The 554,031-nt window shown below is 40.6% G+C and overlaps 6 protein-coding genes and 3 long non-coding RNA genes across 16 annotated transcripts; 4 read left to right on the top strand and 5 right to left on the bottom strand.

The window, feature by feature from the left end:
• Window positions 1-148,512: 148,512 nt before the first annotated feature.
• On the bottom strand, window positions 148,513-154,295 carry LOC137848105 (uncharacterized). Of its 2 annotated transcripts, none has more exons than XR_011091176.1 (4): window positions 154,172-154,295; window positions 150,931-151,080; window positions 149,443-149,518; window positions 148,513-149,100 (listed from the first exon to the last, which is right to left on the bottom strand). It is a non-coding gene; the product is annotated as an uncharacterized lncRNA (long non-coding RNA). The 2 variants fall into 2 exon arrangements; XR_011091177.1 differs by having other exon boundaries at window positions 154,157-154,291.
• PLPPR1 (phospholipid phosphatase related 1) lies at window positions 153,615-283,169 on the top strand. 3 transcript variants are annotated; one of them, XM_068667035.1, is made up of 8 exons: window positions 153,615-153,939; window positions 213,409-213,517; window positions 247,594-247,782; window positions 262,416-262,548; window positions 271,581-271,831; window positions 278,109-278,285; window positions 279,835-279,966; window positions 281,988-283,169. In XM_068667035.1, exons 2-8 carry the CDS (start codon window positions 213,455-213,457, stop codon window positions 282,018-282,020), a joined length of 978 nt encoding a protein of 325 aa, XP_068523136.1. In that variant the 5' UTR covers window positions 153,615-153,939; window positions 213,409-213,454; the 3' UTR covers window positions 282,021-283,169. The 3 variants fall into 3 exon arrangements, with proteins under 3 accessions (XP_068523136.1, XP_068523138.1, XP_068523139.1); XM_068667037.1 differs by lacking the exon at window positions 153,615-153,939 and adding an exon at window positions 154,317-154,418; XM_068667038.1 differs by lacking the exon at window positions 153,615-153,939 and adding an exon at window positions 201,988-202,008.
• Window positions 283,170-289,095: 5,926 nt separating this feature from the next.
• MRPL50 (mitochondrial ribosomal protein L50) lies at window positions 289,096-290,258 on the bottom strand. Its single transcript, XM_068667338.1, has 2 exons — window positions 290,103-290,258; window positions 289,096-289,632 (listed from the first exon to the last, which is right to left on the bottom strand). Exons 1-2 carry the CDS (start codon window positions 290,210-290,212, stop codon window positions 289,230-289,232), a joined length of 513 nt encoding a protein of 170 aa, XP_068523439.1. The 5' UTR covers window positions 290,213-290,258; the 3' UTR covers window positions 289,096-289,229.
• Window positions 290,259-291,950: 1,692 nt separating this feature from the next.
• Window positions 291,951-302,166, bottom strand: ALDOB (aldolase, fructose-bisphosphate B). Its single transcript, XM_068666333.1, has 9 exons — window positions 302,005-302,166; window positions 295,521-295,642; window positions 295,050-295,261; window positions 294,522-294,576; window positions 294,211-294,371; window positions 293,905-293,988; window positions 293,251-293,425; window positions 292,890-293,089; window positions 291,951-292,433 (listed from the first exon to the last, which is right to left on the bottom strand). Exons 2-9 carry the CDS (start codon window positions 295,630-295,632, stop codon window positions 292,338-292,340), a joined length of 1,095 nt encoding a protein of 364 aa, XP_068522434.1. The 5' UTR covers window positions 295,633-295,642; window positions 302,005-302,166; the 3' UTR covers window positions 291,951-292,337.
• LOC137847801 (uncharacterized) lies at window positions 295,761-308,600 on the top strand. The gene is made up of 4 exons (XR_011091078.1): window positions 295,761-298,258; window positions 302,998-303,287; window positions 304,603-304,913; window positions 308,475-308,600. It is a non-coding gene; the product is annotated as an uncharacterized lncRNA (long non-coding RNA).
• PGAP4 (post-GPI attachment to proteins GalNAc transferase 4) lies at window positions 307,702-321,589 on the bottom strand. Of its 4 annotated transcripts, none has more exons than XM_068666329.1 (2): window positions 321,083-321,589; window positions 307,702-312,491 (listed from the first exon to the last, which is right to left on the bottom strand). In XM_068666329.1, the coding sequence occupies exon 2, from the start codon at window positions 312,372-312,374 to the stop codon at window positions 311,187-311,189; it is 1,188 nt and encodes a 395-aa protein (XP_068522430.1). In that variant the 5' UTR covers window positions 312,375-312,491; window positions 321,083-321,589; the 3' UTR covers window positions 307,702-311,186. The 4 variants fall into 4 exon arrangements, with proteins under 4 accessions (XP_068522430.1, XP_068522429.1, XP_068522431.1 ...); XM_068666328.1 differs by lacking the exon at window positions 321,083-321,589 and adding an exon at window positions 320,720-321,047; XM_068666330.1 differs by lacking the exon at window positions 321,083-321,589 and adding an exon at window positions 320,697-321,047.
• Window positions 321,590-325,194: 3,605 nt separating this feature from the next.
• Window positions 325,195-330,672, top strand: LOC137848453 (uncharacterized). Its single transcript, XR_011091361.1, has 3 exons — window positions 325,195-326,237; window positions 328,758-328,882; window positions 329,405-330,672. It is a non-coding gene; the product is annotated as an uncharacterized lncRNA (long non-coding RNA).
• Window positions 330,673-332,061: 1,389 nt separating this feature from the next.
• On the top strand, window positions 332,062-352,255 carry RNF20 (ring finger protein 20). 2 transcript variants are annotated; one of them, XM_068666102.1, is made up of 20 exons: window positions 332,062-332,201; window positions 333,880-334,050; window positions 334,221-334,388; window positions 334,495-334,642; window positions 334,799-334,981; window positions 336,149-336,267; window positions 337,222-337,368; window positions 337,559-337,636; window positions 337,939-338,058; window positions 341,170-341,349; window positions 341,542-341,677; window positions 342,525-342,646; window positions 344,415-344,812; window positions 345,405-345,522; window positions 347,425-347,574; window positions 348,524-348,736; window positions 349,854-349,979; window positions 351,052-351,192; window positions 351,577-351,678; window positions 351,909-352,255. In XM_068666102.1, exons 2-20 carry the CDS (start codon window positions 333,922-333,924, stop codon window positions 352,083-352,085), a joined length of 2,955 nt encoding a protein of 984 aa, XP_068522203.1. In that variant the 5' UTR covers window positions 332,062-332,201; window positions 333,880-333,921; the 3' UTR covers window positions 352,086-352,255. The 2 variants fall into 2 exon arrangements, with proteins under 2 accessions (XP_068522203.1, XP_068522204.1); XM_068666103.1 differs by having other exon boundaries at window positions 332,078-332,201; window positions 333,884-334,050.
• A 6,476-nt stretch (window positions 352,256-358,731) lies between these two features.
• GRIN3A (glutamate ionotropic receptor NMDA type subunit 3A) lies at window positions 358,732-432,169 on the bottom strand. Its single transcript, XM_068666101.1, has 9 exons — window positions 431,059-432,169; window positions 400,409-401,013; window positions 393,489-394,536; window positions 377,087-377,232; window positions 375,525-375,640; window positions 373,158-373,309; window positions 363,845-364,009; window positions 362,532-362,605; window positions 358,732-360,222 (listed from the first exon to the last, which is right to left on the bottom strand). Exons 1-9 carry the CDS (start codon window positions 431,788-431,790, stop codon window positions 359,886-359,888), a joined length of 3,375 nt encoding a protein of 1,124 aa, XP_068522202.1. The 5' UTR covers window positions 431,791-432,169; the 3' UTR covers window positions 358,732-359,885.
• Window positions 432,170-554,031: the final 121,862 nt, after the last annotated feature.

The raw sequence follows: 554,031 nt of genomic DNA on the forward strand, positions 1-554,031 counted from the left end.
CCTTACGTTCAGTGACAGAACTTAGATATTCACTAATTTAAAGCAAAGGGCTATTTCAAAAAGCATTTCATGGGCTTAGTTTTACTGATGCAAGTGTAATCATGTTCAGAAACAGAGTTCTGTTAACAAGACAAAGGGTTATTAGCATTTCTATTGGTCATTCTACAGGTGTTTAAAACAGCACTGCATGGGCATTCTTTCTTCCCTTACCTAAAACTAAGTATACCACATGGACCCTCCAGCACAGTTTCTGCTGTATGTTTCCCTTGGTGGCAGAAAGAAAAGATTCTAAAAATCACAAAACCCACAAAATTCAATGCAATATATATTTCTTTCAAAAGTTAAGTTCTGATTACAGTGATTCACTAAATATCCATTATCCAATAATGTAAGCTCCCATTTTCTACCCCACTTTGAATCTTATCCTGTAGCACTTAGCAGAGCCTGTCATGTAGGATATAAGACTTGAAGGTTTATTGAGCAAGTTCACAGATAATCACAGAATCATAGAATGGCCTGGGTTGAAAAGGTTAAAGATCATCTAATTTCAACCCCCCACTCTGGGCAGGGTTGCCAAGCACTAGAGCAGGCTGCCAAATCATACCAAACTGGGTGGAGCTGTGGACTCAGTCGAGGGTGGGGAGGCCTTGTAGGGAGATCTGGACAAATTATAGGGCTGGGCAATCACCAACAATATGAAGGTTAACAAGAGCAAGTGCTGGATTCAGAATCTGGGAAGGAATATGCTCTGGAGAGCAGCCCCACAGAAACGGATCTGGAAGGTATGGTCAACAACAAGCTGGACATGAGCCAGCAGCATGCCCTCACAGCCAGAAGGGCCAGTCACACCTTGGGGTGCCTCAGGCACAGCGCTGCCATCTGGGCGAGGGAAGTGACCGTCCTGCTCTGCTCTGCACTGGTGCAGCCTCACCTTGAGGACTGTGTGCGCCTTTGGGCGCCTCAGTCTAATAAAACTATTAGAGAGTATCCAAAGGAGGGCTACAAAGATGATGAAAGGTCTGGAGGAGATGTGTGAGGAGGGGCTGAGGTCCCTTGGTTTGCTCAGCCCAGAGCAGAGCAGGCAGAGGGGAGGCCTGATGGCGGTCTGCAGCTCCCTCAGGAGGGGAGCGGAGGGGGCAGACGCTGAGCTCTGCTCTCTGGGGACAGCGACAGGACCCGAGGGGACAGCATGGAGCTGGGACAGGGGAGGGTCAGGCTGGGGGTTAGGGAAAGGGTCTGCACCCAGAGGTGCTCGTGCACTGGGACAGGCTCTCCAGGGAAGTAGTCATGGCACTGAGCTGCCAGAGCTCAAGAAGTGTTTGAACAGCACTGTCCAAAAATCAGACACTAGCCTGATTTTTTGGGTGGTCCTTTAGGGATGCAGGAGATGGACTTGATGATCCTTGTGGGTCCCTTCCAACTCATGATACTCCGTGATTCTACATCAGTTTTCAGCCACTTTGAATTCAAACCTGTGGCTGAAGAACAACCTCACCTCTTAAGTGCTTTCATTGCTTTGTAGTTCAAATTACTCCTGTTTCTGCTTACTTTCAAATTCATCTCCTTGATCCTATTCAGCTAAAACTAGGTCTTGTAAAGTCATCCCCTTGTAATAGGAAGAATCTGTATCTTTTGTGCATTACCTTTCATCCATGAATCTCCGTTATGAAGGCAAAAGTATTTACATTCAACATCCATTTGGAAGGTGACGAGTCTAAAGCATGGAAAAATGAAATGAATTTCAGAAAAACAGAAACAACCACATGAGCAATAGAACTCCTAGCCCTCATCCAATGTACTGATTCTTAAACTACAAATACACATGATCAGGATACATGATATAAGAATTATGTTAAAGGCTATTTGGACAAAGTTTATACAACACAAAGAAGTATCTTTTGCTCAAGAAACCTTTGAATCATATAGCACTGCAGACCTGAAGGAGTATATAAATATCAATGCATGCTGACTTTATTTATACACATTCCCCTGGGAAGCTTTTGTAGTTACTGCCTTTTGTATGAAAACAGGTCTCTTTGGTGAAGTGCACTATTGTATTCCCTACTTCAAAGCAAGTTGTTGGCCTCTGTCTGTCCACGTCTCCAGGCATAGACATGACCATGCACAGACACATATAGTCAGTTGTAAATAATTCTAGAAATTATTATATGCCTTGCTACCAAAAAGTGTCAAACTTAACTGCCAATGAAAGTATAAGTGGATTTCAGAGAGAGGGACAGGAGATCCTTGCAAATGCTGCCTTTTGATGTGGATTAAAAGTATGAAAACTACAAACATGGACAGACAGTTTCCTCAGCACGCAAGTTAATTGGAGAAACTACTCCTGTACAGGAGCAGTGTTTATTTGCAGTAGTAGGATGCATTTGACTTTGAACACAAGAGTCAAGAACTGTGAGGAAGCTCCCCTGGCATAAAACTCACAAGTCCTAGTTGAATGACTAGTTCTGGTATTCAGTGTTATCACTTCAATTCTGTTTTCTTTGTCACACATTCATCCAGTATAAACATATACTGGCAAGATAACAAAAGTGACAGCCATCACATAGGACCATAAAATAGCTCGGCCTGGAAGAGACCCAGGTTGTTCTCTGGTCCAGTATCCTGCAGGGTCAACCATGTTGTTCAACCAGGATGTGCAGGGTTTGTCCAGCTGGGGCTTTAAACCATCCAAGAACAGGGATGTAACAACCTATCTGAGCAACTGCTCCACTGTCAAACTGTCCTCTTGGGGAAAAGTAGGTTCTGATCTCCCGCCTGAGCCTTTCCAGCTTTGGCTGATGCAACTGGCTCTCAGCCTCCTTCCATACAGCCTGGCCCAGGCCACTCGATCTCTTCCCCATAGTTTCAGGCATGCTGTTAGGTTCCACAAAACCATCTCTGCTCCAGACTGGACCAGCCCCAGCTCCACTTCTCCCAGGGTGAATGCTTCAGCCCTACCAAACTAGTGGCCTCTCCTGGCCTTCCTTAGTTGGTCAACATCTCTCCTATACAGGAGCATAACCAGGACTCATTGCCTGGATAAGAGATGATGGAAGCTGAACAGAGAGGCCTTCTCTGATCCTCAGCTGGCATCACCACCAGGGCTGCCTATCATTCCTGCAAAGGTTGTATGCAGTTGGACCCTTTCTCCTCTTGTCCCAGTCTCTCTGGGATGGCAGTGCTGACCTTGCATGTTATCAACCGTTTCCCCAACTTGATCTCATCTGCAAACTTGGAATAGTCAAGAATAAGCTGCACCACCAGTTCCATGTCATCAATAAAGGTCCTAGCGAGGGCAGGTCCCACAATAGACTCCTGCACTATCCAGTTTGCTTCAGGTATCCAGGTAGATCATGAACCAGTAACTACCACCCCTTAAGTCTGAATATCTGGCTAGGTTGTCGTGATACTATTGTTTCCCTCTCCATCTTGCAACATTCTATCTCGGGTGCAAGAGTATTGCTGGAGACAGAGTTGAAAGCCATGCTTACGGGTTGTGACATTGTTCTTTATCCCAACCTGGGGGACATGGAACTGCATGTGATAGGTATGCTTTGCAATGCAATGGCCTGTCAGAGGGCTACTGAGGTTCTGGAGAGAGAGTGTGTTTGTTTATTTGTTTGTTTTTGTAGGATGATTCATCTAGTCCAAGTGTCTGAGAGTGGCTAATGAAATGCAGATCATGTGTTTTGAACTTTAGGAATAAAGCTATTTTTAAAAATTCTCTCAGGATAACAGGGACACTAGTGAAAAAAGGGAGTTTTAATGTGACCTGTTTACTTCCTTTCTTTCTCTCTCTCTCTATTTTTTTTCCAGTTTTCTTGTCTTTCTGTCCCTTCTCCTTACCTATCTTCTTCTTATCCTCTTTCTTTGTGTCTGCCCCTTCCCCTCCTCTTTCAATCTTCTCTGTTTTCAATTTCCATTCTTAGTCCTCAGTGCTAGCAGATGTTTTCCTCAAAAAGTAATTATTAATAATTGTATTTTTATAAATACAGTACTCTTTGATGCTGAGATTGCCCATAGGATTGGCCAGAGCAGTGATGGTAGTACTTGCAGTTGGACTTTTCTGGACACAGCATATTCAATTAATTCAGTGCTGTTTTAAGTTGTCTTTGCTTCTCATTATTGTCCAAATTTATTTTAATTGGCAATACATTAATTTTCCCCCAGTTGGGTCTGCCTTGCCCATGATGGTAATTAGTATGTGATCTCCCTGTGTTTATCATAACCCTTGAGATTTTTCATCTTATTTTTTCCCTTGTCCTGTTGAGGAGTGAGAGACAGGCTGAGAGGGCACCTGGCAGCCATCCAAGGTCAGCCCACCACACAGCTCTTCTACCAAGAGCACTGCTCTTATTTTTAATTATAACATTATTGTCAGCTTGAATATCACACCATTCCCAACATGGACATATGAGTGGTCATCCTCATGTAAACAGATTGTTTGCTAAAAGTGAAAATCAAGTATATCATTCAGTGCTCTTGGGTTTGTTTCATTTTATATCATGCAGGTTTCAGCAGGAGCTTCACTGACTTTCTAAAATTTATGTACAGCTGCAAGACGTCCTCCTTCGGGAAAAATATTTGTTGTACAGAGTTAGGCATCTACCTTATTATTCATGCTGCACCTGCAAGTTGAACTCAGGACTGTGCCCTGCTTTCACAGAATCACAGAACTGTAGGAGTTGGAAGGGACCTTGAAAGATCATTGGGTCCAACCCTGCTGCCAAAACAGGTTCCTTAGAGCAGGCTGCACAGGTAGGTGTCCAGACAGGCCTTGAATATCTCCAGAGAAAGAAACTCCACAACCTCCCTAGGCAGCCTGTTCCTATGCTCTGTCACCCTCACCGTGAAGAAGTTCTTCCTCATGTTGGTGCAGAACTTCCTGTGCTCTAACTTGCAGACATTGCCCCTTGTCCTATCACCACAAACCACTTAAAAGAGGTTGGCCAAATCCCTCTGTCTCCCACACTTCAGGTATTTATAAACATTGATGAGATCCCCTCTCAGTGTTCTTTTCTCCAGGCTGAACAGACCCAGGTCTCTCAGCCTTTCCTCATAGGGAAGATGCTCCAGGCCCCGTGTCATCTTTGTGGCCCTCTGCTGGAGTCCCTCCAGGAGATCCCTGTCTTTTTTGTACTGGGGAGCCCAGAACTGGACACAGTACTCCACGTGAGGCCTGAGCAGGGCAGAGTAGAGGGGGAGGATCACCTCCCTTGACCTGCTGGCCACACTCCTTTTAATGCATGCCAGGATCCCATTGGCCCTCTTGACCATGGGGGCACAGTGCTGGCTCACGGACAACCTGTCGTCCACCAGGACCCCCAGATCCTCCTCCTCAGAGCCACTCTCCAGTAGGTCGTCCCCCAGCCTGTACTGATACATGCTGCTGTTCCTTCCCAGGTGCAGGACTCTACACTTGCTCTTATTAAACCTCATTTGGTTTCTTCCTGCCCATCTGTCCAGACGGTCCAGGTCTCGCTGAATGGCAGCACAGCCTTCTGGCGTGTCAGCCACTCCTCCCAGCTTTGTGCCATCGACGTACTTGCTGAGGGAAGACACTATTCCTTCATCAAGGTTGTTGATGAAGATGTTGAACAAGACTGGACCCAGCACCGACCCCTGGGGAACACCGCTAGTCACAGGTCTCCAGCCGGACTCTGTGCTGTCGATCACCACCCTCTGAGCTCAGCCAGTCAGCCAGTTCTCAACACACCTTGCTGTCCACTCCTCTATCCCACACTTTCTCAACTTTGCTAGCAGGATGTCATGGGACACAGTATTGAAACCCTTGCTAAAGTCAAGGTAGATGACATCCACTGCTCTCCCCCCATCTACCCAGCTCGTGATGCCAACATAGAAGGCAGTGAGGAAGGTCGAGCATGACTTCCCCTCAGTGAATCCATGCTTAGTACTCCTCATAACCTTCTTCTCTTCCAATTGTTTGGAGATGGCATCCAGAACAAGCTGCTCCAATACCTTTCCAAGGACAGAGGTGAGACTGACTGGCCTGTAGTTTTCTGTGTCCTCCTTCCTGCCCTTCTTGAAGACCAGAGTGACATTGGCTATCCTCCAATCTTCAGGCGCCTCTGCTGTTCTCCAGGACCTTTCAAAGATGATAGAGAGTGGTTTGGCAATCATCTCTGCCAACTCCCTTAGCACATGTGGATACATCCTGTCGGGGCCCATGGATTTGTGTGCGTTGAGCCCACTCAGATGCTCCCAGACCACTCCCTCGTCCACCAGGGTTTGCCTTCCATTTCCCAGACCCTTTCTCCTCCCTCCAGGGTCAAGGAGTCCCAGGGGCAAGTCTTTGAAGCAAAGACTAAAGCAAAGAAAGCATTCAGTATCTCCACCTTCTCAGCATCTCCCGTTACCCACATTACCAATATTATTATAAGGGACTCACATTATCCCTAGTCTTCCTTTTACTGGTTACATAGTTTAAAGAAAAACTTCTTATTATCCTTTATCTTTTGCAAGCCTCATCTCTAGGTAGGCTTTAGCCTTCCTCATTGTGTCCCTGCAGGCCCTGACAACACTTCTATACTCCTCCCAAGAGGACAGGCCCTCATTTTCCACATTTCATAGACCTTCCTCTTCTTTTGATCTTGTCGATGAGCTCCTTGCTCATCCACACAGGTTTCCTGCCCCTCTTCCCCAATTTAAAAGTTGCCCAGCTCTCACAAGCACCCTTGCCTTTTAGAAACCTAGCCCATGAAATATTCCCAGGCAGGTCCGAGAAGAGGTCTAAGTTGGCTCTCCGAAAGTCCACGGTACCAATCCTGCTTTTAGTCTTACTTCTTCCACCAATTTCCATCTTGAACTCCACCATCTGATGGTCACTGCATCCCAAGCTGCCCCCAACCTTCACATCCCTAACAAGCCCATCCCTGTTGGTAAGGACAAGGTCTAGGAGCACCCTCCGCCCCGTGGGCTCCTCCACCACCTGCAACAAAATTGTCTTCAACACATTGCAGGAACTGCTTGGACTGTTGCTTACCCAACAGAAGTCTGGATAATTGAAGTACCCCATGAGAACCAGTGCCCGGGACCATGAGGCTTCTACCAGCTGCTTGTAGACCTCCTCCTCCTGATCTGGTGACCTATACTATACCCCCACAACAGTGGGGGTGTGCTATAGTTGGTTTTTTTGTTTGTTTGTTTGTTTGTTTGTTTTTCCAAAAAAGGTGTACTATAGGTTTTTCTTTGTCACTCATGTGAAGAGACAGGTCATGGCTTGAAGAGTGCATGAGGTCTGGGATGGGAAAAGGAACCACAGATGGGTAGTGTGGCATACCCAGTGTCGCCTGGAGGCTCCTCAGCCCACTAACAAGCCATATTCATACAGCACCAGAGCCTGAAGTCATGCTTTGAGACATCTACCCACTGATTTCTAGGGTTGAAAAGTGCACTTTTGTCCATGGCAGGTGATGGCAGGTGAAGATTGTGTGAGTTTGGTACCTTGGATGCATTTCAGGACCAGGGCTTGATCTGCAGTGTGGATTGAATCTCTTCCTGCAGGAAACATCTTTTTCCAATTACTCCTTTTGATTCCAAAAGAAGCTTTATTGCAGTTCTGATTTCTTCTTAACCTGGGAAACTTCTCTAATGTTTTTCTTCTAGTGAAGCCTACAGGTTTTGTAGCCTGGCTTTGAAAGCCTGAATAAAAATAAATGCAATGGTGCTGTGAATACATTTAAGGATTGCACTTTATTGCTTGAGTGTCCATTTAGTAAAATGTCTGTTTCTGTTATTTTTTTCTGCTGGATTTCTTCAAAATCTGTCATTGTGATTGTTTGCTATAGATATTTTTAGCATTTCACAAAATATTCATTCTTTTCATTTCTATTCATTCAGCCTTGCACTGAATGTTTTTACTGTAATGTTAGCATCAATTCTACACATGCCCCAGTTTTGAATAAAAAAACTATAATGTAATACAGTGTGTGAGCACAAAATGAAATAGTATATAACCATAGAAAATGGAAAATTGTACGTTTACTCAGGTAGTTTCTAATTCCAAACTGTAAGTGAACCTGCAGGCAAATTAAATGTTACCGAGTATACTTACAGCCCGAGGAGTATAATTAATTTCTCTGTTGCTGGATATATACACTGCAAAAACTCAGCTTCTCTTTAAGTTCTGTTATGCCTGTGTCTAGATACAGTTCTTCTGATTTGCATATAGTTTCCCTCCCCAGTCATACCATGTAACAGATAAGTGCAGAGAACACTTTGTATGTTCCAAAGTTAAGACAACAAAAAGAAGTTAACAACAGCTACAACATGCATCTCTGCCTATGGCAGGGGGAGTGGAGTTAGATGATCTTTAATGTCCCTTCCAACCCAAGCCAGTCTATGATTCTGTGATTTCTTTTCAGGTGACCTGGTGGTGTGTTTCTGCAACTATTGTCAGAAAACAAATATGCTCAGGACAGGTAGTATAAAAATTAATAATACTTATGTTTACTTACACTTATCTAGGCTGCGACAACTTCTTCTGAATCAATAGATGTCAAAGATAGAGACAGACTTTTCATCCTAAACCTGGAGGAAAAAAACATGAGAAATGCCCTGTAAAACTTGTAAAGTCAAGCTTTGCTGAAAGCAGACAATAGTTTCATCAAGGAGAATCATTTTATTGTTTCTTCTTTTTTTTTTTTTCTATTTTTATTTTATTTTATTTTAACTATCCTGCAGCCAGAGGTCAGCCTCAATAAACGCAGAATTGCAATACACTCTATTGACATCCGCCAGTGAAATTTCTGCTGTAGAAATCCAGAAAAGAAATAGAGGAACAGCAATCATGCATTTTGGCAGTATTCCTGGAGGGCAGAATGATTTTAGTTTGGTTGGGTGTCTTTAGCAAATTGAAATGCCAACATATAGAATAACAAAAAAAGAGTTTCTTTTGAATAAGCCTTTACCCTTTATAAGATGAATGTCTGAAGTGCAGAAGACAGCCTGTAAAATTCTTCAAGCAAATAAGAGACCTAACTGATAAAGTTGAAAAAGAAGGACCATAGCCAAAATAATCACTTAAACAATCACAAGTCTGGATCCTGGAAAAAATGAGACAGAAATGGAAAATGTGCTTTTGCATCTCTAGAAACTTTCAAGCATTGATAGATGTAGCATCTTAAAGTTTATGTGCACTCAAGCAGAGATGCCTGAAGCACGTGGACATGGGCTGGTGGCTTTTCTGTCCTCAGAGATCACCTGTTAATGGAAAAACCTGTTAATGGGAAAACCTAGAAACGCAAGCAAGAGACAAATGAAAGATGGACAGTATAAAGCACAAAGGGATGGAAAATTTAACAGGTCTGACAAAAGCATTGTTTCTAATTCCAGAGGCAACCAAATCAGTCACTGAACGACTGCCTCTACGGGTGGTAGTTAATGTTGGAGAGAAATAAGGATGCTGCTACAGTGCCACAGAGACCATCAAAGCTCTGGGAGATACACAGGCAAGGCACTGACCGTGACAGCCGTAGATGACGTAAGACCAGTGGATAGGCTCCCCATGATGGTTCTGCCGAAAGCAAAAACAAAACAAACAAACAAAAAAACACAAGAAAAAACATGACTGCAAAGTGCATTATTGCACTCAGACTAAGCCCTAGGTGGAAGATGGCAGAGGATGGCAGGATCACTGTGGGTGCTTGGAAGGGAATGCATCTAGGATGTGGTCCTTCAGGGCCAAAACACTACTTGTGGCCATACACGAGGCACAGATATCCGGGCTGATGGGCTGCTGCCAGCAGCCAGCTCTCAGTCTGCCATTCGCCACCTTTCAGGAGCCTAATAATTCAACATCTGCAAAAAGCACTTGCATGCTGATATCAGTACCATGTGCTAATGCATTTATAAAACCACTGAGTTCAGCCAGACAGATATGTGAGTGTCCAGCCTGCTTGGGTTGTGTGGAGAATAGTCAGATTTGCTGGTGTCAGTGATAAGCACTGGCCTTGTGTAAGGGGGATTTGAGCAGCTTGCTCCAGCTTATCTCCTATACAAACTTTGTGGTTGGAAGTCCACAAGCTTGGTATGAGAGGATGCCAGAGGAGGGAGTCTTGTGGTGGAAGGATGGTCCTGTTTTGGCAGCGAACACAATCTTGAAGGCCACAGTACCTGGAGTGAAACCTTTTGCTTTATTATTTGTAAAATGAATAATATACCTGAATATGAAACTGAGATTAATGAGGTACATGCTAAATGGATATGACTATAGCACTTGACTTTCCACCCAAAGAATGCTAAATTTTACCCCAGGGAGGGGAACAAATAAGGTTAGAATACAAAAGTATGAAAGGGGATAGTATAGAAAGAGTTAGTGTTAGAAGCTAGTGTTAGGGGAAAAAAAAAAAAAACAAAAAACAAAAAAACAAAAAAAAAAAAAAAAAAAAAAACCACTGGGAGACAGAAAGATGAAATTGGAAACCTAGCACAGGCTGTCCCCTTTGTCCTCCACTGAGACAGGGGTGCTTTCTTGGTAAGCTCTGTGCTTTCACCCTTCAGTGAGGAATATCTGGGATAGCATTTTGCCAGCATACATGTATATTAGTGCTATTGCAGTATGTGTGTTTATCAGTGGCAGTTCTGAATCTGTTATATCTGTCTCCTTATTAAATACTTTCAACTTTGTGAAATTGTCTCAGTGAAAGTCCTCAGCAGGGTTCTGAAACAGGCCTGTGTTTGTCTCTCGTAAGTCCCCTTTAACACAACAGGTTGGAAAAATGAAAAGCTGAAAACTTGTTACTGGAGGTCACCCCAGTGTGTCTCCCTAGGCTAACAGAGGGATGGATGAAGGTTGGACTTGGCTCTCCTATTTCTCTATCCTTTTTTGAGAGTCCTTCATGTGGCTATTGTAGTGCCTGAGCCTCCATAATTATCACGGTAGTCTGAAAACTGAATACAGAAAAACTGCACTCCCCTAACTGTTACAGGTATCCACTGATACCTGTTATTAGCAAAGAACATAATCTTCTGAGTCTATTAGATGCAAATAAAATTTTTTAAAAAGTAATAAAAAATAAAATAACTTGCTGCTTTGCTGCTTGCTAGAGAGCTTATCAGAGATAATTAAAGCCTGGCTGAGGCTTGCTTTTAAGGTACCCAAAGACTTGCTCCAGTTTTATGAAATAGAGATGCTGCTTCAGCACAAATCCCCACCTGATCAATGGCTTCTACAAGAAATCTGTAAAACAGTCCTTCTTAAAATGGAGGAGGCATTCTCTCTAGATATGTCCATGTATTGTAATTTCCTACTATGTTTAAAAAAGATACTTTGTGAATGAAGCAGGCAGATGATAAAACATAGGACATATAGCTGTTCCTAATTAAACAGAAATTGAATGGTGTGGTAATGCCAGACAGGAACTGATCAGCATCTTTGGCTTTTTAAAGATAATTTTGCAATGTTTTTTGTCACAGAGATAATTTTGTTTTATGAAATATATATACATAAATGAGTCTTACAATGCATTCATGTTTGCAGTATTATTTTCCTTTCTAATGTCTGTGGCTGTCACCTTTCACTGAAACAAAGGAAATTCCAGTTTACATCTGACTTTCTGATGTCTTCTGCTGTCTATCACGGCTTTAAAATGTCTTCTCTAACTCATTACAGATAAAGCCACCAAAAAAAAAAAAAAACCTGTAATGCTTGACAGTTTCTGTCCTGTTTTTATTCATATCAGAATCCCCTCACACAACATCGGTGCACATCCATCACCGTCAAGTCTCTTTTTATTTGATGATGCCACTCTCATGTAATTCCTGCAGTATTTCTCATGAAGTCAATGAGTAGTAGCACAGGAGTGTTTAGCGCTGGGAGACATCACAGCACAGGCGTTATCTCTGATTGCTTTAAAACAGTGATGTTGCAGATATAGCTGTAGTACAGAGTAAAAGGAAGACAAAAGGAATTTTCCCCATTGTTAGCCTGAATCGCGCCATCCAGGTAGACAGAAAGCAGCTTAGGCAGCAATGGTTAATGATGAACACCAAAACTGTCTCATCCACCCAAGATTTTCAGATGTTTAATTTCTGGAGCAGTAGGTTGTTTTTTTAACATGACTGCATTAAGGTAACAAAGTTATAAATCATCTGTATTTAGTTAATTTAGCAATAAGTAAAATAAATATACAGAACTCAGAAGATCCAAGAGGTATAATTGCTTAGCTCCTGTGAAGGGCATGTAATTAATTTTTCTGTAATTATTATCAAACCACAGTGAGAAGAGAGAGAGAGATTCCTTCTCTGAATTTCCTCCTCCCCTCCAAATCTGTATTTCAATGAAGGTCTTTTATTGTTTAATGTATCTGTCATCATCTGCTGTCAAGATAACATCAGGCAGATGCAAGCATTGTCATTATATTATTGTATTATTTTTCTTTTGTTTGCCTCAGGAAAGATGTTTTAATTGCTAAGGATAAAGACAAATTCACAGATATAGGGGCAGAAGAGGAAATAAAACAAAGCCAATATTTGCATTACTGAGAGGAAAATGTGTTCAAATAGATCTATAAGGCCCAATGTTATCATTTACAACTAGAAAAAGCTGACAACAATAACAGGAGAAAGTACCTGGGGATGGGGGAAGATTGCAAAAGAATACACACCTGCTAGTATTATGGGGATTCACAAGAACTAATCGTGGGGAAAATCTAGTCTAGTGCTAAACATTAATCATAATGCTTCTAGCTCCACCTCTTATTTCAGGAGGGAGATAGGCCCAGGTCATGCTAATGCTTGTGGGCTTAATGAAAACCATGAACAGTTTGATGAGGTCTGATCCCCCTCTACTTGCCTTGAGGAAGAAAGTCTAGACTTAAAATACGATTAAAAAGAAACTATTTTTAAACACAAGATGAATCAATCAGCATTCACTATTTAGGTCTCAGTTTGTCAACCAAAGGTCTTTCCAGGATGACACCATTACATCCACCTGGGCGTGACTCAAGCTTGCTAGGCCCTCAGTGAGCACCACACCAAGTTCGACTGGGAAAGAGTGGTAAAGCCACTTGAGTGACAGAGTGCTCCCAGATGGAAGACAAAGTTCAAGGCAGGGCTCTCTGTGAGTGGTTTGAAGTGATCACAGAATCACACAGAACTGCTGGGGTTTGGAAGGCACCTCTGGGGACCATCTCATCCAAACTCCCTTCCCAGAGGTTGCACAGCTAGGGCAGGTTGCACAGTACCACTCTTAACTCCCATCAACAGTGAAAAGAAATATATATATATGTATTTGTTCTGTTTAAATAGACCATCCTGTATTTTCATTCATGACTGGTGCCTCTCGTCATGTTACTGGACACCAGTGAGAACAGTCTCACTCCAAGTCCTTTACTCCTTCTGACACAGTGTGATGATTCCTAGAAAGCATGGGCTAAGCTATTTGGCCTCCAAGCTATGAAGCATCAAAAGGCATGAACCGGAGAAGATGGCAGGTTTCTAGCATAGGTTATTGCCCTCACATTGGGGTTTCTTTGTTTAAAACAAGGAATAGTGAGGCTTTTGTTAAACTGAAACAGAGAGGGAAACTCTCTCTGGCATTGAGGTGGGCCTGGAAGCCTAGGTTTTTATGCCACTGCTTCACAATGTATCCAAGACTACAATGTAGTGACAGTTTTCCTCTTCTCTCAAAATCCTTGAATAATAGCTATAGGGTTACCTGTGCCCCAGCCTCTAAGCAACTTCACTTTCAGAAACACTGAAAAGATAAAATATTTTCACCCTGAATCAGTCAAGGAGAGACCGGACACCATCAGCGATGCTCAGCAAACCCCTCAGAGAGTTCTAAAGTTGCATTGGCACCTCTGCACCGCATCTCTGAAGCTCTGTCAATGAGATTGAATTTCCTTATGCTTTATGTTCTTTTTATAAATAATGTGTATTATCTACATCCTGGAAAAGTACAGTGTATAATTTCGGTGTCATATAAATGATTTACATAAATACTGTTATATTTTCTCCCTACCTTATCTCTATTTCTTCAGTGAGCAATGACAAAATAACAGATAAAGCTCACAATGAACACAGGTCAAGGGGGCTGGTGGATTTCAGCTTTGTTTAAAGATATAACCACTAAAATGCAGTGCAATATAACTAATCTCTGTAGGTTCATCCTCAGCATTTCTTTAGAAAACATGTAAATTTAACTCATTGTCATCATTTGGCTTCAAAATACGAAATAGCAAAGGAAATGCATTTGGACAAATGTAAAAAAAAAAAATAGTTAATATGGAAATCAGCTTGTCCCAAGTGGAAAAATGTCTCATTTGCATTCAGATTCTGTTTCTGCTGCCTCCTCTTTTGTTTCCAAAGTGACAAATGGTCTTTCCCCCTCCCCAGCCCTCTCAGAATCTCATTAAAAGGTGCAGAAATGAGGCTTGAATGGCCCCATGACCTTCTTTCCTTTGGGGGTCACATGCGGAACACAATTCAATCTGGCATACTGGCATATTTTATCAAGCTTTTTTTTTTTTCCTTTTTTCCTTTTTTTTTTTTTTCTTTTCTTTTTCTCTTTTTTTTCTTTTTTTTTTTTTTTTCTTCCCCTTCAGAAGGGGGTAGAACAGGACAGAGTGACCCAAAACACTGATGGTACAATACACATAGTGATACACATGCCATTACTCCCAGCAATATATTCCGATGGCACACAGATTGCCGTATAATGCGATTTTCTCTCAATGAAAGGCAGTTTGAACAATAAATGGCTCTATCACGGGTGAGAGTTCCACATATTGCATTTTGAGAAATGAGGTCTCTCACTGATTTAACATTCTAATTTGCTGCACAGTCTTTTCCCCTCTAATAACAAGAGATTGGCTTGTTTATTTCTAGTTTACTTTACTCCCATTTTAATGTAGAAAAGCATTGGGAAGAACAGCATGGCGTTTAAGTGATTATATGCTAAGTACGTCTGAGAAATACTCATGGATTATACCAGTCATGGAAATTGCAACTGAGATGCAGAGAATTTCATGGCTAGAAAAAAAAATGGACAAGAGCCAGTATTACTACTAGACATAAGGATCCCTAGCATATCTGTCACTGGAGCAGAAAATCTAAACAGAAATGGAGGTGTTTCAAAAACTGCTTTTTCAAGCCCAACAAATCTTCATCTCACTTTTTGTTTGGGAAACATCCTTGAATTTTGGGTGACATGCACATATTATTATTAAGGCCTGGAACAGCATTTTGTGTAATTATGCCTTAAATATTTCAGCAATTCCATTACGGGCTCCTTCAGAGAAATAAAACAACAGCTGGTCCCTCTTACGTAAATGAAAAGCTAACGTGACAAACTGTCATAGGAAGTTATAGTTGCACAGAGTGAAAAAAAATAGCAGATTACATAATATTGACTTGATGGTCAGCACCTTCCTTCCAGAACCTGGTGCCTTGTCCTCTCCTAGAAACTATGTCCTTTCCTTGTGTGGTTGCTGATTGAGGAACAATGGGAATTATCTGCAGAGCTACAGTGGTAAGCACTGGCTAAGAAAATGACTTCAGTGTCTCATGGTGAGACATTTCTAAAAAAAAAAAGTATATTACAAGATGTAGAAACCAGCAGTAAGTGGTGAAGAGCAATTACTAATGCTATGTCAACACTTTGCCAATGCATGTTGTCCAAGTTTAACTTGGCATGACATATCAATTTGTTTGTCTGAGTTACCCCCAAGCTTTCACTGCACTTATCCAAATGTAGCTTTGCCTCACTAAAATACCCACTGGAAATAAGTCTCTTGGATGGGGGAAATGGACATTTCATCAGTTCCTTCTAAGAAGCTATATGCATGCTGCATACAGGACTAGTTTCTTCCAACCACCCATCACTTAGAGCATCCTGGAGACAGAGAAAAGCCCATGTAGGGTACAGGGAGCCCTAGGGCTGCAGAGCCAGAGACAAAGCACAGAAAAAAAAAAAAAAAAGAAAAAAAAAAAGTGCCTCAAGAGTGTTCACATGGGGGGGGGGGAGAGAGTGCCAACATGTGCACCTGGCTGTTTGGAGATGTGATGTGTCAATACCACTGCTTACACATTCCAATTACTTCAAGATGCCTAAAAGCATGAAAGCTTCTGGAGGTACCTCTGGATGCAGTTCAGACCATAGGAAGCAGCAAGGGCACACACACACAATGGAGGTTTGCTAAGATAATGAGGAAAACAAGGTACCTTTGTTTTTTAAGCCAAGTTAACAGGCTAAATTAATCTGGAGGCCTCCCTTTTAGCTCCATTGCAAGCTGCTAGCCCAGATTATCATCAAAACTGTTTTCTCACAACACACTAATGGAAGAATATATATAAATATATATTTTCCTCTAGAAAGGCATATCTTGCATTTCTGCACTGGAATATATGTTTATGTGGAAAATGCTTAAACAGTGAAAGTTCTAATGTGCACACAGAGCTATGAGTTCACCTTGACTAGGAAGTGATTTTGTGTGATGTCTGCCTACAAGGAGGTGTATAAATTGCAAGCAGCAGCTAGCATAAGAAAGCTCAACTGTTGCTTTCAGATGCCTGTAATCAGAGCAAGCACAACTTACACAGGCACCACAGCATGAGAGACAGCACATTAACAGAACGTGAGGCATTCCCTTCTGTTAGTTCTCCTCTGTACGCATAACCAATAGCCCTTTTACAGGTGTGGACTGAGAGCATGCTTTAAGCTCATGGTAAAGAATTAAAGTGATCATAATGTCATTCAGTTTATGACTAGACCATACAGAAAGCTCATAGGGTAAGTGCTGGTACACAGATATCTTTGGCTTAAGAGTATGCAGAATCTAGTGGTTTTGATTCCCCCCTCAAATATATACATATTCCAGGACTCCTTTCAAGTTACTCTCTTCCTTTACACAATAAAGAGATGAAAAGGCCACACGGTTCTCTGCTGATTTACCAATGCATAACTTTCAGCTTTGTGGTGCATGATATCCTGAAACAAGATCCCAAACTTTATAAACCCACAGAGCCTTCTTTGCGTAGGACATATGTATGGTGTTCATGGAAGAGCTCGTTACTAACCAAGGCAATCCCCTTGCAGATGCTGAGCTGTAGTAACACACAGACGACTCAGCACACATTTGTACAAAAAGAAAAAAAAATGATAATAACATTGCACCCATGCTTTGATTTAAAATGACCCAAGGTATTGACCATTCACAAGCATATTGCAGTGCACTCAATCTGGGTTAAAACATGGACTGTTCTACCAATATATATTTTGCTGCAAGACCAACAGCAGCAATTTTTTTCCTTTTCCTGCCATCTATATACCAACTTCTGTTAATATGAGAGGAGAAAAAAAAAAAAAAACTGCTAAAAATAAGTGCAACAGTATTCTTGAACCTGTGAGATATTGCAGCTTTCATTTCAGTTAATGCTTTAATGTATTTCACACAACAGATCAAAACAATCTCACTGACTTAATTCTTAATAAAATGCCATCACATTTTATCAGCTGATGCCATTGCAAAAGCAAATGTTTATTGTTACCTACAATTACTTTAGTTTTAAACATCAATAAAGTAAACACAAGGGAACATAATTGCTGCGAATTACTGTGAATCACAGGGACCACAAATGCTCACACACACCTGGTGCCTTGTCTTCTGCATCACTTCCTAGCTTTAGCTGATAAGCCTCTTATGTTTCCTTTGTAAGGTCTTTTGCCTAAGGCAAACCAAAGCCAATGGAAATCCTGCTATCAGCTTCAACAGCCTCTGAATGAAGTCTGAATTCTGCCAAGTGCAGGTAATTTGACTGCAGATACCACGGTGCAAAAGAATAAAATAGCTGTGCATTGGGTTTAGCTTAGCATCACAGCCTCTGAGAGGAAGTCTTTGTTTAGTATTGAATAGTAGATTGATTTTCATTTGCTAGCCTCCAAATTCCAAATAAAAACTTCTCCTGTGGGATGTAGAGAACGTCACTCTACAAAAGAAACATGACTGCTTAGGAATTAGGTGTTTTCTCCAACGGAGGAACAACATGCCTCACATCTGCTGTGCAGCACGAGGACCAGAAAGGAGAGAATGGCTGGGAATCCAACACTTTTTTTTTTTTTTTTTTTTTTTTCCAGGCTAATAGTTTTAAAATTAGTTCACAAGCTCTGCAGTTCTTTGGGAGAGTCCTACCATTCGGTAGACTGACTCATTACTCTAAGATCTGTACAAACCCTTTGCCCTTGGAGGCCATGCTTATACTGCCAGAGAGAAGGGCCAGGGCATGGCTTATCCCTAGTCTAAACAGGCATGAACTGTCTTCCATATGCCAGAGGCACTTAGCTCTCAATCTTTGGAGTTTAGAAGACATTTTTGTCCATCAGGAACTGCACAATCCCTCTTTGATTTCAAGCACACAACGTGGAAAGGCAACACCAAAACTCCTCCATGGTTCTTTACAGGCATGCGCTCAACAGAGACTTCAGAGTCCACACCTTGTGCCACACTGGGACAAGAGTTGTTAGCCCATGCAATAGCGTGCACTGACTGCATTTACCCCACAGACAGAGATGAATGATGGAGCAGCTGTGGTGGACACCAGCATGCGACTGCTTACTTCAAACTGCAACCTTCACATTTCATGGAAAATGTCAGAATTTTCAGCCAGTGTCTCCATTATTTACAGGACAGAGACCCCAGTAGAGGAAGGATTCATTTTTATTTTTATTTTTTGGATGTCAAGAAGCAGTGTCTGTTCTGTTCCTGATTAATACTTGTGAGCCTCAGCTTTTATATAATAACATGAAGGGGGGCAGATGAGAAGTAGTAGGTTTGGGGTCAGGTAGTCAATTCAGTGGCAAAGATTAGAGGCCAGAAGTCATTGGTACTTATCTCAACTGCAGCAGTATGTCTAGAACTCAAGATTGCATTGTCACTAACATACAGAGGGGTGTCAGTGCTTAATTCCACAGGAGGTTTGGGAGTCCAGTGAAGACATACACCAAAGAAACGACCTCACCAAGATTCCTCAATGTGTCAGTAGTGGTCACCTGTACCCTCAGTTTCTCCATTTTTCAGTTTTTTGTCCTGCTTCCTGGGCTGTATTCTCCTTTCATTTCAAGAGCTCTGAAGGACAAATTATGAAGCAAAGTAAGGAAGCACACCTTCATGCAGAAGCCTCTCGTCTAGACTTAAAGGGTAATGATTGTTGTCACACAGCAGCAAAAACAAACACCAGCCTGTTCATCACTGCATCTAGTGTGCATAAATGTAGATGTTTTGGTTTAAAGAACTTGTGTGTGTCTTGGGAGAAAAGCCTGGATGAAATCACTAGGAGGGCATACTAGTTCTGCTGTTCAGCATTTCATTTACCTGACACTAATGCTGGTATCTGCCCTCTTTTGCTTGATAGTATTTTTTGCAGTTGGTATTCAGAGGTTGTCATGTGCCAAATTCAGGTGGAATTTTTTTTTAAGCCATACTTGCTATGGAAACAAGGATTAAATGATTGTGCTGTTTACGTCTCTCCTCATTCCTCTTGTCACTGGAACTAATAGATATAACAGAGGAAAATCTGAAATATATAAAGCTCATACAAGATCCTTGAAATAAGCATCCAGGTGGAGGAGGACTCACTGAAAGAAGAGATGCTGCTGAGCTCCAACTCTTAATAATAAACAGTGTCTGTAAGGGAGAGAAAATACATTTCAAAAGCTTCAGACACAGGAAAGGCTTTGAGTGGAGTGTGAACCTTCCTTGTAACCTAACACAACAGACATCAACAAGTTCAATGTACAAACCCAAGGAAATCAGATTTATGCCAGTGCTCCCAAAAACACAAGATAGCTTAAATAACTTCTGTTAGTGGAGAAAAGGTTTCCATTTGTTACTTGCCAGATAACTTATTTTTGTTTGCAAAAGTTGCAAATATAGTGAAATGTAAGCAGGTAGCTCTTTTTTCATCACACAGCACAATTAAGGTTAACTAAAATCAAAGTGTGGTTCTGTTGAATGAATCTTCCACAAACACTTAGAGATGTAAACTGCAGAGAGAAATAGCAGAGCTATTTTGGATAACTCCACGAGGACTAGGAATAAATTATTCTATTTGTAGACAGTATTTTTGCATTTGTATAAACATGGACATTTAATCAAGAGAGGCAGACCAGACAGCCCCATTATAAAAAGTCAGACAGCTGAAAAGTGATTTGTCCACCATTTGTATCTGTGTTGCTACCAGGAGGTGGCTGTCCCCTCAGCTCAAGGGTGGGCAGGGGTTTGCAGTCTCCTATGGCTCCACAGGAACAGCACAGATCCCCCATGGATGCTCTGTTTGCACTACCTGTCCTCAAGCTGCCACGTGTGCTGTGGTATGGACGGGCTCTCTCTTTATGTCCTGCTGGGAGGAAGAAACTCTTGGGAGGAGATGTGGGAGCCTTCTTTCACCAGGCACAGTCACAAGATGCTTATTCATTTCTTTTATGTGGCTTCTGTGAAGATACCCCCAGCTGTGGGGCTTGACACATATCTCAAGGCAAAGCAGTCCCTGGCAGAAGGCATACAGCTGACAGAGCTGTAAATACTGGGCAGGATCCTGAGAACAGTTTTTTTGCTGCTAAAATGGAAATAAATAATGAAGAGCACTCTTTGGTTTGAGCACACAGACCCACCAAAGAGGAAATCAATATACCCATGTAATATCTGTCAGCAGCAGATTTTGTTGTTATTCAAGTTAGTTGCATTTATCATCCAGATAGAGCTCAGGGACTTCTGCTGAGTCTTAATCCCAGTTCATAAACTATAACATGTGGCCTCTGAGCATATAACCTGTACCCTTAAGATTGCTGGTTCCTATGGCAGGTAGTTGGATATATCTCTCTTTTCTAGTGTAAATTCAACTTAAAGCATTGCCAAGTCAGAAGAACAGTTTCTTGTGACTACTTTTCAAGGCTGTGCAACTACTCAGGGTGTAAAGCAGAGCAGTTTAGACTCCTTGCAGCACTTTAGTCAGTGAAAGACAGTGTTTGCTTCATGCCCTCGCTGCCTCATACTGACACAATCCCTACAGCTCTGTCTGCATTGTTGCAGGCCTTGGTTGTTCCACAACTGTATTGCTGCACCTCCAGGAACATCTGGCACCACCTAGATGTGTTAAGAGCATGCTCTGAAGAAAATCAGCTAGGAATGCACTGAGTAGGATGGGTTCTTGATGACCTGTTTTGTTTTCATCCCTTTTTTCAGTCAGTCAGTTATATTATCCATATATCACTACAGGTATTATATGGTGGACATGTGGTATCAGTATTACTAAATCCATATAACCAGAAGAGGATAAATAGCACACAAGCAAATCACCAGTTCTCCACACTCATCCAGCAGTGTCAGGTGCACCTGGGGCATAGGGAGAACAAACAGGCTGTGGCATAGGGGGAACAAATGCACCTAAAAGGGTAGCGGATCACAAGGTTAAAGTTTTTACTGGAAGATCTTACCATTCTGGAGTACAGCAATAAACATGGGATTACTCTGCATGCTACACCAGGAGTTCAGAATGCTTTTATTTGCCTTAGAGGCTGTGGAGGGTTTTCACACACATCCAGCCCTTTGTAGACAGAGAACTTGGAAAGGAAATAATCTACTCTTTTAGTCTGAGGTTTGACATTTTCCTTCAGTTTTTGCTATTTCCATAGCCTGCCCCCCCCCCATGGAGATTGTTGTTTTTGAAGGCCACACCGAAGGGCTGGCAGGGGGCAGACGTGTGTGAAGTGACAAGATTCCCAGCGCTATTGACTCTGGATATGCAGAGAGATGCTGCAGAGAAGCACCAGTGATGAAATATTAATAACTCCACAACCCCATCACGCTGGTTTCTCTCTTCCTCATGTTGGAGCTGTTCTGAAGGCCACCTCGGCCAATGCACCCTCTGTAAGGACTCTGTGGCTAATGTGGATCTGCTCCCTCACCCCACCTTCCCACCATCAGCAACCCCAAACTGCTCCGTCGGGGTTTTCTTCACAGAGAGGAAACAATGCCTGTACTGAGAGTGACAGGTGTGGCATGGTGGCTATTGGCATAACTTCACTCTTGACCCAAATTGCTAGGACAGAGTTTTAAGACTGGGATGTACCTAGGAGTTAACCTATGGAAGTGGCATGGAGCCCATCAATGAGTGTTGGCCTCGCACAGACAAGAAGTTCTGCCTGTATAAAATTTTGGAGTCGTGTGTGTTTGTTCAGTTTAACCAGAAAGTTAATTTTCCTTTGCAAAATTTTTCCACCACATTTGAAGATTAAATTGAATGGCCCAGCGTCAGTTAGGCAATTACTGCCTTGGCTAAACAAACAGTTTCAGCTCAATGTTTTCTACAGAGCAAGCAACAAAGACCTCACAGCGTGCTGTACGTGTACGGACGGAGCATGGGGGTGGTTTCCATGCACACTGTCCTTTAGCCTGGTGGAAAACAGATGTAGAAAACTACCAATCTCATACACGGGGCTTTTACACCCGGTGTGAGTGACTGCCAAACTGACTGTGTGAATAACTCTGTCTTCCTTTAAGGAATGGTTGACTAAAAGGGTGACTGAAAATGCTCTTAGTAGCCTCCCATAAATCCTTACCGATGAACCTAAAATTCTGCTGACAGCATGAATCAGTACACTCCACTTCTAAGCAATATTCAAAACAAAGGTAAATGACATAGCAGTACCCCTGGGGAAGCACTTAATGCTAACGGTGTGCTTTATCTTAATTGTTTGTTTCTATTTTCATTTTTTTGCCAGCTAGCTGCAGGCAAAAACTAGAGTAGCAAAGAATCATGTGCATTTCTCTCCATCCAGAGAGCAACTTTTCAAAACCAAGTATTTCTCATTAGTTAAAGTAATGACTGTGTTTCATTTCATTTTTTTTATATATAATAAAAATTTGAAGATCTTTACAAATAAAAATGTCAAAATAGCCCCTTTCATCAGGTGACTTCTTTCTAGCAGATGTTAATTAAAATCCACAGGTCCCTGCAGAAAGCTTCCATTTCCAAGAGTAGAAGAGGACAGAATTTCCTAATGGGAAATGTTAAAAAATGTGAAAATTTTGAGATTTACATTTAATTTTATGAAAGTGTCTCAGGATTTATTTATGTTAACCTGTGATATTTGAAAATAATTTGGGGTAATGTTGTTTCTGCAGCTCAGGTAACGATTTTGAGGACAATAACTGCAGTTCACCTTGAACTGACAGCCTTTCTCCCCTTTTCAGTGATGCTTTATTCCCTGAACTTTCTATTTGCCACGGTCTGAGAAATACTACACAGTAAATATCCTTCTGTCCAGTGCTTCCATGGCAGATGACTGTGCCTGGACCCCCAGAGACCTGCTTGTGAAGCTTTCCCCTTTTTCTCAGGGACCTGGAGACTGTTGGTGGTATAAATCATCTGCATTTTACAGATTCCCAGACTTCGAGGATGCATTTTCCAGGCGACTGGGGAGGGAAGGGGGAGAAGGGGGAACCTTCCTCCATTTTTCAAAACCTTGCAGTAGAATATAGTTATTAATGGGTTTCCATTCTCCTTCATATTGGAAAAAGCTGTTAAAGGAGCATGTTTTGCATTCAGATTAGCACAAGATATGTCATTAACTGCTATAGGAAACGACTGGTTTCTCAATACAGCTGCTATGGCTATTATTTTTAATTACACTCCTGCTGCTGTAAATTGGTTGTGGTTTGCAACCACAATAATTTAAAATAGAAGGTGAGAAACAGAACACAGAGAGGTTGAAGAAAACATGGAAGCATTGACATCAACAGGGAATAAAATGTTCTACCTTAAAGCGGGAGATTTGGTAATAAAAGGGTGACACAAACAGCATGTGAAAACAACTAATCCAGACTAAATTAGAAACTAAATTATGCATGATGTGTGATCAGGCAAGATGTGATACCTGCTGGATTGCACTTGCTTGAGAATCTAAACATAGTGCCTGGTTGCCAGAGATGATCCTAACCCATCGCTTCCCAAGCCTTTTATTCCGCATGCATTTGGAGCACTTCTGAAACTGCATGATTTCAGTATCTGTACTATTGGACTTTTCTGGGGTCATGCTTCTTCAGAAAATACATCCTATGATTTTGTGGATGCTCCTGTTCAATAATCTTTCCAGAATTTATAAGATATGAATGCCTGACTCATGCCAACTGAGCACTGAGGACAATAAAAATACAAAAAGTTGAGACTTAACAGAACTTGACATGTTTATGATACATGTTCTACAACTGTATCAAGGCCAGACATGATAGAGGTGGTGATATTTTATTTTATTTTATTTTATTTTATTTTATTTTATTTTATTTTATTTTATTTTATTTTATTTTATTTTATTTTATTTTATTTTATTTTATATTTTATTTTTTGACAAAAAGGCATTTTGGCAGCAGATCTCATAGCCATTCTGTTTGAGAACTTCTCCATCAGCCTACTGGTCCTCAAAAGGCAGCGATGCTTCAATCCTGTTTCTCAGGAATGGGTCACATGGACTTTCCAAGTCCAGGCAGAGAAAAAAGAAACACAGACTTGAACTTTGCAACACATTTCTGTAACTCTGACTACAGAAGATCTGGGCTTTTTTTGCATGTTTTATTTTTCTGTTTTCTTCACATGGCTTAGTATGAACATTTTAAAATAAAATCTTCAGGGAAAATAAGAAGTTCATATGTTGATTAAAATTTTGCCTTTCAAAAATGCTTATCCTGCATGTTAGCCAGCCACCAAGAGAAATACTTGGTCCAAACCAACACCAGAAATTAGCACAAATTCCTTCCAAAGTAGCCACATAGCAGGTACCCGCCAACATAGGTCCATTAACACCAGACTCATGTTTGTCCTTTTGTACCCATAAGGGTGTGAGGAATGTGTTAACAATTCATGTCCCTAAAGAACAATTCTGTTTGAATCCTGTCTGCCTCTGGGTCCTGAGACTCCCGGTGCACCCAGCGCTGTTTGCTTACCTCTATTCCTTTATATTCTTTTAATAAATCCTATTTTTTTATTTAATCCTAATTTGAATCCTGAGCCATTTATAACAAGGGTACTCTTGTCGCTTACAGTATCAGCTGTTTTTTTAAAAAAATCATCTTTTCACAGTACTCTCATGTGGTGTACCCACTGCATTCCTGTAACAGAAAGTGGACTACAGGAGCAGGAAGAGCAAGGCAGACGGCTGTCATGCTGTTAAATCAACCACAAGTTAAACAGGAAAGCCCAGTACTTCTCCTGACCATGCTGTGCAAGCTGTATTGGTGATAAACATCCCTAGCCAATTTTCCCATTTCTCTTTGCTTCAGTCAATGGTAATTGAATCTGATCAGTAACTGTCAGTCATTTCAACACCAGGCATTTATTACAATTTACTATGCATTTAAAAGACAGACAAGCAATGAACTGAAACACTGCATCCAATCACCCTATAACTCAAGTGAAATTTAAATTTGATTCTGGCTCTGCCCCAAGAGTCCACATGTAGCACAATAGATATATGTGATATTTCATGTCTGTCAAGGGAACAAAAAAAATATCTCTGTGCACAAAGTTTTAAGTCCTTAAGATGAGGCTTACAAAGTTTTCACTGGAGTCTTTCTTTTCATAAGGCAAAAGAATAAGTACATAAAAAACAAGTCTTCCTGATGCTTTCTAATCCTTAATGAACCAATAGTTCGTATGGGAAGAAGAGTAGAAGACACTAAATTAAAATATCAATTTAGAAAATTAGGGTAGCTAAGTGGAGAGAAGTTATTCTCCAGGAGTTAAGAGCACGCACTGGAAAAGCTGAGAAAGAATTGTAGCCTAAAACATGCATTGCAAGTAAAGCAAGGTGTTGTATCACTCAGTAGGTGATGCTGGGCAGTATGCACATCAGGGTTATAACCTTTCCAGTCTGGGGGCTAGCTTTGGTTATTGGTGAACATCAAGGACCTCTGAGCTTCAGACGCAGCCCTGCTGAGCAACTGCCAGCATGTACCTGGAGCTGTCCAGAGATTTTTCCCACCAGGGAAATGGCATACAACTTGCTTATTTTGGAGATGAAGACTATTTCCCAGCTCAGGAGGAAGCGATTGCAATCAGGCTGCCTGCAGACACTGTTGTCTTCAGCCTGCTTGTGAGGTGCAACCTCAATGCCAGTGCATTGCAACAGTTCCTTGGAAATAAACCAACAGACCTCATCAAAGCACATGGAAATAGCATTAAAGCAGGGACACAAGGAAGCTAGGCTGGGGCTGTACAGAGTGCTGAGCTGGCTATTTCCACCTGCCTTCCCTCTCCTGCCTCTTTGGTCCAACATTGCTTGTTTAAATTTACCTTGTCTAAGGGAGCAAGCGAGATTTTTCATGGGGCAGTTTCATTGCTGCATTTGCAGTTAATGTGATCTTCCCATTTGTTTGATTTTGAGAAGCTGCCTCCCACTTTTTGAAATTACTGTTTGGCTACACACAGCAGCATTCAGCAATCAGCAATCCTGCAGACTGAGGACTGCGTTTACTTTTATCTGGGAACTGAGAGAAAGAAAGACGCAGAGCAAAAGCAGCTGTGGTCCGTGGGACCAGCAGAGTACCTTCCAGAGTTCTGCAAGGCACTAAGCAACATTATTGTTTTGCTGTCCTGATTGCTGAGAACCATAAAGCAAAAACACATTCAGTGAATACTGCTATAGAGTGAGACATAAAAAATAAAAATAAAAACGAGGAATTTTATTATGGTGATTCTACGTCAATTAGGGAATTTTAAGTCTTCAGTGCACCTGAGATCAGTGGTACAAGAAAAGGTTTTGGGAAAAAATAGAATTACATACAGTTTTCTCAAATGGAGCTGCGGGATATGTGCATTCCTGCTTAAAATACACTCTCAAGTTTTTATGTTGATGCTGCTCCATAGCAATAATCAAAGGAGGAAAAAAATGTAAACACCCCGAATCCAGAAAAATCAATATGTTTTTTCCAAATGTGAAAAAGTAATAAAAACAATTTTTGTCTGTGATTCAATTGCTTGTTTATTTAGCTTAGGAACAAAAAGGAGGATGCAATTATTTTTGCATAAAAGCAGACATTTTAATTTAGTTCTCACTGTAGACTTTGCAGTCCATCAGACATTCTAAAATAATCCAATATGTAATTTATAATTGATGTAACAAATCTGCATAGAAAAAAAAAAAAAAAAGTGGTAGGAAATTAACCTTTCCAAGTTATTTTGGATGCTACTTTAAAACAAACAGCACTTCATACTCTCGTGGCATTGCAGAGTTGGACACCAAGAGAGGATCATACTGAAGATCAAAAAGCAGGGTGAAATTTTGCATTTGTGATTTAATATTTTTTTTGTAGCCATCCTTTTAAATCTTGTAAAAGTTTTATTTTTCATATAGTTAGTGAGACCAGTGGTCCTTGGTAAAATAAAATAAAATTCGATATTTTTCAAAAACATGTATTTCCCTTTGCAGTTGAACTCTTCTTAAAAACTTCTATTTACACAGAGGTATGGTGGTGAAAGTCTTACAGGACTTCCAGTGGCAAGCATGGGATACATTATGAAGAGCCTTTTGTATTTAAACATTTGAAAACTTGCTTTTCCTTCCATGATCATACCCTTGAAGCATATAAGCATATTTTACATGGTGGGGGTTGTGAAGAAGTGATACCTTGCTTTGTCCTTTGTCTGTGATAAATAACTTGGGGACTTTTATTTATTTGTTTGTTTGTTTATGTAGACTAGCTTTTTTTTAGCCTTTTGGGGATTTTCATTTTAGCCTAGAGAAAAGGATGCTCAGAGAGGTCCTTATCTTTCTCTACAAATACCTTAAAGGAGATTAAAGGAGACTAGAGTGAGGTGGGTATTGGTCTTTTCTCCCAGGCACCAAATGATTAAAGAAGAGGAAATGGCCTCAAGTCATGCTGGGGTAGGTTTAGATTGGTTATTAGGAAAAATTTCTTCACTGAAAAGGTTGTGCAGCATTGGAATAGGCTGCCTAGGGAAGTGGTTGTGTCACCATCCCTGAAGGTCTTCAATAAACTAACGTGTAGATGTAGAACCTAGCAACATGGTTTAGTGGTGGAGTTGGCAATGCTAGCTGAAAGGTTTACCAGGTGATCTTAAAGGTCTTTTCCAACCTGAATAGTTTTGTGATTAATTGCTTGTAGTTTCTGTGGACTCAGTCAAGGTGTTTCATATGCTTGTCTTTACCTCCTTTTCTAGCAGTTGTGTGTCACCCTTTTGAAGACCACCAGGCCTTCCTGCCCCAGGTTTTCTGTAATCACGTGGAACAGGCCTCCCCACCACAGCCCAAGACCCTCTGAGACACCAGTTTGGCACACGTCCTTCAGTCTGGCTGGTTTTGGTGTGACAGCCATTTCAATGGGGTACTCTGTACTGCCTCTTCTCCCTCGTTTCCAATGGAATTTCCAGAAAGCGCAGCAAAAAAGCTGGAGTGACCTATGCAAATGCTGAGGCCTGTAACCAACACCCAAAAGCATTTTGGCCCAGAGAACCACAGCAAGTAGAAGTACAACCCCAGTGACTTCCCAGGAGGAAACTATGGAGTGAAGCCATGCAGCCAGAGATAAGATAAGGGGGCACTGCAAAGACATTCATCTCAGAGGTATATAATACAGAGGTCACAAGACATCTAAATATAGTGACACCACAGCTATTAGTTGCTGTGTTGGGAGAGGAGCAGCTGAGACACATGTGAGCAAGGCTGGGCCCCAGAGATACTGACGGCAATGGAAACGGTTGCCATGGTGACGATGAAGAAAGGCCGACCAAAGGAATTACCAACATGTACGTGTCTAGGCCTGCCTGACGTTGAATAATGCAGGGCAATGCTGCAGCAGTCCCTGAGCCATCCCTGAGCCTGGAGAGGGCAGGAATGCAGCACGTACGGTTCGGTTTGCTTTGCTGAAACTGGTGGGCAACCACCTTGCTACAGGCACTTACATTTCAAAGAAAAAGAGAACAAAAAAGACAGAGCAATGAATGGTTCCCCAAATGGTTCCCCTCATCTGTGCAGAAGAAACATTTCTGCTGATATTATGGCTTAGCATTTAGCTTACCATGGCTCACAAACAATTGTAGAATGAGGGAAGGAGAGAAGGAAAATCAATAGTGCTTGATCACTGGAAGCTAAAGCCATTAGGAGCACAAGGAAGGCTGCTGTCCTCATTAAGGCATGTATTGCTCCTCCCTGCACATCTGCTTCTCTGAGCCACTGCTTCTCAGCCTCAAAGTCAAAGATATTGTAAAGCAGCACAGTGTCACTGGTCCAGTCCTAGGTTTGACTTAACAAAATCAGTCATCACTATAAAAGACTATTTACACTTGACCAAAAAAATAAAGAGAAAAAGAAAAAGGAGCACAGAAGATTCCTATACACAGCAAGGAAGGAAAACAGGAAAACATTCTATAACACATAGAAATAACAAGTTTTTATTACTTCCAAAGTAAATTGTTTTAAACCTTGCTGAAGGAAAAAAAAAAAAAGCTTTTTTTTTAAAAAAAAATTTCACCTTGTCACTTTTCTGTACAACACTACTCCTGTATTACTGTCTTATGATATCTTTAACAAAGTTAAATATCCTTATTATTAACAGAGATATTTGCATTTATAGGGGTACTTCCACAGAATCACAGAATGACATGTGTTGGAGGGGACCTACCATAAGAATCACCTTATTCCAACCCTCCTTCCATAGGCAGGGACACCTCCCACTAGACCAGGTTGCTCAAGGCCCCTTCTAACCTGGCTTTGAACACTTCCAGGGTTGGGGTTTCATACTTTGAGAATATCTTTTGACTTGCATTAGAGAAGATGAAGAAACATAAGCATGACTATCATTGCTGTTGCTTTCATGATAAATGTTGTGGTTCTGGTGAATACTACAAATTGTTTATTGCCCTCTGTTTTGCTCAGATCACCCCTTCCACAGAAAGATCCAGAAAACAGAATTCTTCATTTATTCATGTATAAAATAGGCAGTGAACTACACTGTAAGAAATACTGTGAAAATTAATATTTTAAGATTTTTGCACACCTTCTAAAGATAGTTTTCATACAGTAAGTATGCAATATAATTAATGTAAATACCATATGACTTTTTTTTTTTTTTTTTTTTTCACCTAACGGCTGAAATTATACTGCAGTAAAGAAAGAATTAGATTTTGTTCAGAGAAAAATGAATTGCCAGCTATTCATGACTCATGTATTCCCTAAGTGTTCCTTAATAGGGCTTAGGTATTTCCAGGGAATACAGAGTAAAATTTGTTGATGGGTTGGTTTTCTGGAACTCAAGTTTTAATTACCTAATTACCCTTTTGTGGCTTTCAAATTTAGGAAGAAACAAACAAACAAATCAGATCACTCATTTAGAGGCTGTGCAGTTGCTGTGGGTGGATGCTGGCCAGCAGTCGAGCACCCAGATAGCTGCCTGCTCAACCCTGCTATGGGTTGAGGGGAAAGGATGGGGAGCACCACAGCTAGAAAACTCATGGGCTGAGATAACGACCAGTTAATAAGTGAAGGAGAGAGCAGGGAAAAACAAGTGTTTCAAAGGCAAATGCTCACCACCTCCTGTCAGCAGACCAACACCAAGCCAGTCTGCAAGCACTTGTTGCTTTGGAAAGACCTTTCCTTTCCAAGACACTTTCCTTTCCCTCAGAAGGCATGTTTGGGAGCTGCACTGAATCAAAAGTGAAGGGAAAATCTTGTTCTAAACCCAGAATCATCTTTTTTCTAGCTTAGACTGAGATCAGAAAAATGCTTAAGCCTGATTGTTAAAATCTCAGTGTTTTCCCCACCACATATTTAAATAATATTCAGTTATATAATTGCCGTTGTCTTTTTATTCTAAATACTGATTACAAAGTCTCAGTTTGGAAATTAAAATATATCTACTTAGATCAAGGATACAGAAGGTTAGAAATACTCCTGATTTAGCATTTAATTCCCACTATTAAAAAATGAATTTTGAATATGAAATGGTATACAGAAGGTTAAAATTGCAGATTGGTACAAAACTGCCAAAGGCAGTTTTTCCCTGAAATTATTCTGAAAACAGGCATCAAAGAAACGCATACGTGTGATGGGTATGATATTGCCACATAGGATCAAAAGACTGCTTAAACAGCTACTTTTAAGGACCTTAATCAAACCCACTGCCGACAAATGAAGTTTGAATCTGCTGATACTGTCACCTAGCACATTTCAACCTTTTCAAACTTTGAACTAAGATACCTCCTAATTTCTGTTTTCAAATCTTTCTTGGTATTTTCTCTTTCTTAGCTGAAAACAGGTGTCTGTTACATTCTCAGTTTCCAGAGTATTCCAGCTTTCAAAATTTCCTCCTTAATTTTGCAGTCCTGTGATATTCACCTGGCTTTCTTTGTTCAATTTCATAGGGACTTTTTCAATTAGATCCAGGTGTATTTCCAGAACTTCAGTCAGTGATTCCAAAATTCAACTAACAGTACAGATGTATTTTTATGTTTTACACTCTGATAAGCTTCCTTCACAAGTAATCCTTTTATTTTATTTTATTTTATTTTATTTTATTTTATTTTATTATTTTATTTTATTTTATTTTATTTTATTTTATTTTATTTTATTTTATTTTATTTTATTTTATTTTATTTTATTTTATTTTATATTTTATTTTATTTTATATATATATTTTTAATATTCCACTATCTTATTTTAATGTCAGTTCAATGTTCTTTGCTAAAATGTTTTTCTATGTATATAAGGACTTGTTCGAAAATTAGCAGTTATAGGAGGATAGAGTGTTTTGAACAAAAACTCTGCAAGTGCAGCTAAAAATTTTAATCCCATTATTTCAAATATTCTAAGCTTTTTTTCTCTTTTAAGTATTCAGACCATAATTACAAAATACTTGTAAGACAAGTCAATCATTTTACAATGATGCTTAATTTAGATTGATAATTTTCTACTGTGCATAAATTTATACCTAGCAAATTTTCCAAATTTCATTGCACTTCCAGGTTAACATTTCCTGATATATGATAAAACATAGTTACAGTTCTTGTTGGTTATGTTAGTCTTTGCCTCATTTCCATACGGTATCTCTATGGTGAAACTATTGAAACAGATTCCCCACCCAAATCCAAATACTTAATCAGTTCTTTAATATTCATCTCATATCCTTCTCAAGGAGACCTGATATTCTTTGGCAGAAAAACTTGAGAGACATGGTTCATGAACTTCAGACAGACATGCTGGATGACGATAGGGTTTAAATAAATAAACTAATAAATTTAACTAAGTTGATCTTTCTTAGAAAAAAAAAAATAATGTATTATATACTCAAGATACTTTTCATTCTACTACTCAAAAAAGAAACCTAGGAAATTCAAGCCAAATGAAAGATGAGGATGCTATGATGGCATTTTTGATTTGAAGTCAGGGATTCCAAGGAATTCCACAGATATAGTGATATATTTGTGTTATATTTCCATATAGCAACTCTTTATCTTGCAAAGCAGGGTCAGTTGCTGATGTCGTTCCACCCACCACATTGGACAATTAAATACAAACTCACTAATACCAGCTGATTATTGTAATTTCTGAAAGACTGATATTGCAATGCAACCTTCAAGTTTCAAGTGAAGGAGATTTGGCCACCTAAGCTGCAAAACAGCTTGTAGGAATCAGGCCTGCAGGTGTTGTTTTAAATATTTCCACCTTAATTTTGCTGTGGCACAGGATTGTCCCTTTCAGTCATACTGGGGTTTTCTTATCTTTGTTCTGCACCAAGCATGAAAGGCTCCAGGATCACAATTGCTTTAATTCAGCAAAGATCTGGGGACATTGATACTCCTATTTCTCGGAGGGAAGTGAGGGTATAATACTAACTTCCAAGGTGAGCAAATCTGACATGAAGTATTAGTTACACTTACAATCTCAGAAGAAAGGAAGGAATGAAATTTCAGTATTAAAAAAAAAAAAAAAAATCTTCAGCAGATCTGCCTATGACAGTTCTGCCCACAAAGTGTGGGAGTATCTGTCAGAAAACCAGCTTACAAGATTCAAGCGCTATGTCTTCATTGACAGCTTAGCCAAGAAAGTGATAACCTTTTATGCTTGTTTCTCCTCTGTACCCATTAGTTTTTGTCATTTTTACAATATTGGGAGCAAGGAAAGTTTGAGGCACCCCAGTGAGATCATCTGGCAACATGAATCTTGCACTGGGCTTCTGCAAGAGTTCCAAGAGTTCAGACTGCATAAAGCACTGTGAAAGAACAGTATTAAAAAAGCCTTCAAATAGAAATACTGGCAAAGACAACATGCAACTTCATTAGTTCAGTCTTAGAATAGATCCTTCAAGCAGAAAGCAATTATCAGCAGGAGTTGATGAACTTTTGAAAGTAAAAACATGTAGGAATAATTTAATACAGTTTTATTTTATGATGTATATCAATCAGCCACAAAGTTGTCCAAACATGCTCTACAATGAAAAAATTATTTTGAGATCTCTTATTGGCAATACCATGCACTAGACTGTGCTCATAGTAAGCTCATAACAAGACAATTTCAGGCTGCTGGGAGCTACTTTACACAAGCATGCTCAAAACTGGGAAGAGGAATTTGAGTGAAAGGAGGAGGAAGATGTTCTTTGAACATGGTTGGAAACAAAACAGATTTGTGGAAATAGCTACTGTTGGCATATACAGGAATTGCCACACAGTTCAGAAGTGGAAGCACTGTGTTTCAGCAGTCAGAGGCTTCAACATGAGACAACCTGTGCTTCTGCTTTCAACTGGGAGACTGCAAAAAAAAGTGTCTGTTTTTTTTTTTGTTTTGTTTTGTTTTGTTTTGATTTTGTCTCATTTATTTGTTTTTTTTTTGGTTGGTTGGTGGGTTTCCAGAATTTCCAGTTTCCAGGATTTTCCAGTTTTTATTTGGTTGTTTTTGTTTGGTTTTGTTTATTTGTTATTGCTTGATTTTTTTTGTTTGTTTTTCTTTCTTTTTTTTTTTTTTTTTTTTTTCTTTTAAATGTTTGGGGCTTCTTTGTTTCTTTTATTTGCAATTATTTTGTTCACTTCAATTAATATATTCGGTGAGAAAAATCCCAAATAGTTTTCCTCAGACAGGCTCTTCTGTGAAGCTGTTTTATTTGTGATTGCAATGGTGGGCATCCTGTCAATCAGGAGCACATTTTAGTAAACAAATCTTAATCTTTTATTCCCTCTTACCCAATGCATGATCACCTCCCCTGTTTCCTCATTGGCTGAGTACTACAGGTTCACAAGCTCCTCGACACTCCTCTATACTATATATGTACATTTTTTTTTTCAACCCTTTAATTTCTCCTTTCTTATGTTTTGAGAACTTGTGATTTTTGTTTTACTGTTCTCACACTGCTCATCCTGTTCTCACACTGCTCATCCTGTTTTTCTCAAGCTTCTGCCTTGTGAATTGTGAGGCCTCCTACTGTCTACTTATCTACTTAACGTTTCTCCTTACTGTGACTACACAACTACCTTGGACTACAGAAAAGTAATTCTCTACTGCAAAAGCAGAACTTAGTTTCTCACAATTCCCCCCTCTTCTTTTCTTACTTCTGTTGCTGTTTTTGCACTTCCTCAGGTTTTTAGCTTTTGAGTCTTTTTAGTACTAGGGTACAATACTTTTCTTCAAATGCATTAGGGGATAATTGTTTCCGTTCAAAGCTAAAATTTGCAAGAGATGCTATACAGGGATTAATACAAGGAATGAGTAAACAAATTAAAACACACAATATCACTATTATTGTTATACTAACAAACAGTTGCTTAAGCCAATTCCATTTAGGTAACCACAAGGTTAGTTTCTCCCAAATGTCTACAACTCTCCAGGAAGTATCTTCTTCAGAAATCTTATTTAGGATTTTATTTTTTTCTCCAATATTTTTGAGATCAGTTCAAATTCATCCCTTTTGGTCTACATATATGCAGCAACTAGTATTAATTACAGTACACACTCCTCCTTTTGAAGTTAGTAATGAATCTAATACCATTCAGTTTTGAAGTGCTACCTTTGACAAGCTTGTTATCTCTTCTTGTAATGCTTGAACATCATCCAGAGTATGGTTTTCTAGTTCTTCAATTATAGCTGAAATATTTTTTAAAGCGTTTTCTAATTCACTCACCCCTAACCATGGTAGAAACCATTTTGCAAAAAAGTGAAATCCCTTGTTTCTTTTCACTAGAGGATTTTCTGGAGTTCTTTTAGCTCTGTGTGGGATGTCAGGAGGGGTTTGGCTCTGGGGGTTTTCAATAATAGTTACATTTGGAATTATTGCCTCCAGGGTGCAAGCTCCCTTCCATCCTAGGGGCAACACCTTTCAAGCTTTACTACCACATAGCCAGTACCAACCCTTGCCATTCGGGGTGGGCCATCTCCTTACAGGATTCTCATGTTGTATCTGGTGTGCATTATGTATATTAGTATTCCCGTGGCTACCATATTCAGTACAGCACGGATGATTCCCTACTTCATGGATATTTCCACACCCAGAGTCAGTACTATTGCCCCCTGAGTTTTCTATCAATGTTGTTTAATAGGCACCTTTGAGAACACAATATTTTGTAGCCAGGATTATGTGTAGGGAATTCAACTTTAAAATCTATTCCTTCCTGGGACTGTGTATGATCTGTCATTTTTAGAAATCTAGAGAATCCAGACACAATTGCTGCTGGAAATTGCAATAAGGGACAAGGCCTCTTCAGTCCTTCTAGGCATCTGTGTGCAAATCCAACAATTATTTTGAGATAGAACTCAAGAGATGTTCTAGATTAATTGGAAATGCTGATTTTTCCCTCCATCCTATCACTAATTCATTGAGAATAGGCATTACAAAAAAAATAAAAAAAAAATAAAAAAATTAAAATACATCATTTCTATGTATATATACACACCCCTCTAATAATTAAGAAATAATAAGTAAGATAAACAATAAAAATCACAAACTAATAAGGATTCTTCTGTGGGAATTGAATACCCTCCTTTCTTTTTCTCCCACTTCCAGAGAGTGTTCCCTGGAAACACTCCAATTCTGTGTAATTCAATCCCTTTTACTCATTAATTCATTAAGAATTCTTCTAAGGAGAAGTTAAAGGTTTACAATAGATAGTTTTAACAGTGTTAACCTTAAAAGCATTTATTAGCGCAGTCTATCTGGTATCAGGGTTAACTGATGCTTTTACCCAGGTACGAGTCCCACCATTTCTCAGCCGTTCTTGCTGTCGTCTCGGTAGTCAGGAGCACTTGGAACAGTTCATCCCACTCAGGTTGCAGTTTCACTTCTCTCCACATATTGTAACAGTAACTACCCCTTTGGAGGCTGGAAATACTCCAAAATTTGTTCTAGAATGTGCCCAAATAAATTGGTGGCCCTGTAAACCCCTGAGGTAAAATTGGCCATATACATGTATATTGCTGCTTCCGCCCTATTTCAGAGTCCTTCCACTCAAAGGCAAATATATCTTTGCTCTCAGGGTCTGAGAGCACCCCATTAATAACACCATTATTCCAGTCTAACAATTTACTATTTGAGTGCCCAATTTCATTATCAAATCCTTTCCCAACAAGTTAGTCCCTGCCTCGGGTACATACAATAATTGCCCAGTGATCATTCTATCCCTAGTCTCAGCTTGGTGTCCCCAAAAAGTGGCACTGTTATCCCAGTCCCTTCTAACCCCATCATATTTAGGGTTTCATTAGTAAATTTAAGCCTTGATACTTTACAGGCCAGTAATGACCTAGCTGCCTCAGTGTATTGTGTTCCCATGGCAAGGTTCTGGTAGCAGGGAAGGCTGCGGTGGTAGCCCCTGTGGGAAGAATCCAGCAGCTGCTTCATGTTAGACAACGACCAGTTTCAGCTGGCTCCAAAGGGGCCCACTGCTGCCCAGGGCCAAGCCATGAGCAATGCAGTTTAAATCTCTATGAAAGCACACCCAAGAAAAGGAAAAAAAAATGCTGCACAACAGCAGCTGGGAGAGTGAGGAGTGAGAAACCTCCCTGCAGACACCAAGGTCAGTGCAGAGGTGGGGGAGTACAGTGCAGAGTTGCGCTAGGTGCCAGAGCTGAAGCTCCCCCGCAGCCCACAGAGAGGCCGCTGGTGGGGAAGGCAGATCCCCCCACCCTATGGTGTAGCACAGTGGAGCAGATCTCCACAGTGCAGCCCATTTAGTAACAGCCCAGGAAGGTCAGCATCCCATGAGAAGGACCCCACACCAGAGCAGCTCCCAAAGAGCCCATTTTTTTTGCTGCCCGTAGCAAAACCCACACAGGAACAGCCCAGGAAGGTTGGCACCCCACAATAGAGCAGGAGGAAGAGTGACCATGAAGGAGCAGGGGAAACGAACCACCATGGACTGACTGCAGCCCCCACTCCCAGCACCCTCTCCCCCCCAACTCCCCTGCCACCACATGCCACTCAGAGCAGGGAAGAGCTGGAACAGAGTGGGTAGGGGAAGGTGCCCCCAGCTTGTTTCTTTGTTTCTCACCACTCCAGCCCATCAGCAATAAGTAATATGTTTTATTAATCTTCCTAGGCTAAGTCTGTTTTGCCCGTAAGGATAACTGTAGAGCGATCCCCACTGAGGTACACTTGAGGAACCCTTGAGGTACGCTTTTTCATTTATCAGGGAACTAGCTTTCTGAGAAGCCCTGACTCCCCTATTCTAAATTTATAACAGCAATCTCTCCTCCTTCTTCCACTCCGGATACCCTTATTTGAAGTGGCTGGCCTGGCAACACTTAAACATCTTCTCAAAGCCTGTCCCTGCTAGGATTTAGGCTGCAACACAGGTAGCTTTCCTTGCCTGCCATTCCTCCATCTCTCTTCCTCTCCTTTCCATCCTGGGCACAATTCTATGCAAGTGTGTCTTCTCCTGCCATGAAATTCAGTTCCTTCTATATTGTATGATATATATTGAGTTGCTTCTTATATTTTTCACTGAGTCACTCTCACAAATGAGTTATATGGCATAGCACGTTCACCTAAGATTGCTGTTGCCACAATAAACTAAATCCAAATTTTCAGTCAAGAACTACATGTTTTTGCAGTAAATGTATAGTTTTGAAATGATCAGGAATGAGACCCAGTGAGTTTTGCTTCCAGCTAAATGTACTTGAAAAACTGACAGCTTACAACATTTCATAGAATTATAGAATCATAGATTCATACATTCTCCACAACATTTAATCTGGACGACAACTCATAGGTCACAAACAAGTCTTCAAAACTGGATTATATACTTCAATTAAGCCACTCTTAGATGCTCTTTAAACAACCTAAATCAAAGTGTAATTAAACAGAGATCTCATTTAGAGATAGTAATAAGCAATTTTTGTGTCATGACAGCAAGAAGGTTCCTTGGATTAAGAGCAAGAATTAGTAAATAAATGAAAACAAATCAAAGAGCAAAAATGAAGAATGATTCTCATTTTGGAAAGGGCAAGTAGGATATCACATACACTGAGAAGGGAAAAAGTAAATGATCAATCTCCTTCCACTGAAAGGGTCCAGAGTATTTTGGAACTAAAGCCTGCTGCCCATGTGGAGAAGGAAGCTAGTATAAGCAACTGCTTCGTTACAATTACTTGCTGGTAGCTGTCACCCAGGTGTTAAGGAAGGAAGGAAGGAAGGAAGGAAGGAAGGAAGGAAGGAAGGAAGAGAGAGAGAGAGAGAGAGAGAGAGAGAGAGAGAGAGAGAGAGAGAGAGAGAGAGAGAGAGAGAAAGAAAGAAAGAAAGAAAGAAAGAAAGAAAGAAAGAAAGAAAGAAAGAAAGAAAGAAAGAAAGAAAGAAAGAAAGAAAGAAAGAAAGAAAGAAAGAAAGAAAGAAAGAAAGAAAGAAAGAAAGAAAGAAAGAAAGAAAGAAAGAAAGAAAGAAAGAAAGAAAGAAAGAAAGAAAGAAAGAAAGAAAGAAAGAAAGAAAGAAAGAAAGAAAGTTGGGATTTTTTGTTTGTTTGTTTGTTTTTTTGTTTTTGTTTGTTTGTTTGTTTGTTTTGTTTTGTTTTTTTGTTTTTTGTTTTTTCACTTATGTGCCTCCAGGCAGGCATAAAAGAGAGAAACCGTCCCCTTCAATTCAGGAAGGTCATTTGTTGTATACTCTGAGATGGATTTTTATGGACTCCAGGCATGCCCTCTAGCAAAAATGGACTGAAGTGTTGGAGAGTCCTTCCCAGCTGATCTCTTTCTGACTGGGACTGGAAAAAAGGAGACATCCTTCCTCTAGGAGGAAAGTCATGAGTCAGGCAAGATCTGGGAAAGCAGGAATGATGGCTGAAGAGGAAAGGAATCCAGAGGATGACCATGAGGAAAGAGACAGTATGCAGTTATAAACTTGTGAATTCAATATTCTGGGTTGGAAACTGGTGGGAATGCTGTGGTTTACATGAGGGCCATTCACAGATTGCCACAGCACAAGGAACAGGTGGTGTGAAGCACTGCCCCATCACAGAAGAATAATGCAGGAGAGTGAGGGGCAATGAACTTTTAACTTTGGAGTGAGTTAATGCTGTGCAATTTGATGGGTCATGTAATTGGTTAGTTTGTTCTGTGCTGTTGTGAGTCACCATCCCTGGAAGTCTTCAAAAGACGTTTAGATGTAGAGCTTAGGGATATGGTTTAGTGGGGACTGTTAGTGTTAGGTTAGAGGTTGGACTCGATGATCTTGAGGTCTCTTCCAACCTAGAAATTCTGTGATTCTGTGATTCTGTAAAAGATGAGAAACATGGAAATATTTCAATGCATCTGGAAGTGCTATATCACATCAGGCTAAGTATAACAACAGCTCAGCTGGCAAAGGCACATTAAAGTCATGTTAAAGAAGGCAGCATATACATGTAGCATAGTAGTTGAATAGCTGGTTGATGAATGAGTAGACTGCATCTCCATCTACATGAGGATAGAGGTGCAATATTTGGGGAAATAAATTCCCTTCTGACTTATATCAGTATAACAGACCTGTGACAAAGTCATTTTTTGGCCCATCATCTTTACGTCTCCACATTTCATTCTTCAGTCTTTTTTTACATAGCTGTAAAAGCAAACCAACCAATTAACTTCCAAAAGCAAATGGTATCTCCTCTTAAAGCAAATTGGAGGGGTGATGGAGCTGCTTTACCCGGAAGCCATGTAAGACTTCAGTCATGAAAAGATCCCGAGCACAGAACATATGTTTGCTAATCCTGATGGAAATAGGGAAAATATAAGTTCTTTTGGACTTCAAAGCAGAGGGGAGAAGGCCGTGGGTTTGGGTTGATAGGGCAGGATCAGGAAAGTGAGGAGGAAAGTCAGGATGGTTTCCTTTGTGAAATGGACATTTTCCCACAGACACATTTTCCCAAAGACTAAAAAAAATCCAACCTTCCCCCTATCTTTTAGGTACTAATGAAGGAGAACAGTGACTTTGCACTGAAACAGCAGCTCTAATGCAAAGGCTGCTGCCCTTGATGGATCAATTTATCAATTTCAGCACCACCAGCTGAGAATGAAACTATCACAGCATCAGGAGAGAATATGAGTTTTGATGAAACAATCTTAAAGTGAATTCCCCTTTGGGAAATGGAATACAGAAAGAAAAAAAAAAAAGAAGAAGAAGAAAAAAAAGGCAAGAAAACTGAGAACAATTTAAACCATCTAGAGGAATGGAGTAGAATGGATGTCACCAGTGATAGTGTGATTATAGAGCATCAGAGTGCAAGCAAGGACAAAGAACAACCAAAATATATATTTTTATATTATATATTTTTATATTATATATATTTATATATTACTTCCTCTCCTTCTCCTATTTTTCCCAATACTCTGTGTGTGGAATGACAATACAGTATTTTCTATCTCTTTTCAGCCAGTGCTTATTCCAGCTCATACAGAATGTTGCTCCCACCATAAAGAACCAAAGAGATAATGCTGGCACTTCTGCTAAATAAACTGCTAAACTATATACATCTTTTATTTCATGCAATATTCCTTGTAATACTTCTTTTTTGTTGATGTTGTTGTTCTGACATGAAACAAAGTTGATAAGTACTTGGGAGCAAGAAAAAATAAAAATCAATAAGTGGAATAATCTGGGAAAAAAAAAAAAAAAAAGTTAATGAAGCTTGAAATCACTTAAAATAAACTCCTTCCAAAGGAAGAAAAGTTAGCTATCAGAGTGTATAAAAGTTAAGAAGAAAATCAGTATTACAGGAAAAATAAAAATTGAAAATAAAAGGTATCAGCATGTATGGCAATTTTATCAATAACAACTCCTTTTTGACTCTGTAGAGCTACAACACACTGCAAAATTTGCAATAGGTGTCCATGATGTACAACTTTTCCTCTGAGTGGTCCTTCATGTGCTAAAAATGTTAGACAATTCACATACAGACACTAATTGGAAGCATTGCCATAGTGTACATGGTTGTAAACCTGTTCCTTCGGTATGGAAGGATGAAAACTGCATGTGTTTTACTAATGCAATTATTGCCTGGGGAGAGAGATAAGGAGAGAAAATGCAAAGAGCTCAGCCAGACCAACATCTCTTCAGACACTATGCAAATTTCTAAAATCACTATGTGACAGGGGTTGTTGTCAGAAAGAGGTCTGCGGCTCCTTGACATTCTCACAGTCTTCGTGTTTGGGTAAAAACACAAAGCTCTAGTCCTCAGCATGTTCTTGAGAGAAAGCAGCAGAGAATCATAACTGAAGACATCCCATGTGTGAGGGCACGAAGCTGCTACACAGCTTTGAGCTGAGACCAAATATCCTACCAGCAGAAGTTTGACTGTTCTTCAAAGAACTCCACAGACAAAGCCAGCAGGAGGTCTGTTGTGGGAACCACATCACAACTTGCATGCTTTGCACAGCAGACATGTCTTGAGGTGGAAATCTATGTGCTGGTGCCTTGGGCTGAGGCCAGTTTATCTGTGGAAGCAATAAAGGGCTATGAACTTGGGTCTGAAGCAAAGCATCTTGCTTTTCTGTGCTCAGAAACTGTGTGGCTGCTCTTTTTCAAACAGTAGTTAAGCAAAGGTGTTTTTGTTGGTGGTGGTTTTTGTTTGTTTGTGTTTGTTTGTGTTGGTTTTTGTTTTGTTTTGTTTTGTTTTTGTTTTTGTGTTTGTTTGTGTTTGTGCTTGCTTGTTTGTTGTTTTCAGTGGCAAATATTGTGCTTTTTGTGTCATGCTGGTTTGGGACATGAGTCACACATGCTTCACTATACTACTACAAGTGGTGTTGTTGGCCACTCCGTAACACAGCTTTCATCAAAGAAGGCCATCACTAGAAAAACATTACCAAGTTCAATAGCAAAAACCAGGGGGCACATTTTGAGAAAAGGAATATAGGAATACAGAGCACTGGGTTCAGAGAGGAAAGATTCTTCTTTCATTCATCCATTTCATGGGAGAAAGGAAAAAGTGGCCAGTGGTTTCCCAGATCTGACTAATGTCCTTGGGCAGATAGCTTCACAGACTCCAGAAAAAGAGAGTACTAGTGCTTCAAACAGATCCATTTCTGACTAGCTCAGCATTATATATGGCAGTGTCTTTGGGAGGACACAGAATTCAAACAGGCAATGTTAGCAATGTGAAGGAGAGGTTCAGACTGGACATAAGAAAAAAAAAATCTTTATGATGATGGTGGTTAAACACCAGAACAAGTGTCCTAGAGAGATGGTTGATGCCACCATCAACCAGTGTTAAAGAGGCATTTGGACAGTGCCCTCAGTAACACACATTAACTTTTGCTTAGCCCTGAAGAGGTCAGCAAGTTGGACTCAATGATACCTGAAGGTCCCTTCCAAATGAATTTTTCTATATACTAAATCTGTTCTAGGTTTCTTTTGAATCTAGCACAGAGAAGCTGCTTGCAAGAAAGGTCGATCAGAACATACAGAACAAGAAAGGAAGATGCCATCCAATATGTTTGCTCTCTTCCTCAACCCCTTATCTGGACTTCTTTAAGGTCTATTCTGAACAATCACTGTTGTAGTAATAACAGTATATGCCCTGGCTAGCCATCCATATTACTGTCGGTTTTGTTTTGTTTGTTTGTTTTTATTTTTCAAAGATCAGTGAATTACTATTCTGAAGCTTTATATGTTCTCTTATCCTACTTGAATCAGCAATCATTTAATCTTTCTGCATACATATTTTAAGATAGATGTTTTATTATGCATGCTGAATTGCATACACCATTTCTCCGAGTGGCACTAGTTCTGAGCATTGGCCACCAAAACACCAAATCTGATCTGAAGATTATATGATTTTTCTCTATACAAAAATACTAACAGAATTCTACTTTTCCTCTGTCTTCAAGCTACTTTTCTAATCCCACCAAAATCTGGACTGTACTCACATAAAATATAAATTCCAAGAGTCTTTGTTTAGAATAGGAAAAAATTGCATTTTTTTTTCAAGTAAATTAGACAGCTAAGCACATTATCTATTTTATTTTCCATGATACACTGGTGGACTCATTCACCATCAAAAGTTTCCACATAGCCAGGACTTTCAAAAATAAAGCTCAGAAACAAATTCTGAGTATGAAGGTGCAGGACATTATACAACAAGAGGACAGAAATATATAGTAAGTAGGACATAGGACATAGGCATTCAATTGAAATGATCCAAGGTTGGTATGAATATTAAAAACTGAGAACAAACTGTACACAAACCCTGTACAGAAATAACTCATTGAACAGTTTTGAATAATTAAGTATCAGATAGCCAGGATCTTCTTGAAACAACTTGCAAATAACAGCACATGGAATTTCTAAACTCATTATTTTTAAATTCCCTTCATGAAACTTAATTGAGAATAATAATAAACATTTTAAAAATATCTCAATATTATAGCTTTCTTTTTTTTTTTTTTTTTTTTTTTTTTTTTTTTTCTTTTTTTCTTTTCTGGTAAAGAAAATGTTTACTTACAGACTAGGAATTTTTCCCATGTCAAATTTTAGCTGACTATATTTTCTTGCTAAATTTGTCAACTCTGAAAAACAATATTAGTGGAAAGCAAACTCCAGCAGCATTTTCCTATCCTTCGGTTTATTTGTTTATAAAATACTCTTCCAGAGTAAAAAGATGCTCTGAAACAGTAATAGTAATTTTGCTGTCTTGTGTCTTCCACATACCACTAGGTCATCATGATTGAAATTTGTCAGAGGTACCTTCAAGGAGAGCGTAGCAATCTGTACCCACACCTTCTTTTGGCTTCTAGTGAATTTTAGATGCATAAAGACTGGAAGGTGGAAGATCTGTTAAAAGAAGTCACAGATACCACCATGAGAATATCCTTATTAAAATCTCAAATAACACTTCAACATTTAAATAAGTGAAAAGGGACACTATCTGCATTTATAAGACAGTGCTCTCATCTGTCATCCTTTGGGATAAGAACTATGGTCATTCAGCTGCATTTAGTCACCAGGGGTGAGTGACCAGACCTACAAACTTATCAGAGAACATTCTAGGTGCCTGGAGCACCCAGCATGCTGTGATAGGAGGTGGTAAGCCCTATGAGCAACTATTCTCATCCATCACAATCATAGCCTTCCAGGAGCTTACCCATGCCCTCCACCAGCATCTTGACCCAGCTTTGGATGTGATCGACCCACAAGGTGCCCAATGCATCCAAACAGTGGGAGTGAGGGATGCGCTCTGCACATAGTTCTTTCAGTCAGCTCCAACCTGAATTTCTCAGTGTCTGCAGCTGAACAGTAAACCATATAGAAATGAAGAACCTGGATGTTTTGTGCAATGAGTTTGTAAACTCTAAATAGTAATTTAGTTAGTAAACTATTTGTTTAGAGTTGCTGGGGTGACCAGCATTTTTAGACTATCTAGTGAGCCGGGCAGAAAACACCCATCACACACCCACACAACTGAGCATTTACTGGGAGTAGAAAAAAGAAAAAAACTTGGCGGACACCAAGTTGAACATGAACCAACAATGTGCACTTGATGCTAAGAAGGCTAACAGGATTCTTGGCTGCATTAGGCATAATATTGCCAGCAGATCAAGAGAGGTGATTCTTCTCCTTCACTCAGCACTGGTGAGGCCGCAGCTGGAATACCGTGTGCTCTTGTGGGCATCCACAAGAGAGATGTGGATGTATTGGAGCCCAACAGAGGGCCACCAAGATGATCAAGGGACTGGAGCACCTCTTCTATGAGAAGTCTGAGAGAGTTGGGACTGTTTAGTGTAGAAAAAAAAGAGAGAAGGGAGGGTCCAAAGAAGACAGACTTTTTTCACTGGTGCCCAGGGACAGGACAAGAGGCAATGGGCACAAGATGGAACACAGGAAGGTCCCTCTGAACATCAGGAAGCACTTCTATACCATGTGGCTGACAGAGCACTGGCACAGGTTACCCAGAGAGGTTGTAGCGTCTTGTCCTTAAAGATCTTCAGAACAAGGCAACTTGCTTTAGGTATACCTGCTTGAGCTGGGGTTGGACCAGTGATCTCCAGAGGTCCCTTCCAACCTTAACTGTTCTGCAGTCTGTGAAGAGAATGCAGTGCAGCTCAGGTGAGAGAAATGAAATTTAACAAACCAGAGAGAAATGAAATTTACCAGCAGGTCCACGGTCATCTCTGACTGCTTCTAGTTGGTAGAGATTTTAACTATCTCCAGCCCTACAATGGTGTCTTTATAAATATATGTATACCAGGCAACATAATTTAAAAACAAATGGCTTTTAACTGGAACAGGTATGAATACTTGTCCTGGTTTCAGTTGGTATAGAGTTTGGTTTCCTCCTAGAAGCTGGTATGGTGCTGTGCTTTCAATTTAGGATGAGAATATTGTTGATAACACACCAATGTTACAACAACACCATTTAAGTTAGATGAAAGCAATATTCAATCCAATAAAGGATATGCATCTGTATGAAATGGAGCAAACAGTTACAAATCACTTGTTTGAAGCCCCCAACATTTTTGTGCTCTACTGATTTAGGTGAATTCTTGGTGTTATTGCCAGCCACATAACTCCAGTTATTTTCTGTTTTTTGTTTGTTTGTTTGTTTGTTTGTTTGTTGTGTTTTTGTTTTTGTTTTTGTTTTTGTTTGTTTGTTTGTTTGTTTTTGTGTGTTCTACTTATAACTGAGTATCTGTAGCTCCAACAAAGAGATAACAAATGCTGTTGTTGATATGATTGTACCTCTTTATTTTACTGATTACTTTTTCCCATGTCTTTTTTACCCCTTCTTTGTCCCATTCTTCATCTATCTTAGTAATGTGTTTTCTTTCACTTACAACAGGAATTACAGGCAGAGAAATCTCAGAGAGATGTTCATTTTTAAATGTACTTCAAGTGCTGCAAAATTGAGAACTGCCTTTATTTTGTTGCTGTATTTTCAAAATGGTGCTAACAATCATAATATTAATTGGCTGTCAGGCCCCTAACCAGATGGATCACAACATGTAGTTGGCATGCTTTGGTTAAGTATTCCACTCAAAAGCACTATGTTCAGCCATTTCCAGGGATTCAGTGTATGAACATTGCTACAATCTGGGTGTTTCACATAACTCTGGGAGATCTATATTGTAAATTAAGAATGAATCAGTATCAATTTCTGATAACTGTTAAGGTAAGTTTAACAGGCTGGCTATCAGATGTTGAAGAGGAAAATACAAGGATAAAAACAGTTTGGAAATAAGCACATCTCACAGACTTGTGTTCTGTAATGCCCAATACCATGCTGGCTAGAGACCCATCCATACCATGAAAAACAGATGTCACTTTGTTGAACGAGAACATTTAACTAAGCAGCAGGAGATCCCTCAGAGACTCCCTGGAAAAACAGTGTCTGGAGACATGCCCTCAGTGCTGTGCTGTGCAGCATACTATGAAACCTTACAGAGGACACAACTGTTTCAACTAACTCTCCTGTGAAAACAGCATTCACTCCTTCCCCACTGAGCAGAGGGAAACCTTTATATTCCAGTCTGCCAGCAGACTTGTGGGCACACAGTGTGTGCCACAGGTATGCTACTGACTCTCAGCAGTCCTTCTCTGTCTTCACTAGCTTCTTTAGCTGGTTGTCCCAAGGTGGTTTATCCTCCCTACAGCCAATTCGTCCGCTGGTTATATGTTATATTTCAAGCTTCTTTATGTAGATGACCCTTTTCCACTGGTGCAAAATCTTCCCTTAACTCCTTCAGAAACAGTCATTTCCAACACGGAGAGAATTAGAAAGTAAAACAATTAATTTTATGATTGCTTTCTCCTCTGCCATAGGTCCAGCCATCTATCCACAGAGAGAGTAATGATATGTCCTGACTTCAGTGAGAAATGAAATGAGGTCATTGCAAGGATCTCTGGCCTTGATGCAATGAGTGGTAAAACTTCCATGAGAATGAGAGCACAATTATACCCTGTTTCTTTCTTTCTTTCTTTCTTTCTTTCTTTCTTTCTTTCTTTCTTTCTTTCTTTCTTTCTTTCTTTCTTTCTTTCTTTCTTTCTTTCTTTCTTTCTTTCTTTCTTTCTTTCTTTCTTTCTTTCATTTCTTTCTCTCCTTCTCTCCTTCTTTCTTTCCTTCTTTCTTTCTTTCCTTCTTTCCTTCTTTCCTCCTTTCCTTCTTTCTTTCTCTCTCTCTCTCTCTTTCCCTCTCTCTCTTTCTCTCTCTCTCTCTCTCTCTCTCTCTCTCTTTCTCTCTTTCTCTCTTTCTCTTTCTCTCTTTCTCTCTTTCTTTCTTTCTTTCTTTCTTTCTTTCTTTCTTTCTTTCTTTCTTTCTTTCTTTCTTTCTTTCTTTTCTTTCTCTCCTTCTCTCCTTCTTTCTTTCCTTCTTTCTTTCTTTCCTTCTTTCCTTCTTTCCTCCTTTCCTTCTTTCTTTCTCTCTCTCTCTCTCTTTCCCTCTCTCTCTTTCTCTCTCTCTTTCTCTCTTTCTTTCTCTCTTTCTCTCTCTCCCTCTTTCTCTCTCTCTCTCTCTTTCTCTCTCTTTCTTTCTCTCTCTCTCTTTCTTTCTTTCTTTCTTTCTTTCTTTCTTTCTTTCTTTCTTTCTTTCTTTCTTTCTTTCTTTCTTTCTTTCTTTCTTTCTCTTGCCTTCTTTCCTTCTCGTTTTTGGGTTTGTTCATTTTTATTTGTTTGTTTGTTGTGGGTTTTTTGTTTGTTTGTTTGTTCTTAATGATTATTTTCAACTTGTGACAAGCTTGAATAATGGGTCATTGACATGAAAGTTTAGTGTACGTGGGGACTGACTCTTCACAAGCTACAGGTGTTTTTTACTTTTCCCTAGTCTCCCCCTGTATTCTGCCTTGGTGCATTATAGATGAAGAGAGAACAGACAAAAAATGCTAAGGAAGTGAGGTTCAATTTACTTGCTCCTCTCAGAAGTCAGATTTTTCAAGGCACAGCAAGCCTTAGTACTGTTTTATTTTCAGCTGATGGAAGCAAGAAATGTCTCTGGTACTATCAGACTATCAACAGCACACTCATAATTATGATGCTGGAATAAGTGAATGGGCCTTTAGTGACCTATTTGATTTATAAATTTGGTTTGCACTGTGATCTCAAGACACTAGGTATATACTCTTTAATATTCCAGGTAACAAAAAGATGCACACAGCTGCAGAAGATGAGTATCCTTAGTAACACTATTTGAATTTACTGCATTTACCAATCAAAAAGAATAAAATCAGGAAAACAATGATGGTGAACAACTGATTTTGTGCAAAACTATGAATACTTTGTATGTTTCATTAAAAGTCTGCACTATGCATTTTCTGTAAGTATTTACACAAAAATACAATAGCAAGAGGATTCTGTCCAAGGAGGGGAGCAGCTTTCACTAAATGTCTTCTATTTACAAAATAGCCTGTACTACTTAAAAGGTATATTTCAGCACAACTGTGGTTTATCTAACCTAGATGACGCAGGGTTGTGTGCCTGAAACGACCTGCAAACATCAAGCTTCAGTATGGTGATACACACAATGTATGTATTTGATTGGTGTTAGGCATTTGCAACACAGCAGTCACCAGGCTCCAACCTGCTTCCAGTCCTTCGGTATAATTTAGGGGAAAGTCTAGGGAAAGTGTAAGCACTTTTATCTTATGAAACTCATCTGAGTAGAGACCTGTATTCAGAGGCACAGTAATGCCTACAAAGAAGCATAACGATATTGGTTGTGCTCAATACTCTTGAGACCAGGAGTGAAATCTTAAGCTCCCAAGGAAGGTTTGGCCACTCTGTCTGTCAAAAAGTGTAAATTCCAAACAAAGAAGCAAATACACCAGCTGAAGGAAGACTGGAAATATTTGTTCTTAAGGACTCTTGTAGAATATTCTGAAAAAAAAAAATGCAATTTAAAAAATGCTGCAAACTTGCATGCATAACATTTCTACTTTCTCTTCCTAAAACATCAACTGTTTTATTCCCATCTTCTGTCTTTATTTTTCCAGTTGTGTTCTTGGGTGGAAAGTATGAATGACATTCAGAGTTTAGATTCTCACACAGTGCTAATGTCTTTTTTTGTTGTTGTTGTTCCCCTTCCCTTCCCCTCCCTTCCCTTCCCTTCCCTTCCCTTCCCTTCCCTTCCCTTCCCTTCCCTTCCCTTCCCTTCCCTTCCCTTCCCTTCCCTTCCCTTCCCTTCCCTTCCCTTCCCTTCCCTTCCCTTCCCTTCCCTTCCCTTCCCTTCCCTTCCCTTCCCTTCCCTTCCCTTCCCTTCCCTTCCCTTCCCTTCCCTTCCCTTCCCTTCCCTTCCCTTCCCTTCCCTTCCCTTCCCTTCCCTTCCCTTCCCTTCCCCTTTCATGTAGCAATGAAGTAAGATGTAAAGTTTGGGTTGAAGAGAACTGGTGAGAAGTGTTCACCCACAAAATGCACTCAAATGAGTAAGTCTCTGTGCTGGGTAGCCACACATGCCTTACACAATGTGCTTGTGTTTTGATGAAACTTTGTTATTGTGCATGACAGGAAAAAAGAAATAGTCCCATGCCTGAAAATCAGAAATATTTTGTCTTGAAATTCCTGGTGCTTTGGTGCTTTCCTCCAAAATCTTGAGAGCTTTAACCAGGACTTACAAAAAAATCTTCAGAATCCCTTGAGACAGAATCACTTGAGACACAGACTAAGCTTGCTGTTTGTGCAAATTAAGAGTAAATCTGGCCACAAAATCTTTAAGGAAGTTCTCAGCCCTGATCTAGAACACACAAATGCCAAGTAACCCTGGGGAGAAAGCACCTGCCATTTGGTTTCCCAGATGAATATGAGTATTTAAGGATATATATCAGATTTGAGGACCTTGATATTTTCTGAAGACACCTAGCTATTTTGAAGGTTTGCAGAGCCCACGAAATGCCTGTCTGTCTTTCCCTAAAGTGGTGCAACATCTCTGAAAACCTTCTAGTTTGAAATCTTCTCTTGTTTCCATTTCTTCCAGTTATGGCACTCTTCCCAAAGGACGGAGGGTCCAGCTGGGGATATGAGCTCTCCTTGATCAAATTAACCTTATTGTTCAGCTCATTAACCAATTTAATTTGTCCCATTTGCAGCCACCCTGGTGGGCACCAAGCTACTTCGAACTGTGCAGCAGTTTACAGGGACCTTCCTTGAGCTCTTCAGCAGAAGTGGACTGGTCTTTCAATATTTCTTGCTGTCTGCAGCCATGACCTTGACCATTAAATTGTGATCTCTGTTTTTAGTAAGCAGCTTTGATGTGTATAAACACAATTTGTCCTCAACCACTCAGTACTATATAGCACAGCTACAGATTCACTCCAACAGTCACAGCCCACCCTCATATTTAAAGGCACCAGCATTGCTCTGCTTTGAGACCACTCTACGCTGTGATTTCAGCCTGGCATAACTCTCTGCAGCCATGGACTATAGTACTTTTTTACTATCCCTCATGCACCAGCACTAGCATTCATAAAGGTCATATCAGGGAATTAATCTTGTTGCAAGTTCATCCTCCCTGGCACAAATTTATAAGTAGCTTCCTGAAAGTCTGTCCCAGCACCAGAGAGTCAATAGAAAGTTGAAAGCATCAGGCAAAACTGAAAATCATGATGATAATCAGGATTTGTTTACTAAAATGCGCTCCTGATTGACAGGATGCCTGCCACTGCAATCACAAATAAAATACCTTCACAGAAGATCCTGTCTGAAGAAAATTATTTGAGATTTTTTTTTTCTCACAGAATGCAATGCAGAAAGATGCTGCTGAGATACTGGAAATGAGGTTTCCAGAGGACTTTTGTGCCTTTAAAGCAGTAACCTTCAAGGGCTGATGGTTGACCCAGCTTCAAAGACCTAAAGTAAATGTGATGTTACATATTCTTGTTTGTTTATTTATCTGCCTTAGTTTGACAGTATTGACAACTCTTTGAGGTAACAGGATGATTCAGGTTTACCTAGTTCATTTGTGCCTCCTTTTCTTTGGGCACTGAACTTTCATTCATTAAGCCTTATGGGAAATGATATTTTTAGGTCCAAAGTCTGATGCTTTGACAAAGTGAAGACAACCAGAATCATAATCAGGACCAGATTCACAAGTCCACTTAAAAAAAAAAAAAAAAAAAAAAAAAAAGATACTTTTTGCAGGTGTTTCATTCCACGAAAGTGTTGGTATCAACTAAGGTTTTCAGAACTGGCTCATGGTTTTGGCTCATAGAGAATGTACTTTTTTAGGAAGTATACTAAGGAAACCTAAACTACACTCTGCAAAAGGGAAACAATACGTGATAAGCACCCTTATGTTTATCTCATCCTTATGCAAATTTCATCCTTATACATTTATCTGAAATTAAGTGCTGTTGGGTCAAACATCTGACCATGCTGGTGACGCAGCAGTTTTACAATTAATTTTTTATATCTTCAAGAACACTGGACTAAGCAGTTCTTGAGTTCACCAGCATCTGCTTACTGCTGGCATCTCACATGAAGCATTGCCCTGCACCAGTTGTGTCAAGAGAACTTACTATAGGATCATACCCTAACTTAGGTTACTCAAATGATTTGGACTGAATACAGCACAAATGATTTGGACTGAATAGAGTGCAAATTCCTTTTTATAGAATCACAGAATGGTTGTGGTTGAAAGGGACCTCTGGAGCTTCTATATGGTAAAAACCCCTGCTCAAGCACTGGCACTTAGAGGTGGTTGTCCAGAGTTATGTCCAAATGGCTCTCCAACAAGACAGACCCCACAATCTCATTGGATAATCTGTTCCACTGCTAAAATTTTAAACAACTACTAGCCAGTGTGATAGCATGAGGATAATTATATCAGCATACTTTAGGGAAAAAGAAAAAGAAAAACAAACAAACAAACAAACAAAACAAAACAACCAAAAAAAAAAAAAAAAACAAAAACAAAATACAGAAGCTGGCTTAGCTAACCTCAGTTGTCTTGGTGTGGAGCTATACTATGTTTAACCAGTGTTCTGTTTTTCACTGAGTCCTTATGTGTGGATAGAGATGAAGGAAAAACAGATAGCAAACAACAGCCACTTAAATAGGATATCTGACCAGCTACATTTCTTGGTCCTTCAAAGTAATTTACTTATCTACCTTTCTTCAGATAGACTCTGCAATAAAGTAATCACAAAGGTCTCATACTTTCAGGAGGTATATACTTTGCCAATTCACTTTCAAAAAAGAGATAATTCACAGCCTGGCTTCCTACTGTTTGTGATTTGAGTTTTATTTACAGTTAGAGAAAAAAAGAAAAAAAGAAAAAAAAAAAGATGACAATTCCATTAACTATTCAGGAGTACAGAAAGCCATGCTGCAAAACTGTGATGAATTCATTTATATGCAGAGAAACAGCCAATATATAAAATGGTACTTCTATCTCTGCATGAGTGAAGAGCAATGCTCACAGCAGAGCAGCACAGCTTCATTTCTATGTAGACATTGAAATAAGAGACCAGCTTTTGAAAAACAACTCAGCATATTAGATGTCCAGTAGCTGGGAGCTTCTTTGACAGAAGGGTACCTATTGATGTTCTGAAACAGATGAGAAAGAAATACTTCGATATGTCTGATGATCTTGGCTAGTGTGGATATACATTATTCTGCCAGAAATCTGTGAAATTCAGAAAGTTCCACTATTTTTGGGCTTTAAAACAGAAACTAATCTCTTGGAAAAACCTGGCTTGCATCTAAGCCAATTAGGGAAGAGCTTCGGATGCCAAACAGAACCTAAAAACTATAGGATGAACTTACAGCACTTTCTATTTAATACAATACTACTTCCTTTGCAGGGCAAGAAAGCATCTATGACTACTCAAACAAAAAAATGATTTTATTTAGAAAATATCTTCACCTTCTCCTTTCTCCTCCAAAAAGGGAGAACCTGTCCCAGAAGAGGCACAAACATAAAGTCTCTTACAGTCCAACAAACATATACACATACATCATAGATATCTACATCTACTGACATGCATATACATGATTCTTAGATGGGAACTGCAGCTACCTGAACATATGGCAAAGCCGCAGGCAAATCCATATTCAAAAGAAATAGAGGTCAGTAGAAAATAGAGCAGTGCCCAGGGGATTTTTGCAAGGTAGACAGTTTGTCAGTGCCAAAGACAGCCTGAACCCACAGGAGAAATAAAGGTGTGTAGTATACCAGTCACAACAATAAAGTTATAGGTAGTTTGCTAATGTAAAAGTCAGTAGCATACATAAGGGCACAGCCTAGCCCCATACTTCAGCATGTGTCAGCTGCAGGAAATCCTGAAGGCAGAAAGGCCGCATATTAACACCAAGTATGATGTATTTAAGCACCTGTCTCAGCCAAAACCTGGAGAGTATCAAAGCCAATGCCTGGAGAGTGTCAGCTGGTTGAAACACTGTTATGCTCATTCAAACCAGATGGTCAGAAAACCAACACATATATTTGAATGAAGTCATCACTGAAAGATGAGCACCTGTCAACTCACCCTGCACCCTTCTATCAGATCAGTAAGGGCCAGAGGATCCAACCCCTCAGGCTGTCCTTTCACACTCCATCAGTAATGGGGTCATATGGCAGAGTACAGCCAACTGTAACCAGAAGTTATCACAGAAAATTTCCAGTGCTAAAAAAAGAGCTCTAAGAAGTGCTTACACAATGATGCCACTGGTTATGGCTTGTTTTTGTTATTGTTGTTGTTTTGTATGTTTGTTTTTCTTGCACAGATTTTTTTTTTTTTTTCATTTAGCATTTAGCTCTCATACAGCTGGAGTAGAAAGCTGCTCCAGAGATCAGATAAATATTAAGGAATCCATATAACCCCATCAACAGCTAAGCTGTGCTTAGAAATGACAGCTCAGTGGAGCAGATGTGAAAGAAGTCACAGAAGTACGAACTCAGTCCTCCCCCCTGGGCTCTGTGTCTGAGATTATAGACCCAGGGAAAAAAAAATCTTGTCATAGCCTTACACATTTTCTTGGAAGGTGCGTGTCCAATAAATAGAAAACAGATGCTGCTGAATATTTTATAATTTTTCTCACTCCTTAGCATCCACAAATGTTTTATAATTAATGGGCCCAGGAAAAAAAAAAAATTCTATTCCTGTGTTTTGAAACAGCAAGAGGTGGCTCTATCTAATGCCCTGTGGCAGAGGATGTTAGTATGTACAGTAACTTTCTTGAAACAAACAAACAATAAATAAATAAATAAACAAATAAAGATATCACTGAAAGTTTGATAAAGAAAAGGGCAGAGAGGGAATAATTTGAGCTTGATGTCAATCCTAACATTATGATTTTACAGGATTGGACTTAAGAACTGGCAATAAAATATTTAAGTGAGTGGAATTAAAAATACTACTAGAAAGATCTCTATAACAAAATGCTGCTAATATTGTTCTATGTCTCAAAAATACAGTGTCTTGCCTCTGATTATTTTTATTTTATTCACTTATTTCAGTCTCTTCACAAAGTCTTTCCCTTGAGCCTCTCTCTGACATTGTAATGGGTCAAATACACTGTCTTCCATAAAGGGATGTATTGGTTTTACATGTCAAGGTTTTGGTAGCGGAGGCAGCAGGGGTGGCCACTGTGAGAAGAATCCATTAGCTGCCCCACAGCCAGTTTCAGCCAGCTCCAAAAAGACCCTCTGCTGGCCAGAGACAAGCCAGCAAGTGTTTGCACGTCTGTGAGCACAGATTTAGGGAAGGGAAAAAAAAAAAAAAAAAAACTGCTGCAACACAGCAGCTGAGAGAAAGGAGTGAGAAATGTGAGCCAGCCCTGCAGACACCAAGGTGAGTGCAGCAGGAGGGCAGGAGGTGCTGCAGGCAGGCAGCAGCAGTTCCCCTGCGGGCTGTGCAGGGAGAGGCCCCTGGTGGAGCAGGCTGTCCCCCTGCAGCCCATGGGTCCCACATGGAGCAGATCTCCACGCTGCAGCCCCCCCATGGGTGGAGGAGCCCCCGGTGGAGCAGGTGGATGTGGCCTGGAGGAGGCTGCGGCCCATGGAGAGCCCCCGCAGGAGCAGGCCCCGGGCCGGAGCTGCAGCCCGTGGAGAGGAGCCCACGCAGGAGCAGGGGGTCTGGGGGGAGCTGCTGCCCACCCGTGGGGGACCCGTGCTGGAGCAGTTTGCTCCTGAGGGATGGATGGACCCCGTGGGACGAAGCCGTGTGGGAGCAGTTCCTGAAGTTCCCCCGCAGGCTCAGTTCGGGAATGATGGCATCCCGTGGGAGGGACCCCATGGGCAGCAGGGGCAGAGAGGGACAGTGATGGAGTGGCGGAGAAGTGTCAGGGACTGACTGCAGCCCCCATTCCCTGTTCCCCTGTGCTGCTGGGTGGGAGGATGTAGAAGAGGGTGGATGGGGGGAAGATGTTTTTAGTTTGTTTTTAGTTTCTCAGTGCTCTAGCTTGTTAGTAATAGGTAATAAATTTCATTAATCTCTCTCTTCTAGGTCTGTTTTGTAATGACGAAAATTGTTGAGTGATCTCCCTGTGCTTATCTCGACCCTTGAGCCCTTTTCATTGTATTTTCTCTCCCTTTGATCAGGGTGAGTGAGAGAGTGGTTGTGGTAAAGCTCAGCTGTCTAGCAAGGTAAAAGCACCATGACAAAATCCAATGATACACTCTCCAAGCCTAGAAAATAATTGTCTTCCTGATTTCATTGAGAACATACAGAGCCAGGTTGTCATGAGTGTGCAACAAAAATATTGCTAAGAGTACAGTCCTCCTGTCTGGGGACATGTTGACCTCCCTTACAGATTAAGTTATTAAGGAAATATTTTCTTTCCAGAATCTTCTTCTGAATAGCATTCTCTTTATGCTACTGAGTGAAGCACAAAAATAAACATAGAAAAATACAATTAAGCATTTTGCAATGAAAATACAAAGCTTCCTTGAACTCTTCTGATCAAAATGGTTAAATGTGCAGAATTCACTGCTTGAGCTATTAGAAAGCCTTTGATCAAGATGATCAGTCTTCTGCAAATGTCCTTCACAAATGCAGTTAATGCATTTATCCACAAGGATGCACTTTTGACAGTCTGAGTTTTAGCCCACCCATCCCAGCAAGGTTGGATGAGCAGAGAACATTATACACTGCATAGTAAGCAGATACTAAATTGATGAGTGTCACAGAAATATAAAAGATGACAAAAATAAACAATATTTTCTTTTTTTTTCTCCTGTAAATTTATTGACATGCACTCTACCAATGGCCATCCTGAAGTAAATCCGTCATGAGGATAACATCACATAATCTATGTGTTTGGAGGGGACTTTGGAAGGTCTGTGGTGCAAGCTTTTGCCCAAAAGCAGAATCAGCTATGGGGTCAGACCAGCATGCTCAGGGCTTTGTCCAGGTAGGGTGTGATGATAACCTCCTTCTCCAAGTCTCCTGAGTAGGACGCTTTGCTGGACCTCTTACCAACAAGAAGGGACTCACTGGGGATGTGACAGTCAAAGGCAGCAAAGTTCAAACACAAGAAGCAAGCACACAGGGGGTGTAGTCAGGTACAGATCAACATACCAGCATGCTCAAACAATGTATCTGTATTCCTTCCAGGTTAAGAAAGCCAATGCCCATATGGAGTTGTATCTGTTCAGGGATGGCAAAGACAACAAGAAAGGCCTCTAAAAGTACCTAGGTAACAAAAGTAAGGTTGGGGAAAATGTGGTCCCATTGCTGAATACGATGGAGAACCACGTTCCATAGGACATGAAAAAGGCTGAGGGATCCAGTACAGACAGCAAGGAAGACAGTGTCAAAAGCCCTATTGAAGTCCAGGTAGACAACATCCACAGCTCCCCCCAGGTCTACCAGGCTAGTCTTTTCATCAAGGAAGTTTATCAGCTTGATTATGTGTGACTTCACGTTGGTGAAACCATTGTGTCTGGTCAGATCTGTTGTTTCTTTATTAGGTTTGCTTTTTCAAGACTAACACCAGCAATCAGAAATTACATGCCTGGGGGCTTGTTCTGACCGGGCAGCAGAAAAGCTGCACAGCTCACCAAACTGGTGGAGGCTAAACTGTCATCATCTGGTGTGGTGAGCATGGCCTCAAAATAAATCATAGAATCATAAAATCATAGAATATCCCAAGTTGGAAGGGACCCATAAGGTTCATCAAGTCCAACTCCTGGCACTGCACAGGTCAACCCAACCCACTTTAGACCAAGTGCACAGTCCAATCACTTCTTAAATTCAAACAGGCTTGGTGCAGTGACTACTTCACTGGGGAGCCTGTTCTAGTGTGTGACCACCCTCTCAGTGAAGAGCCTCTTCCTGATGTCCATAAATAAATAAATAATAAAAAAGCAAGTCAGAAACCAAGAAGAGAGGAGAAGAAAGAAGCCAAAGCCAAAGCCAGTTCCCTGACAAAGGAGTCAGACTCCTGGCAGGGCAAGTGTGTGAAAACCTCTAGGAATTTTCCACCCTTATTACCTTCAGAAGGAGCAGGAAGATCTGCTTTAAGTGCTAGAACCAAAACCACCCTGGTTCTGGGGAAACCACCCCTGACTTCTGGGAAGAAGGTATCTCTACCCATCTGTGTTCAAGGAAGAGCAGCATTTTTAGTAGGGACAGGATAATACAATAATCCCTTAAAAGGAACATTTAAACTGTCCACTTAATGAAGTCATATGTCACAGGAAATAATGGAGAGGAAGCTTTTTCATCCAGGCTAAAATCTATGTATTTAAGGATGCAGCTGTCCCTAAATCAAGATCTTCCTGACTGAATGCTGAACTCAGGGCATGACTCTCTCAATCAGAAACTAGGCCCTAGCCACAGATCTTTGTAACAACAGGCTTTTAAGTGGACAACACAATATGAGAGGCCTCTCTGACATCTCAGTGAATTGCTTGAAGCATGTATAAATAGGAGCAAAGCTTTTATTTCCATACGAATGTTTTTGAATCTATCTTCTTTGATGTCTGGGTTAATTCTTAAGGTAGAAGAACTGTTCTTCTACATTAAGATCTGGTGTTACAAGAATCATCAAGGTAATTAGCTAAGAGGAGGGCAACTCTCAAGTGTCTGAGAGATGGAGTGGCCCTCTCTGCTCACAGGGGGTGGGTTACACATGGGGATGGTGTGCTTGGCACTAGGGGCTTTTCAGGGGAGTGATATGGATGGTAAATTAGCTATGAGCAGCACCAGGCAGAGACTACTCAGCATGCAGCAGATACAGAGCACATGGGAGAACATCATGTTTACAGGTCTGTCTGCAAAATAAAACCGCTGTCCCCCCATCCACCCTCTTCTGTCTTCCCACTCTGAACAGTGCAGGTGAAAGGGGAATGGGAGTCCATCCTTCAGGACCATGAAGTCCATCCCCAGGAGCAAACTGCTCCAGCATGGGTTCCCCACGGGTCGGTGGCAGCTCCCCCCAGACCCCCTGCTCTCCATGGGTCGCAGCCTCCTCCAGGCCACATCCACCTGCTCCACCGGGGGCTCCTCCACCCATGGGGGGGCTGCAGTGTGGAGATCTGCTCCATGTGGGACCCATGGGCTGCAGGGGGACAGCCTGCTCCACCAGGGGCCTCTCCCTGCACAGCCCGCAGGGGAACTGCTGCTGCCTGCCTGCAGCACCTCCTGCCCTCCTGCTGCACTCACCTTGGTGTCTGCAGGGCTGGCTCACATTTCTCACTCCTTTCTCTCAGCTGCTGTGTTGCAGCAGTTTTTTTTTTTTTTTTTTCCCTTCCCTAAATCTGCGCTCACGGACGTGCAAACACTTACTTGCTTGTCTCTGGCCAGCAGAGGGTCTTTTTGGAGCTGGCTGAAACTGGCCCTTATCTAATGTGGGGCAGCTTCTGGATTCTTCTCACAAAGGCCACTCCTGCTACCAAAACCTTGCCATGTAAAGCCATCCTCCCATAAACATAGGATCATAGGGTTAACCTTTTTTTTTTTTTTTTTTTTTTTTAAGAACAGATTAAATCCAATAGCTAGACATGAGCTTAAAACCTGAAGATCAGTGTCTAATCAACTTTGCAAAACTATTTAAGGAAGCAAAATTGTTCCAAAAGTACCTTTTTTTTTTTTTTAAGATAATTTTTATTAGGTTTTGTATGAGAAATACAAGAATATGGGAATGTGAATATGAGAAACAGGGCTTCAGTTTCTTATACATATCATCAGATACTAGATTATAGTAAACTTTTATGAATATGTCTAGTGGAAATGCCTTAAGTCTTGCCTACTCTTTCCAAAGCATTAAAAACAGTACTACAGAGATATAGCTGGAGAGATAACAGGTAGTCTTCAAAGATATAGACATCACCTAGGAATCATGCTTTTATGGACTTCTGTAAATGTTGAGTTTCATTTTTGCTTTCAAAAAATTCTTCACCGTTAATGAATAACAATTCAATACTTAGACTTGTTTCTCCCCAAATATTTTTGAGTATCAAGCAGTAGGTCTATTTCAATCAAATGCTCTATTTCTCTCCTGTAATTTAGTTTCTAATACAGCTGCCCATCTACTTCACATGCAGTTCATTATAGCTTTTAATTTTTAACAATGCCATTGAGCTGGATGCATGGAAAAGATAATGGGTAGGCATTTGTCGTTCTTGTGGTAATGAAAAGACTGTCTTGGCTATACATTTTTAAATTATTTTTAAACATTAATGCTTTTGAAAAGAACAATTTGACCATGGTTAATCTTCCCAGGTGCTTGGCTAGACAAGCACATCTTGTCTTGAAAAATACTTACATTGCTCCTATAGAATGTACACCACTTCAAGACTTGCAAACATATGTCAGTAAAAACCTGTTCTTTCAGTTTGACAGATTATGTATACCAAAATAGGTTTATAAATGGCTGCCCAGCACCTGCCCATCTTTTAACTAGTCATTCCTTAAAAGGCTGTTTTAAAACTTAATCATTAATTCACATCACAGTATGATAACTCTCTTATATGTGAATTTTTATACATGAGGGAAAAAGGGCCTGGAAAAAAATTGTATATAAGTTCAGAGTTCAGTGTTTCATATCTCAGAATTAAATGTTTTAATAGAGTGGATTACTAACTGGGGCCTATATTCTGTAAAGATAATTAGGAGCCTAGCTCTCACTGATTTTAATGGGACTTAATTATCCAAGAATCTTTTAAGAATAATTAATGATATGGCATTGCAATATATACCAGAAGTGACTTGCATTTAACACAGAATGGCTTTGATCTCAAAAGGAAAACTGTAGGCATGCTACGGTCTACATGTGAGAATAGTAATCTAGGGCTACTGTGCTTCATCTGGTTAAATCTGCAGGCTGAGAGGCAAGAGAGAATACCTGAGATAATGTGATGCAGGTGTGTAATTTACTAAATTGCTGAAGTGGATGCAGAGAATGGACCAAATGGGTTAAAAAAAAAAAAAAAAAAGTGATCAGCTGATGTGAAAAATCACAATAATTTCAACAAAAGGCAAGAAAACAGCTTGCACTGACTGATATTCATTGACTTTCATGAACTTCCAAAAACCATATATATTATTGGAGAAACAACGGGCAGCTATTTCATTTCCAAACAGCAATCAGAAGTCTACTTTCAGCACAGAGTTGGGAGATTCAATAAGAATTAGATTTTAGGAATTACTGCACTCTGAATTCTGTTATTTTCTTCTTGAAAGCTAAGAAAATTTTGTTCTTATGGAAAGAATGGATTTTAAATTATTGTGAAGGGGCATCAACATCTATTTGTGAATCATTGCAAAATATTCTTCCTTCACAGATGAATAATAGAGACATGACAAATGCTATGTTTGTTCTTAATACTCTTAAGTTTGACAGGACTTAAGTAGGATGTATTCAGTTTTTAAAGAGATTCCATCTGTACAACAAAATTCAAATTATTTCATTACGTTACCTTATCAAAACCAAACATAGTGGTGGCCATAGGATATAGGAAACAGAGTCAGATATCTCTGACTATTAGTCATAATAACAGGATAACGGCCAAAATATTTTGTGATCTCTGTATTGGATTGTTTGGTAAGTATTTGAAACTGGTGACAAATATAAACAGGTGACTACTATGGCAGAAGTATACATCAACAGTATTTTATCAGATAACATGAAAGACAGCAAAGGTACAGATAGAAACCTTAAGATGAACAGCAGGAGCTGTGCTGCTAGAGACTACTCTATTTGCACAGCTGTAACAAAGCCAGCTTTTTATATTTTAAAATATTTTTATTTTAATATTTATATGTTACTGATACACTTTAAGAAGTTCTAAACATTATTTTATTTGAGAAGTCACCAAAATTGTGTTCATTAAAATCTGTCAGGGAAAGAAAGTAGAGATATGTGAAATAAACTTTTTAATGTGAAATATTTTTCAGAGCCAAATCAGAAATCTGTGGGAAAATCAAAGCTTAAATCCAGAAACCAAAATCTGAAGTGGGAAAAAAAAAAAAAAACATGTATAGATTTTTGGCCTGCACTCCTGCTCTGCCTAAGTATTCTATTTTATGGCAACTAATTTTCTTAGGAGAAAGTGTGTCAATTTCTCTTTAAAAATCCCTCGGCTTTTATTGCAAGATGAAAAAAGCCACTTCTCATTTACTTCTATCACAGTTTGTGACACTAATGTGTTACTTCAGTATGAGTTTATGCAAGCAAGAAGAAGGAAAAAAGGTCCTGACAGGCTGTGATGCAGCACCATCATCTTGAAAAAAAATTTCAGCAGTGGCTTTCCAGCCAAATAAGCCTGCTCTGTAGGGAACACACTACAGCAATGCACCATCCTCAACTAAGCAACACCGCTGCAGAGGGGAAACTCTCACAATGAGGTAAAATTCATCCTTCCATTCTTCATGGATTCATCAGGGGGCAAAGGACAGGCATTGCCTTGAACATTACAGGATTTGGAGCCAGCATCAGGAAAAGGAATTTGCAGAGCTCAGTTCTGCAGATGTCACAACCATCAAGGAGATCGGTTTTGAAAAATTAACATTATTTCCAAACATGCACGCTTCTCCTCTCCCCCTCCAGGTTAACATAATTTTCTGGACCTCCAGGCCTTGATGCAATCGTGGCTATTCCCCAGTGATTCAGACGAGTGTAAAATCCAGAGAAAGAGGGAGAGAACAGGGTCTGGGGTGTTGAATGGTACAGGGAGGGTTGCATTGGAAGGAGGATCAACTTCTGCTCCCTGGGACCCCTGCTAGGTGACTTGGTAGAACATATAGCACATACAGCATGCTCCAGCAAAACATGTTATATAAAACATCCTGCTATTCATTTTTAAGTTGCACAGGTACTGCTCATGATTCATATTATAAAAAGGGAAGAGCTCTGTCTCACAACTGGACTTCATCTTGCTGCTCAGGACTTGAGTAGAAATGTCTCTGGTGCAGATGCCAACAAAGACCTTACTTCATTCTTCACTGTCCTTGTAAGTAAAACAAAACATGAGAAGAGAGTTCAGAAGTTAGATAACCAGCCAGTAGGCTTTCTTTATGTTCTCTTCAGAACACATGGAATGGCTGGGCTGGAATTTGAAAGATTTAGAAATTGCTTTCATGATCTGGACATGTCAGTGTACCTGGCTTCCAATCATTGTTTTCTGTCCTGTGTAGTTAGATCACTGGTGTCTCTGTGAAAGACTGGCTTCAAATCCTGGGTCTGCCCAGTGTGGAGTACCATGGAGATGCCATGGTACATGGCCAATCATTTAGATAGCCTGGACACTTTGAGGCTGTTTAGGGCCATGATAAACTGAAAATCTATAATGTATCATGTGACAAAGAAAGCTGCAAAGGTGATGATCTATTTTATTTTTATTTTTGGATCAGAAAACTGAGAGCACTTTCAAGGCTAAGATTGTGCCAGTAGACAGTGGTATTAAATACTTGAAAGACCAAAGATCAGTTTGTTGTAAAGAACAAAAAATTAGGCTCATCACTAGTTTACAAATTAACTTTTTATCAAATGTTGTCCATATAATTTTTCTACTCTTGAATCTCTCCACATTTTCAAACTTCAGACATCATGCATAGTTTATTCCCACAACAGATAAATAAAACACTATGAAATCAGCAATTGTCAGAAATAGAAGCACTGAGAGCTAAATGAAAAACCTACACATACATTTACTCAAGAATTTACTGGGGGGAAAGGCAGAGCAACCATTTTCTTAAATAAAAATAATCAACTCTGTCTTTACTGTTTTCTTCATTTCTTGATTTTAACTGGCAGAAGGATTGACAAATATCTTTCTTTTGCAAGGTATTCCAAGCGCATCTGAAAAAGGAAATATGTGAGCTTGGTTAATTGCTCAGATTTCAAGCTAAACTTATTAAAGCTAAAATAGTTTGGACACAGGTCTGGCATTGCTCTGCTGCTTTGTCCATCATGAAAGAACAATTTAGTTTGTTTCAGGACTCTATCTTTTCAAGCTCAAATAGAGCTCAGGTTGTGTTTGCTCTCTGTCCATCTGGAGAGGAGAAAAAACAGATTTAGAGGTAATATGTGAGCGCATAGTGAGATCTGAAGTAATTCGAGTAACTGCTCCATTAGACTTCTCTGCTACCTGTGCATGATACCTGTACAGCTTAATGCAAGCAACTATAACAAAATTTGTGAACACAGACAAACACATGGAGGGAAGAAAAGAGTGGCCGCCGTATCGCTTTGCCATTTTAATCACAGGGATGTTAAAACTGTGTCTTTTTGTCATACCACAACTTGTGCTTCCAGTCCTCAATTCAGAAAGCACAATCTTGAGACTGAAAGCTTTGCTTAACAAAAGCTCTCTCAGCAACTGAAGACAGAATTACACATATAAATTTTCTGTCATTCCTGTCAAAAAACAACTCAAGGTCACACTTCAGCAGTACAGAGGCAGTGATGTTTTTTCAGTCATCATTAGAATTCACAGTGCTATTTACATCTGTGATGCTCAAACAATTTTCTGAGGTTTCTGACACTTCGAACCAGGAAACCAAGAGCAAACTGGCACCCTCTGTTTGTCCTTGTATACTACCTATACCAGTTCCCTTGGTTTTCTACATCTGCAAACAAAGCTAAACAAAACAATTTACAACCTGAGTCTGTAAGATGTAAGATGTAAGCAATAAATCTTGATGTTGGAAAACAGCATAAAGCATACTTTATCAAGGGCACAGCTACCCAATGGGAAGCGAAAAGTGGGTAAGTGGAAAATACCAACACATTTTAAGCAAAGCCAGAATAGGATGCATGTACTCTGAAACTGTTTCGTAAAAAGATGCTTATTATGAAATCAAGGTCTAACCTGTTTCTTCACTGATGACAGTTAGTGCATTTCAGGTTATGTAATACAAGAAAACAGCATTCTCAATATTTCTACCAGTGTCTTGAGACATTTTCTTATACCTCTTGCTGAGGAGCTGACAATTTCTCAGCTTTTTTTTCACTGTTTTTTGGTAGCAGTCTCCATCCATAACATTATTGCACATTAGAGTAAAATATAGGTAAAGGCAGCAGACCACATGCTGTAGCCAGAAGCAGTGGGAGATCTGCAAATCATTTGCCTAGGGCCATTTATTCATCTGAAATATTTAAATGGAATAGGCTAGTGCCTTTAAATCTAACAATTGGTCATTGTTTCCCAGCACAAACTGAGTCTAAAACATTTGTCAGAAACCAGTTTAGTGGGGAACTGATAATTCTGCTTTGTATGTAACCTGGATGCCTCTTACACAATTACTGTGGTACAGATGCTAATGCATTATCCTATCACCTTTCATTAACAATGTATATTATCATCTCTCCTATAAAACTGCACTTAAAGTTCACTTTCATCAAAGCTCAAAATCTTAAAAGCAGTTGTAGCTTTCAACTAATTTTTTATTTTTATTTTTATTTTTATTTTTATTTTTATTTTTATTTTTATTTTTATTTTTATTTTTTTACCACATTTACACTGAAACTTGTTTTAGATGTCCATTTTTAAAAGGAGAAATGCATCACACCAAACCTATTTGCACTTCTGCGTTTTCACATTCGAATGCAACTTGCATAAAAACACAAAACCCATGATAAATGCTGCCTTAAGACCTAAAAGATCTACATTTTCCTGGAACAAATCTCTGTATCTCAATTACAAAAGGCACCACTGTCATACATCAGATCAGGAGGATAAACAGGACACAGACTGCCAATGGGGTCAGGGCACAAATGCAGAGCTCCATGATAAACACAAGTGCCCACCAGCACTATAACCACAGCAGTCCAGTGCCACTTCTATTGGTAGATGAAGCTAGGCACAGAGCTACACTACACACATTTTATAACCAACCTGATAATTCTGCACAGCTCTTGCAATGTTCAGCATGGCATAATTAGTACTGTGAACAACAAAATACCTGTTGGCTTCTCATCTCTAAATTTGTTCCTTTGTGTTAGACTATGTGATGCACTCAACAAAAAGCCCAGATGCTTTTAAACAAGGAAGATTTGAGGGCTCTGGGCAGCATTTGTGGGTTAAATGCATACAATCCAGATACAGGCTGTTGCAAGGCATAGGAGTTTCCAGCACAGGAAAGCAGTAAAAAGCACTTTACCACTTACTGAGCTCTTTCTGGAAAACTGTTTAACCTTCTGATTGAAGGAAAGCATATTTCTCAAAAAAGCAGTTGTTGCAGAGGATGCACTTTTAGATAAATGAAAGTCAAATGGCTCTTGAGTTTATTTTAATGTTTATTGACAAAATTCAATTAGGAGCAGTACATGTAAATGCTAATGCACTCAGTTATGTTTAAGCTAGTGTGAATATATAATCCTCTTACAGTCTAGATAATTTAATAGACACTCTATTGAATAATCTTGCTTCTTTCCCCACAGGTAACAGAGTTGAATATTGCAATCCACAGGCACAGGATTTAACTGGTCTGGAGGCCTTAAACTGAAACATAGCTGGAATGATGCCACTTGGAAAAAGTTATTTCTTATGCACAAAATATTTAACATTTGAAGCTCACCAAACTCTTTTGCAGAGACAGCTCTCTGAGAAGAGCTCTGTGCAAGGAACTAACACAAATCAAATTAGTGCACTGAAGCTAAATAGGACAAATGTAATTTGATCTCTGAAAAGTTTTTCAGAAAGTCATTAAAACAAAATTTTACTCCTCCTTTTTAAAAAAGAAAAATCTAACTAGGGATGACTAGAAAAACATGACATTGGATTCCCAAAGGTAGGAGTCACAGAGCTCCATTCATAGATAGTAAAAAAACACCCTCCCTTCAGATTTTTTTAAAGAAATTTGCCCGCTCTTTGAAATAGTTTTGAAAACTATGCAATACATAAATTTTATTTTATTTTATTTTATTTTATTTTATTTTATTTTATTTTATTTTATTTTATTTTATTTTATTTTATTTTATTTTATTTTATTTTATGATTGAAAATCCAGGCAATGCCCTGTATGATTCCAGTTCTGTGCTATCCAATGTTATCCAATTGGAAATGGGCACCAATGAAACTGATAGCTATGTCAAGAACCAGTGAATAGTTTATTGCATAGCAGGACTAAATCTAAGAATTTTCTATTTTAATGTAATTTTTTTTTTCTTTTTTTTTTTTTTAATGTTTTCCAGCGAAATCATCTATCTACAGATTTTTTACAGACCCAAAGTCCAACTTCTTCCCTCTGAAACTGATGAACAATTTTAATCATATTTTATTCTGTCACAGTGCTTATTCATGCATGCAGAGGTATCCATAATGCAACACTATTTTAGGAGAGCAATAAAGACTCAGAAAGTTTTCCCTCAACCTCAAACGAACTCCTATAGCTCAAAAGATGGATTTAGAATTTCAAACTAGCTGCAGAGTAAGTTTCTTAAATGTAGTATTTACCAGCCATCCCTAGGAGGAAAATGTTAGCAGACCTAAGAGGTCAGAACATGCAGACTATGCACCTTATGGAAATAGCAAAGAGATTTGAAAGCAGTATAGTGAAAATGGAGGGTGGCTGCCCATAACGAATCAGTAATATATTGATGCTTGGCACTTTTCATGGTCCATGATACAACTTCTTAATTTCCCTTTTTCACCTTTTTCCACTTAAATCCACATAAAATCTTTTAAAGAGAAAAAAAAAAATGTAAGAACCTTTGCTATGGAACTTTTCCAAAAACTCCCTATTTTCCTTGCAGATTTCTGTTTGAACTTAAGAGGATTCTAGAATAGTTTCAATGGGAAAATAACAGGTTTAAACACAAATATTTATCATTTCAGGCTCACAAGCCTCTTACACAGAGACAGCACTCTGATAAAAGCATTCTTCCCTTTCAAGCAGAAATACTGTTTTCAACTTTCCCATTTCAAATAGTAGTACACTACTAAAGTTTTTCATTTCCTATTCTTACACCTAATTAATATTTATTGGCTTGTTTTTGTGTGTGTATTTTGGTGTTTTGCTTTTCGTGTATGTGTGTATTTTTCTTTTCCCCTCAACATTACAGCAATGTGTAACAATGTGTTACTCTCTCAGCTTTCACCCAGAGAAGTGATAAGTTTCTAGCCTTCACAGCTCTAGGTAAACTTCCTCAATATAGCAGCAATACCAGCTTAAAACCCTGGAGGCATGTATAGGTAAAAATGTCTCACATTTAAAGTTAAAAAATTGAGTACCAATTTCACAATGTTTAATAAATTTCCATGGCAGTCTAGAAACAGCTGAACTAGAAGTGGTCAGATAAAGTGAAAAATTTGACAAGTTTCTGCTGTGCATTATAAAAGATGCAAGCTCCATTATTGCATTAACAGCTCAAGTCTCTGAGCAGACATCTAGATAATTACATACAATATTGGCTATATGACACAGGCATATGTAAATGAATAGCAATTTAACCTAAAAATGACCAAAAAATACCAAAGCAATTAGAGCTGGAAGATACTCTCTCAGTGGAAGGCTGTACCAAAAATACTTTCCTAAATTTCCCTTGGCATTTTTATTTAAAAGAAGGATGGTTCTTAGAGTTTTCCAGCTGTAAATACTCAACTCAGCTATGTAGGCAAAGCAGTATAATATTTTCAGGTATAATAAGCATTTGTCCAAACAGCAATGAGTCATAAAGTGTAGAAAAAATAAATACCACAAACACAACTGAACTTAATGTTTCATTGTTTGCTCTTAGCACTAAATATCCAGCACTGCTAACAGGAGTTAACATATTTTGGATGTTTCTAGCATGCATGCTTTCTAAAAGGTCTGTGAGGACCTTCCCAGTTAGCACCTCTTAGCAACCTCTTTGTACACATCCTTCAGGTTGGAAGTCCACAACTCCAGCTAAGACATCTGGGAGCTGCTAATGAGACCAGTCCTTGCAATTATACTTGCTTAAAGGATTAGACCTATGTGGTTTGTTTTATGTTTTATAACACAGCTTCCCATTTTAATAATTGGCTTTGTTACCCCAGCAGCAGAATTAAAACTGTGTATCTTCCTTTGGTTGCTGCATTATTCATGAGCATGGTGCTAAGTGTGTGTTTGCCACGGCATCATTGCTCTGCTTGCTCCTCCAGGGAGCTCAACAGGAACAACCTCTGCTCTGCTTAAACTATCTGAGCAAAATTATCCCCAGACTTGTCTTCCTGTTGCCTTTGGCAATTTTCTGGTCTTGTGGCATACAAGTTTCTTTAAAGAGCTCTGACAGTTTGACTTTAATGCTGGTGATAGAATAATAATAATAATAAAAAAAAAAATTTCTTCAGATTTTGTTGCACTCAACTGTAAAGCTACTTCTACAAACTGAGCTTGTCACTCAGACATACAGAGAAAGAGGAGGTGGTTGACAGTACAGTCACATCAGTCACATGGCGCACCAGTGACAGGAATGTACAAGGGAAAGATGAATGACAAATGCAAATTACAAAAAAAAAAAAAAAAAAAAAAAAAAAAAAAAAAAAGTTTGACAGGGATATACTAGAGATTTTTGCTAAACTTTTGTTTAAATCTGTGCTACAGACATTGAGTGTGTTGTCCTTGATATAAAACAGAAGGTATAGAAAAGATCTAGATTGAGTGAATTTGTTTAACGAGTTTCTCTGCAATTTAACCATAGTTTCTGTGTTCAAAATCCCTTACAGTTGAAGATTCAACAAAATTTCCTCCTGTCATGTCTGTAGTCTGTCATTTATGTTTATATTTCACTTACAAATTTATAATAATCTGATGTGATAGATATGGCTTGGTAACCTTTTCCAATGAATTTTAAAAAAATAGTGACGTGCTTTTTTGGAAATAAAGCCTGAATGCATTAACTCTTTCTATTTTTATTGTTTCCCAGAAGAAAAAAGACTAACAACAAAGATCTACTAAAATGTTGTACAAGTGGTTACAAGAGGAAGGTGTAGCCTTTGTAGCAGTGTGGGAAGGGGAATTGTTCACAGTGCTGGCATGCCAACAACAAATCTGGGCTGGTTTTCATAAGAAGACAGACCTGAGCCCAGTGGTCGCTGGGCAGAGGCTGTCTTCACAGCTTTGTTAACAAGGGGCTGAAGAAGGGCGTGATGGCAAGCACGAAGGAGCCATCACTCAGAACATACTACCGCACAAACAGTATATTAGAACAGGTATCTCTTTAACAAATTCAAAGGGAAAAATATTATTAAAAGGTTATTTGCCCTGAGGGAGACTTAGGAATATTTGCCAAATACAAATGGACTGTTGAACCATGCCCAAACACTGTGATGGAGATTGCTGTTGAATCTGTTGGCGATTTCATTCCTGTAATGGCCAGATGCCCAAATCAAGCATCATGCATACATAATTCTCATGGCAACGTTGTCATTTAATATTGCAGAGTGACCAGTAGTCTCATAAAGATAGGCAAAAAGTGCTGACTTTTTAAAAGGCTGTTGATTCTTCCAGCAGCCATTTCTTTATGGCTCTACATAAAATGTTAATGCCACGACATTTGTAGAAAGCTTAAATCATCCTAATGAAACAGTAGCAGTTACTGAACTAATTCATCCCAGCATGTTTCACTGTAGATCTTTTATCAGTGGTTTTAACATAATGAAATTATAACAAGAAAAATGTGTAGTTTTCTGGTGAGAGTTAACCATACGCAATTTTGGCTGTTTAAGAACCTATATAGTGCCTGTCACATAGTAGCTGAACTCCTGCCCTTATAAACTTACATTATTTTTATTTCTTTCACAGATCTTTATTTCCTTATCAGGTAAGTGAAATATTTCAGAATTACTTCAATGGGGAGAGAGTCTGTGAAAACAGGATTATCCCAGAGTATTCAAGGAACTCCCAAAAGTACTGAAAAACTACAGTCAGATGGAAAATGACATTATAGTGTGATTTGAGACTTCTTTAATTTCATGCAGAGTATGATGCAAATGCATTTGGGTACAGGAACAACACCTGAAAGAGGAAGAGCTAATGGGGTGCAATTTTTCTCTGTCTCTTGCACAAAATATCTGCAGAATGAACCCATCCACAAAGGCAAGTTAAACCAGATGAAATTCTGCTATTAGTTCAGCAAAGTATAACATAATGGAGATTATTGCAGGAGGTATAAAAAGTTGAACCTCAAGTTTTTCTGCTCTGGAGTGATAAGAGATAAATAGACCACTACTCCAAAATATTTTATGCGAGATTATTTTGCCATTAGTAGGCTTTCCATGTTTCTTTTCTTTCTTTACTATGAAACAAACAAAAACTTGTAGAAATTCTACCAGTTTCCTAATCAATCAAGAATTCCAAACAAAAGGGAGAGGCAAAATCAGATGAAACATTACAAGCTGATGCAATCTAGTTTCACAAGCACTTTACACTACTGGAACCAATGATGCACACTCATTTCCTAACCATTATCTCTGTCTTTTCACTTCCTCTTGTTTATTCCTAGAGAAATCAAAATGCTATTCAGCTTTTTTTCGCAGTGCTCTCACTCCTGAGATGAAAATGTGGGAAAGCCTATTAAAAAGTCACTATTAAGAAAATAAAAACAACTGTTACAACAAAGGTTTGTACCAAGGTCTTTGGGGTAACAAATCTTAACTGAAAACTGTAAAGACTGCAGAGTGAAAACAGATGAAGGTTCCCCAAAATAAAACTATGACAGTTGTCATGTATAATCCTCTTTGTGAGTCTGCACAATCCATATCTGTGAATCTCAGTGTCAAAGAAAATGCAACAAGAAAAGTTATCAAACCATAAATATGTGTTCATAAATGGGAGTCCACAGGCTTGTTTTACATGTTTATGTATTTATAGATACATATATGTAAATATGTGTGTATATATCTATATGCATATAAATGACTGTCTGTATAATTAAAGTTATATGTTATACATACTTCTATATATCATTATGAATATTCTTGCCAAAATCTACTATAAGGGCTCAGGAAGTGGGAAGAAATTACCACACCAATACTATATAGGTTCTTAAAGATTAGTTGTAAGGAAACTAGCCTAGTAAACTATCAGAATAATTACAAGAAGGGAAGTACATTGGGTTACAGTAAGTGAAAAGAGAGAACCTGAAATACTAAATCAGTGTCCAGGTGTACCATTCAGTAGGCACTAGTTTCTGTTGATGCTACTACTTCTATAGGCGTTGCCTTACTAGGAAGTAGGAATTATTTTTAGATTAAACACTGAGCCAGAGAAGTAGCTTGAGGTGGAGAAAGTTTCTCTGCTTTTCACTTGCATAATGCCAAAATTCAGCTTTATGAAACGTGTGTACATAAGACAAGCCTTGACACAAATAATGCTTGTGGCCTGTATTTGAGACGAGCCCTTTGAGTCAGCAGAGGAAGCAAAGAAGGAAAGTGGAACCACAGTACTGAATTTCAGTCAGTTTAACCTACTGATGCACACCTGAATGTCTGGGTCACTGTTTTCAACTGCCAGGCAAGTTTCTGAAAACAAACAAAAACAAAACAAAATGAAAACAAAAAACAACCAAAAAAAGGGGAGGAAAAAAAAAAAGAGAAAAAAAGAGAAAAATGAAAAACAACAACAAATAAACAAAACAAACAAACAAACAACAGCAACATGGGTCTGTCTCAGTCCACTCTCCTGTAGCTCCCATTGTTGATCTCCCGCTAACATACCACACACAACCTTTATATCTCACATAGAAGATGAGATCTTTAATCTTGGACCAAGTGAAGCATCTTTTATAATATAACACCTACAGTGGAAGAATTAAATTAAATTCCTGCCGGCATTGACCTAGCTCCTAAATCTTACAAATTGCAGACATTCCCTCTTGACTTAATTCTACACCATTTCTCAGAAAACGGATTATTTTATTGCTACAAACTTAATGTCCACCAACTTTACTCTTGGCACCTCTCACAAGATGTTTAGGGTGAGTTGCACCAGAGGGATAGGTTAAGTTCCTGAGTAACACTGGTATTATGTCAAATAAAGACAGCATTAGAGGGATGAGCCATGAAGCAAATACTTCTCTTTGCCCACTGAGTGAGAATATATATATAGTTTCTTGTTACTCTGCAAGACTTCTATATCTGAGTGCTGCTCTGCTGAATTTTGACATTGTAGTTCAATTTGCATAAGGATCATTGCTATCCCACAGACATAAGAATTTCAAAGGCTTTTTCGTAGCAACTGAAAAAAATGTAAATACCAGCATTTGCCCAAGGCATTAATGTCATCAATCAGGCAAACCACTCACCAGCAAAGCCAGGTCTGGAGCAGGAGGCTTACTGCTTGCATGAATGTACCAATTTGTGTATGTCCACACTCACGCAGCATCTTCTAATGTCACATGACTCTGGTCATGAGGGAGCCCTGTAGAGATAAGAGGTGGTTGTGTGTCATTATCCATGTTCATGTTGCCTTCCTCCAGTGAGAGTTTTTGTGAAAATGAGAGTTTTGTGAAGCCTAAAGTTGAGAATAACTCTGCTCTGGGAGTCTGCAAGGCAACACTCTGGTACTCTAAACCCAAATAGTTGGAATTTTACAGGCACGGAAGTCAACTTTTAGTCAGATTGAATTTAGATTTAACACACTTCGTGTGTCTGCTTCTAGTATATCAAATAAAGTGTTGTACTAATAAAAGAACACACAGGGTGCAACTTTTCTTTTGAAGCAGTGGTGCTACATGCAAATAGGTAGTGCTAATGCAGATTGATTTATTACAATACAAAGTGTCTAGACAGGTGGATAAATCATGATAGCTTGTGAACAATAACCAAGTTTTATTGTTGGTGGTTTTTTGTTTGTTTGTTTGTTTGTTTGTTTGTTTGTTTATCATTTCTATGCACCACAAACCACAGCCAATTTAATCTGCCTGCGAGCATTTGTGCTAAAATGAGAGTGCATGTGCTTGAGAAAAAGACTGAGAGAGGGAGAGGAGGGCATCAGGGGAAAACCTTTTCCCACAACTCCAGCAGAAGTCTCACTCCAAACCTTGGATGAGGGGCAGCTGCATCAAGCCCTAGCTTTGCATTCCCTCAATACTTAGCAGAGCAATTCAGTACCAGCTAAGAAACAACTTAATCTCGCATGATTAAAAATGGAATTAGGTAGTGCAAAGCTGAATTCTTCTATCAGAGTCCACAGTTGCTTTTTAGACTTTCTGTTTCTCTGCACCATGCACATGGTTAAAATTAGCCTGCTCAAGAGAGATTATAACAAGGCAACCTTCATTTCTGGCCATCCCCAAATGCTTCCTCACAGGGGATAACTTCATTGGAATAAATAATGAAAAAATATCCTTCCAAAGACTGGTGGTATCCTTTCTCCTATTTTGCTGTTACTTGTTTGTTAGTTCTTCAATAAAAGTTATAAAGCACCATTCTTTAAAAAAAAATATAGTTTAATAATAATAAATGCAACAAAAAGAGTAAGTAAAATTGGAGGGGGAAGTAAGCTGTATCCCACTTGCTAGATGATGCAGAAATGATAAGAATATCTACATGAAGAATAAAACAAATATTTTAATTATACTTTTTCTATGCTTTTAGTGTTGGTGATGAATCTCTGTTACTAACGATACTAGCATGCAGTAGATGGAAACGAAGTGAATGTCCTCTAAAAGAAAATTATTCACACACACATATAAAATTTGGGTTGAAATATGACCGGCCAAGTTCCAGAGCAACTTAATGTATCAGTGCCAGAGCAGATTGTGGTGTCAATGGAATTCAGTCAGGCTAGCCACATTTCAGTGTTGCCTAACAAGCAAGGCACAGAAATGCCTCAACAGCAGCAGTCCTTATTTCATTGCCAGAAAGCTAATACAGTCAACATTAATCAAGTCAAAAAGCAACTTAGTCAATCAAAGACAGTAGCTTCTTTTGAGCGAGGAAAGTGCTCATTACACTCTTTGTACCTACAGATCTTCAGACCAAAGACTTTGGAACTGGGGTTTGTCCTATTTTAGTAGTTTTCTGACACTGATTTTTCAGTCTGAAGTCTCGAGTGATTCAACAATAAATTCAGAAAGTATTTCAAAGCTCCTGAAGCCTCCCCTTTTCTATTTTAATTTTGTGGGCGGGGACATAACTGTCCATAAGTAATTATATATGACATATAAAGGAACAGATGTCAGCTCTTGTAGATGCCCTTCACTAAGCTAAAATTATGATTAATGCTAAGTAATAAAAACAAAATAAATTACATGTGGAGGCTCTATCTAAACTGCAGAACTCAGAAGCGCGCCCCAGTTCCTGGGCATGAATGTAAATCTGACCATTTCAGACTCATTTTTGGGTTGCACAGCCTACTGCCTCTGCCTCAGCACAAATGTTGCTTTAGATGAGAAAGAAACACATTGCTCCATAGAATTAAACTGCAGTGCTGTGCAACATAGCCTCCTTAGGTTAGAAAATACTTGCAAGTGCACCACATATCTGTTCCATACTGATTACTCTGTATATTCAGAACATATGTAAATAAACACTGAAACAAATTTGCAAAGGAGTGAATGTTGAAAACAAAGGAAAAATGGGTGTAGCCTTAAATATTAGGCCAGTGATAAACCATTTTTTTTTGCAATTTATTATATTCATCAGACTGAGCTAAGCCTTAGTGACTGTTTTGAATTCATGGCTAGGGAAATGAAGGTCCCTTGTCTAACAAGAAAGGCAGATATTAGCAGAACAGCCAATGTGCTCCATTATGCAAGTGTTTATGTTAGAAGACAACCTTTAAAAGAGAAGCATCTTTTGAAATCCCATTTGGGCCTCTGGCACAGATAAGGCATGGAACAGTTGTTATTGGTCATACAAAATATTTGATCAACTAGCCCAGTTTAAAGGTACTTTGAAAATATTTGATCAACATTTCCAGTTTAAAGGTACTGTTCACAGCTACAAAATATTATGAAATCTGCACTTCACCAAAGCTTGCATGAGGCTGTTGAATATTACAGAGTTCTCTAAGAACATTTAGACCAGCTGACATTTTCTGCCTGGATCATGGGGGTCATTTAATGGGAAAGGGTGTGACTGGTCAGAATAGCTGCTTCACCACAGCGACTTTATTGCATCTGCATGCATGGTGGATGCCACAGCTTGAGATGAAACAAACAGTTGCACCCAAAACCCCAGGTCTATACCAACTTGATGTCCAGACAAAAGTTCTGTTGTATTGCATTCTTTTGTGTTTTAAAATAGGGATCAGTATGACTTGTGATGCTCATGGAAACTTAATGGAGAGAAAGGTTATCTTACCTGGAAAAGAGTAAGCTATTTCTTAGCTAGCATTCACATCACTCTGGGAGATGCATAGCCAAATGTAGTTTCAGAAAAGCTGAATGGTTAATAAGCTTAAACTCCCTTTGTGGAGACTGAGTAGGTACATATATACTTGATAAATTTCAACCCTTCTGTAGTGGTGAAAAAAAGGCATTACTAACAAAAAGTCAAGGCAGAAGAAAAGCCCTAATTATAAACACGGTGATCCAAACAGGAAAGTTGAATGGAATCACATGAATAAAAAAGATCTGCCCTTCTTAGATAAAACACCTAAAATATTTTTCTTACAAACTATTCCAATTCATAAGGTAACTGCTGTAATCTAATACTTACATGAGTTTTATCAGAAGAATGTGACCCAAACTTTTCTCTTGTTTTATCTTTATATGTTAAAATATAATTAATTAATTTCCTTGTTATTCTTGTGTAAATGAGAGTAGAATTATCTTCTTATCTTCTTTGAAATGAAGACAAACACACAAGAATATTGCATTTCATCATACAATGTTAAAGCAATGTCATCAACAGCTTCTGTTACCTCAGGGACCAGTATAAGCACCTCACCCCTGTGAAACACAGCCAGCTTTGCATTTTTAAGTGTGAGTAAGTTGTAGTCTAAGTTTGCATGGTGCTTATATCCCAGAGAAAGTAAAAGCAATTCAGAACATCTACTAACTGTAAGACAGGAAGCTGTTTCAGATGAAGCATTTGGCAGACCTGGTTGTTTATACATATATGCCAGGCTTAAGAAGTGACAACAGCATTACCTGGGAGTTCAGTGCAACATTTTTTCTGGCAGCATTCATGCTGTCCAGTTAAAATAAGTTATTTTTATTTTCAATGTCACTATCTCTGCTAGTAACTTTACACACCTTGAGAGTTTGCATTGACTTGGAGACCTATTCCCAGGGGTATCCTTAAAATTTCTTTAAAACTCTGCACAAACTTTTAGGTACTTTCTAGCCAGTAAGTCTGTACAGTGGTATTTCTGTGTTTTGTCTTGTCTTGGACAATAAGACCTGAGACAGCTTATCCACAGTCTTTGCCAATACAGTTTTGTTACACCAAGTAACCCATCAAATTCCTTACGTGCTTTTTCCTTTTGCTTAACAAAGGAAAAAGAAAGGAACCTGGTGTAGGCCACTAATTGGCCCTGCTCCTATTTACCTCAGTGGCAAAGGAGCAGATGAATTAAATACACATTCTAATGTGTATTTACTATTTTTTTACTAATTTACTATCACCATCACTTTAATGCTGGGTGCAATTTTAGCACTGGAAATCTCATATAGGAGAAACACCAAAGGGTAAATGATTCATTCTATTTGTAAGTTGCATTTTTGGGATGCTGGGACACACTTTTTCCTACTTTATCATCTTGAGGAAGATCATACTTAGCTGTAATCCTACCTTGGATTCAGCAGAGGCTCATGGGACTTCATTTGATATTTTGATCAAAACAATTCTGTCTCAATGTTTTCCAGCAGGCTGGGGTGTAATCTAAATGAAGATCCTGATATAAAAGGGTTTTTAAGTAATCCTCCTGAGCTAGCTGAAAGACAGCATTACCAAGCAGCTGCTACAAGAGTGTATGGTTTTTGATGAAATCCAGTGTGATTTAAGCATGAGCTCACTGCCCAGGTCCTTGGGGCTGTGGAGGCTCAGGAGGTCTCTCACCTCCAGAGACCACACATTTGCTGGTTTTTAAGCAATCTTTCTTATTCCTACATTGTTTTCATCTATACAGTACAAAACACTACATAGTATTTAATTACAATGCCATTAAAACAGAAGTACAGTGGTATTTGGAGGCTAAAATTCTTCCTTAAATTGAGTTGGTGTCTAGTGATCTTTTAGTGTTTTTTATGTCCTGAGTTGCATGTCATTACCGAAAGGCAGAAGGAAATGGAGGGAAACATTTGAAGTATCTGAAGGAGGGCCTCAGAAAGAGATTAACAGCATACACAAAAAGACCTACAGGAAAAGCTGATGTTTTTTATACATATAAAATATATGATACAATATATATAATATATACAATATATAATACAATAATGCAATATACAATATAATATACAATAAACAGAAGATATTCTGTTTATTGCTGACTCATATTGTTGCTATTGCAGCTGGACGCACATGTAAGAACTACTGAAAATTATTGTGGGTTTTCAAAAGTCATGTGGTTTTTTGTTTGTTTGTTTGTTTGTTTGTTTGTTTTTAAAGACAATTACACCTGACTTATATTTTAAAATGAATTAAGTGGAATGGCCTCTCTGAGTGTTATGCAGTTATGCAGTTTGGCCTTTTGATTATGTGCTTTTAAAAAGGTAGTGCTTTGAGAATAGTTAGTGCAATGTTCGAGTTGTTGGATTTGTTGTTGTTGTTTTCCTCATTCTCCCCCATGTGAAACAAGCCTGAATTTCAAATAACATATTGAAAGAAATCTGACTATAATGTTTGATCCAAAGCATGTACATCTCTGGTGCATTCTGTTTGCCACACAGAAAGACACTTCTGTAATTTCCTCTCCATTCACACAATTTCCATGGTATGTCAGACCTTTTATTCAGTGATTAAAACAGTGGTGTTTGCATTTAATTCTCAGCTCTGTTACTGACTCGTTGATGAGTTTTTTCCACATCATGCACATATCTGTGTTACAAAGGGTGAATATCTTCATCTTTTATAAAATGTGAACAAGTATAAAATTGGAGTGATCTACATTAGAATTCTGTATATCTCACCATAAAATTGAGCTTGTGATTGTCTTCAGAGAAATGTTTAAGTATTCAGATGACATTTCATCATGGTCTTTAAAAGATTATGAAACTGAAATTCCTAGCTTTAGGATTTAAAGTAAAAGCAATAGTCAGTATCAATCAGGTACTCAAATCTGAAGGATTTAACCAAGAAATAAATAAAGTAAAGCTCAAACTTTTATCTGGCAAGTTTCTGAAAAGTGCACGATGGCTTACTGATGAGTTGTACTCTTACATGCTTTAACTAGAGGAGCTTTAAGCTTCTTGCCAGAAGAACCTATTTATTTCTAGTGTGTATTGCTTCAGTTCAAAAATCTAGTTGCTCAAAGCGTATATATTTAGAAAATCAAGACTTCAGAGAAGAATAGAATGAGCCAGCCATAATGACTGGGGCTAGAACAATGCAGTCATTAAAATAATGCATTGTTATACTCAAATGGCATTTCTGATGACATTTTTCCAAGATCCCCAAGGAATTTACCTACTTCTACCTAAAAGAATAAATATATATATGTGTGTGTGTATCCTCATCTGTGTTTCTGTTGTCTTCCTTGGGAGAATTCCACATTGTCCATTAATTTTTTTCTGCAACATAAGTGTTCTGTAATTTTTAATAAATTGCTGCCTTAATGCATGGATTGTTTTTAAAATACTGTTACTCTGCTAATTCATTTTACCGGCAAAACAACAAGGGGGCAGTTATGTTCTGTAGACATGTGTGCTTCTATACTAATATTTAGTTAAGAAATATGCCTAATGTAATATGTTTTATAGAAAGGACATATCAGGACAATAAAAATGAAGTGTAAGGAAACAGCACACAACTCTTGGTTTTCGTTTTGTTTTGTTTTTGTGAATTAGATCACACACATCTCACATCAACGCCATGAGAATAGCTTGTATGAAGTACACTCCTGTCATCCAAAAATAGCTTAGCATCTATCATCCATGTATTCTTGGATCCAAGGAAAAGAATTCCCTGTACATGATTAGCAAACTATCCTTCCTTTTACATGCAGCTTAGAAATATATTCAGGGAACAAAACCTGAATGAAGATTGTGCACAGCTCTTGACATAAGTAGGCCAGCTTTAATAAAATGATATATTAAACAAGAGGCCCTGTCAAAATCTTGACTTGAAGAGACTAAAACTTCTTCCTCTTTATCAGGAAGTCATAATTACGCACTTTTATTTTCAATTTTTAAGCCAGGGGAATCACCTCCCCATTTTTCTAAATTTGATTAATAGGCTAACAAATGTTTAAAAGTCAGAAGTAGAGATTTCAGCAGCAGTGCAGGTCACTTGCTACAAACTCTTCTCACCTCCATCCCCCAACCACTATAATATCCTTTCTCTGTACCCTGAATCTGATAGAATCCTACCTATGGAAGGATAGTCACCTTCAAGCTTTGTTTTTAAAAACTACTGTTTTCATGAATTTCCTACTATCTTCCTTTTCAAGTTAGCATAAACATCCAAAATGCAAATTGGAGCCCAAGCTTCTGTCAAAGTTCATGGAACTGAAATCTCACACACAGCTGTAGGGAAAGCTATGAAAAAATACACAAATTTTCCATTTCTTTAAGCCAGTGAGAATTTTGTCCTGATTTCAGGAGAACGAAGATAGAGTTCTACTCCCAATATCATGTGATTGGACGAACTAGGTGGACTGGACCACTGTTGGGTTTGGGTGCAGGAGAATTAGTTTTGGTTGTACTGGGTCTTTCCTGTGCTTGTAAAAATAATAATGTCTTACTGCTACTGCATTTCATTTACCATTTAGAACTTCCTTCAAGGAAGCAAAATAACCCAAGTAATACATGCTCAGTGATGACCAGTCTGAAGAGAGACTTATGAATAAGATAGGAGATGCTTTTAAATCTCAGTAAGGTCAATGTTTACACACTGCAACATGGAATCAGTGAATTTTCAGAAATTGTGCTGGCAAATAACTCTTGTAATTTGCATTAAAACATGTATTTCCTTGCAGTGCTTTCATGGTCAGGGAGAAAGCCAGCTGTATCCTTTCCCTTTGGAAGAAAACATGGGACAGATTTCCAGAATAATGTAAGCAAGGACTTTTATGAAATAGAATTTCATGCTCTACATTTATATGTTCCTTTAAGAAGGAAAATCATTCATTCATTTCAGTAGTAATTAAAGACCTCTTTATATATTACTGAACTAACAGATTTACTTTTTCGTTTGTTACTGGATTGTGCTTAGAAGCGAATAAAAGGAAATAATAATTAAGTAATAGAAATTCAACAATGAAAATATTAATGCTTATCAAATATTTCTTAAACTGTAAAAGAATGTATTAAGCAGAATATAATAAACAACTAGGTGATCCAAAACTGACACATAAAAGAACTGACAACGGCTTCTGTATTTGGCTGCTTAGTTTATATTCTGCATGGACTTGCTGATCTCAGCATGCTGACTTTATAAAGCTAAGCAGTTGCATATGAGTGTTGTGCCCCAGGCTCAAGAAAGAGCTGGTTCCTAGAAAAATCATGAACTTAAACTTATTTGAAAGAGCAACTACAAAATTTAAGTGTTGGTGTCTTGGTTAGCTCAACGGGTCACATTCAGATTTTCATTCACATCAAAAAATGTATTTAAGACGTCTTCCCCTGAGAGCCTGAGATACTTAGCCAAAGCCCTGAGCCTCAAAGAGAAATCCTATTGTAATAAAAACATATTCTATCTCATAATAACTGGAACAGAGATTGCAAGGGTTAACACTATATCAATGTTTTATGACTAGGCTAAAACTGGTCTGATGATAATGATCAAGTATTTTGTTTATCAGTGTTGACAGTCTCCTTCCAAGAAAGAGTCTATGGTGTTGGTCAACTCATTTCTTTCTGTTCTTTTCCAACTTACTCTGTGTTCCCAAATGTATTAATACTAGCCTCTAAGAAAGCTGAAATAGTAGAACTAAGCTAGTATTCTCCTTCAGTACCAATACCTTTGATTAAATTCAAAAATTAAATAAGTTATTTTACTCAATCACTGAAAAATGTCAGTGTCATAAAATATAATGCAATAGTGGGTGCAATTGAGTGTAATGACAACACTTCCCCACTGTCTCCATCACCACTAAAGAGGCAAGAACTGCTGTGTGTTTTTCCTGTGTTTTTTTTCTTTGTAATTGGGTAGCCTGGATGGCACAACCAAATTTAAAAATTTGATAAAAATACAAACAGTTTAGACCAAAGGATCAGCAAAAGCTTCCTTTATGTGTTCCTTTGAAGACAGATTCACAGATTACTTCAAATTGTCACATGATCCCACGCAGGATTATATGAAACTGTCTTGTTTCTACTCCATATGGTGTTACGCTTAATAAGATGATGAGAGGCAGACTGGATAACCATTATCTTCTTCTGGTATAATCTAATTAAAGACAAAGGTTTATGTGCACTACCCACAAACCTAGCTATAGATTCAAAAAGTACTTTAGTCCATGGGTGAATTGGTCAAATCATGTCTGCCTTTTGAAAATTTTATCGTTACATAGCCAGAAATGCTGTAGATAAAACCAGTTAATAATGTTTTGGTTTTGTTTGTTTGTTTGTTTGTTTTAGTTTGTTGTTTGTTTGGTTGGTTTTATTTGATTTGTTTAGTTTTTAATAACTGTAATTAGCAGGATTATTTAACAGCACTTAGCTGGGTATCTTGACGCTCTGTATTTCTAACAACTTCAGATTACACCATCTTTAAACTACATAGTTAACGAGATTCTTTATAACTTATTAAGAACAAATCTGAAAACAAAAATCCTAGACTAAATTTATTTCCTGGCTGAACTGATGGCTTTGAATACTTCTTTTTTTCTCTTCTTGTACAGAAGCTACATTGATTTATTTTTTTCCCCTATGGTTATTGAACTGAGACTAGAAGTTCTCAGACAATCAGTTCATACAGTTATCACTGATGTTACTGTAATTCAACAACTCTAGGGCACTGCAACTTTAAAAGACTTATTGAGCTTAGCATCATATAGAATATATGTGACATTTAGGGTCATTTGTTTCTGTAGTGATGCATATACTAAATTTTCTTTTACTCATTAAATGCAAGCACAGACTAAGATCATTCATGGGCCCATAAACACACTCCTTTCTTCATTGTGGAAGTATTTTATTTCCCGAAGACCAAATATTGCAACCTCTATGTAGCAGTGCTGGTTACCTGTCATAGGTCCCCATGTGACTTGACTAGCCCTTTTCCTGTCTGAACAACTAAAGTTCAGGACAGATCTTTCCCACAGTATTGGATGTACAATTAAATTGTTGCTTGACAGTTTAACAGTTTCAGATGATGTTTAATAGTCTCCCATGATGTGAGATGCATATTCCAGGAAGTACTAGAACAGGAGCCACACAAAACATTGGAGGACAAGCCTTGCAAGAAACAAGCATGTATAGTGGTTTCTCATCCTGCCCTCCTTTTCCCTGCAAGGAGTCTGGGGGTGGATGAGAAGCTGGGAGGAGACACAGTCAGCACAACTGACACAGACTGACCAGAGAGATATTCTATACCATATAATGCCATGATCTGCAATTAAGACAGGAGGAACAATCATGGTTATGGACTTTGTCTTCCCCTTCACAAGCAGCAATCAAGAGTGCTGAGGCTCTGTTTCCCAGGAAGCTGTTAGGCATCTAATCAGTAATCAATAACTTACATATTTCCTTTTCCTTGTACGTACAAGAAACTCAAGCTCCCAAGTACACATTGCCATGACATCAGCTAAGTCCCAGGGGAATGACATCCAGGTGAAAAACCTTAGAAAGCCTCTAATTATTTCTGTGCCCCAAAGATTTTTCTAGATTTTACTCCAGGGAGTAAGTAGGAAATCTTGCCAGGGAAGGGAAGGGACAGGACGGGACAGGAAGGGAAGGAATGAGATGGGATGGGAGAGGATGGAACAGGACGGAACACAGGCCAAGATAAAACAGATACAACTAACTGCTACTCCAAGCCATCTGCCATGTCAGAACTGCATTCAGAAGACCCACAGTGGGTATGCAAGGGACTGGACAACTTTATTCTTGTTTAGAGAAAAAATCTACCTAGAGGAATTCTTACCTCAGAGCTCCCTCACTATCACTAATCTGAGGGCTTAGTTTTCAGGATTTGCAGCTTCACAGAACAAAACACAAGCCTTATAATGCATGGTGTAGCATTCATTGCTTAAGCAATGAGACATGACAAGCCATGAATTTTTATGCAATTATTATCACATTGTGGATGGTGTGATAATGTGAAAGGCTGAAGGTCAAAATCAGAGTCACTTTAATCACCCAGAAATCATCCTAATTACCCTGAGGTGCAATTCCTGGCCTGTCCCACGCTGCTGTGAAACTGAGTGAGTTCAGACAAACAAGAGCTCCAGCTGAGCATTCGCTGGGCATTAAAAGTGCTGCCTCCCCAGTTGGCAGTGAGCAAGCACTGATCTGTGTCCATATTCCTAAGTTAATTTACAGCTTATGTTGTGGATGCCAGCCATCCCACCGAAGATTCACTTTGTTACAGACAAGGCCCATAGCTGGGAATCTGTATGCCAACTTTACCAGCAGAAAGCATCTCAAAGTAACATGTTTGGGTGCTAGATGTAAAACCTGTATATTGTAGTTTCATATAAGGGAAATAAATAAATAAATAAATAAATTGCATCCAAGAAACTGTAATATCGATAATTTGTTGTGTAAATGCTGTAATATATCTTTGAAGAATTAATTCACTATTTAGCTGTAGCATCTAACAAGGTATTGCAACAAAAATCCATAAACACCTTCAAGTACCAGTATTACACCATACTATATGCTATGATGTTTGGACCTCCACTGCAGCATCAGCTCTAAGATGCAGTTCTGTCCTTAACTCCAGAATAGGAATCTACATATTCTTACATAAATCAAGCCTGGATATTAAATATGGATGTAAAAGTGTGATTAGATTCATTCCTGTAGACAGCAGCAGAATGTGAGCACTAGCTTGGTAGAATTTGTCAGTCTCAAAAGTAAGAGTCTGAAGTGATTATCTTAAAATCTTGTATCTTTCTTCCTCCATATATTTACCTAGGCCCATTACCTGATTCTTCTGATAGGCATTTAGAATACCATATCAAACAGAAACATACTTAAGGTATTTTTGGATCACATTTTTAAAGTAATGCAGTCCAAGAATTTTATATTTCTTGTGTTTGAAAAGTCTGTTTCACGTGTGCCATAAATACATGTTTTGAAAGGTTTTGTTTGTTTGTTTGTTTGTTTTTGTTTGTTTTTATTTGTTTCAGTCCTATTCAAGAAAGGCAAGATGACATAGAGGGCTGTGACATTATCTGATGAACACTACTAGCCAAAGGCAAAAGACTTCAACCTTAAAGCCCTGTGCTTTGGCCAAAGGATGCATCAAATAAAAGTGGGTTTTACACTCCTATATTTAACTGGTATGTATAGTTAAATACATTTCTAACGATAGTAGGATATACACGTAGCTCCTGGAGAATGAGAATTTGTTACATCTTTCAACTGAAGACTATCATCTAACTTGTAATTTTCCTTTATGAATAAAAGGTTGAATTTGCCTGTATATTTCCTAGAAAAATTTTAATGATAAATGTTTTGTACTTGCAACTATTCTTCCTGGTGCAGAATTAATGCCCAATGGCCCCCAAACCATCCAGAGCTCCTCACACTTCTTTTTGAGATCAATAGAGTGCAAGAACATTGTAACATAATTTCTATTTAATTTACTGTAGAAATCTTAGATAAAAAACATCTTGCTAACAATTTGTTAAATTTAGCAGTTTCGTGTGTCAAAACAGAAGCTGGCTGTGCCTCCTCCTTACAGGCTGAAAAACATCAATATATTCTCTCCATCCTCTGTGGCTGCAAATGAATAATACGTTCACATGGTACATTTCTCTTTGCGAAAATTGCCAGGTACTGCTTACAGCTAACTGTGTTGTTTTTCCCTCGTTAGTGTTCAGTGTCTGCACTTCATGCACAAATCGATTCTCACACTACTAATTTGAACTCCACTCAGTGTAGATTCCTAATGCAGTTTTAATCAGAAAATAAAAACCAAGGTTGGTAAGCCTGAAGATTTCCTAGGAAATCTCCCCTAACAAGCTACCCTCCAGAGCATGTCACATGGTTTGCATAAGGCTTGGCAGCAGCAAGGACATGTCCTGCATGTGGCATGGATTGGAAAATAAGCAAAAATCTGACTGAAGAATCATACCTGGGTAGATATTTATGATGTTGCTGAATCTAAGCCAGATCTAATAACTGAACCACTCTACAATACCCTTCATTATTAAATTCCAGTTTTGCAAATAGCTGAAACTACTTGCGTAAGAAAAACATTTTCATTTATCTCTGTTAATCCAGTATGGATATGTTGAAACAGAGAAAAAATAAAAAATAATAATAAAAAAAAGTTATTTTTAACCTGTGCACAGTACTCTGTGGATTCTTCCCCATGACAAAGCAGAGATTTCTGTGGGCTTTCTTTCCAAATTCTTCCTATCTCACTTTCTTTTTCCACACTTTTAGCCTTTCTCATTATCTAGATGCCAGTTTTCTAACAGTCTGGCTCACATATCTTCCTTTTTTCATCTGCCTGTGTACCCACTTATTTGGCTAACTCACCAAAACTCGTGGCAGAGTGAGTTACAGTCCAGCTGCACCAGCCAGCTCATATGCCAAAAAACGTTGCTTTCTGCTGAGACAATTGGCCTTGGAGAGGGCATTTGCACAGGAACACAAATGCAGTAAAGCATCTAAAATGTGGCCTGAACTCTCTAAGCCCCATGAGTGATTTAGCACTTGAAGAACAGTGACTAGTAGCCGTGTTCCCTGAAGGGGTACTCCTTATGCACCTGGCACAATAAATCTACACCAGACAGCCCGCTCTAAAGAGAAATGATGATTCTCCTTCTGGTAGCATTTTGAGGCAGGAAATTTGGTTTTGCCAAGCCAGCAGTAACAGGAGAAATCGCTTTATTTTATATGATGAAACAGAACTAATGCTGGAGAACATCACTCCAGTGCCTGTGGAGGTCAGGTGAAGCTTAGCCTAAGCAGAGCTTTGTTAGGTTACTACTGTGCTGAGCTCTTTTTATGTAAGTGATGGGCTGTGGTCAAATGCCATGTTGCTCAGGCACATACCATCTCCAAAAAAATATCATTTATTCTGGCAGCGATGTAAATAGCTGCTTTTCTTTTTGTCATTTATTGCCATTCTAATTATTCTAAGATATAAAAATGCTTTTAAAACCTGTCTGTGAAGATTTGCCAGGAAAGGATGAATCTGTCATTTACACCTGCAGAGCAATACATCCACCTGCAGACATCGAGACAGACTTCATGGAGTTATACAGAACCAGCAGGAGACAAGAGAGATGACATTCAGGAAATACACAGTTCACCTGGTTCAGATGTACCAGATCCAGAAAAGTTCAAAATTTAAAGGCACTGACATCTTGAGTACAGGTTGTTTCACATGTTGAGTGAGGTATGGACAATTCAAAAACATAAGAATGACATGTATTGCCTCAAACTCCATTATTTTACAGAAGTTCCATTTTTCCCCTCTCTCAGACTAACATGTGGTAGCTTTGCTATTTTTGGAGATAATTAATGGTCCCATTAGTTACATGATCAGCTATAAAGAAGCACATCACACATTAAGTGTTGGCCTCAGGTCAATAACAGCCAAGCAACACTACACCTACACTACACCTACAGCAGCATACCTAAAATACCTGGTGAAGGGAGGATTGCTTCTCATGTGTTCCTAGCACTCAAATGCACAGCAGTGGGATTAAACACAGGTATCTGCACAGCACTGGACATCCACATATTTTTCATATCATTAATTGTTACACACTATTTTAATTTTCAGGATGATTGTGTTCCTCTAGTTTGTGCCATAATAAGTATTTTCTGTTTCTGAAACAAAAGGAGTCCTTTTGTTTTTTCCTAAGATGGTCATGTGAAGGTCCAAGGGAGGGATGACTGCAACTCAGAACAGCAGTAGCCTTTGAAGAGACAGTCACAAGCCACAGGTACTCCTGACATTACAAAATAAAAGTTTTGCAGATTTGCAATTTTCAAGCTGTCTGCTAAAAATCTGAGGATCAGCTAGACAAAAAGATTTCAGAGATTTTCACTGAAGACCAGAAAACAATTCTAGCTTTCTGAAATGCCAGAGCTATGCTTGAATTCCTTCTTGTCTGAGAGAATTACTTATTCTAGGAACAAAATTGTAATGCATGGGAGAGTTTTGACAGTTTATTCATCAGTTTTACTAACAAAACAAAGTAACGTTTCACAAAAATACAATGTTAATTTTTCTTAGAATATGTTTTTCTTCATTGTATCTCCCAGGTTAATCAGATGTTTTATTCCAACTCACTGGGTACCAGACACTTACCTGAAATGCTGTCCAAAGAACAATTACAAGTCTAAACATTAGGACACATTAGGACACTATTTAGGAAAAAAGAAAGAAAGAAAGAAAGAAAAACAAAGTGTTAAATTTATGACAGGATCTTAGGAATCTAATCACTACATAAAACCACATCACAGAGAGGTGTAAGCGAGAGGCAATATGCAGCATGTATCTCGGTGAATGAATAAAAACTGAAACATATAAGTGTGCTTAGAGCTGTGAAATTTTAAAATGATACAATATGTACATTTCACACTCAAGCTGTGGCATTCATGTGCTAATGGGAATTACCAGACCTTGATGACAACCTCAGTTCTTCCTAAGAAGAATAAGGTTCATAATTGTTTGATGAGGATTTGCTTGACTATCAGCAAATTATTTCCTTTTATTTTTTATTTATTTATTTATTTATTTTGAGAGGAGAGGAGGAGGAAATGACTTTAATTTCACTTTTTTTTTTTTTCCACAGTTTGCAGAAACACTTTTTCAAAATGTATAAAGTATGAAGAAGGCAAGAAATTGATTGCTTGAAGCAAGAAGGAACTACTGTTTTTTTGTGGTTGATTTTTTTTTTTTTTCATTTTTTGTTTTTTTACATCTGCTAAAACAGAGACCAAACAAAAAACAGAAAAGAGTTAGTTTTTGGGTGTTGCCATCTTCAATGTGGTAACACGCTAATTTCTTTGGTGCTCCTGTCAATTTTGTCAGTCTCTCTCAGATGTTTTTTCTTTCATGCTGCTATACTTCAGGTGGATTAACTCCCCAAAATGGGTAGCTCTGTAATACAGCCTGAATGAGAGGATCAATATTCTTTTCTTACAATAATAGCAAACCATGTCCTACCCATCATTATAAAGTGAAACTCTAAATTTAGTCTGTCTAAGAGCCCCTAGACATGAGCTATTCCAAGGGCCTTGTCTAGATCGTGAAAAGCTACCAGACACATCTTTGAAGACAGTAGTCCATTTCTTCCTGGATCAATGTGATTAATTTTAAGTTGAAGAAGCTACATGACCAAGATAAAGATAATGGAGAAACTAAATTTACATCTTTATTTAGGAGTGCTGCTGATCCAGTGCAATGTTTCAATCCTAATGTGACCACTAGTGCTGATTCTGCAGAGACAGCTTGCAAAGCACCCACAGTAAAATCATGAGCTGCAGTGCTGTCTTCCACAGCCATTGTTGCAACCATTTTTGACATAACACTTAAAAAAAAAAAAAAAGATATGCCCATTTGCAAGTGGAAACCATGAAGAGAAGCAATTTCAGAAACCCCACCACCCCTACACCCTTATTCATCCATGCTGCATCCATGCTTTTCACCCTTGCTGCAGAGAAAGCCACAGCCTGCTTGGTGTCACAGCTGAGATGAAGTCACCCCAACTGTAAAATAGTTCAGTTATCAGCTGCTAAGAACACTAAGCAACAGCGATGATAGAGAAGAGCTACTAGTAAGACAACAGTAACTCAAGTGAGCAAATCAGGATTATACACATTTTTTAATGGAAATGAGAAATTTTTATGGCCAATCTCTCAAATGAACCCTCAAATGCTCCTTTTGTCTTGGGTAGATGTTATTTATTACATTATGTTCTGTTCTGTTCTGCTCTGTTCTGTTATGTTATGTTATGTTATTTTTTTTTTTCTAAAAGCTCACAGTAGTCATAGCAGTTGGTAAAGGTTACTCCATAGACTCTTCTTACATTTAGTATCCCATTTTCCCATGCTTTACCTAACAGAATTTGGCAGAAAGTAAAAAAAATGTACCTACAAACTAGGACTTTGATTATTTTACCATCAGTTTCACAGGATCAAAATCTTCAGGCTAAATTCTCTGAAAATCATTATCATTTCCTCTTTAGAAAAGAACAAATGAACAAATCCAAAGTCAGTGAACCAAGAGCATTCCAGTTCACAGTATAAACCTGGACAAATAGAAAATGTAGAAGTCCAGTTAATTGGGATAGTCATTAGGGTGGCTTTAACTGTCTTCTGTTGCTACCTCATGAAGAGGTATGGAGAAGGCAGAGTGAGAGTTGTCCCATTTAGAGAAATAGAGGTGTTTTGTTGTCACAGAGGTGGTCCAACACCAGAGAGCACATGGAGTTCTCATCCTGGCAGATGTTTGACTCCAGCTGCACATGGCCCCAAGCAACTTGAAAAAAATGGCTCTTCTGTGAGAGGGGACTGGACCAGAGACCTCCCGAGCTCCTTTCTAAACTAAATTTGTCTATCATTTCTACCTGTTACAGACAATGAATCCAGGCATCCATCAAGCTAGAATTGAGTATAATTCCATCACAGTTTTTTATTATAAAACTCAGCTTTAAGCACAAGGATTTTGACTTAGCAACATTCAGTGAAACATCAGGATCCTTCAATAAAAGGTATAAATAGCTCCCATATCAAGTGTCTGTTCTTCCTCCCCTGTTGTCTTGTTACATGGAATGAATCAGTCCACCTGAAACTGTCTTTAATGGGTACATAAAATAAAAATGATCTTTTTGAAGATCTCTTCTCAGGTGAATGCTATGACAGATTTTGTGAGGAAATGGTAATTTTTCAAAATGAATTGAGCGAACAAGCTGCTAGAACAGAATCAACATTTCTGAATAATTTAGTGTTGCTAAACTATTCTATCACCTTCATCTATTATTCTTGTACTTTAGCAACACTGTTCCTCTACCTGAGTAAGACAAAATCAAACTCCCTACATATCATCACAAAAACAACAGAAGCTTTGGTCCACTCAATTTTATGTGTGCGATTCAAATCATTAACATATTTCTTTTCCAAGGCTGTGATGTTAATATCACTAAACGTGCATTTCTGTGAATAAAGTGCTAGGACCATACCCACGAGACAAAACTGTGTGCTCAATTATGTTAATATATAATGGCTGTCATGGTATTCTGAACCTCCAAAACATGACGAAGTAGGCCAGGATATTCAATTGTCCTTAAAAAAAACAAAAGGTTTCTATCCACCTTTTGTGTGCACATTATTTTACTGATATCTAGAACCAGTACAAATGCTGAATCACCAGAATTTTTTACTCACCATCAACGGTGTTCAAATTTAATACAAACTCTCCCTTGTTGGAAGTGTTCAGCTTCTTCACATTGGCTTTCAGGCCACGTTCCTGCCACTCACTGGTTTCCTTTGTAACCTAGAAGTACTGTTTGCTATCATGACTCTCATCTGCATTGTTCCGAGATGCAGAGACACATTCCCCAGCCTTACAGTTTTGGGGCATCTGCCCTAGATGTCTTCTGTAAGCAGAACCTATTTTATCCTGCAGGACACAATTTTGATGGTTTGACAGTGTGTTTTGGGAATGGTTTTGAAAGGAGTTGGGCATTCCCACTCCTTTGGATGATGTCCCAAAGAAAAGTCCCTGCTTGACACTGGATCTTTATTTTCCTTGTACACACTTATATCCCTTGACATAAGTAATGTAAACATTTCACTCTATAGCCTCACATAGTGTTAACAGCAACCCAGGAAAAGGAAGTCAGGCTTCATTTTAAATTAGTACTTCACAGCATGAAAGTTAATGCCCTCTCTGGAAAAATTAATCATTTCACAACTTTTCTGTGCCTTTCTGCCTTTTGTTCATGGTTTGCGGTCCAACACCTCATTTCTTTTGATGTATCAAAGGAGGAAGTAATGTGTGCATAAAATATTACAGACATACAAATCAAAATCAAAGATTGCTACTGGTTTTAGAAATTTCAGTTTCTATGTATCTATTCAGTATCTGTGCAGAGAGATGTTGAAGTTTACATTCTCCAAGCTGTTCTGCCAGCATGAGATAGCCCAACAAAACTTTAAAGAGAGGTGATATAAAACTTTGCTACATCTGCTGCCTCCTTTCTTGTTGAAAATGAGATGAGAATCCCCCAAGGAAATATTTCCATGAGCTTGCAGGCAGATAAAATAACATTTACTAGCTATGTAGGAATATTTTCCATCTGCAATTTGATTACCATATAGCATCAGCATCAGTTGTAAACACAGCACATTTGGGAGCAGTGTATGATTCCAGTGGCCAAACACTTTCATTCTATCCCATGATTTCAAATCTTCAGACTCTGATGCAGTTATTGCTGCAGTCCTGAGGAAAATCACCTTGTGGAGTCCCTAGAAGTATTCTTGTGTTTCACCCAGTGCTTCTCTATGCTGATGAAAGAGCTTTGGTATGCAGGGAATCAAGCTTCCATTCTGCAAGTGAGAAAAGAATCTGAACAGACAATTCCCCAAAAGAGGCAGAGCTGAAAACAGTCACCTGTTCTCGGTTTTGTTAGGGTTTCTTCATCAGTCTGTAACAGGTCCAAAGGAGCTTTACATGCTCAGGGCCTCTAAATTGCCAAAGTGAATCTGACAGGTGGCTCTTATTTAGTGTTCAGTTTCCACCATTAGCAGAAGCTTGCCATACTGCTGAGATCAGCAACAGGATTTCAAGGACAGGTCTTCTGTTATTCTTCCTGGATGTGAGGACAGTAGTCTTGCCTTAAAGAACAGCATTTTAGAGGGAAAAATAAATAAATAAATGAAACAAAATACCTACTTATATAGTGGGAAACAGCTATATTAATTTGATCAATGGTTATAATTTCTGCAGGCTCCACTGGAAACATATTGTCTGAAAAGGTGGAAAAAATGTAAGTCTAATTTCTAGGTGCCGTAATGTATATTTGTTTAAAATGTGTTCGCTTTGAAATAGTTCCTTCAATTAATAACTCCAGATGGAAATGCAATTTTCCCTCCATCATGGTTCATTGCCCTTTTTTAATCTGCCTGTAGTACATAGCTTCTAGCTATTATCTCCCAGTAGATTCTCTTGCACTGGAGATCAGGTACATTGCCTTGAAAGAGAAGTTGTTTTCTATTAATCATTTTTTTTAATTCTTGCTAATGTTCTGTGCTGCTGACAGAAGCATTATGGCTCAGTAATGAGGTATTGCCACATTACATGGCACTGTAACTTTAGCGTTGGTGTTGATTCATGTATTGCCCTCACCATTTTATATGTGTACAGTATTTTCAGATGGAAATATTTCATTCTTCAATGACATTAAATTATATTCCCTCTTATTCTAGTCCAAACTGAATGAGTTCTAATTTAGTCAGCTTGCTTTTCTTTAATATGGCTCTTCACAATGAAGTCAGGCTTTATGAATGAGGAATTACACCACCTTGTACATTTCATAGCTATTCACACCCACCACAGAACAAGCAGAGTGGAGTTTTCCTTCATCCTCTACAGTGGCACAAATGAAAGGTGGGCTATGTGGTTTTAAACCCCTGCAAATTATGCTGACATACCAACCGTAATTTATTCCTGTGATTCATCCATGTATTTTCACATTTTGGTGTGCTGGCACATATATAGCTGATGGGAAGAGGATGAACCCAAAATTCTTGCAGCTGCACAACTTTCTCAGAGGACAAGCAGTTACTGTGAAGTCTCTTATACACCGGATCTTTGACTGTACATAGTTCGATATTGTCTGAAGGGCACAAAGCAGCTTGCAAAAGAGAAATTAATATTTCCTCATAATATCAGAGGTTCTTCACAAGCATGAAGGATGAAATATAGATAAATATGAAAGGTCAAAAAGAAATCCCAATCTTTCAAAGCAAGAACCCTAATGGTTATAAAAATATGAAAGTAGTTTGCTCAGGTCCTGGAAACTTACTTCCTACTAACAGACAAGAAAATGAGCTATTTGTTCCAAAATTTGTATTATTTTTTCTGTGTTTAAAATTTCCCTGGTACCTCGCATAGTGTTAAGGAAATCTGTCTAAAATGCAAGAAATTTATGTTCACTAAAATGAGTTGCCACCCTAGATAAATCTGCATGCATGAAAGAAAAAAAAAAAAAAAAAAAGTTTCTCATTTACATTAAATTACCCATAAAAAGCCCAACATTATAACTCAATGTAGGCCTGCTGAATTTCAGTGTATCAAAATTAATGATATAGTTCAGAGCAATTTTGCATGAGCCAGTGACTTTTCTCCTTCACAGGTATATTTAAACATTAGATTCACTGGAGAATTACATTATTAAATGTGCTGCAGAGTATATTAAAAATGGACTCTTGCAAAAGTTTGTTTGTTTTGCATAGCAATTCCGTTTCTCACTCTTGCCAATGATTGCTGCTATTACTTCAGTCTGAATCATTCAATCATCTGATGGGAAAAAAAAAAAAAAAAGAAAAAAAAAAGAAAGGCAGAAAAAGAAATCTCATCAGGATGAGCAATGCTTTTAGTCAACACAGAGCAATGACCTTGGTATAAGCTGGCTGCTCCCTAGGGTTGGTCATTGCACTCAGATTGTCTTACTGCTTACTTTGCCTGTGCCAAATCTCTGGAAATTCAGTTACGATGTTGCTGCAGAGAGATGGGCAGAGCATGCATGAAGGGCTGGTGTGAGAAGTTCCTCCATCTCCCAGCAGGAGCTATTCCCTGTCCTCACCTCCCCACCAGCAGCAGAAGCAGCAAACATTGTCCCATGGACCATCTCCCTCCCTTCCCCCTGATTCATCTCTTTCAGTTCCATGCTCACAGACATTTTTGATATTTGCTTTACTCAAGATTCATAATTCACTTTATCTCAAGATGTACCTCATTTGCACTGCTACAGCATGGGGATATTCAGTATGAAGTAAACAGTCCTACAGCAATGGGACTTCATTACTTCCATGACCTCGTGGCCAGGGTGGATGCTTCAGTGCCATCTTCACTGGAGGTGCTGCCTTGGTTCACCCTGGGTTCCCTGAATGGTGACAGACCAGTATGCACAGCTTAAATCACAGAATCACAGAACTGTAGGGGTTGGAAGGGACCTCAAAAGATCATAGGTTCAAACCCCCCTGCCAAAGCAGGTTCCTTAGAGTAGGCTGTGCAGGTAGGCGTCCAGACAGTACTTGAATATCTCCAGAGAAGGAAACTCCACAACCTCCCTAGGCAGCCTGTTCCAATGCTCCATCACCCTCATCGTGAAGAAGTTCTTTCGCATGTCAGTGCAGAACTTCCTGTGCTCTAACTTGCAGCCATTGCCCCTTGTCCTATCCCCACAAACCACTGAGAAGAGGTTGGCTACATCCTTCTGTCCCCTACCCCTCAGACATTTATATACATTGAGGAGATCCCCTCTCAGTCTTCTCTTCTCCAGGCTGAACAGACCCAGGTCTCTCAGCCTTTCTTCATAGGGAAGATGCTCCAGGCCCCGTATCATCTTTGTGGCCCTCCGCTGGACTCTTTCCAGGAGATCCCTGTCTTTCTTGTACTGGGGAGCCCAGAACTGGACACAGTACTCCAGGTGAGGCCTGAGCAAGGCAGAGTAGAGGGGGAGGATCACCTCCCTTGACCTGCTGGCCATGCTCCTTTTAATGCACGAGAGATCCCATTGGCTCTCTTGGCCACCAGGGCACAGTGCTGGCTCATGGTCAACCTGTCATCCACCAGGACACCCAGATCCTCCTCCTCAGAGCTCCTCTCCAGCAGGTCATCCCCCAGCCTGTACTGATACATGCTGTTGTTTCTTCCCAGGTGCAGGACTCTACACTTGCTCTTATTAAACCTCATTTGGTTTCTTCCTGCCCATCTGTCCAGCCGGTCCAGATCTCACTGAATTGCAGCACAACATTCTGGCGTGTCAGCCACTCCTCCCAGTTTTGTGTCATCAGTGTAATTGCTGAGGGCAGACACTATTCCCTCATCGAGGTCATCAATGAAGATGTTGAACAAGACCGGACTCAGCACTGACCCCTGGGGAACACCGCTAGTCGCAGGGCTCCAGCCAGACTCTGTGCTGCCGATCACCACCCTCTGAGCTCAGCCAGTCAGCCAGTTCTCAACCCACCTTCCTGTCCATTCCTCTATCCCACACTTTCTCAACTTTGCTATCAAGATGTCATGAGAGACAGTATCAAAAACCTTGCTAAAGTCAAGGTAGATGACATCTACCACTCTCCCCCCATCTACCCAGCTGGTGTTGCCATCATGGAAGGCAACAAGGTTGGTTGAGCACAACTTCCCCTTGGTGAGTCCATGCTGAGTACTCCTCATAACCTTCTTCTCTTCCAATCACTTGGAGATGGCATCCAGAACAAGCTGCTCCAATACCTTTCCAGGGACAGAGGTGAGACTGACTGGCCAGTAGTTTTCTGTGTCCTCCTTCTTGCCCTTCTTGAAGACCAAAGTGACATTGGCTATCCTCCAGTCTTCAGGCACCTCACCTGTTCTCCAGGACTTTTCGAAGATGATAGAGAGTGGTTCAGCGATCACGTCTGCCAGCTCCCTTAGCACACGCGGATGCATCCCATCGGGACACATGGATTTGTGTGCGTTGAGCCCACTCAGATGCTCCCAGACCACTCTCACGTCCACCAGGGGGGAGCCCTCCATTTTCCAGACCCTTTGTCCTATTGCCAGGGGTGAGGAGTCCCGGGGGAGTGTCCTTGAAGCAAAGACTAAAGCAAAGAAAACATTCAGTATCTCTGCCTTCTCAGCATCTCCCATGACCAGGACACCCCCCTCATACAGCAAGGGACCCACATTATCCCTAGTCTTCCTCTTGCTGTTTACATACTTGAAAAAACCCTTCTTATTATCCTTTATCTCTTTTGCAAGCCTCATCTCTAGGTGGGCTTTAGCCTTCCTCGTCACATCCCTGCAGGCCCTGACAACACAAAAGGAGTTGGAGAGAAAAATATGTTTCCACAAAAATAAACCAAGTTACTCCAGAAAATTTCAATAAACCAGAAAAGGCACTTTAAACATATTATGATAAAACTTCATAGAATAATACTGATTATTTGAAAGCTGTATACTTCAGTACTCCCTCCAGCTGTCCTTACTGTAGGATGATCCACGCTTTTCCATGTCCTTCTCCATAAGCACAGGACCTTCAGCTAAATATATAGAAAGGACTATGCACAAATGAACACCTGTTTGAAGGAGACTGGGGTAATGAAGAATACCTATTTTTTATTTTTATTTTTTTTTTTTGGCATGTAGTAGGAAAAAAAAAAAAACAAACAAAAACAAACAAAAAACAGAAACAGTCTGCCTGAAAAAGACCTGCATCAAAAGAGCTTACATCTAAAGAGCAATAAAGCCAAAATTTATTTTTATGCCCTATGAAGTGTTACAAGGGAAAGAGCAGGTTCATCTGCCACCTGCAGAAGTGACGTATTTTCTATTTCAGAAGGCAACAGTGGTGAGAAGGTTGACGAAAAATGAACAGAGAGTTTGGATGACTCCCCAGGACTGTAAACACGATGCAAATAACAAACAAACAAGCAAAGAACCAACAACAAAACTACAATGCCTTCCACTTTCTTACCTTTAGTAAAGTGCTAGGAAGAGCAGCAGTCCCTTCTGGCCCAGGACTGTCTCCTACCTTCATCTCGACTTTGGCCTCTCTTTCCCTCTGAGTGTCTTAAAACAGCAGCTTCTCTTGAAATACAAAGCTTTTTCTTTTCCTCATCCTTCCTGAAGCTCTTCTTTCCTCCTAAAAATAATGTCCATCACAATCTGAGATATTCTTTAAAGAAACTTATACTCTCACTTTTTCTCAGAAGACTGAAAATCAGCAGATGTGAAATATGAAATAAATCTCAAAAGTAGAGGACATGATCAAACTTGGTAGGCCAGATTCTCAAGAAGCAGAAATTGATGCAGCCCTGCTGAGATCAATGAAACTAAGCCAATTTAAATTGACCATATGACCTTGGCCAAATAAACTGTTATTTTTTACTTCTGCTTTGGAATTATTCAAATACTTTTAGAGTTAAGATACACTATTTTTAAAAGATGTCAAATTTATCTACATCTCTTTCATTCCCTTCATCTAACTTTTCCCTAGGTATCTTATACCCCTTCTTTACCAAATATCCACATGACTTTTGCAATGGCTTTTTCGTAAGTTTCTCAGACACTGATACTGTTTAGTGAAACTCTAGGAGGTCCTTTTGAAGAAGTTACCATAGACCTATGTTGCCTTGTGGTTTTGGCACGTGTTTCTCAAGCCTGTCTCCCAGACATTGTTTTGTGGAGATAAGAAATGTGCAGACCTGAGCACATTCACAAGAGCTCTCATGCTGCAAGAGCTCTCATGCTGTAACTGCACACATTCAGATATGGGATTTCTCGTCTTTTATGTTAATATTCTTCACACTCCACTGGCTGGAGCTGTACTAGGCACTAGAGAACAATGTGCAACGGAGTGGCAGTGTATCACATTCTCCATGCAAAACATTTGTTTTGCATTTACAAAAAAAAAAAAAAAAAAAAAAAAAAGGGGGAGAGCTGTTAAATCTCTCTTCTCTTAAGTTTTATCCAGCTAGAAAATAATCCCCAGACTCAGGACAAGACTTTGGGAGCCATTAATAAAACACAAAAGGTGACAGGACTCTAAAGACAGCTTGGGTTTATAGATGACTATTGTGCAACAACAAGATTTAAAATGAGCTTAAACTTCAAAACATGTTTGGTGCTGTATATGTAAATGAGTAATAATTCTGAAGCTTTTCCAAGAAGTCGTGTTTAGGGCAATCAACTCTCCCAGCATCTGCTTCCCTTTCAAGACAGGTTGTTACAGGCCCCTCACAAATTTACTACTGAAACCAATGGTGTGAGCTCATCACCTCCTAACATCTCACCAGCTCCTGCTGGAAGTTGCAGGCATAAAATGCAAGACGTGTCTGCAATAGCAACCTGCTGGGCTGTTCTCAGCTGGAGCATTAGTCCTCCTCTGGATGCTGCTGTCCCACAGGACTGAACACAATCTGTTATTATTGTCATAATTGCCTGATAGATCTCACCTTCCAATGGACTAGCTATGTTACAGAAACCAGGTTCTGCATACTAGAATGGGACATTTGAAAACACAGGTGAGGTGAAGAAGACCCTGTAGAGATCACAATGAAGAAACTTAATCCCATACTGATTCAGATTCCTAAACCCTGTCTGTGTGTTTAAATGTTTTCTCCTATTGTTACCTAAGTCCATCAGAAAAGAAGAATAAAGTGTTTATTCTGACATTATAATAACTAGGCAACAAGGGGCACTTCACCCCTCATTCATATGCCAGCCACTACCACCTGTATGAAGAATGTGTTCCAAACAATCTGGTTAGAGTCTGCTTTTAATTATCCAGTAATTTATTTTGTAACGTAGCAGGCTGTGTTCTCTTAAACAGCCAATTTTTGCTCTGCAATAATTTGTTTGTATGATAAAAGATCTTCCATGTCAAAAAAATAAAAATAAAAATAAAGGAGGGGGTATGAAAATACTTAGAGCATGAATTTAAAAATAAAAAAGGAGAGTAATAAACACATTTCTCACAGCTTTGTCTTAGTAGTATATAGACACACTTTTTGGCTTGACACTTGCAGGCTGACAGCATCTGTGCCATATTTTCCTCTACAAGAAGCAAGAGGGGAGGTTGGAATTAATGTTTGTTTAGGTCTTTTTTTAAGCTAGTTTTATTTAGTACACTCCCAACAGGCATGCACAAACTGTAGTCTGTAAAAACCTTATTTTTCATCTGCTTTTCTAATGTAAATCCTGAAGGCGTGTAAGATTTGCCATCATTTAATGTCAGTAGACCAGGATGCTGTGTGTGGTGTTCCTCTGTTTGGCAGTAACAAAGGTATCTAGCTCTAACTACAGGCAAAACAAGGAGGTTTTAGAGATGGGCTCTGTACTTGCACCAGTCTGTATCAGATTGCATTTTCAAAGAATCTAGCATTTTGTTTACCATGACTTTTATTAAAGGTTGCTCTTTTATTGCCTCTGCGTAACAGGGCAATATTCTCAGGGTAATCTTGTGGGATAGCAAGACAGCTGGCTTCCTCCCAGCCGTACTGTTCATGTGCCTGGGTATGAATATGTGGGTTTTTTTTTGGCTTTATAAAAGCCATCACAGTTTTAACCTTTACAGTGAAAGTCCAGCTGGTTTCTTGTCTCTCTTGCTCCTGCTACAAGCTGTATTCTGCTCCTTACCTTTGAAGGTGGAGATGTTTCCAAGACATTCTATATGGCTGGGGATTTTATGTGTACAAGATATACATCTCCCCAAAGCTAATAACAACAAAGTCCACCAATGTGGTGTCCAGCTTAATTCCACTTGCTTTACAGTCCTTTTTTGCTTATTTTTTGACTTTTCCACCTGATATCATTTATGCCTGGATTCTGATATCCTGGATGTCTGATCGGCCCTTGCCTTCATGCACTGGTGTGTGCCACCCCTGGAGTAAAGATCTCACAGGACAGCTCTTCTTCCTTAACACGCTCTTTTCACTATAAGTCCTCTAAGTAATCCCGTGAAATTACTCACTTTGATATCCTCTAATTGAACACTCAGGCAATATTCCACTTCCAGGAAATTTCCCATCAAAATCAAAAGAACTGTTTTTATTCCTTTCTCTCTTCTGTGGAAGAGTAGCAAAGAGATGAACGCAGACTAATTCATTTTGCTGCCTTTGTTCACCACTCCCTGTTAAACACATAGAAGACCCTGGAGACCAAAGGGAAGAATCTGAGAGCAACAGAAACTACCAAAGATGATTACAGCTAAGAGTTCAAACACACCTTTTTTCACCTCCTGTTCTTTCACTCTACCAGCCCTAGATGGGTTTCCTACAGAAATTAGGGCTATGGATGGGTGCCTGACAACCTCTGCAACCACCCTCATTTTAAGGTTGAGAGCAGAGCCTCAAGCTGATCAGCCCCATCATAAAACAAGGCAGGGGTGAGCAACACACAACCTCTGTAAAAAGAACCACGGGAAGAACACGATAAAGCAAGATCCAAGTGTTGGGAAGAGTTTATAAACATGCTAATAGCAAACAAAGCTTTTGCAATGCTTATCTCACATCTAACAACTTTGGAAGAAACCCTCAAGAAACCACTGTTTATTGAATATTTCAGTTGTTTGTAGTACAGTCTGTACCTGTCTCTAACTGCAGGCTCCGAGGGATGTGTAGCAGCTTTGTTCTGCTTGCAGAGCAATAAGCACTGCACAAAACCTCTGGTGATAGTTCTCCATCTGGGATGCAACTCAAACAACCCCTGCTTGTTTTGATAGGGCAAAAATTAAGTTCATCACCCTGGTTACAAGTGAAACCTAGGCAAGTTTCAAATGAAGTTGCAGTGGCATAGCATATAATTGCCTACTACAGGTGTGAAAGCACAGAGCAAGGACAGAAGTCAGAGCTTTCTTTCAGAAGGAGGGCTTTCCTTTCATGCCTGGGTATCATTCTAAGCAGCGAGACAACCACAAAAACCTGCGGAAATGGATGTGTATGTAATGCTTATCCAACCGATTAACTTGTTTGTCAGCCATTTCCTGCATGCCACACTAATTCAAGCGCTGAAAAAGCATCCTGGAAACTGATGCATGTACAGTATGTGGTCTCTTAATTGGTTGTTAAGGTTAGAAGAATAGTGATTAAGGAACAGGTAAAAAATTTGTTGTTACCATGAGCAGTTTCAACCTTCAGGCAGCTTCAGAGTACAGACTCCAACTACACATGTATTTACAGTCTATTACAGCAAACTTCCACAAGAAGGGGCCAGAAAAATAAATAAATCCTGTAAAGCAGCTTTTGTGCCAACAGCGACAAACTGCTTAGCATTTCCCACTGCTGAGGCTAAGTGCTGGGGCATGTCAGAGCAGAACAAGGAATGTTAGAAGGAGGCAGAAATCCATCAAGCCTCTTTGTTTTTCTAATTTTGGGAACCAGCAGGCAAATCTTGGAGGACAGAAGGCTGTTTGGGATGACCTGATGTCCACAAGACACTAAATCTGGAAACAGAAGCCTTCGGGGCAGCGTGGCTGATGTTGGGAAGACTCCCTTGGGTCTGCAGGCAGAAGTCCCCAGTGCTGTGCTGCTGGTGACCTCACACCAGTGCTGCTACATGTTGTGCAGCCAGAACTGGTGTTTTTATTACAAATGTAAGCTCAGACCAAGCTGCAAAGGTAGTGGTCAGTTAGGTCCACTCCTTGAAGGGTGTTACAGAACTATTCCCCATGCAACATGAAGCATACCACTGACAACAGAAGCTAAGGAGTACACTGACATGTGCCTACATTGGTGGGACATTTCGCTATCATGCCTCTTAGTGTACCTCTACCTGTCATCCCATCAGTTGCATAAATCTAACTTCACAGTAATTAAAAGCAGGAGACCTTGCTTTACATTCTCCAGGTTGCATTACACAATAATTTCTGCACTCAGGATCAAGAGCAGCTACAAAATATAGCTGTGGTCAAATAATCAGAGTGGGGCTAAGGAGGAACATATCACTCATCAGAGGAGGAAAGTGCAGCTTGTTTTACCCAGCCCTTGTTGTAAAAAAAAAAAAAAAAAAAAAAAAAAAAAAAAAAAAAGTAATTGCAATTCTAGCATTTAATGCAAAACATTTGTCTTTCCTGGCAGCTAATCCCTGCCAGATGGAGACACAAGTTTGTAGTTCCTTCTAGATAGGCAGCTTAGTGCATTAGTGCTTCTTCATCGTGTTGTTTATTTGGGTGGTAATATCAAATGCAGAGTGCATGCGTTAAGTGTCTATAGGACAGAATCAGTGAACAGTAAAGCAGCTGGATAACGTTACAGTCACTACCTTCTTTTACTACATATTGTGTATATATATAATGATATACACATACACCTCATTGTCAGGGCTTCTGCTTCCCCCAGTGACTATACAATTGTTTCTCACCGCCTCCTTTTCACGTGGTCAGATATTTTCCTGAATCTTGTAGAACTTGAAAGCAGTCAGACCTCCACCTTTCATTAAGATGCAGGTCTGGTGACGAGCACATAGAATAGTTATTAGCCTCTTCAGAGCGCTTCATCCCTCTTAAGAGCTGATTAGCCACTTTGTACAACTGAAGAAATCCTATTGTTTTAAATAATCGGTACTTAGAATACTTCTTTTGTGCTATGGTGTAGTGGGTTTACGTGGCAAGGTTTGGTAGCAGGGGGCCATAGGGGTGGTTTCTGTGAGAAAGATCTAGAAGCCGCCCCATGTTTGGGAAGGGCCCCGTTGTTTTCCAGATCTGAGCCAATAAGCGATGTTGTTTTGCGCCTCTGTGAGAGCATATTTAAGACAGGGAAAAAAACGCTGCGCCACACAGCAGCCGGGAGAGTCAAGGGAGTGAGAAACAGCCTTGCAGGTGCCAAGGTCAGTGTAGAAGGAGGGGGAGAGGTGCTCCAGGCGCCGGAGCAGAAGTCCCCTGCGGCCTGTGGTGAGGACCATGGTGAAGCAGGATGTCCCCCTGCAGCCCATGGAGTACCACGGTGGAGCAGGGTTTCACGCTGCAGCCTGTGGAGGAGACCACGGTGGAGCAGGTGGCCCTGCACCGACGGAGGCTGCCGCCTGTGGAAGACCCCTGCCGGAGCAGATTCCGGGCCGGACCTGTAGCCCGTGGAGAGGAGACCACGCAGGAGCAGGTGATCTGGCAGGAGCTGCTGCCCGTAGGGGAGCCAGGTTGGAGCAGTTTTCTCCTGAGGGATGGACCCCGTGGTACGGACCCATATCTGGAGCAGTTCTGGAAGAGCTGCTGCCTGTGGGAAGCCCACGCCGGATCAGTTCGTCAAGGACTGCATCCCGTGGGTGGGACCCCACAGCACAGGGGACGAGAGTGACCGAGAAGGAGCGGCAGAGAAGAAGTGCTGTAGACTGACCATAACCCCCATTCCCCCGTTCCCCTGTGCCGCTCGGGGGGAGGAGGTGGAAGAGGGTGGATGGGGGGGGAGGTGCTTTTGGTTTCTTTCCTTTGTTTCTCACTTCTCTAGCTTGTTAATAATGAGCAATAAATCTTACTATCTGTCTTCTTATGCTGAGTCTGGTTTGCCCGTTACACTAATTATTGCGTGATTTTCTCGTCCTTATCTCAATCCTTGAGCCCCTTTCACATATTTTCTCCCCATTCCTCTTTGAGGAGGGGGAGTGAGAGAGCGGCTGTGGTGGAGCTCGGCTGCCCACTCGAGCGGAACCACGACATATGGTGAAGGATTTTTCTTGTCCTAGCAGTACAATCTGGTCTTCTTTAGCTTTGTATGGTGTCCCCACGACAAAGGAGATCTCAGAAACAAAGAGAGCCTGTTGGTGGCTATGCTTCTGATGATCTACACTCAGCCCTGCAGGGACACCCTGGTCTGCTCCACACTGAGGTGTGCTTTGCCTTTCACATAGCACACAGATAAAGACTCTAAGAATTAAGGTTTATCATAAATCTGAGTTACAAGCCTCCATGTGTCCCACTGAGTTCCACAAAGGCATCTGTAAGTAGTGTTTTTCTTGAGATTACTCTAGCGTTGTGAGTTTAAGCAGATCATGCAAGGGAATTAGTAAACATGAAGACAAAAATATTTAAAAAGAAACCCTGAAAACACTGCTGCTGGATAGCATCAAAAAAATCAGGAGGAGCTTAAAAATCTTTGCCTTGCTACTAGAAAATACTCTTCAGTGTCACAAAAGAATAAATGTCAGAATAAGTCTAGATTCAGCTCCTCTTCAGCTGATTACACAGTTGATTTTGTCACATTTTACTGGCCATGTACAAGACATAGAAAGGCAGCTGAGGACAATCCCGCTGTCCCCATGAGACTGAAATCCCCTCCATCAGGATCTGTTGTGCTTTTAGTAAACCCAAAAGTAAAAAAATTGTATCCAAAGAGCGAAAAAATAAATAAATAAATAAATAAATTTGGAAAGAGGCAGCAGCTCCTCTCACAACTCTGCCTTCTTATTAGTAGTTGAATGGGTTTGCCTATTTGTCATTGCAACCGGGTCCAATAATTATCGGTTTCTTGTCTCTCTGCTATTGATCTTGTCACTGTGTCGTGTTGTTTTTTTTTTTTTTTTTTTGGTTTGGTTTTGGAGGTGTGAGGGGGGTGGCATTGGAGCTATATGTATGTTTTACTTCAACAGCCCAGGCTGTTTTCTTGTTTTAATAAATCCCACCATGCCTAGAGCACTTTTCAAACACATCATGCAGCAACATAAATCTTGACCAGAAAAAGCCATGTATGTTGTACCATGTGCCTCATACCCTGTCTGCACTAGTCCTCCCAGAGCGTTTCATTACCTGGCCCTGAGCAGCTTCTTTGTACATAGGTGGTTCGTTGGCTTAATGCTGACTTCCACCACAGCTTTACCTTTACTTACAAGGTTACCATGGAAACTTCTACGCCTGAGAAACTGGGAAGACCCAGCTGTAGCTCTGGAAAATACATAAATCAAAAAACTGGGAGATAAGTCATAAATTTAAGCTGGGAGCCCTGTACCAAACAAGAGATTCAGATGTGTATCTTTTCATCAAAGCTGTACCTTAATGCATGTCAGAGGTCAAGAAGAAGTCTTACCCGGGCAGAAGCCATGAGAGCACACAGTTGTTCAGGGGAAGATGATCTGAAATCTAGGCAGTGTGAGGAAATGTAATCTTCTGCATGAAAACGTTTGATTACTAACATCATCCTGGAGGCTAACAAACACACAGCTTTCCACAACTTGTCCCAGGCAATATTTTTCACTTTTTTAGCCTTGAGATTGCAATCACTCTCCCTCCTTTCCTAGTAGCATAAATGAATTTTAACCAATATCTCATAAGGGAATAACTCTCCTTTATCTCCCCACTATCCAGGCCACACAGTCTCTCTTCCATGCAGTCCAATAAATCAGAATTTGATTTGCTAGGTTGATCTAATATACACACTATGTGGTATTGTTGTTTTGTTTTTTTTTGTTTGTTTGTTTGTTTTTTCCTACAAGTGAGAGGTGCACTGCATACAGAGAAGGTAATTCTGGGCCATGTAAACTGCATAGCTGTCAGATACAAGCAGCAAAAGTGTAACCCATACTCTATGCATCACAGACAAAATGCAGGGGGAAAAAGTGGGTTTCAGTTTTTTCCCTACCTGTTGTTTTACCGTTCTCCTCTGATACATTTCATTTATTCTGCTTAATAAATATGGTGTAATACTTACCAATGTCATCTTGATGAAGCCACTATTTGTAAAAGAATTAAACTACTTAAAAAAATAATCTGCTTGCTGAGGAAAACACCCTTATTTTCTTCTCTCTCCTTTGCACACCTGACTCTTGGTTACAACATCTCCAGCAGCTTTGTTACCAGCTGGCTGTGCTCACATCATCTGTGCTGAGCAAGCCTTGAAGGCAAAGTTGAGGACTGTGCCCCCCCTTTCCCCTGAGGACTCACACCAACCTGCTAAATAAATTGATCCCACTCCTCAGTGACCTTCCGGGAGGGCATAGTTGTAGTCTAGTGCTCCCTTCTTACAATAAGCACTTCTTTTGTCAAGGGTAAGGCACCATGCAACCTTGCTTTCACTGGTGTCTCAGGAGACTGGAGGTTAAAAACCATGCCATTTGCAATTACCCTTTATAGGACACGACAGACACAGCTCGTGCTTAGACAAATAGAAAGCAATCGTTTCTTTTACTAACTAGGTCCTTTGATCACTTTATTGCCTAAGAAGTTGTTATTATTTTATCAGCCTTCCTAAATCCTTTCTTGTGGTGAAGCTTTATTTTTCACTACTATCTGTCTGAAAAGTCCCTGTCTTTGCAAAAACTTCTCTCCTTCCTCTGAGTTGTTCATGATGTTGAGGTTTCGTGGAAGTATTGGAGTTTTCATTAGTCAGGTATTTGTGCAGCAAAGCTCCTATTTGACTCTATGCACAAAAGAGCAAGAAGCAGAAATTCTGTGCAAAAGAACAAAGTGATACCTGTAAATATGTCAAAAGCAGCAGCTCAAAGGGATTCACATCACCAGAAAAGCCAGTTTGCAGAAATCATTCTGCCAGAATAGATATGAAGATGGGGATATTAAGATAAGGCCAATCAGAGAAAGCAGTGAAATAACTTTGCTAAAATTAAGTTCTAAATACTAAAAACTTTTAGTAGTATAATGTATATTGTATAATATATATATATAATGTATTGTATAATACATTATATATTATATTATATATATTATATAATACATTATATATTGTATATTATATATATAATGTATAACTGGAGCTTTTTTTTACCCAAAGAGAAGAAATCTCTCCTTCCTTCCTCAAGTAGTGTAAACTAGCTGCAACACAGCGTGAGACCAGGCACTGCTCTACACAAGAGGCACCTGCATTTCCCCATTTAATATTCACTCACTCACATTTCAGCCACTCCTTCTTCCTAAAAAAAAAGCCTTAGGAAATTGAAGTAGATCAATATAAGACTAAATTTCTACCTAAGTTACTGAATCACATTTTACAGGATATTCCAATAGACTATGGGGAGGTAGGTGTGCATAATCATTTTTGTGCTATGGAAAGGGTATTTTGGACAATTTAGGCAGAGGTTGTCACAGAAGGATCTTTATGTCGGTCAGATGCAAAGTTGGAGCACAATGGGGATCTGGGGTCTTTGGCAGATCCTCAGAGAACCCTTCATGTCAACACGAATTAGCATGCCCTGAGGCTGCTTTAATTTGTACCAAGGGTTAAATCAGTCTCTGGGTTGCATAGAAGACAAAAAGCAGGCTGGAGTCTCCTTGGTTGCCCAGTATCAGCTTCTAATGGTCAAAAGACTGCTTGTTAAGCATACTGGAAGGGAGTGTAGCCAGAAAGGGAAAAGGATCGCTACATAAGTAAATGACACTGGATAATCTTATTCATTTATTCTCACAAAGAAAGCTTGCAAATATGTTAAAAGTCCAAATACTGCTGAAAATGTAGATAACACTAAAGAGTTGACACTTGTGAAAGGGATGATGGCAAATACAGCAAATAGCAACAGTTCTGCAAGAATAAAATACCACTTTGAGGAACACTTAAAATAAGAAAAAACAAATCTTCGAAGAAGAGCCACTGTGCACTGAAGCTGCTAATTGCAAAGATTTCTATTTAAATATATATTTCTTCACAGCTTCCAGGAGATGAGAAATGTGCTTCATTTTCTTTCAGCCTCCTTGACATTTTCTGGTACTGTTCTTGTGTTATCTACATTATTTTAAAACTTTTCAGCAACAGGAATGATATTTACATGCAGGTTTGCTTCAGATACAATTGTCTACTTACAATAGTATTTGAGTAGCTTAAAATTTATTTTAGATCTGGTAGTAATATACAATTTCTTTACTACATTATTGCTTTTATAGTGTTTTAAATGGTACATGACTGTCTATTTTTTAGTCTTGGAGTCAGCCATGACAGATGCACACTGTTTAAACTGTGTTATGCATTGGTAAACAGGTTTGGCTGGAAAGTTTGGACTAGGAAGACAAAATTTGTGTTTGACCTATCCTAAATGCTCTGCCTTGGGGACAAAGCAGAAAATTCTGGAGCCACAAAACAGAGACGGTCCTTGAAAGTGGTCACAGAAATCAGAAAGTTTGATACACAGATAAAGATTGGAAGAATTGGGAGAATACAAGATTACATTTTTGGCCACGTGGTAGTGAGATGAATATAGCAATGAGCAAAAGTTCTTCTGACTCTAAAGCAAAGAAATGGAAAACACTCATATTGTATGGCAAATAACCTAAAGATATTGCAACGCAGAACTTAATCACATCCTCTACAACATTATCTGTGTTTGAACTTCTGAATCTGAAAACTGCTTCTTTGTACCCCTGATAAAAATCAACAAGAGCATTGAAAGATATCTCAGCAGTCCAATAATGAGAGTTCTTCGAATATTATTGCCCCAACCCAGGCACAGCACCTTCAGTTGGACTTGTTGAACCTCATTAGGTTCAACCCCAATTCTCAAGCTTGTCCAGGTCCCTTTGGATGTCATCCCTTCCTTCTGTTGTATCAACTGCACTGCTCAGCTTGGTGTCATCTGCAAACTTGCTGAGGGTGCACTCGATCCCACTGTCTGTGTCACTGATAAAGATATTAAACAGCACCAGTACCATGACAGCCACCTGAGGGACTCCACTCATCACCAGCCTCCACTTGGACATAGAACCATTGACCACTACTCTCTGGGTACAACCTTCAAGCCAACTCCTTATCCACTGAATGGTCCATGCTCCCCCAGCCTCCATTTGTAGGTTCAGGGAAATGAAAGACCTGGTAAGCCTGACTGGCAGTGAAAACTGAGGCAAAGAAGTTGTTGAGTACCTCAGCCTTCTCCATGTCTGTCGTTACCAGTTCACTCTTATGATCAGAGAAGGAATACTTGCCTTGACCTTTCTTTTCTGAGCAATGTACCTATAAAATCCCCACTGTTATTCTTTGCATCCCTTGCCAAGCTCAGTTCCATATATGCCTTGGCTTTCCTTATCCCATCCCCGCACATCTGGACTGCATCCCTGTGCTCTTCCCAGGCAATATGTCCCTGCTTCCACTGCCTGTGCACTTTCTTCTTGCTCCACAGTTTGACCAGCAGGCCCTTGCTCAGCCATCCTAGTTATCTGCCCTCCCTACCTGCTTTATTACACAGGGGGATGGAGAGTTCTTGCACTCTAAGGAAAATATCCTTAAAGAGCTGCCAGCTCTACTCAACTCCTTTGTCCTTAAGGATGGTGTTCCATGGGATCTCATCTACAGCTTGAAGTTCACTCTTTGGGAGTTCAGGGTCCTGACTTTGCTCTTTGCCAGGCCCATATTCCTCCAGATCAAAAACTCAACCAGGGCCTGGTCACTGCAGCCCATACAGCCTCCAGTCTTGACCTCCTTAATGAGCTCTTCCATCTTGGTGATCACCAGATCCGCTAACACCTCTCATCTGGTTGGTTTGTCAAATACCTGGACCAGGAAGTTATCTTCAACATACTCTAGGTATCTCCTGGATTGCTTACAGCCTGTTGTGTAGTTTTCCCAGCAGACATCCAGGTGGTTGAAGTCCCCCATCAGGATGAGAGCATGTGAGCATGACACTTGTAGCTGGAGCAAGAATGCTTCATCCACAGGTTCCCCTTGATCAGACACCCTGTAGCAGACCCCAACCACAAGTTGTCCTTTATTGATGTAGTCTTCAATTCTCACCCACAAGCTCTTAACCTGTCCATGGCTGTTTCTCAGAGACCATTCTTCCCAATCAATCCCTTCCCTAAAGTAGAGTGCAACACCCTCTCCCTTTCTTCTCTGTCTATCCATTCTGAAGAGTTTGTAACCCTCTACTCCAATATTCCAGTTATGTGATCCATCCCACTACATTTCCACAACAGCGATCAGGTCATATCTGTCTAATTGCACCATGGTTTCCAATTCCTCTTGCTTGTTTCCCATGCTGCATGCATTGGCGTAGAGGCAATTCAGTTCGGCAATTGGTCATTTCATGTTTCCAGAACCACTTCTAATTGCATTGGGACAGCTCACAAGTATTTCCCTGCCATTAGAGTGACAGTGTTCTCAGGTACATTTTCTTCACTCAGAGGTTTATCTCCTTTTCCCACTGCATCTAGTTTAGAGCCGTCTTGACAAGCTCAGCCAGCTTACTGCCCAGAATACTTTTGCCCCACCTGGTCAGCTGCACCGCATCTGGCATCATCATGCCCAGTCCCTCAAAGGCATGTCCAAGGTCATAGAACCCAAAACTTCGGGAATGGCACCAGACTTAAAGGCAATCATTCATTCGGTCCATTTGTCTACTTCTTCCTGGGTTCCAGTCACCAAATGGGAAGACAGAGGAGAACACTACTTGTGTTCCCAATCCCTTCAACATCTTTCCAAGGGTCATAACAAATCCTTTTTGATAGTTCAGAGTTCCCATGTTACAGTATCATTTGATCCTACTTGAAAAAGTAGGAAAGGGTGATAGGAAGGGTCTTTGGGACCCACCAGACTCAGTAGCCTCTTTGTAATATCACAAATATGGGCTCCAGGCAGGCAGCAAACCTCTCTGGAAAGATTATCCAGATGGCAAATGGGAGCCTCGGTGACTCTCAGAGAAATGTCTCCAATCACTAGCACCCTTTGTGCCTTCTTTGTAGCACGGCTTTTGATGCAGTTTGGAGACTGAGCCAAGTTGGTGTGGTCAGCCTTTCTGAGTTCTTTGTGGTTGGTCTTTCTTAGGTTTTTACTAGTTCTCCCAGCATCTCCTCTTTCTTGTCCTAGAACCTCGTGTCTATTGTGCACAAAATGACACAACAATTACCTGCCTTGCTCAACCTCCCTGCTCAAAATGCTGCTCCACGCCGTGACTGATGCCATATGCCCAGTTTGCCCACCCTGTTCACCTTGCTTCTGGTTGCTCACACACCCTAGAGGCTTCTGCTGACCCTGGGTGCATCCCTGCATCCACTGTCATAGCTCTGGCTGATCTGTCAGAGGTGTCAGGCATTTCCTAGACCAGAGTGCTGACTTTTGAAATGTCATTAAAAACCTCCCAAATGGTGCCATTTTGGGTGGCACACAGTAAGAGCATGAGTATACCTGGAGCTCTGAAAGCAGAAGTAATACGTTTAGAGAAAGGCATTAACAAAGAGCGGAGGGTGGTTTCCCTGGCCCTGCAAAAATGCAGCTACAGGCATGACACACCCTTGATTTGTCTGCTTCACACAGGGAGGTTTAGCTGGTACAACTGTATTTGCATCATCCCTTCTGTTCAAATGGACTAAGAGGGAACAGAAACACAATCTCAACCATGCAAATTAATGACCTCCCACCCATTAAGATGATTCAACATCCCATCTAATGTCTATTGGCACTTGATTTTTTAATATGCATAATTCTGTGGTCAAGTTACAAGGTCAGAAGGTTGAAGGTTACGCTACAGTCAAGGAAAGAAATCCTGTGTCTCGGCAGAACAGACATGATCCATTTTTGCATGACTGGGGACAGAGTTTTGCTGACCCAGGTTCCCAAAGAAGTGGCTCCATGACCCCCCAAGGACTCGTTGAAAGCCCACCTTCTTTTATAATCTGACCTGTGGAGAATCAGAAGTAAATGGAAAGCAAAGCACCATTCACTATCAAAAGTCAATATACGTTAGAATAGTTGCTGCAAGAATTGTTTCCATAGAATTATACTGGAGTATTATTTCCTATAAGGTTTCCCTGTAAAAGGAAAAAAAATGAGAATATTGTAAAGTCATATGTATTCCAACCCACCACCCCACCCCCCATGTCTTTTCTTGCAGAGGTACAACTGAATGCAGACATTGTTCCAGTTGCTGCCACCTAAAGATTTATTGGTTCTCCTTTTGGCAAATGGATCCCCCCAGTCTCTCTCTAGTGCGCCTGGGCAGGCATTTAAACAAACAAGATCCTAAATAATAGACTCTTAGAGGAGCATCCTGGATAATAAACATTATATCAAATTATGAGGTCAGAAGTATCCAATTCAGTGACAGACAGCCTCTAGTTACAGAGACTGTCATCTGTGCTACATTGGAATTTCCTCAATTACTTTCCTCAATAATTTACATTTAATCGATACAAAGAAAAATACTACCACAAAAGCTGGCAGTGGCATTAGGTCATCTAGTAATTTGCAGACAACAGCAAAAGTATATTGATAAAGTGATGGCTGCTTCTGAACAGGACTTGCATAACTAACTGCTGAGGGACAAAATCTCTGTGGAGAAACAGCCATGACATTGTAATTAATACTAACACTAGGTTACGACAATTGCACGGTGTTTCATTGGAACATTCAATTTCTGCATTTTATGTCTTAAGAGGAAAAGTTCTTTAGCTTCTGGGAGGAAAATCTCTTTAAAATGATTGAGAAGGGCAGGACCTAATTTTGTTTTTTCATTTTGTTTTCCCCTTCTTGTTTTTTTTTTTTTTTTTTTTTTTTTTTCCTACTCCCTTATTAAAGCCATCAGTACACGCAATAATGGACTAAATCAAATCTGTGGGTACTATCAAAGAGGAAAAGGGGACTAAAAATCAAGGGACAAGTGATTTCAGAGTACACCTGTGCTTCCACAATTGTGATCATCTCATTAAATTGCAGGTTTGTTTGCTTTCTTGTTTGTTTTTCCATGTCAAAACAGCCAGAGAGCTTTGGATTACATCCTTACAATTCCATAGGCAACTAAGTAGAAAGCATTTATAATTCTGAAAATAAGTTTCAGTAGTATATTTTACAATATTCTTAATGAGTACTTTGTCAGGATTCATGCCGTCTGAATTTTATAGAGTTAGTGAAAGGGACATCTCACTGTCATTATCAGAGACACAGGATACCTTGCCTTTCTTGTTTCCATCAGACCTTAGCCAATTTTTTTCCACAGGCATCTGTTTCCAGTCATTCCCACATGTCTTTAATCAGCAAAACACTCACCATTAAAACAATGCATTGAAACTGTGGTGTGTGCTCTTTCTGCAAAATAATCTGGCCTCATATCAAGCTTCTTCCCAAAGAGGTTTCAGCTCAGCTGCATTCTGAACAGACCTTCTTCTCCTCAGAAACTTTTTGTGCAATCTCACCCATACTACCAGTCCTGTAAAATTTTTAAGGAGACGGTATTTAGGAGACAAGCTTCTCATGTCAGCCATTTTTAATAAATTTTCTTTTATTATTTTTCTTAGGGGTTTGCATTCCAGCAGTTAAGATTTTTTTTTGCTTCCCATTTTCCATACATCTATCTTTTCGGTTTATGTCTATATCTATATTATTGATCCATCACTGCCTTGCTTTGGGTGGCTGGAATTGACCTTTGTGCTGGTAGCTGACCTGGGCAGTGACCTGGCTATGGGAAATGAAATTGGATTAAAACCTGGAGAAGCATTTTATTAAAAATTCTTCTCTTCTTCTTCCCCCCTTCCCTCTCCCTCTTCTTTCCTCCTCCCCCCATCCTTTCCTCACCAAAGCCTGCTTGCCTCCCTTCTTCCATTTTCTCTCCCTCCCTCCCTCCCTCCCTCCCTCCCTCCCTCCCTCCCTTCCTTCCTTCCTTCCTTCCTTCCTTCCTTCCTTCCTTCCTTCCTTCCTTCCTTCCTTCCTTCCTTCCTTCCTTCCTTCCTTCCTTCCTTCCTTCCTTCCTTCCTTCCTTCCTTCCATTCATCTCTCTTCTCCTCCTGCCCTCCTCCTCTCCTCCCTTCTTCCCCTCCTTCCTTCCTCACTCTCTCTCTTTCTTTCCCTCTGCTACCTCTGTCTTTATCTACATCTACCTTTCTTCATCTCTCTCTTTTCTACAGATCCAGCAAGCTTGTCTTTACCTTACATTTTAGGACAATGCCTGTGTCTTGAAAAAACAGACTTCTTTTTTTTTTTTAAATCATCATAACAGAAATAATATTTTTCATAACACACATATATATGTGTGTGTTATAACATGTATGACATAACATTCATACATGTATGTGACTACATATATCATGTTACCGTCTGCTTTAGAGAGGAAGGACAGCCCAATGCATTGCTCCTGGCTGACGCTGGGGAAGGTGTGTTGCTTTGCTGCAGACATCCTCAGCTACCTGTCCCTGGGGACACAGGTCTGGAGGGCACTGACATCTGAGCCTGCTGATTTCTGCCCCAAGCCCTTCTCCCCCACTGACCCCACCAGCCATGGTACTGGGGGCATTGCCACCCATGCGCGCCCTTGGGAGCATCCTTCAGGAGCATGGATCAGCACTGGGAAATCCTGCCGCAGCTTCCCCCGGACCAGGCTGTGAGTGAAGGGGCCACACAGCTGCCTGCATCCCTCCTGGCTGCTCTGATGTGAGGATGGTGTCACAACTCCATGCTACAAAAAGCAGGGTGTAACCTCAGCAATCCCTCCTTAATTAGATTTTTTCCCCCCCCCTCTGCATTTCTTTTTTAACATGCAGTTCCCAGATTCCTTCACAGTCAGACATCCCTTTCATTCCTTCTGGAAAGCAATATATATAGCGCAGGGCTATAAATAAGACTAGCAATGTCATGGTAACCATGGCAACCCATAGGCTTCAAACACTGATGTGTGTGAGATTTATAGGAGGCTGCCCTTGCGTTTACACTCAGATGATCTGTCCTTTTTAAAATTACACTTCTTGGAATTCAGATTTCTCACCTGACACAAAAATTGTGTATGCAGTGCTTTGTTTTGTTTTGTTTTTCTTAATTTATTTAGTGAAGCAAGGAACTGGAGATTTATATCTAATTTATAATTTAGAATAAATGGTTGTGGAAAAGAATGCCTGAAAATGGACACCTTCTCTGCATGCTGATTGAGATAATATTTCAAAAAAACTTTTTCCTTTAAGATAAAGGGAGCAGCCATTTTTGCCCACCATCCATTGTAACTGCTATGCCTCATCTTTCATTTTGAGGGATAACCTAATTTGCTGTGAGGATTAAACTGAGGCATTCTGATCTTTTATGCTGGGCAGAAAATCAAATATTCAATTTCTTAAAAATTAACACAGCAACCGAAATTCAAAGACTTAACTGTGATCCATAAACAGTCTTACAGTAAAAGGGTGTCACTCAGCTCCTCAGGAGAAGTTATAAATCATGAAACTTGATGCAGAGGAGGTTAGGTACTTTTGCAGTCCTGCAGAGCACAAATATCAATGCCCAAATGGATGCTCTCTGTTGGCAGCAGCCAGGCACTGTGTTACAGGGGGAGTAAGCAAGGGTCTTCTGCAACTGTCATGTAATAGCAAGCTACCTCTGCTGGTAGTATACACCAAACAGCCCTGTGGAAACACTGGTTACAAAGCAGTCTATCCCTCGAGGTGTGCAGTGCTATGCTGTGCTTGGAAGTAAAGCTGGGAATTGGCCCAGCTTTCAGTCTGATTAGTGAGGACAATAGTAATTGTAGCATGGGACCTGAAGCTCTTCAGGGTAAGGGTAGATATTCATACGTAAATAAAATGATCAGTGAAGTTCATTGAGCATTGACAAATCACACTGCTGGAAAACCTCTGGGAAAAGCCAGATGTCCCCATCCATAGAACTCCCATATAAGAGAGAAGTGTGAAAGCCTTTGTGCCCCACAGAGGTAGTTACGGGCTCATCTAGAGCAGGGAAAGTGGAAGCACAAAGCCAAATAAAAAAATGAAAAGATTTCACCATCCTGAGGATCATTCAGCTTGAACAGTTTAGAAGACGTGTCCTGCAACATGGGGTGGCTGTCTGCAGAAGGGCTTGGGAGCAGCATCTTGGAAAAAAGTAATGCATCCATCTCTGGTGGTTTCGGGGTTTCTGGCCACCAATTGGAGGTGGGTTTGGGGAATGAAACAACAATGTGCAGTGTATAGATGCTTTGTCTGTTTTTAAAAATGACTTTGCAGAAAAAGGAAATTTCTGTGAAATGCTGATTCCTTTCAATCTACATGTCAGTAGAAGCGACTGAAAGGTGACCCTAACTCCAGTGGACTTCAGAAAGCCCTTCTGCAGTGATGTGATAGGTAGTTTGGAGTCAGTCCTGAGCCTCTGTACTGTTTTTCTACTATAAGGCCACATTGTCACCATTTTTTTTTTTTTTTTTTGTGTGTGATTGGAAATAAATGCAGGCCAATTAGAAAATGTTGATTGCACATAAGTGATTTAGCATGTCTGTGTGTGAAATGTGCAGCACTGGGGGGAAGAAATATGAGTCAGACCACTTCATTCCACTCGTTCTATTCTTGCCAAAGGTCTGACTTGCCAAAGGTATGTGCAAACACAATGCAGAAATGTTTGTCTCATCCAGCAGCACACAAGGCATGCTTGCTGCCTCTAACAAAGCCGTTGCTTTTGCCATTTTTGCTGCCTTAGCATGAGGCAGGCTCAGCAGTGCCCACCTCAGGCACCTGCACTCCATCTGCCAGCAGTGAGCACTTGAGCTGACAGAAGTGCCACCGGTGAGATTCACAGCGCAAAGCGAGACACCTGCTTTATCAGCGTAGTGACCCATGGCAATAGCCATAGATTTTCAGTGAGAGTGCACTGGGGTGTTAAAATGGCTGCGCTCCCCTTTGCAGGCAAGGGCACAGAAAGGTGGCAAGGACACAGCAGATCAATAGGGGTTTTAAGGCTGCACTGTGCAGATGGTAAGCCTTGATCTCGCAAGCAGCCACGGGGTAGCATTACATGCATCCATTTTCCCATTCACTCCAGTGGGATTTCTGAGGCAAGGAAGGCTCTTTGTCTGCAGTATCAGCCCCTGTGTTTGCTGGTCAAGAATTCAGAGCCTCTTGCTGGGTTTAGACTTAAAACATCAATAAAATATATCCTTAATTACCTTATTTGACAGATAGCCATCAAACCTGTTGCTAGCACTGAACTGTCAGACTCACATTTGTTTTTTCATTCTGATGCAAGTAACGCTTCCCCAAATTGGTGAAGTTTGTTATCTATGAGAAAATGCTAGTAAGTCCTTGAATTTTATAACACAGATTTTGCCAGAATAACCTGTCTGCTAGAGTGGTAATGCCATCATTCGTTTTGAATCCTGCTTCCAGACAAAAGCAGAGAGCTGTTTTGTGCTGCAAGCAGCCTCTGGACAAAGATGGACACAATCATTTCCAAGTGACTTCAGGCAGCCACTTTCCCTTTCTCTTTTCTTAAGTAACAAACCAGGTTTCCTGCTTTCTTTATACTGACCGAGCTCTATCCAAGACAATAGAAGACACTAATTTACATTAGCTGAGGTTAAAAAAGCTGCAAATAGCAGGGGAAAGATAAGAAAACAGTTGTGGAGCATCTTTTCTTCTACTCTCCCAATTTCTATGGTTCCAGTCAGGCATTATAATTATTCATGACATCTTTCTTTTCCTTCCCAGAGACTCTGAGTGGAAACTTGGGTTCATCCACAGTTCCTTCAGCTCCTGCTTCATTCTGCAACTGGCTGTAAACTATATAAAAAACTGTCTAGCAGCCTGCCTGTCTAAAATGGCTTCTGTATGCATATATTTTATATTTGCAATAGGTTTACAAAGAGCAGACCATCAGAGGCAAGCAGCTTTCAAAGGTTATCTTTTACAGCAAATTTTGTTTCTTACATTTCAGCATAAAGAGTTCAGAAAAAGAGCAGCAGTTTCTGTAGTTTTGGACACAGAGCTTGCGCCACAGTTTGCTAACCAGGTTGTCCAGCTACACAAAAAAGCAAAATATTCCCTTTGATGTTAATTAGCTGCTCATATAGATCAGTGCAGTGTATGGCATTGCTAAGGGGCAGGAGGCCTGATCTGATGGATTTGGGACACATCCTATTAAATTTGTTCGACCCAACACCTGCCCCTCATCATCTTAATCCTTGCCATTATTCCACTAAGACTGATCTTCAGTGCTGTAAGAAATTTCTGGCAGGGCTCAATTTTGTCATGTGATTCACACACAGCACCTTTCACCTTTCCTTCTTTACTTTCTGTTTCATTCTCTTTCAGAGGATTAGTAGGTGACGTAGTGCTTCTTTATTGATGATAACAATTATCTTCGTACTAAACTGACTTGATTTAGGAAAACAGATGGAAGGGAAAGTGAGAAGAGAAATAAAAAAGGGCACACAGATGAATAGTTTGGAAGGGGGGAGAAAGCAGATGGTGGATGAAATTCATTAGTTTAGAGTAAATGTATTGATCCCCTCCTTTTTTCCCAGTCTGTGTTTTACTTTTCCTGCTCATATTTGTAATGTTTCTACTCGTGATAGGCAACTTTCAGATTTGCTCCCCTGTGATGCAGTCCCCAAAGCATTCTGAGTGATGCAGTCCCCAAAGCATTCTGAGATAGGCTCTATAGCTTACCTGTGCAAAGGAAAGCCACTGCCAAAAAACTTTCCAGCTATGCAACCAAAAACCAACACACATTCGTGTGGAAATTCAGATATTGGAAGACATAACTTGCTGTTTTTAGCCATACTGAGACTGTTAATTGGAAAATATGAACATATGTCATTTTTCTTTGCCCCAGGAGGTTGGTAAGCCATGTGTATACAAGAGTATTCCCTTCCTAGGCTCAAGTCCCTCTGAAGCTCTAAGAGATAGAACTGAATCAATCTCTTGATTCTCTTTTTGGGGGAGCTCAAACAATGGTCACATAAATGCTTTATCTCTTGAGCAGATTCTATTACTTCTGTCTCACATCAAGAACAGTTTGAAGTGGGCAGGGCTTATCTCAGCAGACGGATGAGTCTGGATGATGCCCAGTGGATTTCACACATGGCTCTTGGCTGAGGGAACGTTTCACAGCAGAAGTAGGGACGTCATGGGGCATTCACCTGGCAGGCTGAGCAGCATTTGGCACAGAGAGGATCCAAAGTAGTGCTCTGAAGCTAACAGACTGCTATAATCAGAGCTCTCCCCCCTCATGACCTCTCACAACTACATCACAACCTAGAGGGACTAGGGCAGTATGGAGCTGTTAGGGCCCAGCTGCAAGTGCTGGGGTGAGCCCAAGAACTCCTACTAGGCCTGTGGGGAAAACACCATGGCCACCAGCTCTGCTGGACCCATGTAGCAACACTAGTGCCCTTTCCACATGAAACCTCACCCACCTGGCTGATTGCCCCCTTGCCAGCACACTGCTGAGCCCAGCAAGTGACTGCAATGGCACGGTGGCCAGCAGGCCTCACCAGGGAGCAGAGGGCCCACAGCATCCGCATGGACCTTCACTGGGAGGTCCATGAATGCTGCAGACACCAGGGCTACATCTTAGAGCTCCTCAGCACAAACCCCCCAAGGGCTAGGACCCTCCTTGTCATCCCCTTAGATGCCCAACAGCTGTTGGGCATGCAAAGCAGTGACAAAACCCAGGGAGAAAAATGATCCTAAACCGAACACGGGGACAGACTGACACACATTGAAGTAAATACTAGGGCGGTAATTAAATTAATTCAGCTTTGGATTGGACCTGCAAATAGTGTCTAAATCTTAGCATGATCATTTTGTGTGTTGTCAATTTGACTAAATAATTTGTGTAATTTTGCTTATTGTAGAACTATTAATATCGGGGAAGGAAGTGTTTAATCTAAAAGCTAATTAAGGAATATCAGGCAGTGGTCAAAAAATGTATCAGGATGAAATATGTATTTGCTGGTCACTGAGGTTTCGTCAATTTCCATGGAAGAAGTTAAGCTTTGTAACCTTAATAAATAGATACTGTGTATGAGCAAGGAACAATAGAGACAAAAACAATGCGATTGACAACTAATGCCGATTCTTTTTTGTCAAGTAGTTGGTGAAGTTCTTCTCTTTCCAACAGCAAGCAATTACAATATTAATCTTCCATCTTGTTTAAAGGATTTTATAATTTGTGGTTCAAAATGTTCAGAGTATTTAAAAACAAATGCTGACATCTAGCTAAATATCTTTAAATCGGCCATAAGGGGTTACTCTGCGAGTGTACTAATTATATTAAGATTAGATTGCTTTTCCAAAGACTTTGATTAGAAGTTCTTAAGGAAATTTCATTTGGAGCTTTCATTACAAGGTGGATTTATAGATGTTTTGTACATGCATGCAGTTGTATATATTACGTTCTTTGTAACATGCTGCACGTGTACACTCTCAGTAATTAGCTATAGCAATAAATTGTACATGCTACATTGCTTCTCCAGCTCTTAGTATCCATTAAACCAATTATCAGGAGAAGTAGGAAGAATGCTTATGCTGCAGTTTGCAGAATTTATGTTTTCAGGAAGCAAGTATAGGAAAGTGTGCATTTTAACATTCAACACCAGTACGCATACCGTAGTTCAGTAAGATAAGGAGAGGAATACTCAGATTTCTGTCACCTGGAACTGCAGCTACAATTCATTTATCATTATAGCTGAAGAAGCAATGCCCAAACCAAAGGCATATGTCTATGAATTTAGATTTATCATTGTATACTTGATGACTATAGTATGCCAAGTTTTTTTAAAAATGACATTGAAATAGTCTATTTTGATTAAGAGAATTAAGAATTTGAGGTTATACCTGAAGATCTGTTCTTTCTGCCCTCTCTCTCCTCCAGAGACTCATCTTCATGGCATGCTTCCTGGGGGTAACTATCAAATCTTGTTTTGTCACAGAATTTAAGAAGTTAAAACTGATGTGAAAAGGAATCAAACTGCTTGCTGCTGCAGTGTGCTACATAGTTAAGGATGACTTCTGAAGTCTAATGAAGTTTGGGAATCACTGTGCTATGTTTCTCTTTTTAACTCTGCCCATACGCCTATGTGTATTCTTCAAATGAATCATAGGAGGTGTAATTCCAAGAAAGTATTTCCCCATTTCTTTTTTTGCATGGTAAGTTGACTAGTCATCACTGTTATATACCCATACCTGCAACGTGTGGTCTGTCCTAGTATCCTTGTAACTCCACTGAAACTAATTAGAGTTTTGCAGCTGATTTCAGTGAATGAAGCATCATTCCTTGTTCCTCCTCATCTGTCACCATTGAAAGATATATGGACAGGTGTCTGAGATTTATAGTAAAGTTTAAGTGCAGTACTGCAGTGTGTCTGATATCCACGTGCCACTGCTATGCTCTGCACAGAGGATAAATAATTTGCCCAGTGGCTGAGGAAAGATGCAAGCCTGGGTGCCCCCTGCTTCAGGCTACCTAACAAACACCAGGGTGATGGATACTCTTCTTTTACTTTTGTTATACCAGAAACCCAGGGACGTATAACCCCTGGTCATGAGATATAATTAATGTAATATGAAGACATATATTGAAAAAAAATTGCAAAATGCAGGGGAAAACAGTGGAAAGAATGAGAGAGCAGAAATTAGAACTGGACACTTGATGTTCACTGAACGTACTGTACCAAAGAATTTGAAATGTTCTTTCCAAATCATTTTTAAAATTCAGTCTTGATTTTTATTTTTATTTTTATTTTTATTTTTATTTTTATTTTTATTTTTATTTTTTATTTTGGTTTCTCTTTGGTGTTTTGTTTTGTTTTCTTAAATGGATTACCAAAGGAAAAAAAAAAAAAAGTATTAATCAGTTGAAAATTTGGCTTTGATTTTGACCTTTTAAACCTCCAAACAAAACCAAAATCTTTCTGTACAAATTTATTTACTATCTGTAATGACAAGCCTTATTCAACTGAAACAAATATATATATGTATTTTAGGAACTGAAAAACCTCTTTCAGCTGCAGGGGAACTGGAAGGTGCATCAAAGCCATTTTTCTTAGAAAGTTTTGATTTTTGGCAGGTTGTGCTTTCAAGTTTAAAAGAAAAAAAAAAAAAAAAAAGTATTTGAAAATTGCCAGCCAGCAATACAGAGCAGCAATTTTGTAGGTCATGATGGACATAACTGTAGGCCCCCACAGCACTTGGAATGTGCTTTAGCTGTACTAGAGATCTCCTGTTTTCAGCTCTAGATGCTTTCCCACAGAACAGGGTGAGTTAATTTATATAATCATGTAATTACAGAATGGTTTGGATTAGAGGAGACTTAAAGATAATTTAATTCCAACACCCCTGCCCTGGGCAGGGACACCTCCCACCAACCAGCCCAGGTTGCCCAAAGCCCCATCCAGCCTGGCCTTGAACACTTTCAGGGATGGGGCATCCACAGCTTCTCTGGGCAGCCTGTGCCAGTGCTTCACCATCCTCTGAGTGAAGAATTTCTTCCTTGTATCTAATCTAAATCTACCCTTTTAAATTTAAAGCCATTACTGCTTGTCCTATCACTACACTTCCTGACAGAGTCCCTCCTCATCTTTCCCATAGAACCCCTTTAGGTACTGGAAGACCACTGGAAGGTCTCTCCAGAGCCTTCTTTTCTCCAGGCTGAGCAACCTGTCTTCATAGGACAGGTGCTCCATCCCTCTGGTCATCCTCATGGCCCTCCTCTGGAAGTGTTCTAAAATGTCCATGTACCTCTTGTGCTGGGGGTCCCAAAGCTGAACGCAGGGCTCCAGGTGAACTCTCACAAAAGCAGAGTGGTGAGGGACAATCACCTCCCTCAGCCTACTGGTCACACATTTTTTGGTGCAGCCCAGGATACAGTTGGCTTTCTGGGCCGCAGGCACACATTGCTGGCTCATGTTGAGCTTCTCATCCACCGACAGCCCCAGGTCCTTCTCCTCTAGGCTGCTCTCAATCCAATGCAATCTCAATCTCAAACCAACCTGTATCTATGCTTGGGATTGCCCCAGCCCAGATGCAGGACCTTGCACTTGGCTTAGTTGAACTCCATGAGATTCACACAGGCCCACCCATCAGGCCTGTCCAGGTCCCTCTGGATGGCATCCCTTCCCTCCAGCATGTCAACCACACCACAGAGCTTGGTGTCATTGGCAAACTTGCTGAGGGTGCTCTCAGTCCCACTGTCCATGTCACCAACAAAGATGTTAAACAGCACGCGACCCAGTACTGACCCCAGAGGAACACCACTGGTCACTGATCTCCCCCTGGATATGGAGCTATTGACTGCAATGCTTTGAGTGCAACCATCCAGTCAGTTTCTTACCCACCAAGTGGTACATCCATCAAATCCATGTCTCTCCAATTTAGAGACAAGGATATCATGGGGGACAGTGTCATATGCTTTGCACAATTCCAGCTATGTGACATTAGTTGCTCTTCCCTTAACCACCAGTGCTGTAATCCCATTTTAGAAGGCCACCAGATTTGCCAGGCACAATCTGCCCTTAATGAAACCATCTTGTCTGTCCCCAGTCACCTCCTTATTTATTATGTATCTTAGGAGAGTTTCCAGGAGCATCTGCTCCAGGATCTTGCCAGGCACAGACAAAGGTGAGACCAACTGGCCTTCAGTTCCCCCAGTCTTTCAGTCTTCCTTTTTTCTCTTTTTAAAAATAGGGGTTATGTTTACCCTCTTCCAGACAGTGGGTGCTTCACCAGACTGCCACAGCTTCTCAAATATGATGGACAATGGCTTAGCAACTACCTCCACCAGTTCCCTCAGGACTCATGGACTCGTCTTTTCAGGTCCCATGTACTTCTGTACCTTTACGTTCTTCCTAGGGGCTTGAACCTGATCATCTCCTACAGTGGGCAGTTCTTTATTCTCCCAGTCCCTGCCTTTGCATTCTGGGGCTTTGGCTGTGTGGCTAGAGCTCTTATCATTGAAGATATGCAAAAAAGTAATTGAGGACATCAGCCTTCTCCATATCCCAGGTGACTAGTTCTCCTGTTTCCTCCTAGAGAGGTCCACAGTTTCCCTAGTCTTCCTTTTATCACTGATTCATTTTATCACTTCATCACTCTGCCATTCATGGGTGCTGCCATATTTTCTTCTCACCAGCCTTTTCCAGCATTGTTGGAAGATTTGTGTCCCCATCCTATAAGACTTAAAGCCACAGATGACACTTGTAAATCCTCAAGAAGGATCCATATCTCAAAGCTGTAGTAGAACGTGACAGGAAGAAGAATGGAGAATTTCTGCTTTGTGTTGCATTGTTGGACATGACTAGCCAGGGCAAAGTCTTGCCCATGCTAAGCCCTTGTTCTGGTGGAGATCTTGCAGTTCACAGGGGCCTCCTTTTCTTATACTTCTTCAGCAAGTGCATACTGCAGCCCAACTCCATGCCATCACAAAGATCATATTGTATTAAAATATTTTAAAATATTTTTTTTTGCCTTGATTTTGGTGGGCAGAAGTTATGATCCACTGATATTAACAAATAACACCAATCTCTACTTTCTTTCATGAGTGTGTTGTTCTCCATCAGTCTCTGCAGTAAAGCAGATGTGAAATGTGTTCATTGATCAGACAGGGTCATTCTGACTCTTTGGACACACGTTGCTTTCCTCCTACATGTGGTGCTGTGAGATGATTCTGCTTTCCTGGTATCTATATTTTAATTAAAAACTTTGTAGAGGAGTTGGACAGGTCATGTCAAGGACCCATCAGATATCATTTAGGGGTTACAAAAAATCTATTGAGATGACATATTTACAGGACTCTGCCTGTTTCACTTACCTAAAAGGAAACTGATATGTGTTATGATTGCTATGGAAGAGTGCCTTCGTAAGTAATTTCTGTGTAAAGACCTTGTCTTTTACATAGCAGAGAAATGTATTAAAATGAATCAATTTCTGAAAGTTAATGTCCAACCCAAATAAAAAAAAAAAATGGAAATGACAAAAAACTCAATTAGAACCCAATGTAGAACAGGAAAGATGTTTGTAATCTCAGAAATGTTCACAAACTAGAAAAATTATTTCCAATCCTACTTACAGCAACACAGATCAGAACAAATGGGGCAGTGAGATCTGTTTGGAGCCCTTAGGTGCTATTTTAATGCTACAAAAAAAATGAACAAGCTGTCTTCAACTGTAGGAATGCTTTGTGTTTTTTCCCAAGAATAAGCGTACTTCAGTAACAACAACATAAGACAGGCTGCACCATTTGATATTGCTACTGTATATACAGAATATAAAATAATATTTTGATTAATAGCTTTAGGAAGGTTCAGTTTTTCTTTTCAGTTTCCAAGATCCTTGAAAACCAGTGCTTCAGAAGTACCGATATAAAAGGTATATGTGACCTGTCCTTACAAAAAAGACAACACAGAATAATAGCTATTAATCAGATGTAACATCATGGTATAATTTAAAGATGTTCAGATATGCCTCATAAGGTTGAAATGTTTATCTGTTAAGATTTTCCGTGCCAAAAAAAAAAAAAAAAGCATTCAAGTACCCTTTCTTCCGTTAATAATAATGGGAACTGGGCAGGAGAATGGCCTAGAAAGCTTTAGGAGTCTCCCTTTCTTTTCACATTAGGACTAATGGAAGGCATTTATGCTGGCATATACAGCTGATGCCAAGTTTTTGTGCCTTTGCATCTTGGCAGAAAGCAGGAGCTGTACTTCAGCCTTTTTGTGACTTTTTCATAAATTGTAGTAGAGAGGACTGTTGATCATGATTATTGATCAATGCTATACAAAAATAGCAGCCTTGACACTGAGATCGCAGGATGTTTCTAATGCTGTCTGTAGATCAACACCAAAAAGCTGCTGTTCAGTCATACCGATGACACCCAACAGCAGCCTGATTCCTATTTAGAGAAGAAGCTGTCATTAAGAGCTTTCTTAGGTCTACAGAAGCCCCTTTATTTGCCATAATTTGTTGCAGCTCATACACTGGTATTTCTGCAGCTCACATATCATCCTCTCAGGCGTAAGGAAGGACATAATAAAAATAGAAACGTAACAGGTCACGTTTCTACACTTTCACCTAATGGGATAATTTAATACACTGTTAATGGCTATAGATCTCTCCCATCCTCACTACACCAAGTTCTAACAACGTGAGATTTGAGGAAATAGAAGATTCTGGTCTGGAGCTTTTATTTCTTATTACAGCTTGCTTTTGCCACTACAGAGTGTAAAATTCAAGACTTAGATTAGTTTGCATAAGTGCACGTACATCAGAGAAAGATTTTTAATTGCTTCTTTCTGCCTTACTTACAAACTCCACTGGTGTTCAGGAGAAAAAAAAAAAAAAAAAGTGTAGAGAATTTACATGTGACATTTGGGTGAAAGCTTGAAAGCAATGTTTAAGAGCATTCATTGCAAAGCAACTTCAACTTGAAAAATCTTAGTTTCTTTTGGGATCCTGAGCCTTTGGCATTGGTGAAAAAATTATGGAGATCTTTTATTTTATTTTTGCTTTTAACAAACGCAAGAATGTTCAATGCAAAAAATAAATAAATAAATAAATAAATAAATTGATTATGGTGAGCCACCGATGTCTATTTTGTTCAATTTATTAATTTCAAAGATATAATGTCTATAATTATCAATCAGTTTTTAGGTTTGTCTTTTGTAGCACAACCCTTGACATTTCCTGGTAGCTTTTATATGCTTGTCAAGCCTTTCCATCTTTCCATGTATACATAAACACATTACTGGAGAAACATGTTTTATTCTTTGTTCTAGAGTGATTCTAGAAAAAGCAAAAAGTTTTTGCTTTGCTTGTTACTAGTAAAATGTAATCACAATTTCAAAAATAAAATATAACAATATTTCTCAGCTCTTTTCTGAGGTGGTAAAATTATTGTTACAAGGACCATTCCATTTGAGAAGGATCAATTACAGTGGGGCTTCATTCTCTGTGCTGATATATAGAAGATGCACAAAAAATATACAGTTACAGAATATGTAATTAATATTCCCTAGAAAATGGAAATATCTTTCCTGTTTCAGCATCACTGAATACCATTCTGAAGTCTTCAAGCCACCACGCCAGCTGTGCAGTATGTGTATTTTGCTGATAGGAGGATTGTTTTGCTTGTGTTTTGCATTTACCCCCAACACTCCAGGAAATAAAAAGAAGTCATCACACTGACAGTATAAACAAATGAGTGAATTTAGTAACTCTTCTCCAAACACCGTTCAGTGTACAGGGAATTGTACAGGGCAAACAACAAACCGCCAGTAGGAATGTTACATATCATCTCAGAAAATGTTTCTCAGACAATTAACGCTCTATGCAATTACATTTACGGCAAAGCTAACAATGCCATGCTGCAATATCAACCAATCCTTCAGAAAGATACCTGTCCTGCTTCATCTAAGTGGAGCACATTTTCTCTGTGTGGGGCCAGGACAAACCCCATTCCTGCTAGACCCTGGTTTCTCCACTTCATCTGTCAAGGGTTCCCAGGGAACTATTCCTCACACAGGTGAAACGCATGAGAGATGACATTTCCACCCAAATGTAAATGATATTAAACCTGTATTTAATCTCTAAAGCATAGCTGTTTTCCAGCCAAATCATTCTCAGAGAAGACTAAGTGACTTGGCTGAGGCAGTGCTCTCCTGAATTGGAGCTGGAAGTCGCATCCTACCAACATAATGTGTCAGCAGCAAGAGTAACAGGAACAGACTGCCTTGATGTTTTACTCTTTGCTCACAAGCTGTCGGTACTGTTTCTGAAACAAGAGGTATCTGAAAGAGGTAGGGACTTTGCCAACTGCTGGGACCTAGCTTTCTCTTTTAATAGGTCTGTTGATATTCTGCCTCTCCTAATACAGACAATCTGATTTTAGTGCCATGGGAGCACAGTGGCTTTACAAAGTATCGCAGTACCTATTCTGTGCCTCTTCTGGACTGTGTTAAAAGTCTCTGAAGCTCTACCATGCAGGCCAAAAACATCGGTCATATGGCTTCATCAAAATTTTTCCTACACTTCTGTGTTGTTATCTGGGACTTCTTAACTGGCTAATAATCAGAAATAGAATTGCACATAAGAAAAAATTTAGGCACTTTGGGACTCTCAGGTGTCCTGTGTTTGGCCATTCTAGAAAATTAATAAAAGACAGAGTTTAGGTTGCAGATATTGCACCAGGAATATACCTATACACGTCTCAGCCATTTTGTATCGCCTGAGTCATACTCCAATAGAAACACAAATCTCTAGTGACAAGGTTCCAGATGGGTTGTGGAAAGTGTAAGTAGGACTGGCAGCAGTGAGCTTGTGCAGAAGCTTCCTCAATCTCTCCACCAGGGCAATATCTGACTCTGTAGTGCCAAGCAGACCAACGCTTCATTATCTCAGTTTCACAGAGTTTCAAGCCAGAAGGTACTACCAGACTTGACTTCTAAATATCAGACTCATCCAGATACCCTGTGTTGAGACCAAATTTTGATGTTGGACAAAAGAATACCCAACCTGGAGAAATTAAAACATGTTATAAGCAGAGGACTTTTTCATTGATGTTTTAGATGGTAAAGCACATCTTGCAGGCAAAGAAATGCTGAGCTTACAGCTTGATCCAACAGCAACAATGAGGCTGAGTGACACTTCACTGATTTCACAGAGCTTTGGACCCACCTCTATGTCTACACATCCCTTGCAACTTTGAGCTTTCAAGTGCCAGAGCAGGATGTGAAAAAAAGGACAAGCCTTTAGCAGATTGGAATTACACCATTAGCTGGGGAAAGGTCAGCTAGGGAAAAGACAGTCAAAGAAAATCATCAGTTGATAATGTATGAGCTTTGTTTTGGTAATGTGTGGCAAGGTAAAAAGTCACATCAACATTGAAACTTCCCTCTTTCAGTTACACCAGCATCTGAGCTTACATTGTCAACTGCTTGATATCAGTGTAGTGGTCTTCATCGCTTCCTACAAAAAGCAAGGAGTGTACGTGGCATTGGCATTGCTGATCACACCGCAACTAGGGAACTCAGGTTATGAAGCTAGCAAATGGCTCTTGGTCAAAAGCAATTTAGCTTAACAACTTCATTGTCCTTCTTTGCCACAAGTTTAGATCTGGCATAGCATTTGTTAACAAAGCACAGACACCAGCAGTGCTCTTGTCATATTGCTGAGATATTTTAAGGCATTCCAACTCACCTCTGGAAAATTCACATCTGTTATGGATTTCGTCTACACTTTGCCTCTCTCCTGTTGTAAGTTCTCTTGAGGGAAACTAGATCGCTGTATTTACTAATTCAAAGTGTGCATATCATCCCTGTCTTAATTGATAATGCCCTTTTACCATCTGGTTTCAAGGTCAAGTATTTGACTAGACATATGTAGGAGTCCCCACTCAAGCAGGGTTTCATTGTGCTGAATGCTGATCAGACAGATGGTACAGACATTTTCTTTTCAAAATAGTTGATAATCTGGTATCAGACAGAAAGATGACAGGTAATCAGAATAGACAAATGATCACACAACAAATAAATAAATAAATAAAGCATGGATAAAAATGATATATTGCTGTAATCACAGTTTTAACAAAATAGTAATTTTCTCACCAAAAACACATGTAGTATGAGTTCAAGTGACTTTTGCTATACAGTCAGGCATTTTTACTACTACCTGACTTTTTAAATTAAGTATATGCCATTTGCTGACTTCGGTAGACAGAAGATTAACTCTTCTTATCCAAAACTGTCTCTTCCTGGGTAAAGCAATACATACTTGCTCACCTCTGGGTGTAAGCCTGAGCTGTAGAGGTACGCTATTTCCATGGACATGCTTCCATGCTGTTACACAAAAACTGGCTGATAAAATCCTGGCAATAAGAATCAGTAATCACCTAGATGAAAGATTACTGATTTATTTTGTTACGGTTTTTAAATCAAAATAAGTGAACCTTTTATTTTGGTATCATTCAAATAATATATCACTAAAACCCAAATCTAATTTCAGTCTATCTTTTCTACCGTAGCTATGCTGCTGTGTAGTCCTATTCATTAAAATGAAGAGTCCAGATATTTACTATTCAGATGCCCTGTCTCATTTCCAAAAATAGTTATTTCTAACCTGGTGAGTGAGAAACCAATAGCATATTCATTAATAAATTGGTAGTCCAGGATATGTAACTGATCACTGATGTATGAACACTTTTTAGGGGAGAAAAAAAAAAAAAAAAAAAAAAAAAAGTTAGAAAAAAACATGCACAAAGTCTTAGACTACTGATATTTCTGCATCTTGATTAAAAAGTGTTTAAAAAGTACATTCACAGGTCATTGAAAAATGGAAAAACATACTGATGAAAAATGTTTGAGCCTTCTCCCTCATGTGCAAAGCATAACAAGAAGTTAATAAGGAAAATTGATGGAGATTTGAGTATGTTTTAGTTTAAAAGCAAAAGGAAGCATGTTAAACTTCCCAGTTACAGTTATGTCAACAACAACAACAAAAAAGCCTTATAATGACAAGTTTGAGAAGGCTAGAAAATACAAGTTCAAACAACTTAGGAGTGATTTGTCTTTGATTTCTAGGCCTTTCTCTGAAACATGATCAATAGAAAGTTACCAGTAAGACTGCATTCCTAGGGCAAAATTTTAGCTGCTATAAAGCAGTGCAGATCCCTCTGTTTTATGACAGGTTCTGAGATCAAAAAAGTGATAGCAGTTGTACATGAAATTTCTAATATACCCAGTTACTTACATAGTTAAAACTTATCATTGTGCTCAGCTCAGAAACCAGCAACAAGCAGCCGTACACACTCTCCTCCCCCACCCAAAGTTCACTCTTTGACCTTCCTTCTGTTAAGACACATTCATGAGTTGCCACTTTCCTCTTGCACTTGGAGAATATTGCACAACTGCACACCAGTGGACAAAAATCCAAGAAAAGTGTGTATTTTTCTTCTTTCTCTTTGCATGGGGATAGGAAGTAAATTACTGAAGTCATCTAGCTGCTATCTTTTGCAGTAGTGATCACATGGTGATAGCAAGGGATCAACAAGCAATGCAATGTCAGTGTTAAAGGAGGGAAAATTGTGGAGTGGTGTTATCCAGCCACAGATAAAACTGCAACTGTGTGAAGTATATACAGAGTGGTCTTTAATAGCTTATATGGGCTGTAGCCCGCAAGTAGAATAGATTACACATGGCAATAACAGATATAATTATGTTAGCTATGTTTTTTATTGGTGGTGGTGGTAGTTTTGTTTTTAATTTTACCAGTGTACTGGTACAATATAACAATGATATGATTAACTACAATAATTGGCAGTAGTTAGGTATAATAAGCTTAGAGGCATAAAATCATTGCATTTAGTAGCAGCATTGTGCAGTGGCTATGATAAGCATTTACAGATCCCTGAGCTCTTCTGATCTACCATGGTCTGCAAGATGCCTCCGAGGGCCCTACAAAACCTGACTCAGCTCCCAGGTGTGCTGCCTGGCCTGCCTGCGCAGTCTGGAAAAGACATTTTCCTCTACTGGCAGAGGAGGATATTTGCCTTTTCCATGCCAATTGTTCCTTGTCCTTCATGTGTTTTTCCAAGCCCAACCTGGAGGGAAATTGTCATTCCATCCCTAGAGTCAGACAGCTTCCTGGGGTGTCAGCTCCAAGACTGACCCAGAAACAGCTATTCACTTTGGGAGTCAGCTCCAAGACTGACCCAGAAACAGCTATTCACTTTGGTCCCCTTCTGCAGCTTTCTAAACAACAATGTAATTTATCATTTGTCCTATGGCCTAGATATGTTCACACAGCACTGATTAGCTTCTGTGGTGCAATAAGCAGTGTTAAAAATGTTTGTGCTGGGCTTACAAACCCACCTTGGCTCAATGGTACTCTTACTCCTAGCATGAAGCTGACACGCTTGCTGCTCACAGAGTTAGACTCAAGTTCTCACTTGTAATGGGACATATCAGAGGAAGAGAACAAGCTCTGAAAGCATATTCCCTTGCCTTGCTCTCAATCTTGGCATCTTCTGTGCTGGAAACAACCCTTATAATCTGCTCTGCAGATGCTGAATTACTGTGGCATTTTTTCTTGTTTGTCTGCAGAAATAAGTAATTGCATATAAAAGTAATTTATAAATATATTTATGAGAGCTGTTTGTCTAGTATGGAATTATAGAATGATTCCATTTGCTGATTGACAATTTGTACATAGTCAATAAAACTGGACTTTATAAATGTGAGCTGCATAATAAAACAGATAATGTTGGTATAAACTGCTTCAGATTCCAGGTCTAGTATTTTTAGCATGGTCAGATCATCTTTTCTAGAAGTAATTCATTACATCAGGCTTTTAATTTCAAAGTCTCTGGTTTTCCAGAGGCTGGCATTTTATTATTTAATTAAAATAAAAAGAAATCAGTCCCCTTCAATTGTTTCATGCTCTCCAACAAAAATCTTCAGTCACTTTAATCTGTATAATAAGATACTCATATTCATGTCAACACCTGGTTCCTTAAATAGAATAGCTAACACTGACTGGAATAACCATATTCTTACTGTCAACAAGGATATGACATTTTTGCTTCACTATAGCCAGGTAACTCTAATTCAGAGGCACTGTTCAGAGATTTCATACTATGCATATTTTTAGTAGCTTGCTAGGTCAGATCCAAGTACAAATATTCAAAACCTGTCTCTATTCAATCTAGCCTGTGGCAACAAATTAATTATGAAGGCAGAAAAACATATAAGAAAATGTCCATTCAGCAAATCAGAAACATCCATTTGACAACAGAAAGACAGTTCTGCTGTAGGGGTGACAAAATATATGAAAAAAATTAGCAACTGATTTTCTATCAGTAGTTGGAAAACAATGGGAAAATATTACTTGAAAATAACATCTGCACTTTTTCTTGTCTGTCTTGTAATCACTAAACATTGTCCTTACAGATTAGATGTATTTATGATGCCTCTTGGTTTTGTTGTTATTGTTTGTTTTTTTTGTTTGTTTTATGTGACTGTTTGAAGACTTAAGTTTGTAGCCTAAAATCTTATATTCAAAATACCTCATTCCCTTTCTGACTAGAGGTGATCTGATATCTGGGAAGACGTGTGGTGTTTAGACAAAACCCATCACAAAACAACTGGCCCAGGCAGATCCACTGTGTTTTGCTCAGTCAGAGAGCAACTACTTCTCTTCCATCTGGTGTGAACAGCCAAATGATGGGGAGAAGATCATTTTGTCTTCTGGGAGCCAGGCAGGGGAATTGCTTGGAGGGTCTTTCACAGAGGGAATTCTGAAAAATAGAGATGTTGGTCAATGTGACATCTCCTGTGGAGTGGGTGGTAGTTGAGAAGGCAGGTTTCCACTGAGGGTGCTGATGAAAGGGATTTGATACGGTGATTACATTTCCTTGAAGAAATGATGCTGAGTATTTAAAGGGAAGAGTATGTGCTGAGCTGGAGAGAGCCTTTAAACACGTAACATTGTCAGCTACTTTCTTCTTATGCTTCCTGTGAATAAAATAACTGTTTTCCTCTCACATCTGATTCTTAAAGATATGTAGGCAGCTGGGAAGAGTTTCATCACCAGAGCTTCTTCATCTATTTCTTAGCTTTTCTTCTGCATATCCTTATTACTTTAAACCCTTCTGATTCTGGAATTTTTATTTTATGGTGCTATAAGCATTTTCATTTTATCTTATTAGTCTTCAACATAAATTATTTTTTTTTCCTTTGATGCCTTAATATAAATCTTGCATAATGTACAGATTTTTCTGTATTAGCTAGAAAAAAAATAGTCACTAACAAAACAAAGCATGTATTTCTTGATTGTGTCAGAGAAGCTGCACTGCCCCTTTCAGTCAGCTCTCTGATGGATGAGCGTCAGCAGCAACACAGGCTTTGCATGCGGCCTTGGGTGTCAGACTCCATTAGTACCAGGCTATGAGATTTCATAAAGTTAACAAGGCCTTGGGTGGAAGAGAAAACAAAAAAGAAAAAACAGCAACATTGATGACAACAATGACAAAGAAAACAGTAATGTGACTCTTAGACTCTTGTCTTAAAGACAACCTTGGAAACTGAATGAGCATCATCAGCAGAGAGGGTACCAAACTGATATTCCTTTCTCCTCTCTACTGATAAAGCACAGATGAAGTAGCACTTGCCTAGAAAAAAAATTCTACTGATGAGCAGCCAGTTGGAGAAAAGGATCAACAATCTAGAACTGTGGTCACATCACCATAAGGCATTTCCATAGAGTGATTTCCCACAGAGGTCTGTGTATGGTTTGAAAAGGTGTGATTGAAAATATGGTTGTATTTAGTTAAAAGAGGATGTGACTTCATCTGCATTTGAAGCCTTTCAGCATGAATAGCTGTGTAAGAATGCTGTAAACCCAACTGTGAATGAGGCATGGAAGAAATTAAAATCTGTAGCGACATCAACAAGAACAAGAACAACAACAACAAAACAAAACAAAACAAAACAAACAAAAAAAAAAAAACATTGGGCATGCACAAGGGTGATTTCTGGGGAAAAAAGAAAATCTTGGGGCCCTTTGGAGTTAAAGCTCCCTGCTGACCTTTTTGGATTATCTTCCTTGTTACAGAAATTAGAATATGGGGAGGGCTTGAGCATGCACCTGACCAAAATGCAGCTGGGGTCCAGCCCCAGGAAGGGCTCCTGGGCTCCTATGTCCTGCACATCATCCCTGAGGACCTGATCATGAGGTTAGTGAGCATTGGCCCCTCTAGTACAAGATTAATTGCCTTGTGCCATAGGGAGCAGTGCCAATGAAAAACTTTCTGAACTTCTTTACAACATATCCCCCAGGTTCAGACCTCCTTAGCAAAGAAGAAGGAAAAGATCCAAGCTTTTTGCAGCCTTGCTGACCTTAAGGCTGTAGGTATTTAGTGAAGGTGGGGGAGGAGAGAAGCTATAAGAAAATAGCTCTTTTTTCCCTCTTATTTTGAAAGTGAGTACAAATACTTAATCACATTCTTCAGGAACATGGGCAGGAAGGAGGAAGCCAAGATATTTAGATTTCCTAGGTGCCGCTGTCTGACCTGTAATATACCCTCCTAGTATTCATAAACACATCACCCCACTATGGGATGCTGAAGATCCACTCCAGCACTAAGGACATCCCTGATTTTGGAGTCATCTGAACAATGTTTAAGAGACTCTGTGACCCTGAGCTGGCCAACAAGTTATGGCTCTGAACTTGTGGTGTAAGAGGATAGTAAGGACCATTTAAACATTTTCTTTTCTGTAGAAATGAAGTTACCACTTGCTTAATTTTGCGGCCAGTGCTGCTTATGAGAATGAAGTGATTGGTAGAAATCAAAGCAAACAGTTTCATATAGCAGGAAAATGGTAACATTGGAGGAATTCTCACTCAAATTGTTTCAAGGGTTAAATCTACTACAAATCATGGAATCATAGAATCATTCAGGTTAGAAAAGATCTTCAAGATCTTCTGATCCAACCATCCCCATACCACCAATATTACCCATTAAACCATGTCCCTAAGCACCATGTCCAGCCTTTCCTCAAACACTGCCAGTGACGGTAACTTCACCACCTCCCTGGGAAACCTGTTCCTATGCCTGACTGCTCTTTGTGAGTGTTAGCAGATAGCTCCTTTTGTCCAAAAGTAGGTAGGTTATAGGCACACTGAACTAGAGCAACAAAAGTATTTGTATGAATTGAGGGCAAATGAGGGAACTGAACAAAGCATATCCATTGGATTACTTATACCTTCCCATAAATCAAATCACTTTTACTATCATTTCAGTGTTTACTATTATCTTTCAAAGTAGTCTGTAGTACTGTTAATGTTAGACTTGTACTCAGCAGCTGGTGCTGAGAACAGGCTGTGTGCTAAAGCACAAGTCTACGGCACACCTCAGCAATTGACAAATGTATATGCTGTCACGTTAGCATTTAATTATACAACTCTTCCCCATCTCCATCTGCACAACCGAGGAGGGCTGAGACCAAAGGTGATGGCAAATGGAAAACAGTAATTTGGCAGTGGAAAGAAAATGAAAATCTTCCAAGTTGCTGAAATAAAAATTACTCCAACTAGGGTGTAATGTAGCGTTAAGCAGTAAGATATGACAGGAGGAGCATTAATAATATGGATGAATAACATGTCTTCTTGACATGTCAGAGAACAGACAAAAACAAACCCTGTGCAAGAACAATGAGTAAAAAATTGAAAGGTGAAGAGTAACACCAAAGACCCCTGTGCATAGTAGATCAGAAATACAAGGGATAGGTGTGGGGTTGTGGAGTAGAAAAGAACTGAGGACGAGAGGAAGGATACAAGATTTAGGGCTTTCATCCTCTGGTGAACGTAGAGCTCCTGGTTCCTGATCTCTGCTTTGTAGTCAAAGTAAATGGACCCAAAAGACTTTTCAGTTTGCTTCATCAGACAGGCTGAGGCACTTTAATAATTCCACTCTCTTCATGCTTCTTACATAATTTTTTGTAGGAAAAAAATCCCAGAATTATAATAAGCTTCACTATTTAACATATCACAGTCGGAGCTGCAACAGAGGACCCATGTCAGCACTTTCAAAGATGCAGAAAAACTTTCTAAATTCAAGAAATTTTAATAAAAAAAATAAAGTTTGGAAACAATACATCTGAAAATTCCCCACTCTCCCTTTAACTTGATTCATTAGGGTTAATGCTTTTAACAATGGTGTAAGAAAAATGAAAGTGGGGATTCACATATAATCACCTTGTTTCAGGAGCCCAGGATTTAAGATTCACAACATAAGACAACATTAAACTTTCATGAAATGTGTTCATTAAAATGACTGAGTTCCTCTTAAATAACTAGCTCCTTCAGCAGCTAATGTCTTCACAAGGCACTTCATGATCTGATGTCTTTGTAAACTTTGACAATCTTTTCCCTTCCTCCCCTGTATATATTGGAATATATATGATCCTTCTCAAATAACTTAATATTCCTAAATTCCTATAAATATTAACCAACAGACTTTGTAGAGTAGGCGATGAAGTATTTACCATTCACATCAAAGGTAGTCAATTCATCACCCATCTAGACTGAATCCCTGTTGGGCATGTAGGGGAAAGAAGAACAGGATGAGGTGGAAAACAGTCCTCTGCTAGTGCCTTTTGTGCACACATCTATTGTAAATGTTTTTTTGCCTACATAAATCTATCTGCATATCCGTAAATAGTAACAATTAAGACATGGGCTTTGTATGAACTCTATTTGGCATTTGATTTTTTTCTATGACAGGTGGATCCTGGTTTGCATACTGTGCTTGGCATTATTTGAATCCCCAAGGCACTTCACCAGAACAGCTTCATAACAGCTTTCAGGGTCCCTTCCACCATAGATCGTTTAATGGAAATAAATTATCAAAGATAAATTTTCTTTCCTGTATCTGTCTCTTTCAGGGACATCAAACTAAATGTTCAGTAATGATTCCCATATTCTGGGGGCTGTAAATATTGCCTGGGACAGGGAAACATATCTACTATGTTCATAGTAGATATGTTAAGCATATTTCTGCACCTCTCTTTGTTTTTTGGTGTTTTGTTGTCATTATTACTGTTATTTTGGTGCATGTGTGTGTGTGGTGGCATTTTATTTTTCCCCTGTAATTGAAGAATGGGAATAATACTGATAACTGTAATAAATGTTAAGACCTGTTAATGGCATATATTCAAGAAAGTGCAAAGCATTTATAGTAGAAAGAACAAATTTAATAATATATCATTCACTTCATGGTTCAAGCAAATAAATATACAATCATAACTGCCAAAGCAGAACTAAAAAAGAAAAAAAAAAAAAAAAAAAGCCAGAAGGGTGGCTTTGCTGAATTCAGAACAATGTTATGGATTTGTTTCATATTTTAACAGCATATGTTACAGGCTGTATCTGTTTTTATCAATGAGCTCACATGCACAGTCCAAATGAATGATACACTAATAATTCTATTTTCTCCAGAGCATCTTTCCTTACTAAGGAAGTTCAAATAATATTTAAGGTATCTAGATTTAAGGACATGACAAATGATGTTACAAGGACCTGACAAGGCCCTAGCATTTGAAATAGTTTCAATGTAAGAATTTACAAAGAAAATAGATCTTTTGCTATGATTTATATTCCATGTTTGTTTAGATAGATATTAGCTAGGATTGTTCGCTGACAAGCAGAAAAGAAAATAGATTCCCACCACCCTGAGTAGTGACTTTTTTCTCTTAACTGAAATTTCATTTCTCCAAAATCTGATTTTGTGGAGAAAAATATAATTCCCTGCATTTTTAACAAACTCTAAGTCTGAATCTTGCAAATAACTCTATTTTGTGGTGAGTGTTAAACTCAAATTCTGAATGTTTGAAGAGAAGCAGATACAGAAGTGCCTGAAGTCCAGATTAATACATTTACCTCATTTTCTACCTCTGATAAAAAGTAAATTCTTTACTTTCTCCCCAGATTTTAATGCAGGGAAAGCAATGGTGCCTCGCAAGTGTCCTGGAGACCCTGCAGAAACAGACCACATGCCTAACAGGTCTAATTATTTAATAACAGTGCATTTTTATAGTGAAAATGCACCCAGGATTCATGCCCTAATAATAGATCTAACTTGGTGGGTTCATTGTACTCAGTATCTCAGCTTGCAGTGACAGTCATTAAAAGCAGAGAGACAGGAAGATCTTTTCTATTCCTTCCCAATAAAAAAGGTTCTAGGAAAGTGACAGGGTATTCTAGGAGAAAAAAATAGTTGTTTCAATCCATTTTATCCTCCTCTGAAAGCACTAGATTAGATGATTACACTCTTTGTTTTCTTTAAGAAAATTAAGGTGCAATCGTGCTAGTGCTATCTATTTATTTATTTATTTATTTATTTATTTATTTATTTATTTATTTATTTATTTATTCATCTGACAAGAAACTGTTTCAATGAACCTTTCTTTCCTGTCCGCCCTGTTTCCCTTTGGTATCAGAAGAAGGTGGTGCTTATTACCTAGGGGCACATTTTAAAAGTAAATGTTAGAAACATCTCATTTGTTATACAGTTGCTTCTTTGCTATTAAGCTGTCTTCCTCTCTGGGAGAGGTTTACATTTTCATCTGAGCTGCAAGAGGATGAGAGAGGCATCCTTTTGACTTTCTGGGAGGCAGAGCCACAGTTTAGTTTAAGCAGGACTCTTCTGCAATAGCTGTAGTCTTCACCTTTCCAAAACAAGCAGTGTGTGTGCTTGTGCTGTTCTCAATTTCCATGTTTTTTTAAACAATGGTGAATTTTAGTTTTGGATAGAGGCTAAGTGGAGATGTGGAAAGGTTGCATGGCAATGTCTGTGCCCCTTCTAATGTGGTGGTCCCTGATGGTGCTGTTACAGGGGAAAATAGAGATAAAGAAAGGAGTTGGCTTCACAGAGGTCTCTGAGCTATAGTACACCCTGTCTTCAAAAACTAATCAGTTCTGTCAAGCCAGTGTTAAGGACTTGCCCCAGTGACAGGAACTAATGATACCCTAGGAGAAAATCTGCTCCACCAGTCCTGAAGCAGGTCAGGTGGTGTGTTACTGCCTGTCCACTTTCCTTCCTCATCCTGTTCTCAGGTTTAACAAGCCAGGTGCTTGGTAGGAATTTGGTGCTCCTAAGGGATTCCTGTTGCTGCACAATAGAAAGCTGGAGAACGCCTTCAGGTGTCAGTGAGCTGACCAACATCTAGAGAGCTCCTGCATCTCGTACAAATACAAGGCTATTCTAACTCATGGTAAAAGCTCAAAGTTTGCTCATCAAGTGAGGTCTGGGAAGGGCAGATGGGCTGGAGCTGTACTACCTACTTCTACTCTGCCTGCTCCCTTAGCAGAGAGCTCTGTGTTTTATGTTTCATTCCCTATCTTAATTTCCCCTTCTTTTATCGGAAATTGGAGTATCTTTACTGTGGGTGAATAAATCCAATAACTACTTGGGCTAAGATCATATGCAACAGCTCAGCATCCACATTCTTTATATTCATCATTTCTAAATTGATCTCCTTATGCTGGAAGAGCTACATGAATTGAACTTGCCATTACACGAATTAGGTTTTAGTGCTCTTTCAAAGCAAGCCCTGCTTCTGGGAATCCATATCTGAGGGGACATTACTCAGTGGATACTGTGTATTAACTTTTATTTTGTGTTCCTTTTTTTTTTTTTTCTTTTTAATTACTTTTAACTGACATTTAATATAGATTCTATTTAGGACAGCAATGAATTCAGGGCCAAAATGCACAGCTTAACTTCTTATCCCCACTGTTATTGACCAGAAATACCACTATTGTGTGTCTAACTGCAACTTTCCTTTAAACCTCCCAAGACTCTGGCTTTCCTCTCCCAGTCAGAAACAGTAAAAGATCTCTAGGCTTTTCAAGGTTTAAAATATAGAACCAACTCTTGATTTGACTTGTTGTTCTTTTAGTGGCAGAGAACAATTTCTATGTAAATGGTTTCATACATAGTTGCCATAGAGCTTATGTTGATCTAATAATCTTGAGCCCTCTACTGGTTTGGTGTCTCTTGTTCCTAGGGTCATGAGATACCTAGTCATGGCTGAGGTCTCCAGAAGATCCACAGATAGATCTGATTGCAATGACTTAAAGAAGACAATGTCTTTGAAAACCCTAGTGTATTATAAAGCATTAGGGTATAAAGTTTTGGTGCATATCCTAAAAGAGCTGGAAGCATCTGTGTTCTGCAAGTCACTATGCCCAGACTGATAAGTAGAGGATGTTGAATTTCTGATCATTAAGACTGAATCAGCCCCATTTGTGACAGGTCTGCAGGGCCCTGCTTCCAGGATAAGCAGTGTATGCAACTCCAAGCTATCACAGGAGATTTTTCACACCCGTATAACACACCTGCCTGTGTACAGGGAAAAAATTCCTCTGGACCAGACTGTGCATCTACACCTTCAGGAGCACAGTAGTCTTTGATCTCAAAACAGGCTGTGACTGACTTTGACATATAAGTAAGTACATGGTGCTTTGACAGATACACGAGCCTCTTGAAAATAAAGAAAGGAATAACACCAGTATAAAAATTACATAAAATAAATATTTTTGCTAATATTTCTGAAATGCTTTAGAAATTCTAAATGTAATGCAGTCAATTCAAAGTAGAAGTGTTTGTACCTGATAAAAAAAAAAGATATTCTGTGCTACTCAACTCTCCTATACCTTGTATTAAACCTAGCAGGGCACAAGGTGGAGATAAAAGACCTATAGGTTCTTCCACACCTTCTGCTGTCTTCTACCACCTCGCTTATCAAAGAGACATTGCAGGACATAAATTACTATGTTGTTTTTTTTGTTGTTTTTTTTTTTTTTTTTTTTTTTTTTTTTTCACAAAGGAAGCATTTTTAAACTGAGAAACCAAACTTCAGAGGAGCCAAATTCTCTTTGTTTCCTCCCCTCTACCTCCAAACATTGTGGATGACCACCTTAAATCAACTGAATTACTGCAGTGAATAAAGCAGAAAGGGCTGGTCACAATTCAGAAACAGCCCTGGAAGTCTCTCTGGTCAAGTTAATTGTGCATCCTCCTTGTTCTTGTGAAACTGTTCTCAAAGGAGAAATGTCTTCCTGCTTCATGTTAGTACCTTGGGTCTGCTACAAAATAGAATATTTTTTTGGTTGGTTGATAGCTGAACAAACCGGTCAAACCTTTACAATTTACCCTCTTCTTGGTACTTAGACTGCATTAGCCACCTTCACAGGGTAGTAAGTGGTTGTTGGCTGCTGTCCAAAGTACTCTGCAGCTGCAATGGCATTTCTTACTCTGCTTAGGCTTTGATTTGACTTTGTGATGGCTTGTCACCTCAATACAAATAGCATGAGTATATAAGGATTTATATTTTTTTTAAGATTTCATTAATTATCTTATTTTTGATGCCACACAATCTTTGTGTGGTAATGAGAGGACTAGTCCACTTTTTTTCCCAAAAATTGAGTCAGTCAAATGCATATCCCTTATTTAATGAGCTGCTGAATCATATCAGAGTCAAAAGTCACTACCTGTCCTCCTTTCTTGTATATACAAAAGAAAGCAGGCATCCATCTTCTAAGACAGTACATTCTGTTGCCTTTTGTTTCTACAGAAAATTTATTACTGATGAAAAAAAAAAAGCAAAAAATACAGTTTGACTTTTTTTTCCCCAAAAGATGCACAATTTTATTTGAAGGGAAGAGAAAGCACCAGCTAGAGATACCCAGTATGTCACTTACATGTCTGTCATGACTGTGCGCAGTCCCGTGGGAACCCTGCATTGTGAGGACCCAAAATGTTGTTCTGTCCATCCAGAAAATATATGTGTGCCTGTATCTTAGCCTGACCATGGCTGGCTATAGAGCTGGAGTGCTTGGTTTGTGTGACCGGATTGCACTGACATAATGCAAAGTGTTGAACAGAATCCTCCTAAATCACAACTGCCAGCAGCAACACACTTATTGGTATATCTGTAATGGCCTGTAGGAACTCCTGTTCTCGTCCTATCCTTTTTTGAAATGTTTTTAATGAAAATTAATAAATAAATAAAAAGAGTCAGTGCCAGCTCAGTCATAGATAACTTCATGAAGTGGGAAAGAAACATAGAGACTGTCTTTTCTGCTCTCGTGTCATGATGAGCCCAGGCTGACAGAATGAGGTTATTCTCGAGAAGTACCTTTAAAGAAGTTGTTGTTCAGTCTGCATACAGATTTCACAAGCAGCCTTTCTGGAGTTTCATTTCTCAAGCACAATGGAAAATCTGCTTTACCAGAAGTATGAGCAAGTTAATATCAAGCCTTATAAAATGAAGCGGTAACTCTGAATTTACTTGTGTGTGTGACGCCAGGTATCCCAGCAGAGCTACGCAACCTCTTCAATGTAATCACTGTCCAACTAACAGCTTACTTCAGGTCCCAGCTTTCTGATCCACCAAAACAGTTGTTACGACTTGAGAACTTGGTTCTCAGCTGCTGCATACAGATGTAGTTGGACTTAACAAAACTATCAGATGACAATATAATTAAACTCAATAGCTGCTTTCCTTCTTAATAACTTCCTTTCTCTAGAGCTGTTCTGCAAACTTCAGATTTGTTTTGATCTTCAGGCTCTGTGACATTGCATGCTAATCTTGCTGTTAGGCTGAGCACATGGAAATAAATTCACACTGGCATTTGATATGATGCAAAACTGGTTGCACAGAGGCACCACACTTGCCTTTGAGATCTGATGGGGACCCGTGAGTAGAAAAATTGGCACAGAGGGTTGGCTCCTTTTTGGAAAAGAGGACAGAGGGAGATTATATTCTCTGTTGATATAAAGACAACACTGTTTAAACTGATGGTAAGGGATCTCCCCACTAAAATCCTTTAAAATCACTCTTACAGTGAAGAAAAAGGAAGTAACAATAGGTACTGGCTGATATATCTAACAACTCTTCTTGACCATAATGTTGGCAAGTCAGGCTTCTGTATTGGGTCTGGCTGGAATGTTAACTTTCCCAGCAGCAGCCCATACAGTGCCGTACTCTGTACTTGTAGCTGGAACAGCAGTGTTATCACACCAGTGTTGTGTCTGCCGCTGAGCAGCAGTGGCACAGTATTAGGCCTTTCTCTAACCCTCCTAGGGGGTGGGCAAAAGGTGAGGAGAGAAACATCACTAGGGCAGCTGGCCTAAACCAATCAAAGGGATATTCCATACCATGTGGTGTCACACTCAGCAATAAAAGGTGGAAACAGGAAGAAGAGGGGAGGGGTGGGCTCTCGTTTGGAAGACGTCGGTCCTCCTCTCGAACACCGGCTGCGTGCGTTGAGGCCTTGCTTCAAGGACGTGGTCAATCATCGCTCATTTGTGGGAAGTAGAGAGTAATTTCTTTCCTCTGCACTTCCATATAGCCTTCATTTATTTTGTTGGTTTGTTTTCCTCCCTTCTTTTTATTTTCCTTTTTTCCCCTCCCTTTCCCCTTTCCCTTTTTATTTTCCCCTTAGTTAAATTGTTAGTTCATGGTAGTCTTTATTTAATTATTATAATTATTTCCCTTTAATTAAATTATCCTTATCTCAACCCGTGAGTTGTTCTTTGCTTTACTTCTCCCCCTCCTCATCTAAAGGAGGGGGAGTGAGAGAGCGGTTGTGGGGTTTAGCTGCCCAGTACGGTAAAACCACCACAGCTTCCAAAATCTGTTCCTGGTCCTTAAAATTCTCTTGTTCATTAGTGCTGCAAACAACTGACAGCTGGGATGTGGCACTATGAGGCAGCAGGAGCTGGAAACATTTAGGAAGCGAGGACATGGTTAGTGCAACAGAAGTGACATTCATCTCCTGGCTGTTCCCTGGAGCAGCTTCAGAGAGCAAAGACAGACGGGTTGGACCTCTGCTAGGAGGTGGTGCATAGCCACTGATGCTGCTGCACCAGGAACATGCACCAATGAGGTGTTAAAAGGATTCTCAGTGTGGTCCATCCCTGTACAGGAAAAGCACACTGCCCTGCTCCCACGCACTTCTCCCAAGGCTGTGGGCTGACCCTGCTCATATGGTGCAGATGAAACTATGGGGTTTTGTTCACTGTCCTGCTCCAGCTTCAGGGATCAAGTGATGGACTGCCTCCGGACAGCTGCATTCACATGGCCTGCATACCTTGTTATCTCTTTCCCCATTTCTTGTCTCTCTTTTTTCCAATCCTGGCACTTCCTTTTGCCACCCTCCATCTCCTCTAAGACCATATCTACTTGTTTTTTACCCACAGACACTAAACCTGTCATTTCTGATACTGTTACCTAGGCAATCTTCATCTGAAGTGCTATTCCCAATACAGTTACCTGGGTACAGTGGTTTTTTTTGTTTGTTTTTGTATTTTGTTTGTTTTCTTCAAGACTGCACACCCCCAAAGGCCCCTAGTCCTCCCCCAGTTACCTCTGCAGTTTGGCCATGCCTCATCCAACTCGCCCTTAGCCACCTGTGATTCATAGCCGTTCTTCCTGACACTTGCTCTAACTTCCATCATCACCACCTCCTATTATTTGTTATGTTCAGCAATATTCTTGTGTCACATCTGATATTTTTCTATGCCCTGTTCATCCTGGTTAACCTCAGGCCAGAGCCGAGCCAGTGCTCCAGTCATTTGCCTGCAGCTCTACCAGTGAATTTCAGTGCAGATCTTAATGCACAAGTCAAAACAGCTTAGTAAGTGTGCTCAAAGGCTTGCCCTGGGAGATCAGACCCAAATGCACTTAGAAGAACTGCTGGTTTTGCCTCTCCTCAAGAATGAAGAGATCTAAGGATACATCTGTGGATTTCATAATAAGAAAGACTTGCTAGACACGACTGCTGCTGGACTGTGACTCAAGGTGTAATTGCAGCACAAATCCAACCAAGTAAAAAATACCAAGCAGTGTATGGGGTAAGCCACAAGATTAAGGCCCTTTGTTTTAAAACTTCATTCATACTTTGAACACAGTTGGCTACTGTTTGGCACAGGGGATGTTCAAACCCCCAAAATGGAAATGTACTTTTTAAAACAATATTCAAAAATAATCACAGTGATGGAAAAGGTGTGCCTGGCTTTAAGTGCTAAGATGGGTTCCTGTTGAGTGTGAATGTTATATGAAGAGAAAGTGCAGCTTGACATGTTTGTACTATAATGACAAAACCTAATGAAAAGTGGAAATACATGAAGTTACACCAAGGCAAATCTTGCATAGCTTGGTTAGAAACTAGAAGGTAAAGTCCAGTTCAGCAAGATAAGGCAGACAAGCTAAGTTGCTGTGAGTTGATACAAAAATATATAAACATCTGGGTTACCAACGTAGGTAAATTAGTACATCTTTCTATAGGTCAGACCTTCATATTTCTGAGGTCTGCTATTCAGACACATATGAACTACTACTCACAGAAAATTAGGAGGAGCTTCTTTTTTAGGAGTGCTGAGACTTGCTTGTGTTTTGAGATTGCTTATTCAAACATCACAAAAACCTTCACCAGAATCTGAAACTTTTATGGAGTTGTCCTTTTTTCTGAAATTTAAACACTAAATTGGAGAGCAAAATGCTGCATGCTACACTGACTCATTTGCTTATTTGTGAGATGGGCTGTAGATGTAGTCTCTACAGACTTGGTCTGGATGTTCTGAAAGCATAAATCTACTAATTTTGCTAACACCTTTTCTCTTGTGTGTAGAGAAATTACATATTTGCTTATTTGAACCTCCCTAAATGCTCATACCCAAGAATATGAAAAGCCCAAAATGCTTTCTCCTGCCCAGCCAGCTGTTCTTGGCATTAGGTCTAGCAGGAGCCATCCCACTTATGAGATTAAAATCACCACTGTCTAGTACGATGGATGGTGTTCAGAAAGCTTAAAGTTGAGACTCCATCTCAACAAAACTAAAAGTTCACTACATTTTAACTAATGCCTTGAGCAATTAATTGAATAAATTGTCAAAGTATACTGGAATAGTCTTAGTCTTCACTGCTGTCATATACATGGATTTCTTGCCTTTATTCTTGTCAAAAAAAAAAATTTGTCTATTCATCAAGTGGTCTCAGGCAGGTAGCAAGTGAAGTACTCAGCAACGGTTTGAGGACTATGGCTGCTGGCTTTTTCCTGCTTCCCTCTAAGATGTAAGCACTATAAATTTCTAAAACTGACTGCAAATTCTATTGAGTCTTTCAAAGCCTGTGGGGAAAAGCAGAATTTATTCTTATGATACTTGAGTAGCTGCACCTTAAATAGTTCTAGCTCTAAAACTGAAAGCCAGCATTTGTGGATCACTCCTTCTGCCTTTTCTGGTCTTTCTCTGTTCGCTGTTGAGCAAGGGGTAGGTGCCTTCTGAAGTGTACAGAAAAGACCTGGTCTTGGGTGGAGCATCCCAGCCCATATGAATAATGTCATACTTTTGTGAAAAAGCTAGCCCAGCTGTTCAGGCATAGAACATCAATGTTTGGAAAGGTTCACAAAATGATGGGAAAGGGGAGCTAATGACAGGAATTTGTACTTGTTTATATCTTACACAAGATGAGGATAACTACGCAAGATGTGGATAACTTTTTCCCATTGCTATATCTGTTTTCCAAATGTGAATGCTGCTAGAAAATCTCACAGGAGGAATCCTATTTATGATAGGATTGTGTTTTCAAGGTAGGACTTACCCAGTGCCATTAAACTGCATGAAGTTCAACGAGGCCAAGTGCCGGGTCCTGCACCTGGGGTGCAATAACCCCAAGCAGAGCTACAGGCTGGGAGATGAGTGGTTGGAGAGCTGCCAGGCAGAGAAGGACCTGGGAGTGATGGTGGACAGTCGGCTGAATATGAGCCAGCAGTGTGCTCAGGTGGCCAAGAAGGCCAATGGCATCCTGGCTTGTATCAGAAACAGCGTGACCAGCAGGGCTAGGGAGGTGATCGTCCCCCTGTACTCGGCTCTGGTGAGGCCGCACCTCGAGTACTGTGTTCAGTTTTGGGCCCCTCGCTACAAGAAGGACATGGAGGTGCTCGAGCGAGTCCAGAGAAGGGCGACGAAGCTGGTGAGGGGCCTGGAGAACAAGTCCTACGAGGAGCGGCTGAGGGAGCTGGGCTTGTTCAGCCTGGAGAAGAGGAGGCTCAGGGGCGACCTTATTGCTCCCTACGGGTACCTAAAAGGAGGCTGTAGCGAGGTGGGGGATGGTCTGTTCTCCCACATGCCTGGTGACAGGATAAGGGGGAATGGGCTGAAGTTGTGCCAGGGAAGTTTTAGGTTGGATGTTAGGAAGAACTTCTTTACTGAAAGGGTTTTTAGACACTGGAACAGGCTGCCCAGGGAGGTGGTGGAGTCACCATCCCTGGAAGTCTTCAAAAGACGTTTAGATGTAGAGCTTAGGGATATGGTTTAGTGGGGACTGTTAGCGTTAGGTCAGAGGTTGGACTCGATGATCTTGAGGTCTCTTCCAACCTAGAAATTCTGTGATTCTGTGATTCTGTGATTAACAAGTTCAAAGATAAAAAGAAGACAGGAAAAAAAAAATCTAGATGGGCATAGAGGCCAAAAATTGGTTTAAGCAATCTAAAGTAAGATTTCAAATACCGTCCAAATAGAGGGTGTTTCCTGATCCGAAGCTTTAAGCCAACAGATAAAGGGCAATTTAGAGAACTGGGCTGTGGTATGAGTATTGTTCTCTGTGGATTGTTTGTCTGGTGTGCTGGTCTTATGCATATACAAGAAAAAAAAAAAAATACACAGCACCTCTTGCTCAGGTGCAAATTCTGGTTTGCTCAGCTCTTGTTCTACAGTAATTAGGAACTTGCTGTTAACAATATGGAGAGGGAATCTTCTCTCTTCTCAGTAGAGAGATGCCAGAAAAATAAACAAAACAAACAAACAAACAACAAACAGAACGTGTGGTACATGCAACTCCCCCATGTGTCAAAGACAGCCTTCTGAGTTATGGCTGAGACATGCTACCTGCTTACACCCACTTAGCATGGGCTTGACTGCCAGTACACTTCATTATGTAAATGTAATTTGTTATCACAACATATGTAAAGCTAGGAGGTGATTTTCGCGATCTTAGTTGTATCACCTCCTATCAACAGCCTTGTGTGTGTGTATGTCTGCGTATAGAGGTGTTTTTGTTAGAAAGCATCAATCTGCTGTTGCAAAGCAGAGAAATGGTTCCCCACTCCCTGAAGACTGAATAATTTTGGTGGCAGTGTTGCAAGGCAGGTTGCTCGCTGCATTCACAACCCTCCTTCCAGGTTGTTTTGTTGCCCTTCCCTGTCAGTCTTCTTCCACAGTGAAGACTTCTTCTGTATTGTTGGCAGCTGAAAGATTTTTGTACCTGTAAGTAGCAAGGTAAGATGTTAAAAATCCATTTACTCCTTCTCCATGGGCTTTAACTTGTGCGAGCTTTACACTTGAATCCTTTGTTGTTGGATAGGAAACTGGACTTTGTCTTTAGTGTGTAATAAGAAATGGCAATTTCTATCATATTCCCCTGTGGACAGAAATATCCTTCATCCACAAGAGACTCAAGTACTGGGATTGTTTATGAAACTTGTTTCCCCTGAAACTGAAGTGGAATACTGCTATCTTACGTTGGGTACACAGGTGGTACGTTTTCCTGTGACTAATTAGCCATGCAGTGTGCAGTCTGCAAAGAGAGATAGGAAATCCTTGATACCTCTTTGCTGCTTTCTCGTCCTCCCCAGGCCTTCTGTCTGCACAGCACACCTCTGCACACCTCAGTGGCCAAGGGACTGTTGGTGAGACAACAAACAGTGCAAATCAGTCCTGATTTATTGCAGGACTCCGATACTCTGGTGCATCACTCATGATTATACTCAAGCAAGGGGCTTACTTTGGCCACAGCACAGCTCAGCACATCTGAGGTGGATGGTGTCTCAGGTTGAATACTGTGAAGATGGGCTTCACAGCATGCACCTCTACAGTGCATGCTGTGTGGTCAGGACAGTTCATTTTCTGCCCCACCAGAAAATCCTTCGATAAAATGACTGCCTATTGAGGCCTCTCAGATTTAGAGAAGTTGAGTCTTTAATCTGCGATCTCAAGAAGATGTGTTAATCTAGATTGTAACAGATAGTAATACCACAACAGTTGCCCTGGTATTGAGACTACTAAGACTGACATAGACAAATGCACTGAATTTTCAATGAAAAGCTTCTGACACCATAATAAATGGTATGGTCAAATCTCTTGCTAGTGTAGAGGGCTGTGTAATGTCATTTCATCAAAGATAGTTAAATAAATGCAATATTCTTAGGTAGAAGATACTTAGCTTTAACAAAATCCCCAAATAAATCCTAAAGTTATTTATGCAGTATTGTTCGCAAATATTTCATCTCCATGCTTTACACATAAATCCTACAGATGCAGCTTGTTCTGTGTGTACGATTGTTGTCATCTTACTCTGTGCAGAGATAGGTGGGTGCATGAATCAAATGCAGATGTTCTGGTCAATAGGAGAATAAAAAATATCTGCTGAAAGTCTACCCTTTTGCATGCTGAAGAAAGTATTGGGGTAAATCTTTTAACAGATTTTACTAGTGAGGCCTTATGCTGAATTCTTATGCACTAAACTCCGAGGTTACTTATTTGAAACTTTTTATTAATGATGTGGAAAAAAGTGAGATTGGGTCAACAACGAGGTGTTTAAGGATGAGAGGGACAAAGCAGCAAGTGCTAATCCTTCTTTTTGAGGAAATCCACTCATGAAATTAGCTGCAAGAGAAAGCATGTTAAAAGTAGTGAATACTTTTTTTGTCATGATCACCTTGCTGCAAGACATGACAGAATAATGTATGAATATAGGACTTCAGTATCATCTCTTTCCTGATAGAGATATCAGAACATGGAGCTTCACTGTGATGTTCCCCTGTGTGAAGAGCAAACTGGTTCCAGCCTATACACTGCGCTACACAAGCTGTTAATGGCTGGTGGTTACACAAATTGTTCCGAATTTCTGGATTGGATCTAGCCAAACACTCATGCTAGCAAACAATTTTGAATGTGTGCTGCAACGGGCTTCAATGGAATTATTCACGCCTGGAGATGAGTCAGAGCATGAGATACCCTATTAGGATTTCTTCTGGAAAGAGAAGAAACTGCTGCCAGGAGCTAATACCAGTAAAAAAACTGCTAAGGGAAGTACCTGAATTGGCTGTGGTGAATGTTGTTGCATTCATTCTTCCGTGAAGATTTACAGACTGCTGAATTATTGCAATCGATTCCTCCAAATCCAATACCAGATGAAGGAGCTGACAGATATCCATGCCCCCACTGAATTACCATTGATCTGAAACTAAAATTTGTTGCTTTTAGCAGTAAAAAATGAATCTTTCTTCTATAATATATATCCTTATATCTTTCTCCTGCCTACTTTAGAGAGTAGCACATAGAGAGCAGCACCTTGCCCACATGATTTCACTAGCAAAGGTGGGCAGCTATTCTCCAAGCAAATTAGGCAGGCAGTTCTCAGTGAATCTCATTACATTTTGGGTACCAGCTATGCTTTCATTCAAAACACAGATGTGCCTAGGAAGGTGATTAATGTCTATTTAAACTACCAGGTCGGGTATGCTTTATCTGGAATATGCATATTTAATGAGATCTGCTGAATCAGGCATCTCTAAAAATCCTAGTCCAGATGTACAGTGCTAAAAGAAGATGCTCTAATTGTCCTAAATGCAACAGGTACTGTTGAAATGTTGCCTTTGGTTTTTTGTGTTTGTTTTTTTTTTTTTTTTTGTGGTGTTGAGTCTTGTTGCCTGAGATGCAGCATGCAGTTTTCTACATTTTTGTCATTCAGTAAGTGCCTCTGGTAAAAGATCATTATTGTTTACGTTTCTCAGTTTGTTTTCACTTTTGTTTACTTGCTTTGTTATCAAATGTTTCTCCTGTTAATATGCTTTCTGGAACTGCTTGGCCAACTTTAGGCTAAAAATAGCCATTGCTGCTGCTGCTGTAGCTCCATTCAAGCCACACAACTCCCACACTAGGAAGGACAACCTCATGCCCTGCTGAGCTTTCCTGAAATGACAAGCAGGTCAGAAAGCCAAGCACCAAAAAGCAGGAGAAAAATCCCACCTTTCTGCTCTTTTTCCACAGGGCTTGCTGGCGGTGCAAAGTGGGAAAACAGCAGAAAGGCATCTTATTGTTTTGGTTTCCCTCTGCCCCCTCTCACATCCAGCCAAGGTCTGTAAATGCCATTCTTTCATGGAGAAAAGTGAAAGAAAAGGTGAAACTGCAGTGATGTCAAACTGCAAATTGGAGAGTTTCATGTTTAGTTTCCGAGCAGTTGTTCTTCACTTTAACTTTGATAAATCTGTTGGGTGTCGGTGTTTGGGTGTGATCAGGTGAATGCTTCCCATGCTGTCACACTGCTTAAACAAGCAGGAATACCTCGACTGAGGTATGTTCATCAGGCTGTGTCTGTGCTCCTGAACTCTTACAAGGGAAAAAGGCTCTAGATGCACAAATATGTTTTTCTCTGCATTGCAGCAGACAAAAAATTAACACTTCTCAGCCCTGAGCAGGCAACTTTATATTGCTTTTCTCAGTCAGTGTGCATGCAGGCCAGACACAGTGTAGGGCTTCTAGTGATCTTGGGCAAGTCACAGTCCTGTGACACTGTGCTCCCTCTCTGTGAGGTGAGGGGACAAAGAAGCATCCAGAAAGGCTTCTGCAGATACCTTGGTAACTGAGAAATGAAGCTCCATTTCTCCACAGATACAAATTTTGTTTTCATGATTCTGGATGCTATTTCTTTTTTTTTTGTTTTGTTTCCCCCAATTTTCTGTTAAACCATATTGGCAGGAGGACTTCACACACTTGTGGGAAGCTGGGACTCTGTGCTCATTTTCAGTAGAATAACTACTGGGTTGCCTCATCTTTGGCCTGCCAATTATGAATTTGGCTCACATACGAGCGGTTGGGGTGGTAACATTCTCACTTATTATAACACATCTGTGACTTGGTGTCAAACTGGAGTTTAACATGGAGAAGATGCGAGCCACTGTTTGTGTCCTCACTGAGCCTCATTAGTGATAGTTTGCTGAGAAAAGGTTATTTTCGGTTCCAGTAATTCAGAGTGGCCCAGCAGCTTCAGCATGAGAGCAAGGCTGCTCAGGTGAGGGAAATGCACATTTTTGGAGTGTGACCTCTAAGGGTGCACAGCAGTGATGGTCAGCCATCCTGCCCACTGCCTGGCACCTGCAGGTGAGGTATAGGGGCCCGAGGCACCACACTGATGCCAGAGCCTGAATAAGGTCCTGGATCCCAGCCTCCTGCCATGGCCATGTCTTTTGAGGCCATGCTCTATGCTGTGCCTGCTGCCTAACCCAAGCACCTCTGGAGCTCAGGGGCACCCACAGTTACAGGTCACCCGGATCCCAGCCCCCTGTCTGTTTGCTTTGCTCCCTGTGCCCATCCTTTTTCTCCCCCCTTCTTTTTGAGGGGAGGGGGCAGTCCAGCCTACGGTAATGTTGGATGAAGACAGTGGAGCTGTAAGCTCCCAGCAGCTGGGGCTAGGGGAGGAATAGCCTGGCCACATCCAGCCTCTGGCCGCCAGCTGCAAATGGGAGGTAGGAATTTCCGTCCCTGCGATGGGGGGCGTTTTGTCTCCCCTTCACCCCTTCCCCACCCTCCTGCGACCCTGTGGGACCAGGGAACCCCGGAGGACGAGCGGATCCGGCACAAAAGAGGGCGCCGGGTCCCACGGCTGGGAAAGGGGGAGCTGGGGAGGGGGGGAGCCCTCGCTCCCTGCCCTCCCCTCCGCCCGCCCCTCCGCAGCCGGCCCCTTTCCCCTCCCTCCTCCTCCCCGGCTCCGGAGCACGGGGAGGCAGAGGTGGAGAGGCGGGAGACGGGGAAGGAGCCGCGCCGATTATCCTCTTGGCATCATTAAAATAAATAAATAAACGGATAAATAAATAAATAAAGCAGGCCAGGAGGAGTGGTGCAAGAAGAAGCAAAATAAATAAATAAATAAATAAATAAATAAATATTTATAGGGAAGACAACCCCGTGCGTGTGTGTGTGTCCCCCGCCCCTCCAGCGGCGCAGAGGAGGCAGGGGCGGACCACGATGCCCGGCTTGCGGGCGCTGCCCGCCCGCCCGCATGGACACCGCAGCCCGTAGCGGAGCTTCTGCACCGCACCGCGGGGTGAGCGGGGCCGTGGGGGTCGGGTGGACCGGGAGGGGACCGAGGGGGACCGGAGGGGACCCGGGGGGGGAACGGGGGAGCCGCGTTTCGGCGGTGGGAGCCGGGAGGATGAGCACTCCCGCTGCTGTCTGCGAGGCGATGCGGGGTTCGGCGCGAGAGGTTGCGGGTTTCTTGGTGGTTTTTATTATTATTATTTATTATTATTATTTTTCCGCACCTGTGATTCACTTACGTGCGCCAAAAGCAGCGGAGAGGTGGAGGAGCGGGGGGTGCCCGGAGAGCGTTAAGGGGAGCGCTGCGGGGCCGGTGCTTGGTGGTCTCCACATGGCGAACGGAGGAGAAGGAGGGAGGAGAAGGAGGAGGAGGAGAAGGAGGAAGAGGAGGAGGAGGTGTAACGGGCTCGGGGCCAGGAGCGTGCTCGCAGAAGGCGCCGTTGCGGACCGCGGGTGCTTTATGGAGAGGCGCGATTCCAGCAGCAGGTCTCCGGGCTTCCCCTTGCCCTTGCCCCGCCGCCGGTTCCCCGCAGAAACCCCCCTGCCGGGAGGGGAGACCCACCACCCCGCATCCTCCCCGCTGGGAAGGGAGGTTTCCCCCGCTTCCCCCTTTCCCCCCCACTTGTCACCGGCTGGGGTCCCCCGGGACTCCCGCATCCCCCCCCGACCCCGCTGCCCCCCTTGGGCACAATGTGGGGGTCACTCCCGGAGGGGGGTCGGAGCCCCGCATCTCGTCCCCGGGGAGCCGTCGGGTTGTGAGCGCAGGCGGGCACCATATCGCGCCATATCGCACCGTGTCGCGCCATGTCGCCGCTACTACGTCCCCTCTCCCGCAGAGCGACGGAGTTGTGTGTTGGGTAGTTTGGGGGTAAAGCTGCGTGCTGCCGTGTTGACTTGGGTGCGGGAAAATAGGCTGCGGCGCTGCGATGTGAAAATGCCGCGGCGTTTGGGGAAAGCCGGTCCCGAGTCTGTCTGAGTGTGTGGAAAACCTGAGTGGTGCAAAAGGGAAAAGGTGGCGGGGTTTGGGTTGGGTGTCGTTTAAAGCTTGCAGGTGGCGAGGCGAGGTTTGATAGCTGGTGTGTGAGGTTATACAATAGTTCTCGTGGTGCCTCCGGGTGAGTTTTTAAGAAATATATTGGTAAGCACAGCAGCATAACGTGCTCATCGCAGGCTTTCTGGGAGTGGATGCGTGAAGCCCCCAGGGGCAGAGCGGGGACTTCAGGCGGCGTTGTCCCTGCTGGAAGTGAGATGAGTATGGTGAGGAAAAGGAGGCATTCATAGCTCCAAGCTCAGATTTCTGCCTGTGTTTCTACCTGGGCAAAAGGAAGGCTGCCTGTCTGCTTGTTCGTTTGTTTCTAGCATTTTACAGTTTGTACAACGTGCTCTTGTGCTTGAGCTGGGATAGATGCTCCCATGGGAGTTACTCCAGGATGGGTTACTTCTAAGCCAGAGGCTGCTCTGTGTGGCTGCTCTCAGCCACTGAACTTGAAGGTTCAGTTTAGTCTGAGGACATTCCTGTGGAGCTCCCTCTTTCTTTAAAGTCATTCCATTCCTTTCATGTGCGATATTTTTGGCTATTTCTAAAAATAGAAAAGAGGGAGCTCTGAAAGCCTGCACCTTTCCTGCATTTATCTCTAGATAAGTTTGAAGGTACTGTACAGGACAAGAACCTGATTAGGAGATTTGACCCGGGAAGAAAAGGACAAAATTTACATCAGCTGGGGATCTGTCAAGTACTGGGAGCCATGACAACAAATTCCTGCTACCTCCCTTTATTTACTTATATTCCTTCCTCTCCTTTTCAGCTTTCATGGCATATTTCAGTAGTACGCTATGCCCATCCTGAGTGGAAAAACAGTGATGATGAAAAACCTGCTAAACCACATTTTTTTAAATCAGAATGATAATCAGTGCTGTTTCTCCTTTGGTGGTGGGTGTGAGCTTGTTTCAGAATGTGCTTACTTAACTGGGCAAAAATTGTGCCCATTGTTATTGTGTGCATTGAAACAGGTTAAAAACACCAAAGACCACGTTTTTTCTTCCTGCTTCATGAGACAGCAGAGGAGAGAAAGAACTGGTGGGGAGCTGTACCCATAATTCCTTATGCGTGCAACAACCTCTGCTCAGTTACAGAACCTTTTGGTGGGCCTCTTGTAGTAATTGGATGTATTTTCACTGAATTGAGAAAGTTCAGCAGCAGAAGGAGATTTTTGGATTATCAGTTGGATCCTAGCTGCCAGTTTTGTTTTGTTCTTTTAATATTATATCTTCCTTTTCTCTGACAGTTTTGATAATCATGTAATTTTTTTCATTTCTTTTCTTACTTTTCTTTTCCTCATTGTTCAAAGGTAGAAGTCTAGATACACTTTGTTGCTTTGAAGGATTTTTTTTTTTAATTTAAAAACGTTTCTGTAATTGTTATTTCATCAGATAGTAAGTTGAACTGATTAGCCCACTTCATAGTGCTCTAATTTTCCTCTTAATACTGTCTGCAGCCACTGCTCTGCAGATAATACAACAGCATGGAAGAAGTGTGTTTGTCCAATTCTGTTCAACTGAATCTATTCTGAATATCATTTTGATTGAGATTTCATTGTGGGATTGTCATTTAATCATAGAACTGGGCATTCAAGGTGTTTAAGCTGACCTAACGAAAAACAGCTACATATCGTTAATGCACAAAAGAGTTTTTTTGTTGTTGTTGTTAGTTTTGTTTGTTTTGTTTTTTAATTAATCCACTAATGCTTGTCTACAGAAAATACTCCAACAACATCTTGTGCTGGTTGAATTGGTACCAAAAGACTAACTTTTTGAAGTTGGTGACTCATCCATAAAGGATCTGAAATTCCTGATGGAATCTTAGCTAAATAGGTATATCAGTAGGTATATCAGCAAAAGTCCAGACATAGTTTAACTTTTAAAAAGGGGTAGAAAATGCAAACCACTTCTAAAGGCTTCTATTGCTCTTTCTGTGGGAAAACAAAGAAATATTTTTTTTATTTTCTTAAGATCTCCCAAAAAATATGCCTTTGAGATTATTTTTCCCCTTCGTTGCTGAGATTATTTTTCCCCTTCACTGCTGAAAATGAAGGTCAGACAAGGTTGGTTCCAATGACAGAAGCCCTTGTTGGCCTCTTTCTTCTCTTTCTTCTGGTTTCTGCCAAAGAAGTCTGTGATACACGGTCAGTTCTGTGTAAGTTTTCAAACAAGCTTACTGAAATCGACTGTGTGATCTGAGTGGCTGAAAATCAAATGGTTGTTCCATAGGAAGTGAAAACCCCCTTACTTACTATTGCTTAAATCACAGATTCATAGAATGGCTTGGATTGGAGAGAACAGATTTAAAGATCGTCTAATCCAGTTGCCCCAAACATGGAAATCTTTCACTAGCTCAGGTTGCACAAAGCCCTGTCCAACCTGACTTTGAATCCTTCAGCAATTGTCCAGCTTTATATCCAGTCAAGATCCACCTTGTTTCAATTTAAAACCATGGCCTCTTGTTCTGCCACTACAAGGCATGGTAAAAAGTCTTTATGTAGAAGCCTTTGCTTGCTTTTGGTCCCTTGCTTGTTTATAGCTATTCTTTTCTGGGTGAAAATCCCATTTGAATTAATCAGATTCAGATTTGCTCTGTTAACTTCACTGGCAGCCCAGAGCTTATTCTCCAGAAGTTGCCACATAATGTCTGTTGTGGGTCTAAATGGGGGTCTGTGATACTCTGCTTTGAATTTTTAAGCTTTGGAGGAAATCCAGTGTTTTCTGATACCCTGTCTTGATGTCAGACTGAGTTCTGCAGATTTACAGTGGTACTATTAATGGGCCATGATTTCTTGGGCTGCTGAGTGAATTTAAAAAAAAAAAAAAAGAATAAATAAAAATTAACTGGTCACAGATAGAAAAGACAATGTGCAGACATCACATCTGAAAACCCAGTTCTCTAGGGAACACCCAAAGCTTTTGGTGTTTTTATTAGGTAGATACTTGGATAGGGCATAAATATAAACTGAAAGACCAACGTGTTTATTGCTACTACTGTGTGAAATTGGTGTTACAACTAATTTATGTTTCCCTTACTCATACCTATTTAGGCACCATTTGCTGTTTTTTGCATATCCAGGGTGAAAACTTGCTCTTCAGCGGTGCTTTTCAGAAACGCTTGCATGGCAGCAGCTGAGATAGCAGTCTGAGTGGCACTGTTGTTGCTATGCATGCACTGATTCTGAAGATCCCATGCTTTTGTTAAAGTCACATTACCACTAGTGCCTACTCGATGACATAAACTAGGGATGAAAAACAGAGGTGACAATCAGTAGATACTCTGAGCAATCATTTGTTTGTTAGATTGGATGTCAGCATTCACCCATTCCTCCGTTTTTTGGGGATATCTGTTCTTTTGGCAGTCTGTACCCTACCTATGCATTGCCAAAATAGAACTAAACACCCTTCCTGTGCTGTTAGTAGTCAGAACTCCTTAGGATCACTGCCTGGATCTCTCCCTGGCCCTCTCACGTTAAGTCCTGAGTGAAGAGTGTAAATTTAGGCTTCTCCGCTTGTCTTTCCCTTGATTACCTGAAATACTCATAGGCAATTCCACTGCTGTGGGGAATGGAGGGTAGCCGTGGTATGCAAGTGGTAATCTTTGTTGTCATGATCTTTTTTCCTAAATATTGTAGTCTGTCCATCCTCTTGAAATACAGAGTAACTTCCCTTCCCTAGGTGGGTGCACATGCTTTTATTTGCATTATTTATAAGCCATCCTGTTACAATGTCTGGTTTGTCTTTTGTAGCTGCCATCTTTCTAATTATATTGAAAATCACACACGAGTGCATGAGGATATAATTAGTTGGAGAGGGGTGGCACAGGCAGCAGAGTGGGAACAGAATGGGCTTACATGTATAAGGATAGTATTTTGATCCATTTTTCTGAAAGCTTCATGCTGCGTTATCCTCATATCTTAGCCACAACTAGAATCAGCTCCAAGGCAGATCCATGTACACAGATGTGCTAATCATTGATTTAACACATCCCCTAGGGATCTAAGGACCTGGAAGAATGTAAAGGTATACTGCTTGTTGCCAACTAACAGGTTTGTATGTGCAAGATCTTGGTTTAAAGTCATTCATGGATTTGGCCATTCTTTGTATTTAGAGTAAGGTTTCTTCTTTTCTTTTTTAATGGTGTCACTTTTATTCGCGATAAGATAGGGTGGTTGTGTTACCACATCTCTTCAATCCATTTAATCTAGTTGTTTAAATAGTCTTTAAGATATGCCCTTCCTTTGATTTTCATTTTCTCTTTGTTACACTCTCCTAAGTGAAGGGCTGATTCTTTGCTCAAAAAAGTGGAATAGTAACATTTAAAGTGAATGTCTCTTATTGATGATAAAGAGTTTGCTGAATTCATGGGGTAAAAACAGTAAATATCCATGAGACACTGACTGTCAAGCCAAGTCCACTATTTCAGTTTCAAGACTCACACTGATTTTAAAAGTAGTGCTGAGCTCTGCACAATTGCAAAACTGAACCTCATTCCTAATCCTCTCTGAGGACAGATTTTGTACAAGTCTCAACATATCTGAATCTCATGCCTAATGTCCTCTACATACAGATTCATCTGAGCTAACTTCAGTGCCTGCTTGGAGTTTGTCAAAGCTAATGGGTTTCTAGAGAAGCTTGGGGTCTCACCCCCCTGAAGTAGCTGCCTCTTCAGTAACTCAAACAGGAACATGAGATTTCAATGTGCATTTTCATAGATGTTTCTCATGCCTCTTTTTTTTTTCTGCTTTGATGAGGCACCAGTGAGTTCAGAATCCTGCTTCACAATCCATCAGTTTAAATCAATCAAAAGAAGAGGAGGAGGAAAAAAATCCAACTTTGATGGAAACACACATACTGAAAAAGGCAGTTGTATCACATTTATATTCTGCTGCATGCTTCTATCACCCACGCTTGTAAAATACTCACTGGAAACAAGATGAAGTACATTTAATTTCCCCACATACAATAATTTATTGTATTTGCTGAGTAATTACTGGAGTCTGTTATACAGTAACTTATTTTTCTACTTCTTCCATTCATTGTGCATGGGAGGGTTAACAACTCATGAACTGAAAAGCAAGTCAGTTTGTATTAGCTATTTGTTTTTAAATTGACTGAGACACTCGGCGAGAAACTTGAAAAATATATTTTGCAAAACACAGCTGGGATTTCTGGAGAATCCCATGAGAACAATTTAAAGGAGAAAGGAAAAGTGCTGGAAGAATGAAAAGTCATCATAAAACTGTGTATTTTCTTCCCTGTAGCATCTAAATCACACTCCTTTGTGCTAGAAGCTTGCTTACAATACCAATGAAACATTCAGTAACCTGTAAGAATAATGCAGTTCTGATGGCAATACTGTATGTGGGTAAATGAAGTCAGAAGAACTGTTTACACAGCCTCCTGCAGGAATCTCACCCTCTCACAGAGCAGACCTTCTGTACATACTCAATTTCATATATTCTAAAAATCTTTACCACTTGTCAGACTGGCCTTAGCTGTGCTGAGAAATCACCACGCCAGCTTCAGCAAGCAGACCTGAGGGTAAGCAAAGGAGGACAGCCTACATACTGCAGGGATGTGATACTATTGCCCTAATAGAATGAAACGTGACCCCTGATGCCATTTGTGTCTTTGTAAGGACCATGTTTACTGGCAGCTCTGAGCACTACTGTGCTCCTCGTGAAGCAGTGGGGAGGTGTCTTACGAGCATCAACGCTGGAGGGAAGATAGATGTGTGGGTCAAGCAGGAGTGTTTACACTCAGTGTGACTTAGAGATACATCAGGTAGCTCAAAATCTTTAATAGGCTGCAGAATTGTTGGCTGTAACCTACCAAGCTGAAAGTGGAACAGATCTTAAGGAAATGGGTGTGAAAACCTGATGGTGGATCACCATTGCAAGTGGGGTATTTTGATATTTAAGCTGTTAATAGAAAGGGATTCACCCAGTGAACTATACGGTGATAGCTGGTATGTTTCTCAACAGCAGGACAAGGTCAGTCAGAAGACACCAGTCTCCAGTGGTATGTTTCTAACACTAGGCTGAGTCAAGGGAATTTCAGGTCTCCCTTGTGCAAATGTAAGCCAGAAACCTACAGAGGTTTCACATCCTTGCATCACTTAGGCAAATTAATCTCTGTTATCTTGAGAATACAGAGAATGTTATTTGGAAAGACATGAGATGATATACCACAATTTGTCAGTCATGAAAACCATTAGGAGCAGGTAATGTCTTTCAACAAATAAAATACCAGTAAAATTAAATACCACTCAAGAAATATCCAGATGCCTGAAACTTTTATTGAGACAGGAACAGAACAGAGGTCAGCCTTTTGTAGCAGCCTGTGGTATTGGGAAAACTAGAGGCAGGTCATGGGGTTGTGCACTGCAACCACATTGCTACGATGAGACTGACAAAATCACATCAAGAAAATCATTGGTATATCATCATTTCAGGCACCACTGCAGCAGTGAATAGAGAGAGGACATTGTTTATGTGGGGGTGCCAAATACATTTGCTTCTGCTCTTGTGCAAGCCCACGAATCTGAGAAACAACTTGGAAATATTCAAGTATGTGATGTTAGATAAGGACAGAGGCAACTGAAAGGAAAGACAGTGAGTGGCTTGGTGCAACTCAACTTGGACTTTACATGGAAACTGTAATGACAATGCAGAGATAGCATAATGCCACATCAACCTGTCATGCCACCCCCTCCTAGGGAATATGTAGTTCATGTAAGCACAACAGCACCTGGCCAACCACCCATGGACTGTCACTGAGTTCTGCTCACCTAGAGAGTATTGGAGCTGGACTGCATGCAGCTTGCATCAGCTAACAGCTTATTATGCAAGGTAGGTGCAGAACATAATTGGCAGGTGTTCAGCAGGAAAACTTCTGTCTTTGCTACAGGAAAAGATCCTCCAAGAGAAGCTGTTCAAAGACTACATGCCAATCATTCACTTGTATGATTTGTACAAAAGCGGAGGAAATTGTGACTAGAACTGGCTGGTTTATGACTTTGCTTCTCTTATGCAGGCAGTTTCCATAGCAAAATAAAATTCTGGAACACAGAATTCTGCCAAAAATTACTTGCAATGGAAAAGTTTTGACCCAAAACAGTGAGAAGAAATACAATGTACAGGAAAAAAAAAAAAAAAAAAAAAAAAAAACACAAAACAAACAAACAAACAAAAAAAAAAACAACTGATTTTTGGAGGTTTTGTTTTCTTTTAAATTAATTTGCAAAAATAAAATGAACAACCACTTTGAGTTGCAGTAGTGTTGGGTTTGGGTTGTTTGGTTGGTTTGGTTTTTGTTTGTTTGTTTGTTTGTTTTTATTTCTTCGTTTATTTCCAAAGAAGCATGTGAGGATTTATCTTTTTCTCAATTTTATGCAACTGTCTTCAGTTTGGTAGAGACAATACTACTTTTGTACTTACCAGTACTTAACTAGAATAAGAGAAGGGTTGTGGCTTGAAGGAACAAAAAGAGATTAAGGATGCAGTCAATGAACCCTACCACCATAATTCTGCTTGTGTACATATTTCTTTTCATCAAGTGGATTTTTACAGAGATTTTCTTCGGTTTGTGGATGTATGGTGGACATAAGAGGTAAAGTAGGGGAGCAGGGAACCATGGAGGAAATTGTTTTGGGGTGACTGAAAACATAAGCTGTTTTTGGCTTTTTTTCATTGCTAACATGAAGAAAATGTGGTGTAATTTCAGATAGAATGAAATGTGTATATATATATATATATATCTGAAGATAGAAAGAAATATTTTGTTTGCTTTGTGCTATATCTTTATGGTATGTAGTTTTTTTGTTTTGTTTAAAAAAAAAATTAAGAAAAAAAGTGATTTCAATTTTGAAACCAAATGGTGGAGTTATTAACTAAAAGTATGTCCTCAAGCCCCTACACTGAGCTGACTTTCAGCTTGCCTGTTCTTTTCTTCAGATTTTTCAGTTCTCTTAAAAGAAGTGAGGGCAAGCAGCTGGTGTTCAACAGAGTAGCAGTTGTATAAATAGGATTCATTGCATTTATTTAATATTACTTCTGTTCCTCGCAAGTCACTGTGGTTGTCCATACAGAAATGGAAACACCAAAGACAGATTTTTCCTGCCTCAGTGTAACAGCTCTTCATCTAAAAGTTTGTGATGCTCTTTTTTTTTTTTCCTAACCTGTAACACTCTCATTGCCTAGGAGTAACATCAGACGTTGTTTCCTTTCACCACGAGTCATCAGTAAGCAACTTGTGTGAAGAAAGATTAATGTTGGGATAAACAAAGAATAGTAGGAAGAGGTCCTACATGGAACCCCAAAAAATGAGTAAACATTGTTGACCTTTCTTTGCTCCGGTTGGCTTTATTCGCTAAATATGAAGATATGGGTCAAGGAAATGGTAAATGAACTTGCTGACATTTTTTCAATACCAATAGATCTGCACTTCCTCTCCTGACAGTCTACTGACTGTCAGTGACTTTTCCAGTCTATAAAGCTTTGCAATTAGTCTGTAGTTGTTTATCCAACCTAATGTTCATGTCTTTGGAATCAACACCACAAGGGTGTTCAAAGGAAAAACACAGCTCTTTTAAGATCAACTAATCCATTTCAAGAAGGAGCTCACCCTGCAATGACTTTCAGCCCAGCAGCCCCAGAAGAATTCTGTCTGCAATCAGAAAAATCATAATTATTGTCAAACAATGAATGTTGTTTGAAAGTAATTAACATCAATAGTGTTAACTAATATTTGATGTAAACTGTATTCTGTCTCAGGTTAGACAAAGTTAACTTAGAGGTGGATGTTATTACATTTCCTGGTTATCTGGAGTCAGGACAAAAGGTGGTGTATGCTGTTCCTTCAACGTATGACTTTGAAATTTGTATTAATCATCTGTGCCACCATCAAGGCATTATCATTATCATTATTTATTATATATATTATCATTAATTTAACTTAAGCTGCTGAGCTGTGCTCTGTGAGATTCCTGCTTAAAAGTGCTTGTGCCAAGTGATGGAATTATATGTTGCTGCACTCCTGGCAGGATATGAAGATGTTTGTTTGTAATGTCAGTGCCCTCAGTGACAGATGTTTTTAACTGAACTGTGGGCTGCAGTTTGGCATTATCAGAAAGGAAATTTCTGACTAAATTTGGAATTTGATTTTTTTTTTTTTTTTTTTTGCAAGCCTTCATTTGATTACCAGAACTTACTCTGGTTAGCATATAACTCTGTCTTCCCTCAATCATGTCTTCCTGGAAAACAAACATCTTCATAATACATGTACTTTCTTACATTATCAATGTTGCCGTCTTTTTATAATGATAAGTCTTCTTTTATCTTTAGAGGTATTCCTCCCCCATCTTCATTTATACAGTTGTGATTGCTATTGCTGCTGTCAGTGACTTGGTTGGATGAATGCATCTCACAGCCCTTAAACATGACTTAATCTGGTCCTAAGTAATCATGGAGTTCTTAGCTGAACTCAATTAAATGACTTCACATAGAGTTCAAAAAAGTTAATGTTTGGCTGCATTATTGCTTTTACTGGGCAGGAAAATATACTTTTAAGTGTGAGCAACATAAATTCCAAAGACAAGATGACTTTGAAAGATGTAATCATTAAAAAAAAAAAAAAAAAAAGAAAAGGTTCATTGAGTCGAAGCAACTTTTCGTGATTCTTTTGATATTTACTTGTCTAGCTCCTAAATTTTTTTTCAGAACACAGTAGTTCCTGATTCCAGGAAGTTTGCCCTGGTTTAGGGGACTATGTTTCACACTGAATTTTACCATGGAGTGCATGCAGATCATGCTAGTTACTTGCAATGATGTGAGGTAGAAAGACTTTTAAAAAGTCCTACATTACAAGTGAGAATAATTATCTTAAAACTCCCATTCCTCTTACTTATTGTTTAAGACAGGGATAGGTAGCCATAGCAAAATACTAAGTATTTATGCTTGTAGAGTTTCATTTAGTTGTGTGATCTTCAGCAGAAACCAGTCAATGATGCAGGTAATAAACAAAAGGGAAAAGGGGAAAGTGTTTATAATAAAGTATTCAACAAGGAAAACAGAAGGACAGGAGCAAAATCTACAGTGTTTTGTGAAGGAGAGGTGAGTCAGGCAGTAAATGGTATGCTAATGAGAGCAGAGAGAGCACCATGCAAGTTTAGAGTACAGCTCATATCAAACCACAGGACAGAAAAGCACATTTTGAGATTTTGCACTCTGCCTTGTTGGAGGTGTTGTCAACACTGAAGTGTGTTTTCACTGGCACTGATTGGCTCCGTGGTCAGAGAGAAAGAGGGGTGATGTGAGGTCAGGATACCCACATCATCCTAGACCTTGGCCCAGGGCATTTCCTTTACTTGGTGCTTTATGCCTTACCAGCTCCTCCATCCTCTCTGCCACCAAAAAAAAAAAAAAAAAAAAAAAGGCAAACAAACAAAAACCTTTGTCTCCTCAGGATTACAAAGTGTAAACTTTGTAATTCCATACCTGCAAGCTTCTTCTGCTTTCTGTGACTGGTTTGGTGTGACTGTCCAAGCCACACAACTGTTCTGGGTTTTGTTTATGTGTGTGTATTCAGTAATAAAGCCTCTGACACCCTGACTGTCAGGAGTCAGATTCTTTTCAGGCTGGTCCCCAGCTTGGCTTCCAGAGGAACATGGTGTTCTTTGACCTTGCTTGCACATCCAGTTGACGTTCCTTCCTTTACTGGTCTTCCCAATCCTCATTTATTTTTGTGTCTTATAGCTTCGTTTGGACTTCATGTGATGATGACAGCAAGAGGAAACTGATGTTTCCTCAGTAACTGCATTATGTCAGAAGTATAAACTGGGATTACATGCAAGAATTGATTAAGGCATTCTTGGTAGTAATTGCAACACTGCATGTGTTTTAAGTCTGAACAGATATGAATAGCCTTAGTGAGACACTACAAGTTTCAGTCAAATCATCAGTGATTCAGGATTGATACTTCTAAAAATGATTTGCTTTTAAGCCTTCAAACAATTCTGCTGCTGGAAGGTTTTGCTGATGAATTGTGGAGTGCAGGAGGTAATTGAAATACTTCAGTTCAGGTGAGTGACAGATGGAAATTAGAAACTAATTTTCAGAACTTCTCTCTCCCTCTGCCTTAATGTAGCAGAAAGAGTTCATGCCCTGTTTATCAGTTTGCTGTAAACAGTAGCTGAACAGTCAAGCAGTAACAGCTTGCAAAGAAATGCTGGGGTGCTGGGAGGGTGTAGCTGTTATCTTGAAAGTCACACAAAAATTCACATGTGATGTGTGCACAATGCATCCATATACAACAAATGTGAGTTACTGTAGATATAGCTGGACTTTCAGTGAGGGAAAGGGCAGAAGGCAGTTGATAAACAAAAGTGGGGTGGAGAAAGAAGGGAATGAAGTGGTGTAAGTATGAGCATCAGGAGTTGTTGAAGAGTGTTGTAGGAATGAGGCTTTGTCACTGTTTCTTTTCCATTTTCTGTACGTGCTTACTAGAAGATAGGGTCCTCACAGCCAGTTCAGGGGTCTGTGCTCATGTACATGTGCTCACATATATACAAACCTTCACTTCTCCAGACCCGTCGTATACTGCAGAGCTGCTGTTCTTATCAGTGTGTCAGGAGCCCTCTTAGCTCTCCTATTCTCTACTTTTGCCCTTGGAATATGCGTGTGGTTTGACATCCTGTGCAAATAGGAGGGGAGTTTCAGTTAGTTTCATTTGCTGATCTTTTAATCACTTTACTGAATGTTTGTCTTAGGTGTATCCTCTGAGAAGGCAACTAAGCTGGGCAAGTACCTTCAAAACAACATTAATTTCCCCCTTCTTTCCATCTATACAAGAATTAAAGTTTACAATGTTGATCCTTTGATAATAGCTGAGCGTGGTGCAGCCAGTAGAGTTATACAAATTTATAGAAGATGGCCTGTGCTTTGTGAAAGTGTAATGCAACCATGGTCAGGCAGCCTAGCTCTATGTACTATACAGCATTGGGTGAAATCAAGTCAAACACTCCTTGAGTTTTGCTTTCATTTCCAGCTTGCTCAAGTTAAGTAGTAAGTAATGCAGGTGTTCAATCTTCTTCAAATTGCAGTATTAATGTAAAGTTTTTATTTTTTTAGAAATCTTCATTCTGCTGCTGAAGTCTCAGCTCCCATCTTGGTCACTCTTACAGCTCTAAAATGAAACAGAACCAAAAATAAATTGCAAACTGAAAACTGTGGGTGTCCATGTTTCAAGATATATGCTGGACCTTTTGATGTCAACTCTTTCATGTTCTAGAGAAGTTATGCTGCCAGAGATTTCTCATAACAACTTTCCCCCTACTGTTGAAGTTTTTTTTTGATGGAATTTGACAGATCTTTGATTGTCTTGAATTTAATGGCACAGCTTTTACAGATTCAGTGGGATCAAGACTTGATTCAGTGTTTGATGGTGAAAAAGAACTGAAGTTTAATCTTGGTTAACAAAAATAAATAAATAAATAAATAAATCAGATATCTCACCTGGATTTCATATGCTTTCCAGGGGACAGAATAGTTCTTGTATGTGTTTATAAGCATTCATGCTGCACACACTGATGTGCAATAAACACCAGTTTATTAAGGTCTTTCTTTTCCAGCCAAACGTGTTTAGCTCCATAAACTCAGCCCTCAGCATGTGCCCTTTTTTTTTTTTTTTTTTTTTTTCTTTTCCTGCCACTATCTATTCTGTTTTGCTGCCTTTGTATATTGGTCTCACAACCTAGCTGGAAAACAATCAAATCAAATCAAATTAGCCCCTCTGACAACAAAAAGACCCTGGTGCTTGCTCAAATGTCTAGTCTGCTATCGAAGAACTTGTAACATTGACACACTTCTTCCACTTCTTCAGGAAGTTACACATTGTGGTGATTTGGCCAGAAAGGAAAATGAGTAGGTATAAAATAGCTTGGCAGATGTGGAAGGGATGGATGCTCTGATGCATTTGGATCACGAGTCATGCATTATGTCATCTGTCTGTCCAGGGACTAGGCAGGAGAGGTGTGTAGGTTTGTTACCTTGCAGTCTGCAACTATCCACTGAACACCTGGAGGCTGCCTCTGCCAGGCAGGGTGTTGAGCATGAGACTGCTCTGATTCCTTCATACCAGCACCAGTATCTGTGGTTGGAATCCACTGCTGAGTGAATACAGATCAGCTACTACAATTTCAAATAACTCCCTGCCTAATAAGTGTCATCCTGAAGAGGGTACCTGGCAAGGTCAACCATAATGTAGTCTTTCTGAGCTATAAGAAGTCAGGACCTTGAGATGGGTTGCTAAAAGAGAGCTGTTTTGACTAGATATATACATAAAGTGAGAGACTGGATTAAAAATAATAATAATAATAATGAAAAATTTAAAATGCTCTAAGCAAAAGAAGCGGGCATGCAAATGAAAGATTTTGTTGAGGAATGGTGTTTTTAGCATGACTTTGAGCATAGGACAGGCTTCTGTAACCCTAAAATGTTCACATAATACAATGAAGATTAGCCTAGAAATTAAAAGGACTTAATTAAAATGTTAGTCTCACTTCACTAACCACTTATTACTATGATAGCGTAGCTGAGTTTGGTAATGAGATATGCCAATTATAGATGTTTTCTTTCTCAAAAAAAAAAAAAAATTAGAAAAGGAAAAGATTTTCAAGGTCAATCATTTTCTCTTTTATTTAAGAGAAGCTGTACTCCTGTTTAAAATGGTTTTGAAAAATAGGTTATAAGGAAAAGACAATTCCTATGGTCAAAATGAGAGGGGAAAAAGGCCAACTCTAAGATTCTTTTAATGTGTGTATTTTTAAACCTACTCTAAGATTCATTTAATACATGTATTTTTAAACTCCAAACATTAAGCTGAAATGCAGTTCACTTCTGAGCCTGATGTAAAGGAAAAAGGCTAAGACTTTGAAATTTTAGGAAATAATTGGCATTACATGAAATTTGATGATATGCCATATTTTACAGTTGTTTGTTTGTTTGTTTGTTTTATATATATATTTTTCCCTAACATAAGGGTGTGTTTCTAAGTAGCAGATTTCCTTTTTTATCATAAGACTGTTATAACAGAGGACATGATTGTCACACCGCTCTTCACATGAACAAATACTTCAAGTGAAAGTATTAACCAGTGGCAGTTAAATTGCTTCTCCTTTTGAGGGCCTGTGATCTTTGAATAAAATGTGGGAGATCATCTTGACACTCAATTTTTATTTATTTTTTTTTTTATCACCGCTGCTATTCCTTGTGAGGATGTGTTTTCCTTTTAGTCTGAATTCCTGCCCTTTGACCTTTCTCTGGCAGCCCCACGAGGGTTAGCTCTGTCAGTGTTGTTTTCTGCTGCCAATCTTACTACCTTCTACAACCATAGCTGCATGCAAGGCCAGCTGGATGCACAAGGCCATGCTCTGCTGACACTTGCATCTGTGTAATCTATTTGAAGGCTTGTAAAGAAGAGCAAAACTTAGACCTTTGCATTCTCTAATGGATTTCATTTGTCTGTGCCATGGGATTTGTTTTGTCTTTGTTGCAGCCTCACCCTGAACCCTCTTACTGCTCTTACTTGCTACCTTCTTACTTTGACTCCCCCTGAAAATGCAGAAAAAAATAATCTTTTCTGTTCTTCTTGCTTCACCATATAAATTTATTTGCATTGCACTCTTTTAAGAGACAAAACTAACATCTACAACTTATCTCCAGAGCAGCCACTTAAACTGTGAAATATTTGTATTTCACCAGAGTCCCAGTGGGGTGATCTATAGGAGCCAGGCAAAGCAGTCTGGGTGCCCATGGCTTACCTAAAACTTAAAACAGAGAAGTGGAGCCAGCGATGACTCTTCTGGTGATGCACATTTCACAGGAAATAGTGCTGCAGCCAGCAAGGACCTTAGAGTGTTTGTTTTTTTTTTAAAATTTTTTTTTAGATTTATTATTTTAGAAATGCAGTTTTTCAGAGTCCAAATTTCTCAGATCCAGTTTCTCTTCATTTCTGTGTGCTTGGTTATGCTAAGCATGCACAAAGAGTAATATACAAGGGCAGTGCTTTTACTCCTCTTCCTTTTCTTTAATATTGCTGAACTCTGTTCCTTTGTGACTGCTGTCCAGGCAAAGTCTCTAAGGATACAAAGCCTCCTGCTTCACCCCAGCTTCCATCCACCTAGCTCAGGTGGAAGCAGCCACTTACAATAGTAGCAGAAGGCCGCTGTAGTTACGTTTCCCTGGACAGATGATAACACTGATGGCTGACCTCTGCCAGTGGCCTTTTTCCATCACTGCTATTCAACACCCATATATGACAGTGGTGGGAGCCTTTGTCTGGAAGGTGGAAGCACTGAGTTTAATTTCACCTGCATGTTGCTGCATGGATTTGAGGTGGAAATGCAGAGCAGACACATCTCCTGAACAGTGCCTCAGCCCTCCTTGTGGCCGTGGGGTGCTGTGAACATGCCCCTCATCATGCAGGAGAACAGATAATTAGCTCTGCTTGAAACAGCCCCAAGCGTACAGCAGCTGTGAACACATCCACCTGGGAAATGGAGATGTTTGTATGAAACAAAGCCCACCAGGCAGGGTGATAGCTGAGCAGAATTTCTGAAGTGTCAAAGTGAAGAATTAGACCCCAGAGACTCAAAGGGAGGGAGCAAGAGACTAAAAGTACAGTGAGCACTGAAGGCAATCACCTGATGCTGAAATCTGTCACTGCCTATCATGATTTAAGCAATCGGCAACAGGGTACAGCAGTATTAGCAGGTCATCTGAATACCACTTCTGGTCAACTTCTTCATCTGAAGTTTGCTTGCTTCCTTGTTTGCTGGCACCACTGGATGTCAGAGACTACTACAGAGCTCACCTTGGACTCTGGCAGAGCCTTGAAGCCTAATTATGTTTGTTTAACTTTAAAATAAATGTTTCCTCCCTTTTGGCAAGCTTCATGACTAGCATTGTTTTGCAAGCTAGCAAAAAAGAAAAGCAGATAGCTTGCTGCTAAAGGAAATGTAGCTACTTTTTGCCTTGGGGTGGACTCAAAAATTTATTTTTAATTGATAAGCACCCAAATCTCAGTCTGGAACAAAGTCCTGGCTTTGCTAAGTTCTGCTATTTTAATTAGTGGAGAGCAAAGCCCTGAGTAACCTGGAGCTGTATTTGGCCATAATCAGTATGTAAAGAAGAAAGCAGGTGTGATAATAGTTTGGTGGGAGTTTTCAGGGAATGCTCATAGTATAGGGTAAATTACTTACTATCCAGTTTCTCAGCAGTCTCCAAGGGATAACTAATTTAATCAGTTCTTTAAATGTTTTATTTCTTACAAGAGGCTGTTCATTTGGCTAATTATTTTGGAAGTTTTGCATGCAGCATGTTGCTAAGTTGTATATAGAGAATAGAATCTTTTATCTGAATATTGCCTTTGAATGTCACTTAGCACTGTGCTTGTCAGAAATTTGTGGTGACTTTCTGCAAGCTGCTGCCCCATATTCAGCCATTTCCTGCAGCTCATGGGATAAAGGAGTGGTGTGGTTTAAAACAAAACTGTTGTTTGCTGTTGAATGAGTAGCATGTTTTGTAAGTCCAGTTGGCAAGAGGTGAAAGAAAAGCTCCTGTTTCAATACTAAGTGTAAACATTTGTGTTATAAGAAGTGTTCTGGTGTATAAGAAGATGCAGTAGGGAACCAAATGGAGAGGAAAGCAAGGATTTGATCCATGAAGATCTAAGGTGATTTGAGATTAGGCTGTTCACTCGCAGAGTACAGGGTGACACTTGGTACCTAATATTTCATCCATTGATTTCTTCACTCAGGTGGATGCACTTGGTCTATTCCATTTCTGAGCTTCAGTATTTTGCTGCTTGTCCTGTTGTCCTCTTTACTCTTCCAGGTATCCACCAGACTCGTTAGATCCACTGAACTGTCTTGTTCTCTGGTCCAGCTAGTTTATAGTTTTCATTCCAGATCTGTGCTGCTGAAATTTGTTTTATATTGGCTGGATTTGGCCTGCATCTTTTTTCCAGCTGGGCTGAATTTCATCTAAATTATGTATTCTGCATTATGCCAGTGATGAAGTATATAAAATTTTTAAGTCTGTAACATGCCATGTTAATCTGTTGATGCCTCTCACAGGTGAACTCCCATAGGCTTCCACGCACATGCTGTGACTCCTGACTGCATGGATTTATCAAAACAAAACATAAATATGTATATAAACAGTGGGGGGCTTTTTCCCTGCTGTTATCTCCTTTAACTCTTAAGACTGTATTCTTAGTTGTGAAGAAATTGAGATGTGTAAAAAGAGAAAGCAAAAAGCTTTGCTGATTTGCGTAGCACAGAGAGCACATAAGCTGTCCTTCCTGTTCCAGTTGTGTGCAGGTAGACCTTTGAAACAGCACTTTTTCTAGTGCCCTTTCATTCTCTCATCCATACTTGTCCCACTCGTGGCTTCACTGAACAGAAAGATCTCAGAGAATGGTACTCTGTATCTGTCTGCAGGGAAGGAAGGATAGGTGTGGGGATCAAAATATTGCCCTACAACATCAGAAGTACATGCTCAGCTCCTAACTCTGCCTCTGACCTTGGTAAGTCATTGCTGTCCCAGTCCTTCAGTGCTAGTTGAGAACTATCTTCATGCATGTTGGTCTGTGAAAAAAAGAGTTGATACTGTTCCCTTGCAAGGAATCATGAGGACAAATGGAAGTCATCACACTCAATGGACAACAAGGAAGATGAGGTTATTGACTTTATCTGGGTACACTTGTTAGCTGTCACTCATATCTGCTTGATACTGCACTGGGAAGAAAGTTAGAAAGGAGATCTGTTCTTCTAGGCTGTCTTTTCTTTGCCTTTCTGTTTCAAATTCTCCAAGGTTTCTGTTAGTGAGCATTTTCCCTGTAACTATGAGTTAAAAACTGTGCTTAATTTGATCATCCTAATATGAGTCCAACACCTGTGGGTTTAAAAAGAAACCAGGTTGTTAAGTAGGGTAGAGCATATGAAATTGTAAGGTAATTGCAACAGGAGTGGTAGAAGGTGAGGTTAGCAGTCTAATCAGCCCAAGTGTCACTGATGGAAACTTGCACAGACTGGAAGGCACGTGTTGGATGTTGGATTTTCTCCTGGTTGATTGTTTTCTTCTATCCTAGCAAACAGATGCACAAGATTCAAATAAGAGCTCTCTAACTCCTTCTGCTGGCTCATCTCCCAAGGATTGTTTCTGTTGATCATTCTGCACTGTACTATTTTGCCTTCTTCCCTCTGTGTCTGTCTTCAGGGAAGTACATATACAAAACTCACACAGTCTGCTGCTGTGAGAATGCTATATGCAAGATTTGTTTTGTTTTGATTTGATTTGGTTTTGTTTGCTTATTTGTTTGGGGCTTGGGGGTTTTGTTTGTTGTTTTTTTGATGAACACTGATGAATATTCTAGGATTGTTCAAAAGTACTAAGTAGGTCTTTTCAATACACAGATTTTTTTGTTTACTGGCTTTTAGGGAAAAAAATATTGTTGTTTTTTTGTTTTTTTGTTTTTTTTTTGTTTGTTTGTTTTTTTTGCTTTCTTTCAAAAGTATTCTATTGTTTAAAGACTGACCATCTGAAAAAATTATTTCCATCTGGAGCTGCATTTATTTTCTTTGGTGGTCCAGGTTTTTAGTGAGACCACATTCACGTAATCCAGTCAGGCATCCAAGAAGGGGTACCACACTGCCTTGGAATGGCACATATACAGTACTTCTTTATAATAATCTTTCACCTCCAACCATTTCAGTCCATGGACTTCCTGAGTTGAATGCAATTTTTGTGTACTTAGCTCAGAGGAAAAAAGCAAGAATATTTTTACTAGGCTTAAATTCACTAGAGAGAGAGCCATATGAGCAGGGAGAGACAGGGAGACAGCTGAAGCAAATATATCTTAGAATTGGAGGTGACATCCATGAAAAATGATCTGTTCTTTTTTTGTCTGGCCAGGCTTTGCCTACCAATGTCTTCACAGCATTAATCACAACTAAAAGGTTCTGTGGGAAACCTTTTGCTCTGTGTTAAGAAATACTAATAAGGATGTGGACTTAATGTTTTCTCTCTCTTCAAAGGGTATGCTTGCTGCAGCTTGGGAAGGAAAACTGTCAGCAGAGGGTTTTAACCCTGGAGAGGAGGAGACCATCTCCAGCTCACAAGATATTTATATTCCCTTGTTGTTAAGCATGAGATTGGCAGCAGCTAATATTTCCAGTGGCAGAAGAGGCAGACATGTTGCAAATGTCCCAGCATGTGGCCAAAGGACTTGACCATGTTCTTAGTTAGAAACTAGGTTAAAGAAGAGAAGCCCTGTGTGAAAATCCAAGAATTAGAACTGTGGCTTCATGTGGTGGCTGTATGGTACAGCAAGACCAACAGTAATTGGATGTCCTTTGCCTGATGTCACAGAGCATGCTGCTTACCCCTCTGGTATACCAGACGTGGAGGAGGACAGCACTGTCCAGGAAGCACAGGGAGACCAAAATATCCATTATGGGTTTATGTAGATGCAAGGCGGGATGAATTGTTCCTTAGGTGGGGTGATCCATAATGCTCTGTGGAAATACAATTGCATGAATGAGGGTGGTTTTATTTTCATGGGTTTTGTGTGCTCACACCTGGAGCTTGAGTTCAACGTAGATCTAATTGCTGTACTCCCCTTGCTCTCCTGATCACAAGATGCCTGTCATTGTAAGCCAGGAGTATATAAGCACCTCTAATGTGATAGTCTCAGAAATAAATCCCAAATTATTTGGCACCAGCCTGATTTATAGCCCAAGACCAAAGCCCCATAATAGAGCACCATTTATTCTGTTTTTATGTCTAACCTGTTTCTGGTTTGTGTTGGCAGTAGTAATGGGTTGACAAAAAATGTTTTTTGTCTTTTATTCAAACACCAGTATGTCTGAAAGACTTTGTAAGCCACGTGTGTATAAAGCCAATCTTTTCAGATAAATTATAAGAACCAAAATCTATTTAGAAGCGCTGTTTATTGCAGATTAACAGCCACATGAGAATGCAGAAGCTGGCCTATAGCATCAGAAGCAGTGTTTCACCTCAACTGTACAGTAGCAAAAAAAAATGCTTTGGAGTACTTGCTGCTACTTATGACGATGTCACTTGAACATGGGCCGGTGCTTTGTGGGCAAGGTTTTCTGAAGCATTCAGCCTTGGCCTAACCTTCCTCCCATAGCAACCAATGGTAAAACTATGGATGACAGTGAATGAAGAGTCTGAGTATAAGCTGAGTGCTGCAGAAAATCCTATACAGTGAAGTATTGTCACAATAGTGGAGTGTTGTCACTGTCATATTAGACTGTCTGATTCTTTACCATTTGTAAAGGAAGACTGAACCATGCACTCAGACATCACAATAATGAGCGGAGAGAGAGACCCGAAATCCCTGCATGATAAATGCAATAGCAACACGGTATTGTCAGAAGACCTTCAGCAAAAGCTATACGCTGTCAAGTAATAGCATAAATACTGTGGTGTTTGGAGTACAGCATATTGAGATGCAAATGGTATATGAATTTTAACAAACTACTTTAACACATCCTAACTTTAGGCTTTGTGATAGTGTCACAGAACTTAAGTACAACAAAAGAATGAATTCAAGTAAGTGGAACAAAAGAATGTTAGTTTCTTGAATAACAAATCCCAATTTGTTAACGGAGTGTTAGCAAAACCCCAGGACAGTGCTATCACTTTCTGTTAGTTTTAGATGCCTTTTGTTTATGAGAGTAACGTTGAGATACTTTATTTATATTAATCTTCTGTAGCTCTGGCTGAAAACTGGATGTGGTTTGAATGAAGAGTTCTTCAGGTCAACCCCCACTCACTAGTGTAGGGCTAGCCTTGCTATTGGGATCAATCCAGGTGCTCCATAAGATTATATTATAAATCATCTTTCTCTTTAATACTGCACAAGAGTCTTTTGTGAATAAAGCCACAGTGTTAATCTATTCCTTGGCTTTTAAAGTAAGTGCTTGTTAGAAGGTGAAGAAGGCACACTGCTCCAGTGTGAATCCTGAATAGGAGACCCCTATTCCCTTGATGGCAGTGAATGAAATCAAGGGCAAAACTTCCAGGTGCCTTTGCAGTGCTCAGTGGGGCAGCACAGGCATTATAGGAGTCAGATGCAGCAGCTACCTTGTCACTGCAGCCCTTACTTTGGCCACTTCTACCTTCTTTTGTGTATCTGTAGCTTTTGTTTACCAGCCTGCTTATGCTGGAATCCCTTTGTCAAATCCAACAGCAGTGCAATGATTTGAGGAAATGTCTCTTCTTTAACTAACAGAGACATAACTTTTCAATATTTTTCTTTGGTTTTGTTTTCTTGTCAAATACAGATGAAATTTAACGCATTGCATCTTCAATAATTTTCTTCAGAAAATTATTGCTATCTCTGTGCTTTCCAGACAATTCACCTTTTCTCTCACTTTGCTGAGCTCCAGAAGAGCAAGGCTGTCAAACTGTAAAATCTTCAGTTTGGGGGAAGATTTCCAGGGATTTCTAGAGCACAGCTGATGGGGGAAACAGGAGAAGGGAATTTACAGTGAAACAGTATGAATGCCGTGTTTTACTGCAGTTTCCTTTCTGAAATAATAATAATAATTAATAATAATAATAATAATAATAAATAATATCTATGCTTCTAGTGGTCCTTGCTCACTGGCAGAGGTGAAGGTAGCTGTGTCAGGCCAGCTCCCCAGCCCAGGTTTCTGTCTGTCCTTCCCTTGCCTGGATGGGCAAAGACAAAATGGGTCTATTCACTCTGCTGCTCTTGAAATGTAAGACTGAAATATATACATATGAGACTGTTGCTTCCTCTGTTCCTGTTGGGACCAGACCTAAGCACAAAGCATTGTGTGTTGTAGCTGAAAAAAAAATAAAATAATAATAATAAATCGTTTAAATCCCTTGCAAACAAGTCTTGCACCAGTCAGTTTGATTTATTTTTTTCTCTCCACACACATCCCATCCTAAACAAATTACAGGTTTCAAAGTGGCTTCTCTGTGTCAGCCGTGTGTGAAACCTGAATTGGGACCAACAAAATGTCCGTACCCTGGCTGCAGGCCGCAGAGCTCCATGAGCAGTGGCCAGGGGCAGCCCTGTGCTGGTCATGGCTGGTGCCAGATGGTTCAGGCCAGTCAGCCACAGCTGCGGAGCCTCTGTCAAAGCATACTAAGGATATGGCAGAAATGTTGGACAGGTGGAGGAGTGAGGAGAAAAGTGTGTGACACGGCAGAGGGAAGAGCATGGAGGGAGCCAGAGGAGTAGCAGCAGCTGCATGGCCCTGGAGCTGGCACCCGTTGCAGTCTGTATGGAGAGCCTAGGTGGGCTCAGAGCCTTCCTGACAGGAGCTACAGTGGTGGGGAGAACCAGAGGGGAACAGGTAGAGAGGGAAGGAGTGCAGTCCACCACGGACCTGACCGACCTCCTCACCAATCCAGGCACAGCAGGCTCTGGAGTGAAGGCATGGATCTAGGCCTCGGCAAAGGAGGGCAGGTGGTGGTTTGTTTGTTTCTTACTATCTAGGTTTCTTTTACCTGTCAATGAAATTAATTTTCCCTAAATTGAGGGCATTTTGCCTGTGACAGTAATTGCTAAGTAATCTCCCTTTGTCTCAACTCTTTCTTGTCTGATTTTCTCCCGCTCTCCAGGAGTGATTGAGGAGCTGGGCAGGAGTCTGCCCCTTGAGCCAAGGTTAACTCTCCACCATATTCTACAAAGGAAGCAGCTTATTCTCTTAAAATAAATAAATAATATTTAAAAACCTCTTCCATTAGTCTGGGCTCTGTTAGGGTACTACAAAAATATGATTTCTAATGCTCTTTAATGGGAAAAACACATACTAATTTAACAAAGCATAACACTGCTCAGTCATTACTCAAGACCCAGAGAATATAGTTTTCTCATCAGCTGAATGAGGAAAGTCAGAGTAGCTGATCTCAGTAATCTAGCCTGGTCTTTGAAAAAAAAAAAAAAAAAAACAACTACAAAACAAGTAACTGTTGTGAAAAATGCATGTGACTAGAGGTTGACCATGTCTCTGTGCAAAAAAGACTTGTTTTTATTGATTTCTGTGAACCTGTTCTTCAAAAGTGTTTAAAGATACTGCAAGTTTTGGAGCTAGAGGGACAGATATGTTTTCTTTTCTGAAACAGTTCATGATCTCACAGCAATTCCTAAATTCTTCTGGTCATAAGGTCATAACTTCCAGGAACAGGCTGTACTTTCTGACCAGGTGCATCCCAATTATAGAATCACAGAATGGTTTGGGTTGGAAGGGACCTTAAACATCACCCAGATCCAACCCCCCTGCCATGGTCAGGGATGCCACCCACTAGACCATGTTGGCCATGGCCCCATGCAACCCTGTATGATCTCTTTCAGCACTCTGCTAACACCTGGAGAGTAACACTTGTGTAACTGATTCATAGTATAGTTGCTACTGATCTTCTTTTTTTTTGAAAAAGAACACTTTTCTATGTGTTTATTTAATATCCCAACTAATAAGAAAAACACACTGAAATCAGAAGAGACTTTTAAATGTGGATTTTTTCTTTTTACAATACATTGTGAGACACAAAGTGAGCAGTGACTTTTTAAAGATATACTTGCTCAGAGTAATTAATTCTTGCCTACCTGGATCTGTCATTGGGGCTATGTCCTGGTTAGAGGTCAACCTCTTATCTGTGCTAGAGAACAACAGACAGACACTAATAATAGTGTTACTCTGCACCCATAGGAGGCCTGTAAATAGATCTTGATTTAGGCAGTGATGCATGTCTAAATGCAGGCTTTGCGGTCTCTCCCATTTACCCTTTGGCTGCATGGAGTGTCCTTTTGCAATGTCAATTACAGGCAGTCTCAGGGCTTGCAGGTGGAATTTGATGCAGTACATAATCCTAGTGAGAGGTGTGGGTTCTCTGCCAGTCTGCCTGCTTGTATAGTCATCTACAAGCTGCCGTCATACTCTGCATTGCTTTTGTGTAACCCTGTGAAATACCTCATTCCTCACATTGCACATATACACACAAATCTGCTGACAGCCTCTATCAAAGTGTGAATTTCCAGAAGAGGTACAAAGTTTCTTGATAGCTGATGACAATAATAGAGTGTTTCAATCCAGAGAGTTCAAATGCGACTGTTAAACATCTCTCAGCAAATGCTCTTTAAACACAATAATGATAGAAGTGTTTTCACTGAGAGACAAAAAGAAGATCAGCACTGCTGTAAATTGCAGATGTTGTAAAGGAATAGCAATAGGACAAAGCTGTCTTCTTAAGTTGCTAGAAAATAGAAACTGATTCTAGTCTCAATCGCAGTTCAGGTTTCTAATCCCTTTCATCTCATCACCCTTGCTGAGCTAAAGATGAAGCCATTTCAAATTTCAAAACAGATCCCCTGCTGTCAGATTGGGGTAATGCTTTCTCAGACCTAAAATGGAACATGCTTTAAATGGGTCACTCTTCATCTTCAGATTTTGCTTGCCTTCAAATGCCAAGGCACCTGTCCCTACCCTATCCTTCTGTTGTTAAAGGAAAGTTTGGCTCCATGTGGCTTTTGCCTGTTTGAGAAGGTAGAATCAGAGAGGGATGTAAAATTATGTATTTTTTTTTTTAGCTTTATATTTGGGAGACCAGCAGAGCACCTTAAAAAGTCTCTTTGTGTTCATATTCCATTTTTTTCAACAATGCTGCAGCGAAGTTCAGAATTTCTATGAAAGTATGATGTCTTTTAAAATTGCCATGATTTCTAAATGGCAACAGGAAATAGTTATAGTCAACTGCCATTATAAATAGATATGCAATTTTATAGTATTTTTTGTTTGATTGTTTGTTTTGTTTGTTTCTATTGGGAAGGAGTAATGCATAATGCCAGGTTAGTAACAAAACATTATTATGTTTCCAAAGGGCTAGGGAACTGAATATTTTTGTTCTTATCATTAATAGTGCTTCAGCACATTCGTAACTAGAGTATTAGCCTTTCTTCTTTCTAGTTTTGTTTGCATTCAAAAGAGATGTTTCAAGCTTTGAGGAATTTGTGAGTCCATTCACATAGTGTCCACAGAATAGTACTCCTGTTGCATTGCTTTTGTTCAAACTTTGAAAAAAAAAAAAAACAAAAAAAAACTTTCAAATCCTCCATTAGAGCATAAATATAAAAACAGTTGCCCTTGCCAAAAGCTTTTTAAAAATTCTGTATTATCTTTAACATTTTCTTTTCCTTTCAGTGAACAGTGGTACATATTGGATATGTGCTAAACCGGAGCAAACAGAGCTTCGACCTTTACTATATGTGTTAAGAGATCCAGGTATAACCCTGGTTATTTCTGTGAAGCTGTCACTGATTTTAGTGGGTGTTTTATACAGTAACTGATAGATATCTGACCTGAGAAGAGTGAGTTTATAGTTGTGCTATGTGGAGGTGTAGGTGACTGCCTACAAAAAGCCCTGTACCGGTCCTGTTAATCTTGTCCTGTGTCAGAACAGTAACTGACTATGATTAGTTCAAGTTACTGTCCCATCAAAGTAAACCAAAGTAATGTAAATAACCACTTAGTTCCTGTTCTTTGGACAAGAGAAATTTGCCTTTTTCTTCACGTTGCCTTAAATAGGCGGAACGTTTTCTTCTTGTTCAGGTCTGTCACATAAAGAATTAGTAATGGGGACAAGCTTTTGAACTTAAAAATCTCAGTTATGAAAGAATGGATCTATGAAATAATGAAGGTATGCCTTCTAGTCTTCAGAGTGCCATGCCTTTGATGAGTCTCTTCCTCTTACATAAAACCAAAGCCTTCTTATCATGAAAGAGATACAGTGCAACTAGCAACTAGCATAGGGTTGCACTTGTAGTTTAAATATTTTTCCAGTCAAGTACCTAGATGAGGCAAGAAAGAGTGAGATCTTTGACTGACCATTTGGTCTTTGTGTTTTCTCAGTATGCAGTTCCTGTAATATGAATGAGCAGTTTTGAGCTGCTCTGTGTGTGTCTATGTGTTGTCAGGAAAGAAACACTCATTTTGTCCAGGCTGTCTACTTAATTTTCAGAAATGCTTACATTGCTAAACTTCAGAACAGACAATCACATCGGAAAAGTCCTTGAGTATCAGTAGAAAGAAAGAGTAAAGCTACATGCTTTGTGGTCTTCCATGAAGAATAAATTGTTTTTGATAGAGAAGGAGTGGGTTTATCTCTTCTCACAGGTAAATAGTGATAGGACTAGAGGGAATGGCCTCAAGTTGCACCAGTGGAGCTTGAGGTTGGAAATGAGGAGACATTTCTTCTCAGAAAGAGCAGTCAGGCACTGGAACGAGTTGCCCAGGGAGGTGGTGGAGTCACTGTCCCTGGGGATGTTAAGGAAAAGTTGGATGTGGTGCTTGGGGACATGGTTGAGTGGGTGACATTGGTGGTAGGGGAATGGTTGGACCAGATGATCCTGGAGGTCTTTTCCAACCTTAATGATTCTGTGATGGTATGGCACTAGACCGAAAATTTTTTTCATCTTCCCTTTGGAAGTGCAACAACTGGGCAGCGGATCAGCTCTGCTTGCTGCCTGTTGGGAAGACCGTGGATAAGAAATCTCTCCAAGGTCTACTAAGAAACGCATAGGCATGAGGTTTGTCCTCACTACTGCCACAGGAAATCCCATTTCATGGCATTCCACCATTCTTTGATTCAGAGCCAATTGCCCCATGGCTCCCTCTCATATCCTGTACAGCTTGTCATGAGTGCCACCCCCAGCTAAAGTGCCACAAGGAGAAAGGACATCTCAAAATGCACTCTTCTGTGCTAACCTTGTTCCATAGGAAAGGTAATGCAAGCCCCTTGCTCTCTTGTGAACTCCTTGGTGGCTCTTGTCCCCTGTTTGGGGGCTGGTCAGTGCAGTACCTCGGTTAACTGCCTGTGGTAATGCCATGAGCACGTTTCAGTCTTGCTCCTGCTTTAGAGAAATGAGGGATTTTACTGTGGGTTTGGCTGTCATGCTCAGGTTTAAGCAGAGTCATTCTAAGCCATGACTGTTATACTGAAAAAAAAAAAAAAAAAGTGGTGAAAATAGTATTTTGTATAGTTATGTATAATTAGTATGGACATTGTACAGTAGAGCTTGTGGTTGGTACTCCATGGGAATTAACCTTGGCAGTTGGGTAAAATACCTTTGACAGGGTGGATAAATGGTGTTATGGCAGGAGGATAACATACAGCAGGGTGACGGTTCTGAGAAAAGCAAAAATTTTGCATTTTGCAAATGATACAAATTTTATTTCCTCTTTGGCAACCTCTGCAAGGCAAGCAAATGCAGACAACAATGACATCTGCTGCAGGACTGACAAAGCAGCTCTCACAACCAGGAAGTGAAACCTTCTCTTTCGTGGTTTATGCATTGGGTGTTTGCTGCTTTTATGTTTTTTTTTGTTGTTGTTGTTTGTGTGTTTTGTTTTGTTTTTAATAAGGTAAAGTGTTGAAAATTTTTCCTGTAGACCAAAATAAAGTTGTTTAGGCAATGCAAGAAGTAAAGCATATTTCCAAAGTAAAAAAGCAACAGAAAACATAGGTCTCCTAGTGTATTTTTTTTTTTATTTTGAGATGAGCATATGGCCCAGCCTCACATCAGCAGCAGGGTGGGAACAATATGGTGTTTCATTATGGTGCAGATGCCGGGGATAGCCTTCCTCAGCCCTTCACCCAGGCTGAGGAGCATCCCCGAAAGGGAAACAACCCACTGCAAGCTGTGAGATGTGGGGAATGCAGTCAGTGCAACGTGAGCTCTTACAAAATGTGTAATTAAAAGCTCTTGCATTTATGGACCTTGCTAATGAACTGCAGTGCTTTGGTTTAACGATTTCCAGGAACCTTAGATGCAGCAATAGCAAGAAAATCTGTAAGACCTGCTGATTTGTCAGTCTTACAGCCTTTGTCTGAGGAAGTCAGACTTCAGCAGTGCACTGTACACTGTAGTCTCTTCACAATGAATATGCTTTGGGCACCATGCCAGGATGTAATTATTCAGTATGATGAAGTAGAGTCCTATCTATTGATCCTGTTTATGTTTCAGAACTCATCCTTTCATTTTATTTTCCCACATGCCAAATGAAATTTAGTATGTGTTGTTATTTGAATGTAGTAGTATGGTTCATGGTATTAAATTGTGCAAAAACACTAGCAGATGATGGTGTTATTGCAGACTTTCTTTGTAATGCCATAATGGAAAGAAAATTTTTTTTAAAAAAAGAAAAAGTCTATTATTAGCAGTGGGTCTGTATAGGAGAAGTAAAAAAGAAACACAAAAAGCATCTCACACCAGTGAACTATGAGGTGTTTTAATAAGGCCATGATTTCGAAGATAACAGATTAGAATACATCGATTGAAATCCAGCAGTTTCACTCAGTTAATACGATAGCTATGAGTCTCTGTGTTTTGTTCTTGTTCTTAACTAGAATCGAGCTTTATGTTCTTCATTAATTACAGGATTACTTTTTTTTAGAGTGCAGAAAGTTGCTGACCTTTAACAATTAACAGCAACCGTCGGTCACATTTAATCTGAACTCTTGTCTGGATGAAAAATAAACTGTTACTGTGGCAGTGCCCTTATGTACTGTACACTTTGTGAAGATTTGTTGTCCTTTGTTTGTTGGAGAATGCAACAATGTAACTGTAACAGAGCAGGAAGAAATTAGGTTTTGTTCTAATATATGCGAAGGTGTCTTTGGAAAAAAATAATCCAAAGTGATTTAAGCAAACCTATTGACATTATGTCTCTTAGTAACTTTTGGCAGTATCTTACTCAAGGAGAGGTTCCATCAAGATCTTCTGTGGAGGTTGTCACAATCTGGCCATTACCTGGTTTGACCTGAATATTTACAATAATTTTAGAGTACAGTGAAATTTGCATTTGCACCTGGATGCCACTGTAACCTACCCTGCACTGTTGCTCGCCTGTAGTTCAGTGGCTCAGATAAGGAGCAAGATGAGTCCTGGTCATGTAACTCTGAGGAGAAACACAGAGAAAAGAGTGCTGTTCCATGAGCTGAATAATACATTACTGACACAAGTAGAGGGGTAAATTTAGCTGTTCCAGGGAAGTGCAAGTAGCTGTGTGGGGTGGGGTTTTATTTGGGATTCCTTCTTTTCCATCCCTTTCCTTCCTCCCTCAGAAGGTGGTTTTGAGGGTCTTTTTCAAGGGTGTTGGATAGAAGCTAGTCTGTGCGTTTACATAAAAAATCTGACTGCAACTTAAGAGGCTAGAGCAGTACAAAGTGTATGCTGCACATCCATGTTTTTTTCTCAGTGTGGTATGAACTTCTCTCGGTTGAGTGAGAGTTTCTCTTCATGTTGTCACAACTTAGCCTTTTAACTTTGGCGGTTGTCTCCAGCGTGTCAGACAAGATAGAAGCAGTCACATAAGCAGGGCTGCAAAGGACTTGCTTCCTCTGCTGTTTTTGTTTCAGCAGTGTCACCCCAGGTCACGAGAAGCCATGTGGTACAATAGCATTGTTGACATTTGCTACTAAAATAACTTGGAGGGGAAAAAATATCTTGCCATTCTCTAAGAGGTTTGTAGTGAAGAAAAAGAGTTTGGTAGCTTTTTAGGGTGACACAACACAAAGAAATGCATCGCTGCGCTTTGCTGAGTGTTGAGTTCCTATAGCCTAGCAGTTGTAACACGCTTTCTCATTTGCGCTGAGGGATAGTTGTGTAGTATCTAGCTCACAGAGTTCTTTGTACAAATTTCTTTAGACTTATAAATGCTGAATTGTGGAAAACAAAAAAGTTATGAAGCTCAGAGATGAATTCATTTCACTTGCATGAAGTCCCCTGCCTGTGTAATGCCAGGTTCTGTGTCTCTAGAGTCCCAGTCTGGTGTCCCAAATATGTGGAATAAGTAGTTTTTTTAGAAGGAGTACATAGCATAGATCTTGAGAGTATTGACCTCTCCCTGCAGTGGTGAAAGCCTTTTGTGTTCATTTTTTGGTATCGGGTGTCCTGCATATGCAAAGACAGGAGGATTCAGGGAAGGCAGCATGTAGCAGAGGCTACTGTTGCTGGAAAAACAACAAAATAATCTAAGTGTGGAGATATTTGGTGACATTCATTAATTAAGTGAGTTTTTAATGGAAGTTTTTTAAAGTATGTGCCATCTCAACTGCTTCTGTGGAATGCCAGACTATGTCAGAAGACAGAGGCCTTGAGAGTAACAAAGGAGTGGTAAATAAATGCATTCAGGAATTTCTTCATCAGGGGTCAACTGTGTACGGCTGATGTACTCCTGTACTCCTTTTCTTTCATGAGGTGTAGAGCTGTTTTTCTAAATATATACCCTCTTGTTTGTGTTGCAAGGAACAACACAAAACTGAAGAGTGTGATGTTTAACATATTTCCCTTGGTGTTTCTTTCACACATGGAGAAGACATTTCTTCTAAAGAAAGCACAGGCATACTGTCTCTCTGCTTATGGAAACAAACAGATTCCAGTGAGCTAATAAGTATCCTGCTATATTAAATCTGAAATGTTTCAGGATCTACATTAGCACCAATTAAGCTGTTATTGTGGTATGTTTTACAGATGGTCACTTCCAAGTAGGGATCCAGGAAAAAAAAAAAAAAAGCCTCTAAGTAAAAACATGATCCTGAACTTCTTCTGGACCTGAATATGGTCTATTTCAAGAAACATATGTATTTCTGTCTTGTGAAAGGCTTATTTTTCTTTCCAGTGCAGAATAAAACCACAAATTTATGTGTCCACAAATCTATTGTTTACCAGGACAGATTCTATGCTTTCGGCAGCTATTTCTTGATCTAGTGCATAGATATTGGAGAATCCTAGCCATCCTTCTTTGCTGTATTGATGAGAGGGAAGGAGAATCTGGATTTGACATAGAAAATCTGCCAGTAGAGAAAAGATGTGAAATATAATACCAAAGTTCTATGCAGTCTTCATTCTGTGAAGAAACTGCCATGAGTAATTCAGAAGTAAATATAAATGAAATAAAAATATGTAGAGATCTCAAACTGACAGCTTCTTGTTGGGATTACTAATGTAACTCTGTATTTTCAGACCTTTTTGGTTTTCAGGACAACTTAAAATTTCAGAAGTATCATCCATCCTGACTTTCTTAATGATATGAAAATCCTGTAATTAGTCAGAAGAAATAAGAGTAAGATTTGCTTAGTGTACATATTTTCGTATAGGATTGTGCCATCTGAGTTCAGTTTTGTGTTGGAGTGGTTAAGGGGTTACAGTTAATTCAAAGTAATGAACCTTTAATATCATCCTACTCCTGAGGCTTGAGCTGTCTAGTGAAACTGGAAAGCATAGATTCCAGGTGAAGAATATAGTAACATATTATTTTAAAATCTGTATTTTAAAATTGTAAACTATCAAATTTCCATGCTTTCTGCTGTGTTTCTTGTGATGTGAGAAAGAAACATTTCTGGGAAGCTCCACACCACTGGAAGCATTTTTTTCTGGAACTGTGTATTTAGGATCTGACTGGATGTGGCTGATACCTAGATCAAGAATAATCTCATCAGGTTACACGCATTTTATACAGAGGAAAGAGCCTCATGCCATCGTATTGTTGTATTGTTGTACTGAATACAGAACTGTTGTTATGGATATTTTTCCAACTGAGTTCAGCAGGCTCAGGAAATATCTGCTGTGTAATGACCTGTACAATCAATGGCATCCTTTTCAAAATGCCAGGGTCTGTTTCAGACCTTTGTTTGTATTCTGTATACGGTTGCTTAACTAATGGAAAAGAATAGATTTATTGTTCAGAAATTCCACTTAGAAATGATTATCTGACTTTTCTAAATGAAATGGCTTAAAGCCATAAAAGGAACAGCATGTTGCCATATTGAGAAGAGATTCATCAGGTGTGTGAACATACTTGTGCAACTTCTCTGAATTTTGTAGAAAACTAACACACGTTTATGGACTCCACTGCATCTAATTAAGTGTGTCCAGTGATTTCTGTGGTGGTGAGATGACTGAAAGTGTAGCTGGTAGAAGTCAAAATTCATTTTTCTCTTTCCCCCCCTTCATTTTTCCTACTGCCTGATTAATATAAGTTTGTTTATTGCACCTTCTATGTCCTGGGTGGGAAGAGAGGACAGTAGCTATGTGGCTTACAAATGAAGGTAGTAATTTGAAAGAACTGGGATAACATTTGTCACTTGGTTGCCTAACAACTACCTCTGAAGTTGATTCTTGGAATTTACAGATGGTAACTTAAGTTGATGAGTGAATCATTAGGATGAAAAATCTTATGTCTCCATTGCTGTAATGAAATCTGTACAAAACGTTTATTATTTGCTGAAATCTACTTAATTACATCTGTCAGAAGCAAAATCGATGGTAAGAACGCATGGGGTGGAATGGTAGGTCGCATATTCACTGTTACAGGAATGAATACCAAAAATCTCAACTTGTCTGTTGTTTGAAAGATTCACAATTTCACCTGAAATAAGAACAAATTTTGAATGACATTCAATGTATTTTCAGTTGCTGTTTTTTTCCCAGTCACTGTATTTATTGTATATTTTCCATTGTTGTCTTTTTTGCTTTACTAGACAGCTGCAACTGAAAGAAAGAATCCACAATAAAGGTGGAAAAGATTAAACAAAATGTTGGCAAGTGGAATGCATTTTTCTCAGAACTGTTAGGTAAAATTGCCCAGTGTGTAATTTCTTTTCATACCAGGAAAATTTCAGGTGGAAAAATTAGGTATGTTCAATGAAAACCTGTTCCAAATGTCAGAGGCTTGCTGTGTCCCTGGGATCCTTCTATCCTTTTGGGTTGGGGAGAGCAACCTGTCAGGTCTGTGATAACATTTAGGAGGCTGTGGGTACCATAGAATCATGCTGTGTGTCAGGGTCTTGCTTCCTTTGGTTTCATTATGTCAAGCAAGGTTGCTGCTCATTATGTGGAACCTTGTTTGTTTGGAATACTTTTCTGCTTCTGTAGTAGGCTGTTGGAAGGAAATTCTTCAGTTACTGGAATAATTAATGGCAGAGGCAATGTTCTTCAGATCTGTTGCCACCTTCCTGATGTGAGGATGGAGGTGGTTGATGTGGTTGTGTCAGGGTGCAGCCTTCTGGACTCGTCAAAAGTATGCCTTCCCCCGTCTTACTCCAGGGATTTGTGTCTGCTCTGACTAGGGGAGGGTCTTCTTTTGTTTATTTCTGCCATTTCAGACTCCCACATTTACACTTTTATGCCATTTATATCAATCTTAATGTTGCTGTTCCACAGCTCAATCTGCACAGTCTAGCTGGCTGTCCCACAGCTATGTCAGCTCATCAATTACTGCTCCATTTCTCAATTTTTCTAAATCAGAACCTTGGGAAAATGACCCAGTTGTTCTCCCCTCCTTCATCTCGCACTTTCTTGTGGTGTTTCTCATGGCATAACCCTCTCCCAGCAAGAGTTTTGCAGAGCATGGTAACTTAACAGTGTGCTATGCCTGAAGCTCTGACAGCATTTTACAGCTTTGATTTCCGAAGTCTCCACATCTTCATTTACAAGACTGTGTGCTGCACTTTCAGCTATGTCAGCAGAACCAAAAAAAGATGAATACATCTAGAAACAGGTTTATGATATTTTTTCTGGTCTGATTTTCCAGTTAGTGTAGCAGAAGAGTACTGGACTAGGACGTAGCAGGCAAGGCTTCTACTCACCATGCAGCTCAGTGCAGCTGTGAGTGACCATTTGCAGGTCTTTTCACCTCCTGACAGCCTCCTGATGTCCTCTTTGCTAAAATAAGGATAACAATATTGTAAGGCCTTTAGAGGTGTCCTACTGGGGGCTGTTATTCAAAAATGAAGACTTGTAGTTGCTACTATTGTGATTTGATGAGTTTCTCTAGAGCCTATAAACCTGTAAAATTAGGAGAGAAATACTTCATCTGAGATACTTAATCTACTCTGCCACTTTTTTTGTTTGCTTGCTTTTTAATTGTAAAGTGGCTTCTTCTTCATCATGGTCCTTGCAAGTTTCTAACCAAATCTTGAGGCAGAGCTGTTCTGCAGTTTGACCCTCCTGGGGAGGTGCATTATTTCTGCTTTGGGGCATTGTTTCAGGGGATTTTCTCAATTTCAAAAAGAAAATTTTATGGGCTGTTTTTCTCCTTCCTCTACTAAATTGAATGCAGAAAAATATGTCAAATGCTGAAAATAAAGTTGTAATGCTGACTTTCAGAAGTACTTTTTTTTCAGTTTATTGCAGGCTAAATGCTTGAAACATACGGGTAAGAGCTAATCTTATCGAACTTTATCTACTAACTCCCATGCTGGATTTCATTGTGAAAAACTTCGGGGTGATGAAGCCTCTGATTCGAATGAGTTTTTGTGTCTCATGTGAAAAGTCCATCTTCATACAGATGTAAAAATATCTCCCACACATGGAAATCCTTTGCTGTTTGAAGACCATCTGAAGTCTGAAGTCAGCTGGTGCCTTCACTGTCCTCATGAGTGTCAGAAAACAGCAATGCCGTAGGCAGTGTTTAGCATACTCACAGCAAAAAAGAAAAAAAAAAAAAAAAAAAAAAGGCAAGGAAAAGTTAGTGATACTTGAAATTACTTTTATTAGACTCTTACAGCATGCTGTAAAACTTGGGATGGCAGCTAAAGAGAAGTCCACATTGCTTTCATTAATATGCCACAGGGTGTATAAAGGCCTGCTTTATCCTAGGTAGTATGTAATCTTTTTGTACCATTTATGGCATTAGAGGTGCAATTGCTCATGAAACATCACATCCTGTCCCTTCAACGCATTGGTGTAAACACAGAGTAACTGCAGGTGTCAGCTGGCTGGCATCATAGTGATGTGGTGCAGGTCTGAATGACATCTATAGAACAGAGGCTACAATGGTGCTACAGTTCACACAGAAAGACGAAGTTGTGGTTTTGGCTTCAATGAACAATCTGATGAATTAAAGTGAAAATATAATTTGGGAGCAAGTTTTGTATTTTCCAAGAGTGTGAGACTTTGCCTGGTTGTTTAAAACAGGTAGGGCTGAGGATGTTTCTGGGATGCAGTCTCTGCTTTTTTTTTGTTACCTCACTGCCTTTCTGCCTTCTTCAGGCAAATAATGTTGCTCAGTCTGAATATGGTAGATGCAGAAATAGTACTGAGGGCATGAAGTTTGAAGAAATGATTACAGGGTAATGAAAAGAAACTAGTAGAAAGAATGCCATTGCTGATGGCAGGCAAATGAACATCATTTAGAAATCACACTCCAACAGAATCTTGGATTACTGTTCTTTAATTCTTGACTGTAATGACAAACACTTGAACAAAAAAGTCTTTTTAGAATAAGGACTTTGTTGTGTTTTTAAGTACTTTTCAGTTCAGAAGTTTTGTTTGGGTACATGAGGGAAAATGGAGCAAAAGTAAGACCATTTAAGTTATCCAAAGAAGCATACAGGAGCTCTTATGTATGCAGCAGTTGTTACATGCAAAACTGAAGGCTCTAGAGTCTATCAGCAGTATCTTTAATCTCATTTCCATTGCTTAGTAGTATGTGATGTTAGACAGTTCATAAGACAAGTAAGCCTCTGTACTGATTTTCTCAAATCTGCTGTAAAACATGTTTTAATATTCTCCTGTTTCTTGTTGCTTTTGCCCTTTCAGCCACTCCTGGGACTGAGCAAACACTGCTAACATCAAATCATTTTTCTCGGTTAGCTTCAGGTGTTTCAAGTTTTACCTATTATTCCTTCTAAAACAGTCCGTTGTCAGTAATTCATCAAAGATGTCGTATCTGGTTTAGACCAAATCAGATAGGATGCAAGCCATTGAGCCTAAAGAGTCCAACCTTTCTGTCTGTAAATAATTATTCTTGGAATTTGTTAGTGATAATTACAAGGAGAACCTGAGGAAGTTAAAGACTTGCAGGTTGCAATTTCATTATCCTGAAATTTTGGCAGTTTTCTCTATTACAGAGCTCTATTTTTAAGATTATTCATTGATTACAGGTCTGCTCTGGAGGAAGAGCCAGTAGAGGAGGTTCTTTCTTCACTTGGAAGGAGATTGAATTTCATTTTGAGGATCAGAGATGAAATAATGCTGAGCTCTTGCAGGTCCTCCTGACATTGTCTCAATGTCTGTCTTTTCACACCACATGACCCATCATTTGTTTTATGCTACATTGGCTAAATTAACTTCTGACTACATGAACTTCTGAAGTCAAGAAGGTCTCTACACACCTCTAAGTTAGAAAAGGGCATAAAGCTTGGCCGATACTAACTCTGATGGTAATTTGGTTTAAGTGTAACTAGGGTAGAATTAGGTATAGTCTGTTGTTCCATTTGAGTCTGAAACTAAACCTGGATCCTAGGATAGATGTGCTATCCAAAATGTAGTTTCTGACAGTTCATCACCATGAATGGGCAGCAAGTTCTTTTAAAAGATTTTTGGTTTCCAGAGACTGAGAACATTCTCCAAAATATGACCATAACAGGTATCAGTCTCCATGATTCAAAAATCTGAAATCAGAATGTTAACTAACTGCAGGACTGAAAAAATGTGGGAAACAACTTTATTCTCCACTTGTTCCAAAAGACACCTTTTACTCACTTTTGGACATGTATATTTGAGGGATGTGTCTCTGTCCAGCTGTGAGGACCACAAATCTTATATAGAAAGCAAAAAGCACCTCATCTTTCACTCTTCTCCAGCTCCACAGTCTGCAACAGTAAATTGCTAAAGATTGCTGTGTATGTGATAGCTTCAGTGAAGACATGCTGTATTTAGTGGTCTGTTTTCTAGTAAGCAGATATTTGGAGCAACATGGTAGCTTACAACAGAGAACAAAGCAGGCAGGACATTGGAAGGTAGCCTGGGAAGGAAGGTAATGTCATTTTCTGAGTGGAGAAATCACCTGCATGCGTTATGCTGGAGAAGGTCTGATCTGGATTCTGGCTCATCATTACGCTCAAAAAACATTTCTACAAGGCAGGGTTAGCAGTCATCTGAGGTTATGCTTCTGTGAGAGAGTGTGGATGGATAAAGGGAGCTGGGCTTTTATTGTTTCTTTCTCCACAGGCAAAATCTACAAACTGTCCTGAAGTTGGATATCCCTGTGGGTGGGGCAGGCTGGTGCCTTGCTTGTTCAGTCTGAATGAAAGAAGGATGGAGAGAAGGGAGGGACAGAAGGAGAGAGGAAAAGCCAGAAGACAGGATACATATTTCCTAGTGAGACAGGATTCACATTAATAGGAATTAATATAAGATGCAATGCAAACAGTATTTAGGAAGACCAGGCTATATGGAAAGTGGAATTTTTTATTTTTTTTTTCTGTTTTGGTTTTGTTTTTGTTAAAACATTTCTCTTGCTGGATTTACCCATCGAATTCCCAGAGGAGAACTGTAACAGGAGTAGAACAAGCAGAGAATTAAAATCTGGTCCCAGAGGTACAAAGCCTCCATCTCACTCATCAGGGAGTAGCATGGGGAAATACAGGATGTGTGGGGAGAAGTGAGTTGTTTTGTTTGCCATGATGCACAGCAGCTCAACAGTCGGTCCTTTTCACTGACTTCTGGGGCCCTGTGGTATACTTGCAAACACCAGCCAAGAAAACACCTCCATTAGTCAAACCTACTTTGCAGAGCAACTTACCCTTCCCTTCTAAAAAGTTATCCTAAGGCTTATTTGTGCTTGTTTTGGTTTTGTGTTTTACAGCCCTCCCTCTGCTTCATAGAACTGAAGGAATGGTAAAATCTTCACACTAAAGTTAGGCAGAAGGCACATTCACCAACCCAACTAAAGGATTCCTAAGCTTATGCCTATCATTTAGAATATACAGAGTCATAAATATTTAAAACAAAAGTAACAAAGGGAAATGTGAAAAAAATGCTGCTTGACTCAGAAAACACTGTTGATCCACAAATAAAATGCATAAACTCTTGACAGGAATGTGTGAGAACAGGGAATGGAGAGGAAAACTGTGCTTATTTGTTTAATCTGGCATTTTGAAAGTTAGAGCTTGTTCAGCCTTTTTTTTGTTGTTGTTAATAAAAATAAATAAATAAATAATAAAAAAGCTTTTTATCCATAGTAAACTTACAAAATGTTCAAACTGAAAATTAGAAGCGTCTGCTCTATCTTGAAAACAAACACTTCCAGGGGCTTGTGTTCCTTGCGACTCTTTCCTCTATTTTCTCTGGCAAGCATATATATGACACACTGTCCCTCAACTCAGGATAGTAAAAAGGGTTTTAAAAGCCCAAATAGCTTTCTGCTGAAAAGTTATGCTTTTGAAAATAATGCTTTTTCAGAGTTAAATTCTGGCTGACCTTAGTGGCACTGTTGTACATTTCTCTACAGTTTTACCCCCTCTAATGTTAGGCAAGGTTTCTTGTGGCCTCTGGGAGGATGTTTCACAGCCTACAGTGTACAAGCCTACACTTGCACATATCCTGTGCTCACACCTAAAAGGACAAAAAAAGCATGTCAAGAAAATGTAGCTGGTGGAAGTTTGAGGTTGACAACCAGTTTGTGTCACCTTTTTTTCAACTCTGCTGGTGCGGGAGGCAATTAACTGTTTGACCCTGCACCCTTTAGCTCGTTATCTGAAGGAACAGAGGTCAGTGCCTTCAGCCTGAGATGTCCCTTTCTTATAGAGCAGTGGAGGTTATGACAGTGACACACTTCTACATGTCTTTTGTTTCTTTCGGCTTAGAAAATAGGACTTTTAAAATTGTATTAAGTTTATCTAACCTGAAGATGAAATAAAGGCAACAAGTACATAGAAATTGTACTGATTTTAACAAAATACATTTCCCTTCACACCTTAGATTTGTGGGTCTGTGTGTGAAAAAAAAAAAAAAAAAAAAGGATAATTTTATAATATTGACCAGATAATGGAACTTATTTTCCATCTTTCTTTCTGCTGCAATATTGTACAGGCAGGTTGGACTGACATTTTGCACCTCCCAAACATACACACACCAGCTAGACCTTCCTGATTATCATCCTAACTAGAGGACAGCAGGTTTTATTAGTGAGATTCATTTTTGGTAAATGTGGATGAAAGAATGGTGGAATTTGATTTGTATAGGGATAAACAAAATAATCATGTTTCACTCCATTGGTTTTAAATCAGCTAGGCAGCCTCTTCTTGCCAGCTCATATCCTGAGCTGTCTTCTGCCGTGTCTCAGAAAAAAAATGTCATTTGTGAAAGAGTGATGTTAAACAAAGCTATTCGTCTGTGTGTGCACCCCCACCGAACCTGTGGGTCTGGTCAAAGCCGATGAGCTCCAACAGAAATACTTCTGATTGTATTACTGTGCCTGGAAAATGAAATGCCTTCCCCCATCACATCCACTGAAAGAGATCTACTAGCCTCCACAAGAAAATACAGGCATTTCCAGTCATCCTTCAGCCTCTGACAGCTGTGTGTGTAACATATGTATTGATGATAAGGTTATACACCATGCGTTTGCAGAGTTATACTTCATGCTTGTCTTAAGTCTTCGATGCCAGCATCCAGTGGTTACATAATCTCTCTCTCCCCCTTGTTTTTTATCTCTCTCTCTCCCTTGTTTTTTAAGTCCTAGAGACAAAGCTTCCAAAAGCTCCAAAACCAGAAGAAAAATAAAAGTTTATTATAGTAAAAAAAAAAAAAAAGAGAGAGAGAGAGATTTTCAAGTAAGTATAGTAAATCGTGAGTACCTGACTTGTGATTTTAGAATGCTTGTTTGTAATTTGTCATTTCTTACCTAAGGGTTCTGAAATTGGACCCATTTTCCTTTATTCCATTTCAAAATTGTTCTCAAATATTTTGATTTCTGGATAGTGGTTAGGCTTCATAACTTACAAACAAAAATCAAGAAATAATACAGAAAGTGGTGTGGAAAATGTATTGGAGAGTAGAAAAAATTAAATCAAAGATGGAAATTACTGGGGTGAGAAAATGTTTAAGTATCTTGGGAAAAAAATACAGAGCACTGGATAGTACCAAACCCTAGCACCTCTTAGTGAAATATTCTGTGACTTGTAACTAGGAAAAAAGATTTAAAAGAAATAACTGTATCAGGCTGATAGTATTTTCCTTTTTTTAATTCATCAGATATTGGATGCTTTCTTATGTTAGTCTGTAGTTTGTAGGTTAAAGAAATGTAACTTCTATGCAGAGACAATAATTTATTTTCTAATCGGTGTCCTAACTGTTTAGTCACCATGCAGCAAACTGTTATTGCTCTGGTTGAAATTATACTAGCAGGCCAAGTTACTTTTGTTGTTGTTGTTTTTTCCTTTGTTTTGTGTGTGTGTGTGTTTTGTTTTGTTTTTGTTTTTTAAAGAAATTCCCTTTAATAACAGAGGTAAAACTGTTGAACTGTTGTGTATACACATCCCGGTTCCTGTCCCTTCCCCTGTGTTATACTAGCCCATCCAATGCTGCCTTTGAATCCTTTGGTCAATGGTACTGGTCTTCATCAAGAAGAAGGGAGGTGATGGTAAGCCAGCCACATCTCAGGTCTCTGCTGAAAGGAAGACACTGATATTGATGGTGGGGTTTTCTTTCTCTTTTGTCTTGGGTTTACTTGTGTTTGTTTTCATGTTTGTCCAGAGACAGGCAAATAGTTATGGTCTTTATTGGTCCACAATTTCTCATTACATCTTATTTCAGTCTGTGGTATGTTTTTTCTTTGTTCCCTTGTATTTCTGGTAAACTTTTTTTTTTTTTTCTTTTTTCTTTTTCCCACAGTATTGCGTTTGTGGCCAATACATGATTATTAGTGCATTGTTCACAGTCCTGACACCTCCAATATAATTTTGGATCAATACTGTGTAGTGGTTGTATCCCAGGGTCACAGATAGTTCTATAGTGTGACTCTTAGTTGCAGAAATATATAAAAAGTATTGTAGCAATAAGCATTTCATCTCACAAGTGCACAAAGCTGAGCTGAAGTGGATCAGGGGAACAGTTACCTGGTTGTCAGACAAGTACTGCAACAGCTATATGATCTAAATCAAAACTGCAGGCCAGTCAAGACAACAGAACAGGGCTTGAGGCCTTTGCACTGTTCATACAAAGCCCATGGCCAGTCACTGGTGATGTCAATATCAGATTTATAAGGCTATGCTTCTCCCTTCAGTTCTGTAATTCTACCTCACTGAATTTATTCTTCAATCTGCCTGTTAGGTTTATAGTCCTGTATTCACCGGATCCCTCAAAACTCACAGATTTATTGAAAAATTCTTCGGGTGCATTTCTTGCATGTTATAACTCATACCAGAATCAGCAGTGTTTATTAGAACTGTGAATGTTTTCACCCTGTTTAATGGGAGAGCCCTTTCTCTGTGATGGCTGACATGTTTGTGTTATGTTGATGGATGCGTTAAGCAGCATGGGTCAGTGTCAGCCAGGCACGGAGCCCAGCTTGGACGCTGGCTTCTGAGTCCCATTGCGTTTTTGGGGCTCTGCTTGACTGGCAATGGTGAATGGGTTTTGGACCTGCTTTTCTTCTATAATTTTTTGGAGCAGGTCGCAGTTTTAGATTTTCCACCTCAAGATTTTTTTTCACCCTTCTAAACCTTCTTTTAAGTCTTGGGAAAAGTTAGTGAAGTTCACAGTTCTTTCGTTTCCTTTTCTGGGTATTTTGTGTCTCCAGATAGGTTCTTCACTTTCTAATCAGCTTACATTTTCTATTTGAATGAAACCATGCTCGCAGTGCTCTGTGGCAGTTAATGCGTACTTTTCTTTTCAACCCTTGTTCTGTTATTTCTTCCAGTGCTTTCCCTGCCTGTCTCTTCCACACCCCACTTGCTTCCATTCATACTTTCTTCATGCAAATCCTAAAAGTTCTGTTGTAAATCTCTAGCTTTTTGTAAATATTCTCTGCTGACAGGTCTCTGCTTGACCTTGATGCCTGCAGAGATGAAATCAATGTCACAAGAGTCAAACCAATCCAAGCACTCAGACTAACTTTGTTAAATCCATTAGTCAGTGTGTTAACCTGGAGTTCACTCGTGGTTTGGCTACAAGACTCACTTCTGTCTTCAGTAAAAATGTGCAGTTGTTTCCTGTGCTGCCCTGAGTGCCCTTAATTTGATTTGGGTTAGTGGTAGTGAATTATTTTGGCAGATTACCTCGACTGCAACAGTCTGCTAGATTAATTCAAGCTACACAAGGTACATGGAGAAATCCAGACTTCTGTTAGTTATAGTTCATTTCTATGGCCTATGTGCAAATTCAAGTGTGCTGGCAGAAACATAGATATGGCAATGTACACAACTGAATATGCTGTGTAACTATTCTGGCATGTTTGTATCAGTAAAATTTCACTTTCATTGCTGTGACAGTATGGATGGTACCATGAAGGACAATTTAGACATGGTCTAAGAGTGAAGTTGTGCATATGTTTTGTGTCTGGCAGGTTCAGACTGCAAACTTAGAGTCTGAGGCTTTGTTCAAAGGAAGACAGCCTGCTGGTATCATTTGTGTTGATTTTTTTTAATGGTATTTTCACATGAGAATGCTCAGCTAAAATTGTGATAGCGCTCTTAGGAGGTCATCTAAGGCAGCTATATGTAAGCAAATATTTTCCCTAAACTATTGCTTTTTAGGCTGTACAGAGTAGGAACTTCCTACAAGAAGAGTCCTGAACAGAGAGAAATATAAATCCACTTGACTTTTTAGTTGCCTTTTTCTATCTCTTATAAATGCTTGCCTGGTGATAGAGAGCATGCCAATTTAACAGTGGAATGAATTTAGTCCTCTGACAGCAATGACTTGACAAAAAACAAATAAGAAATCCCACACACCTGAAGTCTCAGGCAGCCACTGGCAGTGGCCAGACTGTCCGCACAACAGATGCAGAAGTTGTGGAACTCCTTCTTCCAACATCTCAAAAGTTTTTCTGGGTTTCTCTAAGTCCTACTATATCCACAACTGATAGGGAGAGGATCATTTTCAAAAGCAGTCTCAAGTGTTAGATTTGGACAGTGAATCTCTAGATGGCTTGTAATGGTCGTGGTGCTCATTTTGTCTTGCAGTTTATGTGGATACTGCCATGGTGAAAGTATTATTCAGAAAGGTTTGTTTGTCTGGTGTCCCATGTTGAACAGCTGCCAGCAAGAGATGCTCAAGAAAGGTGAAAGAATCCTTAACAGGCAAATGTGGGGTAATCTGTGTGTCCCTTTTTCTGTTTTTCTGCCACTGGCTCTCATCCTGATCTCCAGTTGCAAGAAACAGCTAAAATCCCGAAGCCGGAGGCTTACCCACCATCTTAAATTTTTTATCATCATCTGCATTAACTCTGGATTCTTAATCACCATATATCTATTTAGCCACCTTTCCAAAAATCTGCAATGCTATAACATATTATGTGGAGCGTTTGGGGCAGGGTAAGCCCTTCACCTTTGGGTTAGGTAAGATGATATCTCTTACAGCCCTTTCAGCTTTCTAAGATTGATGAAAACATGGTTACTTTTCATCTGTTTATTGGTATGTACACTGAGAGTTGAACAGATGTCCACACACACCACACCACTCAAGTTAAAGATGGGAAAAGGTATTAGCTTGTACATATAAACAGCCATTGACTTGGTGCAGTAAGTTTAGTCTGGTTGGCTAGATGCAGTGCCTGCAAGTGTGCTGAAGTCTTTCTAAAGCTCTACTTGCTAGAAATCCATGGTATATTAAATCTGATACTTCATACAACGTCTCTGCCTTGCATTCCATCCTGCTACCTGTCATCATCAGCAGCACGCTAAATACTTCCTTGCTTTTGTGAGGAGGCTCATCGTCGTTTTGCATCTTGGGGCTCAAATCCGTCTTTGCAAACGAGTCCTGAAATGAAAAGATCCTTTTGCAAGTAACTCTCAAGAGAGTGGAGCTCTAAAGCAATTTATACTTTCGAGGTACTCGAATAGCAGTATCATATGTTCCTCACTGCTTGGGGAAGCCGGCTATATTTAGCCGTCGCAGTCATTCTCTTCTGAGCAAATACCTCCTGTTGTGATAATCGTTGTATTGCTTATCTTGGGACTCTTTTATGCCAATCAGTATTATTGTGAGCTTTGCTCCATGGGACCAAACTCATTACAGCGGATCTCATCCTCCCTACTGTCATCCATCTCTGTGTCAATTTCCTGCTGATTTATTTCCTTTGTGCCAGGATGTGCAGGGAGGTGGGGTTTGGAGACGTTCCAGTTTTACTAAGAGGTACAGGTAAAAAAGCTCAACTGCTTCATACAAGCAGGCTTCCTCGGGGTCCAGTTCTTATTTGTCAGCACTGAGAGCATGGTTGCACACTCGTTAATGCCAGATCAGTGCGCCTTGTGCTGCCAAGCAGTGGTAAATTCATCAGGGTGGGATGGTGGGCCTGTGACTGTGATTCTGCTGAATTTGCTGCATGCACAGTCTGGCTTTTACCTGTTTTTTTGGAAGCTGCAAGAGGTCAGACAAGACTCAATTCAGCACACGGCTTGCAAACGTGGAGTTAAACAGTGATGCTCTTTTGAATAATTTCCAATTATAGCCATGCTTAATACCTGAACAATGCATTAAGACACAGAGCTCTGATCCAGGAATTGTCACACTGAAATCTGAATTTGTAGTGACACCAAGACACAGTCCTAGCTGCTGATGAACTCTGTTCTTTATGGGAGCTTTACCCCTGCCTTCAGTAACTGATCAGTTAGCTCAGTAGTGCTTTCAAAAATTCATCCCTGACCATTTTTATGGCAGCTGTGCTCTCTGCAGAGCTCATTAATGCCTCTGGCTGCAAGAGGAGCAGAATCATCTCCCTGTGGATGTACCTGTCATGGGCAGTGGAGGGCAAGGAGTTGATCTGTGTCTGGCTGCTTTTAAATGATGAGCTGTTGGGACCAGCTGTGAAAGGAACGGGTCACAGGCCTCTTCTGTGCCTGATCTGCAGGGCTTGAGAGTGTTTTTGCAACGCTGCTGTGGAGAAGTGGATGTGGGCTAAAGCAAAGCAGGTTTTGGAGGAATGAGGGTCAGTGCCTGGTCTGTTGGCCAAGCTGCCAGCCTTCGCGTGGATGGTAGTTGCTGCTTTCTCAAGCAGACAGGTAACATATAAAGATATAAGCAGATACATGTAGATAACAGTGGCTTGTAAGCAGAGCAATGGCCGTATCTTGATTGATGCCTAGATTTATATCTAGGATGGTGCAACACTGCCTGGCCGCACTGGCAGCTCTAAGAAGACCTCTGTACCTTGAATTTGGAAGCTTGCTCACTGAGCTCCCTAAATGTTCCCTTCCTTGGTTTTCATTGGAAATGCAGGAAGAGAATGAGGCTCTAAAGGCTGCCTGACAGGAGACAAGGCAGTTAGGATGGAAAAGTAAGGACTGAGCACACCTTCCTGCAGCAGTCTCAATACTGGTCTGGGTGTTGCAAGTCCTGAGAGAGAAGGGTGTAGTCTGCTCAAATAGTGAAACTGACATGAAAATGTCAAAAGCAGCACTTGGGTGATATAATGCATAATCTCTTTGAAAAGGGTTTTTTGGAGGATGAGGGGTTGGACAGAGGCCTGTAGTCTGACTTAGGTCTACCCCATCCTCTACCCAGATCTTCATAAGCCACAGAGCTCCTGTTAATGAGTTATTGGGAATCTTTAAAGTGAGTTTTGGAGCACCTTTTGCTGTGTAAAATTGAAAGCTGAAGAAGAAGGGATGAAAGGGAATCAGACGAAGTTGTCACAAAATTATCACTGTGATCCCAGGACTGTAAACAGGCTTGACCCCAAAATTAAGTCTTTTAAATAAAAAAATAAGTGCACTGAATGACTTCTTAAATAAAAATGAACTATTTTACTTTACCATTTCTGCATGAGAAAATGTTGTGCAAGCTTCCACTGCAGCTTCTCTGTGGGTGGCTGTAAGAGCTGGGTCAGATGTGCCCCTGCAGCCACAAATCATCGTTCTGAGGAGGTGCATTGGCTTGTGCAAGCTTAAAAAGAAATACAAAAAGCTGAGAAGTTATGCAGGAAGAAAGAGTATGCCAAATGAAAGTGTATTTGGGTCAGAAAAGATTGTCAGGGGTCTCTAAAGCAGGGTGTAGGCACCCCAGGGGATGCATAAGGAAGTCTCCTGGGTTGTAGGAAGAAAATATTTTCTACCGCTTGTACATAAAACTCTGGAGAAAAAAAAAGAATGCTTATTTCATCTTTACCTCATTATTTTTTAATTTGTTTTCCTGCATAACATGCATGTATCATTGCAGTAGTCCAAGCATATAATTTACAAATAAATGCACGTGATAGTCAGAGGGGTGCAACATGTCAGTACAGCACGGTGCCTGTGCTCAACACGGTGCTTGTGGGCGGAACTTTCTCGCTGGGGTAGTGCCTCAGTAAGTGTCAAAGTGGGCATTTTGGCAGAGATTTATGCATGAAAAGAAGTAACATCAAGTGCACCCAGCCTTTTGGTCTCATCCTACGGCCATCTCTGATCTTTCTGGGGCTCGTGCAAAATTAGTCTCTGGACACCGGGGAAAGCCTGCAGTTCTGATCAAAGTAAACATTGGCGAGAGTTAAGTTCTTAGAAGGTGATGTGAACTGCTGTGGCCATTGATACACCAGAAAATACTGGTTAGCAAGGTGCAGACCGTGCTATCTGCAATTAGAACAGCTCTTCCAGGGAAACAAATAGTGAAACAGGATGAGAGGTAAAGACTTGACTACGGCAGGAGCAAACAGAGAAAGAAGAGGTGCTCATACAAGGAGCAGAAGCCAGGGTGCTGTGAATAAGGAGGTGCTGCCAGGGCTGATCTCACAGGCTATGAGGAACAGCCTGGGAGCAGCTGCAGAGCAGGCAGTGGGCAATATACATGTACACTGGAAGTGCTTTAGCCATAACCAGCAGTTTGCAGCAGAGCGGGCTGCTGCAGAGAGGGTGTGTGAAGCACGGCGTGAAAGAAGGAGTTTCTAGCCTGGTGTGAGCCCCAGGGCAGGGAAACAAGGAATAGAAGCATAGCGTCCGTGCCCCTGTAACATCCCCAGCATGTCTTCTGGAAGGTTTTGGAAGAAAAGGTAGAAATGTCTGCAAAGAATATCTGTTTGTTTTCAGAGGGGAATCAGCTAGACTAAAACAAAGGAATCAAGTGGAGCAAGTGTAAATGATACAAGTGTGGAAGTAGTTTATGTTCTTTACAATCTTTGCTATTTCTGTCTTCCATAGCACAGAAGAATATATAACCCACTCCAACGCTGTGGATATTAACTTGTCACTTCTTAGCTTTGCTTTGACTGTTTTTCTTTTGTTTGTATTATCATATATAAATATATTTGAAGAGAGTCGTGCAATAGTTTTTTGGATAGGTCAGTTGTCATTGCTGATATGACAGCAAGAGAGAAACATGAACAAACTAAGGGGAGACAGAAAAGTGGGTATAATTTAAGTGCAAGTTGATCTCAAAACCAGGAGAAAAGCTTCTTTTTGTGAGAATAAATATTCTATTGTTAATAGTGATCATTAATACCGGTTTATTATGATATGAACGCAATGTATCACATGTAATCTAAAAAAAAAAAAAAAAAAAAAAAGTTTGAAAGTCCTTGTGTATACATATCTATAAAGAAAAGAAATTTTGTACGTTTATAAAACACAAAGTTTATATCACTGCAAGCAGTAATAGTAAATCAGCTAAGTCTAGAGTGTTTCCTATGGTAAACTTGATTTTTAAATGGATTGTGTAAATATAGCTTTACAACATTGTGATTGGGGTGACTACATCTTTTTATGATATATTGGGGATTTTTCAAAACAGGAATGCATAAGTCAATGGCTCTTGGGCAAAAAATAACAGATGGTGGAAACTAGTTCCCCTGCGATGCAAAACGCTCTATATGCAGTGTTCCAATTTGCTGGAGAGGATTTTTTCATTTTTAAAGGGCTGATGAAGTAATTCTAGTAAATTAGAATAGTAGTATTTTAGAGGTACATCAACAATGAAAAGCTATTAAAGAAGACACCGTGTTCTTCATAGTGTTTTTAAAGGGATGCCAGCAAACAGCAGAAGGCAAGATAGGCATGTTTATGTGCAATTGTCAGCTTTTAGTGTTCAGATGACTGTTTAATCATAATTTGACCACGTGCAATTGTGAATCTGTTCTGCTTATTTCCAGTCATCATCTGTGATACACTTCGTAGGTTCATGTTGTTTTCGAGTGCATACCAATTTATATGCTTGTAAGTGTCTACAAAGTATACAATCCGCTAATTTACTGTGTATAGTTTAACTGAATGCAATTTGAACCACACCAGACTCTAAGAAGTAACATTGTGGTCTCAGCTACAGGAATTGAGTTTTTACAATACTTGCTTAGTCTTGCTGTCTTGGCCTTGAAGGGTGAAAATTAATGCATTTTTTTTGCCCATAGAGTGCCCTCTCTTGTGCTTATTAAATGCCTGGTGTTTACTACTAGCTCACCACGATTTTGGTTTGAAATTTTCAATGCAGCATTCACCTAGTTTAAAAAAAAAAAAAAAAAAAAAGGTTTGGAATTCAATCAAAATATGTGACTCACCTGATTTTATTTCCCTCCAGACTATCAGCCTTAGGTGCCCTCTGTTCATTCTGTTCATTCCTGTGCTCATTGATATTCCCACTGTTTCATGCTTACACTATGACCTGTGTGAACACTCCAAAAGCACTGGTTTCCTCAACTCTTGCAGTAGGAAAGTGGAAGGAGAGAGAGGGGTATCTGGATATTTCCTTGGAGATCTCCATCTGAAGCCTGAGAGTCACTAACACCATTCACAAGCCTCTTCTTCAAACAAAGGAGATGGATATGCCATCACTTGCTCTGCAACTGGCAGGTGTAAAAGGGAAAGGGCCGTTTGTTTCTTCTCCCTTCAAGTGTCTGACAGAGCATCCCATAGACTCTTCTTTCACCTTTGCCAGCTGGATTGGTTGGACTGCTTGGGAAGGACGCCAGTGTGCAGTGGTGCCAGGTAGCAGGGATATGGGCAGATCGGTGCTGGGACTGGTTGCATTAGATCTGTTCCAGTGCATCTGTTTGTGGCAGCAGGGAAATCCCTGCTAACCAGTTCACTTCCTCCTGCAGTTGAAAAGCTGCAAAAACAGGGCATAACTCTGTTCATGGTTGCACTCAAATGTGTGCTGGACTGTGTGTTGTGGAGCAGGTGAGAGTAGAGGGGGAAAGAGGCACTTCTTAACACTGGGGAATAAAACCACCTCTGTATAAAATTATATCTTGTTATCCTACATTCAAACAGAAATTCAGAGCTGAGAAAATCAGAAGTGATCCAAAAATATTTGAGGGAGAAGCTCTTCTTTAGACATCATCATGTTTTTCTGTCAATGGGCCATGTTTATAAGCTTTGATTAAAAAATAAATAAAAAATGAAGCTGTTCAGACTTCTAAGTCTCATCCTCACCCTGATCCTCCTCATTCCCTTGCCCATGTATAATTTACACATGTTTCTGTTGAGCTTGAAGTGAGATATTTATGTGTTCTACCTGAATTTCACTGGGTAGTTATTTTTAATTACTTCTGTCCATATTTGGGACTGAGGAAAGTGTGTATGGTTTGGTTTGGTTTAGTTTGTAATGGTTTCAGTATGGTTCTGGTCCTCCTGTTGTGGGTGGCACTGTGACCTTTGGTGACCTGCTTTGTTCAGCACAGCATGAAATCCTGCAAATAAGAGGATGAGTTGCATCATATACTAAAACAACCCAATTAAAATACAATGAAGATTTTAAGCAGGGGCTTACTTGGACTTAGGCTCAGCAGGGTTGGCATATAAAAGGACTAGGGAGCATCTATTTTTGAAATACATTTTTAATATTATGATTCCACAAATTACTTCTGTGCATAGCTGTGAAACCCTCTTACAAAATAAAGACCATTTATTTGTGGTTTTGCTGGCACATAAGCAACCAATGTTTGTGTTTTTTTTTTTTGTTTGTTTGTTTGTTTTTTTTGAGTAGCTAAATAAATTTCAGTGGGACTGTTGACAAATGGTGTTGCAGAAAGGAAAAAAACAAAAATAAACAACAGTAGATGTTTTCTGGAGTAAAATATGTATTTATCTGAATAAGGGAAGTTTCTTTGGACAATTTTTTCTTCATATTAAAATCTGTTCTGCAAAATCCTGAGAAATCTGGGAGGGGAAATGAGAAATATTTTCTGATATCCCTTTATTATAGTAGACAGGATTTTCAGGCTTGTGGTTTCCCACCACCACAGAGTTCGAGACTGGCTTCATGCATGCACTCTTTCCTGTAGCAGTTTTCTGTCACACATTCAATTGTCCTCTACTTTTGCATTGTCACCCTCTGTATTCCACAACCTTGTTTTCTTTTGCTTTCTTCTTTCTCTTCAAATTCTTCCTCTTTTTCCACCTGTTATGACAAAAGCCTAAGGAGCAGGCAGATCTGTCTTTTTTTCCATTGAAGCTGTCCTGGATTTCCTAAGTGCCTTTCAGTGCTTTGCAAGGAGAGGTACCAAGTGCAATGGAATTGTTTCTGTAGGCTGAAATTTAGTCACAAACCCTTCATGTACTATCCCAAAGATCTGGGAGGTCATAGTTTAATATTTGCTTTCCAGCCTGAGTCTTTGTAAGATTGCCAGCTGTAGACAAAAAGTGTTCTTGACTATTTTTTTTTTTTTGTAGGCTGTACAAATGAGACACTGAAATTAGAACTCCATACAACATTTTAAAACCAGTGATCAGCACAGATCTAAGCAGAGAACCCACGTCTTGTGCCCTTTATTAATGAAATCAATCAACTGCAGTTCTAGGTCTTTAATATGTTAATTTCGTAACTACAGACTGCTATATTTTCACTAAACAAATCATGTTAGTTATCTTTGGAATTCAGAGTTCCTTATGTCTACAAACTGTTATCTTATTGCTGACAATACCTGCCATTTTATTGCTATAAATGTCCTTAGAAATTCATGGAGCTTTAGCCAGTTAGAAGTACAAGAAATTACCAATTACTTTTTGCATTTATTCAGAGGAGTTTACGAGCCCAGTTAATGTGAATCAAGATGAAATACCTTCAGGAGGATGAGTAAAGGCCAGAAATAATATTTTTATTTTGCCCAAGATAATGCATGGCTGTTCCATTTAGATTCACTTGAAAGTCTGAAGGGATGAAGTGAGAGCTAGAAAATTAGCATTTTTTAATTAATTGAAAGTTAGGAGTAGGATCAGTCTTGTTAATTGCATGGATAAATTCAGTGAGGTTTGTTTTGCAGACTGCTCAATATTTGTAAAGAAATTCCTAATGAATCTCTTCATCAGGTTTCTACTTCATTTATCATGCATTGCTAATCCTTCCACAAGAAAGGCAGAAGTGTTATCAGCTGTAGCAGGATAAAAGTTTTATTCATGTGGTTTGCTGATGTGATATCACATTTTAGTAAGTATTATTCAAAGTAACACCGAGTAAATGATACACTAAGCATTTTGGCAAGGAATTCACCAAATGAAACAGATCAACTGTAGTGATACTTGCAGACCTGGAGGGCAAGGAAAGGCATGATGGTTGAAAATAAGGTGTATGGTCATTTCGTTTGGCCTTCTGGATATTAGCATGCATGTACCTGCTATTTACCCAAGTATTGGGTTCTACATAGGCAGCATCTGTTCTGGGGTGAAGCATAACCCTGCAAGAAATTCCAGCCCTGTGGCATGGATGTAAATTTTGTCCTTATCTGGGATTTCACTTTCCTGCCTGCAGTGGGAAGTTGTTTTGAGCTCTGGCTTGCTGACATACCACTTGAACTCTCTTGAAGATGTAAGTGGTGCAGATCCCTTACCAGATAAAAGCATATCAAGTTTATACTGCTGCTTATCACTTAGGTATTGGACAATTTTCTACATGAACCTTGTAGCAAGCAAAAATACCCCTGAAGGAATTCTTAAAATTTCTGGTACTACTTCCTTTTGTAGATCAAACCCTGCTTTGGGTTTCAGCAGCATGTTTTTAAGAGATTGGTAGTTTATGAATCCTGGTGACTGTTCCTGTAGCTGTCTTTGTAACAAGGTATTGTCAGTTTAAATATGTAGGTGATATTGTTTGGTGTAAAATGGTTTGCTAATGAGTGCACATATCTTAAAATGTTACCTCTGCAAGCATAAAAGGGACACCAGAGAAACTGTTCTTCTGGTTTAATACTCAAATGCTGCAAAATTGTCTACTGTGATGGTGAACATGTGTGGGCTTATTTTGTGTATTGGTAGCAAGTTTTTTTGCTCTTTTACCTGCTATCTTTAGTGATATAGAATCTGTTTCTTATCATTGATTCTGTAGAGAAATAGGTAAGAGCACTTTCACTAACATGACGTTTTATTTGAATGGCTGTAGCTTAAGTATAAACCAGACATTTATTCTCTTAGGAAAATTTAAAGTATTTTTTTTATTCTGTGATGAGATTTAGATCCTATGCACTGAGCTTCTGTTTCATCTATTCATCCAATTTTCTCAGTGTTCTTGCAAACTAGGAAATTGGGAGTGCTACGGGATGCAGATGCTTGGCAAGTCTTGAAACTTAAAACACACGTTCATTTATGATCAGCTAGTAGGCAATCTCTCTGTTAGCAAGTAAAATTTAAGCATGACTCAGACATGCTAGTCAGGCTGTGGCCGTACACTGTCAGCAGTCTGACAGCACATTACTGCTTCTGGTGGCTCTTTGCCTCTCAAGAGCTCACTGATGATGGGAAGCTGGAGCTCAGTGGGTGTCTTCCCCTTTGTCCAAGCTCCACACGTCACCAGTGTTTACATACACTTTTCCACAGACTGAGTGCAGTCAGATCCCAGTGATTGCTTTCCCCTTTGTAGGTCAAAATCAGTGTGTTCTGGCTCTTTGAGACAGCAAATTGAGTGCCAGTTGTCTGGTACCTTCTAATAGTTGCAGAGGTGGTGCTGTTACCTTAGTTTTGCTATTTTTTATGTGCTGATATCAAACCACCAGTCTTGTGGTATGCTTGTCTGCCTTGCATCCAAACCAAAACACAAACAAGTCTCTATCCTCACAGAGTTTAGATTTTGGGATGGTTCATGCCACCACACAATGTTGTAAGTAAATACAAAAAATATCTATATTTTAGCCGAGAAAATATTGAACAGCCATGACTGTCTTTTGAAGGTAAATCTTACTCTTAATTCCTTAAGCCCTTTTGTATTCATTCATTAGGTTTATGTTGAAAAGAGCTTTGGGAAAGATTTTTTAACCCTCTGTTATCCTGTTACAAACTGGTTAAAATTACATGCATGTTCATTTTGTGTTTTTTTCTGGGGACAGTGAGGTGCCTTTGGACGTGTCTGGGGTGAAGCTGCGTAGAGTGGATGTGAGGCTGCCACAGACTGATGTTTGGTCAGTGCTTGTGCAGAGTTGTGATGTGTTTTCTGTCATGTTTTGAGTCTCAAAACTCAGGTTGGTTTCAGTAGCAAGCCAAGGGAAACCTGTACTACTTAAATGCCCAATCAGAACTACAAAGTTTTTGTGCAGGAATTGTCAAATACATTTGAAGTGTTCACAGTCAGGTGGATGGAGTGCTTGACAGGAGCCTGAGATTCATATATCTTGTTTCAACTTAGACTTTGAGTCATTGTGTAACTTCTCGCCCCTTCCTAGACAAGGGGACTTGCGGGATGTTTTGAGTCTGAGTGCCCAGGAGGGAACCCGCTCCCTCAAGTCCATAAGCCCACCTGTGCTGTGGGCATGAGATAAACGTGCCAGTGTTGGTATGTCAGGGCTAGTGGTTGGACTTGATGATCTCAGAGGTCTTTTCCAACCTAAATAATTCTGTGTTTCTGTGTTTCTGGGAAACTGCTTCAACTCTCTCTGGCTCTGTTGCCCCACAAGAAACAGAGGACTCTGCTTTAGACTCTCTGTAAGAGTCAGTGTAATAAGTAATGCTTACAACAACACAGTGCTCCGCAAAGGCTTGGGTAATCATCTTGAGCAGTGGCATTAGTTTGAATTTGTTTTCTTAATTGAATGGGGGTTTGACATACACTGTTTCATGTTTCAGTTGTGCAGATTGATCCTTGATGGACTGGCGCAGAAGTTTTAGTGATTTTTTTTTTTACTTGTAAACAGAATCCTTATTTTAATGAGAATGAAGATGTTTATAATTTGAATCCAATTACCCACAGAGGGCTGCTAATTGTTAATGCAAGGTTAAACTAATTTACAAACCACCAAATGCTTGCATTTTAAGTGTCTCTAATTTTGTTGTGGAAATACCAGATCTGTGTTCTCCTTATATAACATTTTAATTTTATTTTAAAACAGCGTTAGCTGCTGCTGAAAAGTTCATGAAACAGACTAGATTAAGAAGGACAGGAAATGCACTCTATTTTTTTGTGCATTGTCACATCCTGGGATCAAGTGAAAAGTGGATCAGTGGTAGCTCTCCTCACCTCATGTCCAAGCAGATTTGGGCTTCTGCAGTGAAGTGATGTCCAGCACATGTCAGTGGCTATACTGGTGTCTTAGTTTTCAGAGCAGATCCTGCATTTCAGGCTGGCAATCTCAGCTAATGTCAAAAGAAACATGAATTGGTATTGATAAAACGAGACAGGTTGAAAACTGTAATAAATGGTACCTGTTCTGGGATTTAGCTCTCCTGCTTTTTGTGTTTTCCACTGTTGCCCAGGTACTCGTTATATGCTGTAAAAGTACATAAGGCCATAATATTAATTCTCACCTACACCGGACAAAGCTTAAAAAACCTACAGGTGGCTTCTGAGAAACGGACTTACAATTTGTTGATTTGAGTGCTGGTAACACGGAACAATGATGAGGTGTGCTATGTCTGCTGCAGGAGCTAAACCATAAAGACTCAGCAAATGCTAATTTACCCTAGATATATCCTTTTTGCTGTGTGCCACATGCTCAAATAAAAAGCTTTAGAGCATACCTGAATGGGGTTTTTAGAAATTCTGCTGGTTAGTAACCTGTAAGAAAAGGCCTTTTTTAGAACATTTTTCCTTCCTCTGCTGTTTGACTGTCATTCTTTTTTTTTTTTTTTTCTTCCCTGGATGGATCCCAGAGGCTACAAAATCTCTTCAGCATGAGTTCTTCTTTCTTTGCTGTCTTTTTTAGTTAATTTTCAATTCACTTACGTATATTCCATGTCTCTGCTTGCTCTCCCAGGAAATGTCAGACAATAACCTCCTGCGCTGTAGTTCAGGGGCTTTCTGAAAATGCGTGTAGGGTAAATGGAGAAAGATGAGAACTACCTAATGCTAATTAATTCACAAATGTAATATCTAATACATTGTTTAAAGAGGCATTATTATGTCTCATAATACCAGAACTCCAGACTATTAATATTACCTATACTGGGGTTCCTAATTAGTTGGATTAGATTTAACCAGTTCTTTGCAGTGCTCATGTGTCAGGTGTTAAAAGGTCACAGGGTGTGGGATCTAAAATCTTTCTATAGATTTGTTAGCATGATTTCCTTAACAATTGAGTTAAATTGATTAAAAAAAAAAAAAAAGTAAAAATAAGAAGTCAATACCTGATGCTGATATTATAGCTATTATTTCCTGTTGCTTTGGTAAGATACTTGGTACTGTGAAAATGTGTCCAGTGCAGAGATACTCATGGATTATAAAATGGGACAGTCACCTAAACACTTGTTTTACATCTTACTACGATTGCCCCATTCTTTCAGCAAAAGTGCATTATCTCTGACTGCCTGCAGACTGAAGCAGCAAGGGATTGCTGTGGTCTGTGTTTCACAGTCCTCTGCATCCCTAGAGGACTCATTGCCAGCTGGAGAGAGACAAAAGGTAATGTGCTCCCACTAGGATGCCACTGCTCCTCCCCCTTGCCCTTCTGGAGACTGAGCTGATGAAAAGACCTGCTACGACAAACACAGGCTGGCTGGGAGTTTTCCCACAACGTGGGAATTAACTGGCCTGATCAGGCAACTGTTTGGTTTCGTGTTGCTCATGTCTGACACAAATGTGTCATCACAGAGAAGCTGACATGCAAAATGCTGTCCCATAGGAAATGCAGTTTTTAAACCAGTTTTTCACAAAAAGAAAGAATAGACATGGTGGTACGTATTTATGACATCAGGAGCCCCCTAGCATTCAATTAGGCAATTTTATATGCCTACTAAGAACCTTGAGCTTCTCTGCCAGTCTGTGCAGTTGCTTCATGCATCTGTTGAGAAAATTTCTTAAATTCCTGGGTTACTTGCAGCACTCTGCTTTTGTTAGGAACACACAGCAATCACAGCTGTTGGAACTGAAGGCAGGGCTTTATGTCATCAACAATGTTATGGAAAATCTTGTTTATTTCAAAGCTTGATCGGGGAAGGCATTCATGAAGGTGCTATGGCATTAACATCTTTACACTAAGCCATTTGAAAAGCAGGATCTGCAAAAAAGGTGCTGAAAGTCTATCCCCAGGGCACAAAAAGAGTTTAGTACAGTAAATCTCTGTAAGCGGCTCTAACTGTTTAACCTACTATTCTACCAAGCACCATGTGTTTGCTGGGTTAAAAGCAGAGGCATGTGGCACAAGAGCCATCAGTGTGAAAACTGTTAAAAAAATAGTGATTGGATTTTCTTTTCTACAACTCAAATCGAGTTGGATTAGCTTGTCTTAAAAAATATATATATTAATAATAATAATAATAATAATAAAACAAATCTCTAAGATAAAACCCATTTTACCTCCTAAGTAAAACTGAAGTGTGTTTCGAAAAACAGGCACTTTGAAATTCAGAATATTTGTATTTTAAGAACTGGGATACAGTGTAGCATGGGAGTCTGGAGCCCGTCAGAGGTAACATGTCCTGAGTATTATGTGTTATCCAGAACTGCATTTTTTAATGGCTAAGAGTTCAAGAAGCCATCTTAGCACACAGTGTGGCTTCATAGGAGGCAGTATAGCTGTGCTGAGCCTAGAACCACATTGCCAAAACCTTCATATATGTTATGTATTTTACAGCTCCAGGTCAAATTATGGAAAGCTGAGATGAAAAACATACTAAGTGGTTCATAGGCAGCAAAACTAGAGCCTGCATCACAGTGACATGGAGCTTGGTGCTGGCAGCAACGTGGTGACAGCTGACCCAGCTCCACAGTTCATAGCCTCTGCTGAGCTGCATGCTCTGCTAATTGCTGTTTTTTTTTTCCCAGTTCCCCTGCTGAGAGCTGGTGGGAAAGCACTGACAGGCGTTGTGAACCTCACAGGCTCCATATGCCAAGGCCTGTTGTCACCCTGACACCAGTGAGGCAAAAGAGCTGGAACAAGATGCTATGCAAAGCATATTCTGGAAAACACACCATTTTTTGCCTTCTTCTTGCCCCATGGCCCTGGCCCACGGAGATTCTCATTGTCAGGGAGTTGGTTTCTATTGGAAATGAGGTTGGGCCTGCCTGTACGTAGTTCAACACTCAAGTTGCCTTGTGTGGAACCAGGAGCTGGACTCAGTGATCCCCGTCGGTCCCTTCCAGCTCAGGATATTCTATGATTCTGTGAAATTTGTGCTCTTTCTTGATGTGCTCACATTTAAACTGATATCAAATGATTTGCATCTTCATGTGTGTTTCACATACCTGGCAGCTACACGCTGCTTTTCCAGACCTACTTCCCTCCTAGCCTAGGTCACTAGCTGTTCCTCTCTCTTAAATTGTTTACATCAGCTTCTTGGTGTGTTACCTCGTGTATGCACAAAAGCACACACATTCTCAGTAAAGGTTCTCTGTGTTAGTCTTCTGTTCTCTCCTTTCCTACGTTTTGTGCTGCAGAGATTAAATGTCTTGGCGCAGAGTGCTACAAGACTATGTTAATTAACGTAGCCAGTAGCCTGCAGTAATGCTAAATGGATGGGGGGTTGTGAGCTAATGTGCTAATTTATAGCAGGCCAGAAAGTCTTTATAGTATTGGCCCAATCCTTCACTGTATTCTTGTTGTATATGCTTATCTTTTGGGTACATGAGCCATGTTGTCTTCTCAAGTAGTTTACATTTCACGCAGATAAACATTGATCATGTGTACAGTGAATGTATGATAAGCATGTATTTTAAAGTGCAAGTTCTCAACTCAATTACCACCACCTCTGGATTCAAAATACACTGTAGGCAGGTTAGTAGGCTGGAAATGTATTTTACAATATGTTCTGGTGAAGAAGCCTTTGCTTGAAGGAGGATTGTTATTCAGGAAAACAGTTGTATCCCTTGTTGCTCTTTGCTCTATTGGTAATGTGTTTGTGATCTGTCTGTTACTTGCTTTTTTTGCTGCAGAGGGAATGCTTTCTCACATTATTTTGTACTGCCACAAGCTAGACCTTTATGCTCTGTTTTGTCTATATCTATGGTCTGATGTGTCAGTGCTCCATGTTATGAACCTTATTATGTTAAATGTGGAGTTTGAAAAAAGACAAAACATACTGAAATACCTTCATCTTTTCTTTTTCAGAATAATACATTTTTGAACGGTGCCTCCCCAAGAAGTGTGATGAGCAATGGCTTTAGGAAACAACACCCAGAGAAGTTACTCCATCATCCCCTGTTTCATCTTTGTTGAGGTGAGTGCAGCACTCAGTTGACTCAAAAAATAAGCACTGGGCAGAGAAAGGCCTACACAGAAGGAAGCTCTGCCCTGCAGAAGTTGAGCCGCTTGTTGGTCATATTTTTTGTCAGGATGAATGCTTTCTTATTTGATAACCTTAATACCCAACATCATGCTCAGTAGCATCGAATCCCCCTGAAAACTGTCCTGTATGACATAGGTATGACACAGGTATGATCTTACGTAGATGAAGATGAGGTTAGGTCTGAAGTAGATGCCATGTTTTCAACTTGCCTCCATCCAATTTGCTGGCTTTTCCTGTGGTTTTTGGTGGAGAAGGAGATAGCCGCAGGTGTAGGTCAGCAAGTGACTACTCAAATCTCCTGTTCTCTTCAGACCGGCTACCCTAAGGTAGCACAAGGACTAGACATTTAGATAAATGTCAGATCTCACAGTCTAATGGTTCGTACGCTTAGGAAGCAATGCTCAGCTCCATTTTCAGTTCAGCTGCAACATAAAATGTAGGTGAGGCAAAATAATCCTTCAAGTTTGATGAAGGAGCCAGCTAGCACAAGGTCTGTGAACTGATGATCAATGAAGTTACAGGAGTGAATGTTTCCACAATGGAATATGGCTCTACATCTTTGTTAGGTGTAAGTGTTTTCTTTTTAAATTAGCTCATTATTTTACTCTGTAGAATCGACTTTTTTGTGTTTCTTTTCATTACCCTAACACTATCAGACTGCCCAAAATCAATATTGAAACCAATAAATATTCAACTGGTATATAAAAGGCAGTGAGGGCTTTCTCAGCAAGGGTGTACCTCTGGATTTGCAGGGAAGGTGAAAACTTCTACCAGATTTTGATAGAGATTGACATACCTGCTTGTGACCGCCTGTCCATAGAACTACCTCTCTGACATAGATTTGATGCAATACTCTCCTTTTGGTCCTAATTATGGGGTGACTCACGCTTATTGACAAGAGAACCACTGAGAACAGTCAGTAGACTAACTGTAATGCTGGATGTCCTGTAAGACTTGCTTCATTCCCGCTGAAATCTTGGAGAGGTTCTGGTGTGCTGCTGCAGCAGGTGCAATGGGCATTGAAAATGGCTGCTTTTCAGAGCTCCTGCATGCTGATCTTACCTCAGGGAGATGGAAGAAGCATGCACTGATATCCAGGACCTCTCTAACCCTTACCTACCTGGAGTCCCCTTCTTGTAGGATCTTCTTCAGACAGGAGATAAAGTTTCCTTACACATATTCTCTACTTTCTCTACTACCAGCTTAGCCCCAAAAGCAGTCAGAAGATCCATGTGTGCTTAGTCTGAAGTCAGTAGTGGTTTTCTTTTTGACCTGAAAGGGCTGTGGTTAGTCCTCACTTACAGGAGGAATCTGACCGATTGGAAGATGAGGATGAAGGAAAAGCATAACAAAGAGTGGTAAAGCTTGGCACTGCCAGATGCAGCTGTCACAGTTGCTGTTGCGAAAAGTGGCTGTTACCCGACACTACATAGGATCCTTAGGGATCCTTGGATGAATGAGGACTGATCATGGCTTTGCAGTTATAATTACAGATTTATTATTGCACCAAAAAAAAAATATATATATATATATATATATATATATATATATATATACATATTTTATATATATCTTGATATATATATATATCAAGATAGTTACACAGTCTTTTCAGTTACACTTAGATAGACCCTCTGCAGATTGGGTCATATTAGAGTCATAGAATCACAGCACACAATATGATCATAACCTAGATTAAGGCTTTACAGAAAAGATGTGAGTCAGTCACTCACTCCTCGGAGGAAGAAAACAACAGTAGAGATGTCCCTGGCCACTGGGGAATCGCATGTTTTGCCATCCAGCAGCAGTTCCAGTCTAAGTCCCACTCAGTCTGTAGCTGCTTGATTTTACAGACAGTGCTCCCTGTGCCACTGCTCTTCCCTGTTCCAGGACGGGCGTCACCATCCTCTGGCCACCCAGCACCTGTGTATTGATAACACTGATGGGTTTAACCACCCTGCCAATCAGTGCTCCCCCTACCCTCTCAGTGGCTCAGCACTTGGGTCTTGATCTCTTTATCACTATGACTGTGGGTGTCCCCACACACAGTGGGTGCCAGAGAGGGGAAGAGAGAAGCGGGCAGAGGTGTTCACTGACAGCCCGCTTACATATTGTGGATATTTGCCTTATTGCTGGTTGTGCTGACCCTACTGCCAGGGGTCAGGAATAGGGAGTACCAGTCACACCAGCTGAGCCTTTCAGTGCTTCATAAGGATTTGTCATTGATATAATGTCCAGCTTTCTGGGGAATCTCTGCCTCCCTTTCCTGAGGAAACTGAAAGGCTCTTCTTACTGAGAAACGGGTCACTAGTTCATCCCATCAGCTAGAGGAAGAAAGGTTAAAAATGGTGAACAAACAGCAATAAGCTCAGAAGAAACACAATGAACACCACCAGAAATAAGATCTCTCAAATTTATTGCCTGAAGCAAGCTGTTCTGAAGATTTTTAATCCTCTAAATGTAAGAATGATGAGCCCAGTTGACAGTGTGTGACAGAACTATAAATTGTCCTTCCTGTAGACAAGACTGACATGAACACAATAAATCATTTGACAGGAGGAAAAGATTTCTTCACCCTCCAAGTATACTTTCCTTGTCCTTTCATATATTTGCCTTTGTTATTAAAGTGTAATTTAAAATGAAAAATCAGTCAGAATCACAGAGGTAGTGTCCAAAAAGATGTTCTCTCTGCTATATTGGGTGAAAACATGTGTTTTCCCTGCCTTTTTGTCCACGGCATAGATTTTTAATGTAGCACTGTTGGAACTACACATTCATAGACTTTTATCAGGCATTGTAGCATTAAACAACAGGAAATCTAATTTCCTGCAGGGAATGCAGAGATGATTGATAGTAGCCATTCTGTCTGAAAAGCCCCTGTAAATCTTAAAACACACTGAGAGCACTTTTCATTCTGCCACATGCCTGGGACTGAGGAATTCATTTGAGACGGGCTATGCCAGACACAAAGCCCTGTGCAGTATTACCTGACCTAGGATAGTCCCCATTTTTGTTGCTTTGAAGGCCAACATGAGAATTGGTACGCTGCATATTGCTTGGCTCCTGTGGCTAAAGGTGCATGGAGGACAGCTAAAAATATGTTCCCTGCTTTCCTCATAACATTTTTCCATGGTGAAAACAATCTGGCATTGACCTCTTAGGTGATCATCAGTAAGAAAGGAGGTGGCCAGGAAATATTTTTACAGGCCTTTTTCCCAGAATATGCGGCCTCGCCTACCATCTTCCATAGAGCATGCTCCTTTAATTAAAATTTTTGAGATATTTGCTGTTAAGAAAAGAGTGGCATTTTCTTATCTGAGCCTTGGCTGTCATGTCAGATGCCCTGCTAGTATATATTTGCTAGCTCCCCAATATGCATTGTGCCTTTAAATAAATCGTGGTGGCAGAGGTGGAAATAATGTGTCACAAGCAGTTTGGGCATTTTAAATACAATTAGGCTTCAATCTGTTTAAAAGCAACACTTACTATTCTAGTGTTTATTCAAATTGGTGTTGGAACTAGGTGATCTTCAAGGTCCCTTCCGACACAAGCCATTCCATAATTTCCATTTTTTTCCTTTCCATTTTCCTCACTCCTAACTAACTTGTAGCAGTTAGTTATTATAAAACCTGACCTGAAGATGAATGGCTCATTATAAGAATTTACAGTCCATGTCTGAGTCTACAAATTCCTTTTTATATTCAAAATATGAACTTTTTAATAATAGCTTGTGAAGTCTAATCTGTAATGACAGAAATGGTAAATGAACATTCTCAGTCCCTAATTAGAAACACAATGTCACATTAAGTATAGATTTAAAGGCTAAATACAGAATCATTAAACTAATTTTTAGCCACTTAGCAGATCTGAGTCCCTCTCCCAAATAATGCATGCAGTTTTCCAGATGGTCCTTTATTGTACTGTAAGAGGTATCATTGCAGTCTGACATTTGTTGCCAAATGTCCATGATGAGTTGCTATACTATGTTTTCTTAAATGTGGAAGCAAATGATTAGGAAGTGAAAGAGACTGATGCTCTCCCCTGCCTTTTGAGCATTTTTTGCAGTCAGAAGCGGTGAAGGGAGACTTCAGGAAGGCCTCATCCAGGCATGACTCCCATGTAAGATGCTGCAACAAGATTGGAGCAATTTCATCCCTCAGCTGGTAGTCACTGCTTTCAGTGGTGTACATACTGCTGAGAACCTGCTCCACAAGGACTGATGCTGGTAGCTGCTGAAGGCTGTTAAATACAAGTACCCTACTCCACAGTGCCCTACTCCAGTAGCTTCAAGAGCCCTTTGGGGTCAATGATGGACCCAGAGCATGCAGCAAAGGCTGGAGAGCTCTTAGCTGTTTGTAGGCCATGGATCTATTTTAGCAAGTGCAAATAGTGCACAGCAGCTCATCTGAGGGTTTATTGATGGCCAGAACTAATCTCTGAAGTGATCTTAAGAGTTGTAGACAAGTGAAAAAAAGAAAGTAGGAGAGGCAGCATCCAGAAAGCAAGGAAAAAAAATCTCCTTCACACTATACTTTTTTCACATGCATTTAATTTACAGGGGCATTTGTTGCCAAAGCTCTTCGTGGGGTACCTCCCTCCTTCACCCTCTGGAACATGAGTGAAAAAGTTGTGTCAGAAACATCTCTAATGATGCTTCAGCATAGCTGTCTCATCATTTCACAACCCCACCTTGCAGGGCTTGGCCCAAAGATTGCTGTTACATGCCTTCCATGGTGCTCAGAGCTGGCATTTGTGCACCTGGGTACAGGTGGATGATGGTGAAGAAAGGTAAAATCACAACTGGTGGGTTTGTTTTCAGTGCCCCGATTCTCTGCAGGCAGGGAATGCATCATCAGAACAGCCAAGCTATCCTTGGATGTAGGCAGTTACATCAGTAAGCAGAGAGAAAAGGTGTTGAGATGGGAGAAGTGCAGGGCCTGGCAAATCCCAGTTCTCTTCCTGGGGGTTGGTGAGCTGCCAGGAGGTCTTGATCTAGCAGTGCTTTCCATGCTCTCTAGTTCTTCTCTTTTCCTTCTCATTTTGGGTGTCAGCTTTCTAGGGCAAAACTCATGCTAGATGGGTATAGGAGAGTTGAGTACAGTCTGGCTTTGAATTTGATGAGGTTAAAGTGACTTTTTTATACTTCTACAGCATATTTGATGGTCATCATAAGAGACGGGGAATGTAATGCAGTGTGACAATTGTATCTCTTAGTAGATATTGGAGGGATATAGTTAGATACCATGAGTAAGCAGCATCCTCACAACTTTATGTGTCTAGGCATGCAAAAGACTTTTCAGACATTGTGTCTGTGTGACTGGTAGTTCTTAAAGAAGTAATAAGCAAGCAGCACCTAGTTGTTGTTTTCTTTAAATAAGACCTTCTCAGCTCTTGTGATTCACCAGTGGCTGTGATTATAATTGCTCTCAAGATAATAAAAGAAGAAATTTATTCAGGAATTTCTGCTGATGTGGCACTTTCTACTTCCTTTTTCCTCTTCCTTCTCTCAGTGGTTTGAGGGCTTGAGTTGTTTTAGGGTGGGAGTTATATGAGGATTACTTTTCTAAATTACCCTTTACTTCTAAAGGGTGCATCAGAGGTGTGCCTTCACACATGAAAACAGAGCAATTTTGCAGCACCAGATTTAATTAAATTGTCTTAGAATGATCAAAGAGTTACAGAATACCAAGTGACTTTAATATGACTGATGTGTGTGTCACATTGTGCTTTTTTGTGGATTATTGTAATCCTGACATTGACAAGGTAGGTTAGGGCAGACTCAAATAATCAAAACCATCAAAACTTGAAACATTGGACTCTAATCTGAAGATCCTGCTTTTTCATGCTAAATCCGTTGTTCTGCCCTCAGGAAAACTTTTACAGACAAAGTAGAAACTGTTTCTTCTTGACAACTCAATATATGGTGCATTGAAGAGAACTGAAGATTTTGTAAGAAAAATCCCTTCTCTCTCTCTCTCTCTCTCATCATAAAGAAAAGAAAAAATATTGCAAAATACAAAGCTCTAGTCTTATACGTATTCTGAGGCAAACTTTTACTTGAACTGTAAGTGTATTACAGCCTCATAGGATCTTTGTTTCCACAGCCAGTAGGGCAAATTTTCCTTTACTTTTTTTTTTTTTTTTTTTTTAATTTTATTTTTGGACAGATTGAATCATGTTCAAATACCAGTTCTAACTTAATTTATTAAAAAAAAAAAAAAGAGTTTTAATTTACAGAGGCATAGAGGGAAAAAAATGTTCTCTTTCTCTGCCTCTGCATTTTCCTGACATTATTCCATGTAGTCAAGCCAACAGCTGAACTGCTCTTTAGCAGGAGAATGCCTTCAATACTGAGATCATTTGTGTGACACAAGTACCTCTTGAACTCCTGTTTGTCATCAGCATCACATCAGGGATTTGGAAGCTATAAAAAAAAATAACTGAAATTAGAACAGTCATGACATATGAGGCACATTTTTTAATTCTAATTTTTTGTTTAGGTATTGTGAAAACTCAAAAAATTTTTGCCCATTTGGGTGTACCAGCTGGTGCTCTCTATTTTTTGAGCAGAGTGTTTGGGGACGATAAAGAAGTTCTGCCAGAATTTACCAGTACACTGTGAAGAGTCTTGTTCTATGTGCTGTGGTCCTTGAGGCAACATTTGTAAGAGGCATCAGATATAATGTGTTTTTTAAAAATAAAAATACAATTTTTATTTCTCCCCTAAGAAAAGCTTACTGATTGTATGTTAAGATTTATCTTTAATGCAGATTTATCTTTAATAAATCATAGCATTAATGATATAATATATAGTGCTTAAAGGACATATGATCATAGGATCACAGTTTTGGATAGTTGAAATACAATTTTCAGTTTTGGCAAGGTAATGTCCAGTTCTCATAGGAAGCACCAAAAAAATCTAAGCAGATGTTTGATGGCCATCTAAAGAGGTATCTGGAATTTAATTAACTCCAAATAGTTGCAATGATCAGCAACTGTATTTACTCACCATGTGGGGCTTTTTGGTTTTGTTTCCTACTGAGGCAGCCAGGAAAGATGTTCCAGAGGTTCACCTATGTTGGTGTCTCCTTGCAATCGGTGTCTGTCATGGTCTTACACATCGCTATTTCAATCCCAGTGCCTTGTTTCTCCATCTGTGCATTGCAAGAAGGATTAAATAGTAGTCTGTTATGCTGGGATGCCAGGAGGACAAAATATCCTAAGGGACGTGTCATGTGCTGGTGTTGTATAAACTCCCCATCATTAAATTCTCTAGTTAGATGGCTGTGTGAATTGGTGGTGACAGATGCTGTGTGAAATTGGAGGCACGTCTCTTGGAGCAGGGTGATGTTTCTGAATAATCCCTATGCTTCAGTCATTTCTGTTTCTTGGGATTCCTTGTTTCTTTTCTTAGTCTCTCAGCATATATATCCATTTCTCTTTGCTGCTTTTCCTAAATGCCTCTTTATGTTCCGCATTTGCCAGTCATTCTTTACTGTCTACTTTCTTTCACTTTCTTCTACATACTTCTTTGTTCCAGACGACAAGATAACTCCATAATGTTGGAGTCCATAGAATTGGCTTAATCTCAGTGAATAGGTATCTACTGAATGTTGGATTAGTTTTGTTGAATTGCTAGGCAGATCTAATGTTAGCTAGCTACAAAATGAAATTTAATTTTCTGAAAAGATATTCCTTCCAGGTCTTTAACAATTAAGCAAAAAATATGAAACCTTCTATGACAGAAAACTCATGGCTGAGATGGGCAGGAAAAAAAACAAAGCAGATTGCTATTTGATTCTCTTTAGCTTCTTGAGGACATTTTAAAATTAGTCTTAAGAGCCAACCTAAGAGGGATTAACTGCTTTACATCTTTTTTTCTTTAAAACATAGATGAAAAAAAATGATTGTATTGTTGCTTACAGTCATGTGAACCCAATTTTATATCCCCGTGTCTTTATCCTGAAATTTTCCCACTGCAAATAATTCCTTTGACAGCCTGAGTAATGTCTTGGGGTCTGCACCAATTAATGTGGTATGCTTTTTAAGCAATAGATTAAAAATACCAAAAATTCTTTCCCTTTATGGGTGATTAAAAAATATATATTCATTAATAGATAAAAATGTAGTGGACACACTGCTTTATCTGTTTCACTGCATCCTGAAAATCACCAATGTTTTTTGAGAACTACTTCAGTTTATACTATGTTGGTCTATATAACCAAGTTCCTAAGAGAAGGAATTATTTTTCAATCATGCAGAAGCTAGGGAGATTGAATTTATTTTGCTTTTTAAATAGAGATACACACTGCAAATTTATAAGTTAGAAATCACAGCGTTGGGAGATTAGTGGTAGAAAAACTACTAATCAAAATAGTTTGTATACAAATTTTGAGAAAAAGAGTTAGAAAACCAAGGTTCATTAAATCCAGTTTCCTGAATTACATGTACAGACCTCTGCAAACCAATGCTGAAGCATTCTAAGTTAGAGGGTATTTCTAGCAATGACTGGAAAACTTTAAGGTTAAAATAGATATCAACATGAAAATAAATATAGCAGAGTGTGTAACATGGGCAGATGTAACATGTGGGGACAAAGAGTTACTGTCATTGAAAATTAATGCTGATTTTTTCCCTTTTTTTCAGAAATATGCTTAGATTATAATGATTGTTGCAGATTATGGCAGAGCAGAATTTGTTATTGTTGTTGTATGTTTTTCTGCATACTCCAGAGACCTGAGGATTTTTTCATATTTTTGTATTTTCTCTCCCAAGCACACAATATTTTTTAACTCAGATGTATGAAAATTTGGCAACCATTGTAGATGCCGTACATATCATATCACTGACTCTGCCATAACAACCTTGCACTGTTTCGAATGATCTGTATCTCTGAGCATATTTGTTTTCTTTAATCTTGGGGGGATATCACTGGTAGCATGATACTTACTTGGCATGTTAGATGAAGCATTAAAAAGAGTGGAAAGAATGAATAGGGACTCAGAAAGTAACCCTAAATACCATCCAGCCTTCCCAGTACAGGTCAGTAGGAAAGATCTGAGAAATCTCAGAGTAAAACAGATGCTTAAAGAATATTTTGCAATATGAAACCCATTCAAAGTTTCTGGGAATGGTTTTGACATCAGGAGACTTTTCAAAAGTGAAATAGATCTTTTTAACCACCGTATCCAATTTCACCAGGTTAGCAAAGAAATTCACTTGTGTCTCTTGACCAGCCACTTCAGACATCAGAAAGGAGAGCTTTGTTTTGTCTTGTTTAGCAGTGTTACGGGGAAGGAAGTCAGCAAGACCAAATGAGACTTTAAGACTCATCTTAAAGCAAAAGATGAGTACAAACAATTTAGCTTTTAAAAATTATTGGCATTTTCAGTTCTTTAGACATTCCAACAGAGTTTAAATAACTGTTTCAAGAATAAGCCTGCTAAGTCTTGTATTTAGTTTTACAAACTTAAGATGTGGCACCAACATGAAATTTCCCCAAGATGTGGTACCTTCTGGTAAAGTGTGCTATCTTCTCCTTTCCAATCACAAAGGGATAATCTGTTTGCCAGCATGCAAATAACACTCACAAAAGAAGTAAAGCTTCCAGTAAAGCTGTAGTACAACTAGTTCTCAGATAACTTGCTGAAGCCTGGACATATACTCTCTCTCATAGTTAATTTTGCATTGGCTCTATATTTGTTCCCAGCTGTGAACAGTGTGGAACTATTCAAGAGACTGTACAAAAATCTTTCATGTGCAGATGTATTTGCAGGAAATCTGTAAGAGTGGTATTACTGGGAGTCAGTGCTCAGGAATTTGTTACGTGTTGTGCAAATGATGCTAAATGGGTGCTGAAATCTAACACACATTATATCATTACTCGTGAAATCATTACTCATGATGATGTTTGCTTACAGCAGTGATTAGAGGCTGACCCACAGGCTTAGAGTTAAACAAATTTTCTTTTAGCTTGATGCCATGCCTAGATTAATACTTGGGATTAATTTAACAATTTCAGACTTGGTAAAATTTTGGATATCTGTGATTTTGGTATAAATGTACAATGATAAATTGTATTAGCTCTTCCTTTAGCACTCCAGATCTAATTTAAATGTCAGAAAAGAAGACTCGTCTTCATCTTGAAGCAGAATGATTTAATGGAACAGATTTCTATTGTGGATAGATTTTTAGACAGGACTGTTAGATAAATGATTAATCAATACTTTACTAAGCAGTTAGTCGATTGTTACAGAGTTGTTACATAGTCCAAGAAACCAAGTGGTTGTTCATAATGGTCTGTAAGTCTTACTTTCAGATGATGTGTTTATAGTACTCAGTGGGATTAACATCAGCATCACGCCAGACCTGCCTAGAGACCCATGGCTGTCTGTGATCTCTAGTAGCCTTGCAGCACAGTCTGTGCATGTTTGCTTGCACTATTGCTGCTGGGAGCCCCTCTGCACCCCATCAGGTGGCAGGTCAGTAGCAGCTGTGTTGGTGGCTGGGGCTGGTGCAAAGAGGTGGTGGAGGTGATGGAAGCCAGGCTCAAAATCTTTATGCACACCACAAAACCGTGGTATATGCCTCCTTCTCTTGTTGCCCTATCCAACCTAGTCACATGAGCTGATGAATGGAGAACCCATGTAATGGGACACTTGGGAGGATAGGCTCTAATGAATTTAAAATAAGTTTGAATCTTTTATTAACTTTTCCTAATTCCGTATCAATTAATGACTCTTTACGATTTACAGTAATTATTGACAGGGGCTACCAAAGGCATGCTGAGATCAGATTACAGTTTGGAAATAATAGTGAAATTATTACTGGAGTTGCTATCAGTTTGTCCTTGAACTTTCATAGGGTAGATTCAATAATTTAAAAGATGTCTAAATTTGGTCATGTATTAACTGAATTATTCCTGCATTTCCTTCTCCCAGATCTGACATTAAAATCTGCATGTCTATACTAAAAGTCAATAATCCATTGTTCATCACCACTTAGCAGCTTGCTTCTGAAGTGTGGACTTTACCTACCTGGAAGCTGCTTTCTGGCGTAATAATACATTGATACTTCTTATATAACTTATTAAAATGAGAAATTCATTGAGTGAGTACTTTGTGCATCAGTAGAGTGTTATGGATTTAATACTATTTTTATTTAGTGAGATTTAAAATCTTATCAGAGTAGATTGTGATGTTCTGTCCTTCCTAGTAGAACTGTTGTTCAGATTTCTGTTTGATTTATTGTCTATAACAAATACTGCACTTCTAACAAAACAATGGCAAAAAAAAAAAAAAAGAAAAGTAAATGTAGCTCATAAATGTAATCAAGTTTCTTGTTAGGTAGCCTGATATGAAACTCCAGTTATGATGGAGTGAATCAACCTTTCAAAGAGACTGTGTAGCAGATTACACTTTTATTAGTTTTATGATTCTGCTAACGTTTGACTTGGAGCCAGTTAAATCAGTAGTCATCAGTGATCTTTATGAGCCCACTTAAACCTCACAAATCAAAAATCATTCCAGTTCTTTTAAAAGGGTGTGAAACATTGAAACTCTCAGGCTGACTAATTGTGGGAACAGGAGCACTTTGTACAGCATTGGTCTCACATGAATTCATACCAGAACTGGTTTATCATTAGTTTCAGTCTTTTCGTTCTTACTGCAAAATATTTATGTAGAGATGAAAGGAAAAAAGCATTGAGGGACTTGGAAGAAAGTACTCAAAGTTGATGTAATTCGTATAAGGAAGGCAGCCAGGGTCAACCAGGTGGGTCAGAGACCTGAGTATACACTTCTGAGGGTTAAAAGAAAGGTTGTAGACTCACAGGAAAATTCAGGTTGGAAGAGATTTCTGGAGGTCCCTATTCACAGCATGGTTCAGAGGAGTAGCAGCTGGTTAAGTTCCTCTGGACCTTGTCCAGTTGATCTTTCCTATTACCTTACTAGGTGACCTGTTTGGGTTTTGGCGATCCTCACAGGGAAAAAAAAAAAAAAAAAAAGGTCCTAATGTTCTTTCTAATACAATGAGGTAACCTAATGTGAAGGAAAAATAATAGAGGCCCAGTGGCAGTGAAAAGAAAAGGTAGGATGCAGCACATGGAGGACAGGCAAAGGAAAGCAGTAAAAGAATGAACCATTTAAAAAAATGTCCTGAATTTTAGAGGTATGTGCAATTGTTGTGCAAGACAGTTTTGTCTGCACAGCCACTTCTAGTGCAATGACTTGTTCTAGGTATTTACATGCCTGATATGAAAATAACCACTGTTTATTGATAGTCAATCTGTTGATTTGTTTACCCAAATTGCATACTGTAGTCACTAACAGAAGATAAAACTTCCTATTCCAAGCCTTACTGCATCAGTCTGCTTTGTAAATCAATGAGCTGTGGTGGCAGGGTGCAGCTTCTTCCTAACCTCTGCATCTCCAAGTAGTCTCCATCAGACTACTCTCCATACTATCTACTGCTCAGATTCTTACAAAAAGCAAATGTACATCTTAATGCTCTGTCTGCCCTGGTTTAGAAAGACTCTGAAGAAGATAAAGGCATGCCATTCTTTCATGTGGAGACTTGTTAAAAGAGACTCTAGAGGAACATAAGTACTGTTAAATTCAGGTTCAAACAGACTGACTATTCTTGGAGTAAACCCAATCTTCTTCATGATAAATGGCCATTGCAAATAGCAGTGAATATTTCTACTTATTTTGACAGGGCTAACAGCTGAAAAGAGAATGGGATATTTAAGAGAGACATGAGTGAGCACCAGAACCTCATGATTTTATGCAAGTTTTCAAAACCCAAGTTTTCCCTTCTTCCATCCCCTGCATTCACAATTCTGTAGCAAGATGATTACAGATTCTGAAAATTGAAGCAGTCACTGTTAATTTTTTTATACTATTTTTATTACCACTACTTTTATTACCACTACTTTTTTTGCTATTTTTATTACCACTACTATCAGATTATTTATTACCGTTACTATCAGATTATAAATTGTGATTAAAAGTGGTACTAAGTGGTTGGCTCAGACAAAAAATGATTTGGAAGCAGCAAATGCCATTCAAAGTGATAAGGTAATTTTTTGTTTGCATGTTTTTTGTTTGGTTGGTTTTTGTTTTGTAAAGTTTCCCAATCAGCTGAAGAAATGTTAGAAGCAAATAAAATGGATTTTATAATTCAGTATACATATTAATAAGACTATGTCCATTTAGGTGAAGTAAAGTGTCTTTGATATTTTCCTACTTAATTTAAAACATTGTCTCCATTTGTTTTTTCTGATTGATCTAAGCATGCTGCACTCTTGGTATCAGCAGACAGTTTCTTTTGGCAGCAACTGCTGCATTCATCAATGTCTAACTACTGTAAACCTGCATTGCTCTATTTAATAACATCAATCTGGAAGCACAGGCATGTTCTATGAATTTTAATGAGAGCTGTTCCATTAATGACAAAGATTCAGTGCTCCAGCCACCTCCCAGGTTGTCAACTTACAGGGAAAACCTTTATACGTGGAAGAAATAGGAAACAGAACTGGCAACTAAGAAGGTGATAAGGTCAATGTTGTTAGAGTAAGGCTAAATTTGATTTTCCATCTTCTGCAGACAGTTTTGGAATGACAAATTCCAGCCTGCCATGATACAGGGGGACTTGGTGACTTTACTAGGCACAGCAGTCCAGCATGAGGATATTGGAACACAAGATGACTAAATACAGCACGTCAGAAATCTTGTACCAAAAGACATTGATTGTTTGGGACTGAGCTTTTTCTTGTCTTTTCTAATTTGGTGTATTCACTCTTCTAATAGATCCCATGTTGTGCCACTTGCTCACTTAGGATGAAATTGGAGACCCTGGGTTTGTATGATTCACTTTTTTGGGCCAGCATGGCCCACTGCCTGACATCTCACCCAGGCTTGTTTGTAGCTGGTGGTGGCCCCATTTACTCATTCTCTCATTTGCTTTTTCTCCTTGGTGCTGAAATAAATGCTGTGACAGCTGGATTATATTTCAGTTATAGCTGTATTTCAGGTTTAAAGCTGGGAAAACTGAGACAGAGACACTTTCCTACAGTGATTCCTTAGGCTAGTGTTAGGATCCCAGCATCTACATATGAAGTTTTAATTGTGATTTCTGCTTTTGTTTGAGACAAGACTCTCAGGTTTGTCACGTGCATTTCAGTAGCTCCTAGTCGAATACTTACTCCTTCCCTTCTTTATAAGCCTTTCTTTAATGGCCTTGCACTATCAACAGAATTTTTGAAAGGTAAAGAAATCAGTTTTCTCATAGAGCTAAACATTTATCAAGCTATATCTCCATTACACTGGTACAATATTTTAAAACATATTTTAGTAATAAATAAATTCAGTCATCTGTAGGGCTGCTGTCTCAGAAAAAACAATTACTCAGCCTTTCCGTTTCTTCTTTTCTTCAGCAGGTAGCAGAACGGGAATATTGAATTATTAGTCATTTAAAAATGTGATAAAGTGTTTTTATGTATATGGTAAAGAAGGGGGATTAAGTAGATGCTTAAAATGTCAGAGTACCGTGCTGCTGTAGAAAAGAAAGGAGAGAGAATATTAGACTGCTGCAAGAAGTAGTTAATAATAATAAATGAAGAACTTGACAGCAGGGCACAGAATTTAAAACTGTCATTTGTTGTAATTGATGAAACTACCAGAGCCTCATTTATGAAGGAAAGGAACAGTCCAGGCAGGCAGGAGTAAGCACTCTGAGGACGAGGAGTATAAAGAACTGCACGCCTGTCATAATCTTCTTGCCAGTGCATCGTAGCTTGATTCCTAGCGAAAAGCAGTAAAATGTGTTCCTTTTTGGTATCGTCCCAAGGTGGCTTATGTAGTGGCCACCAGTGTGTTGGAGGGAAAGCCCCATCTGTGGAAAGACAACTCTTGTCACTGCACATATGTTCACTTCTGGGAAATTTACTCCTTTCTAACAAAAAACACTGGCCCACAACACTTCTATGATTAATAAAACTGTCAGAGAAAAAGGTCTGCTGTTAACACCTTTTGAAATCAAAGTGGGCATGACCATTTCTTTCAAAGGCAGTAGAAATAGGCCAAAAAATATGTAGTGTGTAGGTCTTTGGTTTCCCTGAGGCTTTACATTTACCTTCAGGTTTTCTGGGCTGTGAAATACAGTGGAACATTAATTCTATTCTGTCTAAGAACTAAGCAGAAGTTATTGCTGCTCCTCAAAACCTCTCAGCTCTTCAGCTTTCTGCTCTACCTGCAGTGTTCACTAAAAGATAAAAGTGGGGAGATGTGCTGATTTGCTTTGGAGCTAGGCTTTCTTTCTATTCAAATTTGCATTGCCCAAAGGGGTACATGTTTAGGACCTCACAGGATCAGTCTGCACTTGAGATTGTCTCCTAACAGGCAGATTGATGAATAGAGATGAACAGGGGGCCCTTCTGCATTTCCAGAACAAAAGAGATGAAAGCATGGGGAAAAATATCTGAGGAGAAGGCAAATTTGGAGAGGGTTCTCAGTGTGAGGAAGCCAAGGGAATGGGATCTCCAAAGAGCTGCTCTTCCTAACCATGCACAATTACTCTGGTTCTTCTGTAAGGTCTCCCTCCCTCCCTGGGCACGTACTTCTCTGGACATGCAAGGCAGTAATGCTGGGGAGTTAAAAACAGCTTCCCTTTCCATTGACCAGATATGTTCCCAGCAGCTTTTCAGTCTGTCTGCCTAATGAGGAGATTTTTTTCAACCTTCTCTGGAAGAAGAATAATACCAGAAGAATAATGGTATGTGGATGAGGCAGCAGCCTACCGACCCTATGGCAGCTGTCTGCAGGAAGATGGCCCCTTTCCTCTGAGTGCAGAAAAGCTATGAATGATTTTCAGGAAAAGAAAGATGCACATTGGACATGAACTCCTCTTATTCATCAGGAGGAGAATATATACTCCAGTGCAGAAGGCTGTTCTGCTGTAGTGCACCTTGGCATTTGTCTAGAAGTCAGGGTTGGCAAAAGGCACTTTGTGACTGTGTTTTCCCTTGAACTTTACTCAAATGTGGTGTTTTTTTGTTTGTTTGTTTTTTCTTTGTTTGTTTGTTTGTTTTTGGAATGTCACTGGATCCATCATTAAGTTTTATGGTCTGAAAGCAAACACAAGATATATGATTGTGTTTCGGTGTGGTTAAGGTAAACAACTGTGTTTTGGTATGGTTTGGTTTTCACTTCCTTCAGATCTCTATTCCCTTTGTATTTTACTTTATCCCAATTTTCCTTTTTTACCTGATTCTCCCACTGCCAGTCCCTTCAATCTGCAGAAAGATACTTGCTTCCCTACTTGCAAGGAAACTTCAAAAATCAGCATACACCTCTGCATCTCTCAGTGAAAAGCTCACCTTAAAGATACCACAGAGCAGCCAAGAAAAGCTTTCTGAAGAGATTTATTAGTCTGATGTACCAAAATGCTGTGTCTTGCCAGGATCTGATGCTTCTTGTCATGTGAGGAATGGATTTTCCCGACAGCTCCTCTGTAAGTGAAAATAGTCGTTAGACTAAAATGCCTTTAGAGTACATGACGGATTTAACAGCTTTTATGAGCCATTTGTACAGTGAAATACCATCAGTCAGTGAACCAGTCTCAGTTTTGTATGGTACCTTGGAGTTTTAGCCAAGGGCAGGGTTTCAGCTTTCAAGTGGGGGACCTTGTGTTGGACAATTCTGGAGCACACAGACTTATGCAAATAATGTGTGTGTGCCAATCAAATATTTATTTTGTGTGGTATGAATGTGCTACTTCAAAACTAAGTAAGCCACAGTTTTGTGTTGGGTTACTGAAATTAGGTAGGCAATAAATTATGACAAGATTTTCCAGTATTTCTAATGCACAGGATGATTCACGTTAGCATAGTCCAGGTTAAGGCCTACTGTCAGAAATAATCAAATAAAACAGCCTTTTCACAAAAGGACAAATCCTGCTTCAAGCTAGAAGGACAAAATTCAAGACCAAATTCTCATCAAATGTTTTGGGAGTTGCTCTGAATTCTACAAGAGTTTTACTGTGTTGCTGTATTGTAATATTGTATTCCAACAAGTTTAATAAATTCAGAGATTTCTGAGGCTGGAACAGAGCATTAGATAGATCCAGACTGATCTCCAGTGAAAAGCAAATGGCAGAGCTTTACCCAGAAACCCATTTTTTGAATACAGTGACTCATTCATGACTAAAGCACCTCTTTCATAAAAACACCTCATAAACGCAAAGACGGCATGACAGGACAACTGTCCCAATGCTCCACCACGTGCATACCTCATTTGGGTGCAGCTGTAGGTGATCCTCGTAGTCATAGGAGTGTTGTTAGGCTTTGCTGCACTGCAACCTAAGGTGCCATGCACAACAAGTTGCTGTCTTCAGAGTTCTTTGTTTTGGAAAATGGAATTCTGTATCTCACAAGACCTCTTCTTGGTGATCTTGTTGACATAGGAAGGGCTTACAGCAATGGCATGTGCAACTTTTGTCTCTCTTTGAAGAATTTTTAAGATGTTAGGTAATAGGTAGTGAAGCTTTCTCAGGGATGTTGGAGGGACTATCTTCTCTTTGTATGTAACAACCACAGGCTTAATGGGGAATTTCATTTGTTTTATACTTTAGATCAGACTTCTTTAATCAGCGTTATTGATGCTATGGCCAGTTAGGTGGCAAAATTTTAAGTTCAGTATTGTCAAAGAAGATAGATACAGAGGCTGAGGTAACTCTACGGTAAGGGTATTCTAGTTAGCTGTAATCATTGTTTCATAAGTATCTACATTGCAATGATGGGGGTAATTTTTGAATTAAATGCAGGATTATATATACTTTTTAAAGTCCAAGTTCAGTGAAACAGGTATTGTCTTAAGCAAAATAATGTGGAATATTTACACATGTAAGTACTTGCATATAAAAAAATGATTTACATTTGAGTAGATGCCAGAGGTGGCTGAGGAGAAAGGCATTTCATTAGTGAAAACCAATACAAAATTGTGGAAAGCACGTGAGTGATAGTTTGTCACATTTAATTATAAATAGAAGTAGAACTGTAAAGTATATAGAGAAAAAAAGACATTTTGTAAAGAAGAAGGAATTGTAGCAGACGTGTAGAAGATGAAAGGAAAAAGGACAGGGCAATTTAAGAAAAAAGAAATATGAACAGTTAAGATTAAGACAACCACTAGTGGATTTTCTAGATATAGAGAGTGAATTTACAAGGGAGTTGAGGAGTTCTGCTTAACATATGAAAAAAGAAGGTATAATTTTATACAAATATAGGCTCTGCTAACAAAGCGCTAAAGTACCTATCAATTTAGACGTGCTTATTTACTTTAAGTATATATTTAAATGTTTTGTTGAGTAAGATTTTGGTTAATAATATCCTAAAGCATACTTTGGTGCTAGTTTGAACTGATATCACAAAAATATAGCAGAGAAACCGTACAAAAGATCCAAATGGATTGGATTATCTCATGTGATCAAGGACATAACTTTATTGTTGGATCCAGCACTGAAATTCTCAGGCACTGAATGAAGTACAGAATATAATCAAAACTTTTGCTTTTCACAGGTGGGTTGTGTTGCAAAAGTACAATTATAATCAGGTTCTTTTTATGAAGAAGTAAAAGTAAGTTAAGCAATTGTGTTAACTGTTCCTTTCAATCTGAGATATACTGGTAGTCTAGTTTCAAGATCTGATTCTTTTTAACCATTGGTCTAAATCAGTTATTCAGTTGCTCTTTGAAGTAGTTTTATATGGCTTTAAGTAGTAGTTATGAATGTGATCAGATCTGAATCTGTCCTGGGTCTGAAAACTTTTTTTTTTCCTATTAAGAGCGGTATTTCCTATTATGACTTTTTATATATATATAATTAGAATTTAAGCTAATCGTAAGCACTTTTGTTATTGTAGCAGTCACTCTCCCCAAGCCTCTAACATATTAAGCAATAAAGTTTCATACTAGTAAAAGCCAAACTTTATTATCTAAGAGATTTATAAATTACTTATGTATATTTCAAGTGGATAGTGAGAAAGATGGATGAGATGTTTTCTGGGGAGGGCATAGGGATTCATGAGATATTTTTCCAAAGTATCTTTTGAGTTGCACGTGCTGGGGCATTTTTTTATCTTGTGAGGACTTACATTAAAAAACAGTACTTCAACCAAGTGACTGGGGCTTTTGAGAATATCAGCTTGCCTCAGATTGCAGTTAGAGGAACTTTGCAACAGGTGCTGATTGTATCTTACATTTGGTGCTCGCTCTTCAGTTCCACCACTGTGTGAATGTTTTAAGACATAATTATGCTGAATCATACCTCTTGTTCATTGTTGCTCACCCAATCCAAAATGCTAACACTTCATATTATAACCAAAGATCTGGTTTTAACAATTAACAGCTTTGCTGTACATCTAAATTACTGTGTTTAAAGCAATAACACTATATGTTATAGACAGAGTGAAAACTGAGGATGATTTTCTCTGTTGGTTTCTAACAACAACAAAAAAATATTTTTATATAAACTTAATTTAACTTAAATTGCTAGGAACCAGCCTGGATCTTGCCATAGTCATTTGTCAGTTCTGACCTGAGCTCTGACTGTTTTCTATTTCCTAACTGTCTTAACCCTTCTCTGGGCAGTTTCATGGTATGGACAGAACTTGGCCTAAATTCTTATTTTGAAGAATAAGCAACAAATATTCTGTGTATTCCAACCAAAAAGGCTCTTTCAAATGTCTGTTTCTAGCAGTGGCCAGCTGTACGATGCTTGAAATGTGAAAGCTTTTTGCAGTGTGTTAGGTGCTGGATTTCATGCAGCACTTAAGAGTTTCTCCCAGTCCTGAAAATGATCCCAGGATTTCCTACTGTTTGCTTTGGACAAGGATATGTAGGATAATCATCCGTGGAGTGTAACTCAGCCCTAAGTGCTCATACATGTCTGCCACTGGAGTACATCTTCTTTACCTCTCGTCTTGCTCTTCTTAGTTGCAAGAGCAAGTCTTTACACTTAAGGAAACCTGTATGAGGATGCCTGAAAAAATGTGCCATTTGTTTTCTTTGGGAGAGGACTGTGTAGGTATTACTGAAACTGGTACACTGCTGAACACTAAATTGTTTAGTCATGACCTCTTCATTTGAATATGCTGTTTCTGCAGATGCCTTGTGGAGAGGAGAGGAGAGGAGAGGAGAGGAGAGGAGAGGACAGGACAGGACAGGACAGGACAGGACAGGACAGGACAGGACAGGACAGGACAGGAGAGATGCCTTTGACTTCTTCAAATTTAACATCATAGTTGTCAAAATACATCTATGTTCTGCTTCTGCTGCTAAAAAAAATAAATAATAATAAAATTTAGAACAGATGCCATTTTAACACAAGCTTTTTCTCCTAAGACAAGTACTTACTCTCTGCCATAGTTTGTTGATCATTTTAAGGTGTTAATTGCTGGAAGCAGCAGTTTTCTGGCTGTGCGCCATTGGAACTGGATGGAGCATTAATGCCACCTGCTGAAAAGCCTCATGGGACCTACTTGAGGGAAAATACATATTACATACTTGGGGTTCAGAGATTTTACTAATAGTAGTATAATACTTAGTAGTAGTGATAACTTTCTACATGTACAGAAATAAAAAATCTTATACATTAATCCCTTTTGACAGATGAAAGTTTAATTCTCATGTCTCTTTGCTTCTGTAAATTTCTTGACATTTATTAGGAGGGCTATCAGGCCTAACATTACTCCACGTTTCTGAGGTTTTAAAGGAAAACTACAGTATAAGCATCAGGTTTTGCTAAGAGAGGAATCTTAATTTGCACACAGTCCAGAGGGCCTTTATTACTACAACTGTATGAGGGACACTTTTACTATTAAAAAAATATTTTTTCCCTAACAAAGAAAACAGCCTGCATGAACACATTGGTGATGTGGGTATCATCTGAATGTTGCTTAAATGTTGCACTGTTACTATATATTTAAATATCTTAATTATTTTTTCTTTAAAATTTCCACTCATATTCAGGTGATGATGTGACAATCTCAACTTCCATTTAAAAACATCAGCTAATGTTTGTGTATATGGACATACTGGGGATTATTATAAAAGATACATAGATCTTAATACAGGAAGATCAACCAAGATTCAATAACTTTATGCTAACAGTGGGTAATGTGAACAAAGCAAGCACTAAGTCACGGTGCTCTGGAGTAAGGATCAACCAGGAGTGAAAGACCAGTGAATGGAGCCAATACCCCAGTTCTCTCTTCCTTTTTAGCTTTGGACACTTCAGTCATCAGTTCACTGCGAGATTGTCTGACAGAGCAGTTTTGTGAATTACCTCCCATAAGATTTGGGGAAAAACGTATATTCTTTGTGTTGTTTCTTAGTGTGGGAAAACAAGCAAGGTAAAATCCTGCTAACGTGAGCACCTAGATTTGTTCTTTGTAACTGATCATTTAAATTGTCAGTGGTTACTTTTCCCTCTGTAGTCAGTCGAGAGTGAAATGGGCACTCCAAGGGGAAAATGGTGCTGCTTAAAAATTGCCTTATGGAAATACCTCCCTTCTTCAGGTCTGTAGCTTCTGTTAGAGTGCAAGCCTAGGAAACTGGGCTGTTGTCAGTAATTTCCTCAAATGTGTATGACAACACATGTCAAGGATATCAATGAGTAGCCAATGCTCATGAGTATGTAATCTCTGCATGTGTCAAACCTACCACTTTTTTGTACTGGATATAATCCCCTTTGAAAATGCTGGCTATACATTTAGTGGTCCTAAAATCAGGTTCTCCTCCTCTACACTTCATAAAACTGCGACAAAGTCTTTTTTTTTAGAATGATAAAACCTACAGTAGGTTGGTAAACAGATTACCAGTGTCAGCAAATGACTTGGAATTGCAGCTACACTTTAAACAATAATAATAAAATAACATTGTGAAAAATACAGGGAAGAAACCTAACTTACTAAAAACATAATACACAAGCTGAAGAGTTGTTTGTTAGTTTGGCATTTGGAATTTAATGTCGCATTAATGCCCCCTGCTGATAAGCCTTTGAAAATCTACTTTGGATTTAAGAAGAAGCAGGGGCACATTATGTTCAGTATTTAACTGTACTGCTGTACTGTACATCAATACTTTCTTAAATTTAAAAAAAAAAAAAAAAAAAAAGAGGAAATCCAGCATATATCCCACCAAAACTGGATTCAGCTTAAATAAATCACATTGCTTTTAAGTCTGCTCTATAATGAAGCCTGTGCTGTGAAAAACAGTAACAAAAATGTCATTATAATTTACATACACAAACCTTTTCCACTGTTTGTTTAATAAAAAAGACATAGTGAAGTAGCATGGCTACATAGGAAATAAATCTTAAAGGAGTGGAGGTATCTTTAAAATTCCATAAAGTAAACTGATTATTATAACAAAATATAGCTTGCCAAAATCAAGAAATTGCAAGAGGTTGAGCAGATGTATTGCCATTCAGGGTTAAACTACATGGAGCTAAATGATAGCTCTTTTCATGGCATTTATTATCTATCTTATAGCTAGGAAAAGATATCATTAGTATTGATTTTTACAGACTGTTGCATTTGGCAACACGGGCATTACATGATTCCATAAAATAGCTGGGGATTCATTCCCTTCCTCTCTAAGCCACAGGGGGAAGTGTTTTTCCTTGGCCGTTAGTGATTAAAAGAACACCACTGTGTTTCTTCCAGTTTGCAGCAACGCCTGCGGTGCTGAGCCTTAACTGTTGGCTCATTCATCTCACTGCCTGTCTGAGGTGCATAAAACCTTGTGCGAGTGTCCGTCTCTTCGGCTGACCCCCTAAAGTTTGTAGGGACATCCACCCTTCTGTGCCATTCCCTCTGAAGAGAGTGAGGAAACCTCTGCTGTCCTTTTCAGGCATGAGACAGGAGTGACCGCAGCCTTTCACAGGTAGAAATTGTGTAAGGAGGCTTTTCAAAGGCAGCCCAGCTCATCAGGAGTGTGGTGAATGCAGTGAAAGCAGTTGGGATGCTACAAGATGAAGTGCCCACAAGCCCCCAACTAAAAGCTGAGCTGGGATGGGGCTGAGGCAGTCCTGGTGCCCCTGTCCTGCCCCTGTCCCTCAGGTAGCCTGCAGGGAAACTGGTACCTGCCCATGCCAGCTCTTCTCCCGGTCATGGCGAACAGCTCACACACACACCGTGCCATATGAATGCAGAGGTCTGTGCATTTTTCTCTTCCAGAAGGAATTCCAGGAGATTGTGATGGGGAAATGCCTGCTGCAGTGCACAGTGTTTCATGCAGCACTGTGGTATGCTTTTGCTAGAGTGGTATAGTATGGGGACGTTAATAAAGAATGTGTGGAAAAAGGCCAGTAAATTTTGTAGCATTAAAGCACTGATTCTTATCAATGAGAGAAGACTGACAAGCACTGTTATATGGTGCCCCACCTTACCACCAAAAACAGAACTAGGATTGTTATTCAAGTCCAAACTTCTGTGGATCTGGTACCAGATCTGATGCATATCATGTGTCAGCCTGTTGTGGTGGCTTAATACCTGTAGCTCTGCACCATCAGGCCACTCTCTCATCTCCCCACCTCTGAAGAACAAGGGGAAAAAATACAATGAAAAAAAAAATACATGTGGGTTGAGATAAGGAAAAGGAAATCAAACACCAATTATCATCACAGGCAAGATTAATGTATATTCTTGACAGTTAATAACAAACTACAGCAGTGAGAACTAAAAGCAAGCTAAAACTACCTTCCCCCCAGTCACCCTCTCCCACTTCCTCCCCCCAAGAAGCATAGGGGAAAGGGAAATGGGAGCTGCAGTCAGTCTACAGCACTTCATCTCCACCGCTCTTTCAGGGTCCCTCTCTGCCCCTGCTCCCCATGGGGTCCCTCCCATGGGATGCCGTCCTTCCCGAACTGAGCCTGCAGGAGGTGCCTACAGGCAGCAGCTCTTCAGGAACTGCTCCCACACGGCTCCATCCCACAGGGTCCATCCATCCCCCAGGAGCAAACTCCTCCAGCACGGGTCCCCCATGGGTGGGCGGCAGCTCCCCCCAGACCCCCTGCTCCTGCGTGGGCTCCTCTCCACGGGCTGCAGCTCCGGCCCGGGGCCTGCTCCTGCGGGGGCTCTCCATGGGCCGCAGCCTCCTTCAGGACACATCCACCTGCTCCACCTCCTCCACAGGCTGTAGCTCTGGTCGTTCCTTAAATCCACTCTCTCAGAGGCCCAACCAGCATTGCTCACTGGCTCTGCCCTGATCAGAAGCATGTCCTTTTTGGAACCAGGTGGATCTGGCTTCTATCTAACTACCGAAACCTTGCTGCATACATCTGTGGCTTCAATTACTACAGAATAGCTGCAAGTGCAGACCTTGAGTTACATAGATGTGTACACCATCTTGCACTCAGTCATTAACATAAAGATTTGAGAGGAAAGGAGGACTGTCTGGGAAGCACCCACATTACACTTACCTTGACATATAAACAAATAGGGCAGCTGAACTTTGGGCCTACAACATATGTGTTTCTCTTCAACAGCTCTTAACAGAAAAGTTAGCATCACCATCACCAGGGTCCTCAGTAAACAGTATGGTGGTTCTATAAAGAAGTATCCTTCATTGTTAGAGAAAACATTTTTAATATTTTATGAATCATTGGGCCTTTTCCTTGTAAAGACAATGGTTGAAAATTGCAAGGATTTGAAATTCCAGGATTTGAAACAAGATATGTCCATCTCTTGAATTTGCTCCACCATTAACAGGAATTGTGCTGAACAAGTAAGGTATGTAGGATAGAGAGGAGGGCAAACTGTTATTGATGTTACTTGTCTTTCTTAGTTGATAGAGACAGTGTCAGATTTCAGTGGATCTACAAAAATTTGGCAACTCTGAGTTTTTTGACAGGGCAGTATCATGTGATGCATTCATCTGATGAATCTCCTTGTCTCCTCAAAAGGTTACACACCTTCAGAGCTGGTATCAGAGGAATTATCCCAAAGGTTAGAATATGCTCTTGTGTCCTTGTTAGCAGTCTGACAGGGCAGGTAGCCAAGGAGGCACTGTGGTTGTTCACAGAATGTTATTGTTATTCCCTCAGAAGAGTGGGGATGGATTCCAAGCTCTTCTCCCTGTTCCTGCAACAGCCCCCGTTTCCATCTACTACTGCAATACCTATAGGAGTTCTCAGTACTGCCATGAATATTAAGGTGATCTTCTTCCTGTTTTCTTAGTGGTCCCAAAAGTATCAAACATTACAAGCAAATTCATCTCTAGTAGAAATTGAAAATAATACTGGCAGTCATATGCAGGTTATAATTTTGTGTCAATATGGAGAATTATTACCTCTGAAAATAAAAATGTTAGGAGAATAATGTTCTTTTCAATAGGAGCATCAGAAGATTATAGATGTAGTGGACCCATGTAACTGGAGATCAGAAATCTGCCAGCACTACATCAGCTTTCTAACACACTAGACCCAGTGTCTCTACTTACTGCTGCCCTACCTGTTACCTCAGCAAATATTTCGTTCTGTGGGTTTAGTTTATGTTCATGTTCAGACCTTGGCCTCACAAAAGCGATTATACTATTAAAATACACAGCACAACATGTGGGTAGGCTTTCCTCCTCCCTTTAAGCTGACAGTTTCAGCCTGTGATCTATAGGTTGTGGTCACCTAACAAAGAAAGTAGGCTTAATCATTGGCAAAATATAAGGGTCTAGAAATTAGAAGACTGAAAGCTTGCTTTAAACAGGGACTTGGAGCAGTGTGTAGAATGGAACGAGTTACACCTGATAATCAAGCTGCCTCATGTTGAGGCTTAATTGATTTTCTGTGAACAAAAATGTTATTCCACTTACAGCATCATTATGTCTCCATTGCCATTAGAGTTCCGTACCACTTTAACTACACAGCTAGGTTTGGAGTAATCTGACTTCCACATGCAGATCAGCTCTTAGGTAAGTTCTAGTTTCTGTAGTGTAAAGGGACAGAGATTTTTTAAGGACTCTGCCACAAAAAGGAAGCAGGAATTGTTTTTAACCATGTGTCAGTGTTTTTAGAAGCCATGCTAATCTCTCAATACTTCTTGTCCTGAGACAAATGCCTTTGGAACATGTAAAGCCCTTTTTGTCTGTGTCTTCTTCAGCCTTATAAGTTATAGCTAGTCCAAACTTGATTACCAAAATGTTATAATGATGCCATTAATTCTTGAAATTAACAGGAAGCTCTGCAGAGACCAGTCTGTTTTCTATACAGACCCAGCTTCTAAGGCCCTTGGGTGCTTTTAGCACTCTCTCTGAGCTGCTTCCCAGCTTGTGTCACCATGCTGACTGGACATTAAAACTCCTGTAACAAAGCTATGCCCTGAAATTGGCTGCTCTCAGAGCATCGTGACTTGTGTGCCCTAGTTCCTTAAGAAAACTGACTGCGAAGTCAGTTATGTCAGGTGAGGGACTGAGAACACTTCAGAGGAATGGCAGCTCTGAAAGATCACTGGCTTCATATTTATTCCAACACTGCATAAAATATGTGGCTATTCTGCATAATGAAACCATTCACTTGGAGATATTTAATACTAGGTGGAATTCCAATGTAGGTTATCCTTCTTTCTGTCTCCAAGTAAAGTATTTGTTCATGATGCATTCCTCTAGCAGCTGTGACTTTACTTTGTGATATTTTTACGAACAGTAAAGATGATTTACTGCATCCAGTCAATCCCTTTTGCAGCCTAAAAGATTGCGCAGTCAGCCAGGACCTTGCCATCCATTCACTGTGGTCAGAGATGATGAGAGCTTTTACTGTCCTGATACACTCTTCCTCTTTCTGCAGACCTGGGTGTGCTGTAGAAGTACCAAGGTGAAAACTTTTAAAGCACGTCATTCGTGATAAAAGGGTATAGAACAGATGCTTAACAAACTGCTGTAGAGGCTCTTGTTGATCCCTGAAGAATTCAGGCTGCTAACTCCCATTAATGCTAATGGGAGATATGTACCTATTACCCTCACACCTCAGTGAGAGAATAGGCCTTTTAGCTGCTAGCACATCTGGATCAGATGGACTTCTAATTAATTGTTGTCTTCATCTTCTTTGTTATGTGTACGGACAGGCTTTTCTGAGGGGAGCTGTTTAACTCTTTCCTTACCACTTTACCACCTACAACATGAAAAATTGGATCCATGTATTTACAGGTACAGACAGGGTTTATATAAGTTTATTTAAGCTACAGTCAGGATTACAGACAGTTTCATGAATCCTGCAAAAATATCCAGTGACATACTATGAAAACACTTGTCAAAGTAATTGTTTAAGTAAAATTGTCATGTAGGAACATAAACACAATTATTTTGACAGTGTTTGAAGGATGCTAGATTATTTAAGAAAACAACATTATAGTGATGAGATACTGTGTTTTTTTTTCAGGCACAGACACCAGAGGTAAGAAATCTACATCAGGTGAAGGACGATTTAGTAAATGGATATCCATTGGCCGCAGATAAATACAGCCAGCACTTAAAAGAAAATTCTTGACCCCTGCACCAGCCTGAGTTTCTGAGGCTTCACTCTAACAAGGATGCTTCAGGAAATGGTCTCAGTAACTCTTAGATGGAGGCTTGCTCTGTTTTTATAGAAGGGTGAAAGTGTGTCCTGAAGCTTCATGATGCATGTGATTGCTTCCAATTGTCTGTGCTTCTAACACCCCTCTACGGCAGCAGCAGGACGAGAGCTCCCAGCTCTGGGACACACAGTTGAGCTTTACTGATGCTGTCCAGTAGAGAGCAATAACACTCCTAACAATTCCTTCCAGCAGTAACGCGGGAGTGCTATGCATAGTTAACCTGTCTGTTTTCACAACATACATACACCGTGTCTGCCAGATGCCCCAGTGTGTCTATTCTGGGAGTTATGTGCTCTTACCAGGTGGCTTAAAAGAGCACAAGATTTTTTGGGCTTTGTGTTGCAATTGGTCACTAGAGCTTGTTTGGAAGGGGAGATGAAAACCTGCTTAAAAAGACTGGAACCTTTTCCTGCTGTGGGTGAGCCACAGCATGTGTCCCGAGTTGAAAGCACTTAGGCATGTTTGTGGTGCTCTGTTCATAATATTGCGAGTTTTGGTTAATGAACTGACAACCACAGAAGCTTGCTAGAAACAAATAAACTGAGCAAGAGTATTAATAGTTACGTGATTGACTATCCACTAAGGAACATACAAAGTTTGAAAGGCTTCTTTCAGAAGGAATAAAAATGTGGTCTTTTATGTGTCATTTATGTGCAAGAACAATTTTCCAATTATCAGTCATACACATTAAAGGCATTGTAAGATATGTTATCAGTAACATGTGGGAAGACTGATAAGCTGAAAGAATGTACCTATTCATATCCAGATATGAACAATAGGGCTTTTATTTTTTTATGTTCATTCATATGGTTTTGCATGATGATTTATACAAGTGACAAAGTATCTCAGTACACACAACAGAAGTAGATTTAGCAGTGGCTGTATGCTTGTCTTACAGGACTGTATGACTAGAAAGTATATGAGAAATTTTTACAGCCACTTCCTTTTCTCACTCAATTTCTTGGTCCCTTAAGAGCTCTAGGGAGTCTTCGGGGTAGGCTGATCAAAAAGCTCTGCCTCCTGCCATCAACTGTCTCTTTCCATTAGTCTCTGTCTTTTATAGCTTTATGCCCCTTTCCCAAATGGAGTTAGCCTCTTGCTTTCTTGTTTGCAAAGTAGTGGCCTCTCTGGTGTTCACAGCAGCACGAAAGAGGTGCTACTCCTATGGAGGTTTCCAGTTGTGATTAAGAGATAGCAGTAAATGAAGAGAGTGTGCAAATGAGTCCTACTGTCTGGAATTGCAGTTGTTTTGTTTTTGCAGTGGTCTCCGAGTTGTACTGTCACAGTATTAGGATGAAGGGGAGGATTTCTGAATGTATCGCAACATCCCTGGGATTAATGTGCCTGAATCACACTTCTTACATTGAAGATGCTGTTCCCCTATACTTAGGACACACCCTTACACTAATACCTGATTAGCACCTGCACCAAATAGTTACTGATTTCCCAAAGAAGACTGCAAGCTTTCTTTCATATTTATGGGGCATTTAAGAATGTAATGTTTTGATTGCATAGAACCCCCACAATTTAAAGAGGAATAAGTGTTGTGATGGGAAGGTCTGCAAGGACAGAATCATTGCAGGCTTGTAGAGGTACAGAATTTAATGGTGTGGTGAGGGACAGGTGTTGAATGAAGTACTACAGAATTAAGCCATTTAAATAGCTGGCTTCGAGGAAGAAACACAAAGCAGTTGTGTAAATCCACATTGCCAAGCCTGATCTAAAGTCACACTGGAGTTTTTTAATGGGGTTGTATCAGACACATGATGTGTATTGTTAACTGCACCATGAGTGAGCTTCTGCAGAATCAGGATCTGAGCATACATCACCGAGTTTTTTCATGTGCAGACTATTGACTAAACCAGAAAAATCTAGTCCTGCAGAAAGATAAATCTTGACTATGCCATAGCTTCTACTGTGACCTAAGGGCAGTCATTTTATCTCCTCCTGCTTTTGTGTCCTCTCTGTAAAATGGTGATAAGAGCATTTTCTTATCTTACAATGAAGTAGTGATGATAAACATTAAGGATTATGATGTGCTTAAATACCGTGGTAATGAAGGCCATTAAGCACCTTAGACAATTCTATTCATTGGCTGCTTTTCTAAGCTGAGCATTTTTTTTTTCCAAATAAATTCAAGGAAATGTATCAATAGGGATTGATAAGCAAACCCTACAAAATGTCAGTGCTAAGCTGCACTGAGTTTTCTGAATTATGTAACTAGACATTCTGTATCTTTATCTTGTCAGCCTACCTGCTCTTCTTCAACACTTCTTTCAAAGACTCTAAACCTTAAAATAATGAGAAAAGGGAAAGTTATCTGCTACAAACAGACTGTAACTACAAAAATCAGGGATTTCTGCACTTGTCATTTTAGGTCGTAGCTTTAAAAACTGAAAAAGAGTAGGTGACTGAAGCTGATTTAGGCATCTGTGACTAGTAAACAGAATTAAAAAATAATAATAATAATAATAAATAAAAGTCACTCCTGCCACTAGAAATAAACATGAAATTTTCACCAGGCAGAATGGAAAAGGGAAATAAAAAGGAATAGATGAAAGGGAAAGGGAAAGGGAAAGGGAAAGGGAAAGGGAAAGGGAAAGGGAAAGGGAAAGGGAAAGGGAAAGGGAAAGGGAAAGGGAAAGGGAAAGGGAAAGGGAAAGGGAAAGGGAAAGGGAAAGGGAAAGGGAAAGGAAGAGCCTTTGGCTGAGAAGCTGCTGACAGCAGTGAATGCTCAACATGAAGCACAGGAATATGCCACACACGTGGTCAGGACTTCACTGACTCTTTGACCAGCAAAAGATTGCCCACATTTGTTGTAATAACTGACCTGTCCGTTCTGTACCTCATATCATCCCTTGTCATAGTGGGTCTGTGGAGGGGTCCATTGAACTGGAGGTCTAATTTCTGCTGTTCTGCTGTTGCTATTTCCCTAAAACGTTGGGAATACCTCCAGTATCTATGGTTCTCAGGATTACAATCTTTTTTTTTCTTTTTTTTTTCTTTTTTTTTTTTTTTTTCAAGAAAATATTAGATATCTGAATAATATTAGATAGATAAAATTTGTTTGTTTGTTTGCTTTTTCTCAAAAGGCCAAAACACACTCACAAACTGAAGTGTGACCAGGATTTGATTTATTACTGAGTTGTCTGTGTGGTAGGTCAGTATTGACATAAGTCAGACTAGAGCTGCATTTTATATGCAAGCAGTGTTTTCATGCAGCACTGAGGCAATACTCGGCCCTGGGAAGGTCAGAGTGAGTTGTACAACTGCTGGCTAGAGAGTTCTTTGGGGATAAATAAAATAAAATATAAAATAAAATAAAATAAAATAAAATAAAATAAAATAAAATAAAATAAAATAAAATAAAATAAAATAAAATAAAATAAAATAAAATAAAATAAAATAAAATAAAATAAATAAAGGATTTTTTTTTTTTTTCCTGTGACACCCAAAGAAGGGCATAACTTGCATGTTTTCTCCTTTTCCCATTGACAAGGGGAAAAGCAGCTCTTGTTGACCTGTCTCTTATAGTACTGTCTGCTTTCAAGCTGGCTGGAGCTGGCAACCTAAAGCATGTTTGGAGGTGTGTTTAGAATAGGGGGGATGGGTCAATTTATTACTGACACTGCTGGAACTGAGCTTCAGTGCCTCTATGTCCAGGTATTCTGTAATCTGCATTTATGTCTATGTCAGGCAGAGTAGTGATAGTGTCATTGCCTTCCTCTGGTGTTAATTTATAAAACTGAGTTGCCGAAGGTTGATAAGGAAATCTGTAGCTGCACAAATTTATGTCTTCTAGGCTTTTAATTACTGAAATGTGTTTGTTTATAGGGAATCCCACTGACTCAATCAGGATGCTGTAAAGGTCTCTGGGAAATACATAAATAACAGCACATTGCTTTACATTTGTAAAAAAATAAAAAATAAAAATAATCCACTGAGGGAGTTCTTGTGTCTTGAAAATAAAAGAATAAATAGTGAAAGCTGAACAAATGAAGGACTTCTTCAGGTACACATTTTAGATGTGAAATACTCAGAGCAGTTCATTCTAAAAGCTATTATTATATAATCCTGATGAAGTAAGAAAATGCACTTGCTTACACACCTTTAGAGTTAGATGTTGCACAGGAAAGAATACACAGACTAAATCTTTTGATTCTCCAGCCAGTTCAAGCCATCAGGACACAGGAGAAGTGTGAGAGGGAAGGAGCGGAACAGAAACCACCATGTACTGACTGTACAGGGTCAGCATACCTGCAATTCACTACAGGGTGGTAGATTTCAGAGTTTGGGATCTTAAAGTTACTGAATTGTCAGAAGAAAGCAAAAACTGTGAGAAAACAAGTGTTTGATTCACATTTTATATATTAAATTCATTCTCTAAATCAGTGTGGGAGAAAGGAAGAATATACATGTTTGGGGGAAATAATTATGTGGATTACTACTTGTTTGAGCTTCTAAAAAAGGCTGCGTACTTTGTCTAAGCAAATTTCAGCTGGTACCGTAATTCTGTAACCCACAGAAGCTGATGTTTGAATCCATACAGATAATTGATTGGGCTGAAAATGTTAAACAATCCAGGTTGCATTTTACAGGGGTGAGATTAATCTGTGGACCTCAGAATCTAGTTACAAAATGGTATTAGTTACAAAATAGTTTGAATGGGGAAGGTTTCAGAAGTCTTCAGGTTTGGCTTCAGTTTGATCTGCTTAAATCTGTCATAGAGGCTGTTCAGAGTGGTGGTGGAGGTCTTCAAAATCTGCCTGGACATGGTCCTGGGCAGCCTGCTGTAGGTGGCCCTGCTTGAGCAGGAGGTGGGACCAGGTGACCTCCAGAAATGCCCTCCTACCATTCTGATATTCTGGGATCTACTTTCATGAATAATTTATCTGTTCAGTTGATTGGTTGGTTGATTTTTGTCCTAATTTTGGTCCAACACATGCCCAAAGATATCACGACTTCGTTGGCTGTCCTGTGCAGCAGTGTTACATGCAAGGTTAAGTCTGAGGAGTCCATGGATAGCTTTTAAGTCTTTGGGAACAAGTTGCCAAAAATATTTGTTAAAGGTATGTTCTTATAACAATCTCAGAGCAACACAGTTTTGATGCAGGTATCTTGGAGACAAAATGGTACAAAAAAAAAAAAAAAAAAAAAAAAAAAACATTGTTTTTTTTCCTTCACTTTTTTGTTTTTGTTTTTGTTTTTTCCCCTAAGGCATGTTAAAATAACTTGTATATGTGTGAGCTCTCGTACTAGTGGTAAGTGGCTTATTACCTCTCTATAAAGACCATCCTGTATCCAACCCTGGAATTGTCATAATATCCAGGTTAATATTGCTGTTTTTGTAAATGTTGAAGATTTTGACGTGAGATTTCGTTTGCAGTCTGGCAGAGAGGGAACAAGAGCAATGAACTATCATATCCACTTAATTTTCAGAGGTTAGTTTAGTGACAGCCTTGGAGAGGTTGTTTTGAGATATGTTGGGAAGTTGACACAGACACTGACACAGCTTATACTGAGTAACTCTGAATATGCACGGAAATGTTGATAGCTGAGGTTTTCCAAGCAGCCCTGTTAGTCATCAGTAAATTACCAAAAAGAGACAAGAAAGGCTCCTTGTGGTTTATATGTGTAAAGGTGAAGACTCAGACTTGAGCCAGAGCCTTTTCCAAAAGTGGTTGTGTTGGAGTGTTGTACCCCAGACAACGCAAAGTAGCCCCAGCCAGTTGTCTGGGGGAACAGATTTCTGAGGATTTCTACAGCTTTCCTGGTAAGCTGCAGCTGAAAGGAAAGGTGAGTGGCAGGAGTCAGATTTCCGTCTGGATCTGTCAGGTCTCATGACTGCTTCATCTGACCCACTGAGGGCTCTTCTGGATTAGAATAGGGTGCACGTTCCGCGTTGCGGGCTTGCAGCTGCAGCAAGGAAGCATTTTGGCTTTAGCTTCCTTTATCCCGTGCAACAATCCTTTCCAGCTGCCTACCGCTGTGCACAGGTTTTAGCTTGTCACTGTCAGCTCTTGCTGTGCTGCCCCTTGTCCTGCTAGTTTCCATTGATCGCTGCTGCCGTTGACACTCACATGCCCTTTGACGAAGTAGCTGTCAAAGCTCCCGTCCCTCTACAAGCTGCGTTACGGACCCACTCCTATCTGAGACATTCATTAGTGTCGTTTGCCAAAAGGTTTATGTAACAGATGTTGCAAAGCGGGCACGCAGAGACGCACACGCACGCACACACACACACACACACACACACACCAGCATTGCAAGGACTGTCGGGGTGATGATGAAGGGAGGATGGTCTGCGGGACTAGAGTAGCTTGAAGGCATAGCTGCATCTGTTAAAAAAAGCAACTAATGCCTCTGTGTCACCATGCTGTATTTTCAGCTTGTCATCATGGCTGGGACTGTTCTGCTTGCCTACTACTTCGAGTGCACCGATACTTTTCAAGTGCATATCCAAGGTTTCTTCTGTCAGGATGGCAATTTGATGAAACCTTACCCTGGAACGGAGGATGAGAGCTTCATTTCACCCCTTGTGCTCTACTGTGTGCTGGCTTCAACTCCGACAGCTATTGTAAGTATAAGAAATTGTTTGAATTCTCCACTACCACTCCATAAATAACAGCAACAGTCTTGTAATAGCTCTGTCCCCTTTGCTCTATTTTCAGCTGTAATTGGTTTACACTTAGCTGGGTCTCTGTTTTGCCTTAGCCTAATACGATCTTCATTGCTTATCTCCAGGTGTAATTATTCTGAGGTAATCTTAATGCAAGATTTAGAGGTAGAGCTTGTTAAGCGTGTTACAATAGCTTGCCCAGTTCGGTGATTAGCTGTGAATTGTTTGGGCTTCAGAGAGTCCTGAATGCAAAAGTGATGTATTACTGAAAATAAATAATAATAATAATAATAATAAAAAAAAAAAAAAAAAAAAAAAAAAAACAGGATAAGGTTGGAATAAAACCTGGGTTGTACATGCAGCATATTTGGGACTATTTGCCACTATCTTAAGAGGACTATTAAAGGGTTTTAAAAGGCTTAGATGAGCAAAAAGATGACCAATATGAAGAAAAGCTTGATTGATATTTCCTTATTATTTAGAATCTGTTCATCTTTTGGCAGCCACATCCTCTCAACTTTTTTTTTTTTCTTACTTGACCCAACCAGTCAGCTACAATGTACCTGTTTGAAGAAGGTGAAAATATACAATTAGCTGAGTACATGCAATTCCAAGATGGTTATTGTAGTCACTGATTAGCAAAACATTGGCCCTTTTCCATTTTCTGTGTAGAAAGTTACAAATTTCACCAATAGCTAATTTTCCTACCTATGTAATTACATTAATAAATTCCTACCAGACTCTGTCTTTACATGCTTTGTTTTCTTATACTTATTTCTTTATCTTTAGTATTTCTTTCTTAACTTTGCTTTGCAACCTTTTCAAAAGTTAATGAAAACTGTGCATGAAAGATAAATGCTGGACCGTAGTCAGTTTCAATTTTTGGTCTGTATGAATATTAATGCATGAAATAGTTTAACGCAGAACGTGATAGGAAATGTGAAAGGGATCTGCATAAGAGTCTACAGTTTTTGTACAGGACACTTCACGAAAATGAGTAATATTTTTTAATGAATTATGTCGTGAGCTTATGAAAATCCTCTGTAGTAACGCTCTTATTTTCTGTATTGAAACTCAGTTTAATGTTAAATCTTGCTTGCTTGCTTTGTGCTGCAATGACAGACAAAAATAAATACTACATTTCTCCATAGAGATATTTACAGTAACTTTCACAGGCTGTGCTTTTAAAGCAAAATCGAGTGATGTATCCATGCCTAGATGCTGTAACACCGGAGTTAGTGGGAGGCTTGTCCCTTGTTTTAGTGATGCGACATTAGGTGGGCAAGCAATATTGAGAATGTTGCTCTTTAGTCGGATCTTCTATTTAAAGCCTTCCTCTGGCAAAGTGGGTTGCAAACTTTTCAGGTTTTTCTCTACTTGATCGACATTTCCTTTCACTTCAGAAGCCCAAGAAGTTTTCCCTAGTCATTTATGAAAAGCTGGATTGGAGTCTTCTTTGGGAGATGAACAACATTGGTTTTGTAAATCCTTAGACCATGTTAAACATAGGAAGTGAAAGGCTGGAGTGAACATCAAACAAAATTTTTGGGTGCAGAGACCTTCAGCTAAGTGCTATGTGGAGCTGGTAGGTCTATCTTGTACAATACAAACTGCACGGAGATGCCAGCTAGGGTCCAGAAGTACAGCAGTCACATTAAGTGACAGGATCCAGTGCTGGATCTAAGGTAATAAGCAGTGCTGTTTGGGTTACACTCTGCTGTTGAACTGGCCATCTACCGCTTCATCTAGAGAAAACTTTGGTCAGGGATGTTGCGGGGCTCTTTTCACCATGTGTCGTTATGATCTCTTTGTAGAGCCTCAAGGAGACAGTCGGTCAGACTTCTTGGGAAAATACTTCTTTTCATTCTTAGTATATTATGCATTAATACATTATTTAATGTGTTGATTGTATTATTTTGATGTATTGTTATTACATCATTTAATTATTTCATGTATACTTAGTATTGGGCTAATCTTCAACTAGAGAATATGTCAAAGGAGTCTTTTTCTGTCCTTCTTACAGGTATTCAGCACAATGTATTTATACGAGTAGTTTCACTATATTCCTCATACCCATCATTTTCTCAGAAACTTTCCCCTCCTTGCAGGCTAATTTAAAATTTCTGCTTTAGCTGGTACCTGTTTTCACCCTGTCTTCCCCCTGCAGACTGACTTGTCAATGGTCATTAGTAGAAAGCAAATGAGATAGCAAGTGAGCTCAGAGACTCCATAAGTTCTGTCCCTGCATTGCATTACAAATCTGAGTATGAGTGTGAGTATTTACAGCTGTCATCCGGCACCCAAATGGGTGCTGACTGTTATTCAGACAGTCACAATCTAGGCAAAGATTTTTGATACAGTTGAATGTCCCAGAGATTTCAGTGAAAGGAGCAAGTGCAGCCATTTCTATTTATACAGTGATGATTGTACTCTCTCCAGTAAAAATAAATAAATAAATAAATAAATAAATAAAAAGAGCAAAAGAAGAAAACACAGCTGTGCTTTGTGGGAGGGAAGTTTGCATGCATTCACTGTGGGTTAAGCAGTACTTTCGCTCTGTGCACTTTGCTGTCAGGAATAATCACTGACAACCTGCAGCTCCAGTGTGAAAGGCTGACTTAAGTCAAAGGTAACACCAATTCCTCTTTACAATTGTGTTTTTCTCCTTTATAAGACGCTTGCTGCTTCATTTTTTGACAGCAAATTGCTTGGTTTGCCTGAGAGGTTTTACGGCAGGGAGTCTGATTTGCCTGTTGCATGCATATTGCCACTGCTCTGACACCTCATGGCAGGAGGGGAGTGATTATTGCTAGGGAGAAGGGGAGGAGCCCGGCAGCAGCTGGGAAGAGCTCACGGCTCTAGTTAATAGTTTTTTCTGGAGCTATGGAAAGTACTTTAATAGTCTGTACAAGCTCACTGATTAGTCATGAGCAATGTTTAAGTGCAGTCCTGTGTACACAGCTCTGAACTGGGCTCCAAGCCCTGATTTTAGCGTAGCTATGAGTGTTTTAATGTTTGAAAGCCAAAAGGGAGCATCTTCGTGAATGTATTGCAATATCCCTGTGTCTCAGTCATTTGGCTGTGACAGTGGCCATGGGGGGAAATGAGTATATGTGTTTTATTTTTTCCCTGAGAACACATCTCAGAAGTGCTGTTGTTGTTTGGTACCATGGTATGTGCATTTCCCTGCACTGTAGCAGCAAAATAAATTAGACCAGCCTGTTTTTTTGCTATGCTGGGTTGGGTAGTTAATCATCATACCTGAGAATTACAAAAGTCTTTTATTGCTCCTGTTGATAACCTTTTAGTCTCTGATAATGAGAGTTTCTTGCAAGGGCAGATTCCTGAATCTCATGATGATACTGTTAAATAAATTAAAATCATGTATGCTTGACTCCATTCTGTGGAAAGCATTTTTCTCCCAAATGTTTCACTGAGAATAGGTCAAATGCTTTCATCTACCTTATTCATTTTTAATTCTCTGAGTGTGGCAGTATTAGCATCTTCACTGCAAAGCAGTAGGGAAATGGTCATTTTAGTGATAAGTAACACATAAAAAAAGGGCAAGCTTGTTTTCATTTGTAAAGAAACATCTGGCCATTTTATTTCATGTTTAGTGGTTTATCCCCTGAAACATGCACATTCACAGAAGTACAGAATGGTTGAGGTTGGAAGGGACCTATAGAGATCATCTAGTCCAAGCCCCTGCTCAAGCAGGGTCACCTAGTTCATGTTATAGATGATCGCATCCAGGTGGGTTTTGAGTATCTTCAAAGGAGACTCCACAACCTCTCTGGGCAGCCTGTTACAGTGCTCTGCCACCCAAACTATAAAGAAGTTCTTCCTTATGTGGTGATGGAGCATCCTGCAGTTCAATTTAGATGCATTACCCCTTGTCCTACCACTGGTCACCACTGAGAAGGGTTTGGCCCCATCCACTTTATACTGTGCCCTCAGGTATTTAGAGAGGTTGATAAGATCCTTTCTCAGTCTCCTTTTCTCTAGGCTAAACAGGTCCAGTTCGCTTAGTCTTTCCTTATGGAAAAGAGTAAGCACTTGTTGACCCTCATGAGGTTCCTCTCCAGCCTGTCCAGTCCCTCTGAATGGCAGCACAGGCCTCTGTGTGTCAGCCACTCTACCATGCTTTGTTTCTCCCACAAACTTGCTGAGGGTGCACTCTGTCCCTTCATCCAGGTCACTGATGATAAATTGAACAGGACTGGACCCAGTACTGACCCCCAGGGGATCCCACACTTCTGGAGCTTTCCAGGAGGATGGTATGGGAGACAGTGTAAAAAGCCCTACTGAAGTCAAGGTAGACAACATCTACTGTTCTACCTTCATCCATTCATCCATCCAGTCGAACTCAAGTAGTAAATTAATGCTGTCAGCATAGGTAGAAAAATGGGATTACTGCAGTCCTGTCTGTTTTAGATTGAACTTGTGGTTAGGGTGTTCTGGTGACAAAAAGAGCTTCATGAGATGAAGGTGAAACTGTATGACTTTTACCATTTGTTTCTAGTACCTATATTTTTCTCCAGAGACTTTGCACTTCTTGCAGGCTGACATTGGAGGATGGTTATTGAAAAACTGTTGCTTCCAGCTGTCCTGTTTACATGCTAAGATGGGTGTAGGATGCCTTCACCCCGTCTCATAGTAAAGTGGAGTGGTTTGGAACAGAACAGAACAGAACAGGTCAGTTGGAAGAGCCCTGCCAAGACCAGTGAGTCCAACAGCCTGACCACTTCAGGACTACCAAAAGTTAAAGCATGTTACCAAGGGCATTGTCCCAATGCCTCTTGAACACAGACAGGCTTGGGGCACCAGCCACCTCTCCAGGGAGCCTGTCCCAGTGCCTGACCACCCTCATGGAGCAGAAATCTTCCCTGAGCCTCCCCTGTCCCAGCACTGTGCCCTCCCTTGCATCCTGCCATGGATGACCAGGAGGCAGAGGCCAGCACCTCCCTCTGCCTTTCCTCTCCTCAGGAGCTGCAGGGAGCAATGAGGCTGCCTCTCAGCCTCCTCATCTCCAGGCAGGGCAACCCAGGTGGCTCTGGCAGTCCCTTGACTGTTGTGTCAAGTACTTGGGTGGGGTAGCGGCCAGCCAGTCTGTGTGGACAAGGGAAGGGGAGTGAGAAGGAGCATTTTCACCATGGCCTCCATGGAAAATAGCACAGATTTTCGGTCTTTGTCTCAGCCAATTTCAAGATCCTGAAAGTCAGAAAATGGCTTTTGTCTTGGCATTGGGGTGGCCTACAGCAACACATTCAAACAGCTGACTTCTGCGTTACAGACCTGTTGGTGGACAGCTCCTCTTTTGGTGATCGTAAGTACTTAAGGAAGGGTGATACTAACAAGAAAATAATTGATTTTTTTAATTTTTTTTTTTCAGAGTAGGAGGTCTTAGGCTGCAAACCCTTTTCTGAAGATAACCATAGCATAGCCACTTCACTCGTCTGACTTCCTGGTTGGTTGGGAATGTAAATATTAACCGCAGCTTGAAAGCAAAACCTGAGTCCCATGATCACAAGTCTAGTGAATTTAAAAGTTGTCTGTCCAGCACCATCATGTTTCACAAAGCCTGAGAAAAAGCGTAATATTCCAATGCATCACCAGTTCCAAAATAGGAATGGTAGCAGGTACAATAATTCCAATTTGTAGGAGAAATAATAATTTATTTTTGCCAATATGAGAATTTTATTAAAATAATGTTTCAATTGGGAAAATGTTTTGCATAAACACAAAAATTTCAAGCCATTTCTTTAAAAATATTTTGGTACAACTCAACCACATCCATTAGTGTCCCTCAAGCCTAGCTTTTTGCTATTACAAGGTTAGTACAAATCAGCCAATTGCCCTGCTGGTACTGAACAATCATTCCAGAGTTCAGTGCTGCTTCTTGCACTGCTCCATCCCAGTGTGATTTGTCTGGCCACTTGAGAGAAACAGAGAGGCTTAGGAATGGAGGCTGCCCACTGAAATGAATACAGAACAGCAGCAGAAAGCTTCAAGGGCACTATTTTTCATTTTCTTAAAGCAGAATGGAAAGTGCCTCTGCTGTTTTCATGCAATTCTTCAGTTTCTTTCTTTGTGTTTCCAGGAGGGAAGTGGCAGCCTACATGGTAGCTTTTAACTGTCTGGTTCAATTTAGTTCTGCAAAGGAGTATTTGTTTTAAGATAGTGTTTTCAGAATCAGTCAAGCCAAACTAGTGGTCCAGTTACTAATTAGAAGATGAATTACAGTGTTGATCAAACTGATGTGAAGCAGAAAGGAAGTGTTCCAACTTTTCTCTAGAGTTTACCCTTACCTCCCTAATTTTAAAAACATTATTATTTTAGATGTTTTTCCTGTTCTTACTACCACTTCCCTTCCTTGTCTTCGGTTCATTGCAGCCATGTTATTCCCATCTTTTATTTCTAGAAGGGAATCCAGGGAATTTCATGCTGTGTTGGCTGAGTCCCCTGTGGCTGCTCAGCAGCTGATGCTGTGAAAACCAGGAGCAGCCACTGCTGCTCAGAGCCCTCTTGCAGCAGCACTTCCTGGCTTTTTCAGGCAGAAATAAGAAGGTTGCCCTGTGCTAGGCAAGAAGGCTGGGCAGCAGTGGAGAGCAAGGGGCACTGTCAGTGCCTGGAGCATCCCTCACAGCTTGTTAAGGAGGGCATGTCCCTCTTGCAAGGTGTACCACACCATGTTCCAATGGTCCCAGTTTTCAGGGATGTCCTCCCTTTCTGCTTAGCTGCAGAGGGAGAGCGCCACTCGAGGGCATTTGCAGCTCCTTCCTCTTGCTGTTGGGTAGGAAAGCTGAGGTTGCTCTGGGCTGGGCTAAAGAAAGAGCCTCATGGCTTGGCAGGTGTCATCCATAAGCCATGGCTTGTCATTCTCTTATTGAGTCTTGTCATTGGCAAGCTGGGATATGTAGGAGTCAGGCCAGGGTGTGCCCATTACTCTGGGTGAAAGTTTGTATCCTTGTATTTACACCCCATTCTGGAAAGTAATAATTACACCTTGTTTGTTTGTTCTAGCACTTGCAGGCACTTCTGCTGCCAGTGTCTCGCCAGTGTCTCGCAGGACTCGGTAATGGTCTCACAACGTGTCAGTTTCTGAGGAATACCACAGAGCTGTGGGAAATTTCTTCTCTTGATTATACTGAAGTTTCAGAATCTAATTATTTTAGGCAGTTTTCCCACAGCAAATTGCTTTTTTGAAGAATTGTGTTTTGTGGGCAGACCAGGATCCAAATTGTGGACTTCAGCCCTATCGACTTCGGGGGAATGAAAGGAACAAATTTATTTTTATTGCAAAATAAAAAAAGAATGAGGTAATAATTACCTGAACACAGATTCACAAATTTAAGTTGAGAGAGCATCTGACAAAACTCTTGTCTGATCCCTGGTCCTCATTAGCAGCAGCAGTGCTAGTATTATTAGGGAAAACCTCTGCCCTCCTGGGCAGGATTGGGCCAGGGTCCTGCCACAGACAGTAGAAATGCTGTTTCGGGAGAGGGTGCCAAGGCTGTGACTGCTTCTGTGATTGCTTGCCACCCCAGGTGTCTTTCTCAGCATGAATGCTGCTTACCATTTGCTGCCCAGGCTTGACTAAGAAGTATAAGCTGTGCAGCATCAATATGTAGCTCTGTAGGCAGCAGGCAGGTTGGCAGATCAATAACCCACAAGTCCCATGGCTAAATGTGAGGGAGATCAAAGGAATTAAGGAATTAGAAACACGAAGTGAAAGCTGATCTGAGACATGTTCTTAGTGGGGGCCTACAAGGATGCCACCAGACTGTTTGAAGGACGAGAGGCAGCGCTGCAATGGACTCAAGCTGCAAGAAGAGAAACTGTGCTTGTTAGGGAAAAATCTTTCTATGCTGGCAGCAGTCAGGCATTGAAACAGTGCCCCCCTATAGGCTGTGAGATCTCCAGTCTCAAAGACATTAGAAAATTGACTGCTCAAGGCCCTGCTCAGTGCTGGCTCTGCTATGAGTAAGGCTTGGAGACCTCTGGCACTCCTTCCCAGCTAAATCCCTGTGTGATCCTGAGCCTTTACGGTTTGTGGTGCTTGTGTAAATGTTCTGCTGCTTAACTGATGGCAGAGGAGTGGAAGAAGAGCTTCCGTGCAGCACCTGGGGAGTGTCCCTACTGACCAGCAACTGTGATGATGCAGTCCTCAGATACACCATAGTGCAAAAGGGCAGAATTGCTTTGGGCCCGACTCAGGGCAGTGCTGATGAAATGCCTGCTGGAGCACTTTGCAAAGGTCACCTTTCAGTGGACAGGCTTGCATTTCCCAGGGAGAGTTGTGTGGAGTCATTCTGAAAATTGCTGATTGGGGTACCCATAACCCACAGCTGCTTGTTTTCTCCATTTTTGAGTGCTCTGCACATAGTTTGTCTCCCAGCCAATTCCCTTCACATATCTGCTCCTCCCTTCGGCTGCTGTTTGAATGCTGTGGATTTGATTAATTTCTTTCTTTCTATTTGTGACATTAAAAATGCAGCCACACACATTCTTGTAGATGATTCAGGAAATGTCATGCAGCTTGCTGAAGCCAGCCCAGAGATGAGTGATGATGTCCTGAGAGCCGAGTACAGATTTGCTTGCTGACAGAGATATTCGTGTGGAATAGCATGTCCCTGGATGTGGTTTTCATGTATTAAATGGTGTTAACAGTGATTGACTTTGCTGTTAGTGTTGTTAAAGCAAACGAGCTGTGAGACTTTAAAACTCCTGGAAATCAGAATGATGTAAACTTTGTGCTTAGAAAACACAGATCCTGTCTGTATTTCAAATCATTCTTCCTAATACGGGATCTGCCTCTGCTTGCTGTGATCAGAATTGCCATTAGCTGTACAATTTTTATGGGAAGCAGCAAAAGGCTATCATTTCACAGGGGCATCCCTAGGCTGCAGGCACAACTCTGCTCACTGTGTCTCGTGTGTGCCCTGGCTGATGCTTCTCCACCTGTATCTGTGTGGAACTGCAGCTGAAATGAAAACTGCATAGCCCCTGTCACACAACTTCAGGGTACGGATGGAGCCTTCACCTTTACTAGAAGACTTATCTGAAGTGAGGTACAAGGCTAATGTACTGAATGGGAGAAACAAATGAAAAGGAACACAAGTCTTAAATCTTGATCCTATCCTTGTCTGTCCCAACTGCACCATCAAGTAATTTCCCAAACTGAATACAACTCCACAAGGCTCCCCACTGTCACTGCACAGCATAGTTCCTTCAGGAGTGTTGCTCCAGGATGCCACTCTTCTGAAACCACCTCATGGTTGTATCCCACATCCATTTATGGACAGATTATAGAAACAACTCTTCTTGATGTTTACCCCTAATCTAGTTATAGAATGTTTCACAGAATCATAGAATGGCTCAGATTGGAAGGGACCTCAAAGACCATCTAGTTCCATCCCCCCTGCCATAGGCAGTGATGCCAGCAACTACATTAGGTAGCTCAGGGTCTCATCTAACCTGGTCTTGAACACCTCCACGGACAGGACATCCACAGCCTCTCTGGGAAACCTGTGCCAGAGCCTCTCCACATATAAGAATTTCCTCACCACGTATAATCTAAAGCTCCCCTCTTTTAGTTTAAAACCATTCCCCCTTGTCTTGTCATTATCTGATTGAGGAAAAAGTTGTTCTTATAAGACCCCTTCATTACTGAGAGGCTGCAATGAGGTCTCCCCAGAGCCTTCTCTTCTCCAGGCTGAACATCCCCAGCTCTCTCAGCTTTTCTTCATGGAAGAGGTGCTCCAGCCCTCTGATAATCTTTGTGCCCTCCTCTGGACCTGCTCCAACAGCCCCACATCCTTCTTGTGCTGGGGGCCCCAGAGGAGGACGCAGGGCTCCAGGTGGGGCCTCACAAGGGCAGAGCAGAGGGGCACAATCCTCTCCCTCCCCTGCTGCCCACCCCTCTGGCGATGCAGCCCAGGCAGCAGTTGGCCTTCTGGGGTGCAGGCACCCACTGCTGGCTCATGTCAACCTTTTTGAACACCAGAATCCCCAAGTTCTTCTCTGCAGAGCTGCTCTCATTGAGGTAAACATCAATCCTAGTCTATGCTCTTGTCTGAGATTGCCTCGACGTGGGTGCAGCACCTTGCTCCTGACTTACTGAATCTCACTAGGTTCACTGGCCCACTTTGCCAGCTTGTCTTTGTCCAGGTCCCTCTGGATGGCATCCCTTTCTTCTTCTGTAGCAACTGCACCACTCAACTAGGTGTCATCTGCAAACCTGCTGAGGGTGCACCCAATCCCGCTGTCATTGATAAAGACATTATATAGTCCCAGTCCCAGTAGAGAACCCTGAGGTACACCACTTGTCACCAGCCTCCACTTGGACATAGAGCCATAGACCTCCACCCTGCGTGTGATCTTCAAGCCAACTCCTGATCCACAGAATGATTCAGCCATTAAGTCCATATCTCTCCAATTTGGAGATCGGGATGTCATGTGGGACCGTGTTAAAGGCCTTACAGAAGAACAGGTAGATGGCATCTGTTTGTCTTTCCTTGCCAACTGATGCAGTCACTCCATCACAGAAGGACACCAGACTGCTCAGGCATGATTTCCCCTTGGTGAAGCCATGTTGTATGTCTTGGATCACCTCCTTGTCCTGCACGTGCCTTGACATTGCTTCCAAGAGGATCTGTTCCATCTGTTGCCAGGCACAGAGGTGAGGCTCACCAGACTGTAGTTGCATCTTCCTTTCTACCCTTTTTGAAAACACGAGTGATGTTTCCCTTTTCCAGCCACCAGGGACTTCACCTGATGGCCAGGCTTTTCAAATTGGATGGAGGGAGGCTTGGCAACTAGCTGTGGCTGTGGAGTTGTGCAAAGAATCATTTGGCAAGGAGACTGTGAGCACAACATAAAGTGTTGTAAGAAACAAAGATTAAAAGAAAAGATAAAAAACAAAAAAAAAAAAAAAAAAAAAAACACTTCCCTTTAAAATCAATAGTTACATAAATTAAATAGATAATCAAACAAATTAACAAATGCAAAACTCTTCAGGAGTGCAAGGAGGATAACATGCTCCTATTGTGCTGAGAACTTGAAGGGAGAAGATGTGATATTTCACTGTCTGAATATGTCAGTTCACAAGCTGGTGGACTATCTTTTCCAGGCTACAGCTAGAAGAAAAATCAACTCGGTCAAGGACAAAAGGCTGTTGGTGAGGAACATGAGATACTATTTTATTCAGCTGTTTGCTAAGTAGGAGCCAGGAAATAAGCAAACACACAGCAGAGTTTTTTTGAGAGCTGATTATTGAGGGTCATGGGGACACTGCCAATAGTGGAAAGAGATGTAAAACTGAATGAAGTTTTCTCAATGGATTGCTTGAAATCAGTGAAGGAAAAATGACTGCTCTGGGTAAATATCTTTGATTTAGGGAGGGGACGTTGGGACATCATCATATTACTTTTGCCTAACAATAATATAAAGAGAATGTGAGCAAAAGAGGCCAGACAACCTCAGTGTTAAGCTGCTATTACATTCATGAAATAGAGCATAAAATCACATCCAGTAACACTGCCTTAGTTTCCCTGTTATATACATCACCTCAGACTGTGGAGCACCTGAGCTTTCAGTACCCGACCTCCATTGCAATTTTCTTGCCATTTCTACTATATAATTAAACCACTATGAAACAGTAGTTAGTGAACCTTGCATTGTTTTCCCAAGTGGACATTAACGTAGTAGTTTGCTGTTTCTTTTTTTTTTTTTTCTTTTTTCTTTTTCCACCCATATATGTGTATCTATATTTAGATTTCGTATTTAGGACTGAATTGTACATGTTCCCGGGTTGCTGATTCTGTTCTGGCAGATGCTAAGGCACTTAACAGTGTCAGTGATTGATTTTGGGAGACCAGCTGGACAACTTGGCTGCATGTGGACACTGCTCATGCAGAATCATGCACTTTAAATCATGAAAATCAGTGGAGTTATTCAATTTGAGAAATGCCTGGAGGAAAAAATAAATAAACATTTTTTTGAGAGAATATTCAGACCATATTCAATTTTGCACAGCTAGATGAGAATTAAGTTCCCAGTCTCACCTTGGGCTTTTAGACCATGCCCTGGCCTTGAACCACTTTCTAGAGCCCAAATAAAGCATACAAGGAAGCAAAACCCTCAAATTCAGGCAACTAAATTCAGTACAAGAGGTAGAACCACGAGAATAGTCCAGTTATATTAAATCATCTTATGTCACCTCACAAATACAGTGTTACAACTATATATCTAAAGTCTATATTAAAGCAAAGGAACTGGTCACTTAAAAAGTTAAATTTTGCTATGTCGGAGGAAATCTGGGATAGTGTTGATTACATCACTGGAACAAGATTGAACAGATTTATTTCATGGCAAAATTTACTACGGAATCTAAGTAGAATTAATCTGTCCACATGAGGGTCTCTAGGAGTGTGCCAGACAGATAAGTTCATGGAAACAAAGGTGGGAAGTAAAACTGAAAAATGCTCATTCAACTTCTGATGCAAAGGAAATTAAAAATGATGTATTCTTAAAGAAGAGCTATTACTATGTTTTATATCTAACCCTTATTTGAAAAGTTTGTGTTGTCACCACTAACTCATCTTCTTCACAAACTAGGATTTCCTCGGGGCATGAATTGTCTCTCAATGTGTATGTACAGCCCCAGGCAGACAAAGAGCCAAAGCATTAACTCTAACTTCTGAGCATTATCATAATTCAAATAATAAATGGTTTGAAACAGAGTGTCACTTTTAAACTGCTTTAGTGCAGATGGTCTGTTTCTTAATTCCCAGCCCCATAGTTAGTGAGCTGAGCTTATTGAACTGCTTGCCAATTCTGTTAAGAGCAGATGGAGTGAAACGGGATAAAGGCAATGTTTCAGTGTGGCTCCCATGCATCGGCTCCTACCCACAGATGCCATTATCGACATACATTTTACAACTCTACATCTCTCGCCATCAGCGGTTAGAATTATAAAAAGGTTGAGCATACTTGGCTTGAATGTCAATAATCAATAAGGATGCTCATCTGGCTTAATAAGGATAAATTGTTGCCCTTGAAACAGCATACATACCATTACAGCAAAGCGAGCTAGGGCTTGCTCCTTGAGGTTTATGCCACCTCCGTATCCGCCTGCATGCATGCGCATGCTTTTATAATGCATTTCTTTGACCATTCCTTAACATCATGGATTCCTCTTGTGTGTCTTATAAATGTAGTTAAATTAATTCTTTTGGGTGCTCCCTTAAAAACTCATTTCTTCCACTTCAGGCTGGCTTTTTTATTTATTTTTTTTTTCCTAAAGACTTCCATTACAAACTCTGTCTTTCATAATTTCACGGTTTCATTTTCTAAAGCCTGCTGACAGAACATGGTAGGTGAGATTTGCAGAAGTGCGTGCTGTGAGTGGACCATCACTGCTGCTAAAGCTGATGATCAAATTCTGTCCAGCTTTAGCTAGGGCAGATAGACTTCTGTGCAACAGGGTTAAACTAATTCCGAGTATTTAGGAAATAGTGATCCTGCCCCTGTGGGGAACATCTATCATATTTCATGAAAAGAACAAATGGTCTGATGGCAAACTAAATACTTACTACATAAGCACATTTAACATGAAGATAGGTAAATCCCTGAAGACTTACATTTTGATGTTTTAATAAATAAAACTGTACAGTTATTAAACAAAACAGTTCAGAAATCATCCTCTGGCCTTCAGACTGTCCAGCATGTGAAATCAGTGGCCAAACTCTGTCATAAAGAGCAGTGGCTGCAGCCAGATTTCCTCGTGGGAATTGGCCCAGGCATGCTCAGAGAAACTGTGAAATTGGGACAGGCTATGGCAAGGACCATACTAACAACCTAACAGCACGGGTGATTGCCAGTCCTGCCTCCATATCCTGGCACTTTTTACGTCATTATTACAAATAACAGCATATGACCTCCAAAATTTTCAATGACCTCCTCAAAAGTTTTGTGACTTCTGATAAGTTTCCACTGCAGGGATGTCCTTCATCCAAATTTCTTTTCAAAGTTGGCAGGAGCTCTGTTGCCTTTGTGGCAGATTCAGACAAGTATATTTTTGAGAAGCTGTGAAGGCTGTAAAAAGCATCCAGTGTTGCCAACGCTTGCTGCTAAAATGGTGGGGTAGAAGTCTGCAGCGTTAGCTTCCTCTTCCCTCCATGGGCAGAAGCCTTCCATCCATGAAAACTATCCTGTCAGTAAATTTTATATGCTAAACCAAGGACATGACAAATTAATTGCAGTAAATTAATTGCAGTAAAAATAGGAGTTTTTGTGATACATGGTAAAGGTAAAAGCTCCGTTTGTTCCCTGTATCCCAGAAGTAAGTATAAGGAGGCCTCGTACTTGATGTGTCATGCCACTGAGTGTAAGAACAGCAGATCCTTTTCTTGGCTGGCAGGTGGGTCTATCTCAGTTCATCCCAACTGAATGGTGTGGCTTCTCTGTGGAAGTTCAGCATCCCACAGACACAATGGTGTGTAGTAGTTTCTGTGGGCTGGAACCTGGCTCGTGTTTTAAAGTTTGCTTATGTCATAATTAACCTTCTATTTCTTTCATTTTCCTGACAGATTTTTATTGGTGAGATATCCATGTATTTCATAAAGTCAACCAGAGAAACCCTAATTATTCAAGAGAAAACTATTTTGACTGGAGAGTGCTGTTACCTGAACCCACTGCTTCGAAGAATAATACGTTTTATAGGTAAGCATGTTTAGCACTGCAAGTTTAGTCCCTCTTTGCACTAAAACAGAACAAAAGATCCTAATCATCTACAGCACAAAATTAATTAAGCTGTGAAATCTTTGCAGACATTTTCCACCTTAGAGGGATAGTCCCCCTCGGGATTTGCAAGGTAATGTTTGAAATGTGCCATGTCATGCTGTCTGGACCTGGTTTATATCCTGTTCTGCTGAGCTTAATGCTTCATCTGAACCCTTGAAGAAAGGTTATGCCAATCAAATCCTTATATGAATAATTCCATCATTGCTATTCTCTGTAAGCTACCCATTTTACTTACAAATCGGTTCTCAGCAGCCCATCTCTTCAGCATTTTTTTATTCAAGTTTAATTTTAACATCTATAGCTCTGGCACATAATGTTCAGCTGAGCACAGCATAAAAAAGCCCAAAGCCCACTAAAATAACATTCTTATTTTTATTGTATTTGTGTTTGGTTTTGTTGCTGTTGTTTTTGTTAGAGATTTTGTTGAGTTAATTGCTGAGAAACAAGGGAAAAAATTCTGTCACAAAACCATTTGGAGTTTGCTTTCTGTTGTACTTGAAGACCTCTACACCCTTTTCACAAAGCTTAATCAGTGGAAAAAGGCCCAGGAGAAATTCACCAAGGGGACAGTCGCATGGTTCTTTAGGAGTAGAAGCAGCAGCACAGCCTGAATATCTGCTGTGGCACTGACAGGGGATCTTACTGCTCTCTGAAGGCTTCTCAGTTCAAAGCTACTTAAGGCTGCCCAAGCTGTGCCTTTGAGCGTTTAGAAGTAGGGAGAGCTGTCTCACTGCCTGCACAGAACAGTGGTAAATATGACTCTCCACAGACCATGAGTTTTTATTCACAGGCCATCTCTGCACCTCCCTCCCTGTGTACTCACAGAGGTAAATCACCCTTACATATACCCCCTTTAGGAGGGTTGGGTCTGAATTCACAGTGTGAGTTAAAATAAACAGCTGAACAAAAAAATGAAAATATCTGAATCACATCTTCCCTGTCATTACTAAATTTTTGAGCTTTATATGTGAAAAAACAAAAGGGCTGGTGTGACGATGGCTTCCATGGAGTGTAGCCATGGCTGCAGGCAGGGATTCTTGCAATTTGTTCAGGTTTTCATCAGAAAAAAATACATGCTGCATAGGATGAAAAACTGTGGTTTTCTTTCTCCCTGTCCTTTTTCTGTAACTCCTGCTTTTTTGCATGGAGATTAGGAAGTGAAATAGGTTTTTTACCCTCTCCCACATTGGGGGTGGAGACACAAACCACCTGTGGTTCATTACCCAGGCCTGTCCTGTGTGCTGCTCATTAAAACGAAAGACATGGGAATGTAATTAAAGTAAAATACCCTTGAACTTCAGATAACCTCTAGGATATATTGATGGATAGTAAACTGCCATTAGGAGAAAAGCAGGGTACTGAGGTCCACTGGGCCACTCAGGGCTGTTTGGCTGTTGCAGCACATTCAGCATGTTTTGCAAAGTCCTAATCAAATACTCTCGCCTGCGGGGTCAGCACTAAAAGAGCTTAAACCATGGCGGCTAAGCACTTGCTCTATATGTTTTCTTGTAATTATATTTTTCTGCCCTGCTTTCATTTTAATTATCTTTATTCTTAGGCATTCATGCTATAGTTTTTCTTCTGGTGGAGGAGGCAATGATGATACTGTGGACTGTTGGAGAGTAGCAGGATATGAACCTGCTAGAGAAATCAATCTTGGCTTTGCAGCTTTATTTATCTTGCAGAGAAAAAGGAAGTTAACCTTATTAGAAATGGCTTAAAGTGTTGGTCTTATTTTAAACTCCACTGATTGCAAGTTTTTGTCAGAAACCTCCCTGTCTCTGCTGTGAAGTGAGGGAAGCAGAGCTTGTTGAAAAGTGACTGAAATCATTTATAAAAGGAACTAAAAATAACCACACTTATTTCATTGAAATTCCAAATGCATCTGAAAATGTGAAATGGACTGACCAGCTGTAGCTCATGCTGGGTGATAAGGGAATTTATCTTCACACAGCTACTCACTCCAGAAGGAGGATACCTGGATATGGAGAGACCAACAGGTTGCTCGTACATGGATTTCCTCGCATGCTAAACATGAGGACCATAGGTTACAGAGATATTAAATAGTTTTTCTCCCAAGATATCCTAGCAAGTGGACTGGCTTGTTGCAAGAAAACCAGTTTAGTTGTGGTACAAATTCATTTGAATATCCACATCTGATAACCCTTTTTAGCCCAGATTAGTGAGCAAGAGCCTTCCATGAGTACCTCCAAAAAATAGCAATCGAGCTCTGTGGAACAATGCTTTATCTCTTATGTCATCACAGTTCATATTACTCAAAAGGGTGAGAAATACCATTCAGTGTATCTGGATGTTTATGCCTAAGGAAAATTAACACAACTTTCTGACCTTGAAAGGCACATCACTGAGAGCATCAGAGAGTTGTTATTTCCATATTTTACAAAGGCAAAGAGACTTTTTGTTTGTCCCTTACTCGGTAACTTCAAACTATCTTTGGTGGTGTAAAAGATAATCACGCTTGTCACATTATCACCATGGGACTTTTTGGATTTGGTTGCTGGACTTGAGCTTTTTCTCCTCATGTTTTTTCTTTGTGTGCCTCACAATGAGGCATTTTAATTTATTTATTTATTTATTACTCTAGTGCTCGTGCAAAGAATTAAGCAAAATCAAACCCTATAGCTTTTCCTGGATGTTGACAATGCCCCATGTTTTTTTTCATTCACTTTTGTACCTTGCCTGCTGTGCTTCCTGCTTATTTGCCCTTTGTTTCCTCAAGTCCTCAGCAGCTGTCCGTCTCTAGAGTTCTCCCCTCGCAAGTTTAGTGGGGTCCTTAAATGTTGAGCTTTGTCTTAAATTTTTCACTGCTTCTGCATCCATAGAAAGCTGGAGCAAAATTTTTCTTTCTTCCTGGCCCAAACATAAATTCTGCACATTTTGCCTTCGGTGGCAAAAAACTGTCTCTCAATTTACTTCAGTGTATATCAAGTCCTTTACTGCATCCCAGATAGGAGAAATCTGCTGTGTTCCCTGTATTTAGAAAATCAATTCCTTTATCAGTGGAATAAAGCTGGCTTAGCTTGGAAACATCAGACTTTGATATATGTTGCAATTTGTTCCATCTTCCTCTTTATCTTTCATATTCCTTCCACAGACATTTATTTTAAAGATTTTCAGTTCAAACAAGAGGTTTGCAGTTGCTTTGGAGTAATTTTTTCTGTCTAAAATATTGGTGCTGCACTGCTATTCTTTAGTACCACCATCGCTCTTCCCTCCCCTCCCCATCCCTCAAAGGAGTTTTATTAAGAACTTCAGCTACCTAAATTCACAGGTTTTGTATTGAACCTTTGAGAAAGCAGTGAGGAAGAGAAGTTTGTTTCTCGGGCCTCTGCCACTTCTCCCTGCCACCCAGCCTGAAAACACACAGCTTTTTGTATTTTTATTCACTTTTTCTTGTGGCAATTTCCCAGTCAGTACCCCTGTTAACATCTTGCATTTGCTCTTATTCACCATTTGTATTCCAAATAGAGGTTATACGTTATTTTAGTGTTATTTTGAGAATGATCTTAGTCAAGGATTTAGTACGCGTACGTACAGCAGTTGCACCACCCCCAGGATCATGGATTCAGACCTCACTGACTCAGTCTGGCAGTGTGATCAGAGTGTATTTTGTTGCATTTCAATATATTAGGTTTCTAATCCCTGTGATTAAGTTGTATACCTGCAAAGCTCTGATAACATGCAAGTAGCCTGTCTCCAGATATTTAGAAATGCAACGTGCTTTGTGAATTTGTTACCAGTGGCTTTTACTTTGGAGCTGCATAATTTGCAGTTAACGAATGGCACAGATCAGCTTCTGCTGACAGCTTAATTTAAACCATGGGGGCACCTCACAGTGGGCAGCTAAATAATGAAATTAAGGCTTTATTTCGGCAAATTAAGGCTTTAGTTCAGCAAATAAAGGTTTACAAGATTTACACACACATTGAGTTTATTGTAATAGGATAGATAAACCCCAGAGCTCTGATGTCAATTCCCTGTGCAGCTGCAGGACATAGTTTGCCTGACCTTATCCTTCCGTCTGCCTTCATAATGAAACAATGCACGTTCTGTAATTAACTGGCTGCCTTTCAGGAGGGCTCAAGCTGTGTTTGGGTGAGGCTTGAACTACCATAGGTCTCACTTCTTATCACTGAGGAACCTCCACAATGAGAGGTGTCTGTGCTGGGGACAAATCAAATGTTACTGCTCCCTTTTATGTGGGGCTTTGAGATGACTGTTGCCTAGATGAAAACTGATAGTTATAAAGCAGCAAAGCAGGAAGAAATCATGGACACCTATGGGGAGGAGGCTCAAGGCTCTGGAGTGGTTTTGCACTGGCAACTGAATTTCTTCTTGTGTGTTCAGACCACTTATCTTGCTCCTTATGTCTTGAAGAAACAGTACCCAGGCAGGACACTCACAGGTGAAGCAGGTAGAAGTAAGAGGCAGTAGAGAGCTGGAGCAGTGGGCTTTGTGGGGAGATTAAAACCAATCCTGTGATCAGATTGTGAGTGCTCAGTAACAGCTTGCTCTTGAGCCTGTAACTGATGCCACAGCAACAAGCAGTACCTTTTCCTGCAATGCCTATCTCTCCAGCTGTAAAATGGCAAATGATACAGATCTCCTTTAACAACACCCTTGAAGATATAATGATGGAAGGTGGTTTAGCAGATTCTAGGTCACAAGACTAACAATGGATGGCTTAATTGGCTGCACCAGGCAATTATGGGAACACCCGCAGAGATGGTGTGAAGATCAGCATTTCTGTAGAACCAGAAGTTGTTCCAAGGACTTCCTCCACTGAAACTCTTATCCTCTTTACAACTCTTAGGAGTAGGAAAGAGGTTGTGAGAATGTGAGCGTGCATGTGTAATATGAAAGTTTTCCCAGCAAATTAGGTCGAGTGTGACAAATTCAGACAATTGTCTGGGCATTTGTCTTGGGAGAGGGAGGCATGCCTAAATAAACTCACTTTGGGAAGACATGACTATAGTTACTCAAGAGCACAGCTTCTGATGTCCCACAAGCACTTCAATGCATTGTTTCTTTTGTCACTTTACTTAACGGATTCATGGTTTTCCTCTAATAAAGGTTTCTGCCTCCTCATTCTCATTTCCACCCACTGGCTTCTCACTTCTCTCTTCCCAATGTCTTTTCAGCAGCTTGTCTACAACTCCCATGGTTCCTTTTGTGTGTGTTTATTTATTTGTTTTGTTTCAAATCAGTGGCATTTTAAATGTGTGTAATAGTGAGAGTTTCCATGGAGTCAGCAGGCAGCTGCAGTCACTGATGTCAGAGAGATTCAGGCTGGAAGAAGAGAGCTTGAGCAAGAGTTGCCAGGAGAAAACGAGTTACTGCTAATGTTAACGGTGAGGGAGGAGAGTTAGATCCTTCTGTACGGCATGCATTTCTGTTAGCAGAAGCAATAGACTCAGCTGGAGATGGTAACACTGATGAACAGCCACTCAGGGAGTTTAGTACCAGAAAAACCATTGGAGCTGTGTGTCAGTGAGAGCCCAACAATTATGAATTCATGCTTGGAGGATTATTTGGCAGCAATTTATGGGGGATGTAAATGGAGAAAATAAAACTGAAGCATTAAAAATTGAAGCTGCTGAAGATTTAGATGCTTTCTCCAAGCCAAGTTTTAGGTCAGGTGAGATGGAGTTGGAAGGACTTAGGGTTCATTTGTCTGTCCTCAGCTTTTTTTTTTTGTAAAAGTCATTCTTTGTTTTTTGTTTTGTTCTGTTTAGTCTTTCTCACTGGAGGTGAAGAGAGGTTCAGATCTGAGCCTTGATTTCTTCCTCTTGGGATCTGGGGCAGCTAAAGGGAGTAGCAGGGAGTAAAGTCTACCCTGTATCCATGGTCTAAATTAGTGTCTCCAAACTACACTGCGCTTACTGGTTTGCTTTCAATCTCTTCTTTCTGTCAGCTCCTTACACACACAAAAACAGCAGAGAGCCAGGACAGTGAAGAAAAGTCAGGATGCCTTATCAGAAATAGTACGCCTTCTGCTCCTTGCTTAAGATCTCCTGCAGCCAGACTATGTGATACATGTGGATGAGAGGAAGGAGTGGCTTTATACAACTTAAATTAGCTTGTATCCATCCTTTGTGTTGACAACCATCTGTGCAGGCTGTGTTTTTACAGGTCTCCTTTCAATGTGGCTAGTGCTGTGTACATCCTTATTCAACATATGTCAAGTTCCGGACTAAAGTCCACTCCCAGGTTTTCTAGGCCAGAGTGAGCACAGCATGATAACATGCCACAGTTTAGCAGGACGGTATCACCTCCCACTAAATCTAGCATCAAAGTATGCAAGAGGTACAAATTCTCACATTCTCTGTGTGGCATGATATCACAAATTTCAGCTGTATAACTGTAAAGAGCTAGGACTAGCTACCCTTCCCATGAAGCCTGTCAGCAGTGGCTTGTCTGCCTCTAAAAACCTGTCAGTTACCTCGCGGCATTCCCATGCTCTGGTTAGTTAACTTAGCTCCTGTAGGCCATTGAGCAAATCAGTTGAATATACGGATTCCTGAGGTACAAAAGCTATCAGGGGACTGACTCTCCACTGGTGCCAAGGCTCGCTGGTGTTATAGCCTTTAAATTAATTACAATGAACCCTGTTTCAAAGTCTCCAGAGAGTATATGTAATGTAATCAGTCTGCAAGGGTTAAATTCCTGCTAGCTGAATTCGTTGGTGCACATCGCTGTAATTTTCATAAGGCACAATTTGGCAGAGCTGCAGAAGGGGAATTACAGTGATCCCTGTACATCGCAATGGAGAACATGATAAAGGTTTCAACCATGACTTGTTCTGCAGAGCACACAGCCATCAGCACTGACACTGGGCAAGCACTTTCAGTGCTGCCGAATATTGAGAAAATACAGGTGTTGAAATTTCTTTCTTTCAGAGTAGAACACCAGACTGCCTTTGTACCTGTGCACTGCATAGAGATTGAAATAACTTTATGAAGCCTGTGAGCATTTTCTGAAATACTTCAGTTTTTGACTTGTACTAGCTTTGCAATAAAAACCACGGGCCAGATAACAGCTTGGCTCTTGGATTTCCCTTAAGCATTGTAAAGAGCTGGGTAATAATCCTCGTTGCATTCCCCGTGATTTGCACAGCACATCAAAACAGTACTGTTCAAAGCAAGTCGTGATAAAGGGGAGGAAGAATGTCACATCAGTAAAAAGACATGACAGTCCTGCAGTCTAGAACCGAAGGAAGGCTACTGCCTTCCTTGATCTCCACCATCTCCTTAAACCCATGATCACACACCAGTTCCTTGAGGCAGCACCATGGATTTAATGTGCCTTTTCTCGAGTGCTCAGTTCTAACCCATGGCCTGGAGATTTGGTAATAAACTCGGTCCTCAAAATCCTCTTCACTGTGGTAACACTCCTTCCTGACCTTGTGGATGCATTCTGAGGACAAAGCATGAGCGAGCAGCAGTAGAAAGTACCACTGCACATTTGCACAATTAATCCATTGCTAGATAAGGATTTTATTTCATGTCACTGTCCTCTGTAAAGACAGGCCCTACGTGTTTGAAAGGACCTAACTCTTGCTAGTTATGGCCCTCCTGCTTTCGTTATCTACATGGAGGGTTACAGTATCTGCAGAACTATCTTTGATTCTTCTTAATTTGAGGTAAGGCATTTTCAGTTGCATTATATTCCTGACTCCCTGATATTTTTGTTTCTCAGACTACATCAATCTTTTTTTCCTTTTATAACTCAGTACAGATAAGCAGTGAAGATACTGTAACCCTTACAGCTCTCCTAAGATATGTTGATACCCCTGAAGCTCCAGCTTTTGGTTGTACTTAAATATACGTCAATCTCAGTTCAGTTAGAGTTTAACTTACTTTTGCCTACAAAACTGTAGGAGAGAGAAGGCAAAAATATATGACCGCCAGCATTCCCAGACCATAAGTAAAATATTTATTTTTTCTAAATTTCTATGATACTTTAATCCCGTTTAGTGATGGGTAGGAGGAAAATTGAGGTGATTTAGTCTTTTGAAACATTTGGGTTTGGCATTACTGCAAACCTGCTCTTCTTCTTTGGTATGTAGGAAGCACTTGCACGCAAAGATCTATGAACTTATATGTTCATAGCAGCCATAGCAGATACTGATAATGCTCATGGGGAGTCCCTGGAGGATGTGACTACTGCAGTTTCAAGCAAGGGATGCTCCACAGCCCTGCAAAAGCTTCTGAGTTCAAGTGCATACTTTCAGCTGTAGTGTATGAGGGTATGTGCTCCCACTGGCATAAGCTGAACTGCAACTGTATGGAAAGGTCTTCTGGACAAAAGTATTGAAGACATATCCCAAAGGATTTGGCAAATATTGCTGGATCAGAATCTTAATTTTGCAATATCAGAATAGTGAATAGTCACAATCCAAAAGATATGTGACATGCAATGGGAAGGTTAATTGTGTCTCAGCACTACACTGCTCCTCTGGTTTTTATTTTGTAGTTCAGAGCTATTACATTAACATTTTCCGCCCACATCTAGTAAAAACTCATAAACACCTTAACAGCTCATGTGCATGACACTTGATTGCGGGCTGCAAGCCCTTGTCATAGTGAAAATGTTGCAGGCATAGTATAGATGCAGGGTTTGCAGTGAAACATGTAGCTCACAGTTCTGTTCAGAGCTTGAATCAAACAGGTACCTATGCATTTACTTACCACTTTCAGCCTTTTTTCTGAGTCCTTCTGGAGCCACTGAGTTAAGCACCTGCCATAGTTGAGCATGCAGTCTTCCATGCCATAAATCCCATGCAGGGCTCTGCTGGTGTCAACAGGGTTTTTTTCCAGGTAATGACAGCAGAGTTTTCTCCTTTATCTCTCATTATATATCTTCCTTTCAGGTACCAAGACTGTTTTAAACGTCTTTGAATAATACTTATTTTTAACCTTTCTTCACAGGAGTGTTTGCGTTTGGACTTTTTGCTACTGACATATTTGTAAATGCTGGCCAGGTTGTGACTGGGAATTTGGCTCCATACTTCCTGACTGTGTGTAAACCCAACTACACTGGAAACGACTGTCGGACCCACCACCAGTTCATAAACAATGGCAACATCTGCACCGGGGATGTGGAGGTGATTGAAAAGGCAAGGAGATCCTTTCCATCCAAACATGCTGCTTTGAGCATCTACTCAGCTTTATATGCCACGGTGAGCACCACTGATAATTGCTGATATGTATGACTGGTTTCTGCCTGTACATCTAGATGAGGTTATTTGTCTTACAGTGTCTTTTTTTAAGAAAAAGAGGGTTGTTTCAGGAACAGCTTTCTTTCCTTCCCATGATGGAAAATCCCCTTTGCTCTGTCTCTGTTTTAGCACTGCTAGTTGTGGTGGTTTTACTTGGCTGGGCAGCTGAGCTCCACCACAACCACACTCACCTTCCTCAAAGGGAAAGGGAGAGAAATTATTATGCAAAGGGCTCAAGGGTTGGGATAAGGACAGGGAGATCACTCAACAATTATTGTCACGGGCAAAACAGACTTAGCATAGGGAGATCAGAGAGATTTGTTACCTATTACTAACAAGCTAGAGAAGTGGAAAACAAAGAAAATGAATTAAAACCACCTTCCCCCCATTCACGCTTTGCTACCTCCCCCTGAGCAGCACAGGGGAATGGGGGCTGCAGTCAGTCCCTGACACTTTGTCTCCACCGCTCTTTCAGGGTCCCTCTCTGCCCCTGCTCCCAGTGGGGTCCCTCCCACGGGATGCCGTCCTTCCCAAACTGAGCCCATGGGGGCTGCCCACAGGCAGCAGCTCTTCAGGAACTGCTCCCACACAGCTCTGTCCCACGGGGTCCATCCCCCAGGAGCAAACTGCTCCAGCACGGGTCCCCCCCCACGGGTGGCAGCTCCCCCCAGACCCCCTGCTCCTGCGTGGGCTCCCCTCCATGGGCTGCAGCTCTGGCCCGGGGCCTGCTCCTGTGGGGGCTCTCCATGGGCCGCAGCCTCCTCCAGGCCACATCCACCTGCAGCAGTTCTTCTCTCCCCTCCTTAAATCTGCTCTCCTGGAGGCACAAACAGTATCACTTATTGGCCCAGCTCTGGCCAACAGCAGGTTTTTTTTTTGGAGCTGGCTAAAACTGTCCCTTATCTAACATGGGGCAGCTGCTTGATTCTTCCCACAGAGACCACCCCTACAGCCCCCTGTTACCAAAACCTTGCCACACAAACCCAGCATAAGGAAATCAAATTCTTGTTGCTTTTGCAGCACTGTGTAATGTAGAAGAATGAGGTCCTAATCTTGTCTTTGCTGCTGATTTTCCCAGAGGCCACGGAGTAAGCATTTAACCACCTCTTCTCCTTTCCCCTGTCTCATCAACATTAAAATGGCTTAACTAGGAATACTTTCCCTCAGTAGCCTGACTCGAATGAGTGGCAGATTCTCTCTGTAGGTCATCAGAATTGGAGAAAAACCTCAAACTTATTAATGACAGGGTATTTACCCTGATTTTGATACCAGATGATAAAACACCATATTATTGCTATGAAAAGAAGAGGCCACCCACTGCTGTTTCTTTTACCATCTGTTTGCATTGAAATTTGTGTGAATAATGATAGAGATATAAACCGTTAACTCCTTTGATCAGGAATTGTTCAGAAGTGCTTGGAAAGCCCATCCTGTTTTGCATGCATTACTTCTGAACAATAAGCAACCATATGTGAAATAACATTTCTAATAAAGTCAGCATTGTTGTAGAAGCTGTTTCCATCATGATGTACTCTAAGATAACTGCTCCAGGACCGGGCTTGGTAAGCTTTTCAGGGAATTCCCCTGCCCAACCTCCTTTGGTTCCTAGGAAGCCACGTCTTCTACAAACAGCTGATTCCTACAGAAGGGGAATAGCACTTTTACTTCTTGGGTTTAAGGTCCTAGTAGCTCAATGTTGCTCAGCCCTAAGCTTTCAAGAGTACTTCTGCTGCTTTCTCCATGGCTCTGGTGGAGAGCGAATGGCACACAAAGAGATGAGACCCCTGAGCCACAGTGGGACAGATGTTTAAAGTAACAGAGGACTGCATCAGATGTTTAAGGCACAGCTCTTACACCCACTTTATCTCCACTCTCTGCTACAGTAGCCCCTGCAACTCAGCCAATGCAGGAGATTGTAAAGGGCCACAGAGGAAAATAACAGGTGGAGCCAGGATATGGAGTTCTTTTTGAGCCACAAGTTTTCAGTCTGCAGTACAATTTTAGCCCAGGTCTCTGCCTGAAAACACCCTCTGGCACTAATATGTTGTCAAATCACTGATCCTTAAGTATCTTGTAGAGATGTCTCTGTACGTTGTTCATTACTCTGCTAGTGACAGTGCTCCCACGGTGGTTGGCTTGGCCACTTTGTTTTTGTATTGTTTTGCTTGTTTGATTGTTTTTGTTTGTTCATTTGATTAGATTTTTTTCCCTATAATCTGGGTGTTATATTTAGTCAGTTAGTCTTTTTCTTGTCACCTGCCAAATACGCTGGGAACCCAAAGCATGACTTTTGTGATCTCTTCAGGCAGTGATGAAACTTACATGCCTAAAACAGGGGAAGGAGAAAGAAAGAAAAAAAAAAAAAAAAAAAAAAAAAAAGGGCCAGCAACCCTGGTTCCATGCTTACATCAAAATTAGAATGATATCTAATGCAGTTTTTTTACTCTTCCTGAAGTAGTACAGTCTCTGGACACAGTACAAGCTTCTGTACAGTTAGAAAACGTGCTAAGACATTGACCAAGGGAGATGATGATGATAGGCTGGAAATATTCCTTAGTTTATCAACGTTTCAGTCAAAAAAAGAAAAGATAAAATCTTATGTTACATGTGGGTATCCTAGTTACATGTCTTCAAACAATTTTTACATCGTGCACTTGTGAGAAAGGTCATAGAAAAGCCAATGACAAGGGCATCTAAGAGGTGGTGATATTCAACCTGAACATACCAAATTGAAGTATTTCTTAAGTAAAACTAAATGATCTCTTACTGTAGAGTGAAGGGAGACACCCTTGCTGATCCTCCTGCTTGTCTCTGGGCTGAAAGCAAGGAGAACTCTTGTACAGTCAAAATAGGGTCTCTGTGGCTAAAAGCTACGATTAGGCACTCTCATTGACATTTTAGTAATGTTTTTAAGATTGTTAAGCTGAGCACTAGCCTAGCAGTGTCCACGAGTAATGCTTTCTGTCACCTCCATCTGGCTAGAAGCCTCTGCCTCATGACAGTTGATCACGACCTGGCATCTGTTGTTTACACCTGGGTTGCTTCTTGGCTGGATTACAGCATTACAATATACCTAGACATGAAACTTTCAACATATGGGAAATTCTGAACAGTACAGAACACTACAGCAAGGCCCTTCTGCAACCCAGGTCACTGTGACCCCACTGTCAATTTCCTCCATTTCAGCGTTAACACCTGCCAGACTAATTGACAAAATTCAAGGCTTTGGCACCTCAGGCAGGTTCACTGAGCATCTAGGAGGCTGCATCATGTTCCGCAACACAGATTGTTGTCAGTAGCTCTTACTGTAGAAATCTCTATGGAAAAGGAAAAGATCTATAAAAATTGTAGGACACTGAATTTTCCAGTACTGGGCTGAAATTGTGATCTTTCTGGTGAAAATAAATCTTCCCCTCCTACTGAAAGGACTGAACAGACTTCTTTCGCTCTGCCTTCCTCAACATAGATATAGTATACATTATAAATACATGTAAGCGTATGTTTGCACACATATATAAATGTAGGATATATATATATATATATATATATATATATATATATATATATATGTCTGTCTATTTTAAACTTGTGAACAAAAAAGCTTCCTTGACTCCTTGCTTGTCTGGAATAGATGGAAGAGGAGTTACACAGAGAATGTTTGCTACAATCACACATTGCACATTGCTAAACACGCTGCTTGAGTGTACTGATAAGAGTGCAGTAAAGAAGCCAAATAGATTTTTTATATAGATAAATCTTGTGTAGTTTATTTTTGTAATGACTTATTCTCTGTTTCTCACATCTTTTTATATTCATTTCCTCCCTCCTTCTCTCAGCCATCAAACAACTGGTTTTAACACTTAAAATTCTGTAAATAAATTTACCCCATGAATAGCAGCATAGGAAATTTCCAAAAACATCTGCAGAGGATAGGAAGTCAAATATAAGTGACTTCCACTGAGATTTTGGGCTCTTACACAAGGCTTTGTAAATGTCCTCAAAGTGCAGGGGCAAACATATTGTGAGAATGTTCAAAAATGTCTTTGCTTTAGGGGCTACAGTAATGAAGATCAAAAACTGCAGTGACCAGGAGGTCTGACCTGAAAGAAGAATCTCACCCAGTTATTTCTGAGCTCAGTTTGTAATTTATGGATGAACTGGAGCATACATTCTGGAAAAACAGCCTGTCTTGTTTTAAACTCTCCTCATGCTAGAGAATGTATCACTTCCCTTGGCAATCTGTTTTCATGGTTAATTACCCTCATTGCTAAAAATGTTCTCTTTACTACAAGTTTACATTTGCCTGCCGAGATGTGTGAAACTTCAAATGCATTAGGTAACATCCCATCTGTAATAAAGAAAGCTCTCCCACCATGAGAAACGCAAAGATCCAGTTCCATCTTATACCTTTAAGAAAACAAGCATGACTGGATGCCACGCTCTGTAGCTCGGATTTGCAGCTGTCACAGCACGGATACACTGTTACTTTAAGGACATTTTGATTTTCCTTTGGGTGTTGTAAATTACAGCAGTGCTTTTGTGGGGAATGGGACTGCAATCCTTCTCTGCATTGCTCGGCTCCATAGGCCCCTGTGAGAATAAATGTATAGGGTGAAAGGATGGGCAGTAGTTATTCACATAGTGGCATCCCACTTCAGTAATATTTTTTCCTATTGTTTGAGAAGAAAAAACCTTGCCGAGTTTTTGTGGTAGGCGCAGCCCACGCTAGCAGCAATGACTGGGGCAACATTGCCGCCTAGTGCTCAGTTGCTAGGTGTCTTTTCAAAGCCTGCGCTGTGTTCACATATTGGGGAAAAAAAAAAAAAAGAAAAAAAAAAAAAAAAAAAGGAAAAGGAAAAGGAGCACGCAGGAACCTCTGGAGTATGTGAGTGCCATTCCCGGTGCTATGACACACCATAATATTCCAATTCATGCATTGAATTCACCTTTAATTCGTGTGCTTTACAGCACATTTAGGGATGAAGACTTCACTTGCCCAAAGACCTAGCAAATTTAGCTGCTAAGAGTAGCGCTGCAGTGGCGTGGCAGGTGAATTTGCAATTTTGCCTTGGTACAGGCCATGAGGCAAGCTTACCTGCTGGCCCCTGGTCGGTTGCTCTGGCCTGCCACTTCACCTACCAGGAGGTTATTGCTGCATCCCATCCCTTTCTCCAGAGCTAATGTACTGCAATGATTTTGGGACTGACATTACTAACTTGAGCCAGAGAGAGGAGGCCAGCAACAGGGTAATTGGATGGCCCAGTCACTGAGAAGGGAAAATAAATATGGACAAGAAAAAACTGAAAATTCATAGATGGGAGGCGATGTGTCATCTTTGTGCATGATGAAGACAATATTGGGAAAAAAAAAAAAAAGACTATGTGTTTTGATGTATTTGCTTTGCTTATCAAACCTTGGGAATACTTACAGGCATCTATACTTAATGAAAAGTATTTTATTGTATTATTTTGTCATCAGACTTGGTTTGCTTGCTCTCAGTATCTTTGACTCTGGAATTAAAAACTAATAGCTGTTAATTGTGACCCACATTGTTTTACTCTTTTTGTTAAAATGCATTTAAAATAAAATACGAACTGCCAAAAACATGTAAAGTTCATTAAACAGTATTATAAGCACCATGAAAATTCATGATTTAGAGTGACATTTTCATAATCAACTTTGTTTTGAAAGAAATCTTCCTTGTGTTCTGTATTTCATTTTACCTTGAAGAGAAGACATCTGTAGTGGTTTCTCTTAATGCCAACAATCTGTTTCTTAATCTGAACACTGCTTAGGAGGCTGGAGCAGCTGTAGTTCATATGGACGCTAGGTCCATATATATACATCATATGTATATTAGTTTCTGCAGGAGTAAAACACTTGACTCCCTTTTGCAAACATTTAGTCATTTACATTCAGTGTGTTTGCTGGCATATGAGCAAGCACTTGCACAAGTTAGGACATCAGTAAAACTGAGCCTATATATAGCGTCTCAGAAAGTCCAGTGTAAGTGCAATTGATTGGATACTTGGTACCCTGAAATGTCGCTTTCCAGTACCTGTTTTATTCACCTAAAAATGTTCTCTGAGTTACCTTAAACCTCTTCCTGCATTTCTCAATTTCTTTTTTTCATGAGCCGTGAATCACATCCTTGTTGACTTCTGATACGTCTGGATAGCAAAAGATTAATTTCTGGCAGATCTCTTCATTTTTGGTTTGCCTTTTTTTTTTTTTTCAGATGTACATCACAAGCACAATTAAAACAAAGAGTAGCAGGCTAGCCAAACCTGTGCTGTGTCTGGGTACCCTGTGTGCTGCCTTCCTCACTGGGCTAAACCGAGTTTCTGAGTATCGGAACCACTGTTCGGACGTGATTGCGGGCTTCATCTTGGGAAGTGCAGTAGCTTTGTTTCTGGTAAGCCTATCAGTCCTTCCCCATTCCTTTTAAAAGTAGATGTTAAAAAAATAAATAAATAAATAAAAATTACTCCTCCCTTGTGTCCAGCTGCAGCTAATTAACCCAGTTGCTAAGAACTAATTCTAGCCCCATCTAATCGATGTACCATCAGAGAAAATCCTAATATGAAATCAGGTTGATATTAATTAATAATACTAGTATGATGACATTTTTGCTATCATTAGTATTTCAGGATTATTTTATTTTAATTACTGTACATACTCTTACTTGACCGGTCCTGGAAAAATGCTTTGAAGATGGTGTAGATTTTAATTAATGTCAAAAGAAGGAAATGCTTGAGACTTGTTCTCTGACATCACTGTATTGCAAAGCCCCACTGGCTGCCTGGTAGGGGACAAAAATGTAGGATACAGGGTGTTGCATGGAGCTCTAAGCAATGGTCCTCATTCTCCATTTTGTTTCAAGCCATAAAAGATGAGCAGGAGAAAGGAAGATCAGGATAAAATCTCTCCGATCCCCATGTTATCTTTAAATAAAAATTTGTCTCCAACCTGTAATATGAATCTCCATGGCTTTAATATGAGCAGTTTTTTCTGATTCCCACTGCGAAAGTCAATTTAAGAGTAGCCCACGTAATATGATAGGCAGTCACCCCATACATCTGGTCAGGACAGTCCACGTGCTTCCAGTACCTCTTTCTAGCAGCCTGCTCCCAACCACAAGTTGGCCCTGCAACCCTTCTGCCACCAGCAAGTGGCAAAGGCTCCACGGCCAAGCAGAGGAAGGGGTCTCCCCAGAGCACAGAGGAGAGGACTGCTGTGAGATGCCTGCTCTCAGCACAAAACTCACCCAGGCTGCAGCCTGCTCCTTGCTCAGGTGCGAAGAGCAACACAGAGGAAAAGCCAGTGAGGAACTGGCTGCAGGAATTGCTCTAACGGCTGATGTGTGAGCTCCTGCATGCCTTGTCTTCGCTTTGTACCCAGCCTCCAAGAAGGTATGTGCAGCATATGGTCATGCCAGCATCACCAGGTGGGTGCAGTGAGTCTGGTCATGCACGAGGGAAGGCCTTGTGGGATAAACTCTGCAAGAGTTGTGCTGGTAACATGAAGGAATGATGCTGAAGGATCTTGGTGGCATCCAGATGTGAGGTAGATTAAGCCATCAAATGAGCTCTTTTCATTGTTTGGAAATGTTAGTCAGAGTCTCAAGGGGATATTTGGCTGAGAACATGCGCAAAAGGATGGTCCATGTTTCTGGCATGCAAAAGCAAGCAGCGTAGGATGCTGTGCTGTATAAAACATAAGAAGGCTGGGGATGGCTCAGCCAGGAAAGATGAGCCGTTTTACTGAGATGGTCTGGCATACCCAGCTGTATCATTAAATGCCCTGTTGCCCAAGGCTGAGACAGGTGATGCCTTTAACCAAAACCCCAGCTGAAGTTCTTTGCAAAAATTGGCAGCTGAGAGACCCTGGTGGGAATTCCTTTAAGTTACTCCTGTGGACAGAACATGCTGACCTCATTTTTTTTTTTCTTCTGCATTACACAGGGGATATGTGTTGTCCATAACTTCAAAGGCACTCATGGAGCTCCTTCTAAACCGAAGCCTGAAGACCCACGCGGAATGCCACTCATGGCTTTTCCAAGGGTGGAAAGTCCGCTGGAGACGCTGAGTGCACAGGTGCTGTAAATTCACTCACCCATGCCATCACCAAAACACATTTTCTGTTATGGCAGGCTAAAAACTAAAAACTAGTTGTATACATAACTACACGGAGAGCTTGTTTCATTCCCAACATTAAACCCATTGAACAGAAGTGATACAAAGGGGAGATTTTTTTTTTTTAATTTATCTTTTTAAACCAACAAATTCTGTAGATCTCATGCCCCTCTGCACTTCCAAAGCTAAGGAATTTCAGGTGTCCTGTGCAATAACAAATTTTTGCTTAGGAGAATAGATAATTGAGAAAAAAAGTGAAGATAATTCTTTGTAATTACACTTAAGAATGCTTTGAGGAGGTCTGAAACATTTGTTACCCTGAGGATAAACTATGCTGCCCAAAAAAATAATAGTAATTAGTTTTTTATTCTTATTACTGTTCAGTAATTGTTCTATAAGAAGAAATCATATAACTAACTACTCTCTAAGCCATCAGAAAAGATGCTAATAACATTCTCTGAAGTCTGCAAAAAAGTAAGCTACCATGGGCATCATTGTTGATCATGTTTCTGTTAAACTACTAATTTTGAATGGTTTGTGTTGGCACAACTGAACTGTACCCTAAGCAAATGCCACCTGCCAAGAATTTCTGGAAACCAGGAGGAATTTCTGAAATGCCTTGGTGTAATTTGTTTTTCCTTTAAGTTATACTTCCTGTGTTGGGTGGCATTTCATTGCAATGTACTGGATGTGTGGCAGGGTTAATACTAAAACTTTTGTCACAGCCTTTGACAAGTTAACTGAAAATAGGCATTTAAAAAAACATGGAGAAGATGCTGTTTCTAACACCTGGAAATACCATGCTTAATTGAAGAGTCAGTTTTGATTGACTTTCACCAAAGATTTACTGGAAGATTTTTAAATGATCCTGCTTAACTGTGCACACTAACAGTTCTTAACATAACATTAACATCGCAGGTGGACTTACAGTCCAGAAACTAAGTCCTACTTATGCATTCACATTGCACTGTGTATGACAAAAGAGCTGAAGAGATACAAATATTTACACCCTGAGAATTTTTTTGTCTCGTCAGCTATTTATAGCTTCTGGACTGTGAGGTACAGGTGGGGACTAGGCCTTAACTGTTGATGTCCTCTATAATCAAGAAGATGATTTTGTCTGATTCAGGGTATCGGTTTCTAAATGGCCATACATGCAGGAGTAGATCAGGAAAAGAGTGATCCTACTGTTATAAATAAGTTATTATAAAAAAGTCCTTCAGAGTGGCTGCTAATTAGCGTTTCTTCAGATATAGGGGATGCACTGTCCTTCTTGTGCAGATTTATCCATCTGTTCCCACTCTTGTTTTACCTTGTACACACACACGCTGCAGGTGCAGCATGATCCAGGGATGACCCTGAGCTGCCACTGAAGTCCTCGCCTTTGGCTTCCAAGAATCAACACAGTTTCCATCCAAAGAGGACTTCTGTGTTGCAATATATCTGTGTCTGCCTGTGTTTTGGCATACTTCCCCACCCCACCCATGTATGAGTTTAAGCTCTGTATGTTGCCTAGTAGGCATGGAACATAGGAACTACAAACTACATGCACACATCACATGAAGCTGAACTATGTGAAGCTACATCATGGTATTTTTAGACTCTTGGTGACTGAGGACACACACTAGATGGCGTCAGTTGTGTGACTATGTAGTATTTTGAATCTATAGTGGCACATTTCTCTGGACAGAATCCAGTCTGGTGTGAAAATCCCTAGTGAAAAAGTGGCACCTCCTTTTTCAAGCCTGGTAGTGAGGGTTCATAGCCCAGAAGCAGGGCTCAACTTCAGCCTTTCCTACCATGAGCTCAGAATAGACATCACATTTGCAGTCATTTCTTGCTTTTAAGGTGCTTTGTTAGTTGGGCAGCAGATTTACACCTTTGCATTTAGCAAAGGGTTTTTGCATCCATTTCACACACTAGTATATGTAAGTGACAAAATGTGTACAAATGTTCATGTGTTTACATTTTCCTCTTTGCAGAACCACTCTGCCTCTATGACTGAAGTAACCTGAGATGGACATCTGGCAACAGAAGCTATTTTTTATTACCCTCCAGTACAATACTTCAAGACACACAGTTACTAAATGTCAAACTGTGATGACCAGTATTATGTTATGTCTAGTTAGAGGCTAATGTTTTGTACATTTTTTGTATGAGGAAGTGATGTAGCTTGCCCTGATTTTTTGTCAGCTTTAATATTATTATGCCAGAATTTAAAAGCAAAATAGAAAAAGAAAAAAAAAAAAAAAACTTTTCTTGTTTCAAGTGTGCACTGAGGAACTACATCTATGGAATTGTTGGTGTTGTTATGTGATATTTGTACACAGATTTTTTTCATTTTTGAATTTATATATCTTGAGGAAAAAAAAATCACTTTTACCTTTTCTTACCATAAAAAGTGCTTCTACAAGTGGGTCAGATTCTGATCTTAGTAAGCTCAGCATAGATCTGAAGTAATTGCGTATATTTAATTCAGATGAAAATAATGGTGATCAGGAATCTAACCCAAATGAAAATGATACTATCAACAAGTAATAAGCATCGAGCCTTGATTCAGTGAGCTGCTTAAGCATCCCTTAGCATTATGAACTTCTGTTAGCCGTGCAGTTTCCAGACTAATTGGCAGAATTGGAAGTGTATCCTTAAGCATCTTACTGAATCAGAGCCTGATTGTTCTGGTGTGGGTGATTGTGCTAGTTATTGAAGAATAACTAAAATGACGTACTCAGTCTGCAATATAGACAGACTGGACGTGAAAATTTATAGTAGTAGCTGATAGCATGTGAGCTGACTATATCATGTCACTAGATCTCTGTTCCTCCCTGAGGCCCAGCTAAAGCTCCCAGTGAAACCTGGCTTCAGGAATTGACTATGGGGATATACAGCCATCACTGTGGAGCAGAGGCTGCGCTTTAAGTGTTTCATAACTTCATCATAGATTTGTGGGGTAACTGGTAACACTGGTGCAAAGGAAAAGTGACACCACTTCTTCGCCGAAGTGGCATAACCGGGCAGTCAGATTGGCATAACCAAGAAGCCAATTTTGCCCCAACATTGTAGTTTTCACCAAGGGGCTTTGGCAAATCAAAAATAAAAACAAACAAACAAAAAATACTAAAACTGACACAGTCTGTAATAGCAGTCTGCATATTTTGTAAATCCTGCCATACAGAATTTATATCAATACTGCTATTTTAAAATTCAGAAATGTTGTTCAAGGAATAAAAAGATAATGGGGGGTGGGAGGGCACATGGAGAGGAAAAAAAAAAAAGACAAAAAAAAAGAGCCCATATGCCATGGCTTGTACTGGGGCAAAGGCTTCATTACATGACTTTTCACTGTTTCTAGGCTTTTCCTGCATCTCATTCTTCTAGCATGGTGATAACTGCTGTGTGTCTCCTTTAAAGAATGGAGCTTCTGTCTGTACTTTTACTGGAATGTTTACCTCACATTTCCATTTTGGTTCTTCTTGGCTTTTTTTGTATATTTTTTCCAAAACAGATGAAAAAAAAAATCAAAAAAAAAAAAAGTGTAGCCTCGTCTCAGTTATTTGCCTGTGACACAAAGAAAATGCGGGATGTCTGTGTCTTGACACGCAGTGATTCTTCTAGGTTGGTATTTTCTTGTAACTCTACTGATGTCTGGTTCACTCTTAGGAATATAAAGATCAGACCTGGGCCATGCAGGCTTTCTGCAACCATGAGGAATCACTGATTGTGTGCTGGGTCACCCACTACAACCTTGATCCAAATTCCACTGAGACTGGGGGAAGACTGCTGCTGAATAAATTTGGCCTTGGAGCTGGTCCTTGTCCTGCTGCTTTAGGAAGATAATGACATTATGAAAGCTCATCAGCAATGAACACTCCGTTTAATATGCCCAAGCAGCAGCACCTAGTCCGTTCATACTGCAAGAGGCTACCAGTGGGATTAAACTCTAAAATAAAGAATATACTATATCTTTTATATTCTTTATATTCTGTAGCCTACTCTTTCTGTTCCGTAGTCTCGTATACTCTGTAGCGTACTTTTCACAGCTGTAGTGCCCAGCAGTATGGGTCTCCTGAGTGTGCTGTTAGCATAGCATGCATCTTGCATTCTTGGTTAATGCATCAACAAAATTGGTAGTGACATTATTCCCCACTGCTTAGCCTTTAGCACGATGGGATGGACAGTCTTCCTGAAGGTGGAAAATATGTTTTTGAGTTTCCTCCCCATTCTCAGGGATGAAGAAGTATTTGAATCAGGATTTTCCTCTTCCAGAAGGAGTGCTTTATCCTTACGGTTAACGTGCAGTGTGGTAAGAAGGCCCCTTCTCTCCACGGTGAAACAAATGAGCCCTGATGCGTAGAGATGCCTCCTCCTAGAGAAATCTGCAGGTAGATGCAGATTCATAGGCACACGCATGCTTATAGCTATGTTCTGGATGACTGAAGAGATGAAGCTGGGCCTGTCTTACATCAGATTTACAGTGCCTTCAGCCTTTTCCAGTTGACAGATGCCCCCCTGTATGGGCAGCTGCAACCTAACAGTGCATTTTATTTCTCCCTTCAGGAACAATGTATCCACCTCCTGGAATCTGTGACCCTGTGAAAAATCAGACTCTAAACAGCCTTTGGATTTATTTTTTTTTTCAGTTCCTGTTCTGATGCAGACTTATCTCAGTGTGCCATGAAGTTTATGCAGCTTCCATACAGGGACTCAACAGTGGCTTCTGCAGTCTACTGTAAAGACATATTACCTAAAATAAATACTGGCAGCAATGCCTGAACTGTCTGTTTGGGCAGAAGTGACCTTTCTGGAGAGTTCTCTGTCCCCCAGGCAGCTCTTCTCCTGTACCCACAACTGTTCAGGCTCCTCCTGGCATGTAAGTTGTGTCTCATGCAGGGCAAAGGCTCTGGATCATGACCCGATATCAGTAACAACCTTCCTCTGATTTGGTTGAGTACCTGTATGAAGGGGAAATTGGTACATTTCACCAAAACTAGTATAAATAAAGTGTTTGTCCTCCCCCAGTCTTGAATGGGCATGTCCAACAAAACTCCTCTCATTCAAAAGCCTCAGGTGCTGGTCAGCATCTTATGCTACAGACACCTCAGACCATATTTCACATGGATCCAAACAAGCCCCATCTCGTTTGCAACCTTGCATTTCTTGGTAAACACTTCATTATTCATAATTCATTATTTCTTCCAAGCTCACTTGAGGCACAAACCCAAGGCTTAGTACAGATCCCAGAATGTTGAGCCAAAGCAAAGAGAATAATCACATGAAAGCTTTGAAGATCAATGATACGTGCTATGCAGTGATGGACTGCAATCATTACCATCCAATCAGGTCCCATTTGTTTTCCTCCATCTACTACCAACCTACAAAACACAAAACTGTTACAGAAGCTAGAAATGCAAACTTTAATACTCTAGGGCAAGGGCTGGACCTCAAGAGCTTGTACCAATTGTGCATAAGATAATATTCTAACTATTAAATAAAGTAAATTCATATTTGAATATTCCTAAGGAAGGAAGTCCTCAGATTTAATTCACTTGATGTAATGGCTTTTAATGTTGTCACTGAAGAATCATGAAAAGACTCTTCCTCTGGATAGTGATGGTTCCACTGTTTTGGAAAATAGGCTCTACATGTTGTGTATGTGAATCAGCTACCGCTAGTTACACGATGCGCTCATAACTCGTAACAGTTGATCTGCTTTAATTTAGGAACTTTAGGAACTGACTGCCAGCTGGGATACAGGGAAAGGTTTTCATTTGCAAGGAAATGTTTCCTGGGAGGAGGATGAAGGATTGACACTACTTACTCAAGTCAGTCACTAGCACTGTATTTAACATGTCACTGCATTTGACGTGGTGTCAGTATGTTTGACATCCCGTTGATGCTACTTTCACAGGTGAGCAGAGGGCCCCTGGAGCAGGTTACGCCAACCTGTGTTTTCAGAGCTGCCTATTACCTCTCTGTGATTTGGGTGGCCGCAGGCTAACGGTGTGTAGTGAGCAAGTGGCAGAGTCAAGTCCAGATGGATGTGCAAGGCACTCACAGTCACATCCTGTTTTACCAGCCAGTGGAGCAGTTTCTCTTCTGTAGGATTCTGTCAGCTTGTCTTTATGCTGCTACTGTAAGGCCAGCTATTTTCTAAGGGCAAAAGCTTGGTTTCTGGGTATGGAACAAGCACACTCCCTGCATAGCAGTGTAGCCTTTTATTTCCATCCCCTCAGGGCAGCAGCCTGTTCCACATGCTCCTCAGCGGCAGCACTGTACTTACAGAAGGCACGGACTCAGTATCCCTTCTCCACCAGTCACAGAGCTGTGAGGAAGAGAGATTTAGGGATGAATGCAAGCATGACCACTGCAGAAATACACTTTGTGTCAGGTGAAACAGAGTGCAGAAAGGGACAAGAGTAACAGGAAACGCTTAAATAGAACGGAGTAAAACCTGTATTAAAAATAATAAAAATAAAATAACAGAATAAAAGAGCCTCATAAAATCAGGTAGCCAGCCTATTTACTAACATACCACAGTACTACAGAGAGATTGCAGCAGCTGAGTGAAGCTGTGCAGGATGGGGAGCATTTCCATAGCACAACTCTATGTTTTGCTCAGACTTCGCAGCAGGAATTAAGAAGGCAATACTGAATAAAGGCTCGAAAGGGCTCAGGATCTTCCAAAATACAGAACAGCTAAATAAATTGTGAAATCAACTACAGTTTATGTGAATTATTCATGGTTTAAAAAAAAAAGTTCAAGTTTGTTTCAGCGATGGAAGAGGACTCTACTGCCAAAAGGAAGACGAGATACTGATGTATGTTGTGTTTAATAATGGGAGTTTATTGTGAATGCATTAAGCAGAACTAACACTAGTTTTACAAAAAATGACTTCTTACCATGAAATATAGCAGTAGTTGGGCAATTCAGTGACCGAAGCTTTTTAGAACAAAAAAAAATCATTATTTCCGCGGGAGATGGCAAATAGTACAATGTTATTGTGAAACACCTTCGGTGTCTGAAATATGTCAGTCAACTTTTGCTAAAAGCATCAGCTTGGATTAGCTCAGCCAAGCAACATTTGGACCTAAAGCATATTTTCAGAAAGAAACTTCTGGTACCTCATTTTTACCATGTTGTCTGCCTCAGTTTCCTGATGTTCTATAAATGTTTGTTGTTTCAGTCTTCCTGTAAAATACAAAACTACTACTATAAAGCCAGTAACTAGTTTACAATGGCTCGGCACAAAAAGGCAGCTGTATGTTTTCATTTTCTGGCTCTTCTTCCCCAGTGAACATAGTTTTTTGTTTTGTTTGTTTGCTTGTTTGTTTCAAAATGGGCTTATTTCCAGATCCTCCCTTAAAGTATTCAATTCAAATACCCACATCCGATCATTTTTCTTCTTGTATTATTAGTCCTTGCAGCTTATTCCACACGTGTGCTGACAGAAGCATGAGACTTAGACCTCAGAGGATAAGCATGTATAAGGAGACATCAGTATATTTCCTTTGATGGAAAGACATAATTTCACTATAATTTCCAGTGCATTGCTCCCAGCAAGCCCGTGAAGCAGATGCGTGTTACATACCTTATTACATCCAAACCCATCAAGGTGGAAAAAAATAAAACGGCATGCAGAAGTGTCCCTCTGACCAGAGATAGCACTGCAATATGCTTCAGCTCACAAATATCTTCAACTTCCTTACCAGCTGAACCCCTCAGTTTTATCTCAAATGGATCTACAAAAACCAAAACTCTACAGGAACCAAAACTCAGTCCATGGACAATTTTATGGCACAGGCCATGATTCTTAGCCCGTATTTGCTTTTGGTGTGTCCATCTAAGCCCACAGCTAATTTCCAGTTTTGTGCTGCTCACCTGCTTCATTTTAATTATGTGGTACTTAAAAAACATTTAGAGATTTTATACATACCCACCTTATAATCTTTCTCTCAAGAGGTCCCTTCTCTCCTAACATGGGCCATATGCATACTTAAATTTCTTAGAAAACATCCTTGTGTAGGGTATACATGCCACAGATTTTATGGCACAACTGGTGCTGAACTACCTCTCTGCACACAGATTTATCTATTCATATGTGTTTTTCCACAAGGTACAGGAAGGGAGTTGTTAACAGAGAGCATTCTGCAGTGCCAATGGAAACACCCTGTCCCTTTTCACCATGCCATCAAGCATTTAGCATACTGAAACCATTCTGCAATTCCACTGGACTCAAAAGGACACAAGAACATGTTATCTTAAATTTCTTCAGAGCTGCAAGAAGCAGTGCAAGAACTTTGCTGAATAATGAAACTGAGCACCTTAAGACAAAAGCTGCAGCTTCTAAACGTTTCAAGTGGAGTTGGGGTTCAGAGAAGTGAACAGTATAATCCAGCACACTTCTCCTAATTTCACTGCTGTCTTCTCTGATTACAAGCCTGCACCATCAGAACCAAAGGAATTAAAACTAACATGAAGTAATAGTTATTGCAAGGATCAACAGAACCTAAAAATATGAAAATGCAGCCAGAGAATGCTACAAGCTGCCTTGATAGCAGCCACCTTAATAGGACTGTTAAAGAGTTCACCATTAATGAGCTCGAAGAGTTCACCATTAATGAGCTCATAGATTTCAGAGTTCTGCTTGGTACTCACTATGGCTGTGTAGTAATTTGGAGTAGAAAATGTGGAGTTTTATTTGACTATGTCTGTGATGGGTTTTAGAAACATTTCTGACATGATTTTGAGTCTCAAAAGGGGGGAAAAATGCTAGCATACCTCCCCACACCTTCCCTACCAGTCTGCCCGACTTGGTGGCTGGGTTGAACACCACAGCAAAACACAGCAATACACACTTTGTAAAAACCCATTACTCAGTTCAGAGCCAAAGGCAAGACGTTTATGAGGCGCAGAGAAGAAATGCAGGAGCTGGTCCTCTCCATGTATGCCCAGTTGGCTCTGTAGTTGTTAGGCAGCAGGGCAGAGGCCATAAAGCAGGCATTTTTACCTTTACTGACCACACTGTGTCAATGTTTCATAAAGAACTTCTGCTCTTTTTTCAGTATATAACAAACAGAAACAATGAAATCTCAAGACAACTAGAGAAACTTTTATTGGTGATACTCATACACTCGGTTGATATCACAGTTAGAGGACTCTGTTTCAGCTCTGCAGTTCTACCTTAAAAGCACAACCAAAACAAAGGGATGCTTCACAGCACCACTCACTGTTCCCAACAAATCTTCAGGTTTGGGGGTAGCTCTGAGGCACGCAGTTCATCAAACTTTGACCCCTCCTTCACAGGAGTGCTATAGAAAGTCAAGACATCCTGGGCACTGCACATCAGGTGGAGCTGTGAATTGGGGACAGCATGACCAAGTTCTGATGCCAGCTGATCTAGGAGCCGAAACTTTAGCTTATTTTCTTTTAGGGACGTCTGCTGCCACTGATCAGGAAGTGAAGGTCCGAAAATCTTCCTGACATGAGCCTCAAGTAAGCTCTGTATATCCTCCGGAGGAACATAATTCCTGCTGCGTGGTGGGGGACAGATCACACTGGGTTCAGTGGGTTCAGTCTTCTCTTCAATGATTGTGTTTGCTCCTGCTTTTACTTCTTTCTCCTCCTTCCTGTTGACATCAGACAAAAGTATTTTCAGTCTCTTGGCTACTTGGATTTCTAGCTGAAATCAGAGCATGTTTCTATTCCTAGTCACTTAAAATGACAGTCTGAGAAGAGTTTACACATCCTACAGACACGGCAGGTCCGCTATGAACAAAGTGCCACAAAGGTCGGACCCGATGAGCCCGAGTTCCCTTCCAACCCCTACAATTCTGTGATTCTGTAACAAAACTGCCTAAACTAAACTATTGATTTTGCCCCAGATGCTGCTTGGCAGGTGGGTCTTCTGTAAACAGAAATCACCTGGCTCCTTTATTTTATTAATATAAGCAAAAATCCTAACCAGGTTATAAATAAAGAAGGAAATAAGCAACCAAATCGGTTTCAACCAGAAAATAAAGCCTAACCCCAACTATTGCCCACGACACACCCGCGGGCCCTGCAGCCCCCGGCGGCCGGCGCCCCCCCCAGCCGATACCTGCGGGCTCCCCAGAGGAGCCGCCGCGGCGCCGACACGAGGCCCCGGCCCCAGCCGCAGCCCAGCCGCTGCCCCGCCGCCGCCATCAGCCCCGCAGCGGCAGCAGCCATTTCGGGAAGTCCTTCCCCTTCCCTTTCTCCTCCTCCTCCCTCCCCTTCCCTTTCCCTTTGCCTCCCGGCAGCCCGCCATGACGCCACTTCTGCCCGCTCCCGCCCTGCCTGACGGGAGTTGTAGTGCTGACAATAAAAGCTGGGCACGAGAGTATAAGACCTGTTTTCCTTTTTTTTTTTTTTTTTTTTTTTTTGTATTTATTTTAAGTAATTTCGTTTTAAAGAGTGAGAGGTGATGCCACGAAGCTCAGCCGAAGGATACACCCGTGCTTTGATTCTGGTTTAGTGCACATCTACTTTGCCCTGGCCACAAAAGAAAAATACATGTTGGGGCCAGGCACAGCCTCCAGCCGCATCTAGCATAGTGTTGGTGACAGGTGTCCTGAGAAGGAGCAGGAAAGCTTTAGCCAAGGCACAGCTTTCTTTTGCTAAAGTGAGAGGTTCGGGGAAAACTCTTTTCCACGTTTCAGAGAAGCATTGCACTGATACATGGCACAGCAATGAGATACCTGGCGGGAGCAGAGGTTTATTTGAACTTAGGTGTATGGAGACCTACAGGACAATAACTGAATCCAAAAAAAAAAAAAAAAAAAAAAAGGTGTTCACGACTCTGCTGTGAGCTCCTGGGGTGCTTTTTGGCAAGTCACTTGATCTTCCTTCACGGTTTTCATCAGGACAGACTAAATACACACACTAATTACTCAATGACTGGACCTTTGTGAAAGAGTTTTGTTACGTATTGCCTGTATAACACAATGGTTACTAACACACACACAGAATCAACAACAACAAAGTTATGGGAAACCTATTCTCTCTGCTTTCCCTTTCCTTGCTGGCAAGAGCAGTGGGTATCAGTGGCTGCAAGGAGTCGAGTGCTGAGCTTGGTGGCTGTGGCTGCACAAGCACAGTCCTCGGTGGCCCTAGAAGGCCTCCATGTGCAGGTGACTCTCGAGGTTGTCATATGCCTCTCTTCCAGGTGAGGTGTATGAGGTTTCTGAGACAGAGATCATATCATTTTCTGGATTGTATGCTCTTTACTGTTTGGTGGGCTGCTCCAAGGCGTTACCACGTGATGGGAGTAGCGTGTCAACTGGTGGATATCCTGGTATGACTTTAGTTCTGCTGTTTCTGCCATTTATGGCAAAGGGCAGAGCTGCATTTTTTCATAACAACCATCTGGCAGTGCTTTATTTAACAGAGCTTAGCATCACTAACAACTACTTGGCAACATATCAAAGGTCAAACTGTGGGCATTTGGCATCAGCCTAATTATTCAAGTTATGACAATTGGATAGGCCAAGATCCTTCCCTGCACGTTTAATGTTGATTACCATGAAAATGCTACAATAAAAGCACCAAGATAAATAGGCTTCGGACAGCACTAACTCAGCCTGTGCAACCCTAAGTCAGTGTATGGCAACCTTGCTGAGCTGAACCAAGCGCATGATTCTGCAGAGGCCCAAAAGGTTTTTTGTGGTAACGTTGCTGATCTGTCTGGAGTCCAGTGCAATGCTTGTCACATACATCTCCGAACTTTCCTCAGTTTTTGTCTTCAGTTAGCAGAATTAACATCTCCAGTTTTATCACTGTTGGATTGTTTCACTTAGATCTGCTCAGAATTTCCCAAGATCACCAACAATAGCACTTCAACTTAATTTTTGCATAGGCGACTGAGAACCACAGAGGTGTGAAAGAGACTGAAAAGTTTATACAGAATAAACATTTGTGAGACAGAGACTGGTTTTGAATTACTGTTTTATTCGCACAATTAAGACAGGTTTAAAGAATTTGGCTGCAAAAATGTGGTAAGGGGCAAGGGTGACTAGTGGTACCTACTTAATACGCCTACTACTCTAGGAACTAAGTTTAAACCAAAGGGAGAGTGGATTCATGATTCAGTGTTAGTTATTGTTTATTACATGGAAATAATTCTTCATTTTTAGAATGTGTAGATGAAAAAAGAATATCCCCTCTGTAAATTGTGAAAGTCAAGGCTAGAAGAGCAAGCTAATCCATTTCCAGTTTTGTTCAGAGTAAGGAAAATTAGGTTTCTTTGTTTTTCTTTCCTTTCTGAGCACCTTTCACCACATGAAGCAGGACAGGACAAAGGCAGATTCCTGTGCTTTCAATAGGTGTAGCTGGCAGTGAAAAGTGACTGCGTGGCAGCTGCATCAGTCTTCCCAGACACAACATACTGTCCTCTGCAAGCTAAACTATTAATCTGAAAAAGAAACAAAAAAAGAGGAGATCATATTAGCTTGGAGTAAGAAAGACAACTGTAGAAAGACAGTAGCAGTGAACAAAGTGCAAAATTGTGGAAAAAGGAGTCAGCTGCTGAATTCACTTATTATATTTATGAGCTAGCTTAGTTTTGTGACACTGTTTGATGGTCGCTAGCTGGTTGACAGTAAGGGGAGCATTTTTCTTCAGACAAACACTCCGCGGATGTAAGTCTACATCACAAAAGAAAATTATCCAGCTGTTTCTTGCATTAGATTTCTGTCACGCCAACTAGAATAATATCCTCAGTGTACAGGAAGCACCAAAAAGGGCAGGAATAAGAGGAACATTAGGAAGGTGACAATATGTCTCCAAAATAACACAGAGACGTATGACTCCTCTCTGACACAGAAAGGAGGGAGCAGCTCCTCTTGGCATCAAGGGGAAGGCCTCGTACCTGCGCCCGCTTACGGAAAGCCTCCTGTGCAGCCTTCTTGTTCTCTGATTTGCCCAGCCATGCTGCCAGGGCAGAGGCCTGCAGAGCCCTTCCGTAGGAAAAGGTCAGTTTCCAAGGTTTAGGCAGAGAGGACTGATTCATAGCATTCAGGTTGAGAGAAGCCTCCTCTTCACTTTGACCTCCAGACAGGAAGCAGATTCCTGAAAGAAAGAGACCTCAGGACTTAGAAACTGGGGCGCCCCAGCCGCCAAGCCACCATCCCTGACCTCTGTGTGCCAGAGAAATGAGCATGTCAGATGGAGGAGCAAGGCCAGTAGGAGTGACAGTGTGAAGGGATATATGGGAACAAATCAAGAATCACCAGGAACAGCAGCAGGCACAGTGCGGAGGAGAGTAGTGACGGTTGCTGCAGCTACATCCTGAGGGGTGTATTTTTTGGTGCAGGCATGCCCGGCTGTCACCATGTTGGGTTTCAGCAATGTCCCCTCCAGGTAGACATGATGATCGTTCAAGGCCTTGTAGACAGCAGCCAGAACCTGGGGGAGCGAATAGGAGGATTGAATACACATCTGTGCTCAATGCTTTACCTCAGCCTACTATGGAGAGACAGCTCATTCCTTGGAAGTGGGAGAAGATCAAACTAAATTTCTTGAAATTTGTCACAGGGGTTGCAGCCCTGGAGGCACCGATACTTTTGTGATGACTAGGACACTGCTTTCCTTTTTTATTGGATTTGTCCTTACAAACTGACATACTGAACAAGGAATAAATGACTTTATAACCAATGTATCCTTTTCAGCTCAGGAATGCTTATATTGACAGTTTGACTGGAAATCCAAAAACAGGGATTCTGCTCTCACATTTGCTACTAGCTAATTATTTGACTATGAGTGACCCATTTCTGTGATACAGTTATGAAGGACCTTTTTGGTCAAAACTCATTGAAATCTGTCAATGCAAACCCTGCATAAGATTAACTACTGATTTGTGAGGGGGCAGAGATCAAGAATCTTACCTTTTCTGTGACATACTGGCAGCGCTGGAGATCGTGGTCTCCATCAGGTAAGACTTCTGGCTCCACAATGGGCACCAAGCCATTCTAAGGAAGGAAAAACAAGGAAGTTTTTGGAGGTGGGAAAGAAAAACTGTCCTGGCTGTCTGTATTGTCTCTGGTGACATGCCTTCTTGCTGCACTGCCCTTTCTCCACATTTCCCAAGACCCTCACAGAGATCCACTGTTCACAATACCTAGTCTATTATCAGAGGGAACAGTGAAAAAGGGACGAAAACATCTCAAGGAAGGCTGCAGAAGGGTAGATACCTGCTGGCAGATGCTGGCATAGCGTGCCAGTGTGTTGGCATTCTCTTGGATGGCAAGTTGAGAGGGTGTTGTGCTGGTGATCTTCAACACTGCACGCCACTTGCCAAAGTCAACACCATCTTTCTTGTACTGGGCGCAGCGCTCAGACAGTCCATCCAGTCCTGCATGTGAAAGAACAGAGCTTCAGTGAGAACAGCTCTTTCAGAAATAACTCTGAAAAGTATCATGACACCAGCCAAGGCTGCAACTCCTGTTGAGTCACCCCATGACTTTCACTAGTCATAGCTAAGGCTTCTTAGATCTCTCCTTACCTTCAATGGTGGTTTCTCCATTTGTTCCTGCTAGGGGCGATGTGCCTTTATCCAGCTGAAGAGACAGCAGAAACAGAAAGAGTTACAGAGTGAGGGAGGTCAGCCTGAGCCTTGCACCCCAGAGCTAGTCTACCTTTGCAGATTAACTGTGAGTAAAGTATAGGGCTGAACAGACTGCTAGTGGAAGGAAGGGAAGGGCTCCAGTAAAGGGGAGGAACAGGAGAGAACTGGGTCATGGGGGCAACATGCAGGTGGCTGTGGGGAGTAGATCAACAGCTCTGTCAGCTGCAGAAAGGATTTAATTAGGTTATTGCATGGAAGGATGTAACTGCAGTGAATGGTAAATATATGGGTGCTGTTGGACAAAAGGGTCCTGCATCGGTTGCAAATGTTTCACTGGTTAGTTGTACAAAAGCAATGCAGAGAATGGTGGCAGAGACATTCTAGGGATTTCAAAACCGAAAAAAAAAACAAACAAAAGTTGTTGTTGGGAGTGAGTATAGCCCCCACACATGTACAGATACTCACTTTTATTCCCACCACAATGCCTTTTTCTTTGATGATAGCTGGAAACGGTTTTCCACTGCTGTCTTTCTGATAGAGAGTCTCATGGAAAAGTATCACTCCCCCAATGCTCTGGTTGATGGAAGTATCAGAAGAGAAGAGTATCTCTCGAAAAGCACGGCGATTTTCCTCTGTGTTCTCCACGTTGATCCTCTGCAGCCTGTTCCCCATGGTACCTAGAAAGGTGGCCAAAGGCCAGACAGAAATGTGTTAGGCCTTGCTGCCCTGGTCCAAGAATACAGTAATTAGAAAGAACTGGGGCTTCAGTGCAGCAGCACATAATTTGTCAGCATTTGCATCCCTGTTGGCTGAGATGTGCCTGCTCAATCAATGGACTTTTACTTTTTTTTTTTTTTTACTCTACTGAATTCAAAGATGAAGCAAAATGGGGACAAAAGTTTGGGTATTGCTAATTGATTGCTATCCAGAACTCACCCACTGATTCATCTGCAGCTAGGATCCCCTTTCCTGAAGCCACGATCCGCTGAGCAATGTCTGAAAGAGCTTTCTTCTGCTCTGGAGACAGCGCTGGGAACTGGTGAGTCATGGTGACTTATCTGTGGGAGACAATTACAGTTACAAGCTGAAGGGAGACTGTATGCACGAACCATGAGCCTGAGGCACCAGGCATCAGTATTCCTATTGGAGGCCTCTCGGTGCTTGTCCAGTCCACATTGTCATGACACATGCCCAGAAATCCAGTGTTAGTTCTTCTTGGTTTGGTATGTCTGGCAAAACTAGAAGAGGGAAATGCAGGAGCTACATCCCAACACATCCTTCTACTGCAGAAGTGGGAAAGACTGCGTTTCGCATGGATTTGCTCACAGACTAAAGGAAGGTCAGTGAGTCAAAAAAAATAATATGTGCCAAACTAACAAGTATGCTAATTGTGGGTACTGCAAACTTCTTTGCAAAGCACTTCGGACCTGTTGGTCCTAATCAGAAGACTGACAATTATCACATAGCTTGCTTTTGCACTCTTCCTAACGGTGCCCCTTCTCCCATTCCCTGCCCTGTGTTGGCAGTACTTGCTGCTTTGTCTGCTTGCCTTTTCGCCTCTGCTGTCCTGCCTTGCTCTGTAGTTCTCTCCTCCCACATGGCTGTTCTCAGAACTGTACCATGTTGCTTGCTCTGGACAAGATGTGGGAGTTGAGAAGGATTTACCATCCATTTCTGTCTTCTCACCTCTGGCAGAGGTTTACCAGCTGCACATATCCTGCACCTGAAATCCAGGTTCTGTCTTGTTTTGACAAAATGTTTGGTATTATTAAAGTTCTCATTAAATTGGATTAAAATATAATTTATCATCTGAATAGTCCACAGTAATTCACTACAGGTAAGCACCTGTGAGTTTGAGCCGTGAAGGCTCTCTGTTGTCTGTTCATCATCTTCTGTACCTAGAGGACCACCAGTGAAAGTATCAGCAAGTGGTACATCCATGAGATGAATCATTAAAAACAAGACCAAATATCTCCACTAACAAGTTTTATTCCAGAGGAACAGGCCTCTGGGTAGCATCTGCACCTTCTGTTTCCCTAATTCAGCCCTACAGGGGCAGGGGACATGTACAAGCATACATGCAGCCAAGCCCTCCATCCTCTCTCCCTGCCCACTGCCACTACATCGCCAGGCTCCCTGTGTAGCCTTCCCCATTGAAGGGCATAGTAGACAGTAACAGGGGTCCGGCTGCTACTAATGGTGTGGTAGATGCCGACATCGGTGGAGTTCTGTGCACCATGCCATGCAAAGTGCTGCCCAAATTTCCTAGCAACAATACTATCACACTGCTCTGACTGCTCTGGTGTCTCTCGTTTAAAGTTGAAGGTGTTTGTACTGTTACTGTGCAAGGTTTAAATGGTATTGTCTGTCAGTAGAGGCTGGTCAGTATCCAGATGTTTTGTTTTTATCTTTTTGTGATTTTTTGGGGGGCTAGAATTTATCCTACGTGACTTAGCAGCACTGAGTTATTCTAGGTTTAGAAGAATTTCTAGAGAGTGATGAAGAGTCCATTAAATGAAGGGGGTCTCTTCCTCTCCCAAGTGCTGAAGTGCATTGCTGTGGTCTTGCAAAGCAGCTTTTGCTGAACTTTCTATGGCCAGAGCTTTGGGAAGCATCCTTCTACAGTGGTGGCTGCAACTTCATTACTCCTGGTTTTTATCCTGTTTAGCCCACCTAAAAAAACTTCAACTATGGTTTATGCTACATAGCTATAAAGCAGATCTCTAACCTTCCTCACCACCTGCTTTCTGTGTCTGATATGTCTCCTGCAGAACTCACAGAAAAAGGTAACTGCCTTTTTACCGTGATTACTGTAATAGTTAATGTTGTAAGCACTTCAGCCAAACCTGTAAATTGCTATGCAAAATGATAAGGAACAGCTCTAGTAGTTCACAGTCTCAGTGAAAAGACTGCCAAATTTTTAGAGAATGTGACCTAGTCCAAGGTCGAATTAATGAATCGCTAAACCAGTAAGGGGATTTCAGAGCTGCAGTTTGGAGGTGTGTTACAGCATAAGCAGGTGTATCCAGATAATCTTTAATCCATCTAGCTGAGTTACAAGATCATCAGTCACTCTGGTTACATTATTACGGGTATGCATTCTCTCCAGTAGTGCATTAAACAATGATACTAATGTCTTTTGTATTTTGCATGTTCCTCGTGCTTGCAGAAAGAGAAACAGAGACAGTTATCACCCAAAACCAGCCTGCAAAGCAAATTGCTGAAACATGGAAATACGAGATTTTAGTGGGTAATACTGGTCCAAGTGTGTGCTCAGGGAGACTGAAACAATAAAGTGTAGTTCCACAAGTCAGAGATGAATTGGAAGACAGTAAGTTTGTTCCAGTTTTCATGCAAGTATCCCATAGAATGTGAAGAAGTAGATGGAGACTTGACAAAAGGCTCCCCAAAGCCTGTGATCTGTAAGGCTGTGGTGAGTGGTTCCCAGCTGCTCTGCCGAGCTACAAGGAGCAATAAAACACACAGTGTGTCTAACTGAAATGGTGAATAAATGAGTGCAAAAGAGCACTTGTCAGGGGAGTGATAGCTCAAGGTCCAAGATCTTCAAGGACCCTTTGTTTAGGGTTTTTTACTTTCCTGTGAGTCTCTCATGAGGGATATAATCACTAAGGATCTTCCCTGCTGGATTCTGGAGTGGGTGACCCTGCTGTAAGGTACGGCTCTGGGCATATTGAGGGGGCTGGAGAACACTTACAATTCAGTAACACTTCTTACAGCTGCCTTTTAAAGATTAAGCTCCCAGCACATCCACTGAAACATTAATGACTCTTACAGAGGCAGTCTCTCTGGATGTGTCACCACACGTGTCCTGAGGAAAAACAGTTGCAGCCAGGCAGGCAGCTCACTTCATTCTTCCATGAATGAAGCCTCTTTGCCCTATCCCTCTGCTTTATTTAATTTTTCCACTTTTTCAAGCAGGGAAAAGCTGGAAGGAACTTTGTTCTGAGTAACAGTATCTAGAAGATGTCCCACCAATATTTTCAAGAAGATTTATTTTTATTTACCCATTTTAGGCTGTGGGCTAGTGTCCTAAGTATCATAAACTCAAGTCATTTCACATTAATTTGTGTAAGTATAGGACAGCAATTATTCTCTTTTTATTAACCACTCCTGTAATGTATTTTTAAAAAGTGGAAGAACAAACAAAGAAATGGGACTGCACAGAATAAGTAACAACAGCTTAATGTCTACCTGGAGTTTTTGTCAGGCTTCAGCAACTTAAACAAACCAAGTTCTTTGTTCAGTCCCCAACCTGTGACCAGCAGGGGACAGGAGTGGGGAGAAAGAGAATGGCACAGTTGTAAAAGTAAATATCATGAAAGTAAATATCATGTTGCTGAAGTCTCAAGTTTTTCTCAGCCACTGTAACAGAGGACTGCAGGGGAAATATCTACATGGATATCAGCACAAACACTGTGTCCTGTTAATATTAATAGTGAGAACCAAAGGGCAGAGGCAAGTTGTACAGCAGAAGGAACAAACTGTTAAATCACACATCAGATCATCTTGTAAAAATTAATATTCTTCAGCTTCTTTTATTTCCAGACACCTGAAGTGACTGGCATTTTCTAATCTTACAGAAAATCTCACCTGAGTCTTGGTTAGCAGGTGGGAAGGGATCAGATCAGCATCTGTTTTCTCTTGGGTCTCTTCATTGCCTTCTTTTATAAAACTGTTTCCAAATGTGCTGGACCAAACTCTCAAAATATTGTTTGTGTCCAACGCATGTAGCTTTGGCTGCTCAGCTACTGGTAAACACAGCCCTTCAACATCACCCCTGACAGTCAGCAAAACAAAGCACATGTGCATATCACTGCGCTGTGCATGCAGGAGATTCTGCTTCAGGCCAGTGCACGTTACAGGGTTCGCAAAAGCAGAAGTTGCACGTACAGATAAATGCATGGTGTTGACAGGGAGAATGAAATGTGTTCAAAAATTTAGGCTGTGACACTTTGGGCACAGTGTAAACCTGACTGGGTTTGCTCCTCATTCATAGATGTATGAATTCATGGGAGGGTCAGTCCCATGATGTGGTGCACACCTGATACGCTCTGTACAGCCAGCAGATCTATTGGCCTCACTTCCCTGTGCAGCTCTGTTAAAAACCTTTGCCTGAGTATGTTTGGTTCCATGGCCGCTGGGCAAAACAGGGGTACAGATGGTTGGACAGCCCTGGCACCGTCTTGCTGACGGAGCACATTCCTACCTAGCCTGCCGCAGACACCCAGCTGGCAGCAGCAGCTGATATGCTCCATTGCAGTGTGACCATTCAGGGCAGCCAGGTCAGGGCGTGAGGGTGCCAGCAGGAACACCGTGAAGTTCAGCCAGAACAGATGCCCAGACATGTCCTGGGACAGCAGCGATCCCACCAGGGCCACTGAGGCTGGGGAACAGCTCCTGGCAGACTGAGCCCATCAGGCAGTGAGCTGAGCAGGGACCAGCAACAAGGCCCAGCAGCATCCTGTGCAAGCAGGGCTATGGCTGGGGAGCCATGGGCGGACAGGGATTGTCCCCCTCTGCCCAGGACTGGTTATACCATGTCCAACTGCATCTACTTTTGTGCCCCTGTGGTACAGGAAAGGCACCAACAAACTGGAGTGAGTTCAGCAGGTGCCACCAAGAAGGTTGGTGGCTGGAGCACTTGCCCTGAGAGAAGAAGGCCTCAAGGCTGGGACTAGGCCAGCCTCGAGATAGCTTCAGGGGCACCTTGCACCAGCTACTGGCACCTACAGAGGTGATGTGCAGACAAAGCCAGGCTCTTCACAGCAGTGCCTGGCAGGAGGGCGAGACAGCAGGCATAAGCTGAAAGTAGAGAGGTTCAGAATGGATTTTAAGAATTTTCTTCCCTACTGGGACAACCAAGCAGTGGAGCAGGTTGGCAGAGGGGCTGTGCTGTCTTCGTCCTTGGAGGTTGTCAAGACCTGACTGAAATCATGAGCAGACAGGTCTGACTTTTTGTCTTACCCTGCTTTGAGCAGGAGGTTGGGTTACAGACCTCCTAATGTCCCTTTCAAACTGAATTATCCTGAGACTCCACATGGAGTACTTGTTTTTGGAAGCTGAAATAAAAGCGTTTACTTCTGTATGTGTGGTGAAGGAGCTGTGAGGGAAGAATGGGATGTTTCTCCCCTCGTGTCTGTGGTGGGAGTGAAGGTTTTAATACAGCAAAATGTTTCACTTCTGGGTGCTAAGAAGTGAGACAAGAGCATGGGACAAAAAGATACTCAGACCTATTTCACCTAGAAAAAACAGCAGATGCTTTTGATTGTCATATTAAATATTAGGAAAACTGAAAAAAAAAAAAAACAGATTTCACCATTTTGACAGGTCTTTGGGGGCATATATAAAGGCAAATTGCTTGGCAGATTTTTGCTGACTCTTAAGAGGTTGAGAACCTGAGTGAATGTACCCCCAGTTTCCCCTCTCTAGCAACTGAGAAAGGAAGATACGTTTTCAGGGACCTGGCCTCTGCTTTTGGTGTAGAGCACTCCTGGAGAGCTCATGATGGCTAGAGATGAGGTGGCCACAGACACGGATTAGTTGGAAGTAAGTATGGTGATTAGGGTGAAGGTTCTTATCTCTCAGGGCTGGGCTCTTCTTAGAGAAGGTAAAAACTTGCTGTCATACTTGCCTGAGAAAAACTTGCCTGGCAGCAGGGGAGGTTGAGGGAAGTGGAGGTGACATTTTCAGGTAGGCTACCTAGTTTTGGGTGCTAGGCACATGGGATAGTTGAGAAAGCGATGGAGGATCACAGGCTCTGTCAGGATCTAAATTACTTGACAGGCAATTTCCTGAAGCCAGCTGTTCACATCTAGAAAGGTTACAGCCTGCTGCAAGGGCATAAAAATGATATTTCCAAGCCTCTCTTTCCCCATTTATTAGTTTTCTACGTTGCAGACTATATCTTACATACCCTGCTGAAGAATCTTATCAGCACTAATGCTTCAGAAGAACTACACAGTGCACACAGATAATTACACTTTTGCCAGCATTGGCACTTGTCAGGACCAACTGCATTCTCCAGTGATTCTTTCTTCTCCTTGCAAAACAAAAGTTTATGTACTCCACAAGCATAAATAAACAGATAAGAAAATGAAGCGGTAGAAAGCAATGCAGGTATGTTACTGCTCTATTCTTGTAGGCTAAGGATTCACTTACTCCATGAGTTTTGAATTACTAAACTAAGTTAGAAAGCCAGTGTTAGCAGCAAATGGGTCACATTGGCAGATCACTGCAGAATGGCTGTGTGCTTATTCCTTGCAAACTCTTCCTGGAAAATAAAATAAAAATAAAACCAAAAACAACCCTCCCCCCACCCTCTGTAGATAAACACATTGTGTCACAGCTGCTGATTTGCATTACCACCTTTACAAGTTAGAAAGGAAATGGTTGTACTTACTTGCTTGTGGGCAGTGCCTCCGCTGCTCCAAGCTTCTGGTGAGGTGGCTGCAGGCAAAGAGACCCAGTCCTTCCAGTCACTAACTTTTATAAAACTCTTGACAGGTGTTTTTTTTTTTTTCTTTTTTCTTTTTTTTCACTCCTTTTTTTCTCCCTCCTCCTCAGGCTGGTTGGGGAATGTCACTGCACAGGATCATTGATTGGCTGCCAGACAACACACATACCACCAATTATTGCACCTATTCGCTCTCCCTGCTTTTCCGCCCACTTCTCCTCCCCCGTATATATAGCACCGTTTATGATGCTTTGAAACTGAGACTTTTCCAATTTTTTTTTTTTCAAATTATTCCTCTTTCTAAAACATACTGCAAATATTTACAAGATAAACCATGGCAATCGGTTACAGGGATCTGGGATAATGCTTTCAGTTTAGGTTTAGATCTTCTGGAAGCTTATACTCAGGAAACTTCACTGCTTAGGAAGGAAGAGTAGGAAACAAAATGCCGAACCTCTGGGGCAGATCCTTGACTGATCCTTACTATCATTCCTGTAGCTTCATAGGTATTAAACTGATTTTATTGAGTTGAAAATTTAGCACAGCAACATATTTCACTTCCTAATTAGTATACACATTGAGTAAATGCAATCCTATGGTAGCAGAGTTAATGAAATAGCAAGTTCTGATTTGCTTAAATGTGTGTGATTCATATACTGTATGTGTGAGAAAGATGGTTATCAGAAGAAATATGCCCACTTAGAGATGCACAAGTGCAAGGCAAATTCTCCATCGAAATCCCATTGAAACACCTTCTTCCCTTGCTACTATGACATGCAGACTTTTCAGTTGCTTAGTGCCGCTTTTCTTTGAAAAATACAAAAGCTCTATATATGGTACATCAGCATTCCATTTTATATCAAATCACACCACGGCTATTCACCAAATCCAAGTACATAGACCTCTTTTTTACTTTTTTTCATGTTGTTTTGTTCATAGCGCAGGTGTGTATTCCTGGAGAGAAGTACAACATGAGGACTTTTAGGCAAACATCATACCCTCAGCAAGAGTACACTTTGTGACCTTGGACATTAGTATGTCTTTACCCCGAAGACCCAGTGTTTGCCCGAAGAATGACGTAGTTTCTCCATTTGTTTGGCTCGAGTGGTGACACCTTTAGCCTTTACACGGACCCGGTGAGATGACTGATTTCTCCTCTCACTGAGCAGCACTATCTTCACTGGGTCTCTTCCTCCCTGAGCCCGTCTGTTCTAGAGCTGCATGCCAAGGTCAGTGCCTGCAGGACATCTCAACAGCGAACACACTGCCAGGGTTAGCCCTCCATGACAGTCAGTAGAGAAGCCTCTCAGAAAGCTGAGGGACAGCCTGACTGCTTCTGAGGGCCTTGTGCTCGTAATGTTTTGTTTCCCTTAATTTTCTTCTCCCTCATCCATCATCCCTTTTTGCTGAAGGATGCCGTGGCACACGACATGGATAGAAAGCTGTTGCTGCTTTATAGTGTTTGCTTTATATTCCATTTCTCCCACCCTAGCAGAAAGGGAAACCCAATGGCATATTAAAGTTTCGCCATCACAAACATAGAGGTGTCTTGTATGGATTAAAAGTGTTTTTATGGAAATATATTACCTAAGACCCTTTTGGGACTAAGAAGGTGTTATAATGATCGTCTTCTTCAGGTCCCCAATGAAAATTCAAATATGAATCCTGCCATCCCTGGTTTGGTTAGAAACTGTCATAGGTAGGAAAGTGCTTGGAAGTGTTTCTTTCCCAGTGCTGTCTGTGGTATGAACTGGCTGTCTTTTAGAGAAAAGCTAGGGTAAAGTCTTCATGAAAAAACAAACAAACAAACAAACAAAAAAACTTTCTGATATTTGGAAAACACTTTAGGTAATCCCATGCAACTCACTTTGCATTCTTAATTCTTTTAGAACTATATATATGTATATATATTTCCATATGGGAAGTGACCAGTTTGTGGCTTTCCATTTCTTCTGAGAGAAAATCCAGCCCTTGTAGCACTCGGACCACGGGTCCTAGCAGAGATTTTGAGCACTGAGGGGGGAAAGAAGTGAGAGAACATTATGGCTGACTTCTTCCCTTATTTTAGGAATGGGAGCCTTTTCATGTGGAATGAGTGATCACTCTAGGTAGTGTCCCTGTAAGTAAGACTCAGTACTGTTAACATGCAGAACCATGAAACCATCTGCAGAAATTAATAGTGGGATGACATTTAAAAGACACTTACTGGAAAAGAGTAGGTTCTGTCATCATCAGAGCTCTGTAATCATAGTTTGGGGATACACCAAAGATTAAGTTATAGTGGTACCATATCTCCATAGATAGTAAGAGGAATAGGCTTGCATGGTGAGGGGAATGCAGCATACTTACATTCAAACCAGAAACTAACCTTCCCCATAAACAATATCATTGCCTGCACTAATGCTTCTACAGCAAAATTAGTGCATTAGCCAAGATGTAAATGTGTTTCATTAAATTGTTTTTTTGAACTCATAGTATTGCCATCTCTTTCAGCTTTCTAGTCACCTAACTTGTTTGGGATTTCTGTTTGTTTGTTTGCTCTAGCTTTGTTCAGAGTAACATAATGCTGCCATAGGGCTGTGGCTAGCAAGATGGATGTCTGCTGGCATGAACACCTATGGTAGAGGTGTCTACAGCTGCTTCGAAAGAGATTGGATTTGTGGCCATGGACAGCAAGACTTTCAAAACTTGCATTGCAATACAGTAAGGCTGGGAGACCAGTGGTGGATGGAGACTGGGAGGAGAACTGAAGCCCTGGTGGGAGATGTCTTCATAATGTCTTCATAAGGAGATAGGTTGGGAAGATCTGAGGGCTTCAGGAAAACTGGAGGCAGGAGGCAAAGACAGACATGCAGGTGAGTGTTAAGAGGGTACAGATAACAACTTTGTGACAAGGTGGCTAGATAATGGACTGAAACAGGTGCCCTTTTCTAGCATCGTTTGTCGGTTGTGTTGTCAGCCTCCACGGATGATGTTAAAAACACAAGTGTCTAGCATTTCCTTTCAAATGCAGCATAACATAAGTGAATTTTATATTTGAATGGCTTGAAGGTTTTGCTAATGTTGATTTTTCAGTCTGAAATTACCAATGCAAAAGTTTACAGAACTATTCAGTACATTAAAGAATTTTAAAGACCATCAAAATCCATCTTTACAGGTGGCTTGGGTTATTACATGGGTTTTAATTTGTGGTTTTGCTTTCTTGAGTTTGACTATGCCCAATATGTTGTCTGCAAGTATTGGATTTTTGTAGCAGAAGGTAATTTAATAGATGTCCTTGTGATATGCCTGTATTATCCTTGCTGTCAAAGGATCTGTCAGTTCGGCATCGAGGTTTTAAGTGAAGCATGTTGATAGATGAAGTACTTTAAAGTCCTGGGAAAGACTGGTTTAATGGAAAGCCTGGTTTAAAGACATCAGGTATTAAAAATTAGAATTGCATACAGTTCTTCAGGTTGCTAATGTGTTTCTACCAGCATCATTCTGATACTGATTTTGCCCTCATATTAACATGCTTTCAAAACGGAAATAAAAAGTAAATGTGAAGAGAGAAGAAAGACAAATTTTAGTACCCCTGAGAAAGACACAGAAGAAAGAAATGGATGAAGCAATTTCAGAGATTACATAATTGACCGTCAAGTGAAAAATCAAAAACATAACAAAGTTAAAGCTTTCCTCTGCACTTCAATAAATTACGTGGTATTAATCTTATCAAAACTTGTGTGCATGATCAGGCCTGTGAAAAGATTTGAAATGAGATGGAAAAAACCAACGGGTAGAAAAAAGTTGGAAGAATGTCTGAGCATGATATTCACCCACATGAAAAACACCTGCCTCTGTGCACCCCAAGTGAGTGCTGCCTGCGTGATGGGGTTAAAGTCTAATCAGGACAGACTTGCGCAGAGTGGATTCTGCCTCCTCTTCACCTCTCTGCACCGTGCTGGATGTTTCCTGTTTTCTGTACTCTGCAGTCTTGCTTAACTGTCTCAAAGTCCAGCTTGTTCATCCCTATCTAATCAGAGGTATTGTTTATTAAGTGGTTTGTTTTCCTCATTCACCTCTCCTCCTAACCCCTGATGCAGAGAGCCTGGCCTTTAGCCCCGCTGAGAGAAACCACCTGTATTTCTAGCTCTGCAGTATTCAGCCGTGTCTGCAGACACGTGTGCATGGGTGCTGGGCAGGACTGGCGTGAACCCACATGTGCACTGAGAAGATTGCACAGGGAGGGTCTGCTCGCTCTTTGGTCTTCTGGCTTAAAACCGGGCTGCAGCAAACACCATGACTCGGAGTGAAATACAGGCGAGCACGTATGGCGATCATTATCAAAACACAAATGTTTGTAACGATTCCAGTGCTGCTGACAGCAAAGGAGGATACAACTTCAAATCAGGCTGTCAGTGGTGACATTTCTGGACTGTGCAAAATAGCTGTTGCAGGTCTTCTTCCACTTGTAAAGCACAGGATGTGAAGAAAAAAGTAGTAATGACACTGGTCTCTGTGCCTTTCTGCTGACATTTTGTTTTTTAAAAGAAAGTAGGTAAATAACTGGCTGCTAGAGTGGGACACTTACCTGTTTATTAACAGTTCATCTAAGTGGCACGTAGTCCCCAAAAAGCACACTTAAATGTGCTGCTTGATCATGTTGATACAAAGTTTGCAAAACACAGCAAGTACACCAGATGTCTGAAGTGGACTTATATGCTGAAAAGCCCATTAGAATTAACTGTGGTTTCTACAGTGCAGGAGGCACATTGCGCACCATGACTGAAATTAAACGAGAAAATGGGCCCTGAAAAATGCATAGCTGGCCAGAGGCTCAGTAACAGTGCAAGAAAATACAACACTATTTTTCTTCATCCGCACTTAAAAATCATGAGTAGCTACACAGCTGGGAATGTGGCTTTCATAGCTTTCCCTGCAGGACAAAGCCTTGGAAATGGACCTTCCTGTCTCTTTGCCTGGAGATGCACAAATAAACTGACTGGTGGGGAGAACTGAAAGCATGAGCTGTCAGGACAGGAGGCAGTTTGGGGAAATGGAGAGACACATGAAGCAAAGAAGCACAGACAACAGAGTGCCTAACTCCATATGCAGTTTTGGCAGATGTATGTCATACTGAAAATTATTCAGAACCATATGCTGCACCCTAGCATCTGCTGAATTTGGATACAACATCTATAAAGCTGGTGTGGAAATACATGAAAAGAAATTCAACTGCTCAGGAGAAACTGCCAGTGCATTTGTAACTACAGTTGCTCCCACACAAAATTCCCTTTTTTATTTTGTGAAATATGTAGCCTTACTATAGAAAATTATACCAAAAGTTAAACACCAACACTTCAAGTTTGGTTTTATCTCAGGTCCTTAGATTTTATTTCAGATTCACCCAGTACTTGATCGGAGAAGGGCATGAGCAACCTGGTGTAGATCAAGATCTCTTGAGTAGGGAGTTGGATCAGAGACCTTCAGAGGTCCTTTTCAACCTGAATTATCCTAGGATTCAGGGACAAGTTATTCATGTCTGTGCATATGCATGAAGTGGTCAAACAGAGAAGTATCTTTCTTCCATCAAATATAGTAAGAAAGGAGATGGACCTGCCAGTCAGGAAAACCAACAATGACATAGAGAAAGAAGAGACAATGGAGTTTTAAGAGAAACATTGTTTATTTTGTAGAAAGTTTGCTTGCAAATATCTTTAGAAAAAAACCCTAGATTTTAAACAAAAACACCCTGCATCCAGATATACTGTTCTTGAAATATCCAGTCTGGCTATTCACAATTCCTCACAACTGAGAGGAAGTATTTTTCCTTCTCTCTTCAATTTAGTGCCTTCTCAGTAACATTTTGATATCTGTTATAGTTAGAAAATCTGCTTGTGCTTCTAGTGTAAGAAAGACCTACCAATTTATGCTTTATGTTCTGCCTGGAATCATGCTTATGTTGGATATGCTTTGGAAACAGAGGTAGTTTTTTGTTTAATTGAATAATTTTCCCTGCGTTTTGAGTACTGCTGTCTGTCCTGTCAAGCAAGAATCCTCTTGTGCAAACAATAGCTGCTGCATTGAAAAATAGTCTCAGAATTGTCAGCCTGATTTTTTTTTGAATGTAAGAACAATCTCAAGGCTGTGTTTCAAGGAGTTTATGCTAGCCATGAACCCTTGAACTTAACATAGCGTGAGATATGGTAGCTCAGCTCCACTCTCTTAATGCTAAAGAGAGGTAAAAGATTTGTGTATTTGAAACTACATGTGTAGCCAAAATTGAATTTGTAGCCCAAACCATGGAACAAAACCACATTAATAACTAACCACCCATTTTTGTTCCAAGGGCAAAGGATAATTCTCTGGCTTGTCATTTTTAATAAAACGTGTAGCAAAGAAAACATTAACAAAAAAACTATATATACACTTTGCAGAGCTCAGAAGTAGCAGAGAGCATGTTTGTCCAAGCTGTCACCATATCATGGTGGGCACTAAGTACCTGAATGACTCGGAAGAAGCTCCCAGCTGGCTCAGTGAGAAGACCCACCTCTGTTTTAAAGGTGAATTGAGTACTTAAGGTAATAACTTCAGAAAGACCAGAAAAGTCTGTTAGCCCATTCCTTGCAGAAGGGGTCTCTTTCCTGATGATAGGCTTATCAGGAACTCCCTCATTGGCAAGGTAAAGCTGTAGCCCCTCTAAATGTTGTTTGCAAATGTTTTTCCTAGCCAACTTCCCATGGCTCTTTTGCCCTGAAAATTGTTTCCTAATTTAGAAGGGATTCCTCAAGTTCATGTTCTCAATTTTCAGATTTGAGGCTCGGTGAAATTATTGACTTCTGGAGGACAGATTAGGTATTACTGGAAAAAAAAATAAAAAAATAATAACATGAAGACAAACAGATTAATCATTTCCCACATCAAAACATTTATTAACTCCATATAGTCACTTGGTTTCTCTTCTAATGTTCCTTTCTTCCTTTTCCTTCCCTCCTTTTTGCTTTCCCTATCCCACTTACTGTACCTTACTGTGAGATTTTCATTGTGATAACAAGTGGGCCCTCACAAAAAAAACAGGGCATTGTTCTGGATTTGTACAGTACAAAGATAAAAAAAGAGTGAAGACAAAGCACAGCACACTGAAACATTCACAGCTGAAGGAGCATAAGCAAACAACTTGTATTTGCAGGTGCAGGCACTTAGTGGAATAAATAGACAGTGACACTCAAATCCTGCCATCAAATCCTGCCATGTTATCGAGAAGCCTGAGAACAGGTTTGCCCACCTGCCGCTGGTGGTTCTGTGTGACCGCTTTGATATCTTTGGGGTTTTCAGTGCGTAAAGATTAATGGCTTAGTTCTGCCTGTGCAATTTTTCCTTCGCCTTCTGACAGAAGAAATGTTTTGCCATTGGAATGACATGAAATCCACAAGCAACCCTTACTCCCGTCTGATTTCCAAAGATGTCATCAAAGTGTCCCAGCTGATCTACTGAGACAGCAAAGTTCACGTGCCTGAGCATGCACTGCTCAGGGCGGTGAGGCCGTTCCTCACTGGCTAGCTTGCATTATGCACGTGTTTTGTGTGCTCAGCACCCATCGTGGACTGACGGCTGGAGGTCTGCAAATATTTTCTTTAGTTTCATCTTTCAGGAGCTGTATGCCTTTCCAACCTGCAACGAGACTTGTTAAAAGCTAAAGGCTTAACTCACCCAAGAGACACTGGGGGAAGTAAAATTCAAAGTAGAGCTCTTCCTTCACCAAAAATAAAGAAACAAACAATACTTAACACAAATAATCCCATCAAAAATCCGTGAAAATATTGTACCTCCTTCTGAATCTGGGAAGATGGTTTCAAATATAGTTCAACTGAACTCCACCAGTAAGTGAATTTGATTCAAAGCTCACTGAAGTCCAGGTGTGTTATTTTCAGACAGAAAGATTTAAGTGACAGTTTTGATCTTTTATGAGATTTCTGCCACCCCCACAGTTTTATATTTAACTGTGCTCACAGCTGGGGTACAAAACACCCATCCTGGATGCCCAACAACCACAGTAAGTTAGTGGGTTGGTGTCAGAGTGGCACCCTGATCCATTGTGGTACTGTTGCTTGGTTTTAGGAGCAGCCAGCTTTGCTGCTTATGGACATTTTGTTTGTTGGCAGGAACAGTGAATGAACGATTTGAGCAGAGCTGGGAATTATAGCTCCAAAATGAAATAAAGGATCCTGCACCGTGGCAGCTGATGTAATCTCCCCTTTGACTTTGTGCTGATAGGAAGTCAAGGTAAATTCATGTTGAATGTCTAAGTCCAATCAGCAACTGATAAGGCCTCTTTTAATGACCTGGATCCACTACAGCTAGCGGTGATACCAAGCAACATGTCAGTCACCCTGTATTATTTATAACATCTGGAAATGTAACCATGAGAGTGTGCATTTGTGACTAATGGCTATCATTACGTTTTCCTATTCCTACCATCAGAGTTGACCTTTAACAAAGGAGCAGAGACTTAAACTTTCAGGAGCCTCTGTTCCAAGAAAAAGGAGTAGGAATGGTGGAGGTACGGACAGAATCTGTAGGGTAAGACAGTAAGAAATAGAGGCTTAGTAAAACTTCTGGAATCTACGTGAAATTTCAGGGAAAGTTCTCATTATAACCACGCTACCTCTGAAAGGTCTGCTCAAAAACCCAGCTTTGAAGCAGAAAGGTCACACATCAGTCCTTAGTGAGGATGGACAAATAAAGGCTCTTCCTCCTCACCAGGTTGAATTTGAAACATTCACTTTGTCCAACATTGCTGCTGCCGTAAGTTGAAGATTTCTGTCACCAGTGGAGAGTATGCAGTATAGTTGTTTATACTGTTGTGAGAGCTTTTTGCTAAGAATGATGGAGAGAAGATAATCCACACCCTCAGCTGAAAGCCTCTACTTCCTTCCCCAAGGTGTACGGTGATTAGTTCAAATTATATATTAAATATGGTCCCCGTGTACATGATTTTTTATATCTTTTTTTGTGCAATAGAGGTGTTCTTTGGCCACTTGGAGACACTTGATGTTTGTCGTGAGTGGCACAGCATCTGAGCTTGCACAGCACCTCTCAGCCCAGAGGCAAGGCTCTCAGGGCTTTGTGTCACAACAGGCATGAACCCATCACAGCAGTTTGGGGTTGTCGTTTAGCCGAAGGCTGGAATACATTCCCACGTGCCGGACCAGGTTGGGTTCCACCACGTAGGCATTCTCCCCCTTCGTGCGCAGCAGCGAGTAGAGGGCGATGTCCTTCGCAAAACCCTGTCGGCAGTGCAGCCCCTTCAGGTAACCTAAGGCACGTTGGGCAGAAGGAGCAGAGAAGAGCATGGCAGGCGTGCAGCACTCAGTGACGGGCACGACATTATACAGCATGGGGGCCAGCCGACGCAGCTCCAGCAAGTAGTGCCGTCCCACCAGCTCTGACAAAGCCATGCTGTACAAAGCAAAGAACAAGACGATGGGCCAGCTCAGGCCTGGGCGACCAGTTGCCCAGGAGTACCCACAGTTCAGCACAGGCCCCAGAAACATGCCCAGGCCCAGCCACTCGAGGATTCGCATGGGCTCAGGGTTGACATAGTGCTGAAGCCTCTCAGGATGGTAGAGCTTGAAGTAGAGTGCATCTCTGAGGTACGGTTTGGAGAATCGGGCCAACAAGAGGTGCTGCAAGACTGGGAATATCTCGTCCTCTGGCACAGCGTCATCTTCCACTACCAGGACGTATTCTGGGTTATACGCCAAGAGCGACTGCTCAAGGCAGAAGATGTAGTCCTGCTTCTCCTTCTCAAACTGGTTCAGTGCAGGGTCAGGGTCCTCACCAGTTCTGTCACGACTGACCATTGGAAAGAAGCTGCTCAGCAGCCTGACGTCCTGGTGGCGGCTGGGGTCTGACTCCACGTTACAGAGGAGGACACGGTGGCGCTGGCAACGTGCACCACATTGCTGGAGGAGGTGGTGGAAGCGGGAGGCCACCTGCAAGACATAGTGGAAATCATTCCTCCTCTGCACAGTGATAATGGTGACCAGCAACAAGGGCCGGAAGGGCTCGCTGGCAGAGGTCTTGGAGATGTTTGGTATCTGCAGCTTCTCAAAGTAATGGAGGGCAGCCTGGCCCTCCTGCTGGTTCTGCTTCAGGAACTCCTGGCTCATGGGATTCAGGTGCCAGCGCCGCAAATAAAAATACGAGTGGAGGAGCCGGTGGCAAATCAAAGGAGCCAGCACACCGAATGTCACTACAGTCAGCGTGAGGAGGTGGACGAAAGGGCTGGACCAGCGGCACCACCTCCCATAGAGCTGCCAGGCATGGTGTAACATCGCTGCTGCAGAAGGGGGGCACTCCTGGTCTATTCATGCCCTCTCTCCTTCACCTCCACTGCCTCTTCTCTGGATTGCAAGACATCACTGCAGCAGTAGCTGCCAAAGTTTTTCTTCCTACAGAGGAAAAAAAAAGGTGGTTAGTGAAATAGGAACAGTCAGAGTGGGAAGACCACGAGTCAAGAGAATGGAAAGCTGAGGCTAGTCACAAAGTAGGCCAAAAGAAAAGACTGCTGAGGAGTCCTTTGCGCTGGGGTCATCACAAAAATGTTGCAGAAGGCCGAGGAAATATGAGCCAAACTTGGTTACCTGCAATGTGCCTCACAGCCTTTTCAGCACATAGGAGCTCCAGCCTGAGTTAGCTGAGATAGGACTTTGCTGTGTTTGTTACTGTGCTTGAAATGTATAACAAACAGGCAACGGGGGTGCAGGAGGTTTGGACAAGGAAATCCTTTTCTGTTAAAGACAGAGAACTTCATGTAAAAAGCAGAGATACCCTTCTTTGGTCACAGTGACACAGTAAAATTTGGGTCGCAGCCAATAACCAAAGCCAGATCTCTGGTATCTCTGCCTAGCACACATTTGAAAGACAAACTTTTACCTCTGTGGAGTGACACATGCTTCCCTTCTGTCACTCACACCCTTCCAAAAGCGTGCATGTGTTTATACTGTACTCCACAGAGTGTGAAGTTAGATAACAAACATACGAATTTACTTCACTACAGGCATCTGTACACTAGGTGTAATGTGTCTCAGATGTCTCCTCCTGCCTAGACCCTGTGAAATACGTGGTAGCAGGATTAACAACTTGCAATTGAGCCATCTACTCATATTTATAACTTAAAAGCTCATGCCTTTCATTTGAATCTGCAGCATTTGTATATGTTTATATGCACATATGCGCACATACTTCAAGCAAGCACCCACCTTCACAGAAATGAGATTTTGCCATTTCGGCTTTTCTGTTCTGCTTCCTTGGGCTGCTATGGACAACTAAATGCCAGGCTTACACAAAACTGTGGCATTTAGGCTGTTCATATAAATTATCCAGTAATTTCCCTTTTTAATCTGCCGTTTGCCTTTCCTTTTTACTTTCCACTCCCTCCCCTTATGAAATGAGTTATTCATGCTCCCCAGCTGACTGACTCCATCCCCCATTCAGTGGAGAGTTTCTCCCATTTTTAACCTTCTGCCTTCATGAAGTTCTAACCATTAAATGGTGCTCCCAGACCAAAATGTTACCCATTTTCCTTCTATCCTGTTTTCTGAAGCATCCTGAGGAAATGATGTGTGGATGGATAGAAATTAGTGCCATGACATTTCTACTCTATCTCAGAAAAAAAGGGCCACCACATAGAATCACAGAATCATAGAATATCCCGAGTTGGAAGGGACCCATAAGGATCATCGAGTCCAACTCCTGGCACCACAAAGGTCTACCCAAAAATTCAAGCCATATGACTAGGTGCATAGTCCAAATGCTTCTTAAGGAAGGAATGACTCAGAACAGTACATGGTGTCTGAATCTGGGACTACTTCAGAACTGCTTTCATTACTGAAGTCACAGATTTGGCACGTTCACTATTAAGAGAACTACTTTGTATTGCTCTATGGCAATCTGGTGATCTTATATCAAAGGCCTTTTACAAAGATTAATTGATAATATATGAGATTTACTCTAAATCTTTGTCAGAGACCAGCTCCTTCATACTGTGACACTTTAAATAGTCGATGGATAGATTGTGACATCAGTGTTGTGCTATCTCATGAGTCATGAAAACACAAGATTTCAAAGATTCGTGTAAGTAAAGATACCAAATAAGAAATCTGCACATCAATGCATGGGAAACTATAGTTGTGTTCCCATAGGGTTTGTTTTTTTTTACTTCCTGATTACACAATCCTGTTTCATACACAGTGTATTGTATCGCACTAGTGGACCTTGTAAAGGCCTTAAAGGTGATGGTTGCATTTCAGCCACCAGATCCAAGCCATCATGATCCACAGTATGCAAACCTGAAATCCATCAGATGTAAAATCTCACATTTAAATTCACTAATTCATCCAAAACCCAGGGCTGTTCCTGTTCTCTTTTTCTGCTAACCAATAGCAAATGCTAAGGGAACACACAACTACAAGTCCCAACTCACACTGGCACACTTTTAAGCCTCCTCGCGATGTAAGCAGTAATGTTGGCACTGTGACTAAGTCAGGCACCAAATGTGAAAGTGAGGACCACAGTGGGAAAATAACAAAGGAGATGAAGAAGAGCTAAAAGATAGTTTAGTTCCCAGGTGGTAAAGAAACTGACTTTTCATCTGCCAGCTCTGCTGGTGATCTGCGCTATGGGAGCTGTGAGCCTGCAGTGAGCTCTGTGGGTTCTGGGATATACATTCGTGCATTAATAACCCTCACCCAAGAAGGAGCCCTCTTTTTTATTATTTTATTATTATTATTTTTATTTTTTTCTTTTTTCTCACACAGAAAAAAGGATCTTGCATCCTCACTGCAGCACTGGGAGCAGCTGCCTGGCAGCTGGCTGAGCTCCACAGGCTTCAGCCTCTCCTATGAACCACAGAGCAACTTGCCTGGGGTCCTGCTCCTCCACAGCTGCCCCAGGGGCAGGATCAGTGGCAGCACAGGATGGTGCTGGCCAGGTGCCGGAGGGCTCCCCAAGTCTGCTGCTCCAGCTGGTCGTCCCCCAGCCCTGGGACTCCCCCGGCCCAGCTCCGGGCTCCCGACACAAGGTGAAGCAGCCAGGTACCTTGCTGGGATGTCCCTATTCACTGGCCTTCCCAACTGAACCTGGCTTTGCTTTGCCTCCACAGCAACAAAATTAATGATCTTGCTAAAGGACTTGCACTGGTTTTGCAACTCAAGGAAAGCAACCATCTAACAGCACTTGTGCCTCTCCTCCAAACTTCCTCTGCCGCCTAGGCTGTTAGCATGCACACCGGCTGCCATGCCAAATAGCAGCTGACCTCCAGAGGAAAAGGGTGCTTTCACTAGGTAGCAGAATGGCCAAGGAGCCTAACGATGGTCAAGATCACATTAAGACAGGCCAAGTACTCTAGTTCATGCAAAAAAAAAATGTGATGAAAGATTTAGAAAAGAAGGGGGACACTGCATTGGCCTCCTTTCCACTTCTTGGCTGTAACACTGGGAACCAGGAGCTCCAGATTGAGAAAACAAACTCTTGCTTTCACAGAGATAACATTTGATCTTACATGCAGGACTTGAGACCAGAGTTTCTCATCAGGCTGTTGTATAACCACTAGGATGGTTCCAGGTTTACCAAAGCTATTCTGTTTTCAGGAAGCTGTCAGTACTGTCACTTCCTTTCTTTTCACCATTTTACAGGGCTTGTTCTTTTTCAAGTGGCATTTCAGACAGCAAAATGAGGTTTGAGATGAAAAGACAGAAATTGGAATGGGGTTTCACAGTGTTTTAAAAACAAACTGCATGACTCACGAATAGTTACTTCACAGCCATGTGAATGCTTGCAGGGGAAGACATTTTTATACCTGCTCTGTGTAGAACTGAGCCATCACTTAAACATACAGCTGTGGTGATACAAAGCTTTGTTTTTTGTTTTTTGTTTTTTTTCTTATTTAGATCCTGATGATGCAGATTCCCTCCAGCAACCCCTGATTCAGGTCAAAAATCTACATCCCCATCTTCATTAGCCTCCTAATTACTTGGCTGAATTGTACTGCTCAGGGAAATGCTACCTTTGCATACACTGAGGTAGAGTAGAAAAATGCTCAATTTCCTCTTTGGGACGCAGAATACTGTCATGTGTTCTGGTGATTTAAAAGAGAAAGCTGATTTTCTGCCTACTCCAAACTCCTCTTCAAGGTGTCCTGAGGGCAGGTATTCCTGGAACAAAGCCTCCCACGTGTCTCAGAGCTGAGAAATTCTAGGAGGCTCCTGGATTGCTGAGGCAAGAGAGGGCATCTCTGTCCTCTGCTGCCTCCTCTGTGAGATAAGGCCATAATTACTCCCGCATGATTACGTCTTAAATGATCCTTTGCCTAACTGAAGTTCTGATCATTGTCAATGGAAAAAGCCAGGGCTTTTCTAACATAAGGAGCAGCTGTAAAGAAATCACGCTGTCAGATGCCACAGCGTCCTTGCTGTGTGAAACAGGGACAGTAATGTTGTTCGTGGTTCAAGTCCCCACCTTGGCCACTGTGGTAGTAGGAGCAGTGTCCATACAAAGCTGTAGCTTTGGTTTTTGTGTTCTTCCCATGGAGGCATCCCCAGATGAAACCTTTGAGCAAAAAAACGCCTCTACTCCCCAGACTCCCTACACCCTCATGACCAAGACTCTATCAATTGACTTCCTCTGGCAGAGAGACAAGAGCTTTGTCTTGAGGATGGCATTGTTAGTGCATGAGCAAACAGTCCCACTTGAATCTGAGGGAAGCTGATTCAAGCTCTGCAAAGCCATAAAGAGCCACAGAAATTTTCTTCTGCTTCATACATTTATGCTGTCAGCTCACAATGCTGTATGGATACCCGCATCTTCTGAAAAGCAAGGTCCCTACCACCAGCTGATCAGTATTGCTGGACCAGATGGCCAGCTTTTCTCATCTGCAATTCATCATGCAACAGTTCTTTCCCTGTTTTCTGACAGTTTTCAGTAAGTCAGTTGCCAGATAATGTTTCTTCAATGTGTTCAGGCTTGCATTGAAAACAGCAGTGTCAAGTAGAAGCCAAGTGTTTGCAGATCTGACCATTGTATTTTAATACAAAACTGGGAGCTGGGCTCCCTAGAAATTACAATCTAACTTGGCCAGAGCTGTGCTACTAAAAACATGAGCAGAATGCTAATGCAAGGAGCTCAGCAGTTGTTCTTAGTATTTATTGGCAGGTACCAAATATATCTCTTATGTCTTCTATCAAGCACTGCTTAAGGCAGTTGCCATTATGTTGTTTGTAGACAAACGTAGAGCGTGCTAGTGCCAACAGTTGGCCAGAATGGCTAATAGCCAGTAAAAAAAAAAACACAAATTTATAATGAAGCGGCCGTTTGCTGTGGAAGTCATTAAAGGTTCTGCTTGTGTTTCTTCTTTAACACAATGGTTGTCAAATAAGCCAGGCTGTTTCATTAAGCTTTCATCTAAAATGTTCCTTGCTATGGCAAAGAGCATGCTTACTGGTGATACATGTGACTTCTCTGTTCTCTCTGAAAACTTTTTGTTTGTTTGTTTTAATCCATGCAGGAGTTATATGGCATGAGAGGTAGAAATCAAGGGCACAGCAGTCTTTTCTGACCTGCCATTCCCCACAGCCTGCCAAAGAACAGTAAAACTGGTTTGGTCCAAAAAGCTGGAATTATTACGTATATAAATTATTATTGAATAATCTATTATTATATTGTATTATTATTATAAATTATTAAATATATATATATACTGATCTACAGGCAGTGGTTTGTAACTCTATGCTGTTGGTAAACCTCAAAAACTCTGGAATTCTGTCTTGAAGGTATGTTTGCTGATCAGCTGGCTAGCTCTTCTCTACTAATTGTAGTTAACTTCACAAGTTGTTCAGAAATCCCTGGAAATCCAGGGACTTCAGTTTAGAAGCAACTGAGCTACAAGACAAGGTACGTGGGTGTGGCAGCTGGAAAACACTTTCTCCATATTCCTTGCATTAAGATAGTAAAACTGTGGAACATCAGTGAACCAGGCTATGAACTGAATGTATTTTAATTAACTGTTTCCCCAGCTCTTCTCTTCCTTCTTAGTTACATTAATTTTCCTTTGCCACACAAATCTGAAGAGTGCCCATTTTCAACACCTGCTGACTTTCAGCTGGCCACCTTGGTGCTGTGCAAAGTCACGGGAAAGCAATGTATTCCCCAGTTGCTATTGAGCAGCAACATCAGTCAATACTAAGAGCAAGTGGGAGTGAAAAGCAGCCTGGAGAAGTGAGTTCTGCAAAATAATAGCTTCACACAGAGGCTTAAGGCAAGGGGTTTTGTGAGGAACTGTATTTTAGAAGATGGCACCAAACTTTCCTGTGGCTTTAAAATTAATTATGCAATCTATATCCATGTAAATTTACATTTTCTTCTGTGACAGAGGTAAAACAAAATGAAACAAAACAAACAAACAAAACCCCCACATTGTTAAAGGATTTGATAATCTGCATAAAAACTGTTGCATTTTGAGATCTGCCTGGTGCCCTCCAAAATCTGAGAAATGGCTTTTGGTTTCAGCCCACTTGTGCTTTATCAGAAAATTTACATTCCTACTTGTTAAAAAAGAAATGGTATCAAAGCTGCTGCTAATAACGACACCAGCTATTACCTTTTGCTATCAGTTCTTGGAATCTCATAGCTAAATATTATTTGAGTCACCAGAGGTGCTACAGGTATTTTTATTTTTAACTCGTTGTATGTCACAGTCTTTTATTAAAATGAGACGAGGGCCTCTGCACGCAAGATACTGAACACAAATACAACAAGAGGCAATTTCTATCATAGTGGATCCTCAGCCTACACATATAAAAGGCAGGAGGGAATCTGTTTTTACCAGAAATGTAAGAGATCAGTCTGGTTTTGTTGTTGCGCACAAATGGTATTTTATATTTTAATCACGTTGGTAACCCACACAGGTAAACTATCTAAGATAACTATTAAAAAAGCAGCCACTAAATATGGCATTCTGAAGTAACAGCAACTCCTTGCAAATGAAAACAACCTGAACAGATCAGCAAGGAGAATTCTCAGTCCTGGAGAAGTCTGTCCAGAAGGAGCAGGAATGAGATACCCCACCGCAACCACTGGGGAATAGCTCATCCCCCACAGATTTTCTGTGCAATTTCTACGCACAGTTGCGCCCCTGGGGCTTGCTAGGAAACCAGCCACATTTCACAGTGCCTGGAAGAGCCGGTTAGATGGATAGACAGATCCCTGATACCTGGGATTTGGGCAGGGCTGGGGATGTGGGTGTATGGACACAGACGGGGGGGGGAAAAAAAAGCAAATGGATGTGGCGGTGGCTGCATCACTCAGAGAACGCTGCAGCTTTGCTGTTCCTCATTTATGACTGCAAAGAATAAAAACCCGGTAATAAGGAAATGTGAGAGTACGTTTGCGTGCAAAGGCCTTTGCTGATAAGGCTGTAGGTTTCCTGTTGGGACAGGTCTGTGTAACAATGAAAATGTAAAACTGTACCAGGTGACTACCACGACATTTTGATTCTGACTGGTGTTTGAAAGCAAAACTGTTTAGTCATTCTGATAAACATCACTTCTCTTTTCAGGAAGACGCCATCTACTAATGTTAAAAATACTACAGCCTTTTCCTCTGTATTCACTTGACACCAAGGGATTTGGTGTTATCCCCTTCCTCTCCCCATGTATAAACCAGGCTGCTTTTCCTGAAAGGCACGCTAAGGGTGATGTCCCGGTTCTGGAAAAGCGCTGTTTCTGATCCCCACAGGAAGAAAATGGGCTAAATACAGAAGTTGGAAAACATTCTGTTATATAATTAGCAGTGCCCTTGTTGGGCTGGCCAGAAAGCAGCACATTTCACACGGGCAGCAGGGTAGTTCTGGTTTTTGTGCTTGCTGAACCTGGTGTGTCTTTATGGCAGCCATTGGGTGTACATGAAGCGGTTTTCTCAGCAGCTGCATGAGATCAAGCAAGCCTGTGAACCTGCAGCTCACACCGGTGTGACTTCACGTTTTGCAGCACCGCCGGCTCGGCTGCACATTTCTTCCAAAACCTGTGCTTTTAGGTGCCCATGGCTTCAGCCTTTAAGTTTTCCTAGCTGCCCCCCTTCCCTGTAGGGAGAGCTGCCAGGTAGCAGCACAAGGTGACCCGCAAAGCACTGGGATTACCGCAGTTACCTTACTGGGATGGCCACAGCGGAGGGGGCGTTGGATAAGCGGAGCTGAGTCCCCCTCAGCTCCCTGCCCTCAGCACCAAAACGCACCGACGGCATCCCAGCGCGCCCCGTCCAGACCCCCCCCTCGCCCTAATTTTTGCCCCAAAATAAATTTAATGCCGAGGGCTCCTTTAGCTGACACCCACCACAGGAAGGAAGCTGGCTATTTTTTTTGTTTTTCTTGTTGTTTCCGTAACACGGTGCCGGTTTTTGGTGCCTCCCACCCCCCACTCTTTCCCGGGGGGGGGAGGAAGGACACTTTTCAGGGGGTCTCCGGCCACCCCGAGCCCTCCCCGCCGGCCGCGCATCCCCCTGCGCGCTGCCCCCGGGATGCGCGGCACTTGCGCGGGGCGACACCTCCGCGACACCCCCCCCCCACCCGCTCTCCAGCAGCAAAAGGCATCGTGACGAGGACCGACCAATTAATTAATTCATTAATTACCCTGCCCCCGCCCGGGGCAGCCGTCCGGCCCCGCTCCCCGCCGCTCCGCTTGTTGCTCACTTCGCTCCCGCAATTTCTTTCTTTCTTTTTTTTTTTTTTTTTTTTTTTTATTCCTTCCTGCCTCTTCTCCTCCCTCTCGGGCAAGTGAGGGTGGGATTAAAGGCATCTGAGCCCAAACATGTGACTGCGCCGGCACAGAGATGCTCGGAAAGAGGGGAAGGACGGCAGGGGGGCGAAGCGAAGCGGCGCGGCAAGGCGTGTGAACGGAAAGCCGAAGTGCCCGGGGAGGGGGGAGGGAGCTGCCCCGCGGCGGGGGTCCCCTCCTCCTGCTGCTCTCTCAAGGAGAGGGGAAATAAATGTTACCCTGGCCGCTGCCGGAGCTGCGTCGTCCTCTGCGGCTGCCCAAACCCTGCCCGGAGCCCTGCCCCGGGGAGCCGGGTGCGGAGCTCGGACCCCGCCTCTGCGGCACGGCCGCCGCCCGTGCGGCGCAGCCCCGCTCCCCATCTCGGTTCCTCCTCGTTCTTCGAGCCCCTCGCCCAGGGTTTTGGCAGAGTCAGGCTGCCGGGCTTCGAGGGAGAGAGGAGAAAAAAGGAGAAAAAATAAAATAAAATTAAAAAATAGATGGGAGAGGAGGCAGCACGGCATCGTGCCCCGCTTCTCCTCGCAGTCCCGTTGTGCACAGCCTTTACACTGCCCGTGACGCTGGATATAGCTGCAGACACCTCAGACGTGCCACTGAGGAAGTTTTCTGTCCTTCACTGTAATATTGGCTCCCCAGTTAAGCACAGCTTGCATTTTGCTGGAGCTCAGTCCTCTGGTTGGATGCTTCTAGCGCGATGTACTTTTTTGTTAGTTTTATTTAATCAATCAGCTTATTATCGTTCCCCCTAATGAGCAGTTTGGTTAGGGGTGCCTATGTGCCTCACTTCATATTTGCTGGCAAAAGCTGAAAGGCTTTTTATTGTGCAGACCGTGTGGGTGAAGGGGCAAAAAGCCAAAGGTGCAGTAACACTCGTACTACGAGCATTGTAGCATCAGGCTTTGGTTGCTGTAGTGACTTGCTCTGCCAGCAAAATGTGAGGCACTTGCCCAGATGCATGTTAACACATGAAATAGCAAGGAGGGTCAATAGAAGACATTTTTCAGATTATTTGTTTTCCCAAATCCTTCTTTTATCCCCATCTCTTTCTTTGCCTGCGACTCTTCAATGACAGTGATTCATACTTCACCTTCCACTTCAATGTCATCAGGCCATTTTGCAGTTGGTGCACTGCAAACATGACAGATCCTGGCACAGAACAGAGGCAAAAGGGCACGCGAGAGTAGGGGGGTGAGACAGAGAGTTATACATCCCTGGGAAGGCCATTAATGTGCTCTTAGCAGGATGAGAATTGCAGAATTTGTGAGAAACAAAAAAATATTTATTCCCTCCTGTGACAGCATGTGTGTGGGAGAGCTATTGAGTGACATCAGCAGAAACACATGTCACATTGCACCCAGCATTACATTTCAGATGGCAGAATGATTTGGCAGTAGCAAATTAACAGGAATGGGCCACAAGGCCTTTTCTTCATGGATAAATGTTTAGGTAATTGTATTTGTGTATGGAGCCTTTCTTTACAGTCTTCTCTGCTGCTAGCTTGCTCAGTTGCCTGCTTTTTGGAAAAATAAAAATAGAAAAATCCACCCTTTAGGCTTATTCCTGTAAAACAGCTCCTGTTAGATCTGAAAGACTGAAGGATAAAAAGTCACCACTAATTTTGGGGCAGTAGCATGTTCTAATGAAGTCTGTCATCTCTGACTGCTCATCCTTATCATAGTGCTGTCTGTCCCCTGCTGCCTGCTAGCATAAGGGAGACTGGTCTGGCCGAAAAATAAATAATAAAATCCACCTTTTGTTCTGGTGGATTATTTCTTACCTGTATCTTTTTCTTGTCAGCCCACCCTGCCAAATGACTATGTCAGCATAACAGGGAGGGGCCTGGAGAGCAGAAATGAACCTCTGGGGACGTGAACGCTCCCACAGTAGTAACCTGAATGCAACCTGAAACGTGCACAAGTAGTTACTTCTGAAACCACTCATCTGCTACAACAACAGGACAGGCCTTCAAGTTTTAATTGGCAAAAAGGCCTGCAGTGAGAATTGTCTCACTGATAATTGTGCAGAAAAAGGGCAGAAATTCATGGCCTTGGGGGGCAGTTGAATTGAGAGCCCTGGTTTATGATGGATGTGTCATTTGTGCTCTGTGCGTCACTTTCAGTAATGCCCTTAGCTCCTGTCTCATGTTCCTTGTCCCCCCTGAGCGTGCATTCTTCAGCTTTCCTCCCACACAGCAAGCCCTGCTTGTTCATGTTTCTGCTATAGGCAACGGCGTGTGTGCGCGTATGTGCACACTTAGCTCCAGTTGATTTTGAGCTTCATGTGCTGATTATCCTTGCAGGCGCCTCTTCTGGGTATGATGAAGGCTTTTGTTCAGCAAGACAGAGATGTGAGTCTCTGCTCTGCACAGGACTGTGTGAGGTATAAAGTAGCAAACTTACACATGAAACTAACATCCTTCAGCCAGCTGCAACGAAATTCGAGAAATGTATTCAAAATTTATTATGGTCAGGGAGATAGCTGTGAAAATACAAGAAAAAGAGAGATGGACCAGATGGACAGAGAGAGAGGAAGGACAGGAAGGAGGGAGAAAAGGAGGGAAGGAAGGAGGGAGGAAAGGAAGTGGGAAGGAAAGGAAAGAGAGAGAGAGAGAGAGAGAGAGAGAGATTTTGTAAGCCTAATGTCCTCAGGAAAACATCCAAAGAAGGAATGAATGGCATGTTTAGCACTACATGTTGTACCAGTATGTATATAACTTGGTCAGCTGTAAACGTTGTGAGCTTCTGCAGTGTGGTGACTGTGTTATTCATTTACATTTAGTTCGCAGATGATAATAATTATCCAGCTATTCCTGTACCTTCACAATAGGTATCTTCTTGTACATATCTGCTGCTAGCTTCCAAAGCTAACTTTTTAAATCTTTTTCTTCTTTTGACTCTTACTTAAAAAAAAAAAAAAAAAAATCACAAAGTAAATCAATAAATATTTCCTACTTACATTCTGCTTTGCAGGAAGCAGCAAACATTTTTGATCGCTGTTTTCAATAGAAATGCAATATTGATGAAAACCAAATTACATACAGTGGCTTTCTCTGTTTTCCTTTTAGACCCAGTATTGATGACTGGGGACAAAAAGAATTCAAAGTCCTTTGTTGGATACTGGAGGCAGCGAGCTCACATTGTCTGGGCTATTGTGTTTGCCTTTAGACAACAGTAGTGAGATGAAATACAGCTCCAATGTGGATGAATTCATGCTGGCTTAGCTGTCTAGGGAACATTAATGTTCTCTGAAAGGGCTGGAATCTTCTGATCTTCTTTTCACCATGGACTGTACATGCAGTTATCTATTTAGGACTAAGCACACTTCAAGCACTTCCCAAGACTTCACTCTGTTCAGCCTTTTATACATAAGTGCATTTCAGACTTTTCAGGCTTATCTCTATACTTAACTCATCTTGAAGATATAATATAATATACCATTACTGTAAGCTCTTGTACCTGCACTGTACACATCTGAAGACGACAGAAACACAATTATTGCTAAACGTAACCCATTTCTTTTTAGAGGCTATTGCATATCACACACACACACACAGAGTTTTTCTATGCTTCCTTTGCTTCTTTGATCAAATCATTAGGCGGGGCTGCTTATAGCAAAAAAAAAAAAAAAAAAAAAAAAAAAGTAATGACAGGTTAAATGATGGCAGAATTTCAGAAGGACTACAGGTGTGATTACACTTAGAGATATGGATCTTATCAGCTTAAGTGTAATGCTCTAGTGATCCAACTTCCTAGCTGTCTTGCTCCAACATTCTGCCTCTTGCAGTCCACAAACTGAGTATTTCAAAAGACAGGGACAGAGGTTTTAACTTGGAATTGGAACCACGCAGCTCTCCAAGCTGTCTGTCAGAACATACTGCCTTTCATTGACTTGCCCTGCATTGTAACACAGGAGAACAGTCTGGAACAGTGTTACTGTTTGCAATACAGTAAGAAATACAGAAATACAGAATGCAATACAGAAAGAATGGGGTGAAGTGGCAAGACACAAGATTTCCAAACTGAAGATCAGATGGGAATTATCTCACACAGACTTCTGGAAAGATTTTAATTTCCCCTTGCAAACTGGAGTCAATTTGTGTGTGTGTGTGTGTGTGTGTGTATGTGTGTGTGTTTGTTTTGTTTTTGTTTTGTTTGTTTGTTTTTTGAATGGTCGCTGGGCATATTTCACTAACAAATTCTATGCCTGTGTGAGAAAGCACTGAGCACAAGTATATATATATATATATATATATATATATATATATATATATATATATATATATATATTCATGGCAAATGTTTAGGTTTGCATTTCTAGAACCAAAGGTCTGCTACGAGGGGAGATAAACTGCATGGGTAGCTGGAAAATTTGGGTAACACTGACACACAGATTTAACTACGTAAGGACTCTGAGGCAAATTGTATTGAAATATGGCTACTTTTAAGCTGAGTCAAATCTCTAAGAGAGAGCATTATCTGAAATGTAAGCAGTTTTATTTCAGTTTAGCTGAAAGGTTTTTAGAAGTGAAAGCAGCAAAGTAAAATTTAGGCTTTTTCCATTCTAAATGATAGTGTCTGTACAGGATGAAGCACAGAGAGTAAAAGGTTCAAATTTATCTCATATTTTTAATTAATCCAGATTGATTTTCTTGAATGTTTAAGTTTAGACAAGTCCTGGGAACCCAACTAGGGCACTGGCCATGCTTGAAGAGGGACATAAAAGTCCACGAATGACACATGAACATCTCATGTAGACCAAGAAGGATAACACGTTAACCAGAGCTCCATCTGCTTGTATAAAGCTATGACTGATTTTTCTAGAGCTTATTCTGCAAATTTCTCTGCTGATGAGTATTTTCAGATAAATCTTATTTTCTTTTCCCAATTTCACAAGGCAACGGTATAGAACTCATCAAGCTACAAATCAATTTCTGAATAGCAGCTCTTTAAAATTTAAGCACATCTGTTAGTATGGATAGTACACCTAAGTTTATTTTAAGGAAACTGTTCACTGTTTCCCAAATCATATTCACATAGGATCCTTTCACACACAGACAGCAAATTAAGTGGGGTATGCTGGCCTGCAACAAGAATAGAAAGAAAACACACTCCTGGTCCATTTGCTGGGCCTTTTATTTCTCTCTCACTATCATTACTGCAACCAGGCAGTGAGACAGCAAGGCAATAGCTAGTAATCTCTGTCAAGTCTGCTCAGTTTACGCTACTGACTGGAGTTTGTCATTACTTATTTCTTCAGATCGCCTGACAGGATGCTTTGGGTGGAGAGGGAGAGCAACGTGCACTTCTCTTCCGACTTTTAATTGATCTGATTCCAGCATTTATCTCCTTGTAGCTCCAGGGTTGTCCGGGACTTCAGGTACTGCCAGTGAGTGGTGTGAGCAAACCGTGTGTGTGTTACTATTGGTGATTGTATTTATGACTTACTGAGAGGTGTAGAAGCTACTGCTGTAACTATATAGTTAGATTGTATGGAGAACTCATGGCTGGAAAATACACAGAGGGCCATCCTTGTGAGTAACTAAACAGGAGCAGGAAGTAAGTAAGGCGTGTTTCACAGACCTCAGTATTTCACAAATACAACCACCTAATCACCTCCTGTATTCATACCTGTATTCTCCACTTAGCTTGTAGCACCAAGTGCTTCTCAACAGGAGGGAGACGATTAGGGAAGTAAAATGTCTGTAAGACAAAAGTAAGAAATTCTGTGTGGAGTATAATTACATTTCTCTCCAAATCAGTTCTAGTTAGCTGAAAATGGAATTTTATTCCTTAATCAAGGTAAAATATCATTTGTATATCCCTTCCCAGATACATCATAAGTATTCTAGTGTTAGAGCTGTATGCTGTAGTATTAACTTAGATAAATTGTAACTATTTTTATTTTTAAGTAAAAATTCTTATTACAGTAAAGCAAGAACCCACTTAGTAGGTCCAAGTGCATTGGCTACCACGTTGCAGTTGTGTTAACTTTCTCTGTTCAGCTTTTCTAAAAAAATTGTAGCATCTTAAATGATATAAACAGTAATTGTTGCATATATCAAGGATGCTGTACAGTGGTACATTTTTGTGTGATCTGATTCACATTCTGCATTGGATGGATATCAGGTACAGTACCCATGATGTTATTAAATACACTTCTGCTGTCCCTAAAATTGTATACCCATGTATGCACACTGCATCATTACCTTTTCATTTCATTTCATGCCCACAGCAACAATGTTAGTTGCTTGGCAACATTTGTGAGAGAAAAACAAAAAAATGTCCTATTTTTAAAGCACATCCTTACAGAGATGCAACAAGATAGGATGCTGGAACAATTTTGAGCAAGGACTGACTGAAACTTTGTGCTTTAAATGTCATATTTAAAACATAAGATGGTGATTTTCTTATTGTTTATCACACTTTGGTAGCATGAAAGTAGCTGATACACAAATCAGCCAATCAGAAATGGATGTCTTTTAATATGCTGATGTTTCTATTTCTGCTTCAAAATCTAATGATCAAAATAGCTGAATAAAATGGAATAATCTTGGAGCATAATCAGTGTATGAGGAAATGAGCAGCTGTTGGTGAGGTCTACCCCACATCCCATGAGATCAGCCCTGCATCCCATTTATTTATTGATTGCATTTTTTTTCCAAGGAAAGAACTACATTTCATTTGAAACCTAAGATCTGCACATACATAAGACAGGATCTGGCTCTTCTGTTTGAAAGTATGTCCCACTGCTGTTCATCTTCCTTTTTTTTTTTTTTTTTTCCTTCTTTTTTTCTTTTCCTTTTTGAGATTTCCCTTACTTTTCTGGAGCACGTGGTATGACCCAAGCTGTTAGGCTCTGAGCACACATACAAACCACCACAGGACACACTAAGTGTTGTGCTTCGTACCCTCTATTCAGCAGTAACCGTCTCTGGGTTGTTATGAAGTAACTGCTGTCCTTCCAGTTTACAACCTAGCAGATGAAAAGCTGATGTGTGCTGGCACAAAAAGAAACTTTTTCCACATAATGGTTTATGCCATGGGCGTTGCTTGATTTAGTTTTAGCCTCTGGTTAGCTCTTTTAGGGCAGTTAATCTCTTTCACAGTAGTTGCTTAAAATGTCATCTTTCTGGCTTATTATTTTGCCTATCTATCTACTGCCTGTCTAGACACATCTGGGTAATGTTAGAATAATTCACAACACTTTGTCTCAGCATCTTGGCTGGTTGAAGCAGAAGTATTTTAAGTTAATTTCTAAGACTTTCATACCAAGTTTTGGTATACACTACTCCTATTGCAATTTGAGGGGGAGACAACATTGGGACTTTTGTGGGTCCTTTTGATTTGGAACAGAGATTAACTGGCATCAGGTTTGAGTATCCTCAGCATAACCCTAGGCACAGGACTCCAGCTCTTGCTTATGCAGGGATAATCAGTCACTCTGGGAGTTCTTTTGTGGTCACAGCCTTAGCACACTGGCGCTAGGAGCTCAGAATTGCCCTCTGGAGGCTGTTCCTTACACAGTGTTATTTATTCAGTTGATCTCTGGGTTTCTGGCATGTTTCTTCATATCAGTCTCCCCCTCTGCTCATATAAACACAAGAGCACACCCTTTCCAAGAAACTCTCTGCCACTCCAGTTGTTACACAGCTGTAGTTTTGAGTGAATTATGTGCTTAACCCTCTTACAGAAATTGCAAATGCAGGACAGTGGCTGAACTTGCCAGTTCCAGGAAGGAGCAACTCTACCTCCAACTTTTCTAACAGACTGAAAATTACAAATTGCTGCAGAACACTCTCTGCTGTTCCTCTTCACTGACAATGGATTGCTCAGTTCTCCCAGTTTCTTCACAAAAGTTTCTCACTTATTAAGTCACCCTCTCTTCCTCTTTCCTTAGCACCAGTACTTAAGCTTGCATTCTCACCCACATCTGCTGTACTGTCTGCGCATAACAATTCACAAGGATGTGACAGTTAATCTATAAATACCACTAAGGAAAATAGCACATTTCTTCTAAAGGAGGTAAGTGTCTGAGTGCCCAGATGAAAGTTATGTAGTTTTCAAGAGTTGTTTAAGATCAGAGTGAAAATGGAGGGGAAGAGGACAAGGGAGGAGTGCTATCTTTGTCTAATTTGCAGGCTGTGTGCAAAATTATACATCTATCTTGAAGGACAGCATCCCCTTATTAGCACAATAATATGGCTGGCTAAAATAATTTTCCCATTTAAATCCCATTTTAGGGCACGCCCCAAATTGTATCTGGTAATGAGCTGTATGAAAGAACAGCTAAAAGAACAGTTTGAGTGCCTATCTAAAACATGATAATTAACAGAAACACAGAAGGGAGTGTACTGAGTGAAAAGCTGCTTTGCAGGAAATTGGTTTTTCTTTTCCTATGGAGTAAATGCAAAAGTACACATGGATAAAAGAGAGAGACAAAATGAAAGAAAAAAAAAAGTTTGTGATTGTTTTTTTTTTTTTTGTTTGTTTGTTTTTTCAGTTTTGCTGAAATGATATAAACTACTGTTTTTTTCTCGTCCACAGTTGAGGAAAAACAGAGAAAAAAAAAAAGCATAAAGCAAAGACTAGGAAAACACAAAGACTGAAAGCTATGCTGACTTGAAGACCACATTTGAAGTACATATAATTCAAAAAAAAAAAAAAAAAAAAAAAGGTCCTTTTTTCCTTTTTGTTTCAAACATCTTACATCTTGGTCAAGGACTGGCTACACTGAGAATCAATGAATTCCCTACCTTTTCTTATTTGCAGCAGGGCCTCCAGTTGGAAGGAAATGCTGTGAGAGGAAAATGCATCAGCAAATTTATTTATTTATTAACATTAGAAGAGGTTTGAATGCAATTTTTAAAAATACTCCTTGAGGTAGGTACTCACCTTCCTATTTCTGTTACATGGCATTTATTTTCTTCCACCGTACTATCTAAATACAGACTCCAACTAAAGTAGCATACTGTCCATCCTATCCCAGCTGGTCTCGCATTTGCTCAGGAAAACACTACAGCTAATGTGCTCACCAAGCCGGTTGCTGGCAAGCAAGTTTAAAAAACAAACAAACAAACAAACAAACAAACAAAAAAATTTCTCTAATTCATTCGGGCACTCAGAATTCCATGGTGGCTGAAGTCTTCTCCCCTGTGGGTCAGGGGGGCACAGCAGCCAATTATATTTTGTAATGTGGTGATCATCTCATCTTCAGTATTTCAAGCAAGGAACCCCACAGTAGAAACAGTTAAAATATGAAAGAACCAAATTTCTGGAAGATATAAATCACCCTTGTGATATATGGAGTAATAATTTGTGTCAAGAAGATGGTTGATATTAATAAAGAAGGGGAGACATGGGAGTGTGGCCATGGGGGTCGACAAGCCCAATGGTTGGTGATAACATCAGACTCTTAACGATGAGGCCATCAGGAGTGTAAAGAGTTTAGAGGGAACCAAGAAGGGCGATTCAGGAGACACCATGCAGTCTCAGGTTGCTTGTTCTCCAGCCATTAAGGCATGGAAGTTGCTGGGGGGTTGCTGTTGCTGGTCAAAATTGTTTGAACAATGACAAGTTGTTTGAAAAGGACTACTGTGGGGTGAAGGGTATATAAGAGGGGAACCTGTCCTCAAGATGGAAAGGCAACAGGATACAACAAAGTTATGTCACCAATAAAGAAGTAGGAAGAAGGAATGAATAGGACGGGCTAGCAGAATGGGGACCAGGACAGAAACAGGGACACTGATTGCCTCATGAAGATAGGTTTGGCCAAACTCAGCAAACTGCTCAAAGAAGGTTGTACAGAAAGTCGCTGGAAATGGGCGCACCAGAGCTGGGAAGAAGCTCAAGCTGAAAGAAGTGGAGCCGCGCACACAATTGCCCCTTGGTGGTCAGCAGTTGTGAGTTATGGGGAATCGTACGTCCTTAGGAACAAAGACTGTCCTGGTAACCTTACAGCTTATTCTTCTTATTAACAATCAGACAGTTTATGATCCTGTAACATGGGACCAAACTGAGGTCAAGGTGTGGGACTCTTCAACTAAAAATGACAAGGTTGTAGTGGGATTGTTCTGCACCTGGTGAGCAATCTCTGAGGCCTTAAAGAGCCCAGTGGGACCACAGTCAGAAATGTGTGGTTTGCCAAACAGCAAGGAAGCTGCAGGCTCGTTTACAGATCCGACTGCTACACCATCGGCCCCTCTGCTGCTACAGCCATCGCAGGTCTTTGCTGTTACTCCCCCTGGTAACCTGGACTTGCCTTTTGACCCAGGCCCTATTGGCCTTGAAAAGGAGATGGAAACGTTTTCCTTTGATCCGGGAAGAATAGGATACATAAGGCCCGAAGAACGAGTTGCTTAACAACTTAAAGTGAGACATTGTTCCCATGACTAGCCCTGGAATTCCCCGCTGTGTGTAATCAAGAAAAGGAATGGAAAATGGAGATTGTTATATGCTCTCAGAAAAAATAATGAAGTCATGGAAGATATGGGAGCACTTCAACCAGGATTACCAACTCCAACTATGCTCCCCCAGTCATGGATATTAATAGTAATAGACTTAAAGCATTGTTTGTTAAACGCTTGCCAGAATTCGGAAAACTTTGCCATGTTTATGTTTCAATTGATACCTTTTCTGATTGTACACATGTATAGGTGTACTCGGGTTTAATATGTAAAAGCAGTGAGTGCTCTGTATATTTAGAAAGTTCGATGTTACTGTGTGCATGTTGGTAGAGCATAGACTCCCTGCACACCCAGCACAATTTAGTTGCTTTTTATAAGTAATACTAAATTCAGACTGAGTTGTATCTTCATTTATAACACCCTTAAGCTGCCTGAAAGAGGAACGCTGTCAGCCTGATGGTATTTATAGGGGGCTTCCATCTCATGCTTTTCACATCCTACAAAAAAGAGCGGACACGAAGACGTCGTTTTAACCCCCAACTCTTAATTTTAGCATGCTTAAGGTAGTACTTCAAGCTTTGAAGCATTTGGGTGGAAAAAAAAAAAATGGTGACCAGCGCCCCCCCTCGCCACCAGCGGGCGGGCCGGCGGACGCCATTTTGCTTCAGGGCACGGGCGCCGGCTTCAGGCGCGGCGGCAGCACCATGGCAACGGCGGCCATCTTAGGCGCGGGCAAGCGGCTTCCCGCGCAGCGTCCATGACGGGTGAGGGCGAAATGGCCGCCGGAAGGGAAGGGAAAGGAAAGGAAGGGGAAGGGGGGGGGCGGCTGCTCGGCCCCGCCTCGGGTCGCGGTGGCGGCTTCCTGCGGGCCGGAGGGAGGTGGAGGAGGCCTCGGGGGCCGGGGCCGGGCTGTGTGAGGGAGATCCGGGACAGGAGCGGTGAGGGGGAGCGGGAGGGCGGCGGCGGGTCGGTGGGGGGGGGGTGGGCGGCCCCGGGGGTGGTGACAGAAACAAAAAGGTTATGGAGGGTGCTTGAATTAACTTCGGGGGTCGAGGAGAAGTTGTGAGGGAATGGGCGTGATGGGGTCGGGCCGAGCTGAGCGTTAGGCGGGGTGGGGAGGGTTGGTTTCGGCAGGTGGCTGTTAAAAACAGTTAAATGGAAGTTATTTTTGTTCATTTCTTAATCTTGAGATGCATTTCGTGTTTATGTTTCAAGACAGGTCACAGGAATGCTGTCTGAGATATGTGACATTTCAGCAGCTCGTTTAGAACACAGCCCCCATTCTGGATATGGTGGAAGCTGTTGTCATGCTAAAATGTTTGTTGAACAATAAGCTATGACAAAGCAGTCAGCATACCAGCTTTATCTTAAAAATACAATAACCTTGTTACTTTTAGTAGAACTTCTCAAGGAAAGCAAGTACGTGAGAACTGGCTGGTTTAGTTTGTTCTACAAAAAAAAAAAAAGTTGTTCTGTAAATGCTACTATAGAATAACATGGAACAATGCAGATCTGCACGTTGTGCAGTTCATTTACTTCTGGGTTTCATTTAGTTTAGAGGTAGGGAGATCTGTGGATTAAAAGGGCACAAGGCCTGTGAATGTTGGAAAGAATGCTGCTTATGTCTAATGAAGACTCTAATAAAAGTTTTGTTTTCCAGCATTAACCACTATTATTTGTTTGGAAACCCTTCAAGGAAACAATTGTTTCATTGCTAAATAACATCTTAGGAAAATGCAAGAAATACCGTTTAAATATGAGGGAAGAAAATGCTTTAACAGTGTGGGTTGTCAAGTACTGGATCAGGTTGCACAGGGTGACTGTAGAATCTGGAGATACCAGAAACTGAACCGGACAAGGCCCTTGGCAGCCTGCTGTAGCTGACCCTGATTTATTCAAGACCACTGAACAGATGATCTCCAGAAGTGCCTTACAGTCTCGGCTACTCTGATTTTCTAACCAGCAGTTCTGAACTTTTAAAATTGCATTAATTTGGTCATAACTCCACTCCAGATGTGCCTGTCTCTCTGCTAAAATGTAGGAAAACTCTCCAAATGGGTCTTTGCAAGTCTTTACTTGGAATTGCTGCTCAGTTCAGTAGTATTCGTAGGATCATTTTGCAAACTTAGGGCTCATAATCTTTGAGGTGTTGCTGCTGTGGACTCTAATGGAATGAATGTTGATGTAACAACAGTTTGGTTGGTGTGAAGTGAACAGATGCCATGTACGCACAGTCTTAGGAAGTCTCAGACATACATGGCAGCCTGCTGAATCCTAACCCAAATCGCTTTTAATAAAAGAGCAAGAGAAAAAGAGACTGAATCTGCATTAAGTTTTCTTTCTGAAGAGCATGATAAAATAAAGTGCCTCTGCTGGAACATCATAGATCAGTGGTAATAATGATGGATATTTCTTTCCATCATATTGCTGTTCACTGTGCTAACCCCAGTGGTGTCTTTTAAGATTTTTGATCAGTATTTGCCCAAACCTTCTGAGTTACACGATATGTACTGTGTTGGGCATCTTGTTAACCATGATGGGTCGGTACATAGAAACCCCTAAATGGTGCTGGTTATGTCGGTGTGTTTGCTGTTTTTTAATGATGTTCTATAACAGGCAGAATTTGGAGAAGAGGGGACTTTGTATATCTGAGTCACCATGTCTGGAATTGGCAATAAAAGGGCAGCTGGAGACCCTGGCCCTTCTGCACCTCCAGAAAAGAAGGCTGGGGTTGAAGACTCGGGAACCACAGTGGAGACCATCAAACTCGGAGGTGTTTCTTCAACGGTATGTCTTTCTTGTATGTTGCCACTCAACCTCTTGTTTATTTTTGTTTGTTTGATTGTTTTGTTTTTTTTTTTGATCTGGGAACAAAAACATCTCTCTTCCTTGCTGATGAGCCTGGTCTAGTGATCTGGCTTTTGTGGAATGTGCCACTGACTTGCACTTCTGCACAGGAGGAGATGGATATTCGGACCCTGCAGACCAAGAATCGGAAACTAGCAGAGATGCTTGACCAGCGGCAGGCCATTGAGGATGAGCTGCGGGAGCACATAGAGAAGCTGGAGCGTCGGCAGGCCACTGATGATGCCTCTCTGCTGATCATCAATCGCTACTGGAATCAGGTTAGCAACATGCTTGGTTAATACTGCTTTCTTGCACTTTATTCTATTCCCCTGTTCTCCATTAATTCACGTCCGTACTTTGTCGTGTCTTGCCTGTTTTATTCAGTTTGATGAAAACATCCGCATCATCCTAAAACGCTTTGACCTGGACCAAGGTCTTGGAGATCTCCTGTCTGAAAGAAAAGCACTGGTGGTACCAGAACCTGAACCAGACTCAGACAGTAATCAGGAGCGTAAAGATGAGAGAGAGCGAGGTGAGGCACCTGGCTGGAAACAGTGGAAAAAATGTTTTTCAGCTGTGGACAATGTTGGTTTCCCTTTCTAAAGGCTGTCACTGGCTTTCTGATTATGAAGACTAGCATTATTATTCTGCCAGAGCATTTACTTTTTGCATCTCTTTCTGTTCCTAGGTGAAGGACTGGAGCCAGCATTCTCCTTCCTAGCCACCCTAGCCAGCAGCACTAGTGAGGAGATAGAGTCTCAGCTGCAGGAGCGTGTAGAGTCCTCCCGGCGTGCTGTTGCCCAAATTGTCACAATGTATGACAAGCTGCAGGAAAAAGTGGATGTGCTGTCCCACAAGCTGAATAGTGGAGGTATGACCCAGGGGGCTGATACTCAAGGAGTATCATTTGCCTCCAGCATGGGCATGATACTGCATTGTAAGCGTTAAGAATGACTAGGTTGTAATCTCATTTAGTTTCCAAAATAAGCTTGCCTAGCTTTCCAAACTCCTAATAATCAAAACCTCCAAGTTCTGCATGTTAGAAGCGTATGATAATTGCCTCTAACTTTGAATGCTGAGAGCTCTGCCCAGTGTTGGGCTAAGGAGAGGTTTGTTACTGGCTGCAGTGTGCTTCTGTACCATGAGAGGTTACGGATTGCCATTGAACCTTATCACCCAGTTATTCCTGGCCACCAAGTTAAAGGTTTCAATTAAGGAATTCAAACAAGTATTTCAAACTCATGCTGAGCTTGCAGCTGAGTAAAAGGCTTAGGAATAACTGACTCTCAGTTTCCTCTGGGTTTTGAGCCAAATGGTACCCATCCAATATCTTTTGGACACAAAGCAGAGATTTGCAGAGGAAACCTAAATGACTAGCATCTGAAAACTAGTGTAGAAGACTCACTTTACACTCAGATGAATATTTGAAAAACTTGGCTTAAGGTTAGAATTCTAGTCTTTTTAGAGATGTGAATGCAAATTTACATGGAAGTACCAAGTCATCTTTGTTTTCCCTAGTTTCTGGAGTGTTTAAATGGTCTGATTAAAGAGCTCTGCAAATCTAGCATTGGTGTGCTAGAGTATTACTATCCGCAGTTGGCAGTCTCAGACACTGTTGCAGTAGTGCCAGTGCTATCATGTGAGCCTGGACTCAGTTGTTATAATTTGTCATTTGGTATATTAGCTTAAACCACCTGTTGAAGGAGGTTTGCACATGAATTTGAGCTGCAGTAAGGTGTCAGTGGGATACAAGGACATGTTCTGTATTGCTGATGCTGACACGATTGGAATGATTTCTGGCATTAGGAGATAGTAACTGACAGTCGGGAATGTGTGGTACGTTAAACTGCAAAACCTTTTGCTTAGTGAGTGCTCTGTGTGGATGGAGATCAGACTTCAGGAACCACCTGCTGGAAGGATGCAGTAAGCTCAAGTTAACAGTAGAAACTTTTTTTTTTTTCCCCTTTCTCTACTGTTTAAGAATTAAAAACAGCCTTCATTGATTTCTGTTCATTTCCTTTTCTTGTGCCTCCCTCAGATATTACGCTGATGGAAGAAGCCGTACTGGAGCTTAATTCCTACCTGTCACATGAAAATGGACGACTGCAAGAGCTGGCTGATCTTCTTCAGGAAAAACATCGAATCATGTCTCAGGAGGTATAAAAAGGAGAGAGAAAATTTGTTTTGGGTTCTGTGCTTGATTATTTCCTACTTAGAATAATTTGTGGTAAAAATTATTTGGAAGACAGGTTATTGCTCTGGAGAGGGGCAGGAGTAATGGAATTTGAAAGACAAGTTCTGACCAAAGGTTACGGAATAGGTTGCTGTATGTAGGTTTTTCTGTGATTCAGATTCATTTGCTTTTTACACTGCTGAAGGAACGAGAATAACTGGATCAGTGAGTTGAGTGGTTGTGACTTTGGAAAGCAAAGCAGAGGAAATAGCAAGGTGATGTTAAGATGACTGCGTAAATATCTGAGATGAGACACTTGACTGGATTTCCCTGTCATTTTCATCTTCTTGGTTTCTTTGGGTCATGTATGAAAGTGTAAAAGCCTTAATTACAAGATCAACACAGTCATTAATTAAGGGATTAGTTAAGGGATTCAGATTATTGGCAGTATTTGCTTCAGAGGCATCAGTTCCTTTAATATCCATTTTTTGTTAACCATGGCCTTGTTCAGTGTTTATCCAAAGGCACTTTAGTGGTTTGTAGAGTAGCTGACCGTAAGGATTTAAAAGATTAAAAAAAAAACAGTGCCTTTGAATGAAGTGAGTGGCTGCTTATACACTCTGCCAGATATACCCAACTTCTTGCCCTTTTTCCATTATCAGTTTTGTCTTATTTTCATTACTGTTTTAGGTACTGTTTTTTTGTCTTTTTTTTTTATTATTACTGTTTTTAGCCAGTGTAAAATTTGGATAGTTCAAAATTTGGATACTGAGACTAATCTGTCTCAGTAGCAAAAGGCAATAGCAAAAGGTGCAAAGGACATGAATCCAGGCTATGATATATTCATACATAAAACAGAAGAAAAATAAGTATTTAGCACTCTGAAAAACTGTTGATTCTATTTAATATTGCTATCCAAAATACTCTTTTGATTGCAGTTCTCCAAGCTGCAAGAGAGAGTGGAGACAGCAGAGTCTCGTGTGTCTGTTCTGGAGACTATGATTGATGACCTTCAATGGAATATTGACAAGATCCGCAAGAGAGAGCAGCGTCTTAACCGGCACTTAGCAGATGTTCTTGAACGGGTAAGCACTATCGTCTTTACCAGGAATCTAGATAAATGGGTGTGGTTTTGAGCTGCACATCATCTTCCAAGGGTACCTTGCTATGAGAAATTAGAATCTGTACTATACCATCTTTGATTCTGAATATGCTGTAGCAGCGTATTCTTGGGGTTTAATGGAGTGTATATGAAACCTGTTGCCTTTTTTGCAGGTAAATTCCAAAGGCTACAAGGTGTATGGAGCTGGGAGTAGTCTCTACGGGGGCACAATCACCATTAATGCCCGCAAGGTAATCTCAAGGACTTGGTCATGTACAGAGGGAAGGATAAAGTCATGAACAGATTGTGTATAGGATCTTAGGTTGGAACAGAATTTAAACACCTTCTTTAATACAAATCTCCTGGGTGACCTTGGGAAACCATTTTGTTTGTATCTTAAGTTTCCTGCTGTGAAACAGACCTGAGGGAAATAGACTCTGTCTCAGTTGGTGTTATCAGCCCATTACTTTTGATTAATTTTTGATTGTCACTTAATTAGTACCATCAGTAAATATATTAATGGCAGAACTTAAAAGCATTTTATCCCCAACAGTTTGAGGAGATGAATGCAGAACTGGAAGAGAATAAAGAGCTTGCTGGGAACCGCCTCAATGAGTTAGAGGAACTGCGCCAGGATCTTGCAGAAGTAACAACACAGAATGAAAAACTTAAGGTGTGATATCTGTACCTGTGTAATGTTGGAGGTGTTCTCTGTGGTCAGGTCCTGTCTGTTGTGCTGTACCGTGTCTCTGGGAATCCGTATTTGTAGTCTTCTATTCTGTGCTTCCTTTTCACATCCTGGGATGCGTGAAAAACATGTTGAGGGATTCTGTGCCTCTACTCCACTATTGTGATCACCATTTGGAGAACTATATCCAGCTCTGGGGCTCCCAGTATCTGAAAGGCAGGAAGGAAGTTGTAAGAGTGGGTCCAGAGGAGGGCCATGAAAATGACCAGAGTGCTAGAATACCTCTCCTATAAAAAATGCTGAGGTGGCTGGGGTTGTTTAGGGCTGGAGAAGAGAAGTTTTTGAGTAGACCATATTACTATCATAGAATATCCCAAGTTTGAAGGGACCCTTAAGGATCTTCAATTTCAACTCCTGGCACCACACAGGTTTACCCAAAAGTTTAGACCATGTGACTAAGCGCACAGTCCAATCACTTCTTAAATTCAGACAGGCTTGGTGCAGTGACTGCGTCCCTGGGGAGCCTGTTCGGGTGTGCAACCACCCTCTTGGTGAAGAACCTCTTCCTAATGTCCAGCCTAAACTTCCCCTGCCTCAGCTGAACACCGTTCCCACGAGTCCTATCACTGGTGATTACAGAGAATAGATCACCTGCCTCTCCACTCCCCCTCGCGAGGAAGTTGTAGACTACAATGAGGTTCCCCCTCAGCCTCCTCTTCTCTAGGCTGAACAGACGCAGTGCCCTCAGCCGCTCCTCATGTGTCTTCTCCTGTAGGCCCTTCACCATCTTCATCGCCCTCATCTGGACACTCTCCAACAGTTTAATGTCCTTCTTGTACTGTGGTGCCCAGAACTGCACACGATATTCGAGGTGAGGCCAGACCAGTGCAGGGTAGAGCAGGAAAGTCACCTCCCTTGACAGCAATGCCGTGCTTGATGCATCCCAGGGTACAGTTGGCCCTCCTGGCTAGGACACACTGCTGGCTCATATTCAGCTTGCTGTCAACCACAACCTCCAGATCCCTCTCTGCGGGGCTGCTCTCCAGCATCTGGTCGCCCAGTCTGTACGTGTAGCCAGGGTTGACCCATCCCAGGTGCAGGACCCGGCACTTGCTGTTGTTAAACTTCATGCAGTTGGTGATCGCCCAGCTCTCCAATCTGCCCAGGTCTCTCTGCAAGGCCTTTCCACCCTCATCTGAGTCCACAACTCCTCCAAGTTTGGTGTCATCAGCAAATTTGCTCAAATCCCCTTCTAGTCCTACATCCAAATCATTTATAAAAACACTGAAGAGGACTGGCTCTAAAATGGAGCCTTGAGGGACCCCACTAGTGACTATCTGCCAACCAGATGTGGCCCCATTTACCGCAACCCTTTGAGCCCTGCCCATTAGCCAATTGCTCACCCATCATGTGATGTTTTTGTTTAGCTGTGTGCTGGACATTTTGTCCAGTAGGATCCTATGGGAAACAGTGTCAAAAGCCTTGCTGAAGTCCAAAAAGATCACATCAGGTGGTTTCCCTTGGTCGACTAGGTGGGTGATCTTATAAAAGGAAATCATACTAGTTAGGCAGGACCTACCCCTTATAAACCCATGTTGGCTGGTACCAATGACTGCCTTGTCCCCCACGAATCGTGTCAGAATCGTGTCAGCAGTGTGGTGATCCCAGTTGATGTCTGGCAAGTTGAGATCCCCCATAAGGACAAGGGGAGTTGATATTGCAGCATTTCAGTACCCAAAAGGAGCTTACAAAAAAGGTGGAGAAATACTTCTTACTAGTAGTAACAGGACAAGGGGAAGTGGATTTAAACTGAAAGAGGGCAAATTTAGATTGTATGTAAGGAAGAATTTTTTATGACTGGAACAGGTTGCCCAGATAAATTGTAAATGTCCCATCGCTGGAAGTGTTTAAAGTCACGTAGGGCAGGGCTTTCAGGAGCCTGATCTAGTGAAAGAAAGTTTTTTCTATGGCAGTGATATTGAACTAAATGATCTTTAAGGGTTCTTTCCAACCCAAACTATTCTGTGATTTAGGTGGGTTGTGTGCTGGACTTGTGCACATTTGTGCGACTTAAGCTTACATTTCAGTGCATTGGTGACACCATGTGGTCATCAGTGGAAATTATACTAGTTTCTTATTTCCATTCTTCATTCTGATGCATTTCTTTGGTATATTTTAATGATGTCTGGTTATTTAATTCCACATCTCTGGATTGACCCCTTTCACTTTCCTTCCACCCCATGTGAGTAGAACTAGGGAACTTGTATAGGAGAGTCTAGACTCTTAGAAGAATAGATGAACTTAAATCTTTTCCACATGTTAGAGTGGTTAGAGAGGAAATAGCGTATGAATTTCTTATCTTAGTGGTAGTGACACAAAAAGTGGTGAATCTGTAGTAGATAAAATTCACTTAATTCTACATATCATATGCTTGACATAGCTTGTTGCAACGATCACCAGAGCTAATTAGTCAGGTTTCAGAGATGAGATTGCAAAAGCTGTCTTGAGGCACACATAAATCATATTTATTCACATGAGTTTGCTTTGAGACCATTTGGTATACAACTCTTTTGTATCACTCATTTGTTAATTTTTCTATAGTAAAATTCATATGCTATGCTCTTTCCTTTGCTTTCTGTCATTATATCTCTTTTTCTTAGAAAGTTAACAACGCCTACTTGCACCTAGTTTCTCTAGTGCCCAGCTATACTTCTTGGTGTTTCTGTGTTGATTGGTTTAGGTGATTATGGTTTTATAGTAAAACAGTTTAAAATCAGTTTAAAAGTTTACTTGCATTTCCCAAATTTTAATCTTTGAGGTAAACTGTCGCAAAACCTAAAAAGGAAAAAATATGTAAGAGAAACAGCCTAGCATATATGAGTAGAGAGCAAATACAGACCTTTTAGCTGATACTTAAGCATATGGATCTACTTCACAGCAATGCTGTTAAAGTTCTGCTTTTTAAGATACTTGCGCTGTTGCCACTGTCAAGTTGCTTGTGGCAGCTTAATTCATTGTTATTCTACCTTGCAAAATGGATGCCGAAGACAGGGAGGTGATGTCGTTTTTTGTGGCATCTTCTTGTGTCCTGACCAGGTTGAGCTGCGACGAGCAGTGGAGGAGGCGGTGAAGGAGACTCCAGAATACCGCTGCATGCAGTCCCAATTTTCTGTTTTGTATAATGAGAGTCTCCAGCTGAAGGCACATCTTGATGAGGCCCGCACTCTGCTTCATGGCACCCGCACCACACACCAGCGCCAGGTGGAACTAATTGAGGTAACACCTGTGCTCTGTCAGACTGGGGAACATTATGAGCCCATCAGCTATCACTGCTGATTTGGGTGGCTCTGAAGATGTTTGGGAACTTTCTTACTGGTGATAATTTATCAGTTCTTGTACCTTCTACTGATGAGTTGAGAGATACTCCAGGGTCACTGCACCAAGTTCTGTCCATTTCTTATTCCACAGAGGGATGAGGTCAGCCTTCACAAGAAACTGCGCACAGAAGTGATTCAGCTAGAGGACACTCTAGCACAAGTCCGCAAAGAGTATGAGATGTTGAGGATTGAGTTTGAACAGACACTTGCTGCCAATGAACAAGCAGGTATGGAACTTTTCTGCTACCTTAAAAAAAAAAAAAATTAGAAGGCTGCGTTGCAGCACAACACTTCAATGTCATTCCTTTTCCACTATTAAATACTTGTTCTGTTAGGTTTCAAAAACAAATCTCTTTTCATGTTTCAGGGCAGGCCACTTCCTTGTAGGTGTTGCAAAATACTGCGTTTTGCTAATAATTCAGGTTATGACAGAGCATTTTGCATTGTTAAAAAATTATTTTGGGGAGGATTAATTTGCAAATCTGGGATAACAGCCTAGCCAGAACACTGGTAATGCTCAAATTCTATCCAAAAGAAAGAAATAAGCTGTTCTTCAAGTAGCCTTTAAATTACAGAGATTTCTTATAGCATGACTGCTGTGAGTTAATATTCAGCCAGTTCCCAAGCAGAAGATGGCAGTCTCCTTCTTTTTCACTTGTTTATTGCTAAGCCTGATGTTACATAGCTTAGAGTATCTCTTTGGTTTGTTTGGTCTGCTTGGTTGTGCCCCCTCTCACCTTCTTGGGCACCTCTTTTCTGCTCACTGTGGAGGCAGAGTGAGAAACAGAGAAGACCTTGACGCAGCAAGCACTATTGCGCAATAACCAAAACATCAGTGTGTTACCAGCATTGTTTTGGTCCTAAATCTAAAAACAGAAGCAAGTGAGCTGCTATGAAGAAAACTAGCTCCATCCCATCCTCTAAATGCTCTGTTGTGTGGTATAATTATTATTACCTTATTTTGATCCCTTGTCACCATCATTAAGCTTGTTCTCCATCTCTATGAAAGTCTTAACAGAAGATCAGCAAAAGTGTGTTGTGTGTTGTTACAGTTGTGTGTCTCTGATTTCATAGGTCCAATTAATCGAGAGATGCGTCATCTCATCAGCAGCCTCCAAAATCACAACCACCAGCTGAAGGGAGAGGTGTTGAGATACAAGCGCAAACTGAGAGAGGCCCAGTCTGACTTGAGCAAGGTACTGGAGTGGGAAGTGGCAGAGGGGAGCAGGGAATGCTTAGTGGAATGGTGAATACTGTCAGTCCTCTGTAGAATAACAGAGTATTTTGGGTTGGAAGGGACCTTAAAGATCATCTAGTTCCAATCCCCCTGCTGTGGGCAGGGATGCCACCCACCAGACCAGATTGCCCAGAGCCCCATCCAACCTGGTGTTGAACACTTCCAGGGATGGGGCATCCACAGTTTCTCTGGGCAACCTGTTCCAGTGCCTCACCACCCTCTGAGTTAAGAATGTCGTGCTTAGATCTAATCCAAATCTACCATCTTTTGGTTTAAAGCCATGACTCCTTGTCCTATCACTGCACACCCTGACACAGTGTCCCTCCCTAGCTTTTTTGTAGGCCCCCTTTAGGTACTGGAAGGGTGCTCCTCTGGACTTGTTCTAATACTTCCATGTTGTTCTGGTGCTGGGGGCCCCAGAGCTGAACACAGCACTTCAGGTGAGGTCTCACGAGAGCAGAGCAGAAGGGGAGAATAACCTTCCTTGACCTGCTGTCCACGCTACTTTTGGTGCAGCCCAGGACATGGTTGGCTTTCTGGGCTGCAAGCACACATTGTTGGCTCATGTTGAGCTTCTCATCTACCAGCAACCCCAGGGCCTTCTTCTCAGGGCTGCTCTCAATCCATTCTCTACCCAGCCTGTATGTGTGCTTGGGATTGTCCCAGCCCAGATTCAGGACCTTTCACATGGCCGTGTTGAACCTCATGAGATTCACACAGGCCCGCCTCTCAGGCCTGTCAGATCCCTCTGGATGGCATCCCTTCCCTCCAGCGTGTCGACCACACCACATGGCTTGGTGTCACTGGCAAACTTGCTGATGCACAGTGCACTCCATTCCACGTTCCATGTCACCCAGAAAGATACTAAACAGCACCAATCCCAATACTGACCTCAGAGGAGCACCACTGGTCACTGATCTCCACTTCAGTGTTGAGCAATGGACACTTGGACAACGCTGACTGCAACGTTCTGAGTGCAACCAGCCAGCCAGCTCCTTACCCTCCAAGTGGTCCATCCACCAAACCCATGTCTCTCCAATTTAGAGACAAGGATATCGTGGGGGACAGTGTCAAATGCTTTGCACAAGTCCAGGTAGATGATGTCCATTGCTCTTCCCCTATCTACCAGTCCTGTAAACCCACCAGATTTGTTTAGCACAATCTGTCCTTAGTGAAGCCATGTTGGCTGTCACTAATCACTTCCTTACTTGTAATATCACATTCTTGCTTTTAATATCAGCCTTTCTATTACAGCATGCAGTATGTGTGTAGTGTAATTTCTGATGGAGATCCACAGTCTCCTGCTTTCCACTTACCAAATTAATTGTCTTCCTTTTGTAGTTATACAGTGCTCTGTGAAAAGTATTAGCAATTTCAGAAAAAGCACACAAGCTGATATCTGGGACAATGAGGGGAGAGGGATAAGGTTCCTTCAGGAACAGGTTCTTCACTGAGAGGGTGGTCGGGCACTGGAGCAGGATCCCCAGGGCAGTGGTCACGGCACCAGGCGTGCCGGAGTTCAAGAAGCATTTTGACATCACTCTCAGACACAGGGTCTGATTTTTGGGCTGTTCTTTGGGGGATGCAGGAGATTGACTCGATAATCCTCGTGGGTCTCTTCTAACTTAGATATTCTGTGATTTGGTGATAACTGTGATACAGGTTTCTGGCTAAATACTTAATGGTTAATTTCCTTCTGTGTCTTATCTTGTTCTGTTGCATGACAGATCCGCTCTCGCAGTGGCAGTACTATCTTACAGTCCCAGTCCAGCACTGAAGACACAAAGGAGGAGCCTCCAGAGATCAAACAGGAGCCAGATGATCCTTCTGCTCAAGTACCTGTGCCCAAGGCTGCTTCTGAAGATGCTAGTGAAGTTAAGGCCAGGCGAGATGAAGAGGAACGGGAGCGGGAAAGACGTGAGAGGGAGAGGGAACGAGAGAAGGAAAAGGAGAAAGAGAGGGAGCGAGAGAAAGAGAAAGAAAAGGAAAAGGAGCGGGAGCGGGAAAAACAGAAGCAGAAGGAATCTGAGAAGGAAAGAGAGTCCAAAGAGAAGGAGAAAGGGAAACATGAAGATGGAAGAAAGAAGGAGGCTGAAGTGATCAAGCAGCTGAAGGCAGAGCTCAAGTAAGAGTTGCTGATCCTTTCTTTCATGTGTGAGTTGAGCTAGCTTGAGTGATTGCATGAGACAACTTGCATCTCTTAAGAGATTGACTACTGACTTGAGAGGTTTCTAGCACCCTCTCTGTCTGATAACGGTTTGGACAACATAGTAACACTTCTACAATAGCCTAAACCATGAATACCAAATCGGGTACTTCTTAATGTGGGTCAGGTAATCTTTGCTGCTGTCATTACAACTGTGTAAAGCTTTACAGCAGCAGATTATTAGTGAAGGGCACGGTGGTCTTCCCTGTCTTAGATAGTACCAAAGCAGAGATGGGTAGCTGTTGCTATCCGTGTTCCATTGGGTACGTCCTTCTGTCACCCTCTGCCTTCCCTAAGTTTTTCAACCCATATGTGCCTGAACCTGTTTCTTCTCAGTCTCCGTCTTGTACTCCTTGACTATTTTGCTTTTACCAGAGTGAGAAGAGCCAGAGAGAACTCTGTATATGTGCAGTGTGGGAGGTGGAGCAAATGCTGGTCTGACTCTCATGCTAGTTATACAGCAACGTAGCTTTTCTGCTAAGTACTCACAGTTGTCTTTCTATGTTTCCAGGAAGGCCCAGGAGAGCCAGAAGGAGATGAAGCTGTTGTTAGATATGTACCGCTCTGCCCCCAAAGAACAGAGAGACAAAGTGCAGCTGATGGCAGCTGAGAAGAAAGCAAAAGCTGAGGTAAACTTCAGTTCTCTTCCCTCTTCTATGTTTGCATACTACTTAAAATTCCAAGCACTCTGCACCTGCGCTATGGCGCTTTTGTCTTCAGGCTGGAGGTGGTTTCTATTCCTGCGTTTGTTACTTACAAGAGAGATTGGAATAGTCTGGAGATGAAAAGAGAGATTACAGGATGCCCTTTTGTGGGATAATATTTTCATCATCAGTATTAAAGGTAGTGGTTCTTTGAAAGCTGTGTTTAGCTCTCTATTGCTGTAACATGTAGGTTGTTAGCTTTACATCATTAACAAGATTTAGAAAGACCTGGAGACAAGGAGGGATAGGCAGCCAATTAGACAAAAACTGAACTATGCTTTTAGGAATATCTTGACAGTGTGGTCTCAGATTTCTCAGTGGATGTGGTAAAGAACCATCACCTGATGTATTTAAAACGAGGCTTGAATAATGATTTGAGAATTAAAATTTTAAAATGTTGCATCTGAGTGAATGTGCAGAAGATTCACTGAAGAGTTACGCTGTGATATTAAGTGATGTTATGAGCATGGCTGCCTTCTCCAGCCCCTCTGGTTCAGGACTTTCTCCTGTCCAGTCACTGCAGCTCATCCTGGGACTCAGGATCTCTGCCCAGGCTGGGGGGTGTGGCTGCTACTTTCTTTTTTTTGTGGGTTCAACAGTAGTGACACTGAGCACATATCCCAGAGATGTATGCAGTGGATACAGGACACTGACACAGCCTATCGGACAGATTGTCACTGAGAAGCCATTGCCTTCAACAGCACCTACACATAGGACTCAAATAAAAAAAACAGACACGAATAGCTGAGTCTGTCTCCTCTTCTTCCACTGGTAGAGATGAAAGTTCACTATTGAACCTGGATGTGTGCATGCATGCCTTCACAAGTGTGTACAGATTTGCAGATCCCTCAAAACCACCCAGTACCTCTGACTGTGTCCTGGGGCCCATACCCAACTCACAAACCAGTTTATCAGTAGCTGACACCTGGTCCCCACGGCACACGTATATGTGTGTGAGGTTACACGGAGGTGGTTAAGAAAATATTTGCAAGGAAAGTTTAAGTAGAGAAGCCAGACTGCCATGATAAGGCAGATGACCATACTGACCAGCTGTATTTCACCTGCAACCAGATCCTTTTGTACCCTCTTTCTGTCTGTAAACCTCTTGGTTGATCCTTGCTCCCCCTTCCCAGTGCACATCCTTTCATGGGTTTGCAGAACTCTACTGATTTCTTTAATCCCTCCTATTTTGGAGTCCCCTCTGGTTTAGTCTGTTCGTTTGCAAAGCCCAGGTTGATCTTCCTGGAAGTGACACCTGTAGTTTGTTTACAGCCCAACAGTTAGTGTGACTGACAGTTTGTTTCTTGTCATTGTCTCCATGTCTGTTTTGTCAGGTCTGCACCTCTGCATGTTTTGTTTCTGGTTTCTCCCCTACTTTTTTTTTTTTCTCCCTCCTTGGTGCCTTAGTTGACAAGATCCTCAGCCAGATAACCTTCCTGGGATAAACACACTTACATTCTCACATCAGTAAGGAACCAGACCTGGTCAGTCACACTATTGCTGCCTCCTATGTTTTGTCAGTCAGGTTATGTCTTTGTATGTTTTGTGTATGGCTTCTTCCTTTTTAATTACCCCTTTTTTGCACTGAAACCAATGCCTGACCAGATGCCTTGAAGGAGCAGGTATTCTTCTGCTTAGCCTTGTATATGCAACTGCAAGAGATAACTGATGTACTCTGATAAGAGGTGCTATGGAATTTTCAAAAGTTTTGTAATCAAGATTTCAGTTTTTCAGCAGCTTTGAATAATTGTGGGGAAAACCAGCTCTTAACAATGTTCAGGCCACATTCTTGTGTTCAGTGTCGTTTCTGTTTTGTCTGTCTTCTAGCTGGAAGAACTAAGACAAAGGGTAAAAGAATTGGAAGACAAGGAGAAAAAGGAGAGTAAAAAGATGGCTGATGAGGATGCCCTCCGGAAGATCCGAGCAGTAGAGGAACAGATTGAGTATTTACAGAAGAAACTCGCCATGGCTAAACAGGTGAGAAATTTCTGATAAGTTCTGTCACAGTTTGATTGTATTGAAAGTAGGTGCCTTCAGTTTACAGCCAGGAAGATTACCTGAGGGAATGAATTTCTGTTTCTGTGTATTCATTCCAGTGATGTGCAAGTTCTGTCCCTGTTTATTGAAGCGAAAAAGAAACAAAAAATCCCAACAACAGCTGTCACAAAGCTCATGTCAGGTGTGGTAGGGAAACTTAGCTGTCCTTGTGGCTTAGTTGAAGTGTCTGGGTCACCCTCTGCAGGAGGAAGTTGTAATTTCTTTTTAGAAGTATTTTTATTGGCACAGTTCATACAATTAATGCAAGTGCATGATGCTGTGACATACCTTCCCTTTAAGTTGTCGTCCACAAAAAAAGGCTTAATCTAATGTTAACAGGGTGAGACCCGTTGAGCAGGGGAGAGGCAAGCCAATGATTTGATGTGTACTCTTCTAGAATTTATTTTTATTCTTATTGTTCAGAATTGTACTGTCTTGTCATTCACTCCATTTATGTTGAAGCAGCCTAAGTTGAGTATAAAGGCCTTGTCAGCATTTTATCTGGAAACTGTTGAGTTGTCCATATATAGTTTTATTGGCCTAGTTTATATGGCAGCTATTTAGCTAGCTGCCAGAAGCTAAGAGGTGGCCTGTGCCACGTCTGATTTTTTTTTTTTTTTTCTTCCCCAGCAGATACAAGCTAGAGTTTGTGAATTCCTGTCAAGATGAGTTGTTGTTTTTTTGTTGTTTGTTTGTTTTTTGTATGCCTTCTAGTTCAGGGCATCTCTGCTGTGATGCAGACTTCTAGGGTGTACTTTTGTCTGGTTGCTGGGAAGATACCATCAGTCTTCTTTGGTCTGTGCTAGTTTCAGTGTCTCTGAGTACAATTTTCAGGGTAACCATTGGGGTACAGGAAACAGTTCTGCCAGAGCCTGTAATCTTCTTGCAGGAGGAGGAGGCTCTGCTGTCAGAAATGGATGTCACAGGCCAAGCCTTTGAAGACATGCAGGAGCAGAATATCCGCCTGATGCAGCAGCTGCGGGAGAAGGATGATGCCAACTTCAAGCTCATGTCAGAGCGCATCAAGTCCAACCAGATCCACAAGCTGCTGAAAGAGGAGAAAGAGGAGCTGGCAGACCAAGTTTTAACACTGAAGACACAGGTAACCTGGGAGAAGTAGAGAGGACACACAAACTCACAGGAAGGTGGAGGTGTTGTTTGTTAGCCATGGTAGACAGCCAAGCCACACACAACTGCTTACCCCACCAACCCCCTGTGGCATGGGAGAGAGGAGGGTAAAAGTGAGAAGTCCCATGGGTTGGGATGAAGACAGTTTACCAAGTAAAACAAAACCTGCATGTAAAAGTGAAGCAAAATAAGGAATTCATTCACTACTTCCTATTGGTCACGCATAATGGTTGCCTAGGAAGACAAACACCATAACTCTGAACATACGCCCCTGTTCCTCCTTCCTTCCCCAGCTTTTATGGCTGAGCAAGAAGTGATGTATTATGGAATACCTCTTTACCCAGCTCAGGTCAGTTGTCCCAGTTGTGTCCCTTCCCAAATTCTTGTGCAACCCCAGCCTACACGCTGGTGAGCAACAGAAGTCTTGATGCTGTTTCAGAACTGTTCAGCAGCAACTAAAACAGGAGTGTGTTGTCAATGCTGCTTTGGTCACAAATTTGAGACAGTGTCATGCAACTTGCTATAGAAACAATTAACTCTATCTCAGCCAAAACAAGTACAGGAAGGAATGTTTCCCCTAATCATCCTAGATACACCATATCAGACTTTGAAGGGGTCTGTCCTAGTAAGGAACTGCTGTATGAGTATAAACTCATACAGGTTCATTGCTATAAACAGCAAGATGAAGGAGAAAACGGGATCACAGAATCATAGAACAGTTTGGGTTGGAAATCACTACCTAATCTAAATCTACCATCTTTTGATTTAAAGCCATTACCCCTTGTCCTATCACTATACTGCCTGACAAGGAGTCCCTTCCCATCTTCCCTGTAGCCTTCTCTCCTCCAGGCTGAACAACCCCAGCTCCCTCAGCTGGTCTTCACAGGAGAGGTGCTCCAGCCCTCTGATCATCCTCAGGGCCCCCTGGACTCACTCTAATATGTCCATGTCCTTCTTGTGCTGGGGGCCCCAGAGCTGAACACAGTAGTTATTTTCCTATGTTAACAGTTCTACATATAAATTCTTCCATCTCTGAAGACCTGCAGAGCATGCATTTCAGCCCTTTTGTATCTTCTCTCTCTCTTCCTAAGGTCGATGCCCAGCTGCAAGTTGTACGTAAACTGGAGGAGAAGGAACACTTACTGCAAAGCAGTATTGGAACAGGGGAGAAAGAGCTAGGTCTCCGAACACAAGCCCTGGAAATGAACAAACGCAAGGTGAGCAGTTGCTTGATTTCCTCTCAGATTATAAGATGGAGTGGTCTTGAGGGAAGCATAGAAAGCTCCTGTCTTTCGTTGGTATTATGGTACCTGATATTCCCTCCTTTTGGGCTAGTATACCAGAATGCTGAGGAGCTCTAAAAAGAGTTCTAATTGTGTGGTAGGCTGATGTTTCCTTTGGTAAAGATGAGCAAGGTGTAGTTGTTTCTGTGATAGGTTTCCTGTAAAAAGCACCTTAGCTCAGGTTATCATGAAAGAGAGAACAGCCAGATTAACTGGCATTGTGTAAAGTTTTCATAGGAAATATGAGAAAAATGAAAGAAAATTATGGTTGGGGAACGTTAAGACATCTGTTAAATGTGTAAGCTCATAAAACAAAGTAGGCCTGTAGAGTGGAATAAAACTGAATGTCATGGCTGATCCTGCCATTGTTATTGAGTCTTTCGTAGAAATACAGGAATGACAGACAGAAAGGAAGGCAGGAACAGCACTTTGAAGAGGAGATGGGGGAATTCCATGCAAACGCTTGTGCATAATACCATGTTCTGAAGTACTAAGAGAACTTGGCTAATAGATTTACTAGTGCAGGGACAGTTAGAGAATGCTAAGAAACTGGTGAAGAGAGAAAACAGTTTAAAAACAAACAAAAATGCAACAGAATTCATCTTGCAGTTCTCTCTAGTTTAGCTTTAGGCCTGCCTATAAATTTAGTTGAGAAAGTGTAGGAGTTGAGGGCTGAAAACACTTGAGTGAGAACAGGATTGTGGGAGCATTAATGCTTTTCTAATAGAGTTGCATTACAGTGTAATAGGGCTTATCTTTAACAAAGGGGAGCGTTCAAATTAAATGATTAGAGCTTGTTGACAATAAGATTATTTGTTGTTCTTGTAAAGTTTAGGGAATAAATTTAGTTCTTCCATTTGAAAATACCATAATCAGATTGAAAAAAGTAAATTTCCCACAGCCCTGGAAGTATTCTGTGGGCAGTCTTGAATTGTCAGGTGGAGGGACTAGAAGTCACTAGAACTTTTTCCGTGTCTGTTACTTCTATAATGGTTTACTTTTTCAGGCCATGGATGCAGCCCAGCTTGCAGATGACCTGAAAACCCAGCTAGAGGTGGCTCAGAAGAAGCTACATGACTTCCAGGATGAGATAGTGGAAAACAGAGTAACTAGAGAGAAAGAGATGTTCAACTTCAAAAGGGCTGAGGTATACAGTTTGTGCACAATCCTTCCGTATCTGTCTCCTTTGGTGTCTGTCTCCTTTTGCATTGAACTCAGAGCAGATTACAACTACGTGAGTTTCCTTACTGTTTCCTAGCTAAAACTTTTTTGTTGTTGTCCATTCACTTGGATTTCAGCTTGATCTATTGAAATAGCCTCTTGGCTGTTTAGGTTTTGATATTATTGACAATACGAGTGGCACCAGCTGATGATGTCATCTTTCGTAAGTCTTCTGGTCTATCAGCAATAAAAGTACAGGTAGAGTGACTTACCTAGGTGTGCTGTTGGGCAGGTGCTACCTCTGTTTCTTCCTTGGATTAGTTGTGACAGAAGACACTGCTCACTTATTTACCGTCTTGTTTTCATACAGGAAGACATTTCTAGGTTACGCAGGAAGCTGGAGACCACTAAGAAGCCTGACATGGTTCCCAACTGTGATGAGATACTGATGGAAGAAATCAAGGATTACAAGGTGCGTAGCTGTCTCCCTCTTCCCTCTTAACTTTGCTTTAACCAAAAGGCTGTGTAGTCATGCTTTCAGTATATGACATTATTTGTTTAGACTCTGGCACTGTAGACCTACTTTGCATAGAGTAAAGCACCCTTTCCATATGAGGAGTGGAAAGACCCTCATCTTTAGTCACATTTTAATGTATCTAGTGCAATGCAATGAGCCCTCTCTATAATGATCCTGTCTTGCAGGCCCGCTTGACCTGCCCGTGCTGTAACATGCGCAAAAAGGATGCTGTCCTCACGAAGTGTTTTCACGTCTTCTGCTTTGAGTGTGTGAAAACACGCTATGACACCCGGCAGCGTAAGTGCCCCAAGTGCAACGCCGCCTTCGGAGCCAATGACTTCCACAGGATCTACATCGGTTGATTCTTCCCACTGGAGTTGCAGGACATTGCTGTTTGTGGTGACCACCCAGCCTCCCTCACTTTCTCTTACTGTTACCTGTGGGGCAGTCGGTGCTTCTGTCTGTTCATCTACAGGCTCTTCTGGGCAGCGTGATTAGGGAATGGAAAGAAATAGATTGCGGATTTTGGTTCCTTTCTTGTCGATATTCTTTTATTCTCGTCTTCATTATTTGTGTTTTTTTGTTTTTGTTGCCCCAGAGGATGTTTTCCACGTATCAGTTGCACACTGTCAAGTTGGAAAATTTCTAAGTGAAGTCCTGGCTTGGTGGAATGAGAGCTGTCTGTGTTCCTACAGACAGAAATGAGGCCTTTACAGAATCACAGAATTTCTAGGTTGGAAGAGACCTCCAAGATCACCCAGTCCAGACCCAATGCTGACAAGTCCTCCACTAACCATATCCCTGAGCTCTACATCTAAACGTCTTTTAAAGACCTCCAGGGATGGTGACTCCACCACTTCCCTGGGCAGCCTGTTCCCATGTCTAACAACCCTTTCGGTAAAGAAATTCTTCCTGACATCCAACCTAAAACTCCCCTGGCGCAACTTTAGCCCATTCCCCCTCGTCCTGTCACCAGGCACGTGGGAGAACAGGCCAACCCCCACCTCGCTACAGCCTCCTTTAAGGTATCTGTAGAGAGCAATAAGGTTGCCCCTGAGCCTCCTCTTCTCCAGGCTGAACAAGCCCAGCTCCCTCAGCCGCTCCTCGCAGGACTTGTTCTCCAGGCCCCTCACCAGCTTCGTCGCCCTTCTCTGGACTCGCTCGAGCACCTCCATGTCCTTCTTGTAGCGAGGGGCCCAAAACTGAACACAGTACTCGAGGTGCGGCCTCACCAGAGCCGAGTACAGGGGGACAATCACTTCCCTAGCCCTGCTGGTCACACTGTTTCTGATACAAGCCAGGATGCCGTTGGCCTTCTTGGCTACCTGAGCACGCTGCTGGCTCATATTCAGCCGACTGTCCACCATCACTCCCAGGTCCTTCTCTGCCTGGCAGCTTTCCAACCACTCCTCTGCTGGCCTGTAGCTCTGCTTGGGGTTGTTGCAGCCCAGGTGCAGGACCCGGCACATCCAGATCGATGAAGATATTAAAGAGAACCGGCCCCAGCACCGAGCCCTGGGGAACGCCACTAGTGACCAGCCTCCAACTGGATTTGACTCCATTTACCACAACTCTTTGGGCCCGGCTATCCAGCCAGTTTCTAACCCAACGAAGTGTGCGCCAGTCCAAGCCAAGAGCAGCCAGTTTCTTGAGGAGAATGCTGTGGGAAACGGTGTCAAAAGCCTTGCTTAAGTCAAGGCAGACCACATCCACAGCCTTTCCCTCATCCACCCAGCGTGTCACTTTGTCATAGAAGGAGATCAGGTTCGTCAAGCAGGACCTGCCTTTCATAAACCCATGTTGACTGGGCCTGATCACCTGCTTGCCCTGCAAGTGCCGCATGATGACTCTCAAGAGAATCTGCTCCATGAGCTTCCCTGGTACTGAGGTCAAACTGACAGGCCTGTAGTTCCCCAGGTCTGCCCTCCGGCCCGTCTTGTAGATGGGCATCACGTTTGCTAGCCGCCAGTCAACTGGGACCTCCCCCGATAGCCAGGACTGTTGATAAATGATGGAAAGCGGCTTGGACAGCTCCTCTGCCGGTTCTCAATATCCTCGGGTGGATCCCATCTGGCCCCATCGATTTGCGCACATCCAAGTGCTGCAGCAGGTCGCCAACCATTTCCTCATGGGTAGCGAGGGCCACGTCCTGCTCCCCATCCCCTTCCACTGGCTCAGGGTGCTGGGTATCCAGAGAGCAACTGGTTTTGCCACTAAAGACTGAGGAAAAGAAGGCATTAAGCACCTCAGCCTTTTCCTCATCTCTCCTCACAAAGTTTCCCCCTGCATCCAGTAAAGTGTGGAGACTCTCTTTAGTATTCTTTTTTGTGTTAATGTATTTATAAAAACATTTTCTGTTGTCTTTAACAGCAGTAGCCAGATTGAGCTCAAGATGAGCTTTGGCCTTTCTAATTTTGTCCCTACGCATCCTTACAACATCCTTATAATCCTCCCGAGTGGCCTGCTCTCTTTTCCAAAGATCATACACCCCCTAAGCTCTACCCCCAACTCTCTCAGCCAGGCTGGTCTTCCACGCCAGCTCGTCTTTGGGCATGTGGGGACAGACAGCTCCCGAGCCATTAAGATTTCCTTCTTGAGGAGTGCCCAGCCTTCCTGGACTCCTCTGCCCTTCAGAACTGCCTCCCAATGGTCTCTGCCAACCAGTGCTCTGTACAACTCAGTCTGCCCTCCTTTATTTCAGGAATTTGCTCTGGTTGTCAAAGTATTAAATCCCATAGAAGTATGGGAGCATTACTGGGTGTGAATAGGAAGCTATTCCCAATGAAAGGCCAAACAAGCAATGAACTGGTACGTTTGTAGAGCTCAGTGGAGTGACTCTTTAGGCATGTATCTTCCTGAGTCAGGCCAAGAATCTGTGAAGACTGGTGCATTAGTAAACGTCCTCCGTCCCCAAAAGCATATGCACATCTTTATATTCACAAGGGGAGAAAGAAGCTGTTGGTAAGTCTTTGAAAATAGCATTCCGCTGATGACCCTGTTTGATGTGAACATCTTCTCCTAGGCTGAGACATTGCTGTCATTGTCCTTAGGTTCCAGAAAATACTTTGTAGGGGTATACTTTTGGTGCAGTTTTGCCACAAAGATTAATCTTGTAATGCACACGCTATAATAAAAGTTGTGGTCTGGATTATTTCTATGTTTTTCTTGACTTGGTAGTATCTAGATATGCTTCTGTCTTTTGCGTGGTTATTGGAAACATATTGTCCAAAGCCTTCAGCTTGTAAAGCAGAGTGGTGAATTTCTTCTCTCTTCAAAAATAGTTATCTGGAATAACCTTTGTCCTTTTGGCTATACATTCACAGCTTTATTCCTAACACAACAGAAGTACCAAAATGCTGGATGCATCTGTTCTGTCATTGTTGCTAGAAGTCTCGTGAAAAGACACAACATACATTGTAATCTCTTTACTCCCTGTATTGTAAGGTTAAGTTTGAAATCTGCTGCTGAAAATGAAAGGTAAGTCACTTATTTATGACATTCTTTCATAAGATATGGTGTTTTTCCTGTGAACTTAATTTTCTTGGAACTGCCAGAGGTTTGTCTCATCCATGCACCTTCATTGAATCATAAAATCTGAGTAATCTTCTTGTATTTGCTTATACCAAAACAAACAAAAACAATAGCGAAGTGAAAGTAATTAATCACACACTATCTTGTAGTATGCATTGCTATCTTTAGCTGTCCAAAAGAGTCAAAAATATGAATTAAACCCTCTGAACCATGTAAATTACTGTGAATCCTCAAAATTAAGAAGGAACACATCCCTGACTTTGCAAGGGGAAGCTGGAGTGCTGAGAGTTTGTGTTATGGCTTATATGCTGTCTTAGTGTGTTCAGAAGGAATGAAAGCAGAACCTTCACTTTCATTAGAAGTTGCTGTTTGGATTACAGTTCGTGACTTCATGTCAGAGAAAGGAGAGGATGTGTTAGGAATAATAATACTTACAGGAGATTTCGTGGTACAAATGCCTGCTCATCAGAAGCAGGACTTGGGTCACCAGCAAACATTGCCTGGATCTTTGAACAGCTTTACTGTAACAGCACACTTTTTTGCAGCTATGAAAAACCTGAATTATACAGCCTTTATAGGTGTACAAAGTCCTAAAGTCACGAAGTCACTCTGCATTTCTACTTCAAGTCAAGCTGGAAACTTCTGTGCATATAATGTCAGTGTTGGGCTTACTCTGGTCACAGTAGAAAACAAACATTTGAAGCACTCTGGATTTGTTTCACAGATAGCGTTTGGAGACACTCGTTTTCCCTTTCTTTCCCAACATAAAAATATCTTAGTATAAAATAATATTTTAGTTTAAGCTGAGTAAGACCTTGAAGATCATTGTGGACGCTATTAAACATCTTTCTGTGCTTATAGTTTAAACACTGAGAAACAGTGAATGTTTTGGTCTGTTTTGGCTTGCCTGAGTGAGTGAAAATGGTTTAAAAGTGCATCAAGGCTAAAAATAATTCTGTTGAAAAAGGAGTACAAATATTCTTTAGATAAGGTCTGTCCACATTCAGTAACTGAACCAGAGTAATCAAATGTAAATAAAGAAAAAGCCTCTCTAGCATTAACAAGGTGGGAAAGGGTGACGTGTGTGTGAGTGGAGTGGATTTGGGAGAGTGTAAAGAGTTTGCAAGAGCTCTTGATATGGTTTCTGAGGAGCATTGCCGTCAAGAAGGTGACTATAAAGGTGACAGTTGTGTATCATGGGCAAAATAAATCAGCATAGAATGATGAACTGAAAGTATTACAATTTAAAAACAAAAAATCCCATCCAAAATAGATGGGGTCAGAAAGAAGTACAGCTGCAAAGTCTGGAAATTTTCTTTGATTTTCCTTCCTTCCACCGACCTTACACAGAATGTAAAAATGTCAGGACACATCACAGGTCACTGTGATGTGACCCTGTGTCAAGCAGGAAAACCATCATCTGTGTTCTTGCTCTATCCAGATGCCATCCATTCTTCAAATCTGTTGACGTTACTCTGCTTGTGATAATTGAAGCTCAGAAAGTGTTTGAACCGACTGCTGTCCTATAAATCTGCCTGGCTCTTCTATAACATCAAGTTAGTCCTAAGGGTAGCTCTGTGTTTCCAGTCCATTGGCTGTAATCTACTTCTGCTTTCTCTTCTGTGGCCTTTGTAAATATGTGTAGGGCTTTGTGGAATCCAGACAGGATGAAATCCTTGAGGCGGTCAAGTTCCTCCCTCAGTCTGAGGAGGGAGGAGTAAAACTTGAGGCACAAGACAGAACCATGTACAGACTCTTGACGTAGCCATTCCCCACCTCTCCATGTAGCCTGCCCGCATTGGTTTGTGTGCAATATTCCTCATCCTATGATGGGCAAACATCCTGAAAGCCATGGCAAACATTGTTCCTTGTGGGATCAGGCTGGGTTCTTCTCTCTCAGATGAGAGACAATAAAATAACATTGCTATGGAAAAGCAGGACTGATTGAAAAATCCTTGTTTTTCTTTGTTTTCTGGGTACTAGTCTTGGTACAGAATTGAGAAATCTAAGGACCAAACAGCTGGTCAGATGTGTGACCAGCTGACCTCCTCTACATCCCCAAGTCTTGTACTTTTTGCACTCTTCCCTGTAGTGCGTTTGAGGTCTGGTGAAAAAGGCAAACTGCAAGAACCTTTCATTTTTTCCTTTTTTCTTTGCCAGGTTGATGTTTTGATAGGGAAACTGTGCACCTTTAGCAATTAAGTTCAGATTACCTTAAACTGAGGTAGCCTTCAGATTTGTTTTGTGGCTGCGTGACTATTTGAAACCATTGTGATAGTGTTACAGAATGCTTTTGTTTAAAGGAACATCCTTACTCAGTGCTGCCTTTTGGCAAGACCTGTCTCTGCTGGGCAAAAACTTCAACCCTCAACCAAAAGGCCTCTGGTTAATACTGTGGTAATTCAGAGCAGTCCCCGTTTTGCATTTGACATGTGAGTAGCCTGTAAGGCACCCAGTAGAAACACAGATTTTTGTTTACCATCAATTATTAGGTGGCTGACATTTCATTTGCGCTTCTGTCTTTAAAGAGTGGTTTGTTGAAAGATTGGATGTTTGGATTGGGCTTTGAACCAGAACATGCACAGTTAAGATTTTGTTAGGATTTTTAATTTCACATCTTTTAAAGCTAATATTGATCAGCTTTCCTTGGACTCATAACACATGTAGAGATACGGAAGTAACAAACTCGATAAACCTACCAATAAAATTGGCTTGGAATATTTCTTTCCTAGTGTTTGCCTCGTAATAATGAAAAAAATAGTGTTCATTTGTTCTAACCAAGTGAAGTCAGAGGTTGGAAGGTACAGATAGAAAGCTCTTCAGAAGCTGGTTATCTAAACGAGTGAGTGAGGGAGGGTAAGGGAAGGCAACAAATGCAAATTGAGTGACTTGATCTAGGTCATGCAGTTTTTTAGGTGCAGGGAAAGAAGGGACCTCCTGGGTGTTTCAGACCTCTTTGATGTGCAGGTGTCACATCCACCTGGCCCCACATTCCTGTTTTATGTCTTAATCCACTCTTTTCTGGGTAACTGGCTATTGAAAGAAGCAGCCGCGCTTGCTGCCCAAAAGCAGAGGCCAAAGACTGATCAGGGAGTAGAGTATGAGCTCCTCTTAATGGGGCTAATTGGTCTGGGTATTGCTGCTATCAGCATTAAGTAGTCCGTGTAGAGCTTTTCATTTGCAAGTGTTTTTGAAAGCTTAAAAGTGGGAGTAAAAAAAAAAAAAAAGTAGTATGCCTTTTTCAAACCCCGTAATACATTTCCATGTCTGGCAGAAGCCTTTAACCACACCTGCTAGGACTGTCACCCTTGGCAACATTCACACAGTTGGCTGGAAATACAGGGAGGGTACAGGTGATTTTGCTGATGTATCAGGGAGACCAGAGTTAATTCTGCCAAACATTCTTTGTAATACAGGATGTGTTGTGAAGTGTTGTTTAAAAACTCATGGAAATCCTGTATTAATAACACAGTCACATGGATTGATGTATTATTTATTCAGATGCTGAACAGCTTACCCTTCCTTCCACTCATCCAGGTTGGAGGGAGCTCCACTCAGTACATTGCCTTAGAAACAGCAAATCTCTATCCCCTTTACAGTGATTGTTGGTCCACTAGCAGGTTTTGGTGCCAAATTCCCTTTGACTTCGGTGGGAGTTTGGTGTCTGAATAAATCAGTGGACCAGATCCCCATTATGTTACTTTGGCTGTGAGAAAGAAGCTAAACATCGATTGTAGACAGAGAATGTTAAGGGAGTGGTTTCACAGAGGAGAACCTCACCTTTGGTCATAGATAATGGTCTGCAGCACTGCTGTCCTCTCCCCTCCCCTCATCCTTGCCTTGTGCCACTGTGAACCCATCCCCTCACGTCTGCCAGTGCAGCTGTTTTTGCATGGCTCCTCTCTGGGTGGGAGTGCAAAGTGAACCCAGGCTCAGAAGCAGACAGAGGTGGTGGTTTGTTTTTTGCCAAGTTATTTCTAAGCTGGTTGAGTTCCTTTATCACAGTCACAGAGCAGCCACATCTGCATTTGTGCTGACAGAGCTAAGGGAACAGTGTGTACTGGGACTGCCACCAAGAATTTGTCTCGTGAGCTGCAGCCCGTGCCAGGAGGGAAGGGGTTGCCAACATAGAAACTAGCACCTGGTGTAATGAGGCAACCATAAGGAGCCTTAGCATAAACAGAGACTAAATCCATAGGTACCACAACAAAAACATACCAACAAGGGACATGCTTCCAATAAGCAGTTTAGATTTCCTTGTTCTTTTTTTTTTTTCTTTTTTTTTCTTTTTCCCTTTTCTTTTTGAATTAATGCACAGAGAGGGCTAAAAAAGAGGGAACTTCACTGTAGTGCCAAGTGAAGGAAACAGGAACTCCTGCTGTTGAGACAGTTCTTGTTTCTCTAGTCCCTTGGGAATAGCTGACGTTGGCTGGGAGAATGCAAAACTTGTTAGGAAAGGAGGAGGACCCAGGAGGGTGGCAGTGGCTGTGGGCTGCTGCAACACTGCTCTCATAAAGAGCATATTGCCTGCTTTATTTTCATGCCTCTTCCTGGCATTACAAAAGCACGTTAAAAATTTTACAGAGGAGGGGAAAAAGGGAGAAAAAGGGAAAGGGCCTGAGTATGCTGGCCTAGGGCTCTGCAGTCCTGTTTGTTCTCTGATACTCTTCCAGCTCTGATTTCCTGTCCATGGCGAGCTGCAGCTCCTGCTTGATGATTTGGATCTGCTTCTCCAGCTCTGTGAGCTCTTGCGTCACCGAGGTCCTGGCCATGCTGAGGGTGTCCGCTTTCCCGTTGGTCGTTAAAGAAGCTGGCGTCTCTCTCCTCACCTGTGGCAGGGGGATGTCTTGGTGCTGTCGGATCGCCACCTCATTTTGCCCCTCGTTGGTGCAGACGTATTTTTTCCGGTGACAGTTGCCCGTGTTGGCTGTATTCCACACAGCGTGCTGGCTGTTCCCTACGTGGGACCTGAACAGAGGTGTGAGAGTTAACACAAAGTCATAGCCTTCTCTTGTGAGGATGCAACCCCTCCCTGGGAGCCATCCTACTGGAAAAAATACGCTGCTGCTGTTATCAATTACATTTAAATATTATTCCTTTATCTTTGGAATTATTTTTCCTCAGAAGTACAAATTATAAACACAGATGGCCAAATGTCTGTGGTAAACCATAGCAAAGAATCAAACAGAATCCTAAAATTCAAGTTCCCTACATTATTATTTTTTTTTAGTTATTGAATTGCAGTCCTCTCTACTCCAGCTCAGGAATATTTAAGTCCGCTTCCAAAGCTTTCTGAAAGCCTTTGTGGCTGCAACATCTAACAGCTCTTTACAGCATTAGTCCTCTGGGGAAATGGACACGATGACATGGTTTATCCAAACCTTGCAGTGTAGAGCATGAGCTTCCCAACAGACATCAGTGTCATTATCGCTAACCTGCCATTTCAGATGCATTTTTTATTTCACAGTTTAGAGCACAGCTCTTTGATAAAGCTTTCGTGACTGCCACAGCTTGTACTGCTTGTGGCTCAGGTGATCTGGGGGGGTTGAATGTAACAGAGGCCCAAGTCCGCAGTTAACACTTGTGTCTCATCAAGTAAGTGAAATCCGATAGAGTTCAGCTACTGATGTTGAGAAGTTTTCCTAGTATGGAGTTTAAAGAGTTTTGGAAAGTTAAGACCTGAAAAAAAACAGTGGAGCTTCCTCCCTGTGGAAAATAGCTGTACCATAATACAAACTCTTTCCACCTCTTTTCTATATCTTGGTGCTTTTAGTAATTCCACATTCCTGAGCAGGAATAAAATAAAGTGCAGTAATATAATTGATTTGAGATCCCTGGGTCCTATGTTGCTGCATTATTATTCATTACAAGCTGGGCACCGTGTTACTAGGTGTCTTGAGTTAAATTCACCACAATTCTGTGCAAATGGCAGCTTAGACCACGTGAAGAGCAAAGGCTGTAGGTGGGCATGCAGAAACACACACACGAGCTGGGCGTTGCACAAGCAGGATTTTTTGGCAGCAGCACATCTTCACTCTGAATCATTAACGAATATTTGTGTACTTCTTTTTCTAAGTATAAGGATTGTGACCATTCCTTGTGTTATGAAGTTTTTGCACTGCTCAGTATCTGTCAAATAATTCAGCCAGTGCTTTTTTTTTTTTTTAATTATTGTCAGAGATGCAGAGTGCCCCCACTTGGAGGACTCCTTTGCCCTTGGACTGTATTAGGACCTGAGGCTGGTGTGAGTGTGAATGCTACTGTCACTGCAAGGGCAATGTCGGAGGAGGAAATGTTTTGCAGCAGGAGGCACTTGTTACTGCCATTTAGAGATCAAAAGCAAGGAGTTGCTGTGGCAATGAGGTGCTACAGTGAGGATTTATTGGGGCAATAAGATGAAGGAATGAACAGAGGAAATTAGTTGCATGCATTTTTATGCACTCATTTATATATAGGCAGTCTAGAAGCCTATAAGTGTTTATTTCTTATATTTGCTGACAGTGGTGCAGGGCTAGCAAACAGAGCAAGACATTCATTTACATGTTCTGGCTACACTGAAGTTACACACAGTTTCAGTCATGCCAAATATACAGCAGCAGCCAGGAAGATGTTTCTTTTCTACATTCTATGTCTCTACTCATTTTCTACTCGAGTATAAAAGCTGCTGCCTGCATCAATAGTTTTAAGTTACTGAGCAAGTGTTTAGTTTTAAGAGAATGCCTTGTGTTCCCAAGGGTCATAGATAAGTCAAGCTGTTTGCTCTTCAGAGCACAAGTCAAGTTTGTTGCCTACTTTTGTCTCCAACAAGAGACAAAGATTTTTGAAAGGACTGCATTTTCCTTTTTTCAGCTTAGTTCTTATTCTGAAAAATAAGAAAGCTGAAAAAAAAAAACAACAAACATGCACCACCTGATCAGTTATTCACTGCAAAGCTGTCTCACAGGGCCCTACACATCTGCCAGTTCATTAATATATGAGTAAAAACAAGGCAGCAAACTTTAAAATCTGCAATGCCTGTGTTTAAAATGGAGTGCTTTATTTAGCTGTAAGGGAAATCATGAAAGAACAAGATTTCTGGGTTTAATGCTTTCTATTGTAAACAGCTCATTTCTGCTTCCCTCTCTTGTCATTTCTATTGTTTCTTTCTTTTTTTTTTTTTCTTCCTGTTCTGTTATCTTTGGGGTGTATTAGACCCATAGGTAGATTCCCAGACACACTGCACTTCATTTAAAAGGACTTTCTGTACTTTGTTTTTTAAGGCAGGCAAAAATTCCTACCTCTTTTCTACTCGTTTTTTCTTAGGCTGGCATTTGTCTTCAATAAATGAACTGTTCAGAGCACGATGTAATCTCTAGAGGGAAAAGAAGAAAGTAAATTACTAAAAGCAAGATTAAAAATAGCTCCATAAATACATAAACAATTTGGGCTTTGTGTGATGGACTTGAGTATAAATTATTTTGCTTGTTCAAGGATACAAGCAACGTCTGTGCTTTGTCATTACAACAAATGTATGTTCCCATACTTTCCTGAAGAAGGGCAATCTGAAAGGTAGAAAGGTAGTTTGCTAGCAATCCTTGTTTTTTCAAATTGCACAGAAGAAAGGTGGATCTTAGCAAACTACATTATTTTCTAAAAAATCTCTTTCACTATACTGCTTGAAAGCAGTAGAAGCTTTTATTATTATTACTTTTTTTCTTTTTTTTTCTTTTTGCTGCGAAGTAACCTCTTCCTTTAGTGCAAACTTGCAGAGCAATTTTCTTCTATTTTTTCCTTAGAGTAATGGAGGAAATTACCCAGCACTTCGTGGATGCATCAAAAAGGTTAGGAGCCCATTATGATAAGGTAAAATCTTTGGGCTGTCCAGGCCAAATTAATAACACTGTTGGTATCCAAAAGAGTGGTATGGTTAAAAGTACAAATGGAAAGGCTCCTTCTGTAGACTTTCAGTTGTGAACATTTCCTAGATTCATAGAATGGCTTTTGGAACAGACCTCAGAGATCATCCAGCTCCAACCCCCCTGCCAGGGGAAGGGATGCCACCCACTGGACCAGATTTGCTCAGGGCCCCGTCCAACCTGGTCTTGAAAACCTCCAGACCAGGTTTAGAAATTTAGAGGAGTTAGAAGCTAAAGGAGTGAAACTCATGATATATCATTCAGGGTTTTGAGGTCTTGATTTTTTTTTCCCTTTCTTTTCTTTCTTTCTTTCTTTCTTTCTTCTTCTTCTTATTTTGAATTAGAATTACATGGAAATATGCTTAAAGAAAATTTCCTCTTTCCTAGAAGGAGAATAAAGAAACATTTTCTGTGTGACTTACAGAACCAGGAAATTCACATATTATTGCTAGAGTCAAGAAAGAAAGATTGAACACTTCTAAATCTGAACATAAATAAATATAAAGTAAATATTTGAAAGTATTTTCTTTGTGCTTTTGATTTTATTTTTAAGACTTTTCAAATTTCACTAGCTGCTGTCACACTCCAAATGCCACTTGGTGGTGCTCTTCTTGCAGCCTTTTTTTCGTTACTCTTGTCCAGGCTTTCCTAATCACCCTGACATTACTTTCATAGGGTTACTACTGAATACATACCTGACTTGTATGGAGCCAGTACTTCATCTTGGATTTCTTCTTGATCCGTGGTAGAACCAATCTGTACACAATGTGTTCCCCAATGGTAGTGAGAATGGACAAGACAAACCCAATGCACAACATCACAAAGAGCCCAGAAAAATGCTTGATGCCCATTTGTAGTGTCTGTGAATAAAATCAAAAGAGAAAGTTAATGAAGGAGACTGTTAGTTTATTTCAATAGATGTTTCTGTTGCATCATTTGGAAATGTGGTCTGACATGGCAGTGAAGTATTGCAGAATAGTCTGGATCTTGGTCACCACAAAACCTTTCTGTGCTGTGTGGCCACTGGAGAGCGTGGTGATCAGGCAGAGCAAAAGACCTGTAATGGGAGTGAGATTCAGGCATAGACCAGGATTTTTTTTTTTTTTTTTGTGCTATTTCCCTAATGAGATGAAGTGCTGAGCACTTGAGAATCCAGTACTTGGGGTATCTTTGCATTTGCATTTGTAAAAGCACATACTGCTTGACAGAATACACTCAATGAACTGTAGAGCGAATCTTTCATCAGCAGTGAGCTAAGACTGTTCATATTTTCTGAGAACTGATCATTAACTTTCTCTTTTTGTGCTTTACCCTTGATGGAAGGTCATGGAGAAAACGTTTTGAAGTAGTAGCACAAACACGGCATCTCTCTGCTCCCTACGTTAACACGACTAAAACTGTGTTTTTTTAGGAATCATCACCACCGTTATGAAAAATGAACACTCACCTTGGCTTCCCCTGACCCACTCCTTTCATGTAGTTTAGGAGCTATTTATTATTTTGAATCTCTTATTGGCATTAATCATGTCTGAAGACTGAAGAACCATGTACAGCAGCAGTCTATACCACAAAAACTTGCTCTTCAATTCATAGGTCAGGCGTGCCTGTTATGTAAAGTCTTAGTACCCTTATTGTCATGCCCCTGTAACTCAGTTATGAATTCATCAACAACTAAAAACTCTTCCTAATAATTACTGCCCACAGACTTCTTGGGATATATTTCCAAGAATACAGATTTTACCCCTGCCTTTCTATTAAAGAATATTACTCACCATGACATTAGAAAATTGCTTGGGTAGGGTTACGTGTCAGGAGACACCATCTGGGATGCTAACACCATGAATAATTGACCTTTGTGTGCCTTGAGCTTGTTGTTTTTGTCATGAGAGTGCTCTGTTATGACTATAGCTGTGCAACCCACAAAAGAAACCAGATCTAGCTGACAGTTAGATAAATCACATTTTTGGATAGATCTTATTATGAGGTCATTTTAAGCCAGAATTCATTTGTGATGAGTCTACTGAAGTTGAAGACTCTGAAGTCTCTTTATATACTTTTACTGGGTTACTGATAATATTTCCCTCTCGGTTTCTTTATTTGGTTTCTTCTCTTTAGAACACAATGATACGAGACAGCATATCACAGGTTTCTAAGAACAAAGCTTCAGCAGTCAAGCAGAGTTTCTACTTTTTTTTTTTTTTTTTAAACGTAGAAACGGCAATAAAATGTCATTCTGAGGATCCTCTGCAACCTTCTTGCCCCAGGCAGAATTCTTGAAAAGAGAATTCTTTTACTAATGAATCAACGCTTCAAGGGCTGTAATGGGGGTGTAAAAACAGTTTTTAAAGAAAACTACTGCAGCCAGGAAAGGAAAGGAAAGAACAAAAATACAAGATAATGACTTTGGGGTAGAAGAGTGTCAGAATCTTGAAACAAGGTTTTGCTCACGTTGACAGTTCATCAGTTCAACCTAAACAAAACTCCCTCTCAGCACTGGAATTTCTTATTGGCAAGAATCTGTTGTCCCATAGGTTGTCCTTCTTGTGAGGGGAACAGGAGGGGTTACAAAAATCACAGGTTGTAATACTCTAAACCACTGAAAAAACAAATTCTTTGTTTGAGCTCTGTGTTACTGACCTGCTTTTGTTTGTTTGTTTGCTTTTAATTAGCAGTAAAACACAATTTTAGCCTACATAGCATAAAAGCAGATCGAGGCCCTGCATCCAATCTTTTTCTCAGCCTGTAGACCTGAATATTGCCCATCTCTGAATTCAGCATAACAAAGTACTTATGAGAAGCCAAAGCAGTGCTATCTGTGCTAGCTGAATAGGACACTCACTCTTGTTAATCCTTCACAGAGCATTAACAAGTTCAAGCATCACTTGCTTCCCAAAATGAGAAGTTCAAGGACCGATATGAAACAACATACTTAGAGTTGCAGACTTAACAGTAACTACAAGAATAAATTGAATGAGAAATAGAAAAATAATTGATAAGGAATGGACTTGCTCAGTCATCTGAAGAACACACCTATATATATGCTCCCAGGCTGCTGCTGTTTGGTGTCACACAGAGGTGTCTACAGAAGGACACTGAGCTTGCCATAGATTTCCCTGGGGACAGGGAACTGTGAATCAGCTGGGCAAAGGTCCTTTTCCTTAACTACATGGGAAGTAACAAAGAAGTCCCCAAAAGCATGGGAGATCAGTAAAGAGGCTGATCTGCCAGTGTTAGGTTGCTGTATGCCAGGGAGCATTTGTATTGCTCTGAGAATAGAGACTAGGTTTAATGGAATATTATAAAACTCTAGCAATTCAAACAGAAAAAAAAGGAAAAGAAAGACAAAAAGATAAAGGATACACAGTGGCAGTTGCACTGGGGATTCCTGCACACCTGAGATGTCTCCTCCAGCCTGAGGCTGGTGATTGATGCCATTCTAGTGCTGGCTGCAGAAAGAACACTTGGCCAGCTCCTCGCATGAAAAATAACTCCCTTGTCTTCAGTAAAGTTGTGCTGATTTATGCTGATGAGAATCTGGCTCACTGTCCTGTCAGCTCTGCAGAATAGTTTTCTACCTTCCCTGGAAACAGGTGAAAGGAATTCCAGCAGTGGCATCCCAGATATGTTTTTCACTTGTAATGGATAGCTTTTGAAATTGTCCCGAACAAGACATCTTTCACTGGGAAAGGCTGTGCCAAAACAAAGCTTCCATAGTATTTCTTCTAGCAATAAAGAAGATAATGCATTGCAAGAGCTACCTGATAAAGGCTACAGATTAAAGGAAAATCTTGAGAATAAATTGCATGGCAAAGAGGTAGAGGAGAAGTAATTAGCTCAGTGTGTGTTACAGTGTATGGAGTTGTTATCTGAAGTAAAGTCAGCAGATTTACATACCCTTGTAAGAAGGCAGATTATCAGCTGTTCATAATTACTCGAGACACATACACATTAAATAATAAAAGCAAGCATCTGATAGAGGCACCTCTCATTTTCATAGTATCATGATGATCAGTATCACAGCAGCAAACTCCAATCCTTATTTTGTCATCTGTCTATGCATCTGTAGGTGTGTATATAGGCTATATTGTGAAAGAGCAGCAATAGACTATATTCTCTGTACACCCAGTGCTTTCCTGGCTGCTGAAGTGATGTGGGCCAGGTTTGTATGCTAGTCCTTTGCTGACAATATAAAAGCAACAGATGACTTCTTTAGTGCAATATCTTGTCCTTATTAAGGAATAAAAGCTCACAGTCTGGTGAGCTTCTATTAACCCAAGATAGAGTTCTTGCTCCAAATTTGTAATCATAAATTCAGGAGGTAGCTCCCTGCATTTTAGAAGCAACTCAGTTTTATCCATGTGGTGGTTCTGAAGCAATAAGCAACCACGGTCAATCCTTGGATGATTACAGCTGATAGGGTGGCAAGGACACAGTGGCAACAGCCTCTGAGTCATTTGCCGCTTACAAATGGGCAAATTGGCAATTTGTGAAAACTAACAAATACAAGAGCAGACATGGAGGTATCTGCCTTTTTATATACCCTTGGAGAGACATTTCTGATTTAACAACCCTTATCTCCAATTGCTGCCTAAACATTTCCTGCTGTCTGTTCCATCCAGAGTTACGTGCTTTTTCTTTGGGCACTTAAGAGATGCAGGTGAAGGTGGAGGATGCAGAGAAGACTTTGTGTTCTGTTTGAAGGGGAGAGCAGAGACAAAAACAGCACTCCGTATTTAATTACTGGATTTCGAGTGCAAAAATCCTGCTTTACTCTGTGCTTTGAGACACTGCAAATAACTTACTCTCCCTCCTTGTACTGAGAGCTGTGAATAGGCCATCGAATACATTTGTGGTCCAGCTTTGACTAATCAGAAGCCTCTAAAGATTTCTGTGGATTCATTTCAGGTTGGCAGCACCACACAGCTATTAATGCTGTACACTGCTGAACTCAATCTCTAAGGAGGGTTGTCATGTGTGTATTAGCTATAATAATAAAATAAGCAACCTTTTTTGATAGCATTTTCCCCACAAGGATTTTAAAAAGCATTACCGAGATCAGGAAGTTAAATTTTGCAGCACCTCTGTGAAGAAGGAATTATTTCCAGCTTTACTAGGGATAAATGGATATGAAAGGCAGATTTTTAAAGCCATTTGGGTATCTCAGTAGATTTTCAAAATCCTGCTGACACTGATGCATGTATTTAGGTAACTAAGCAGTATTAAAAGCAGTCCCTGTCCCCAGATTGAAGCATTTCTTGTAGCTGCAGACAGACTGGCTTTTATTTATTTATTTATTCTTTCTTATGGCTTTGTGTGCTCTCAAAGAAATGGCAGCACTGAAGTAATATGTATTTAATTTCTTTAGGGAGATTATCCTTGGCAAAGACCGGTGACTATGGCTTTAGGATTTCAAGTGCAAAATTTTGAGCTACTGTAAATCATTTTGTCTCACATTAACAAGACAAGTTCCTTTCCCTTCTTGTGAAGAGTTTTGCACAGGACTGGAAAAAACACCCTCTTTTGTAATAAATCTTTTTTGTAAGGCTCATCCATTATCTAAGCCCTGTCTGCAGCAGGAAGAACAACACACATACCATTGGAATTAGGTGGTGAGTTGTTATTTTTCTGTGATATTACAGGCTGGTGAATTGCAAATAATAGTTTAGTCCCCTCAGATAGAGAACTATTTTTTGTTTCTCAGTTTGGACAGGTGAATCTAAACCTGGTATTCATTCTCCAGGATACTCAAAAAGTGCTTCTCCAGACTATGCTGTCCGAATCCAGACTCACATATCCCTTTCTTAACGACTATGGTGGAAAGTATTTTTCCTCATAGAGCAAGTGATGCCCCTCAAGTGGAAGGTGCCACTGCATCTTCCTGCATTGTGACAACCCCCTTGCAATGCAAGGGTTGTCACAGGGTAGTGCTTCCCCTGTGGAGGTGTCTGTGTGGCCTTCCCTTGACACCCGCAGTGCTCCAGAGACAAGCAGCCAAACCACAGCTTCACGATGATGCGTAGAAACCCAACTGTTGAGTTGTCACGTTACTGGTATAACAAAAATTGAAAGTAACTGTTGACCCTTAAGGAAACTAGTCAAAAATAAGAGCACAAAGGCATTTTGCCAGATGATAACTGTGTAAAATTATTTCAGGATGAACGGCATGGTACTGAGCAAGGTACTATCTGATTGTGCATCTCCATGTGATACTAAGGCCAAAGATCCCCCATGTAGGCACAAGCCACAGAAGGCAAAGTTTGGCCAAGTTTCCTCACACACTCCAGAGAAGAGCCATGGGTGGATTCCACCACCAATGAGAGAAGACAGGATGAAAGGACCTTGCCTTCACTGCACTCCTGGTCTGGATCAGACAGGAACTCATGGTGAATGGCAGATCCCCACCACCAGCATGTGGCATGCACAACAATGTGGCTTCCCCAGTGGGAAGCAGTGGGTCTGCTGTAACAGCTGAGTCTGTGCCAGCATCACCTGTGTGTTTGCATATATTGCTGTTGTACATGTCAGGTTAGATACTGTTTGTGTATTACTATGAAGTATCAGCAAGTTGTTTAATTTTACTGCCGTGTATCAATATAGAAAAGTGTAACTTTTTACTCCTTGAATTGGTTGCTATCTAACTGAACTGCCAGTTCTGTATGTACAGCTAGCCCTTTACAAGGGGTGTCAAACCCCAGGATTACAAAGGGCCCTTCTCTCATACTGCGGTGAGAAACCTCTCTGTGCTGGCTCATCACCTAAACACTCTACCCTGATCATTACTGCTTGGCCTAACAGCAAAGACCGCTGCTCAGTGATAGGCAGCTTGTCCATTCTTGTTATCCATCCTGCCTGCAGTCATAGTGTCCCTAGCTGTTCTGCTACCATGAGGGGGAAGTTGCAAAGCTACCAATTCGCTCTATTTTGGTTTGCAAAAATGCTGCAGGAAGAAGGAATTTGCAGTCTCTCCTAAGCTTGGGTGGAGCTCATGTGCTGGATGGGAAAGTCCTCGAAGTTTGGTTCCCGCTGACATGGTGATACTGGGAATAACAGTGGAGTGAGGCAGATCTAAGTGTGTTACTGTTCGCAAACTGTGAATGCAGCAGAATGATTAGGTGATTCATCCAGATGTAACATGCAGGTATAGCTCTGCCAGCTCCACTTCCCTTCTGAACTATGCTTTGCCCTAAGCAGAGAGACACAAAGAATCCGATTGAGACTAGGGTATGACAATTCTAAATCAAGAGCATTCAAGCTAGCAATCAGTGAGAACAGTCACCACTACCAACAATTACTTGTAGTGGAGAGGGCAATTCACTGTAGAAATTCATTCAAGTTGTGTTAGCTGCATTGCCTGTGAAAGAATACAGACCCAAATATAGAAATTGGAATAAGGCTTTCATGATTAGAGGCAGGTCTCTACGTCCCATTTTCCTCACACCGCCTTAACCTATATGGTGCTAGTAAGGCATTGCAGGTCTTCCAGGTTAGTTCTCATGTCTGAATGAATCTGAGCTGTATCAATTCTAGCTGTCTGGATGCCTGAAAACTTAAGAATTTTTCCTTTTCTCACTATGAGAAAAGAATATACACAGGTGGGCTTCTTCACTATATGTTTGTTTAAGAAGTCAAAAGCAACATAATGGTGAGCTGGATGAGCTGCTTCAGAGATTCCCAATAACTTTAGGGATTGCAGAAAACACTGGAATCTTTCAGTATAAATGAAAGGGGGATTTTATGCTTATAGCCTACTGGGCGATAACAAGCTTGTCCTTATTGATGAGGCAACAGACTCAGTTTTAATTCTAGTGCCTGGCAACAGGGGAGCTGTAGATCAGCATTTCCCAGGTGCAAGTATTTGTCTGGATCTATGTATAACAAGGGAGGGGAAGACCAAGGAAAGAAAGTTAAATATCCAGTGGCAGCAGTACATTTGCAATGGAGGAGGCTGGAGTTTGAATCGGCATGTGAGATTTTGTAGGTATGTAGAAGGCAAGAGAACGGGAAAAGACACGGGCTTGTGAGCATTCTCTTAATGGCTGCTGTGCGACTGCTCAGACATCGCCGATGTGATATTAAGCATTGTTATGCCCTTGACACGTTTAATTGAAACTTCAGACAGCACCTTTTAGGGGATGCTATGCTTAGGCTTCTGGGTATCAGTATGACATATTAACATAAGTGGCACTGACAATGATAAAGCTACCTTTTCATGTGATTAAATCCTGTGAGCCACAGAGGAAACTGGTTTTCATGAGGCTTCTGATTACAGCTTCACATTTAATGCAAGGTCACTTTTAATTCAAAAGAAACGGTGCTGTCCCTTGCTATGACTGCGGATTGTTTCAAAAGATACTTTTTAGGCAATTTTTTAACCTTTTTTCCCAGTTTTAAAATGCAAATACTTAATAAAAGGATTTAAATGTTTCACTGGGGAATTACTAACAGGGTAAGTTTGTCTCTGCTATAAGGAAGTTTTAAGTTTTAAAACAGTCGGGATAGTTAATACTGTTATGATCTGGTAATTTTCATGAGATTTAATTCAAAAGATTATGTTAAAGTGTAGAGTGACAAAGGGTCATTGAGTGAAGTGCTTGTCAGGAATGGATCTGTGAGCTACATTTAAAAGAATGCTCCCCCTGTACCTTTTTTGTTAGATGATAGTTTAATCTTCAGATCATCCAGATCAAAAATAGCAGTGAATACATTTTTATTTAGCTGTGCTTTCTTATGTTGAAGCAATCACAAAAATTTAAATACGTTGAATAAAAATAAATTGGATTTTCTTATACAAATGCCCACTGTTATAATTTATTTTATTTCATATTGACATAATCTTAATGAAAAAGTTAAAAACGTAATGGAAGGAGCAGAAATACCCCCAAAATCAATGTATTAAAGCAGTCAAAGTTTTTCTTCATCTGAGGTCTAGAAAATAGAAAATGCTAATTTTCTAGCAATATGGTCAGCAATGAGAGGTTGCAGAGAAGAGGTTCAGGTGCCTACTAAAGATCAGGAATCAGAGCTCTGGGAAACTGGGCTTCTCCTTCAGGGGAGAACAGCCACGCTACCACTTCCTTAGGGAATAGGGAGGGTTGGGTTGATGTTTGGCTGAACCTGCTCTGAAGAGAAGACAACACACTCTCAGCTGCGTGTTTTGTACCAGTGAGAACACCTAACTGATGTGTTTTGGAACACCTTGAGTTAAAAATCTGCAGGCATGCTAGATCTTTTGATTCCTCAGTACTTTATCTTTTTTCACTTGACAGTCTTGAGAACTTGAGAAAAACTGCTATTCCGATAAGAGCAGTCTTTTTTTTCTCATAAATAACGCCTATATCTTCAGCTGCCACGAGCTGGCATAACTCCTCTGATTTAATACCAGGCCATAAATCCATGAGGATTTGCCTCCATTTCCTGTAACTGTATTTATACTTGAGACCTGCTGCTCATCAGTTCTTAGCAGGGTATCTTAGAGGGCTGTTCCTAGGCTGCAGTCCTGTCTTTGGTGCAGACACCTGTGACCCATGTTAGGAAGCGGTCAGGGTTACATTACTAATTTGGGATGTATTAAATTCCTGCAGTCTCTGTTTCTTTTGCTTTTGTCACTCTTTGTGTGGGCTACTTCAGCAATCACTCCTGTGAGTTCAGAGTCCTTGGCTGCTTCTGTAGCTGGTGATACACGTAATGGAGTGGAATCAGACAGCTTTGTTGTGCAGTGGGCAGATCACTTTTTTTAATGCACCATTACATACCCTGTTTGTCTCCATAAGTGCTCTCTGGTTGCATGCACTGCAAGCCTAACTTAGCAGCACTGTCTTGCTGATGTTTTTCTTGCACTCTGAGCTGAACACTGCTGGGTGTAACGACTCCTGCTTCTGGAGCTTAATGCTGCAGCCCATCACTGTCATGTGTCTAAGTCTACTGCACATTGTGTAGGAGGAGCAATGACTGGCAACTTGGGCAAATCCTCAGTACCTTCAGTTATGTGACCAATTGTTCATCACTTACCTCTGTGACAGCAAAGCTTCTTTTCCCACACGGAACCACCTTGTACCATTTGTCATGCAGAACATCCATGAATCCGTGGGACTTGTACTGACTTATCAGTTCGGAGATGTTGGAGGTGAGCGGAGAGTTAGGGGGAAGACCAATACCATATCCTAGAAGGAAAAACAGCACAGTCATGTCTCTTTCTCATTTGCTTCTTACTGAATTATATTGCTTTCTGGTATTGAGTGGCACTGTGGCAGATCAGGTTGGCATTTTATTTGAGGTCTGAACCTCAAATAAACCTCGATGCTGGTTTCCTGTGGATGGAAAAAGCTGAGATGAGGCACTGTTGTACAAAGTAAAGTAGCCTGATGTAAACAGGATTCAGAATGATTAAAGCCACAAAACAGTATGTAAAAATGGAGATTCAAAAATTTAAGATGGCAGTACACATAGATGAATAGACCTGTTGTATATCTAGAAATACAGCCTTTGTCTGCCTTCATCATGGGCTCTTCTGTTTTTGCTGTGTATTTTCTGATGAGAAACTGTGTGCATATAAATGCACATGGAGCACTGCATATTGTTATAACACAGCAATTTAAAACCCAGGGGTTGGACTTCCCATTCATGCAGTTCCGCTCCAGCCATAATTTGATATTCATGTGTTCTTCAGCATGCTTGCAAAGGTCTCAGTCTAAATGCAGGTGGATTCAGGAACTTTAATATGGTCTTTACAGAATCCTGGTTTGGATTTAGAGAAATATAGTTTATGCCTGCAAAACACGCAGTTGCCTGCAGAGGTGTCCTGACAATAACCTGTAGAGATTCCTTTCTAATTCACTGTGGATTTTTTGGTTTGTTTGTTGTTTTTATTTGTTTTCAGTTCAGAATGCCAAATTTCATATTGTCCCGAAGAAGAGGGAAGGGGTAGGGAAAGGGGGAGAGGAAAGGGAAGGGGGAAGGAAAAGAGAAAGGGAAGGGGAAGGGAAAAGAGAAAGGGAAGGGGAAGGGGAAGGATGTACATGACTGGTAAATTTGCTAGCACAGTGCCTTGCCTTTCAGTAATGTAGTGGTATGTGTACTTGCTGCTGATTTTTCTACCTTGTGTCTGTATTTCTACCCGAATGTATCTGCTAACATTGAAGGAATGGTTTCAGAGAAGGCATAGCTGCAATTCATTGTTACCACATTTCCAGCCTATTTAAGTGTTCCAAAATTTGGTGCTATGAAGTCCAGTTCTTTAAAAATGTATAATTGCGGGTTAATTTAGTTTTTCTATGTTGAAATGTTCAGTAATTGACTCAAAGTTGTGGAAGCTGATGGCTTACTTTGTTAGATATGTCCTCTCTGAAAGTGAAGATATATTGAGTTACACATGCATGGTGAAAAAAGCAGCTGCTCACACACACGTCCTACTTCTGTCTAAACAGCTGTCTGCACATCTATCATTCCCAGTAACACCAAAAAAAAAAAAAAAAGAGAAAAAAAAAAAAAGAAAATGTACTTCTTGCAAGTCTCTGGTGCAAACTCAAATGGGGAACACTGACAGAGTGAAAAGAATTCTATAAAATCTCTAGTGCTGGTGACTTTTAGCTGAACTGGTTAAAATGCTCGGCTTCTCCTGGCCTTCATTTTGCTTCATTTTGCCTTCCTAGTCAGATTTGAACATTTCTGAAGGAAACTGTTTTAATGGGAGATGGGAGAGGCCAGTGTGATTGCCCTTAGAGGGGAGGGAAGGAGGAGCTTCAATCATTTTTGTTGCTTATCTATCACAGAAGTGATTCCTGAGGACTAATGGCTGCCCATGCTGGTGGTGGCTTCAGACAAGCCTTGTTTCCAGGCTGCCTTCTGCTGCCTTCTGCTGTGTCTTTGTGAGTACATCAGGACTGCAGGAGTCCACGGACCCGGATAGGCTCTGCTCTTTTGCTGCAATTAGCTACAGATTCAGCAGGGATCCTGCAATGACCTTTAGAAAGGGAACGGTGGAACTGTGGAACGGCATTCTGAATGCACTTCTCTGAATTTTGAACATGTGTAATGAAAGTGAGCCTAGAGAAAGCAAGCCTTATCTCAGGAGCAACTTTATTTCATTGTGAGTAGTGAAAAGGGCTGTGCCTCCTGCTTCTCTGGAGGCAGACCATTTGAGCTCTTTGAATAATTCCTATATAGAGTATAGGAACAGATGGTGCAAATGATCTAAAAGCTTAAAAAAAAAAAAAAAAACAAAAAAAACACACAGGAAAAAAAAGGTGAAACCTCGGTCCTGCTTCATCATCGAGAATTTTACCATAAGCTTCAAGGGGTCTACCTATATAGTTTCACTGAACCACAAAAAAAGGAAGTACAAGAAATAGAGCAGCATGCTGTAAAATGGATTATTACCTTCAATGGCAAAGGGCTTTCCCACAGTTAGAAGCTTGCAGTCGGCATCTATTGATACTTCATAATCTAAGAGTGCTTTATCCATAATGAAGGCATCAAGTTTCTCTGGATCATTCCTGTATTCAACATCAAAGTCAGAAACAGAATCATTTCACAATCTAAGACTCGGTGGTACTCACTGAACATTTATCTATCTAGTTCTCTGGAAGCTTACCAGAGAATGGAAACAGGAATCAGGGACTGCTATTGTCAATTCAAGACTGATTTATATTTGAAGGAGGGAAACGAGCTTGAAAGATACAAACTTCGTGCATCTAGAACAGGGCAGCAGGGCTATGACTTACATTGCTCCCATGAAACACCTTATCTGAAAAATGGAAAACACTACAACAGGTTAGACTTTGACTCAGCTGAAAGGCAGCACACTGCCTTATTGGAAGAAAAGAGCAAAAATTGCTAATATGCTTGTGCTGTCCTGGTTTCTTTGTGATTTTGAAATTTAGGTCATTAGACCAAAATGCAGGAAGATAACTCCATACAAAAGTGTTGTTTCCCTTTCTGAGTATGTGGTAAATTAATTCCCTTCACCAGATCAGCTTTTCTCTGTGTTCAGATTTCATGAACACAGGCAATTAGATTTTACTAACGTATTAACAAATTACGAATAATGAGTGTGAGATTAACGAATCTCACACTTGCACAAGTTGATGATAGAAAGGAACAGTTGCACTGCCTGTTTTCATCTGCCGCAGGGGCTGCACCCTCACCCTTGTCACTTGAAAGGCCTGGATGTTCTCCTGACGTGAAGTTATACCATGTCATTGATTTCAACTGAATGATTCCAATTTAACTCAAACAAAGAACTGCCATGTATATGAATTTTTATTAGAATGGGCTTGGAAAAAATGTGTAAACAGGAAACAACTTCTGGTGAAAATTCCTCAGGCCATCTGCTATGCAACTTTTGTGTGTAAAATGAATGAAGTATTTCAGGCTTGTTATCTCCTCTTCAGTTTCCTATCAGAGTGAATCGATTGTATGACCCCAGATTGTTAGACACAAATGTATTTGAAACATGGGGATATCATGATTCCCTAAAGTAAAATTTGGTGTTTATTACTTTGTACCAGTCTAATGATGCTTTTATTAATTTTAATGACAACTGCTTTAAGGGCTCTCTCTGACAGGCCTTGTCTCTCACTAGCATGGTGAAGATGCTGAGGATCTTCATCCTTGACTTCTGCCTGGAGGGTGAGGATTTTTTTTTTCCTGAATGTTTCTCACTGCCCTCATTAAGGTCTCCATGAACAGAAACCTGCCAGGAGTAACACATTGCCCATGCTTGATGGCACTCTAGCAGTTAATGTAAAGCACAGCTTTCCCTGGAAATGCTTCAGCTGGTTCTGTGTTAGCCTGCCCTCCGAGTATGACTCCATCCAGGTGATTACAAGCTTGCCACACTGCCTTCAATGACTGTTTTATGGGATGAGAGACACTGAAAGTGTGAAGCTCATCACAATCTCACTGCCATGCCAGATCTGCTGTTGCATATAGAGGCTCACTTAAGATATGCTACTCCATCCGGGGTTGCAGGGACATTGTACCGCCGCATGTACTCGTGCATCTCTGGGAAGCTTTGCCTCACGTAGTCTTCTGCACTGCTTTCTCGCACGGTTCCAAAGCGAAACCCTTGGGATGGGTGGTGGAGCTAAGGAGATGAAATTACAGATTAGCAGAGTCACTTGCCTCCTTCACATACAGGATCTTGGTCTTATTTGTGAATGTTTTTCAGAAATTCTCAGCATAGACCTTTATCTTATGTTTTCCTATAGTCAGCTTTCTACATCACAGAAGAGGTATGTAAGGACTTACCAGGTGACTGATTAGCCTGTTTGTGTACTCTCAGGATTTTCTTCATTACATGGAAAACATTTCCTTTGAGACACCAAGAACCCCCAGATCTAGGTGTTTAGTTGTACCATTTGTCCTAAAATGGCGTGTAGTGATAGGACACGGAGTCATGGTTTTAAACTAGAAAAGGGTAAATTTAGATAACAGGAAGAAATTCTTCACTCAGAGGGCGGTGAGGCCCTGGTACAGGCTGCCCAGAGAAGCTGTGGCTGCCCCATCCCTGGAGGTGTTTAAGGCCAGGCTGGATGGGGCTTGGAGAAACCTGGTCTGGTGGGAGGGGTCCCTGCCCATGGAAGGTTGGGGTGGACTAGATGAGCTTTAAGGTCCCTTCCAACACAAACCATTCAGATTCTTTGATTCTATAAAACCAGTCAAATTTTCAGCAAGTATCATGACAAGCTTTTAGGCTTGCTAGGATCCAGTGCCTGAGGTTCTGGATAGGCAGTAGTGTCTGGATGTATTCTGTCAGAATATCTTTACAGGTTCATTAAGGATGACATTTACTCTTCTGCAGAAGGGCAGCACCACCACTTCATTCCTAGAAGCCCAGAAATCATGTTACAGACTGCTGCTGCCTTTGCTGTCTTTCACCGCAGTGAAACTAAACACTGAATTGTTGTGGACACAAAAATGTCTCCCGTGGCTGACAGGAGGATGAATACCGTCAGCAAAGCCCAGGGTCTGTGTTTGATTACCCACCTATACACATACAATTTTTGTACCAGACAAACATGCAATTGTGTGTCCTTTCCTTTTCAAAACCTGCTTCCTGGGTCCACCTCCTGTATCTGTATTACAGTCCTGAGTAGTTTGTCCGATCAGAAATTTCACAGACTGGTGTTTCCACAGTATCATGCTTGTCTTGGGAATACTTAACACTTCACGGGGAAATTCTCAAAGTGCAGCAGCTCAGGCAGTGCCCTCTAGTTTTGCTGAGCACTTCCTTGAGAGGACTGAGCGTTGCCAAGACCATGTTAATTGGAAAGCCTTCAGCAGTGTACCAGCCTCAGAGCACAGGAAGCCAAATAAAGTTAAGGCAGACACACTCTGTTTCCCTGGAAGCTGAAGGTCTCCACAACAGTTTGCAAAGACGATCCCAGCATGGCCATGTTCTGCTTTGCAAAGAGCACGCAGAGAGGTGTTCTGCCAGTCCATCTGGTTCCCTGCATTATCATCTATGCAAAGCAGAGCGCACAGCAACACAAAGCTGTACAAAAAGACCTTCCCCCCACTTTTTTTCAATGACCCCACAGATAAAAGAATATTCATAGAACATAAAGATAACAAATGTAGGATGTAAATTCATGATCTTCTAGTTCAGTCTGAGAAGGAATAGAGAAAGGTCTTTTGAATGGTATTTTGGTATCCTGGAACCAATGAGTATACTTTATTCCTGGTAAATTTATCTGGAAAGTGGGCAGCTGCTTTTCACATTGTGCTCTGCTGACCTGGTTCTTGTGCTGCAATCCAGAAATAAGACCTGGAGGTAAATGCTTTTGTGTGGGCATGGAGGGAGCCTTAGCATGTTTTTCTCAGGTATCCTGGTCTGGATGACTACAGGATGCACAATGCAGGGCGTATATCCATCAGCAGCTGGCCATAGTGCGTGCTATGCCAGAAGGACCGTGGGCGCAGAGGGAAATGTTCTTGCCTGGAAGTGTGGAAACAGCATTGAAGTGCCAGAAGACATAAATAACAGAGAGTGGTGCTGTGACAATACATCATGGAGCCTTCCAGAACAATGTCAATCCAAACTAGGTCTAGTCTCCAGACATGGATGATGACCTACTTAAAGAAGAAGAGGCTCCGTGTACATGGAGTACATGGAGAAGGCTCCATGTACTCTACAACCAAAGCTAGTCACCACAATACGTGTTCATTCTTCAGGTTTTATTTCTTGGCCATTTCAGTGAAGAGACCAGAAACTTCTCTGGGTCTCAACACTGAACCACACTGCTACCTTTTGAGTCAGCTTAGGTGCTTGTTGTGGCATCTATGGTCCACCTAGTGATGCCAATTGCAGTGCCACACCTGCTCTGCAGATAAAGACTGCTGATAGAAGATGAAGTCTAACTGAGACTGTCACCAAAGCAACAGATCTAGATAGATTTTTAAGCCTCCATGAAAAAGGCAAGTACAAAGGAAAGAGTTAAGTCCATCTCTGCGCTGGTGCGGCCTCACCTTGAGTACTGTGTGCAGTTCTGGGCACCACAGTATAAAAAGGACATGAAACTGTTGGAGAGTGTCCAGAGGAGGGCTATGAAGATGGTGAAAGGCCTGGAAGGGAAGACGTACGAGGAACGGCTGAGGGCACTGGGCCTGTTCAGCCTGGAGAAGAGGAGGCTGAGGGGAGACCTCATCGCAGTCTACAACTTCCTCGTAAGGGGGTGTCGAGAGGCAGGAGACCTTTTCTCCATTAACACCAGTGACAGGACCCGCGGGAACGGGGTTAAGCTGAGGCAGGGGAAGTTTAGGCTTGACATCAGGAGGGGGTTCTTCACAGAGAGAGTGGTTGCACACTGGAACAGGCTCCCCAGGGAAGTGGTCACTGCACCGAGCCTGACTGAATTTAAGAAGAGATTGGACTGTGCACTTAGTCACATGGTCTGAACTTTTGGGTAGACCTGTGCGGTGTCAAGAGTTGGACTTGATGATCCTTAAGGGTCCCTTCCAACTCAGGATATTCTGTGATTCTGTGATTCTGTGATCTCCATTCAATTTTCTGTCCCAAAAGCCTTATTGAGGACTATTCATGCTTTGCTTTGTGTTGGGCACATTGTCAAATTTCACCACAAATGATGACAACAGTGGAATATGTGTTAGATCAAAGGTCCATCTGGCTTAATATCCTGTCTCTAGCAGCACCATATGCCTTGTGGGATGTCTTGGAAAGACTGTGTAGGGAAGTTATGTAGTGATCCTTTGCATCCTATGCTCTTCCTGCTTCCGGTAATTTGTGTTTTTCTTAAGCATAATTATGTGTCTGCAGTTCTATATTTGATGACTCTTGACTCTTTTCTTGAAGGATAAATCTTAATAACGTTCTAATCCTGTATATCTGTTGTGACTTCTGCTTTCTTCTTACTGCTGCTTATTCACATGAGGAAAAGGCTTACTTGCAGCCATACTGAACAGCGGATTAACGACACAAAATGCTGCCAAAAGCAGATACTGGACTACCTGCACTGCCTTCCCTGCCTAATCCACTAAGATTCCTAAGGGTTACTTGCTTCAAGACAAGATAAAAACTTCAGGATGGAAACAAGACTTCAGTTTTCACTGTTGTGTCACTGTTGCTTTCTTACTTTCTGTAGTCCTCTCTGGGAGAGATTCTGTGAAAAGGTGGAAACCACAAATATCTTTATGTTGACAGTACAGGTAAATGTCAGTCTTTGTGTGAGTTTTGCCTTATTAATTGCCTCTTTCCTGTTCATCATGTGCTGCTTCTTTTGTGTTTCTTAGATCTTAAGAATTCTGTATTGAAAAGAGTTTTGCCAAAAATAAGTCACACAATCCTAATGCTTAGGACTTCAGAGAAATCCTTGAAAACATTAACTCTAAAATAACAGCATTTTAAGAACCACAATTTGAAGATTCAGGAACTTATTTACTTTTTAAACTGGTGATTTGGTGGAGGCAGTTACTTATTTCTGGTATCAGTAATAGCAAATATAAAAGCTGTCTCATGGAGAAGAGACAGCCATTCAAATTACAGATATTTTTAATATGTGGAGACTGCACTTCTGTCTATATGCTTTTGCGTTTTTTCGTTAAAAACTTAGTCAGTATGAAAGGTGAATAACTATTACAAAGAAGGTAACGGGCACGAGGAACTGCTAACAAATTTTGCATCCACAGAGTAGCTGGAGATTTGCTGGTGATGCAAGTATGATTAAAATAAACAAACACAAAGGCTGCAAATCCATCTCCAGGTGGTGGCAAGAGCCATCCTGGCTCTCATTTTAAATAACCTTTCAAGGTGCCTCCAAAATCATGTATCTAATGCTGTAAAAAATCAAAAGAACAGGGTTTGTTCTAGCCTAGAGAGGAGCTTTCAGCCTTTTTGGGAGACAAGTTGGTCCCGATGTGACAATGCATTGAAAAAGTTATAGAGGTTATATAGGTACAGGTGATCTCTCTCTCTTTATTCATCTTTTTAACTGCCAGACCTCCCTTCTGAAGGCCTGGGAGAAAAGGAAATCACTCATTTTCTAAAAGGGTCATTGCTCCTAACTGCAAAAGGTCCTCAGCCAGAAGGCTGACTCTGTGCACTTCTAAGCAGCCTCTCCAACACAGTGCACGGGAATTGAGCATTGCTGCAGTGCATGGGGCTCATTGCTGTTTAACCAGGCATTTGAGTATTAGCCAGCGAGGCCACCGCAGCACACCACTCAGCAAAGTACAGTGCTGAGCTATGGACTGGGAGAAGCAGGAGGGCACCACTGGGAGCTGCCGGAGGACAGAGCAGAGCCCAGGCGTGCTCACCCCCTGGAAGGACCTGGGTGCATGCATCATGGTTGAAAACTGAGGTGGCCAGTTTGTAGCCTTTCAGGTGTTACCCCGATTGTTTTTTAAAACCGTCTCCCCTGTCTACTGTGAGATAGCTGGTGCACATGAAGTTATGATGCACGTGGAGGCCTCCCGTTGGGTTAGCATGTGGGGCCAGCTCAAGAAAGAAGAGATGGATGTAGTGCCAGACGGGACTGATCACTTATCTTCTTCAGTCAGCACTCTGACTTCACATATGCAGAGCTGTGAAATGCTAAGACTAAAGGATCTTGTGGCACAGGTCTGCGAGTGGTTCAGGAAGATAACCAATCTTCTCTGAAGAAAGAAATCGTGGGAGGCCTACAACATGCTCCTGGGAAGAGCGGGGCAAAGATGCAGAAGAAAAGCTAAAGACCTCTGGAAAGTAAGTATGCTTTCTGTAATTAGGGTACCAAGGCTGTCCCTGTGGTATCTGAGGACATATCTAAAGTGGGATGAATATGCTGGTGTTCCTAAGGGCAAGTCTCCTGTGTAAGAAAACGTGGTATCCAGGGTAGGAGCAGTGGTTCAAGGTGCTGAGAAGGTGAAGTGTTGGTTGAATCACTTGAGCACTGAGGCTCAGGTCACTCAGAGGTTAAGGAAACTCCAGAGCTCTGCAGAACACCCATCCTCTCTGAAAGCGCCAGGAAAAGCTTCGGGACTTCTCTGAGTCTTCTGTACTTTGTATAGCATTGTGCTACTAGACAAACAATGTTTGGGAAACAAATTTGCTGAAAGCAAATACTGCAGACACCATTTCCATTGGCATGCCACCTTACTTCTGGATCTTCTTGGTTTCTGTCTTCTGTTGTTAAAACATCTGCTGAGTGGGAAGTGGAGAGCTAGTGTTTTATTTGGGAGGAAGATGTTGAGAAGAATTGGGTATGTGCATACATCTATGCCTTGGGGTGCCAATTATGCATGAAAATACCAATGTGATAAAACCACAGGAGCAGAAACAGAAAAATAAAATCCTAAATGTCAGGGATTTGAATTACTTGGCACATTCCAGTTTATGTAATACAGTGCCACTGCATTCAGTACCGTCAGCTAGGCTGAGATCACCTAGACTCAGACCTGAAAATACTTAGGCACAGAAATGTCCTGTGCAAGTTGGGATTTAAAGCTGAAAATGCATAAGATGCTACTAGGAGTTAACCTCCAAAGTTGGTTGTTGTGTTTGGGGATCTTTCTGGCAGATTCTGGCTTCTGAATGAACTTTCAGAACTTTCACTGCTGAGAAACTAGGTTTGTCTCAAAGACTTTTCCCCCTTGGTGCTCTGGTTGCTGTCTCTACTATCATTCTGAGGTTTGCATCGCATTTGGTTGTCATGTATTCCTGCAGTGTGTAGGAAACCTAGGTGTTCAGAATATAAATACAGTGAAAAGATGATCTCAGTTCCAAAAAGACTGGCAGTAGAATAGGGGCAGTGAAACTACTCAGTGAGAAGAACAATTTTTTCTTGTAGAAGTTCTCTGTCACGTCTTCATGGTCCTCCTGAGTAAATAGCTCTCTGCATTTCTATGTGAATAAGGAGAAGTTGAACAGGGAGTGACTAGCTGATCGCAATGCATCCACTGTATTTATGGAAACTTTCACAGAAGCCTATCACCGAGGCAGGAGATACCGGGCTGCGTGTCCAGAGTACTTAATGAATGAAGCATTGTGGGGTCTCAAAATGACAGGAGTTATGCTGAAGCATGAACTGGCCTGGTGGACTTGCTGAAGTGAGGTTTGGCTTTGCTTCCTTCTGATCCTGTGGAGTTTGAGCTTGCAGGGAATGCTGAAGAGATAAGGAAGTTATAAGCAGAGAAACTGTAAGGAAGTGGAATTATGACTATTTTCTATAAGCAGATAAATCAACCTACCCATAAATGATTGAATTCTAGGCAATTTTTCCCCAGTACTTGACTGATGGGGTGCAGTAACTGTCTCAATGAATTTGATTCAAGACCATTTTGTGCACACTGATAGCTGGTTTAAGAAAGACTGGTCCTGGGACTGTTTCTAATCAGCATCTCAAATCATGATCATGACTTCACCATTCATTCAGCTAGCCTCTCCTTTCCAAAACTCACCTCCACAGAAGGGGCAACCCAGTATGCAGTGAGTTGCAGTGGCAGTGATTGCACGCTGCAGTGGTGGATGCAGAGGTAACACGGATTCAGCTTTTACCACAACCCACGATACTGTGTTTTAATTTTAATAGGGTATAGAAAGGGTGAACAAGTCTGAAAACACTTCCCTAAGTTTTACAAAAACCTTAGAGGAAAAAATATTCTGAAAAGGTTTCATTAGTTCTGCCCCGTGCTATTATTGGTTACCTGGTGTAATACTGAGTGTAGTGTTTAATGGTCACCCCACATATAAGCAAGCAGGCTGCTGGAGCCAGCACGATCTCTGCCAGGCAACTGCTGCAGACTCTGGAAGAAATGTTCAGTTTTGGTTGTTAACTGCTGGAGTGTGGTGGCATTAAGTGGTCTGCTCTGCTGCGAAGGGCTGACATGCTTTTAGAGTCTGTTTTGCAACGAGCCTTTATGAATCAGTAGCTTTTTATTTTGCCTTCCTTAACCTAAACTTTTAAGTGGTCGCCTACCTGCTAATAGATTTCTCATGGCCCACTGATAGAGGAAATTCAATTGCTAATACCAAGCAAAGTTTCAGGGTAAAAAGAACAAAACAAACAAAATTAAAAACAAAGTAGAACTATGTTCATGGGCTTTTCCCAACTTATCTGCAAGAATTTTTGAAAGCTAAACTCTTGTGAATATTTATGGGGTGCAGAGAAGGATGAAAGAAAAGAAAATTATTCATAGTGAAGCAGATGAATTTCAAATTTTAGCAGATGAAAATTCACAGCTGAACTTCTGGAAGTGAAAGCTTTGTTCAAAAGCTGTCCCATGTGTTCAGGCTTGGGATGTGGAGATGTTCCCAGGGACTCCAGGAGATGGTGCATGCAGAATACATCTGAAAGCTCGCTTTCCTTTCTCTATTGCAAGAAGTGTCAGTGGAGCTGATTATTGGCTTGCCAGGATAATGTCAGATTTTGTTAAAATCCTGTCACTTAGAATCCAACTCAGCTAGGTCATTAGTTGGCATAAATCTTTACAGCTGCATTGAAGTCAATGAGCAGTTTCAATCTGGGAACCAATGCACAGTCCAGTACTGAGAGTTTATTCTTCTGTATTTCAACCTAAGTGTGTATGAAAAAAATCCAAGATCTCTGTTTAAAAATACAAAGCTTCTTTACTGATACTCCTTGTGTGAGTGCTAAGAATTAATTAAAAACTGCTTTGCTCCTCTGTGTGCCACAGAAGCTGCATTGCTAAGGGGTGAAACTGGGCACTCTGGTCTGCAAAGGTATTAATTTCCAAGAATTGTTTTGCTGATTGAGATGCTGGGCAGTGTCTTAGTCCAATAAGATTTGTAAGAACAGAACGGTGGTGAATATAAACTGCAGGGTGTGCTTATCTCTGTTTTTAATAGCACTTTTTTTCTGGACAGAGGGATCCTTCAGCTGGGATTTATTCTAGGAGAGTTGAGAACTGCAAGATAGTATGTGTAATAGTTACAGACAAAATTGATAGACTAAAGGGAAATACAGGGATGTAATTCCCAACAGACTATAGATCACTGGTTCCAGATGTACTTCAGCAGCACAAAGCAGCCATAGAAATGCTCCAGACTGTCACTTCATACGCTGTTCTTCCACCTCCCACCTGTTTATTAACCGCAGGGTTAATGCTGCTTTAAGGTGAAGTCCTTTCCAAATCAGAAGGGAAAGAGAGCTGCTTGGCTGTATATGTGTTTGGTATCAAAGATGCATGGGAGTTTTCTGGTTAAATAGTCCCTCTTGGCCTTCCATCCTGGGTTTCAGGTTTGCTAATGAAAAACTGCCAAAGAGCTCTCTAGTATCAGCCAAGGTCTGGAAGGGGACACCTAATATTACAGCAGCATATCATGGAGGTAGCTTCCTCACCCCCAAGCTTCAAAACAAATGTATTTCAAATCATTTTTCTTACAAAATCCTTCTGCTGCAGCTGTTGCTGGTCGATCAGGGCCATCCTGCCAGTCCTCCTGCCTGCTGGCACTTGTCCCCCAGGTGCCAGAGCATGAACGCTGTCCTCTACAGATGCACTGCCTAAACTTGGAGGGTAGGGGTTGTGCTCTGTAGCTTCTGGGAAAGGAACAGGCAGCAGTTTCATGTTGCAAATGGGTCACTAGTTACAAGAAATTAACGTGATTAGCACTTCGCCTGTAGGGACACCAGAGCTTTCCAATCACTGACTGTGGAACTGTCTACCAGCACAACTCTGATTTCTCAAAAATGTTATCTGCTATCTTTTTTCTAAAGCATCAAATGACAGTAAATCAGAGGGAGTCCTTAGTTATCAGTAGATCCATTGTTGAAACTAAACGTTTTGGGCTTTTGTTTTTCTTCTTGGAATCAATTTTGAACAATAAAGCATGTGTGAAGCACAAAGACTAAAAGAAAAATTATGGGGTCATTTAGATGCCTTGGCCTCTTGAAAGGCCTCAGTGAAATATGGACAACACTACTTGACTTTACCTGGTATTCAGTCAAATCTCATTGTATTCAGTGAGAACTATGATTCTTTCCGGGGGGCTTGACCTCTTGGCATCCCTGAAATCCAGCAGTGCTGGTGCTGACTGAGGACTTCTATCATTAGGAACTGCTGGTACCCAGGTGTGTTTTTATAGATCACAATGGCCATGAACACTAATAAATTTCCTTCATGCTGCTAAGTCAGCTGTACAATGATCCTCCATCTGCCAGGAGATAAGATCAACCTTATGTGTCTTCTCTGTCCTCTGTTCTTTGCCAATTACTTCAGCAGCACCTTCTCCTCATCTTCATCTGCTTGCTTTATTTCTTGCAGAGGTCTCAGCCTCGTCTACGATGCAGCTGCTTTTTCCAGTGATGGGCTCGCTTTCATTGATTTTTGATGACATGACATACAGGTACATTGCAGCTTGAGAGTAAGAAACTGATGTGAAGATGGCTGGAAAAATCCTAGAAGACATTAATTTCTTCTGGTGCTGAAAGATCAACCTTCATGATGTTCTTCAAGAGAAATGAAGACAGCAGGACTTCCTCTCTTCCATCCTGTTGCCTATCTGCTTTGGATCAAACAGCAAGGTGAGGTAAGGAGTACTCAAGACAGTGGGTGACAGAACAAAGAACAAATCACTCTATGTAGAGGAAGACCTGGAGCAGCAGGGGATAATAGACAAAGATACCACAAGGATGATTGTTGGTAAAAAGGCACAAAAAATAGGTTTTGAAGAGAAAGGAGACTTGATTTGGAGAATGGGGCAGTGCACTGTCTGATATGTTGGATATCAACATGGAAAAAAATCCAAACCATCCAGATTCTGAACCTTCAAAGCCATAACTTTAGGAGAAATCTTTAACAAGGTGATAGGGAAGCTAAACAAGTTAACTTTTCACCACCATAAACTGCACAGGGGAGATAAAGAAGCCAAGATTTGACCTCCATACATTGCAGGCATGCCCTTCATGCACATATGAGATTAGTCTGCAATGTCTGTTCTTCATTCCGACTCTTCAGTTTCATACTTAATTTCTCTTTCATTTGATATTTTTTTCATTTTGTCTGGTCTCCATGACATAAAAAGTCCTCCTGAGTTCAAATCCTTCACTGACTTATTAATACTCAGAAAGGCACCACACACTAATTAGCAGGCTGTGGTGCTGTCAGTCATGACCTTCCCGTGTCCAGTAACTTCCCGCACAGAAATTTATGCTCTCTAGACATTGCAGCCAACTTCTTGTAACTCTGAAAATAAATGAATCATGCAGTCCTGGACAGATAAAAAACCCCATGGGAGCAATAAGATTTCTGTTAACTCCTCTGAGGTTGTTGATTGTTTTTTGTCATACAATTTAATGCATTTAATGCATATTTAAATAGTTGCTGTTTCATTATATATTTAATATATAGCAGTATAAGTAGCACTCCTGATAATGATTCCTCTTAGGCTGATGCAGTGAAAGACCACAGCAGAATTTAAGTGCATTTGCGTTGGTGTAATTCTTACAAGACTTCTTTTTTTCGGGAAGAAAATTTATCAATAAACACATAACAGTTATGACCTCGCTCTAAAGCTTGTTGGACTCAGAGGAAAATCTCATTAAATGCAATATTGTTTGGCTCATGCCTCTAACTGTGAAAAAGGCCTATAAAGTGGCTGAAGCTTTCCTTTTCTGTGGTTTGATATTGCTAAATCTCATCTGCAGTTACTCACCAGTTGGTATTTCTGGATTGTTTTAACACTACATGTAACAATGAGTTTTCAGCTGATACAATCATAACCATAAAGCTTCTGAATTAACTTAGATTTTCATAAATCAAGATGTGAGACTTTGCACCCTCGCATTTTACATTTTAAATTTAGAAATGAAAAGCTAGGTGATTGTAAACATTGAATTCCTGAATAACAATATCTCAGTAATCTTGTTTGGATTATTCAAAGTGCTTAGTCTTGTAATAAACAGATGGACAGATCATAAAAGCAGGTGTTCTGGTGGCACGGCAGTGGATTGAAGATTGCTGGGAGAGAGCATCAGATATTTCTGAGGATTAATTCCAAAGCACGCCAAGGTGTCTGGAAGGACATGCCAGATGGGGCTTGTCAGAGTGATTGTGGGTGTCCAGCGTATTCCTTGGGGACTCTATATCATTTGCGAGATATGCTCCATCGTCATTGTGCATGAAGCAGAGAAGCAGACAATTTCAGGGTCTGGGTGATCTCATCCCAAAGCGTCTTCAACAGAGGACTCAGCCAGATGTGCCTGCCTCTCCCAACTAATCGTGGAAGCATACTAGACTAAGTAAATCACCCGCACTGTCTCCACTGTGGACATGTGAAATTAGGTGAGATAACACAAGAAAATTAACTGATGGTGGGATTCACAGGCAAGCACAGCACTTTTTTGCTAAATGAGTCTCTATAGGCATGATATTTAATATCAAATTACAACGTGGAGAGTAACTTTGCCATTGTAATAGTGTTTGGAAGACAAAGTTATCCGGACAGATCAAAATATAGCCATGCTAAATTAACAGACATAGATGCTAAAGCGAATCCTCAGTTTGGCAAAGAAGAGCTTACAGCTGATACATCTGTGACAATGGTAGGGTAACGCCTGAAAAGCTTGTTACATGGTGGAAGGCATGGCACCTTTATTAGCAGAAAGAGAGGCCAGGTGATGGATCACCTCCTGGAAAGTCTGTCCAGCCCTTCAGCTTCTGCTGCTGTATGCTTTCTTGTTGGCATGTTTGAAATGAGTCTTTGGTCCTCTGGGCTTCCACAGTCATTCTGCCTCAAGTTATCTGGACAACTCAATATGCTCCTGACTTTTACTGTGCATTTCCAACATAGGATCTTGCATTAGAAGCCTGCAAGCAAAGTCCCTGCTTCAAAACTTGCTACTGACAACCCCTGCTCCCTGGGGAGAGCCTATACACCAGAACTTCATTTGGGGATTTGACAGTGAGGAGTCATACTGGATCCAGGCCTTATTCTAAAGAGTTGCCGGGCAAAGAAAGGCGCTGTGACTGCCTATGTACTTACAGAAAATCTCTTTTCCCTGCCCGTGGCACCGAGACCCAGATCACGCACACGCAGATGGTATTCCTTTATGGAAACCATTCCAGGAACTAAAATGTAAAATATCTGGGCTTGTCACAAGACTGAATAAATGACACAACAGCCATAAGAATACATGATTAAGAAGCAGCCTGGCAGCAAATTCTTTTTTTTCTACCCAGAGCCCCTTGCTTATCACTGTGCCCCTTCTCTGCTCCACCCGTGCCTGCCGGCTGCATACTCAGCATGCTGCTGTTGGTCTGTAATGCAGTCACAGAAGAACGAATGCCTGTCAGCAAGGGAACAGACAACAGCCAGACTCATCTGTCCCCCTCTGCATACTTCGGTGCTGCTCCAGCAGCAGTCAGTTTTAATGTGTTACCTTCTGCAACCCGGTCTTGCCGCTGTGGAAATGTGCACTGGCACCAGCGAAGGATAAAAACATTGGGCAGTGGGTGGCTTCTTCAGCTGAGACTGATCACAACGTCAAGGGCCTAAGGAGCTATGAAATAAACAAGGTGGTAAGCAGATGGGGGAGATGTCAGGAATTGTGCCAGTTGCCTTCCAGGCCGTGACAGGTAGGCAGGACAAATGACCAGACCAGCTCAAAGGCAGCCTGTTGGTTTGCGTGCTTGTAGGCTGAAAAACAGAGCTTGTACAGAAGTTGAGTTTACACAACAGATGCAGTCTGCCAAGCAGTCTGAAGAAGAGGAATGCCATATTTTTTTGTGTGCATCCAACGATGTGACATTAGAAGAACAATTGAAATAAGCACCTGGGATTCGGATGAGAGAAGGGATGAAAGCAGTATAAAATGATCCAAATAAAATGCTTTTCTCTACCTTCTATATGCAAGCAAGCTTTTGAATTTATTTGCCACATGGCGTTGAAGGTGGTCTGCTGCTTCAGGTGGAGGATCAAGGCACTGCAGCAACTTTCACCCAGATAAACAGCACGTTCAGCCTTGCAGCTGTCTTCTTCTGCTCAAACAGCAGCCTGAAAATGTATTCAAGTGAACGTTTCTACCCCAAAACACGTCTGCTGGTTTGCACTGGGAAGAGATGATGGTCTAAATTGTGTAAGATTTGCAGGCCTGGTTGAGAGATCTGTAAGATCTCTGTTGACTTCATTTTCTGTTATTTCTAATGAAGAGGTTGTACCTTTGAGGCTCCAGCAGCACAGAAGGACCATGTCTCCTTTGCACAGCTATACCGAGCACTTGCTAAACACTGTACTGCTCGGTCCAATTAAACATCACTGCTGTAATCTGTGTTTTTCTAGAAAGACAGATGTTGTTTATTTTTAAGCAGAAAAGAAAGAGTATACATACTCCTGGAAATATTGACTTTAGATATCAGGTTTCTCATCTTGACAAAGACTTTCAGTTTTTCCCAACTTGCCTTCTCTTCTGACTGCTTTCAGTCTCAGATGGGATTTTTTGTTTGTGGCTGCCAGCTTAAAGAAATTGTATGTTTTACATCAACTCAAGAAGGTTGCTCATCTATTTTGGGCTTTGTTTTTTAAATACTTTTCAAAAGCACAGTACAAAGGCATACCTATATAGAGAGCAGTATGAGAATGTTTAAAAGCACATTGATATTAAAAAGATTATTTTTGCATCTTGTTGCCATCTTTTTCAAAAAAAAAAAAAAAAAGAGGCAAGCAGATCTGAAAAAGGGAAAAATATTCAAATCACGTAAAAATTATTTTAAGGAACTAGAACTAACTAAACTCGTGGGTGTACTTCTAAAACTGCTGTGCTGCAAACATCTCCTAAGCCTAAGCTTTACACATCAGAGAGCACTTTGCAAAGGTACAGCCCAGGCTTTGTGTGAGAAGAGGTTAAAACAGTGCATTTACTATTATAACTGCTCTTACACACTAAGACTTCAGAGGCAAATGCGTGAATGAAATACCTGGAACTATTTTGCAGTTCATGTCACATCAGGTGATCTTGTCCCATAAAATCTACTTGTTTTATTCCTACATTGGTAACTATTCAGACGCTGAGCTTTGTTTCATGAAGCAGAGAAATGGCTGTCTTGAGAAGGCTGATAATGCCACTGATTTACTGGGATCACTGAGGTGATTAACCCCAAACCATCAGTCAATGTTGTTTTTATTCAGGCCTAGGACCCATGTTTTCAGTTCCCAGTATGCTTCAATACTCTGTGCCCAATTTTGTAACCTGATGGAGAAGTTTTACCATGCAGCTTTAAAATAATTTCATCTTCTTAAAATTGCAGAAATTTCCCAATATCTCTCTTAGGAACTCTATGTGTAGTCACAATAATGATGCAGAAAAATAGGATGTAATCTGATGTGATTTGATTTGATGAAGGTAATGCTCATGCAAAGAGCAGGACTAACCTAATTTTCAAGTCCATGTTATGGCTTATACAACAATGACTGAAAGGCTCTCATTTACTCACTCAGAATGCTCTGAATAAAACATATACATGATTTCAGCAGTTTTGAGGCTTAGTGAACTTATGGATGTAGAATATATAACATTTTTCTGGGAGGAAAAAGGGGGATTATTAATAGAAACTTTGTTTAAGTCATAGATCAGAGGGCCTTAGGCCAACCACAGAAAACTCTGTTTTGTTTAAAATATTACTGAAAGAAAGGATCTAGATTATGTTGGAAAAAGTGAGTCAGAATTCGTACTCACAAAATCAAAACTGAATGGTCATCAGACTGAATGCAAAATACCTCTAACATAGAAGAGAGACATATATACCCTTTAATTTCAAAATTTATGAAAGTAAAATAAATGATCAGTTCTTGCATTCTTGAGGTGACTTATTCTAGTGGTACAATGTTGTATTTAGTTCAACTACCTGAGACTAGTGGGAGGTAGTTTCATTGCTATGTACCAGCAGTTAAGTCATGAGTATAAAATTGTGAACAAAACCATGAATCATGCTTTTGCTGGAGAAAGCACCAAACAAACAAGGAAAATTTGCTGTTGTCATCCTGCTCCCTAGACACAATTGAAGAGGATGCCTGCTCTTGTGTCACCTGCAGCCTTGAACTCTCTGCATAAACCCTTCTGCTCTCTTTTATTCATGATCATTACTTTGGGGCAAATAAAATCAGAATAGTCTTTTAAAATTGTTGGACTGGGGAATTTGGCTGAGACTTAAATTCCATCCAAAATTTGCTTCACCCCTCCCCCCCCCTTGGGATTGAGGGAGAGAGCAGGTGTGAACAGTCCTGATTTTGCATTTTTCCTTGCCTTCCCACTATGTTTTTCTGAGCTATTTGCAAGTAAGTTGTCTACTACATAATCCATTCCCTCCAGTGTACATTTCCCAGTATGACATTGCAAATCAAATGTTTGACTACACATGAAGTGAATCCCACTGTTTTGATGCAGAAGGTAGAATTTTTCAAACAATTTCTGTTCTTCTCCATTTCATTTAGCATTCATGGGGAATTTTGCCAGTAATGCCCTTGTAAGTACTGTTAGGACCTCTGAAATACTAACAAAACCCTATCTAGAACACCAGTGGTTTTGTATCCATGCTGTGTGCATGGTTGAATAAATCACCAAAACTGCAGCCAAAGAGACTTTGGAATTGAAATCTAACCCTGAATCTGCATATAGAAGCCACTTATCATCTCTGCAGTGAGTAAAAACAAAATCCTTGACCACCTTCCTTACCACACATCTTTGAAATAAACCCCTACACTTCTGTGGATACTTAAAGATCTCTCAGTGGATGTTTCTACTGAAAAGACATGAGATGATCATTAACTGTAGTGTAACTGCTCTTTTGCAGACAGGTTGCTTTCTGATTTTATTAGAAACCATAAACTGTGCAGCAGTAAGTTTCAACTAGGAAGAAGAAAAGGCTGAGTTAATAACAACAGACATGCTTTACCTTTGGGTCATGTATTCCAGAAAGCTCTTCGTAGATTTTCTCTCCTACCATGACAGCAGCTAGGTTGGCTGTGTATGTGGACAAACAAAACAGACAGAAAATAGCCCATAGATTCATTAAAAATCTTCCAGTCCAGCACTTGGGAGGTTTGATGGCAGCTGTTCTTCCAAACAAGATCGCATAGCAGACATTGAGAGCAGATGAGAAAGAGAAGACTTTGTTCCTGTTCCTTCCCTTGGGGGTCATCCCAAAAGGACTTTTCCACTCATATAAGGTGAGGAATATAGCTGTGATATGCAGTGCAACAAATATCCCCAGCCACATAGTCCAGTGAAGTGGCCACATAAAGGCTCCAATTGGAGCCGCGGTGTCTTTGGTCCTAACCAATATGCCCAAGCTGGTTGAAAAGAAAGGGCTGGTGAAATCAATCACTTGGCTGCGGGCAGTGTTAATGCTAAAGGATGTCACTGCCATATGAGCTGTCCCAGAAAGAAGGTCTCCCACCAGTCCTGTCCAGTGGCCGTTCTTCCAGGCTCCATACTTTCCATCACCAACAATATACAAATCAAAATCAAAGTTCATATCCTCAGCCAGTTTCTCCAGCAGGTCAATGCAGTAGCCATAGCAGCACTTCTTCAGCTCAATGGGAACGGTGTCATTTCCTCCTTGAAGGGTTTCAAACAGGTTATCCAGCACAGCTGAGTCATTGGTCAAAGGATCTAAGCACAGCTGCCCTGCTGGGCAAAGACCTTCATCATCTACATCTCTTGTAAAGACAAATGGATGCTCAATGAGAGTTACCACTCTGAGATGCAACCGGGTGGGGTGTTGCATGTGATTTTTATGTCTCTGTGTTTGTTCTGGCCATATCCCGTAGTCCATGACTATCTTTCCTTCTTGCCAGCTCCCCAGACGAGTCCACATTGGATTCCCAACAGGGTCATGCTGCAGATTCCAGATAAAGAAGTTGTTTTCTGAGCTAACAACAGAGGAGCCTTTCACCTTAATATGGCCACTGAGGCCATCAAATGTTGTGTTGGCTAAAAACCTGTTGGGGGGAGAAAGCAGAGAAATCAGAAGCAGACATCTCAAGCCATATGCAGACACCATGAATTTATGTTTAAAGGACTAGATAAGGAAATCCAGTTGAACACCTAGATAATTCATAGCTTTCCTATGGCACAATGAATAAGCCACTTAATTTATGATTAAAGTAACTGGGAATACTCTATCTCCTGCATATTTTATGTACTGTAAATGGAAACTCTTCAGAAACGATATTCTATTTACCTATTAGAAAAAAATGAGTGACAATTTACTTTTTTTCAGTTATCTTTCCTCCATAAGGAAATGAAACATGGGTTAATTCTCTGCTGAACTCTCCAGATCAGTGTCAGTTTCTTAGACAAAAATATGTACGAAAATGGAAGAATGGAAATGATGAAATGTCCTTCCAAGAAAAATCTTATAATTTCAGTAAGATCTAGTTTATGTAATAGAGGCTACTGAAGTGCTGTCAACAGATTTCAAGCACTCTGAAGTGAACCAATCTGGATTTTAAAATGCAGATTTGGTATTGGTAAGCCGCTTCAGAATGGGGAAAGAGATTCAGTGAAAGAAGATGGCACTAGAACAGGCATATTTAATTCTTTAAAACAATAAAATATCTTCAAAAGCAATGTTCTTACAGGTGAGATTTTGACCTACCTGCTCTCATTAAGTGTGCCAGTTTTGCACTGTGAATTTTGCATTAAGGTTTTTGGACTTTTGCTACCCCAGATACTCAGAGTAAACTTAACTATTTCATTTGTATTGGGCTGGCAATGTTTGCTAGTAGTTGTCACCCCTTTATGTAGAATGCAGCTTCTGCTAACTCATTATACAAGATGCTAAAATGACATGGATAAAAGAGCAGGGAACTGAATGGGAACATGACCAGCTGAACTGCTCTCCTTTAATGAGAAAGCCTCTGTGCATTTCATAGGGGCTGTAGAGGGGCACTACTTAGACTATACAAGTCTTAGTAGAGTGATTCCATTAGAAACAACTGAGTTAAATTGCTGCTAATATGGTGTAAGGTAAGTGAAGCAAATACTTTTTCAGTAAGAAGCATTCAGAAGACAGACTATTTAGCTGTCATAGTAGAATATAACACGTCACATTAGCTCTGGGAATTGGATGAAAGCGAGTATTGAAAGAAGTATAAAGGCTAAAGTTGTCATTCCAGTCTCAATAGACAAGACATAACCTTTAAGTGGTGTTAATTGTTTATCAATAGCTAGAGGGGGAAAAAACCTAACCTGAAATTGATTCGAAAAGGATAAATACGTAGCAACTGTTTGTGCATGCATGCTTCTGACTGGACTGCAGCCTTTGTTTTGATGACTTCTGGTGAATTTTGATGGATTTTCAGCAGTCAAAACTGCATATGAGTTCAGATCATATAATTTTTTTGCCCTCAGCAAAGAGTAAATTTAAGAAACTGAATGATATAGTTTTGAGTGTTAGTTGTGTGAGAACCTTTTAGAGATGGCTCTGAAACTCTTCTTATGCAGCCTATTTTGAGTGTGTTGAGTTTGGAGAAAGATTACACAGCCAACACGGTCAAAAGCTACTGTACATGTGTTACTTGAGTCTGAGAATTATGCCTAAAAATGCATGTAGGTGTTTGTATACAGGACTGATGCATAAATATGAATCACATTTTAAAAATCTTTACCCTTTAGTCTAGTGTTAGCTAAACGACACTGCAACTTCATTAACCAGTGGTCTCTGCCATTGTTTGACTGGTGCTTTCCTCCCAGCCTGCGTTTTGTATTTAACTGTGTTTGTGCATGCTCATGCATGTAAAACATTATCAAGACACCATCTACAGAAGAAGGCAATCCCAAGCACTAAAGAAGGGTTTACGTAGCCATTAACTTTTCTGTTTTCTCTCTCTTTCTCATTCTTTGTGAAAAAAAAATGAGCTATTTCCTCCTAACAAGCCTTACTGGGTTTATATGCTGAGGTCATCACTATGACAATAACTGAATGTGTAGATGTGCCTGTGCATAAAATTATGAAAGAAATAGTGTTGAAAATAGTGCTAGCAATTCACAAAATGCCAAAATTGAGGGAGACAAATTCCCAAGGGGAATAAATTAGCAAAGTTCTGATGGATTTGGGCCCACATTTTCATTGCAGCAGCATAACCTGGATGTTAGAAAGCTGCAGACCTGGTGTTTTGGGAGTAGATGAAGCTATGGAATAATGCCTTAGATTTATTTTCTACAGGTAGGATGAGAACAGTGAAATTTATGCACTGTGTTCTCTGACTTTCAGTGTAGAAATAAGCGTGCCCATGAGAGTAAACCAAGCACTCGGTACCTGTCCTGTAGTTGAATTGTGTTAGAAGCATTTACCTGAGAGATTTAGTAGCATTTAAATGTATGACTTTCCTACCTTATCGAGGTAGTGGCTTACTTTTGCAACTCATTTGCATGTTATATATTTTTGGTAGTGACAGGACATTAATCAAAATAAATGAGGGGAACCATGTGGGAGATACATTTTAACAACACGTTGTTATATATGCGAGTGGCTATGGCTGCTAATCATTTTCATATGCTGTATGCAGTACTACTGAAACTCATGCCAGGGGCTTCATGGAAAAACTCAGTAACTTACAAAATAGGTAAGAGGATGTGACTACATTATTTAGGGCAGCAGTCTCTAGTATGAAAATCTGGGGAGTTGCAAGTGTTGAGTATTACATAGACACATTGGAAATTCCAGAACTGGTCCTTTTCAGTAGGGCTATGGACAGATTTTTAAGGAAAGACGATGTGTACAGGTTTCAAAAGGTGAAGGGACAGATCCTCAATTGATTAATTTCCTTGATGCGTCAGTATCTGTGAGTTGATGATCACACTGGCAGGCTGATTGCTGTCTCAAAGCTTTACTAGCATCTCCTCAGTTTGACCAAGCAGTCTGAAGTGTGCCAGCTGCTCTTTTCACCTTTATTCCTGTTTTTAATGTGCTTTGCTGTAAGAATTGCTCATTACAACTTCAATAGTACTACCACAATCCAGAAGAGACATCTTTGTAGTACTTTTAAGAATGACTTAATTTAACAATTTCATTTTCTCTCAAGCTTGATGGCTTGGCCATTCTATATCTTAGAAAATTTACCAGAAAGTAAGAGTCAGAACAGGCAGGCAAATAACAGGCTGGTGAAATTACCCAAGAAGGCAAATTAAAGATGTAAGTCTAGTTCAAGCTATAAAGACAAGATGAGGCTTTGAAATTTTAGTATCTCATTCTGCCAAAAAGGATGCTCCCATGAGCAGACAGGAATGGATGAAGGAATCAACCTTGTCATGAGAGAAATTAAGGATGGAGATTTACAACAGCACAGTCTTTAACTGTGTGTATCTCCATATCAATACCTATATCAATAAAAACATGTTTTGCCATGGAGCAGATCTTGGCCTCATTCACCATCATTATTCTGCTCTCAGGTGGCATTTAAATGTCTCCAATACCAGAGTACAAGCACAGCATTGGCCACAAAAGCCCAGGTGCCAGGCGGGCCAGCCTGTGGGCCTGATGCTTCTCTGCACGCAGCAGCCATGGTGGTGAAGACCTGTACCTCTGCACCTTCTCCATCCCCACCACCACAGCCCCAAGGCTATGTATTGAAGCATGTGGATCAGCTCAGGAAGAGAAATGCACACGTAAATGCACATGTAAATAAATACTCAGTTATGCACCAGATAAAAATTTTGACTTTTGAGGGGCTCTGATCGCCTAAAAGCAACCGTGAAATTGAGAGGGTTGGTCGCTGTTGAGATGCTCATCAGTGCATCATGACTCAGGAATCACTGTTACACGGGTGAATTAATAGGTATGCTGCTAACTCAAATACATCAGTTCTGGCCATCAGGAATCTGCCTCACTTACAGGCTACAAAAACAGCTGCAGTGCTTCAGGCCAGGGATTTATCTAACCTGTTATTTTGTCTTTAATAGGGTCCACAAGCAGATGCTTAGGGAAAAGCCCGCCAATCATATGACATTTTCTTCTAATGATCTAACACTTTCCAACCATTTTGAGTTCCAGAACCTGCTGCAAGTTGTCTGTGTGGTGTCCCTTCCTCTGTTCTCTCCTCCAGGCATTTTATTCAGTCTTACACTTGAACCCACTTAAGATGCTAGTATTTATTGAAGTTTTGCCAGAAACCTTACAGGTGTACTGGCTGTACTGTACTGTACCACTGTACTGTGGTATGAATTGCTGCTTTTGATTTGTTTTGAACCTTTCTGACTTCATCTTCACATACTGCCCTTGCTTCTTTTACGCAAAAAGACAATGAACCATTTATCTCTGTCTAGTACCTCCACTCCATTAGTGATTTTGTAGACCTCTATCACTAACCCCATAAGCTGTCCCTTCTCCCAGCCTATTCAGTTATTCCTTGTAAGGACAGATTTCTTCCTACCCTCTGACCCTTTTTTCTTTTCCACAATATCTTTACTGAGATGAAGGGACTTGAAATTTCATAGATGTGAAATTGCATTTTGTCTCCCAAAATAACACAAGAGTTACAGTAGTCAGTGTCCATGTGGTAGGTAACAGTTTTTTGAATAAACAATGATGTAGAAATACCATGCAGGAATACATAACAGAGCTTTGATCTTGCTTTTCTTTCTCTTTGTCTCTTCCTTAATACTCAAAATGTCTGTCCTACTACCACTTCTACCTCAAACATTTGGTATGTCAAGAAGCCAGTTTGTGGGTTTTAGTTTTCAGGAAATTAGGTATGATCTAGTTAAAACAGATAGAATGATGATGCAGAATTAGTATCACAAGTTGGTGGATATATTACAAAGATGTGCAATATTACTCTCAAGACTTATTTCACTATTCAGAATTATTTTTTTTTGTCCCTTATGTTATGGATGAGGGCTGACTAAGGAACTGTTAACATCTCAAGTGGTTGTGTTTTGAGCAGTGCTGTTAACACTTCATCGTGAAGACACATCTCAGATAGCATTTCAAAAAAAAAAGTTGCAAAAATAACAAAAGCTTCAAGAATTCTTATCCTAACCCCATCTATTAAAATCTGTAGACTGAAAACCAGGTGTAATGGTGGAAAAATATGCAACAGTCACTGGATGTAAAACAGGTGATGAATTCACATACTTAGCAAGGACTGTTCTGTTTGTTTTTAAAAGGAACCATGCATTTTTCCTTACGTTCAAATCCAAAATATTTGTAGACATGAATCCCCAGGTGGATTTGGAAATAACTTCAGTGCACTGATGCGCAGTAGTCTACAGGACTAGTTTTACAAGCTGAATGAGAAGCCTCCTGTACCAAGCAACAGAGGGTTTGGTCTGCATCAGTGTCCTATGACATGGTCAAGGGTGTTTTGTTGTTGTTGTTTGTTTTGTTTTGTTTCTTTCACATGGAAGCATACTACCAAGTGCCTGAAAGCAAACATATGCTTCTATATTCTGTGATTACTTTGGTAGCCCAAATATTCTTACTGTGTTTTGTATTCTCTCAGGTATCTCAAAACCTGAGGGAATTTGACAATAGTCCTGACTTGCCCCTCACATAGGCATAATTACAAGATACTTTTGGAGTTTAGTCTGTAACCTATCCTACAATTACTATGCTATCTCTACTGCCACGGAACAGGGTTTTCATCCACAACTAGCTTCATCTCCTCTGTGGCTAAGTTTAAGTTTATTTCTCCAGCAGTAATGAAGTAGGAAGAAAAACTGAAACAAATGTGCATATTAGGGAGGGTAGCATTATGGCCAAGACATGGAGAATGGTGGGAAGAGGAGAGAAAATTAAGATTTTATTTTATACCGCAAATGCTAGCTATAAAAAGAAAAAAAAGAAAAGAAAAGAAAAGAAAAACTTACTTTGATAAGTACTGCCCTGAAGTGATATTTTTTTCATCTGTGTCCATGCAATTCATTGTACTTGGAATAAGAGCTAGTTCAGGCTGAATCATGGTGGCTGCTGCTACAGCTCTTGCTACCAGCTCCATTGCATCCTGGACGTAATGCTCAAAGACTGATTGTGTTGTCTTGCCATGAGCAATGAGACCAAGTGGCAAACCTTCTGTCCTCAGTTCTTCTACATTCTGTGAATCCCCAATAATCCAGTGAAGTTCTGGAGGCATCACACCAAACTGGGTAGTTATTTCAAAAATTCTCCTTGTTTTTTCCATGTCGCATCCAAACATCACCATAGTAGACGTTGTTTCTTTAATGCTCTCCAGATAAAACTGTAGGTAGTTCAGAAGGTCACTGGCTGAAGTGAGATTTGCTGTGATGTTTATAATGGATCCCAGGTGGAACTTGGAGCTCTGTTGTGTGAGGAAGAGAAAATCTGTGATGTTCCACTCCTCCTGGCATACCATCAAGCTGAAATTGTACCAGTTGTTCATTGCAAGGATTGAGAAAGTGACATCAGCATCAGAACTCAGTGAGTTTTCTAAACTCATTTGCAGGTGAAGGGGATTCTGTAGTCAAAAATATGAAAGATACTGATTAGAAATATGCTGGAACCAAAGTTAATGTGTTTTCTTTACTTTTATATGAAGATCACATATTCATTCATGTTGTTCAAAGTAATCACCTGTTGATCAAGGTAATGGTGTCAGAAACACGGAAACTTAGACCAGCCCAAGCTTAAATGGTCTTCATGGATTCCTTGGCTTCCTGAAGTTTAAGTCAACTTCAGTAACCACCAAAGAGTAAGTTTCCCATAATTTCATAGAATCATTCAGGTTGGAAAAGACCTCTGAGACCATCTAGTCTAACCTTTAGGTTAGTACTAAAGTTCATCACTAAACCATGCTAATAAGTTCTAAGTCTACACGTTTCTTGAAGACCTCCAGGGAAGGTGATTCAACTGTTTCCCGAGACAGACCATTCCAATGCCATGCAATCCTTTCAGTAAATAAATTTCTCCTAATATCCAACCTAGAATTTGTATTTCTTCCAATCAATAATTTGCATGTCTTTAAATACATTTGTACTTTTGGATTTCTTGGCATTCTCAGTTGATGAATTCCATAGTCTCCTGACTGTACATATGAGAAGGTATGCCCTTATTGTTTGCATTCAGACATGGTGTTAATATTTTAATTTAATGGATGTTGCCAAGTGCTTTGTTAAAAAGTTGCACTGGGTCTGGCTGGGATGGAGTTAACTTAAAGACAGATGGAGTTAAGTAAAAATAAAGAAAAACTCTGTTCTTTTAGTTATCTCTTTCTTATTTTTGTTATTTGGGGACTTTTTCAACACAGACATGTGAGTAAGCTAATTAAACAGATCATAGCCTACAATCAATGCACATCATGTACTACCAATAAAACATGAGAAGATTGATTCTTTGGTAAAGGACACGTTATTGAATGCACAAGAGGCTAAGACATTCAGGCTCCATGATTTCTGAGCTGGAAAATATTAGATAAATAAACCTTCCATACCATTTTTTTTCTGTATTGTTGATAATACCACAGTACTTAGCCACTTACTTTTCCCAACATCATTGCTTTTAGCTGTATTTCTTCCACGAAAAGAGAAGAGCAAAAGGACGTGAGGTTCATCCATGAACACTTTTCCCCTTACTCTTACTCTTCCCCTTTCCAGAACCCCAAAATAAAGTTAAATTTTACCTGAAGATTTAATAAGCAAGAATAAATGAAGGGACCCAAACAATTTCGGGCATGAAATGATTTTCTCCTTTACCAAAATGCTTCCATCAGGCCTTCAGCTAGCATATACGTGTTACATTGCTTGGTTTCAGCTGAGAACTTGACAGTCCATAGTGTAGCTTTACTAAAAAGTTATTCCAACTTACTTTGGCATTTGATTTCAGCCATGAGACTGTTCAAGAAACAAACAACAAAAAAGTGAGTTATGAAATCAGCTTCAGTATTTGATTTGCTTGTGAGATCTTTGTTGTGGTGTTGATCTGTGCTGTGTTTAAACATTTGTCAGTATTCATGGTCCCTCAAATTATATGCTACCCTACACTGGTTCCTGCATTTTATCATCTTTCTATCCATTCTGAAGTTATTAAACACACTTCAGGTCTGTTCTTCATTATCTTACATTTTAAAAAGTCAACATGTATTATGTATAAGTGGGATCAGACCTTTACTCTGTTCAAAGCTAGTATAAAATGCTGTCATTTTGATTTTGACAGAATTTTATCATTACAGACTAGTTTGGTTGGATCTTAGAAATGTCATTAGGAATAACTCAAAATTTACTGAAATAAAATCGTGGCTCTCTGATATAGATGCAAGAGGTGAATGAGAAAAACAAACAGACAAGAAAACAACAAACTGAAGAGCTAAACAGCATTTATAAGCAACAAGCTTTCACTGTGTTAATTTGTAGCTATGTGAATACATCATGTGTTTTCCAGAGCAGATAATTTAAATTCAAAGCTTGATAGAGAGAATACTGTAATTGAAGATGCACTCAGCTCTTTTGTTATGTCTTGGTTTTGGTATTTGTGGCCTGTTTTTACACAGACACATGAATAAGCTAATTAAATAGATTACTGTCCACTATCAATGCACATCATGTACTGCCAATACGATGCAAGAGGATTAATTCTTTGATAAAGGACAAGTTACTGAATGCACAAGAAGCTAAACTGTGCAGACTCTTTGAGTTCTATCCTGCAAAACATTGCTTTTTAATTAAAACACATGATTAATTCAGAAAAAAAAAAAAAAAGAAAAAAAAAAAGCTTTGTGCATAGTATCTGGATTTGGGAAGCTGATTTGAATAAATTAGTCTCTGAAAACTCAATTAAGATTTTTTTTTGCTAAGGTTATGAGATCATATAGCAAATTAACTCTAATTTGTTTCTCACTTGAAATAGAAGGGAATAGAAGGAGTTTTCCTTGTGTCCTCTCTGCCCAACATCAAGTAAAAGTATGAATATTTTTTACAAAATTATCTGATTTCAACCAAGAAAACTGTGCAACTCTATTGGCATGGTTAATTTGTTAGTTAAGAAAGGAGTTATGCTATATAAGTAGAACACTTTAACAGAACACAGCACACAACCTGACTATACCTGTGCTAATCAGATCAAATTTCTCTGGTGTATTCAGAATCCTATCATCCCAAGCATAGTTTATAGCTATTATAATACAGATGCAGGTATAAAAGGAAAAAATCTAATGGATGCAGAAAAACAGCCCTGTACTGATGATTGACAGAATTTAGCAAGAGTGTCTGTGTCCACACTGCCGAATAAAGCCAGCCTACGAAACAAACATGAGCATTTGCCCTGCTTACTTTGTTCCTGGTCTTGTTTTGGGCCATGGCAATTAGCTCTGATGCCACGCACTGGCACTGTGGGTTGCAACGCATCTTGGGGATCACTCGCAGTTGGCAGTATGGGTAAGACTGCATGAGAAATGGCGCTCCATCTTACCCAGCAGGTTCAGATCTTTGAAGGCCTATCTTCACCACAGTAAGCCCAGTGCTTATGCACTAGGTTTCACACTGTGTAAGACTTCTCCTTGTCCATAGCACATTTCTTCTTGTATTAAAACACTTTGAAAGACATATGGAAAAGACATACAAAAGGTACAAATTACACCTTAGGGTCAGTGGGCATCACACTGCATCTACAGCAAACATAGTACCAAGCACACATAGCCCAGAGAATGGGAGTCTCCTCTGGGGCTGGAAAACTGGATTTAATTTTACTCAGCTGTGCAGATGATGACAGTTTTCATCAGACCTGTGGGTAGTCTCAGGTATGAGAAGGGCTCACTACCTAGTAAGGCAGCTACAGATTTAGACCTGAAGAGCTTTCATGCTGGTCCCTTTCTTATATGCAGAACAGTTAGGTGTGCCAAGGTAGTCCAATAGACTGTTTCTGTATTGAGACACTGTTTCTTCATTGAATAGAGATTAACCTGTTTTTAGGTTAACCTGTTTTAGGCCGAACGTGCTTTAAAAACTAGTTCTTGATGTTAAACCATCCATGTTTCAGTTGGGATTTTCTAAAGGCAATAGGTACATCTATATAAGCACTCATCACAATGATTTATTAATTGCTAAATTCCTTGTTAACATTCTTCTTCAACTTTTAGCCCTACCAAACATACTATCTCTCTTTTCTTCATTAAATGTACAGGGACCAGAAGGTTTGAAGGGAACTGACTGCAAATTCATTGTCAGAACTCTTCTCACAGAATCACAGAATCACAGAATTTCTAGGTTAGAAGAGACCTCAAGATCATCAAGTCCAACCTCTGACCTAACGCTAACAGTCCCCACTAAACCATATCCCTAAGCTCTACATCTAAACGTCTTTTAAAGACTTCCATGGATGGTGACTCCACCACCTCCCTGGGCAGCCTGTTCCAGTGCCCAACAACCCTTTCAGTAAAGAAGCTCTTCCTAACATCCAACCTAAAACTCCCCTGGTGCAACATAAGCCCATTCCCCCTCGTCCTGTCACCAGGCACGTGGGAGAACAGGCCAACCCCCACCTCGCTACAGCCTCCTTTAAGGTATCTGTAGAGAGCAATAAGGTCGCCCCTGAGCCTCCTCTTCTCCAGGCTGAACAAGCCCAGCTCCCTCAGCCGCTCCTCGTAGGACTTGTTCTCCAGGCCCCTCACCAGCTTCGTCGCCCTTCTCTGGACTCGCTCAAGCACCTCGATGTCCTTCTTGTAGCGAGGGGCCCAACACTGAACACAGTACTCGAGGTGCGGCCTCACCAGAGCCGAGTACAGGGGGACGATCACCTCCCTAGCCCTGCTGGTCACACTGTTTCTGATACAAGCCAGGATGCCGTTGGCCTTCTTGGCCACCTGAGCACACTGCTGGCTCATATTCAGCTGACTGTCCACCATCACTCCCAGGTCCTTCTCTGCCTGGCAGCTCTCCAACCACTCATCTCCCAGCCTGTAGCTCTGCTTGGGGTTATTGCACCCCAGGTGCAGGACCCGGCACTTGGCCTTGTTGAACTTCATGCAGTTGGCCTCAGCCCATCGGTGCAGCCTATCCGGATCCTCCTGCAGAGCCTTCCTACCCTCGAGCAGATCGACACACGCACCTAGCCTGGTGTCATCTGCATACATTCTGGTGTCATCTGCATGTCATTCTGATACAATGATATGCATAACATTCATCTAGTAGGTATCTATCTTCTGCTTAACCTTCAGCCAATCATCAGCCCACCATTCAAATACCCCTGTAGACTTTGGGAAGGAAGAGGCAATTTTGTCGTAACAGAGGTTGATGTCTGTTTTGTATTGGGATTCAGCACAGGGAAACTCAGTCAGCAATGCTAGTTCACAGCTCAGACGAGAACCTCTCTGGCCACTTCTTGAAGGCTGCTGGTTGATTTTACTGGTTTATACAGAGATGTATGGAATTAACACCCTTTTAATATTATTTTGAAAGGTTTATTTTTCATTTGTAGGATACAATTGAACATATGAGGCCTGAAAAAAAATTGCACAAAATCAGGATGTAAGGATACAGATTTTTTATATGGTTGTGTTCTTAATTCTTTTATGTACTTTTGTTAATTCATTGTTCTAAAAAAATAAACTATTATTGCTTTTTATTGAAGACCTTCCAAAAATTGTTTATTCAGTGATTCAGTACTAATCCCGGAAACCACTTGGTTTCATTGCAAAGGGTTTTGACAATTTAAATGATAGTTTAGATGTGTATAACTTTGTACTTCTGAAATAGAAGATTTATGAGATAATATCAATGTATTGAACTATGCCCATCCATCACTATCAAAGTTCTTAGGCAGACACCTTTATTGCTTGACTTTAGAAATTATTAAAGTTTGACTACTTCAGTCAAACTGTCAATGAAATTTTGTATAGAAAATCAATTGCTTTGCTTAAATTTGACTTTAAGCTCTCATTAAAGGTTATGGCTTGCATCAGTTTTTCTCTAAATTACACAGACAATTAAAACTCATTTGAATAATTTTAATTGTGATTTATTTTAATAATGTATTTGCATTTGCATAACCTCGCTAGCAAAAACATTTTCTATGTTTATGAAGACTTAATTTCTTGCTGCACATCATTAGTTTCTATTTTATAAACCAGCCATGATGATCTTGACTTCAGTTTTTACTGGGTAAGGAACAGGCCTAGAATACTTAATTTCTGACTAATCGCCTTTGGATCAGATACCAACCGCCTTTCTACTGACTTTCAGTGGGCTTTGGACCAACCTACTCATAGAATATAAAGCTTTACATGGTCTGATGTGTTTCACTTTCCTACATCAAAAGAGACAGTAGCTACTTATTTGCTTTCTGTATCACAACCAGAACAGTTTTTAGTTTCGTTGCCTGAGATACCTGAGATAGTAGGTTCATTTAATAACTGAAACATGATTTGCATTTCATAAATGCATTATTTTCCAAGGCTCTGTTTCAGTGGTCTACAGAACTGTTCTGAGCCATTGCAAATCTTGTGAACACAACCGATGCCTGGAGCTAGACTGTACCCTGAAGAATCTGACCATTTATCTCTTCAACCAAAACTGTAATGCTAATTAGGCATGGTCACAGTAACATTTTATTTGACATTATGATAGATTCATTAGCAAAGCTAAAAGCATGTATGCGAACATTTTTCGCCAACTGTATAAAAGTAAGTAATACACTGAAAACATGATTCCCCACTGATTCTCAGGGGCAAAGACAGTACTAAAATATTTACTTATGATAAGAAACAAAAAAGAGACGAGAGGATATGTAATTACATCAGAGAGAGCTCTGTGAAAGGAAGAAAAAAGCTTTCGGGCTTTCAGTGCAACAGTGGGGACTCGCAGCTTTACAAACAGAGCTAAATGGCAGCAGTGAACAAACTGATACTGCAGCCTCAAAACCCAGGGAGATCTTTATTCCACAGTTGAAGTTATAAAGTTTAGGCTTAAAACCCAGTTCCCTACGGGCTAAGTGATGACCTATTACTTTTCCTTTCATGCCATAATGAAAGATGCTATGCAATATATATACGTTTTTCCTTTGATATCCACCTTTCTGCTGAAACTGCGATGTTTCACAGAGGATTTTGTGTTGGCAGGGTGCAGGAAGCACTCTAGATGCTGAGGTCCTGCCAACCTGCCCAACCAGACACTGAGCTGCCCACTGCACCACTTCTGCATGGTCCACTTAGAAGAGTGGTGGGGAGTCAGGAGGGTGGGAACACTTCCTCTACCTTCACCAGTGTCACTGATGGAATCACTCCACAACCATTGAGAAGGGAAGCTTAAAGCTCTCCATATCTTCCACGCAAAGAAAATTAATTCCCCTGCCTCAGTCATTAGCCTAAAGAACTCAGTGTGTCCTTGGTGTCAAATGCTGTGCTTGTGCTGAAGGGTCAAGAGCGCTCCAAGGATTAATGGGAGACCACAGACCTTTGCACACAAACAAGTCTTGATTTCTTGTTGGGATGGCCCTGGTTGTGCATTCATCCTCTGTGCATCTGGATTTGTAGCACTGGGGAGAGAAGAAAGGTGTGCTCCAGCAAGTCCACTGCTGTGCTGCGAAGTCAGGGCAGTAAGAAACCTGTTCTGCCCGAGGTGGAGACTATGGCCCAAAAGTCAGTCACATCTGCAGGTTCTCACAATCACATGTGCAACATCCAGACTTTTTCCTCAAAATCCATTCTTCTGTTCAGCTGCAGCGTTTTCCAGAGGGGGAAGGAAGGTCTCCCACCAGAGCTCAGCCTCAGGGCAGTTATTTCCTTCCCCTCCAGAGCAGCTCCTGCAGAGCCAGGAGTGGTGCACAGGGCAGGCACACATCCACTGCTCCTCTGTGAAGAGCACAGGGGGCTGGGCTCTGGTGTAATGCTGCTTCCAGGCTTTCTTCCAGTCCCAGCTAAGCCCCCAAAGGCTTGTCACAGACATCACTAACCATTAGATTCAGCTTCTAGGCCTTCATCCAGAAAAACACTTAAACATCTACTTAAGCAGCATCAGTATGATTAAAAACACCAGTGTCTTCTGCTATTTAAACAGCAGCACAGTCCCATCTTTTGGTTCTCTAGGGAAGAAAATCCTATGCACAGATGATTAGGACTATTCATCAGTTTAAGAACAAGCCTCTATCAAGCAAATGAATTTCTCCTGTGTTGGCCCAAGAAGAGGAGGATTACTTTACTAATTCCTCTTTTTTCGTGTTTTGCATATATTCTGCCTTCACATATACACCTCATCATATATAGCATCATTTGAAACACGGTAGATCCCAAAATTAGAGGCTATTTTTTGCAAACAGTTTCAAAGTTTCTGAGAGAGAAAAGCCTGCTTAAACTAACAAACGTTGTTCTGATTCTTGCAGCAAAAAAATCCTGGCATCTGTCCAGGCAACGCTTATCAGCAAATCCTAACAAGGCAACGACTGTTGATTTAACAAGAAACAACACACTAACCCACAACAGTTAAGATTAATTTAAGGCTTGACTTAGTTCGTCCTTAGAATGATTTCTCTACTTAGACCAGACAGTCATGACTTTGGGTTGCTTAGCATCTCTAATGGCTACATACAAATACTCCAATCTAATCCTAATATATACCTCTACAAGGTCAAACAGGCAGTATAAAATATGAACATTCATCTGTTCTTGGAAAGTAAGGCCCATCATTTATCTTCATAGCCACTATATAAATTATCATAAGTAATATTACTTCAAAAACTTCAAGGTGTTCTTTGCTCCAGGGGAAAAAAAAAAAAAAGAAAAATTTGAAAAACCCATGAAGTTCAACAAAGAATATTTCATGCAGGTGCTAAGACCCCAAATAGTTTTTCCTTCCCTAAAATGTCTCTTTACAGTTAGAAGACAGATGATTTCTAATACAAATAGATTGGGGGAGTTGCATTAATTCTCCATAACAGGCTTTTCTCCATCATTAAAATGTCAATACAATGCTCTGGAGAAACTCTGTGGTTTGCTTTGTATGGGAGAAAGAGTTGGCCAGGACCTTGTCTGTGAGTGGCTCTGGCTCTGTTATCGTACTGCAAATGGGAGATATAAAAGGGTGAGATGAGGTATTTTCTTGCTTTTAAATAATACACTGTAGGGAATCCAAGTTATTACTACCTCCTCTTAACCCAGCCATTAATTCATGACATTTGTAAATAATTATTTGTTCTTTTCTTATATCAACAGTTACATGAGGAATCCTCCTTTTTGTGGGAAGGTGTGATTTGTAGTTGGTGTCTGCAAAACCCTTGTAAACAATTGTATAAAAGATGCCAGGTGATATTAAATGCATGTATTAGCCAAAACAGACAATTTGTTACTGTGCGGCATTATATTTTAGAAGCTCAACACCGTTACAGAATCAGGTTGTTGCACCAAAGTGCGCACATACCATCAGGCACAATAAGATCTTTGCTAGCTCTGCCTCAGGCTTCCTTTACAATGCCATTTTCCAGTAAGACATTTTCTTACAGCTGACCTCACCTAGACCGTTATGCCCAGGAGCAGGATTTCTCATCTGGCGTTTATGCTACACACAAGAAGACCAATCACAAGTCCTTCCATGTTTGCAAAGGATGCAAAGTACAGGGACAGTTACACAGAAGTGTATCTTTTGGGGGTTCATGTGAACGCCACTGCAAGCATGGATGGTTGGAAAACAACACTTAGGAGAATTTAATTCTTCCTTTAAAAGTACATGATGTGACATTCAATCATCTCATAGCTCTTCAGCAGACTGTCTAAGGGTGTCCATGTGCTCCTCAGCTGAGTGATGCAATCACAGTCTGGTGCTTTTCACACCCTGGCCATATGTTGTTGCCCAGGGAAGCTGTGGATGCCCCATCCCTGGAGGTGCTTAAGACCAGGCTAGAAGAGGCCCTCAGCCACCTGATCTAGTGGATGGCATCCCTGCCCACTGCAGGGGGGTTGGAACGGGGTGATCTTTAAGGTCCCTTCAAACTCGAGTCATTCTATGATTCTATGATCAGTCAAAACGTCTCTGTGTTAAAGTGACACTGGAGCAAACCTCTAACTGCAGAGGTCTTGCTGGATCTAGTGGGGCTGCATGGAGGGCAAGGGCGACCTAAGTATCTCACCACCAGATCCTGCTCTCAGGGTGCAGCTGGAATAGTTGGTCTCTGGTAGTGAACAGAATAGCAGGTCTCTGGTAGTGAACAGGGAAAGCTGCAGTGCTTCCAGTAGTAGACCCAAAACCATGGCAGCACATGGGAGAGGGCAATGTAAGCACTTTGGGGTTGCAAAGTTGCAGATCTGCCTGCTCCATCCTGGCCCTCCTAACATCTGAGGTGCAACAGAAGTCTCTGTTGCTGTAAAGCAATTCTGTCTTAGCTTGAAGGTAATGTTTTAGGTAGCTACCAGAGCACTCCATGTGCACCTTTGAATAGAAGAGCTCTTCTTACTATTACTGTCTTTTAGAGTGATTACTAACAACCTTAGATAAAGGAGTCAGGTAGGTGTCATCTGGCTGCAGTAATAAAATGTTAGTTGACTTATCAAGAAATCACGGCTGAAAGGCCACTGGAAAAAAAATAAACAAAAAACACAGGAGTGCTTGTATCAAGGACCCACGTAAGTATTACCACAGGATGACAGCACAAGTCTTAACACCGAAAGCACAGGATGGCACAAGAGGTGCCAGAACTAAAAATCACCACTCACCAATGGTCAGTTACCATTCAATAAGAGACTGCAACTTTGCGTGCTGAGAAAAAATGGTTTTAGGGTGAGCAAAGAATAAGTATCCAACATGTTTTATGTCCCATGTACCATAAATGCATATATAAGATGGAAATGCAAATGAATGTGAAATTGTCAACTAAGTACGGCAGATATGCAGACAGCATTAGCAAACATACAGAAATGACCAAAAGTAAACTCAGGGGACAAACAAACTCCAACGATCAACATAATACTCCTACCTTCAGAGACTGCTGGACATACGCTATTTTCCATTAAACCAATTAAACCACCCCTAAGACACTCGCTCTGACTCCCTAAAGGAGATCTGTGATATTGACCTTGGATCCCAGAGATGCATGGAAAGGTGAGCCTAACACCTGAGAAAAGAGATACCAGAAGTGTGTGCATGATAATTCCAATGATGTTGTTGCTGAGCATGAGCTGTAATATTTGGATAATTTGTCTGTAAGTGTTAGTATCATTGCTGTGTGACCAGTAATACTACTTTGATTAGACTGCTAGGACATTAATTAGACTAACACTGAATTCTTGGCTTTGCATATTGAACGTATTTCCATAGCTCATACTAATTGCATGTGGTGTTTGCTCTGATGCCTCACTCTTGAGGACTACTATTAATACAATGCAAAGCGTTACAGAGAATTTGGCAACCTAAGCTGTAATTACAATGCACGTTGCCAAGCATTGTTCTCCACCAGCCTCCTTGGCAAGTCAACCCTACCGAGCTCCTCTGTATAAAGAGCTTTTGCAATGGCATTACCATCCTGGCTCTGTTACAACAGCTCCTACCTTGCCATCAGCATGATGGACCTGTTGCAGTCCATCACTAGAAAATGCTGCTTTTTCACAAGCACTAGAGGCTATGAGTACACTTTCAATTAGACCTAACTTTTTAGACGTGAGCAAAACTCTGTCCAAACAAAAAGAAATGAATCCAGGAGAAAATGTAGAATGTGAAGTGAGTACAGAACAGGCTGATTCAGTTTACGAAAGTAAAAGAAGTTTGATCCTGTTCTATAAAAGCTGCTATTGTCCTTCTAGTTATATGCTTCTGTACCCACGCAGCACTTTATCCAATTAGATTTTATTCACCACTAACACCTGCAGCAAGGAACAAAATCTGGAGCACTTTTTTCACCCACTGGTCCAATTCCAGACTGGCTTAAAAGTGTCTTCAACTCGCCCAGTGCATTTGCATTCCCTGTACTTGCAGAAGCTCTGTCCCGTGTCTCGTTATTTTTACAAATGACTATGTGCCTGCCAACAGTCTGTGCACTGCCATCCGGTGTTTGCAGCCCAGCAGAGTGAAACTAGGCCATTTGATCCTGGGGACAAACGGGGAAGGAGGTGGCAATTCAACCAAAATGCCTTTCCTGTTCTTCCTGAGGCCATACCACGAAGTGATGCAGGACGCTGGGTGCTGCTCCTTGAGCACAGTGACTAGCCAAGTTAGCATCCACATCTCCAGATGTCCCTGAGTGCTGGAGTGAGAATGCAGTTACCAAAATGATAGCTCTATATGGCAAATTACAGTGGGAGAAATGAATGCTTATCTGTGTCCTGCTCCTCAGAAAGCCAGGACCAGCTCATCACTGAATCCTTGTTTGCTGGGCCTTGTTCTGTGCATGTCGCACGGGATTAATTTCACCCACAGGTGCATTTTACTCTATATTGATTTTTTTGTATGAAAGAAAGCTGGGAATTAAGCTTGCAAAGACTGATCTCTTAACTCTGTTCAATAAGGCCAGGGCAGATTAAGTTAGTAGTTCATCCTTCTGAGGCTAGACATTTAAATCATGGCTCTAAGGTGAATTCTGTGTGTACTTGCTTGGTTAAAAATCAGGAACAGTGTTTAAATGTCTCTGCTTGAGGTTTCCTACTTAATACACCAAGGATTTAATTAGAAAGCTGGGAAATCACAAAGAGTTATAATTGCCTCTTAGGGGAAAGGCGTGAGGAGGAGGAAGCTCCCAATCGAGCATATCTTTTAAAAACAAATACTGCAGATTTTTACATTTATTTTCCAAACGGGCAGCCCTGGGGTCTTCCTCCCTTCTCAGGGTATTTCCCCCGGGTGCCCTGGGGCTGTGGCCTCCCAGTGGGGCTGAAGCTGAGGGGGGCACCTGGGGCCGGGCTCCTGTTAGATGGCAGCCGAGGCCTGCCTAGGGGCTGCCTGGAGGCCGCCCAGAGGCCTCAGTTCCCCATGGAGGCCTTGTCCCACTCCGTGGAGGCTGCCCTCCTGGGCAGGGGACAGCCAGCAGCAGCGGAGGGCAATGCGCCCGCCAGCGCCGGCAATTACTTCAGGAGGATAAAATGAATAAACCAGGAGGCGGGATGCTTGTTAGCTCGCAGGCTGCAGATTTACGAGCCTTCAATAGGAGACGAACGTGCGACTTTTGGAAATGCCGCAAAGCCTAGTGGCTTACATCCACTTTCAATTTCCAGTCGCTGCTCCCTGTTTTTCCTTCCCAATCCTGGATTAACTGTCATAAACAGCAACAAGCAACAACAAAACCCACCACCAACAAAACCTCAAGACAACTGTTAACACCATTTGGAAGTTTCGTCACACACTGCTGATCTCTCTCTTGGGCATGCAGCAGAGATGTAAGGCGTGATCCTGTGATCCGGAGCTCCCCCTCCACCAAAGGCAGAAGCGTTTGAGCTTCCAACCACGCACTTTGCAGCCACCCACACGAGCGTGAGCCAGGCTGCATGGCGCGCTGCTACCAAGCCCAGAGGGAGAGCAGGAGGAGCAAGAGACACAGGCCCTGGCTGGGTGTTGAATACAGAAACTGGGCAATCTAGTCTGAAACCGCTGCCCTGCCTCATGCTCCCTTGGCGAGCAAACGCTCTGCTGCGGGACAGGCCCTGCTGTGGTGCAGTGCGTGAGTGAGTATGGCGGGGCACAGACACCTTCGTGGAGTGGCTTGCTGCCCTAGAAGTCCTACAGCTTACAGAAGGATAAATATTTCATGTCCCTTTGCACAGGGAAGGATCCAAGGGGAAAAAGAATAAAAAGAAAAAAAAAAAGAACAAGACGTTAAGTTTCATGTCTTAGAGGATATACCAAGATTTTGCCAGAAGCAGAATCTAGGGCTCAAAACTCCTATTAATTCCTGTGCTAAACACAGCTGCCTCCATAGATAAAACAATATGTGCAGTAACAAGCATCCATTTATTTTATGGGTTACTGTTAAATAATTTGGACATTTGCACCATTACACTACTCACAGTGTGCTGGTCTCTTTTTTATTGACCCAATGATGCTTGCCTCACTGGGACCTGATGCCTGCAAGCCTTAGTATTCTGCAGTTTCTTCATTAGTTCTAAGTGGGTAAACAAGTTACTAATAATCCATTGTGTTCCAACAGAGTCTCATGTACACAATGAAGAAGCCAGACCTTAAGGTAATAGACAGGGTTTACGTACTGTGGTGGGGGTTAGGAGAATACATCTAAAGTCACACCCTGTGACTGCTTCAGCCCTTGATGTATAAAGTGCAAGACCATCAGGCGGACATTTAGAGCTTTTTTTTGGTGTGACTCAGTCTACTGTTCTCATTTAAACACTTGACAGAAAATATACAGTACAATCATCTCTCTACTGTGCACACCATTCTCTCTAATGTGCACAAATATTTGCATTGATTACAGCTACCATGTTTTCTTTTAGCTTGCACCTAACATGGACATTCAGACCAATGATAAAGTGATGGCAGGGAGATTGTAAGTCACTGTAAAATATGAATGATACCTTGCACTGGCCACTGAGTCTGGACTCAGAGAAGCAATGGCAATTGATGCTTTCAAGACTTGAAGCAAGGTACACATTTTTATGCATTGGCATGTGATAGTGGGCACAGACTGAAGATAAATATATGACCACACACATTGGGAAAAACAACACACCATGCTTGACAGGACCATCTGGCTGTACTGAGGACTTGTACTGCTGTCTGCCACCATCACTTGACAGCAGCGAGCACTGATCACAAGATGTTGGCACTGGCCAAGTCTCTTTTAGTACGGCTCTGCCCATGGCAAGCGCAGTTGGCTCCAGCATTATGCCATCAGAATAAGCTCATCAGTTTTGTCCTGTAGGTCCCTTTCTGCTACTGTAGCAGAACGCCACAGCTGCCCCGGGAGTAAAGGCTAGGCTCTTCCCCCTTGGAAGTCTCATGGAGATGGAGTCACCTGCAGCTTCCCGCTTCCTTTGGCATATCCACCCAAATGCATGCTATTACACTGCACAGAGTCGGGGGGGGGGGGAGGCGGGGGGAAGAAAAAAAAAAAGGAAACACGTACAATGCCAAAGAAATACCAGATCTTCCCTTGTTAACAAAAAACTTAATAGCATATTGATAACAATAATTCAGTGTACTGCTCTTACTAGGAAAACCTGTGGTGATGGAGAAGAAATTCAATATACTTTTTACTCTTACAGAAAAAAAAGCAGTAAGGACCAACTGGGCAGAGCATTGTGATGGAACTGTAAGCAAAGATGGACATCCTAGTTATGCAAAAACTTGTTTGTATTGCTACTTTATGTTCCTTGAGGGGGAAAAGGAAAAAAATGGTGTGGCAGGTTACTGGGGTTGGCTTCATTTATGAGAAGGTAATGAAACTAACAGCAGCCATTTAGCAGGCTGGATATTATTGATAGGCAGAACACTTTGCAGTGTGGGAATGAGGGGAAAGGTCTTTACAAATCTAGTTTTCTCTTCTATACTGACTTGACCTTCTCTGCTGTAACTCCTTTATATCTCCACTACCTCAACATCCCTCTCCTACAAAATAATGCATCTCCTCCTTGAGGTTATGTGAGGTTTGCACAACCCTGTGACAGCTGAAAACCGTTCCACTCACTGAGAAGCACCTATTACCCAAGTACATTGGGTATTTAATTTATTTTTTAAGAGCTTTGTGCTTTAGGATCCATGAGGGCTACACATTTCCATGAAACAAAACACTCTCAAATACTCTGCACCAAAGGAATCAATAAACTCCTGTCAGCACTGAGCTGCCTACTGACACACAAGACACCTTCACCCTCACTGCTCAGCTCTAAAAAAGTCTTGCATCAAGGCTAGGCACTCATTAGATCAGCTCTTTCGCTGTGATGTCAGCAGGTGGGTGATATGCAGGCCCTCATCTCCTGCTATAATGAACGCAACAAGCGCATGCCAGCAGCCAGACGGGGATCTCTGCGTGTGGGCTGGGTACAGCTGGGGCAAATCAGCATCCTGGTTTGCATAACTGCAAATCTGGAAACACAACGTCTGTATTTGTGGATCCGCCTGCGTGCGGCTGCCCTCCCCTGCACTTGATGGCTTGCAAACTCTCAGGACACTGCAGCTGCGGCTCATCGTGAGCGGCACCTCTTCTGTTGGAGCCACAATCCCTCCCACCACCCTTGCCAGCGCAGCGCCATGGACAGCATTACGGTCCAGCCTTGCGCTGCCAGAGTTTGCGAATTTAGCAAATGAGGCAAAAGTTACAGGAGGCAAACGATCTGGGAACCCATCTTGAGTTATGCAAAATGCATGGAGTTAGGTATTCACAAAATTGCTTCAGTGTAATTGTCGGCACGTGGATTGTTTGCAAACAGCTAGCACAAACTACTTAGTGCTAATCATTTGTTCCGTGACATAGTTAGTCATGCACTATTTCTGCTTCTTGAGTGGGTGATTGTATCCTCCTAAAGGAGACGATAAGAACCAGTGAAAATGAAGCACACCCTGGGATTTTGACATGGATAAGCAGTTGTGATAAAACACTAAAGCGTCATGTCTCACTAATCTCAGCGAGACACTCGTGTCCGTTCACCTCCATGCAAATAATCCATGATGGCTCTGTGCAGCCTGGTGAACCGCACCTGGGGACCAGGAATCCATGTTGGTGCTTTTTGGCTCAGTGAGTCTTTTTAAGTCCCCAAACAACTGCAAGTGCTGTAGAGGAGTACCTAATTACCCCAGACAACCTGAAAGGAAGGGATGACAGAGCACTGCTCTTACGGGTTTGACAAGAACATACGATCAAAACTGCGTGCTCTCTGCAGGAAACGATGGTGCTTCAGGGGGAGAGAACCTATAATAAAAATCACTGAAACAGTGTATTTCCTGGAGAAATTGGAACATATTTTTTCCTTCCCTTTCCCCATGTCAGATTCTCTCTCTGTTTTTGTGACCCTAGCACTTGAATGCAAGTTTTGGTCAGTTTTTCAAAGGAAGAATTATGCTTCTACACATTTCAGTGACCTGGAATGGAGCTACAGAAGGTGAAAAAAATATAAGCTCTGAATTTTGATATTTTGCATCGACATAGAGGCTGCACTTTGAGCAAGGGAACTGAAATATTCTGCAAAATTCCCTGCTTAAAACCCTTGGTGGTACCACACAGAACACCAGGATGTATTATTAATAAATCCAAGCGAAACGGCCAGCCAGCTGTGAGAACACCGGGAGAGAGAGACACTCACACAAAGCACCATCTTCAGTTAAAGGTTTGCTTTGGAGCTCTTTTCCTGAAACGAAAGCAAGGTAAACAATGTTTGTTTAGAGACCATTCTTAAACCGTCAGGAGATTCTGTAAACACCTCCAGACTGCTAAGCCAGTGGTGGGGGGCACTGTGCAAGGTGGCGTGAAGGTTGTAGGAACAGCACCCTCTGTGCTCCTGGCGAAGGAAACAGAGCTTGTCCCCCCATGGGCAATGCTGGTCTTTTCCTGTCCCACTCTGTGCAATGAGAAGCACTGCTCACTCCTGACATAGTGCTGGATGTGCCTGCTCTCGGGGCTGGCTGTTTCTTCCTCCCCGTACTGCTCACACTCCTCAGAAGAAAGGATGCCACAGCAGAGACCGTGTCATGGTTTACGTGAGGCTGGGGCCAAAGGCACATGCAGATTAGGTGCTCCATTTGCAGGCAGGCAACTGACTGCTGCTGCTTTGGACAGCCCTGCACAACTACTCAGCTCCCAGAGGAGACTCCTGACAAAGCAAGGAAGTTCAGCCGACCCTCTCTGGTCCCAGACGGGCAGATCAGTAACTACTCCTGTCCTTAGTCCATTGTATTTTCCTATAGATTTTTAAGCCTCCTTTGGAGAAGACCGAAATCTCCATTTGAGTCCTCTGTTCAATGGTCAGATTGAATTCTCATTTCTCTCCCTCTTAACAACAATAAGAAGCCATTTTGCTGCTTGTTACTCTCTAATAAGATTGCAATAATTTTGTATAGCTCTCGGAAGACATGCATTTGCTCTTATAATGCTGGAATAAGTAGGGTCCAGAAAAAGATGAATTGTCTGAATTATCCTTGGTCTTACTCAGCAAATGGCTTTCTATAGAATTTTAAGTGAAGGGAATGTAATCTCTGGTGAGAATAAGTTCAAGTAGAAACAAGTCAGGTAGAATTAAAGGTTAAAGTTGATAGCAGTGTTAAGCTCACGTGTGAATATAGTTTAAATATCACAGTAGCAAGCCATGGATCTGTTAGACCAGTTCCTCATCCACAGCAAAGCCATACCATGCTTAAAAGAACAGGAAGTCTGAATATATATATATATATGTATATATATATATATTTTGTTAATGATGCCAAATGCATCAGAAACAACACATATATACTCAAATGAATGAAATTATTCATTTCAGCTGTTCTCATACTCAACATTTGCTTTCATGAACATTTAAGTAATCCAATTACACTAGAACAAATGTTTGTAGAAAATGAACAACAGAAGTGTATGCTTGCAGTATTCGCAAGTTTCAGCTTCCATGTATGTCTCCAATTCTCATGTTCATGAGATTGAAAGAGAAAAAAAATACCACATGGCTTAGCCAAGCAACCAAAACCATATCTCAAACTGGTCCCAATTCAAAGCCAGGAAAGTTTTTACATAATTTTTTAGAAGCTCCAGGTTGCAGTTAGCCCTAGTCATTCATGCTTGTTCCAGAAATTTCAGGTGTTTTTCATGCAGAAAAATTGTCAGCAATTATCAGATGTATTATTCACTGTGAGTTCTCACTTCATTTTCCTCTTAAAGTACACTTCTGGGGAGGAATAGAAGAGCAGTATGATCTGGGCAACAAGCTCCTGTTCTCTAAGCAAGGAATCTTTCTTATGTTAATCATGTGGTATGCCGCATCCCACCACAGGTCTCAATTTGCAATTTATTCTTTTGCTGTGAACCTGTATGGGTTGTGAATGCCCACAGAGGACATCGTGGAACAGCTAACTTTCACATAACTACATGTTACATATTTATATGCACTGTCAAAATGGTGGGAAGATACGAAATTCAGTTTCACTGGAAACTAGCAGGCTGAGCTATTTATAAATAAGTGTCTTATTTTTGGTGCTCTTCAGAAAATGTGATGAACAGTGAGTGATGAGCAATTTATGTTGCTGATCATTTGTATCACAATAGAGCATTGCGGTCTTTTTCTGGAGTCAAGTCTCTGTTAATTTAGGATCTGTATTACCCTACAGTCGAAGACAGGACCTCAGAACAAAGACCAGTGGGTAAGATGAAGAAAGGATGAAAGAAGGAAGGCACAATGAAAATGGAAGAGAAGGTACAAAATGGAGTAGCTGAATAAAAGTTGAGAGTTCCTGGGGATTCTGGGATCAATATTCAAAACAGACCACTCACCCATCTCTCTCTCTCAAAAAAAGATCTCAGTATGAAGGAATCCTTTCCCACGAGTATTCTGCGCTGGAGGATTTTCTATTTATACAATGAAAGATAACATTAAACCAAATGTGGAATGATGAATGTGAAATAAATAGTTAGAAGAACTACGTGCTCTGAAGAGATCTTACGAGTCTAACAATGAAGAAAGCAGGTTTTCATTAACAAGTGTACACTTGTTACCCTGTACTAAGTAAATAATTCATACGTATAAAAAGATAATCATAAGGGTGACTGGATAATGATCATTTTGCCTTCCCGGGGCTGACTGCTGATGCAGGATTCTCCATCAGAGGCCACAAGGGTATTGTTAACCACACCAGTCTATCCAACATGTTTCTGTACTAATACATTTTATAAGAACTTTCAAAGATGTGATTAATAGGTGTTTTTTTTTTTTCTCTCCAGAATCTCTGGGAAATTAACACTGATGCCATCTTTGATCACCGCCTCCCTATTTTTCACTCCAAGAAAAACACCCAGTTGAGCTGAGCCTGCCAGCTGCACTGATCAGACACATCTACTCACACCCCGAGCACGCCTGGAAGCCAGCAAGGGGAATACTGCTCCTCCCAACTTCTCTGTGCCCTTCAGACTCAAGCAGCACCTGAGCTCCACTCTACCAAGTCTTCTGCACAGCTTAGCATCCCCTGCCTCATGAAAAACATAAATGAGGTATTTGAAGCTCTGCAGCAATTTTATTGATGTCAGCATGAGTTTGGCAGGAGCTGCCCCTCTGGGTGGCTTGCAACAGCTGTAGATTGCTGGCCTGCCACAACAGGCAGTGTAACTGGTTTTGCCAAACTGGGAACAAGGGGGAATGTGGGGATCTTAGGGCACCAAATTCCCTCGGGCACAACACTTTCTTCCGGGGTCGAGGCACCCCAGCCAGCATCACCAAGTGTCACCAGTGCCAGCTGCGTGCTTATGGATGAGTGAGGAGGAAGGAGCGACGAGAGGCGCAGAACCTTGCTTCACAGCCCTGCTTCGTTTTGTACTCAAAAAAGCCCTTGGAAAATCCTGTCTGGCTATCACAGCAATAACATTTAAAGCTTTCATGTCCCAAAGCTGAAACCAAAAGCACCGATGTGTTTTGCTTTAACTGCTTACTTCTGTTTCCCTCAAGGCTGTTACTGGGCATGTATTTGTCCCATCAGAGCTCTACATTTCAGCACCTATCACATGCAATTTAAGCTGAGGAAGCCCAGACAAGTCACTCTGTTTCACCTTGTTGCCCTCCTTCTAATGCAGGAGCAAAGCCCGATGCTGTTAGCTAGAACAGCTCCAGTACACTCTACAGAGGGCAGCTATCAGCTCCAAGTTATGTCCAGATCTATTTTTCCCATGTTCTGATGCTTATGTCGAGTACAGTAAATTCTTAGAAACAACTGTTCCCCTCATAAGAGCTGTTTAACTGATATATATATGAATGAGCCTTACAAGCTGAGAAAGTGATAAATAATTATGCTTTCATCCAAAATAGCACCAGAAAATTATCAAAATGTGAATATTGACTTTTCATCTGATTTGAAAAAAAAAAAAAAGTTCTTTTTAAGCTGGTTTGAGTGAGTACGCTATTAAGATGAGTGTAATGTAACTGCTTTATCAGTAGCAACGTTGTGAGAGCCCGATGCATAATACAGCTGCTCTTTTTGGCTATTAATTGCAATGCCTAATAGTTCTTTCCTTGCATCAAGTGCAAAGCTTCATTTTTAAAACCTCGGTTTTTGCTCAAAGATCTGTCTCGTCTTTTAACTCTGTCTTAAGTTAGAAAGCCTAGTAAAATGTCTGATGAACAGCATGGGCAATCGTTTCCTTCACACTCTTAAAAAAGCTGAAAGTGGAATAGCACGCCGTTAGGGAAATGCTAAGAGTTTAAAATCTGCCTGTGCAGCATATCCATAGATTTTTATAATGCATTTCAAATACTTTCTACATTGTAAAATAGGCTTTGAAAGCTATCATCACAGATGAAAGCTGGTAAAAAAAAAAAAAAGTAATAAAAATATTGTAGCAAGAAAAGGAAAATGGTGCCTGTTTCTGAATTTCCTGACATTTGATTTCTCCTCTATAACAGCAACAATCAAATGATTGCAGTAATTTCTCCATTTGCTGTGCTTTAGTGGCAGTGGAGGGTGCACCTGTGCTCATGATCACTCTTTCTCCCTTCCTGTCCACCTCCCCATCTGTAGGTGGGCAGATTCAGGTGACCGAAGCACTTCTGATAAAAGTTAATTAGCCAGAACACTGATGAGCAGATCTTTCCCTCTGGGTGCCAAGGGGAAACCTTCCCATCAGCTCCAGAGGGCTCTTCTAGCTCTGCAGCTCATTGCAAGGGGGGTGCCAAGCAGCCGTGTGCAGCCAAGGGACTCAGCACCATCTCCTTGCTCGCTGGGCCTGCACACACACCCTATAGGTATGGATGGAGTGGCCGCGCATGGGGACAGAGGTATTCACAGGCCCTCTGCGTACACCTGCGGGCTACATATATCCTATATGCAAGCCAAAACCACACCCAAGGCCATCTGTGTGCAAACATCTGGTTCCAGTGCCCTCCACCAGTGGCAGGTAATGCTGTGTTTTGCTGCGGTTTGTGGTGTGCCCTGCTGCCAAGTCCCTTCTCAGTCTTGGCAGCTCTTGGCGTACTTGTCAATAATTGCCAGAAGTAACGTTCGGAGCTTGATGTGACAGCTGCGAAGCACTCGGGGCCAGATTGTGGACTTGTTAGTCACACTGCCGAGGAGTCCCTTGCACAAATGGCTTTGCTCAAGTGTGACTCCCTTAATAAATGAATCATCTATCATTGCTGCCTACTCGAGCTTAAATCCCTCTCCCAGTTCTGCTGTTACTTCCACCATCTGCACATCCTCTCCCCATGGTGGTGAGAACCAGCCTGGCTGATCCATGGGATACCTGCAGAAACGGGCAGCCCATCAGGGCCAGATCAGATGTAAAGAACAGCCACTGACGTCCAATGATGCCATCCCACAGCTGCTGTGTCTGGACTTGCTCCCATGTATTAGCAAGTCCTGTGTAGGTACCTACTAATCTGATGCTACATGTGTTGGCACGAGCTTGCTCTGTCTCATGGCAATGTGACATGCTGGACCAGAAGATGTCAGACCCCCACGTGGCAAAGCTGTTGGCTCAGCAGTCCCCTGGGAGGTCTGTGTGACTTGTTTGGGAAGAATTACACACTGGAGGCAACAGTTCCTAACCAGGGAGCACGGCAGCCCTGCCAAGTCAGCCCTGACATGGGAGAGATGCTTTGATCTCTGCTTGGTGACCCCAGCGCCTGGTACAGTGATTTCATGTAAAACTCAGTTCTCCTGCTTTTCTGCTTCTGGAGGAACAGAATTTAAGAGCCACGGACGGGCATCTCCTCCTTTGTTTCTCAATTCAGTTTATTTTCTCCTTATCTCCCCCTGTGTCACTTACACTTATGCCTATAGTTTTCTCACTGTGATTTCTTGTTTTCTTCCCTCTCTTTTCTGTGTCTCCTTTTAGCTATTCAAAATAAACTCTGCAAGTACTGGAATGGCAGCAAGATTCGGGGGGCCCTTTTGTTCAACTGAATGGAAAACACGATCCTTCCCCTCTTTGAAAGCTCTTCACTCACATCTACAGAAACATGATTCTTCTTGGAAAGATAGATATGGAGTGTGGAAAAAAACTACGCTTTTTCCAGTTTTCTGTTAATAACAAGTATATAAATTCTAGCTGTGATATGCCTTGATTTCTTTCACATACAAAAAATTGCAAGGAAAGCCGTGCAGAAAATGAATGGAACACACATTTTATTTGATGAGCTTTCGATATTTCCTTTGTTTAAATAATAAGCAACCCATTAAACATACCCTAGATAGGAATGTTTATAAGTGGTCTTTGAATTTAATTGTGAGCATCAAATTGAATAACATACAGCAGGACAAGATACTTGGCTATTTGCTAATTTCCACAGGTTACTTAGATCTGCTACGTATTTTAGTGGAAATATGAGGTGCTCACACTTTTTTGGACAAATTCTCGAGGGAAGTTATACTGAACACCCTAACCTATATTTGTCTGTTTGCTGCCGTACTTCTGTGTTCATATAGTATCTACTAGTATCTACTATCTCAGCCAATTTTTACTTAGTGAATACCACTAAGTTTGGTGTTTCTTCTGACAATGGCTGTCATTCAGTAAAATAATAATTAATGATTTAACCCTGCCATAGTTTTTTCACTCATCATCAACATGTGTTTGTCCAGTATATTATAAAAGACCTCTTCTAGGCCATACAATGAGGAAGACATAATTGTGCAAATACCCAGAAGAGCAAAAACACAAAAGAAAACATCATGGATGTTATTGAATCCAATGTTATTTATTTATTTTTTTTTAATCAGAAAAGCTGCACAGGATGAGGAATGATAAAATCTTGTTACTAACATGCTTGTATATTTTCTCCAAAATCTACTATCATATGATGAGTACGGCAAGGAAGGGGACTAACAGACAAATGTACATCAGGCTACAAGGCAGGTACCTTTGCTTCTGATTTTTTGTATGAATTCAGCGTATTTTCTTTTAGTTTATATAATAAATGTCTACTGGTACAGTATTCAGCTAAGAGGATCATCTTTCCTCCACCTCCTTTCCAAATTGTAACACTTAACCCCCAAATTGTTAACACTTAATCCCCCTTTTCGAATGGAATTGATATAACTGAAACTGCAACATAGCATATGAAGTTGACTACATGATTTGATAAAGCTTGACAGAACTAGATGCACTTCAAGAACAAAGTGATCATTGACATAATTTTATCAAAAGATTCACAGAGTCAGATACCCTAAATAATTACAGACATGGTGCACATTCTGAATCTGGATAGTCAACCTTTGCTGTATTTGAGACATTTTGCTCATGGCTGAGCTGAAGCCACTCGAACAGAGAATCTCTGGAGCGTGTATTTCAAACAATGCTGTGCTATCCAGTTTCTAGTGTCTCAAATCAGCATGTTGCCTTCAACTCAGAAATAAGCAGATATGCAAACTGAGGCATGACTAACATCTCCTCAAATAATAATTGCCAGGAAAAAGAAAAGATAAGCGTACAGAAAATTATTGATAGTGAATAATGTTATGATTGGTGGTTGACCAAACCAAGCCTCACAACTTGTGTTACAAACTACGAACACTAGAAAATAAGAACACCTTTACACTACCATCGGTGTTTAAGACATTTAGGTGAGTTTAAGAAGGCTGCTGAAATATTTCACAGCAATTTAGGTGATAAGGAATACTAAATAAGCTTCTAGTATTACAAAGCACTTCAAGTCTTAAACTAATATATTTGTAAACACATTTCCAACTCATTATACTGCTCCTCCATAAGCAACAAAACAGCTGACAAAATGAGATAATCTTGCAACTCAAAGTTCTGTATACGTTTATCTTATGCCATGCTAAAATACTGTAAGCTGCAAGATATCCCTATTTTAAAAGCCCAATGGTAGGATGGCAAATTCAGTGGGTTTCTAAGGGGCTTTATTCTAAAACGGGGGTTGGAAATAGTACTGAAAGTTCAGATTTGGAAAAGTTCACCCCAGCAGAGTACTGAGTACTCAGAGAGTACAGCAGAGTGCTCCTTCTATCTCAGTGGGATGTTAGAATTAAGGATCCAGAGGAGAGAACTCACCACTTTCCTGCATTCCAAAAAAACGATCCTTTGCAAACACAATGAACTGAATCCTCCTCATGTAATGTAAGCAGAATAAAGAATGTAGTTCTTTATTTTATTTCCATTGCCCCATGTTTCTGTGTATGCAAAGCTTCTTTTTAGAAAAAAATGTTCTTAAGAAAGTCACCATAGGTAGGTAGGCTGCAATTTTCAGTTTTAGTTAAGAACTGAAACAAATGTATGTCCTCTAACAGAATTTCAAACAGTGTTTGCAGACAGGTACGGATGACCCTGGAGTATCAGATGTACAACAGGTGGAGAAAACAGACCCTGAGCTAAGGCACCAAACAAGGAAAAAAAAACTCAAAATACATTATGTGCCAGTGCAACTTCTGAATGTTATGCCAACTTCACTTTCAGAAAACTTCAGTGCTTTCTGATCATGGACCAGAATATAAACAAGAACTCCCTTCCCTTCAATACACATCATCTGTCAACTTCAAGGTAACAGACAGATTGGCTCCAGCCAACAACCCAGTGAACCATCAAAACTCTGCACATCCTACAGCCCGTGATGCTCAACACCAGGACCTGGTCAACAGACCAGGACCACAAGCAAAACCATTCTTAGAGTAACAACACGAGGACTACGTACAATATTGTGAAGAAGAGCACGTCAGAGGCAGGAGATGGCAGCAGTTAGCAGGTACCTGAGTTCACCTTGATTCTGAAATGGGATCATTGAGCAAGCATTGCATTGCTGTGTTTCAGTGGAGGACTGTTGCAATGAGGAGATCTCTCACATGACACCAGGACAACTATGTTGCTAGCAAAATGTGAGTTACACCTCTAAATTTGTGTTTAAACAATTTATGACTCTAGGAGAACTGACTGCAGGCAAACTGTGGTTTTACACTAGGTGGCAATAGAAAAAGACTCTCGCTTTATAGCAGAACTATAGCCTAAATTGTGCAAATTTCAAAAGGAGCACTACAGCAGAACTGCAGACAGACCTTTATCTGAAGAGGAATGGCCTTTCAATTTCCATCCTTTTTACCTTTTGTTCCCCCAAGAACATCTCTCACAAACCCTCCTCAAGTGCCCAACAGTTGTGTGCCACTCTATTTATGCAGTGAGCTGAGGAGGGCTGATCACAGAGAAAGACTGAACACATATTGCTCCTCTATACAGTAGCTAGTACAAACTCCAATATGTGGACCAAGTCAAATCAGCAATGGCAGATTGAACTACCAGAGGCTGCAGTTAGGCAGATGTTTGGCAGCATCCCCTGGACAATAAGATTTTATCTGTTTTGTTCTGTTTTGTTCTATTTATTTTTTGCCAATCAGAAACAGTTTTCTATAAAAGTGCAATCCTGTCTTGAAGGAGGAAGAAAACTGCCTCTGAGCTATTAGGTAGAGAGAAGCTTTTCCCCATCCCCACTCCCTTTTTCTTTTCAAAAGAAAATTTAACCTCTTTTTTTTAAAACAAACAAACAAACAAACAAACAAAAAAAAGCGCCAACAATCATCCAAACAAAAAATCAGATGTTAACGGTGAGTTTCTTTTAAAGCCTCTGTTCTGAGCACAAGCTTCCTATTTTACCAGGAAATTCACCGTTTAACCTAAAACTCTGATTTGATTTATGTATTCTTTTGACCCTCCCTGAAGTCATAGCAGTGATCAGCAGTGCTGGCAATTCCAGTTACTCAGGAAACCAGATAAAGCATGGATGGGCCATGCAGGAACTAAGATGATTCAGATTTATTTTGCTGTTTTGTTGCTCTGAGAAGGCTCCTTTTAATGTTAAAAGACATCAGAGCTACTGATTTATCTGAAGCACACTAAAAATACTCCATTAGTTCTGAAGTTTGGAAAATGCTGCTGCAAACATTATCTCCCTTGTGTTTCTGATACTATCTCCTGTAAAATAGAAATTATAGGTTATATATGGGCTATCCTTCCCAAACTCTTGGCTCTGTACTAGAAGTGATATCCCTGTATCTCCTTGTGGTTCATGTTCCCTATCTCTTTTCCCTGTTCCATTTCTGGGAAAATTATTAATGACATTGGCAGTCTTGGAATGAAAAAATGAAGTGTGCTTCTTCCTTCAAACACACGTAAGATGACAAGCCTTGCCTCAATGACATCAGTGCTCATGGGCTGCTGTCTCCAAAATAATGATCTGTCAAAGCTTTAGTGCAATCTGCATTTGTGTAAGTAGTAAAGAAATCCAGTGGTTTTTTGCTTACTGAATGATGGTGATAAATTGTTACTTTTGCTTACTGAGAGTGTGAAAATTTACAGGAGTGACAGTAAACTCAGAAAAGTAAACAGCTTTTTTCAGGTCACAACAGTGTCTGGATTTACTGTCAGTATATGTTCATCACTAAATCACATATACAAATCAAAATGAAAAAAAAAAAAGTCACATTTTACTCTGTGTAGCATCCCTTGCAGCTGTCTGTGTGTTTTGACACAAACAACCCTGAGCTTTCAGCAAAAGCTGTTGCCTGTGACAGGACAAGCCCTGTATCTTTGTGATGGTTGTTGCCATGTGATTGTTAATTGCTGTGCGGGAACATTGTGAGCTTTTTTATCCCCTTAACTTCAGAAGGGTAGAATTGAATCAGAAACATAAGTTTAAGGATGCTCGAGCACAGCATTTGAAAGCACTAGGCATCCAGCTTACTTCGGATGCCTACTTTTGACATTTTTGACCATGGATCTCCACTTGATGTTATACTTTTGAAGTGTCGATTGTAATGGAGGCAACAGCCAGTAATATTAAAACATATTTCATTTCTAGAAACTGATCTTCCTTTTCAAGTATTGCTTTTTGCCATGTTACAGAAGATCTACTCAAAGTGTTTTTCAATTACAATGAGTATTTGCTTATTATAAACTTCTCTATGAAGTAGTAAGACTGTTAACACTCAGCAGGAGCACAGGTGTCACATTTGTACACTCCCATCATGGCACAACATGGAAAATGAAATCTTGTTTGTTGCTACTGTAAAATCATCCTAACAAAACCTTGGAATAAGAGTGAGGATTGGCTGCTAGGACACTGCCCACCATATGTAATGTCTGTTAGCACATCTGTGATGCTCCTGAAGGAAAAGCTCTTCAAGGGCAAGTGTTTGAGGGGTTCGCTGACAGCGACCTGCAAGGAGGGAGGCTCCACGAAGGCCGCCGCATCCCACCTCAGAAGTAAAGTTAGCCCCCAGCTCTCAGGCTTCTCCTCTCTGAAAATAATGTCTACTCAGACTATTTATGAGCAAAATCTGCCACAGTGACACTGCTGACTACCCCCTCTAGCGCTGCTAGAGGTGGTTGGCCTGTGGCCCTGGACCTGTGGAGCAGGAAGGTGGGAGGCCAGGGGGATGTCCACTTCACACCATTACTAGTGTGAGACAGAGCGACAAAATCCCGGGGTGCAGCGGGCAGTACGGCATCGGGGGGTGCTATGGCCAACCTTGTCGGGTCCCTGGGACAGGGACAGTGTTGGAAATCCCATAACAGTGGGAAGTGTGTGAGGTAAGGCTTCCAGAGTTGGCCAAAACTGGTGTATACTACATGAGGGTATGAAACAAAGTGTTCAGAGAGATGTTCAGTCTCTCCGATCCAATTCTGGAGATTAATAGGCTTGTATTACCTGCTGGCCTTTGAATAAGGCTGAGGTTTTTTTAAATCCACAAAGCCTTGAGTGATTTTTTTAGCTCATCTTAAAAAAAAATGAATCTATTCAGCACTTAAGCACAGGTTTAATGTCTGGCATTGGTTTCATTGCCATTGAAGACTGACATTTAAACATCTGCTTATGAACAAAGTCCTGATTTGGACAGATTTATCCAATGAAGACCTCCATATCAATGAGCACTTGCCTCCCCAGTGAGAATAACGTGAAAGGAAAGTAGGAACCTTGGAACTTGCAGAAAGGAACAATGTCTATAACCCTGCATTGAACGTGTCTTTTGTGTGTCCTCTGGCAGCTTCAGATGAACTCAGACCCATCTGGCATGGAACAGAAAGTATTTCTGATTTTAACAGAGCAGGGAGATGCTCAGTTCGGGCTCTGGTCTTAGGAACCTTTGGCTGTTGACTCAGGTACAACTGAGAGTGTAACTGAAAGGTTGGTAGATTTAAGTGAGATAACTTGGGTGCTACATGCACCAAACACACAGCAGTCATGGCAGTTGGTGGCATTGATTACCCCCGAGTTTGTGCAAAAATCTGCAGAGAAACTCAAATTACCTTTTTTTTTTTTTTTTTTTCTGAGCTAGAGAAAACTAGCTGAGTTTAGACCAGCACACAGTGGCTGAGCCTTCAATTACTGACTAGCACTTTTCCCACCTTTTCTGTCACCACCTAACACAAGAAATATAGAAGATACATATCCAGGCTATGTTTTTTATATTTTGCAAAGCAAATTCAGTTGGTAATCTTTTTTTTCTAATTACATTTTGAGCACAAAGTTGAGCTATGTCTTTTTATATAAAGCAATTGTTTCTCCTGGCTACTCAAATGGCAGCTTCTGCCATTTTACTCGCAACTTCCCTTGCATGGGCGACACGGATGAGAGCATTTTCCTCCTACTCTTGCCAGAACACGATTTCTGGCATGAAACCCACACTGGCAACATATTGAGCTGTTATCTTTTTCCAGAGTGTGCAACATTAAGATGCTGTCTCTGCATGATAGAAAGTTTAGCTCCCCTCAGATACTACTATTATTTGTGCCTAGGACAGTCAAGCACGCTGACTTTCTTTGCTACTACTTTAGGTACACGATCAAACAGACACAGTCAGAGTTTAGTTTCTACTATTTTAGCTGGGCAATTCAGTGCTCCAAAAACCAGATCTAACGGAAATGCATGAACTACAAGTAAGGAAAAAAAAAAAAAAAGCTAATGCTTTAGACAGCTCAATGAAAAGTCAAGTTACAGTGAACAACTTCCCTAAAATCTGTCACCTGCTGAACGATCGACACTATTCCACACCAACAGTGCACCGCATTCAGACCAGCAACAAATAAGCATCCTGGACGTTCATTTCAACCTCTTTTTTTTTTTTTTTTTGCCATTTATTTTGGCTCACAACCTTCTTTTGGTCCGGGAAGCTTCTCCAATGGACAAGCCGAGGACCTCCAGAGGAGCCCCTTGCCACCAGGCAGTAATGGACCGCGGGAGCCCGTCTTCTCCTCTCAGCCCAGCAACTCGGCGCAGGCTGAGCTGTCACCGCCGGGTCCTTCTCCCGCTCAAGCTGGGGGATGCTCGCTCGTCCCCCGCCGCCCCGGGGCTCCCACCTGGGATGCAGAAGCGTGGTTCCCCGCAGACACCAGGCGGGACCCGCTCCCTGCTGCTCCCCACGCCGCCCGCAGCCAACCGCCCCGGCGCTGCGGGGGCTCGGCGCTGCCTTCTCGCCGTGCAACGGGGGCCCGCCTCCCCCCGTGTGCCCCGTCCCCAGCTCCTTACCGGGCTCTGCCGGGGGAACTCGCCGAGCACGATGCTGACCACGGGGATGCGCAGCGCCGCCGAGACGAAGTCGAGCTCCAGCATCTCCCCGCGGCTCTGCGGGAAGGCGAGGATGGCGGAGACCCCCTGCACCACCACGGTGTGGCAGAGGCTCTGCAGGAAGGACGCGGGGTCGTTGCTCCACGAGGCGCTGGGGGAAGAGAAGGGGAAGAGGGGCAGGTCGCCCAGCCCCGCCTCGATCGCCATCACCACCTCCAGGGACAGGTTGTAGGGCAGCAGCCCGGACACGCCGTTCAGGTTCGCCACGGCCAGCAGCAGCGCGTCCCGCGGGGAGGGCGCGGGGGGTGTTCGCATCTCCCCGCCGCCCCCCGGCCGCCGGCCCCGGGACCCCGCCGGGACCCCCCCCTCGGGGCCACCGCCTCCTTCCACCGCCCCCTCCCGGGGCCAAGCGTCGGGGACCAAGCGGGGCTGCAGGTGGGTGGCCCCCACCCTGACGGTGTGCCCGATGCGCCGCAGGATCTGGCAGGGCTGCGGGTGGGACGCGGAGCCCGGCACCGCCGCCAGCATCAGGGCGCAGGGCGGCAGCAGCAGCAGGCACACCCGGACCACGACACCCCGCACCCCCGGCCCCTGCATGGCCCGGAGACCCCCGCCACGACCCCCGCCGCTTCCACCGGCCCCGCCGCCGTCCCGCCCCGCATCAGCCGCTCCGCGGCCGGCCGGCAGCGGCATCAGCCGCGGCGGGCGGACCCCGCACGGAGCCGCCCCCGCCGCCGCCCATGGAGCCCCGCTATCACCGCGCCCCCTCCGCGGGGACGGAGGAGGAGGAGAAGGAGGAGAAAGAGGAGGAAGGGGCTCAGCCCCCGGACCGCCCCTCGCGGACCCCTGTCTGTGACGGGGAGCACCCCCACACGGTGCAGTGTCCCGCACTCCCCCCACCCCACACGTGCAGCCCCTCTTCCCAAGCTGCAGCCCCCTCCCCAAACTGCACCCCCCTCGCCCTGGCTCCCCTTTCTCCGCAGCTTCCCCCCTGCGCCCCCTGCCCCCTGCCCGGCTCCGGGAAAAGTTGGGGCTGCCGGGCGGCGGTCGCTGGGCTGCGCTGCGCTCCCACCGGGAGGGACGGCGAGCGGCGGCCCCGCGCCGGCTCCTCCCCGGGCAGCCGGGACTTGTAGTCGCCGCCGCCCCCGCCGGCCGGGTGCCGCCCGCCCCCCCGGGGAGGAAGGAGGGGGCTAACAGGGATGCGCCCGCTCCCTTCCTCGGGGGCGCGTCCCGGGACGGCCCCGACGGATGCCCCCGGTGGGGGGTTTCGGCCAGGACTGCCCGCCCGCAAGAGCAGGAGGGGGGTCTGGAGGAGAGTGTGTGTGGGGGGGCGGGGGGCGCGGAGAATGTGCCCCGCGGCTGTGTGGACCCCCTCGGCCCTTCTGCAGTGGATGCTGCGCTGGGTGCCTTCGTGGTACAGCCGCCGCTTCACGGGGAGCCGCTCCTCGGCGCGTGCGAGCCGCAAACGCTTTCTAAAATCGCGTCTGTGACTGAGAGCGCTTTGCCCGAGGGAAAACAGGGCATAGAGGGGACGGGCGCGACGGTGTCCGGGGCTGTGCAAAGTCCACGCCGCGCCTCGGTGCTGGTAATTTGCCCTAATCCCAGGCAGGGTCGGGAGCCGTGCTGACACCCGGTTTAATGCTCTGGCCGGAGTACTAGAGCTCTCTGATCTTATTTCTGCGCTCCGCGATTCGTCTCCCGGACCGGCACCATGTCCCCCAGCCACCTTGTGCACCAAAGGGGTGATAACCTCGGCGTCACGGCGCACCGACCCGGGGACACCCGGAGCCCAAACCTCGTTGGTGGCTCTGGCAGTCCTGGCTGCCTTCCCTGGCTGGTTCAGTGCTGCGGGCTCCTGTGCGGAAGGACAGACGGAGACCCTCGCTCCTGGAGCGGTCAGAAATCCTTGTTTAACTCCTGTACAAGCAGCTCACCTTGCCTGAGTGCTGGCCTTGCTCTCTAACGTAAAGAGCTCCTCTCCTTTGAACGTTCACCTTCCTCCCCCTTTCTCTGAGTTTTATCCTCAGAGGTATTTATGAAATAACATCATATGCTCCCTTTCTTTCTTTCTTCCTTTTTTTTTTTTTTTAATTTTTATTAATTTGATGTACACAGAATCCATGTAGCAGGAGACACTTAGTCACGCTCTAAAGATGTGGTCACTACCCTCTGACAGCTCTGTAGGGCATGTTTTCTGAGCTAAATTCATCTTCTGTGAAGGGAGCTCACTGGCAGTGTACACAGTATTCAGAGTGAGGTCTTACCAAGGTCTTGTACAACCCTGCTGATATTTCTCTGTCTCTATAAAATGGTTTCACCTCCGATGTCCTTAGGTCCATCATGTTACCACTGTTTCACACCTGTGTGCATTACCATTGTCCAACTGATCTGCAAAGCCAGAACTTCCTTCACATTGCACCTCCAGATTCTCACATGGCTCTTAGTGGTGGTCCCTTGGTAGCAAACTGCAAACAGCAGAGTGGTGGTGTGTATGCCAAGACTGAATGCACTGCCTGCTGTGTGCAGAAGTGAGGTAATACTGTGATTAAGGCATGAGTTAATAATGTTTTTTCCCCCTTTTTTTCCTTTTTCTTCTAGCCTTAAAATCACATCTATTTCTCGGCATCTTTATCTTTGATCAGCCCTGGTTCCACCTGTACCTTTTCCTCAACTGTTTTGAAGGAGTGGCTCATATTAACACAAGTATTCAAAGTCTCCTCCCTTAGCAATAAATAATTATTGGCTGGGAGAACTGGCTTTGAATATAGAAGGTTTCACACAGTGCAGAGAAAAATGGGTTTCTTTTCCCAAAGACACAAGAGCTAGATTTCAGGTGGCAAGCATGAACTCATGTGAGCTCTGTACAGCTCCAGAGGAGTATTCTGTGTTTGCATCTTTTTTCTCAGGCTTGGAAAAAACTGGTAAGCTAATAATTTCTCTGTGTGCAGTTAAGTAATGACTTTTCTTTGGGATTTTCATTGGAACTAGTCATGAAATACTGAGTCCACTGTGAGAGAAGGTATTTTTGTTATCCACAGGTACAACCAGCATCTTGGAAACCCTGTGACTTCTAGCCTAATATTTAGACTAACAAGGTCTATAACACTAATACAAGTTTTACATAAGTATCTTGGTTTCAGAAGTACACAGCCCCAAGCTTGGTCATTAGATAAAATGCATTAAAATTTTTATAAGGAACAATAAGTCTTGTGTGTCTTAACAGACAGCCTAAACTGTCATTTATCTGAAGCTTCATTATAGGAGCGGCTCCTTGTATGGCTTTAGGGTACAGGTTGCACAGTCAGAAAAATAATAATAAAAAAAAAGCTTTCAGGGAGTGTAATCAAGCTGATTATTGAAAAAGCTCTGAAAATTACAGAAGAATTCAATTAAGAAAGGGAAATCAGTATCTCCATTTTGTTTATTTGTTTGTTTGCGGGTTATCTATGAGCAGATTGCAATTTCTGCTCTTTTTGGTGATCATGCAGTCCCAGTTTTGGGATTAGTGCTGTAGATAATTCCTGGGTTGGAGCTCATTTTTGAGCAATTCATGGCAAGTGGTCACAGACAGAAGCCTGAACTGTGTGGAAAGGGGAAACTCTGCAGGTGATACAAGAATTTTGACTTGAAAGACTCCAGTGCTTCACAGATCGATTATCTATAGCAACAAATTATGAATTGCTTTTCTTTGCTTTTTTTTTTTTTTTTTAATTTTCGCTCAAATATATTCCTGTTAATAAAGTTCTCCAAAATACCCTTGATATACCGAAGTATTTAAGCACAGGCTTTAATTAAGAAGACACTTACACCCTTAAGTGCTGTTCTGTAAGAATCTGGAATATTTGTAGAAAGTGGTCTGAGAAAGGATGTAAACCTCACCGGAGTGTATACATGCAACATTTGGAAGATTGTGTAATCAATTTATTTGCATAAATGTGCACGTGGAAAAGAGACACATTTTGTTTGGATTAATAAAGAAATCTGAGACTGCTGTGAGTCAACTGCACTCTGCTTTTCAGCAGCATTGCGGTCCTTCTTCCAAGGCAGAATGAATTTTAAATTTTAACAGTTTTTTTTTTTTTCTCATCTTCAGCCCAAGGACTGGCTGCCTTCTACTTTCCCCTTTCTCATGGGGGCTGCTGTAGCAAGAGCATCTGCTCTGCTCTTCCTCCTGTGCCAGTCAGTCAGCTGAAATAAGACCAGGCAGCTTGGCGCAGGCAGATGGACCTTCTGGGGATCAGCTGTCCTCTTGGGTAACCACAAACAGAGCAATGCTGGTGGCATTGGCTGCTGGGGACAGTGACCACAGAAAATGTTCAGCCTCTGTCGGTTGTTGAGCCTCGCCCTTAAAGCTGGGGAAAACCCTTCAGCAATGAAAAATGTACTGGGGAGATGTGATTAAAATCCCCACTCATGTTTCTCTTGCTGCTCTTTCCACTTGCTTGGCTCGTGATTTCTATGAAGGAGAGTTAGTTTGTGTCCTGGGATGCAGAACGATTGTCCTGTTTGTGTTCGGTGTCCTCCTGCCAGGGCTGGCCCCTCCGAGCAACTTGGCTCTCTTGGAAGCAGGTTGTGCTGTCCTCCCTTTTGAGTCTGTGTTTCTCTGCTTTCCTTGCTCCGTGGGCGAGGCTGCCCAGGCTTGACAGAGCATGATAGCCAGTTGCTTAAGCTCATGTTCATCTGTCCCTTTTTCAGCCCCTCAGATTTTTCAAAAACGCCTGAGTCACTAGCTGAGATGCAGGGTGTCATGCACTGTCTCTTTAGCCCTGGATAGGGGTGAGGGATCTATTAGCGGTCAGCCTGCAATGAAATTATTTTCCCTTTTTGCTTTCCAATGACAATAACCATCACTGAAAAATGAGAAATAGGGAAAAGCACTGGAACAGTGTTTAGAGCACTGGCACAGGCTGCCCAGAGGCTGTGGAGTCTCCTCCTTGGCGATCTCCAAAACACACCTGGACATGGTCCTGAGTAGCCTGCTCTGGGTGGCCCTGCTGGAGCAGGGGTTGGACCAGACGGACCCAAAGGTCCCTCCCAGCCTCAACCCTTCTGCGATTCTGTGAAAAATAAAGCATTCAGGTAAAATTTACTTTTCCATTCCCAAAGAACTATCTGTGTGTTTTTTTTTTTTTTTTTTTTTTTTTTTTTTTTTTTTTTGTTTTTGTTTTTGTTTTTGTTTTTGTTTTTTTTTGTTTTTCTATGTAGAGGCCCAAATTATCTAAACACAGTTTAGAACATTTCAGCATATCAACTTTTTCATTTTATTTACCATTTTAAGGGGAAAAGAGAGTCAAAATAAAATTCTGAATGTTCCTTTCATTCCTTCCTCCACAAATCTTTTTCCTAGCCGGAAGTATTTATGAATTTGCAAACACCTTCAGGTAGCCAAAGCTGAATTAAGTATGTTAAGTACTTAAGTAAGTTAAGTATGTTTGAAAAACTTCACCTTGCCCTTGTGCAGGTCTGGTGTGAATCTACAGTGTAGCTGCTACTCCAGATTTACACCTGTAAATTTCCTGGAGCAGACAGGCCTGCTGTTGAATCCTAACCAGCCCTTTGAAGTTAATTTGATTTTCACCAGTCAGGACCAAGTGCTCCTTTGCTGCTTCAGAAATGAGAACGAGACAGTTCTTACTCCCTGAACAAAGCTCTCATTTTCTTTCTCCTGGCAGTACAAGTCCAGAATAACTCCGATACTGTCAGACCTGCCTTGGCTTTAACTTATACCCAGGATGCACAAAGAGCAGGTGAGAAAAATGTGTGGTGAGGTGTTTTATACCATCTCTCCATTTTGGCTGCAGTCTTGTAGCATTGCCAGGCAGCGGCAGGCAGCCCACTGCCCCTTTCAGTTTCGGTGTCTCTTCTCTGAACCTGATATTACCACAAGGTCTCAAGACACTCTGGGTACCTATAAATGGAAAAAAAGTAAGCAACTAGTATTCACTCGCAGCTTCTTCACAGCCACCACTTGAGTGGTATAAAGGTAATGTTTCCATTGCCAGAAGGCCGAAGTAAGGGTTTCCTTGCAGGTGGAAACTGTTCTCTCTGGTAATACAAGTGATCCGATCGGTCGCTTTTACTGCTGCTTGTCTGAAGTGGCGGTATATATCTTCCCCAACAAGCAGCTACAAAACCTTCACAATATCTCCACTTGCCACTTGTTATGTTCATGACATATATTTTGAGTTTGATACTTGTTCATGTTTTTCAACTTGCCGGTCCTCTTGTAGCTCCCCCCTGCTGTTCTCACCTTTGAGATTCATTAATCGTGGGCAAAGCCAAAACTAGTAGAGAAGTACCTTACGATCCAGTTCAGCACTAAGCCTGCGGATATAACTACCTGAAGTTTCTGCCACTGCCTGTAGCTGCTTTTATTTTTAAGTCTTTTCAGTTGTATTACCAAATCTCCCAAGTTGTCTCTTCAAGGTTAAAATGATGGTGATGAAAGCAGCTCCTGTAGGTAGGAATGGGCCCAGCTTAGAGCATTGCAGTGGGTGGCACAGACAAGGAGCCTTTGGGAGGCCCTTGGTTTAGGGTGATGCTTATCTGGGAACCCAGAATATGGTTTAATGTAAAGTCTCCTGCAGCTTTCTGAGTCCAGGAGTCAAACTGTTGGAGCTGACCACATGGGGAAGAACTACTTTTTGGTATATGCACCAAACCTGAATGTACAGGAGGGGTATGGCCATGAGCCTTTAAACTCTAACAAAATGCACCAGCTAAATGCCAGAAATGTGTTCAACTGAGTCAGAGAAGGAGAACATTCTCCACAGGGAGTCATTTAGGACAAAAGCTATCCCCACTGCAGCCCCACCACGTCTGTGCCAGCAGGAGCATAGGAGTGGTTCCCAGTGTGGTGTGCGCTTGTGTTTGTGTGCTGCCACTGTGAACAGTGATTTTTCTCCTGCCAGCAGACAGGCAGGTGCTCCCTCCTCCAATTATTTTTTCAGGTAGAGGGAGATCCTCTGTCATGGCCATGCCGATGATGTTCCCCATGAAAATCAGACACTGTCACACCCTGTAGGACCAAGCTGGATTTAACATAAGAATGTGCTTGCCTCTTTATTCCAGGATGACAGCCAAGCACTTGTGAAAATTCTGTGAGAAAAGAGGAAAAAGAGAAAACACCCTTTGAAATCAGTGTCAAAATAATTACTAATATCAATGTTGTTTGAGTAGGCAGGTCAGACAAGCACCTTACCTCCTAACAGAGCAAACCCATAGTTCTGAAGAAAATGTCGGCCCTGGTTTGCTGGCATTGTGGTACCTTCAGCATTGCATCATTTACTCCATGCTTCTGCACCAAATACAAGATTATTGGAGGGTATGTGCAACCTTCACATGGGTTTGGTTGGTTTCTTTAGGCCACTTGGAGTAAATGCTCAGTGAAAATGAATAAAGACTGACTTGCAGGCAGAGTCTTCAGTTTGCAGAAGGAGAGGAGGGCACCCCCTACCTCATGGCACTGGCAAGATCACATATTTCTTCCTGTATCTGTTTTTCTCCTGCTTTCTCTGGACTTAGTGTTGGGGAAGGGAGGGGAGGAGTGAGATATCATGGGTGTTTATCAAAGTTGAATTGTAAGGGTGGTGTAAAAAACAGGAAAAGACTGAATAAGCAAACTCCTGAAAGGCCACAACAGCATCTGTGTAAGAGGTAATTCACCCAATTTGTCCAGCTAAACAATTCTGTCAAGTTTACCAAGGGCTGCAAAATTGGCAAACTGCCTCATCCTCTGAGAAGCGCAGCGGCAGCGTGGGCTTAACCCTCCTGTTTGCTCACTGAAAGCACTGACTTGTACACCCTTACTCAGAGCAACAGGGAGAACCTTATCCAAATTATTAGCCTTAATAAGGATAGTATGAGCTAAAGTGAGTTGGACAGGAGCCACCTCACCAGCCGCTGTCATGATGACTGCCTTGGGCTGGGTCCTGCCTTTGGGCACAACCTGAAGCTGTGCAGCAGAAGATGCAGCTTGGCAGGGATGCCACAGAGGGACGCTGTCCAGAACAATGAACCCCTGCCCCAGCATCCAGCAGAGCTCCCTCCCCAGATTTCACCAGAAGGGAAAGCTTCCTGGGGCTGTGTTTTTAGCAGGTGAGCTCCACCTGCTAATTGAGCACATACCTGGTTGTAACGCTGAGCAGCAGCCTCATGGTTTTCCCAGTAACTTGCCTTTTCTGTACAATATTAGCTCTCTGTTCTGTGTGTGTGTTTATGTAACTAATAAATGATTCCTTAGAAGTTGCTTCTTGTTGCAATTTCCATTAAGACATGGCATACTGACAAAAAAACAAACAAACAAACAAACAAAATCACCTGGTTACGTGCAGGCACAGTGCTGAGCTAGAGACTCAGGGAACCTCAGGGAGACACTGTACATCTTGCTTGCTCTTTGCTTCGGTAAGAGATGTCCTAGGAGGACACCTGGTGTCAGATGTGCTATCCAATCTATCTGTTTGAGTCAAATACACTGATAAGGGCATGTGCATGAATGGAGATAAGAGTCTTCTGCATCAAGGAGGCATTCAGCAGTTTATTCCTATGCATCTGGGCTCAAGAACAAGCTTATCCAGCAGGGGTATAATCTGCAATGTAGTCTAAATTACAATTAAGCCCTCTTCAAAGTGATATCAGGAAAAAATATGTGATGCAAGTAAATGTCTTAGAAGGCTAAATAATGCAGAAAGTTAGGCTCACGTAGGAGATTACAGTGGCAAAAGGGAAATGTCCATAAAATGCTGACATATGAGATAAAGTACAAGTGAGAATGGCACTCACCCAAGGTCGTGTTTTTAGAAGGAAATAGATGAACTGGATGTGTGGCATTTGTTCAAGGGAACCCTTAAATAATATGATGCTGGATACTCTCCTGGTAAAAAAAAATACAGACAAAGCAATAGTTAAATCAGACATATTCATATAACACTTGTTCTTCATCACGCTCCAGAAGCAACCTAAGAACTGAAGAATTTAAAGAAAATTTAAGAAAAGAAAAAAAAATTAAGCCTGATGTATTTTTAAAATCTGAGGTTTCCTTAAACAACATTCTCATGAAAATCACATGTGCTACTGCCAGCATCAGATTACTCCCATTGCCTGAATGGGCTGTGTTGGAGCAAGCACAGGTATTTTTAACAGGGTTACTGGTTAGCAGGGGATAGACATCTATGAGAAGAAAGAGTAAAGATATCTCAGGGTTTATGATGTAATCCTGGCTTGGAAACTGTGGTGTGCTTTCCAGCTCTGCTATATGGGTCCTTACTGAGTTTCAATTTCTTGCCATAAAATGCAGACTCAAGCAGTGCTCTAGCCCCTCACAGCGCAGCAGAAGGGTGTTACTGGGAAGGAAAGATCTCAGAATACAGAGCACTACTTGTGCACCATTGGAGATTCTTGAAGCATCCTTTTGACAAGCTGCTTTAAACACTTAAGAGCTTTGTGAAGAGGAGGAAGAAAATGAAAGTTTTCTGTGTTTTGTTTCAAAGCCTGGAAAAACAAGCAAACATCATCTGTACCCTCACACATTGTGTGGCCACCCACTGTTGTGTAAATCTTCAGGAAAAGCCTGAAATCATTAAAAATGGCAACATAATGACAACATGTGGAACAAGGGTTAGATCTTTTCATGAACAAAGCTTTGTGTATTCCTATCCCTCTGAAAAAAAGCGATGGAAAAAATATTTTTATTTGCTTTTTCTTAGAAGTATTGAAAAGAAAGGCAAAGCAGCTTGATGCATTTGAAAGGTAAATTATTCAGTAAGGCTCTTCAGATAGCTTGAGTATAATTTTTTCCTTCTGCATTTTAAAAAGATTTTTGTGTAAGAAGTTTTTGGGTTACTAGGACCACTGGCAGCTCAAATGAGAGGCCTCCAGAAGAAAGCAGTTATGGTGTGCTGGTTACTTCCACTACAGGGCAGCTCCTGTAAGTGAGCTGGTGAAGAGAGAGGGATCCTGCTATGGACAACACGTACCTCTAGGAATAAAGAGGAAATTGCAGAGAGCACTGGCACACTGAGCTCAGGTGCTTCTCTTCCTTGTTTCTAGAAAAGCAAAATTATGCTCTGTCCTTTACTTGTCTTTCATAGTTAAGGTTCAGCCCCACCACTGAACATTGCCCCTGCTGAATGTCCCTGGTAATTGTCCTCAGTGGGTGTACCGGCGGGGTTAGGCACCACCCAAGAGGAGCAAGCTGGGCATTTCTGCTGTTACAGCAGTGACAGTAACAGCTGGCAATGTGGCTGTTGGCTGCTTCTAACCTTCATGGCAAAAGTATTTTTATAGTTGATAACGTTTGATGAGAAATGAAAATTTTTGAGGCTCTTTGGAATGCAGATCAGCTTCAAAGCATTCAGTTCCTCTCTTGCCTCAGACTTTTTCTGCAGACAACAGGAAACTGTGGAAACATCACTTGGGAAAATATTATTGTAGTTGATAAATGTCAGTATAAGCAGGAAAGATGTTCTAGCATCTCAGAGTCATCTGCTTGCCATGTGAGAAGGGGTCTTCAGTAGTAAACAGGCTGAGGGAAATGCTGAATTGTTTGGAAATAGCACAAAAATAAAAAATAATAATAATAATAAAAAAAAGTGTTCACGAACTGAGCCTGAAGAAATATGCAGGGAGGAAAGCAGAACTGCAGGGTAAATTCACATCCTCTGGGAGGATCTCCTAAAGATGTATGTTAACCCCAAGCTCAGCTTAATGTCCCAAAGTCTTGTCCAACTGTGGGGAGCATTTCATGTGGAAGTTGATGGTACTTAACACTACTTGGTTTGGCTAGGAGTGGAACAAATGGAGAAGACAAACCCAGCAATGTATCCACTGCACCCAAAAAAAAGTATCTGACATGACCTAGAGAGAGAAAATTTCTCTCTAATATAGGATTATAAGCATTTTGGAGTGGAGAACAGAGAACTAAAGAAATCCAATATTAGACAGCCTCGTGACAAATTGCTATGATCTCAGTCTACCAAAAATAGTAGGTGGTTTCTGCAGATAGTATTTTGAGGAAACCTTTCTGATTTTATTTAAACCATTAGTTTCTTGACAAGAGAAGGATCAGTTGTGTTTAACACTCCAACTGTATGAACTCCATATTTTTCCTCCCCAAAATTAGTTACACATATAAAATCAATATTTTTGTCCTCAGTTTGTTTTGGTTCTCCACATATCCTAAAGAATAAGGAAAATTCCATAAGAACAATGGACATGTATGAATATATTTGTAAAAAATAAATATTTCATCAGTTCAAGGCTGACAAGAGTCCTCTGGTATATTGATTGGTTGGAAACTGCATGCTTGCAACAACTGTCATTAAATTAGGAAGAAAAATAAAATTCCCTCACTCTCCTAAGTAAATCCACACCTGAGTAATTAAATGAATGAGTTCTAGCTCAAATCTGTATCTTACAGTTACGGTTTTGAAATTAGTACAATAAAAAAATTATCCTGAGCCCTGCCTGATGAAACCTATCACTCATTTGAATTCTGTCCATCAAACACTTGCAAGAAGTTGCTTTTGATCAATCTACCATCTGAGAGAATACATTTCAAAATTAATCTAGGGAGCAACAAATATTCCAGAAAGAAGCACAAGCACAGGCTCATTGTAGAGCAGAAAAAGAAACCATATTCACTATGGCTGCTATGAATTATTCACTGATGAGCAATAATAATAAAAAAGAACCCTCAGAATTACTGGTATAGATGTGCTATCCCTGTCTTGTTAACAGCCTGTGGCTGTTATGGAGCACTGCAACTCTGTCAAGGGGCTAAACCTATCTACAGGAAGAAGTTTAATCTGTTTAGCCTAATATAGCAACTGGTTTAGTTACAGTGGTGCCAAACACCCAGGAAAAAAATGTTAATCTAAAATAAGTAGAATTCAGACTAAAATATCTGTATCTTTATGCAGTTCTCCAGGCTGTGTTAAAAAAGACATTTGAAAACCACATTTTTATTTAAAACTGTGCTATTTTTTCCCTGTTCGACCCCCCCCCCCCCCCCGCCTTTTTCCTTTGAAATTTGTAGCAAGTTTGGAATAGCAGCAAATCTATGTAGTTTGAGACTGTGATGTCTTTGTTATTATTCTTCCATTCAACAGGAAAACCATAATACTCAGCTATGAATAGATAAAGCACTGTGTATTGTTGACAGTATTTTAAACAAAAGAAGAGATACATTTATAGAACAAGTTGTATGTCCCATTTTCTGTGTTGAGGAAGGTCAAGTTCTGGACTGGTCAAGAGCAAAATATTGCAGTTAATGAAGTTACTCAGTGGAAGCCAAGAAGAGAGTCTGACGATGTGTCTTTGGGACCAGTGAATTGAAGACAGCAAAGAGCCAAGTGAAGCAAGAAGCGTGATTGACCTGCTCTTCTCAGATCAACCATCAAAAGCTTACCAAGGCTGTGGGACAATTTCTGACAGCATCTGCTTAGACGTTTTTAGGGCAGATCTGTGGGTTAAGTTCATCGGCTTGTGCCTGAAGTTATCTCGGATGCAGATGAATCATATGTTGACATAATATTAGACCTAAAAGAGTTTATGCAGCTAGAGCCAACAGGCATTCAGCAGAAGCAGGACCCCCTGTGACGGTTCCTCAAGAAGTCATCAGCTGTGGGAGGAATAAGTGCATATGTGTGGTAATGAGTTAATCACACCAGAGCATCACACTGTCTGGGCAGAAGGCCTTGAGATCGAACCAGGCAACTAGCAGTAACAGCAGGGACCTGGAAGAATGGCAAACCAAGCAGGGAAAATCCATAATGCATTATTTGCTGTTGCTCCACCGGGGTCACTACCGTTGTACGAATTAACAGCACCTGCTGAGGACCGGGTAATTTAACCAAAAGACTGGAACCCCCGAAAAAGGGCTTCATACACTGAATTGAATTGCTGGAAGAGCAAACGCTGAGTTCTGCTGGTACTAAGCCAGGGAAGCATATCCTGCTAAAAAGTCTGCAGAGGACTGCCAGAAAATCAGCAAGCGTTTGCAGTTAAAAAGTTGTCAAAATACTCTTGTAAAAATAGACTGACTGTGAATAATGAAAAATGCAGGTGAAAAATGTGTGCAGCTAATGAGTGAATGGAAAGCCAAATGAGTTATAAATGCATTAAATGCCATTTTCCTTTGTGTTAGGTAAAGGGCAGCTTTCTAATTAAATCAACAGTCATATATAAAGTGGGGATATATTTAATGTCCACGTGAACTTCAGAATTTTAAAAGAGATAGTAATTTACCCTTATTAGGTTCCACATGACATTTCCTCAGATGAAGGCAAGGAAGAACCTGAAGCAATAAAAACCTTACTCATCCTCAGATCCTTGCATTTTTCTACTCTTCAGATGAAAGTACCAGGTAGGTTTTGCTCTCTGCTTGTGGTTATGCTTTTAACTTCTGTGGCTAAGGTCCTCCTCTGGATTCACAGAGTTCTTTTGATCCAAAGGTTTAAACAGGACATGTAGGCTTTGGAGTTCAGTGATTGAAGTAGGATCAGTGCTATTATCAAAAAAATCACAGTGCACTGGTTTATAGGCTTTGCAGAACATCAGCTTACTGCAACCACATTTCTAATGAACTCAGTAAGCTTAATGCCATCTTGTTGAGGGTTGGTTTTAATTATTTTTTCACTTAAGAAAAACTATGTCTCTATGTATTTCTCAAAACACAACTGAGACATGCTGTAGCAGATCTTGTCAGCCTGCTGTTTCTGTCTCTTCTGTTTCTTTCACTTTCTGCATTTTTTCTGTTATTGCCTGCATTCTCCGCAGGTCAAGATCTTTCAGCACTTCACCTTCAAGTCTTCTGTCCCCTCTCACCACCATCAGCAGTCACCCCTCAGGCAGTAATGTTTCTTTTTATATCTTGTTTGCAACACCTATTTCTCCACTTTTTTACACTCTGCAAACCTGAAGCATGTTAGTAACTCTACTCCAAGTGACACAAGAGAGTGAAGTTGCACAGATAAGTATGCACACTGAATTTTGCAGCTGCGTGAAGTATAGCATGAAAAGTTCCGGAGTTTTTTTGTTTGTTTGTTTGTTTTGTTTTGTTTTGTTTTGTTTTTTTCTTCCCTGAAATACACCATAAAAAAAGCATATTTTTAGTCTACTAATACATTGTGTTAGACATGAAAGATGCAAAATCTATCCCAAGCTTATTTACTTACAAAATGGCAAAAATGGCAAAAAATGGGCTCCTGATGTAAATGCCATCTATTTCTAGCCTATTCTGGGATGTGTTTAGGCTTATCTAAGCAATTTTCCCCACGCTGTCTCAGTCTTCTTTAAAACTACAGTAGTTTTCCTTTTTTTTTTTTTTATTATTATTCTTTTTTTTTTCTCTCACAGTGCCTCTCTGCTTCTCTTCTTATTTAATAATCTTCACATCACAGCAGCCTTTTCTGCAATGGAAGAATTGAATGGGTTGCATGTGTTTCTTCCACCCCTTGTTATTTTCCAGGAAGCACTGCTAGAGTGAGAGCTCGTTGTGCTGTGTCATTCAAGGGGCTGAGGATCAAATTCCCAAAGGTGCCCATGCAGTTTTTGACCTCCTGAATGACTGCCACCCATATAAGCCTACAAGGACTGACCTTGGTGTTCTGTCTGAGGTCCTCAGTAGTTCTGAACTGAGGGTCTGCCTAAGAGTTGACCAGTGTCCCCAGAAGAATTTTTTCCCTTGGAGTCACGACACTGACAACAGCCAGATAAGGGTTGGTATTGGCATTACCAAGGTATTCCCCCTTGTTATAGAGAGGAAACAGTGGATAAGGTTAAACAACAGGCTTGTTAAATGGAGCAGGCCAGAGGAATGCTGACTCAGTGGTACTACAATTTATGGGAGCAATGCTTTGGTGGCAATGGAACTACAAATGCTAACATTATCCCGATCTACATATTACCCTTAATACATTTAGGCGTTACCATAGTCTTAAAATAAATAAACCTCTAGAAAATAATTATTAATAAATAAAACTAAAAAAAACAATTCAGACTAGAGATTAGAATCAAAATTTGCACACCTAGGTATGTGCAGAAGTAGCACCTTAAATTTACCCAACTTAAATTTACCCAACTTAAACCACGAGAGAACTTTTTCCATAAGCATTTTTCCATGACAACTTTGGAAATTGATAGAATCCCTATTTAAAAAAAAAAAAAAAAAAAAAAAAAAAAAAAAGAGAGAGATTTTTACTTAAAAGTCAACTTTTAAACATCTGGGTGAAGAATATTGATATTGACTTCTCAGATTTCACGACAGACAAATATTTTAAAGCATTGAAGTTCATAGTACTGAGAAGAGTGTTAGTTAAACACTCTAGTATCCTCTTTACTAGTTTTTAGTAAAAAGTAACTAACAACCTAAGCAAGGTTGTTAGTTACTTTTTACTAAAAAGTTTCCTGTTTCATTTCTTCCACTTTATGGAAAGAACTTCCAGCTGTGAAAGGGCAGTAGTGGTCTTATGTTAGAAGACTTCAGTTAAGATTTGCTTCTCCGGCCTGCAGACTTTGCTTTTGAAGCAGACCTATGCTTTCTCTCCTTGAGTGTTCTTCAGTGTAGCAGAGTGATAGCATTCAGCAGCCAATCTGAAAATGGAATTCACTGCAGAAGTTCAAGAATTGAGGTGAAATGCTGAGAGAACACTGGCTTAAAACCAAAAAGGAAAGGAAACACATAGAGATGAGGAAAAACCGGCAAGGGCATTACTGTCTGAGAAGGCTGGAATACTGATATTTTCACCCAGGCTTGAGGGTTGCAGAGACTTGTGTATGACAGCAGGTTAGGACAGTGAAGCAAATCATGCTGCACTACCCTGGCTGTCTTCTTTGGCTGAGATGCTTGGCTCTGGTGACAGGGATGTTGTACAGCTTGACACTGGCAAGGGAATGATGTGCTGGGGGAGGGCAGCCCCAGCTGCAGTGACCCTGAGGAGAACAGGGTTTTCAGCTCCTGAAAAAACAAAGAGCAAAACCAAGAGGGCAACGACTCTGGGCCTGTTGGAGCAGGGAGGTGCATGCAGGGACACTGAAGGAACTGTCTGTCATCCTCATGCAGCTGCTCTTTGTTGACTCAGGAAGGTCCTGATGGCTGGGGGAGGTTCCTCGAAAATGACAGGTAGATGTCAGCCATCCGATTCTGGGACGGTGGGTCTGATTCCAATTTTAAGAAAAAAAAAGGAAACCTTATAACTCCCAAGATGTTTTTCCACTTATATATTTGTTTAATGTTTTATTTCTTTCCAATTTACATGATTAATACTTTTGTCCTTTCTTAACCGCATGCACATATAATCCTAGAACAGTTACTGTTTGGCAGATATCAGATGAATTAAACATTCTCAGTACTGAAATCAGAAATATCCTAAATAAATCTCCTAAATTAATTTGTATGTTTGGCTTTTTTATTATTATTATTAATTTATTTATTTAGGTTCACATTTGTTAGTTTGTTATTTGAGAAGATTTAGCTTTTATAGGATCTGAGATAGACATGATTATGTCTTCTGTGTGTCAGTTCAAAATTGGAATATGATCAGAGCTGATTTCACCATGGCTAGCCTGTGAAGCTTTGATTTACTCAGATGCATATCCATCTGCTTAACTGGGAAAAGGAATAGTCCTGTTGACTTCAGTAAAACCATCCTTTAATTCCCACTTGGTGGGACGAGATGTTCAGAGGAAGGATTCTGAAAAGCCCTGAGTCATGGCCTGGTTCTGTTTCTCTGTACGTGGCGCAGTGTTTAGTGTCCTTCAGGATTGTTTTAGTTACATCAGCCGTCATGAGTTATAAAGAGAGATCTCTTTTTCAGTCTGAGATGAACTTCTAAAGAGTCACTCTTATGTTTTGTTTGTGCTGAATTTTTATCCTCTTTGTGGTTTTCTGAAGTGTTCCCAGTTTTTCACTTCTAAACTGTAGAACAATAATAGATCTGGGAAGTTTATTACATTGTAATTTGCAATCAAGCCTTGACTAACCACTTGGCCATCATTTTATTATCTGAACTCAGTTCTTTTGGGGATTGCAAATTAGCAGGACATAGATTCCTATTTCCTCTCCCTTAGCAGGGATGATACACCTGTCTCAGTAGAAATTTCATCCATCGGTAGGTATGGATATCATTGTAATGCTGTGTTTAGCTTCTGATAGTTCAATATTGAAAAGGCAGCAGGTGGTGGAAACTAACTTCTATAAATTATTATTTTAAGTGGAATCAGCTTATAACAGATTCTGAACATAACTTTCTTCTTAATATAACTTTCTGAATAATAGAAACAGTGTAGCTAGCCAGTACAAACAGGTGATTCTCCTGCTTATATTTAGCATTGCTGCAGCCTCAGCTTGAGTATTGTGTGCAGACTGGGTTTAACAATCTGAAGGGGTTGTTAAAATACTTGAAAGCTTCAAGAGAAGGGCAGCAAAGCTGGTAAATGGGCTGGAAGGCATGTTGTGTGGGAGAGGCTGAGGACACCTGGTTTGCCCTGTCTGGAGAAGAGGAGGCTGAGAGGCAGCTCCCTGCAGCTCCTGAGGAGGGGAAGGGCAGAGAGAGGTGCTGGCCTCTGCTCCTTGTTTACCCATGGCAGGAACTGAGGGACGGCACAGTGCTGGGCCAAGGAGGCTCAGGCTGAGCATCAGGGAAGATTTCTTCACTGTGAGGGTTGTCAGGCACTGGAACAGGCTCCCTGCAGAGGTGGCTGGTGCCCCGAGCCTGTCTGTTCAAGAGGCATTGGAACAATGCCCTCAGTAACATCCTCTAACTTTTGGTAGTTGTCAGGCAGTTATATACAGTGGTAGTTGCAGGTCCCTTACAACTGAACTGTTCTGTTCTGTTCTGTTCTTGACAATTTTGAAGTTTATTCCTTCCATGTTCTGATGAGAACTCCAGCTTGAAGGACAAAAATCAAATCTCTTCCAACTCTTTCTCTTTTACATTCTCTTCATAGGCCCTTTGCTCTCTGTACCCTATCTTGTTCTGAATGATTTTCTGCTAGGTACCCTTGTTTCTTCCACATTCTGTTGTAATTTGGCAGCTCTAAGTAGGAGTCTGTCTGTTAATAATCGGTGTGTCTGCTTTGAGCACACTCTCTGATTACTATCAATTCTTCTGGAGATTTTCTGCTAGTTGTTGATTTCCTAGATCTGTTCATTGAGGATGAAATCCCCCCAGATATTGCACAGAAGTTTTGAATACACACAATTCATGACATCCATTTTCCCCTCTAATATTTTTACCTGTGGAACATTTGCAGCTGGAGGGAAAGGACGGCAGTCTCTGACCATCAGTTTTTCCTTGAAGGTCAAACTAAGGCAAAGAGACTCTTGCTTTTCCTCATTAACGGTTTGTTCTCCAGTCCATACAGTACACAGAGTTGGCTTAGCAGATATTTTTGAAAACAAATAATCAACACTACTTTAATTTGTCTAAATAATGCAAAATAGATGATCATTTTTAAAGATCTTAGATGGAAAAGGTATAGCTTGGTGTCCTGGTGGGCTGTCATCAAGGGCAATTCAGCCCCTTCATTAATTCAAAGCGAGAGAGAGTAAGATCATTCTGCAAAAACTCAGCCAAAGTTGATTTATTAAAACCTTATGACTCACCAACTTACTCCTCCTTCTCAAACCTGAATTTTGGATTGAAATCCTTCAAGAAAAATTCCTGAAAGCAATAATCAAAGTGTTCTTTATCAATCTGTGGTGGATTTGAGTTAGTAGAGCCCCAGTTCCAAACAGTCATTTCTTGCAGGCTCAGTTCAGTCTGACTCACAGTTCTTGTTGCTACTTTCTTTCTGGTGTCTTGATGCAGGTTTGTTGTTTGTAGGTTTGTAGGTCTTTTTTTGAATATGAGATAAATTGTTGAGGGGCTGGAAGGTAAAATAAGATCAGTGACTGGATATCCTGAGGATACAGTTTTCCAAGACTGAATACTGAGCTCTTAAGAAAGTGACATGTGGGAAGCACTGAAGTGGACAGTCTAAAATTACAAGTTGGTTTTGAAGAACTGGACTTTTGCTGAGAAGTGTATAACCTTTTAAGAGGGAGAAGAGGAGAATAATAATAATAATTTAAAAAAAATAATAGAAAGAATGAAAAAAATCAGAAGATTAACGCTTTCAAGTTATGCAGCACACTGGCAAATCTAGATTGTTGCCAGCAGGCAAGTGGCAAAATGGCTGCAGTTGAAAATTCAGAATGGTAACTTTATGTAGTTGGGTATGTGTTACATGGATATGGAACAGAAGAGGGGAAAGTGATGGATACCAGAGGAATGTCATGGTCTGTGTTGAAACAGTGAGGAAAAACAGTTGTGCATTTTGTCTGAAAACCTGTCCACTAAAAATCGAGCTGTCTACTATAGTTAACTGAGTGAAGGAAGTGATTCTTTTGGAATGTGGAAGAGAAGCCCTCAAGCAGTGCTGTGAATTGCCCTTTGTCCTGGGCTATGTTAAATATGAGACAAAGCAGGCAAAAATAAATAAATAAATAAATAAATAAATAAATAAATAAATAAATAAATAAAAAGTGAATAAAATTGTACCAACAGTGGACTTAATGTTTGCCATGTGCAAATGTTGTAGGGCCATGCAGTGGGATGGAGCAACAGAGCTGGTCCTGGCTCTGTGCTGCTGACATACCGTGTCGTTTTTTGGAGAGGGTGTTATGAATCCTGACCAGGCTCCGCTCTTTATTATTTCAGCTGTCATTGAGGCTGGTGGTTCTCTGGTAGGGGGTCACACCACCTGGAGGGAGGCTTCTCTCCTGGGGAGACATAATGACATCAGCTTCCTTCATGCCATCATGCACTGCTGACTACTGCTGCAGGTGAAGGTACTTTGCAGGTACTTTGCTGAATATCTCTGCCCATTAAATGTGTTGTGAAAGTCAGCTTGGTCTGGCATCCTGGTCTCCGTTGTCAGTCTTTTGTCCTTTGCTGTGTTGCCAAAATTCAAGCAAATACGATCACTTTTGTGCGAAAGGCATTGCAGACTTCAGATGTTACTCAAACATTTACTTCTTATGTGAGAATTGTGTTGCCTTGCCTGAGTTAAATCTCTGGAAATAATACTATCAGAGTGTGTGGAGTAGAAGGCTGGTGGTAAAATGATAGAAAAGCACTGTAAATCTGTAATTTTCCATAATGAATTATTCATGGGATGTTATTCAAACCACAGACAGGAAACTCATATGTATAAAGTTAGCTAAATACTATAGTTCATTTACGAACAGGACTCAGTCATGTGAAGGCTTGCCATATGGCCCCCACTAGCAGAAGCAGAGATTCAGAGCCATATTTTCTGCTGGTGCACACAGGGATAGCTCCATTGACTTTAATGAAGCTGAAGTTTATGCTAGATGAAGATTCAGCTCTTTCTTTTTAGAGGTTGTGTTGTTGTATCTCTATTGTAGTTACATGTCCTTTTTATTTACGAACATGTGACAACTTTGTTTTTCCTTGTGTTGGTTAGCATGTGGTTATAAATCTCTCCTCCACAATTGTTGAGGGTTCTTCAGCTCTTCTAACCCACAATATGAATATTTCATGGGAAAACTGGATATTTTTTGCCTTGATAGAAGCCAAATATTTAAGCAAAGATGGGAATTAGAGATTGGAAAACATAACTAAATATAGTGATAATAATGGCTACCATAACATGTTCGTATTAGGAGAAGCTCAGAACAGCTAGTTTGAGCGGGCTAAACTGCTAAGGACTAAGATGAGCATCTCCTGTATCAAAAACTGGACAAACTATTACTTTTTTTTCTTTTTTTTTTCCTCCAGCCTGAACTTCCAGCACTGCTTTGTGCCTTATAACTCTTTTCATGAACATGGGCCACCTTTGTTTCTCCCTTATGTTATAAATGAAGTCTCAACTCAATCTGAATTTTGTAATATTTATACTTATAAAAGGTTATAAAAGGTATAAAAGCTATAAAAGGTATAAAAGGCAAGTAAACAGCGCTGGGTGTGCGAGGAGTCTACGCTCCACCAACATGCACACACAAACATCAAACATTCTAAATAGACAGAACATTGCTTTACATACTAAACCCGAGTATGCCTGTACAAATGTACAATCAGGAAAGGTAACAATTCTTTAAGTTCCATAACTTACTAAAATCGAGTACGCCTATACATAAAAGGTAACAAACAATCCTTTAAGTTCCATGACTTAACAGTCTCCATTTTCCATTCTTTGTCTTAAATTACAGTCTCAATTTTCCATTCCTTTTGAACAATATGTCTCGCTTAAAGTTGTCAAGCAACTTGGGTCTTTGGGCCTTATATATCCCATTTTTCCCGGATCGAAGAAAAGTATATTCATCTCCTTTTCAAGGCCAATAGGGCCTGGGTCAAAAGGCACATCCAGGTCACCAGGGGGCATAACAGCAAAAGCCTTCAATGGCTGTAGCAGCAGAGGGGCCGATGGCGTAGCAGTCTGGTCAGTAAAGGAGCCCACAGCTCCCTCAGTGTCTGGCAGACCACACGTTTCTGACTGTGGTCCCACAGGGCTCTTTAAGGCCTCCGAGACTGCTCGCCAGGTGCCGAGCAATCCCACTGCAACTGTGTCATTTTTAGTTGCAGAGTCCCACACCTTGACATCAGTTTGGTTCCATGTTACAGGATCATAAACTGTCCGATCGTTAATAAGGAGAATAAGCAGTAAGGTTACCAGGACAGTCTTTGTTCCTAAGGACGTATGATCCCCCATAATGCGCAACTGCTGACCAGTGAGGGGCAGTTGTGTGTGCAGCTCCGCTTCTCTCAGCTTGAGCTTCTCTCCAGCTCTGGTGCGCCCATTTCCAGCAACTTTCTGGATGAGCTTCTCTGAGCAGTTTGCTGAGTTTGGCCGAACCCATCTTCATGAGGCGACCAATGTGCCTGTTCCCATCCTGGTCTCCGTTCTGCTAGCCTGTTCCTCTTCACTCCTTCTTCCTGCTTCTTTATTGCTCATAACTTCATCACATTGTCTTGTCTTCCTTTTTTATCTCGAGGACAGGCTCCCCTCTTATACCCTTCTCTCCACAGCAGTTCTTTTCAAAACAACTTTTCATTGGTCAAACAGCTTTAAATGTAACAACAACAGCAAACACCCAGAAACATCCATGCCTTAACGCTGGAGAACAAGCAACCTGAGACTGTATGGAGTCTCCTGAATCACCCTTCTTTGTTCCCTCTAAACTCTTTTACATTCCTGATGGCCTCATTGTTAAGAGTCTAATGTTATCTCAGCCACGGGGGCTTTCCAACCCCCATGGCCATACTCCCAAGTCTCCCCTTTCTTTATTAATATCAACCATTTTCTCGACACGAATTACCACTCCATATATAACACTTACACAGATACTTATTGCCCCACATTAGTCGAGAGCCCTGTGAAAACAGTCTGGCTGCATGGGCTAACCGAAGGCTTACAGTCATGACCTCATGGATGTGGTATGTGGGCAGAGGTCTACCTGTTGTCCAGGGCTGCCTGGTCATTGTTGTGCTGCCAAAGGCCAGGGTATTCAAAAGGTGCAAAGTCTATGAATGGCAGTCTATGAATGGCAGACTGCGGAAGGAGTTGCAATGAATAATAATTAAAACTGCCTCTGAATGTTGATGGCACAATTCTGCACTTTTTATGGCAAAAGTCTGAAACTCAGTATATTCTGCTTAGTAAATATGCAAGGGCATTGCAGAATAACGTTGCATATGAATGCACTGACTTAAGTGATGATTCACTACAATTTTTCCTGAGCTGCTGGTTGAGCAAGGCAGCCAATAGCTAGCCAAATATATTTTAAGCCACCCCAGATACTCCAGGCTTGGTAGAATTGCTACTAAATATTTCTGTCCTTGTATAGGAACAATTGCCCACGATGATAATTTGCAAAACTGACAAATATTAGCACATCTAAGGAAAATCTTTGCTGTCTTACAAGTGCACTGTTTTAATGCCAAACTTCTGTATCTGGTGAGCTCTGAACAAGCAGCAGGCTCACCCTGATTAGCTGAGCTACCATTCAGCTGGCACACCATTCATGCCAGAAAAACACTGACTTCTTAAATTAATGAGATTCTGCAGTATTAACAGCTATTTTGGATTTTTTTTTTTTTTATACTGGATGGACTTTTTTATTTTATTTTATTTTATTTTCATTCACAAATAATTAAGCTAACCTGGTCATTTTCATTTTATCTTTTAGAATAAGTGTATGTTTGGACCTGCAATAATTTGATATTGTTTGCATCTTGTACACTACCATGGATAAAACATTTTCATTTTTAAAATCAAACAGGAGTCTTTTTTTTCTTCCTACTCTCCAAATAATGTTCATTGTTTGAATACCATAACATCATGCTCGTTAGATTTTGTAAAATCTGAAAAACTGTGGCCTGAAATAACTTGTTATTTATGTTTCTGATGTCTCTATGAGATGAGAACTTCTTGGTTAACAAATAAGTGAATTTCTCACAGTCATGATGTAAATCTACATAAGTGCCAAGTGCTCAATGTGAAATCCAGTTTCTATCCATTACTTAGACCACATGGGCCTGTCTTTTCCCCTGACAATCAAAAAGATTGCTGTTAGGCAGTTGACAAAAGAAAGTTACAATTTGGTTTCAGGAAAGATAAGGTGGTGTGGCTTTGCAAATTATCACTGATCACACCATGGTACTGAGATCTCATGCCTTCTCTTGGACTCCTGAACCTTGCATGGGCAGCTGTTAGGATTTGGAAATACGATGTATGCGTTTCTGTGATATGTCCAGGAACCTCCTGTGTGTCCACATTCCCCTGACACGATCCTGCTCCAGGGCTGGTAGGAGAGGGAACTCTGCTGCTCGGCTTGCATTGGGATTTTGCCACTGCTGATCGATCATTGCCCTGTGCAGAGGCAGATACTACTAGGGTGTATGTGGAAATTATGTTCAAACATAAATGAAATACAATTTGTTCAGAGTTCCATAGCAGTCTGGAGGATTTGTTGTGCATCGTGCATATATGGGTATCTCTGAGTCCAGCCTGGGATGAGCTCTTCGAAGCATACAATAACAGCATTTGTGACAGAGTTTTATTTAGAAGTCAGAAATCAAAGCTGAAATTGACTAGGAACCAACCTCACATGAATATTTGGATTTTTTTTTTTCTTTTTTTTTCTCATTGAACCCAGTAAAAAGAAAAACAATATCCTGGTTTCCTGGGAAATCTCTTATCAGAATCAAATGCCTTACACTTCAGAATGTGTTTTCCTACACCAAGTTAATCCATGTGGACTAGGACAAAAGCAGAGGTTTTTGTACTCACTACAAATCTGATGGGAAAACAGCAACTCAATATTCTCAGTCATGATCGGGTGAAATAACATGTTATAGCAGTACACAAGAGAGAACAACAGACAACTTTAAAATCTGCCATTCAAAGAGAAAAAAGCAAAACCTATGCATTACATTGTGTTTAAAGGAGGCTCAGGGGCGACCTTATCGCTCTCTACAGGTACCTCAAAGGAGGCTGTAGTGAGGTGGGGGTTGGTCTGTTCTCCCATGTGCCTGGTGACAGGATGAGGGGGAATGGGCTTAAGTTGCGCCAGGGGAGTTTTAGGTTGGATCTTAGGAAGAACTTCTTTACCGAAAGGGTTGTTAGACATTGGAACAGGCTGCCCAGTGAAGTGGTGGAGTCACCATCCCTGGAAGTCTTTAAAAGACTTTTAGACGTAGAGCTTAGGGATATGGTTTAGTGGGGACTGTTAGTGTTAGGTCAGAGGTTGGACTTGATGATCTTGAGGTCTCTTCCAACCTAGAAATTCTGTGATTCTGTGAAAAAAGTAGAATTTGGAACTGGTCAAGAGCAAAATATTGCAGTCAATGAAGTTGTTTGAAGGAAGTCAAGAGGAGAATCTGACCATGTGCCTTTGGGACCAGAGAGCTGAAGACAGTGAAGAGTCAAGAAAAGCAAAAAGTGTAATCAAACTGCTCCTCCCAGATCAACTGTCAAAGCTTATTAAGGCTGTGGTAATTTAGGAAACATTCTGACAGTATCTGCTGAGTGCTTTTAGAGCAGTTGCATTGGTTGAGTTCATCATCTGCCAACCCTAATGTGGCTCAGCTTATGGAGTCATTACTCTAAATAAGTGCCCCCCCACCTGGCTCAGATGGGAAAGATGGACTGTGGATTTGCACAACAGCTTTTCCTGAAAGCTGGACTTCGGTGTATTCCTTCAGCCTGGGTCTTAAACGAGGAATTTTAGACAAAACAGGAATTAAATAATATGATGCAGCTTGTTTCCCTTTTGTTTTAGATCTACTTGAATCTTGAATGAATTTATAGGTTTGCGAATTTATAAGAATTTATAATTTATAACATACACCTGTATCCCATCTGTTTGTTTGTTTTTCTTTTACCCTTCTACATACATATATAGAAAGGTCAGAATGTTCGTTTCAGGTATGCTTTTGTAAATCTTGGATATTTTTTCATTTTGATAGGCTTGTTCTAAATTAGTGTGGGGGTTTGAATTTACCCTCCAAGAAAAACAAACAAACAAAAACACATTATTCCCTGGATTTTCATTAAGATACCAAATGAGATGTGAGATTGTTAACAGGAAGAGTCAGACAGTGATCTGTTTCTAGAAATGCAGTAGGAATGGGAGCCAATATTTTCATGTGGCTAATACGTCATGAGCTGAGATAGCCAGAGGTCAATAGCCTGAGTAAATGAGCAATGACTCATGGATGTTCACTGACATTTATTATAATATGAATGGACTCCTTAGGAATTCTTATAGTAAAAATCATCCAGTTTAAAGAAAACAAGGATGAAACTAACACCTGATATAACCAATGCCATTGGCTAAAAACAGTTCTATAAAAACATGCTGTAGTGCTATGACAGGGATCCAAAAAATGTACTCCTAAGAAAGACAAAATGTGTCTCCTTGTCATATTGCTCGTGTCAACCCAGGGAACAAAGATGATTTCTGAAACCATAGCAGAAGAGGAATTTCTCATCACTTCTTCAGTTCTGATTTTTCAGATTCTAATAATTCTTGCCTGTCATAGTATTAAGATGTTGTGATGACTGATCAGTTAAGACTCATAAATACTCAGATCTCAGGACAGAAAGTACCCTTACAGAATAACCTTTAGTGTTACCCAGCCAACTCACAGCCAGAACCAGAATCTAACAGTTTTGTCTTTCTGTCCCTCTGGTTCCTAAGATGTCTTTGTCTCACAAACATTGTTTTGAAAATAGCTGGCTCTTGCTTTTGATGCAGGTGACAGGTTGAGAAAGATATTTTGGCTTCAGCAAACAGCCTGAGCTTTTCTAGACTGTCTCTCTGCAGAGCTCATGGTTTAGGCAAAGTGGTTAACACTTTAAGTACTCTGAAGAAAAATGGCAAGAGTTGTGAGAATTTTTAAATATCTGGCTCCTTTCTTTAGAGGTTTAAGAGATTGAGAGCTCTGAAAATCTAGAATTTCCTGAAGTTTATCTAGATTTTTTTTTTCATTGACATGAAAAAGATATTGAAAACCCTTTTTTTTTTTTTTTCTGAGCTTTCTAGTGTTGGGTCTTTCTGTTTATCAACAAAAATGCTTTTAGTTGTGGATTTTGAGAGCTTTGCTTTCATGGAGCAGGCTCTATTCTTTCCAGTTCCTAAAGTCTGAAAATTCAGACCATGAGAAAGATTTTTTTTTATTATTTTTTTTTCCTACTTGGTTAGAATTTCAGATACTGCTTGTGTAGGAAAAGTGTTCATCTACTTTATGATTTGTGGTGGAAATCTGATTCTCAGAAATTACTCCAGCTTGAACTGGCCAGCTTAGAAACCCCCAGCTAACATGATGTGGGATAGCCAGAACTGAAGCCAACCTGAAGCCACAAACCTTACTTCTTTGTTTACATCCCTGCATTGTGCATACGAGGACAACCTCTGTGTCATCTTTCATGCAGTGATGACCTGATCAATGTAGAGATGAAGTTTAGCTCTTCATAAAGATAAAGTTTTACAGGACTGAAGATGGCTGACAGAACATAAGATATTTTTCTGCTCACTTTCCTATCCTCTTTCATTTCCCTTACCTCTTTTGTGTACTGTTCTAAAGAATTTTAAAATATCTTCATAGGTGATTATTGGCAGAGCAGTGGGCAGCTATGATGCCGAGGAACCACGCTGAGAGACCTGGTGTGTGCCTTCTTCTGTCCTCCCCAGCTTCTGTGCCCTTATGTATTCCCCTTTTACATCCTCTTTTTGTTGCCCTCCATGCAACAGCAAATAGCTGCCCCATGACCCAGGTCCATAGGGAGCCGGTGCTTGTAGTGAGTGTCACCGCAACAACAACTGGAATAGGCAGGTGACCAGGAAGGATAACTGCAAGATGTTATAATTGCAATTATAAGTGCCACGTTCACCTCAGGTAGCTTTTGTTCTGAATCAGAAGATAAAAAACAACATATCCAGAGCCTGTTTGTGCAGACTGCTGTAATGTAGTTGTTCTAGTCACCTGCGGCATCATTTGTAAATTCCTGGAGTCTGTAAAGATTCCATCAGATTCATCTTTTTTTTTTTTTCTTTCCTCTTTTGGGATGTGACCTTTTTGCTGGGTGTAGTCCCTGACAATGCCATCTATCCTGTCATTTTCAAAACAGCTGTTTTGATGAACACATACATAATCTTGTCTCTCAGAAGTCTTGATTTTGTCTGTGTGCATGTTTATTAAGGGAAGGAAAAAAGGAAAAAGAAATCTGAGCATACAGTATCTGAATGTCTCGTACAGTGATTATATGATTAAAATGCTCTAAGAATATCTGTCTGCATTTTTGACTTGCACAATGCAATCTTAATGGCTGGTAAGTGCTAAATTTTGTCACCGATGAAAAGAACACAAAAAGTGCAAAGCTTGTTAACATGAGCCAAGCCTGCCATTTATCTGATATTTTCAGCACACTGAATATATTTAAGCAGTTTTGCTGCCATTATGGAACTTATTTTAGACATATCAAGTGCCAGTTTTCTTTCAGATCATAAAGAAAGAAGAGAGAACAGGAATTTAGTTGTTTTGTTGATAAAGCTTGTCCTAGATCATCATAAAAAAGAACCACAATAAAGCAAGGCTGCTCGACGCACACAACTCTGAAAATAGCAGTTTTGTCATAAGCGACAGAATTAGAGGCCCATTCTTGCTGATACTTCTTATCTGTGCACTGAAGTGTAATTGAATCAAAATCATGGGAGCCACAGAGAAGCAAAAACATGCATCTGGGACAAATGCATTTCTGTGCTCCAAGTCTGCTGAGTCTGGGAGCTAAGTTAGAATGACTGAGCTCAAGAGTATGGGGAATATAGAGGGATGCAAAGAGAGCATCCTCTCAGGCAAGTGTGGGACAGGCAGCAAGTATCTTTAATGCTCATGAATGCAGCCACTCTTACTCTGTAAAGGAAGACAACTGTTTTGTTCTAGTCACTGGATCAGATATTTATATATGTTTTCGCCCTGCACTTCAAGCAACTTGTTGGGGCTGCAGGATGACTATTTGACTACCTGTCTCTGAAGGTGACTGCATAAACCCATCCAGTATACTCCAGAGATATCTCTTCTTTCACTGATGGTCGTGGTTGTGGTTGATCAGGACCTTGTTACTTAAGTGCTGTGGATTTTTTAAATCTGGTCCTAACTCAGCTGCAATTGCAAAGAGAATTGACAAGACACAGGTTGTCTCAGAATGCATGTGATGCCTCTTCCTCTCTGAGGTGTAAATGCCTAGTTTTTTTTTTTTGTTTTTTTTTTTTTTTTTTTTTTTTTTTTTTTTTTTTTCTGGCAATTTTTGGTTTGGATTTGAGAAACACTGACAAACAAATGTGGAAGAAATTTCAGATCAGATCAAGGGTCTGTGTGGACTGGCATCCTCTCCCTGGAAAGTAGCTGGAGATCAACAGAAAGAAAGAAAGCTTTGTGGTAAACAATATGGAAGAGCACACTCTTAGTGTTTTAAGTTAATTCTGGGGAGATTTGCTAAAAATGCTGACAGAATGGGCAAAAAGACTCAAAGACTAGACATTTGCAGGGTATTTTTGACTCTCAGTAGTGTAATTCAAAAAGCTGTAAGAGCAGTGTCTTCGATCATTTTCTCCCCAGCTCTACCTTGTCTTTGCTTTTTGATTTTGTATTTGTGGGTGTGTAAACCCCTATCACACTCACATTGTAAAACAGGTTTACATTACCATCTGAGTGGGAAGAGCATGCAATCAGAGTGTGGAGAGGTAATCACGGAACCCTGCAAAAGGGGCAGTCTAGCCTGTATACAAACTGCAGGTTGCTACTGACAGGATTTTGCAGGGGCAGGAGGAAGAGAGATGTTCTCCGAGGTATGATGTTGCTGCTCATGGGCATCTATCTGCAGTTCTGTCTTGAGCTTTCCTTTTGAGTCCTGAGAGAGAAGAATGTTCCAATTTTCTGAAATCAACAGCAAAAAGATGAGATAATCATATGTGTATCATAAACAAACAAACCAAAACCACTCCACCAAACCAAACAGTAATGAACATACCTGCTAGTACTCTTGCAGTTTGCTGTAGACATCCATGGTCTATGGCTGAAAATCTCAAAATCTTCCACCAGTAACAAGATCGGGTTTAATATGACACTTTTCCCTGACAGCATGTGTGGTTTACTGGGCACAGGAAAACAGAAGATGTGGTGTATTGATTCTTGACAGAGTGCTGTGAAACGTTCACATGAACTGCATAGTAGAACATGATGCAGATGTACAGCCTGTGGACCTATTTGCTGCCTTGTATTGGGAGGATGTTGCAAGTGATGTCCCGAGGGTTAATTGTAGCAGAGAGATAATGTCTTGTTTAATGACTTAAATGACAAAATGGAAATGTTTTGCTAAACCAGATGGTGTGGAGCTGGGAGGGGCTGAGAGCATGATGGGTAATGGGATTAAAATTAAATATGATTCTGATAAATTGGAGAAAGTGCACAGCATCAGTAAGATGAAATCCAGTAAGTGCAAATGCAGCGTACTATGTTTAAGGATGAAAAAAAAAAAAAAATAAAAATGAAGTGAACAAAGAAAAGGCGGGCAAGAGAGATGTGCAGTAGATCACAGACTGAGTCTGAATCAGCCGTGCTGTTGGGGAGGAGGCAGGAGGGGGAGGCAGTTACACTCAGAAGTATATTAAAAAGAACATCAAATGTAGGATGTGGGAGGAAATTATGCCCCACTCCTGTGCCCTGGTGAGACTGAAGCAGTGTGTCCCAGCTTGAGCACAGCACTGGAGGAATGTAGTTTTTGAACTGGGAAGGGTACAGGAGGCAGCACCAGGAAGGATAAGGGATTTATGAAACAGGGTCTGTGAAGAGTGGTTGGATGACTTAGCTGCATTCATCTTAGAAATACAAGGGGCTGGGAGGGAAAAACAGTACCTAGTTTCTAGAACTAAAAGACTCTTGCATAAGGGACAGCAGTAAACCATTCTCTGTGACCTCTACAGGGGGAAAGTTAAAAGTAGCCTCCAGCCAAAGAGAAAAAAAAAGAACTGGAGAAAGATTGTGGGAACACTTTTTACTCTAAATACAGATGTTCAATAAAAGAAGCTATCTAGAGAAATTAGGGAATACCTTTTGCTGAACACCTTAGGAAAAAATAAGAGAAATACCTTTTAGAGGTGAGTTAGGATGCACTGAATTATTTCTTGGGAGAGATGAGGAACCATCCTGAAGTGATAATCCTCTCCTGCAGGCTGCCAGGGGTCAGTGGAGCAGAAGCTGAGGATACAGATCTGTAGCCTCTGTCCTTTTAAAAGTCATTGATTCCAGGAAATCATTCGGTTGTTCTGCAGACAGAGCATATCAGTTATGTGCCTAGGAATATATTCCTGTATCTAGTGGGGGTATTCGGAGTGGTGGATGCAGATAGAAGAGGTGTGCAGAAGAAATTATAATGTAACAAAAATGTAGAAGGATAGAAATGATAGATATACCCTTAAAAATCAATTTCATTTCTCATTAGGAAATTGCTGATGTTTACAGTGAGGGTAGTGAGCAAGAAAGACAGTAAACTATTTAGTATCCATCACTTTTTTGGTATTCTTGCTTTTCTTCAGCAATGGACTGTCAAGACAATGTGTATTTAATCTTTTGGTGCCTGCGCTGCTCATGAACCCTACCCTGCAGTATCTGCAATGCTTTCACACAGAAAAAGCTTTACTTTTTCTTTATGTATGGTAGTTTGCGAGTCTGGTTTAATAGATTACAATTAATACATGGATTTACAGCACTGAAAGATGGAAGGTTCTTTTACGGGATTGACTAGAAGCAACTTTACCAATGTTTGACCTATTCTGTTATAGGGATGGAGGGGAAAGATTCCCTTAGGAATACCTCAGGAGTCCTGTGAGACTCAGAGGACTGCTTCTGTTTTCATTAACTCTTTTAGTAAATTTTATTTCTCTTTTAGTAAATTTATTTATTTCCTGTTTATCCAAATGGGTAAGCAACATTAAGGCACCTGTTTTAATAGAAGAGTGTATGTTGTTCAACCAGTGGAAAAAATGCATACCCTGGATCTCTTTAAATATTAATTTACTGCATCCTCTGAATTTGCTCTGTGATGACAGTAAAGACACATGGTTTTAGAAGTGGTTTCCTTTTTCTGAGCTGACTTTCCTGTGTAAGTTTCCAGGCTAAACTTTGATTTTATGAAAACTCCAGATTTATACCATGTTGACAGAGGAGCATTTGACCTTCTATTAGTTAAATCAGACTTTTGCTGTTCTTATCTTCTAAAAGTATATTTTAAGAATCTTTCTTTCTGGTTCTTTAAATAGGGATAGAAAGAGGAATTTTGTCTCTTGGCAACCTGATCAAAAAAAATCTAAATCTTTTGTGTCTGTGTTCCTTTTGAGGAGCTAAGCAACCTTTCCTACACTTCCAAACTGGGAGGAGCTCGTGCATCTTTATACCTTCCTATATGTGAACAAATAAACTTTGCAAAGATAGATGTACAAGACCTTGCTACTCCTTCGGAGGAGTACCTGGAATCAATCTGGGAAAGTGGTAACATCTAGAGGTAGTGCAATGGTCTCACCAGATTCTTCACCTTTTCCCTACCCAGAGATCTTCTGTGCATTCAGAGAAGGACATAAACCACCACAGAAGTTTTTGGAAAGACATCTTTACTTTTCCTGGTGACCTGGATGGTGCCTTTAGCATAGAGAGCTCTGTAGAAAGAGTATAACTGCTACTAATTCTGCAGAGAGGTGTTTGGAACCCTTTAAAATCCCATTTTTTTTCCAATTTTTCTTTAAATCTATCAATTTTTTCTTTAAATACACAGAAGGATCAATTGCTTTGGTGCTGCCATCATGGTTCTCATTTCCAACAACAACAACAACAACAACAAAAACGTTGCTTAGTTTTTAAAATTAATTTCCCAATTTCCCATCTTGCTTATTCTTGCAGGAGTGCTGACTATGTATGAATTTGTTACTTTAAGGTCATCTTGCAGATCTCTGATATTTTACACCCTAGTCTGGGTTTTACAGATTCTCCCAAATTGAGAAACAATGCCTGTAGCTACAGTCTAATTGCAGAAAGGGTATATCAATCATGAGGACCAGCACACAATAGTCTAGATGGACAGTAATTGATTTTCACCTTCATCTTAAGGGCATGGATACCCAGCAGTCACTACTACAGTTGCTGATATTGATCTAGACTACCTTCTAGCTACTGCTCTCATGGTCTGCATGAGAAATACTTGTTTTTTCGATGTCCTCTGCTATATTATATGACAAGACCCCAGTGTATTTCCTTATCATTTCCTTATCTTTGAACTACTCTCCTCAATTCCAATGAAGCTAAAGAAACTGTAATTAAATAATTAAGAATACCAAAACCTTCTGTTTACAACAAATTCGGACACAGCAGGGTCTGTGAGATAGGCCATTAAAAGGTAAAATGGACTAAGGATCAGGATTTATTAATTCAAGTCTTTACCATTATGTCTCAGGCACAGAATATGGGTTACAGTGTAGTTGAGCAGGAGAGAAGCACATTTTCATAAATTATTATATTTACAAGGTCATGCATTACTACAACAAAGTACATGATAGCAAAAGGTTCAGGGTTTTGGAAAATTGTATTTAAGGGAGAAGGGAAAGAAAAAAGGAAGTGATAACAAATCCTCATTCTTTTCTGTAAATCATCTTGAGAAGTTCAGTATATTTTGTTCTCATGCTGATAGACTTCTAGCATTTTTCTCTTTTGTTTTTCTCCAATGATTTTTTTTTCATAGTAGAAAACTATGAAATTTTGTCTTAACTTCTGATGTTCATCAAACAATCAAACAAAAAAGCATTTGACATATATATATATAAATGTTATTTTATTTAAGAAAAGCAAGCAATTCTCTTTACAGTTTTAACAAAAGGAAAATGTTCCTTCACCCATTTAAATAGTGGGTATGTGTGATTGTGTGATGGAATTGAGTTATTTAAGATGGATGTGGAAGAATAAAGAAGCGTCAGCCAAAGACTTAGCAGAGTTACACCTAATTCTGCCCCAAATATCCTTTCAATGAAGAGAAGAACACACTTTAACTGTATTCAAAAGCTAAAATCTGAAGAAGTCACTCTGAAAAATAGTAGACAGAATTCTACCTGGCTGTGACAGTGAGAGGAGTACAATAGAGAATTCAATTTAAAGTGATGTTTTCATCAGGTGGACTGGTTTGTTTGCCTTGTTCTGATTGCCTGTCTTTCTCCCAGCTGAAATTGACTACAGCAAGGACTGGATATGCATTAGCAAAATGCCGGTAAGTGATAGTGATGGTAAAGCAGTAATCACACAATCTGACTGCTACAGGTAACATTAGGTTAGAAGGTTAAATGAGCATAACTTGGAAGATGCAATTGAAAGTGAAAATTCAAGAGTTGTTAGGAGGGTGTTATATGAGCTCATGGTTTTCAGTTCACATGCTCCTCCTGACTCTGCTGAGCTGTATTTACTGTGGAGTGGAGCACTTGAGTTAGTGCCTGAAATCATGTAAGGAACGAATCGTTCTGACACCAACTGTGCTGAAATAGGCATATACCGTAGATGGTTTTGTATATATGTTTACCTTATATATACATGTATTTGTGTGTGTAAGTATTTGTATATCCATAAGTGAAATGCAGGGCTTGTGTAACTATGCTGAAGATCAAAGGGCATATGTCCATACCCCATGAAAAGTAGCCCTTGTACCTGCTTGGGAGGCCAAAGGCAGTTCAGATGAAATCCATTTCTCACATATGAAACCTGGATTTTGCAATGGCATACGAAAAGACTGGAAAGGGTCAGCTAAAGACTATACCTGTGGCTGGGAACCCTGAACATGAAAAGAAGAACTGTAGAGAGCTATGATAAATGAAGGGCTAGGTATGGATACATGTTTCAGATAGCAGAAGAAAATTGTTGGTCATGTAAGCACATCTATTGTGCTCCGTTTGGTATATACAGAAATATACCTGGTAATTTTGTTATTTTTGGAAGTTAGTAAGTCAAGTCAGATATCTATCTTTATCCTAGATATACTTCTAAAGAGTCAAGTGCCATAAATCTGTACTATAATACTGAAGGGAATCTGTCCCTTTCTTAGTCTGTAAATGACCTGCAAGTTGTCCCTGATCTATCTGACTTCAGAAAATTGTGAATAAATCTGCTGAATCTGGCTAATAGCCAAACAGGTCATTGATCAATAGCAAACAAACAAACAAACAAACAAACCACCTGTTTGGACTTTCACAAAAGATATCTTGAAAGGAGCTGTAAGGATTTACTGCCAATATCAGCAAGATGCTAATTAATCCCTACAAGTAATGGAATTTCTTCCACTCTCTTTGAGTACAGGCATACAGCTGTGGCTTTGCTGTAAGTAATCCTGAGTACTGGTTGCAGTGAATAGTGGCTGCTGCCACAAGTTCAGCTGTAACACCAATGACAGTGCAAACACAAACTGATATTTCTGCACAGAGACCTGTGCTGCCATAACCCAGTATATACCAGGTCCCAAGGTGGCTGTCCCAAAGATACCTTGGTGGCTGTCCCTGGGGATACCTCTGAAAGTAACCTTCCCAAGGAAAAGTGCCTTGCTGCCCCTGCATCCAAAAGCTCTGATCTTCAGCCAAAGTGAAATCTGGCATAGCTTCCTCTGTGCTAGGGTCTGATGCAAATTTTGTATAGAGAAGAAGAATGAAATAGGTGACCTAATTACAAGATTAAGATCCTGTCTTTTAAGATACCGTATTTGGGAATGGATTATGGTTTCATTCTGATTTCATTTCTTTTGGAGAGGGAACCACCCACGGGAAATCAAGACAATATTGAGCATGCCTGAGAAATATAATGACTTACTTCTCAAATTTAGAACTGAAATTGTGCTCCTGTCCTGAAATCAATAGGCCATTGAATGCTGCACATTATTCAAAACACATAGGGAAATGTCTGAGGCCTTACTTTCTAACAGTAGCTATTGGCCTGTGATATCATAGGTGCTGATCATGCTCTTTCCGTGGCATCTTATATTTACAGACACACTTAAATCTGTGGATATTAAGATTCATGGTGGGACAATATTGCAGCCTTCCTGTTTCTACATTCATTTTCTTCCTTCACTTCCCAGCTGTCACTTTTAGAAACAGCCTTTTGTCTTTGAGTAGTAAAAGATATATTCTTACTTTAGTTCTACCAGTATTTATAGATAGGCGTTGCATCATATATGTAAGCAAGCAGTCCCACCAGTTTGGAAGGGCATAAATTTAAGTAATTTCATTTTATTTCCTTTTATGTGGGTAGCTTGAAAAGCTTAAAAAATAACCCAACCCAATTATAAATGATCCTTCCTCAGGGTTGTAAGGAGTGGAAACTGATCTTTGTTTTATGCAGATGTCAAAAAAGCTAATCTAGCAAATCACTGGAATAGACATGTATAATAAAAATTTCATAGTCTATTTACCTGTCTAACTGAATAAATGGTCAAAACTAGGATTAACGCTTAGTCACCAGCTCTTACCAGAACTGCTGCTGGGAATAATCACCCTTGTTCTATGTATGCTTTGTGGCTTAGCATCTTAAAATAAGGTTAAAATGTGGAGCTAGGAACTAAGGGTAAAGGAGAAGTATTAATCTTATTACCTGAAAACCCAATTAAAAAAAAAAGAGGAATTAATATTAATAGATTGGACCTTGTTGATAGGTGATGTTGTTTATTCTGTCATTGCAACTTGATGAGCTGTCACTACAGATTTTTTTTTTCTTTGTTTGAAGGGCAGTGCATTTTGATAGTTGAGACTTTATGTATTGATTTTCTGTAAACTGAATACTATATTAAAAAGACATGGCAAAGTTGTCTTCCTCATTCCTCTTTCAAGTGCTTCTACATTAATACTATGTTTATACAGAGACTCTATCAGACAAAAATAAAGTATGAGAAAAGTCAGTTTGTGAAGACCGTATGGATTTCTTAAGCTCTGATTAGGGTAACAAAAACTTTTTTATATAGTTCTCAAGGAGTAATATAATTGAGGAAGCCCCTGTGTTTTGTTGGGTGCCACAGCTGAGGAATAGATGTCAGACCTGATGATCATCTGCTTGTAGGCAGATCTTCCAAATAGTTTCATGAAGCATTGCCTTAAAACTAGGCTAAAATGCAACCTGACAGGGCACCAAACTGCTCTGATTAACCTGAATTTTCCTGACTTATGTTTATGTGTCAACGAGATGCAATTGGTTTCCATGCTTAACCAAACCTGGATCTCAGACTGGGAAGGTGCTGGGGAGATGCTGCCTGGTCAGAGCTGGAAAATAAACCTTTCTCAAGTCCCCTTTTCTTCTTCCCTCACAAAAGGGCATTCAGCATTATACCTCGGAAACGTGGGGGGGCAATTGGTCTTCACTTGGTGATCTTCATCTGGGTGTCCCTATTCATGGTGTGCTGCCTTTTTGCATCAACACCCAACTGTTATGCTGTTTTAGGTTTTGAGAATACCACTTACCTACCAGCTCATGGAGCTCACAGAAATGAGCTCTCATGATAGGGCAGTGATGTGGTCAAGATGTTTCAAATCTAGAAATAATAATAATAAAAAACAACAGCAACAACAAAAAACTTATTTATCTTCCCCTTCATCTTTTGTGGAATTTGGAGTCCCTTAAGCAGTGAAAATCTGCCATTCCAGCTGAAAGATGATGATGGTTGGATTTCAAAGGATGCAATGCTTCATCCTGGCTGTGTTCAACATTTGGATTCATTGCATCAAAAAAGCAGCCATGTGTGGATTTATGGAAGAGACTGAACTCTCTCTTTTTTTATTATTTTATTTTATTTTATTTTATTTTATTTTATTTTATTTTATTTTATTTATTTTATTTTATTTTATTTTATTTTATTTTATTTTATTCTACTCTATTTTATTTTATTTTATTTTATTTTATTTTATTTTATTTTATTTTATTTTATTTTATTTTATTTTATTTTATTTTATTTTATTTTATTATTTTATTTTTTATTTTTGCCTGGACTTGCACTGCAGGGTAATATCTCAGATGTTCATTTTAATCCATCAAGATGGTGAGGTGACAGATGTGCTGGATTTTGTTTCATCTGCCTTCAAATTAATAAAGAATAGTTGCAATGATGAGGAAACTTTTCAGGGAATCTGCAGAGCAGACTCAGCTTTAAACCACTTGAGAAACCACTACTGCAAACCTGACCGAGAGCAAGTGTTTCTGTATGAAACCAACACATACTACACCAAATGATATTTGTGTTGCTTTTGGTCCACTGGTTAAAATGAAATAAATGTCAATTTTCCTGGTGATAACAGGGCAAGATTAAAAAACAAACAATTAAACAAAAGGCATATTTCTGTTTTGTGTGTCAATGTATCAACTGACTTTGGGGTCAACATTGTGCAACAGGGTATCTTTAGAAATCTACATGATATCCATCATCACTTTCACTGACAGCATCCTATATCAGGATGTTTCACAGCACTGAGGTCTGCCCAATAACCATGACCTCTGTATCACTAAAACCTAAAGCAGCATGTCAGTGATCTGGGCAAATGAAGCTCCAAAATGCCATTACCACTGCAGAATTAAGGTGGTGAGAAATACATCTTGCAGAAATGACCTGGAGACAATCTGAGGATTATCTGAAAGTGATAAACAAAAGAACAGGACTTTGAGTGAATGACGAAATTGCTCACAGATCTGTGTCAAATCGCAGTTTTTTCAAAGTACAGAGAATGACTCTTAACATCTGTATTTCTGGAATTATAGTTTCCTGACATTAAGAATAGGAACATAAACCATTTGTCATTCGTTCTCTACCTTTCAAAAGTCTTACCAGACATTTGGTATGCTCTACCTATTGTGTGTTGAAAAGTAAAGTTGCCTGGCCAAGTCAATTTCAAAATATAATAGCTGTTCAAATCTTCTTTTCTTTTCTTTTCTTTTCTTTTCTTTTCTTTTCTTTTCTTTTCTTTTCTTTTCTTTTCTTTTCTTTTCTTTTCTTTTCTTTTCTTTTCTTTTCTTTTCTTTTCTTTTCTTTTCTTTTCTTTTCTTTTCTTCTCTTCTCTTCTCTTCTCTTCTCTTCTCTTCTCTTCTCTTCTCTTCTCTTCTCTTCTCTTCTCTTCTCTTCTCTTCTCTTCTCTTCTCTTCTCTTCTCTTCTCTTCTCTTCTCTTCTCTTCTCTTCTCTTCTCTTCTCTTCTCTTCTCTTCTCTTCTCTTCTCTTCTCTTCTCTTCTCTTCTCTTCTCTTCTCTTCTCTTCTCTTCTCTTCTCTTCTCTTCTTCCCTTCTCTTTTCTTCCCTTCTCTTTTCTTCCCTTCTCTTTTCTTCCCTTCTCTTTTCTTCCCTTCTCTTTTCTTCTCTTTTCTTCCCTTCTCTTTTCTTCCCTTCTCTTTTCTTCCCTTCTCTTTTCTTCCCTTCCCTTCCTTCCCTTCCCTTCCCTTCCCTTCCCTTCCCTTCCCTTCCTTCCCTTCCCTTCCCTTCCCTTCCCTTCCCTTCCCTTCCCTTCCCTTCCCTTCCCTTCCCTTCCCTTCCCTTCCCTTCCCTTCCCTTCCCTTCCCTTCCCTTCCCTTCCCTTCCCTTCCCTTCCCTTCCCTTCCCTTCCCTTCCCTTCCCTTCCCTTCCCTTCCCTTCCCTTCCCTTCCCTTCCCTTCCCTTCCCTTCCCTTCCCTTCCCTTCCCTTCCCTTCCCTTCCCTTCCCTTCCCTTCCCTTCCCTTCCCTTCCCTTCCCTTCCCTTCCCTTCCCTTCCCTTCCCTTCCCTTCCCTTCCCTTCCCTTCCCTTCCCTTCCCTTCCCTTCCCTTCCCTTCCCTTCCCTTCCCTTCCCTTCCCTTCCCTTCCCTTCCCGTCCCGTCCCTTCCCGTCCCGTCCCTTCCCGTCCCTTCCCTTCCCGTCCCTTCCCTTCCCTTCCCTTCCCTTCCCTTCCCGTCCCTGCCCTTTTTAAAGAAGCGATTGCAGTATCATCAGCTTTAGTATGTTTCTGTTGCTTTGATAAAGAAAGTTATCCAGCAGTCACCTAGAGACTTCAGAAGATGTAGACTCTCTCATGTTGCTTATTTTCACACACTGTATCTATTTTCACTTGCCATATTTTTAACTTGCTGAGTTTGTTATTGTTGTGTCTTTCTATTCTTCATTTCAAGGGTATTTTTACATGCCGTTTTTTCCCCTCTTTTATTGATCTTTGAAAATTTCACCTTTCTCAGTAAACCAGAGAGGAGCTCCCTCAGGAAACCTATGTGTCCTCTTTTCACAGGACAGAAGTAAAGGATTTGTCAGAGGAGACTAGATTCACAGTTTGTTATTCAGTATCCCATTTCCTACCATGAAAAGTATTGGATACTTCAAAAGATGTAAGAAAACACAAAACCTTTATACAAGGAAGCAATCGACTAACAGCTTTAAGCTATGACTTTGCAATACGAATCTAACCCCCAGCCTTTCAAAATCCTTAGTTACAACTAACCTGTTTGCTTTTCCTGTGAAACCAGTTTACCTTTGTCCTTAGTATGAGGAAGATCTTTTTTTTGTTCTCTTCTACTCTCCCCTCAGCCTACCTGATCTCTTTTACTAATGTTGTTTTTTAATCTTTGGAACACTTTTTGCTCTGACAGGAGCAAACATTTGCTGGCTGCTGCAATCCACATTAGAGAGGATTTTGTTGGATTTTTTTGTTTTATTTTGTTTTGTTTTTGCATCACCAGCAGATGTAAAGGAAGCTGCATTCACAAAACACTTAGAGCTACATAATGGCTCTTGAAAGCTGAAGGAGGGTGAGGAAGAGAGTGTACTCCGAGTGCTCTGGAAGGGTACATCATGTCTCTGCCAAATGGAGTGCTTTAGAGAGGCATCAGCTGAGCAGAGGTCCAATGAGTGAGTGCTTGTAGGATCCACACCACCAGTGCCCATTGCCCTCCTCTGCACACTGCTGTGCTCTGTCTGCAGAGGCTGTAGCAGTAGGACAGAGTCCACTGGACAGCTTGGGGTGTCCTTCCTTCTGCAGTGGTGCTGGTGGTGCAGGAGGTACGCCTGTACACATATTCCCTGTACTGGGGTGGAAATGGGAGGCAGAGAGCAGGCTACCATCTTTCCCTTCTGTGCAGACAGCAAAATTGTCTTGCTGTGCAAATTTAGTGGAAAAGAGCTATGACTCACTTCAAATCACTTCAAATCCCAGGCCCTGTCAACCTTTTTAGAATAGAAGAAACAGTGTTTTTCCATGATGGCTCTCACGTCTTTCTTTTTCCCTTCCCTTCCCTTCCCTTCCCTTCCCTTCCCTTCCCTTCCCTTCCCTTCCCTTCCCTTCCCTTCCCTTCCCTTCCCTTCCCTTCCCTTCCCTTCCCTTCCCTTCCCTTCCCTTCCCTTCCCTTCCCTTCCCTTCCCTTCCCTTCCCTTCCCTTCCCTTCCCTTCCCTTCCCTTCCCTTCCCTTCCCTTCCCTTCCCTTCCCTTCCCTTCCCTTCCCTTCCCTTCCCTTCCCTTCCCTTCCCTTCCCTTCCCTTCCCTTCCCTTCCCTTCCCTTCCCTTCCCTTCCCTTCCCTTCCCTTCCCTTCCCTTCCCTTCCCTTCCCTTCCCTTCCCTTCCCTTCCCTTCCCTTCCCTTCCCGTCCCGTCCCGTCCCGTCCCGTCCCTTCCCGTCCCGTCCCTGCCCCTCCCCTCTTTTTTCTTTTCTTTTTTCGTTTTTCTTTTTTTTTCTTTTTTTTTCTTTTTTCTTGTTTCTTTTTTTCTTTTTTCTTTTTTCTTTTTTTCTTTCTTTTTTTCATTTTTATTTCTTTTTTTCTTTTTTTTTTTTTTTCTTTTCTTTTTCTGGAAGATTCTGATTGTTATACAGACAGTGACATTTTGCACCATCTGGGGAACATGAGAAGGGGAGAAGGGCTTTTACCTATGGTGTCCTTATGCTAATTTTCCTGGAAAAATGGAGCATTCTTTAAGATTTATTGCTTTTAGAAGGCTTCCTTTAATCTGAAGATGTTCTGCTGGGCTCTGAGTGTTCTGCTTAAGAAGGTAGCTTTTCCTATACATGTAGCTTGTATAGATGTGTAAGCTCTCCCTATTCAGTAGTTTTCTGGGCATACTCTGAAATTATTTTGCAAGACATATGAGGAGCAGCTGAAATCACTTGTTTTTTCAGTCTGGAGAAAAGAAGGCTGAGGGGAGGCCTCAGGGTGCTCTGCAGCTTCCTCACTTGTGCCTTTTTTACGATCACAACAAAGCTTTTCTACCACTGATTCTCAATTTAACTTATCAAGGTAAACAGAAAGCTTCATCAATTTTGAAATTCTTTAATTTTCATGACATATTTGACATATTTGGGGCAGGGAGGAAGGATAAAAAATATATATAATTTTTATATTTTGAGGGATATATCACTTTCTAGAAATAGTTGCCGTGGGACTGTTCAGGCTAGTGAAACCTCTTGTAAACCCTTCCCACTAAGCTATGCCAGAGACAGGTATTGTGGCCAGAGAGAGCTGTGGCAGGGCTCTGGGAAGACATGGCCCATGCAAGGGATGCTGCTGGAAGCCCCGATACTGTCAGGAGAGAGTGTGGGCAGTGGTACTGCAGTAGCCCCAGTGGGTGTGCAGAGGCACAATGCTGGTGCTGGCACAATGCTGGAGTGCATTGTCTGCCCCCCCCGAGACTGCAAGCACCTGCTGGCTTCCAGGCAGGCATCACTCTCGACCCCAGTGGGCCTGCAACATCCTCCCTGCAGGGAAAAGCAGGGCCGGGCAATGAGGGGCAGGGGAGCATGGCCACGCTGCCCCGTCTCCTGCCCAAGATCTGGGCAGTACTTTTCAGGAAGCACCACAGCATCCTCGACTGCTGCTGCCCTGGATGCGTCGGGAGCTGTCCATCATCTACGGGGTGCACTAGTGGCCAGCGATGGTAGCAGAGAGCACGATCCTGCAGACCCTGTGCCATGCCAGGCCAGAAAGGAATGTCTTTATCCAGCAGCTGCTGAGATGCCTGGGGGGATGGGACAGAAGTGTTTGAGGATGGACTCAATACCATTGTGTGCTTGTGCAGTGAAGAGGCCTGGAGGCTGCAGGCCTCCAGAAGGCCCATGTCAACAGGGAGCAGGAGGACAGCCCTGCGGCCAACCCTTGCCCTCCTACCCCCCTGCAAAGGACTCCCACCTCCAGCCCTGCAGGCTCTGAAGACAAGGAACTCCCCAACACATCCAGTGCTGCCCTTTTTGTGGTCCTGGCCACCCCACCACTGTATATGTCTCCAGCTAGCAGGAGGAGCCCCAAGCAGAGCTTGAGGAGGCAGCAGAAGATGATGCCGGCCAGGGCTGCAGCCACTGAGCCTCTGCTCCTGGCCTGGGTAGGGACCACTCGCCTGGCGGGCCCCGGCACCCCCCAAAAAGGAAGGCCAGAAGCAGCCCAGACCCTCCCAAGCCCTTCAAGAGGCCGCCCTGATGGTGCCGCTAGCAGGGCTACCCTTGCCTTTCATTAAAGAAAAGCAAAATCCATGAGAATTCTAAAGGCAGTGTCTTGCTCTTACTCAAAACAGAGCTCACAGCAGAGCCTGTGAGTGCTGCCAGAAATGGGGTGGTGTTCCTGGCCATGGAGCCCAAGGGAGCCCATGGTGCAGGAGCCCACGACAAAGGTGAGGATAGGGGCTGGGTGAGGCTTGGCTCCTTGGAGCTGAGGCCCTGTGCTTCGATCCCCTGGCACTAGTAATGACTTCCACCACATTCATCCTCAGAAGGGGCTGTCATTTTAGTGAAGGCGGTGGGACTGGAAACATCTTCCTGGTGTGATAGGATGGTATAGCAAGCACTTTATGGAGGCCTGTGCTGAGCCCTGGTTTGGTTGAACTTCATGGTGCACGAGGGAGGAGAGAGCATTGCTAGTCAGGGATGTAGCAAGAGTTTTGAAAAGCATGTGAACCCATAAAAACTGCAATGCCATCAGCCCATGCTGTCTTATAGCCTTCCCAGAGTTTTTCCATGTGTGTGTGAGAGCATTCTTGAGGAAAGATGTGTTGTTTTTTTCTGTCTTGGTTTTCAAAACCAATGCTATCAGTCAGAAATGACATGCCTGGGGGCTTGCTCTGACTTGGCAACAGAAAAACTGCACAGTTCACCAAAGTGATGGAGCTTGAACTCTGCCATCATCTGGTCTTTCCTCTGTGCCACTCCCTAAATATATGGTGTGTCTGTCCTCTGCCTGTCTTTCTGGCAGGAGTGAGAGCACAGGGACACTTTGCTCCCCACCTTGGAGCTATCAACTATTCCATCAGTCCTGGAAGCAGGTGTCAACAATCCACTTGCAGATCAATAAATCAGTAAGAACTGCTGACTAGTGATCTGTTTTGAAACCTAAGTCATTAAATGGCTAAGTATGTCAGGATGCAGTTGGGAAGAAATCCGTCTCCTTCCTGGGGTTCTCACACCAAATTCCAGCAGTAAGGCAATTTTACAGATAACTTCCCTCTTTTGTCTAAGTAGTAAAAATCTCCTTCTAGACAAAATGTCCAGCATACAGCCAGAGAAATACATGATAAGGTGAGTGAACAATTGGCTGATGGGTTGGGCTCAGAGGGTTATAGTAAATGGGGTTACATCAGGCAGGCAGGCAGCCAGCCAGTCACTGGTGGGGTTCCAGAGGTGTCCGTTTTAGGGCCAGTTGTCTTCCACGTTTTCCTAAATGATTTGGATGCAGGACTTGAAGGTATACTAAATCTGCACATAACACTAGATTGGGAGGAGCGCTTGACTCCATTGAGGGTAGAGAGGCCTTGCAGTGAGATTTTGACAAATTAGAGGGCTGGGCAATCACCAGCCATGTGAAGTTTCTTAAGAGTAGGTGTTGGATTCTGCACCTGGGAAGGGGAAATCCCAACATATGAGGAGTGGCTGAGGTCCCTTGGTTTGTTCAGCCCAGAACAGAGAAGGCTGAGGGGAGGCCTCATGGTGGCCTGCAGCTCCCGCATGAGGGGAGCAGGGGGGCAGGCGCTAATCTCTGCTCCTGGGGACAGCGACAGGACCGGAGGGGACGGGATGGAGCTGGGACAGGGGAGGGTCAGGCTGGGGGTTAGGAAAAGGTTCTACACCCAGAGAGTGATCGGGCACTGGGACAGGCTCCCCAGGGTCATGGCACCAGGCACCATGGAGTTCAAGAAGCGTTTGGACAATTCTCTCCAACACGTGGTCTGATTTTTGGGTAGTCCTTTGCGGACCCAGGAGTTGGAGTTGATGATCTTTTTGGGACCCTTCCAACTCAGGATATTCTGTAATTCTGTGAAATAACAGGCTTACCTGCTTCATATGTAGTGATTGCTCAAGGACAGTTGAACTTGCAGGTCATGAAAGTAGTTGTAAAATACTGGAACAACGTGTGGTATCTTTTTTTTTTATTCTCCACAACTATAAATGGCATTGTTTCTCTGTGTTCGGAGGTCACTTTTCCTTTTGCACGTGCTCTGGTGTAGTTTGGGAAATTACTTCTTTGCAAAGCACTTTCACTTTGAAAAGTTTCTGGGCTTGCTCCCTTTATGATGATTCTTTATTCCTTTCTTCTATTACTATGTATTATTCATTGTTGTCCGCATCACTTCCTTTCTTTCTCCCTTTCATTACTGGAGTTTTCTATAATCAATGGCTTATAAAACTTTTCTCCCATTTGTTCTTTGAATCAAACCCTCCATCAATGAATACTAGATTAATCTTCGTAGTGTGCTTTTGGAGAGTCCTTTTCACCTTGTATTTTTCAGACCCAAACTTCACTGTTCTTGTCTGTAACTTTATCACCTCCAGGTACTGTATGCAGTAGATGTGTGGTACAGAGGCTGTACTTCATCCCACTTAGCTTAGAGAAACAGCACACACACTGAATTGCAGCTGTTGTCTTTTCCTTATTCTTTAAGCTTAATTTGATTTTAATATTTAAAAAGCACAGGCAGAGAGCTCCATTTTGTTACTGAGTACAGTCGAAGTAGTTCTCTGCCTGTTGCCTGTTTTTTTACAGCTGTGTGGAAGGGGTTGAGTGCCTCAGTGAAAGCCTGGTAAAGAGGACAGTAAACCACCCATACCTGAATATTCATGGGACAGAAGGGAAGGCTGTAGCTCAGGCTGTTAATGTCTTTGTTAATATGTGAGTCTCCATATCTCAGTGTTAATGCACCCTGTGTGTTTTTAATTCTTCCAGGGTAGTGAGGATTTTCTCCTTGGCTCTGTCTGCTCCCTGCCTCAGCCCAAGTACGAATTAATACCAGTTTAATGGCAGGCCTTTTTCCTGTGACCTGGGAAGACAACAGTTGTGTGCACAGCATATCGTCTCTGATGCCAGCTGTGTCACCTCCTGGCAACAAAAGAATTGAAACAATTCCAAGTAATTTCAGCTTTTTAATGAGACAAGTCTCTGGCCTATGGGTTGAATACTGGGCTCAGAGTGAGAAGCTTTTTCTGCGCTAGGGGCTCTGCCCTACTTGCTCACATTTTGTTTTCCCACATTAGAAGTTCTATATATTTGGAACAGTGTTATTAGGACCCTTGTTTCAGATGACAACCTGAAATTGTTCATGCCAGTAAATAATAGTGAATTCACATAAGCCTATCCAGGATAATATGTACATAGCAAAAAGAATTAGACAAATATTTGTTAACAAAAGTGAAAAAGGATGTATAAGACAAACAAGATCTTGTCTTACAGACTGATGCAAGTTGCATTTTGTGCATGTTTGTGATATACACAGTAACTGAAAGGGGCTGTTATTTTCTTGTCTATTACAGTTTTTGTTTTCATCTTAACATTTAACCAGGGAAATCTGTTAATCCAGAATATTATACTAAGAAAATCGTCTATGTATCTCGGATTTAAAAATACCACATGGATAAATTTAAAAATACCACATGGATAAAAATACCACCATCTAGCTTGATGACTTTAGTAGTCTTTCACTTCCTGTTCAACTATTTTATTAAAAATAAAGCATAGTTTTAATGTTTTAATTGAATGTTTTAATTTGCTAAAATACCATTTTGGACAAACAATGATCTGTACAATTTTGAGCAACCACTGGTCTAAATGAAGCTGCAAAGTGCTTAAGCGACCTTTAAAGCAGAGGCAGACATGTCACAGCATGACAGGTATACATTCTCCTGGGATGTGGGAGTCAGTTCAAATTCCCTTTTGCCTGCTTCAGCAGGGTTGTATCCAAGGTGCCACACTTCATTAGTGACTGCCTTAAGTGGTACATGAAGAACTCTGGAAAAAAAATTCTAAATATCTCAGGGCAAGGCAGTTTCTCAAGGATACGTAAAAAAGCATTATGAGAAAAACAGCAAACTGGTTTTGCAGGCCTTATAAAAGTGTCCTTCTTACTGACTATTGAATTATTTTTTCAGTCTCAGTTCCACTGAGTATATAACACATCAACAGGAGAAACTGAAATGAGTTAATGAAAAGTACTCTAAGTGATCACTAAAGGTTACTCTTCAAGGAGTCTGGAAAACAATTACAATATAAGTTATTTTATTTCATAGTAGGTGGGAGGATTTTGTTGCTTTGCTTTCCACATTAGTGCTTGACTTCTGCATTGCAGTGTGTGTGAGGCTATTGCATCCTTCTCTGGTTTTATAATCTTAGTCTTTTATTTATATTAAGAATATTCCAAAATCAGTTTCTATTTTGCTAAACTTTATTTTTGCTTTCCAATTCTTTTTTTTTTTCTATATCAGTTTGACACCCAAGCAAATCTCCATTCAAAAATTAATTTAAGTCACTGTCCTAAGAAAACAAATGTTTTCATGTAGTCAAAAGCATACCTATCACTGTGCATCAATGCATATTCTTTACCATATTTCATGGATAAAAGTGAAACAGATTTTCTGTGGTGTAACTCCATAAACGTTGTTTGCATCTGCTAGTGGTTTTGCCTATGAGCAAAATGTCATGTGTTGGTCCTAAATAGAACAAATACTGCGGTTTGTTATTGACTTAGAAAAAAGGAACTTCATTGCTATTCTACATCCATGTGAAAAATGGGAGAATCTGATGAAGATATAGCCTCTCAACATTTTTTCTGTATGCCTTTTAGTTCAAGAATTTTAAACCTTGTTACTGTACACAGAAAAGAGTGAAGACATGCCAGGGGTAGTTGCCTTTGCTGTTCTGCATACAGGGCACAAGAATTTTATTTGCTGAGGCACCTCCTGGTATATATAAATTCAATAAAAGTGCAAGAAATGGTTAGATTCTTTGATCTTATAAATAGCATCTCTGGATAAGAAAAAAAAAAAAAGAGAGAAGGAAAATGAAAGAAAAGAAGAAGAAGAAGAAGAAGAAGAAGAAGAAGAAGAAGAAGAAGAAGAAGAAGAAGAAGAAGAAGAAGAAGAAGAAGAAGAAGAAGAAGAAGAAGAGAAAGAGAAAGAGAAAGAAAAAGAAAAAAAGAAAAAAAAATAAAAATAAAAAGGAAAAGGAAAAGGAAAAGGAAAAGGAAAAGGAAAAGGAAAAGGAAAAGGAAAAGGAAAAGGAAAAACAATTGCTAACCAGTGAGGCAATGCAGACTTCTATGAAAATATAAATTTTTGTGAAACAAAGATTTGCTTAAGTTTTTTTTTTTTGGAAATTGTTTATTGCAGGAAGTGCTTTTAATGGATTAGGAAATGGAGTGGGACATGAAGGTAATTGCATGCAATTCTGGTAAGCAGATTGTCTGCTGTTTCATTCAGCTCTTTTTCCCATTTTAAACTTGGTCATCAGTTTCATATTTGCTTTTGAAAGTGTTCTGTATGCTTCCTATAAATTGTCATATGCAGTGCATCTAGATCTTCATGGAGTCACACTTCAAAATACTAGGATCTTTTTTATTTTCCAGAGGAAATGTTCCTGTATAATGTTCTGAATTATTCTAATGACTTTTAAGCACCTCTTTCCTCCCATTTCAGCACTTCTCCATTCTTTTCCTGGTCATGTACCAAGTTCATCTCTGATGTCACACTGTTAAAGTCAATGGAGTGATTTAGCATGCTGGGACCAATTAGTCCCTGAAATGCTTAGATCTGGCTGATATCATGCTCTTTACTGGTTTCCTGTGATGTCTTTGTTAAACTAATTGCCTGGCTTGACCATGTATGAAAAGGATGAATTGCATTCACATATATGTTAGAATGGCAATTTAATACTGATAGAATTTGTTCATGGCTTGGTGGTTGATTTGTTAATGATTGTTCTCCTCAGAACTGAATGCTGAAAATATTTCTTAAGACTAAAAGGGTGCAATAGGTCAGGTCTGAATTACATACTATTAGGACACCAAGGTCAGGTTGGTATAGGTAGATTGTCACTAGGATGTATATTCAAACATTTCTGAATATTAATAGGAGGCCAAACCTTCCAGGAGAGAAAAAGCATTTGTTTCTCTCAAGTTACTTTAATTCACCAAATCACTTTTCACTGCAATGTTGAAGCTTAAAGGACTCTAAGATGTGATTTCTGACAATTTTTCAGTAGCAATTTAAAGGTTTCTTCCCCCACCTATCTCCTCTGCTATCTTCCAGAAATCATCATTTTCAGAGCAAAGTCATTAAAGAATACTAGGAAATCAGTAATCAAGGGTGGCTTAGGAAAGAGAAATATGTGTGAATGATAACAGAGCAAGTGCGTGGTTTGGAGAAGTTATCATTGCAATTAATTGTTTTTACTATAGCTGTGTATATTACTGCAAACTTTTTTAATGAGCTACAGTTTCAATCAGCTAAAAAGAACAAAACAAATATTTAGCCAATTTGCTTCTTCATGTCTCTTCAGAGTAATACGTAATATACATCTTTATCTCTCATCATAGCTGGCTGGCATTTCTGGGAACAGTTTCAGGAGAATGTGTTGAGACTGGGTGGAAAGAGACTTTCAGATGCAGTGACTTAGGTAAGCTGAAAGTAGATTTCTTTTCTCTCCACAGAGAAATGCTCAGGAGAGTTTCTATTTGTACAGTCTTACTCAGTGAACTCTCCTGAAAACTGTGCTTGCAGACCTGCCTTATTTTTGTGGTTAATTGATGTCAGGAGAAAGCTGTGTCTCTTGCCAGCTTTCAGGGTGATGAATGTAATACAATGGGATGAGCTGACACAAGGAAGTGATTAAAGATGAGATACTCCCCGTTTTTTTCTTACAGTTCATTTTAGGCTGAAGGGTGAGCATTTTTAATCTTATGCAAATAAGTTAACTTGCAATCATGGAATGAAGCCATTCATTTAAGTTAAAATCAAGTCAAAGCCCTAGTGATTTAGAGATTATTTATCCTTAGGGCATTTAGATCACACAGATAAATTGGCAAAAAGTGTTTACGCACTTTAAGAGTGAAAAAGAATACATAAACTCCTTCAACAGAATTGAGTGTCTCTCTAGGAGGAGCTCAAAGGTCCTTGCATTATTTTCTACACCAGTTCTAGGGTCTGTTAACCTAACCCAGCATCTTGGCAACGTTTTTATTACGTATCTTGTGGAGTTTAAGCACCAAATGTACCTAACCAATGAATAAATCACAGAAGAGTAGATTGTAAAAAGGGAAAGAGTCTTTGGGCCAGACTCGCCACTAACACATGAGGTCAGCTGAGCCAATCAAAATTACACTTGATAAAAAATACAGGTCCCTTTTCCAGTTCATCAGTTTCACTCCAGTTCTTACTTACTGATGACATGAGAAGCAAAGGTTTTTTAGAATGTAAAACTTGGTAATAAGTATGTATAATATCCAATATAGGGAGGAGTTGCAGGGAGAAAAATAGTTTCCCAGGCTGCTGAGAAGGGAAGTAAGTGAAGCCATAGTCATCAAATACAATGTTAAGATCTAATTCTGCTGGCTGGTTCCTTAAAAATCAAGTGAGGTGGGGAGGACAGAGAGAAGTCCACAGTGGGACCTGTCACTGGGGACTCGGAAAGCCTTAGCAGAGTTGTCAGAAAATCCCAGCATCCATTCAGTTTAACTAATTCTCCTACATCATGTTTACAAAGACTATGCTATACAGTAAGAGCTGTGGTTTCTTTCCAGAAATCTTCCAGTCCTGATTCTCTCCAGGACGTGATTACTAAACCCTTCCTCCTTTTCACACTGTCATTATCTTCTATACATGTATTCCATTGTCGTGGTTCCGCTTGAGTGGGCAGCCGAGCTCCACCACAGTTGCTCTCTCACTCCCCCTCCTCAAAGAGGAATGGGGAGAAAATATGATGAAAAGGGCTCAAAGGTTGAGATAAGGACGAGAAGATCACACAGTAATTATTGTAACGGGCAAAACAGACTCGGCATAGGGAGATAGTAAGATTTATTGCTTATTACTAACAAGCTAGAGAAGTGAGTAACAAAGGAAAGAAACCAAAAGCACCTTCCCCACCATCCACCCTCTTCCACCTCCTCCACCCGAGCGGCGCAGGGGAACGGGGGAATGGGGGTTATGGTCAGTCTACAGCACTTCTTCTCTGCCGCTCCTTCTCGATCACTCTCGTCCCCTGTGCTGTGGGGTCCCACCCACGGGATGCAGTCCTTGATGAACTGATCCAACGTGGGCTTCCCACAGGCAGCAGCTCTTCCAGAACTGCTCCAGATCTGGGTCCATACAACGGGGTCCATCCCTCAGGAGAAAACTGCTCCAACCTGGGTCCCCCACGGGCAGCAGCTCCTGCCAGGTCACCTGCTCCTGCATGGTCTCCTCTCCACGGGCTACAGGTCTGGCCCGGAATCTGCTCCGGCAGGGATCTTCCACAGGCGGCAGCCTCCATCGGTGCAGGGCCACCTGCTCCACCGTGGTCTCCTCCACGGGCTGCAGCGTGGAACCCTGCTCCACCGTGGTACTCCATGGGCTGCAGGGGGACATCCTGCTTCACCATGGTCCTCACCACAGGCCACAGGGGACTTCTGCTCCAGCGCCTGGAGCACCTCCACCCCTCCTTCTGCACTGACCTTGGAGCCTGCAAGGCCATTCTTCACTTCTCTCACTCTCCCAGCTGCTGTGTGGTGCAGCGTTTTTTTTTCCCTGTCTTAAATATGCTCTCACAGAGGCGCAAAACAACATCGCTTATTGGCTCAGCTCTGGAAAACAATGGGGCCCTTCCCAAACATGGGGCAGCTTCTAGATCCTTCTCACAGAAACCACCCCTATGGCCCCCTGCTACCAAAACCTTGCCATGTAAGCCCACTACATCCATAAACCTTGATTCATGTCAATTTCTTCCATTTCCTCACAAGATTATTCATGTAAGAGGATGTGCCTGTGCAGGATACTGACTTATTGGACCGAATCCATTAACTCTAGATCTTAAAGCATAAACTTCTATATCTCTAGATCTGCAATTTCACCCTTGATTAAGTAATGCTGTGGGAAGTACAGGTATGTGGCATTTGGAAAACATCACTTGCAGGAAAAGGTATGTAGAACAAAGTATGTAATACATTTTTTTTTTAGTGCTCCATCATGAAATCTGCATAGAGAAATGGTTAATTTGTGGTTAAATCTGTCTGCAGTCATTTGGGGGGTGACACTTCTCTTCCAAAAGAAAAAAAAATTTGTACAGAGAATTTATTTTATTCTCTAATTTAACAAAATAATAAAAAAAATAAGGCTTTTGAACAACTTCTAATATTTTTATACACAATTTTCCAGAAACGTAAAAAATTTGCTACCTCTTCTAAAAACAGGCACTAGGCATGCTTACTGCACCACACATGCATTTAATCTTTGTTTATATTCCATATATATTGCCTTTAACTTTAACTGATTTACTGCTTTTCTGTTTTAATTCATACATGACCTCTCAGGTCCATTGCTGAGCCTAACCTTTATCTTGCTGCTTTGTAAATTTGATTTGCCTCTGACCCATGGTCTGTTTTGGTATTAAAACTATTGACTTGTCAGATAGTAGAATATAACCAGATATAAAGAAACCTTCTTGGGAATTAATGGATATATATCTTCTTCTATTGAAGAGGGAAGAATAGATAGAACATTAAGATCCTCCAGGGCACCCTGTGTACTTTTACTGTATATATATGTATACATATATATATACATGTATGTGTATATATATATATGTGTATTTTTTTTTTCTGTAGAACTTTATTCTTGGTTTCCCCAGGATTATGCTTCAGTGCTTCATGAATTAGGTTGCTTTGCTGTGCTTCAGTGTCCTCCGTAACTTTCTGAAAACATTCTGAATTGTTTGAGACAAATGTTTGCAAACTGCAATTCTTTGAATTATAAATATTTTTAGAAAATCATGTTTTTAATGATGGAGACTTTAAGATTTCAAAGATCTAGCTTTTTATTTTTTCCAGCCTACTGTTTTAAGCAATTCTGCTTGCTTCCTCCATTCACTGGAAGTTCTGGACTCTGACTGTCCTCAGGATGAAATTTTGCCTCCATGTACATTATATACATGATGTGGTATCTTCCAGATGTTCCTAAAACTGCCAAAATAATTCTGTATTTGGTGCTGTTTAAACACATGGTAGCAGCTGTAAATAAGGAAAATATAAGGTTGTTTTGATGTTATGTGTTAAAATTAACATGCGTGCTCTTGACAATGCGAACTTTAAGCAGATACTGCTCCTTTTAGTATAGGCCAAAAATGTGGTCAGTCTCTAGGAACAGGAAGGATTTTATTGAATGTAAGTAAGTATCTCAATTTCTTTGAATTGCTCCTGAGAATACAACAGCCAAATTGAAAGTACCATAATCTGTAATTCTGCTCAGGTACTTCATAGTTCACAACAGAATATTTGTTCATAAATCCCAGATAGAAAGAAGAACGAGGTTGTTCAAAAATGCAATAAACCTTACTTATAAAACATCATCAAAAAAAGTGTGGATTTTGTTTCTCAATTGAAAAAAAAAAAATCCATTTATTTCTTCTGAGTTTGGTCTTTCCTACCTGTTAGAACCAGAAGAAAGTACAAACCATGCTGCTAATCCATGTGCAGAAACCACGAATACAACTACATGGACAGGTATCTGAAGAAAGACCATGCTCCAGGCCTCATACATGGTTAGATTAGAGCAGTAGGAGGAGATCCATAATTCTGAGAGGAATGCTTGCATGAATGTCTCCATTATTCTCTACTATCTACACAGTGGGGGAGCATATGGAGCAAACTATCTGAAATCAGTGTTACAAAGGCAAAGTTTGGCTTGTGTATATAATTAAGTATCTACAGTACCACACCCCTGCAACAATGTCTGTTTCTTCCAGAGCTGAACCATTCTGTGCAGTTACTTCAGCAAATCAAAGCATTGATATGTATTCTGTAAAACTACCAAGCACTCAAAAACATTTAGAAGTACATTTTGACTTTCCATAGCTTTACAGAACGTAATATTAGCATGGCTGTTCCTACTTCTGAAGAGATTTCTATGAAGGTAGAATTACCTTCCACCTCTGTACCCAATTGGGAAGCCACTCTCTGCTCCCTGAATTAGTGATGTTAGAGTTACTGTTCTCTGAACTTACCCCTCAAGCTGGACAAGTAAAACTCTTCAAAGTTGCCTGACAGATGCTTTGAGAGGTTCTGACTTACAATGGAAAAGACTTTTTTTCTGGTGGCCAGAAAGAAATATAGAATTGCTTGAAGAATTAGTGATCACACTGCTCTTCGTGTTCAAATGTCTGTGATGAGGAGTCCAAGGACTTGGGCTGTGTGAAAAGAAATTTACCATACATGTATACCCGTCATAATGTCTCTCTGCAAAAAACTATTGATTCCCTTGGACTACTTTATGATGTTTTGTCAGAGTAGCCCAAGTATCGTGAAATGTTTAGCTTTGGGGACTCTCTATAGAATCAGATTTTACTATATTAATTTCAGAGGTGAGGCATAACAGGATCAAAACTAGAGAGTATTAAAAATAGGTTCTTGGACAATCAAGTTTTACAAGCCAAGGAATGAGGCAACATTCATCAGTTCACAAAAATAACAATAATAAGTAGGTGATAGAGATTCTGCAGTTGTTTTGTGCTGAATGAAGTTGTCTTGCAATTTCATGATAATCTGTGTTGCTAACTTCTGCATCAAATGAAAAGCCTCTACACCTAGCTTTGTGTAACTGTGCTACTTTTCCTAATTCTGGAAAACTAGGAAGAGTTTACAGGAAGATTGTGATCATCTGATTAAAAGCAGGATACCTTCCATACCTGTAGAAGGAGTAAATTAACAGTGACACTTCAACCAAGATTTTACACTACAAGGTTCACTATTACTTTAAGAGCTCCCACCTCAGCCATACTATATTACAGTTCAAATCTGGGTCGAAGGACAGAGAGTAATATTGGAGCAAGATGATATAAAACAGAAAAATCTTGTCTCACAATCAGGAAGTGTTTTTACTTTTGTAGTATAATTTAGTCTTAGTGACATATGCATATATAAACATAAGAACAATAGAGGGCAACATGGGGAGAAGAAATGAACATTTTTGACAGCTAGTGATTGCACAGAAGCTGACTGAGAAGAGTTTCAGTTTAAGCAGTCAGCAACCTCTTAAAACAGCAAGGTTAACATTTCAGTGCTCAACTAGGATAGCTTCTGTTTGAAGTATTAGCTGAAAGTAGAACATAACATAATCCATTATGGATGGATGTTTGAGAAAAGAGTTGTTCTCAGCAGAGATGTACTTTGTACTAAGCAATCACATGAGGCTGCTACATTCGGAAGTATGACTCTGACTTTGCAAGAGACAGGCATTGAACCTGTGGCACCATAACTGAAAAGTATGACACAAATCTAGTTCTGAGGGGCGTAAAAGTTAAGGGTGAAGCAACACAAGACAACAACTGGGAAGAAATAAGAGATGGACCAAGGTGCAAACAACAAAGTAAAAACTGGCTTCAGTTCACAATGAAATGCTCTTTTATAAAGAAAAATAAAAATAAATAGAAAAAAGAGATAACTGGCAGGCCTTCCAGTCTTCGGATTCAAACTTCATTCTTTGAAAGCCCTAGCACTTACAGAAGGAAATGCAGACCTCTACTACAATGCGGTAAAGCTCATTGTGCACCATTCCTACTGGAACAGTTGTATTCCCCCCTAACATGAAGGTTTTCAAATTAGAAGTACCACAAAGGTTTCTCTTGGTTAAAAGTGTTTACAGATGGCTCTGAGGAAAGTAAATGGAGAAATGTGTGTTCATACACACATTGATAACTCAGCTACAATCGTAAGCAAGAAGGAAAGCAGTTGTTCAATTTTCTTCCACATCCCCTTACTTTTTACTTCCTTTCTTCCCAGTTTTTGTTTTACTTATTTATTTATTTATTTATTTGTGTGTGTTGTTTTCTTTTGTTTTGTTTGTTGTTGTTGTTGTTAATAATGAATGTTTTATGACTCTTCCTTCCTCCATGTGGTTTGATCCAGGTAATATAATGGCAGAAAACAACCTACAACCACTGGTTCATTGAACAATGAGGCTGAAGATTCCTTGTATGTTGATTACAGATTAACCAAGAAGCCGTCCTAACTGTGGCTGCATTTCTGGGGATACACCCCAAGAGAAAATGGATCTGATGTTGCCCAGAACTTAATTATGTCTTGTAACCCTGCAAGCCGTAGCTATGTGCTTTAGCACCCTGATATCACTAACAAGGTTAGAAGACCTATTAAGACAGTCTAGTGTTTATGAGGGTCTGGTGTTTACAAGCTGTTTATCTGAAGGTTTTTTTTTCATCTGTTTCTCCTGCCTCTTATACACAAATAGGTATACTTTATAACAAATGAGGCAGGCATTTGAGAATGTAATGGCTATTTACTCTGAAGCAAGACTGTTGTCTAGAACATTTTCAAATTATCATGTTGTAAGGTAAGTCAGGGGTTCTTTTCCAGAAGATCAGGAAATCATTTGCAGTAGACATGTCAGACTAATCTCATTTTGTGTTCTTACTGTTGTGTTGGCTGCCAGCAGGTGTTTAATGTGTTTAGATGGCAGGATGTAAATAAATGTTACATCATGCATAAGGGCTTTTTATGCTGCAAAACATTTTTACAGAGTCCTCCACACTGAACGACATTATTTGAACTCATTCTTCCTAGGCTTTTAGCACTGGCTAAATCCTATTATCATACATGTATCTGTTGCTTAACCAGTGGCTAAGGTTGGTACTGTTTGCAAAGCATATGAGTTAAAGCTGCATGCATGAAAAGCAAGACTTATATAACAATTTTGATTTACCATCCATATAAATTCTAGGTGTACTGAACCTGTCATGAACAATGTCACTTTTACATAAGCTAAGAAAACAACAATTTATATTTAGCTGTTCTGGCTATTCTTGACACACTAAAAAGAAGAAGCATGATTAATAGTTTACATTATCCAGTCCATAATGCTGTCAGCTAAAGTTATCTGGCTGCCTGCCTCCTCCCTGTCCAATGAGTTTGCAGAAGTGAAGAATCTTACACAACTTCTAAAGGGAGTATTTTGAATTAGGTAGTCCAGCAGAACATCCACACCCTCCTTTACTCTATATAATCTGGCAAAAATTAATGCTAGGAAAAAAAAAAAAAAAAAGGAAGGTTGTGTCAGTTGAGAAGGAAGCAGAAACATCTTCAGTAGTATGTAGTCTGATGGACCTATTCCTGAATGTCATCTGGGGAGACTGTGGACACCAGACAGATATCCTTCAAGAACTGTATATTACTACAAACTTCTGCCAGAGCACAAGACTCTGTATGTGGTAAAGAAGGGCTAGGAATTCAGAAACGTACTACCTACTGTTCTGCACAAAATAATTATGGTATGAGTTCAGTGTTCCTTATCTGTTAGTATAGCATGAGGTTGTATTGCCTGATGATAAACCTCTATCTGGGCAGATTCCAGGTCTTTGTTTTCTCCAAGCCGTTCCTGCTTCTGCTGTAGCCATAGTGCTTTTACTTCTCTTTGACATCTTGAAGGTTCTTGTTGGATCGATTAATATAGTGTCTGGGAAAGCAAATGGGAGACAGTGAGTCCATTCTCAGAGATTAGAGGTTAGGGCCAACTACATTGATACTGCTAGTCTGCTTGCAAGAAGTACGTTTCCACTATGAGTTCCAACATGTGGCTTTATAATAGACAAATTACTGGAAGCAACACCTATACTTTTTCCTCTTTGAACAACACCTCCCAACAAAAGAACTTTTCAGTATCTTGTGCTATGAATCAAATATTTACATCCTTGTGTGAAAGGGTTTAAGTCAGAGCTGAGCTAGTGTAGGTACAGGTTTAAGTTAAATATTGCAATTTCCATTCAGAAGGATGGCATGTAGCACCTCTGTACTTCAAAGGGAATATGATATGTTCAGGAAAACCAGTCATAAAGCCCTATCTTACACTCTCAAGAAAGCACAACTTTGAGGAGTTCTTAAAACAATTTCTGTCTGACCATACCTGGCATTACCTATTTCAGCTGCTAGCTGAGAACGATTCTTTAGCTCTTTGCAGTTACGAACACTTACTGTAATGTCACATGGTTTTGGCAACATTAGAAATTAGTTGTTTTTCATTCTTACTATCAGACTGAGGCGTCTTCCTACCCTGAACAGCTGAGATTACAGAATTTTAAGTTTAAAACACTCAATAAATTATTCCTTTTCCTTAGATCAAATAGAAGGCATGCTTATATGACATTCAACATTTAGCATACCAGCGTGTAGTCATGAATCAGCGTTTACCAGTAGCAGTAGCTTCACTACATTCCTGAAACACTGCTTAATTTCAACAAACCTCTAACTCTTCCCTGGCCATTTGCTCAGAAAGTCAACCATTTGACCAAGGAAGAAGAAGTAGAATTTCAGTTCTGCTGTATTCCTGTGAAGACCTCCAATCTTACATATACACAACAGAAAGAGAATTACTGATATTTTGTAGATGGTACACATGGAAAGCATAACCACAGGTCAAGGAACCTTAGGTCCAGTGAGAAAAAAAATTGATTTACTCAAGGAACTCAGTCTTGTTTCCTCTGTTCAGAAGAGTTAGTACAAAACACTCACTTAGATCCTCATCACTTATGAGTAGGGAATGCACCATGAATTACTCTGATTTTTACCAGCAGGGTGTCAAAATGGGCAGCAGCTTTCTGGCCTATGCTTGATTTTGAAGCTGGATACACGCTGATACTGGTTACTGATTTGATTGTTTTTGCTATGATCTCAAGAGCCTCTCTATCTCTTTCCATCACTTTAGTTGCTTATAATTCTGCAAAAGCTATGACCTCCTCTGCATCAAAGAGCACTTAACAAGAAGAAGAAGAAGAAAAAGAAAAAGAAGAAGAAGAAGAGAAAAAGAATATTGACATACTTAATAGGTCAAAGTGGTTGACAGTTCAGTTCTGTTCCTATGTATCAGCTTTTTCTACTGACGGTATCTCAGAAGTGCATAATTTGGGTAGACACATCAGCTCTCCATTGATGACTAGTGTACAGAAGTATTACAGAAGCTTTATGTTAAAATGAACTGTGAGAAATCAGTTCATGGAGCACTAATATTTGCCCAAGATAGGTCATTTAGGCAAGGAAAGATGCCTAGACTTGATAGAACTGAAGCTGAAACCCACAAGATTCATTTCAAACATTTGTCCACCCATACTCCTAGGTCATCTGCTTCTTATTAGTGCAGGTTGTTCAGAACAAGGCCTGTTTTCTTATGTGAGTTTCATTGTACAGAAATTTCAGGTGTGATGCTTTAATGCTATATCTTGCTAGCAGTAGGTCAGTCATGCTGCTTAGCGCTCTCTGGAAGGGATACCCCTGCCACTGTCTACCCATGGGATTGAGCACTAAAACAAAATTCTTAGCGTATTTTATGACTCATATTTATGAGTTGCCCTACTTCCTCTTGTAACTCTTTCTATCTGTTCTCTGTCTGATTGTCTGCAGTGTGTCTTAATCTGCTGCTGAAAGGGAGAGAGTGGATTATTCAAAGATTAAGCATCCAAGGACAGTCAGAAGAAACTGTTTTCCTTTTGGTAGCTCTGAAACTTGCTAGCAGCATGCTATACAAATAAGGCTTCTTGTGCCCCAGTTACCACTCTTCTTAACCCCAAATTGAATCCATCTCAAGACCAGCTTCCCTAGGAAGGAAAGACATGGCAAATGCAGTGAGGCCTCATGGATGTTTGGTTCTGGCAACCTTAAGAGAATTTATGTTGCTAAGTATAGATATCGAAACACAGCTGAAGGTTTCTCCAGGCAAAAATTTGTAATGAAGAGGGGAAGGAAGGATCATCTCCCATGATATTACTGATAAAAAATACAATATACATGTATCTTTGAAAAGTTTGTTGAAAGATACAACTGATACAGCATGTCACTTGCATATTCACCTATTTCCATCTGTAATTTTCACTTTAGAAACACATTCCTCCTGCTCAGTAGATGACACTTTGAAGTCAGAAAAGGGGTAGGAAGAGAAATGTTTCTAAACTTGATGTCATGGCAAGTGATGGCATTATAAATGTGTTTGCATTGTCTCCACTTCAATCCCTTCAAAGTCATTGAAGGAGAGTGCACATAATTGTTCTTCTCAGCCTTCTCACAATGTTATTGGTAAAGAAACAGTATATGCAAAGTCTTTGATGGAACATTTGCATCTACAGAGTTATCCTGCTTCCTGAAGGAAACATCACTTGCAGCTGGTAGGAAGGAATTAATATGACACACAGCAATTGGTTCTACTAGCTGTAGTCTAAAGGATAATGACACTGAAGTGGCACATTTATTCTATGTGCCCTGAACTGCCAGCTCTCAACTGCAGTTACTGCCAAGGTGGAGGCTTTCGACAGGCTCAGTTAGAGGCGTCCATCTGTTAACTGAAGATCACAGCTTCTTTATTATATGAGTGGCATAGCTGCATTAGTCAAATTAAGTTGGTTTTTCTTTTTTTAAAAAATTATTATTATTTTTTTCCCTATCATATATATATGTATATATATATAAAAGAAAAGCTGAAGAAGCAAGTGACAAGAACAACTGCCGTACTGTTTAGGGTAGACAGTTCTATCTGTTTTAGTATGGCAAAGTACTACACTTACAGCTCTTGCAAAGAGTTTTTTTTTTTTTTTTTTTTAATTATTATTATTTAATCTTAACTTTTAATATTATTTACCATCTTTCTTCTTCCACATATACAATCACTACCTTCTAGTCATTGCTGAGATTTAATTCCCCTAAGAAATTCTCATCCTGAGCTGAAAGCTACATTTTAGCTAAACCATTCTGTATCTAATATCTCTCAATTGGTTGCCTGTGTTTTATTTTTCCAGCCAGATCAGTTAAGAACTATGAGACTCTAAACTCCTCAGTTAGCACATGCAAAAGTCTTTATGGCTCAGATATTATATATAATGATGGGTCTTATATATCTTTATGACTTAGCAGTCATAAAATTAAAAGTTATCACAGTATTTGAGATGAGCTTTTAATTGTGCTCATAACTCACTGAAAATTCCTCACTGGCTATCCGGCATGTTACTCAGGTCAATAATAAAATGTGTGGCTGCTGGCTAAGAGAACACAGAGCAGATAGTTCAGGATTATTATTATTTTTTTTTTCCTAACTAGGTTTAAAAGAAATGAAAGCTGAAAGATTTTAATTGAAGAGTTTTACTCAGTAGCTACTATGTTTTTCTGCAGCTGCTATGCCCTTTCATACCTCTAGATAACTGAATAAGTAACCCCTCCAGTGATTCAAGAAAGACAACAATTATTCTGTTATACTAGTCTTGCCACTGCATTGATGAGAGACAAATACCAAATTAGGAGACATCATGGTCTAAGCCCTTTCATGCTACCTCTAGATAACTGGATGGAAAACACACCTTACTGTTGTCAGGTCAGGACTAATTTATGGCCTCTGCTTCATGCTCTCAAAATGGAAAAGGGAATGAAAAGGGCATTCTAGGAGCTAAAACTGTTTTCTACATAAGCACTGTCAGAAAGGCCTTTTCCTAATGCCATTCTACAAACCTCTGAGAACAGTAGCATGGTACTCCATTCCTAAGTACTAAGGTAAGATACTGGGTACTAAGAAAAAAAAAAAAAAGAGAGACATTTTCTTCCCACAAAAACCTATACATTTACCTGCACCAAGTTATTCACTTACCTGTACCAGTCAGTTACCTGACCTACAAGTCTAAAAGGTAAAGCTAAATCCTTTCCCATCTCAGAGCTCATGCTTTCTTCATGCACAAGTCATATCTCGATTTGAATCCTTGAGAGTCCACCTGAACATTAGCTTATTTAAGCAATTGCTTCTAACTACCTGTTAAAGGTTGGCTATTTTTTTTTTTTAATTTTATAAATTTCATTTTTAAGAATTAAAATTACAAAAAGAGTAGTCAAATGCTGGAAGAAGTTGTTCAGAGAGGTTGTGTTATCTTCATCTTTGGATGTGAATGTTTAAAACACCAACCCTGAGCAACCCACTCTACTTGACCCAGCTTTTAGATAGGAGTGTTGACTGCATATATGCAAAGGTGCCTTCCAATCTCCATTATTCTGTGATATAGAAAAAGGAATGAGCATATTAAAATGAAAGGTGCTACAGTACTACTAGATGCTTCTGCACACAAATAAAGCAGTGTTTCAGAAAACAAAACAAAACAGAACAACAAACAAACAAACAAACAAACAAACAAAACCTCTCTCCCACCCTGCAAAAAGGATAAAAGAAACCAAACCAAAGCATAATAAACAGCAGTGGTAGAATATGACGTATTTCACAGCTATCTGGTACTTTCCTTTTTTTTTTTTTTTTTTAAATTTTTGTTGATGTTGTTGTGTTTGTTTGATTGTTTGTTTTCTGTGCTGACTGTCTTGGTTGCTAAGCCATATGAGGAGCTCATCAATCTGATGTGCAACAGGAGCAGACCTACCTTTCACAGTGTAGGCTCTGTGAAGATAGAAGTATAGAAAAAGAGAAAATGTCTGAGAAAGAAAAAAGGGTGTTTGTAAAAATACCAATTCTTCCTAATGGTAAATGCATCTAATTGTTGCCATCAGCTGATCTGAGATGTTTCCTCCTGCCCTTTTCCAAGTATGTTTCTACTCTCTACCATATTACAGAATTTTTTTCTTTTTTCCTTTGTTCTCAGTGAGGCTAGTATATTATGAATATTTAAGCACTTGCTACAGAAAACAAAGAAAAAAACTTTAAAATTTATGAGAATGTTCAAGCTAGAAACTGGTGAGCTGGTGAGAATTGAAAGATAACTTTGAACATACAGCACTCAATTTTATGCTTACTGATTGTTTTCCATAGTTTGTGTCTGCTTTTGAGGAAGTGACAGCTTTGATGTTGATCTTGGACTCTACAAGTACCACTTCTAATAGCCACCTTTCTAACAAATTAGTGTTCTCATGTTAGAGATTAACACAGAACTTTGGGGTGTTCTCAAATGAGTCAAACTAACCTTCCTCTTTTAATCGGTTTATGTTGAAAATGAACGTTCAAAACATACTAGGTAATCAGTCTAAGAGGCAACAGACTCAGTTTGGTTAAACTAAGCAGCTCTTATTAGTAATCAGAAGTAAGGAAAGGAAATCTGTCATCTCGAGGGTACTCAAAGCTAAAATAACTTCAGCTGATCTTTCTGAGAAGCAAAAACAGGTGTTATGTGTGTGTTTCTAAAATCCAGAAGATCGCTTACAGAATAAACACCATTTGGCAATGACCAAATGTAAAGCTGATGCATTTCACAGGATGAGACTTGGGAGGGAGATGACCAGAAATCACTCAATCCTCCCACCTTCCACAGAATCACAGAATTTCTAGGTTGGAAGAGACCTCAAGGTCATCGAGTCCAACCTCTGACCTAACACTAACAGTCCCCACTAAACCATATCCCTAAGCTCTACATCTAAACGTCTTTTAAAGACTTCCAGGGATGGTGACTCCACCACCTCCCTGAGCAGCCTGTTCCAGTGTCTAACAACCCTTTCGGTAAAGAAGTTCTTCCTAACATCCAACCTAAAACCTTCCATTCTTTTTCTGAGGTCAACTAGGTACTCAAGTACTTCATTATCAAATTAACATCTGTTAATGGCATCTATGTGAGTACCTTTGGGAAAATGATGAAGATAGTGTCAGATTCAGTTGTCCTGGAAATATACTTCAGTTCCATGCTAAATGTGAAGCTGTAAACTTTAAACTATAGAAATAGCAAATTTAAAAGACAAAACAATGTAAGACCTCTGTAGCCTAGCAGAAGGAAAATTTAGGCTTTACAAACATCTGTCTCTCCCTCAGGTTTGTTTTTAATAGCTTCTCCAAAAGACTGGTTTTCCCTCTAATCATAAAATCATTCTTTAAGAAGCCATTAGGAGAAAAGGGGGATAATTTGGTCTTAGTTAATTACAAACTCTCCTGGCTGTGTTCAGGATAGGTTTGTGTACAGCTGAATGAATACATAAGTATTCTGGGGAGGTGGAGGAACTTAAGGCTGCTTGAAATTAAAGATTGTGAGAGGAGACTAAACCAGGATGGGTAACACAGTGAGGCATATAACTGCTACAAGTCAAAGAAATCTTTGAATAGCAGTATCCTCACCATGAAGCAGAGACAAAAATTAGTCCTGAACTGCCAACAGTAAGGTATCCAGTTATCTAGAGGTAGCATGAAAGAGCTTATACCATGATGTCTTCTAATTTGGTATTTATCTCACATCAATGCAATGGCAAGACTGGTATAAAAAAAGAGTTGTTGTCTTTATTAAATTGCTGGAGGGATTACTTTGCACCTTCTTTACTCTGAAATCTCTATGTCTCTGATGAAAATCGTGTCTGAAAGTTTTTTTAGAAGGAAAACTAGAAGTGCAGGTGTATTTTCTGTTTGAGTATTTGGGTATTTTCCTATGCAAACCATGGCATTTGCCATGGCTATGATAACTCTTTTTGTTGAATCCTAGAAAACAGTGATTTATAAGTGTGTGTGTTTATATATGTGCATATATATGTATGTATATATAAAGTAACCACCTGTGCATTGTACTCCCCTGTTCTTAAGAATATCCTTAGTCAGTTTCCTGGTTGGAGTGTCCTTATCTGCTACAGGACATTTCAGAGAGAAAGATTGTGCCTAAGATATGCAAATCCAGGTGATAAAAATTAAAGTTGTGTTGTGAAAATATTCAGCAAAAAGCTTTTATGCTCTGCTTAAATTTCTTCTGAAATTGTATAAGTCTGGCCTGTTTTGCATCATTTATTCTTTGCCTGTTTTGCATTATTGGTAAATGTGTCAGTGTACAGCTATGAATTCTGTTAGATGAAGGCAACTCTCTGAGTATGTGTATCAGAACATAGTATCAATTTCATATGTGAAATTTTAATTTTATTTAACTTGCATATGGACTGAGTTTTCAAAGAAGTGAATTAATGATGAAACACAATGAAAGAGAATACACAATGAAACTTGATGTCCTACTGATCACGGGGAAAATCCCCTGAATAAAAAATTTTCCTCATATGTTAAATTTATGGTGGCAAGTAAATTGCTTAAAGAAACTGATAAAGGTTAATTTAAAAAAATAATAACAATCAGGAAGATGGTGAAAAAAAAACTTGCCAGAGATTTTTAAGAAAGAGAAGACAAGCAGACAAGAAAGACATCACAAATATTCTTTCTTTTTGGGAGCAGAAGGCAAATGCAAAATGCCAGGAGAAGCTAAAGCATTACTTACCAGCTAAGAAGGTTCTTGATCAAAAGCTTAGAATTTGTGTGTAAGATTGGTAGAGCAATGCATGACTTTCCCTACCATCCCCCAAATATGTGTTGTTTTTACTGTGCCTCTTGAGGCAAATTAAAGATGCTTGTTCTTAAATATAAAGTAATTTAATGAACAATGCATTGACATTGTCCCTATGCTGTAAGTGTAAACCTTAAGTGTTTTTGGTAGTTGATTCATGGTTTCCATTAATTTTGAGAGCAGTAGCCTAAGTAGTTACAATTTTGTGATATCGTGTTTTGAAAGAATAACTGAAAGAATAACTGCAATATGCAAAGATTACATGTACCTACATCCTTATTTACTTAAGCACACCAGTTTTTCAGGTGTAGTACTCTTCTTACCTATTAAAAATAAGATATGATTGTGCTTAATGAAAGAATCTAATATATCTACCAATATATTTCACAGCTGGCACTAAGACACTGAGAGAAAATATCAGCTTTTACTGGAATACAGTTTACAGTTTAAATAAATTCTAATAAACAGTGTAAGCAATATAAATTAAATCTTGACCTTTTGAAAATGACTGAGAATACTGATTATTTTTGAGGAAAATAGTAATTTTAATTGGCATTTTGGTTATCCAAGACTGTGGGCTCTGCATGGTGTATCATAATAATAATAATAATAAGTTTAGTTTTAGTAACTGAAGAGGGTGAAAAAAATGTAAGAGGTTCAAAACACAACAGATCTTTTTGTGCCGCAAAACTGTCAGAGTATTATGTACTGTTACATTCAGATGAGACCACCAGTTTCCAGTCAAAGAGATGCTGGTGTCAAACTAGGAAAAACATTCACACTGCAGAATTCAAGTTAAATGATAAAAATATAGGAATTTTGTTACTTGTTCTGCTGTAAGCTGCAGATGTTTTAATATTTGACCTGTACATGCATGTGAAAGTATTCTTTCCTAGGCATTAGCACAGAGAGCCTTAGAAGTTACCGTACCTGGACATTGAAAGAACATGAAGTAATAAATAATGCAGCCATTAAATGAGCTTCTGGTTGGTGGCACAGAAAAATGTTCTTTGCTTCACCCTCTGATTTGCCTTTGTTGTTCCTTCTGAGCAACATCAGGGATCGTTTGTGACTCCTCCTCCTTGGGCTTAATTCCTAGATTCTGCTTGATGTCATAGGAATCAATGAATTTTGCCTTACACCTTCTTTTTACTGTAAGCAAATGCTTCCTTTGCCCTCTAGACATTCTGCCTGTTGAAATTCTTCTACATAGGTTTAACCAACTACTTTTTTTCCTCCAAACTTGCTAATTATTTCCCAGGGAAAAACAAAACAAACAAACAAAAAATATTTTGTGCAATGCCATTGCTATGTGCTAATGGGTTTGGATTTGTTATCTGGTGCACAATAAGCCAACCCACATACTAGGTCAAGATATTGTTTATTTCAGAACTGTACAAGTCCGAGTACCACAAAGATGGGACACCTTAGAACTTTCCATACCATTCTTTATACCTTATCAATAATCTTATTTTTCTACCCATAACATTAGAATCAAAACATAGTGTTTGTATCTAAAGCACAAAAGATACAGAACTGAAAGATCAGTTAATGTCACCTTCTTATTTGTCCACACATATCCTTTATTCAATATAATAAACAAAAAATATAATTATGTAATAATAATTAGAAGCAAAGTCATACCCAAAATAAGAAAAATCACATGAAATGGTTCTTCTGATTTTAGAGGACTTCTATCTTACAGTATTCCATTGAGACTAAAGGTAAAATGAAAATATATTAAATGAGCATGAATTACATCCTATATTACTCTGCTTTAATAGTTTTGGATGGGCAGAATATGTTCACTCAGATTAAGTAACAAATTGGTATAATCAGAAAATTTGAACAGATGTGTTAATGTTAATATGACATTAAGTGCAAAAGGCAGATAAGTAGATGAAGTCACAATGATCATTTCTGCAACTGAGATAAGAATTTTAATAATAATGAAAATCCTGTTGCCTTTTCACTCTTCAAATTTATTCCTTCTGATCAGGCTAGGATGTACCTTTAAGCTCTCCTGATGATCACTTTGTCTTTGAACAATCAGTGTTCTGGGCTGTCTAAACATTTGAAAAATGCCTGGAAAGACTAACAGAAGAAAATAGTGAATAGAATCAGTGGTATTAAATACATAGCACTCAGCTATCCCTTTCAAGATTCCAAAGCTTTAACTTTATGATGTGTTGAGCCACAAAAATACATTGGCTTTAATTTCATTATTTTCTCTAAGATGGTAATGGAGTACTGTGACACCAAAGTCATTCATAACTGACAATTTTTATTTTTTTTTCCCCCTATAGCAAGACTTATAGTAGAGGTCTAGAAACATAGAAACATCACATTATATAAAGTGTTTGTAAATAATCTTACTCACAAATAAAGAACAGTGGAGACTGTGTTGCTTTGCTGACAAGCTAGTCTTCAAGCTTCTAAGTTTTGTTGTTATTTGTTTGTTTGTTTTGTTTTGTTCCCTCTGCCCCGACCCTTCCCCCCTCAAAAAATAAATAATTTATATATATATATATATATATATATATATATATATATATATATATATATATATATATATATATATATATATTGTCTGTGGTCGTGGAATGTGAATATATATAGATTTTGTTTTGAGCTGTCGTGTCTTCACTTTTGCTAGGTACAACTTCTTATAAATGACAACTTGAAAAGTATAGTTTAATTAATCACTTGTTGCTTGGATACTGTCAGTCTTCTTCGACCTAGAACTGCATTCCTAAAATCAAGCTGAAACAAGTTGAATGGTACTCTGAAATAACCTTAAAGTAAAAAGAAATCTAACATTACTAAGCCATCATTTTTTCTCCCCCAAGATCAATACAAATTTGGCAATTTGATGAAATTTTCTTCTGCATTCTTTCTGTAGCAGGATTAACAGGCCTAGTAGCTAGATTACAATACAGATAATTTTGTCAGTAAAATGTTGATTTTTCATATAGTCCTGGTTTCAGTTAGGATATAGTTAATGTTCCTCCTAGTAGCTGGTAGGATGCTATGGTTTGGATTAGGATGAGAGATAACACGCTGATGTTTTAATTGTTGCAGAGCAGCGCTTACACCAAGCCAAGGACTTTTCAGCTTCTTGCTCTGTCCTGCCAGCGGGCAGGCTGGGGGTGCAGCAAGAGCTGGGAGGGGACAGACCCGGGACAGCTGACCCAAACTGGCCAAAGGACTATTCCATCCCATCTGACATCATGCTAAACAATATATGGGGCTGGCTAGCCAGGGTGTGGGGACCGGGCTGCTCAGGGTTAGGCTGTGCATTGGTCAGTGGGTGGTGAGCAATTGCATTGTGCATCACTTGTTTCGTACACATTATTAGTAGTAGTACTATTATCACCATTATTGTTATTATCATTGTCATTTTCCTGTCTTAATAAACTGTCTTTATCTCAACTCACAGGTTTCACTTTCCTGTTTCTCTCCCCCATCCCAGAGAGGGAGGGGGGAGGTGAGCTAACGGCTGTGTGGTGTTTAGCTGCCAGCCGGGTTAAACCACAACACATATAAAGAATAATTGTAATACATATACCTTTACTATTAATTTATTTAATTTATTTTCTTTTTTCTTTTTCACTTTTGTTCTTAGAGAGAACACTATAATGATACAGTTCCTTAGGAATACTATATGCAGCTTACCAATATTAAAGTTTGGATAGCAAATTTTCAAAACTAAGTGGTTTGTAAATATTAGAGAAAGTCATTCCTGCTAGAAATAGTATTCTACAATTTAGTAGGTAATTTATGTTTCATTATATAAAAGACTGATTTTTCTGTATTAGAAAAATGCTAAATATTTGGGAAATACTTAAACCTGTTTAATATTTGCTTATCGATCTCATGCAGGTAACTGCAGTACTGAATACACATTTGTTTAGTGGAAGTTTGAAGTCTTTTCACTAATGCTTTACACATAACTGTAACTACACCTTCTCATGCAGCTAGAAAGCAGAATGAAAATGGGAAATCTAGAAATTAAAGAACACATACTGTGCATGCATCATCTAGCTCTAAATATTGTCCTAGTTTCCCTAGCATACTTTATTTATTAATTTCCATGGTAATCTCACAAGCATTTACCAATTTTGTTGTTGATCTATCCATAAAAATGAAGATTATCTCCTACAGGAGAAAAAAAATGTAGAAAAAAGATGTAAAATTTTTCACTTCCTTCTTTCCTGTACTTTCCATTCTACAAGACTTTAAAACAGAAAAGATCAGGAAAAAGGAAAATTTCTGCCTCTAAACATGGGAACTGGGTTAAGATACCAGTGACCGAGTGAATTGCATGTTGTTTTCATCATCCATCATTGTTCTTAACTGCATATACACATTTTTAAAGAGCAAGCTCCCTTAAAAATATCTGCCATATATAAAGTATGTATTTTCACAAGGCATTGCCTTAGGGTTTGGTAAAGTTAATGAAAGAAAGCAGGTACTGGGGCATGGGGTACAGTTTTAGTGAAAACTCCTAGTGGACCTTCAATGCAAATGTGTAAAGTGAATAGGGGCTTTGCTAAGCTCTACCAATTAATGTGTGGCCATTGTCACTGCTCCTCGGTGTACGTAGGACATACCCCTCCCAACCATCCCAGACTTGTTGTGAATGGTCAGAGAAGTTGTGGATGCTCCATCCATGGAGTTGTTCAAGGCCAAGCTGGATGGGGCCTTGGCCAACCTAATCTAGTGGGTGGCATCCCTGCCCATGGCAGGGAGGTTGGAACTAGATGATATTTAATGTCCCTTCCAACCCAAACCATTCTATGATTCTGTGATTCTCCTCAATTGCTGAGTTTAGGGCCTTCTTAGAAGACAACCTGTGCCAGCCCACTGAAAAATTACTGAGTAAATAAGTATGAAATAAAGATCATTTCTATGAAGCATTAGGACCAAAGCATATACAGGATACTCCATTTTGCAGACATCCTGCCTAAACAATTGTGAGACACTGTTTAAAGAGTAAATTTAAAGCCCACATACAAATTTCCTTCTTCTAGTGACCATTGCAGACTGACATACAAGCAATACATAGTTGTTAGCAGATTAACTGCCTGTTTCTGCATTCCTTCCCTTTTCATTCTATACCTTTTTTCCTGGTTTTGTACATTAGCAGTTTAACTCTGAGATTGGACTTGAAAAGCAAGACTACATTGGTCACTATAAAACAACTAGTGAGAGGTGAATTGAAATCACAGATCTGTGTAGAGGTAGATGAAGCAGATTACTAAAGTCAATCACAGTTTTTTTTTTTTTTTTTTTTTTTTTTTATCTAACTGTGCACTCCACTAGGAACTACTCCACTAAGAACCTGTGGTAAGAACTTTTTAATTCAGATTTTAAATCCATTCATCTGCACTAAACAAGATGGCAATGATTTAAAAAATATAATTATTTTTCTTTCTATTCAAGCTATATTTTTTGTTCTAGAGAGGCCTTATGTTGTCTTCTCTTTTTAAAAATTGACAGAAAAGATGTTATAGTTTTGACAGATTCATGCTCATGTGTTCATTATTAATACATTTTTGACAAAGCAATTAGAAGGTCAAATAGTTGTGACAGTGTAGTTTCTATTAGTTTGGTCTATGCAGGAGAGAAAAGTAATGAAAGTGAAGAGCATTTTATTTTGAAATTTAATAGAACCGCATAGTAGGACATGTTCCACAATCTATGGCCCTCTGCATAATATACATTCATAAATGACAGGTCAATTCACAAAACACAGATAAAGGTTTTGCAAGAATAAAGTAAACTGCTCTTGTCTGAGTCTCTTCTTTTGTCCTGAGAAGTTCAGATTAATGAATTTTCAAGGTAAATGAATTAAAGTAAATGAACGACATATTTATTGCCTTTGTCATGCAGAAGAGAAGGAGAGGGATAATGGAATATTTCTTTTTTGGGTGTTTTCTAAAGGGTCTTTTTAACTTTTCTGTCTGCCGTTCTGGCTACTTCCATGTTCTTTAGAATAAGGCAGCTTTCATCACATCAGATAAAACGGGCTGCTTGAAGGTAAAATTGTTTTTGTTCTTCCTTATCACCTTATCAGCAGCCTGTTTCCCAGGGTAAAGAAGGTACTAGAAGTTCATGTGCTTCCTGTGGTGCAGGAATTGCTCTTATTAATAGCCCTAAGCTAGCTTCAGTAAGAGATGCTGGCATCTGGTACACATCTTGCAATCTAGCTCCCTGTCATGAGATTTTGCAGGCTGCCTTTACTGTTTGCAGGAAACAAAGCTGCAGTTGCAGGGACCACCCTCTGCTAAACAGGTCCTGACTTTGTGCCTTTTTAACACAACTTTGCACCTGTCCCTTTTGATGAGGATTTTCTAGAAGGAATTGGCTATCAAGGTTTAAAGAATGTGACTTTTATTTTATTTTATTTTATTTTATTTTATTTTATTTTATTTTATTTTATTTTATTTTATTTTATTTTATTTTATTTTATTTTATTTTATTTTATTTTATTTTATTTTATTTTATTTTATTTTATTTTATTTTATTTTATTTTTTCTGTCTCTAGTTTCAGCAGAAGCTTATTGCATGTGGTGGAAACATAGAATCTTCTCTACTTCCTACTAAAGATGTTTTCAGGATTGGCTTGAAAACTTTATGAGATTATTTCTTGGCCAGAAGTGAGGACTTCCTGTACCTGGGAACTTTGCATGCTGTTTGTGTGAGTCTTTCATGTGTGAAGGCCTGTAATGACCTCCTAGGATTAGAATAGATATTCAAAAGTTGTATAATTTGTAGTCATGTGACCTGAAAGCTTTATTGATTTCTGAAACATGTCTTTACAGTGCTTTTAATGGAAAGTTCTTAAATTGCTGCTGTATACACTAGTCAATATCCTTTGCTATTGTTTCAGATCCTACTGTCAGATATGCTGTCCACATATGTTGCCTTTTTACTGGGTAACTAACTTTACTGCATGACTAACAAACATATAGTGTAGGTTGAATACAGCCTGATAGGAGATAAGCATAAATCTTGTGAATGCTATGTATAAAAATTAGAATCCTATTATTTGAAATACATATTTTTTCCCTGTCCATTTGATGAATTTTGATGAACATTTCAGGCTATAGGTTCTATATTTTTACTGCTGAATATATGCACAAGATGAAGTTCCTGTTGTCCAAGCAGCTTGGATTTCCACCAGATACACCCTCTCCCCATCGGAGGGAACCATTGCATTTCTAGATTTTTTTTTGTGTGTGGAAGGAGGGACAGTAAATCCCTTACAACCATGAAAAATTGTTTACCAGCAGTGCTGGTAAAACATGCACTCACCAGCTTAAGAAAGGGTTATAAAACAGGATAAAAAACACTACGGTGAATGTAGTAGGGGAATAACTGTGATCAGCAGTCAGGCAGCAAATATCCCCTTCTGCATCTCTCAGTTATTTTGATGACACTTCCAGGGTAAAAGCAGCAAGTAATTGCATGAAAGATTTGTAATTTTTTTTTTCCTCTTACCAAATGCTTTCAGGAAGCACAGAGGCCATTGTTGCTGTTGTATTCCCCAGGGTTGAGACAGTGCTTGTACAGGTCAGAAAGGACAGATCCATGACTATGATTTTCCTTTGATTGATAGGGAGGAACCCTGCTTCCCATCGGTACATAGTTAATTATTTAACTGTCCATTTATCTAGATTCCTTATTTGGGTGCCTAAAGGCAGGTTCTGTGAATCCACAATCTGCTACATTTTTTGCATTGCTCTGACAGACTAGTGATTAGAGTTTCACTGTATTGTTAACTGAGCTACAATGTGTGTGGCTGTTTAAATTTGGGGTATAATCTTACAATAGCACTTTTGGAAACAGCACATGTGGAAATCAGCTGTAAGAGAATAAGAAAATCCAGAAGGATTTTTATTTTTAACATTTGCTATAGAAGATGTTCAGATTTTGCTTTTTAAATATATATATGTATATATACACATATTGAGTTTTCCTCATAACCTTGCTCTGGAACAGTGGTATATTATTAGGATGCCTTGGCTATTATTATGCTGTTTGGTTTGTACTTTAATATGTAGGAAGACAGTAAAAGTGTGGAAGAGTGACTAGTAAGGGAAAATATACAAGGCAGGCAAATATGTAGAATTAGTTTTAAAGGGAATAGTAATCAAAACCTTCATATGCAACATTTTCCTGCATAGGGGAAACTATATGGAAAATAGTAGAAAACAAATAAACAAACAAAAAAGCCATCACCAACAAAAACAAACACACACACAAACACACACACACACACAAAACAAACAAACAAACTAAAAAAACAACAAACAAACAACAACAACAAAAAACTTTGTCTGGTATTCAGAGCATGTATCTAGTCAAAGATGTAGCTCTGTGTATGTGTTGGGAGCTGCATGGTGTCCAGTTCACACTCAGTTAAGCTATCCTAGCCACTGTAGTAACAGGATAATAAATTAAGCTAGTAACTTCTTGACAGAAGAAATAGCAAAGTATCTGGTTTTCACCAAACTATAATTATTTCTCTTAACTGCTCATGGAGTACTGCAGCAAGGGGGCTCATTTACAGGGTTTGACCAGCCTGTGTTTATTTTCCCAGACATGAAGAGAACTTCTCTCTCAATTGCTCTCTGAGTACATTTTCAGTTTCTATTTTACAGGGTAATGATTAACAAAACATTAGTAATGAAGAGGCAAAGCCATGACAAAAGATACCTCTCATGTTCCACTGAAAAAGCTAATTATCCAAGGAGCTCAAGGAGAAAAGAAAGCAAAATAATACAAGCCCTCTCTGTTTGTTACAAGCAACTGTCAAAGAAATGGAAAAGATAAAGCAGGAAGTTTTAAAATAAAATACAATAAAATAAATAGTCTGGGCTGTGACCTCTAGGCAGGATCAACTACTCAGTTGTCCTTTTTAGAAGATATTGATAAAATGTGTCTGTTAACTGATGCAGGAGTTCACTGTAGGAGTTCATCTTTTGGAAGACTCTGCAAATGTTTCTCTTTCCTTTCTGTTAGAAAGATTTTGTTAAAGTCTTGCCAAATCTTGATGCACTTTAAGATTATGGCTTACCCTCCATATCTCTGGAACAACTTTTCCATGCTGTTGCCTTGTTCTTTCTTCTCTAGACTAACTGATACTGATTCCTGATTACCAGGTCACCTCCCACACACTTTGCTTCTGGACACTTATCAAGGCTTCGAGGTATATCTTTCTCTCATTTGGTAATGACAGTCCTGTTGTGTCATCCACTATGTTTTTTTTTTTTTTTTTTAACAGCAGGGCATCTCTGATGTCCCCTCAAGATTTCTTGACCCAGTTACTTGATCTCTTTATATAATATTATTAACTAGTCAATAATAATAATTCCCTATATCTATATTCCCTATGGTTATGTCTACCAATACAAAGAATTTAGCTCTTGTTTATACCAAATTCATTTTTCTGTATTCAGCACTCTTTTGTCCCAACTAGCAACATGCTTTATTATTATTATTTTTTTTTTTTTCTGATATAACTGAGACTTTCTAGTTCAGTGAGAATTTAATAAAGGTCCACAGTTTGGGTCACTAATGAAAATAAGGAATTGAGAAAGTTCTGTGGAATTTGACTTGATAGATTATTTAATTAATCCATGAAGTACCAGTGTATTTTTTTCTCCCGGTTTTGTACTCATCTTTTTGTCCTCTAACTTGCTTACAATTCTGCTCTGTAAGACAAGATCCTTGCTTTATTCAAGACAAATCACAGTGATTGCTCTTTTCCTAACAAGTGTGTTAACATTAATTGCTGTTGTCATTAATACCAGATCAAACGACATATGCAAAAAATAATAAGACTAAGGGCTAATCTCAATTACTGCAATGCCATTTTGGTTACTTATGGGGAATTGGGTTAGAAAGTGATGCCACAGTACAATGCCACACTAATCCTTTGCTTATTACAACCTGATCTACTGAAACTCTGCCTCCTATAGGAACAATGGTAGATACCTAGAAAATGTAATACCTTTCAAAGCTTAGCCATTTTCTTGTTTTCAGCTTGGTCACCAGGACCTACTTTCAGAAATTCATCACAAAGAACGGTGAAATCAAGACTATTCTGAAGTTCATAAAAGAGTATTTCCTGCTTGGTGACAAATTCATGGAATACAAGCAAAACAATAGTTAAATTAGCATGTTTTGTACAAAGTTTCTGTTAAAAAAAATAATAAATCCCTTTTAGAAAAGAAGCAAATAACTTTACAAAAGTCTGTGTTATTGCTAATGAATCTTCTGTGTGTTACTTTTTGCCTTGAATGAACCTGCATTAAAATAAATATATAGACGAGAATCATCTGATTTAATTATTTTTAGTTGTGTTTTTATTTTTTTAAGTTGATATGGTTCAAGATTACTGGATATGGTTATTCCTACATTTCATGCTTCAAATCATCAAAGCTTTCCAATAAAGTTTGTTGTATCACACATGTTATTTGCTCACCTTGTCTCTCTCTGAGGCTCATTAACTGTAACTATGGAAAAACTTGTGGATCTGTTGGCCTGCTGCATGTGTGTCTGTACTTTTGGGAAGAAGACAGCAATGGGCAGGCTCTGGGTTCTGGTTTGGGTCACAAAACAGAATAATTAATTAGAAATGTTCTAAAACAAGTCACCATTATGGAAGGTCTTTTACTTCAAAGTTCTCAGCAAAATAATACATTCTAACAGGCATAGAAATAGAGACAAAATTCAAAGAAAAAAGCTGATTTGAGTTTAAATGTTACTACATGGAAAGGGTCATCCTGGAAAGAAAAATTATTTTCCTCTAGATTATGAAACAAACAAAATGATGCAAATATCCATGGTAAAATGAGATTATTATTTGGTAAGACTAACTTCTTAAAATTGACAGAATGGGGAGAAAAAACTGTTGCAGATTCAGAATGTGAATATTGTGCAGATGCTAGAGATAGAACTCAAAGTTGGGTTCTCTTGGAAAATGAGGCACACCATTGGAAGCCAGTTCTTAGCTGGGGAGGAGTAACCTGAGCTGCACTGGAGAAAGATCTGCTATCCTGGTATTGTGTGCCATGTAATTTGCCCTTCAAAACAGTTACTTTATTTAGGTGAATTGTTTCATAGTGAATTATCTTGAATTTTACATACCTGATGTTTGTGAAATCTGATTGATCTTGATTTCTACTAAAAGGCAATGGTTGTGAACTGGAAGAGGGGTGATTGACTTGAAGAAAACAAATAAACAAACAACAAACAAACAAACAAACAAACAAAACAGTGTAGTCATTCTAGCAGAAAAGCTGGGTCATAGAGATGCTGTGGGATCTCCCTGCTGGAGGTTTTCAAGACATGACTGGAGGTATTGTGACCTAAGGTCTCAGGCTGAATTCAGTTCTGACAGAGGTGAGCTGGAGGTTAAGCTAGAGATCTCAACTTGTCTTTTCCAACTGCAATGATCTTTGGGATCTATAGGGGCAAATAGAATGAAAAACAATTTGGACTATTGAGAAGTATAGAAATCATGTAGTACTTTGAAAAATGTGAGGAAATTCAGCAGGCTAGTATTTTTCATCATGACTGGCAATTTGCAGAAAAAGCTCTTGATAAAATTTTGCATGTCTTTTCTCTGTCCATCAATATTGTTCAATTACATATTTTCCACTTGTGAGATCACCACCATTTCCTGAAACAATTGTCTGCACCATGTTACTCTGAAAGCAAGCAATGAAGAAAAAAGCATAGGTGAGCATTCTGTCTGAAAAATATATTCCAGACTATTAAGACAATAAACATATTGTATAGGGGAGGATGGACAGGTTTGCAAATTATTTGCTACACAAAGCAGAGGCTAAATTGTTAATGAATATTAATAATTAATAACCGGCCAGCTTTGGTTTTAATTTATTTTCCCCTGCTGCATCTCTGCGTTTGCTAAATCATTTCAGGATACAGGTTGCCAAGTGACCAACTTTTTTCACTCTTGACAAACCTCTAAACATTAAAGGGACAGACACAGTTCACTGCCTTTTGTAACGTTCCCCACATTGCACTGGGGAACCTCATTGCTGTTCACATAGAGAACAGCAACAGCGTGAAACAGTTTTACCAGCCCAGCAGAGAGTAAGTAAGATGGAGTGTTGCAAAGCTGAGCAAGGAAAGGGGCAAAAACAGGTGAATGTAAAAATTAAGTGGTAATTGCTAACAAAAAGTTCTACTTTCAGAAATAATCCAAATACAGGAATGACCAAGGTTTCTTGATGGGAAAATAGGTTTGAAGAGGATGTGAAAAGAAAGCAAAATGAAGAGCAAAGGTGTGATTTCTATCTGTTTGGACTTTAAAATAAAATAAAATAAAATAAAATAAAATAAAACCAAAGAAATTCTTGGCAACTTTCTTTCTGTAAAACATACTTCTTGCCAAAGGAAAAGAAATTCTAAAGCCTACAGAATCCTATTTGATTTCAAAACTCTCAACTTCCAAACACAAATAAACTTTATGGCGCTTAAAATAAATTATGTGACATGAATGTGTATCTGCAAAAGAGTTCTCGGTGTGATTTCTGTATTCTTACAAGAGTGAAGAAAAAAAAAGCCCAAAACGTCACAACTGTTGCAGACAAAAGCAAACTCTATTTGCTAATGTTGGAAATGTTGGGGAAAGTGGGGGGAATTAAGGGGAATGCAGTCATTCTGCCCATTTAGTTGGTGACCCAGATGTATTGCTTGCACAGAGCATGCTAGAAATAGTTGAAGGAAGTTGGAAGCATTTAAGTAACAGTGAAATGTATCTGTTTTAGTCCTTTCATTCATCCTGTTCCATTCCCTCTAAAGCAAGACCGTTTTTACTGTTTGACTGAGTCCTCTCCCCAGTCATTCTGAATTGGTCCATCTGAATCAGTCCCTCTGAGTTATTTCCCTGTCTTATCGCCCCAGTCATTCACTGATTTTTTCTTTGGTATTATAGTACAAAAAATGTACCTGTTTTTCTGGCCATGATTTCAGGATTTCTGAATATTCCTTTTTCACATTATTCTCATATGGTAAAATCTTTCCACCAGAAAACACTTCCAACAGAAGAGCTTTTTTAAATGGAAATAATAATAAACTGGTTTCTTTATTGAGACTATTGCCTGTCTTAGACTTGGTAGCTGAATTTAAAGTACAGTTTGGTCTTAAGTGAAATAAAGTGCTTGCTTCATGTGTAGTCATAGGGAAAGAGGTGTCTTCTGCTGAGTCTTGTTTCTCCTAGTCTTGTGTTGTCTAGAAAGGATGCCAGCAGCTTTGGGAATAGGAAGAAGGTATGAAGAAAACTGTTTTTTCAGTTCTTTAGCAAGTGACATGAATTTACCATTTGTATTGTTTTAATACTACATAATTGTTTTGCAGTTTGTCAGTGTCTTTATTATAGAGTTCATAATAGCACTCTGCCTATCCTCAGCCAGCTAAGAGGAGTTTAATTTAAAAGTTTTAAACTTTAAACGTTTAGTTTTTAACTTTAAAATTTTTAATTTTTAAACTTTAAATTTGTAAACTTTTAAATTTTAAAACTTTAGCTTTATTACTGCTTCTACACTTCAGCCATTCTGCTGACATATTTCTATTGAGCTCCTGCTGTATCTTTTTTTTTTTTTTTTTTTTTTCCTGCAAGAACAGAGGAGTTTTTTAAGGAGGTTTCTTAAGGTCCACTTTTTCTGAAGTGGACCCTAAATTATGACTCAAATTCACTCAGTAGAGAAAGGAATCATATGGAGACCATGGAGGAACTGGTAATGATACCAGTACATAGTTAACTGTGTTTTGTATGAAAGAGATAAAACGCACTTTGAGGAAAGGGCAAGATGACCCAGACCTTGGAGATGTCTAAAGGGTGATTAACTGAGGAACTGTTGATCAGGAAGACCATTATGTTGACATTCTTAAGGGAAAGATCCTGATGTATTCCTTTGGATACGCCACCAATCAATGTAATACGAATATTTGGCAGAAAAACAAAGACTGGGAGTGTTCTAATTCTAATCCATGAACTATCCTCACTATAATAGTAAAAATCACACCCCTAGGCTGGGAGACCCAGGCCCAACAAGGAACACTTCCTGTCTGAGGATGTGCAGGAGGATGATGTCATGTCAGCAGTACGCTAGCTATGTATCCAATTAGAAGCTAGAGGACTGTACAAACATGTAAATGTATTGAATTGTATAAAGAGTGGCATGGAACGTCCTAAGGTGTTCCAGCTTTGTGGGAAACCACCTTGTACCCAGACTTGCACAATTCTGAAATAAACAATATCTCAGCCTACTGTGTGGGTTGTCTTATTGCACAGCAGGTGATGAATCCACATTTTTTATTGGACAACCAAAGAAATATCCTGAGTCTCTGATATACTTTCTCTGTTCCTTTCACAAACTGTGTCTCTACCACAAGAGTCACCAAATCTTCGCGGACCTCACACAAGAGGGCTGGGCAACTTTTTTAGCAAGGGACATTTCTTCACCTTGAATAAGAAGCTTGGTTCATATTTGTCTGAGATTAATTGGGAAGTCCTATCAAAGTACTCTACATGTCTGGATCATAGAATCATAGAATGGTTTGGGTTGGAAGGGACCTTAAAGATTGTCTAATTCCAGCTCTCTGCCATCTTCCCTAGACCATGTTGCCCCATCCAAATTGGCCTTGAACACTTCCAGGGATGGGGCATCCACAACTTCTCTGGGCAACATGTTCCAGTGCCTCACCACCTTCTGAGTGAAGAATTTCTTTCTTATAGTTAACCTAAATCTATCCTTTAATCTTTGTCCTATCACTATTCTACCTGACAAAGAGTCCCTCCCCAGCTTTCCTGTAGGCCCCATTTAGGTACTAGAAGATCGCTTTAAGGTCTCCCCACAGCCCTCTTTTTCAGATTGAACAACCCCAACTCCCTCAGCCTGTCTTCGTAGGAGAGGTGCCCCAGCCCCTTGATCATCTTTGTGGCTCTCCTCTGGTTGTGTTCCAGTACATCCATGTCCTTCTTGTGCTGGGGGGCCCAGAGCTGAATGCAGCACTTCAGGCAGGGTCTCACAAGAGCAGAGCAGAGGGGAAGAATCACCTCCTTTGCTCTGCCTGCCACACTGCTTTTGATGCAGCCCAGGACACAGTTGGCTTTCAGGGCTGCAAGCACATGTTGCCAGCTCGTGTTGAACTTCTCACCAACCAACACCCCCAGGTCCTTCTCCTCAGGGGTGCTCTCAATTCGTTCTCTGCCCAGCCTGTATTTGTGCTTGGGTTTGACACAGCTCAGACGCAGGACCTTGCACTCAGCCTTGTTGAACTCTACAAGGTTTGTACAGGCCCACTTCTCAATCCTCTCCAGGTCCCTCTGGATGGCATCCCTTCCCTCCAACATGCTGACCGCACCACACAGCTTGGTGTTGTCAGCAAACCACCAGGCTAACACTCTTGCCTGGTGAAGAATGAGCCACAGAAGTCATTGAGTATCTCAGCTTTCTCCATATTCTGAATAACCGAGTCTCCTGTTTCTTTCCACAGAGGGCCCACAATTTCCTTAGTCTTTCTTTTATCACTGATGCACCTATAAAAGCCTTTCTTGTGCCTTTGATGTCCCTGGCCAGAAAGAATTCTAATAAAGCTTTAGCTTTACTAACCTGATCCCTGGCTGCTTGGACAATGTTTATATTTCTCCCAGGTTATCTGTCCTTGTTTCCACTCTCTGTAGGCCTCCTTTTCCTGTTTGAGTTTGTATGGAAACTCCTCGTTCATCCATGGCACTTTTGCCTGACTTCCTTTTTGTTGGGATGCATCACTCCTGAAATTGGAGGAGGAGATCCTTGAATGTTAACCAGCTTTCTTGGGTGCATCTTCTCTCCAGGGCTTTGTCCCATAGTAGTATACCAGTCAGATCCCTGAAGAGGACAGTCTGCTCTCCCATAGTCTGGTGTAGTGAGCTTGCTGTGCTCCATCCTTGCTGCATTCAGGATCCCAAACTGCACCATTTCATGATCACTACAGACAAGGCTGCCCTTGATCTTCACATTCACCGCCATCCCCTTGTTGTTGGTGAGAATGAAGTCCAGCATAGCACCTGTCCTGTTGTCTCCTCTGTCACTCGGAGAAGGGAGTTGTCATCAGTGCATTCTAGGAACCTCCTGGATTGCCTATGCCCTGCTGTGCTGTTCCTCTAATAGATATCACAGTGGCTAAAGTCCCCCATGAGGACCAGGGCTTGTGAATGTGAGGCTCCTTCTCTGTCTATAGAGGACATCATCTTCTTGATCTTCTTGATCAGGTGGCCTGTGGCAGATCTCCACTACAATGTCACCTGTCCCTGCCCTCCCTGTAATCCTGACCCATAAACTCTCTCTTAGCTCTTCAACCATCCCTAGGCAGAACTCCATGCACTCCAGGTGACCATTGAGGCAGAAGGAGGGCAGTGCCCCTTCCTCTATTCCTCTGCCTCTCCTTCCCAAAGAGCTTGTATCCTTCCAGTCCAACACTCCAGTCACAGGATCCATCCCATCATGTCTTCGGTTTCTGTAATGCCAATGAAGTCATAGCCCTGCAGATGTGCATATGTATCCAGCTCCTCTCATTTATTCCCCCTGCTACACGCATTAGCATAGAGACATCTATGTTGCCCCCTTGATAAAGTGGAATTACTGGCTGAAGTGCCTGGAATTCCTTTGTACTGCTCTTTTTTTGTGCTGATCCCAGGAGTGTCTCACCAGTGTGACCATATTTATAGCAGAGTACAGCAGTAAAACCCCCAAATAAAGAAGACATGACTGGAGAGGATTTTTGCTGCTGACCAGGGTCAGCAAAGAGAAGATGTTTCTGTACTCTAGGTGCCTTTAGGAGTCTGGTGCAGAGGTAGGTGTACAGCTACAGGTGGTTTCTTCTTGTATCACCCCAGCAAAGGCCTCCAGACTGATTTGTTAGTGCCTTGACTTACAGGATATTCTTGATAGTAAAACAGTTAAAAAGAGGTCTTCAACTACACAGAAAAGCTCTCTGCCACCTGAAGAATCCTCCCTAAACACCATGTCATAGACATACTCTTCTCCCCTTCCTGCAGATCTTTTGCATATTTTCCATCATTGCATGTTTTTAAAAGATACCAGTTGCTGAATACCAGACTCCTGTAAGTACCTATGTAGACATAAAGGGTTTGACTGAGTTTGCTTCTAAAAGCCCATGTGCTCACCGGGTTCCTATGTCAGTGCTGACTGCCTTTGAAGTGAATGTTAGGGGTCTGCAGCTTGTGGCTTGTCTTCTAAAATGATACAATTAGTTATTGTAGGTGGTGTTTTGGACAGGACAGCCATTAAATATATCAAAGATACTTTAGATTTATTATTATTTTTTTCTGTAATTTGTGCTGCAATTTCAATGTGTGTGTCATGATCCAGTTAAAATATTGCATGGCTTCTTGCTGACATTAATACAGGCAGGGAAACTGCCATATATCCTCCCTTCCCCCAGCTTCAATTCTTTAAATACACATAATCTTTAATAAATATGCAGGTCTAGCATAGAGCTATACAAATATAAGCAGAGACACACATGTGCATACTTTTGACAGAGGGGGAAGGTGCCACAGGCAGGGCCAGGATGTTCAAAAATTCTCCAAGAAGCAGTCACTTTGGAAAGGTGGTATTGGATTTTGATCAGTAATAAGTTAATTTTCCCCACACTTAGTCAGTCTTAAGCAACCTTCCTGCCTTTATTATGACCCATGAGGTTTCTTATCCTGTTTCATCTACACCCAATTGAAGAGTGACTGGGAGGCTGGATGGGATTTTGGCCTCTTCCTGAGATTAACCATCCACAGTCTTAAATTTCCTTTCAGGCATTGATATTATATACAAGATGTTCTGTGAGACCTCCTGGATGATTTAGAAGAAATGAAATCAGTGGCCCAAATACGTGCCCTTCATTTCCATCTTCCCTGTGGTTTGGGATGTGACAGTGTTTAAACAACTAGCATCGGGTGGTAGCCCCTTCCTGGTACACTGCCCAACTACCAGCTTTTTCCATGGTTAACCATGGCACTGTAATGCCACAACTCTGAGAGCGGGCGTGTGAAGACAGTGTCAGAAGTTAGGTCTGATTTTCTATCCAGTGAAGAGATGAAATAACAGACTGCAAATCCTACAGAAATGAGGAGGCAACAGCAATAGTATCTGTGCTAGCTCAGTTGCAGATGTAGCCTCATTAGTTGTCTTTTATATCACTCTACAAGTTAAAGCAGTTCCAGTAAGTGATGCCAGATACTTAGGAAATGCTTTATAAATTAAAAGCATCTTTTGATGTCCATGAGACCAAATACTCACAGCATTAAAATCTTCATTTGTGACATAAGGCAAATGAAAGCATCCTGATTCAACTGATTGATCTTAACATTATTGGTAAAATTACTTCAGGAAGATGTTTGCTACGAGTCATTCAAAGATATGCATAGATACAAGACTGAGAGCCTGAAACAAGTTGGAAAAGAAGCAAATCTTGTCTTTTCCTTATGTAGAGGAAGTCAGTACAGTACGTGCAAAGGACAGAGTTTCACGTACAGAGCTGTTGCATGGCTGAAGAGAAATGAAATCCTGTTTGAATATTGTATGTCTTTTCATTGAGTGCTTAAAATGAACAGGTTTGGTTCAGCTTAACTATCCTAAAAGCTATTTAGCTCTGTTACTGGCATAATAAATGTTCAGTGGCTATGAGAAATGTAAAAGATAATTATATAGCTCAAATGTGAACAAAGTGGTAGGAGAGCAGTACTTCTAATGACATTGTTAACCATAAAAGGGTGAAATGGAAGCCTGTTCTTGTTAGGAGCAAAGGAGGCTCGAGGTAGTTTTGAGAATGTCAGATGCAGCAATGATCTTAAGAAAAAAAAAGGCTGTAACATAATTACTTTGCATACCATTCAGTGTATAGTTTTTTCTTCATATCTAAGAATACTTGCTAGAGAGAGAGAGAACACAGTGGACATGATTCCACAGTTGTTACTCAGGCAAAGTGCCCATGGAAATCAATCAGCTTTTCAGTTCTATGAAACATGAGTACCTGTCCCAGTGCTTGCAAGTTATGTTCCTTCAGCTTCTTCCCTACTTTCTTGTGCTGAGTAGTGCTTTAATCCTCTGCTAGTCACAGAAGCCCACTCACGATGAAACTAGCTGATCATGAAACTGCTGGGAGCAAAAGTTTGAAAATGTGGTAGGCCGGGCTGTGGAGCCTGTTGTAACCTTTCAAAAATGTTGCTGACACTTGTTGCAAAGTTACGATGCATCCTGTTGACTGGTTAACTTTGCATTGCCAGGGCTCATGCTGGAGTCTCCTGCAGCTGTTGTACAGCAGCCAAGAAAGCAGAAGGCAGACATAATCTCTTACTTTTGTTTTATGACTAGATTAAAGAAAATGGGATATTGTGCCCAACACCTGGTCTGGAATAAATTGGTTTTGCTATGTAACGTGGCAGTAAGTGGGTGCAGTATTAATGAAAACATGAACTAAAGCTGTAACAATTGCCAAGATGTTGGAGAAAATAACACATAAGGACAGAGAATTACGAATTGCTTTGCTACATACAATAGTAGCTCTCATGGTTTCTCTTCCACTGCTCTGTGTTTGAATTGCAGCCTGACTGTGTCATTCTGACTGCACTTTGATACCTCTCATCTGCAGGTCTTGATCTACATGTGGCAAGGCCTGGAGCATTGTGATAAAAGGAAAATGAGACACCTGTTGAACTCAGCCCTGGAGTAAGGATAGGTCTGCTACAAGGACATCAGGTTAGAGAAGCACAACAGGGTATTGCAAAATAAATTTCTGCACATCAGTCTTCAGCCTTCTTGTGAAAACGTTTCCTTTCATCAAAGCATTGTTTTTTAATCAAAGTTCCTTAAAATCAGAGAGAAGAAAAAGGAAGAGGATGAAAACTCTTCAGGACTGAGATAATCTAGATCTGCTAATGCTCAGGTGCAGCCCTATTCATAATAGACTGCAGGATGAAACATATTGAAGTGAGGTATCCGACCTGTTCATATCATACTGTGGAGTATGACTGTCCAAAGAAGGGCAACGAAGCTGGTGAGGGGCCTGGAGAACAAGTCCTGCAAGGAGCGGCTGAGGGAGCTGGGATTGTTCTGCCTGGAGAAAAGGAGGCTCAGGGGCAACCTTATCGCTCTCTACAGGTACCTTAAAGGAGGCTGTAGTGAGGTGGGGGTTGGTCTGTTCTCCCACGTGCCTGGTGACAGGACGAGGGGGAATGGGCTTAAGTTGCACCAGGGGAGTTTTAGGTTGGATGTTAGGAAGACCTTCTTTACCGAAAGGGTTGTTGGGCACTGGAACAGGCTGCCCAGGGAAGTGGTGGAGTCACCATCCCTGGAAGTCTTTAAAAGACGTTTAGATGTAGAGCTTAGGGATATGGTTTAGTGGGGACCGTTAGTGTTAGGTCAGAGGTTGGACTCAGTGATCATGAGGTCTCTTCCAACCTAGAAATTCTGTGAAACTATGTGATTCTGTGAGTTCTGGAGGACTTTGTAGGAGTTTTCCCCCATCTTCATGTAAAGGGCTGTTCTGACACCTCAGCCACCTGTTCTTAGGGACACAAGAAAATACTGTTTTTTCTCCTATCTGTGTCTTCTGCTTAAGTAATTCGTGCCCCTTTTGTACAGCTCTGTCCTCTCTTTAATGTTTCCACATCTGCTTTTAGAAAAGCATATCGTTTTTTTGAGCCTGGCCTTTTAAAAAATATTATTTTACTAAGCTCCCTCTGCAGTAATCTGAGAAGCTGAGTTTATATTTGTTGTCTACTAAATGATGAATATACTACAGTGATTGTAATAGCTAATGCAAAGTAGCAGCACTATAGGACTGTCTTCTTCAAATTCACATTATGATCTGGGTACAAACTGGCATTGTTCCATGGACTTAATAGATTCATAGATTTTAGGGCCAGAAGGAGCCATTATGATCAGCATGTCTAAATTTCCATATAAAATAAACCTCAGAATTTCACAAAGTGATTCTTGTGCCAATTCCAATTACCTTTTCTTGAACTAGAGCATATGTTATAGAAAAATATCTGCTCTTGGTTTTTAAAATACCAAGGAATGGGATGCTCTCCATGATAATTCCAACTAGTTAGTTGTTCTACTGGTTAATATGCTTCTCTGTTAAAATATGCCCTTGATGAAGGTGGTGGTTTAACACCAATGGGCAGGTAAGCACCACCATGCTGCTCTCTCAATCCTCCTCCTCAGCAGGACGGGGGGAGAAAATATGGTGAAAAAAGGCTCCTGGGTTGAAATAAGGACAGGGAGATCACTCAACAGTCACCATCACAGGCAAAACAGACGCAGCATAAGGGAGATTAATGCAGTTTAATGCCTATCACTAGTTGACTAGAACACTGAGAAACTAAAAGCAAACTACAAACACCTTTCCCCCAACCACCATCTTACACTTCCTCTTCACCCCAAGTGGTACAGGGTAGTGGGCAATGGTGGCTGCGGTCACACCCTGACACTTTGTCTTTGCTATTCCTTCATGGTCCCTCTCTGCCCCTGCTCCCCGTGGGTCCCTCCTGCTCCCCGTGGGATGCCGTTCTTCCTGAAGTGAGCCTGTGGGGGATGCCCACAGGCAGCAGCTCTTCAAGAATTGCTCCCACACGGCTCCGTACCATGGGGTCCATCCATCCCCCAGGACCAAACTGCTCCAGCATGGGTCCCCAATGTGTGAGCAGCAGCTCCCCCCAGATCCCCAGACTTCTGTGTAGGCTCCTCTCCACTGGCTGCAGCTGCGGCCCGGGGCCTGCTCCTGAAGGGACTCTCCAGGCCACATCCACCTGCTCTACTGGGGGATCCTCCATGGGTTGCAGCGTGGAGATCTGCTCTATGTCGTACCCATGGGCTGCAGGGGGTCAGCCTGTTCCACCAGGGGCCTCTCCACAGGCCACAGGGGAACTTGTGCTGCATGCCTGGAACACCTCCTGCCCTCCTGCCTCCTCCTGGGGGGCTGCAGGCCTACTTCTCTCCCACGTTCTTACTTCTCTGACCCAGCTGCTGTTGAGCAACAGCTTTTCATTTTCTTAAACACAGTCTCCTAGAAGCACAGCCAGCATGTTTCACGGCTCAGATCTGGCCAGCAACAGGTCCTTTTTGTAGCCACCTGGAGCTGGCTTTTCTTTGACATGAGACACCTTCTGGGCTCTGTATGTCTCCAGCCCCCTTGCTACCAAAATCTTGCAATGTAAACCTAATAAATCCACAGTTTAAATTTTCATCACTTGAAACGACTGTTTCACTGTATGCTTTTGTCAAACAGCTTAATATCTAGACTTTTCTTGTATGGACAGTAGGGCCAGGGAATAGTCATTACTAGCCTTGAAAACACTTCATACCAGCTGACAAAGTTGAGCCATTCTACTACATCTTGACTTAAAAATGCTAAATTACTTTATACACAAAGAAGTAAAATGTATGCTTGTTAAGAAAGTGAGCCTCCAAACACAAGCATTTAACTTTGAAGATTGACATGAGACTTTGATGTGTACTGTTCCTAAGAACTCTTCATGAACGTGAATTTGCCTGAGAGTCTCCTGAGCTTCACACCTAGCTTGACCGTTTCTGTACCTTTGTACTGATCCATGACAGACATACATGTCAGTGAAATAAGGCAGTTCTTTACTAGCCAATTTGAATGAGAAATCAAACTCCAATTAGTTGAATTTCAAACTGTCTTAATTCTCAAAAGGCAATAATCCAAAAATGTCTGTGGAATTATTTGTCCTCTTTTTCCTGTCTTGTACACATCTTTGAAAAACATCTTGACAAATTTTGCATTTAGGACTGGAGCCTGGGGCATGCAGTGAAAATACAGACAGTGCTGAAGGGGACAAGACTTGTGGCAAAGGGCAGATTTGTTTCCCTGTGTAACCTTGGAAAGGCAAGATCTAGTTGCTGGAGGAAATAGAGCCTTGGGAACTGGACTGCTTGATAAAAAACAGAGAAGAGTGAATTCAGCAGGAAGATTTGGGGTTTCCTCAGGCAGTTGACTGGTGGTTCCCAAGGGCTCCTGAGGCAGAAGTAGCTCTTTATGTAAGATGCTGGTGAGTATCAAATACCAGAAAGCAGAAGTATGGAGAATGGGAGGTTAGAAAATAAAAGACTGAGGATACAGGAGTAGAGAAGATGTAGCTGGAGTTATGCTAGGCTTTAATTTACTTCTGTATTTAATGGAACCCTAAAATTAATCCTGTTTCCAGCTACAGGCAAGGATACTGCATTTGCATTACTGAAGATTATGTTTAGCTGCAACCCAAAGGTTCTAGGCAAATTGAGCATATCCTCTTGATTACCAGCTGCTGTTTAAGTTTTCATTATCAAGTGGATTTTTTTCTTTGTTTGTTTTCTTTTAAATTTGTCAGGAAGCGTAAGGCACACATGGAAAATTCTGCTCTAATTACACATGGGTAAATTAGGGGTAAGGTTAATTATTCCAACTGAGCTAGTGAGGACTTAGCAAATATGAAAATATAGCCATAATCAGCTATTTTAAATAACACAGATTGAGGAAACAGTGGAGAAATCATATGTGACCATGGTCTTATGAGAGACTTTCAGCATGTTAGGGCTTCACTTTTCTTCTAAAGTCATTTTTTTTTTTTTTTATTAAAGTTGATAAAGAGCACCTATTAAGTGTTGTGAATATCAATTACAAACGTGGGTCACAGAGGTAAGACTGGGGATACATCTGAATTTATGACTCCTTAATTTTTTGAACCTGGTAATGCTCATTGAACTTAAGGATTATGTATGTATGTAATTGACTGAACAATGTGAGGCTGGGTGGATGCTCTGTGTGTCACCCAGTTACTTAAAAATATTTCCCATGGAAATATTTTCAGTGGATAATCTGAAAATGAGTTTGCATGATCTTACTGATGTTAATGCAAACAGAAAAGTGAACTAATGGAAAATCAGACAACTCACCCCTCTCTTGTAGAAGTGAGGACCGGAGAGGAATTGCATGTGTGGGTGTGCAGCCTGGTATCCAGCATGGAAGGAAGAAGAAGATCTTACATATTGTAAAAGTTATAGTACAGAAAAACAATATAATTTTAACTTGTCTAATTACTGCTGTTACTAATGGCTCTTGGTATATTTAGTGTTTATGTGTTTGTAATGGCAGCTGGTGACTGAGTGGGGCATTAACTTCTTGTGCTTTTATTTAGTTTGAGAATTACCTCCATTGTTAAGATAATGGATAGGGCTTTTGGGCCAGACAGATACTTTTGCTTGTTCTGTGACTTTTCTTTTGAGTTTAGCTGAAACAGGAAATTGCTATTTGTCTTATCTTGGATGATAAGACTGACAGAAATAAACTAAGGGCAGAAATTGTAGTAATAATAGTAATACACATCTACTAGGATGTGTCAAAGAGCTGTATCTTTTAATAAGGGGACAGAGAGTGATGTGGGGAATTTATTCCTCAGGTACAAAGAAAGATTCTTCAGATTTGGTATATGAACTCAGCACCCTGTTTTTCTTGGTCATTTGGGAGACCATTCTGCTGCTGCTGGTTACTGAGCAACAATCTTCTAGTATCAAAAGATTTCTACATGTTTTGTACATAATTAGGATTAAATGCGGGAGAATGAAAGATGTTGGGACTTGTCAGTATCCATCTTCTGTAGTTATAGATGCAAAGCAAACACCCTTCTTTCTCCACCCCCCACTCCCCCACATTAACCCCCCTCTCTCCAATTCTCCCCACCATTAATGGAAACAATATTCAGTAATAATATTCAGTAATATATAGTGAGAAACACCCCTTTTGCTACTAGATCAAACAACAAAATGTTGGAAAACATCAGAATTACAGTGTTTTCTGTCATGTTAATTTGCCTATCCAATGTGTGTTATATTAAACTATTGACATATCATTACAGCATAATGATAGTTATGATTTTCTAAAATACATCAAAGGAGGAGATGATATGAGTTCCAGTAGTTCAAAAGCCACTTAAGGCAATTCTTTGAGTATGTTGTTTATATACACTCAGATTCTTTTCTTCATCCAGTAATGGGGCTATGCCTCTCTGGAAGTGGCACAAAAGGATACTGAACTGTGCTAGAAGACAGGACTATGGTAGTCTGTAACACCAAGTCTCTCACGCTCCAGTTGAATGGGTTGAATACATGGCATTTAATACTTGCTTTTTTCTAACGTAGAATTCTTCATTTAAAGCAGACTCTGGAAATATAATCTTAGTTAGATTTCTGCTCATTTAGATGAAGAATAGCCAAAAACAGGAGGGAAACAAAAAGGAAGAAATAGAAGTTTTATGCAGCATATGTTAAATTCAAGCCTGCAGTTAATAATATTGTGTGATTCTTAGCACACATTTAAAGAAATAGTTGTGTATGGCTATTGAATATGTTGTAATTATGTGGGATGTTAAATCCAAACAAAAAGAATAAACATAAACTGACAAAAAAGCCTCAGTTTTGATTGGCTTTGCTCTGGATTAACAAAGCAATGTTTTCATCGATGGTAAGGCATACTTCTCATTAAGTCAATTAGAGCTATTAACATGGATGACTATGTGAGAAAAGCATTAATCAGAAACTGAGGAACTAATGGATTACTTTTTTGAAAGTCCATAATGTCAATACAGAGGTTCTTTGGTGACATAAAGAGGAGTTCAACCTAGCAATTACTGTGGTATTTCTGAGCCCAAAAATAGTTTTACAGAATTTAGTTCCTCACGCACTATCCATTTGCCACACGGCAATCTGCTAATCTGTCAAAATATGCCCTTAAAAATTTTTAACGTCTGTTTCACATCTGTGTGGTGGTTGCTGGCTGACATGAAGGGTCTGACAGGTTGGGGACAGTGCTCTGAGAACAGGCAATGCCAGCACTGCCAGTGGGATCTCACTTGCCATGCTTACAAAGCTCAGAAGACTGTATATGTCAGTAAGACCCTCATACTCATCTTTTCTCCCCCATTGCTTTGAAGGGTTGCAAGTCTTTAAGTTGCCTGAATTCCCTTTGGTAGGTTATGCCAATGCATACTGTGCACTTGGACAGTTCTGTGTATTTACCTTTTGAAAACTTTTATACATCTTTAATAATCAAAATTAAGAGAGAAGAAAGATTATTTATTTATTTATTTATTTATTAGTCATGTAAATCCAATTAATCTTTTGAAGTTGGAGAAAGATTGTGAGAAAATGTTCTATGTACTTCTCTCACCTATCTTTAAGTCTAATTTCATCTTAGTTCCTTTCCTGTTCTTCCCAAAGTTGTTCCTCCAGTTCTTATCAGTCCAGATTTCATTTGCTTCATGGCACTACAGGCCTAATTTTCTAAAGATTACTGACTGTTCCTGCGTTATGTTATGTTATGTTATGTTATGTTATGTTATGTTATGTTATGTTATGTTATGTTATGTTATGTTATGTTATATTTCACAGAGCTTGGTTATGTTATATTTCACAGAGCCTGGGGCTTTTGTAACAAAAACTGTGCTAAAAATAGTAGTAATTTCATTAGCGGTTGTAGCAAAGTATACATGAAAAAGGAATTTGAAACTCAAAAGTGGTGATTTAGTTTTCATGAAAACATTTTGAGGATTTGAACTTTATTTCATGATGTATCAAATCTACAGTCTTTAGAAGGTTGTGTCCATTTTTGGGTTGAAAAGGTTGGGTTTACAAATTGCTCATGCTTTCTGATGGTCTGGGCAGGTTTACTGGTTTTTGCAGGGTTAGAGTTAGTTTTGTTGCTGTTGTTTTGTTTTGGTTTTGAGTTAGTTTTCTTCATAATAGTTCACATGAATTTTTGGCCACATTCTTTGGACTTGTGACCAAAGCAATACTGTTAACACACTGGTATTTTAGCTGTTGCAAAGCGGTGCTTAGGGACCAATGGGATATTACGTGCCATGGGACAGCATGCTTAGCAGTAAAAACTGGGGGAAAGAAGGTGGAGGAGGTGTTAGGTGTTAAAATGAAGGTGTTTGGAGTTAAGCTGTTTGTCTTCTCAAGAAACCATTATGTGTGATGAGCCGTGTTTTACTAGAAATGGCTGAACACCTGCCTGCCGTTGAGAACCAGTGAATGAATTCCTTGTTTTACTTTGCTTGCATGCATAGCTTTTGTTTTACCTAGTAAGCCATCTTTATATCTACATATGTTTTTTCATTTTTGTCTTTCTGATTCTCACCCCCATCCCACTGTGAGAATGAGCAAGTGGCTGTGTGGGACTGAGCTGCCTAATGGCGTTAACCCACAAGAGCAGATTTTATGACACTGTCACAACAGATCTTGTTGAAACATATGTGGTTTTATGAAATTTTTTATCTCAGTGAAACGTTAGGAAAAAAATTATTTGAATCTTCAATTTCATACTTATTTTAAAACATTACTTTGCATGTTTATTTTAAATCTTTTTACCCCATAGTAATACCTAAAGAAGGAGGCTTGTTTCACATGATCACATGACCTGTCTGATTTTTAACCACCTATTAATTTTTATTTTTATTTTCCTGAAGAAAGTAAGTTGCTCTCTCTCTTTTTTTTTTTTTTTTTTTTTTTTTTTTCTGCAACTTTTTCAAATCTTTTTAAGCAAGTTTCAGGATTGGCAGGAAGTAGCAGCCAACAGTTCTGTCTTTGGCTCTGAAGTGATGGACCTGTCTTGGACAGCAGTTGTCCTTTCTGCCTGAGTTCATAGAAATGCCTCTTGGCACAAAACAATATAATCACACAGAAAAGACAGTTGTGGTATTGGGCCAAGCTAACATACATTCCCACAGGACAGTTATGTCAGTTAAAATACAACAGTCAATGTAGGATAATTACATACAAGACAACAATATTCTAGAGGATCTACTTCTAAATGCTTTGGATCAGCCATGGAGGTAGTTTAGAAACCAGTGCTTCCAAGGAGAAATAGGTCCTTAAAGGCAGCTTAAGATTAAGGCTGAAAATAAAAAGGCAAACCAAACAGATTCAATTTATACCATTTTGAGTTTCAGTGCTTAAGGCACTGAAGCAGGACTTCAGTGGAACAAAAATCCTCCCAATAGTGCAGAAGACTCAGCACCAGAATTAGTTTCATTTTCCTTGATTTTCTGTGACATCTGTTCTGCTGTCCTGTTATCATTGTTCATGAAAGGGCCTTCTCCTTTTTAGTTCTTAGTGTTTAAACAGCCTTTATTTCTTTCACTCTTCATAGCATTATTTCTCAAATTTACCTAGATAATATGTTCCCCTCCACCCCCTCTGAGATATGTGTGGCCCTTTTAAGTATGTAATCTGATAGGAGATTGATTGATATACAAGAAAACTAGTCTCTCAATATTTTATTTCCCACATTTCAGATTCCAGACAAGCCTCCTTTAGTATTAATCCTTCACTTATCTGTGCTCCTTAAATAGCTCTGTAGAGGCTGGATAACTGACTTACTGTTTACTTAAATGGACATATCTACACTGACATCCAGATGATTCAGGTCCTCTTGTGTCTCATTCTGAAGGAAACAAAATTCTAGTTTCCTCCAGGCATGCATGAGAGCTAAGTGCAATTCCAGTATCTGTGATGTTCACCGGAATTGAATAAACCCCCAAAATAATTGGTGTTATCAACAGTAATTTTAGATCAGGATAAAAATTCTCTGTGTTGGAAAAAAAAACATAATTTCTGAGTCATATTTCATACACTGCATATTTTAATCTATTGAAACAGAAAAATAAGGGACATTAGTATGATATATTCTTATGCTATTATATGGCAAATATAATAACAAATATGCTGTGTAAAGCACCTACCTTTTATGTGAAAAGTCTCCCTGGTATCATAAAATTCACTTGGCGGCAATTCATGAATGGTCAGCTCAGCTGAGAGTAGAACATATAAATATTTCAGCCAATTTGCTTTACTTCTAATAAAGCAGACATCTATTTAAAGCTTGACTCCTCACCAATTAACTTGCCACAAATTTAAATGGATACAGATCCATGCTGATAGATTGTGTTAAACTCATATACACACACTCTGAGCAGATGTAAATCTCTAGTTACAGTGAAGTCAATAGAAGCTTGGAGATTTATATCCACTAAAGATGTGGCCCAAAGTGTTTGTCCTGGAGAGCTTGCTGTTTATGCCAACAGCATAAAGAGGTAGGAATTAAGGATGTTCAGAACATCTCTCTTCCATGAAAAAATACAGTCAGCTGCAGAAAGAAATGGTAACAGGAGAAGGTGGTTTGGAACTGAGCTGCTGACAAGTTGTGAAAAGGCCAGTGGTAATTGAAATGAGCTCTGAATGAATATGAAGTCTCTAAAATAATACTAATGAATTGAATTAACAGATGAGACACAAAGTAGGTTACACTGAATATCAGGGAACACTAGAAAATGACTGAATTAGGTGTCTTGTGGAACACCATTAATCTGAGGGACTGTATGCAGTGGTGGAAATGTGACATTTCCTGTCAGAACAATCTGCTGGATTTTGTGCCAAAAGGAGTTGTGCCATAAATATACTTCTCTATCAGTTCCTGTGTAGTATATCCACTAACATTAATGGATATTGACCTACTGCTGGGAGGTGAACAAATCTTATCTTATGGATACTGTAAAAGAAAGAGAAAAATAGGGAAAGTAATTTATTATTAAAATCATTAGAAACATAAGCCTGCTCTTAAAGTACTCGTTATTTATGGACAGCATCAAGGCTTTTTGAAAGGGTATAATTTTTTCTTGGTTAAGGTGGAGTTTTCTTTCAATAAATTTACAGCACATACGTTTCTACATTTGTTTTAAACTTATCTTTAAAAAGAAACTCAGTATAAATAAGTGTTCATTTATGTTGTTTTATGAAAATAAATCATATTTAGGCTTCTTTTAACGATTTTAAAAATGTTTTTAAATATTTTTTTAATTGAAATTTTTATAAATTATGTTTCTGAATCCAAAGTGTTCCCTTTAATTTGTCGTATTTTTTTCTCATTCAGGTGTTGTTTTATTCATAAATAAGAATAATGTTCCTCATTTGCTGGATACATAGTCTTGCACAGTCCTACACAGTCAACTGCAGATACTGTCTTTCCCTTTTCACAGCACTTTGTAGCATGCTAACATTTTTTCTTTTTGTATTACTCTGTCAGATTTTGCTTCACTGATGCTCTGTGTCATAATAGAATCAGTAATCACGTTGTGCAGTTGTTGAGCAGTAACGATATGCTAAGAGCTTTGTTTTGGTAACCATGTGGGTTACAGGCAGTGACTATTATAGGCAGTGACTCAGTAGAGTTAACACATTTTGACAAAACACTTCCAGACCTTTATGAAGGAAACCCACCTTTCCCACTCTTTTAATTTATTCTCATTAGCAGACCACATTGATTATTCTTCATCTAATGATCTTCTAACATCATGAAATCACGGCAAGGTATTACTGTAATCTTGAAAATCATCATTGTACATGTATCTAAACATAGTGTAGGGACAGGGATGTTTGAGAATGTCTACTGTTGAGAACATGTAACTCTTGGGATGTAGAAGCTGGCTCATTTATTTCTTATATCATAGGCTGAAAATACATTTCAATTTAAACTTGTGAGTGTATCAACAGTGCAAAATCTTGCAGTTGTGCCTGCCTGTATCTGATTATTTTGCTCTGACAAAATAATCTGGATTTCATTCAAATGTGGAACAAACTAATTCCTGAAACATGAAACATTTTATGATATATATATATTTTTTTTTCTAACCATCCCTGTTGATTTGACTGGAAAGTCTCATTGTAATGAAGCAAGTCTTGTGCTTTTTTATTTACCCTGAACAGTTAAAATGTATCTGTTTAAAAAAGAAGATGAGAAAAGTCTGGTCCGGCATGTTTTGGATGAAGAAAAATATTGCAGTTAAGTAGGTATACACATATATTTAAAAAAAGTCTTGGTCGACTAATTGCAGCTCTCTAAATTCTAAAAGCAGGAGATATCTCTAATATCTAGTGTCTTTTTATGAATCTGAAGTAAGTACACATAGTCTTTTTCCCTATGAATAGTCACTGAGCAGCTGAGAAAAATATTACATCATCCTGTAAAATTGCTCTCATTTGGTCAAGAACAAAAATCATATTAGTGATCAGTTGTAACCACTGAAGGGTTCATTGTTTATTCATTCATTTTTTCCCTGTAAGAAAAGAAAAGTGATCTCAGTCCTCTGCCAAATCCTTAAAATAAAGATAAAGAATATATTATGATTATGATTATTGTTATTATTTTATCACTGTTTTTTACTCCTCTAAACTACTAAATGCCATTGCTCTGTGCTTTAACCTGTATTTTGATATTCATACTACTTCAATGGTTGGAAAGGCATTTCTTAATATAAAACTAGGAAATTTAGTAAAGAGATTTTAGATTATTTAAAAGGATTAGACCCTGCAGATGATAATTGCACTGGCTATTACAGCATAGCATTAGCTGTAGCATTTCCACACTTTCTTTGAGCATTCTTTCACATGGAAACAGTTTTAAGGTATTAGATTTTCAATGTTAGACAATTATGCAGTTATGGAATCCTAAACTCCAGTGTTTTATGGTGTGCATCAAAGTACCATGCAATATTAAGAACTAGTAGAACTTCACATTTGTCTTACATTTTATATATATACATATATATCAGTTGTTGCATATACATGCTATTTACTGTTTTGCTAGATGTCTGGCTTTGAATAACCTAAAACCATATGACTTGACCCTATGTTTCTAACTTCCATTTTATAAAAAGGTTTGTATCTACTGTACTGTTTATACTACCAAGTTATTGAAAGGCAGTAGTTTATTATATCATTGAAGAACTAAGTGTATTAAACATCAGAAGACAAAGTAGTAGAAACTAAATGTACAGTTTTAAAATATTGAGGTCAACAACAACCTTTAACCCTGTAGAAAAGCTTATACTTTCTGTAAAATGATGAATTTATCATGTTTTCTCTGAGATACCTGTTTTATCTTTTTTTTTTTTTTTTCTTTTTTCTTTTTTCTTTTCCTCTTCTGGAAGATATAGGATATTTTCTATATAGAGAATCAAAAGGAAATGCAAAACAATGTTGAATTTTTTTTTTTTCTGGTCAAAAGCAGCTTGCAATTCAGGTAGTCCATATTTGTCCATAGAGAAAGAAGGGGATACTAACCTCCTTGTAAGTAGATTCCTGGTAGTCAGATAAAATTGCAATCAATATCTTCTAGCACTTCATCACCTCTTAAAGAGATGTAGCAGAGAAATACTTGAGATTCAGTATGGATATTAAAGAGAGCCTACCTCATAAACTATCCAATTAATGTTTCCAACTTAATGTTACCTGAATTTGAATAGTTATCATCCATGAAACGGGAAGGTTTCTTTTAGGAAAAAAAAAAAAAAGAGTACAAAGTAAAAAATCACAGGCTTTGAGCAGTTGCAGTTATTGACTTCCTGGTATTATTTTTAGTGGTCTCTGACTTGGTCTTAGGGCTCTGAACCTACAGACAGAGGCTCCTGGATGGGCATTTCATTGGCTCCCAAGAGTGGAGTTTCTGTAACTGACAGTGCGCTGTTACTGTCTCAGTTGTGAATTTTAATTTACTGGCTTAACACGTCATGCAGTGAACGGTGCTAGCCACATGAGGGGGGTGTAGAGAAAGCGATAGACGAAGATGCTGAAAAAGATATGATACCACTGAAATCCTAACTTTTTGAGATTTCGTTCCTGGCTCCTGTTAATTCCCCACCGCAGTAGAAGGCCAGTGGGACAGCTTCTTGATGACCTCCTGCTCTTTTCTAATGAATCTGGTTGTCAGCCAGGCTAAGCTTGGCTACCATGTGTCAGATGGAATGTCTGATGTTCTTGGAAGCAATCAGCAGAGCAGAGAGACGTCCCCATACAGCACTGGCTGTTGCTAGATCCTACATCAAAGACAACTCGCAGCACAGGTGTTGATCTCACAGTTTTTGAGGGTGGGTGCTAATGAAATTTCGAATGGAGCTGTGTGGGGAGTGAAAAGAGATGCTTTGTATTTTTTGTGGCAGTGGTAGTCTAGAGGAGACTATAGATAGGATAGTCAGACCTTCTGTTACTATTCATTTCATAGTCAACTTGTAATCTATTTTAATGATGGTGGCTATTTGTTCAACACTGAGGTCTAAGTGAAACACTTCCGAGTGAAGCTCTTGAAACATTTTGTAGTTCAATTGACACTTGCAAAAGAAATAGAACCAGACATTCAGAAGTCACTGTTCATTTGGAGCAAAAAGAGACCCGGTACTGTTTGCACAGGTTCCTCATCTAAGCAGAGTTATGAGTATTGTTTACACAATGTTTGAGTAAACCTACAAACCCATTCGTTTCCTAAAAAAAATTACATCTTGCCTCATGGGCATTTATCTGATATAAAGTTCCTTTTGTGAAAGCAATACACCAATGTTCAGCATGTACGAGAGTAATGCCACATGAAAACATCTTGTTTAGTGGGTTGCTGAATCCTTCTTCTACGAGTAAATCAGTTGTTTCAGAAAAAAAAAAAAAAAAAAAAAAAAAAGAGGCAGATTTCAGAGCACAGGTCGCTTTCTGGAAGTTCAGAGTGCTTTGTCAACAGTATTTGAAACAGAAGCAACTCTGCAATGTGTTGTGCCATGAAAGTTCTATAATTCCATTATCTCAAGGGGTAAGAAATTCAAAATAGCTTTAGCAAACATTGTTTCCAATCCTTCTTTGAGAGCTGTTGTCAAAGTATTCAGAAGGGAATACTTTGCTGTGATATAAATTTGGCTCAGTATACTGACAATGTTTAATGAAAATCAGAACATTTCCAGGAAACAGTTCGATTTTCACCAAACTAAATTTTCTGATACAGCAGGTTCAGTGAAATTTTTCAGCTAGCTCTGTTAGGAAGGGTATAATAATAACTTGCATGTCTCTTATGTTCCCCACAGTATGTTCCTTGGTCAATGTCCCAATTTCTGTTAGCATCAAGGTGTTTTGTTGACTATGCAAAATGCACTTCAGTTAAGAAAGGATACTCTATTAGGTATGTGGAGCCTCTCTGAGATGAAGCTTAAAACATAAAAATAAAAATTGAATTCTGTAAGCTCTGTTTTCACTGAAGGTCCTATTTAAAAAAAAAAATAATAAATGCTTAAGCACTTGATGGAAACACTGTATTTTAAACTCCACAGATGCCAAGTCCCTTTGGATCACACTAACACTTTTAAGTGAATTGCATATTTAGAGCCTGTGAAGTGGACAGATGCTGATATTTTCCGCACTGTGTTCCATCCTTCTGCAACTGTCTCCACTAGACACAGAAAATGCACTTCCCTCATCACAAGTGCCTCCACTGGGTGGACTGCCTAAAAAAATGGCTAGTTTTTAAAGTATCTCTTTCATGACCTCATCTGTTTCTCTTGAAAAACATACTCTATATATTACTGTCATCATCCTAAAGTAACCTGGAAATCCCTCATTTACATAAAGCTTTCTCACTCATTTCTGTTTCTTTTTAGGCCCCTCTCCCCTCCCCCATTTTATATATATATATATATATATATATAAATATATATATATATATATATATAATATATAGAAATGAATACACAACTTTATCAGCATTCCTAGATAAATTTCACCAAATGCTCTGGATTTCTGCGAAATCTAACCTTTTCTGCAGAACTAATAGTGTTCTGTGATTTGAGGCTGTGTATTTTAGTTCTTGACTCTGTGCATATTAAAGATTAGAGGTTTCTGTTGTGTTGCTCCAATTGTTTGAACTCATTATGGCTGAGCAAAGGATGAGTGAGAGGAAAATATTTATTAATATATCAGTTATAGCTTGAAAATTTTATGGATGATAAAACACTACTTAGAAAAATACTATATTAAACGTTATTAATGAATCTTGGTAGTAAAGTTGCATTGCTCCAGGATGTGCTTTCTACCATTATGCAGCTCTGAGTCTTCCTGTTAAAAAGTACACAACAGCAGATTCAGAATATTTCTCTGATGTAGATTACTGTTATGATGTAATGTTAAATTTTTTATGGATTTAGGTAGAGGAGATCATGTATTACTGGGACATGAGGTGTTGTATGGCTGCTAGTATTTGTGTTTCAGCTGCTCAGATTTTGTTGCTTTTGTCAACATGAACAGAAGGAGTTTAGTGAGAGTGGTTTCTCCAGCTAAAATGTCTTCTTTGGGGTGTATATACACGCATACTGGTATGCATGACTTTCTTCCTGCTCCTGTTTTCAATAAGAGTAAATTTTAGAGACGCCCTGTACAAAATAATTACAGACATATTAAAGCGTACTATGAATATCTGCTAACTCTGTTTCATAACAGTGGGATTACCCCATTTAAGAGCAGTTTCATGGCATTAACAAATACAGTATTTGCTCTTAATAGTAACTTAAATTACTTCTTCCAGTATTCAGTCAGATTTAGGCAATATGTATTATAGCCATTTGCCAAGAAAGAAATTGAAGGATGAAAAAGGTTAAGGAAGAATTGTTGTTACCTCTTACTGAAGTACTTAGCTGTTGCTGAGAATTACTCCTCCCACACAGGGCTTTGTAGAGAGCCCATACGCACTTGAACTCCAAATTTTATTGAAAAGGTACTGAAACTCCCCCTCACAGGTTACATGCCTGATATACCGTGTATTGTTATAAGACAATGCTTTACTTAACAAGGATTCTGTATTTGCTTGGTTTATACTCATGCAATGAGACCATGCCAGTATGAGGATTTCATTCCAAAACACAAGTGCTGAGTGCTGACTGAAATTCATAGATTAAGAATAGTTTCTCTGTTCCATATGAGGTGAACAGGAAGCTTACTGCAGTTCGTAGTTTGACAGTCTGGTTAAGGCAAAGCTAAGCCACTCTGCCACCACAGAGGTCCTTCCTTCTGGTGAGGAACTATCAGCAGTCTGCTGGAAGCTAGATGTTGGCTGGCGGCTTGGGGCTGCTAGCCCCGACAACTAGTAACAAGAGAATAGGGAATGGCATAAAGTTGCAACAGGGGAGGGTCACGTTGGAAAAGGTTCTTCCCTGAGAGGGTGGTCAGGCACTGGGGACAAGCTCCTCAGGGCAGTGGGCATGGCACCAGCCCTGTTGGAGTTCAAGAAGCATATGGACAGCTCTGTCAGACATAGGGTATGATTTTTGGGTGGTCCAGTGTGGAGCCAGGAGCTGGCCTCCTGCGAGAGGCACTACATGGAAACCAAAACTTTTTAAATAGGGGACAGCTGACAATTGAATTACTGTGTTTATTACATATTCCGTTAAGGACTAGTTTAAACCTTGTGTTTGATCAGAATCTGAAGAGAGCACTGTGATCCTTGAAGAAGAGTTTTGAATACTTTAACAATAGCAAGTTCCCACCAATTTTACTGTAAAAAAGGCTGCCAAATCAGGCTAGTTTTAAACTTCATTGTTCTTTCTCATTGGAAATGGAGTTGGTTCTGATGGAGAGTGTTACACAGCATCAGTCTATACTTGTACATATTTCAAAACTATTAATCTTAAGCAATTGTATAGTAAATTGCACACAGTTAATTGTAAATAGTGTCTCTTCTGCTTGCTGCTTTGCTTATTCTGATTTTGTTGTACTCCTATTGATCCTCCTTGTGTATTTGGTATTGTGTTCTGCCTATTTCAAGTCCCCTGTGGTTAATCTTGCCATCTTTTACCATCTCCCTTACCTGGGTGCCTCCTTTGTGCAACTTCACCAACCTTTGCCTTTTGGATGATTGCGTTGCTCACTTTCTTGTCTCAAATCATGGCTGGTTCACAATATTACAAAACGTGTACATGTTATTGTTACACCATTTTAGTATACCTATATTCAAGGTCAAGGTAAGGTAATATTTATTTTATCCTGGTGAGTACATACATAGTTTGTAGGTGACACACTTTGGCTAAAGCACTGACATACCTATGAATATCCACTCACCCCCCACTGAGTTCAAGGGCTGCGATTCAGAATAGAAAGGTTTCTTCAAAATCCAGAGAAAGAAATATGAAATTCTTTCTTGGGTAACTAGAAGACTGGGTTTCAGTGTATTGGGTATGGTGAGTGGTTGATCTAAGGAAGCCCCTTGGAGAATAGGAGACAGAAGGGTTTTCATGCAACCTGGCACTGGTGAGCCGCTGTTGGCGCATGCTACTGGAGAAATGACAGGTATTCAATAAACATCAGTATGGTTAGAGTCGTATACAACTAGAATTGCACAGAGTTGCATAGAGTTGCAACACAGAGTTTAGCTGGATGAGTCTTGGGAAAAAATTAAAAATACCAGCTTATTGAACTGAATAAAAGTGATGTTCCCATTTTTGTGTCTATCGTTAATCAAATTTAATGAATTAAACATTTAAAAGAACATTTTAAATTGATATTTTAATATTACACTTTGGAGCTGAATTTTCTTTCATTCAATTAAAACTTTTCCAAAATTTCTTCACAAGTAACTTTGTTACAGCTTTTTTCCTTCTATTTTTTGTTAGATCAAGAAACTGAAAATTGTTTGCACAGCAAAACTTAAATGAATAAATGCTAACTAATTTAGTTCCTTTGCAAACAATTTCTATTACATTAAAGATGGCCAAGAGTGTACTTAATGAAGTGCTTATGACAATCATAACAGTACCAGCTCATGTTTTATTTAAGAGAAGATTAAATATTTCCATAAAATGAACATAAACTCTCTGAGACTGAAGGTTAGTTAAATGTTTTGCATTTCCAGAGCTTTTTTTTTTTTTCTTTTTTTTTTTTTTCTTTTTTTAACAACCACCCCAAGGTAACCAAAGAACATCCCAGAATATGAGCAGTATACTAAGTTCTAAAATATGGGATGACCCTTTGTGTCCTCTACTGTTTCCAAAAGACATTTTGAGTGGGAGGAACAAGTCAATGGGTTAATTAGTTTGCAGTCTATTTCTGTTCTCTGTAACCAAAAATACTGAGAATGACTGAAGAATGAAATGAAAGTTGCACTGTACAGATTGACAGGATTTTGTGTGTGTGTGTGTGTACCATAAATAGACATGTGCCACTTTAACTTCCCACCAGGGAATAGCATTTCTTCATTTTCTACAAGTCAATGAACTTTGCACAAATTGATGAATACATACTATGACATGGGGACTTTTTGTGTTTCTCTCAGCAGTATTTTTTGTCATTCTGGTATTTTAGGATCATATTTACTTGGAAGCTGAAAATTCCACAAGACATACAAGGTTCTGCTCTTCCTAAAATATGATTGCTCTGTTGGAATAAATGGATGCAAGACAGTCCTTAACTGGCCATTTCCCTGCAATGACTCACTTGTTGACTAAGATGTTGAGCATTTTAAGGAAGTCTTTCCTGTATTTATTGGGCAAGCCTAATGCAAAGAGTGGTTTTGATACTTGTGTGTCTTAGCGGACATGACCAGCCTGGAGTGGAGAAGAAAGCTGAATCCCAGTTCCCTGTAGTAACTGGGAGAATGGTTTCTGTAGCAGGTCTGCTGTTGGCTTGCTTTTTGATCAGTGTTTCTCTGAGATTTGCTCACTGTCAGCATCAGCACACCTTGCAGGAGGCTGAAGTTACAGCCTGTATGGGAAAGAAGAGAGGGAACAGTCCATGTGGCCTTATGAATTTCATTAATGAGCTGTCAGAAGCATTTGGGAACTGATCTGAGCTGCTTTGTGAAAATATATCATACCATACTGATATGCCTCTGGTGCCTTTGTCTCTCACTATCATCAGTAAAAATTATAATTTAAATGAAAAAAAAATATTTTCAGTCTACTGGGCTGTGAAGAGGAAGAAGGTCCTGAGCAGGACTAAGTGCTGTATGACCCCAGCCCTCTGTAAGGCAAACTGAAACTAGAGCTTGAAGAGGGACATAGCACACTCTTCAATGTTAGAAGTTGAATTTCATGCAGGAGCATACCTATCCATTATCTCCATTTGAAGTCTATTGCATCACCAGTCATTCCAGCAGAAGCTCCATCTTTTCCAGGATGGAGGCAGAACTGGGTGTATTGCTAACACCCCGAGGGTTACTCAGCAGTGTCTCTAAGGAATCTGAAATTTTAAATCGTTCTTAATTACTTTTACACTGCAACAGTTGTGGGATCTGTGTTTTATTAAACTAGCATCAAAGACATGAAACCCTGGAGTTTGTCTGGTCCTTTTCAGAAGACACCAATGTTGTGCAGCTCATCCACCCTTTTCCTCCAGACTTTGTAAGTGCACTGATGCAATGAGATACTTTCATCTTGACTCATGGAAAGCTGACTCCACAATCTGTAAGATTGTAAAGTAGGTATGTTTATTCAGCGCTGGGCAGCACAGGGGGTAGTCCCACCAAAGTCGTGTGCCCCTAACACGGCAACTTGCTTTGGTTATATGCAGTAAAGATTTACATATGCATGAGGTTTCCCAGTATATACATATTCATAACATGTCCCCACTTAGTATTAAAATTAGCTCCAAGAATTCATTTATATAAACTCCTCCCCTCTGCGCTTGAGTGGTGCCTTGTGGTGGTGGGCACTGAGGGTCGTGAGGATGAAGTAAGATGTCTTCATCAGGGTTGAACTTTTTACCTCGTCTCCTTGTGCGTGTTCTCTGAGCCCTTGGTCACAATCTAGGCCATAAGGTTGGTTTAGTCCAGTTCTCCAGGTCTGAGGGGCTCCTGTTATCTCGAGGCCTTACATGCTTGACATTCTTTGTCTTGTCCTTTGAAGAACAGTCCTCCTTATCTCTTGGTCACAGTCCAAACCATAAGGTTGGTTTGATCTGGTTCTTGGGGTCCCAGGGACTCCTGTTATCTGGAGGCCTAAGTGCAGCACAGGTACATCACAAATGTAGCACATATTAAGCAATGAGTGTTGCCTACATATTCATTCTTAACCAATCACTCTCTAATTTCTAATCCCATGTTTCAATCTGCTCTTTCCCTCTGCCAGGGCAACTCCTGTGGTTTTCTAAAAAAGGCACTGACTTCTTTGATAAGCCAAAAGTGCCACCAATATTCAAACAAAGTGTTCTTCAATAGAGAATATTAATAACCAAAGTACATGTGAATATAGGTGTAACCCAAGCCTGTTCCTATGCGTGTACCTATTGGGAATGAATGTTTATCCTTGCCACCAGACAGAGCAGAAGCATGAAGCTGTGGCACCCTCTCCTGCATTGCACCTCCAGATTCAGCAACTACTGGCAGCTTTTGTACTTCTAATATTCTGGCTTTGCTCTGTCTTCACTCTTTAAGAAGTTACTCAACTTCTCAGGCATTTTCACCTTTAGGAGGAGAAAACTGTTCAATGCCTGATCTCTACCCTTATAGACTAATGGTTTGAAATAACACTGTTGCTTTAACTGCCATGCTCTGCTCCCCAAATTCTGTTATTTTGCTCTAATATCCTCTGCATATTGCTGTGTGTTTGTTTTGATTAAGTTTTGTTCCTCAGCATGATTTTTCCCCTAGAGGAGTGATCAGTACTATTTAAATAATGGGCTGAATGTGAATTGTTGAAGTGACAGGTTACATTTGTGGTGAAAACTAGTGTATTGTGAGCAAATGAAAGTTTTTGTTTGTTTGTTTATTTGTTTGTTACATTTTATTCCCCTCCTGCCTCCCCGCCCCCTCCCCCCCCCCCCCCAAATCAAGTGCCCAGAAGAGAAAATCCTGTTGTAACATTGCTGACTCTTGTACTGGTTTTGGTAATGACAGTCAGAGTTCAGCAATGACCTAACAGAGTTCAGCTAACTGACCTGTGGGGAGTACAGGTCAAGGCTTTTTTGAAACAGCTCCTGGAGTTTATTCTAGAACAATTAGCTCTACTTATAGGTATGAAGTCTTTTCCTCAGTATTTTTTTTCCCTTTTTGCTTCCAGCTTTCAATTTGATAACCTTTCTTAAGGTTTCCTTCACCTGGCTTATCCACCAGTACCACCAGTATGTATTCTGTTATCTTAAACCTGCTCAGAATAGCCTTTTTTTTTTTTTTTTTTTTTTTTTTTGACTTCTGGGTTTGGGGCTTTCATTTCTTTGATATTTTCTTGAAAGTATGTATACAGAAACACCACATTTGTATCTTTTTTTTTTTTTTTTTCCAATTGTCTCTCTTTCACCTGCATTGGTGAGCTCCCATTCTAATATTTTTCTGTGAAGATAGCTTTATTTCTTGGCTTCAGCATACGTGAACTCAGACTTTAGTTGTTCAGCTTTTCACCTTATTAAAAAGACTTTCTGCTTTTATTTCACAAACACTGAGTGTTCCTCTTCATTGTCCCATTTATTTTACCGTCTGAGTTAGTGAACTAAATGCTCATCCCTTAGTCTGGATGAAATGTGTGCTGCCTCCATATGAATGCTTTTTAACTCATAAAATCTTAGTGCTTGTAAACAATTAAATGGGTCATGGCAAATTTTTTCAAGAATACCATACAGTAGGCTGAGCTGTAGATTGATCTAAGGCTTAAACATTATAAGTCAGCTAATTCGCTAAGTATCATGCTCTCAGGTCAGGGTCAATTTTAAGATCTTTATTGTTTCTGCTCCCTCCCTGGAAACTTGCTCAATCTGTGTCAGTATGACTTGTATAGATTTTGAGCATGCTACAGTCCTTGTGTCTGCAGGATGTTTAATATTTTGTAGTACTAGCCTTAGTTTTGACTAGATCAAGTTGTTGCTGCTTCATCACTCTATGACAACTGTCTATAAAGCAATCATGGTAGGTAGTGCAGCTTAGTGCATTAAAATGGGTGGTGGGGATCAAATGTTCAGATAAATTAAATTCTTATTCCTGTTACTCTGTCTAGTCATTTTGGTCAATCAGATCCTTGTCCTGTGCTGATAAAAACCTATTTTATCTGCAAAGAAGTCCAGGGATCTCAGCAAAGATCACTGAAACCAATGGAAAAAAAATCAAGATTTAGCCTGTAGAGCCTTTGGGGTATGCACTGTAATTTCAGTCAGGCTTGAAAAGAGCTGTATGCAATGAATCAATGGTGGCTTCAATTCTTTGATGCGCTGCCACAGGGTAAGCAAATAATTAATAGCTGATGCCAGTGGTGTAAATGCTCCACTTCAGATAATATATGGGAAGATATTTTTGGGAAAACATTTAAGCTCATAGTGCAATTTGTAAATGTCTTTGTTTGAAGTGTATTTTTTCCTAGGCAATGTGAACTAAAAATGTAAAAAAAGGATCATAGTTGTAAGCTGAATAATCAAAATCAAAAGTTTCTACAGCCTCAACTTCTTATCAGACCTACTTTCTCAGTAACCTTTTAATATTTTCATGCAATTTAGTGATAAATAATCACTCCTAAAGAGCTGCTTGGAATAAACAGTGTGCTTTCAGTGATATTCTATTTCTTTATTACCTTCTCTTCCAAGGTTACTTGGCAATCTCATAACAATCTAGCTAGACATTTAGGAGTTCATTGATAAAGAAAATTCAGACACTAGGATCTGCTTCAGTACTTTCATCAGAAGCATTTTTTCAGATCATACTTAGGGTGGTGATGAACCGAGAGTTCAATAGAGAGGAAATAATTTCCTTCATATTTACATGATGTAAATATTTTTTGTAGCCTCTAACTGGTTAATAAAAATTCTATCTTAAAAAGCATGGAGTGACAGAGAATCCTAGCAGTAAAGATTAAACTCAGAGGAGAAAGTCTTTTATAGCTCAGATGAAAGTTATTTAGTTACTTCAAAATATAGCAATTGGTAAAGAGGAAGAGAAACTAATGATTTATTCCGATTAAGTAGTATTAGATCCCTCTGGGTACCCAAGAAATTTATCAGAAAACATTAATTGGAAATTCAATAGGACTTTTACATTTTGTTTGGAATAAAGAAAGTTCCCTCCAGAGGACTTTGTGTGTATGCTAGGTTTAAATAAGCATGGAACAAACTTTGACCAAGCACACTTAAAATTTCTACTTCTTTCATGGCCTCCCCAAAGGGAAACAATCATTTTAAATTTCTTTGAACAATGTGTCTGAAGAGCTTACCCACAAATTATCAACAATATTCTTGTTCTGTCTCAGTCATCAGACAACTCTATATCTGGTGATGAGGTATTGTATGTATGCACAGCAAGAAAGTTCACTGGCCAGCAAGAAAGTTCCCTGGCCAGGAGATCAGGAAGTCTGAATAGTCATACAGATTGATTGCATGCTATTGCTACTGTGTTGATCAGGAGCAGAGCCAGAGAGCATAGTCTGGCTCCATTTACATCAATAGTGAGTTGCTTCTAGGCTAAAATTTCATTTTCATCTCTTTCCACTTCAGTTTTGATAATTTCATTTCTACAACTGTTAGGACTATGGGAAAAAAAAAAAAAAAAAAGTGTTATCCAGTTCTTGGATGGAGTGTTCAGCACCTTGCCCCTTTTAGCACCTTGCCCTAGGCAGTTAGAGTAAAGGCATCTATATTGCTTTCAGCATTCAGTGAAAGGTGATTAAAATTCTTCACCTTTGCCAGATATTTATCCTTTTCTTGATCTGTTTTGATGGCAGTTTTTAAGATGGTGTCATCCCCTACGTATGTGAATGTTTGTTATTCCTATGCCTGAGACCAAGATGATAGCCTGTCTGGGAGCTCAGACCAGAAAGCTCTTTTATTCTGTCTGTTCATAGTTTTTCATGAGACATTTCTGAAAAATGGGTAATTGAGACGTATACACTATTTCTTTTAAAAACCTGTATAAGTATCACAGATATTTGATAACTAATTAGCTTTTAATTGGTCTGTTGATTTGTTCTATGGACTGACTTGTTGCCATGGAAACTTGTGAGCACACAGAGATTGAGCTGTCCATGTCCAGAAGCCATTTTTCAGATGCTGGATATATTAAAAATAATAATAGTAATAATAAATAAATAAATAAATTATAATGGTGACAAGATATAGCTTGGAGCTAGTGATCTCTGTCAGGCTAATGAGGAAGTAGGAGGAAGGAGATTCTTCGTCTTCCTGTGGTAACTCATTTTTTTTTTAATTTTTTATTTTTTTTCATACAGATTGTGATGATTTCATGAACAAGGTACATAGGTACTGTAACTGACTTTTCTGAAGTGATGTTTCCACCTTCCAGCTTTCATTCATAAATTAGATAATTTCTTTCAAACTCTATATAAATCTCTCTGGTCAGCAGGAGAAAGACATTGCAGCAAACAACCAAAGCTTTCATGTGGTTTGGATCTACTAATCTGAGTATGTTTCCAAAATGTTAGTTTAGGTGAAAAAATGTAGAAACCTGTTTGAAATATTTTTTATCAATTATAACTTACTGAGATCATGCCAAAGTGAGTGGATGACCTCTGAGATAAAGAAGATCTGAGGTGATCCACTTAATTCCCTTGGCATCCAAATTAATTTATAGACAGTGTCACATGAGTTGTCTCTGTCACAGTAGGACAGAGTAATTGATGAATCATCTTTACATATGAAGCTGTTAGCAGCAGGGATGTTAGTTAGAGTGACATGCAATTTCATGTGATACCAGCGTGGCCCTCAGAAAGGCCCTCGGGATTTTCCAAAAGTGGTCACAAAATTTAGATGTCTTTATGCAAACTTAACAAACTCTGTGCCACATTACCCACATGCAGTGGCTTTCAGGGACTGGAAGAAGCTGCTGAGCACAGAGCAATTGAAAATGTAGCTGTGATGTTTGTACACTTCTTTGACTTTACAGCAAAAGAGGAGTGGGTATCCTTCCTGAGGAGTGGGTATGCTCCACAGCTTCTCTGGCTGCCCGTACAGGCAGAAAGGATGCACATGGAAATTGGTTTGGTAGGAATCAGTCACTGCCAGTTTGTCAAGAGATATTTAGCTCAATGAATGCCTGTGTTTGGAAACGAAACTGCTGTATATAGTGCAGAAAGTCTCAGCTTAGATTTGAGATAAAGATAAAATTTTGACCTTTAGGGAGTGCTGACTTGACTTTTTTTCATGTGGCTGGTAGTGGCACTCAGATACTGATTGGTGAATTGTAAGGAACAGAGAAGAGAAATATCTGTATGATGTCAGCATAATTATCCTTTTGGACTAAAGGAATGATGAAGCACTGAACTCATAAAGCAGAAAGATGCTCTTCCAAAGAGCAATAAACAAAAGATTTTTATGATTCTTGCAGTTGAGAAAATAAACAGTGGGGAAGCATCCAATTCCTCTTTATAAAAATAGTTACTTAATAATAGTGGTGACACAAATGCAAAGAGAATTCAAAACACTAAAAGACAATTCTGAAGCACATATTCCATTTCTCAACAGACTAGGAGTAAATTCAAATGTGAAATGTGTCAAATGTAAGGCCTCAAGGGATAGAAAGCAAACCTCTCCTTAAGTGATTCAAAGTTTAATCAGCTCTATCCATGTTGTGCTTTGACCCAGACAGCAGCTAAACACCATACAGTCATCCGCTCACCTCCCCGCCCCCCCCCCCCCCCCCGCTCTGGGATGGGGGAGAGAAACAGGAAAGTGAAGCCTGTGAGTTGAGATAAAGACAGTTTATTAGGACAGAAAATATAATTAACATAACATAACATAACATAACATAACATAACATAACATAACATAACATAGCATATAGCATAACATAACATAACATAACATAACATAAACATATAATAATAATAATAATATGCACAAAACAAGTGATGCACAATGCAATTGCTCACCACCTGCTGATAAATACCCAGCCTATCCCCAAGCAGCCGGCCCCCCTCCCCTGGCTAGCCACCCCTATATATTGTTTTGGTGTAAGCACTGCTCTGCAACAATTAAAACATCAGCATGTTATCAACACTCTTCTCATCCTAATCCAAAACATAGCACCTTACTAGCTACTAGGAGAAAAATTAACTATATCCTAACTGAAACCAGGACAATCCATAATAGACAATCAGATATAGCAGAACAAGGAAGAAAGTCTATTTTACAATGCATTGAAATAAATGCTGTAATTTGAAAAAACAAAGCAAATAGGTATAAAGGTATAAAAATATAAAGGTATAAACAGCGCTGGGTGCGCAGGGAGTCTATGCTCTACCACCACGCACACACAAACATCAAACTTTCTAAATATACAGAACATTGCTTTTACATACTAAACCCGAGTACGCCTATACGTATGTACAATCAGAAAAGGTAACAAACAATCCTTTAAGTATATTGCTATTGTTATATATGGAGTGGTAATTTGTATTGAGAAGATGGTTGATATTAATGGAAAAGGGGGACATGTGGAAGTGTGGCCATGGGGGTCGGCAAGCCCCGTGGTTGATGATAACCTCAGACTCTTAACCATGAGGCCATTAGGAATGTAAAAGAGTTTAGAGGGAACAAAGAAGGGTGATTCAGGAGACTCCATGCAGTCTCAGGTTGCTTGTTCTCCAGCCATTAAGGCATGGAAGTTGCTGGGTGTTTGCTGTTATATGCAAAGTTGTTTGACCAATGAAAAGTTGTTTTGAAAAGAACTGCTGTGGAGAGAAGGGTATAAGAGGGGAGCCTGTCCTCGAGAAAAAAAAAAAAAAAAAAAAAAAAAGGCAACACGATGAAGTTCTGTCATCAATAAAGAAGCAGGAAAAAGTAATGAGTAGGGACAAGCTAGCAGAACGGAGACCAGGATGGGAACAGGCACATTGATCGCCTCATGAAGATGGGTTCGGCCAAACTCAGCAAACCGCTCAAAGAAACTCGTACTGAAAGTCGGTGGAAATGGGCGCACCGGAGCTGGAGAGAAGCTCAAGCTGAGAGAAGCAGACCCACGCACACAACTGTCCCTTGCTGGTCAGCAGTTGCGCATTATGGGGAATCATACGTCCTTAGGAACAAAGACTGTCCTGGTAACCTTACAGCTTATTCTCCGTATTAACAATCAGACAGTTTATGATCCTGAAACATGGGACCAAATTGATGTCAAGGTGTGGGACTCTGCAACTAAAAATGACAAGGTTGCGGTGGGATTGCTCGGCACCTGGCGAGTAGTCTGAGGCCTTAAAGAGCCCTGTGGGACCACAATCAGAAACGTGTGGTTTGCCAGATAGTGAGGGGCTGCGGGCTCCTTTACTGACCTGACTGCTACGCCATCGGCCCTCTGCTGCTACAGCCATCTCAGGCCTTTGCTGTTATGCCCCCTGGTAACCTGGACGTGCCTTTTGACCCAGGCCCTATTGGCCTTGAAAAGGAGATGGATATGCTTTTCTTCAATCTGGGAAGAACGGGATATATAAGGCCTGAAGGTCAAGTTGCTTGACCCAGTGCTGTTTACTTGCCTTTTATATATATTCCTTTTATAAATATTACTAAATTCAGATTGAGTTGAGACTTCATTTATAACATATATATATACTAGTGTATATATACTAGTGTATATATATTAGTGTATATATATATGTATACACACTATATACAGACTAGTATATACATGTATATAGTATAGTATCGTATAGAGTATATAGTATATATATAATGTATATAATATAATTATAAACCTCCAGAATTTATGGGTTGGGAATATCAGTACTTTTTCATAATTTTTCATTTACATTTTTAAATGATCAGTAGCAAAACTCTCACACATTGCACTCTGTGCATATTGCAAGTCTGGATGTGCTTAACAGCAGCTGCAGGAATGCAAAGATCTTTTCAGGGAATGGAGAGGACAGGGAAGGGAGGTGGTGAGGGGAAAGACATTAATTTACTAAAACTTGATTGCTCAGCTTCATTTTTTCTTTCCATTGTTTTTCTGAGTGTGGAAGTCATAACGTGGCACGTACATTAAACCAGAGCTAATCTGTAGTTGGGTAGATATTTCTTGTGAAACATTTTTTTCTTTTTTTTTTCTTTTTTTTTTTTTTTTCCATAAATTCTTTTCCTGCACAAATGTCCTGTTTTACTGAAATGTCTCTTCGATTGAGATATTCAGAATTATTAACCATGAATCTTTTCCCCGGTTAATAAATCTCACCTACAAATATCCTCCTTCTTCTCTAAGCTCTTTAACCAGATTTAAACATGCTGGCATCCCTTCTCCTGACAGTAATGATCTTTGTGTTCCAGGTCTGTCTGAGGTATGTAAATGTAGCTTTTTCCCCAGAGCTCTTCTTTGGGTTTTAATACGCATATGCCACCAACTGACACCAATTCATTTGCACTTGTCTTCTTTCATCACTTGCTCTGCAACACACTCAACCACTGACAATTCCAATGAGCTACTGCAAGAGTAGAAAAGGGCTATTCTGAAATGGCCTTAATTACTCCAAAATGGCTGAACCCAGCTCTAGATGAGTCAGAGCTGGCAAAGTGCCTTGTTGAATGAATTAATATTCTCTAATGGCTGAATATGTAATGACTAGATCTGCACACTACTCATTCGTCTGAATGTCTTCAGTGGAAATTTTGGATTATTAACAATTTTTAAAGCTTACTTTTAGTTAAGAGTATCCTTTCCTTGATTACAATATTTTCTGAATTATCCTGTAGCACCCTGCACATCAGTACTGCATTGCCTAGGGTGGTTGGTAGCAGAAGACTCAGCATATTCATTTTTAATGCACTCATGCTTCTTGTTTTGGGGAACTTGTCTTTGATCTCACTGCAGCTGCTAGTGCCTAATATTTCTGGAGTTTATCCCAGGCACACCACAAAGCTTTATAAAGGGCATGCTGGAGTGTTTCAAATAACCTCTTTGGTGACCCTCTGCTTCTTCGTAATTACTCAGTGCATTGTGAAGTCTATTCCTTCTAAAAACTGGGAGAGAGAAATGGGAAAAGAACTGTAATTAACTGTGAGACAGAGGGTCAGATTAGCTCTACAGCTACTCGCACAGAATCACAGAATTCTAGGGGTTGGAAGGGACCTTGAAAGATCATCGGGTCCAAACGCCTGCCAAAGTACCTGTTTAGAGCTCCTTAGAACTCCTTAGAGCAGGCTGCCCAAGTAGGTCTCCAGACCGGCCTTGAATATCTCCAGAGAAGGAGACTCCACAACCTCCCTGGGCAGCCTGTTCCAGTGCTCCATCACCCTCACCACAAAGAAGTTCTTTTGCATGTTGGTGCAGAACTTCCTCTGCTCCATCTTGTGGCCAAATCACCCCTTGTCCTGTCCCCACAAACCACTGAAATTGGCCAGATGCCTCTGTCTCCCACACCTCAGCTATTTATACACGTTGATGAGATCCCCTCTAAGTCTTCTCCAGGCTGAACAGACCCAGGTCTCTCAGCCTTTCCTCATAAGAAAGATGCTCCAGGCCCCGTATCATCTTTGTGGCCCTCCACTGGATGCTTTCCAGGAGATCCCTGTCTTTCTTGTACCGGGGAGCCCAGAACCGGACACAATACTCCAGGTGAGGCCTGAGCAGGGCAGAGTAGAGGGGGAGGATCAACTCCTTTGACCTGCTGGCCATGCTCCTTTTAATGCACGCCAGGATCCCATTCGCCCTCTTGGCCACCAGGACACACTGCTGGCTCATGGTCAACCTGTCATCCACCAGGACCCCCAGGTCCTCCTCCTCGGAGTTCCTCTCCAGTAGGTAGTCCCCCAGCCTGTACTGATACGTGCGATGGTTTCTTCCCAGGTGCAGGATTCTACACTTGCTCTTATTAAACCTCATTTGCTTTCTTCCTTCCTATCTCTTGAGCTGGTCCAAGTCTCGCTGAATGGCAGCACAGCCTTCTGGTGTGTCAGCTATTCCTCCCAGCTTTGTGTCATCGGCATACTTGCTGAGGGCACACGCTATTCCCTTATCAAGGTTGTTGATGAAGATGTTGAACAAGACTGGACCCAGCACCGACCCCCTAAAGTCATCATATTTCCATAGTAACACCGTCTTCTAATGCACCTGAAGTTCAGATCTGTCATAAGAAAAGATTAATATAGAGCCAAGAATTTAAAGCCCATGTGATCGATCACAGGTAGCATGAATGAAAGACCCAAAGAGAGCTTAACTTTACTGCAGCCTAATTTCTAATTGTCTGAATTTGAATTCTTTGGAAGGTTCCCTGTTAGTGGGACGCTGTATTTTATCACTATTTAGAAAGATTCAACCCTTGATAGAGGAAACTATGGTGTTGATCTCAGAAGATTGTAGAGCCTTGAGGTACCTGTTATACACAGCATGCTTAGATCTTATAGTCATAGAATAACAGAATGTTTTGTGTTTGAAGGGACCTTTAAAGATCATCCAGTTCCAGCCACCCTGCTTTTGGCAGGGACACATAGGTGAAAAGCGTTGGTGGAGATCACCCCAAATCCATTTTTATCACAGAGTGATTTATAAAGAGCTTAGCAGATAAGAGTATTTATAAGAGAATATACTGAGTAAATTACCAAAAGAAGAGGTTTTAACTTTTTGAGGGGAGGGAGTTGCTAATTAACCAAACAAATGCAGAAAGTGACAGCTAGATTAAAAAGAGGACAGGGGGATAATAATAAATTCTTGAATGTTATAAATCATAAAACGACCAGCTTGTGTTGCTAGCAAATATGCACAATGTTGAAGGTAGGGTGCATGGAAGACATCAGACTGGTATTGTGACTACATGGCTGGTAGATAAGACTGAACTATGAGTAAGTTTCCTGTTTGGATTGGGGACTCATTCCTACAGCTTCTGTTTTCCTTCCATTAAATGTTAATGACCATATGCTGAGCTAGATCAAAGAAATCATCAGGCAAAAGATGATCTCATTTAAAAAAAAAAAAAAGGCAAAGGAATGATCAACCTGGCTCTAGCAGATCAGCAAGATCAGCTATCTGAATATTGTTGCAGGAAAAAAGCAGGAAGGAGAGATGCAAGACAACCATTTTCAGGAGCAATTTGAAGATAATGCTGGCTTAAACTGTGTAACCTTTAATTTAAATTTTTTTGGACTTTATATGTTCAGGCCTGAGATAATATTTCTCTGAATGTAAATTTGTGGGTGGGACTTAGTCTTGAGATACAATGGATAATCATGTCCAGGATTCAGGTTTAACAATAGCAACAGGACAGCGTCAGACATAAGCCCATGATCTCTTATTTATGCAATGTAAAAATACCCTTATCTTCATTTTCAACAAATGTTTCTCTCTTGATTTTGCTGGCATTTATCAACTGTTTAGGAATTTTAGAGAATAAAACACAGTTTTAAAAGTTGTTACTGTATGCTAGGAAACCTGCACATGCTAAGATGTGCAGGGAAAATTATTGGTAATTGGAAATTCATCATAGAATCATAAAATACATCCGGCTGACTGGCAACTCTGGAGGTCTACTTTCTCTAGCTCTCTCACTGAAGAAGTGGTAAGTCCAAAGGTCCATTAGTTGTTAGGTCCATCATTTTGTTTTCACTCACTATTTATTATAAATTAATTAGTTTCTTACAAGTCTATTGCTGCTTTAAGGAAGTGAAATGAAAGCTCAGTGATCAGTTCCCACATGACTCCAGTCATACGACACACTTTATATGACACACTTTATATGACTAATTTATTGCCTATCACTAGCAGACTAGAACAGGGAGAAACTAAAAAAAAGCTAGAAACACCTTCCCCCCATTCATCCTCTCCTACCTCCTCTCCCTGAGCAGCACAGGGGAGCTGGCAATGGGGGCTGTGGTCAGTCCCTGACACTTCATCTCCGTGGCTTCTCCACAGTCCCTCTCTGCCCCTGCTCCCCATGGCGTCTCTCCCACAGGATGCCGGCCTTCCCAAACTGAGCTTGAGGGGGCTGCCCACAGGCAGCAGCTCTTCAGGAACTGCTCCCACATGGCTCTGTCCCACAGGGCCCATCCATCCCCCAGGAGCAAACTGCTCCAGCACCAGTCCCCCATGGGTGGGTGGCAGCTCCCCCCAGACCCCTGCTCCTGCGTGGGCTCCTCTCTACGGGCTGCAGCTCCGGCCCGGGGCCTGCTCCTGCGGGGGCTCTCCATGGGCCGCAGCCTCCTCCAGGCCACATCCACCTGTTCCACTGGGGGCTCTTCCACGGGCTGCAGCGTGGAGATCTGCTCCATGTGGGACCCATGGACTGCAGGGGGACAGCCTGCTACACAAGGGGTCTCTCCACAGGCCCCAGGGGAACTGCTGCTGCGTGTCTGGAGCACCTCCTGCCTTCCTGCTGAACTGACCTTAGGGGCTGCAGGGCACCTTCTCTCACATGTTCTCTCTCCCAGCTGCTGTTGAGCAGCAGCTTTTCCTCTTCTTAAACACACTCTCCTAGAACTACAACCAGTGTTTGTTCATCTTGGAGCCATCTGGAGCTGGATCCTCTCTCATGTGGGGCAGCTGCTGTGCTCTGCTCACAGAGGCCATTCCTGAAGACTTTTGCTACCAAACCCTTGCCACACAAACCCCATACATAGACTTGGCAGAAGTCTCTATGAAGTATCAGGCCTCAACTGTATAGAAAATCAGGTCTTGACACTGTATAAGTATCACAGGGACAAAGCTGGTCCCTGTCATTATCTTTATTGCCAAGGAGTTACTTTGTCATATTTCTGTGGACTTTTATTGATCCTTCAAGGACACTCAATGAACAGTGGAGTGTATGTAAAAGTTTCTGACTTGAAAAGTATATCCAGTGCTTCCCTTAAATGCCTTCGTTGCCTTAGGGGACTAAGAAACCCCTTCCATTTCAATGCCTGACAAAAATAATTGTGATGTGGAAAAAATGAGACTATGAATTGGTGCAAAGAAGAGAATAACATTGCGGTTCTGGTTCCTTTCCTTACAGTTGTGTGGAATATCCAGTATTACTGTGCAGAATGACAAAATGCTGCTCTCTGGTGAAAAACTGAAGTGTTATACACCCACATTTCAGCAAAAGAGAAGACAGAAACTTTCTATAACAATTTCCATACCAGAAACCTTTTTGCTGCACCATGCAAGACACACTAATGTAGTTAGTTACTTGTCTGGCACCTTATTTGGTCCATTATTGCGATGGAGCACTATTATATTTCCATAAGAAAGGGCTGTCAGTTTACTCACAGACATTTTGAGTTCAGTGCTTACTGCCAATTCCCATCAATAACACATACAAATACATACGCCCCACTCCAATAGTCAGCATCTGCAATGCATATCAGAGTTCTTTCAAACAACGAGAAATGAAAGTAACTAATGCACCTACCTGGCATAAATTACACCTGCCAATAGGTGAACTGAACTCATATTTCTAGCTGTATACAAAAATTTTATTTCCTTTTAAATAAAATTTGAGCAGTTATTCTTGGAATCACTAGGAGCACTTCATGAAAGATGCACCCTTACAGTATTATAGTAAAGATCAGTTGTCTCAGTTGTCTGAGATCTATCAGAGGCTTTGACATTATTTCCACTAGTTTTAGTAAATAGGCCATTGACCATAGGGGAGGAAGGTCATCCAGTCTGTGACTGGGAAATGTGTCACACTGCTGAGAGCCAGCCAAAGGCTTGTACATTAAATCCTAAATCCCTACTTCAACATTGGATTCTTGATTCATGTTCAACAGAGCTAAATATGAGTTCAAGTACAACACATATGTTTACTGCCTTGCTTCAGAAGCATATACTAAAATGCTTTGTTTAGTAGGGCTTACAAAAATAATGTGGAAATACATTTCTGAGGATTAGAGGTACAACCCCAGGATCAAAATTAAGGATTTTTTCATAGCTTACAGAGAATTTGGTATATCCTAGGCAACCTGGTTACTTCAGGAAATGAAAACTGGAGCTTCAAGGCCAGAGCAGCATACTGTGGTTGGGTAAGACTTCCAGACACAAAATAACTATTTCAGTTTCCCAAGTGAAAATTGTTACCAAATCAGAGCATTGCACAGACAATTACTTGAGAGTTAGGCAGTTGACTCAGAACTGGAGAACTGATTTTCCTGATCTCAGCAGAATCTTTATTTTGCCCTAAACATATCTTCGCATTTCATTTCATATTATATTATCATCAGGGTTTATTAATATATTATCAATCATAAAGTTACCATGAAGATAAGCAGAAGAGAACTTCTGTTTGTGAGTACCTCTGGTTAGAAAAGGAAGAAAAGTTACCATGGATTTAACTAATTCTGACAATTATTTACTCAAGTGCAACCTACCTTAAGGATTGAGTTATATGTCATACAACTCCGATTCTAGGACTATAAACTTTTGTTAATCACTAACACATTAACTCAACACTATTGTGTGCTTGTGCAGTGAAGAGGCCTGGAGGCTGCAGGCCTCCAGAAGGCCCATGTCAACAGGGAGCAGGAGGACAGCCCTGTGGCCAACCCTTGCCCTCCTATCCCCCTGCAAAGGACTCCCACCTCCAGCTCTGCAGACTCTGATGACAAGGAACTCCCCAACACATCCAGTGCTGTCCTTTGTGTGGTCCTGGCCACCCCACCACTGTATATGTCTCCAGCTAGCAGGAGGAGTCCCAAGCAGAGCTTGAGGAGGCAGCAGAAGATGATGCCGGCCAGGGCTGCAGCCACTGAGCCTCTGCTCCTGGCCTGGGTAGGGACCACTCGCCTGGCAGGCCCCGGCACCCCCCAAAAAGGAAGGCCAGAAGCAGCCCAGACCCTCCCAAGCCCTTCAAGAGGCCGCCCTGATGGTGCCGCTAGCAGGGCTACCCTTGCCTTTCATTAAAGAAAAGCAAAATCCATGAGAATTCTACAGGCAGTGTCTTGCTCTTACTCAAAACAGAGCTCACAGCAGAGCCTGTGAGCGCTGCCAGAAATGGGGTGGTGTTCCTGGCCATGGAGCCCAAGGGAGCCCATGGTGCAGGAGCCCACGACAAAGGTGAGGATAGGGGCTGGGTGAGGCTTGGCTCCTTGGAGCTGAGGCCCTGTGCTTCGATCCCCTGGCACTAGTAATGACTTCCACCACATTCATCCTCGGAAGGGGCTGTCATTTTAGTGAAGGCGGTGGGACTGGAAACATCTTCCTGGTGTGATAGGATGGTATAGCAAGCACTTTATGGAGGCCTGTGCTGAGCCCTGGTTTGGTTGAACTTCATGGTGCACGAGGTAGGAGAGAGCATTGCTAGTCAGGGATGTAGCAAGAGTTTTGAAAAGCATGTGAACCCATAAAAACTGCAATGCCATCAGCCCATGCTGTCTTATAGCCTTCCCAGAGTTTTTCCATATGTGTGTGAGAGCATTCTTGAGGAAAGATGTGTTGTTTTTTTCTGTCTTGGTTTTCAAAACCAATGCTGTCAATCAGAAATGACATGCCTGGGGGCTTGCTCTGACTTGGCAACAGAAAAACTGCACAGTTCACCAAAGTGATGGAGCTTGAACTCTGCCATCATCTGGTCTTTCCTCTGTGCCACTCCCTAAATATATGGTGTGTCTGTCCTCTGCCTGTCTTTTTGGCAGGAGTGAGAGCACAGGGACACTTTGCTCCCCACCTTGGAGCTATCAACTATTCCATCAGTCCTGGAAGCAGGTGTCAACAATCCACTTGCAGATCAATAAATCAGTAAGAACTGCTGACTAGTGATCTGTTTTGAAACCTAAGTCATTAAATGGCTAAGTATGTCAGGATGCAGTTGGGAAGAAATCCGTCTCCTTCCTGGGGTTCTCACACCAAATTCCAGCAGTAAGGCAATTTTACAGATAACTTCCCTCTTTTGTCTAAGTAGTAAAAATCTCCTTCTAGACAAAATGTCCAGCATACAGCCAGAGAAATACATGATAAGGTGAGTGAACAATTGGCTGATGGGTTGGGCTCAGAGGGTTATAGTAAATGGGGTTACATCAGGCAGGCAGGCAGCCAGCCAGTCACTGGTGGGGTTCCAGAGGTGTCCGTTTTAGGGCCAGTTGTCTTCCACGTTTTCCTAAATGATTTGGATGCAGGACTTGAAGGTATACTAAATCTGCACATAACACTAGATTGGGAGGAGCGCTTGACTCCATTGAGGGTAGAGAGGCCTTGCAGTGAGATTTTGACAAATTAGAGGGCTGGGCAATCACCAGCCATGTGAAGTTTCTTAAGAGTAGGTGTTGGATTCTGCACCTGGGAAGGGGAAATCCCAACATATGAGGAGTGGCTGAGGTCCCTTGGTTTGTTCAGCCCAGAACAGAGAAGGCTGAGGGGAGGCCTCATGGTGGCCTGCAGCTCCCGCATGAGGGGAGCAGAGGGGCAGGCGCTAATCTCTGCTCCTGGGGACAGCGACAGGACCGGAGGGGACGGGATGGAGCTGGGACAGGGGAGGGTCAGGCTGGGGGTTAGGAAAAGGTTCTACACCCAGAGAGTGATCGGGCACTGGGACAGGCTCCTCAGGCTGATGATCATGGCACCAGGCCTTCTGCAGTTAAAAAGGCTTTTGGACAATGCTCTCACACACAAAGTCTGATTTCTAGGTGGTCCTGTGTGGAGCCAGATTTTGAACTCAATGATTCTTGTGAGTCTATTACAACTTGGAATATTCTGTAATTCTGTGATTCTAAAGTATGTCCTTGAATACAAACAAGAAACTTAAAATTTATCATGTAGCTATGAACTTTGCTTAGTGTCAATATTTTCTAAGGAGTAACAAGACACTGAAAATGGAAAGCTAGTTAGTAATAAGCTCATATGTTTGGAATAATTCGGTTTGAATGGTATCTTAATAACCATCTAGTTCTAACTCACCTGCCATGGGCAGGGACACCTTTCACTACTAGACCAGGTTTTCCAAAGCTCTTTCCAATCTGGCCGTGAACACCTTCAGGGATGGAGCATCCACAGCTTCTCTGGGCCACCTGCTCCAGTGTCTCACCACCCTTAAAGTGAAGAATTTCTTCCTAATGTCTAATCTAAATGTATCCTCTTTTAGCTTAAAGCCATTACTCTGTGTCCTGTCACTACACTCCCTGATAAAATGTCAGGAGAAAAATATGTGAGGAAAAACATGCACATAAAAATTATTCCAAAGAAAATAATGAGAATGTGATCATACAGCACTCTGTTCTTCTGTAAGATAACAGTTTCTGCAGTTTTAATTCCTTCAATTTTCGTCCATTGCCTCTGTTCCTGACACTGGCTTGTACAGGCAGGGGTCTGCTCTGTCTTCATTACTCCCATCTACCAGCAGGTATGTATATACCTTGACAAGATTTCCCTAAGTCTTTCCTTCTTCAAGCTAAACAGGTCCAAGTCCTTTGGCCTTTTCTTGTGTAATTCATGTTTTGACTCCCTAAACTGTCCTGGTTTAACCTGTCAAGCAGCAAGCACCACATAGCCATTTGTTCACTCTCCCTTCAGTGGAATGGGAGAAAGAATCAGAAAAGGTTTGTCATCAACATTATTTTTTCCCCAAAATCCAAATCACAGCACCAAAACTGCTACTAAGAAGAAAATCAACTATCCCAGACTAAACAGTACACCATTTTTATATCAACATTGAACTTGTTTTAGTTTTACTTGATCTTGGATTCTTGGGTGCAAGCTGGAGGAACTAACTTATTTGCAGGTTTTCTGAAATGCCAAATGTAAATTCTGCCTGATATCATTTAGCATTAAAAAATAAAAAGTGTAACACAGATTTACTATTCCTCTTTAGCGTGACCTCAGTAACTATTTTTCTATGAAAAAAAAAAGAAAAAAAAAAAAAAAAGACTGATCTAGCTATTTACATTTTTACAGTTCTTTTCAATACATGATTAAAG

The sequence above is a fragment of the Anas acuta genome, chromosome Z (genome assembly GCF_963932015.1).
Source record: "Anas acuta chromosome Z, bAnaAcu1.1, whole genome shotgun sequence".
NCBI classification, from domain to species: domain Eukaryota; kingdom Metazoa; phylum Chordata; class Aves; order Anseriformes; family Anatidae; genus Anas; species Anas acuta.

What these genes read in the sequence shown, in the direction of transcription:
- ALDOB (XM_068666333.1), bottom strand. Translation starts at nt 295,632, where the DNA reads ATGACTCACCAGTTCCCAGCGCTGTCTCCAGAGCAGAAGAAAGCTCTT. An exon ending in AGCTGCAGATGAATCAGTGG is followed by an intron (nt 295,262 to 295,520) that starts GTGAGTTCTGGA and finishes CCACCTTTCTAG; the next exon opens with GTACCATGGGGAACAGGCTG. An exon ending in CTTTCCGTAAGCGGGCGCAG is followed by an intron (nt 292,434 to 292,889) that starts GTACGAGGCCTT and finishes TTTCTTTTTCAG; the next exon opens with ATTAATAGTTTAGCTTGCAG.
- GRIN3A (XM_068666101.1), bottom strand. Translation starts at nt 431,790, where the DNA reads ATGCCGCTGCCGGCCGGCCGCGGAGCGGCTGATGCGGGGCGGGACGGC. An exon ending in GAAGCTTTGCTGTCACAGAG is followed by an intron (nt 364,010 to 373,157) that starts GTAAGTGATGAA and finishes TTTTATTCACAG; the next exon opens with ACACTACAAATGGGCATCAA. An exon ending in ACTGGCTCCATACAAGTCAG is followed by an intron (nt 362,606 to 363,844) that starts GTATGTATTCAG and finishes TTTTCCCTCTAG; the next exon opens with AGATTACATCGTGCTCTGAA.
- PGAP4 (XM_068666329.1), bottom strand. Translation starts at nt 312,374, where the DNA reads ATGTTACACCATGCCTGGCAGCTCTATGGGAGGTGGTGCCGCTGGTCC.
- MRPL50 (XM_068667338.1), bottom strand. Translation starts at nt 290,212, where the DNA reads ATGGCTGCTGCCGCTGCGGGGCTGATGGCGGCGGCGGGGCAGCGGCTG. An exon ending in CTCCTCTGGGGAGCCCGCAG is followed by an intron (nt 289,633 to 290,102) that starts GTATCGGCTGGG and finishes TGATGTCAACAG; the next exon opens with GAAGGAGGAGAAAGAAGTAA.
- PLPPR1 (XM_068667035.1), top strand. Translation starts at nt 213,455, where the DNA reads ATGGCTTTAGGAAACAACACCCAGAGAAGTTACTCCATCATCCCCTGT. An exon ending in CCTGTTTCATCTTTGTTGAG is followed by an intron (nt 213,518 to 247,593) that starts GTGAGTGCAGCA and finishes CTGTATTTTCAG; the next exon opens with CTTGTCATCATGGCTGGGAC. An exon ending in TGGAGACGCTGAGTGCACAG is followed by an intron (nt 279,967 to 281,987) that starts GTGCTGTAAATT and finishes TCCTCTTTGCAG; the next exon opens with AACCACTCTGCCTCTATGAC.
- RNF20 (XM_068666102.1), top strand. Translation starts at nt 333,922, where the DNA reads ATGTCTGGAATTGGCAATAAAAGGGCAGCTGGAGACCCTGGCCCTTCT. An exon ending in TCACCATTAATGCCCGCAAG is followed by an intron (nt 337,637 to 337,938) that starts GTAATCTCAAGG and finishes TATCCCCAACAG; the next exon opens with TTTGAGGAGATGAATGCAGA. An exon ending in TTTTAACACTGAAGACACAG is followed by an intron (nt 348,737 to 349,853) that starts GTAACCTGGGAG and finishes TCTCTTCCTAAG; the next exon opens with GTCGATGCCCAGCTGCAAGT.